The 454,040-nt window shown below is 42.6% G+C and overlaps 1 protein-coding gene and 2 long non-coding RNA genes across 4 annotated transcripts; all 3 read right to left on the bottom strand.

Annotated features, from left to right (window-relative positions):
* Positions 1-18,990: 18,990 nt before the first annotated feature.
* Positions 18,991-34,811, bottom strand: DUSP4 (dual specificity phosphatase 4). The gene is made up of 4 exons (XM_010987975.3): positions 33,957-34,811; positions 24,944-25,089; positions 23,711-23,930; positions 18,991-23,088 (listed from the first exon to the last, which is right to left on the bottom strand). The coding sequence occupies exons 1-4, from the start codon at positions 34,387-34,389 to the stop codon at positions 22,703-22,705; spliced, it is 1,185 nt and encodes a 394-aa protein (XP_010986277.2). The 5' UTR covers positions 34,390-34,811; the 3' UTR covers positions 18,991-22,702.
* Positions 34,812-39,337: 4,526 nt separating this feature from the next.
* On the bottom strand, positions 39,338-79,681 carry LOC116149155 (uncharacterized). The gene is made up of 6 exons (XR_010377331.1): positions 79,602-79,681; positions 64,399-64,613; positions 55,090-55,251; positions 44,369-44,599; positions 40,964-41,047; positions 39,338-39,415 (listed from the first exon to the last, which is right to left on the bottom strand). It is a non-coding gene; the product is annotated as an uncharacterized LOC116149155 (long non-coding RNA).
* Positions 79,682-115,804: 36,123 nt separating this feature from the next.
* On the bottom strand, positions 115,805-364,921 carry LOC105095792 (uncharacterized). Of its 2 annotated transcripts, XR_010377330.1 has the most exons (20): positions 364,839-364,921; positions 325,405-325,504; positions 316,792-316,879; positions 271,916-272,106; positions 220,811-220,935; positions 219,751-219,845; positions 169,282-169,414; positions 163,551-163,830; positions 153,465-153,564; positions 151,994-152,111; positions 145,890-146,024; positions 142,958-143,146; positions 140,337-140,666; positions 137,625-137,764; positions 129,991-130,043; positions 129,787-129,899; positions 126,472-128,439; positions 122,345-125,758; positions 120,950-121,051; positions 115,805-116,393 (listed from the first exon to the last, which is right to left on the bottom strand). It is a non-coding gene; the product is annotated as an uncharacterized LOC105095792 (long non-coding RNA). The 2 variants fall into 2 exon arrangements; XR_837780.3 differs by lacking the exons at positions 129,787-129,899; positions 129,991-130,043.
* Between the last annotated feature and the right edge of the window lie 89,119 nt (positions 364,922-454,040).

Here is a 454,040-nt window from a genome sequence, read left to right as displayed (position 1 = left end):
AACACCTCTAGATGTGGCCCTACCCACCAGAGGTCCAGGACCAAGTTTCACCTAACAGTGGGCAGGCACCAACTCTTTCTGCCAGGAAACCTACATAAGCCTCTAGTCCACCCTCATCCACCAGGGGCAGATACCAGAAATAAAAAAACAATAATCCCAAAGCCTGTGGAAGGAATCCACAAACAGATCAGACTCTACCCTGGGACCAGCTGGACCCTGACTGGCCCTTGGGTGACAAGAGAGGAGTGTACTGCTGGGACCTACAGGACATCTCCCACAGAGGGCCACCTCTCCAAGGTCAAGAAATGTAACTAACCTACCTAAAATTATAAAGATAGACAATGAGGCGGCAGAGATATCTCTCAGGCCAGGCATAAGATAAAATCCCGGAAGAAATAATTGATCAGGAGACAGGCAATTTAACTGAGATGATGAAGATGTTCAGAGAACTCAAGAGGAGTATAGATGCACAGAGGGAAGTTTTTAGCAAAGAGTTGGAAAATACAAAGAACACCCAAACAGTTGAAGAATAAAAATCACTGAAATTAACAAAACACTAGAAGGAACCAAGAAAATACTAAATGAGGCAGAAGAGCGGATCAATGACCTAGATGACAGATTAGTGGAAATCATTACTGCAGAACACAAAAAAGAATGAAAAGAAACAAGGATAGTTTAAGAGAACTCTGGGACAACATGAAGTGCACTAATATTTACATTATAGGGGCCCCAGAAAGAGAAGAGAGAGAGAGGAAGAACCTGAGAAAATTTTTGGAGAGATAATCACTGAAAACTACCCCAACTTGGGAAAGGAAACACTCACCAAAGTCCAGGAAGCACAGAAGGTTCCACAGAGGATCAACCCAAAGAGGAATACACCAAGATACATAGTAATCAAATTGACAAAAATTAAGGATAAGGAGAAAATATTAATATTAGCAAGAGAAAAGCAACAAATAACATACAAGGTAACTCCCATAAGGCTATCAGCTGATTTGTCAGCAGAAACTCTACAGGCCAGAAGGGAGTGGCAGGATGCATTTAAAGTGATGAGAGGGAAAAACTTCCAACCAAGGATACTCTGTCCAGTAAGGCTCTTGTTCATATTTGATGGAGAAATCAAAAGCTTCACAGATAAACAAAAGCTTAAAGAATTCAGCACCACCAAACCAGCTTTACAACAAATGTTAAAGAACCTTCTCTAGGCATCAAACCATAAGAAAAGAGAACAAAAGAAAGAAAAAAAAACTACGAAAGATTGCTTTGGCAGATCAGAGTCTTTTATGGTTTCATAAAGATTTTGGAATTTTTCGCCATAGTTCTGTGAAGAACGTCATGAGTATTTTGACAGGGGTTGCACTGGATCTCTGGATTGCTTTCGGTAGTGTGGCCATTTTGATAATGTGATTCTTCCAATCCAAGAGCACAAGGTATCTTTCTTTGTATCATCTTCAATTTCCTTCATCAATGTTTTATAATTTTTAGAGTATAGGTAACCTCCTTGGTTAAGTTTACCTCTAGGTATTTTGCTGTTTTTGATGCAATGGAAATGTTTATGCCAGTTACAAAATTCTGGTTGTTAAAGTGAAAAAAAAAAAAAAGTGAATGAAGGGCTACAAATGGCCAAATACCCTTCTTTCTTATGGGTGAGTTGTATTCCATTACATATATAGGCTACATCTTCTTTACCCATTCATCTATTGATGTGCACTTAGGATGCTTCCATATCTTGGCAATTATAAATAATGCTGCTGTTAGTAGCAAGGTGTATGTATCTTTTTAAATTAATTCTTATTTTGTGGTTGGCTTTATTCCTTTGATAACTATTGTGAACAAAAAATACTGCAAACCATATCAGTAAACAATGCTGAAGCCATCAAGCCCTCAGCGGCTGCCACCACCCCTCAGTGAAGACAAGCCTGCAGCCAGGCCTCTGCAGCCACTCACAAAGATGCGCTCTGAGGGGACTCTGAATAAGAAAGGACAGGACACTGGCCCTAGATAGCTAGGTGCTCGTCAAAGGAATGAGTTCAATGAGCCCAAATGTTTGCTTCCTTCCATACATAGAAAAGCGCTAAATTCTTTAACTTGAGATGCGTGGTTTTCTTTAGTTAACAAGTAATCTTTTAATGTTCTAACTACCTGGTCTTTGTTGTAAAACTCCTATATATCCTGGCTCCTCCCCTACCTCTTCAGAGCAGTCCCTCAGAGCGATCTGAGACACTGTCATCCTGGGCTGAGCCCTCAGAATTGTCCACTGAACAAAACATAACTCAACTTTTAGGTTGTACATTTATTTCAGTGGACACTATGTAAGTTTAACAAGCTATAGCTCTAAACGTTCTTAGAAACAATGAGCAGTACATATGTAAATTTTAAAAAATGTGTGCAGTATATTGTTATATATGTATTTACATGCACTATATTGTACTATGTACAAACTTTAACAATTCTACCTAATAAAACTGAAAAATAAAAAATGAAAAAAAAAAAACAAAAACTGTCAACCTGGGGGGAAACAGCAAAAACTCCCAAAAATAAAGACAAAATAAAGTTGTTGTTTTTTTTTGTTTTTTTTTTTTTGGAAAACTTGAAGGAATGTATCCCTGACTTGTTTAATGTTCTTTGTTCTGACAAAATATAAAGAGTATGCCGAAGACCCTGCTTCTCCAGAGCAGTTTCTGAGAGTAATCTGGGAAGCAGGCTTCTGGGCTGGTCCTCAGTTTAGTGGCTCCAATAAAACTCTTTTCTATTATTGATTGTTTTATTATTTTTGACAGAGGAAACTTGAATGCCTATTACACAGTGAAAGAAGCCAATCGGAAAAGGCTACGTGGAGCCAGCTGGCACTCTCTGAAGCCGCTCTGAAGTTCATGCAAACCCCCACCCCGGGCTCGGGCTCTCTGTGTGCCTAGAGCCACTGACACCTTAACCCCCACTTCCCTCTGCAGGAGCCTCCGCACACCTGCATTTCTGCAAGATATGAAACATCTTCTCTTGACATGTGTTTAGCCTAACAAGACTCATAGCCCCAGGAGACAGCCCGTCTCGCAATACCCTAGGGGACAGGCCTCACATCCTGCCCTTATCAAAGTCACAAATCCTATTGTTCAGAGGGGTCCCTGACAGATCTTACAGCCCCTGCTCCTTGAGTATGTGCCCACCCCCAGGGCTCATGCAGGCTCCTTGCCCTTGTGGCCCCTTGTAGCCTACAGCAGCATGCCTATTAAACTTTCCTAAGCTCTTCTAGGTCTCTGCTAATTCTTTACCAACCCTTGTTACCGGCCCACTGTGCCACGTGCCCACATTTGGTGGCCCGTATATGTTGCTTCCCTTTTCCCTCTCTGCTTTCCTTTCCTCTCTCATACCTTCCTGCTCCTTAGCATTTGGGAATTCCCTGGAATCTTGCTGAGGATTAAGGAACCCTGGCTAGGCTGCTCCCAGTGGGCTGACGCTCAGTCTGACAGGAGAGTAACCCTTGGCCATTTGTTGGATGCACTTGGGAAAACTGCCTTTTCTTTTCTAGTATCTCTACTACATAACCTGGCTCTGGGTCAAGGGGACTTCACGTCTGGCCCTGAGGAAGGCACACAGAAAAACTGGTCATCTGGTGCCTCTAGGCACCCAGGACCCTGTCTCCGGGTTGGCCGCAGACACAGAATAGGGTCAGGCGGGTGCATCAGGGAGAAGCGCTGAGAAGCCCCGCCCACAAACAGTGCACTCCCACCCACCCAATCCACACGCTCCTTCTCCTGCTCGCTGTGGCCTCCGTTTCTGAGCCTAACTGCCTGGCTCTGCTCCCGAGCCTCCTCGCGCACCGTGACGGTGACCGGGACCGAGCCCCCGCTCCTGCACCAGGTACTAATCTTTGGTGGGTAAGTTCCTTCAAGACCTTTTCTTTACTTTTCCTTTTCGGCCCTCCCTGCCACCTTTTCGGCCCTCGTGCTGGTTTAGCCTTTGTGCTGGGACAGAACTTGGTCTCTTTGGGGGGGGGGACGCCCCCCGAGTCTGACTGCCCCTCTGGGGCCGCTGACTGTTTCTCTCAGCGGGTGTTTTACCCCTTCCTGGGGCATATGTGATTGCCCCAAACGAGCTCTTTCCTCTCTTTCTCCCTTTTACTCCCTGAGACTCACCCCTTGGTTGTATTTTTTTTTTTAAACTGGCCTAAGTTCAACCCCTAGTCAGTAAAAAAAAAAAAAAAAAAATGCAGCTTGTCTTTCTCTGTACCACCACCTGGCCACAATGCCAACTCCCAGATCAGAAGGCTTGGCCCTTTAACTAAACTCTGCCCTTACGGCTCTCAGAATTTAGGGTTTGTACTGGTCAGTCTGTGATGGATGGGCATGTGTGTGTTTTCTACTTTGTGTTCTCTTTCGTGATGTGTGATCGTCATTCTGCTTTACGAAATAGGGAATTCTGGTTCTGTACCCCCGGAGCCCTCTAGAAAAATTCTGTCTAACTGGGCCTTAAAATGCAAATGTAGCTTGCTGTGCCTGAGACTTCAGCCTTGAGTTAATAATTAGCAAAACCTCAAACCAAAGGGAAAAAAACTGGTTAAAAAAAAAAAAAAAAAAAGCCCTTTAAAAACTCCAGTGGGAAAAACTAGGAGATCTCTGTCTATCTGAATGTATGTCTGTGTACACATATGAGATGTCTCTATCTTTAAAAATGTTATCAAAATTTAATTGACTTAAAAGCACTTACAAACTAAGTATTTCTAAAAAGCTAAACAAAGTAACTTTCAGGTTCACATGAACTCGAAAATATTCAGTATTAAATTACCATTTGGAATTAAAGTTCGCTAATTTAACATCTACACGTCTTTAGAGTCATCAGTGTTAAGCATAATACTTCTGTTGTACCAAGGCTTTAAAGTCAAATAAAATCTTGTAATATCTGTTACAAATTTGTCAACAAAAAATAACTTGGCAAAATAAAATTCTTATAAGTAAATTAAATACAAATGAGATAAGATACTAAAACACTAATTACTAAACAGTGGCTTCCGTTGCAGAGAAACAAAAGGTATTTAAAACTATTAATATGTTTGGTGCCACCTTGAAATGTTCTCTATAAAAAGGCACACGGTCTTTAAAAATTGTTGGTATTTGTTTGCTAATCTTTAAAATGCTAATGTAAGACAGTTTATAATTACCCAGTTTTCACTAGAAATTATGGCTTTCAAGGGTTAAAATTACATAAAATTTTTTTTAAAGTTTCCTTAAAACATTAATTTGCTTTTGGTTACAAATTATAACTTTTTTTGCCTCTTAAGTAATCTGTTCTGTGTTTGCCTTTAAAATATTTTGTTATTTTGGTTTAATGAATAAGTATTGTTTCACAGTGACCTATGATTTTATCTGGACCAGGTATTTTAAAACTTTTAACAAACTTCCCACATATCAAATTATAATAAAGTTCTTTTGACCTATCCCAACTTTGGGATGCTTCAGAGGGTCCCTGAAACATTCCAAAGAAAATAGTAAGCTAATTAGGTTCATCTGATGCGTTAAATTACATGGGAAGTATTGCCATCTAAATAATAAATCTTCTTAGGTTATATTTACAAATGATTCAACTGACAAAGGCTTAATTTCTAGAATATATAAACAGCTCATACCATTTAATAACAAAAAACCTAAACCAAAAATGGGCAGGAGACCTAAACAAGCAATTCTCCAAAGAAGACATAAAAATGGCCAAGAGGCACATGAAAAAAATGCTCAATATCACTAGTTATCAGAGAAATGCAAATCAAAACTACAATGAGGTGTCACCTCACACCAGTCAGAATGGCCATCATTCAAAAGTCCATGAACAATAAATGCTGGAGAGAGTGTGGAGAAAAGGGAACCCTCCAACACTGTTGGTGGGAATGTAGTTTGCTGCAGCCATTATGGAAATCAGTATGGAGATTCCTAAAAAGACTAAAAATAGACTTCCCATATGATCCAGTAATCCCACTCTTGGGCATATACCTGGAGGGAACTCTAATTCAAAAAGACACATGCACCCCAATGTTCACAGCAGCACTATTTACAATAGCCAAGACATGGAAACAATCTAAATGTCCATTGACAGATGACTGGACAAAGAAGTTGTGGTATATTTCTACAATGGAATACTACTCAGCCATGAAAAATAAAATAAAATAATGCCATTTGCAGCAACATGGATGGACCTAGAGATCATCATTCTAAGTGAAGTGAGCCAGAAAGATAAAGAAAAATACCATATGATATCACTCATATGTGGAATCTTAGGGGAAAAAAAAAAGGATACTATGAACTCATCTACAAAACAGACTCACAGACACAGTAAACAATCTTATGGTTACCAGGGAAAGGGGGTGGGAAGGAATAAATCTGGGAGTTTGAGATTTACAACTGTTAGCCACTATATATAAAAATAAATCTTTAAAAACGTTTCTTCTGTATAGCACAGGGAACTATATTCAATATCTTACAATAACCTTTAATGAAAAAGAATATGAAAATGAATATATGTATTTTATGCATGACTGGGACATTGTGCTGTACACCAGAGACTGACACATTGTAACTGGCTGTATTGCAATTAAAATAAGTAATCTTCATAGCTTAAATTGTATGGAAAAATTATAAAATTTCTAAAAATCTGGTATATATAAATATTACCAGTCATAATTCTGATTATTGTAACCAGATTTCTTTATCAATTACAATGTAACCAGGTGTTTAACCATGCTTAAGTCTTATCATTCATGAACAGTTGTGGTTTTACTGTGATGTTTACTTTAAAAATGTTTTCTCTTTAAAAGATTTTTTTAAAAAAGACTTATTTGACAAGTACAGGTTTCTGATAACTTTTAAATCATACTGCTAACCTGGGTAAAAAATAAAAGTGATAAAAACTCTGATTATGTAAAACTGCTAATGAAAAGGATTAGTTACATGGGACTCATAAACTGATAGAAATTTTAAAAATCATAATTATAATGATTTTGGTTTTGTCAGTTAGTCTCAATTTGGCTATACTGATAAAACAGAAGTAATTATAGAGGAAAGACTGTTTTAGTGGATATTAAATTCTAGTTGTTAATTGAGGTCTGTATTTTCTAAGACTTCACTCTTCAGACCATTCCCTGCCCTTAGGTTATAAGGAAAGAGGGGAGGCACAGCCAACAAAGAACTGTCCTGCCCCTGGGGATTGTTACAAAGTTTAATTAACTTATTTTTAAAAAGCTCAGGAATCTAAATGTATTTCATAATCTTACACAGAGTTAAAGTTAATCCAGTTGTTAGGTTAATGGCCAATTACCTATATCCAGGCCTTCTGGGTTATCTTAATGGATTTCTCCACTCTATGGGTCTAAAGGGTAGGCCCTTAGGAAATTCATTCTAGAAAAAGTATAGTTCTGTATGGCCCCTAGTGATATGGCTAGGTGGGATTTCCTCACCTTGCCAATTAATACCTGCTCTAATCCTGGCCATAAATACACATTTTTTTCTAAAGTTACTCAAGCTCAATCAGAGCAGCAGGTGACAATTTAAAGCAGTTAACCAGATACACAGTTCTGTAGGAGAGCTGTAATTATACTAGTGTAACTAGAGCTGGGAAGAAGCAACAAAGAGGGAATATTTTCCTAAACCGTAAGACTAGCAAGACAGGTGGTCCAGAGACCTTTTGCTCACTGTCAACAGGGCCTAGTCCCATAATAGCACATTGAGTGGCCGATCAATGAAATCCTTGCCCAACCTAGCAATGAGTATTCCTAGCACCGTGGGACAAAATGGTCATAAAATGCCTCCCCAAGCCATGGTCAAAATTTGCGATCATGTGGGGACCTGCCAACTAAAATTGGCACTTTTGCAAATTGGCATCTACCTCTACAAGGATTAAGTCACAGGCCACCGCAGTCACTGACCTTCCGTACACGCCGGAAGCAGCCCAGGGTAGAAATCAGAAATAGGCACTCTGTGCTCTGGGGAAGACTGGCAAAACAGAAACCACATGTCTCTGAACATCCTCACAGCCTCCCAGGGAGACACTGCACAGCTGCATGTACTGACACACAGTTACACGTACTAAGTACTATACTTAGGTATTAGTTACGAATGTCAATGCTTACAGCAAAGAGGTTAACAAACAGGTTTCTAACTCGTTCTCTCGTTTTCCTTTTTTCTTGGATTCAGAGGGAATAAGATCCTTTTTCACAGGCATTTTAAATTTCTCCTCTCCTTCCTTTCATTGGGATTGGCCATTTACCTTGGTATACATTTATTTTATGTTGCATTCTTATCTTACAAAAATGATTGTCTCTCTCATTGAGGTCCAAGCCCCAAAGAAAAAAACCAGACATCCCCTGCCAGCCACATACACCATGGCCCTTACCAGCGTGATGGGAGTGCAGCCCTTGGGTATGGGAAGGGGTTACTCACGGGCTGCCCCTCAGGCAGTCGGATTCCTGGGCAGGACCGGTTGGGCCCCATACCCCAGACAGATTGGCACCATAGGTAGGGGCAAAGCGACCTCATGTCCCACAGGAAGTAGTTCCAGAAGGAAAGAGACCTTCGCCCATGTTCCAAAGATCTGTCACTGCCAATCTGTCAGGGGGCACTGTGGAGCCAGCTGGCACTCTCTGGAGTCATAAAACCCCCACCCCTGGGCTCTCTGTGTCTGGAGCCATTGACACCTTAACCCCCACGCCCCTCTGCATACCTGCATTGCTGCAAGATATAAAACATCTTCTCTTGACGTGTGTTTAGCTTAACAAGACTCATCGCCCCAGGAGACAGCCCGCTCACAATACCCTAGGTTGACTGGCCTCACATCTTGCCCTTAAAACCTACTGTTCAGAGGAGTCCCTGACAGATCTTACCACCAACCAGGTACCTGTGCACAAATAGATCATGCAGCCCCTGTGCACAGTCCCCCCCCCCCAATAAAAGACCCTGCACGCCCACCCCTGGGGCTCACACGGGCACCTCTCACCTGTGTGGCCCGCTGACGCCTACAGCAGCGTTCCTATTACACTTTCCTAAGCTCTGCTCTGTCTCTGCTAATTCTTTTGCTAAATAACCCGTGTGTCACCGTTACCGTGTTGTGTGCCAACAACAGGCTACATACTTTGTGATTCCAACTACCTGACATTCTGGAAAAGGCAAAACTATGGAGACAATTACAAGATCAGTGGTTGCCAGGGGCCAGGAAGGGATATAGGTGACTAGGTAGAGCGCAGAGGGTTTCTAGAGCAGTGCAAACACCTTTATATACTGCGGTGGTGGACACATGTCATTACACATTCATCAACCCACACAATGTACAAAAGAAACTCTGGACTTGGGTGATTTTGACATGTCAACATAGATTCATCAGTTGTAACATATGTACCACTCTGGTAGGGGTGCAGAAGATGGGGGAGGCTGTGTCTGTGTGGGGATGGGGTATATGAGAATCTGTACTTTCTGTTCAATTTGCTGTGAAACCAAAACTGCTCTAAAAAGTAAATATTTTTAAAAGAAGGACAGAAACTATCTACAAGCAAAATATATACATAGACACTTTCTCCTTTAGTCGAGAGAAGAGACAGAGATGCACATGAAGAAACATTAAAAGTGGTTAATTTTGACCCAACTCCTTTGACTTCAAGGTGAATAGTGTAAACAGATTAAAAGAATCCTGCACAAATGAACTTATTCACAAAACAGAAACAGACTCACAGACACAGAAAACAACCTTATGGTTACCAAAGGGGAAAGGAGGGAGGGATAAATTGGGAGTATGGGATTAGCAGATACAAACTACTATATTCAGAATAGACAAACAAGGTCCTACTGTACAGTACAGGGAACTATATTCAATAGCTTGTAATAACCAATAATGAAAAATAATATGAAAAAGTGTATTTATGTGTAACTGAATCACTATGCTATACAACGGAAACTAACACAACATTGTAAATCAATTATACTTCAAATAAAAGAAAAAAGAATCCTGTTATTTTTAATTAGTTTTGTTACTGAAAGCAACCTTCATGTGCCTGATGCACAGTGAGGCCAAACTAAAGCATCAGAGTTAGGAGCAGTGCAAGGTTTATTGTAGGGCCAGGCAAGGGGAACAGGTGGCTCGTGTCCCAGGAACCCCCAAACTCCCGGAAGGGTTTCAGGTGAGCATTTTTAAAGATCACCTGAGGGAGGGGCCCAGGGTCTGTGATCAGCTGTGCACAATTCTGATTGGTTGATGGTGATCAATCCTTAGGCAGGAGATGGGGGCTACATGCCATGATCATTAAATAGTTAATTTCTTCCTTTAGGTGGTGGTTTTTTAGCATCTGAAAAACTCAGGAAATTTGCATGAGATACTATTACCTGGGTCCTTCAGAGAGGAGCCACAGCAGAGGGTATGGGGGAGGGGTTTGCCCCAGGGGGCCCCATAAGGTCCTGCTTGGCTACAATTCCCCCCTTTTCTTCGATACTCCTCAATCTTGAGGAGAACAGGTTGGACAAGAAGGGAAATAGTATTTGGACAGAGAGGTTCATCATAATCTCAGCAGAGGAACTCGGTTTCAATCTCCAATCCTGTTTCATCCTTCCCCAAATCAGGAAATGGGGTGACAACTGCTCTGGGCACTCCCTGCTGAAATGGGGTGGAGTCCCACCTGGATTTGGGGAATGGACACTGAGTTGAAAATACTTCCAAGTCCCAAGTCCCAAGTCCTGGATCAGTCTGGTATGATTAAAACCTCATTCCCTGAGGAATTCAGGAGACTAAGCGTGAAAACCAGTCTGGACCTGGCGTTTTGGGGAAACTTGCAGCCAGGAAGCCAGTTGTCTACTTTTATCTGAGTAGGTTTTAACTTTTGATGTGGTGCTAATATATACATAACAAGAGCTATTGGCCATTACATGTCTCCTTTGTCCTACTCACATCTGATCTAAAGCAATTTTATTATCTAAAAATTTAATAGTTACATGAGACCTTGAGGTCATAAGGCTGCAGCAGACACTGCTTTGAGAATGGCTGGAGGTACCTCCAGTGTGACCGCCCAGAAAATTCGAGTTCTCAACAATACAGGAATGTGCCTGAAATCATGTCCATAATGGCCACCTAGTTTTACCTTGAATATCTAAATCACAGCTACTCCATTTTGACTTTCCAATGCATTCCCCTCCTCAGTGCCAAAGCAGAGGTATGGTGCATGTCCAAAAGGCCTCAAAACAGGCCATTATGGTCAGTAAAGTTTAAGTCAAACCATACAGAAGCCAGAATGACTTCCCCATATCTCAATACGTGCAGATTTTCCCATCATTTCCCCTTTTGATTATAAATCTTTTAATAGAAAGCATTCATGGTCCAAGTACCTGTCCCTCAGCACTGGGGGTGTGGCTCTCACCCCACGTCCCTGGTGCTAGGTCTCCTTTATATTTGCCTGGTTATCCACATTGGGGGAAAAGTTATCAGTAATGGTAAACAGGCACAGAAGTGTTAACGGGCAAACACCTCATAGGCCATACATTTTATCACTTACACCCAATTGTTACACAAGCATTGTACATGTGCTTTTAGCAACAGACTTAAAGCAAGCAGTATTACACATCATGGTAGTTATACTCTGACAATCCCACTAGAGAATTCTCTTTCAATCCCAAACACTGGGGGCAATATTGATAGGGAGATAAACATTTGGTAAACAGTTCAATTAGAAAACATGTAAAAAAGTAAAGCCAGTAATATTTCAGACAAAACCAAAAGCACTATAACCATATACATCAGTTCACTTAACCCCATGTAATCAATCCCCCTTACCAACAGGTCCATGAAATCAGAGTTTATTACTTTTAAAGTATTTTACCCAACTAAGCAGTATGATTTAAAAAGAAACCTGTACTTGTCACAAAGTCCTTTTTATGAATTTTCTTGAAGACGAAGCAGCCCTGCAAAGCCTCAGCTTAACTGTCTATGAATGACAAAAGACCCAAAAAGGAAAAGGAAAAGGAAAAGATCTGATTGCAGTGTTTTTGACAATGAAGCTTAAACAGTCCAAGGTAACAACCAGAATCATGACTGATAGCATTATACCAGGACATAGCCAAGTTTCAGAAACTTTATATAATTTTTAGGATATATATTAATGACTTTTATCTGTACCATATAATCTGAGGAGGCTTATCACTCATTTAACAATGCTTCCCGTGTAATTCAGCACACCAACCAATCCCAGTTAGTGTAGTATTTTTCTGAGACGTCTCAGGGGCCCTCTAAAGCATCTCAAACCAGCTACGTCAATTAGAACCTGACAGGAAGTTTGTCAAAAATATGAAAAAGTTTCACACAAACCGTCATCAGAAGCATTCTGAATAGACTTGTTTTCTTAACAGAGGAACCAAATCCAGTCCCGCACCAGCCCACTTTTAACAACCAAATCCATTTACCTAATTAAGTTTAATCCGATCGCAGCCCAACCATGCACAGAACTCCTTTTTTAGGGCTCCCCTTCTACAAACCTTCCACAACTTTCTGTATTCATAGTAGTTCATCCCTTAATTTTTCCCATCTAGAAACAACCAGCTGTAGGACCAAATCACTTTCTTTTACCTAACAAAATGCAATCCCATTCCTCATACCTTTTGCTCAAAACATATATCCTACTTTCCTGCATACCCAATGTTTCCTATTTCTAGTAGCCTTAACTACATATTTAAATTAGAATCGTCAACTCCTAAATATCTTCAATTCCAGTGAATGCTTCAATCTTATTTTGCCTGAGAATGACCTAGCTATTCAACTGTTCAGTAAAATTCCATCATCCCAATCCAGCACAACTCCAAAATCTCAAGTCACCGAACATTCGGAGGGGAGACATTCTTTAATGTCTTACTTAAAGACACCTTTAAGTAAACAGTCCCAAAACATAGTCATTTCCAAGGAGTTCACCCAAAAGTTCTTATCTCACCGGTACTCAAGTCACCTGTAAGAATTTCATCATACCAAACTGATTTCTTTCTGCTAACAAACTCTGCAACAGAAACATGAACTTACTGACCTAAACCTAGGCACAATAAAAGGCATGTCTGTATTGATTACACCAACAAGCTTAAACTAGCTTTAATATCAGATATAAAAGGAGTATTGAATATTTCCTAGGTCACACAAGCCTGAAATTTGTTCCTTCTAGCTCCTTTTATACTTAGAAGTATTTAATTTGTAATCACTTACTTTTAAGCCAATTAAACAGAGCTCATTCACAAGTCAATATTTTACATAACAAGAAACAACAGATCTCAGATTTTTCTGCTTGAGTTTAAAAAACTGTTTCCTTACGTGCCCAGGTAGATCATTTATACCTCAAATAAATGAAAATTCCTCCTCTAAACTGCTTTTACAAAACCCAACCACATTGGCTATTTTCAGAGATTTTTTCCCCCAAATATCTGTCATTGACTCACATTCACATGGCTCACTTTCAGCAAAACCAGGGAGAGAGAAAAGGTACCAAGACACAGACACACGCGCACACACACAGACACGCACGCACAGACACACCCCAAACAAGATAAAAGCCAAATTGCAAAAGGGCCACTGACATAATAGCAGAGCCATGAGGGGCCATTGTTCTCCAGATCTCAGGAGTATGGAGCCTACACAGTATCACAATAAATATTTTCTTTCATTTATGGGAGCATAGTTGAAGATCTCTCAGTTTTGCAAAATATAACCTGGGAGACTAGATCAAGGTGGAAAAGAGCCTTGATCATCCTTTCTTAATTATTCACGGCCGATGTTATCAAATATCAAACAAACAACAATTCAAAAAGGTCTCCCAGGGTCACAGTTCCCTGGCCCTAAAAGAGATTCCCAACCAATGCCCCGTTGGTCCAAAAGGGAAGAACCCCAACCCGTGACCCATCAGAGATGAAGCTGAGTGAGTGACCAAGGCTAGTTCCAACCAACACTCCACCACAGGTGAAGCCAATGCAAAGGGAAGGCTACCCCAGTGTCATCACACGTGAGCCCCGTGACTCACCAAGGTCATCTCAACCGGTCAGTGCAAGTACCGACACACACACACATACAACAAACACAGCCCCACAAACACGAGGTGTAGCCCTAAAATTCCACTTCATTCCCGGACAGGGGCTTCCAGAGCCACCTGGCTCCCAAAAAAACGGACCCAGAGCGGCTCCCGTTGAGCCGGGAATGGCTCAGGGAAGGGAAGGGAAGGGAAGGAGCCCAGGTGGAGCGGGTGGAATTTCTCATCCTGCACCAGCCAAAGTGGCTCACCCCAAAACCACACACACAAAAACACAAGTAAGCAATGGTCGCACAGTCAGGGGAGGTGTCCTCTAAAACTTCCACTTCCAGACGGAGGCCTCCTAACAGAGAGGCCCAGCTCTCGGAACAGAACGGACCCAGAGTGGCCACCAAGGAGCCCAGAGCGGCTCCCTTCCCGGCAGGAACGAGCCCAGATGGAGCGGAGAGAATTCCCAGCCGGCACGGGCTGGAGCCACTCACCCCAGGCGACACCGAGTGTGGACACAGCTCTCCTCAATGGTTCTTGGCTCCAACGGCCTCGGGCTGGGGCAGCCGTGCCCGCCGGTCAGGGAGAGTCTCTCCCTGGTCCCTGGGGCTCACTTTGCTCCGGCAGCTGCTGGGACCCAGGGAAGGCGCTGCCCCTGCCGGGGTCAACCCACCATGGGAACAGACTCCGGGCTGGCTTCACCCAAACTGTTAACTGACCATTGTGTGCCTAACGGCACAGTGAGGCCAAACCAACCAAAAATCTCCAGAGCTTGGAGCAGAGAAAGGTTTACTGCTGGGCGGAGCAAGGAGAACGCGTGGCTCATGCTCACAAAGCCCCGAACTCCCTGAAGGGTTTCAGCTGAGCACTCTTAAAGGCCAGTTGAGAGGCCCAGGGTCTGTGATCAGCTGTGCACAATTCTCTAATTGGTTAACTGTGCTCAACCTTTAGGTGGGGGAAGGAAACTCTGCTCAAGATCATCAAGTAGTTAATTTCTTCCATTTGGTGGTGGTTTTTAGCATCTTAAAAACTCAGGAAACCTGCATGAGATACTATTACCTGGGTCCTTCAGAGAGGGGCCACAGCAGAGGGTATGGGGGAGGGGGTCTGTCCTGGAGGGCCCCGTCCTGCTCGGTTACAGTTTGAAACTGGAAAGGACAGATGGGAAAAGCAAACATTCTTTATGTTTCCCCCACCTTGAACTCGGAACCTAATCTTATAGACCTGTGCTCCAAGTTTAGACCCAGAAGTATGAGGAAAAGAGAACAGTTGCCAGACAAGCTCTCCTCCCATGCACGCACTCAGTGTATTACATTGAAATACAGCTGATGTTTCCTTGCACGGCAGCGGGAACCTAGCCACAAGCATGCAGTTTTATTCTCTATCTAAATATTCTTTAAAATAAGGCAGGACAGTATATACCGAAAGAACTGAAAGCAGGAACTCTAACATATATTTATTAAAAAAAATTAGAAAACGATTATAAGCAAAGTCAAAAGGTAAATGACAAACTGGTGGAAATGTCTGCAAATCATACCAGAGCCAAGGGGCTAATCTCTTCCATACAGAAAGAGTTCCAGAAAATCTATGAGATAAAAAATGCAAATCAGGTAAGAATTATGAACATACAGTTCTTAGAAAAAAAATACAAATAGCTCTTGAATATATAAAAGTTGCCCAATCGCATAATAAAAGAAATGCAAGTTAAAATAGTAACTTAACACAAGTGACCTATCAGATTGACAACACTCAGGAAGTTTTACAACAGTGTTAGTGTTTGGGTGGGGGAGAAATTACATAAATATAAACACACTATACCTTCCCGTGCTTACTTGTAAATGAATGGACTATCTTTTGAGTGAATATGTAAAAATCTGGTAACACTGGTAAACAGGGTCAACTGGGTGGTGAGGCGACATAGTTGAGAAGGGAGTGTTACATACACATCTGTATTTTTCAAATTTTTGATCTATGTGAACCAATTATCCACATAAAGAAATTAGGAGTGAATCTGATCATTTATCATTTGACTTGAAAGATTTTCCACAATATATTGAGGGAAGAGAGACGCAGAAAATTGTGTATTGTATGCTCTTGTCTTTATAAAGCAAACACCACCAAATAAAATCCCTACATGTAGTCATATATAGAGAGATATCTGGTATATGTACTTTTTACCATTATACCATGTAATACGATATGTTATATTGTATATGACTCTATGAGCATGGCAAGATATGGAAGGTCCTGTGATTGTTAACAGTGGTTGTTTGCAGAATCTGGTGGAGGGAGGGAGGGAGGTAAATGAAAAGACGAATTCAGAATATGTCTGACATTTTTGAAAGAAATAACCCTATGTGTGTGTGTGTATGTGTATATATATTATAAAATCTACCTATATCTATAATATATATAATCTATATATCTATCTAAAACATTGAACAAAAAAAAAAATCACCTGCAAGCCACAAGAAAATATAACTATCATGACTCTGTCCATGAGATAGAACATGAAAGTGTGTGTTCACGTGTGTATATATGTATATATGCACATACATATATGTAGAAAGATGGTCATGGAATGTTGAGGGTGATTGTTTCAGAGATGAAGGATTTGGGGAGATTTTTTGCTTTCTAATATTTAGATGCATTTTAGTTTTTCGATAAAGCTGTTTTACTGTGGGAAGGGAAGAAACTGAAACAAGAATAATATATATTGTTAAATCATGAGGCTCATTAATTCAAGGCCCGCCCTCCTCTAGAGTCTGAGTTCCAGGTGAATTGCTTTAATCTGTTTGGAAACTTAGCAGAAGCAATCATCTTGGAAATGAAAAAAGAAGTTGTGATGACAAGGACAGGACTGTGAGTGTGCAATTCTGCTGGTGCCTCTGCTATTTTTGCTCATTTGCTCAGATTGTTGGAAGAGAATCTCTTCCACTGGGAGGTGGAAAGGAAGAGGTCGGGGGAGACATCCCTTGGCCTTGTGTTGCTATATTTTCTCAAAGCCATGGGTTATATTTTAAATGGGGTTACACTGTTCTAAACAAATATCCAGAATCGACATTTGGCTGAATTACAGAATTCAACCTATAAACCTGCAGTCACATTTCTATTATTTAATGATCAAGTGTTCTCTATGATTGAAAGGTAAATCCCCAATGGTTACTTAAAATGGAGACATACAAAGACAAACCAGACAAGTGGTGACCAAACGAATACAGAAATGGTATTATTGATTCCAGACAAAGTAGAATGGAACAGTATGTGGAAAAAAGAAACATCACCTGTGAGCCACAAGAAGCCTTGACAATTGTGACTTTGTGCATGCACCATCAAAACACAGAAAGCACAAACTGCTAAATCTTCCACTATGACTCTGACTTGATCAAATCCTCCTCATATTTTTAATACATTCCTCTAAGAAACTGACAAAAAAAACCCAAACAGGTTGTTGAATATTGTATTTAACTAGCTTGATTTTAACAAACACATAAAACATTGTACCCCAAAACAGAGACTACATTCTTTTTGGATGTCCCTGAAACATTTTAAATAGTTGACTAGTTGACTTGGCTAATATCTAAAGTATTATCCTGTTGTTGGGGAGGAAGAAATTTTCCTCTCCCCTTCTAGGTTCTTCTGGCTGGTCTAAGAATTAAATTGACATGAGATACATTAACAAGGAGTTCAAGAGTTTCCCACTAAACTTCCTTATGGCAACTGGTACAGAGCTAGTTCCCACGGCTAATGCTCTGGTAAGCTAGATTCCGTTAAAAAAAAAAAAAATAATAGAATATCCCTGCTTTCACGAGAAACTTGAGCACCTTTTCTCTAAAGGCTTCCTGAAGGAATGTGTTGGAGACACTGACCCTTTTGCCTTTATCTAACCCCTTTTCTGTGCATCTGCCAGTCTATCCACTCTCCCTCTCCCAGGAAGAGAAGAGGCCCATCCCACTGGTCAGAACACAGGACGTCCACTGGACTACATTTTCCCCATTAGATAAGGTTCCTTCACCTCAAGATCAGCTCATTCCTCTTGTTTTTTCTCCTGCTACAAAGCCTGCACCTTCCCCTCTTCACCTTCCACTAGGAAGCTAACTCAGTGCAGGGCTTTCTTTGTTGACAGGTTCTTTTAAGTTCGTGGGGTAAGAAGGACTCAGCTGGGTTGCTGAACTCAGCTCTTAGCTAAGCACGCATTTGCCGAATTCATATTTCTGATAGTCTTCCAGATACACGTCATCTACAAGTAATCTGTCCTCCCACTCTCCAAACTGTATACCTCATTTCTCGCACTTGCTAATGATACTGGCTAGTGCTTCCAAAATAATGTTAAATAACAAGAACACAGTGGAAATGCATGTTTACTAACACGCTATTGGTTTATACTTTGGGGAGCATGTACAAGTGGAATCTGATGCCAGCAAGTCACAGATCAGCCTTGGGGAACCACCAAGCTCTATCATCTTCATCCATTTATTTCTTCAATCTGGCCTTGAGGCATCCTGCTATTTCCACACTCCCGACAGAGTATGAGGTCAGGAAAATGTCCTAAGGTTCTGTGAGCCAGGCTGGACCCCCTTGTTATCAACGGGGCGGGGAGTCTCAGCTGTGGAATGTGCTGGTACATTCTTTGGTTAGAGCCCTAATCACTTGGGCTTAGGCTATTTAAGACTGAGTTCTCCCAGCCTCAGAGCCATCATCACTCCATCCAGTGCTTGGGACAGAGTCGACTCTCAGATGCAGGACCCTCCCTGTCTCTCATCATTCAATTCTTCCTGTCACTGTCTCTGAGTGGAGAAATCAGGTTCTCAGAGATTCGTATCAGCCTTCTGTCACCTTGAGTGGGGTTAGGGAGCAAAGATGGGCTTGCAGATCTGACCAGCCTGTCTCCACTGTAGATGTTCCTCGGGGCACAAGATTATCAAATGACCCAGATCAACCAGGGTAACACAGCAGCACAGTTTTTACAGGAAAGGAGAAGTCAAGCCAGAGGTGGTTGAAAATGTATTTATTTTTCTTCAAATGCTTTTTTTCAAGCAATAAATAAAAACAGACATGTTGACTTTTCTAAAAAAAAAAAAAACCAAACCAAAATATCCCCTAAACTATATACATCCTACAGAAATACAAGCATATCAAATGTAGAAATGACATCACTCTGAAAGATGGGGCTATTTACAGAAGTTACAAGTATTGCATTGCTGTCTTGAAGAAGCCTCTTTCTCACATGACTCAGAAACTCCAAGGAAGGGCACAGTTCCCCCGGGGGGAGGAGGGTACCTTCAAAGAGGTGGCACTCTCCATTCTGCTTGACAGACAAGGAAACTTTCAAGGTAGATCATCGACATCCAGACACTGTGTTCAGGTCCTGACAATGTTCCACAGACCAGCTGACTCTGAAGGAGCGTGAAAGGGCGCCTCGTCCAGGAGCTCACATGCCCCTTGAGCACTTGACAGAAACCACCTTGTCCCTCAGCTGAGCCAGTGACAAACACCTGGCCATGGTTTCTGCGAGAAAAGCTAGCTCTGTGTTATCAAGACCTGGCCTCCAAGAGCACCTTGCCATCCAGAAAGCAGTTTTCCAAACTTGGTTACACAGGGAAAGCACTTGGGGAGCTTCTGAAACACTGATGCCTGGGTCCCTCCTCCAGAAACCCGGGTGTACTTGGTCTGGGCTGGCCTGGTAGCAGCGTTTCAAAGCCCCCCAGCTGAGACTGCTGGGCAGCCAAGGCAAACCTTCACTTTGCTAACTAAGGGCTTGGTGCCCAACGTCCAGCCTAACGGCCCCTTTCCCTCACATATTAATTACCTGTCCCACCGCCCTCTGTCCATCTTCCAAGGATTTTACATTTTTTCTCATGACTTCCCAACGCTGTGGAAACCTCTCTGAAATCAGGCTGGAATGGGCACCTGAGGAAAATGGCCTCAGGAGGCAAAGACCGAGGCTGGGAGCTCCTGGCCAGCAGCTCAGCTGAATACTGGCCTGGGGGAGGCAGGCCCATTCCCCACGGCTCCTCCAACACCCTTGGCACACAAGACGCAGGGAGGGAACTGGCAGTGTCCTTCAGTCTCTGCAGAAGATCCAGTGGGTCTATGGCCTTTTGGAGTCAATAGCACAGCTTTAATCAGTGAGAGGGGCAATTGTTTCTGGCCATTACAGAAATTTTGCATCATCGGAGATCACTACATGGGAGAGATGCCTGTTGAGACCCATCGGCCACTGGGACTGACCCTGCGGTGCTGTCTTCATCAGAGCTAGCCAAGCCACCCAAGGGGCTTCTGATGGGAGAATAGGGACCTTAACTCCCCATTTCCAATCAAGCCAGTTTCCTATTTTCTTTCTAAGAGTTTTAAGACTCACATTGCTATCAAGTACAAAGAAAACAGCTTTATAAACAGTGGTTTGACATTGCTGACAGAAGACTTGGATTGGAAAGCAGGGAAAAGACATGGCTGGGGTGGGTCCTGGGCTCCGACTGTCTGGCAAAGCAGGATACACAGGTTTTGGCAAATGCACACTCGTTCTGTAGAAAGTGAATCTGTTCTAAGCCACCTCTCCCCTCCTCAGGCACCCCCTCCTCGGGTCCACCGTTTGTTGAACCCCTGCTATTCCAGCTGTCGAACCCACTTGACCTCATTCATCACAAAACATGAAGCAACGTCCAGGAATCAAGGAAAAAGTGGAAACGTCTCTGAACAGGTCTGTTGTCCAGGAACCCCAACACTCCCCCCCCCAATGATTCAGCCAAGCAGCTCCCAGGGAAGGAGGGAGCCTCGTGCTTTTCTGAAATCAGGAATCGGGAACTCTGGTCACACCCACAACAGGGCTTGACAAAGGCAGGACAAACGATGCCAACGATGTTTATGGAAGGAAATGTCACGAATCTGATCCTGTCGGGGTACAGGGATGAAAAGGGGCATCCCAACACTGTTCTGACACTGAGGCTTGAAGTTATTTACAGGTGAGCAAGAATGTTCATCACTTAGATCCTCAGAGGGAGAAAACAAAACAAAAAGCCAAACCAAACCAAACAAAAACATGCTCCTGTTTCTAGACAAATTTGCAATTACATCTAATCTGACACTCCATAGCAACATTGTCCACAATACTACAAATTAAATAACACGAGCTTTGTCTCCCCCCCCCCCAAGCCCAACCCACCTTTCTCCAAAGGCCATTCCCCCCTTTGGAATGGCCCCTGAAAATGGCATTATCCCAAGAAAGGGTTCTAGAATGGCACCTGAGTATGCTCCGGGTCCCCGTCACAGGAGCCGAGCAGCCAGCTCCCAAGCAGAATCTGCCTGAGTCCCCACTCACCCTCTCCTGCCGTCCTAGACTTCCACGGGACCTGAAATAGGGTGTCCATTCCCCTCTTTTTATTCAAGATGGCTTTGAAAAATATCCACCTAAACCAGGAATTTTAAGAATGCAAGAATTTGTTGGTGTACTTCATTCCAAGAAAACCCTCTAAAATTAAAAATTATGATTTATGCAAAAGAGAAAAAAGATGGTGCTTCCACTTCCAAAAGGCTCCATTTCGGGTCTGTCTCGTCAGAGGGGCTCCCCAGTGGCCTTGCCAAGTAACTCACTGCAGAAAACTCTGAATTGCACCCAATTTTTTTAGGAGCACCTTACATTATATAACATTTCTCACAGATAATATCCAAGTTCTCAGGCAGGTCTATGAGAAAAAAAGCTCTCACCGCCAAACTGAGCATCAGAAACGGTTATATTCTCATGGTTTCTAATCGCTTCAGTGGTTCCTGTGCCTAAGAACCAACTTCCAAAGGACAGCCCACACTCCATGTTGGCGGAAGCAGCCTCCGCGGATGTGCGCATGGGTGGATTCGGTGTCCCGGATGGAGGGAAGGGGCGCGGCCACCAGCCGCGCACGAACACTTAAGGACGCCCTGATTTAAAAGTAGTTCCTTCCTTTCTTCCTCCGCCCACCTCACCCTCCCAGCTTCTCTGCGAATGCAAGTTGGTCACCATGCTGACTTGTACACACCACTTCCTAACTGCTTTGACATCTGCATGCTACTGTGCTCCGCGGATCCACATCAATATAAATATTTCTAAATTCACTGTCACTAGACTTTTTGTACTTACTATGAGGAAATTCTTAATAAATATTTTTATTTATTATTAAGCATGATTATTCACCTGTTGGTGACTTAGAAAGGAAAACCAGGTCCTAAAAAGATTTCTTAAAAAAAGAAAAAAATCCTGTAGCTACTACGACGACAAAAGGACTAAGCACACAGAACCAGGCACTTCTGGCAAACTTGTTATCTTCTGGTCCCTTTCCCTTCCCTCCCTCCACCCCCCTTAATAAAATTGAGTGGGCACATTTGCCAGGATCTGTGGGTTTCATAACTTCAAGCCTTACTGCTTAAAAAAATGAGGTAAGAAATTCCTATCTGAAAAGTAAAACTGACACACAAACCAAACCCAGGTCTTCCCTGCCTGTTGAGGAAGCCGTTATTGCTCTAAGTTGGAGTGTTTTGTTTGTTTGCGTTAAATATGTATTCGAGGTCCTTATTGCCCTTCTCGCGGGGCCCCGCGGCTGGCCCAGGAGAAATGGATAGAAGGAGCTGGGTCGCCTGCCCCCTGCTGGTCAGTCCCGACTCGCTGCCCACACAGGGGCCCACCCCACCTGGCTGAGAGCCGACTGGTTTGGGTCTAGGGGCGTTCCGAGGGCTCTAACAGCTGGGGGAGGTGGTGATGGGGCTGTGCAGGTACGGTAGGCTGCTGGGGGCCGGGTGCACCCCCACGGAGACCGGGAAGCTGAATACGAACTGCGAGGTGGGGGTGGGGGTGGCCTTGCCCCGCTCGCGCAGGGGGCCCGACGGGCTGGCGGCCTCCACCGCGCAGGACGTGGCCAGCACCTGCGACTCGAACTGCAGCAGCTGCCCCATGAAGCTGAAGTTGGGTGAGATGATGCTCCGCCGCTGCTTGACGAACTCGAAGGCCTCCTCCAGCCTCACTCGCTTCTTCATCATCAGGTAGGCCAGGCAGATGGTGGCCGAGCGCGAGATGCCGGCCTGGCAGTGCACCAGCACGCGCCCGCGGCGCTCCTTCACCGCATCTGGGGCAGAGAGCAGTGCGCAGTCAGTGCCCGCCTCCACCTATGGCGCGGGCAGGTGGCCTCAGCCAAAACGAGGGTGTGGCGGGGAGGATCTGAGAAATGTGGGCTGGGGCCCTCCTGCTGACCCACTGAAGGAAGAAACCCACGTGGGAGGGGCATCGGAATTCCACCCATTCTGAGGTAGTTTTGAGACTTAACCAAACAAATGTACTATGCTTAGGAAATGTGCATAGCTAAAGCCAGTTACATCCTGACATACAGGGAAGGGTTTTCATTTGCAGAAATGAAAACAATGGCCCAATTCTCCCTTTGTCTTCCTCCCTATCCCCAAATTATCCTCTCTGCCCTGGAGACGAGGAAAAGGCCATTGGCTCTCTTAACTAAGGGCACTTGCTGTTTACGTAAGTCCTGCTGTTCGTGTAAGTCCGTCTTCCGATATCTCTGCCCCATGCAACAGCCCACGGGCAAGTCTTCCTACTAAGGAAGAGGGGAAACGGGCCTGGATACAGCCCTTCCTAAATCCCTGCTTCCACACACCAGTTACCAGCGGCTCGCTCTCCGCTCCCATCCTCCCTGGCCCCCAGCCAGCCTTGGACCCAGCACCCCGCCAGAGCCAGCCTACCGATGTACTCGATGGCCTCCATGAACCAGGAGCTGATGTCCGCCTTGTGGTTGTCCTCCACCGGGATGCACTTGTACTGGTAGTGTCCTTCAAAGTGGTTTGGGCAGTCGGAGGAGACGTTCAGCAGGGCGGTGATGCCCAGGGCGTCCAGCATGTCTCTTCGGGCAGCATGGTAGGCACTGCCGAGGTAGAGGAAGGGAAGGATCTCCACGGGGCCCCCCTGCACCAGAAAGGGAAAACACAGACCCCCCCCCCAACATCATGAGTGGAAGACAACCAGGAAGAAGGCTGGGGGACGTAATGCGGGAGAGGGAAGGCAGTCTGAGGTGGTCTTTCCCAGGCCCTGGGGAGACTGCCTGTGGACACCACCCCTTCAGGTTTCCCCATGTCCTGCTGGAGCTCCTGGACGGAGTGATGGGCTCAGTGGGACTTCTCTGGCTGAGAGCTCGGCTCTGCACAGCAGGTGTAGGCCTTATGAGCCCCGCCCGCTGGTTCATGCAGCCTGCCTACCTTCCCCGTGGCCAGTGAAGCGGCAGACGACGCTGGCGTCATCCCACTGTTTGTGACACGAAGAGCTTCCACCTGCTATCACTGAGCTATTTGTGGTGTAGCTTGGGTTCTTACTTGGTTGGCTACGTCTTTACTTAGCACATCACAAACAGGTGCCATGGTGGCCTCACAGACAAGAGGAGGGATCCTGGCAAAATGAGGTCACGTTGGCTTAACTAATGACACTTCTGAGTCAAATCAACACAAGTGATCTGGGATTTGGGGAGCAGAGTTGCTGGACCCCATAAATCCACTCTTTCTCCATCTAAAGGAAAGGACTGGAAGAGGTGGACTTACAAGTAATGTCCTGGCGCCAGCTGGTTTTCTTCGGAGGAGAGTTGCCTGACCATTTACGTCCATTTAGCATTTATGACTGGCTTGTGTGTAGGGTGCACAGCCTGACTGCTGGGAACTGGGGCTGGGGTCTCAGCTGCCTGCAGAGCAGCTCACACACTACTGGCCTCACTCATCTGCCCAAAGCTCTAGAGGCTAAACCAGGGACTTGTGTCTTTATATTTGTTTCTTCAGTAAAGGAAATAATGGAAGGAAGGGGAAGAATTTCAGGGAAGGATGGGCTCTACCTAACATCGCACCCCAATACTAAGGGCTCAGCACAGTGTCCCCAAATTGAGGCACCACGTCCAAAGCCTTTAACAAGCAGAACTCTGAACAGAAGCCCCGCACCTGGTCATGCAGTGGGGTTCCGCAGGAGCTGCAGCCCAGGTCCAAGGACTCAGCCGTGCTTGGGGGCACAGCCGCTGGGATGGCTGCCAGGGCCTTGGTTTTGGAACAGAATTCTGGGTACTCGGAGGAGAACCTCTCATAGCCACCTGTAAAGGAGAAAGATGTTCAGGTTAATGGGGTCACTGCGCCAGCAGGAAACCAGAAAGAACTTGAATCCTATCCTGATTGAGGAGCGCCATTGGGAAGCTGGGGCTGGTTGCACCCATATTTGCCACTGAGTGGCGCTGTGGGCTCAGAGATAAGGGCTACGGCGACTGTCAGAGACGCAGAGACTATATTCTACCCAGACTGCATCCTGACGGCTAGAAGGAAAGCTTTAGGAACAAGACTTCGGTTTGGGATGCATATACACAAAGGAGGATGTGCAGGGGGGAATGCAGAAGGCAAGCTTTTCTTAGGATGACGACAAAGCATGGAAGAAAGAATAGCTGCTGGGGGTTTCCACAAGCACTAAGGCAGCCAGCAGCCTTGGGACCTACAAAGATGTCTGTCATCCTCCAACTCCAGCCCTTTCAGAGGTTCTCCAATGTGGGAGAAAATAAAAAAACTATGACCCTGGCACCAGCCCTTCTGGATCTCAGCAACAGAACAGATGCCAATCACATGGTCTCACAAGCAGTTGTTCCATCAACAAGGGGCCAAAATGAAAGGAAACAGGCTTAAATCTAAATAAATCCTCTTTGCTCCATACAGGTTTGGGGCAAGGGAGGATTTCCTGACCTGAGAGTTGCTAAGCTCTGGAATGGTCATCTGTGGGATCATCTTCCGTGGAAGGGAGGTGTTTTAAGTAAGAAAGATAAACGGCCAATTTCTCTGGAACAGTGTTAGTACCACGCAGGAAAATGCCGGCTGGGCAGGGGTGGGCAGAGATGCAGGTGGAGGCGGGAAGGGAAACACACCAAGAGGGACATTCAGCCTGTACCTCTGATTTTCTTGTGATCTCTGGGATCCTGCTCTGCAGGAAACTAATCATCTACTGTCAAGGTTTGGCCCTTCTTGTGTTTTTATTTTTCAGTTTCCATAGGACCAGAAATGGATTATAAATTAATCCAGTTGGGTCTGCAGGTTGCAGAACAACCATACTAATGGACCCATTCAACTGACGGTCACGGAGGTCACTAGCACCAATAAATCTTTATGACTGAGTGACAGGGTGGGTGCACTGTTCCCTATCACCGTTCATAGCAATTTTCCAACATGTCGACATGTGACAATTACTTGCCCCGAATCCCAGCCCTAGAAACTACTGCTTCAGAGAGGAAGGAAAATGACCGTTTGCCACATCATAAGGCTAACAGAAACAGGGCAGACATTTTTTCCCCTCTGACCAGAGGCTCTATTCCCCCCACCGCTCCCTCTCTCAGGATATAAATGGACATCTCCCTGGTCACAGGCCTGTGCTCCTGCTGAGTCATAATGACCAGCCTCCCTGGAGGGAAAAACCTGCTGGAGGGGCCAGTACTGCCCGCTTCAGACGTGTTGGTGGCCTTAGTGGACTTTGTGTCACAGGAGCACCCCTGCCTTCCATCACCCCCATCTGTCCCCTTTCCCTGTCAGGCTGCAAACACTGCTGTCCCAAATGCAGTGCATGGGGGAAGAAGAGCCAGCAAGTGCCTGGAGCTGAAGTTCCCACGATAGGCCTCTGGGATGCGGAACTTTGGGAAGGGCTTCCCTTTGGAGAAAGTAGAAGGAGAAATGGGTCCATCAACAAATCGAAAAGCCATCCCTTGTTATGCTATATAATTCTAGAGATTTGAAATATTTTCACTAAAATAATCTGTGTATTTATTACATCATTTGAGCTATTAAAATACATTTTTTCAAAGAGCTGTAAGACATGAATGGTACCCTCCAATGGGTCATCACCTGGACAGGCAGGCCAACAGTCAGGCTTCAAGGTCACAGAGGAAAAGAAGCCCTGAGGGCGGCAGGAGCCAGGAGCCTCAGAGTGGTCAAGAGAATGTTCTGCCCATTGCTGAGAAGGTACAGGACAGGGCACCAGACTCAAGTTCCAGAAGAGCCCAGCTTTTGCGGTCAGACTTGCAGGTCCAGGCTGAAAGCCAGGCCTGTGAATCATCAGCTGTGCAGCCTGGGTCTGTTGCTGAACCTCTCTGAGCCTCTTCCTCATCTGTAAAATGTGATTAACAGTCCAGGCCGAGAGCCACCTGCGAGGACTGATAGAAACAATCAGTGCTCTGCACCTGGCCTCAGGGAAGCACGCACGAAGTTTTCCTTTTTTGGTACCTACGGGGGACTCCAGCTCTACTGGCAACTCCTCAGGCTCTGGACAGCTTTCTCCTCCTGGGCTTTACTTATTTTTTCCAGTTGGAGTCTTGAGAGCTGGTGGGTAGACAGCAGAAGGCCAGGTACCTGGCATTTCCTGAGCCCTGCATCCCCTACCTGGCCAGGAACATCCCCTATCTCGCAGGGTTGATCATCGGTCAATCTTGGGGTGCAGCAGACCCTGCAGAGGGGTCCTGAGCCTACAGCTGACCCCGGGGGTGTGGAGGGCAGGGAAGGGGGCAAGTGGCCCAGAGGCCAGACCAGGCCGGAGTGGGGCTGTTTGCCATCTCCCCCAGGCTGCTCATGGCAGGGCAGAGACAACAATGGTCAGGAAAAGGCACCATTACAATGAAGCAGAAAAATGACTGAAAAGTCAGTCCTTCTCGGGGATCTTCAGAGAACGGTCAGAAAGGAACTAAGTGATGAAGCAGATTTATTCAAGGGACAGGAGCAGCAGAAGAGTCACATCCTTGATGGTGACAGAATGGAAAGGGTTTTCCTTCCTGAGCTGTCCCTGGCTTTGCTGGGGGTGAGGTGTCAGTGGCTAGTAGTTAGAAGGAGCATCACCAAAGGACCTCCTTCTGGGGCCACGGAGCTGCACTCAGGCCAAGAGCTCGGATGAGTAGGACATGCGATGGTGGGGCCCAGAGCAGGTAAGGCAAGGTGGTGCAGCTGTAAGGGACCATTCAGTCCACATCCCAGGAAGCCCTTGGGGTCTCCCATCCACGTTAATAAAATGATAGACCCTCTTAAAAGGAAATGTTCATTATGCGTTGGTGTGTGTCCAAGCAGCAGCCCTTGAGGAAGGTGTGACCTGCCCCAGTTTTACAGAAGAGGAAACTGAAGTGCAAGGTGGCCTCAGGTAAGGGCGAGGATGGCCTTCAGCCCGCTGGTCCCAAAGCCCACTTCTAACCTGGCCAGCAGGAGCCCACCCTGCTGCTCAGTCTGCCTCCCTGGTGGTCCTTCTCAAGTGAAGAAAGAATTTTCATGCAGAAACAGAAAGGATGTGAACAGGGAACTGCTGATATTTCACCAAACTCTGCTTCTTTCCAGTGCCTCCCTGACCACAGGTAGTCATGAAGGAGTCGTGACCAGCATTTTTTAAAAATTTGACAAAATAAAATAGAAACTACTGGAAAGCATTGCGTTGACAGAGGGTGTAATTTCCTGGCCCTCCAGTTTCAGGCATGTCTGGCCCTTTACTGGGTCATGGCGGAAATGAAACTGAATGTCCTTCTGTGGGTGGGGTTGAAAAAGTCTGACCCCTGCTCTTCTCTCCTCGGTGCTTCCCCGCTTCCCATCCGAAATCTGTGTGGGGACCACAGCACAGCCCTTCCAGTAAGAGCTAGGTTTAGATCCCCACATCTCAGCTCTGGCTGTGGGAGCCCCAGCAAGCACCTTCCCTCCTAAACCATGTCTTCTACCCTCAAAATATAAGGTTCCAGCTATACCGTCTCTAAGTCCCAATATTCTGTGATCCTGAATGTCCACCAACTACTTATCTGCAAACTGCAAACTGACAGCAGGTGCCTTAACGTCTGATTTTTATCTTCTGAACATAATTCACAATACATATGCCAATGAATTCCCCCCTGGTTTTCCCTACGTCCTATTGAATGTAATTCTGTAACAGATATGCTGACTAATTGTGACCATTTTTTCCCATGTTCTTATTTAATAATACAGTCTTAAAACTCTCATTTTCTCATCTTAATTTTAAAACTTGAGAGTCTGGGGGAGGGGAGGGGAGGGGAAGAACTATAATTTTCCACCCGACTTCTTTGAGGAATAACCACAGCTACAGTTCAGTTCTGTGTTCTTTTCTTTTTCTCACACACACAGCAAGGCAATTTTCAAAGTTTCCTGAAAATGAGGACCCACCAGCCTCCCACCCATGTCTGGGTGGAGAGTGGATGAGAGATGGTCCTTTAGAAAGGGCAGGCTGGGGTGGTGCTGGTCCTCTCACCACAACAGGACTTTTAAAGCTGTCTGTGATAGGAAAGACTGTCTCGGTGGTGACAATGTCATGGATCTTAAAGTGACCGCAGCCTTCTTCTCATTCCCCTCTCAACACTCAGAATATCCCCATTCACAGATAGGCTCCTGGCCTTGCTCTCCCGGGACATCTTATCAACACAAGGCAAATGTTGCCCAGCAAGAAAGTCTGGGGTCATCTGAAGGTCCTTTGCCTTTGAGAACGTCCCTCAATGTGAGTGTTGACCTAAAAAAATGCCCCTAGAGATGCTGAGCAGTATTTACAACTTACCTAAGTGAGCTTCTTACCCTGGGACTCCCTGCAAAGACCCAGGTCCCAGGCCCGCTGGCTGACACCTGACGCCACAGTCGGGCTGGACCCAGTTTGCGGCCCCTTCCATGCTCTCTGCTCCATTCAGCCAAGAGTCAACATTCCTTCCTGTCAACCTTCCTCTTTGTTAGGCGGAACTGCTTCCCAGAAAGAAAACCAGATATCTGGTTTCAGATGTTCTGATTTGTTCAAGGAATTTCTTGGTTCCTTAAAAATGCCACCTTCTCTCCTTCCCTCAGTCCTCTGTGCAGCGCACCTTGGTGGGGACAGCCCACCTTTCCAGAAGCATCCAGGATCAGGCTGTCACTGTCAGTTTACACCTACGCCCTATCTTTAGTTGCTTGGTTGGTTGGAAGCATCCAGTTCAAATGATGCAAAGAGTAGTGAGTTTGCCTCATTCCTTTAACTCCTTAACGCCTGACGGCAGGGGTTAGAAATTTACCTTAAGGCCTACCATTTTTTGTAATTCTAACAATTTTCAGCTTCCATGGGCATTGTGTCCTATTTGCAAGGAGAAAAGCCAGTCCTTTTCCTTTGGGTGAAAGAGGTGTTTGACCTTAGCATCCCTCAGAGCTGTGCTGTTTGATGCCACTGACCTCCTGGAAATGAGGATGGGCGGGGCAAATGGACATGGAGTGAGAACAGGCAGAAGGCCTGACCCCCACCCACAGCATTCATGATGGGCCTTGGTGGCTGATTTCTCTAGACATGCAATGTCCAAGTCTGTATCTTCAGGTCTGGGGATGATTGGGAACGTGAGTTCCAACCTAGAGGGAGAAGCTGGAATATTTGATCTTCCCAAGTTCTCAAAGCAGCTCCGGAACAGCTTTGAAGTCAGAACTAGAATAATACGTGACAAAGGGCATGGGCTGAGATGAATTTTAGGCAAGAGGAAAAGTAAGGTAATATTTTTATACCTGAAATCATCATAACTGACTGATGTGTTATTTGGGAATGTGAGAGGTAAAGAATGACTTCTGTTGGGGTAAGAAAATGTTCTTTTTGTCTTTCTCTACTGACCGGGGGCAAGGGAGGTGGTGAGGGGTGTCTAAAACTCTAATCCAAGGATCTTTGACAGAGAGAAAAAGGGGCTTCTATGGGGATGTGTACTCTGATAAAAACTGGAAAGCTGAAATTTCTAAACTCTCCCTAAAAATCTTACATGATTTTAAATAAAATGAGCTTAAAAAAAAAAGTTTATCCCAAAGGGTAACTTTTACTAGCTAACAGACCAGAAAATGTGATTTGGGTTACTGCTTTTGGCAAAACTTGGGTAATATTATGAAATATAAAGGCCAGGCAGCATTTCATTGATACTAAGTAAAGTTTATTCTTAAGTATGAATTCTTGCCTGTGGTATTAATTATTAACTACCTGCAGTGAGTAACCAACTGCCCTTTAAAGTGGCAGAAATAGAAAAATTGGCTTTTTTAATGCAATTAATTGGTAAGAATGACGTAGCCTGGGGCCAGGAAGGATAACAGACCTTCTGGAAATAGCCAGCTGTTTTACTGTCCCTCCTAGGGTGGCAGACACCAGCAGTCTCCCACTGGCATTGCGTCTGACCACTTTTACTCCACACCCACCACTGCACATGAAATGAGATGCACACAAAGGCCCACTAGCTGCAAAATAGAAGGAACAACTCTGGTGGGAAAAAATTACCGAAATTACCCAACCCCTAATCAACTCAGGCGCTTACTACAGATAATCTAAGGGGCCTGTCTCCCCGTTTCCCTTTAGTTTCCTGCCCCCAGAACCCCCTGCCAGGAACCCCCATTTCCTGCCTTCCACTGGCTTCTCCAGGGAACCGGGAAGCAGGAGGCATTGCTGCCCTCCCCAGACGCACCTTCCCGCAGCGCTGTGGGAGCAGACACTGCCCATTTCTTTCTGCCCTTGCTAGGGATGCCTTTTCAATAGAAGGTAGAGAGAAGGAAGAGGAACTGTGTTAAGACTGCTTCTGCTTAGCACATAAATGAAAATAAGCTAAGTTGTATAGAATATGACCCAGTTAACCTCAAAGATGTTCTATCATCACTGCAGAAAAAGCTGGAAGGACTCTCCGCCCCCGTGAATTTTAGGCGGCTGCTTCCAAAGGCAGGCTCCTTTCACTTAGAAAGACCTTGCGGTATCTCTCCTGCCTCCTCCCGGGGTGGGGGTGGGGGGTGCTGTTCATGAAGAGAGAGAACTTCGACCCAGCGGCTCAGGCCTAAACGCTCCCCATCTCAGAGGATGTGGAGTTCGAGATACAGAGGGCCATCCTCTCTGCCCGCACCAGGTCAGACAACAGGAGGCAGTGCAGGCCTCGGGAGGAAACAGCCCTTAGATCACTCCTTTTCCGGTGGTCAGGCAACTTGCCAACCGCCAGGGGACTGTCGTTTTACCCAGAGGCTGCCCGTCCTACCCTGTCTTCACATTGGCATGTGCCTCGCGCCGGGTGGCCGGTCTGCGGAGAGGCTCTCGGTACCGATCTGGCTCCGGGCTCTCCCAGCGGGATTCGGGGTAATCAGGGAAGGGCCGGGAGCCCGAGGAGGAATCCCTAAAAATCTGTCTCCCTTCCCGGGAGTGGGGCCTAAGTGTCTGCGCACCCGGAAACCCTAGGGCGGTCCTCTCCGATTCCTTCCAGGAAGAAAAACAAAACGAACCCAGACTCCACGTGCGTCTACCCCACCTCGAGAAGGCTCCTGGGTTCAGGGACCGCGAAGGCAGGCGCGCCGTCGGGCTCCAAATCAGGAGCGACGGAGAGCAGCGCGGCACCGAGAACACCGCGGCCAGCCCCTGCCACTCGAAGGGACTTCCGTCCCTGAGACTTTCTCTCATCGTCCCCACGAGCGCCAGAACCAAGGCAAGGGAGGGCTGGCGGTGTGCTCAACAGCCCGGACCGCACCTTGGAGCTCTGCCTAGTCGAGGACCGCAGGGCTCCCGACACAGCTGGCGGCCCGGCCGCCGGGGCCCCAGGCCCCTGCGTCCTCGCCCCGCTTAGCAGTCGGTCCTTCCGGTGCAAGGCCCTTCCTGGCACTTTCTCTTAAAGCGCTTGGAGGCGAAGGGAGGAGGGTTGGGCTCAACTGGAGGTGCCAAAGGCCGCCCTCGCAGAGAAAGAAAAATCAGCAAAATCGCCTTAGTAGTTCAACCAAAGGTCAACAGCAGCATTTCCCCAGCAGCTGACAGGTCAAATGGCCAGGAAACAACTGCCGAGAACAAAGCCCCCCGCTGTTCACGGGGGAAAGCCCGGCCTGTCGGCCCTGAGCAGTGTTGTGCTTTTTGGAAGGGGCGGTGGAGAGAGCTTTCCGCCGCGCCTCCGGCCCCATCTCCTTTCCTTTAGAGGGAGCGTATCGGGGGGGGGGGGGGGGACAGGAGGGAGGGGGCCGAGGGCGCTGGCAGGGAAAGGGGCGGCTCTTTGACGGCCAGGGTCCGAAACGCCTCTCGGCTTGGGAGGCGAGGACCCGCCGAGGGCGAAGGAATGCACGGAATGCAGCGCGAGAGGAAGGGGCGCCCCTACCCCACGCTCCCTGCCGGCTCCCTGCCGCCCGACACAGCCTGGCAGGTGCGTCCAGCGCTCGGTGCCTCCAGGTGCTTGGGTAGCCCTCTGCCCTTGCGGGGTTTCCGACTTGCAGACTTGACAAGACCTCCCCTCCCCAAGAGTTTCGCACTTACGCACGCGCCGCCATCTGAGAGTCGGGTCTGAACAAAAGGTCAGACTTCTCCGCGGCCTCAGTTTAAGAGGCCCAGTCCCGCCTTGCGTTCCCCCAAATACTCGGACCTCCAGCCTCCCGCTCCCGGAATCTGGGTCTGGCTCGAGGCGGGAGGGGTTGGCCACCTCCCAGTGGAGCTCGGACTTGGACAACAGGAGGGGAGATACAGATCGCTTCACGCCATCGGCAGGGCCGATCCTACCCCGGCGCTCACCCTCCTTCACCCCACTTCCCAAGTCTCGGGATCTCTAGGTCGGACTCAGTGCGGGGCCCGGACACGCCAAACCAACAGGCCTAACCTGTCCCCCTCCCCCGCACAGTTGCCCTTGGAAGCACTTCCCTGGACTGGAAGGTGGGCAACGCAGCCAAGCCGCTTAGCCCGCGAGGGCAGACCGCTAGTGGGTGTAAACAAACAGAATCGCAGGGCAGCGTGCAGAATTGCAGGTGTCGGAGGCCACGCGCCCTCACCGCCTCTGAGGACTTCAGGAGCTCGCGCCTGCACACAAACGCACAGAATCCTTGCACATCCGTGCACACACCAACACGCACAAAGGAGTGCGCGGGGATCCCGCAGCCACGAGTTCCCCCCAGGCACTTCTCCAGCTCACTAAGGCGCAGGCCGCCGAGCCCCACCGCACTGACCCTCCAGCTCGCGCCCGGCGCCCGCGTTTACCTTTGAGCAAGCAGATGTCGGTGCGCTCGGCGTTGCGGCGCAGCGCCTGCACCACCAGAGACACCGTGCTGTCCTCACGGAGGCTCTCGGCGCGCGGGCTGCGCTCGTCGTAGACGATGACCGCGGAGTAGAGGCCGGAGCGCAGGCGGGCGCGGACCTCCTCCTCAGCGGGCAGGATCTGCTCCAGGCTCACAGAGCCCTTGGCCCGCCGCCGCACGATAGTGTTGCAGCGCACGTTGACGGAGCCTCGGATGTAGCCCGCGCTGTGCGCCAGGAACGGTCTGCAGTCTAGCAGCAGGCACTTGCCGCCGCTCAGCAGCCCCAGGGCGCCGTGGCCGCCGCTGCCGCCCGCGCCACCGCCGTTCTCGTCCCGGTTCATCAGCCTTTTCAGCACACTGCAGTCCATCTCCCGAAGCTCCTCCATCGTCACCATGGTCGCCGGGAACCGCGGGTGTTGGCCACGAGAGAAGGCGAAGGACGCCGGGGCCAGCTGGGCTGCAGGAAGGGGCCGGGCAGGAGCTACGGGAGGGCGCGGGTAAAAGTGGCCGCAAACTTGGCCCCCAGGGGCTCCCACGGGTGAACCTCTTCTCCCTGGTCCCCTTCCTACCGAAGCCTCGAGGTTACATAGCAGTCCGAGCGGCCTCGGGCGCCAAGCAGCACAGTGCCGAGGGGGAGGTGGCGGTGGAGGGGAGTGTGTTTACAGGAGAGGACCGAGGGCTCCCTTCAGCTGTCGTCTCTATTGTACTTTGCCCGTTGTGCTGCTTCTGCCGGCACTGCCGTTCCGGCCGCCGTTCTCCACGAACAGCCGGAGCTCCGCACTCTGCCCCAGCCAGAGTTTCCTCTCCTAGGCTTATAGATTTATTAATGCTCCTCAGCTCTCCCCCGGGAGGGGGCAGATTCATTACTACCTCGCGAGGCCCCGCCTCTTTCCATTCTGGGCCTCGCGCCCTGCCCCGCCTCCTCTCCGCTCCCCCCGCCCCGTCGGCCCCTCCCCCTCTGCCTGCCCGGGCGCGTGAATGGAGTGCCGGCAGCTCGCGCCCAGTCACGGGGACGTGACGTCACAAAGAGCGGAGTAAACAAGGAGAGCGACGCTCGCCGCCAGGCCCATTCATAAAACCGAGACCTAGAGGAAGAGGGAGGAGGCCTCCGACCCGCCGGCGAGCTGCAGCGCCCGGACTTTGTGAATGGAGAGCCGCGGCGCTTCACCCAGGCCTCCGCCGCGCGCGTCCAGCCGGACCCAGTCGCGGTGCGGCCACCCCACACTACTGCGGCTGTGGCGGCAAACGGCGGAAAGAAACCGCCATCCGAGAAGCCGTCCTAGCGGAGGCCTGGACTAGGTTTTGAGATTTCATCCCTCTTTATCTCCGTGCTTCCCGCCTACCAGCCTCTCAGGTGTCCCATTCGTACCCAAGTGGACAGGGGAACGCTGCACCGCGATCCAGCTGGCCCAGCCTGGCCCTCCTTGCCCCAGGCTCACGGAGTGCGTTCGGCCGGCCTGGCGTGTTTTTCAATTGCGATTCCTCAGACGTTAGCTTCTGCCTGAGCTTGATCGATTTTCATCTTAAACCATTAAATCAGCTTTATAGCTTCCCAAGGAACGTGGGCAAACCCCAACTCAAGATGAAAGAGAAAGCCCTCCCGCCCCGAAGCCCAGTAATAGAAGAGAGGTGTTGGGTTTGTTGCTTTACAACCCAGAGGGAGGCATTAATTGAATCCGGAATGTTGTTCCCAAGGAGGAAGGCGGGAGAACCACTCCCTTCCACGCTTCCTAAAGATGTTTATTTAACCCCGATGGGAGAAAAAAGACCCCCGACGTTTCGGCTTTTGGGAAAGTCCTCACCCCATCTTGCACACGTGTAAATTGTCTTCTCAGGAAATGACAATTAGGGTTCACATTTGGTGCGAAGCTAGACCCAGAGAAATTGAAGTGTAAAGGATTTAATATGTTCCGGGGCCGATTCCGGTTTCCTCGCATCCTTCTTTACAGGTCATGTCGCAGTTTTCCAGGCCCCGCTTTTCCTTGTGCATTTAATTTCCCAGAGGCCGTTTTTGGCAGGAGGTGTGCGCGCGCCGCGGTAGGGACACGACAGAAGCCAAAAATTATTCGCCCGACATCTTGCCAAGTCTTGTTGGTGATTATTAACCACCAAGCGGGGACTCGCTCCGGGCCTTGGTGGCAGCGGGGTCGAGTCCTCCACTCCAGGTCGACCGAAGCGACGCCATCGAACCCATGGGGTCCCTCCCTCCCCCGACTCGGCCTTCCGCCCCGCCTTTGTTCCCCGCGGAGCGGCTCTCCGGAGCTGTCACCTCCGCCCCCAGGGTCACCCCTCCACTCCCCATCTTGGCCTCGGCGGCGGCCTCCACATCCGAGGATCCCCTCCCACTGCACCCAGAATCGCCAACACCTGGCCCAAGCTGAGTGCGTTGTGAGGCTAGCCGCTTATCCCTGAGGATCCTCCTTTTACCTCGGGTTCCAAAATGGCTCTGCAATGTACTTATCCTGCTCTATTTAGAATTCACTATTTTGCTCATCGTGGATTTTTTTGGGCGCTAATTTTAATTGCTTAAAAAGCACTACATTAAGGTATTTATTTTGACCACTGACTTTTGGGCTCCCCCTTGTATTTTTGCTCACTCTAGTCCCCGGCCTGGAACAAGCCACCACTACGGACACACCGAGGCCGCCAGACACTGAGGAGGGGAGGTCAGCGGTCAGACTCACTGCTGGGAAGGGGTCTGTACTCCCTCCGGGGGCAAAAGGAGCTTCTGTCCGGTTTCTCTTGTATTGAAGCGGTCGTGAGGCTCTGGGTAAAAAAAAAGACTCCCTCTCCCTAGTACACCAGGAGCTCGACCTTTCCGAGAAGCCCCCAAGCCGCGACCGTTCCGGGCTTTCCCGGGCCGCCCTGGAATCCGGCCTTAGCCAGGGTCGCTTCCAGAAAAACGCCTATGCCTTTACAAGGGCTTGCACTCTGAAGAGCCTCTCAGTCGGAGGCAAGTCCGGGCCAACTGCGCACGTGTCGCAGGAGGTAGGAGACGTCCCTGGGCCGCACCGGCCGCGCTCTGCTAGCCTTTGTCTCCCTGGCGCCGGGGGCTCCTCCCCGCCCAGCGCTCACGTGGCCCGTAAATAACAGTCAAATCCGGGGGGAGGAAAATGCCCACCAAAGACTTGCTTTCTGCACCTGACAGTAATCCGTGGTGGTGAAGCCCGTAAATCCCGCAGGCGGTTCACACGGAAGGGGGCGTGGGCGGGCGCGTGTGAGTGCGTATGTCCACGTGTGCGCGCCCGAACCCTGAAGGGGAGAGCGGCTTTCACTTGTATTTAAGCCAAGAGCCGCTTGCAGTATGAACGCCTGATTTTTGAAAGAGAAAAAACAAAACAAAACCAAACCTTTCCCTTCAACTCAGGAACTGGCTTTCAGCTCCATGTATTTCAGCCGAAGAGATTTAAATTTTGTATTTATCCGGGTCCTCTGTAAGCACCCTAGATATTTGTTTTAATTTTTGGTATTGTGAGTATGCAGGCCATTTGGTACGCAGTTAAATGAATACAATGTGAGGGCTACCGATATTGGCTATAGAGGTGATAAAACCTGTCCCCAAATAGTATGCAGGGTGGGGTGGGAACCTTAATCAGTTTACACGCGAACCTCGTGAAACAGGTTGTCAGTAAGCAGATCTTACAGAAAACAAAGGCATTTTGGAAAGAAGACATTGTCATTTCAAAGTTAATTTGACTACGGAAGCCGTATCTGCAGGAGTTGGGATGGGATTGCCCAAGGCGATATATTCTATTTATATTCAGCAGGAAACCTCGGGGTAAAAATACTTTAAACATTCACTGTGACATGTAAATCCAACTTTGCTTTCATCAGACAGTCCTTAGACTGACCTTATTAGTCACTGTCAAGCTTGGCAAAACCCTTGTTCTTGTTTAAGAACATTTCTTTCCAATTAGGAAGTTGTGTGATCTGGGAATTTAAAGCCCAGGCTAGGATCCCCAGAGAGGACTGTGGCTTCTATTCTGGTTCTGATGCCAACCTCTGACTCACTGCCCTGTACCCAAGTGCCTGAATAAAACTTGCCTGAAAAATCATTAATGAATTAATTAAGGTGGCAATGTAAAGAAATATTCCGTGGGTTCCTCTTCCCTGAGGAGAGAGGGGACTTGCTTATTACTCTCAGCTGGAACAGGAATGGGCCTTCTGGTATGGAGCTGTTGGCTAGGCTTCTTATATCAGCTGCTTGGGGAGCTTCCCTGCTGGTGGTGGGAATGCTCAAAAGAACTGAGGCTCCTCAAGGTGAGAAGTCTGAATATACTGTTATGTTTTTAGGCAACTGCTATAGATGGAATTGAGGAACCTCTGTCTTTCCCTGCCCACCTTTGCCCATCAAATCAGGACTCAAAAGCAACGGAAAATCTTCAGTATTTAGACTGAACATCACCAAGCCACCTCAAAAACACAGCCTGAAGCCTTCTTCAGTCCTGACTTTGTCATAGATCTGTTCAGTAGCCTCCATTTATTTTTCTATCCATGATACTGTGGCACTTGCTAATGACTTAAAGTGCTAGGTTTCTAATCCAGGGTCTCTGCAGAAAAGTTTTTTAATACATTGCTTCATTCAGCACTTTATCTTGAAAATGATTCAGCTTAGGCTGTAACAGCATCTAGCTTAGTGATCTTGGGCAAGGCACTCTCCCTGGGTCTCAGTTTCTTCATCTGCAAAATGGAGAGCTTGGGCAGGATGATTTGTCAGATCTAGTTCATTTCCAGCCCTGTGTGATTCTGAGCAGGAGAGCTCTCTGCAGACCTGATACAGCCACCTCCTCCTCCTCCTCAAAGCCAGACACACTAAAATGCCACAAAACGAAGAACTGTCCTGCCTTCTTTCTGTCCTGCTCATGAAGAACAATGTTGGTAGTTTTAATTTATATGTTTAGTCAAGTGCTAACGTCCCAAGCATCTTGACAAAACTTCTTCAAGCTTTCAAAATAAAATTTTGGAAGCAAATACTCCCAATAGATAAAAATGGGCTCAGACTTTTTGACACTCTATATTTTCTTATTCATTTATTCAACAAAATGTTAAACTCGGTGAGGGAAACAAACTTGTCTGAAACACTGATTGTGCCTTCAAAGGGTTTGTAATCTAGTTGGTCTAGACAAGGTGTGATTGCTACCGTGGGTCACTGTAGGGCAGAATCTAATCAATGTCTTAAGGGAAGAACAAAATGTCAGAGGGATTCAGAAAAGAAAGGGATTGAACTGTGTTGTGGGATCCAGAGGGAAATAGAAGAAAAAGGCCACCATGAATAAAATGCATTTCATCTACTTACATGTTATCCTTGATTTCTCTCAGTCCTTTTCTGAAAAAACTTTTATCCCACTTCTGAAATTCATTCTGTCCTTTTGCCTTCTCCTTTCATTTGTTACCTTCACTCTTTCCCAGTGGGTTTGCCTGCTAAAAATAGATGAGCACTTGGTCTGAAGCTGCAAGGGAGCCAAGGTGATGCAAAAGCTCTGTCAAAAATCTATGCCGTGTTCAGTGAGCCGACCTAGATGGGAGATGACCTACGTGTGGGCCTGACTCTAACTTGCGTTGTCATCTTCAGCAAGTCTGTTTTCTATACCTTAATTTCACCAACTGGAGAGGTAGTAAAAATAATGTAATTATTATTTACTTTTCTCAGTACAGCAAAATGTCTAAATCACCTTTCCAAGGATCCAGTGGTGAACTTCTTTTCCAAAGCCAATACTGATGTACACGGTCCGAAAAGATTTTTGGATTGCAAGATTATGTATATTTATATATATAAATATATGTATAATTTTAAAATTCTTGCCAAGAAGTGAACATTAAATCACATTTATTTATGTATTTTCTAAGAATTTTTTTATCGAAAGCAATGAAATCATCCAAAATTAAGACTCTCACAGGAAATCTAGGACTTTGGGGCATTATTTCTTCATTGGTTAATCAGTAAAGGAAAGAAACTTATAGAAGACCCCTGTTATGCCACCTGTTTGCTACCACAGCTCCAGGTCATCATTGTCCACTGGTGTCTCCATATTCATTCTGCAGAGGACCCTGGACACAGTCCTTCCTGCCTAATGATATAGGGAGTATGTGTCCTGCCTTCAAATGTTTTAGCTGCTCTTTGCTTCCACATCTTGGCTTCACTGAAGTCTTTTTGTGTAATGACTGCTTAATTCTCATCACAAAAAAATCTTTCCTCTACCTTCTTATGTTTGTACCTGGGGCCTGCAAATTAAACTGACAAAGCCAGGTTAACGGAAGAAAAAGCATGTAATTTAAATTGATGTTAATATTTTGTTTTATGAGTGTACAGGGGCTTCACTTAAAAAAAAAACAAAGAAGTGGCTAAACTTGGGGACTTACATGCTATGTTAACAAAGGGCAGTAAATTGTAGAGCAGCAATTAGATGAAGGAGAGTTTGGACTTCTAGAGCTGATAAATTATGGGAACTGACTAGGAAATATATGGGGGAAACTAATGTAGTTAAGGGTTATTTAGCGAGGCTTCCTTTGCAAGGATTCATCTTAGTGCCATTTCTGTCTCTGGTGATAAAGGTCATTCTCCTCTTTCTCGTACAGGAGAAGGAGACACCTCACGGGAAATTTACACCCTGCTTTTAGACAGATGAGAAGAGGGGCAGAGAGATCTTCTTACATCTGCTTTTTCTCAGTTGCCTTTGGCTCACAATAATCCTCATGCCAACGTGGCATACTTTGGGCTGGCGTAACTATCTCCAAGCTTGACCAGGTGCTGGGCAGGACAAACAGAAGTGTCAGAGTCTCAGCTTGAGCCCTGCTTGTCTGATGAGCAGATCCCATTCAGCCCATCAGTGGCTTTAGAAACTCTGTAGTCCTTTAGAGACTAAAGATCTTACTTCTGAGTTTTCAGGCAGACAGAAGGGACCAAAAGCCAACAATTCATACATGAAAAATATCCATATTTAATGAACTATTTTAGCAAAAGCAAAATACCTTTGACACTGCATGAGATTGATCCATCCACTTTGGTTGAAATAATGGTTTTGTGAAGTCAGGGCAAGGAACATCCTCTCCTAGCTGGATGAGATACTCAAATTATCATCTCTGGAAAGGAACAAAAGGAGAAACAGGTGGTGGGGGGCAAAATGGCTCCTCTCTCCACCTCAAGCTCCTCAGTGGGCTGCCACTCTGAGATGATGCCTGGTGAGTGACAGCCCCACCTGCTTAGGTGCCCCCAGTCCCACACCTGCTGCTATCATCCTGCACCAGGAAGCTGCACCTTGGATTGTGTACATTTCCCTCAACGTGATTTAATCATCCTTGCAATCCACTTTTCGTCTTTAAAAAAGTTATTTGGGCTATCCAGAATCAACATGCAACAGGAATACAGCTCAATGTGCTCCATTCTTTCCCAGATAAGGATTGTAGTCTCCACCTTTTCAGTTGGAATTAGCATAACAATCCACTGGGGTTTACTCACTGGAGGAAATACCTGGAGTCCTCTTTAAGCACTGCTTAATTACATCCTGTTATTTATCCCTTTTATTAGAGGTTAACTAATTAGCACCCAGCCAACTCCATTTTTAATCTAATGTATTTCTCTTTCTCTCCAGACTGCCCATGTCCTGTGTCCTCTATGTTAGAAAGCCTTGAACCAGGTGACAAGCTAAGAGTCTGTCTTCTCTTCTAGGTGACCAAGGCCCCCTTTTCAAGGCCCATCCAGCTGCCCCTGCCTTGGGTCTGAGCTGTATCCTCTTTAGCCCTGGGTTTCACTTGTTGCAATGAAAAAGGACCCAGGCTTTGGAGCCAGACAAATGTGGGTTTCATTGTTAGCTTGGCCATTTAGCAGCTCAGGAACTTTGGGTAAGTTCTGGTTTTCTCTTTCCACATCTTTTCAATGGAATGGTTACTAACATGTAGACTAATTATTCAGAATGTTACTCAACAAATCTTACTCCATTTTTCTTAGAGAAATTTTTAAGAAGCTAAGAGATGTCTGTGAGGCAGCATTTCTAATTTATACATCATCCTCTCCACGGATGTGCCATTGACAAAACTCCAAGTGTAACTGGAAAGCACAGGTGGGTTCTTGTGTCATCAAGTCAGGCTGCTCAGTGGGCCCAGCTGTTAACCCAAGTGTTTGCCCATCAGCCAATGTGACATAAAGGACTCCTGGATTCTTTCCACTGTTCCCACTATCCTGGACTGCTCCATCCCCTCTCCTCCCAGTTTCCTGTGTCTCCGTACCTCCCTCCATTTATACAAGCACAAATCTCACTGAACCCTTCTGTGACCACTTTAACAAGAAAGGCAATCCTTCTCTCTAGTTTTCTCCAACCATTACTGCCCTTCACTTATCTATTTCTTACTGTTTTCTGCACAGTGCTTGTCTTTTCACCAGCGTTGTGTGAGAAATTTTCTTGACACAGCAGTAGCCTCCAGTTCCACTAATGGGCAACCTATCTGCCTTAGTCATTCTGGCTGCTATAACAAAAGTACCAAGGAGTGGCTTAAACATTTGTTTCCCACAGTTCTGGAGGCTGGGAAGTCCAGTATCAAGGTTCCGGCAGATCTGATGTCTGGTGAGGACCTGTTTCCTGGTTCATATCTTCTTAATGTAACTCACAGGCCAGAAAGGGCGAGAGAACTCCCTGGGGTCCTTTTATAAGTGCACTAATTCCACTCATGAGGGCTCCCCCTTCATGACCTCACCCCCTCCTAAATACTGAACCAGGATCTTAATACCATTGCCTTGGGGGTTGGGACTTCAACATATGAATTTTGAGGGGACACAAACATTCAGTCTCTAGCATACTACTTGCTCCTATACTTAGGTTTCCTCATTTTGTGTAGCAGAATGGAGTCACCTTAGATATTGTAGCAGATTCACATACAACCCCTGTCCATATTATCTGCCAAGCAACTCTATCAGCTCTGATCATGTACTTTGACAGAATTTCTACAATCCTCTGGCCAAAGCTATGGCGAATAACTGGACCAGGGATACAGTAACTCACTGATTGCTATGATTGTGCTCAGAAAAAAGCCAAGAACCCTCCGTCTCCCTGCCTGGCACCTGCCAGCCTCTCTGCTCCATCTGTGTTCTTAACACATCTTTCCAACACCCTACTCTGCACACAATCACTGTTGCTGGCTTCTCTGGCCACCATTTCCTGCTCCTTTGATGTGGTTTTTGATGTATGCTGCCAGGGTACCCAGGGCTACTTCTCTGGAGAGACCCACCCAGACCCTCAGCCTCTGGACTAGTCCACCCAATCAGCTGTCCCTGGGCCCCCTTGGCTCCACCAACAGTCCAGGAGCATCAGGCACTTTCTAAATCCTCCCCGGAACAGGCAGCTTTAATCCTCTCATGTTCTCTACAAGCACTTCTGACCAACGGAGCTGCTTCCGCTCAACTGCTCAACCAAGGCTCACAAACAGGGTCACTCTGAAATGCGCTTATGCGAGTCGATATTGGTTTAGAGCAGAATCCAGGCAGGAGGGTGTACAGGCACTTCCTGGCCCCAGGCATAAACACCACATATATTTTTTTCCCTTTCAGAAGGGATATTTTCCGTGCTCATAATGAAGTGTGGTCAGAACATAGTCTCTTCTAGAATATTAGGTCAGCCAGAGGTTTTTCCTTCTGTTTCATACATGTGAATAAAAATGGGTCTCAGCAAAGCATGCCGTTAAATATTTCACCCATGTGTCAGCAGATGCAATTCTAGAGCAGACACTTTTTTTCTGGGGTGATGTTGTTGATTTAAAGGGAAAGGTGGGAGATTAGCAAACACCTGTGCCTTTAGCAGTAGCTTCAGTCTTTGGGTTGGGAAAAACACAGAAATATCTAAATGTTATTTAACATCTAAATAATTATCTAGAAACGATAATTCCAAGGATTTCCACTTGGAAGTTAACAAGTCTGAAGTATACCAAACTGCAGAATGCTGAAAATATTAGGTTCTTTTTTGTCTTATGAGGACTCCTGTTTCTGTCCCTTCTCTCCAGTTGACAAAGGAATCAAGAAAAATGCTGGAGATGGACTTGAACATTCCCTGTAGGGCAGCCCTGGCTTTTTCCATATTAAATTGCCCAAGACCTTGCACTGCAGAAGGTGTATATGCGTGTGTACATATATACACTTACATATACACATATGTCTATTACATTTATTTTTCCTTCTTGAAACACCCATTTCCAATCTCCCTCTCTGTACCAGGCCTCATTTTTGTAAAACCCATTGTTCCTTCCCCACCCCTTACAGCTGAAAGGGGTTTTCTTCTGCCCACTTTGTTTGAAGGTTAACTCATTCACTCGTGACAGGATGTATGCAAATTCAACACTCACAAAATTCAGAGACCGATTTTCTTCCACCCCTAGCCTGGGTTTCCTCACCTGTTGATGCATCTTCCATTCACTATCATTTTGGAAGGTCAGCCACCATCGCCGGGTGATGACTGACAGGCTGGAACGCGGGTGGGGCAGGCAGCACCGAGGAGCACTGCAGAGCAGGAGATCAGCTGCTCACATTAGGCCATAAGATGAAGTGCCAGGCATCCCCCCGAGTCAGCACCTCAAGGTCAGCTCGTGTCTGTCTCTCTGACTCCTCCTGCACGCCTTCAAGTCCTGTTTTGAGGGGAGGCAGAGGCAGTTGTTTCCAGGATAATTACAATGACAAGATGGTTGACAGACATAGGCCATACGCTGTTTAGTGGCCAAAGTATCCCATAAGCTAAGGGGTTCTGTGGACACCTGCAATTCCCAACCTCCCTGCCTACCTCTTGGATGGCTAAGGCGCCACTGTGAAGAGAGGTCAGTGTAAAATACCCTGCACGGGATCTAGAACAAGGAACACTCAGTAAATGAGGACTCATCTCAGTCTGCCTGGGCTGCCTAACAAAGGACCACAGACTGAGTGGCTTAGAGAACAGGTATTTATTTCCTCAAAGTTCTGGAGGCCAGAAGTTGAGATCAGGGTGTGGGCAGGGGTGGTTTCTTCTGAGTCCTCTCCTTGGTTGGTAGATGGCCTCACGTGGACTTTCCCCTGTGTATCTGTATCCTAATCTCTTCTTCTTATAAGGGCACCAGTCACACTGAATTATGGCCCACCCTGATGTCCTCATTTTCACTTAATTACCTCTTTCAAAACCCAGTCTCCAAATATATCACATTCTGAGGTACTGGGAGTTTGGAAATTAACATATGAATTTTGGTGATGTAACAGAACTGTTGTTAACTTTTCCCAGGAAGAAGCTTTGACCCCTCAAATTGTTCTTCGTGACCCTCTCCCCCAGGAGGTAGCTCTGCGTAGGCTCTGGCATCAGCCAAAGGTGGACTTGGACCCCAGCTGGATCCTTTCTAGCTGTGTGACCTTAGGTAGGTTACTTAATATCTCTGAGGTCAGTTACCTCTGCTGGGAAACAGGGACAAAATATACACTCCTCAGGATAAGCCTGAGGATCCAATGAGATGATATCAAAGAGCCTGGCTTGATACCCGGCTCAGTACCCGGACCCCCTACCTTTTTTTCCTCTGGACTCATTCAATTCTCTGAGGTCCCCAAGAACATCTCATCCAGAGATCAGACAGATGCATTTGTTTCTGCTCAGATAAGCAGCTGCCTGCTGGGCCAATTGCTATGCTGACCCTGGGACATCCTGGAACCTCCAGGGAAGGATCTCAGTCCCCCGGGGCCCTCATCTCTTCCTGGTTCCACATGCACAGCTGAACCTGCTCATTCAGCTCCTGGCCTGGGTTGGGGGTGGGGACAGGCTAGGGAGCCTCACCTCCAAGGGCACCTGTCTTCAAACAAGCAGGGGGCAGGGTGTAGATGTCAGAGTGGCAGGGGACTGAAATCAGGAGGCTCCAGGTTTGGACTGCAGCCAAGGCGAAAGCCACTTGCACAGTTGTAAGACTCCAGTGACTCTGGCAATTCCCCAGGCTGGGGAAGATGACCTGTCACTTGTCAGGAGGGTCAGAAGCAATTGCTCAGAGCAGTGGAGGAGAGGGAGGAGACAAGGAGAGGGCCAGATTTGCTGGGAGAGCTTGGCTCTCCTTGCTGGGGAAGGCATAGAGGACGGCCCTGAATTCAGAGAAGTTTCTCAATCAGAAGGAGCGTCACAGGGCAGCTAGAATCAGTCCCTTACAAGTTGTGTCCCCACATCCATCTCTCCCACACTTGCCCACTGGCTCCGCTGAGGTGGGGACTCTGGTGGGCAGCCCCCTCTGGCAGAGGAAATGAGGGAGAAGGAAGAGGTCAGCCCCGTAAAGCAAGTCTGTTGTGCTTGGCAGAGGTGGCAGTGTTAGGGTTATTTGGGTGTTGTGTTCATAGCACCCCCTTTCTTCCCAAGACAACAGGAAGTAGACACAGGTTAAGGAAGCACTGGACACTCCGTGGCTCGAGTGTCTTTGCTGGGGGCAGGTGAGGAAGGAAACAGGAAGAGGGCTTCCCAGTCTCTCCCAGCTTATCTGTTAAAGACACAGATGTCTCACAGCCCTCCTGTCCCTTAGCCCAGTCCAGCTCTGTGTCCGGAGCCCTTTCCCCACCAGCTGGCAGGCCCTGGGCTTGGCTGGGTAGCTGAGGCCTGGCCCTTCACCGTGATTTCCCGATCTCTGCTCCACATCTCTCCTGGGCCTGGGCTCTTGCAGCCTGACTCTTATTTCCCTTGGCTGGGTCTGGTGGTCAGGACTTTCCCACATGGGGCTAGATGCTGCCCGTTGAACTCTCACCTCCTGGATAGGGGGCTGCTCTATCTGCTGGGATTGAAAGGCCCTGCACCCCTAGAGTGACCCCCTTTGCATGCCGGTAGCAGCTGGAGGTGTGCTGGAGCCAGCCACTGTCCTCTCACCACAAGAATTTGCATTTCCTGCCCTTCCCTCCTCCTCCGCCCAGTGGCCGGCCTGCCACTGTGGAGTCAAGTGTGCCTCCTGGCTGAGCCCACAAGCCCTAGGGTCTGGGAGAGTGTCAGCGTGAGAGATGCACATGGCAGTGGGCTATAGACCAACTGCAGGCACCCCCTGAGCCGTCTGTACCACTCTCTTCTCCCATATTTCCTGGCAGCTTGCCCATCTGTCTCACTGTCTCTGAGCACAGACTTTTACCACCTCTCACCTGGGATACTGCCCCGGCCTCCTAACTTGTCCCCCTGTCTTTCTTTCTTCCGTGAACCCTACACACTGCTGCTGGATTAATGTTCTGAAACACAGCTCTAATCATATTTCCTGATTACAAATGTTTCTGATTCTTGCCGGCCACATTCCAAGTGTCTGCAGCGGAACCTCTACCTCCTTTCTCAACGTCAACCCTTGGTCTGGAGTCACCCTTGGCTCCGTGTCTTCCTTGGATGTGCTCAGTATTTCTTTCTTGAGTACTCTGGCTCACACTGTTCACTCTGCCCCAAATCTCTTCTCCTGGGACTCTTGAGACAGTTTAAGAAAGATCTCACCTTGGAGCCTTGTGGATGCACAAATTTGCTGCCGGTGTGCTCCCCAATCACCTCCCCCCAGAGACTTACGCAACCTCCCCGGATCTGGCTGAGAACTGCCCCATGCCTGAGTGATGCAAAACCAGAGTCATAACCTATCTCAAGAGAGACTTCAAACTTCACTTCTGAATCAATGGGAAATTTGGACAAAACTTCTTTTCTCCGTCACTTTCAATTTCAGTTCAGGAAGACTCACTGAGCCTTCTTCAAAGATATAGTTCTCCTTGCCTGGCAAACAATAAATTCATGTCTATACATTCAGACTACCCCCGTGGTCTTGTTCCATGACAAGACCATAGTCAATGTTTTCTTGATTTTTCCAGCCAAAAGTAATCCTCTTGTTTCTCCAACTCCTTCAGCATCTCATGAAGCATGCCTTTATCTTCTTTCATTCATTCACTTAACAAATATCCAGGCATTGTTATGATACCAGACACCATTATTTACACTGGGTTATGGTAGTGAACAAAACAGACAAAGACAAAAATCCTAATCTCATGGCACTTACATCATCCACAGAGAGAGACAGACAATAAACGCACAAAAGTAACATATATCATATGTTAGATGTTGATAGGTCATGAAGAAAAATAAAGCAAGAACAAAGATACAGACCGTGGGAGGATGGTCAAAATTTTATATAAGAGGGTCTTATAAACTCGACCTAAGCTGTTTTGGGTATGCTCAATTCTTAAGGTTTTTTGGTAAATGGTGGCAGCCACTAAGAAATCTTAGGTGGGGGTTAGCCACCCGACCAAATGTCACTGTGGGGAAATAAAAGTACAACCCAAGCCAGATTCTGCTTATGACATCTACTAACCAAATAATTGTTAGCAAAGCAGGCCTGAAATTCTTCACAGGACTTGTTCTGGATTCCCATTGACGTTTCCATATTTCCAAGGTTCTGTGCCTTCTTGTTGGGATCATGCACCACAGATCCCTCCAAGCCAACATTTGGATACCAGACAGAGTAGGGATCAAGTCTGGTGCACCCTTTTAGGTAAGAGTAGGGAGTCCCTAAATGATTGCAGCCAATTATTGGAGCCAGTCTCCAGTAATTCTACCTAAGGAAGCCAATACTTCACTTTCATTGTGCTTCTTAACATGTTGCTAGTTTCACCAACAAAGGTTTATCTTTTAAATTTAGTGCACTAATCAGCAAAGTGTTGGTTTTGTTGCTTAAGACGGGGTAATAGAAATTCGTGGAGTGGCAGCCTCGAAGCATGGACTCTTCTAGTAGAATACCAGCTGCGTAGTCCTGGACTGTGCTTTTTTTTTTAAATTAAAGTATAGCTGATTCACAATGTTATATTTGTTTTAGGTAAACAACATAGTGATTTGATATTTTGACAGATTATAATCCATTTCAAGTTATTATAAAATATGGACTCTATTCCCTGTGCTGTACATCACACCCTTGTATCTTACTTATTTTATATCTAGTAGTTTGTACCTTTTAATCCCCTTCGCCTATCTTGCCCCTCCCCAACAAACTGCGCTTTTTTGATGGCACATTAACTGACTGTCTCTAGAATTAAAATTTAAATGAGCTGGCACATACATAATACCTCACTGACCGTACTCAAGTATTTTAAAGTAAATTACAAATATTATAACAAGTGTTGAGGAAAGACCTCACTGGGAAAGGGATGGTTCAAAAGACTTGAAGGTGGTGGGCTTGACCCAGTCACGTTGTGGGAAACATACCCGTTGAAGGAGTAGTAAGTACAATATCCCTGAGACAGGAGTGTGCCTGAGCTGTTCGAAGAACAGCAAAGAGGCCAGCGTGGCTGAAGCTGACCATGGAGGGAGGGAGAGAGCAGTGGCAGATGGTGCCAGGAAAGCAACAGCGCCAGATCCTGTGCAGCCTTGCAAGCCATGTGAGTGAGATGTAAGCCACTGGAGAGTTTTGCACAGAAGAGTAACATGATCTGGCTTCGGTTTTTCGTCAGATCAATCAGGTCACCTTGCTGAGAATAGACTGATAGGGACAAAGACAAAACCAAGGAGACCAGTTAAGCATCAGTGAAATAGTCCAGGTGAGACTGACCAGGACAGTGAGAAGTGGTCAGATTCTGCATGTACACTGAAAATAGAGCAGCAGGATGTGGTGATGGATTGGCGGTGGGTGGAAGAGAAAGAGAGAATTCAAAGTTGACAAAGCTGTTTGTATTGAGCAACCAGAAAGCTGGAGTTGCAGTTCACTGACATGGGGAAAAAGGCAGGAGAAGGTATTGGGGGGGGGGGCAGATCAGGATTTCAATTGAACAAGTTTGAAAGGTGGAGTGGTATTGTGGAGTAGACAGTAGATATAAGAGCCTTACGTTCAACAGAGAAGGACAGGCAGGAGTTATATCTTTGGGAGTAATCAACAGAGAGATGGTGCTTAAAGCCATGACTCTGGATAAGGTACCCTCATAGAGACAGACAGAAAGTGGACAGAAAAGAGAAGTCCCAAGACCAAGCTCTAAGACTCTCTAGCATGAAGCGGTTAGATAGACCAGGAAGAACTAGCAAAAGATTATGAGAAGGAGCCACCAATGAGATGAACACCAGGAGATGGTGTGTCCCAGGAACCAGGGGAGACAGTGATCAAGTAGGAGGGCGATCAGCCATGAAGATGAGGACTGAGATCTGACCACTGAGTTTAACAACATGGAGGTCACTGCGGCCCTTGATGGGAAGTGGTGCAGACAAGCAGTTGGCTGGGGTGGATTCAAGAGAGGATGGGATGAGCAGAAATGGAGGCATGAGTATAAACCACTCTTCCAATCAGTATTACTGAAAAGGGCCAGAGAAAAATGGGAGGTAATAGCACCTTTACAGTGTTATTTGCATTAAGTCAATCCCATATTTCTTGACCATCTAATACATACTATAGATGGGCTTGAAATAAACAAAGCTGGAGCCATGTCTCCCACCGGGAGCCACCAGCCAGCAGAGGAAATTCAGCTACAAACAGTGACGGTGTTTTAGTAACGGATTGTACTAAGTTCTATGGGCATAGAAAGAGGCAGGGACAAACAGTGGGTAAGCTCAGGGAAGTGGCAACTGATCTTGGAGGAAGGGTGGTGGGGCTGGTAGAGTCAGGGAAGAAAGTTGTTCTCAGCAGAAGGAGGTGAGTGCTGTGATTATGCCCAGTTTACAAGTAAGAAGAATGAGGCCTTCAGAGCTCAGGGCATTTCTGGAAGAGCTGGGATTGTGATGCAGGTGGCTTGGCCTTCTTCCTTACCGCTCCGTGGTGTGTACAGGTGGAAGGGGACAAAGACAGCACATAATGGGGACTCAGGAGCGAGTCTGGGGTGCAGCGAACCTCCTTGACTGGCCCAGAGGATCTGTGCCAGGCCAAGCAGAAGCGGAGCTTTCTAGGCTGTTGGTGGGACAGCTTTGATGGCTGCTCTCTTGGCCCTGGACAGTTGATTGACAAAGGGGGGCCTTCCTGAGCACAGAAACCAGGGGAGAAGCATCAGGGAGGAAGCCGAGGTGGGCTGCAATTAGGGACGCCATCACCAGACCCTGAACACCAGGAGGATAACTGATAAGGGGCTTAGCAAACAGGGCAGCGGCAGGAGAACTGGGATGGGATGGGCCCCAGCAAAGGGCGTCTCCAAGGAGACCCAGCAGCTTTAGGGCCTGTCAGCCTGGCTGAATGGAGAAGGGGCTCCTTTTCAGCTCCTGCGGGGCCTGAGCTAAATGAGTTTGTCTCCCAAGCTCAGTGAATTTGAAGCTGCTTCAGCCGCTGGTTTTCCCCTCCTCATCACGCCCTCTGGAGTTGCAGGAAGAAAATCAGCCCAGGAGTAGTGCCCAGTGCAGCAGGCCTTAGATTCCCCTCCTTCTATCTCTTACATAACCCTCCTGCTCTCCTTCCAGCCTGCACTCTTCAGCCACGGGTTCCTGTACTTGTGTTTGTGTGTTTCAACTCCGAGCAACTGCCCACAGGGGCCACCAGGGCCACGTCATGCACTCTTCAGCTGAGCGCTGAAGGCGGAGCTCCTGACTCATCCTGCCCTGGGCCTACAGAGCAGCTGGCCGGCTGCCTGGCCCCATCACTCTGCTGCCTCCAATGGCCCTTCCAGCCCCTCTCCACAGGCAGGCCCAGCCCCCGTGGGGAGAGGATCCCAAACTAGTTTTGTAAAGAAGGCAATACAGTGTTACCCATTCAAACTACAAATAATTCCTGACTCTCAAACGGGCCAGATGGAAGACTTTCCTAAGGTCTGGATTGGGGCAGGGTTTGCAAAGGAAGACCCGAAGCCTTGCTTGGCCAGGTGGAGACAAGCTGACTCAGAAAGCTCATCCCTGCGATTACTCAGGGAAGACTGTCACTCAGCTTGAATTAAGGTTAATCCAAAACAGGGGGGCCTGGGACACTCACATTTGTGAGCATAACTTGGCTGGTGGATTTGGGGAAAGGTACATTCTGGTGTCCACATTATCTACTTTCTCTGCTTATTATTTGAGATCCAAGCAGGGAAACAACAGGGAAGAGGGCTTGGGGGAAGCCAAGGGATAGCTGGTGCTTTCAGGCATAGCGTGCTACGATGTTCTCTAATCTGACTGTGAATGAAAAATGTTGCCTGCCATATAGGCAAACACAGGATACTGCAGCCATCAAGCCTTCAGTCACTGCGGCCACCTTCAATGATGCAACCTGAGGGGACTCAGGATGGGAAAGCACAGGATACTGGCCCTAGATATTAAAGGAATGATTTCCATGAGCCCAAGACTTTTGCATCTTCCCATATAGAAAAGCGCTAAATTCATTAACTTGAGATGTCTAGTTTTCTTTAATTAACAGTAATCTTTTGATGTTCTGACTACTTGGTTCTTGTTGCAAAATTCCTATATATCCTGGCTCCTCCCTTACCTCTTCGGAGCATTCCCTTAGAGCTATCTGAGAGGTTGACTCCTGGGCTTGAGTCCTCAGAAAGTCTACTGAATAAAACATAATTCTCAGCTTTTAGTTTATACATTTTTTTTCAGTCAACATCACATTACCTGGACACCGCCCTACAGCAGATGGAGATGGTGGAACTTGGCCAGGCATTTCACCTGGCCAGTATATTCTTTTTTGGCCACAGCAACATGATTTTCCTTTAGGGAAATAAGCTTCCTCTCAATCATGGTGGGATTGTCAGTCAAGCTGCCTGCCTGTGATGGACATACAGGGTGGCAAATCAGACTCTCTTTCTCTTGAGTAGACATGAGATCAGCTGCACGGATTTGTCCCAGTGGGCCTATCAATGTGATGCTGCTCCTCAGATCCCAGATGGCTCTGACTCCTGTCCTTTTCCTGCTTGATTATTCAGTTCTTCCTCCTATTCTGGGAACTACCCTGTATCCTACAATACATTCGTTTTCTTACTGAGATTATCCGGAGTTGTTTTCTGTTGCTGGCAACCTTAGAACTGTAAGTGATAGGAAAGCTAATCTGCAGCTTGTCCTTGGACCTGATCCTGCACAGGGACAGGCTGACGTAGGAGGCTCATAGGAGCCAAGAACCCTGCTGTCCCCAGTGATGGTGGAGCCCCGGAGAGAGGCGGGGCCTGCTAACAGAGCCACTCAGCTGCACTGCGATGTCCACTGAATAAATGCCTGCCCCCACTTCTTTGCTGTGTGCTCAACATGGCCATGAAGAAAATCCCTTCATATTTTGGACTGCAGTTTCCAGAACATTTTTACCGTATCTGTGTCCTGGGTGGAGGAGTAGGAGTTTCTCTCAGAAGGAGAGAACCCAGCCTCCCAGCTCTGACTCCTCACAGGGCCAGGCTCCAAGGTGGCTATCTCCCTTCTCACCCTTCTTCTCCCTTCCAAAACAGCTCACCCAAGAGCCCTGGAGGTAGGTTAGTACTAGGAGAAAAGGAGAGTGTATGGCAGAGAGGAAAGAACCAGACAAATCTATCAGCTGCAGCTCTGCCACCTGCAGAGACGTGGCCAGTTTTGCTCACTGTTCCATCTGCAATGGCGGCGCCTACTGACTGCCCAACGGATGGTCATTCTCAAATGAACCCGCTCCTAAACTGGGCCCTCCTTCTCCCCTCTGAATTTTCATGACACCCTATCTCTGTACCTCCCTGGCTGTTGCACCCATCACTGTAGTTCTGCAACCTGCTGCCCTAGGAGGCAGTATGCACTCTCCATCAAGGTGTTCAAGTTGAGTTTGGAAGACCATCTGACAAGGCGGTTTTAAGAAGATTCAAGCTCAAGATGGGAAGTTGGGCTAAATGAACTCTAAGATCCCTTCTAACTTGGGTTTGATTATTCTGTATCTGTTTCTTGTTTTAACTTTAAAATATTTTTATGAATTTTTGAAGCATACAGAAAAGTACACAAATAATACAGTAACTGACAAACACCTAACTGTCAGATTTAAACCTCTTGCCATGTTTGTTCAAGATTCAAATAAACTCTGCAGATTTGTGTGTGTGTGTTAATTAAATATGTACTGAGGTACAATTTACATATAAAAAGTACACAGATTTTGAGCATACAGTATGGTAAGTTTTGACAACTGTGTACACGTGTGTAACTACCACCCCAGACAAGATATGGAATTTTCTCTCATGTATCTTTTTCAGTTAATACCCCCTGCCAGAGGCAATCACTGTTCTGATTTCTCTCACCATAGATTAGTTTTGCCTGATCTAGAACTTTCTATAAATAGAATCATATGGAATGAATTCTTTTGTCCCTGACCTCTTTTGCTCATCATAATGTTTTTGGGATTCTTCCATGATGCTGCAAGTATCAGTACCTGATTCCTTTTTATTTCTGAGTAATGTTCCATTGGATGAATATACCACAGTGTATTCACCCAATAATGGACCTTTGGATAACATATTTACCCAACATAAATGAAGGCATACATCCACAAAAAGAACAGTATAAGTATATTCATAGCAGCTTTTCTCATAATAGCTCCAAATTGGAAACAACCCAAATGGGTGTTCTATTTTTATATGAGCATCTTTCTTTCTAGACGATGAGGACAGGATGCTCCCTGATTCATCTGTGTACCCTCTGTGATTTGAACATAATAGAAGAATCAATAAGTCTTTGTTGAATGGATGAAAGACAGAGGAAGGAGAAGAGTTCTCCAAACCTAGGGCAAGAGATGAGGGGTAAGGTCAGCTCAACTAGGTGTAAGACAGAATGTCAGCAGGGAACATGTAGGTGTTTGTTCACCCAGGGGCCTCAATGCTAAGCTCATATCCTAGCACAGGGTAAGTGTTCAGGATACATATGTTGAATAAATGAAAAGAAGTAATCATGCTGTGGAGTGTTGAAATCACTAGGTCCTCTTCTTTTCAGACCATCCTAACTTCCACAGCAACCTTACTTAGTGGAAAGACACACCCACCAGGGTACAGGGACAAAGGGACAGTGGCAAACAGAGAGAAAGGTCTAGAGGTAAGGTCTGGAGATAAGGAAGAGGAGATTTCCAGATATAGGGAAGATAAGGAAGAGGGAATAAGGAAGAGGAAGTTTCCAGAGTAAAGTCAGAATAAATTAAACTGGGTTCTCTCTCCTGCCCTTAACCTCATCGCTTTCATATTTGTCCCTGGTAGACCCAAGCAAGGGTTCCTCCCATTTAAGATCAAGAAATTAACCTGGAGAGCTTGAGGGACCTACCATGTCTAGGATGTCTTGCCCTTCTCACTTTCCATTACTTCTTCAGGCGTGTGCTTTCAGATCTTCATGAAGGCATCAAACAAAGCCAGAGGATGGGCAGCTTTTCACTTACCCCAGCCAGGGGCTCCGACTGTTCAGCTCTTCAGGAAATCAAAGATTTGGCTGTGGATGGAAAGTTGATTTTACAAAGGATAGAAAATATGGCCTCATTTCAGTGTTTTTGTTTCAAGGCATGGATAAATATATTCCCTTAAATATCTTAACTTCAAGTCCTCTCAGGCAGGAATGAAAGGTTTCAAGAGAAGTAAAGAGAAGAGGAGGTTTACTGGGCTCTCTGACCCCAGTGTGACTCTTTACCGCAGAATTAACATATAAGGATCTAGAGATTTTTCCCTCTGATGCTCCAACTCTATCACTTGGCCTGGAAGCCGCAGGCACATTAATTTCCAGGAAGCAGTAGTGGGGAAAGGACACTAGGATTCCAAGTTCCTGCATCCTTCTGGTTGTACACCTAGCTGTTTATACAACCTCAGGTAAGCCTGTTGCCTCACCTGTACAATGAGACAGCTGGATTAGACAATCTCCAAGACCCTCTTCCAGCTTGAAAATCTATGCTTCTAGGTTTACAAGCTCAAAGCCTTGATCCCACTGGTCCCACCACTACAAATGCACCGAGGGGAGATGTTCACAGCCATCTCCTGCAGCGAGCTCATGTATTTTGAAGAGTCACATGAATGTTTTAAAGACTACAACTCACTGTTCATTCCTATTGAGGTGATTTTCCTGTTTGCAATGTTTCCTTATTTGAGGTCCAATTCAGAAATGCTTTTAGTCAACTGTCAGTGTAGATGGAGAAAAAAAATCTGGAAGATTTTCTGCTTTATATCCTTGTTGATAATACAAACAAGGCCCGACCGCCTTCAGAGGGTGGTGGAAGGCTAGGAAATTCTCATCCTTTCAGGGCTAAAAATAAGTATTTGTTGATGATCTGGACAATCTGATTGCTTGAAACAGCAGCAGCCTGAAGTCTTACACCACATGAAAGAGGAGGGTGCATTTCCCTGGCTGGGCCCAGGGACACCAGAGTTAAAGTTGACCTTTTGAAAAGGAACACTGAGAAACTTGGGTCTGTGGCTTCCATCCCCCACCCGAATTTTCTGGGCCCAGTACTGAATTTTACATGAAATATCCTAAGTACATCCTTTAAGCTGAACATCATTAATTTCCTGTTAGGATTTAAAGTGGATTATATATTCAGCCTGACCTTTAGAGAACTTATGATACGAGGAGGATTTCTAGGGATTCACTTTATGGAAGATCCTGGAGATTAAAGAGAGTTCAAGTCAATAAAAAGTTTTTTTTCCTACTTGTCGACTGACAGAGCCATTGGTCTTGAATGATTCTGTTTGTTCACTTTGACCTTCCTCCTTTTGTTTCAAAAGAGGCCAAGGCCTTTGGAAGAAGATGGACCTGGCCCCAGATTATGGCTTTGCCCCTCACCCGTTGTGGGACTGCTGCGGACACACCTAAGCCAGGCTTATCACTGGGCAAATGGCAGGGACCACTCGGAAAGATGGTGAGTATCTGGAGAGCAAAGTGGGCTGATGCCCCTTTCCCCACAGTGATGTTCCTAGTAACACTGAAAGCCACTCTTAGGCCAAATTCTGCCAAGCAGTCAAACGTTTATTAGCACGCTGGTACAACAAAGTTGTAGAAGCTCTTCACCCAGCCTGTTTTGCAGTGCTCCAACAAAGACTATGCACAGCACATTTGCTCAGAGGTGTGGTGTGTCTTCTAGGTCAGCAGGGAACTGGAGGGGCATAGGACCCATAGGGATGCCCTTTGGCATTAAACTGCTGGACTTGCCCACTTTTTATGCCTCATTTATGCAAAAGCACCAGAGGCTGTGTCATATTTCTAATCAGTGACCTATTTGAGAATGCATCTCCCACTCATTTCACCAACAGAAATATTTCTAGCATCCCTTATGCTAATTAATAAACTCTTCAGTGTAGAGTTCCATACTGTAATTTAAGTGCTAAGTAACTCCTTCTGAAGATATTGGTTCTTGATTAGGGCACTTGATCTGTTAATCAGACTTAAGTGTTGACTCCTGACATGTCCTTGAATACTTACTACTGCCCTTCACAGTATACATTAGAGCTATCTTGTCTAACTATCGTACTGTTTCTGCTGCAGCATCCCTCATCCCTTGCCTTACTTCCAGGAAGAGAATCTTCACTGTTGCAGAGGATTTGGAGGGCAATGCAGTTTCCTTCTTTTCTTCCCTCCCTGTGGAATCCAGGATGATTCTTTAATTCCCTTTTACACTGTAAACCAATGGAGTTAATTGTTTCACACACACACACACACCCTCACCAATTTTCTGTTCCCTCTCTTCTTCCCTCTTTCTTATTAAGTTGTGGGCTTTAGATGCACCAGGATTTCAGAACTGGGGTCTAGTACTGTATATTCACTCCTCAGCTGTATAAAACAAATACCCCCAAGCCCAAGTTGGATACTTGGGTCTGCCTCTGGCTTGGTTCCTGGTTTCTCTTTCTTCTCTATGCCTCCCTCATCCCCAGTCCTTTACCACCTTGGAGAAGTTTTGTCTGCCTGTCCCAGGCCTTGCCTGGGGAAATAACAGAAACTACCACATCCCACTTCCCAGGGATGGTCTTAAACAGCTTGGGGTGAAGAGGAAGAAAAGGCAGGTAATGTCTCATAAAATGTCACATCATTTTCTCCTTTTCTGGTTGTTTTTACCTCAAATAAAGTCTCGCTGTATCTGGTCTTTGTGCATCTGAAACCAGAGGTTATCTTCAGAATCTCTCTTTCATCACTCCAAACTTGACCGCAGGGAAAAATGATACAGCATCCAAATTCAGAGGAGTGTATTTGAGGTTGGGCAGGGTGGGGAGGTGCTTACTTTATTTTTCTTGTGTGTAGTTTCTCTGACTCATTGGCTGTTTTCATTTTCCTCTCAGTGATCAAAATCACAAACCTTCACATCTGTCCCATAAAGCAGCTGGGGATAGTAGCAGAATCCTTGGAGCCTCCTGCCTCCCAGGCATTGGGAGGCAGCCACGTGCTGCAGAGGGAGGACCGGCACGTGTCACCCCATGAGCTGGTCTGCGTAACACGTGTGCTCTGGAGCACAGATGTCAGGGCTCCTACTGACTCCTCGGACAGAAGCCCAGGCCTTGCTTTCTTACAAATGAGAAATGACTGTGTGTGTGTTTGTGTGTGTGTTTATTTCATTACAAAAAGTTCAGACAATAAAGACAACTTGTACATAAAGAAGACTCCCACCACCCACCCATAATTAACATTTCAGTGTGTTCTCCTAGTCTTTTTAATATAAATATAAAGTAAAAATTTTTGCAAAAAATTAAACCACACACGCGCCTATTTTTTTAAGCCAAAACATGGGATCATACTATAAACGCCATCTGGCAACTTACTTTTTTGACTTACCATGTTGTAGACATCTGACCATGTCAATACGTAAATTTACAACAGTGTTTTTACACTGCTGTTTTTATATGACCCCATGGTATTCTGTTCTATATGTACAACTTAACTTATATCCTATCAGAAGTTTTTTTTTTGCTATTATAAATGATGCAAAGATACATATATGTACAGTTATTTCTTAGAACAAATTCCCAGAAGTAGGATTGCTGGGCACACCATTATTCTCAGTACCTTCCCTCCACCTCATGTCTTATCACTACCTGTTTTCACAAATTTCATCTCTTTTGGGGCACTTATTTCCCAGCGAATTCAGGGGCCTGTTACATTGCGAATAAAGCAAAGGAGAAAGAAGCAAATGCTTTGGATAAACTGCAAACATTTCTTTCTCCTGCTGTCCACATTTAAACATCTGTCTTCCTAGAGATCCTTTCAAGGCTACCCATGCAGCCAGGTCCCAGGTGTGTGTGGAGGGCAGACCACAGGCAGAGGGAACAGGCCCTCAGACAGACACTCTGCTTCCTTTTCCCATGTCAACCCTTCTCTCTCAACCTGTACATTGCTTTCCAATACCTACGGTGTGCTTTGCATGCAGAACACTTTGTGATCTGAATTTTCTTCTTCAAATTCCAGGAATGAAGAAGCATCACGTGTTGACCAGCTCTTCTGATTTCCCAACTGCAACTAACACATAAGTAAACTATCTGGTCTTGTCTCCCTGTTGTTCTGGTGGTCACTGTTCTGTTCTTCTTCTTAACACCTGATGCAGTGAGAACCAATCATTTGCGGCTGGACACGGTAGACCAGGGGAGCGCGGGGAGGGACAGGCACATCTGGACCAGGGGAAGATCCATCAGAGAGACCCCATTTTCTTCTTGTTCCTGTTTCTCCTTTCGATCAACTCACTCTTTCAACCTGACCAGGGGGCTGAGGAGGAGCACAAAGGTGAAAAGCTTTTGACCTTCAAGTCATTCAGCAGCTCCAGTAAGTGGATGGAGGTGGAATTTGACCTTGTGGCTGGGAAAGTGGCCTGGAGAATCTCCATGGGAGGCTAGTGAACTGTAAACATTGAATAAACGGAAAACCTAAGTCCACACCACTCGCATAAGAGAGACCACACCTGGGTTTTGGTTTAGTCTTTTCATCGCCTCAGATTACTGATGAGAGGATCAAATGGGATGACATTTATTTGCTTCAAAAATAAGTTAGAGCACCACTTAAATGCAATAAATTAAGGTTACAGACTATCTCTAGCCCTTATCAACATAGATAATTAAAAAATTAACTATACAAGTGCAGATAGCTGCTGGAAAAATAACTTCTCACCTTACATTGTTGGTACCAAGCTATCTTGATAGGCCAGCATAAAAATGTCTATATCTTGGTTACTTTGTCCGAAACAAAACTGTTCAATTTTTAAACATCCCAGTTCTTTTAATTCATCAAATTTATAGATATCTTCCTTTAAAAATAAACTAATTCTTCTTCAAAGTACGCAAAGCTAAGGGTGTGGGGGTATTAAGTACAGGCAGGAGATGTGGGGTGGACTCTGTCCTCACAGAAAAGATGGAGAAAGTGAAGTAAAAAAGAATTACAATCCCTGATTTTAAGCCAGATGTGTCCCCCTGAGATCCTGGGCCAGTAGATACTTAAGGTATATAACCAGCACCCTTTCCTATTGTTTTCCCAGCACTAAAGGATTCATGAGGATCAGCCTGCAAGTAGGAGGAGCTTATGAAAAGTCAGCATGTGCAGCAGGGTAGGGAAACCTCCCACACATGGGGTACAGATGGAGACTGGAGACTCTACTAAAACCCTCATTCACCTCTGGCCAGATACTCCTGTTTTGCAAATTCTTCATCTGACACCAGCTCGGTTCGCTAAAACACATTTTATCTGCTTTGTAGGTCTCTACCCCTGGCATCTCTCTCTCTGTAGGAACTCTGGGTAACAACAGCTGTCAACACCCCAGCTCCCACTGTCAGCAGCTGAGCAGTCAGAGAAGCTGAGGCTGGGAGGGGGCCACACCTGTGTTCCTGGTGTCAGAAGGGAAGAGGCAGAGGGGAGGAAGGAGGCAGGGACTTGGGGGTGGTGGACTGGGGAGAAGGTTGTGGGGTGAAGCTCCACTTTGCTCTTCCAAACCCAAAGAGTCAACATGACCTTCACTAATTAAGTCATCAATGAAAACCAAAGTCAGAAACAGGGATTGTGAATTCTCAATGCTAATTCAAGACCCATTTAAAGTCTTTGAGCAATTCATAGTCCCAGGGCCCAAAGAGAATAACTAGAGAGATGTAAACTATTTTGTGATTTGAAATGAAATGGAGTACTAGTTAAAGACCCTGCCAGACTTGATTAAATGTTGCCTAATTGTTTTTGATCCCTACCCATTATCAGCTGGAATGGGAGCCTTTTTATTTTCATAAATAAAGATCATCCTAGGGGAGATGATGTGCTGTGGGATAACCATCTTACAACTCTGGTTTTGTCCTTTAAGTCTGGGGAAACAGTGTGTGTGTGTGTGTGTGTGTGTGTGTTTGTATGTGTGTGTGTTTGTATGTGTATGTGTATATGTGTGTATGTATGTGTATGTGTGTATATGTTTGTGTATGTATATATGTGTATGCGTGTGTGTGTATATGTGTATGTGTGTTTGTATATGCTTGTATGTGTATGTGTATATGTGTGTGTGTATATGTGTATGTGTGTGTGTGTATCCTTCTCATGCTCCTTCTTCCCAACCTCTTGTAAACTCCAAGGGAAGTAGTTTGGCACCAAAAAAAGAGAGCTGGTATTATTATGTCAGTTACTGGAAGTTCTAGAAGCTTCTGAGCCTGTGTCATAATGCCTGGATCTCTTTCATATCACCACAATTAAGAATCCTGACAGTGAAGGAATCTGTCTCCCTTCTTAAGTCTTCATTTTATACCCACCCAGAAAGCTTTGGGGGACCCTCAGAACTGGTTAAACCATGTGTGCCAAGTCTCCTGGTAAGTGACTTACAAGGAAACAGGATTTAACAAACACAAGGAAAGTGTTTTACAAACAATTTGCCAGATGGCTCTCCTCCACTTGTCATATTAGCTTGGTTTTGTGACTTATGAGTAAATTTCCTTGTACACTTCCCACCGGAGCTGCGGAGTTAGCGAGACTGGGTCAGAGGAATATCTAAATAAATCCTAGCCAAAGCAGAATTTTCAATCATAAAACTTCTTGGTCACTTTAATCACATGAAGGAAGCTCCAGGGTTTGGAAGGGCAGCATTTACCAGTTAACCCACAAAACCTGTGTAGGAGGTAGGACTCGCTTTCCACCACAAAACTTAACAGAACCCAGTTAGAACACAACTTGTGGTTAAATCTCTCTCCTCTGACTTGATGTAACTGTGCTTTTTTCAGCATTGGGATTAGAGGTACCAAAATAGTCTGTATGACACTGGCTTTTCTCAGGCTGCATGGATCACGACCAGGAACTGGAAAATGCCAGAAGTTTCTCAAGACAAAATATTTTCTTCATTTTCCATACGTAAAGGTTGGGAATTGTTTTTCCTTCCTTCAAGGCAGATAGGTTCTAATGGCTACTATCCTCTGATGAAGAAAAATGGAGAGAATCCTCCCTCAAGAGGAGGAAATACTTCCACTGTTAAGGTCTCCTGCTCAACTGCAGAATAATTATTTATTTTAGGTTTGATTTTTCCAAGTCTGAAGCTGAGTATACAGTAAAACTTCACTCTCCAAGGCCCTTGATAGCAAGGGCTGTTTCTGTGCCCACAGCAGGAGTTGGGACAGGAGAAAGACAGATACAAGTGTATTTAATAGACTCCAAGATTGTTCATAGATGGACTCATGTAATTGTCCTGCTCTTGTTTGTGATTCTATTTCAAATGAGATAGATAAGAACTGTAAATGTCTTTTCTTAGTCTAGTTGCACTGCAGACTAATATTGGCTAAACGCCTCAGTTTTTCTTAAAAAAGAAAAAAAAAAAAACTACCATTAAACCTGGAAGTCAGGAAACCTTGCCTCTGTGTGGGTCCAGCTCTGCCATTGATTTATTTTGTGTCCCACTGTTACCCTTGCTTTTTCCATCTGTGAAATGGGGGTAAAGGGGAAGGGTTAGACTAGATCACTTTTAAGATTCCTTCTACTCTAGATATGAAGCTATTGTTTTCTTTTTCAATCCTCTTTGGGTTATACATTATCAACCATGACCTCCTTTTTGAGTGACCAGACAGGTGGTGGCACAAATCAACTTTCTTTAGAAAAATTCTTAATATAAACATCTTAGAAGTACGTATGTGTAAAGGGTTGATATTTAACTTCATCAGGGATTATTTATGTTAAGTTTTAGGTATGTTAAAAGGTCACCAATTGAACAGAACTTCCAAATCAATTATGAATAGAAACTTGAATTTTTAAGCCATCATCTCAGGGGGAGGCTAGGTGCATTTCCCTCGCCATCTCTGCATTTGCTTTTGCATCTGTCTGGAACCTCCCTCCTCAGAACTGTCTCCTTCACTCTGGGTTCCCCGTCCAAATGTCCTGTCTTCACTTCAGGGCTGCCTCTGCCCATCTATCTAAAGAAGGTCCCTCTCCTCCCCGTCATGTCATTCTGCCCTTATCTCTATCTGAAATTCTCTTAGATTTTTCATTTGCTTGTTTCCTGTCTCCCTCCATAAGAAGGGGAAATCAAGGGAGCCTAAACTTTGTCTTGTTCTCTGTTATATCCCCAAGGCCAACTATAAAATTCTTAAATTCTAAACAAAGGAGCAAATCTGTCTCTCTTTCCCCCACCACGTTCCTACTACGCTAAACTTCTTGTGGTTCTTCAAACACACCATGCCATTACCTCCATGCTATTTGCTCTGCCAAGAAGACCTCCTTCTCTGTTTACAATTCTATCTGCTCTAGAAGATCCAGCTCAAAAGCTGTTCTTTCTCTGGCGCAGCATGTGACAGAGCACCTGGAACTACCGTAGCTCTTACCACATTGTGCTGACTTCATTTATCTGTCTACCCTGTAAGACTGAAGGGACCCCTGATGTCAGGGACCAAACTTCATTTGCCTCTTACCTTGACGCCCCAGGCTTAGCACTGCATCTGGCCTAGTCGTGGCTGAGATGTGTTTGTGAGTGAACACGTGCACAAAGAATGTCACCTACCATTTCAGTAAACAGGATGTTGAGTCCATCAAATCCTCAACCACTGCACCATGTACCCTAAGGGGAATTCAGGATGGAGAAAAACAGGTTGCCTGCCACCAAGCCATCAGCCTCTGCAGCCACCCCCAAGAGTACACCCTGAGGGGATTCAGGATACAGAAAAAAAGGACATTGGCCCTAGATAGTTCAGGTGCATATCACAGGAATAATTTCAATAAGCTCAGACTCTTGCATCTTCCTACATAAAAAAAATGTGCTAAATTCATTAACTTGGGATGTCTCATTTTCTTTAATTAGCAGTAATCCTTTGATGTTCCAACTACCTGGGATTTTTGTTTTTGTTTTCAAAAAACTCCTATATATCCTAGCTCCTCCCTCTCCTCTTTGCAACAGTCCCTCAGAGCTATTTGAGAGGCTGTCTCCAAGGCTTAAGTCCTCAGTAAGTCTGCCAAATAAAGCATAATTCTCAGTTCTTAGGTTGTGCATTTTTTTCAGTTGATAAATGATTTCCTCCAAAGCTTTTGGATAATTAGACTTGTATGTCTAAGGGAGGGAGACATAGCCTAACAGGCCCTTGACCTTTGGGAGATTCTGTTTATTACCACTGTCATGTTTCTGGAGGGGACCTGATTAGGGGAGACTCACATAATCACTATCTGGGAGTAGAAGATACTGACCAACAAGAATGTGAGCAGGAGCTGCTGGTTGCCTTTCGCTGAGGGACACCAGGCACTCAAAAAAGTGTAAATTCCTTCACCTTCGCATTTGGCTTTTTGTCCACCAACTGATGAAATATATTCCTACTCCACAGTTGCTTGTGGCCCAAAAGCTGTAGAAGAGCTGGTCACATTTTCAAGTATTCACCCTCTGAGTGACAGATTCCTCTGAGATCCTAGAGGAAAGCACAGAAAGGCATGTCAGCTTTACCCACTTCAGATACAATTTTCCAGGAACCCCTGACCAAAATCTGGCGGCAAAAAGGGGCTGCCACAAATGATCAGTTTCTTTTAAATCTGTTTCTGATTCTCCAGGGAGTTAAATGTGATGACAAGCATGATAACCCTCCTGTTAACCACAAGTGGGCTGTTAGAAGGTTAGTCAAATTTTATTAAGAGTAGTTATCACAGGGCAAAACATCCCAACATGTCAGTAATAACTCCCACTTACAGGGGATGTTAATGAAGAGTTGTTGAATGCAGAAGAGATAACCTAAACCCAAAAGTGATGGGGAAAGTAGCTCTAGCAGAACAACACAGCATTTATAAATATTTATTGATCGAAAAATAACATTTTCTTCTGGTTTGCCAAGGGTGTGGAAAATAGGAAGCTCAGGATAATACCATTTAAGTAATCAGCCCAGCCTTTGGGTTCAGTTTTAAAACTCTTACATTTGGGGGGATTTGATGGAGGGTTTGATTAATGGAGCAAGATTTCCTGGAGGGCTTGATGTTATAGATCTTTTCTGGATGCTTATGTCTCTGATGAGGATTATCAAGGGTAATACTATTACTCTTGGGTTAGTCTTTTGAATTGGATGTGATTCTCCTTCCTCTTAATGCCTCAGTCCTTTATACATTCTGTTTCTACTTTATGTCATAATGTTTGAGTCTTATTTCTCCTATTAATTTTAAGCTCTTTGAGGGCAAGGCTTACAGATTAGTTATCTCTATAGCTCCTGCATAATTCTGCACAGAGATAGGAATTCAGTACACTGAGACAAATTCAGAATTTACTTATACAGCCAAGTTCCCTTATAATCAAAAGGAAGGAGAAAAGAATCATAAGAGAGAAGTTTATAAAACAGAATACTAATTTATGATAAGAGACTATGCTAAAACTGTTTGGCAAAATTTCTAGTTCTTCCCACTTCTGGTCACATATGCAGATTCTAATACCCTGCCCCCTTATGGTTGGGTGAAGACGTGTGACTGGTTCTAGACACTGAATTGTGAACAGAAATGGTATGTGTCACTTGTGGACTAGGACTCTGACCAACCATCCCAGTTGTCTGAGACTGAAGGGTTTCTCAGGACACAGAACTTACAGTGTTAAACTAGGACAGTCACTGGCAAACCAGGCCAGTTGTCACTTTAGCTGGAGCATTTAACTGCTCTCTTTTTCCTTCTGGAAGAGACTGGCAACATTCAGGTCATGGGAACTCCAATTTTCTAGACACCTGGATCACACAATGAGCAGAATATATCTGTGAACCCATGATGGGATGTCAGTTATTTCAATAAATAAAATTTTGATCGGGGAGTTTTTGTTATTGCAGCATAACCTAGCTTATCCTTACTGATACATGGATACAAATAACAACTGAGTTCATTGCACTGGTGAATAAGTGTTTCTTTTATTTGTTTATAATAGGAAATTTTAAAAAATCACAAGGTTACTTGGTGAATTCAAAAGCAGAGCAAAAGCAGTTGGATAATCTTAAGATGTTTTCATAAATCTGAGCTAGATTTATCAGTCACTCTTCTCTAAAAAGTATATATGCCAAGAAGACTTGGTCAGGGACTGTCTTTCATTAAAAGTATTGGACAAGACCATGACAAATGAATGGATAAAGATGTGGTACATATATATATAATGGAATATTACTCAGTCTTAAAAAAGAATAAAATAATGCCATTTGCAGCAACACAGATGGACCTAGAGATTATCATATTAAGTGAAGAAAATCAGACAGAGAAAGACAAGTATCATATGATATCACTCATATCTGGAATCCAAAAACGAACTTATTTACAAAACAGAAAGAGACTCACAGACTAGAAAACAAACTTATGGCTACCAAAGGGGAAAATGGGGGGGGGCATAAATTAGAAGTTTGGGATTAGCAGGTACAAACTACTTTACATAGAAAATAAACAACAGTGTCTTACTGTACAGCACAGGGAACTACATTCAATATTTGCAATAACCTATAATAGAAAAGACTCTGAAAAAGAATATATATATATATATATATATATATATATATATATATATAACTGAATCACCATGCTGTATACCAGAAACTAACATAACACTGTAAATCAACTGCATTTCAATAAATAAATAAATAAAGCCCTAAAAAAAACTGGACAAAAATTCCCTGATTAATATAGTCAAATTTTCCCCTTCTAGACTCAACTTTATCATGTGTTTAATTTCACAATAAACTACAAGTTCATAATGTATATAGAAATGGTTCCATATTAGATAAGAAGTTTCTAGTGACATCTAGGAAGGGCCTCTCGGTCTTACCAGTAAATTTCCTCTCATTCACATTTCTGATTTTATTCATTAGTTCAACAAATAGTTGTTAATGCCTATTTCCTGCCAGACACAAACAAGGCAGACAAGATCCCTGGCCTGTTGGAATTTATATTTCCATTAGTTGGGTTAATGCTAACTAAAACAAGAGACTCAGTGCTAGTTCAGTGGTTAAAGAAGATAGACATTCACTTCTCTCACACATAACAGTCCAATGGAACATTCCAGTTTGGAAGGCAGCTCTGCCCCACACAAGCATCAGGGACACAGGTTCCTTACACTGGCTTTCTTTACAATCAACTAGTATCTTATCGCTATGTGGCTAAAGCTTGGGGGAATGATGGGTTTGCTGGTAGGAAGGGATAAAAGAATAGAGGCAGCACAGCCTCTCTTTTAAGGGTCAAGCCTAGAGTGACACATATTGTTTCCATCCACACTGCGGAATGTGAGCTAGGTTGGGGGAGAACTTAGTCACAGGGCACTCCTAACTGCAGGACAGTCTGGGAAATGTGGTCAGCTTTTGTGCTCAGAAATGAGGCTGGAAATGATTTTGGTGGGCAAATAGGAACCTCAATTAAAACATTCTAACAAGAGATATAAGAATTTATTACATACTTCTCAGTGCACAAACCTCTTCTTGTCACTGTGGGGGATACAAAATGAAAAAGAGGCATCATCTCTACCATAAGGAATTCACATCTTAGTAGAAGAAATACTCTATAGGTATTACAGGCACATAGCTATAGTATAAGATGGGATGCTATAAATGGCAAGAATGGCAAAGGCACAAAATACACAGGGAATTCAAAGGACCAAGGGTTGTAACATGCTATCATGTCCCCATGGGACAGTAATATTCTTTGACTCTTCTCTGTGTAATGTCAACTCTTCTCTATTAGTATTTATGCCTTATAACACCCTCTGTGGAATATCAACTCACTTATGCTTTATCTCTTCTAAGAAATGAATCCCCTTGATCATCCCTCATGAACACCTAATATCTTTATAATGTCCCCCATTGGTAGGATGATTATATAACTTATCATCCAAAGAAGGACAGTTCTGAGAGTAAAAAGAGGTGCTACTTCTCCTTAAACTGGAGCTGCAGAACCACCCATGATCATGTCAGGCAAACTGGGACGTATGGACACCTCATCAATGGGTATCACACTGGGATATAAACCTCTCCTGAGAGCCAGTGCCCCGGGCACCCAAGAGTCCTTCCTTTCTCCATCTACCTGCTTTACCTTCTCAACAGATTTCTTACAGGTGGTGGACCCCTAGCTTACAGATTCTTGTTAATTTAGATTTTAAAAAAATTATTTACTAGGCTTAGATATCCTAGTTTTTGGTTTTGTGACCACCCCCACGCCCAACCCAAATCATTCTTTTCAATGTTGAGATGTTGAGGGTAAAACTTACTTTTGGTCCTATAGTCCTTGTTTTAGTCAATACAATAATGCCTTGTAATAAGGGCCTAAGTTACTTCACTCTAATTTCCCTATGCATAAAATAAACAGGATACAGCCTACTTTGAGGAAAACCTATTGCACAAATGTGAGGTATCTTATTTATTAATTTTCTTTTAGTTGTTATTTAGTAGGGGTGGGGTGGGGATGGTAGGAGTGGAGTGAAAGAAAAAGGAGAAAAGCTACAGGGGAATAGTATGTATTCTCATAGACTCCTTTTAGGGACACAGTGGAGGAATTTACAGAACATATCAAGCAAGCTGGAATCCAGCCAATCTGCATGGCTCTATCCTTGTATCGGTGGGAAAGTGTTCGTTTTGAACAGAAGTGCCTTATATGCTGACATTTCTCACTGCTGCGGAATATAGGATACGTGCTTTGTCATTTAAAAATATTCCCAATTCTGTGACCCTGAGACCTTCAGCACAATGATCTGGAAAAGAGTGGTTGGGAACTCTGGAGTCCTCTGAAATCCCTTGCTCTGTCCTTTAGCAGCTGGGATTCTCTCTTCTTGTCTGGAGAAGCTGCTTGCTGATGTTAGTGGATTTTGTAAATTTTTTACATGGGACCAAAGGGATTTTTTTAAATGTTTACTCTCTCCTTGCCAAGCTTACCAGACCTTTATGGGTTTTAGAAAAATATCTTAAGCCAACTTTTTATTGTTCAGAGTTCTCTTAAGGACATCTCACCTGTAATCTGGGCTAAATCGTAAGTGATAAAATCCATTTCTTTTTGACAATGTACTGTTTGCTCATTCACTGGGCGGTGGGGTCTGGGGCGGGGGACAGAACTGGATGGAGCCCAAGAAATCAGCCATTACTTTTCTGGCTCCTGAAACGTTAAGAGCTCAAACCTAGAAAAAAAGAGAATCTAAGAGTTTGGATCCCTGGAAACTTTGAGCAATGTTTACTCACCCACGAGACAAGCACTCATTTCCACAATATGTCGACAATGATAACAGATAAAGTTGATTCAATGTGTGTCACACAGCCTGAATCAGGTTAATTTTTTTCTATATCCTCTCATTTAAACCTCACAAAAACTGCATGAGGAAAGTATTGTTATCCTTATTCCATGGATGAGAAAACAGAGATTTAAAAAATTAAACTTAGCCCAAAGTCCAAAACAATCAGCAGCACCAGTAACTGGATACCAGTCTGGTTGACTCCAAAGCCCTGCTTTTAATTAGTGTACTCTACCAGATGGTGATAAATAGGAAGGGGAGCCTGATGGGAACATATAGAAACATTTTGTGTGTCATACTGGCCTGCACCTCTCAACAGTGCTAAACAATACACTTTCAACTGCTGCTGTTTGTGGTATCCCTGAATTTACTTGACTTTAGCCCTGCAAATGGAGTTTAACTTAAGGAATATAGGGCAGTAAAACAGGCTGCACTTTCGTTTCTTTGGAGGGAGTGTTGGGTAGGTATTTTAGTGGTAAAGGGATGCAGGTTCCCTTGTTCAAAGTTGGAGCCTATGATTGATGGTAGCTCATTTCTTCTCTTCCGGAAAAGCTCAACCTTGGTCTATCCAGATTAGGAAAAGCCAACGTATTTTCTGAAGAGACCCCAGAGAATCTTCCACCCTGCAGGATCAGATATTTGACTACCTCAAGAGAGGAAAAAAATTTATCCTATTTGTTGGACTGACGATTTTTAAGGGATTACCTCTTTCTGGGCCAATTTAATATTGAGATTTAGTCAGACATGACCAAAAAGTGGTCTCATGATCTCACCCCTACCCGTTTAGGCAGGGGTGAGTGCTTGAAATGGTTAATTATGACTGCAGAATTAAATGTAATTTTAAATACTTTTCAAGACTTTCTACATTTGGTATGTGATACTTTTACAATTATTAAACTAGAAATATTATTAAAGATTTACATATCTTGGGGGAACGGTATAGCTCAGTGGTAGAGGTGCGTGCTTAGCATGCAGGAGGTCCAGGATTCAATCCCCAGTACCTCTGTTAAACAAACAAACAAAAGATTTACATATTCTGGAGTCTCAAAACTAAAACTTCTTTACTCTGCCACATATTTGAAGTGAAGCGTGTGTGTACATCTGATTATGGAGACCTCCCATTGTGACTTTCATCTGTAAGTGTTTCATTTGCTGACAGGTTAAGTTACCTATAACATTATAGTCATCACTTCTCAGACAGGGACTATCCGCTCCTAATACCCATTAGTTGAGAAGCCTTCTGTTTACTGATGTACAGCTTGAATAGGTAACGTATCTACTTCATTCAACATTCAGAAGATACAAGAAGTTCCCTCTTGGAAGCAAACAAAATTATCCGTTTCTTATGTATATTTCCAGAGATTTTCTTGCTTATGTAAACAAATACATACACACACGTGTGTGCACACACACACACAGATCTTTACTGCAACAAGTTCAGGCCAAAATAAAAACAAAGACTGGAAATAAAATGAGTTTAGTGTTGCTCTGCTTGGGGCTGACCCACCTCCCTATCCTTTGTCTTTTTCTTTGGGACCAAGAGTTCTGGCTTCTGATTCAGATTCTAATCTCTACAATGTTCTCAATCCTCCCTCATCTAGCTCAGAGGGAAACAGCTACTCCTATTTATTTCTGATCCCCAAACACCCATTTCTTCCTCCCTTTTTAAAAAGCAATTAACTATTAGACAATGAAATGGGCACTTTCAAGGAAGCAGCAGAAATGCAGAGGAAATGGGAAAAAGAGCAGAGAAGGTGGGAGCCGGCTGACACTGCCTCTGGGCAGCTGTCCTGGCACTTCCCCAGCTGTGTTCTGTGCAGCTCACAGACTGTGAGAGGTGAGTGCCCATCAAGGGGTGAACTTGGAGCCTCTGAGAGTACCAAGTCCCCATCACTCCCACATCTGTGGGGGTTCCCCCTTCATCTCCATGGCCCACAGCATCACAGGTAACTGTGCACCTTTGAAATAGTCTCATTTCCCTCCTGGGAAAGGCACTCAGTCCCAGAGACAAGGAATTTGAAGTAAACAGCAGATGCTGAGCTATCAACCTATTACTAATTTACAGTATTATTAGTTACAGCAGGAATCACAAGGTTCTAACTTTCCCCCCAACCCCCAAAAGGAATTTACCCTCCTCTCCCACTGAAGTTCCGTTTTAGTCAGATATAAATGCTGTTCCTCCTACCAGGTTTCCAAGCACGCTGAATCACAGACTTTTTGAGGAGAGAGGGACCAGGTGAACAATAGGGTCTGAGTCTCTTAGTTGACCAGCCTACGTGTCTTTGGCTGATCTGATTTGAGACTTTCGGGCCTCGGTACCACTCTCAGGAAATGCACTTGGCTTTCCCAGAAAGAAAAAGTCCCATGACCAAGGTCATCTGTCTGTTTCGATGGTGTTTGTCAGCTTCAAATACTGTGACTCACAGTCACAGGTCAGAAGAAACCTACTCGCTATCATTTATTAAAAACGAGTTCCCACCACCTGGGTAGGCTGACTGCCTCTTGTAAATCATGTCTCTGGAGCCAAGAGCTGATGAAATCATTTTGAATGACAAAGACTCTAAATAACCCAGGCTTGCTTTTTTTGTTATTTTGTTTTTTTGGGTTTTTGATACACGACAGGTCCTTTGGCCTCAAATGAAGTCTAGCAAGAAAAATTTGCATTCTTTTCTTTCTTCCCAGAAGTGGCCTGTGTTCTGTGTGAAGAAGGAAAGGATGGAGGGTGAGTGGGAGAATGAACCAGAGGAGGGGGGCATGGCTGACATGGGCACGTGGCCTCATGGGCAACTGGCTCTTCCTTTGCTCTGGGTGTTTGCCACCCTGTGGATAGAATGTTCAAGGTGGACTAACGGCCAATATCCTGCCACGGGTGAGGTGCACAACAAAGCCTGCAGGGCACATTCCCCTGGATCTGGTCTTCTGGTTGGAGTTTCAAATCCAGATATTCTAACTAGGTGTGGAGGAACAGTTACCATAATCAAACTCCCAAGAGGAGGTGATTAATTTAGAATAGGAAATATAACCACAGTGTACCAGAAGCCAGTTCTTTGGGCAGCTCATTTTCTCCTTGTAGACTTATTACATGAGAAGCCAATTAAAATTTTAGAAAGTGTCTTGGTACAGCTAGAATCAGAGGAAAAGGAGGAGAATTTAAAATGTACATCCAATTTTATTCACCCCTTCATTGTTCTCTTTTGTGTTTGTATAACAGAATTACTAAAGTTAAAAAAAAAGCTTTACTGATTATCTGTTGTTCTGTCTTTTTATTATTATTCTTGGATAATAAAAACATGCACATGCTAAAAAACTTAAAACAAAGGGGACACAGTGAACACAGATTCACGCTCCCCATACGTCTCCACTTCTCCAGTCCCTACTCAGTTACCAGTCTTGTGCTTCCTTATGGAGATATTCTGCATATGTAGAAATGTGTGGATATTTCTTCCACTCCCATTTTATATGTGCATCTGTAGTGCTCTAGAGCCACTGTTACATGCTTTGCTTTTTCACTTATTATATCTTGGACATCTTTCCAAGAGGTCTGATTTTCCACTAAATGACATACCATAATTTGATGGGCACATCTGTTGCTTACAATCTCTTGCTATTACAAAAACTGCTAAAACTAATAAATGATTTAAGAGATACTTTTAACATGGAGTCCTCTAATAAAATATCCATCTCCTCCAATGGAGTAATAGAATACCTATCTCTTTTGAATGGAATGGTCTTCTCTACCAGGTTCAGTGACTTTCTTTGTGGACACTGATGAACATTCTGATTTTATATATATATATGTATGTATATATGTATATATATATATTTAACACTGTCCCACCATCCCCCTGCCCCAGTCAGGTTTCCTGACTGAGCACAATGCAGTTAATTAGATTTTTGTCTTTTACTTAGATTCAGATTTCAGTAAGTGCCTAAGACTGTATTTAAGTTGCCAAGATTCCATTTTAGCTTTCTCAAAGCTTCTAGGCCATACCTTTACAGAAAAATTGTGTTACTTTTAGGGCTATATAGTATAGAGATGTAGTGTGTGTGTACATACCAAACGTGTTTAAATTTGGGGGAGAAGGCTTACATTGTAAGAACACAAATAACTTAATGAATATTTGACATCTGCTGGCATGCTGCCACCAGAAATTCCTTACTGATTGAATCGAATTTCTGCAGACTCTAACCTTCTGTGCCCTTTCAGAACCTACTTTCCTTTCCTATGGTATATTATTAAAAACCTGTGCTATCAAAACAAAATGACAACCTACGGAATGGGAGAAATATTTGCAAACGATGTGACTGACAAAGGCTTAATTTCCAGAATATACAAACAGCTCATACAACTTAACAACAAACAACCCAATCCAAAAATGGGCAGAAGACCTAAACCAGCAATGACCAATAGGCACATGGAAAATGCTCAGTATCACTAATTATCAGAGAAATGCACATCAAAACTCTAATGAAGTATCATCTCACACCAGTCAGAATGGCCATCATTCAAAAGTCCATGAATGATAAATGCTGGAGAGGGTGTGGAGAAAAGAGAACCCTCCTACACTGCTAGTGAGAATATAGTTTGATGCAGCCATTACGGAAAACTGTATGGAGACTGCTCAAAAAAACTAAAAACAGACTTATTATATGATCCAGAAATCCCACTCCTGGGTATATGTCTGGAGGGAACTCTAATTCAAAAAAATAATGCACCCCAATGTTCATAGCAGCACTATATATAATAGCTAAGACATGGAAGCGACCTAAATGTCCATAGACAGATGGCTGGATAAAGAAGTTGTGGTATATTTATACAATGGAATACTACTCAGCCATAAAAAAGAATAAAATAATGCCATTTGCAGCAACATAGATGGATCCAGAGATCATCATTCTAAGTGAAGTAAGCCGGAAAGAGAAAGAAAAATACCACATGGTATCATACATATGTGGAATCTAAAAAAAAAAAGAAAAAAAGGACACTATGAACTCATCTACAAAACAGAAATGGACTTGCAGACACAGTAAACAATCTAATGACCACAAAAGACCTAGAATTGCCAAAGCATTACTGAAGAAAAAGAAAGAGGCTGGAGGAATAACTCTCCCAGACTTCAGACAATACTATAGAGCTACAGTCATCAAGACAGCATGGTATTGGTACAAAAACAGACATATGGATCAACGGAAAAGAATAGAGAGCCCAGAAATGAACCCACAAACTTTTGGTCAACTAATCTTCGACAAAGGAGGCAAGAATATACAATGGAATAAAGACAGCCTCTTCAGCAAATAGTGTTGGGAAAACTGGACAGCAGCACATAAATCAATGAAGTTAGAACACTCCCTTACACCATACTCAAAAATAAACTTAAAATGGATCAAAGACTTAAACATAAGACAAGATACAATAAACCTCCTAGAAGAAAATATAAGCAAAACATTATCTGAAAATCTCAAAAATGTTCTCCTAGAACATCACCCAAGCAATAGAAATAAAAGCAAGAATAAACAAATGGGACCTAATGAAAATTACAAGCTTCTGCACAGCAAAGGAAACCATAAGTAAAACAAAAAGACAACCTATGGAATGGGAGAAAATTTTTTCAAATGAAACCGACAAAGGCTTGATCTCCAGAATATATAAGCAGCTCACAAGATTTAATAAGAAAAAAACAAACAACCCAATCAAAAAATGGGAAGAAGACCTAAACAAACAATTCTCCAAGGAAGACATACAAATGATCAATAGGCACATGAAAAAATGCTCAATATCACTAATTATCAGAGAAATGCAAATCAAAACTACAATGAGGTATCACCTCACACCAGTCAGAATGGCCATCATTCAAAAGTCCACAAATGACAAATGCTGGAGAGGCTGTGGAGAAAAGGGAACCCTCCTACACTGCTGGTGTGAATGCAGTTTGGTGCAGCCACTGTGGAAAACAGTATGGAGATTCCTCAAAAGACTAGGAATAGACTTACCACAGGACCCAGGAATCCCGCTCCTGGGCATATATCCAGAAGGAACCCTACTTCAAAATGACACCTGCACCCAAATGTTCATAGCAGCACTACTTACAATACCCAAGACATGGAAACAGCCTAAATGTCCATCAACAGATGACTGGATAAAGAGGTGGTGTATTTATACAATGGAATACTGTTCAGCCATAAAAACTGACAACATAATGCCATTTGCAGCAACATGGATGTTACTGGAGAATGTCATTCTAAGTGAGGTAAGCCAGAAAGAGGAAGAAAAATACCATATGAGATCGCTCATATGTGGAATCTAAAAAAAATACAAAACAGAAACAGGCTCATAGACATAAATACAAACTTGTGGTTGCCAGGGGGACGGGGGATGGGAAGGGACTGAGATTTCAAAATGTAGAATAGATAAACAAGATTGTACTGTGTAGCACAGGGAAAGATAAACAGGATCTTGTGGTGGCTCACAGCGAAAGAGAATGTGACAATGAATGTATGTATGTCCATGTATAACTGAAAAATTGTGCTCTGCACTGGAATTTGACACAACATTGTAAAATGACTATAACTCAGTAAAAAAGTTTATATATATATAAAAGTTTATATATATATATATAATGGGTATTATTCCTATAAAAAAAAACCTTACAGTTACTGGAGAAAGGGTGTAGGAAGGGATAAATTTGGGAGTTTGTGATTTGCAAATGTTAGCCACAATATATAAAAATAGACTAAAAAAGAAAAAAGTTTCTTCTGTATAGCACAGGGAACTGTGTTCAATATCTTGTAATAACCTTTAATGAAAAAGAATATGAAAACAAATATATGTATGTATATGCAAGACTGGGACATTGTGCTGTACACCAGAAATTAACACACTGTAAATGACTGTACTTCAATTAAAAAAACAAAAACAAAAAAACCTGTGCTATCTAACTTTGACACTATCAACTTCTCTCCCTCCAAAAGAGTAGAGCATACATCTCAGTATTTAATGCCTTGAAGAGTACAGAAGGGGGACATGAAGGCACCAGAATCATACTATTATCTATCAGTGCCTTTCAGATAGAAGCTTCACTCTCAAGAGCCACGTCACTGAAACAAAATCCAAAGGGCTACCTGCTCCTTTATTTGCTATTTGTAACTGCTGTAACACATTGACCGCCAAGTATGTAAAGGCTCTAGCACACTCAACATTTATGTCTTCCTCACACAGTAAGTGAGTGGTTGAGCAGCTCAGCAGGGTGACCCACCTCCACATCATAATTCTGGGACCCAGGCTTCAGCCACTCTGCTATCTCCAACATGTGGCTTCCAAGATTGACACTTCATCAGTTAGGAGAACAAAATCATGGTGGGGCACTGTACGGTAGGCTTTCATGGGCCGGACCTCGGAGTGGTGCAAATCTGTCCCAAACACGTTCTACTGGTGAGAACCCTGTTGATGGTCACCTAACTGCAACGGAGCCCAGGAAATATGGAAGGGGAGTCCAGATTTTTGTCAGATATCTATCCATCTCTTATAACCATGTTTTTATATATTACATAACACTGTACTGTGTATATATATGCACTAATTTAATTCTCTAATTAACAAGTAGTCATTTGTTGTAGATACTATCATCATATTTTATAGTTGAAGAAACTGAGACTCAGAGACTAAATTTCTTGCCCAAGGGAATACACACAGTACATTCTGCAACTGTGATTCTAATCCTGGTCTACCTGACTCTAAAACCTACTGCTTTTAATTTTTCTTTTATACTGCCCAGGCAGAACTGGCATATTTGGGCCTTCAATAGCTAATACAGAACACAGGTACCAATCCCAATGACCCTCTTTATATTTTTCATTACTTTTCTAGCAGCATCATGAAGGTTGCCTGATGTCCTGAGTAATCTAAACGGTTTTCACACTCACCTTTCATTTCTCCTTTATTGTCTAGATTATTTTCAGTCATTCTCAAGGATTCAATTTCTATTCATGTAAGGATGACTCCCAAATATTTAGCTTCAACCACAACATCTTATCTTAGTTTGGACTCATATTTCTGACTGCCAACTCAACACCTCCATAGGCACCCCAAATTCAAACCATCCCCAAACTGAAGGCACTGTCTTCACACCCTCAGACCTGCCTATTCCTTAGGCTTGTTAGTCAACTGCTCCCTGGCTTTGATGAGCTCCCTGAGGTATGAGCATCAAACACTGTTTTTCCATCACTGCACACCTCCTAAAGATTGAGTAGATTCTAGCTGTTTTGCATGTCTTCTAGACAAGCCAAATGTCACCACTCTTGCTGGTTGAAGGACTATTTTGAGATGGTGATGATGCTTATCTCAAGAAAACTTCCTCCATGTGTTGGCCTCTTCTCTTCTCACTTTCTGTTTGACACTGAGGAAGCTGGGGAGAACTTCTAGATGATGTGAATCCTTCAGCACTCAGGTCTGGCCTGAGTCATGGACACCCACTCACGGAGACATATTCATGCTTATGAAAATGACCGCGTGGGCCATACACATATTTTCCGATATCTCTGTCCAACCTATTCTCTGGGGACATCTTTTCTCTCCCTACTTCTCCCACCTTTGAGCTGATCCAAATGCAGAAAAGAGCCCAACGCCTCAGAATTCATCTTCCATATGGACATTCCTGAGAGTTTGTGGGAAGATGGTACTTGTCCTTAGTAATCAGCCAGTGGAAACAAAAGGGCCTCTCCAAGACGGTTTGTTTCCCAGAAAAACCTAGTCTATTTGTTACAGATCTTGGGCCTATTAGAGATGGGCTGGAAGGTCAACTAGTACTGATTACTAAATTAAAAAAAGAAACACCAACACCAGGATGTCCTAGAATAAAGAATAATGTAAAAATGGCAATTGATGATCAGAGAATTTAAATTCTTATTTTCTACTACCTTTTCATTCTTTGCCAAAAATAATTGTGAAACTTGAAAGAAAATATTTATAGCTGTTTAGTTTTCTCCCCTTGTATGCCAGGCATTGCTGCTAATCTTTACCAAAATCCTGTAAGGTAGGTATTACGCATATTTTACAGATGAGGGAACTGACCTCAGAGAGACTAACTGACAAGACAAGTTACTTACATGAATTAAGTCCCCTCCCCTTCTCCCCATTTTTATATCTGGAGCCACAGACCTGGGGCAAAGGACCATACCTGCCTTTGGCACTTTTGTATCCCCAGAGTTAGTAAAATTCCTAGTACAAAGTAGGGGTTCAGTAAATGTTTGCTGAATAAAGGAACGAATGAAACTGTGATGTGATTAAAATGACGGTTTCCTCCACCCAGGGGTGGGGTAAACTGAGATGGGCCAACTGTAATGCGGACACAAGCAACCTCAAAGTTTCAGCAATTCAGAACCACAAAGGTCTGTTTCTTGTTCTTGCTTTGTGCTCATCACAGGTTGTCTGGGGGGCATCACTTACCATAGTTACTTCACGACCCAGGCTGATGGAGCGGGTCCTACCCTGAATCGTGCTACTTGTGCCGTGATTAAATCATGTGAACTGAAAGAGATGCCCATCTCTTTCACTCTTGACTCACTGGCCTGGCCAGAACTATCCACATGGCCCCACCTAATCACAAGGAAGCCAGGAACTACAATTTCATCATGTGCCTGGGAAGGGGCAGATCTAAAAATACTTGGCAAATAGCACTAATGACCTTCATGAGATGTGAGGGTTCAAAGAAATGAATGATATAATAATGCTATTTAAGTTGTTACTGCTGATTATTAGGCTTAAGAAGCCTCAAGTCCTTCTGTTGGCTTCAACTTTTCAGGTGTCCCGTGAAGAATTCATCCTGAGCCATGATAGAAAGGCCCTGGAACCTGGTAAGAGGGAATATGTCCAGCCCTACCCCTTTAAAATCTCCAAATGGTTTTTTGTTCAGATGCATCTTCTGAACACTCTAGTCCTGTAGGATCCTCAACCACATGTAGGTTGGTTAGGAGGTTGCTTTCTCAGCAGGAAGATGAAGGCTTTATCAGGTCTCATTACCTTCACCCTTAAATGGTAAAAACTATTGTTCCAATCCTTTGCTTAAAATACTCCAGGCTTATGTGGTTTGGTGACTTGAGCCTCAGTGGTTGGGGAGCAAGTAGTGGAGATCTGAGGTCCACTGGGATGATTACTGGGGTGCAGTGGGCAGTGGCAGAACATTTTTCTTACCCATTCCCATCATCTAATATGAGCCAGAGCCATAGGGCAGCTGGAATCTGACCAGATGATGTTCCCATCCATTGTTTTTGGCTGATGTTGTAGGTTTCTGGAAAACAAGCCAAATGGAATCTATAAGCTCATGTCCTAACTGTGTAAAGTGCTAAATGCGTACAACAGTAGCAACTAAACATACTCTTCACTGCACAGTGAAGTAATTTATGGTTATCTTGTCACTGCAGCATTGAAGTGTTAAAAGCCCATTTCACTACTAGATGAAAGTCTAGTCCAATCTCTGACAACACACTGGCATACCCAATTCATGTCTTTGTTCTCTGAACCACAAGAAGATGCCTGCTTTGGGTTGAAAGGCAGAGATGAAAACCGTATTTCTCAATAACTCAGTTCCTCTAGATGTTTATTACTGATTGTACCTGGAAGCATAAAGGGAATTTCTTTCTGTCAGGCATCTCAGGGAACATGGGAGGCAGTGGTAATAACCCCAAAGACAAGGGTCATTTGGGTTATTTATTATCTTGATTCCCCCTCTTCACATCATCTCCAAAATGATTAATATGTCCTGTCCTGTGGTCAAGACTGCAGCACATCAGAGAGCTCACAAAGACTCAGGGGACAGAGGAGCTATTTCTCCTTTCCTCATCTACATATTGAGAGCCCAACCACCTTTAGAAGGTCTAACATTACAGTAGCATAGAGCATGGGGGATTGGAGTAAGAAAGACCCACATATTGCCTGTGTGATCTCAGGGAAGTTTCTCAACATCTCTGAGACTCAGTTTCTTATTTTGGAAAGTAAGGATTATGATAGTACATACTCACTTCTAAGGGAATTTGTAAGAGGATAAAATAACACTATATATGTAAAGCACTAGGGCATAGCAAGTATTCAATAAATATTTTCAAAATTTCTAACTTGTGCTGTGACTGTGAAGGCATCTCACCATTATATCAAGTTATAGGGGGGTTTTTTGTTTGTTTTTTTACATATGTGTCAGGTGACTAGATATACCTTTAACATCAAATAATCACTTCAGTTTATTTTTGGCATCTTGGAGTGTCCATGGGATAGTGAAGAATTTGACCAGTCCCCGTTTTAGGTTCCATACAAAAGCAGTGTGGATCACGGTCTCAGTGTTGTTAATCATGCAGCTACTAGGGAGGTAACACTAACCTATGCTGTTAGAAGTCAAGTTACTGGGTACCTTGTATGGGGGCATGAGGGACACTTCTGAGGTACTGGTAATGTTCTGTTTCTTAATCTGGGACTAATTACTCAGGTTATTAAGTTTTTGAAAAATTCATTGAATTACACACTCTCATAGGTACACTTTTCCTCTATATTATGCTTTCATGCAAAGCTAAAACTACAAAGCTAATAGGTCATCAACCTAATCTGGCAAGATAACTAACCAACATTTAAAATCCTGCTGTAAGGAAATGTAAAGCATATTTCTCTGTTTTTCCCCTCAGCTAATGTTCTACCTGGCATAAGTGGGAAAAAAGAAAGCAAAACATTTCACACATTTGAATTCTATGTCTCTGCCTTGTTAAGCAGTATAAACCTAAATTTCATCTTGTCTGAAATGTATGTTACTACTCATGTTTTCTTTTGCCTAGTATTGCTTTGCTTATCCTCCTTTTAAATATAAATTTAAAATAATGATAAAAAAGTGATTAAACTTATGAAATAATTCTATATGCACTACCCAACTTTGGAATTAGAACTCTAACAAGACATCAAGCACTCTGTACGTCTTGTTCTGATCTAATCTTCATACCTCCCACTTTTCTTTATATGTATGCGTTACTAAATAATGTATTATTTAGTCTTTTCTAGTTTAAAATTTTATGGTTCAACTGTACTAGGCAACTACAAATGTTTTCCAAAGATCTTTTTTGTTCTTAACCAGTTTTCACTTTCACTAGCAGTATTGAAGAGTTTCTGTTGCTTTCCATTCTCACCAATCGTTAATAATGTCAGATTTCTTAATTTTTAGCAAATTGTAAAATTTCCTAAGCTATAAACGGATAGCGTACTGTGATTTTAATTTGCTTTTCCTTAATTATCAAGTAGGTTGAGAATTTTTTTTTTCAAACCAAAGGTTTATTTGCTACTGTTGCTTCGTTACCTGGTAAATGTTTATGGATTCTTTATCTGATTCTCTTTGGAATCATGTGTATTTTCCTTATTGATATGTAGGAAATACATACATATATATCTCATAGATAAAAGATCCATTGCTGTTTGCAATGTGTTGCAAATATCTACAAATTCTTGGCTTCTCTTTTTCCTTTCTTTGTGGCCTTCTAATTTTTTAAATAAAAATTGTGCACAAATAAAGAATCTATTAGAGCCAAAACAATTTTGAAAAGGAACAACAAAGTTGGAGGACTTATACTACCCAATTTTAAGATTTACTCTAAAGTTAGAGTAATTTAGTTAATGAGGTATTGGTGTTCTACACAGCTATGAATACAATGGAAGAAAGAGTACAGGAAAAGATCCACACAAATATGGCCAATAGATGTTTCTGCAGAGTTGCCAAGGTAACTCAACAAGTAAAGAATAATCTCTTGAATAAATAGTGCTAGAACAATGAGAATTTCATATGTAAAAACATAAATAAATAAGCCTGACCCTTACCTCATACTATGTACAATATTTAACTTAAAATGAATCACAGACCTAAACCTAAAACCTAAGTTATAAAACATCTAGAAGAAAAGATAGAAAATTTTTGTAATAGTGCATTTGTCAAAACTTTCTTGTCTAGGACACAAAAAGTACAAAGCATGGAAGAAAAGGCAATATATATTGCTTTAACAATATTAAGAAGTGCTTTTCAAAAGACATTGTTAAGATATAGAGAACTAGTGATTACCAGTAGGGGAGGGGCAATATAGGGGTCGGGGAGTAGGAGGTACAAACTACTGGGTGTAAGACAGGCTCAGCAATGTACTGTACAACATGTGGAATAAGATAGGATCAACAATGTACTGTATAACATGGGGAATATAGCCAATATTTTGTAATAACTGTAAATGGAGTGTAACCTTTAAAAATTGTATAAAAAGTAAATTTAAAAAACAAAAAGATACTGTTAAAAGAATAAAAAAGCCACAAACTGCGACAAAAATATCTGCAGAACACATATCTGATAAAGGACTTGTATCTAGACAATATAGAGATTCAAAATTCAATAGTAAGAAGATAAATAATTCCATTTAAAAATGGACAGAAGATTTAACAAACACTTCACCATGGCAAATAAGCCTGTGAAAAAATTTGCATTAGGGGAATGCAAATTGAAACCACAATGAGATATCACTGCACACATACCAGAATGGTCAAATGTTTGCAAAGATGTAGAATAACCAAAACTCTAGGGCTCTGCTGGTGGGAATGCAAAATTGTGCAGCCATTTTGAAAAACAGCCATTTGAAAAAGAATTGCCAGTTTGGCCACCCAATACGCTGGGCATTCCACAGGCCCTTTCATCCAAAGAACACATGTGCTTCATTTCTGGGAATTTTTATTGAATTATTTCTTTACTTCCCCTGCTCTATTTTCTCCTGTTCTGTCAGTAATTCTCACTATTCATAAATGGTCATCTAATTTTTTAAATCTTTTCTCTTGTACTACCCATTTCTTTGTCTTTTTGTTCTACTTTTTGGGAGAGTTCCACATTTTACCTTCCTGTCCTTCTGTTGACTTTTTAAAATGTCTGCTCCCACATTTTTTATTTCCAAGGGTTCTTTTCTGTTCTCTACATATTCCTTTTTCAGAAGTTGCATATTGTTTTTAGTTAGTAAATGATATATCTCCTAGTATTTCTCTAAGGAGATTAACAATAGCTAAGCAATTTTTTTCTTCCCTGAAAAGTCTCCATTTCCTGTAAGTTAAACTTTTATTACTTTTCTCTGTTTTGGCCTCTGTCTTTCATGTCAGGAGGTGCACTGACTTTACATCATTTCATATCAGGGATGCACTGAGTTGGCTTCCCTTGAGGGTCCCAGCTTTACGTCCCAGGCTTAGTCTCTTCAGTTTGCAGAGCACCCAAGACTCAGTAACCCAACGGCAATGCTAATTTAGGATATAAGTAGGTTTCTCCAGGGTAACTGCTCTTATTAATCCTCCTTCTACCTACTGGTGTATTGCTCTGCTCCCAACTCAAGATTTAGGTCTCTGCTTTTATTTTCCTTTTCTTTCTGGTTCTTGAACATTTCCCTTACTTTCTAGAATGTCCTACATACATCATCATTATAACTTTTGTTTGTTTTAATTTATCAAGAAATGAGTTATATTTCAGTGGGAGTGGCAGCCTCAGAGCATCTGGTCCACAACACACCCTCAATTTTCCACCCTCCTCTCTCACTTTGTTTTAACTCAACTTCTTGTAAAACAGAATAATGAACTCCTATGCACCATTATCCGGTTTCAATAATTATCAACATTTTATTATTTTTATTTCATCTAACTGCATCCTCCCACATTATGCTTGGTTTTTGTTTTTAAAGAATTTTAAGGCAAGTTCCTGACATTTTATCATTTCCTTCATAGAAACACCAATCTGAATCTCACCTATAACATAACTGTGATACAATTATCATGCCATAATATCTAATACCCACCCTGTGTTAACATTAATTTTCACACATTGTTTCCCTGATCTATTTTCTGAGTTTCTTATCTTTTCCCCATAATTTCTTCTCTCCATTCTTCAAGATCTCCTTGATTTTCCAGGCCACTAATTCAGATATTAAGAGGGAATTCAGCTACTAACATTTTCACTATGCAAACTGTATTTTTAAGCTGCAGGATTCTTGAGGTTGAGGCTCATTTTTTTTTCCCCTTTCAGGTATCCAGCTATCACCTTCAATAACTCTGTTTCACTGGCCTCTGTTCTGATGATTTAATCTCATTTTCCTCTTTCTGACAGCTCCAACTTCTCACATGGGCAGTTATTTTCTCTCTCGGATACAAGTCTTCTTGATGGAATACCTTTAACAGCAAAAATTCCACAGACTGTGACAGCAAAGGTGTCTTAATTAATGTTTGTAGAGTCAGTAATGAATATGTAGCCAGGATTTGTGTATCTCCTTCCACTACTGTTGTCGCCTGAACAGACTGGAGTTGTAATAAAATTTTCACCTGAACAACTGCTCAGAATTTTCATTTCTAAAGGCAATCATTTCCAGGAAAAACGGTCTCTCTTGGATATATTTTTAGTTGTTATATGGGCTGTGCCAAGCTTGGTCTTGAAAATACCCCTTGGGTCAAAGGAATATTTGTCATATTTGGCAATTAAACTAAGGATTTGGGGATTCTGCAGGGATGTATTGTATGTGTGTGCATGTGCAGGAGAGGCTGTAGGTGTCAACTGCAAAACCAAGGGTTCAAAGTAAGTGTAGGGTTTTAAAAGTGATTCTTTAACTTTTACGTTTCAGTTTTCTGTTAAATTCAGTCCTTTTTTCCTAGAAAAATAGACAAGTACAAATAGTCATAAACTTGCATCCAATTGCTCTCAGGTTTCCAGAAGTCTCTTCAGAGGCAGAGCAAACAACGTAGTTTTGAGAAGGGGAGGAGGAAGAGTCAGGGAGGCATCATCCCCTATCTGGCAAATAGGAAGACTTAGGCTTAGATTTGCCACCAGCTAGCTGTGCATTCTGAGTGAGGCACTTAAACTGTAAGACAGGCATAATCATACTCACCTCATAGGGTTGTTTTAAGGATTAATGGAGGCACAGTAAATTGCTAAAAATAAACATTAGCATTGTTATTTAAAATTTTAATGTAGGGTCCTAAACACCATGTGTCTGCTTCTGTAATATAGCCATATTCTAGAATTTGCCTCTGATGGTTCCAGCACCTCTGGACTTTTGGTGGCATTGGTCTTTTTCAATTATGCACAGAGCAGTCCTATAGAGGATTAACTTGGTGTTAGTAAATAAGTGTTATTCTATGTTTAAAAATCCATTTAGATGTTAATGCCCTTCTCCCTTAAATGGGTCTCAGTGGAAAGCCCAACTTCAGCTGAGCAAATTTGCCCTGAAGGGGACAAGGCAGAGAAGGCTCTTCACTGCTAATGGAATAATTAATACAATGTGTTTGAGACTGAGAATGGAATGGTTAAGAAAACACTCGATCCAAGTGAGTGAAAATCAAATCTAAGTTTTCTGGAGAAGTGTAGTGAGCTGAACTGGGCATGCTGAGAACTGTGTTATCCGTCTGCCGCAGATAAGGGGGAGGCTGAACAACCAGGAAAGGAGAAATGTGGGCACTGGGAGACAGGACAGGAAATTACTAGAGAAAAGTCTATTTAAAAATAGAGAAGAGAGTTAACTGCCACATTGACTTTCTTCTTTAAGAGAAAAAACAGGTACCTGATCTACCAGAAATCAGAATGTTATGACTTTTCTACACAGACAGTGTGTAAGGCAGGAAAGGACATGACCATGTACTTTCTACATGACTCATTCTTATTTTGAAGCTGGGTGTTTCCAGGCAGTACTTTTCCAGATGGTCTGTTCTTAGTGGTCAGAGCAGGACACAAGGATTTGGGGGCGGGGCCGTGAGGTTAATAAAGGTAGAATCTGGAGCACTTGTTCAAGAAAGAAACAGATGAGAAATAGGAAGTAATTGTTAATAATTTTGTTCAGTGTGATAAAGACAGTATGGTCATAGTTTTGTTAGGGTAGTAACACTGATGGTTCTGGACATCTCGCAGCATTATGGTATTGAAGCAATGTCCAAACTCTTAAGAGATGTATGGAGGGATAAAATTTCATGATGCCTTAGATTTGCTTTTAAAAATATGAAGTAAACCAAAACTGTAACTGTCATTTTGTGTAAAAGCTGTGGTTAGCGGTGGCCTCTCTGCCTGTGAGGAACACGAGAAACACTAGAAAAAACAAGCATGTTGTATTATAGCAAATGGGAAAAACAATAAAGCTATCTGTAAAATTTAAAATATATACGTTTTTGTCTCCAGGAACAAGTACCTTTGATAAAGCTCTCTTGGCTATGTTGCTACCTAATTAAAAGCAGAATATATTTGATTGGGTGGAGAGAGCCATTTCTTCATGTCCTGCTTGCCAGTCTGAGAGAAGAAAAGCTGTTACTATGTAGACTCCTCAATAGGACCATAAAGGGGACTCCTGTGTGGTTGTCTGCAGTGCCTGATTGTGGTTAAATGAGGCATTTGCTTCATCAAAAATTGAAAAATGCCTCTTCCACCCTTCCCTCTTTCCTACCCTTACTGCAGCCTGTGTTTCTCAGAATGCAGGGAATACACATTCTTTTCACAAACTTCCATGCCAGGTGCAGGAGATCAAAAACTCCTTCAGTCAACACATGTTTTAAAACACTAACTATATATTAGGCAGAAGGGCCCTATGTGTGATCTAATGCCCCGATGGTGCCATCTTGAAATTCTTAAGAATTTTTGAATTTCAAGCGGCTCTGAATTTTCATTTTGCTCCAGGCTCCACAAATTATGTAGGCAGTCCCCAGTGGTTAACAAAAGAGACACGTATTGGTCTCATGTAGCTTATTCATAGATTAGATTTTGGTCCTGGTCCTGGTCCTGGTCCTGGGTAGGGGTAGGGGGCATACAGTCCTGTGGGAAGACAAGCAGATACGTAAACAAGTGGAGGTGACGGTGGAGAGAAAGAGGAAATGGTCCTTGGTAGGGGACAAGGTTAGCCTTAAAGGGGGAGTGAGATGTTTGCTGGCAGAAGCCTGTGTGGGTGGAAAAAGACTGTAGAGATGCTGAGCGGAGCACTCCTGTGTGCCTTTGGCAAGACTGAGTTCACAGTCTAATGGACACAATATGGTAAAATAGAGAGGGCCAGTGAAGGGCTCAATTCTGGAAGGAATCAATACGTCCATGATAAGGAACTGAAGCTTCATCTTTGGGTCAATGGTTCTCAACTCTTGGCTATTCATCAAAACCAATTGGGAAAACCTGAACATTATACCAAGCCTCCATTTCCATTAAATCAGAATTCTGAGGGATTAGGGCAAAGGAACTGATATTTTTTAAAGCAACCCCAGTGAATCTAATCTTTAGCCAGGATTAGAAACAATAGATTTCAGCAAAGGGGAGCCAGGGTGTAGGATATTATACTAATAAAACTGTACAGGGAGTACTGAGTGATAGCTGTATTTTTGGAAGGTCTACAGGAGTCGGAGAATGAGTTAGAGAGCCACGGTCAGAAGGGACATGAGTTAGGACAGTGCTGATGAATCACCTGGGGATATCGTTAAAAGGCTGACTCTGATTGGGTAAGCCTGAGGCAGGGTCTGAGATTCTGCACTTCTAACAAGCTCCCAGGTAATACTGACGTTGCTGCTTCTCTGGCCCCACTTTGAATACCTAGGACCCAGGACACAACTTCAGTCATCCAGTCAAGAGACACGCAAGGTCTGATAAAGGCAGTGTGCATGGGGATGGGGGCATCCAGGACAACCCCTAGATTTCTTGCTTGGATGACCAAGTAGAAGTTGCAAAAGAAAATCTTTTCACTTAGAGCAGCAGTCGCCTAAGAGCCATCAAAACTGAATGCTGTGTTTCCTCACCTCTGATTCCCATCCACTGAAGCTGAAAGGATGTGCACTTGGAGTGACCTCCATGCACCTGACCTAATGGAAGTCTCATTGTGGATAAACTATAGGGCTTGTTTTTAACCAACTACAGATACTTGGTTCACATTAACCAATTCAAAATGACCGTTTTCAATCCTTAAAAACTAAAAATAGACTTACTATATGATCCACCAATCCCACTCCTGGGCATATATCCAGAGGCAACTCTTAATTTGAAAAGACACATGCATCCCAATGTTCATAGCAGCACTATTTACAATAGCCAAGACATGGAAACAACCTAAATGTCCATCAGCAGATGATCAGATAAAGAAGTTGTGGCATATACGTACAATGGAATACTACTCAGCCATAAAAAGAATGAAATAATGCCATCTGCAGCAAGATGAATGGACCCAGAGATTATCATACTAAGTGAAGTAAGTCAGACAAGAAAGACAAATACCATATGATATGACTTATATGTGGAATCTAAAAAAAAAAAAAAAGACACAAATGAACTTATTTATAAAACAGAAATAGACTCACAGACATAGAAAACAAACTTACGGTTATCAGGGAAGGGAAATCAGCAGGGAGGGATAAATTGGGAGTTTGGGACTTGCAGATATTAACTACTATATATAAAAATAGATAAACAACAAGGTCCTACTGTATAGCTCACAGAACTATATTCAATAGCTCGTAATAACCTATAATGGAAAAGAATATGAAAAGGAAAATGTGTGTGTATGTATATATGTACAACTGAATCATTGTTATACACCAGAAACTAACACAACATTGTAAACTGACTGTACTTCAATAAAATTAAAAAAAAAATGACCACAAATTCTCCTTTTCCATCATTTTAAAAGCACTAATTTTTCCCTCCCAGGAAACTACGTTTCTCTTAAGCTCTACTGGTCTTTGACAACATTGTACCATTCAGCAAACAAAGAATAAGGAGAAAGATCTCGTGGGTGGGAGTAGGTGGGGGACATGGAAAGGATAAGAAGATGAGCTCGGCTTGAATACATTAAAATGTGTGGTGCCCTTGGATGCAGAGGTTTGGTAAGTGGGTGGATATACAAACCTGGATACACAAGGGGAACGTCTGGGATGCAGAAATAGTTAGAGCCGTCAGGATACATGTGGTTGGACTTGAGAATGAGACCATCCTGGTGGGAAGAGGACCCTGGGAGACACCAGTGCCTCACAGATGGGCTGAGGATGAGAAGTTACATAGAACAGCCACTGCAGGATGTTTGGGAATGGCTTCGCCTCTGACAACCCCTCCCCCACCTTGTAGAGGAGCTTGGACAGCTCTTGATATGGTCTGTTCATCAGTGGAGGATGCACATGCTGCTGGGATGCCCGGATGGAGGTGCGGGGGGAATTGGGGGGATGACCAGGCAGAGTTACCACACTGGTTTGAGAATCACTCTGCCCCTCCTACCATCAGGTGCTGAGATAGTATGATTTGTCTTCTTCCCTTTCATTGTATTTTCTCTCAGAGACCTAACACCCCCTTTTCTAATTTGGCTTGTGTCTTGCTGAAGAGAGGGAAAATTTTCTCTCTACCTCTCTTGAGCTCTTGTGGCTGAACTAATAATAAAATTGACACAAGACAGTTTAGAAGGAGAAAAAATTTTAAAAATTTGTGCACATAGAGGTCTCAGAAATGGGACTGAAGAAGTGGCCAAAGCTTTTATACTTTTTAGACAAAGAAACAATACATTTGTGAGGAACTGACAGGATAAAGAAACTTAGACTTTGGGTGCTTAATTAGTGATGAATCTAAATGAGTTTGTTCTTGGGGTAATAAATTAAAGAGGTAACCAGGTGTGTTGATACACACATATCTGGCAATAAGAATGTCCTTCTACCTCCAGATATGCAAGGGTACCTTTCACATGGGAGATTTATTTCCTGCTTTCAGAGAAAGAGGGTCAAAGTGTCCATTTTGCACTGACTGTTTCTTAAATAACTTTAATTCAAAATAATCAATATGCCATTGAGGTATATTCTGGGTGGCCTTCCCTGGGCCCCAACAGTCTATTCCTCAACCTCCATTACCTCAATCTCTGGATGTGTGCAAAAATGTTAGCCCAAGAGAATCCCAGTTCCCACAAATCAGTAGAGACAAGTGTATAAATCCATGTTCCAGATGCATCAAAATCTTAGCTTCAGCCCTGCCAGGATCCCCACTTCATAAAAGAGCTACCAAAGACCGCTGTCCTGTTGTGAGATGGCTGAGGGAAGAAAATGGCCACAAACGAGCAGACCCCTTCAAGACAACTGGAAGTCTATAAGAGGCTGGGAGGACAGAGGAAAGGAAGAAAACCAGGGAACAGAGTGACAGAGATAACAGTCACCAAATTGCCCCCAGAATTATTCAATAAGTGAATATTTGGGGAGGAAAAGGCAGAGCAAAACAACAATAATAACCCACTACTGCCACCTCACCCCAACATCAACAAAATCCCAACTTGAGTGTGGTTCCAGGTTAATTAAGACTAGGCTACATTTTAGCTGTTGCTGGGGGCAGCTGTGTGTTTGCATGACTGTCCCAGCTGTTGTACTAGGCTGAGTGCCCTTAGGTCCCATAAGGAAGACCCTGTGGGAGGCAGGTGTGGTGGGGGTAAGGTCACTACCTTAAATTTTAACTGACTCACAGTAAGGCTGCAGGGATTAACTAAAATCCCAAGATTCCTTGCTCTTGACTGGATTTTTATCAACTCCTTACAGAATTCTGATCAGCTCATGCTCATCAAAACCTGACAAGGCGAGACACTGGTGTGTTTGATGAGTGAAAACGGGAAAAGTAAATTATGAAGGAATGCAGTTTTCTTGGGAAAGAAATTCTTACAAATATGGTTGCCGTGATGGTGGCAGAATATGGGGGCTGTGTGTGTGCATGTAAAACTTTTTATGGGGACAGGTTGGAACATCAGTACTGAATGCCTGGTGTTTGGAGCTTCATTCAACAGGTATGAGCAGCCAATATGATATAACAATTTGTGCTGGTGACATTTAACATTCATGTCAAACAATAACATTTTAGTACCTCACAATATAATAAAGGAAGACATATATTCATCAATTTTTTTTTAAATCAGTTGTACTTCAGGGCTTGATATGAAGCCAGCTCATTTCATAGATGTGCCTCTGAGGAAACACTAAGGTAGGTAAGGGAGATTGAAAATCACAGGTTTAGTGTTTGTTAGTTTTCAGAATTGTGTAGCCCAAGAGTAATAATGCTGTACGACTCTTTTTACCTCACCCTAGGATGGGGAAGGCATGGGTGGCTGAGGAAACTAAATATTCACTCATAGGCATATTAAGTGACATCTTTGCTCTCATCCTTTGTTTTTTTTTTTAAAACCAAACTGATCAGTTTATTTCTATCTATTTCGTACCCCCTGGATGGTTATGCTGTTGTACAATTTGTGCTTATACAGCAAGATTATTTAATGAATTTTGTGTCAGTGTATGTCTTGGATTTAATAAAATAACCCTCCCTTGGAGACAGCTACAGACATGCTATGAGTAGAGCATAGTCAAGGTGTGTGTGGGGTTCCCTGCACGTACCATCTGTCTTTCATTTTATCAGAAAACACTTTTTAACTTAAATAACAAATATATTTTAAATACCAATTATAGCAAAGTGCTAACCATTCATTAAGCTGAAACAATTTAAACACTGAATTTCAAACAGATTAAACGAAGATGAATTTAACTTTTTTATGTTTTATTTTTCCATTTAAAACAAAATAAGGTTTAATGATAAGATTAACTCATATACTTTAAGGAAGGATACATATTAGAATTAATATGACGTAAATGATCAGATTCACCAATCCCTCACACTGCCTCCATGTAAAAAAAGTTAAATGTTCTCAAAAAGATATCAGTTACTACTTACTTAAAAGAAATCTTCAACATTACCCTAAGACTATAATCATTAAACCTTATGGTAATGGAAGAGGTAGTGGTACACATTTATACAAGTATTAATACAAAATTCATGCACTGGAGAATTTATAAGGTCAGTTTTTTAAAATACTGCTTTCAAGGATGGCCAATATCTTTTTACATCTCCAAAACATGTAAGTAAAACATTCCAAACTTGTTTTTAAAAGTAAGCAAATTTGCTTAAAATTAATTATTATAGAGATTTATTGATACTATATTTGGCAAAGTTAGAGAGGGAACCTCAAAAGATTAAAAATTATCTTTAAAATGATTCCCAGGGTTGAGCCAAATGGTGGAATAGAGAGACTCACAGCTCACCCTCTCCCACAAATACACCAAGAATTACATCTACAAACCCACTGAATCGCACAGAACACCTACTGAACTCTGGCAGAGTGTCTCTTGTTTTGATATACAGGAGAATCCTCACAAAACCCGATAAACAAGTTTATACTGTATAGCACAGGGAACTATATTCAATATCTTGTAGTAACTTACAGTTAAAAAGAATATGAAAACGAATATATGTATGTTCCTATATGACTGAAGTATTGTGCTGTACACCAGAAATTGACACATTGTAAATAGACTGTACTTCAATAAAAATATATTAAAAATAAAATTAAATTAAATGATTCCCATATGATTATGGTAAAGGCATGCAGAAGTTTAGAAATTAGACATTTGTTCTTTTAAATAAAATGGCAAGTTAATTGTTCTTAATAATATATCATGGGGAACCACCAACTATATCTGTGAAGTTTAACAAGCAAGACTTAGAGATGAATATAAAATATCTATTTTGACAGGCACCTATTAGCAAAGTCAGTCCATGAACTACTGCAGGAGAGCACAAAAAACTCAAGGAGGGTAAGGCATTATATTCGTAAATTTATTCATGACATACATATTAGAAGCTAATGCTGTGTTTGGCAGTTTATGCATAGCTCTTTAAGACAGATCTCTTTCTTAAAACAAATACTGTATTTTAAAATCACCATAGTAGAAGATAACTCAGTACAGATTCTGAAAATTAACGTGGGCAAGGACTGGAGGGTGACATAAACGAAAAAGTCAAGGATTGCTGGTGAGACTGCGGAAGATTATTTTTCTTATGTAGTTTTCTACTCTGCTGTATCGTGGATTAACAAGCCAGACCTTCAGACAGCAGCTTTTAAAGTACACAAGGACTTGATGCAAGCTTATGCTCTGCTGGCCACCATTGCCAGCTGATCTAGAGGTGGCCCCTGTGCAGCAGTCCCCAAAAATGGGGCTCTAGATGAGGGTATAAGCTCCTGTTTGGGAGATACCTGTGAGCTGCAGCGAGGCAGATGGAGAGCGCAAAGAGAATATGCACTAGCCTAGTTACCTGAAAGCGCATCCCAGTCCATAGGGCCCTAGAGGTGTGCCTGCCCTCAGCCAAAACTACTCCTGTACCAACAAAGCGGCCTCCTTCCCAAAAAGCCTGGGGGCGGGGGTGCCTCAGTCCTCTGTGTAGTGCCCCTGGCGGCAGCCTACCACAGGCCGTCTCTCCCATTGCCACACTCCTGTGGGATCCAAAACGCAAGCCCCGAAGGCCACCTGAGCCTAGCGACCAAGGAAGGAGTGTCCCCCAAGGTGGCAGACAGAAAGAGGGGGCGCCGGACGCATATAAAAGCTCTGACCTGGCCCAGCCCCTGGAGGCGGCGGCGCAGGGAGAGTGCGAATATGGTGTCCGCCAGTCTGCGCCAGGGGAGCACCAGCAGGCCCCCAAATGCCTGTAGATGAAACGCCTGTCTCCACGCCAACTCCAAGGCCAGCAAATGGGCCTCTCCCACACCGAGTCCTGGCACCCCACGCCCCCGGCGCTGCGCCCCTCTGCCTTGGGGCCCGTCAGTCCCAGCGCGAGCCCTTTAAGAGCCCGGAACGCTATAACCTGGTGGGGGCCGAGGTCACGCGCGGGCTCCGTTGGTTTTCAGTTACATGTTTTAGGAGCCGGCCTCTCACGGGCAGGTCTTTAAAGTGGGGGATGCGCGATGTGGGGTTCAAACGCTTTGCCCCTCAGTGAGAAGCTGTGGGCCTCCCACACACGGGGTGGAGGAGGTGCGGGTGGGTGCTGGGGTTTATGCCGAGATTGTGCCCCGGCTTCTCTTACCTGCTTCAGTGTGGCCCTTCTCTCACTTGGGGGTGCCAGGAGTGGCTCAGCCAGTTTCTAGGTGTTTTTCAGAGGAAGTTATACAATGAGCAGCTGCAGAAGTGGCTTGTTTGTGAGAGGAGGTGAGTGTAGACTCCCCTTACGCCGCCATCTTGAACTAGAAGCTTGACTTGGAAGGACCGCAGTTTACCCAGAAGGCACTGGGGCAAATAACCGGTAAAGGAAGGCTGGGAACGGACAGGGTTTGGGCCATGGGGTCCAGCTCACACCAGGAATAAAACTAGGGGCATATCATCTCCCTACGTGTATTTTTGGCTCTGTCACAATTTCAGCCCAGGCTCTGACTCTACCATCTAGTTCTCCGCTTTTATGTAAATTGGGCCCATAAATCCCTTTCCTACTTAGCTTCCTATTTGTGAAAAAGAATTGGTCCCTTTTCAGGCCAAATCATACGCCTCTTAACACATAGGGAGGCTGGGACATTTTTTGACACTTCGCATCTCTAGAGGATCAAAACTTGCTCAGGATTTTAGAGAACAATGGTATGCAGAACTAGGAGAAGTTTCAGAGATGAGTCACAAAGCTGACTTTCTAATGTCGGAGAGTAAGGAAAAGGCACATGTACTAGAATTATTTAACCACAATAAGATTAGACTTTCAATATAATAAATAGCCATTCGTATTTGAACACGGTAACAATTCCCATTTGGACAGGCATATTGTATGGGAGGTAGAAAGAATTTCCAAACTGTAGTTGAAACCAAAAAAGGAGTTGAGTGGGGGCTAGTTTGGGTTATTACATTATTATCTGTTGAGCTATAAAGAGAAGATCATCTGACTGATAAAAGGACTTCTGATCCTCTTGGTTGATGATGCCAAAGGCATTGACTATTCCTCATGATGAATCACCACCCAGATTTAGCAAATGCCCACACACGCTGAGGTGATTTCCAGGCAGAAAGGGTACCTCATGGCTAATTGAGGACATTGACTGTTGGTAAAGAAATCCTCAAAGAGGAAGAAAGAAGGTACGTAGCCATGGGGCTCTTCATAAAAAAAATTACTCCTTCTGGCAGCTTTTGCCACATTTTTAAGGAAGTGGTAGTTCTGAAAGAGCCTGCTTGCTGAAAGCATTTCTTACTGATGAGCTGGTGTATGTAAAGCAATTCTCTCTGAGGGACAGATGCTCTCTCAAAACATTTGTGTATAAGAAGGAAATATCTAGAGGGTAGAGGTGAGCCTACCCACTGTTGGAAGGACCAGCCAGGTACAGGGTCAGGTGAATGCCTCCACCGTGAGGTACTCACCTCCATTGTGGATTCAAGCAGCATTCTATTTGAATGAAGAATTGCTAAACTGAGAGGATTTACACCTTGACTGAATCATAATGAGGGGAAAAAAATGTACTATGCCAAGAACAGTATTTTTGTGTTTTTGTTTTCTTGACAATAAACACTAGTCTGGTAATCAGCCTTGACAGAGAGCTGCTTCAAGCAGCCTCCAGAGGGGGATTTTCCCCTCAGATTTGAAATTATATTCTTTATCAGAGTAGACAAAAATGCTTTAAACAGACCTTGGCACTCAATCAAGTGGGTGAGACTATGCCCTTGTCTTGATTGTGAAAATCAACCTGCTAAAGGCTCTTTATTATTGGGTCAGCAGTGGATCTGAGAGCCTGCGTTCTCTGTCCTAATGTTGGTGAATGATATTCATCATGCATGGGATGATTATCAACACTGAGCTAAAAATCCTTCTCAAGCTCTTTTTTATGCCATTAGGTTCTAAGTGCCTTTCAAGTCTTTCTGTAAAGATATCGTTTTCTTAGGACGCCCTTTGGCGCGTGGGTGGTGAGATGGTAAATGTTGTGTAGCAAGGGGATTGTCAGTCCTTTACTCGGCCCACATCTGCTCCTCAATCCAGGGCTTGCTGGAGTTGGTTAAGCAAAGAAAGTAACGGATCACGTTTCAGAAAGGGGAATGGAAAAGTATTCTTATGTGCTGGCTTGGCTGAGTCCCCAGTCTGGGGACAGAATAAGCACCTCTCTAAGGTGGGCTATTGTGGTGGAGGAGTTCATAGTCTTTGGCACCAGATAGGTTGACACAGATGGACCTAGGCATTACACAAACCTGGGTTTTATTACCACCTCCCTTCTTTACTACTTTGTGACCCTGGGCAAATTACCAAACTTCCCTGGCCTCCATTTCTCCATCCGGAAAAGTGGGCTAATAGTGACTAATTTATGGGGGTGCTGTAAGCATTGGATGGAAAAACGTTGAAAATGAGTTTAGGGGTGCTTGGCATGTGGTTGTTTGTTAAATGTTCTAATTCATGTTTCAGAGGGGAGGCTCAGCAGAGCCTTAATTGACAGAACAGGTAACACCCACAACTGCTGACAGTCCAGATGAACATGAAAAACTCAAGAAGGGAGAAGCAAAATTACCATGAGGTCTGGGGTTAAGATCTGTTATTAAGTGGATCTCAAGGATTACATTGATCCCATGGGAACTTGAACCAGCTCCAGTCACTTAGGCATTAAGTTTGTGTAAACCGTGTAGGAGCGCCAGGTCTCTCTTTGACTAAAGTGTTTGCAGGACATAAAAAGTTTTCTTCTCACCTCTTACTCTACCAAAGAAGTATAAAAAACAGCTTGCCCCTTTCAGAGAATTATCCCATAGATGACTTGAATAATGAAGTTTGATGAAAGGGATTACTTTGGTTGCTGTCTTGATTAGGCTGGAAATATATTGAGTCTATATAAGCATCCCTGGACTGAGAAGTCATTGCTTATTGGTGCTTTCCTACCTGAGGCTTGATGATTAAGCTGCTCTCTCTCCCCTGGGGCTGTGTTCCTATTCCAGAGGTTGATCTGTCACAAGTATAAAGAGGATCAAGTATTATGGGAACTATCTAGGCTACTAAACATAACACACTATTCTGATGATGTTTGCATTCAGCCATGGCTTGGAATAATCATGGATATAAGAACCCTTCAGAAAAGTCTCTCATTAGCACATTTATCCACAGGTGTCTAAAAATAACAACTCTCAGTGAAATGTCAGGACGCTTACTGATTTTCAGCTAACGCTAGTTTATCAGCAAGGGTGCTGTGAAAAAGGCACTTGAGTGTAAAGAAAGCAACCATTTCCCTAGCAATCTGTCGTGCGTAGCAAATTGGGACCATTCTGCCTCCTCTCCATACAAGATACTCGCGACAGACAGTTCAGAAAAGGTTTACAGTGCTCGACCTTATCAACAACCATGGAGGGAGGCATGAGGCTGCAGCTGCCTCATCACAGTTGGAATCTTTTTGGAAAAGGTTTCCACTTCCATCCTGTCGGAAAATCATCACCAGAGAACACAGACAGAAGACTAGGCGTCAGTATGAGACAGGAAAATGTTATATGGATTTACCGATGTGGTAGATTGAAATGGCCACAAAGTCTTTGCAGGTCCTTCCATCAAGAGATGAAATCTTATTTCCTCACCCCTTCCAGCTGGGCTGGCCTTGTAACTTGCTTTGACATGAGATTTTATCTTTTTGAAAGATGAAAAATTATAAAAGGAAGATGTGAGAGAAAGCATGAAAGCAAGAATAAACATGCTGGGGGACTGATCCTAGAGGGGCAAAGTGAAGAATTAGTGGGAAATCATATTGGTTGACATATTGATTCAGATTATCTAGGAGTTACAGACTGACACTGGCTTAAACCCAACAGTGTGTTAGATTGGATGCATTCTAGCTCATAAGACTGATCTTTGAATTTTCAGGAATTTTGTGAGCCAGTTGTTAAATATAGCCATTATAGAAATTAAATGATATAAATTACAATTGAATTAATTATATGATAGACAAAGGTAATAAATACTCAAAACTCATTACGTCCTAATTATTTTGCTACATCTTTCATCATTTGTGCTCTTGAGGTTATTTATATTTATTTTATTTCCATAGTTGGAATACTGTATAATGGTGTGCTATTACGAAGCTTTTCTCATCTTTGTACTTGGTGACATCTCATTGGTAGCTTGAAATCAGCCACAGTGGAAAAAGGTAGAAGACTTTACTTGGCTACAGCAATTAATATAACATATAATTAGTGCAAGGATAAATAGGGCAAATTGATGAATAGAGTCCAAAAAGAACCACACATATATGGACACTAGATTCATAAAGAACTCTGCAGAGCAAGGGGGAAATGACAGTCTTTTCAATAAATGGTGCTGAGTCAACTAAATATTCACATAGAAAATTGAAATTGACCCCTACCACATACATGTGAAAATCAATTTCAAGTGGACTGTATCTTTACATGTAATAAAATACTTCAATACATTTTCTAGAACATAACAGAATATCTTCATGACATTAGGATAAGCAGAATTCTTAAACAGGACACAATCCAAGTATTAACCATCAGTTAATACTTGTGTGTTGTATTCATCACAGCTATCTCGATGGGAAAGAAGGGCCACCAACACTGTGGGAGAAGATATTTGCAACACTTGTAACTGACAAATGACTCATATACAGAATACTCAAATTATAAGTATGAAAAAGACAGTTAGAAAAGACAAATAACACAGTAAACAAATGAGCAAAAAACTTGTGAACTCATTTTGTAAAAGAATATCCAAATAATATATGAATATTATTAAAGTTTATGTTCATAATATAAACCATATATAACCATGTTTGCGAAAAATGTTCAGCTACATTAGTTATCATTAGTCATTAAGAAAATGCTGGTAATTTATATATATATATATACAGAGAGAGAGAGAGAGACCTGGGCGGTAGTTACATGGGTATGCTCCCTGTGTGACAGTTTATTAAGATGTAGGCTTGTAATTTGTGTACTTTTCTGTATTTTTGTTATACTTCAATTAAAACAGTATTTTAAAAGTCTCTTTTAATTTCAATTGGCTTTATTTAGATGGGCTTCGGTCATTTCCAATGGACCCCAGGGAGTTAACATAGCAGGATTAGTGCCATTGGTTTCTCAGCTAGTCAGAAAGCTCCATTGGGATTACTTATTTAAATTCTCTCTATCACTTTTTAAAGACATCTTTGGGATTGTAAATGAAGCCTTTATCAATCAAGTTAGACAACACAATGGGGGCTTTGAGAGAAAAACGAGAGACAGCAAGCTATCATCAAAATACAAAGGAGAGCCCTGGGTGTGTCCTGCCTAATTCCTTTAGAGAAGTGGGGAAATGGTTCCTTCTTGCTGTGGGGAAGTGCTTTTCCATTAAGCTGAGAAACTGAAACAAAGACAGAGCCCTGAGGCTTTTGGGCAGGGGAGGAGGGTATAGGTCCCTCTAAAATTGTCGATCTCTCAAGGGATACTCTTCTTTAATAGGAAGTGGCAGGAACATCTCAGAACTCACCAGGCTGTGAACCCATCCCTAGCTCTCTCTTTGAGGATCTGTGCCGGCCGTAGAGAATGCGAGACCTAACCAAATTCATGGAGTCCAGCCTGTGTACCCAGTAGGCAATGTGGATTGAGTTGCAGAACCAACCCCTTCTGCTCTCTCGCAAACCCTTGCTAGCCAGCAAAGGGTCGATAAAGAGCCTTTATCCCGATAAAGAGGGAATAATTTATGAAGCGTATCTGTGCTTAAACGTAAGGATCAGTCTGTTTTTAAAACTTTTATCCCACAGAGCTAAAGAGGAATTTAGGACAGGGGTAAAAATACTTTACAATTAATTAAAATAACAACACAATGATTTCATTTATCTTTCCTCATGTTAAGACAAACTGAGGCATATTAAAAATTTGAGTTTATTTGAGCCAACATCAATTCGAATAGGCTTGTTAGTACCAAACCAGAAGCAGTTAGGAGATCTTATTTGGCAAAACCTAGTTGGTTGGTTGTGATTGGTTGTCCTTAGGTTTTGATTTCTGAACCTTGAGGTATTCACAGGGTCAGGTTTTAGTTTGCTTAACTTAAGGCTGCCAAGGCATTAGAACCACCTCAGTCTAATGGCCTCCGCGTTTAATTAATTTAACACTCAGCTAACTGTTCTGGGTATTTAATGCATAAGCGCTTTGGAAAATGATTTCCTCACCTGCCTGTTAGAGATTGAATTATGAGCTTATTTCTAATATCTGGAGGTGCCACCTTAATAAAATGCCTGGAGAGTCAGTCTTGAAACAAATTGACAGTTCTTGACACTAGTGAACCAAGCTGGTTATAGCATGTTTGCTTTCAAATAGTGTCTATAATTAGAAGCAGATTCTCCACCTGAGGCAAAGTAAAGGGGCATTTGGTCAAATTTGACACTAATTAAGCAGCTCTTCCAGGATGATTCCAGTTTGTTTAGCCTTTCCCCGTGACTTCTATAACCTGAATACTTGTCTGTGCTTGTACATTTAAAAAATCTAGAGAACCTTAAAATCCAAAGACATCCTCCTAAATGTAGTTTGGGCTTCAAAACACTTAAAGAAAACACTATTTTTTTTAAACTCTTGAAACTGGTTATAAATTCTTAGAATTTGAGATGGGCACGTAGTCTTTATTCATATTTTTATTTATGACCTGGATAATACACTTTGCATGTGGTCTCAGATACATAAGAAGTAGCTGACAAAGATTATGAAAATCAATGGTAATAACAACCAGACAAAAATCCTTAAACGTCAAAAAAAAAAAATCCATCAGAATGACTTAGAGCCTTTAAATGGTACTAGGCATGTAGTTTTCATTTTTAGAGAAATAAAAAAAAAATTTTAGTGATAAATTACATGAGCTAGATAAATGCAAGTTTAGACATTCCAGGAATGCAAATGACTTCATTCTTAGTAATTCATTTGACTTAAAAAATTATTTTCTCTATCTCTGTATTGGAAAGTCCAAAAAGAATCCATGACATAGTGAAAGCTCACTTTTAAGCATTTTGAGTTGAGCATTTACTATGCTGCTATCTGTGCTTTATAGAACCAAACCCGAGCAGGCTCAGAAGGGATGTGGTTGAATTAGAAAGGTCCTCTCCTGGCTCATGTTTAAGGCCTATGCAGATACATTTCTCACCTGCAGGGGCAAATCCTCAACTCCTGGTTAATGCCCAGTGTAACATGGAGGTTACAAGAAAATTCTTGGTCTAAAGCCATTTCTATTGTATGGCACTGTAGGGGAGGGAAAAAATTGTTTTCCTATACCATCTTAGGTTCTCAGGTTCTCTGTTCTGAAAAAACAGATTAACAAGAGAAAAACAGAAGTTTATTAACCTGTGCATTGAGCATACACAGGAGAGTACCCAGTGACCCACAGGAGTGGTTAGAATTGTGCTTATATAGCATCTTAAAAGGACAATAAGGTTTTAGAGAAGTGCAAGACAAAGGAAAAGGGCTTTGAGTTTCTAGGGTTGGCAAATTGTATGAAGGTGAATATACTGGGGAACTAATGGAAGATAATTTTAGCAAAGTTTGTTGTGTAGTTTCCTCTGCAATGATCAGGGTCTAGAGTTATGTCTGGTGATTAACTTCTGTTCTTCCTGGTAGAGAGTGGAGAGGGACACCTCTGTAAATTTGTCGTGCTTTTAGGTGACTAGGGGGAGGGCAGAGAGCCTTTTCTTCTATCTGCTTCTTCTCAGTTGCCTTCAGCTCAAAGTCATCCTTATGCCAATGTGGCATGTTCGGTGGGTGGCATATTATGTGACTCTATGACACTACTGATGGAGTCTGGCTAAAACATTTGTCTGGGGCAGCCGTACTGAAGGAAATGGCAAAATGGGGCAGGAGTTTGTGTGTGATGAAGGGGCTGTGGAGGGCGCCATGCCAGTTTAAAACAAACTACATGTTAATACTGATTCGTATGCTGACTTAAGTGTGACCTTGGACAGGTTAATCTCTCAGAGGCTGTTTCCTCATCTGTAAAACTAGGATGTAAGTAATGTTTACATTTAACATATGATAAGTAAATGGGATAATATCTGTGAAAGTGCTTCCTAGGCCATAACTGCTATACAAGATAGTCCTACTGAGCTTTATTTATCTGTATTTTTGTAAGGAGGTGGAAGAAAGTTGGAGAGAAGGCTATAGATAGATTTGTGTGTGTGTCTGTGTGTGTGTGTGTGTGTGTGTGTGCATACACGCACCTGTATTCATGAGTTTGTAAAATACACACCAAAATAATTAAATAATTTATACAATTTTTATTTATAAATAATTTAAAGTAGTCACTGTAGTTTTAGAATAATTGATCTCTATTCTGTCTGTTCAAATTATGGAATGTTAGGAATGTGCATTACAAATAAATTTATAATGACACTAAAGTTATTTTTAGCTTTATAGGAAAATCCTTTCTCCCTCTTTTTCCCTCAGTTATTGCCCAGTTATTACCCTAAGCCTCAGATAGTTGTCTATTCCTAGGGAAAGATCTCAATCTAAACTACCATGGAGTAAATAATCATGCAAGTTGTGGCTTTTATTTTTAGTTACTTTTAACTTGTATATTTGGATGAATCACTTCACTTAAGTTTAGCTAACCCTATGAAAGTTAGCTAAAGAATGTTTTTGTCATATTTATAGAATACATAAGTGAGTGTTCTTAGAAAATTTATTTTGGGGCTATTTACATTGCTACTTGAAAGAAGAAGAATTCTTTTCAGATGGTCTTCTACTCATGGCATCTGGAGGAATGTGGCTTTTGAAAGCTGTATGATCCTCCAATTTTCATTTTACAATAGTGTGTGTTTTCTACTTGTGCCCAGTAAATTTAGAAAGCTGGGGGAATTCATAGGTTTTATAATTTGACACTGGTTTGCTAATGAGCCAACTTCCCCTACTCCCCACAGCCCTGATTTGTGGTATGTGCTAATTTCCCTGATACAAATAGTTCCACCATGGCCAATTTCATGATAGCATCAAGTTAACAATGGACTCTCCAGAGCAGGTACAAGCTGGCTCCAGCACACCACTGAGACCACAAAATTTAATCAGGCATCACTTTTCTAAAAGATAAAAGCAAGATGAAGAAGAGTGGGGACAGTGGCTGTTTTTGGTCTGAGGTCTTTGGCATATGATCTATGTATTAGAAAGATGTATGAGTCACTCTTCACAATAATTAGTTCAGGAAAAGTCAGTGTAGGACATTTTCTCCTATTTGTCCATTACTTTACCTCCCCATCATGTCTTTGATAACCTTAAAAAATCTCTAAAAGAGAATGGTTTATCAGAGGTGATAGTATAGATATGGTTTACTTTTTTTAAAAAATAAAGCAGGCTATTTAACACACAGGAGTGTATGAAAATACAACTCATCAAAGTTTCCAGAATGTAGTCAGCAAAAGAAGTGGTTGAGGAAATTGTATAGCACAATTGTATAGGGAATTGTACAAATGTAAAGGGAATTGTATTGAATGCACATATTGGAAAAGAAGAGAGATCTAAAATCAATAATATAAGCTTCCACCTTAGGAAACTAGGGGGAAAAAAGAAGAAATTAAATTCAAAATAAGCAGAAGAAAACAAATAATAAGAATTAGAGTAGAGATCAATGAAATTGAAAACAGGAAGTCAACAGAGAATATCAACAAAACTAAAAGTTGGTTCTTGGAAAAGATCAGTAAAACTAATAAACTCTAGCTGGACTAGCCAAGAAAAACAGAGAGAAGACACTAAAATACAAAGAGGCATCAGTATTCAAAAAAAAAAAAAAAAGCAAGAAGAAATATTTGCAAACACATATCTGATAAAGGAAGTGTATCTAAAATATATAAGAACTCTTAAAATTTGCCAGTAAGAAAACAAACAACCCAATTTAAAAAATGGGCAAAAGATTTGAAAAGATACCTCACTAAAGAAGACATATGGGTGGGAAATAAGCATCTGGAAAGATACTCAACATCTTATGTCATTAGGAAATTGCAAATTAAAACAACAGTGAGATACCATGACACACCTATTAGAATGGCCAACATCCAAAATACCGGCAACACCAAATGCAGTGAGGATGCGCAACAGCAGGGCCTCTCATTCATTGCTGGTGGGAATACAAAATAGTATAGCTACTTTGGAAGACAGTTTGGCAGTTTTTTAACAAAACTCAACATACTCTTACCATATGATTCAGCCATTGCACTCCTTGGTATTTACCCAAAGGGGTTGAAAACTTTTGTCTACACAAAAACCTGCAAGCAAATATTATATCAGCTTTATTCACAATTTCTCGAAACTTGGAAACAATCTAAATGTCCTTCAAGAGGTGGATGGATAAACAAACTGTGGTGCATCCATGCAATCCAGTGTTACTCAGTGTCAAAAATAAACCAGCTATCAAGCCACAAAAAGACACTGAGGAATCTTTTTTTTTTTTTAATTAACAAGAATTCTTTTGGGGGAGATAATTAGGTTTATCTATTTATTTATTACTTTTGGTGGAGGTACCAGGGATTGAACCCAGGACCTCGTGCCTGCTAGGCATGCACTCTACCACTGAGCTCTACCCTCCCCCTGACACTGAGGTATCTTGAATTCATATTGCTATTGAAAGGTGGAAGAAGCCAGTCTGTAAAGGCTACATACTGTATGATTCTAACTATGTGACATTTTGGAAAAGGCACTACTATAAAGACAACAAAAAAGATTAGTGGTTGCTGGGAGTTCTGGGGGAGGAAGAAGTGAGGGATGAATAGGTGGAGCACAGAGGATTTTTAGGGCAGTGAAATTATTCTCTGATACTGTAATGGTGGACACGTAACATTATGCATTTGTCAAAACCCACAGAACTTCCTGACACCAAAAGTGAACCCTAAGGCAAACTATGGACTTTAGTTGATAATAATAATGTATCAATATCGATTTATCAATTGTAACAAACGTGCCACACTAACGCAAGTTAAGAATTGGGGAAACTGTGTGTGTGGTGAGGCGGAAGGGGCATATGAGAACTCTCTGCACTTTCTGCTTAATTTTTCTGTAAACTTCAAAGTTGTCTAAAAACATAAAATCTATTAATTAAAAAAATGTAATGTAGACTGTTTAACACAGAGGAGTGTATTTTTTATCCTAGAGCAGATTGGCAGACTTTTTCAGTAAGGGATCAGATAGTAAATATTTCAGGCTTGTGGCCATGTAGGTCTCTAAGATTTCCTCACCTTCTCTTCTTCCTCCCCGCTCCCTTTCTTCTTAAACAACATTCTTAGTTTACTATCTGGATTGGGCCCAATGTCCGTAGTTAACTGATTTCTACCCTAGAAACTTTTCCTCGTTCCTTAATCTTGATCATACCCATCTACATATCCGCCTCCTTGTTTCTACTCTCATCTACATTTGAAATAGAAACTTGTGATATTTAAGTCATCTCCAAGTGATTTCCCCTAGTATTTGCCGTACTTATAAATAGGGTAATTTGAAAGCTGAGTAAGAAAAAATGAAAAGTCAAGAATTAACTCATTGGCTGGAAGTAAAAGAAAGGGCATTTTTTTGTTCTTAGGTTCTCAACTCCTCTTACCAAGATTTAGGATAGTCATCAAGAGAAGAAATACACTGCAGGTATTGGATTTACCCTGAGCCTGCTGAGAATACTTTATTCAAAATAAATTTTCATTAAAATTATTTTAATAGAAGCACTGTAAAAACAAGATTAAAGACTAATTTAGTAAAAATTATGATTATGTAATTCCATAATCCAAAATAAGTTCAGTTTGCATGTTAATTTTTAATTGCATACATTGGCTTGTTTTTCATGTATTCATATTTCTTTGTGTTTCATTAATTTTTACTTATTACTTTATCATATAAAATGTTTCAAATTTTTACAGTCTTTAAAATTATTTTCTTTAATACATAAGATTCCATTATATATACTGTTATATATATTATTACATTCTACCATAATATATTAAACAGTTCCCCTAGCTTGGGAATTATTTATGCTGCCATAAACATTTACATACCTACATCTTTTTTTTAGCTGAATTACTTTCTTATGATAAATTGCTAGAAGCAGAGTACCCATATTGAATATGATATTTATATTTGTAGTTCATGCAGCATATTCCTGTTTTCCTTAAGGGACAATGTATTTTTTCACGAAAAAATTTAAGGATTAAGTTTAGGGAAATGATTTAAATGTGAATTTAAATATTAGCTCTGAGAATCACTTCTTAGCATTTAATGAGTGCCTACTGTGTACCAAAGATAAAGAACACTTGGTCTCTGTCCTCATAATATTTACTGTTTAGTGGGAGAACAGTGCCAAGACTTGGATGTGAAGTGAATTTAAAGGGGTACCAAAAACCCCAGTAATCAAGACAAATACTGTTTTAATGCAATATATTAAAAAAGTCAACTCGGCAAACCATGGCTCATGGGCTGTCTACCTGTTTTTGTAAATAAAGTTTTATTGGAACCAGAGCCAAGATTAGGGAAGGGCAAGTGAGGCAAGGTTGTGCAAGGGCAGGTTGAATCTTGTTGCTATTTAAAATTTTAATATTTTGTTCATCATTCATTTTTTTGCATTTAATTTTATTTCTAAAATAATGGATTAAAATGTTATTTATCTTGATAACTGAGTTTTTTTGTGTCCTCTTAAATTTTTTTCCCAAGACAAGTACCTCACTCACCACATACATCCTAGTCCTGCCTTTGTGGGGGTGATCTAAGAACTGGATAATTGAAAGGTCAGCAAAAGACACTGGGCATTATGAAATCTGTGTGTGTGTGTGTGTTTTCCAGTGGTGATGGTTTGTATTTCACCACCCACCAGGACCATGGTGCTAAGCAACATGTAATATGAGACACCCCTGGGCGAGGATGATGTGTTTGTAATCAGCGAAGAGGGCGCCGGCTCATCCTCAGCAGAGGCTGCAGCCATGCTCACACCTGTGTGGGGTCAGCTGTGTAGCCTGAAAATCTAGGCCAACCTTTGCCACTTAGCAAGGTCCGTCTGTACTTTTTGATTGACTAGTTTGTATAATCGTTATTGTTCCTTAACGCATTAAACATAGTATTATGTTCTTTAAAAAGAACTATAATAGTGGGAATAACTTATGCTGACCGTGTTTTAAAAGCTGGGTCACTAAAGTACTTGTAAGGCTTATCTTGTCAGAGATTACTGCCTGCCAGAGTATAATCAGAAAATCCTTCCTCTTGTCTAAAAACTGGTGTAAGAAATGGTTTCCAAGTTTGCTAGGAAAATGAACAATTTTTCTCAGAGTCCAAATATAGTAGACTCTAGGTTGGGTTATAAATATCTGGTCCTTCCTTAAACATATTTCCCTTTCTAAATCTCACTTAATTTATGGTAAAATCAATTTTCAGGAAATGCTGAAAAATAAATCCTAACAACAGATACTATTCCATTTTTTCCCAGACACTCACTGCAACATCAAACTATAAGTACCTAGGATGTTTTTAGAAAGACGAAGGCATTAACACATAAATCTTTAGGCCAATATTTTGTAACTAAAAAGATAATTTGTATTGATATTATCATTTCTCTAGTACCTGTGATGGGGTTCTTGCCATTCTACAATTCAATAAATGTATGAAATTTGGGCTAGAGGTGAACTTTGAGAAACAGAAATTGACAAAGAGAGGCAAAATATTCTGACAGTCATTATAATGGACCATTACGGAAGAAGTGTCTTGTGTCTGCATAGACGTAGAGGCAAGTCATTTCAGAACTTTTCTAAGGTTTTGCTATATTTCTAGTACACTAATGCCACACTCCTCACTGGGGAAAAAAGACTTCCCCCATCAGGTTTCAGATTCCTGTGTGCTCTCTGCTGGCTCACAGTAGCTGGAGGTGAATGGATATGGTTGAATTAGAAAGTCTGTGGAGGGAAGAGTCGGCCTGCCCCTCCCCGAGACAGGAAATGGCAAGGAGATTAAATATGCCTGATGTCTGTTGTGGGCTTCCCCTAGGCAGTGAAAACAAATAGAACACATAATTAATATTCTTCCTGCAGCTTGTGGAAGGCCTTTAGGCGGAACATCAGTGCTCATTTTACTATCTATATTCAGGCTGCGTTTTGATGCATGATATTTTGGGAAAATGGGGAGCATTGCATAATCTGGGATCATTTGTAAACAAATGTTGGTTTTCTAAACAGAAGAGCCTGCTGGGGGTTGTTCTGTAGTCAAGGCCAACCTGCTCAAATAGCAGATGTGGAGAAAGGAAGAGAAGTGGTGATTACTGGTGGAGAGTAGGAAGGCGTTGTTTTGAAAGGGAAGGTTCAGGCAGTGGCCTGCATACTGTCTATTCTGTTCAGTTTCAAATCCATTCAATAAATACCTTTTGAGCACTTACTGCATGCCAAGTTCTTTGTTGTCGCTAATACAGAGAAAAATAACACAGGATTGTGGATCAGTTTATAGTCTAATGGATACAGATAAGAGGAAGGAGATTTTTCAGATTAATCACAGCAGAATTCTGAACCACTGCCTGACCACCAAATCAAGAGCTGCAGAGTCCTTCCCCACTTGCCTGTGGCACTTACAACTGTCAGCCCACTGGACTCAAGAAGTTTGTGGGCAACTAGGCAAGTCCTATACCTTTGTTGACTAAAAAAAATGCACAACCTGAAAGTTGAAATTATGTTTTATTTGGTGGACTTACTGAGGACTTAAGCCTAGGAGACAGCCTCTCAGAGAGCTCTGAGGGTCTGTTCCATAGGGGTAAGGGAGGAGACAGGATATGTAATTTTTGCACAAGCAAACAAACACCAGAGGTAGTTGGAACATCAAAAGATTACTGTTAAAGAAAACCAGACATTGTTGCTCTCCCTCTGCATTTGTAAGGCAAAACCATAAAAAAGAACAGTACCTATAAATCTCATGGGTCCTACCTGCGGCAGGCAGGGAAAGACTGTAGGTTTCTGGCTGATCAGAGGTTGCTTCAGAATTCTGCCATGTTTAATTATGTTGTATTAGATGGTGCCCATTTGGTTTCAGACTTGCTCAGGTAGGTGTATAAGAATATGTGTGTGTGTATATGCATGTGCATATGTGTGTGTGTGTGTATGTGTGTTACTGTCAGTGTCCATAAGTTAGATGCAATAGTTACCCCAGTAGGTGATGCTAGATCAGGTTCTTCATCTTATGAGATGAGTCTGTCCCTTCACAGACTTAAGTCCCTTCTGGTTCTGTCATTCAGTGAGCCTGACTTTCTATACTGTTTCCCAGTACACGCAGCTTTTGTTTTCCCACGGTGGGAGAAGCGGGGGAGAGGAGGGAGTAGACTTAAGAGAAGTCTAACCCTTGATGATGTTGCATTCATCAACAGGAAGTTTATCGAGATGAGAGATAGAAACACATATGAAACACCTATAATGATGCAAGATAGTCTATAATTAAACTGGAAATTATTTAAAAGATTTAAGAATTCCAAAGGACACAGAGTCCATGGGACCTGAGAGTGACTAGGGGACATTTCTATGAAAGAAATACATAGTCATGTAAAACTTTACCTGGGCAGAACTTGAGAGATGAGGATGTGATCATGCCAAATAAATAAATACATAGTACCTGAAAAATACATATCGACATGAACAGCATTTACATACGCTCATTGATTTGTGTGGTCGTTGTCACTTATTTATATATTTATACAAGGAGATGCAAATGACACAACTTTGATCCCAATAAATTAATTAAAGCATAATGACAAAGCAAGTATCAATGCTATCATTTTTAAATGTAAAAGGAATAATAATACTAATAATAGCAAATGCTTATATAATGTTCAGAGTGCTATGCTCTGAGATTTGTACCTCTCTTAACTCATTGTCTATTCATAATAATCCTACGAGGCATAGGTTATTATTATTCTCATTTTACAAATGGAAAAATCGAGGCATAGAGAGGTTAAGAAGCTTGCAGCTGATCCAGTTCATGGAACTGGAATTTGAATCCAGGCAGTCGAACTGCAAGTATATTCTGAATCACTCTAGGAAAAGGAAGCTGTTTAACATAGACTATTCGTAACTTCTGTTAATTCCAGTGGAGTCCTTTTCTGTCTTCAATGATGTTGTTTATTCTAAGAGCAAAGGACACTGCCCCTGTCACTGGGTCAGGGGCTGGCAGCTGCTTTTCTCTCTGCACTGGCAGCATTGTGCTTCTTGTGCCCTCATGTGTCCCAGCCAAGGCTAGGGTATCATTTGGGACCTCAAAGGGATACTCTGCAGATGCTGTGGTCCTGGCATCTTCTGTCTATTCACAACCAGGCAAAACCTTTCCTAATCCTGGAGCATCAGAGGTAATCTCACGCCCACAGGACCTGTTTTTAATTTTAACAAATGCCACCTATAATTAACCATCACCATTAACGTTATGGCATTTTCTCATCTAGTTTTTTGTCTGAATTTCCTCCTGACTGTTTCTTACTATTGAAATTTTAGTATGTAAGCAGTTTGATATAATGCTCTTTTAATATATCACAAGCATTTTCTCCTTGTATCATAAATTATTCATAAATATAATTAAATTTGTTTGACAAGTGAAAGAATTACATACCCATGGCAAATATTTCAAATGGTACTGAAAGACTTTTCAATGCGTATAGTAGCATATATATGAACGATTAATTTTTGTTGATATAAATTGATCAAATGGTACACTATTCTGTAACCTGCTTTTCTCTCTCTCTCTCTCTCACACACACACTTCCCCTCAAACACAGAGAGATATTATTAATTTGGAACTGATATTTCTTTTCATTTTCATTTCATTTACTTAAGTGGGATTTTTCAATACAAAAGTAACACATGCTATTGTAACAATAGAAATGCACAAAAGCAGATAAAGTTAAAGCAAACCATCTCCTTTGGCCTCAGCTCCAGTCCCCCCACCCCCGCCCCCCCACCCCCAGCTACCCATGCTGACACCTGCTGTCTACTGCCCATGCCTTTCCCTTGCTCGTTCAAACAGATGCAAATGCATATTTACATAGAGATAGGTTCTTTTTTGGTTTGTTTTTACTCAAATATAATTAAAGCAAGTGCATTAGTCTGCAACTTATTTCTTGGTGACTCCCCACCCCTGTTGACAATATATTAAGAATATTCCTAATGATTCAAGAGATATGGTTTGATTATATTTTTCCTTCCTAATTCCTCTTTCTCTACACACACACACACACACACACACACACACACACACACACACACACACACACACGCTTGTCTCACAGTTTTCATTTGCAATTTGGCTTTGCAGGCACCTCAGACCTGCTGATGTCCTGGGAGGTTCCTAGCTCCCAATCCTATCAGTCAAGATAAAATATGCACCAGTGACTCAATCCAACCAGATCCCCATTCCTTCAGGGAAAAGAGAATGAGGGCCTCATGGTCCAGCAGCTTCTGCACATAGAAAGCCATTGAGCCCCTGTCAGGTGAATAACCGGATCTATCTCTCCTTTCCTGAGCTTTTAAACCCACGGTCTTGGACGGAGAATAACGGTTGCAAGACAGCCAATTAATAAAACCCCTTTCTTCACCTGAGTTCTGAATCCATCAAGAGATCAAAACAAGAGTCAGATGAAAATATCCTCTTACTGATAAGCCAGACCCAGCCAGCTTAGAACTAGGGGCGCAATGAGCCCGCATCAGTTTGCCCGTCCATCCCCAGACGCATGCATATACAACGTCATAGCCAGACAGCATCAGGCCGCCCCCTCCAGGGTACATGGTTGTTGAGAAGAAGGCAGCCTGAGAGGACAGCGCTCCAAGTGGAGCTCTTCCAGGACAGGAGCCAGGGATGGCCTTTCCTTTTCCCCAGTCTGACCCCTTAGAGGAGCCAGGCCTCCTCCTTAGTTGAGGAGAAAGATGGGAAAATGGGTAGACGTTTCCTCCCTCTTATTCCTGAAAGGGAGGAAGTTTGACTTCAAGGGCTGAGATGGGAAGACAGGGATGCACCCACAGCTCACACGCTGAAGAGTGAGTCATGTCACAGAAGCTAGATGTATACTTCAATCTGTTGTTTAATAAATAGGTTTCACCATTGTGTTCATCCCAGAGCGGGTACTATGTATTCACGCGGGAATGACGTACATTTTGAGAACACCTCTTGTAGCATGTTTCCCACCTGAGGATGCACTGGAAACACCCAGACATTCTGGATGACTGATGCATGCCCACACCTCACAGAGGGATGGGGACAGGGTGATGCACATTCAGAGCCAGCATCCACCCACATCTGCATTTGCTCATCTGTCAAATGAGGAGATTGATTAAATCATCTCCCCAAGGACCTTATTGTGCCAGCCTTCTGTGATTCTGAAACACCGCCTCCTCTGTAACTGCTGAGGACCACCTTGTCCATAAATAAACTGGCAGAGCTGTGTAAACTTGCTGATTTCTAATGACTGAGAGCATCTTTTAGTCACGATAGGAGCCCAAGATTTACTTCTAAGCCAGTGGGCAAGATTGGGACCTACCAAGACCTCCAAGAATGACATACTCCGCTATCTGTAAAACCCACCTTTCTGGGAGGATAAACTGGTATAAACTCTTAGAAATTTCCATCAAAAAGCCTACACATACCCTTTGATCCAGCAGTTTTACTTTAGGAAATTTACCTTATAGAAATGAATCGATTCAAATAGCAGGGTTATCAATATAAAGATACTTTTTTGGGGGCAGCATTCTTTATAACAGCAAAAAACACACAACTTAAATATCTATTAATGAAAGATGGATTAGATAAATATGGTTCATACATAGAAAGAATAACCATGCAGCTATTAAAAAATATAATAAGGAAAATCTGTAAGTGCTAATGTGGAATATTGTCCAAGACAGAGTACTGATTGAAAATAGCAAGATGCCTACTGTATGTTCATATGATGACATTTCTTGGTGTGTGTGTGTGTTCTTATATAAGCTTAGAAAAAAAAATACATCCCAATCTCTTCACAGTGTCTATCTTGGAGAGTTTGCATTGTCTGCATGGGGGTGAGGGCTGCTGAAAACCAGAAAAGTAAAAACTTTAATTTTTTTACTTTCATTCATTTCTATACTCTAATTTTAAAAAAAAAGGCAATGGAATAGAATCTGTAAAAAAAATAGAATCACTGATGTACACCTGAAACTAACACAAAATTGTAAATTAACCATACTTCAATAAGCAAAACAAAACAATAGGCACTAATTATTTTTATGGCACTTACAAAGAGAGCCCCCTCAACCTTCCAAGCCTTCTGGGGGAAGGTTTCATCATCACAGTGAGGGACCATCTCAGACTCTGCCTCAGACAGTGGCATTCTTCCTTGTGACAACAACTCTTTTTTTTTATTCCACTGAGTCCTGGTACAGGAAGAAATTTGAAAATAACCAAGAGCTATTTGCTTTTATTCTTCTTATGAAAGAGTTGCATGGATTAAATGTGTTAATTTAGAAAAACTGCATAGAACAAAACCTGATAAAACAAATACTCATATTATCATTATCATTACTATTATTATTACTATCACAGCACTAGTGATCTTCTAGTTGCAAAGTGAGTAACTCTAAGAAGAGGACCTAGATGTCCTCTAGTCTAAACTCCAACTTTACAGATGGGTAAACTGGGGTTCAGAGAGGAGACAAGATTTGCCTGAAGCCACAGAATTTACTAGTAGCAAAATGGGATTAGAATCTAGGTGGAAAATATTAATTTAGAAATTTCATATCTTGGAAGTCAGCCAGCACATACCAGAAATTTTTGAGATGATAAAGTGGCAAGATAATCCTGGATTCCCCAGAGAAGTTTTGGAGAGGTTCTTTCCCTCTCATCATTTCTATTCCCTTGGCCCTTAGGATCCCCTCCACAGGACCCCAAGGAGTGCCTGCTTATTCAGGCCTGGGTTCCTTCTGAGTGGCTGCACCAGAGCTGTGTCTTGGGATTATGCACAGCTGTGAATGCATGTTGCTGTTGGGAGAGATGGAAGTCTGTCATGTTTTTTGGAAGCTGGATTCCTCACGTGGTAGAAGGGAAATCAGGAAAGTTTTTTCTAACTTTTCATGAATTCTTCCTTTTTAAGTGACATTGTTTCATAGAAGGCATTTGTATTTAGTTTACTAGGGCTGTGTTACAAAGCACCACAAACTAAGTAGCTTAAATGAAAATGTATTGCCTCACAGTTATGGAAGCTAGAAGTCCAAGCTCAAGGTGTCAGCAGGGCTGTTTCCTTCTAAGGGCTGAGAAAATTTGTTCCATGCCTCTCCTCTAGTTTCTGCTGGTTTGCTGGCATTCTTTGGTGCTCCTTGGTTTGTAGAAGCATCGCCCTGACCTCTGCCTTAGTGTTCACGTGGCATTCTCCCTGTGTGTTTGTCTGTCTTCAAATTTCTCCTTCTTATGAGGACACTAGTCATCTTGGATTAAGAACATTAATGGCCTCATTTTAACTTGATTACTTCTTTAAAGACCCTAGCTCCAAATAAGGTCACATTCTGAAGTACTGGGAATGAGGGCTTCAACATATGAATTTTGGGGTGCAAGGCACAATTCAACCCATAACAGCACTGAATAATTTTGACATGTGGAGATTGTGTCTGTTCCATTTACCATGAATGACCCAATGTCTAGTACAAGGCATGGCACATATTGGACCCCCACAAATTTGCTGAAGTAATGAACACACTTAATAGTCCTCATCTAATTATACTGGGGGTTTTCAGACTGGCTGTTCATAAGGTGTTAATTTTCCCTCAAAGTTGTTGATTATCCTTGTTGATGTGGGAGTTGGAAGACGGTATAGTCAGTAACCCCCCAATCCTGAGTGTAGCCAATTTAATGTCAGAGTCTTCACCCATGAGCACATCCAAATGCACTATTACCAAGTATAAAACTGCCTGACGTTGACTTTTGTCTGTCCTGTCTGGAGCCTGGTGGAGGGTACGCTAAGCTGTGAATTTATCTGAAAGCAGTGGCAGTAGGAAGAGGAAAAGAGAATAACAGAGTTGGCAGCCCTCTGTTCCTGTCTTGGAAATCCCATTTTGACTTCTGATGATACCAGGAGAGGTTGACACATGAGCATCTGGGTGGCACTGGCCATGGGAACGCTGCCCAGGCAGACGAGGAAATTCTCACAAATGCCTTTGTGACTGGGGGTAAGCCAGTTCTTCCATATCTGTGTCCCATCTGTAGGAATAGCAACTCCTTACAAATTAAACCTGGACTCAGAGGCCCAAGTAGTAAATCCTGTCTCAGTCTTTTATATTTCCCATTAGAATTGTTCATGCACATAAACACCAGATGGAAGAGATTAATGAGACACATTATACTCAAGTAGAATAAATTGGTCTGAAATGTGGCTGTGGTGCTCTCGTTTGGCAGACGGTAATATCAGCTCACATGGAAGATCACAGTTGTGCTTCCAGACTTTCTGGGCACTTGTGACACAACCTGCTAGCATCAGTGTAGGAGGACCCAAGTCAGGAAGCAGACTTACTTTAAACACCTGTACCCTTTTCACAAAATACTGGAGCATCCAAATCATGCTTCTTGAGTTGTTTCGAAAACGGATGACGATGATAATAGCAAAAGAGTACCTGACACGGGATCTGGGCACTTGTTTATTTTTATGTGTTTTGCTCTGTTGTATTTCGAAGTGGGTGAGTTGGCCTGTGAGTGTGTGCCTACATGACCATCTGGGCAAAAACTGGAGAACAGATTTGGGGGCCCTTAGTTCTTCTGTTTGATGGGAAATTAGCTCCCTCCTTGGACTTTAATTTACAGTGTTTAATGGAATAGAAATGATTGGGAGCGTGTGGTTGACTGTTCATGTTGGAGAGAAAGCTGTACTTAGTGTCACAAATGAGCTCTTTGCCCATTTATTGGTTAGTTCCAGTGAATGGAAAGAGATCACAGCATCTAAGCACTTAGACACAGAACTTAAGGGCTCAGACCAAGACCAAAATTCCAGTGCTCTGAAAGATCACAGGCAACCCCGAGTCGGCTCCTGGGCTGCTGTACCTTCCAACCCCCAGAAAGTAGCCCAAGGTCAGCCCCACCAGGGGATCCGGTTCAGGACTCAGGGGGCTTCAAGAAGATGTGTGTCTTTCTCGCAAGTCCTGGAAGGCTTGGCTCTGTGCACCTACAGGTCATTCAGAGAAAGGGTAGTTATCCTTTTCATGATGAATCTGTATCGCCAGAGCTGCCCTGCAACGAGAGTGAGGTGGAGAACCAGGCAGCATTTGTCTCTTGTCTGGACTTACACTCTTTGTGGAGTACAAAGTGCTCACTGGCAGGCTGCCACTTTCCCCGATGACATTCCATGAGCTGCTGGCATGCCCCACTGCTTATACAACTTCAAGAAGTCTGACTGCAGCCTAAACATTCCAGGTGCATCCTGGTTTCTTTCTTGATCAGTTTGTGTCTGCTGACAGGTCCCGGTCCCTGCTTACTAGTCAACCACTTGTTTATCTGTGGTCCAGGTACACATGCAGTAATTCAGATGGAATTTGCCTCATACAGCTTAGAGGGGGAGTCTTATTTCTACCACTTTGGTGCCATATTTCTATTAATACCTTTTAAGCTTATAGTAGGCTTAAACATTTTCATTATGAAATAAACATACAGAAAAATACAGAGAACAATATAATAAATACATACCCACTCCCCAACACTAGCAAAAGCTTTTAAATTTTTTGCCATAATATCTTAGCGCTACACTTGATGTCTCTTGGGAAACCCCCCATTTCATATTCCTCTCCTCCTCCCTTCTTCTCTCTCTCACGTCCTCCCTCCCTGGAAGTAACCATTATTCCAAATTTAGAATTTTTCAATCTCACGCATGCTTTCTTTACACTAAAATATACAGCACTGTTTTGCACATTTTAAAAATTTCACATGCATAGTATCATTGAGTATGATTTTTTTATAACTTACTTTTTTATCTAACATTTTGTTTTTGGAGATTTCTCCATGTTGTTTGATTTTTCACTAGATTGCTCAGTAGTATTCCATTTTATATTCCATTTGATGGCTTATTTATGCTGTTTCCTTTTTTTCCTTGCCTTTCACAAAATACTGCAATACATATTCTAGTACTTGTTTCCCAGGGTGCAAACAAAAAATTTTTCTAGCACATATATCTCTAAGAAGAATTTCTGGGTCTGTTAATATACTGACAAATACACACACCTATCAGTATGTGTGTGAGGACCCATTTCTCCACATTCTCACCAACCCTTCCTTGGTGTTATCACATTAATATTTTTTAAGACTAATTTTTTTAGAGCAGTTTTAGGTTTATAACAAACTTGAGAGGGAAGCACAGAGATTTCACATTTACCCTCGCCCTCACACATGTGTAGCCTCCCCCATTATCAGCACTGCTCGTTAAAGTGGTGTGTGTATATATATACATTTTTTTTTTTTTAACCAAGGATGAACCTACGTTAACTGACCATACTCAGGCAAAGCCAATAGTTTACCTGAGGGTTCACTCTTGGTGTTGTACGTTCTATGGGTTTGGACAAAAGTATAATGATATATATCCACCATTACAGTATCATAGAGAGTATTTTCACTGCCCCCCAAATCCTCTGTGCTCTGCCTAATCATTGCTCCCCCACCCCTGGTAACCACTGATCTGTTTATTGTCTTCATAGTTTTGCCTTTTCCAGAATGTCATAAAGTTGGAAACATACAGTATGCAGCCTTTCCAGATGGTCTTCTTTCAGTTAGTAATGTGTGCCTTTAAGGTTCCTCCATGTCTTTTCCTGGTTTGATAGCTCATTTCTTTTACATTAACATTTTTCACCAATCTGAGGGTATCTCACTGCTGCCTTAATTTGCATTTCCCTAATTATCAGTGCTGTTGAGTATGTTTTCCATATGCTTATTTTTGGTTTTCTTCCTGCCTCTTTTGACATTTTTGCCTCTTTTTCTGTGGTATGTCTTTTGTTCAGTTGCAGGAATCCTTCACAAAATTTGGACATAATCCTTTGTTAGTTTTAAGTGGTGCAAATATCGTCCCAGACTGTGCCTTGTCTTCTAACTATGTTTATGTATCTTTTGATGAACAAAAAAATTTATATTTTAATATAGTAAAATATACATTAATGGTTTGTTCTTTTCTCCTTATTCTTTTTAAGAAAATCTTCCTACTCCTCACCAGAGGTCATAAATAGATTATTCTACATTTTCTTCATTAAGTTTTATAGGGCCTCCAACATTAATTTAGGTTTCTAATTGACCTGGAATTGTTTTTTGTGTGTGGTGTGATGTAGGGATTTTAATTTTATTGTGTTTTTCATAAAGATCACCAGTTCCCCCAGAATTTTTTTTTTTTTTTTCATGTGCAAAGCACTACTTTCTCCTGCTGGTCCAGTTCCACCTGTGTAGGCAAGGGTAGGGGACAGTGTTGGTGGAGTCTGGGTGAGACCTAGGGCTGAGGAAGAGGGACCACCCCACAAGAGTTACAGTTGTGGACAGATGGAGCCTCTGATAGATGAGGCCAAAATGGGTGGGTTGGGGAGTAAAGATCTCCACGTCTCTCTTCTGCCTTCCATTCTTCTGCCTTCCATTCTTCTGCTGTTACTTCCCATTGGTCAAACCCAAAGGGAAGCTGGAGGGCACTGGTGTCCTGGGGATGCAGTCTGTAGGGGCTGGCCTCCCCGGGGCTCCGAGCAGCACAGTGAGGGGCAGAGGAGGGGTGCGCGTGGGGTCCAAGTGGAGACCAGCTCTCCGTGGTGTGCATCTTCCCCACTGCACCAGTCCTTCTCCCAGAAATGCATCGCTCTGTTTCATTATAGCTTTAAAACCTATATATGTATCCCAAGTAAGTATGTTTTAAAAGTAGGTTTTCCAAAACCATTAGCCAGTCCAAAGCAAGCTGTGTGAAGAAAAAGCAGTAGTTGCCCTGCCAGAGACGATCCACTGAATAGTCTTCAAGTCATGCTGTGGCTTCAGATTTCTTGAGAATTTTTAAGAACCCTTTCTGGAGAAAGCGGTCCTCGGCAATCTGCACATACTTAAGAGTAGGAGATTTAAAAGCTGGTTGGAAGTATTGAGAGAATGATGAGGCTGGCCAACGTGGATCTTCACTGTGGAGTGATCAAGGTGGACTGTTTTTAGAAGGAAACCCCTGATGTCAGTCTTTTTAGACCTTTCCTCTTGGGCTATCAGATTTCCTGGAGATAAATTTTACAAGTTCCTGTCTTAACCAACTGGGGAAAGAGGGCTGAGATCTCAGTATTCAGCATCCAGTTACATATGACAATTTCCCTCTTTAGGGCAGATACTATTTTAATCCACTCGTGCTGCTCTAATAAAAATACCATAAACTGGGTGGCTTGTAAACAACATTTATTTCTCACAGTTGTGGAGGCTGGTCCAAGATCAAGACACCAGAAGAGTCAGTGTCTGGTGAGAGCCTGCTTCCCCACTGAAGGGCATCTTCTCGCGCTGTCCTCACGAGGTGGGAGGGGCAGGGGGCTCTCTGGGGTCTCTTTATCAGGGCACTAATCCCATGCATGAGGGCTCCACCCTTATGACCACATCAGCTCCTTAAAGCCCCACATCACCTTGGGGGTTAGGTTTCAACAGAGGAATTTGGAGAGGGGTACATAAACATTCAGATCATAGCAGACACCCAGACCTTCAACTGTGTCTTGGTGGCGCCCAGTCCAGAAGACTTTCTGGTCATCTTCCAGGGTGGTTATATGCCATGTGGAGTACAGGAGGACTCTAGGAATTAACTGTTTCCCAAACAGCGTTCACCAAATCCTCCTTAATTTAGTACCTCCTTTCTTCCCAATTCTGGAGTTACCCAGTGCTGCCAGTGTCTGAGCCCATGAGGTTGCAACTCTGAAAACCAGGTTTCTTCACCACTCTGACCACTGCCAGTTTGAGGATCTGGCTGTGGCAGGTCTGCTGAGTCAGTTATCATTCATCTGTCTGTGTCCTCCTGTGCTGTACCTTTCTGTCCTTTTAGGTAATCTCTTTAGTATGCTTTTAATGGAGTCTATGAAGGGAGAGACATTAGATGCACATGTTCAAACATCCTAACCCAGAATCTTTCTTTTTATTTTCTATAAATTTATTAGCTTTGAGAGGTAAATTGTTTATTCATTTATTTTCAATCTTTCTTGTTTTTTAATAGGTGCATTCACAGCTATTGATTTCCCACCAGCTGTTCTTTGCATAGATTTTGAGAGCACTTCTACTGTTGCTGGATTCCAAGAATTTTGTCATTTCCACTGTGATTTCTACTTAAGTTCACAAGTTACTTAGGAATGGATATTTAAATTTCCAAACGTTGTAAAACGATCTTTTTACTGCTGACTTCTAATCAACATGTAGTCAGAGAAGATGAGCTATAAGACATGGATCTTTGATATTGTGCTGAGATTACTCCTGTCTCCTGTGGTCATGCTTAAAAAGAGTGTAGAGTTTCCATTTGTTGGTGAAAAGATTCTATTTTAGCTCAGACTTGATCTGATTTAATAAGCATAGTAATTTTATTATTTTAATCTTCTGTGTTATTACTAACTTTTTATTGGCACAGTTTCTTCCCAGTTTCTTATTTTAGCTTTTGCTTTGTATATTTGAGACTATGTGGTTAGCTATATACATATTCATGATGGGTAGAGATTTTTCTATTACATTTTATATAATGCCATTCTTTGTCTCTATTAATGCTTTAGCCTTAACTTTTAATTTTGTCTAAATATGATTTATTCCCCAGCATTCTTTTGCTTTTTACTTACTTTTTCATAATAAATATTTTCCATCCACTTGTTTCCAACTTTCTCTCCTCTCTCTCCATGCATTTGTGTATTTTAGGCATGTCTCTTGTAAGAAGTGTAGAGCTGCATTTTAAAATTAAATTAAATTAAATTTTTGAAATATGGAATCCCTCATATATTACCAAATTCTAAATATACTAAAGAGTAACTGAAAAATTTCTCTCTCGTCTTCTTTTTCCATCTTCCCAGTCTCTCTCTTCAGAAGTGACCAATATCATTGGCTTCTTGCTAGAGATAACCATTTGAGTATAAGTAAATATGACTTGTATACTTATTTCTTTTATGGTAGCATTATACGCACTGTTCTGTACCTTGCTTTTTCATCTTTTAAGGATTTATTCTTAACTGTACATAAAGAACTTCCTCATTTTTTTGAGTTCACTTTATGAATATATACTAACCTACTTAACCTATCTATCTCCCATCAGTGGACTTTTAGGTGGTTTCCAATCTTCTACTTTTACAATATTGCAATGAATAATCTTGTACAAACGTTATTTGAATAGGTGCAAGTATATCTCTGGGAGAAATTTCTAGAATTGGAACTTCCGGGACGAAGGGTGTATGCTTTTGTTCTGACCCAGATGTTGCCCAATTATGCTCCATAGAGTTTTGCCAGTTTACACTGCCGCTTACCAAGAATGTTCTAATTCATTGGAATTCCCACCTGTTGGTTTTCCCAGTTCCTTACTTAATCAGTCAAGGGCCAGTCAAGGAAAAGAGGCATCTTTCAGGATTTTAAACAGATGGAGTCTTCAAAAGGGAACTGATTATCTGGGTGGTGGAAGAGCTGAAAGAGTCAAACAGGCGATGGGGAGGCAGCCCAGGGCAAGAGCCACAGCAGCATGCTGCTGTCAGCCACAGTTAAGGAGCCCGCAGTGCTGCTGACCCCGTGAGCCAGAATCATCTGAGAAAACCAGAACTGCCTGCCCGTGAGGAGCTGGGAGGATGGAAAGAAGGGCTGTGAGGAGGGAGCCTAAGGAGAGGTCACTGCTGAAAGAGATGCCCCGGAGGCAGAGGGTGAAGGGCAGAAATACCTCAGTCTCCTGTTTTTCTGCCAATGTCTCTCATTTCTGAAAAAGACTTGAATTCAATAAAGGGGTTTGGGAAATGCATTTTCCTATGAATACAGACAAGAGCCGAGAAAGATGGGGGATGAACAGATCTGAGAGCAAAACCAGCAAATGAAGGGCACAGTCCCATCTTCCTGCCGTTCAGCTCCATTCTCATGCTCTGTCTGTATTCAACTACCAGGGAACAATGACTTCGTGCTTCTCCCTGACAGAATGCAACTGTGTACCAACTCAGATACTTGAGCCCTTTCCCCCAGATGGGGACACAACATCCCTCACTCACTGGACGCATCTCGACAGCCTAGGATCTGGATCCATTCAGGTCTGGATGTCATTCTTCTGATTGTAAACTTCAGTACCATCAGGGAAATTCCTCACACAAAATCATCAGGGAAAGGAGGGAAATGGAAAAAGAAATAACTGGTTAATCCATATCTATAAAAGCAGGTACCACTGTTCAGTCTTCATGTCTGCAACTGGCTATAAGGCTGAAGTTGATATTTATCACTTCTGCTACTCACTCCACATTCCTTTTGTCCTCTGCCAGCACTTGGCTATTTGGGAATCCTCACCAGGTGAAGTGACTCGAATCTATTCCCAAAGGGTCTGATTTTTTAATATAGTCCTGCCTTTACTGGGTGCAGTGACTTCCATTGATTTTTTTACTATTGGTCATTAAATACTAAAAGGCACCGCAGAGTCCCTTCAGTTCCAGACACAGACTTCCCTGCTTCACTGGGTACCAGCAACCCAACTTCCTCTGGGTAATAGAGATTATTCTCCTCAGAAATATGATAACTGCTTCCTCTGCCTATTGGTTCAGTGGCAAAATAGCCTGATGGTAGCCTCAGCTTCCAGTTCTGTGAAACCACTGCTGTGTCCCTGTGGATGCACTCACCTCTTGGGAATCAGTACTCCTAACTGAGCAGAACCCATGGTCAGAGGACTGGAAGCATTCTGTGAATGGGCCACTAGGTGTAGCGAGAAGAATCACTCTTCTATCCCTTTGCTCCTGGCCACGTGGATTCCAACCATGGGAGAAACCACACAGGATGCAGTATACATGTTACTGGTCCAACATGGATACTGCATCCTGTTAGGACAGTATCCCACCCGTGCAGGGTATGATCTTCCAGCCAGACCACAGTTGAGCTTCCAGCAGACCATCCTGCCTGATGCTTCTGGGTTGTAGGGTACATGGTAAAATCAGCAGGGCAGGAGGGGGCTGGGAATGGATTTGAGAGCAAACTAGGCAAGTGACTAGCAAGTTCACCAATGTAGTCAGTCCTCAGTGCTTTGATCTTGGACAATCCAGTAGCTGAAAAATGATATCTTACTGTGTTTTTATTTTTCATTTCTTTTGAATGTCTTTTTCTGTATTTAAGAGCCCTTTGGATTTCCTTTTTTGTGAACTGTTGATATTTTTTGCTCATTTTTTTTTTAATACTGATGCCTCTTTGTATTTTAGTGAAGTTAGTCTTTATGTATGGTAAATTTTTTCCCCCAGACTTGAAGTACCATTTGGTCATATTTTAAAAAATTATTTAAAAATTATGTTTAGGTCTATTTGTGGACTTTTAGGCCTGTTATCTTGTTCTGTCTTCTTATTAATGTACTAATATTACATTATTTTATTTCTTGTGGCTTCATATTTTAACGTGAAGATTAGTAGGGCTAATCTTCCTCCGTTGTTCTCCAATTTCAAATATTTCTGGATAACCTAGCTTCAAATTTTTTCCGTCTTAACTTCATGATTAGCTTGTCTAGACCTCCCCTCCCTCTCTCCCAAATAAGCCCTGTTGTTTTTATGTTGGGATCACATTCCCAAGTACCACTGTCTACCCCGTCCTGCATGATATGACCCCTGGCTGCTCTTCAACCTCATTTCCTGCCACTGTCCCCGTATTTTCTCTGCTGCTCCCACTCTGCCCTTTGCTAGTGCTCAGATACCAGCAAGAGAAAGTTGAGGAAGGAACGTTCCCCTCCTGCTTCTTCCCTAGAAGAAGAGCACTTTCTCTTAGTGCTCAGAGAAGAACATCAAAGGATACCATGGGATCCCTTTTGTATCTTCGAACAGAAACTTCTGGCCATTGAAGGATCTGCTTTGGTCTGCTTTGGCTCAGCCAAAGGGGAGAATAAAGAGGCAGTCTGAACTCATAGGTTGCTGAATGTCAGTGGATGTATAATATATGTAATATACAATCATAAAAAATGTTCAGTCAAGTGGGGGGTCATTCAGGGAACTCATGTGCACAGATTTCATTAGGAAAACAAATCTGTTACTTAAGTTTGGATTTGGGCCACCTGTTCTATTTTTCTTGAATTTAAAGTCACTTTCCTAGTGGGATATGTATTTTGAACTTGTCTAGGGAGAGGAGGGCACTTTATATTTTAGTGCTCTTTGGCTAAGGGTGAGACTGATAAAATCAACTCTAAAATGCTCTTTATCTCACGTGCATGGGATGGCTTTTTCATGGAAGACATGACTGAGATAAAATTTAATTTGACCATCAGAGACTGGTAGTTCTGACCTGAGGCTTGTGATTTGGGAGGGAAGCTGAGTCAGATGACATACAAGAGGCTGATAAGATGACCACAGACTGTCAACTCCCTGTCACTTTCCAGCCCAAACTTCTTTTATTAGTAACGGAAGGTAGACTCAACTTCCCCCAGACTGATTCTCACTCAGATTCATTTCCAGAGGCATTTATCGTAGTACTGTTTATAATTCAGAATAATTTGGAAATGACCTAAATGTGCATTGATTGGAGATGAGTCAATAAGTCATGGTTTAACCATAAAATGGAAAGTTATGCAGCTATTAAAACATTATTATAGGAGGATATTTACAGATGGGGAAAATATTTACATTACAATATTAAGTGAAAAAACAGTATTAAGTGTATAACAGTATGGCTTCATTTTTAAAAATTACATAAACATTAATTATTTGCACATATACATAAATATCTATATTTATGTAGTCATGTATTCAATAAGCAGGGATCAAGTGCATTTTATGTACCAGACACTGTGCTAAGGGCTGAGCCAAACAAGATTAATTCAGTTCCTGCCACTGTGGAGTTTACAGTTTAGTAGCATAGGAAAAGGCATCAAAAGGAAACACATCAAATATAATTTTTTTCTGGGTGGTGGGTAACCAATTTTCTCCTTTATGAGTTTTTATATATTCTAGATTTTCAACTAAAAGTAAATGTTTCTTATAGATAGAAAAAGACAACAAATAATATTTTAAAAATGAGCAGAGCTGAAAACCTGCTCCCTGGCAGGAGACTTTATCCTTGAAACTGAAAGTTCAGCTTGACAGACTGAAAAAGCTTTGGCTTAAGAACCAGGAAACTGTCACTAATCCACTATAAGACTGAAGACTAGTGACTTTCCTCTGAGCACCTGGTCTCAGTTTCTTTTCTCGTATGATGATAGTCTGGCCCAGGTGATGTCTAAGGTCTTACCAGCTCTAATGCTCTGGGTGTGGAACAGTATTTGCAGAGACTTTCATGGAGAGAAGAGTTTCCACAGAAGCAAATCTACAGTCAATATATCACCTACTCTTATAATTGTCCTAATTCACAATTGGGTTGTAGCTTCTTACCTTACGCACAAATGTTACCTTTAATTTATGTGCAAATCATTTTGTGAGCATTCTAGACATTTCCATCCTCTACCTTTTTCATACCTGGAAGAAATGAGAGAGAAAAGGGTATCATAATCTTCTCATTGTCAGCTTCTCCGTGTGCCCTAAAGCAAATGATTCTTCATCAGTTACTCAACGTAGGCTTATGGTAGGTGTAACAGAGGATACAAAGTGAGCGTCAGGCATGGTTTGATCAAAGTGGCTTGAGCCCTCGAGGGAGAGAGGCAGTGAAAGCTTATGAAACAATTCGAGAATGGCACAGCAGTGTATCCCAGGTTGGCTTGTGTTGTTCCATCAGAATATGTTACGGGTATTCACACGAGGGAGATAATGGCATGGGTGACACTAGTCAGGAGAAGACTTCAGAGCAGACAGGTGTGATCTCAGCCTTATGGAGTGGGCATGATTTATATATATGCAAGGACAGGGGATAGCATTTCTGGACGGAGGACCACATTGAAAGGGGAGGAAAAGGCTATGGATGTTAGGGTGGTAAAATTTAGCAGATAAAAATACAAGATGCCCAGGTAAATTTGAATTTCAGATAAATAATGAATATTTATTTATTCATTTTTAGTACTATTTTGTATCATTATGTCCCATATTTGGCACATATAATATTGGGCACATACTTACATTAAAAATTATTTATTGTTTATCTGAAATCCAAATGTACCAGGGCGTCCTGTATTTTATCTGGCAACTCTAATTGGTGTTTGCTCATGTGAGTAGGTACCAGCACCCAAGAAACCTACCTGTTCGAAGCAGATGATCACATTCCTATCCCACTGTCTTGGATATTTAGGGAGTCCTGTACTGGCTCTGGGATTGAGTTTCCACTGGGTTACATTGAGCAAGTAAGTCGCAGACACTGTATCTTATTGTACCACTTATAAAATAAAGATTTCTGTATTGATGCCTCTATATTCTAAGGCATTATAGCATGAGAAAATCTGATATTAAATGAGAAAGGGAACCAGAACACTCCTGTCATGTCTCATACAGGAAAAGCTTCTGCAGACAGCCTCCTTCTTGCTGGGCCCTCGCGTCGTGGAGAGAGAAAGAGCAGGTTCTCTGGTATCTTTTCTTATAAGGGCATAGGTCCCATTATGATAAGCCCACTCTGGTGCCCTCAAGTAAACCTAACCACCTCCTGATGCCATCACAGGGAGGATTAAGGCTTCAACATATGAATTGGGGTTGAGGGGAGGCATATTTAGTCCACAGCACTCCCCTTCTGGTTTGAACACTTGTCTTTTCCCTGCTGACTAATCCATGGTGTGCCCTATGAGGGAGGGAAGAGGTTGTGTCCAGACCTGAAAGGAAGATGGACAGCTGTCGCACTGAGTGGTGAAACGTGGTGGCCCCAGAGATGTGGTCTCCCACTGCTCATCTAGAAGATCCCGAGCCTGGGAGCGTGTCTGACTTATCAAACATGACTCTGTGCTAACCTTCTCCCCCAGGTCTCCGTTGGACAATGAGGACATTTCTAGAAAATGATGGTGTAAATTTTCAGCATCTCCCTTCTCCTTTCTTCTGCATTTCTTGAATTAAGTTTCGGTTGACTAAATTGATGCACTCTCTCTTCCAGGAGCTTCCTCAGTACGGACTTAAAATCCTGAATAGGGCTGAAACTGTCATGGCTTCACCACTCCTCTGTTTCATCATCTCCCTTTGTATTGGTCACTTCCCGTGTTGCTGTCTCAGTCCAGGTTAAGCACCCAAGGGCAGGTACCTTTTCTCATTCAGCAGAGTCTAAAGCACTCTTTCTCACTCACTCAATGTTAGAATAACCCCTAGTCTAGAAAGGTCCTTCGAGACATCTAGTCTATTTCCTTCACATTAAAGATGATTTCTCTGAGGCTACGAAGAGGTGAAGAGATGTATGAATTAGAACCAGACCTCCTAACTCTTTCCATAGCACCCATGAACTTCACTGATGATGCCCCAGGGAGGTCTCAAGGTGCAGTGGAGGAGGTGTGTCATTGCCTGTGGGAGCCAGGAGCCTGGCATCCTGAGAAGAAATGGCTAGAAGAGTATATGTGGTTTTTAGGAACTTTGTGCAGCGTATGCTTCAGATTTTACTTTCCTGGAAAGGCAGCTGAGGATGGGAAGTCTTTGGGAGGATGGGGAGCAACTTTTCTCCTCCTGGAAGCTCCTCACCCAACATCTTGCTGTGGCCCCTGCTGCCGTGGCCTCTGCCCTCACAGAGGCTTGTCACCTTTTCCATTGACTGACAGCTGCTCTTTGGCATATGGAAGTCACCCGTGCCTCTGAGCAGGTGAACTAGTAGCTGGGTAAGTTTCTGTCATCTCAGAAAAGGAGGCAGGAGGGGAAGAAAAAATATTGCAGAATCAGGCATGAGAGAATTCTCCAGTTCGCTGGACTCTTAAAGGCAAAAGCACAGTATAAAGTCCATGTAAAGATAGTATTACTTTTCTCAGATGTCAGTGGAGGCATGAGGCCAGTGGGGGCTCCGTGAACGTGTGTGTGCGACCCACAGTAGAGCAGATGGCAACAGGAAAACGATTCTCATTTCAGGCCCAAGTGGGCAGGTATCTTCTTGCTTTCCTTTTCAGTGAATCTGGAGAGGAAAACTTCTGTTGTTCCTTTCAGGGGAGGCACCAGAGGAGAAGAGCCGTGTATTCTGCCGTAAAGAAAACGGTGTTGTTTTTTGTTCTTCTGTATAGCACAGGGAACTATATTCCATATCTTGCAATAACCTTCAATGAAAAAAAATATGAAAATGAATATGTGTGTGTATATGTGTGACTGGGACATTATGATGTACACCAGAGATTGACACATTATAATTGACTGTACTTCAATAATAATAAGAAGAAGAATAAAAAAAAAATCATGTTGGGTTCATAGTAGTTGTTCAATAATTTTTTTTAAAAGAAAGTAAAATAATGTTGTTTAATGGTACAAACTTGCAATGAGTAGCAAATAAGCCATAGTGACCTAATGCACACTGTAATGAATATAGACAACGATATTATACTACAATTATGAAATGTGATAAATATTGCTCCAATGGCCATTATAATATACAAATGTTTCAAAGTAACACATTGTAAACCTTAAATTCATATAATGCTGTATGTCAAATATATTGAATTGGAAAAAAAAAGAGTCTGTGGTAGAATACCACCGGTTGAACCTGAACTTGTATTAAACACATCAACCTAGAGTTACAGTATTAAGTAAGAGAGTGAATATTCACCGGGGAGGTAAGAATGTAATATTCACAAAATACCTCCTCCGGGCCCAGATACTGGCAGCCATTATGGAAACTCAAAACTTTCTTCTGGTTTTCAAATGCCATCAATGTAGCCAGCTCACAGCTGCACCATGTCAGTAAGACCAAACTGTCAGGACCCTATCTGAGCTCTCTCTGCATGGTTTTAGAATATTCTTGGAGGCCAGGAGCAACCTGAGTGAGGGGAGGTTGGGCGTGGGACTTCGCGCGTGTCTGCGAGAAGAGCGGCAAGGTCCAGCTCTCTTCCAGGGGCCGCACTCACTGCGGGGGAGGGAGCACTGGGCTCAGGGAAGCATCTTTCTTTCCTGAGTTCTCGGTGTGCAAATCATTTGTGGCCAAACATTTACTGTTCTCTAGGAAAGTTCAACCCTGTACTGGGCTCTGGGAAGGTTTATTTATTTCTTTAAAAAATTTTTCCCTGTAAAATTCTAAATGCTTCTGTTGCATAGAAAGCCCTCCTAAATCCTCCACATTTTCAAAAGCTTGAATTGTGTAATTGTGTTTGGAAACCATCTCAGGAAAGCCTCTGCAGGCCTGGGTACAGGATTACCATAAGGCTTTTCATTTAGATGGGCTGCACTAAAAGGCTGAGACGGGAGAGCTAATTGAACTACTGTACCTGAGTGGTCAACATGGAAGTAACAGCCACAGCAGCAACGATAATAGTAAAATCCATCGCCACAAGTAACATTTAGCCTTCACTGTGTGCCAGACATTGCGCTAATGCTTTACAAACCTTATTTCACTTAATTTTTTGAGACCTATCAAGTGGTTATCTAGGCGAAGAAGTAGCCAAGGAATCTCCTACCTCAGATATTTTTCAACTTCTTGGCCTAAGTGGCGGAATTTTACAGCATGTGCTAGAGTGCAGTGGATATGTGAGCTCATCAGTCTTCTCTCGAGGGAGTAAATCGTTTGAATCTGTGGAAAGGCCATCGAAATCCATTTGGCTTGGGTCCTGCCCAGTCAGGAGATGGGAGACAGCCTGGACGGGGAGGGTAAAAGTACTCACCATGGTGCTGCTGACAGTGTCTTAGGAGGCAGAACTGGCTTTTCTTCAGGACCCTTTAGAGCAGAAGTCAGCAAACTGTTTCTTAGAGGGCCAGATGGTAAATATTTCAGGCTTTGGGGATTGTGCGGTAAAAGCCACAATGAAAGGTATTTTGTAGGTACTTACATAACTATTTAAAATGCTATCATTTAAGAATGTAAAAATTACTCTTAGTTGGAAGACCTTAAAAAACAGGCAGCTGGCCAGATTTGGCCTGAGGGCTGTAATGGACTGATTTCTGTTTTAGAGAACAGGTATCAAACTAGGGAATCTAACTCAACTTCCGGTAAGGTCTCTGATGGTCCCAGGCACAAAACAGAATTGTTTTTCTCTAGGACTTTTGAAGGAAACATTTTGAGAGTGGAGGTCGCTTGGGGTTGGCCTAATGGGCCAGTGTGGTTTAGACTCTGCTCTAGGGCTATTTATTTATGTATGTATTTCTTTTAGTTTTGATGAGTGTGTGCAGTGGGTCACACTGGCTTGTGAAAGCTGATTCTGCAAAACCCTTCCCAGCTCCACATTCAGAGATATCACATCGATATCCCGAACTTGGCCACAGCAAGAATCTATACACCATGGAAGTCAGCAAATGCTACAAATCAGGCCGTTCTTGAGGGTAGGAGGAACAAGCACTTATAAATATTTACCAGCACACCACGGGGTATTTGCCTATTGTGTGATTTTTACTTAGAGAATTTTTTGGTGATGGATATATGTCACCGGGAGAAATGTAAAGAGGGCACAGGGGAGCCAAATAAAGTGGGCTGGTGGGCTGGCCTTATGGGGAGAAGGAACAAGGCCTGAAGAGCTCAAGGCTGGTTAGTCGTTTGCCTACCTGACACCTCCACTTGGATATGTTACAGGCACCACCAACTCAGCAAGTCCAAAGTGGTCTCAGAATCTCTCCACCTTCAATGAACAGCACGAGAGCCATCTTGGTTCTCTCTCTCCCTCTCTCTCTCTCTGACCTCCCTGCCTTCCAGTCAAATTAACCTTCAAGTCCTGCTAACAAGGCTTTCTATGGGATATTTTTATTTCTCTCCATCTGTGCTATATTCTCATTCTCCTCCTGTCCACCCCTGTCTCCTGCCTTGCCTCCTAGCTGGTCTCTTCTTGTTAGTTCCACACCCTTCAAGTCCATTCTCCTGGCCAGAACAACCTTTCTAGGATGCAGATTTATTCCTATCTCTTCCCAGCTTAAACCCTTCAAGTATATGTTACTCCTTCTGGAATAAAGTCTACACCTTTCACTGTGCCTTATGGCTTCAATCAAGTGAGATCTCCCTGCCTGTCCAGCCTTTCTGACTCCTGGGAATTTCTCACGTGTCACTCTACACTTCGGTCACACTGATCTTACATCACCTGGAGTGGGCTGGGTTCCCTCCCACATGCTGTTCTCTCTCCCTGCCCCAGTTTCATCAGGCTAACTCTCACCCCTCTTCACATCATAGTTCATCCTGGGAAGTTACCTCCCCTGTTCTGCTCAGGGAGCTGGGTGGGCTGTTTACTCCCAGAGAGTGGCATTTAGACACAAGGGCAGTGGGGAGTGGGCTGCACAGATGTTTCCAGAGCCTAACCTGTTGAGTTTACACAACCCTCTAAGCTTATAGTCCAACCCTGCTTACTGGAGGCTTTTTTGCTTTCTCTGAACCCAAAATGTACACCCAAACTCTTAAAGCAGCACAACTGTAAGACATTAAAAGACCTTCTGGACAAAGCCAGTGGGTCCCAGAGCACAGTACTTTGTAGCAGGCAGATGCAGTTTTAGTTCTAGAGGATCCTGGTGCTGAAACAGTCCTCAGGCTACAGTAACTGAAGACAACAGGAACTGGGTACAGTCATCCCTGACACTGCAAAGCCCACAGGAAGTGCTTCCACTATTCTTCCAGCAGTCTGTGCATTTCGGGTTAAAACTCATGCTTTTACGTTGAGCAGTCATGATAGGGGTGGTGATAAGTTTCTTTCTGGACGTGGGACAAATGAATAATATGTTTTGGGATATTACTGTTGAAATGATTGTTTTAAAAATGATAGGATTTGAGACCCTTTAAACAGACAGTTTTAAAGGATCAAGGTTGGATTAAAATGGGAATGGTTCAGGTACAGCCAGAGAACAGTCATGCCAAAGACGTAATACAGCATCTCCCTTAACGGTGACCAGAGAGGTGGGGCAGGATTAAGGTAGAGCTCACTAGACCAGCCTGCTCGCCTCCTCTGGGCCGCTCACCATCTGTCAACTCACAGCACTCTCTAGGATGTAAACAATTCCTATCGCGATCTCTTAAAATAAAGCTTAATATATTCACATCTGGTGGTTTCCTGCTCCAGTTATGCTGAATTTTGGCCTTCATTAAAAAAATAAAAAACTATTCTGTGATTGCTTTGTGATGCTCTGGAAGAGTTTCTGGATTAGGGATTTGTGACTCTCTTTGATTGCATTGTGATTGGATTTGCAAGTGACAGGATGGAAGGGAAATCTGAAGTCTGTTTTGACCGTGCTTCTGTGGGTAGGTACCAGCCCTGGCAACAGATCAAAGTCCTCTGAGCAATTTTTTTTTTTTTAAGTGCAGGTTGCCTGGCTCTACCCCAGACCTATAGAACAGAATCCGTAGGCACAGAGCTGGGCATTTACTTAAAAAAAAAGTCCCCCTCACCCAATGATTCTGTTGTGCAACCAAGATGGCTAACCATGAACACAAGTGATTTTTAAAAGTCTTATCAGAAATCGTCAGTTGAGCATTCCTCTGTTGAAGGATCCTCTCTTCTGTGTAGGCAGTTGAAGTTCTCATTCTGAGTATTATCGATGTTGCAACATCTGCATTTACTGTTTAAATGTTAAGAAAATGGCTTGATAATATCAGTCTTCAAAGGGACTATGGAGCAAAGCATTTGAATTGGGACTATCACTCACACTAATTCCTAGAGATCAGAGCACGTGGGTTTCCTATTCGTAAGTTGCAATGTATTGACAGATAAACCCATCTCTCCTTCCCTCAAAGAATGAAAGCACATCACTTTCGGAATCAGGTCTAATTGGCTTTGAGTCCTGGCTCTACCAACTTTTTAGCTGGTAACACCTTAGCTGCTGCAACTGTAAAATGGGCATAAAATATTTTTCTTGCAGGATTACAATACTTTTTAGACCTATGAATCATGCCTGGTACATAATAGTTGCTAAACAAATGAGAGTTATTCTCCTCCTGGGTATAATGAAAGTCCTAGAATTTCTGTGTGGTTCTGAATACTTTAGAGCTCTCCATTCTTCACAGGGAGCTAGCTGGTCATCAAAGTGTTGAATAAGGTTCTTGCCTGTACTGGATTCTGTTCCAATTTTTTATCTGGTCCAGTTTACCTATTTGGTGCTTTCCGCAAGCATTTAAAGATGGAAGCAAAATAGTTTTGCGCTTCTAGACAGTAACCCCTTCTGATGTCTTCTCAAATGTAAAGCTAATGGCCAGATAATGGGAGAAAACACCTCAGTTTAAAGCACTTTGGGGCAAGACTGACTCTATTGCTATCCCTCTTCTTTATACAGAAAGGTGATCTGGGATTTCCACACTAGCCAGGCACTGCCTCCCAATTCCACTGATCAGAACAAAACCTTTTCCCCCCTAACCTGTCTGCCTCCCCAGGGAAAAGGATCAGTTCTTTCCTCTCCTTGCCTTGTCTCAGCAACACACCTTCTGTTAATTGCTCTTCTGAACCTTGGGGCTTTTTCTAGCATAGAAGCCTTTTGAACAAAGCTCTTCCTTTGCAAAAAACTCTCACCTAAGAGGTGTTACAAATCTCTGTGCTGAGTGGATAGTCGGCTCAGTATCTTGATAAGACTTGTTCTCTTTCCTTTGACAGAGCAAAAATCCTTCTGAGGAAAAGAGGAGGAGTCTCCCTTGATGAATGCATTTCCATTCTTGCATGAATTTACATTCATGAATTATAGTATCAGACCCTTTCTATGGATCTTATTTTAAAAAGCTGCTACCTGGTATTGTGCGCATAGCCCATCATCCTAGAGGAAAGTGTGTCTTTGTTAACATAGAGCACTTGTGAAAATGTTGCAGGACAGATGGAAATTTTGCAAGATGAGAAAAGTTTACCAGATGGGTAAGAGGAGGAGGGGAGTGAGTGGATGTCTGGGGTAAAAAAAATTCCCTTGGGAACATGTTGCCCAGGACCTTAAAAATAGTGGATGAAATAAACAAATGAAGAAGAAGGAAAAGGCAGAGCTCCATAGGGCAGGGGGACTTGAATTGGCAGGTGAGGGACCAATGGTTTGGCTTGAGACTAAGTACAGAGCTATAAGTTATATTAGAAAAGAGAAGTGTGTCCAACCTGAGCTGACAGGCTGGAGAGTGGTAGAGCAAAATCAGTGAGGTGGTTTCAGATGAGGAAGCACCCAGAAATCTGAGACGGAAGAGAACTTGTCTCTTCCTGACGACAAATAAGTGACACACTAGAGTGAATTTCTAAAGGAAGGGAAGAGGAGGAGAGAGAGAGAGAGAGGGAGAGAGAGAGAGAGACTGAGAGACAGAGAAGAAGAGACAGAGTTTTATAGATACAATATTTCATAGAAAAACTAAAAATAGTGAAATTCATGTTTGGGAAAATTTAGAGAAGGGACTGAAAGAGATGTTTACTGACACTAACTTACACATCCAGATAACATATACATACTGTTTATAACACAACAGCCAGGAAATGCATCTTCTCTGTAAAGTTATAGGAATAGCAGAGCCATCAGGGATGATTGGATGAGTGACAGTCAAATACAGTAGAAAAAGTCCAACTTAGGGGTAGATTAGACTGTCGACTGAAAAAAAAAAAGTACAACCTAAAAATTGAGAATTATGTTTTATCTGGTGGGCTTGCTGAAGACTTAAGCCTGGGAAGACAGCCTCTCAGAGATCTCTCAGGGACTGCTCCAAAGAGGTTAGGGAGGAGCCAGTATACAGAGGAGTTCAAACCAAAAAAAACCCCAAAACAAAAAAACCCAGGTAGTCGAACATCAAGATTACTGCTAATAAACTGAAAAATTGTGCTGTACACCAGAAATTGACACAACATTGTAAACTGACTATAACTCAATTAAAAAAGAACAAAAGAAAGTACATCTCTCTCTCTCTCTCTCTCTCTCTCTCTCTCTCTCTCTCTCACACACACACACACACACACACACACACACACACAGAGATTAATGCTAACAAAAGAAAACCAGACATCTCAAGTTAATGAATTTAGCGCCTTTCTATGTATGGGAAGATGCAAGTCTGGGCTCCCTGAACTCATTCCTTTGATATGCACCTCAGCTATCTAGGGCCAGTGTCCTGTGCTTTCCGATCCTGAGTCCCCTTGGGGTACACAGCTGGGGGTGGCTTTAGTGACTGATGGCTTGATGGCCACAATATCCTTGGTTTATTGATATGGCAGGCGACATTTTTGCCCACAGTTCATCTCACCTCTCCTGGAATTTCAAATCCCTTGTCTAACAAAGAGGAATGGCAGTACCTTACATCAATGGGTTGCCGGAGGATGAAATGAGAGGTCTGACCTGGCACTTAAGAGGTCTTTGGGCCTCAATCAGGGTGCAAAGACAGACTGGTATCCCTCAAGCCCTTCTCAGGGATGTCCCCTGTGCATCGTTATCCTAATGAGCATCTGATATTTGTCAGATTTTCAACATCCAGTTTGACACTTAGGCTGATGGGGATTCAGCTACGTGCAAGCTCTTGCCAAAAAAAAAAAAAAAAAAAATCTTGTTTTTGCTGGTAAATGTGAGAATTTTGCTTTCTGAGCTGTCAGGACTATAAACACTTCTTTTCAGCAGTGACTCAGAGTTGAAGGGGCTGGGAGGCTGGGAATCAAGCAACCAGTGTGAAACCCACAGACACTTTAAAGCCAATGTGAAATGTCGCAATGATGGACAACTTTCTTGTGTTGGTTTATCTATTTTGACATCTTCTGACATTGTCAACTATTGCATCAAAACACTGACCGTGAAAATGTTTGAGCACGAACTACTGTATGAATGCTCAGCAAAGGCGGCCGTGTGACTTCTGAGGTTCCTATCTGTTCTCAAAGCCCCAAAGTTTCTTGGGGTGCTCCGTTCTGTTTTGATTTCATTAATGACACATGGTGAGCTTTCTGGCCGTGAATTGATGTTGTACTTTGTTTATTCACTTTGGACCTATTACTTTGCATTTATTCCCTGGTGTTTTCAAGATATTTTCATGTGTGCTGATGTAGAGGGTGTCTCCCCCATTTTGTATCCTTTTCATTTTGGTTTACTTGCATGGTAGGCAGAATAATGTTCCCTGAAAGATGTCTACATACTAATTTTTCTGGAATCACATTATATGGCAAAGGGGAATTAAAGTTGTAAATGGATTAAGGTTGTTAATCAGCTGACCTTAAAAAAGAGAGATTATCCTGAATTATCTGTATGGACACTATGTCAACACAAGGTCCTTAAAAGTGGAAGTGGGAGGAAGCAGGAGAATAGGTCAGAGTGATTTGATGTGAGAAGCACCTTTTTGCTGGCTTTGAAGATGGAGGGAAGGGGCTGAGAGCCAAGGAGTGTAGGCAGCTTCTAGAAGCCGGAAAAGTTAAAGAAACGGATTCTCCCCTAGAGCTTCCAGAAGGAACAGAGCCTGCTGACACCTTGATTTTAGCCTGGTGAGACCTGTGTCAGACTCCTGACCTCCAGAACCGTAAGATACTAAATTGTACTGTTTCAACCACTAAGTTTGTTGTAATTTGTCACAGCAGCCATAGGAATCTAGTACAATTTACATCTCCTCAAATATTAGCTTGGTTAGTAATGCAGCATCAGGTAGAGGCCATGAGTCTGAAAATGAGCCCCTGTGGTCACACTGGCTGGTGGCTTCATGCAGGACTTGTGGCTGGGGGCTGAGGGGGGCTGAGGTGGGGAGGACCATGCCCCAGAGGAGCTGCCTGTGGAAGTAGGAGCCACATCCCCACAGAATCTTCCTCACCCCTCCACACCATCCACATACTCTGCTTGACTGTCACAGGCTCACTTCCTTTTTTGCTCCTTGACTTACCAGAAGCATCTCTCCCTTTCTGAGAACAAGTCCACTTGACCATGTAAAAAGAAGCTGTTCAGGAAACACATATCAAGGTTTCATTTTGAAAACCTTAATGTAAGAGCTGGTGTTGGAAACCTCAAAGACCCCCCAGTTTAGTAATGGTTTAGAAAACTGGTAAGTGTGAAATGTCACAATGCTACACTTGGTTTTTCAAAAATTAGTTTTAAAAATACCTCTTCTAGCCTTCACTCTAAAGGATAAAAGATGACTTTTGAATAATTTTAGACTCTTGGCCTAAAGCCTGCTTAGGCTTTCAAGATGTATTTTTCCTTTCAGGACTCACTTTCATAGAACCGTCCACGTTTAGTGCCTCATATTAGCACCCCAAGCTTTATTGGCAATGTTGAATCTCTGCCTTAGGGTTTCTGAAGTGTAATGAATCAGATGTTTGAGCTATTTGTTCTAAGTTATCAATTACAAAGCTAGAGAGATCCGTGGTTCATGGGACTTCTAGGACCGTATAAATGTGATACAAGAGGGCTCTCAGCTTACCCAATAGTAATGGCACTGCCCAGTCAGACAACTACAGCCAGTGTCGAGCATCTTCAGATGGTCCACGGAGAAGCCTCAGAGATCCTCTCCCACAAGGACGGGCCAGTGGGTCTCTCTAGGATGTAGTAGCTTTCAGTGAGCTGTTGACAAATGTTAGGTTACAGTGAAAATCAAACTTGAGATGAAGTTTACAAACAAAGTAGAAGCCTAAGATGTCAATCCTAGAGTGTACAGAGTAAGGAGAGAGAGGAGCCCACACGCAGTTACATCACAGTGTGATGAATGCTGCCACATGAGAAATACGGGCTGCTTCTCTTTTTCTCTCTCCCTCTCTCTCTTCCAGTTTCTCTCCCTCTCTCCCTCTTCTTTTTCTCTGCAGTTTTTCCTCTCAAAAGCTGCTGCTGACCTGTTTTACTTCCTTTTCTCCCTGAGGGCCGTTCTTTGTGGGTACTCGGGGTATCTCTATGATCTTAATCTCAGCCATGTGTCTTTTTAGAAAATATTTTGTTTTTCATTTTATTTTTTTAGGTTATGTGACTTTGATTGCTTTAATTCATTTATTTGTTTGATTTCTTTTTTAAATTGAAGTATAGTTGCTGTACAATATTATACACGTTACAGGTGTACAATACAGTGATTCACAATTTTTAAAGGTTATACTCCATTTATAGTTATTATAAAATATTGTCTATATTTTTTCTATTTTACATTAAAGGTGGGGTATCTTATTTTGTTTTTTATTTCCAACTTTACTGAGGTCTAATTGACAAATTAAATTTTAGATATTTAAAATGTACCACATAATGACTTAATACACATATACGTTGTCAAATATTTACCACAATCAAGTTAATTAACACATCTATCAACTTGTATGGCTAATTTTTTTGACTGCTTGGTATTTAAGGACTCCTGAAAAAAGTTTTTCACTGAGAAATATCCCAGGTTCACAGGTAGGGGACAATTTAAGGGCTAGTGTTTCAGGCTCACTTCTAATGCTGACCTATTTGGAAAGCTAGTGGGAGAGCTTCTCCAGGCATGGAGAAGAATACCAGTGCTAAAAAGAAAGCCCTTTTCTGCTGTCTGTTATATATCATAGCAAAAAAAAAAAAAAAAAAAAAAGACCCAGCAAAAAAGGAAGACTCGGAGCTTAAGAAAAATCCTGTTCCCAGTGGAAGGTGCGTTTTTCCTCATTGCTTTAAGCAGTAAGTAGCCAGAGTCAGCAGCCGGGCAGCAAACATCCGGGAGTCTTTGGTATTAGACAGGATGTTGGTCTGCCAGCTTCATGGAGGGAAGGAACAATGGCTGTTTAATTTGCTTTTTATAGCAAAGCCCATTTGGGAAGAATGAAGATAGGAGAATCTCAGAAGAGCTTCCTTTCCCTAAGGGCTGGCCCATCTGCTCGGAGAGAGGAGGGCGGGCTTCATGTGGGAAGCCACTGCCCTCAGCATCGCCTTTGCCAGGATGCTGGCCCCTGTGGCCACTGAGCAAATGGCAGGCTGTGAGTGCATGGAGGTTCGTTAGGGGCCCCTTTCTGAGCATGAGACAACTGACTTCTGTCCCAGGATTACCGGGACATATGTTCTGTGAACATCCAAGTATCCTTTCTCTAACAAAGCCTCTTTTGTCAGGGGTATTGTTGGGAGAATGAAGGCTCACTGAAGCTCACCCCTGCAAGTGATTAAACATTTAAGACAAATTAATCAGACTATGTCTAAGTATTGTATCCTTATGCCTCTGAAAGCAGAAAAAAGGAAACAAATTATAAACATCTATGAATGCCTTTGGGTCATTAATGTGAGTATCAGCTTCTGCATATAATGAATCAAATTAGCAGCTCTTCTGTTATTCTGGTGCTATGAATACTACCTTGAAACTGGTAGAAGCCTACCAAGCAGCTACAGGGGGCTATGCTTTTGAGCTTCTAAGTCTACCTTTCATCATCTTAACCTTTCTTGTTGCTTTGACATCTTTTTTGGAGTCTATCTGGAAGGACTTCCTACTTTTTTTTTCTTCCCTCTTGTTTCTCCTGAAACTACTAAGTTGCTTTGTTATAGTCATCTGTAAAGTAAGAATTAATAAGCTCTGGAAAGAACCTAACGAGATTCCTATGGACTTAACTGATAGCTCTGTAGGCTGTTACCAGACCTGTTTTTGTTTTATCCTTGTATCAAGGTTCCTACCTGTCTCACAGTGACCTCCGGATAAGGAAGGTATTTTAGACTCCGAGAGGGTGAGCAGGGGTCTTTCCTGAATGATACTGACTAGGTTGAGGGTTTAAGAGCCTGGGACAGATCTGGGCGAGAAAAGGACCTTTCTGCTCAGGGCTTGGTCCCTAAACTCAGTGAAGTCTGCCACGCTGGAGGCTGGTTGTTTTTACAGTTGCCCTTTCCCTCCTCAAAGTGGAGACAAAAGCGGTTGAAGTGCCCTCTCTTTGCCTCACATTTTCACCTAGAGGCAGTGCCTACAACCAGGTGAGTCCCTCTGCACGATAATGATCCTTTCAGTGCCTCAAATGACATCATTTGGGGATTTGTCAAGTGACCACACTGCTGCTGATAAAGAAGAGATAATGGGGGAAAATATTTGTCATCTGAGTCTCTCACTATTTTTCTTAGTCATATATGTTCTGTTGTGGTCGTGGGAGTAAAGAAGACTCTTATGACTGCTCCAGACCTTAGGGATGGAAAATTCTTAGATCATTCAGCTTACCCTTCAAGACTCACACAGGATTACAACTTTTTGTTCATCCTCTGAGCTGACTTCATCTTCCCATGCTTCCTTCTCAGGAGAAACAAAGTGGTGGGTGAAGATCTCAGTGTTGGGGAGATGTTCTCAAAGGATCATGCCAAGCAGTGCCAGTCCTGTCTCCCTGGAGGAATGATCAGACTCCTGCCCAGGCTGTCAGACACTGATTTCCATTCTGACCCTCTGTGAATCCAGAGCAAGTCACTTTAAAACATTCTTGTGCCTCGTTTTTTCTTCTTTATCAGTGGTGTCTGATAGAAATAGAATGTGTCTACATGTGTCATTTTAAGTGTTCTAGGAGTTTCATGAAAAGAATAAAGAGAAATGAGTGAAATTTGTTGAATGTATTTTTTTTTAACTCACTGTATCTGGACTATTATCATTTCAAGGTAAAATCAATATAAAAATTAAGGAGATATTTTACATTCTTATTATTCATACCAAATCTTTGAAATTTGTTGTGTATTTTATACTTATAGTACATCTTAGCTCAGACTAGCCACATTTCAAGTGCTCAAAAGCCGCATGTGGCTGGTGGACAGAGCAGTTCTACATAATGGAAGAAAGGTCTATTGCTTTTTTTGTTATTTCAAAAGAAGTCTTTTAATTCAAAATAGCACAAAACGACATCACAGTGTGGTAATATTGAGTCACAGCGGTTATTCTACAGTAGATGAACGGGTGTACTGTTCTCAGAAACAAGAGGAATCAATGTCTATTGCTTTTTGAAGAATATTGTATAGTATTTTGGAGCTGAATGAATATCCACCTTAAACAGTTAGACAGATACAGGTAAAGGATGCACAGTGATGCCAAGAAAAAATACGAGTCCAAGTAGCCCCCTAGATGTTGTTAAGAAGACATTTTTAAAGATGTCATGCACTGTAAACCTCCCAGAAGAAAACATAGGCAAAACATTTTCTGACATAAATCTTAGCAATGTTCTCCTAGGGCAGTCTACCCAAGCAATAGAAGTAAGAGCGAAAATAAACAAATGGGATGTAATTAAATTTATAAGCTTTTGCACAGCAAAGGAAACTATAAACAAAACAAAAAGACAACCTAAGGGATGGGAGAAAATATTTGCAAAAGATGAGACTGATATGGGTTTAATTTCCAGAATACACAAATAGCTCATACAACTTAATAACAGAAAACCAAACAACCCAATCCAAAAATGGGGAGGAGAGATAAACAATCAATTCTTTAATGAAGACATATAACTGCCCAATAGGCCCATGAAGAAATGTTCAATATTGCTAATTATCAGAGAAATGCAAATCAAAACTACAATGAGGTATCTCACCTCACACCACTCAGAATGGCCATCATTCAAAAGTCCACAAATAATAAATGCTGGAGAGGATGTGGAGAAAAGGGAACTCTCCTACATTGTTGGTGGGAGTGTAGTTTGGTGTAGCCATTATGGAAAACAGTATGGAGAATCCTTTAAAAACTAAAGATAGACCTACCATATGATCCAGTAATCCCACTCCTGGGGATATAAACTAGAGGGAACTCTAATTGGAAAAGACACATGCACTTCATTGTTCATTGCAGCACTATTTACAATAGCCAAGACCTGGAAACAACCTAAATGTCCAACCTCAGATGACTGGATAAAGAAATTGTGGTATATTTATTCAATGGAACACTACTCAGCCATAAAAAAGAATAAAATAATTTGCAGCAACTGGATGGACCTGGAGATCATCATTCTAAGTGAAGTAAGCCAGAAAGAGAAAGAAAAATACCATATGATATCACTTATATGTGGAATCTAAAAAAAAAAAAGACACGAATGAACTTATTTACAAAACAGATACAGACTCACGGACATAGGAAACAAAGTTATGGTTACCGGGGGGAAAGGGAGTGGGAAGGAGTAAATTGGGAATTCAAGATTTGCTACTAACTACTACTACTAACTACTATATATAAAATAGATAAACAAAAAGTTTCTACTGTATAGAACAGGGAACTATATTCAATATCGTGTAGTAACCTATAATGAAAAAGAATATGAAAAAGAATACATGTATGTGTATCGATGACTGAAACATTAAGCTGTACACAGAAATTGACACAACATTGTAAACTGACTGTACTTCAATAAAAATAAATACATTAATTAATTTTAAAAAAGATGTCACAGTGATTGAGCTGGTATTGAGAGACTGAGGCATGTTAAGAAAGATGTTGAACTGAATAGTTATTGTAATGACAAGTGCGAACATGAAGGTGGTGGCTTAAAGGAGAGTTGACAAACCTACCCTCTCTTCCCAGTCCTGTCCAAGGCAGAGGGTGTTCTGGCAAAGGTGTTCTCTCCAGGTGTTTGGCAGGCAGACTCTGTCAGCGGAAAAGGCCAGCTCAACAGGCAGCCTCAGAACGCAGTGTCTGTAGGGGAGGTCCCCTGCCCTCTGCTCCCTTTGTGTAAGGGCAATAGCTAACCCTTGTCAAACACCTGCCAGGTACCGGGCTCTGCAAGGATTCATCTGTCAAACAGACTGTATCTGTTAGCTAGGGCTGCCATAACAAGATACCACAGCCTGGGTGGCTTAAACAACAGAAACTGGTTTTCTTACCGTTCTGGAGGCTGGAAGTCCAAGAACAAGGTGATTTTCTGTGAGGCTTCTCTCTTCAGCTTGGAGGTGGCTGTCTTCTGTGCATGTGGGCCCCTGATGTCTCTTCCTCCTCTTCTAAGACACTCAACACACTGAATGAGGGTCATACCCTGATGGTCTCATTTGAACTCAATCACCTCTTGAAAGACCCTATGAAGATAAGAATATGCTTACATTCTGAAGTATTGGGGGTTGGCACTTCAACATAAGAATTTTAGGGGGTCATAATTTAGTATATAACAGGTATATCCCATCTATCAGATGAGGAAACTGATGCCCAGTGAGGATAAGGGACTTGCTAATGGTCAATAAATGGGCAGAGACTACAGTCTGGATTTCATCACTATGGCCATTTTGTTTCTTCAGGCAAAAAAGATGTGTCTGGCTAGTTCTGTGTAATAAATTTGGAAAATTCAGATTTTCCCATCTCCTGCATGATGAGTTGGGTATTTCATGGGGAGTGGCTGATGGACAGTAGAGTCTGGGAGGGTGGAGAGTAGAAAAATGCAGTGGAAGCAGCTTAGGGACTGGAATCTGGAATCTGGGTGAGTTTTGGCTCTGTCATACGCTAGGCATGTTGCCGTGGTCAAGGCCTGCCCTCTCCAAGCTTATATGACTAATATTTATTAAAGTACAAATACTTAGCGTTGAACATATATCATCTCATTCTATGTTCACAGCTACCTGTGAGGTCGATACTATTATTACATCTACTTTACAGTTGAAGGAGAGGCTCAGAGAGGTTAAGAGACTTATCTAAGGTCACACAGTCAATAAGGCCTAGAGTCAAGACTTAAACCCAAGTTTGTGGATTCTAAAACCTTAACCATATCCTGACCCAGGAATGGAGCCCAGGGGTATAAAATCTGCTTTCTCAAGAGGAAAAGTCTGGGTTTTAATGTAAAATCTCCAGAGTTTTATGAAACCAATATTAGTGGCTGTGGCATGATCTTCTGAATGACTGGATTTCAGTCTGTGCCTGACACTTAGGAGCCATGTAAGCTACCACAAATTCCTTAACCTTTCTGAGCCCCAGTTTCCATGCCTGGAAATTGGAGATTGTGCTGTGTACTTTGACATGAAAGGTGAGACAGTGTTTGTAGAGTGCCTGGTGAGCGCGTTGTAAGTGATGAGAAAACAATTAGCACCAGCATCAGCGGTGTCTCTCCATAGGATTGTGGGCCTGCAGGTGGAGGGCCTATGTGGCACTTTGAGGGGTCAAGGACAGAGCTGTCACCTTGAAAGTTCACACCCAAGGTTCTGCCATTTTACCTTTAGTTTTGGAATCTTCCACAGTTCTTTTCAAAAAAACACCACCCTTTGTTGCAGGGTTGGGAGGGATATTGGTTAATACCTTAGCAAGCATTAGTTGGCCTTTACTCATTCAACAAGCATTTAGTGAATTCTGAAAGTGGTGACAGAGTAATTCACAAACTCAAATTTGTGTGAGAAATACCTGAGGAGCTTGCTCATAATAAAGGTTCTGGGATGCCTTTCTCAGACAGTCCAATTGAGTCGGAGTGGGATGGGACCTAGGAATCCGCGTTTTCACAGCTCTCCAGGGATGCTGATGCAGGTGGTCCTCAGACCACAGACTGAGGCACAACTGGTCCTGGAAGGACTTCTGGAACTGCCCTTGCCCCCCACGGGCACAGCCTTTTCTGCAGGGTGGTCTCACCTGGAAAAGCTACCACTCAGGGTGGACCAGGGGGTCAGCCAGGTGGGAGAGAAGGCAGCAGGGAGATTCTGTCCTAACTACATGGGCTTAAGTCAGATTCCTTACAGTGGAAACTGCCAGTTCATTCTTAATAAATTTAAGTAATAAAAGAGGACCGTTTCAGGGTCCTGAAATAAGCAGTAATTGCCAAGATCAGATTGTGGTGTGGACTGCCCTCCAGGCCCCTAGTTACCATCGGCATAAACAGCTCCATGCCCAGCAACTGCCAGGGATGGTTTTCTTTCTCACCAAAGACCCCGAGCAAATGGGACGGTTTTTGCTGGTGACAAAAGTAGCTAGCATGCTTGTGGCTCTAACAGGCCTGGGGTTGTCAGTCATTTCTCGGCTTCCCACCTACGCACCTTCGTGTGGTGGGACTGAAAGTGTCCCCTCTCTCTCTTTGAGTGAAGTCCCTCAGAGATTCAGAGGGAGGATGTAGCATGAAGCAGAAAGCTGTGCCCGGGGCTTGGCACCTGCTTGGCTCTGTAACTGCTGTGTGTCTCTGCTGCCGCTGCTGCTGGACCACACAGGGATCTGGGCTGTGACATTTGCTGCCCAGGTTTTTTTTTGTTTTTTTGTTTTTTCTCTCAGTAGCATCTGGAAGAGACTTTGGGAGGGCCTAATCCAACTGCATGGTATTCTCTGGAAGCAAAGCTGAGGCATGTGGGCAGAAACAGCCTCTGGTCTGTTGCTCTCTTTCTGCCTCTAACACTCACTGCACATACCACAAGGTTTTTTTTTTTTTAGAGGTTAGACAAATTTGCATTCTTCTTCAAACTAGAGGAAGTGCTGGAGGAAGTCATGTATTAAAAGAATTGGGCAGGGGAGCTTACGTTAGGAAGAGACACGCTTCTTGGCAGCTTTCCCTGTGGCCAGCAACCCCAATAACCTTTGTGCTATTAACCCTTAAAGGTATGGATCAATGCTGGAGTCCAGTTCATTATTTATCTTAGACAGCTCTGTCTCTTTCTCTCTTTAAACCTGAGCTTTAGACTAATCAGCTGCAGTTTGTCCAATAATTCAGCTCCAACTCCCTGGAGACGCCAGCAAATCACAGAATAGCTGCTCTTAATATTGAGGACACCAAGAAAATCCACCCAGCACGCATGGGGTGTTGCCACTGTAAGGGAGGGCCAGAGGAGGGATGAAGCCCCCGGCTGGCCCTTTCATTTTTACCTTGGGACTAGGGATGAGCTTGTCTTTGATGCCTTCATTGGTTCTGCACTTTTTTCTTCCCTTCATAAATCCAGTGACATGATATATTGACGAGTTAACCAAACCTCAACTTAGGCTGTGTGTCAAACTGAGCCACTGCAAAGAAAGGAATTAAATTATTGGCATGAAACAACAGGACACTGGAGGGTATGGCACGGCAAAACCACTAGTAAAAGTGGAAGCAAATGACTTTTGAAGATACTATTACCTGTGCTAAGAAACTTCAGGCATAGATCTGGATCAGTTCTAGACCTACACAAAACTGACAGAAGAGTATAATGAATGCCCACATGCCCTTTACCTAGACTGACCAATTGCTAACATGGGCCATTTTTGCTGTATCTACATATATGTAGCTCTGTGTGCACGTGTGTATCATCTAAAAGTAAGTTGTACACATCATGACACTTTATCCCCAAAGACTTCAGCTTGCATCCCCTAATAAGGACATTTTACAAATCGCCACACCATTAACACCGAAGAAAATGAACGGTATTTCCAGAATCACAACAGCTTTTAAAGTAGTACTTTCGTTATGGCTTCTGGTATTCATCCTCACTCCCGGGGTCACAGAGCACTACGTATGTCAGCCTTTGGGAAGGCCTGTGGGTCTCCCGATCCAAAATGGGAAATAAAGTTGCCAAGAGTTAAATGTTAGATTAATTTATGATCAGAGCAGAGTTATGCAAAGTTATCTTACAAGGCATCAGGGCTGCCAGATCTTCAATAGATGACTGTGTCCAGATTAAAGGTATTAATGTAGCTAAAGAAAAACCCTTGTCAGTCAGAAAGGGCCAGAATGGGGCACAAAGATGAGACCCAGGGGCAGAAATTTCAGTGCTTGTTATGCACAGTTAGGGCTGTCTGCTCTTGAGGACTAAACTAGACAACAGGGTATCTTAGCTTTCATCTGATAAAACAAAATATGTGTTTTTTAAAGGAAACCTGAAAATGGCTATCAATGTCTGGAGGCTCTGAAGGGGTGGGGAAACCAAGAGAAAAATATTCCCTGGGGTGGGGGGTCAGAGACACAGGTGGATACAGCTTCATCTGGTGGCTGGGTATTCAGGACCGAGGGAGGCACCAACTCACGTAGCAGGGCGTAAGGAACAGGACACCCTATCAGCTCTAGGAACTCTCAGTACAAGCTCTGCATCCCCCTCAAGCCAAAGGCCTTAAAGCCTTAAGTAATCTGAGTTCAAACTCTAATCTGTAAAGCACAATATCAGATGTGTCCCCTCGCCTCGCACTCAGGTCCCCTATTCTCCTGGTGTCCCTCTTATGAAGGCCTAGAATTCTGTCTAGAATAGAGACTCGATACTCTTATTGTGCTAGGAGCTTCACACTAGATGCTTGAAAGCAGCTTGCCGAGTGAGTGCCTGAATGCATGCCTAGGGGAATGAGAGTAGCACCCGAGGGATGGCACGGGCACCTGGAGGAGGGGGGGGCAGTGGGGATGCTGGAGGGTCATGTTTCAGGAAATCTAAGGTCTTGCCTAAGTCCTTCTAAGTCGGGTGCTATTAAGCAGTAAATCTAGCCTTTTTCAGTTTCCCTTGTCTTGCTATGAGGGTGGGGCAACTGAGCGGGGAAAGTTACTGGCAGAAGAGGAGGAGTTGAAGGAACCCGAACGACTCCCTACCTGGAGCATGAGAGGAGCTGGGCCTCTGTCCTGCAGAGCTGCATTCCTTGCCCTTTAGGGACCACCGCTTCCTCACTGCCAATCCAGGCTTCTGCCTTCCAGCCTGGGCCCTACTGAATGCAGACTACAGTACACACTCCAGTCAGTTACCTCTGGTAACCTACAGTCAGTGATGGCAGGAAACCCCCAGATGTCACCATGAATTTGGGACATTTGCCAGCTAAAAAGAACTGGGGCAATATACTTCAATCCCTTGATTGTACAGCCATGGAGGCCAGGGATCAAAAGTTTAAACAGCTTCTCAGAGGTGGTGGTGGGACAGCACTGGAAGGCACAGCTCACCCTGCAGCCCACATCCTTCAAGTCAGCATCGCTCTAGAGAGCGCCAAAGCAGCCCGTTTGCCCGTCTCCCGGCTCTGTCTTTGCACACCCTCCCCAAGGTGGAAGGAAGTGGGTTTCCAGCCTTTTCACCCTTTTGCTCATCTCCATTCTCCCCTGAGGTGGGAAGGGAGGCTTTTACCATAATTAACTATCAAACTTTTGCTATGAGATACCGTCCCAACAACAAAAAGAAGACTTATCTGTAGAGTGGAGATCCCTCTAAGTAGAATGTGGGGATATGGGGTGTTGTGGGTTGAATTGTGCCCCCCTCAAAAGATATACTGAAGTCCTCACCCTGGGTCCCTATAAATGGGACCTTATTTGGATAAAGGTTCTCTGCAAATGCAATTAAGATACAAGTTAAGATGAGGTCAGACTTGGGCAGGCTGGGCCCTTCATCCAATATGACTGTTGTCCTTATAAGAAGGAAGACATGAAATAAACAGGCAGAGGAGAAGACCTTGTGAAGATACAGGCAGAGACTGGAGTTACACAGTCACAAGCCAAGGAATGCATGGGGCCACTGGAAGCTGGAAAGGGCAAGGAAGGCTCCTCCCCTAGAGTTTCTGCTGACACCTTGATGTTGGACTTGTAGTCTCCAAAACTGTGACACTGGAGACCACCTGGTTTGTGGTACTTGGTTACAGCAACCTTAGGAAAATACACAGGGCAAGTGGGACTTAGCTGGAACCTGGGAAGCTGAGGCAGGAGGAAGCCAGGATATGGGGCTAGGGATAGAAAAGGATGGAGGGAGGGGGCCCAGGTAGAAGGGCCCTCAGGTGCCCATGGAACTTTTACCTGGCGCTGTCTAAAGGTGAGCAAGGGGAACAGGAAAGCCACGTTGGGTCTCCTTCTAGATGATCATAAGCCAAGCCCATTTCCTTTCTGGCCACTGCGGGGCCTAGCAGTGGGAAGCAAAGAATTAATGTCTAGAAATTAAATCTCTGACATCATCTCTGGTTGGTCTCATCCCCTTTGAACTCGTACCTCTTCATTCAGCGATGAGAACAGTCAGGAACTGTCTGCTGGCGTTTCACCTCTGATGGGACCTGAAGTCCCCCAGGGAATAAACCGCATCTTACAGGGCCCTTTCTCTGGGTTCCTGCCAGTGCCAGGGCTGGGCTTGGTGTGTCCAGGTCTCTCAATCTACATTTATCGGTAGGGTGATTTGGTATCACAGCAGAAGTACATCCTCGGGTGGTTTAGGTTGTTTAATTTTAAATATTCCTGCAAGTCTGTGTAGAGTACAGCAGTATCTTGCCCTCCTGGGCAGGAAATAAGTCACATGGCAAGCGGCTCCCGTCTACTCAGTGACCTCAGGCTGGATGGCTGACATTGCGAAGCCTGGCAAAGCCTTCCAATTTGGGCTTTTCTTGTTTGTACTTTCAAGATGTTTCTGATTTAGAAAATACCCATTTTGCCTTTTCTGTTCCCTGCTTCAATCTTCCACCCTGATCACCTGGTTATTTATCTTCCTTTAAGAACCATTTGTTTGTTCTTACAGAGTTCAAAGAGCAAGATGATATAAAAAGGTCTGCACAGAGAAGCCTTACTTCCCTCTCTGTCCTCATCCTCCTCTCCCTGGACCACAGGGACAGATAATGGTCATTAGACTCTTACTTATTTTTTCCAAGACTCTTATGCAGATAAAAACATATAAAGATATTCTTATAACCCCTGTATTTCTTACACAAAAGATAGTATACTCTTTTCACTACTTGACATCTTGCTTTTAAAAAATTTTTATTTTTTGGGGGTAATTAGGTTTATTTACTTATTTTTTAATGGAGGTACTGGGGACTGAACCCAGGACCTCATGCATGCTAAGCATGCGCTCTACCACTGAGCTATACTCTCCCCTCTTGCTTTTATTTTTTATGCAAACAAGACTTTATTCAAATGTAACGTGTACAGTAAAATGTACAAAAAGTGAGTGTACATACCAATGATTTTTTTCCTTTTTAAAAATTTAGTTTTCTTGTGTGACTTTTAAAAACAGCTTTATTGAGGTAAAATTAGCATACAATAATAAACTGTATGTGTGTGTATATATATATGTACACATATACATATATCTCCATGAACCGTCACCACAATCAAGACAGTGATTATGCACTGCACTCAGAAGTTTCCTTTTGCCTCTATATTTTCTTATTAGCCACTAAGTTAGAACAGATTGATGAGTTGGGGTGAAGACATCTAACATTATGCTGATTTACACCCTTGTGGTTATTTCTTTGAGGGTCCAGTAGTTCCTCCAGAGCCCAGGAAGTAGGTAACAGAATGTAAGTCTTTACTACTAGTGTCTTATTAATCATCTAAATTTCTGACGATTAAACATTTGACCTCAAGGGACTTTGGTAAGACTCATTTGAAGGTATTTTGTAGTAGAAAGCTTATTTTGTCAGCCTGTAAAGCTACTACTGCCAAAGGTTCTGGTCCTGGGAAATTGACTCAAAGAATCAAAGATTCTCAGAAAAAGAAAGTTCCATGGAATTTCAGGGTTTCCTTTGTTTATGAACCATAACTCTGGGAGGAAGGAAATTAACACTCATTAAGCACCTTCTAAGTGTCAAGTACTTCACATAAAATAAATAATTTAATCCTCACAATAACTACCACAGAGATGGGATTATCACCAGTTTTACAGAAGACTGGATATAGGATCTGAGAGTCTAAGCAAGTTGCCCAAGATGACACACTAAGAGGCATGAGCTGGAGTTGAAATTCAGAGTTATTTTATTTTAGAGTCCATCTGTTTTATATCATGGCCTAACCTCTGCTCCTCACCTCTAGACAAATATTGACAGTTTATATACAGAGATATATATGAATATGTGTGTGTGCGTGTGTATATATACACACACACATGTATGTACACACACATATACATGTACATACATACTTATTGGGATGTGCTGTATGTTATATGTTATACACTTCCAAAGCCCTTAGAAAAAGAAAATTAACAGTCTCTAACAGAACGTGGAGGCAAATTGGTCATAAAATACATGGATAAATGAGTTTTGCTATTTATATAAAATGACATATGTTGAGTTGTTCCCCAGTGTTCTAGTTACAAGTACTGAGAAGTTTTATTATGGCCTGAGAATTGTGCTCTGCGTTTGATGGAAACACAGTAAGGATGAGATACAGCATCTACTGGTAAAGACAGTTTCATATTGCTTGGAGAAGTAAGGCATAACGAGGGAAACTGTGTGCAGTGACTGTGAGGGTAGTGTGGTTCTGGGGAAGGCCTGACTGGGCGGGGAGGAGGATTGGAAGATGCGAAGTTGGATGTATAGTTGGGGGTCTGAATCCAGAGCTTAAAAACCAGACAGTGAAGTTTTGGTGACTTGCTCAAGTTTACAAGGAGAGCTAACAGCCGAGCTAAGACGGGGTGTCAGGCATCCTGCCTGGTTATATAGTTGGCCCTTTCTATCTGTGGGTTCAGCAGCTGAGGATTCAACTAACTGCGAATGAAAAATATTCGAAAATAAAATCCAGAAAGTTCCAAAAAGCAAAACTTGAACTGGCTGTGCTGGCAACTATTTACAAAGCATTTACATTGTATTAGGAATTATAAGTAATCTAGAGATGATTTAAAGTGTATGGGAGGATGTGCATAGGTTATATGCAAACACTACATCATTTTATGGGACTTGAGCATCCATGGATTTGGGTTTCTGCAGGGTGTCTCTGGAACCAGTCCCACTCAGATATCAAGAGATGATCTTACATCTTCTGTATTCTCCAAAAGCTGAAATCTTTATATCATAAGACCCAATCTTAATTAGCTGTAAGTTCCACAGGAAATGGAGTCCTACAGGAAACTGATGACCCACTCAAGAGGGGTGACTGAAGAACGTCCCATGGAGGGCACATTTACAAAGGTGGAGCAGATTCAGAGAAGAGCAACTAGGGATGGGAAGGGACCAGGACCAGTCAAAGCAGGAAGCCATTGCCACCCCCGCCCCCAAGGGTGGGGTCGGGGGGAATGGGGTGCAGAACCAAGGTTTTGAGCTTTGGGTCAGGGAATAAATACCTCTTCCTCACTGTCCCCATGTTCTCTGGTCACTTGCTGGTTTCTCCTATTGGCCCAAACCAGTAGGAAGCCAAAGGTCATCGGAACTGTGTGGGTACAGTCCCCAGAGATCAGCCTCCTACAGGGCAGAGTGGAAAAGGACAGAGGGTAGATTTGGAGGGACAGATGGAGAAGTCAGTGCAAAACCTGTGCTGGGGGGATCTAGGAAGGCTTTTCTGGGCAGTACATCAAAGGAGATATTCCAGGTGCCCTAGAATCTCAGTTTTAAATTCACTCCCTTTTGTAATCCAACGGCTTTGTCCTGGTTCTTAGCAGCCACTCTCTAAACCCAGGACCTTATTCTTACTGGAGTCATCATTTCCTGCAGAACCCAGATACAAGTGCCAGCTGTTGAGCTCAAGCCCTTGCTGAAGAGGCAGTAATGGGTCTATTCTTAGTGAGTATATTGTGATGGGTTAGCGACTTGAAGTTCAAGGTAGTGGGTGCCCAGATAACTCTGAATGATGGTTTTGTTTATTGGTTTGAAAGAGGTTCTCCTCATTAACTCATTATCTTGCTGGAGAGGCAGTAGCATTTTGGCTCCAGCTTTTAAATGATAGTGGCTCTATTTCCGACTTGCTTGGAAACTATTATTAACTATTATTCCAAACAATATACTTGCATATTTGACAATCTGGAAACCAAATTTAGCTGGGCAAATTATAGACAACTGCTCTCTATAATGTCACTGTGATGTTCCAATTTTTAAAAAATGGATGATGAACAAAGCCAGCTTTAAATGCTTAAAACAATATTTTATGTAAGAAATCATTTCCCCCAAAGATACTTAGATCTCTGAAATGTTCCCAGAGCTCTCTGGAAGATAACTAATGTTTCTTTCAAAGGAAAGGGAAGTTGCAGAACATCAAATGTATGCAAAAACCCTTCAAAGCTAGATGTGCCATCAACTTATAAGGAGTTATGTGGAAACTTAAGAGGTAATTTAAATGATTTAAGCACTACAGTTTCCCTTCCTTCTCCAAAACCCCCCAAGACCAAGCTCATAATGTTAGACTGACCTTTAGCATATGTGATTTTAATGAAAGACAAAGCATTCCCTGCTTCTGAATATATCTCAAACCATTCTTTAAAGTAATGATTTCTTGTCAAGGCCCTTGCACCTACTTATGAAGAAGGGACATTTGACTTTTGAAAAATATTTTACAAGTTTGACTCATCTAAGTATATTATAGCTTTATTCTTGCAAACAAGAGAAACCAAGAACAGCTTGGGCAATGAAGAAATCTGTTAATACAATTGGATTGGAATGCCACTTATTTGGATTCCACTGTGTGAGATAGGCAAGTTACTTAACCTCTCTGAATCTCAGTGTTCTCATCTTTAAAATGAGGATAACAATACTATCCTGCATGCTTATTGTAAACAGCAAATGAATTTGTGTGTAAGCATTAAGGTATTTTTCCGACGGTACCTGTTACATGGAATACAGTGTGAGAAACCAGCCACAGTAATTCATCATGAGCCATCTCAGGGTTCAGGGCTCTTACTGAGGATGCTATGTTGCAGAGGACCTACAAGACAAAGAGACTGTGGTCATATATATACGGCATCTGAAAAAAGTCATGGTTTCTGACAAACTAGTCTAGCATATGTGAACCTGGGGGTGCATCTATTTTCAAACTTCTCTCTTGTTGTACCACAACCAGCTTGTTTTGCCTGGGATTACCTGACCAGGTAGCTCAGGGACTGTGATAATTGGGACAATGAAGGTAGTAGTACCTTCCTGCAAAATGATTCATATGATTGGTCTGCTGCCCATACAATGGAGAAATGATACTTCTAGACTTGGGGAGGATGTTGATACGAAATCGTGACCTGGCTCAGGTGGTGATGTTTCAGGAATTAAATAGCTTCAAACTTAAAACAGTTCCAAAGGACAGAAATTCTATAACAACCCAGGGTCTTTGTTTCAGTAGTCTTCAGACGTCTGCTCTACTCCAAGAGAGCTCCTAAACGTGAGCCTTTGGGGGAATAGTAATTTGTTCTTTATATTTTCCTGATTTTTTACAAATCTTACACAATGTGTAATCATCACTTTATAATTTATACAATTTATAGCCATCAAATAAAATTTTTTGAATATTATTAGAAATTGAAATTTATTTTAATGTATTTCATATGTTCTGTAACCACTGAATCTAAATAGAACATAAAACAGAGGGAAGGGGAAGAAGAGTTAAAAGAAATTTCAGCAATCTGCTGCAATATTGCCCTTAAAGGGGGCAGTTAGAAGTAAATTATCCACATTCTGGAAACTTTTATCCAAATCCTGACTCTTACACTCAACAGTTGTATGAACCTTGGGTGAGTTACTTTACTTCACGCTGCCTCAATTTATTTGACTGCAAAATGGGGACATAACATAAATATATCACGAGATTTAATGAGTTAATATATATTAAATGCTTAGAAAAGCAACGGCAGATAGTAAGCAGAACCTAAATCTTAGCTATTGTTATTACCCCTCCTAGAAACATCCTCTAGAATTTTCCTGATGTGTGGCAATTCAGCCTTTTTTCTATTGTAGGTATTCAGTCTAACCTGGTTAAAAATCAAATTATATTGAAAAGGTAATCATGGAAAAAAGCCTTCCCCATCTTCACAAATGATCCATGATCTTGCTGTCCAGAGGCAGTCACTTCTAATCCATACTTTTAGCTGATTATTTTGATATTTGCTTCCTTAGGTCTAAATAGTAGGCATATACTGCTATTTCTTGCTTTATCCACTTTAGATTGATACTGATTTCTATTGTAGCAATCAAGTTTAGCTTTTGAACCCTTCCCTTTTCCATTACTCTAATTCTTCCAAAAATTATGGTTAATCATATTTAGCATTTATTGTATTATGACTGTGTATATATTGTTCACCTCTGAGCCAAATGGTGTGCCATAATTATGCTTTGTTTGTTTCAGAAATTTTTGTTTTATTGGAGATAGTTAATTGCCTTACTTTTTTATTTCCTTAAACCCTCCTCTCCTCCACTCCCACCACATGCTATTCAGGTTGGTCAAACACCTCCTGTTTTATCTTCAAACGGTCAACTTTCTTGGATAATCAATAGACCACTGTGCTCCAAAAGGCATCCCTCCCTGAGTCCTTTATCCTCCTCCTCCAATCTGGACTTCCCTAGGCTGGTTGCCCGGATGCATCCTGGGTTTTCCTTACACCTTTCCTGGATCTTCCATCTTCATATTATTTCACTCCCTTACTTTTCTGAAGTACATCCTCTAGAAGCATATTAAAAGAGTGCATTGGAAGTAAAATTCTTGACTCCCTGCATATTTGGAAATGTCTCTCCCCTACCCTCACACTTGATTGCTCATTTGGCTGGTAATAGAATTCTAGGTTGAAAATAATTTCCCTCAGAATTTTGGAATCTGTACTGGTTTGATGTCTTCAAGCTTCCCAGCATTCTTATGTCTTTCTGATTTCATTTCTTTTGGACGTGGCAGTCTGTTTTTTTCTCTCTAAACGCTTTTAGTCTCTTCCTTTCTATGCTGGCATGCTTTATTGTTTATTTAGTCATTGTGCTGAGTACTTTGTGGTTATTTTCAGTCCGGAGACTCATACCATTGAGTTTCGGGAAGTTTTCTATTATTCTTTGACAATTTTCTCTCTTCCACTTTCTTCATTCTTTTCTTAGAACCACTATGTCAGACTTCTTGAATTGATTCTTTAAATTCCTTACTTCTATTCCTCTATTTTCTTCTCTTTTTCTTTTGTTGCCTTGTTGGGGATATTTCATCAAACTTATCTGTCAGTCCCTTTACTGAGCACTTAAAAATTTATGTTTTTTTTCTTTTTTTTTTAGTGAATACTATACGCTTCTGTTAAAAATTCAACATTACAAAAGAGAACATAGGTAGAAGCAAGCCTCTCTCTAGCCCTCATTCCTCAGACATCCAGTTCACCACCTTGGTAGGGATATTTGGCACAGCAGAGGGTGGAGCTGGGTATTTGATGAAAGTTTGCATGCTGAGAGATCAAGTTTCAGCTTTCTTTCTTAATGAATGGAACCATACTCCTAAATAGGAACTGGCTGGGTAGCTTTGCTGGAGAATAGAATCTTGGCTGTCAGCATCTTTAGGTCTTTCCAGAGTTGCTAAGATTCCCTAATGTAGAACATTCTAATATTCTGTTTGGAAAGTATAAATCTGAAGCCTGGTTGCTAACATTTTGAGAAGAGAGCTGGGGGTGTGGGGTAGGCAGTATTTGAAGGCTCTAGCTCCATACTCTATGTAAATTTCTACTTCATCTTTCTGTTTTCAATATGGTACCACCACCCTCAACTATACTTGGTCTCCTAATCCAGAGACACTCTCACCCTCTTTTTTTTAAACCCTCTCTAGAATCTTACCTGTTTTACCCTCTTTAGTCTCTGCTGGGTTCAGGGAGGGGAAGTCATCTGGCTGAGTTGCACAAGGGTAGGGATCTGTAGTCATACTGGATTTTTTTTTCTGTCCTTTAGATTGGATGATTTCTTTTGATTGTTTCTTGTTTACTGGTGCTTTCCTTTGTTATCTCCGTCCAACTCTTACTTAGTCTACCTAGGGAATGCTTTATTTTAGGTATATCACAGCTGACCCTGGAATAATGCAGGGGTTAGTGTCACCAACTTCCTCGCAGTTGAAAATCTGGATATAACTTATAGTTGACCCTCCCTATACATGGTTTGCCCAAATTCATACGGTGATTCCCTACTGGGGACTCAGCTAACACCAGGTTGTGTAGTACTGCAGTATTTACTACTGAAAAGAATCTGTGCATAAGTGTACCTGCACATAAATGCACCTGCTTAGTTCAAGCCCTGTTGTTCAAGGGTCAACTTCAGTCAGTTTTAGAATTTCCTTTAAAAAAATTAGTTTCCATACCCCTGCTGAGATTTTTCTACCTTTCATTCATTATATTTTTATTTACTTTATTGATCATAGTTATAACAGATGCTTTAAAATCCTTGCCTGCTACTGTAAACGTCTGGGTCATATCAAGGTCAGTTTCTGTTGATTACTTACTCTCTTGAATATGAGTCACATTTTCCTGTTCCTTCAAACGCTGAATCATTTCGGATGATATTCTGGACATTGTGAATGTTTTGCTGTGGATAATCTGGAAGAATGTTGTCTTTTTCCATTGATTGGTTTTAGTAAGCAGTTACCTTGATTGCATTTTAACTGAAAACTCTGATTTGGGGTGGTAACTCAAATCTTCTTTTTGTTCTTGTACCTTTAGCTGGGCTGTTTGCAGTTTTCCCAGTGCACGGGTACCTTAAGAGTCACTCAGATATTTAGTCAGAGTTTACACACATAATCTGTGGCTCCCCATCACTGGCCCTCACCATTCCAATATTACGACTTCAATTTCCAGTGGCTGTGGTTGCCCTGAACTCTGCTCTCTGGTTCTTCAGGCCGGAAAAACTGCAGGTTTCTACTGGAGTTTTAGCTGTGCCATCTGGTTACCTTCCTTCCATCAAAGGGGAAGAAAAAAGTAGGGGGAAACTCGCCATGTCAACCTGTACCATCCCTTTTTTCCAAATGTCGATTACCCGCTCTAGAATCGGCCTGCTTTTGTTCACTGTACAGTGCCTTCAGATAGTTTTTTTTTTAATTTTGTTCAGAGTTAATAGTTATTATCTGTAAGATGGCAGGTCCAGTATAAGCTTACTGTATTATACCAGAAGTAAACTCCTTCTAACTGCTTCTTAAACAACCTTTTAAACAATTATATGTTCAGTCACTAACTCCACTTCCAAAGTAACTCAGTGCCACCTATTTCTGAGCTTTTTGGAGGTTCTGTGTGCAAAAGATAGTACCACTGCTACTATATTCATCCCTAAAAGATCTCTTAATGAGCATGAAATGACATATAAATAAAGTGGGAAGGAATGGAAGACTGGGTCATGGAACTTTCTAAATCAGACAGAATCTCTGCTGCTCTTCCATTTGTCTCAAACAGACAGAAGTTAGGTTTTTTTAGCCTCATGTGGGCCAAAATAAGAGTAGTCAGCATTTTAAAACATGAGGCTAAGGGTTTCAAACATCAGAATCCCCTGAGTGCTTGCTAAAAATGCAGATTTCTGGGACCTATCTTAATCTTCCCAAATCAGAATATGGGGGTGGAGCCTAAGGATTTGTAGACAGTAAGTAGTTGCTTATGGTATTATTATTGTTATTTTTGATGGAGGTACTAGAGATTGAACCCAGGACTTCATGCATGTTAAGCATGGGCTCTACCACTAACCTATTCCACCTGCCCCCCTGTCCCCATCCCCGCTTATGGTATTATTGACTTAGGCTGCATAATCAACAAACAGCCTGTTGGTGTGTGTCTGACTTCCTGTTTATCATAAACGTGACTGGTATTACCAGTCAGACGCAGCACCTGATTTTAAGTCAGTAAACATGCTTCGGGATGGCAAACGCAAAATGTTTGGAAGCATATTTATTGCATGGTAGGAAACAGTTTTTTTTGTTTTGTTTTGCTTTCTTTTTTCCTTTTCTTTTCTTTTCCCAGGTCAGTTTGAAATAGGGTTTTGGAGTAAGATTTTGGTGCTGAAATTGAAGGTGCTCTTAACATCTACACTCTGTAAATTCCTATCAAGAAGTCATTACAATGGACAGCAAATACAACTCTTTTGCTATAAAGAGATGACCTGGTGGCTATTCTCTCTGGCTTTTTCTCGTCTGCCTTCAGTTAAGCAGTATGAACTGTACTGCTTTGTATATTAATCTCATAGAACCAGTCACTTCAGGGCATTGCATTCACACTGGAAAGCTTTGTGAAGGTTATCTCATTAGTTTCTGGAAGTTAATTTTTACACTTACCTTCCTATAAACTCAAGAGCCTAGAGGAAGTGTGGTAATTGGTCTGTTAGATCAACCTAATTAGGAATTGGCTTCATTCTAAATTCTAAATTCATGCTACTCTAGTCAATCAACTTAGGTCTCAATAAATTTGTTCTAGAGAAGTCTGTGTACTTTTTAAAGAACCCCTTTTCTATTAAGGTACAGGCAGTTTCCTAAGAAAAGTCACCCCAAACACCTATGACTAAACTGCAGAAGAAGAAGATGTGGACATAATTCAAGTTTTTATTTCCAACTGAAATAAAATTGGAATCTCTTTAGGGCTTTAGTTAAAACTTTTGGCTTCATTCACTGGTCCAGAATTCAAAATAATTTCTCCCTCTGGTCTTGTTCTCTTTTCCTGAAGAATATTGAATTCAAATCACGTGAAATGGAGCTAATCTGTTCTAGCTGAATTTTTGGAATTCTTTAAACCCTCAAATAAGTTAATTTTATCTGGGACTCAGGAGACCTGGTGAACCTCAATGTTACAAGGTTTTCTCTGAACTCAGAACACCCAAGTGTTCTCTGGAGAACCAGCCCTGAGGGTCACAATTTTCAGTTCCTCCCTTCTTTCTTTCTTTTTAACTATCTGTTAATTATTTCCACTTTTCAGATTGGGAAATTGAAACACTGGAAAGATAAGCACTGTGCTCAGGTCTTGGTTACACACACCTTTTTGGAGGGGACCAAGACAGAAATAAAAGGCAGGTCTCCCTCTCCAATTCGAAGCTCCAACTCGAACCTCTACTACTGGGCCCTTAACAAGGTCTTAAGTCAGTGCCTCACCCTCTGGGGTACTTGAGCCCTTATGGGGTCTTTGAAGGAAATAAGGATTTTTGAATTGTTTTCATTAATTTCAAAAAGTCCAAGAGAAATCGCACATTTCCCAAAATTAAGCTGCATGAATTAACTAGGATGTCATGGTACTTTTGCTTTTGATTAGAGTTAAATTAATTCAGTTTGATAACATTGATGATCATGCTGATCTGAATCTGTGATTACAGTTATATATGTCTTAGATGATTAAAATGTAAAAAAAGGTTAATTATGTCTTAATAAATGCAGTTTATTTGATAGGCGGAAGTTTATAAAAGCTGAAACTCATCAGGAAAAAATATGATAAATTTGGGGAACTTTCTACATTTATTTAGAACGGCCAGAGTGCCGAGGCACATGTACCTCTAAAACGTATCTATTTAAAAATTCTTCTGGAATCACAAGATTCCATTTATTTGTTCTCTCTGGTTGCCTTAACATGGATGGTATAAAGTCAAATCGCTCTTTCTTATACTGTTAGTTATGACTATGGTCCATTGATCAGCTAATGTCCATCATCCACAGCTATTTAGTCTTAATTGTGTATGTAATTTCAACTGAGTGGGCTGATATCTGTGGAAGCTGCTAGCACATTTAAAAGAAGGTATTTGAGAGCCACAACACAACCATTATATTACATAACAGAGAAGAGACAACTTTAATCTATCCTTCTGCCAAAACTGAGGAGATACTTTCCCCAGGTGCCAACAGCACACGGCAGTTGTTAATGTCAGTGAAGCTAGTTTGGAAAGTATAAATAGAAGCATAACATATTCTCTGATCTCTTATGAATCATTCAGCTAGTCCAAAGACAGTTCTTTGAGGACGTTCTCCACTTGCTTCCCTGAGCTAACTCCCCAGCTTGGGGTTTTCATAATCATATTACAATTGCCGTAGCTTTAGGTGTCATGTTTGTGACTCACCTGGTTTGGGCTGCTTGAGACAACCAGTCCAGAGTTCACATTGCTGAAAGGCGGTGACTGAGATCATTGTTTCCCCAGGGCACAGCCTTCAAAGGTTAAATCAGTGGGTGGATGGGACAGGCTCTGGGGCTCAGGAACATGTGACTTGCTAAATTTAGGCTGCATTCTTCCCTAGTAGATTCTGGTTCCAGAGATCATTCTGGAGTGTTTCTTGGCCCTAAGGAGATGTCAGGCATCACCCCCACTGCTGTTCCCAGGCAGATGCCCATGAACTTCAAGGTAACACCAGAACTTGCTGACTGCCAATCACAGGGATCATTTGTATGATCCCTGCATGTCTGTTGGAGCATATTGCACAAAACCACGTGATGTGACGGAGGCTTAATCTTCTCAAGTTCGTCACATGTCAAGGGGGGCTGGGGCAGGTGGCCTCTAAGGATCTCTCAGGCTCTGGCCGACTTTGTATTACTCTAAGCTTCCTTGAATAGTAAATCTCAGAATGACAATTGCCCTGGTCCAACACTCTTGATCAAGATGACGCCAGACAGGTGGCAATTTACATGTGTGCGAGAACTCTCGTTGGGGGTGGGGAAAACTAGGTTGAGACAAAGCACGTACCTCAAAGTACATATTTTAATTCTTTAAAAACAAAAAGTCCCACCCATCAAGTCAACTCTTTTCCTTTCTTTTCTTCGTGCTAGCGTAAAAAACAATCAGCTATGACATTTATAAGCAACAGTATTGGAACCTTTTGTCCCAGGGACTTGAAGGGTTCATGATTACAAATTTTTAATTGTGCCATTTTCTCTATTCTCAGATGTGTCTTTAAGGTTCTTAACTTTCTGTTTGTCTTTCATCCTAGGCTCAGTCCCCTGCATGAGATGTGTAGGTTTGGCATCTGTGAGTCTTCTAATAAGTATTTAATTCAGCTGTCATCTATTTAGGCTTGACACCAGCCTCCATTGCTCTAAGCCTATGTTGTTTAATCCTCACAATAACCTCATGATTTACTCTTGTCCTGTTTTATAGATAAAGAAAAGGAGATTTTTGAGAGGCTGAGTAATTTGCTTAAAGTCACATATATGTGGGGAAACAAGAATCAGGCTAAAGTGAGTTTGACTTGAGAGCACTTGTGTTCTTAATCACTATGCTATATTGTTCCCCTTCCTTTTGCTGAAAAGAGGAATATAATATGTGCTCTTTTACATTGGAGAGAGTGTAGTGTTAGCAGATCTCCTCTGCTTGAAGACATCCTCTGTGATGGAGAGGAAGGGGCTTGGGGTGGGGGAATTCTCTTGCCAGCTTTACCAACAAAATAAACATATATGACTTAATACCATTTACAGAAGTTTAAACATACATACACACAAAGCAAAAATCCACAATTTACAAGAGTACATTCCAGCAAAATGACATATATTAAACCCATTACAATGGCTGCTCTTGGGGGTGAGGAATAGGAGTGGGAAGTGGGGCTAAAAGGCAACAAATACTTCAGACAGGAGAGGGGACGTCTGAGGGCCCAGTGATGACAATGTGACGTGAACCGAGAAATGTAATGGACGTGACCCTTTGTACTTGAGTATCAGCCCTCTTCCCCACGAAAGAGTAAAAGCCAGGACAAGAGAAAAGTAGATCAGGTTAACATAAGACCTGGAAGGGCAAGGAAGGTGTGATTGAGTGTCTCCTCCCTCACATTCAGAAATCATTTATTTGGTCCTAGAATCAAGGGACTTTAATATAAACACAGGTTCATGGGGGAATGAGGTTGGCTCCATCAGGTATTTAAGTTTTGCCAGAGGATAAAGGTTTGTGGCCCCATCATCCGTACACTAAAGGAGAAGCAGTTTCAGAACATGTAAACTAGAAAGGACAGTCAGAATTACGTTACAGAAAAGAAAGCCAACGTTCAGAGTGGTTGAAGGACTAAACAAAGCTGGTTTGGACCAGATCCCGAATGACAACCCAGTTCTCTCCCTACAGGCCCTCACCGCTTCCCCGGGCTCATGTGCCTCAGCTGGTCTCTGGACAGGTCCTGTACAGTGATATTTCCCTGTTTCTCTTATTGAACTTGGGGTGGATTTGCATGACCAGTTTTTCCACTCTTCATTACCTTGACTCGAAAGAGTCTTTTACAAAATACATTAATTATTTCCCCTAGTTTTATTGAGATATAATTGACATATAGCACTGTATAAGTTTAAGATGTGCAGCATAATAATTTGACTTACATACATCATGAAATGATTATCACAATAAGTGAACAACAAGAGAACATTTTGCTTTGTGTGTATGTATTTTTAAACTTCTGTAAATGGTATTAAGTTGTATATGTTTATTTTGTTGGTAAAGCTGGCAAGAGAATCCCCTACCCCAAGCCCCAAGCCCCTTCCTCTCCATCACAGAGGATGTCTCCAAGCAGAGGAGATCTGCTAACACTACACTCTCCCCAATGTGAAAGAGCACGTATTATTTCTCCTTTCAACAAATGAACATCATCATCTCATATAGATACAACATTAAAGAAATAGAAAAATATTTCCTTGTGTTGAGAACTCTTAGGATTTACTCTTTTAACAACTTTCATATATAACATAGAGCAGTGTTAATTACATTTATCATGTTGCACATTACATCCCTAGCACTTATCTATCTTATAACTGGAAGTTTGACCACCTCCATCTAGTCCCCCCACCCCCTGCCAAGAAAAGCCTTGACTTTGGAAGGTGCTCAATCAATGTTGATGACTATGATCATCAATACTAAGGAAAATGGTTGTCAACTCTTCAAACACTTCCGTAAGGAAATGAGCTGACCACTACTTGTTCTGGATTGTTGTGGGTTTTTTTTATTTTATTCTAGTTTCAGCTCTGCTGTTAATTAGCTGTACGAATGTGAATCAGTCATACTTACCTTGGCCTTAGTATCTTCATTTGTCTGACGACAGTGGGTGGTTTTATATTCTCCAAAGAACCTTGTAATTAAGGATTCTTCTGGGACGGGAGGACCAGCATTCCTCACCAGGGCAGGCATAGGAGAACTCATGCTCACAGGCATCCTCTACGTAGCTCATTTCACGGCTCAGTCTTACAGGACCTCTGTGTCATTTCATTAGCGAATGAGCAGTGAGGTGCTCACCAACAGCAACATGCCATGTAGAGACAGCCAGTCCTTGCCTTCCAGGCACTGGTACCTTATTGGCGAAAGAATAGCAACAGACAGAAGCACACTGAGTGCCAGTCCAGCAGGGAGTCCAAGTGCTGTGCGTGCTCACACTACCTCAGACCCGGCTATGAGCGGCCACGGAAACCTCAGAGGAAGAGTGATTTACGCTGGGCTTTGAAGGGAGGTAGGCTTCTGATAGCAAAGGCAATGAAGTGCAACAATACAGGTGGAAACCACAGACCAAAGACACAGTCAAGGGGGCTCAACCTTGCTGGGGCATCTGCAAGGAGCTGTCTAACTAGAGCAGAAGATGATAGTGTTCAGATCTCAGCTTCTGGATGAGTGAGGGAGGTGACCAGGGTTAACTAGGGAGGTGACCGGCGGAAGGCTTTATTTACAGCAAATGTTAGTCTGCAGGCATTTGAGTGTGCATCTGAGATTGAAAATATGAGACTGTGAATTAACAAAGGTGTTTGGATTTGGAGCCAAAAGCCGAGTGTGACTGTGAAAGGAAAATCCACACTGGCTGGGCACTTCCTGGGGGTACTCTGTAGCTACCTGACCATTAGAATGTGGACATGAACTCTCTGGGAGTTAAAACAAAGACAGAATGAGGACATCCAACCTACTGAGAGATAACACAAAACTGAGAATAACAGATGAGTATTTAAGAATTATGAGGCAAGTGGAGATCGCTGCAAGTCAGAATGATTTTAAAAGGCAGCTTAAAATGAAACTTTTCTTAACAAGAGATAGTGAGTCTATGAGAAGATAATGCTACTAAGAGCTTTTACTGCCCATACTGAAAGCATATGTGTAATGTCTGAACAATTATATTTTGCATCTCAATAAATTCATGTGGCTACTAGAGTCAATAAATAAATAAATCTACTGTTTCAGATACATCAGAGGGTCCCCCTGGAACTTGGAATAATTTCCTTCCCTATGGTTATTTTTATACATGTATAGACAGGTAGGTGGATAGATAACAGATATAATTGGATAGGGGCCAAAAAGAGAAAAGGTGATTGACCTTGCATGCCTGGCTAAGAAATTGAGGCTTTCTCTTTGGACAATACAGAAACCACTGGTGTGCTGTTTGGATGAGGATTTTATACACTGAGCTTCTGTCTGGTTTTTGGAAGCTAAGGGTGAATTATCAACCATGAAATAGGAAGCATGTAGCTGCTGAGAGCCCTCTGGGACGCCGACTGGACCTGTTCTCAGAACTGCCATCAGCTTTGCTCCGGGAGCAGGATTGCTGAGCCCAGGGCAAGGCACACAGGGACAGAAGGGCTTAGCTGCAGCCTCCTCTAAGGGCTGTCTGTGACATCAGTGTGGCAGTGCTGGGACAGAATGGAGCTTTGGGCTTCCTTCCCTGGCCTCACGGGTCCTTCCTCCTGTGGGTTCCTCTGCTTCTAGCAAAAGGAAAGAAGACAAATTTTTGGAAGGAATAAAAACTGAACCTAGGTTGTTGTTTCAGCAACATGCCTAAAAATAACTAGCACTTATATGACACTCAGTGGAAGCAAGAAAGTTAGATTTCTTTTTAAATATGAGAAATTTAAAATTTTTTTAAATTTATTTTTTAATGTTATAATTGGGCTTATATAACCTTCTCCTCTCACAAATTTCATTTTTCAAAATAAAATACTAGAATCATTACAGTGAATATATAAACAGAAAGATACAAACACATACTTGAACCTACAACTGTCTAACTTTCTGATTCATTTCTCCCTTTCTAAAATTGGGTTAATGTGATTGTTTCTTTAAAAAATGTATTTTTTAATAGCTTTTTAAAATTGAGGTATAGTTGATTTATAATATATAAGTTTCAGGTGTAAATATAATGATTCACAATTTTTAAAGGTTATGCTCCATTTACAGTTATTAGAAAATACTGGCTATATTCCTTGTGCTGTACAATATATCCTTGTAGCTTATTTCTTTTACACATAATAGCTTGTACCTCTTAAACCCCTACCGTTGCCCCTCCCCCTTCCCTCTCCACACTGGTAACAACCAGTTTGTTCTGTTTCTGTTTTGTTATATTATATTCACTAGTTTATTTTTTAGATTCCACATACAAGTGATATCATACAGTATTTTTCTTTCTCTGTCTGACTTATTTCACTAAGCATAATACACTCCAAGTAGGATGGTTAGATTATTACTAGGATTTAGGAATAATTGCCCATCTCTTTGTTGGACATGCCTTCTATTCAGCAAGTAGCTACTTTTTACTTCTGTAGAAGGGAAATGGTAGGAGACAAACAGGATCACTCGGGTTAGTTGAATTTTCTAAATACCTATACTGTTCTGGAGACTGTTACCCCAGTGACAATGGGAACCTCTGATATTTGTGATGCATTAAGCAGTTCACATCATGGTTTCAAATGTATTATGTCTTTAAAATCTCACAATACTGCTTTGTGACCATCAGGGCTCTCCCCGCCCTCACCCCCCCCCCCACCCGGCCCCCCATTTAAAGATAAGAAAACTGAAGCTCAAAGAGTTTATATGAGTTGCCTGGGAACTCAAGGCCAGTGAGCTACAGAGCTGTGATTCAAATTCAAACCTTCTGACCCCTAGTCCAGTATTCTTTACTTTCTGCCACACAAAAAAGCAGCCTTGATTTTGATTCTGCATTAGTAATGATCTTTTCTAGTAGCTTATTCTGCTCCTCGGGTCTTGAGATGCTGCTGACCTCCAACAGAACATGCTGTCAAAGGCCGAGCCGTGACCCAGCTCCCCTGGACAAAGGTTATGGTCAAGGAGCACACCGCCCGCTCACACACTCTTATTTGCACAGAGAGGATTGGATTACAGGGTCATCTTTGTTCCAATCCACGCTTCCTCTTTCATTTGCATACAGAGAAAACTGTATTTGGGATCTGCAAAATCCAGCTGAGCATTTCCTTGTTTCATCACCGGTGTTTCTTTTTTAACCCGTTGCTGTTCTTTAAAACTCAAGTATAGGAGTGGAGCTGTGAATGAGTTTGAAAAATGTTGAGGGTGTAGATGGGTCCAGGCTGCATGCTTGCAGTCGGGGAAGGTAGCCTAGTGATGCACTTTATGAGCTCCTTTGTTTATTGAAGAGGAAACAGAGCTGTTCCCAGGAGAGAGAAAGACAGGTTGATTTTCACTTGAAGGTAGGACCCTGAGGTTGTAGGGGTTTTGTTGTTTTTTTTTTTTTGTTGTTGTTGTTGTTTTTACTTTTTATTTTGAAACAGAGATTTATAGGCAGTTGCAAAGATAGTACAGAATGGTCCCATGTACCCTTCAAGAGTTCACCCCAATAATTACATGTTGCATAAATATACTATCAAAACCAAGAAATTGACATCGGGACAGTGTATGTGTGTTAATCTTTCCAGCACATGCACAGACTATGCTGCCATCACCAAAATCAAGGTGCAGAACCACTCCTTCAACCACAAAGATCTCCCTTGCACTAGCTCTTTATAGGCACACCAACCTACCTTCCCCTCAACCTTCCCAAACCTCTGGCAACCACTAATGTGTTTTCCATCACTATAATTCTGAAATTTTGAGAATGTTATATAAATGGAACCATACAGTATATGACCTTTTGAGAAGGGCTTTTTTCCCACTCAGCTTAATGTCCTTGAAATCCACCCATGCTGTGATCCATAGTTCATTCCTTTTTATTGCTGATATAGTATTCCATGGTATGGCTGGTCCACAGTTTGTTTAATCATTGACATATTGCAAGACACGTTGATTGTCCTGTTTTGGGGGCTATTACAAACAAAGCTGGTATGAACAGTCATGTACACATTTTTGTGTGTATGTGAGTTTTCATCTTTCTGAGATAAACACCCAAGAGTGTGGCTGCTCAGTCATATGGTAAGTGTATGTTTAATTTTTAAAGAAACTACCAAATTATTTTCCAGAGTGTCTGTAATATTTTATATTCCTACCAGCAATGTATGATGGACCTTGAGATACTGATCTTCACATCTTGCCCCTGTTCTTAGCCCAGTGCCTACAAAGGTGCTACCTGTAGAAGGCACTCAGTACACTGTTGTCTGTGTAAAGGACTAAGGACCCCAGAAACCTGCTGGCTCCTACCCTGCATTCTGGATTCCATTGCTATCCAAGGTTTAGGACTTTAAGTAGCTTTGAATAATCCCTCCAGTTTTTGAATTTAGATATGCCCAATCCAAATTAAGCCATTAAAAGGGGTCTCCTCTGAACCAGCTCCAGGGGAGGTGGACAAAAAGTTATATTTAGCAGCAGAGCTATTAATAGCTTTATTTTCTGCCCAGTCTTTTCTGCTCAAAGAAAAAGAAGATGTCCAATATTTTTAATCCCATGCCCCCTCTTTAGCATTTGGGCACCTTGTACCTCACTCGACTGCGAAATAGTTATGATGGTCTTGCAGACGTGGTCATGCTCAACGGAGCTGTGTGGTGTGGACCAAGGACATTAGAGTGCAAGAAGTCAGGAAGACGAGATCCTCCATTCTCCCAGTCCACAGTCCCCCATTACCCCCCAAAGAGAGATGCTCAGAGCTACCCTGTGAGTTTTCTGGAATCCTGACTCCTCCATTGAGAATACCTCTGGACTAGTACTTCCCAAAGTATCATCTGCAGTGTAACTTGATCTGTCAAAGCTTTGGTTTTCTCATCTGTGAAACATGGATAATGGGAACAGTAAGTTGTTTGTGGAGTAAATGAAATAACACGTGTGGAAAGAATCTGCCCAGGGCTGGGCTCCCAGCAAGTACTGGTTCCTCGTACCAGTCCCCTGTTTTTCTTCTCAATGGCTAGACAAATACGAGTTCTTGTAACATCTTTCCATCCTCTTTTCTACCTATGTGGCTCCTTTGCTTCAAAATCCTGTTCAAGTCTCATCTTTTCTGTGAATCTTCTCTCAAATGACCTCCTTGCCTTGTGAACTTTCAGGATTTTTTTAGAGCTGAGTGGTCCTGGATGAGCTTACACTCATCCAGGCATGTGGGGCTCCAAGGTGTCCTTAGGTGAGCTGCTTTGCATGGAAGTAGAGCCCAGAAGGGGTTCCTTGAGGAGAAAGTTTTAGGTGCTAAGACACCTACGGGACAGAGGGAAGAGATGGCGACAATGAAAGAGTGTCCAGCCCAATTCCTTTGGTCAGAAAGGGTCAGGCCACCCATTTCTGTATTTCAGCAGGGACCTCCTGGCTCTAGGATAGTGAGGGCTGGAGTCATGCAGCTCTTACGTGCAGCACCGGGAGGACGGGCAGATGTGGAGACATGGGAAGACAAGTCCTGGGCAGCGAGGGCAGCCTTTCCCCGGTGGAGACCAGGTGGACGCCCACCTGAGCCCAGTGGGAGAAGAACAAGCCCGGAACTGTTCACAGACATCAAAGACATTCCCACAGGGCTCTGAGAAACGGGGAGGATTTTGAAAGGATTTTACATAGACAAAAGGGACGATGAGACAGCAGAATTTATGACCTCATTCACACTTACCAGCTGATTATGCTTCGAAATAATGCAAACCACCCCACTGTGTAGCATCAACTTAACGGGAGTGGAGTGAATCCTGCACAGGTTTGTGGGTGCTCCCTGTTGTATCCGGATTGTCCCCTGTACCAACTGCCTTCTGGAGTTTGAGATGCAAAGAAAGGGGGGGGAGAAGAGAACAATTTATTATTTGTTAGGACTTCATCTGTACCAACAGATCTTGTTCTGCAATTCTGTTTCCCAAACCCATCCACAGCTTACATCATTTTTTCTCTCCTTTCTGTGCTATTTAATGATAAAGAGATTTCTGCAGAAATGGGTCGATGTAGAATTGTGCTGAGAAACACTCAATAACTTAATGGTTATTAAGAATAACCAATAGAATGCTCAATTCACTTCTGGAGTTAAGCTACAGAACTTGCAGGTTGTCCAGCTGCCTCCCTGAGGTCTTTGCTGACCAAGAAGTCAGCTGTGATGTCTCACTGAGCCTTCGGACTGGCGTCTGTCATCCCACAGCCTATGCTGGTGGCTCGTGGGTGGGCCACAGAGAATGGACAGGGTCTCCTCCGTGGTGGCAGGATGTGCAGAGTGTTCCCAGGATGGACGGCTGCCTGACAAGTGTCCACCTCCAGTTTCAAAGCAAATGGCGGGCAGCGCCCTTCCTAAGCACAGCGGGTGCTGCCCTGTCCTTCTCTCTCCAGAGATAATTACAGAGTATTTCCCATACCTTACAGCCAGCCTAATTCACTCAGCTCCACATCTTTTAAATGCAAATGACAGGGAGGATGCTGGGGTCCTGGGGGCAGTGCTCAATGCTGGTAGTGTTGTCACCTTCTGTCGTCCAGGTGCATGGCTGGATTTCATTTCATGCCTCACGATCTTGGCACACCAAGAGCCTTAAGTGTGGTCCAGTGGGTTGAGCCAGCTTCCTGCTTGTGTCAATGCCGTGCTGGCAGGACGCTTCCGGTGCCCAAGAGGCAGTCAGTGCTCCCCTGGCTGAGGCTTGAGATGCCCTTTTGTTCCTCACCACTTGGCCCTGGAAACAGCTGTCTTCTGACAGGCTTATCAGGCACAGGATGTTCTCAGCACTCCAGAGCTTTTGCCAGAGAAATAACAGTGGCCGGTTCTTTCCCTAAAGTCGCTCTCACTCAAGGAGTGCCTGGGGGATCTCCCAGGGGGCAGCTGATAAATATCTGTGGAATGAACTGGTTTAGTGGAGCAGCTTCTGGATCACTTACTTGCGTTCTCGATGTGGTGGTAGGTTCGGTTGAACGTGAACTACAAAGCCTAGACACCTTTATTTATACGTTTTCTTTATACGCAGCCGATGACTGTTTAGAAGGTTGGAGGAGATGCAGCCCTATGGCAGAGCGCTGCAGGGCGGGGGGCAGACAGCATTTCTTTTCAAGAGTTTCCACGTGCCAGGCACTGAACAAGGCAACTTATATGCATTATTTGACTTCATCTGGACTGCAGCCACCTGAGGAAGAAATATGGCCCTGCTTTAGTGATAAGGAAACTGAGGCTCAGAGAGGGGGAGTCATCTGCTCGCAGTCACACAGCTTGTAAGGGGAGAGGCTGAGTTAGGAGTTCTGTCCATCAAGGTTTCTCCTGTTGCTGTCGTCCTGCAGCTGGGTGGCTGCTGGGCTTGGGGTGACGTTGGGATGGGCCAGGCCCTTCTGGGCTTCCTTCCTCTTCAGAGAAAAAGTCAAGACACAATAAGCAGAATGCTTTAGGCTGGTGTAGCACTTGAATACTTACAAAGAATGATTTTATCTCCAGAATTTCCTTGCGTCTCACGGTAACTTGTGAGTGATTAGCCAAGTATCACCAATGAGAAGCTAAGATACGATAAGACACAGAGTTTGGTCTAGAACTCAGGGCTTCTGACTGTGCATCTACAGCTCTTTTCACTGGGTTCCAGAGGAAACGGAGCACTTTTATTAAGCATTGTGGAAAAAAAGTTCAACACAGTGTTAATTTCAAATACACAATTCTAGGCTGAAAGCTCCTTAAGTCAGGAACTAAATGGGATTTACATTTGTGTCCCCGGAAACTCATTGCAGGTGATCAATACGTGCCACAGGAATCAATGTCACTGGACATCGTGAATCATCCATCTATAAAGCAGCAAGCCTCACAGTCCTGGCTGCAGAGTCGTTCCTTAACTGTGTAAGTGTCATCCTTATTTTTAGTGCAGCAACTACTAACTAGAACAGCGGCTTAGAAATGTTTTAGTGGTAGAACTCTTTTTTTCAAAGGCAATCTTCAGCAGAATCTTGACATGATAAGTGGCTTTTAACAAACGGTATACTAGGCAATTTGTATCTTCAGCATCTGATGGAAAATATTTTGTGAGAAACTCCTGCCAACTGTCTATAACAAGGTGCACAGTCTGAAGATCACCCAGTGAATGAACCAGATTGACCTGAGCACTATTCATTTCGTCACATGGTCAAACGTTAAAGTGCTATGTGGGGAGAAGGCAGAAGGAAAAGAAGAGATGAGGGCAGAATGGTGGGTGTCTGCACTCAAGGTAATCCATAGCCTCAAGGACACAGGCTAGATTACACAGCCTAGAAGACACAGGCTTGAGGATGCAGACTTGAGGACATAGGTTCAAGGACACTGTGCTTTAAAGTGGATGTTTATTGGAAAACACATTAAAAAAATGGAAAAGCACCCAAAACTATTCCAGTGTTTTATTTGCAGCCCAAAATTCTCACAGCAAACACAGCAATCAAGGAAGTCCCAGCACTTTGACCTTGTGCCAGGTTATCAGCCCATGAGCCCATGCATGGAGTCAACCACTGTCACAAAAGACATCAGTACTTCTTGAATTGCCTTAGTTGTTGCCATCTGAATGGTGCATCCACCTGTGTGGAGCACCAGTGGCATCTGCCTTGATGTGAATGGCACAGAATTTCATTTTGCTCATTCCCTGTTATGAGGTTGGCTTCACTTTGTCGCTAGTGTGGCAGCCTCTTCTAGTCCTGCCCAAAGCAATAGGAATAACTCTGTCAAAGGTGAGATGGGTTTCTGATTTCTATCTCTAGATTGTGAAAGGAGAGTTGGCATTAAAGAACCTGAAGTCCCTCCTCTAAACGTGTGTTAAATGCACTGCAAGGTGAGGCATGACTTCACTGTCTAAATTATGGGGCAACAGACTTAAACAACAGAACTGGGGGGAGGATGGTGGGAGAAGGGTTGCAAATTGATTGTACAGTTCAGAGTTAACTGCTCTCTTATCTTTTCTGTGGCCCATTTCCTTCCTGGAAAGACTCCTCTGGTTGAGCAGTCTTTGCTTCTGTCCCCCTTCCTGACTGTGGGCTGTGCTGCTCCAGGGGAACTGTACTGATCCCTGAATAAATCACGAAGTTGGCATGTGTGTCTTGCCCCAGAACCCTTGAATACTTGGGGTCCTGTGACCCTCCAAGTCTCCTGGGAAGGAGCAGCTTTAAACGGAACCCAAATGGAACCCCATCTTTGGAGAGCCACACTGTGGCACCATCTAAGTCTTAACTCTAAAAAGACCAGACACTTCTGGGGCAATTTCCCACTTTGGTTGGAAGTTAGAAAAACCCAGGGGGAAAAGAGAAAATTTCCAGCCTCTAAAGTCACACTATGCAATTATGACCTTATTTACTTGGGCTTCTACTTGTGAAATCACTTGAGTTCAGGTCAACAAGCATTTTTTTTTTTTAGCCCTAATATGTGCCGGACATTAGGCAGAGAGCTAAGTATATAAAGATAAGAAATATCCATCTCTCAGCTTTTCAGGGAAAGAGAACAGATTCGTAACTAAAGAAATCATTGTACAATTAATGTTTAATCAGTGTCATTATGAGAGATGAAAATCAGAGGACTGTTTCGTCCTGGGGTATCTAAGCAGGTATCACAGAGTCAGTGGCATTTAAGAGATAAATAGGATTTTCTTAAGTAAACAATGGGAGAGGCTGTCATTTAAACAAAGGCAGTAACAAAACATAAAGTATTTATGCTCAAGGAGTTTGCAGTATATAGTAGGACATAACACGTGAGTGCACACACATGCACACACACAGATATTTATTACTCTAAAAAGGAGAAGATGACCTTCAGCCAGGGTAAGCTTTTACAGGGGACAGCACTCCGGATGGGGGGATGTAATGTCTGCCGTCCAAAGTGGGAGGAGGACAAGCCAAGTGATGCACTGGTACAATGGAGGCAGAATATGATCTGTCCATCAAGAGAAGTGACTGAGACTATGAGAGCACAGGTGTGAGGTAGGGGTTAGTGGTTTAAAGAAGAAGCTCCCTTTAGCCAGGACACTGAAGATAAGTAACACTTCAAAAATCAGAGAAGGGGGAAGAACATTTACTCTTCCTCTTCATCCTCTTGGAGCCTGTCCCTTCTATTCAAAGGGACACGGATCTGCTTGTCTCCTTACCATAAATAAGAAAGACTATGCTAAATGCATAGGAGAGTCACACCGGGGACTGTGTCCCCCGAGCTCCCTCCTCCCAAATTACAGAGTCCTGCCCCCACCCCCAGCCTGTCTTGGCTCCTGCTGGTTGCCTGGGTGGGGCATGTTAGAAAAGAATCTCCTCTAAGATGGCCAGAAGACACAGAACTCCAAACCATAAGCAAGGACTCTGGTGTAAAATTGATGAACAGTGCTATCTGTGCTCATACCAATGCAGATTCCTAAGAGAAGGACTACTTATTGGAAACATAAAGTAACAGTATAGGAAAACTCAGGCACAAACCCTTGGAGTTTGTGGATTGGGATCAGCCCTGAATTAGCCACCATCAAATGTGTATTGTGCATGATGAGTATTCAGAGAACCACCTTCTCTTCAGGAGCTTATGAGCTGGTTCAAAGATAAAGCTGTAAATACATGAATAAGTAAATAGCAGTACGAGTATAAACTGATGCTACAGACTGAATGTTTTATAGACTGAAAGTTCGTGTCCCTTCCACCCCCCAAATTCATATGTTGAAACCTGTTCCTCCAATGTGATGGTATTTGGAGGTAATTAGGTCATGAGAGTGGAGCCCTAAGAAATGGGATTAGTGCCCTTATAAAGGAGACCCCATGGGAGCTCCCTTGCCTCCTTACGCCTCCTAAGGACACAATGAGAAGACGGCTGTCTCAGAAACAGGAAGCGGGCCTCCACCAGACACCAAATCTGCCGGCGCCTTAATCTTGGACTTCACAGCCATCAGACCTGAGACATAGGCTTCTGTGGTTTATCAGCCACTCAGCCTATAATATTTTGTCACAGCGGCCCAAACATAGTAAGACAGCTGAGATCCCACAAGACCATACATGATTAAGTATCATGTGAGCAGTGCACTCCCCTCTGAAATGGAAGAATAACGTAGTCGGATTAGATGATTTCCTTAGACTTTGTTTTTAGATGCATTATTATTCGAATCTGATAATAAGCGCTTTGAGCTCAGAGTTTTATCAGCCAAACAGGTTTTCCTCTCTTCCTCTGATTGCATTTACATCAGAAAATAATTCAAAAGAGCAACAGTTACGTGGAATTAAAGATTGCTTGTCTGCAATAACAGCTGTGTTATATTGCCTGCATCTTATATGCAGGACACAGTATGTCAAAAATATTGATCAAGGTGGGAGGACATAGCTCAGTGGGAGAGCACGTGCTTAGCATGCATGAGGTCCTGGGTCTAATCCCCTGCAACTACATTAAAAAATAAGTAAATAAATAAACCTAATTACCTCTCCCCACCAAAAAAAAATTTTTTAAATATTGATTAGTGAATTTACAGAGTATACTGAGGTTTCTTTACTTACAAACAGGTTAGGTTTATAAGGTCATTCTTTTTTTAGAATCTTATTTTATTACGGTAAGAACACAACAAAATTTTAAGCGTATAATATAGGACTACTGACAGTAAGCACAGCGTTGCACAGCAGGTCTCTAGAATTTATTCATCTGGCTTAACTGAAACTTTATGCCCATTGATTAGCAACTTCCCATTTCCCCCTCCCCCGCAGCCCCTGAAAACCACCATTTCACTTTCATTTTCAGGTTGTTCCTAGATCTAGTTGTTTGCAAATTCAAAGTGTCTCCAAACCAACAACATTTGACATTTTCTCACCACTCTCATCATTCTTATTTCTTTATTTGTTTCATTAGAAATTCTGCCTCTTCTTACTAGGACCTTCAACGCTCAATATTTTTGACTACATCAGATACCATTTGCAAAATTCCTAAAAAAAACCCAATAAGCCTTCCACTTTCCACTGAGAGGTCAAGTGGGGACTTGGTCTTGGAGTAACACTTGGCTTCTCCAAATGTCTGTGACTTCACATACAAGGCTTAAGGGGGAAACAGGGAGATCCAGCACTCAGAGTCACTTGTGGGTGTTAAGAATGGTCCCTGAGCTCAGGAATTAAGACCTTGCCTCCCTAGGCCTTCTATTCCCCCATCGTGGGGCTCGAGAGGAGGCCTGAAGTATCCACCTCTCCCTACCTTTCAATACTTACAGCTTTACCACCAATATATGTCTTCAGTCCAGGAGGACTAATCTCAGTTCACCCCCTGTCCTAAGTTATCCTAAGAAGACTCAGCCTCCCAGGTCACCCCCATCTCCCCTCTAATCCCTATAGTTCTGTGTACCCACTATTCTGTCTCCCTCTCTTTCTTCTTCCTAATTCCCAAAACTTTTCTACCTCATCCATCATCAGCAAAATCTCACATGTCCTAATCTCTTCTCTTTGCCTGAATTTCCCCGGTCCTTCCACCACTCCATCTACCTCCTCCCACACCTGCACCATGTACCCTGCCTTCCCACCTGCCACAGACTCACTCTGCTCTCCTCTAAAGGCTATCTCTTTGTGAACTAGATCTTATTCCCCCTTGTTTTCTCAAGGTCATTGTTCTAGAACTTTCTACCTCTCTATTTTACATCATTACTTCTTTCTTAAAAAAAAAAAGTCTTATTTTAACCTGACTTCCTTCACCAGTGATTGCCCTGTTTTTTTGCTCCCCTTTGCAGGAGAATCCCTTGAAAGAACTGTGTACATTTACTGTATCCAAACTCCCCATTTCCATTTTCTCTTTAACTCTCTCTTGGTAGGCTTTCATGTCCAGTGTTCATCAGTAGGAGATATTGATAAAGTCACATCATTGTGCTAGTGGTCAATAATACTCCTTCACCTTAGCTGACTTATCAATGGCATTTGATACAGCTGGTCACTCCCTCCTCCAGGGAACAACCTCCTCAGTCAGCTTCCAGGACCACACGCTCTTGCTTCTCTTCCTGCATTGCTGGACGCTCCTCCTTCTCACCCTCCTGTCCTTTACAGGCTCCTCCTTTTCTTCCTGACACTGGCTCACTTCTTAATACTCTTTTCTATCCACACTTTCCTCCCTTGGTGATCTAATCAAGCATCCGAGCTTTAAATATCACCTACCTGTCAAGAACTCCCGATTTTTCAAGTCTATCCCAGACCTTGCTCCAAGACTCTAAACTCAAAAAACCAACTGTCTTCTTGTCACCTCCACTTGGAACTTTGTGGAGCATGTTCTCAACTTAAGTTCTTGATCCTTCTCTTCAAGCCAGCTTTGCTCCCCAATTTCAGTTGATAGCAGCCCCATTTTTCTGCTCAATTAGGCCAAAAAACTTCAAGTATTTACTCACATGTTGCCCTCCCATGAGGCCAACCCTGACAATGCTATTCAAAATGGTACACTATTACCCCCTTGTTCACCTCATCCTCCTTACTTATGCTATTTTGATTCCATAGCCCTTACCTCCTTTTAACACCCTATGTAATTGTATTATTATGTCAATTGCTTATTATGTCTCCTCACTCCCACCCTCACCTCTGCCTGAATTATAACCCCCAGGAGGGCAGGAATTTTTCTCTGGGCTGTTTGGATGTATCCCATGCATCTAGGATATTGTCTAGCCTGTAGTGCATGCCCAATGAATCTTTGCTGAATGACCAAAAATAAGCAAATTAAGTCACAGTGGCCTAAGCCAATAGCACAGAGAATGAAATAACCCTACATGAACACTGATGTCATGTGTTGGCAGCACACTGAGTGATGTGACGTTGCCACGTGTGACACTGTTCATTAAGAGTTTGAATGTTGATGTTTCTAAGTAGGGATGCTTCTGTGATTCCTTTAGATGAAGTTGAGTGAATTCAACCTCAAATTCAGTGTTAAGGGGGAGGGAGTAGCTTCCTGACCTTACATTCATGATATGTTGTTGTTGAGCCTTATAACACTCACAGGCATTTATGAGGCTATTACTGTATACTGCACATATGAGTAGGTGCTATGTTTTGGGTGATGGGTTTATGGCTCTACCACCAGCCCAGAGGCAAGCTAGTGTCCTTTTCCAGGTATAGAATCTGTGGATATTATGATCATTTCTGAGAAATGGGCTACAGATCTGGCTGAATTTTGTGAGCTGGTGAAGAAGGGACAGAGTGGAGCCAGCACCCCACCTCCTACCCACATCGTTTATGGTCTGCTTCCGGCTGCAGCTCTGAGCCAGTAACTGAACCTCTTCTGGTGGTCTGAGCAGGTGACCCCAAGCAAGTTGCTTAACCTGTATACCTCAGTCTCCTAATTAGTTAAAAGGGGGTAAAAATAATATAGCTAATTCAGTGGTGCGTTTTGAGAACTATTACACTTTCAAGCTGTCATCCAATGTACCATGAATAGAGACAACTACCAATATCTGAGCACCATAGATTGTTATATGTGGCCTGATTTCACAGATGCTAAAACGTGGGAAAATATGCATCTTACAATCAATGAAGTATGGTAATGGTTTAACTGAATGATGATACTGTTGTGGGCTGAATTGTGTCCCCCCCAAATTTATATGTTGAAATCTTAATCCTAATACTTCAGAATGTGACCGTATCTGAAGATAGGGTCTTTAAAGAGGTAATTAAGTAAAATTAGGTCATATGAGTGAACCCTAATCCGATATGAATGAGTTCTTTATAAGAAGAGGAGATTAGGGCACAGACATGCACACAGAGGGAAGACCATGAGAAGACACAGGGAGACAGTGGTCGTCTGCAAGCCAAGGAGAGAACCCTCCAAAGAAATAACCCTGCCAACACCTTGATCTTGAACTTCGAGCCTCCAGAATTGTGAGAAAATAAATTTCTGCTGTTTAAGCCAGCTAGTCCATGGTATTTTGTTATGGTAGCCCTAGAAAACACCTATAGATCACTCAATAAAGCTTTCTAAGATCCCAGGACAAGGAATGAAATATGAGACAGCCCTGTCTTAGCAGAAGACCTCCAGCCAAACCCCACCTGGTCCCTTGTATTTGATTAACCCAGTACCAGGTTAGACCTTCCCTTCCACTTGGGTATTTATTCAATGGAAGTAAACGTCTCAATTGTTCAACAGTTCACCTGGGATGACAGAGTTATATGTGAACTCACACCATTAGCACTTGACTTCTTGTTTAAAAATTCCACTTATGAGGGTATAAGAGGGAAAGTGTGAAGAACATTTGAGGATCCACACACTATTAGCAGGATTCTGACTAAAGTACATGGGCCATGCTCAGCTCAAACCATCTTTGGTAAAACTAGCAGTGGGTACTTGACATTAAAAGGGTTTATAACAGCAGACTGTCTAGATTAACTAGCTCTCCAAACAGGACTGTTGCCCTCCCCACCATTTTTTTTCCTAGAATGGTTTGACATTTGTGCATAATATGAAGAAAGATCATTAAGACGGCAATGTGGCTGCTAAGAGGCTTGAGCTCATGTTTGCTAACCTCCTGTATGGTGAAACACTGGCACCCAGACAAACCCTCATTCACATTAGAACAAAGCACTAGTTATGTGTGTTGAAATTCCTTAGAGAAAATGTCTTGCAGGCCATTGGGGGAGTGCATGAATGCTGGAAATACTTCACCCAGTGTTGCTCAATATCCTGGGAAGACAGTCTGCTGGCATCTGGACACTCACCCTGGAGAAAGGTTGCAGGACTCTGGGGCACGTGGGTCTGGTGAGGACAGCAGGAGTGTGGGTGGATGAGTGGGTGGAAACGGGGTTGGATGTTTTCTCTGTAATCGTCCCAGACTGGGCTGGAGCCAGCTCCAGACTGCCTGTTTTCTCAGTCCATTGAGGGTATCCAAAGTCAGGCTTATCACCAAGGCTGCCACCTTCCCTGCTCAGAACCAGATTTTCCTGTTTTCTGATTCTAAGTCCAAACTACTTGGGTTTCCTCAGCTTTGACTTGGAGAAGTAAGAGGTGGAGGAATGGAGGAAAGGTTCTTGATCAGCATCAAAGGTATGAAATGGTTAGGTGGGAGTCTATGTGTGTAGGATGGAAGCCAAATCAATTTTGGCTCTGGTTGTTTGGAGGTAACTCCAACAGATAGGGTTGAGTAAGTGACCAGAGGGTGCAGAGGGAGGCAGGTGTGGTAATGGGGTGAAGGGAGCAGGTGACCAACACTAGGAAAGCAAGGGGAATGGTGCTGAGCTAGAGCAGTGCTTCTCATGGTGGCCCTGGGACCTGCAGCCTCAGCACCACCTGGGATAAACATGCAGATTCTCAGCCCCACCCCAGACCTACTGAATCATGAACTTTGGGGGTGGAGCCCAGCCATCTGTGCTAGAGCAAGTCCTCCTGGCAATTCTGATGCAGGCTAAAATTTATTAGGGGTGCGGGGCTGACAACCCAAATCTTTTGGAGTGTATTTGGAGATGATCCAATCTATCATCCTTTGAATAGCTTGGTTGATTTACTACAGTGGATGAAGGAAATTTCTTCCTCCAATACTGCATAATGACTTTTTCAGAACTGGGAACTCAGTGATTTCTCATGAAGAAATGAAAGAGATTTTCTCCTTACTGGGTTTCAGCCATCCCTTCCAGAGGGCACGAAGGTGTGACTTTGGAAAATTAGCAATGAGTTGTGGCTGAGAGGGCCTTCCTTGCAGAACAGAAGAAATAAACACAGGCCTGCAGCAGGGATGTTATATCATCTGGTCACTATTACCCACGTGTGAGGCATGTGTTAATTGGAATTGTCCTCAAGTTCTCTGCTGCAAAAATATACAATCTGAAGTCAGTCTTCCCCAGAGGCTGTGTGTTTTTGAAGGAAATCTCTAGAGCTAGTTACTCCAGCAGAGAATTATATATAGATAGACCCCAGTACTGTCTCCATCCAAGGGAATTTATTTCTGGAGTACTGGAAAACACTTCAGTTAATAGCACTCTCCAGCTAATAAGGTCCCAAGCTATGCTTCTGATGCTGGCTGGTGTTATGAGGATCTGCTCTGCTGCATTTTCCATCAGCTCTGCCTCCCTCTCTGCTAGCTGTCTGTGAGGGGGGCCAGGGAGGAGGTGCTTTATATGTCAGTGTTCCTCTTTGGCTCTGCAGCCAGGGTAAGAAGAGATGGTTCCAAGTAGGACAAGATGAAATCATGAGGGACAAAATTTGTCTTTGGTGGCTTCCTCCCAATCCTGGAAACCTAGTTTCCATCTGGGTCCGCCTTTGTGGCTACACTCAGACTCCCAGATTTCAAACTTTTGTCTTCTTGTCATTCTTCTCTATCAAAGCACAGCTGTCCTTTGCCTCAGCCCTTTCAAGTTGATGAACAAAGGTCCCACTGGCCATGGGCATCCTGCCGTTTCCAGGTAACCATGTGCATTTAAGTGGCCTTCTTGAGTCTCATGGTGGGAACTGCCGAGCCATGGTGCGCTGGGCAGAGGGGAGTTCCCCTCCGAGGCCCTTGGATCCAAGGACACAGATGACTACTGATGGCACCGGTGGACTCAACAGACCCAGGACCAACATAGAGAGCAAGTTTTGCTTGAGCTCCTTCTGAAGAAGGCTTCCCTCAAAGGGCAGGCAGGAGGACGGGTGTGGGGGAGGCTGAGAGAGCCAGGGTCCCCGCTTCTGGGGCTGCCTCTGAATTGCTAGCCTCACCTATACAATTTAGTGGTAAATCAGGGGAAATTAGGTCAGTGTCTGACCAGAAAAATCATCTGGGCCAATGGTAAAAAGTCAGCTCTCTGAGCCTCATGACTGACCACGGAGGGCCGCGGGCGTCTCTGTTTTTGAAAAGCACTGCTGTGATTGAAGGGGTCGAGGGGTGTGGGAAACAGGGAGTGTGGGAAACAGACGTAGGAGATTTCCCAAGGCCCGGCCTCTCCTGTGATGTCCTCCAGAAGGGCAGGAGGGCAATGCTTACAGCAAGAGCCTGGGAGCCCGAAAGCCTGAGTTCAGATTCCGGCTCTGTACCAGCTGTGTGACCTTGGCCAGTCATGCCTCCTTGTGTTTCAGTTTTCTCATCTGCAGAATGGACATAATAAGAGTATCAGTCATGGAGGCTTGTTGCTGTTGAAACGATGTCAAATGAGCAGAGGACAGAAGGGTGCCTGACCCACAGTGAGGGCTCAAGGTTAGTTGTTTTCAAACTACAAAGGACAGGGTGAGAAAAGGCATTTGACAGAGCTTCAGAGCTCAGCTCAGGGTGACCCCTCCTTGCAGCCTGCTTTGGGGCTCGGAGCCAGCTGGCCTCAGTCCCTTACTTCTGCATTCCTTACTAGCCTGGGCTCACTTTGCTCACGTCACCGTTTGACTTCATGTATGTGTCCACATCCCCACTAGACTCTGAGGGCCCCAAGTGCAGGGCTGGGGTGCCTTTACCTCTTTACCCTCAGTGCAGGGCACAGCTGGTGAAGGGCAGGCCCCACGTCAACACTGGCTGAGCCGAATTCATCTCCGGGGCTTCTCTGACTCCCAGCTCTCCTTGCTTACCTCTGTCTGTCTGTCTCCTCTCGTCTCCGTCTTTGCCTCCCTGGATTGGAAGTCCACACTGTTCTGACAGACACAAAAGCTGGCCCATGGTGGGGATGTAAAATATCTTCCTTTCTCCCTTTTCCTTGGTGGAAAGTGTATGCTGGGAGATTCCAAGGCCAGGGGAAGGGCAGGGTTTCTTCATCAGCTCCGAGGGGAGTGGGAGCCCTGGCAGTGAAGGTGGGAGGACTCAGCTCTAGGACTGTGTTCTGAGTCCTGCAGGGCAACTGTCATTGAACAGTAGCTAAAATAGCACCAGTTGTCCCAGAAAGCTGTTCCATTTTCTGGGATCTGAGCATTTGTTCAGCACTGGACCCCTAAGAGAGTCAGGTCAGGTGGCTTGAAGGTTGACCCAACTGCCAGTCACAGAGGGGCCAGGCCGTGGGAGGCAGTAATCCACTTAGGGGCCCAACTCAGGCTGGGAGGTGGGGTCCACTCCTGGTCCCTGCCCTGCCTCCAGTGTTCTTGCTTCTGTGGACTCGGAACTTCTCCGTGCTCTACTGGCAAAGGTCACAATAGTAAAAGAGAACCAAGCAGAAGCTGTATCACTTTTTATGACCTAGCCTTGGAAGTCCCACAGTGTCATTTCTGCTGTGGTCACAAGCCCACTCAGGTTCAAAGGGAAGGGGTGTGTCCAAGTTCCTGGTAAGGAGAGCGAGGGAGATGGGAGCTATTGCTGCAGGTGTATATAAGGGTTCTCCATAGAAACAGAACCGATAGAAGGTTCACTGATTGATTATAAGGAATTGGCCCACACAGTTACAGAAGTTGAGCAGTCCCAGGCTCTGCAATCAGCGGGGAGACCCTGGGGAGCCAAAGGTGGAAGTTCTTGTCTGTGGGCGGGAAAGACCAGCCCAGCAGTCAGGCAGGCACCGTTCCCTCTTCCACAGCTTTTTGGTTCTTTTCAGGCCGACAGTGGTTTGGGTGAGGTCCATCCACGATGGAGAGGACAGTCTTCTCTGTACAGTACTGAGTTCCATTTATACATCACATTGATGTGCTGGGGCTCTCACAAAACTGAGAGTAGGGTGTTACCAACTTCAATTTGTAAGTAAACTCGCAGATGGAGAGCTTCAATAACTTGCTCATGATGGTACAGCTGGTGAGTGATACAGGCTGGATTTCCACCATGTCCACCTGATGCACTGCTCACTCATGACACGCTCATTGCACCGCATCAGAGTTCCTCTCACGGGGGGAGGCGACAGCAAATGGAGCAGTGAGGTTGATCTCAGGAAACAGCAAAAAGAAGGAAGTGGAAACCAGATTTCCTTCCTGTGTTTCTGAGTGGTGGTTGACCTTTCAGGGACAAGCAGGTGGCGGAGGCTGCCTGATTCTAGGGCTATCAGTGAATCTGGGCAGGGAATGGACTTGCAGAGCAGTCAGGGGAAGGGGCCTGCCTGCACTCAGTGAGGAAGGAAAGGGCCAGGTCTCCGCATGCCTGGCTTCTCTCCAGGGGTGAGGGCAACCGGCCTGGCACTGGGAATCACAGCACAATTGCTAGACATTCTCCTCTGCTGTCAATTTTGAGGTTTCCTGGGAAAGCATGTTTCATTATTATAAAATAATTTCCTGGGAGAAGGCGGGAGAGAATGGATGGCGAAGAGACGAGCCTTTGGCTCGGTTGCCACTAGTCAGTGTTCTAGGCAAATTCCTTCACTTCTTGGGGCCCCTCGTGGGCACGTGGGCCCCAGGTTTCCGGCCAGCCCCTACGGTATGTGCTTGTCCTCCCTCACCATGCCTGGTGTGACCTGAGTGCTCAAACGGGCTGAATCATTGAGCCTGTTGAACTGAATCTCCAGTCACTCCACGGCAACGGGAGGGCTCTGTTTGGTATTTCTCTTTTAGACCTGGGCACGGGGTAAGGGTGCACTGCTGGGCAGGTCCCATCAAAGCTTTTATGGCCTTTACATCTCTCGTGTGACCATGACCTCCTACGTCACCTTTCTGCAACTTCCTGCGGCCAAGTCAACCTACAGGGCTGTGTTAGAATGTTCTCCCTTTGTTCCCGATCTTCTCGATGCCACCCATTGTGGGAATGAATGCAGTGAGTCACAGGACGGAGCCCACCAGGATGCTCTGGGTGCTGAGAGGCAGCCCTGGCAGGCACTGGACACTCACACTGTCTCATGCGCTCAGGGGTCAGGCAGGCCGCTGTCCTCCCCTCAAGCTCTCCCCCTTGTAGACCCTCCCTTCCTCTCCTGGGCCCTCCCCAGGTTCTGTCCTGCATCAAGCTCCGTCCTCTCTTCATCGAATGTTTGGCTGTGGGCTCCATCATCCTTTGGGAGCTAGTCCTCCCTGATAAGTTTCCCCTCTGCTCCTCACTCCAGCCCTGTCAGCTGTTGGGGCTTTGAGGAGGTTGGAGGGACTGGGGCAGAGTTAACAGCAGGTGAGTCATCTTCCCAGGTGGTTGTGGGGAGAAGGGAATGAATGAATGTGCTGGTAGGAAAAAATGACATTCAAGCAGACAGTACAGCTGAATCAAGCGTTAGTCACCGAACCCTGGGGGAGAAGGAGACCCTCTCTGTGTATGGGGGGCTGGTGAGGATCTGGGTAGGGAAGACGTCTGAGAGAGCAGTGGGAGGGCCGTTTACTGAGTATAGTCTGAAAATAAACTCTGGATCATTTAGCTCCATGAAAGATCATCAGTATGCATGAGTGAGGGTCTACCCTGTGGGCAACTCTGTGCGTCACAGCAGTGTTGCTTTAGAAAAGGATACACGGGAAGAGAATAAAATGTGCAGCGGGGTGGGTATGAGCTTTCATGGTAGAAGGAGCATCTATTTTGGGGGGAATCTTTTTCAAAAAGAGCATGAGTACTCTCTATGTCTAAAATGGTCAGAAGCCAATCTGAAGCTTAGGAGGGCACCAATTTATCTGGCACAGCCCTTGAAACTCCGTGGATCCACGGCCTCTCAGTTCATCATCTGAGGACAGGAAGACGTAGTCCCAAGGGGCTGAGGTCTCAGTCCCAATAAGAAAGTTGAGATAAGTTAGCATCAGTCTCTTTCATTGGAATCACCTCTTACTGCTTTTGCAAGACACTTGGTTTCTCCCCTTATTACCTTCTTCCCTGAGCCTGGCTCCCTCAATCCGGCACTGATAGTCCACATTTCTGTCACGGGTACCATCCCTCTCTGGTCTCTGACATCACAGACCCTGGAGTCGTCTCGGAGTTAGTAAATTCACTGAGTGACTTCACATTTATTCATTTCCTAACATCACTCCTGCCCCCAACGCCCTCCCCAACCCCAGTGTTCTCTTTTCAACCTTGTTTTCTTCTGCATTCTCCTGCCCTCTCCTGCCCAGCTTTGGGCCTCCATTACACCAGGTATATCTCCTAGCCGTCGATTCGCAGCAGGCATTTCTCTCCCCAAACTCCCTGAGTTGTGCTAAGATGATGAAACGAAGGACCACGTCAAGAACATGTGGCAGAGACCCCTACCTGTGCACCCAAATCCATTTCCTCTCCGTGGGAACTGGGCTGCCCTACATTGACCAGTCTCCCATCTGTTTAAATGTGGCCAATAACTGAGTTCTAAGCAGAGGATTGTAAAAGTAAAATGACCAACACTTTAAGAAGAGCACCAGCTAGAAGCAGACAACAATGAGGCTTGGGTGATGGGGTGATGGCAGCATTGAAACTAGACAGTGCCCGGGTCCCTGAATTACAGCAAAGGGGAAAGCCATCTCCAGTGAGACTGGATTTCTGTCTACACCAGCAAGAGATAAGCTTGTATTGTGTTTGAAAATATTTATGTCAACAAAACCCAGTTCAAGTCCAAAGTCCTCTATTTGATTTTCAAGGTCTTCCGTAGTTGCCCCTTCCCCTGTCTGGCTTCCTGGCCCATGGCTCCCACCTCCACCCTCTCCTCTCTGGTTGTCCCAGGCTCTGTCAGCCCTCAGCATGCCCAGTCCTGCCCTCCTGCTCTGAGCCTGTGGTCCTCCTGCCCTCTGACTCCTTTCTTTGCTTATCTTGATCTCTAGTTCTTTTAGGAAGAGCCACCCCTGAATTAGTAGGTCAGTAGTTGCTTCACACTTGCTAGTTTTTAACTTCTTCTCATTGGTAAGAACTGCCTTGGTGTTTACTCCTCACTGTTGGGCATAAAGTAGGAGTTAAATATATTTTTTGCTGAATCGATTGCAGTCTAGGGTCCTCAGACTTTATTCCTTGACATGAATAATATGAAGTATGCTCTCTTATAGATCATTTGTTCATTCAATAAAAGACTTACTGGATGTCAATCTTTTTACAGTTCCCACCAACACTGTTATAAAGAGCTATAGTGAAAGCTACAGGGAATGCAGTAAGAAGCTACTGGCCTCCAGCCTGTGTGTCAGAATACAAGGCTCTTGTTTGATGATGCGTCTGTCCTGGTTAGTCCCTGAGGCTGCTGGTGTATTTTCATTTTCCCTTTACATCTGTGATTCATGATCAACATTATACCCCTAACATGCAACCCTGAGGCCGAACTCCCCCTGCAGTACAGGGGCAGGCTTCCTAGAACAAAAGGGTCCCACTTGACCTTGAGTCTCAAAGTTGACTTTCTTTGCCAATTTATCAGGACAATGCTCTTGAACACTAGGATCTGTAGCAAGAGGGGGATGCATAATGCAGATACACGATGCATGGTGGGGGGAGAGATGAGACCAAACGGCAGAGAACTTTATGTTTACATTTTTCTTGTCTTGCCATAAAATATGAATTTTATTTCACAGAGTCCTCAGCCAGTGTCAGGGGGACATCCAACTCCAGCAAGAGCCAGATGGGGCCACAGCACTGGCAGCATAAGGCAGACAGGGGGCGCCAAGCCCCACAGGACAGAGATAGCACCAGGGCACTACAGGTATCGGAGAACCTCTGCCACTGGAGGACTCAGTGAAGGCCCTCTACTCTTAGGCCACCTTGGGGAGGGGGATGGAGTGGGGCGGAACTCAGTATTTCCTTGGACAGGACTGCTTAACAATGAAAAGAGAGCACTGAAGTAAGAACAGACTCCGATATTGCTAACTAGCATATTTGGATCTTCTTTCTTCAACTGGAGTTGGCCTTGGCACCTACTTCATAAGGTTGCTGTGAGAATTGAATAAATAGTATGTAGAAAGCATTTGGAATCTGACAAGTTGTAATCAAGGTCCTTGCTATGACAAGGTCCTTGTTGCTCCCCGGAGAGGTGGCGCTTCTGGGGCCAGCTAGGTCACTTATGAAAAATAAGATGTTATATCTATTTTGCCCATCTGAGCATAGTGTGAAAAAAAATCGCTACCATTATATTTAATAATAACATGATTTAAGTAGGGGTTTGGGGCTTACAAAGCACTTTCAAATATTGCCCCCTCGAATCCTCTCTACAACCACCACAGCAAGGGAGATAATTTTTACCCTTATGTTACAGATTTGGAAACTAACACTCAGCAAGTTGGGTAGCCTCACCCAAGGCAAGATTTCTAGCAAATGCTGGAGGCAGCTCTGAAATCCTGGACTCCTGACTCCAAATCCCCTTCTCTTTCAACTCCATCCCTCCTGGAAATGGGCCCCCTGCCACCGGAGAGGGCAGGACCCTCCACCTACTTCTCTAGTCACGAGACTTCCCTCCCACAAGGAGGCTTTTGTTGAGTTGGGCCGGGGTGCTGAGAAAGGAACAGGATCACAGAGGGTCCCAAACATGCGGTGCTGAAAGAATAGAGTCCATGGCTAACTTAATGAGTGCTGGGTTCATTTGTATAACAACCCTGCTTGTGCAAAATGCGATTCAATGATGCTGAGGGCTGACCGAGGGTTCCCTCCAGCACCGTGGGCCAGTTGAGCAAATGTACAGACAAGCAGCTCAGATGCAGAGAGGCCTAGCAACCTTCAAAAGGTCACACATAATCAGAGGTGACTCACATATGAGGAACCCCCATCATCAAAAGGAGGAAATGGCTGGTGGAGATAGTAAATGCCAACAACAAATGAAATGGAGTCAGACACGCATGGGTGAGATAAAGTCCGATAAGAAAGACTTTCTCTTCCATCTTTTTCTCTTAGTTTAGACCCTTTCGGTGGCAAACAATGGAAGCCCACAAAAAATTCACTTCCATACTCAACAAAGGTTATCTGTTTGGGTTTTTTAAAGTATATTACCTAAAATGGAGAGAGACAAACCAGCAAAGATTTGCACGGATATCTGCCTGCAGCCAAAGCTTACAGCTCCGTCCTCTTCAGGCCCCAGGGATGGGGGTGGCAAACCTGAGGATCTGCTCTCTGGACAGTGTTTTATTCAAACGTGAACTGCTTGCACCATGACCACACCATCTTCCCTACATGGGCACAAGCCAGCGGCTGGTGCACATATCAAAAGCCCCAGCTCCCACCCACATGACCCTGGAAGAGAAGGGTCCAGAACTTGGCATACTTATTCTCTTGTCCTGACTCAGTTTTTGTAGAATCATGTCCCCGTCCTTCAGTCTTCCTGGTTTTTAATCATAGTCCCAATTCAGGAGTTGGATATGAAGTAAAGCAGGAATCAGTTCAAAGAAATATCATGCAGTTTCTTCAAGCTCAGTATTCAGTGCCAACACTCAGCCGGTAACTTCACTGCTCATGAAGGGCGCTACCATTAGGATTTGGTTGCTTTTAAAGACTCATGAGACATCTTTGCAGCAATAGGAGAGATCTTACTTTTAAAATAGAGTGGGATTTTTCTTATGAAACAGAGCATTACCACTGGTCTCCCAGCATTGCCTTCTCCTCTGCTTTAGGATATATAAAAATAAACGTGGTCTGTTTACCCCTCCCTATAAGTCAGGAAATAACAAACCTTGAGGTTTTAGGGCAGCGGTGAACCCTGCCTTTGGGTCCATGCCATGGCAGGATATGATCTGAACTGCCCTGCTTCTGTCGGTTTGCTCCTATCAAACCCACGCCTTCTTTTTGAGTTAATTACTCAACTGAAGATTGGGACAGAGAGAATTAATGGAAATTGTGGAAACTGAAGTTCAAAGGCTAGATTTCCAACCATTGTTTGTTCCTCATACTTGACCCTTCTTTATTCAGGCCCTTTATTCTGACAAGTTATTCTTTCTGAACCTGAACTAGGAAGCAATAGTCCCAAGCACACTAGATCCTCTGCTCTCCCTCCCACTGTTCACTCTGCCTGGAATGTGCTTCCTTCCATGTCTACATATCCCGAAGCTGCCCACCCTCTTCGAGGCTCTGTAGACATATCTTCACTTTCATGAACACTTCCTTGGTCCTTCAGCTGCCAGTTGTAAGACAGCAGGCTGCTGGCAGCGAGCAAGGATCTGGGGACCAGACCACCACCACAGTTCACATCCCAGCTCTGCCACTTTCTAGCCACAGGACTTTGGTAAAGTTTCTCACTATGTCTGTGTCTTAGTTTGCCCACCTGTAAAACAAGGATAACAACAGTAACTACCCTCAAAGTTACCAGGAGCCTTCAATCAGCTGTGACGTAACAAGAACTTACAACAGTGCCTGGCGCATGTGATGTAACAAGTACTTACAACAGTGCCTGGCACATGGTAAGTATACATAAGTGTTCGTTAAGTAAAATAAATAGTATTACCTCTTCTGAGCTATTAACAGCATTTCAGTGGTATCTTCTCTAGTGCATACCAGTGTCTACTTTCTACTATACACAGTATCTTCTCTCCTTTCCTAGACTGGAAGTTCCTGGCAGGAAAACTGTGCCTGTTTCCGCCCTCTGGCCCTCACACTACCTTGCATGTGGTAACTATCAAGTGAAGGATTTCCATGGTGATTGCTGTGGCCTCATCCTTTATTTTTTTCAATCATCCTCTTAGATACGTTTTAGAAAATTCATTTCCTCTCAGATAAAACACAGTGGAATGTACATCCTGCCAAGCATCCATTCAGTCCATGGCCACTGTCAGCTTGTGCTGCAGTGAGGAAGTGTGTCAAGGCTGGCTTCCCAAGAAGACCTGCTTCCTGATGGCATCCCAAGATTCAGACCCTTCTGTCAGCTGGCTCAGGGAGAATCTATTTGCTTATGGGGGCCCGGATCGTTCATACCCAACTTCCAAGATGTCACCTAACAAACCAAAATGGCAAACCAGCAGTTTTGATGGAGAACTAGATCTCGCAAGGAGGTATTTAAAAGCTCCAGGTGGCAGGTTAGCACGGCCTCTTTCCAATATGGACACCTATCTAAGAAGCCAAATCAGTATCAGAATGCTGCCCAGTGGAGAGAGCTGAATGAAGAAGTCAAACATTCAAGTCAAGACTGCTTGATACGCCCACTTACACTGGAGAGAATGCAGACCAGAGGGACAGGGCACTCTCCCCTCAGCACCAGGAGACACGGCGGCAACAAATTCCAACAGTTGTGATCCTTTTCCAGTATTCCTGGCCAGTCATTAAAACTTCTGTAATGGCAGTATTTCTTCACAATGCATATGTTTCAGTGTCCAAGATCACAACTTTTCTTTCACTTTGCATTCTAAATGAAGGCTTTTCTTTGGGATGTTACTTAAGTCCTTGGCTTAATATTTAGAAAATGCTTTAGCTTCATTTGCAACACATTTGTATCAGTCTTTGGTGTGTAATTTTTTTGAACGGAAGAAGGCAAATATCCAGTTTTACATGGATTCTTGTTAGTCTCAAGTCCTGATGGTGACATGGTCCAACCTTCAACCCATATTCCAGGGGTACCCTGTTTGGATTTCACAGCTTCCAAAACCGTGAATATAGCTGGCACCTTAATTTTACTGGGAGGCAAATGCCTCCCATACATCTAGCAATTTCTGTCTCTTGAATGTGGTTCTACTATAAAACATTAGTAGGCTCTGTTGCTGAAGAGGTTATTCCTATAGTTTTGACACATGCAATTGTAGTTTCCCCAGTAAGTGGGAGACATCCTGCAGTTAGTATATAGTAGCATTTGGGTTTTGCTTGTTTTGTTTCAAATATACTTGAACTTCTTGGGTGGTAGTGGAATTGGGAGATCGTACCTCGAGTCTAGAGTTTGCTGATAGGCTACACCCCTGGCTCAGTACCACAGTGTTATGATTCTGAAAGGTCTCAGGAAACAGGATGGCATCATCACAGAAGCCCCTCTTGCTCTCGGCTAATCAGGCAAGTTCCACCAGTTCTGTTCTCTCCACATCCTCACCTGTGCTGTGTCATTCCCTGAGAGTGAGTCCTGGGTTCCATTAGAGAACTGAGCTTTTATTTGAAAGGCAAAAAAGAAAGCTTATGTTTCAGGAAGGTCTGTCAAAAGAGAAGATTCCAAGCATGTAAGTGGTTGAAAATGGTTTCAGCTGCATTAAAAATTCTAGATACAGGCTTTGCCTTGGGCTTCAGTAAACAAGTGAAGAGTCATGGGTGAGCATGGGAACGAGAGTTACACACAATTTTGAAATCCCCTCATTTTGCAGAGGAGGAAAATGAGTCCCAGAGAAGGGAGGTAACTTCAAGATGATAAACTCCGTAATGGAGACAGGACTTGTTCTTAGGATTGTGTCTTGAGACTCCCTGTCTTTCCAACTAGATCTCCCATAATGGAAATGGCAAACACCTGATAATTTAGTTGGCGTTTAGCCACCAACTTCTAAGCACAGTGTGGACTTTTCCCCTCATTCCTATTAGAAAGTGTACAGAATGGAATCTTTGTAGAAATTTTGGTTTAATCATATCAAAGATAATTCTTGAGAGATTACCACAGGCCATGTTCTATATGCCAGTGTGCTTAGCACTAGGGTTAAAACTGTGAGCCAGGTTTGTCTTCATGGGGCTTTCAACAGTGAAGAACACAGACCAGTGAACAGGAGGAGTAGGAGGGTAAGTCCTGTAGTCAGGAAGGGAATTCCTATTTATCAGAAGGAAATGAAATCACTATCTCGAAAAGATATCTATTCCCCCCTACCATGTTCATGGCAGCATTATTCACAATAGTCAAGAAATGGAAACAACCTAAGTGTCCATCAGTGGATGAATGGGTAAAGCAGATGTGGTATATACATATAATGGAACACTATTCAGCCACAAAAAGAAGGAAGTCCTGCCATTTGTGACAACATGGATGGACCTTGAGGGTATTGTGCTAAGTGAAATAAGTCAGACGGAGAAAGAAAAAAAATACTATATGATATCACTTATATGTGGAATCTAGAAAAACCAGACTCATAGATACAAAAAATGGTTGACATTTACAAATGGGGAGTAAAATGGACAAAGGAGATCAAAAAGCACCGACTTCCACTTATAAGATAAATAAGTCCTGGGGGTTATGTACAGTTTGGTGACTATAGTTAACAGTGCTGTATTGCATATTTGAAAGTTGCTAAGAGAGCAGATCCTAAAAGTTCTCACCATAAGAACAAATTTGTAGCTCCATGTGATGATGACTGTTAACTAAACTTATTTTTGTGATCATTTTGCAATTTATACATATATCAAATCACTGTGTTGTACACCTGAAACCAATACAAGGCAATATGTCAATGATGTCTCAAATTAAAAAAAAAAACTCTCAAAAAAAAAAAAAAGAAAGAAAGAAGAGGAAGGGAGTCTCAAGAGGTGGGGCAGGGAAGGTCAGAGAAAGTGTCTTGGAGAAACTGCTGTCTAAACCAAAATCTGAAGATAAGTTTTGGAATGATTCAGACGGGGAGGAGGAGGGGGAAGAGGACCGGGCTCCCACCTGCTGTCATGCTATGTCATGCTTCTGTGGGTGCACGTGTGTGCCATGCCCTTTGCTTGGAATGCCCTTCACGCCCTACCCTACCCACACCCTCATCCCCTCTGCCTGCTGAACTCTTAGTCATCCTTTCATTCTGGGGGCAAGTGTCATCCCCTTCAGAAGCTCCTATACCCAGAGCAGGCAAGAGGTCTTTGCTCTGTGTCCCTCTTCTTGTTTTGTTTACCCTTTATTAAAGCAATTGTCCTAGGCTGCAAAGATAGGCTGTCTGGCTCTCTTCCCTACTGGGTCACAAAGTTTTAGAAAACAGGGACTTTGTCCAACTCATATCCTCTGGACCCAGTGTCTGGCACAGGGAAGGTATTAAATAAGCATTGGTACTTGATAAAAGAAGTGAATGGTGTCCAAGTTAGCCTAGAGCTCTCCTAATGCTGCCTCAAAAGCATGCAAACTGCATTTGGTTCTTCAGATGACTTTTGAAGCTGCATTGGCTGGGCCTCTCCCCACTCCCAAGCTGGTTACATGCTTCCCCCAGCGTGTTCCCAAGCCCACAGTCCTCCCTGCCGAGAAGCCCAACTATCCCAGGTTGTGTCCTGAGGGGATGAACTGTGAGAACCAACTTCTCTTGCCCTTCTGGAGGTTTCTTTTGGGCTGAAGACTTCCTAGGAAAGCTATGGACCAACATGAAAAATTATTCAAAAAGGCTGGAGCCAGACAAACATTTGTGGGTAAGAAAGAGAAGAAAAAGAAGAACTGTCTTTGCGGGAGGAGAATATAGTACCTGCCCTTGCCGGGCAGTGGTGGTGATGGGGGCCATCTTTGGAAGAAAGGAAAGCAGTGGGGAGCCTGATGTAATCTTGAGTAGCTAAACCATAAACTTCTTAGTTTGGGGGGTATTTTTTTAAACTCATTTTTAACATTTAACAGGTACATTAGAACTTGTTTGAGTCATCTGGAGATTTTACCAACTCCTAAAGGGACATAGTCACCTGCATTATCCTTGTTGGGATGAACCAGTTTCCCTGCTCATTCATTTCTTATGCACCTGTTAAGAGTTATCGTTTCCATCTGAAAATACATTCACAGTGACTGTCCAGGACACTGATTTCGGTTTAGTCATACAAAAGATGTGATAAACTCCACTGGCAGATGGAGAGTGTCTGAAGCAAGAATTAGCTTAACTGGCTGTACTTGTTTAACGTGCTCCCATTTATAATCTGCTTTTGTCCACCACCCTGTACCTGTGGGAGAGAGACAGAAGTCTCCCCTCCTTCTGGGCCGGTGTCTATCTGTGTGGGATAATTTTTACACTGCTCCACCTAGACCTTTAGTCTTCTCAGCAAATCTGCTTATTAGGAACATTTTTAAAAATGGAAAGACCCAGATGCAGCAGTGGAGCCTACAGTTGGAAAGCACGTGAATGTCAGGTGAGAGGCTAACGACTTGGGGCCTCAGTTTTCTTTCCTAACTACTCTGGGCTTCGCTTTCCCATCTCTCAAATGAAGACCTTGAGGGAGGCAATTTCCAGTTATTTTCAGGTTCTTATGGTCTTGGATGTATCTAAGCTTGTACCGTCACTGTTGGAAAGGGCGCCCATACCAGGGAAGGGACAGAAAGGTCCCCAGAGCACTCATCCATCCAGGAGGCAAGGAAATGAGCTCTCTTGATTCAGACCCAGGAAACCGGGTAGTGCACACCGCAGCCCGGCTGACACGCCCTGTTGAACCAGGGATGGGCACCCATTGGGAGGGAAGTGGGAAGCCTTTCCTGGATGCCTGAGGGACCACCGTTAGTGAGTGGGCTGCCCATTGCCCTTCTAGCTCTCCTCCCCTCCCCTCATCCCCGTAAGAATGAGAAGTCCTGGAGGAGGGGATTGAGCCTATGGGCTGTGGGGCAGAGAAGAACCTGTTCTGAGCAGAGAGGAGGTTCTATAAAGGGAAGCCGAGCAGAGCCACCTTCTAGGTCCTCCCACTGCAGAAGCAGTTCATGGTTCAGTGCCTGGGACAAGGGAGGAGGAAGGGAGAGCTGACCTTGGAGTGTGAGGGCCTTGCTCAGGAAGAGCTGGTACAGAAAACACGTAAAGATGGCTCCTTGTGAGTCTTCACCTTCTCCCCTTCTATTACGGTGGATTGGGGCTGGATCAGGGCAAGTGGCAGAACAAAATTCCAGAAAGGCAGGTGGGCTCGGAGGGGAGGCGTGAGAGTGGCTGGCAGTGCTCGGCTGTGCTTACCCCTCTACCTGTCAGCTGCCCCGGGAAGCAGAGAGGGCCTGCCTGCCTCTGAGAGTCAGGCGCTCTCCTGAAACTCAAGCCAGGCTTTAAAAGAGGCAAGAAACGAGATGATTAAGTCAAATTGGGGTTGCAGTGGGGGTGGGGTACATTTCCCAAATCCCTGCAGGTGAGGAATTTTAGCAATGGTCATCGCTAAAGGTCTCTGTTATTCAACAAAAGAAATTAATTCTCACATATCTTGATTAAGTGCCTGCTGTATGCTTGGAAAATCAATGGAGGTGCTTATAAAGCTTTCCTATGAGCCCTAAGGCACATTTTCTGGCTCTGCCTGCCTGATCCTACCTCATCAAAATTCCAGATGTCTGGAAGAGGCTGTGTTCCATTCCATGAGGCCCTCTGTGTTAGTTCAAAGCGACCGGGGTGCCCCGATGCAGAGCGCACCAGGTTCATGCCCTCAGCTGCACTTCGAGAAGGATGCCAGGTGGGCCTGTCTCCAGAGTGATTTTTCTTAAGCAAGGGGTTCTTTGGAGTAACTGGGCCCCCAAAGTATGTGTGAACCTCCAGAAAATATGTTTTTTTAAAAACAATAGAGTCTGTAACTTTTTTTGAAAGAATTTTTTAAATTATCTTTTTTGGTAGGGGGGTAGGTAATTAGGTTTATTTATTTATTGATTTGTTATATATATTTTATGGAGGTACCAGGGATTGAACCCAGGACCTCGTGCATGCTAAACACACACTCTACCTCTGAGCTACACCAGCAACCCCTTAGTCTATAACTTTTATTAGATTCCAAAAAAGAAAAAAATAAAGAAGAGAGATAAGAAGACATAATAAAGCAAAGCCCCCTCTCCCCAGACCACCAGCTGACTCTCGCCCAGGGGCGGGGAGGCCGTTCCTCGGTCTGTCCCTGTTCTCTGTATGGCCCAGGTGTTCCCCTACTTTTCCAAACGCAGGACACTGGGCTCTCCCCGCTCCTGCCCCCTTAGTCATTTGAAGGCTCTTCCTTGGCTACCCAGCCACTCATTGCTAGGGGGGGAAAATGCTGGAAGGTGACATCACCAGGGTCCTTCAGATCCACACTCTCCCTCCTCCACCAGGCATATATTCCAGAATGACTTCGAAGGGATGGCCCCCAAAAGCACCACCTACCCTGGGATGAGGGGGCTTTTTTGGTGAGGGAGCCGGGCAGGGGCTGGGAAGCCGGCTAGTGCCTTAATCTCTAGGGAAGAAACATTTAGCTCTATAAGGGTTGTGTCACTAGTTCTAACCTTTTTCCTGTTTTTGTAAAACTCCAAATCCCATTGATTTTCTTTTACCACAGATGGATACATTTGCTAATTTGTTAATAATATTGCCTTCCACGGACAGGAAGGAACTTGTATTTGGTTACTTGATTTTCTTTCAGATGCCAGTCCCCTGGGAAGTGGGGGTGTCTTCACAATGATTAATGGGACATTTTCTTGCTAAAGAGTGGGATTTCTAATTTATGTCCAGGTTTTCTCTTTCGTTTACTCACAGCCCACCTCCCGAGATACCCCTCAGAGACTTAAGACCAGCTCGATGGGTATTTAGAAACAAGGAAGGCGCTTTTCCTCACCTGCTGTGCTCTAGCCCCATCCTCCACTTAACCTCTAATTGGAAAGGTCTGTGCTTACTTCCATATGACAGCAGTATTGTGACCCATTGAAGGAAAAAGCAGTAAGTGGGGGAAAAAAGAGTTCTCTTTGTTTATATGTTGCCCTTATTGGATTTAAATTGTGGTTGGGAAGAATGGGACATAGGATGGTGCTGGAAACTGAGACGTGGAAACATGCAGATTGTGAAGCTGGGGATCCTTTTCCAGCAATGAGGAGAAGAGGGGATCCCTAAGATGACAATGATTTTTTTCTTAGAGAAGTAAAGCTATTCTACCAGTTAGGATAGGACAAAGATAAGTTGAATGAGGCACTTTGTGTAACAGAATGAGCACTGAATTTGCAGCTAAAGGATTGGGTTTTAAATCCCAACTCTGTCACGTACTAGCTTTGTGACCTCTGGGAAAAACTTGAATTTCATTTTGTCAACTATCCAATAGGAATAGTAATGTATCCAGATGGTTTTACTCTCAAAGAACATTTTCAATTCTTTGAACTGGGTTTTCACCAATTCAAAATGGCTTAAATACTAGAGGAAACGATCTAGCTCCCGGCTACTAAAAAGTCAATGAGTGGCCAAAGCTTCAGGTATGGTTTGATCAAGGGTCCAGATGTATTTCTCTTGTAGTCTCTTATTATCATTTGTTTTTCTCTTGGGAGAAAAATGGCAGCAGCAGTTCCAGTTGGCAAATCCCATTGCCTAGAATAAGGTAGAACTTCTCTTTCCCAACTGATGAAAAAAAATTATTGGATCTCACTCTGACTGGACTTACATCACATGCTCACTCCTGAACCAATCGTTCAGCCTGGTGAATGCCATGCACTGACTGTCTTAGGCCTGGCTCCTATGTCCTTCTCTACACTAACTTCCATAACAAAAGGTATGGAATTGCCGTTTGATTTAGACTGGTTATTTTGAGGATACCATCCAAACAGCACAACTGCTTCATGGCAGAGAGGGTGTGTGCTGGTGATACGGATGAAAAGTAGTATCATCCATGAAGGATTAAAGGGAGATTAGATAATTCAGCATAGACGAGCAATCCTGATGCCACCCCCAGCACATGAAAGATGCTCAGGCACCAGTAAAATATGAATTTGTGGTGAAATATCCTGAATTAGTTTTCTATATCTGTGTAACAATTTATCACAAACTTGGCAGCTTAAAATAATGCCCATTTATTAGCTCATAGTTCTATAGGTCAAAAGTCTGGGCATCGTGTGCGGGGTTCTCTGCTCAGGGTCTCACATGGCCAAAATCAAGGTGTAGGCTATGCTGCATCCTTATCTGGAGCTCAGGGTCCTTTTCTAAGCTCATGCAGTTTATCGACAGATTCAATTCCTTGAGGTTATTGGACTGAGGTCCCTCTTTCCTTGGTGGCTTTCAGCAGAGTGCCCCTCTTGGCTCCTACAGGCTATTTTCAGTCTCTTCCATCTTCAAAGCCAGCAATGGTGAAGTTCCCTTGCATTAAATCCTTTTCATGTGTTGAATCTCCATCTAGGTCTCTAGATTCAGATTTAATGGGTTCGTGTGACTACATCAGGCCCACCCAGATAATTTCCCTTTTGAGGAACTCAAAACCAACTGATAGTAGCCTTATTTACATCTTCAAAACCTCTTTTGCCATGAAATATAAAGTCATCAATCACACAGGAGTGTTACCCCCTCACATTCCTAGGTTCCACTCATGCTGCAGAAGGTACGAGGGGTGGGGAACAAAATCTTGTGGGCCATTTTAGATCTCTGGCTACTATATGCTCTTAGAATAAAAATCCAGTTATTTTAACATGTTTTAGTGCCAGTGCATGGTGTTACAATACAACAATACATTAATTGTTGAATAAATGAATGAACATGGTTCCCAAGGCCCTTCAGGATCTGGCTCATTCTTATCTCCTGCCAAATGACCCCCTACACATACACACACACACACACCTGTCCACACTCCTAGGCCAATCTTGCTAAGCCTTCAGATCAGCTGCCCTGGCCTCTTTGCTTCTCCAAGCCTGGGTCAGGTGGCCTGTGCCAAAATCTTCCTAAGTACCCTCATCAGAACACTTACTATGGGATGGTACGATCGCTTCCATTCAAGACACTGAGAACAGAGAAAGCAGGATATGTAGGCTGGTTTGGAATGTGACTGGCCATGGATTTTGACATATATTTTTCCAAAGATTCAGACCTTCTAACATCAACCACACCCTTCACCCTAGAATCCATTAACACTACATCAGTGACTTGACTGTAGATCCTGTTTGGCTTCAGAATTCTGCTTTCATTTGCTTTCTTATTACATGAGAAGAGCTTAGGTGAGAGCACGCAGTAAACTGCCCAAGGCCACATGACTGACAGACACGGGTGCCGTATTAGGGGTCGAGATGAGGCAATGCATAGCAAGTGCTTTCGGTTTTTCAACCGAGTTTTAAATGTCCCGGATGAATGTTCGCCTTCCCCTTTACTGTACTTCCTGCATTTTCCCTGCAACATCGCTCGTGGTGGGAAAGAAGAAAAGTGTGCACCTTATGAATTTTTCTTCCTGTTTGAAAGTCCATTTCCGTCTCACAGAGAAATGTCCTATGGGGAAGCCTTAGGCTATGAGTGCTGAGAGTCAGGGCAGTAGGATGAGATAAGCGTGCCTAAGACTTAGCAGGAAATCCTGAACTGCACTCTCTGTGAACTTGGATAAGCTTCTCCTCAATCTTAAATATTCCGCTGGGCTCTGGGGATTAAAAAAAAAAAAAAAAGATGAAGAAGCAGTTCCTGCCTTTGTGGAGCTGCTAGTCTAGGGGTAGAGACAGAAATGGCAGCAGAAAAGTGACATCTGTCTTGGTGAGTGTTAGAACAGAGGTGGTAGAGTACAGGGGAGGGAGCCGGTGGTGACAAGTGACTCTCATCTTAAGTCCGAGTGGGCGTTTGCCAGGAGAAGTAGGAGAAAGGGAGTTCGGGCAGTGGGAACAATCCTGAGTAAAGGTACTGGGGCACAGAGAGGAATGGGAGGAGGGAAGGGTGAGGCACTGCCCTTTCAAAATGCACCCTGTTGCTCAGGGAGGCAGGCAGAGATCTGGGGAGGGTGGTGCATGAGGTAATGGAGCCACGGAAGGAAGGTCTCCACCTGGACCGTCCACTCAGCGAAATGCAGGTGAGGAAGAGAAGCAACTGGTCTAGGCAGTTGCTTAGACAGCACAGCAGAATTTTCCAAATGCCCCAGCCTTGGTAACTTCCCCACAGTCTCAGCTTCCTTAGCATGCCCTGTCCCTTTGAGGACAACTCACCTCCACCTTGGCTATATCAGAGTGAAAGGCCCTGGTCTTTTATGCCAGCAAGGAGTCACCAGGAACAATAGGGACCTTTGAGGATGGCTTTGAGGCCTTAAAAAAATGGCTGTAGAATTGATTGGCCCCAGGACCTCTGCCCAGAGAAGAGAGCCTGGAGAACTAGCAGTCCCAGGCGTGGTGACAACCTGGACTCAAGGGTTGGGGAAATAGACTGCACCTCTTGATGGATGGAGCTGAAAAGTCCACATCGGATTCACGGATGGGTAGAGAATTGGGGCCATTTTCTCAATCAGTTGACCACAGTCCTCTCTCGGGTCACCAATCTTCATATGCAATATTGCCCTCCTCCCCAAAGACCTCCCAAAGTTGCGTATTGTTATGGCATCAGATTCTGGTCCAAGGCCAGGATCTTGTGACTAACAACAGGTCCAAATGTGGTTCCTCTTGATCCAAAGTCTTATGAGCTAAAAATGCAAGGTATCTGCCTCCCACACACAACATACAGTGATGAAACAGGCACAGGGTAACCACAAAGGACACTGCCATCGGAAGAGGGGACAGATTGGAAGGCTTGGGACTTGGACAGTTCTGAAATCACTCAGTACACATGTTGCCCAGGGTTGGACCGCGGTCATGGCAGTGACTCTCCCAACCATTGTTCTTGGCTTTTGGCCCCTCCATCTGGGACGTCTTCCTTTCCCATCCTTCACCACTTCTGATGAGGGCACAGGAAAATTGGCAACATGCTCAGTCTTTTTCCTCCTGTAAAGCACTGGGGACCCAGAGGCCTTTTACAATTTTGAACAACTTTAATTTAGAACCTTTTAGTCTAGGCTGATGGCACTTTGGCTTTATAGTTCCATTAAAAATTTTCCCGGGGTTACTCCCGGGATGTGATTTGAATCCACTCTATTTCACAGATTCTTCTTGAGACCTGCCTAACTCTATAGACTTTTTCTCAGCTACTTCTGACACTGGGGCTGCTATGGGACAGCATTTTTAAAGTTCCTAGAAGCCCTTTTGTCCAGCTGAGAGAGTATACCAGGCACTGCTGTAATTCCTTCAAAAGTCTTAGAACCACAGTCTTGATTCGTCTTTTACTCTAAGCTTGTATCTTTCTGGCAGTGCCTTGAGTTTAATCTTTTACTGGTTCAATTCACTGGAGGTAAGAAAGTTTTATTTTTCATCCTAGCCTGTTCTGCACCCTCTATATTCACCTAGCAAACTAACCAGTTATTTCTTTAGCAGTAGACATTTTCAAGTTCTGCCTTGAAATCTCATTGCTCAAATCTAAAAGCTCACAAGGTACACTTTCCGTCTTCTAACCTACCACAGACAATGATTTTACCAATTGTTTTGCACTATTCAATAATGGGTCATCATTTCCCCAGACTTCTATGGTTTTCAGGCTTCTGCTTGTTGCCTGGTCCCTAAGACAATGTCACACATTTTAGGATTCTGTTACTGCAGCATCTCCCTCATACACATTTTGTTTCAGTTAGCCATCGCTGCATAAAAAACTCCCCAACACTTAATCACTTAAAAATCACTTTTAGGGTCATGATTCTGCAGATCAGCAATTTGAGTTGGTCTCTTCCATTTATCTGTGGTCCATTGTGGGTGGGCCAGGTGGCTCCATTTTTAGAGATTATCTGGCTGTTCACTGGGCACCTTGACTCTCCTTCACATGTTTCATTCTCTGTGTTTCTTTCACATCCCTCCAGCATGTTAACTGGGCTTATTTTTTATCGTGAAGTAAAGTTCAAATGCAAGCACACCAAACTGTTCAAGAGAGCATACAGAGGAACACAAAACCTCTTGAGACCCAAGCTTGAAACAAGCACGCTGCCCCTTCTGCTGCATTCTGTTGGACCCGGCAAATCACAAGCTGAGCTGTTCTGAGTGAAACTATGAAGTTACACAGCAAAGGGCGTAAATACAGGGAACCATTAATTGGGGCCATCCACACAGTCAATCAATTCCACAGAGAGAAATAATCTATTTTACTAAAGTCACTGTGCTTTGTTATAGCACCATGGTTTGTAATCTTACGCTCCTGCTGTGTGCCCAGCAGCGTGCCTGTGACCTTACTCCTATTTCCAAAATTAAAAGGAAGAAGCATTGTCCCCAGGGAAAGCTATCCTGCCTCTGTCAAGCCTCTCTCTGCTGCTTGAGCTTTCCTGGACTGGCCTTTAGTGGAGAAAAGAATTCCGGTGAACATAATTGTCATTACGATGTGCATAAAGTGAACAGCCTGAGACCATAGGGAAGGGTGACCCTTCAGAGATTCCAAAATAAAAATAGACACAAGCCATTGTAGTACCTATGGATAATGCCATTTTTAAAAAAGCAATCATTCGTCTCCAGAAGACTCTCAAATGGGTTTTCCTCTCAAAACCAAGTGGATGCCCTAATATGCCTTCAACTGAGAACATTTAAAACTTTGAATATTTTTAGACAAGTTTTACTGAGGCCTTCTGTTATGGGCTGAACTGTGTCCCCCACCACACCCCCCTTCAAATTCATACACTGAAGCCCTAACCCCCACATTTGAATGTGATTTTATTTGGAGATAGGGTCTTTAAAGAGTTAATGAAAGTTTAATGAAGTTAAAGGGACATCATGAAGGTGGGCCCTAATCCAGCATGACTGGTGTCCTTACGAGAAGAGGAGATTAGGACACAGACATGTACTGAGGGAAGACCATATGAAGACACAGGGAGATGATGGCAGTCTATAAGCTGAGGAGAGAGGTTTTGGAAGAAACCAATCCTGCGGCCACCTTGATCTCAGATTTCTAGCCTTCAGAACTGTTAGGAAGTGGATTTCTTTGATTTAAACTATCCAGTCTGGGGCACTTTATTACAGCAGCCCTAGCAAACTCATACACTTCCTAAGATGGCAATGACTTAGGGTTTTGTGTGTATGTATGTGCTAGAATGGCTCACTTTGAGGGCCCACAAGTTTCCTCGTCAAAGTAGATAGCAGAGCTTACTCTTATTAACAGCAAAATTTTATTGAGCACTTACTCTCTGCCAAGTTCTGTGTTCACATGTACCTTCTCATTGCCCTCAAAGTGATCCTATGAGCTAGGTACTATCTGACATAGGTTATGTCTGACTTTTTGGTGGGGAAACTGAGGCTTAAGTGACTAAGGGGTTGAGCGACGGGATCTGAGTCTTCCAGCTGGCAGAACTGGGGTTTCACCTCTCCCAGTTGGAAAAGGCCTGGTCTTTGAAGTCAGACGGATGTGAAGTCACATCTCTGTTCTGCAAATTACTAACTATGCTACATTGAGTGGTTACTTAACTATTCTTGAGTCTTAGAGTCCACATCTAAAAAAATGGTCACAGGGCACAAGTTATTGTGATGGTTCAGTGATGTAACTTATGCCTACTAAAATCTTTAAAGAAGCCTAGCACAATTCTTATAACATGTCAGGGGGCTCAATGAATATTAGCCTTTGTGTGTTAAGACAACATCAGGCCCTGTTGCCTTACAAGCATCTCTAATCCAATCAGTCTGTGGGTCAGGGCCAGAGGTCAAGGCTGTTTCCTGCATTACATTTTTTCCAGTGCCTTGTCCCATCTGCTCTTATGTTTCCTCAAAGGATATGACCTTTACCCATGACCTCAGAGTGTAGATGGGGAGGTCACAGAAGGTCTCACGCAGACCCAAGAAACTCAAGATTCAACACAAACTGTTGCACAAAGAAATCAAAGGCCACCATGTACCTCCTCTTAATAAATGGATGAATCCATACTCTCAATAAAAGGGTGGTGATGTGAAGGATAAGTTATGTTCAGAGATGCGATTTGGAAGGTGTTGCTTTCATTGGATGGGATTTTATTGATCAGAGGGTAAGGATGGTATTGCGCTGGGCACAGACGAGAGGTAAACTCTGAAGAGGCACAGCACCAGATCGAATGTGATTAGTGCCTTTAAAAGGCAAAACAAGCTGAGAGGTTAGGGGACGGACCAGTAATTTTTGGTTTAGAAACCTACAAAGCCTCCATAGAGAAGATAACATTTAGGTAGAACTTGAAGGAAGGGAGGAGAGAGATGGCTTTTTTGTCCAGGCACACTCTGCCCTCAGCCTGGTGGTATATTAAGGCACATGGGTCTATATTAAACTGACAGTGTAGACTCCAGCTGAATTCTAACTATTTGTAAGAAAGCAGTTTGTAACTTATTACTACTATACTCCAAAAACTTCACAGAAAGAGGCTATTTCAGGGGCAACTATTTGAAAAATAAGCAGTTCTTCAGTCTTTTTTTTTTTTTTTTTTTTTTTGCCTACTTTAAGCTCTTCCCTGGGATTAAGTCACATGAACCAAGAGTGGGGGTCCTGGATGATGCAGCATGAGTGATGTTGTATGGCCAGGGGATGAACTGCTTTCATAGCAGGTGCCCTGGGGTGAAGGACAGGACATCCCATCATGGGGATGCTTTCCAGGCTGCCCATCAGTGGAAAGTATCCCGACCAAGACCTGATCCTGTAGCTCTCTCTGGTCCAGTGGTTGCTCTTTCTCTGAGGAAGTCTTGTCTGGAGAGGAAACCAGCTTTTCCTTTCAGAGTTGGTTTCTAGAAAGCTTGGAGTCAAATCTGTGGCTCCCTCACAACAAGTATGCACATCATTATGGGACGTGGTGTTTTACTCTTGGCTCCATTTGAAATCTCCATCGTTTTCTTAATTCTTTCTTAAGACCTCTCTTTGATTCATGCTTTTCCATTCCGGCTTTTATATCCTGGTGAGATACTTCCAGTCTTTTCTGAAAGGAGGTGTGGTTGAGCTACACAGTCCTTTCATTTCCTTCAAGCCTGCAGATCTTTGCCCATGAGGTTTCTTTTACCTGGAAGACCCTTTCCTTTCCCCTTTTTCTCTTTTCACGTTTCCACTCTTTCCCCTTGACATCCCTGAAGCTCTGCCCTCTTTTGTCTGTTTAGATGTCACCTCCTCCATGGGTGTGTTCTCTTAGCCTGTCCCCCGACCATAGTGCTCCTCACTCTCTGCAGAATGGACTGTTTCCTTGTCTGTATCCCCTGCTAGACCATATACTTTGTGAGGCTCGAGACTCTATCTGCCTTCATCAGAGTAGGATTTTGCCTGATACATATTAGAAACACAGCAAACATTTGCTATATGGATGAGAGAAGTTATTTTTATGACCTTCAGTTTTCTGATCTGTCAAGAAGACACTGGTTATCATGTAGGATTGTGGTGAGGATCAAAGAGAGTGATTCATGCAAAATTCCCAGTACAGAGTCCCCCATATATTATGATGTCCTCTCACTTTCAGCCCACTTCCTGTAAGTGATTTATTTATTAGGACATCATTCACTAGGAACCAAATATTTCTTGGGAGCTGTGCATGTTTATCTCCAGGAAGAAAAGTGATTAAGGAGGGCTTCCTGTAGAGGTGGAGCCTGTGGAAGCATTTAAAGGAGTTAAGACTTCAGACAATAGCCAGCCTCAGAGAGGGGTGGTGGAACGTGGGCTGTGGAGAGGGACCAATCCTGGGGCCAGCAAACAGCCCTCGACTTCATCCTTCTAGGTCACTACTCTGTTTTTGCGGGGTTTTTTTTGGGGGGGGCGGGGGTAATTGAGGAGGTATTGGGGATTGAACCCAGGACCTCAAGCATGCTAAGCATATTTTTTACCACTTGAGCTATACCCTTCCCCCAGGTCACTACTCTGATTTTCAGGAGGCAGCCTTGACAAATGCAACGGACTTGGGGCTCAGTATTAGTGGACCTCTGATGAGCAGGTCCTGGGAGTCGTGAGCTCCTTTGTGCATATATTCCCTCTTTGTGGCTCCAGAATTTAACATATTTCCCTATTCTGAAGCCTGGTGAACTCAGTTGTCTAAGCCACTTCTCCCTTGGCTTTCCCTTCAGCCAGTAACACAGTTTATAGTGTCTATTCTGTACCCAAACTCCTTTTACCCCTTTGGCACTTAAAGTAACAGAGCTTCCAAAATGGTCAGAGACTATCTGCACACATGTCTCTGAGATCACTACACAGTGATGTAAGAAATGCTACCTCTTTACTTATGGGAGGCAAGATTCCTTCCACAGATGTGGATTGAACCCCTCCTGAGTGCCAGGGACTGGGAAAAGAGGTATCCAAGGATGAGTAGCTTGGTCCATTATCCCCCAGCCAGGAGAGGATCTGTAGTAGCTGTTCTAAGAGTGGCCTCAGCCTCTTTAAAGCCTTCATAGTCTGTTTCTTCTTCCCCATCTTGACAAGTCACCCAGACAAATGATTCAAGGGCAAATCATTGTGCTTGCTATACAAAGGCCCCTTCTAATCGTATCTGTCTCCTAATAACTGCTGTAGAGCCCCTCCTACAGGAAAATTCCAGAACTGCAGCTGGAGGATCTGGGAAGAAATGGCACGCAATGCCAGGCTTAGGTGAGTAGCGGGGAGGTCTCCAGTCCTTTCTGGGGGCTCCCTCCATCTCAATGTCTCACTCTCCCCATTCGCCAACAGAAGCCAGAATAAGGAGTGAGAGGAGGAGGCACTCCATCTCTTTCACCATCTTTGCTTTCCTGCTTCCTTTTAATATGATGGAGATCTTAACATTTAAATATGGCTACTTATAATGTACATACTGTTTCAGTACAGCCCTAGCTCAGGGCTATGGACATAGTAAGGTCTTAAATAAATATATAGGGTTTGCTTGGTTTTAAGTCTTTGATTCTTGGAATCAAATGTGAAAGACAACTGGTATCCTCAAATGTTCCTTGTTTCACGTGGAACCAAGAGGCTCTGAGCGGCAAATCTCAGAATGAGGAACCATCTGTTTCTTCTATGGCCAAAGGGAACCAGAAAGGAGAGTCAATAGGCTGTTCTTTTAGTCCCCATGGTGTCCAAGATCTAGGTTTCCATATTGAAAATGGAGACCATGCAGATACCAAAAAATTATACCAACAATTCCCTGTCAAGATCAGCTGAGCAAGCACAGTATTGGCTGGAAAACCCTGACCTCGTTTATTAAAACAATAGTTCCTCAGGACACTATAGAATTTCACTAATAACTAGCTGAATATATGTTTCAGCCTGGTAATAATGGCTAGCAAACTAAGAGGTACTTACACTTAATTATACCTCTAGCGTTCAGGCTGGCACAGAGGGAGGCCTTAATTATCAATGTGTTATGCCCCTGCTTTACATATAACAAATGGCCTTAATATGGCTATTCATGTTATAGTTTAAACATCTCGGTAATTAGGAAGAGGAAAATAGGTGTAGCAGAGGGAGCTGTCTGCTTCCTGAGCTCTATATGTGACCTTCTGCGCTCTGCACCTCTGAACTGAGACTCTCAGCTGAGGGAGGCAGGATCAGCCTTGGGTATGGCGTGGATATTCAGGCACATGACAAGGCTAAGGTGAGAGCTACTCACAGAATTATATCCATTTACTTAACATATCTACTGAATACCTCCTATGTGCTGAGCACTGTTCTAATAATCACAGGGGATGCCAGAAAACAAAACAGACTCAGATCCCTGCTTCTGTGGAGCTTATATATGAAGCTGGTGCAGTTATGGAAGTGATAACTGGCTCAGAGATAGTCACCAGTAGTGGGCTTGCCCTCTGCCCTGTCCCGTCTTGTGCTTCCTTCAACAACTTGGATGAAGACATAAAAGGCAAGTGATCGATTCTGCAGAGAGTATGAGTGAGCACCCACCAGTGCAGAGCACGGTCCTTACGTGATTTCTCATCCTCACCACAACCTTGCAAGGCACTTACACTATTATCATCCCTTTCATTTCAGATCACAGAATTCTGTGGGACTTATGTGGATTTCCCATCCAAGTTGGCTTCCCTCCCTCTGAAGATGCAAGGCTGAAGATGGTGTAATTAATACTGGATAATGAGATGAGGATTCCAAAAGTCTTTATTATCTGAATAAATGAGCTCAAACTAACAGTTTGCACTGGGGGTGTAATATAAAGCAATCAGATCTGAGACACAACGTTTAGAGACCTGAATCCTCTTGGCACTATTTTTGATGCATTATCTATTTCTGTGATTACTTCCTGTAGTTTATGAGGTTTTTCCCTGTACTCTGGAGGAAGTTGTCATTTAAAATACAAGATTAATAAATTTAATAGCCAAGTTTAAGTTTAAGCAGCCATGGTCAAGGTGATTTAGGGGTTGATCTCTGTTCTAGCTATCTCTCACCGTGTAATGAACCAACCCCAAACCCAACGATGTAAAATAACAATCATTTCACTATACTCACTGATTCCGAGTCAGGGATTTGGACAAGGCATGTCAGGATCAATTTGTCTCTTCTCCACAGTATATGGGGCCTCATCTGGGAGGACTGCAATGGCTGGGGGGCACTCAGATATCTGGGGGCTGGATTGGTCTAGAGGGTTCTTCACTCACATGTCTAGTGTCTGGGCTGGTGACCTGAAGGCTGGGCTCAGCTGAGACTGTCTCCTGGAGGTCTTCCATGTGGCTTGGGCTTCGACACAGAATGGCAGCTCAGGGAAGCTGGATTTCTTAAATGGCAGACTGAAGCTCCAAGAGCAAGTATTCTAGCAAATTAGGTGAAAGTCACATGGAATGGAATCATTTCACCATAACCTAGCAGTCAAAGCAGTCCCAAGTCTGTCTAGATTCAAGGGGAGGAAATATGGACCCTATCTTTTAATGAAAGAAGTATCAGTGAACTTGTGGCCATATTTAAAAACCATTGCATCCCTAAGAAACATATCCTCCCTGTGGGTCTTTAGCTCAATTTACTTTGCCAGAGTAATTCCCAATTTGCAGAAGGAAAAACTGGGAAGGGAGGATGTGACTGTTGTTTTTCAACTCTTTGAAAGACTGTCACATGCAAGAGAGAACAAATTTAACTCTCAGGCTTCAAGTACAGAACTAAGAGCCAGTAAGTAAATATCAGAGGAGAACTTCCTAGATTCAGGGATGTCTGTCAGTGGCCGGACCAGCTAGGAAGATAGTGAAGTCTCTGCTTTTTGAACTATTGATAAAGCACAAATCAAGAATGTTCTAGAAGAGTTTCAGGCATTGTCTGGGAGGTTGGAGTAGATGATTTCTTTAGGAAAGCAAAGGCAGTGAGTGACTGCACATCAGAAACATCAGCACAGGTATGGGGAATGATGAATAATAGTGCAAGACTTCAATTGTCTTTTTCCAAATTACCTCCAGAGAATATGATTTCAGGGATATTGGGAGGGCCTGATGGTATCTCCCCTTTAACACTCCTCTCCTATATTGGTGTCTGAAATCCACCTATAAGAGACTAATTCTTTTAATTTAAGCTTTCGATCCTTGTTCAAATGTAACAAAACACCCTGGGAGAGGTGAGAGCTGAAGCTCTTTTGGGTTAATTTGTAATTTAACACGAATGTGTTCCAAGTCCTATTCTGTGAGCATAATTTGACAAGAAAAGACAGGGCCTGGAGCTTATAAGAAAGGATGAAGGGGAAATACACCAAAAGGAGAGAAACGATGGTGCAGGGTTTGGGGGAGATGCACAAATTTCTGGGAGAGCTGAGACTTAACATGGCAACCCTGATGGAGGGTTGATTCTTCAGCTTAATTTAAACGGATGAGAAACCACAGTTTTCTGAGCAAAGCGGTAGAAAGTGGGTGCCCTGTTTGCTACGGTTTCTGAACTTGAGAAATGCAACAATGACCACAGACTCCTCTTCCCTGCTTGGAGCAGTGGAGGGGAGGCTCATGTCCCCTCATATAATCCTGTCCCCACACTCTGCTAGAACAGAGATGATCTGAGGCCGAACCACTTCCTGAGAAGTCATGTCAGTCTCTGTATAAACAAAGTAAAAATCGCAACCATAAATCTTCAAAGCAAGAGAAATCCCAGAGGAGGACAGAGATGGTGTGGGAGGCAGATGCAATCCAAGGGGAAAAAGCTTCAGGTTGTGCACATTAGATCTGGTCCTTTAAAAACGACCTTTTTAGAAGGGCGAGGGATGGCAGAGATTCAAACAAAGACTATGAAGTGTAAGGCATCAACAGAGCCCTCCATACAGGGAAGAACAAGTAACCAACAGACTCTTGCACCCTTCCTCGCCCACACTACCCACACACCCCAAAGAATTTCTGATCGAAGAGGGCAAGATAAAATGTTTCAACCTATGTTGAAGATTCCGCAGTCCCCACCCCACCCCCAATTTCCATTTCTGCATTCTCCTTCCCTTACACAGGCCAAAGTGCGCCCCGGTAAAACCAGCTGTCAGGAAAGCCTTTGATGTCAGCTATTTGCATCTTAATGTGACGTAAAGACAATGGGCTGCCTCCCTAAGCATATTTCAGTTTGAAGGCTGATCTTAGGACAGGGTGAAAGACTGTCCTCCAAGGGAATTTAAGCTAGGGAAGAGCCATTGGGCAGATGCCGGGGAAGGGGAGGTGACTGCGGGGAGTTCCGCAGACAGCTGCCACTTCCATTTTGGGGGGGGGCGGGTGCTGGGCGGTCAGCTGCTGGTTCACTTGCAGGAGGCCAGAGGATTTGGGTTTTGGGCTGGATGCTTCGCTCCTGGAGAGCACATAGTGAGTGGAGCTCAGGCTCTGGTCCACAGTGAGTTGATGTGCCCCTCTCTCTACCTCAAGCTTTCTTCCTGTGGTCTAGAGAGGAGCCAGCTCACTGGGGCTCCACATTACATGAGCAGTGGCCCCAGGGATCTAAGCATGCCAGGAGACAGGTCTTCCTCCCAGCTACAGGAATTTTAATTGGGTTGTAAACAGACAACTATGAGACCAAAGGAGAGATCTTCCAAACGGAGACTTTGCATGATCCTAGTACTTCAGACCCATGGAGATCTTAGGATGAGAAGTCCCCAAGGAACACCAAGTGCTATTTATTTTCACCAATATATATAAAATGAGCCCTGACTCTGTCATGCACTGCCAATAAGCAGCTCTACAGGATCGCGACAAATCAGAGGTCCCCAAGGCCCCATAAGGTTATTTTCCTAGCATTACACATCCTCCAAGCCATAGATGTCACAACACTGCTCTAGCAGAGATTGAATATCATCCCATCATTAGAAGATGGAAAGTAAATTCAATATACAAGATCAAATGGAGACATTTCTTTTTCTTTTCTTTTTTATTTTTTTAAATTCAATTCCTGAACCAGTAGATCTTGGTTGCAAGGAGCTTTTAAACTTTCCCAAGCACAGTTACAATGTGATGCTCAACAAATCCATTTCAAAGGGTCCATTTGATAGGATTAGGGGGAAAGAATCAATGGCTCTACAGATTCATTTAGCATAGATCTTGTCCAAAGAAAGGAAAAATCTTGGAACTCAATATGAATAAATTTAAATGTGACTCAGGAGAGAGAGCATTTTTTAATACATGAATCTGAGCTATGTGAAACCAGCAGTAATAAATAAGACATAATACTATTGATGGCCAATAAACAAGAATGAATGTCTGAAATAATATCACATACTAGAAACCAACTTAGACAGCGAACATCCCACTCAGTCAGATAGTAACCCTTTATTGGTCCACACTCACAGAAACTCAAGCTGGCTACAGAGGGTGCAGTTGTGGGGATTCTGCAAGGCATCTGCGTGTGGACTTGTGCTGCCCTAACACTGAGAAAAAAATGAAATCACTTATTCATCATCGGAGGAAAGACCCAGAGTCTCTCACATTTGCATCAGTTATTATAAAGCACCTTTGCTAGGCAATTTTCTTTTTAGATTTGTTATAAAAGTGTTTTGCATAAAAAAATAGGACCCCAACTCCTGCCTGAGTACTAAGGAATGTTTAGTGTGTCTATAATTTCAGTATTTCTGCTGTGCACTCTGGATATGAAGATCTCTAGTACCTTAAATTTTCTCTTTTCTTATAGTAATTAGAGAAAAGATTGGTCAGTCTGACAGTGAGTAGTTTGGGTACTAAGAAGCATGTTTGGCTTCCGAAGAAAGGAAGCTCTCGTGGTGTTTATAGGACATATACTTGTCACTAGGAAGTTTCCCTGATGCGATGGTAGCTTACAATTATACTACCAGGCAAAATATCCCTGAGATCATGGAATACAGAGGTTCATACCACACTAATGTACTTCAAACATATAGTTTATCGAATCCTTTCAAAAACACAGCCAGAAGCAAGAGGGGATAAATGAGGTAGGGAAATACACTTAAGATAGGGAGCAGGTGGGGTCAAGGGACCAAAATACCTGATCTTCAGTAACCCAGTGTTCATATAACCTGTCTCTCTCTCTGCCTAATCAGCCTTTCCTACAGATGGCAAGTTATGCAGGTAAGAGGTGAGGTTTAAGCAAGAGGTCTCAGCCCCAAGGTGCCTGAAACAAACACAAGTTTGTTGTATCAGAGAGTTACAGGGGAAGTCTCCCCACTGATAACTATGCCAATCAGCCTGATAAGCAGCTTTGGATTTTATCTACATATCCTTAAGCAAACGGTACATGATGCCAGGAGGGGTATGACTAATGGGTGGTCAATTTAAGACCACATGAATATGAAGTGTCTCACATTCTTCGTATATATCTAGAGGTTCATGAATATTTGTTGCCTCTTGGTCCTTCTGGTCTTTTCTATCTATGTTCAGCTATACATGCTTTACTAACTTAATCCATGTCTAACCTGTCTCATGGGTTAATACCTTACTTATCTATACCTAACACATGTCATGAATTTTGTCAATGTCTCTTGAACTATCTGCTCTTTATTAGCTATAGCTCATGTATCTTAGGCGTTTCATCCACTTGACTGTTTTCTTGTCTTCTACAGCAGAACTGAATATTCTCAAAGAATACAGCAAATACACACTGCAGTGTTGATGGCCTATATGCTGATTCCCTTCACTTCAAGGAGGTATTTAGCCATTCATCCCTTCTTCCATCTGCCCAGTGATGCAACAAACATATAATGAGCAGCTATTAATTGCCAGGCACCGACCTAGGCTGTGGGCATACGTGGATGAAGATGATACAGTCTAGCCTGAAAGGGATGACAGTTTAGTACTAAAGAGAGGCATAAAAATACCAACAGGAAGTGTCAGGGGTTTTGTAATAAATTTTTGTGTAGAGACTAAGTGAGCCAAAGAACCACACGGTCCTGTCTGCAGGGTGTGTGTGTGTGGGAGAGACAATGATATGGCTTCTTAGAGGATGTGGGGCTCGAACTGAGTCTTGAGAGATGAATGTTTCCCAGGAAGAGGGGAGAGGAAGGGCCTTCCAGAAAGAGAGAGCAGGGCAAGTGCAGCCACAGAAACTTGGAGAATTTGCTGAAGTGTCCCAGGCCAGGAAGGGGCAGAGAGAGGAGGCCAGATGGTGGGTTGCCTTGAAATCTTTTTTTTTTCAATTGAAGTATAGTTGATTTACAATGTTGTGTTAGTTTCAGGTGTACAGCAAAGTGATTCAGTTGTGTGTATGTGTGTGTGTGTGTGTGTGTATAAAAAATCCTTCTCAGATTCTCTTCCATTATAGGTTATTACAAGATATTGAATTTAGTTCCCTGTGCTATACAGTAGGTCCTTGTTGTTTATCTGTTTTATACATTGTAGTATGTGTTTGTTAATCCCAAATTCCCAGTTTATCCTTCCCGCCTCCCCTTCTGCTTTGGAACCATAAGTTTGTTTTCTACGTTTGTGAATTGATTTCTCTTTTGTAAATAAGTTCATTTGTATCTTTTTTCTTTATTTTTTTTTAATTTATTATTGTATTATTTTGGTGGGGGGAGGTAACTAGGTTTATTTATTTCTGGAGGAGGTACTAAGCATGTGCTCTACCACTTGAGCTATTACCCCCACCCCCCAATTTGTATCATTTTTTTAGGATTACACATATAAGTGCTATCATATGATACTTGTTTTTCTCTGTCTGACTTGCTTCACTTAGTATGATAATCTCTAGGTCCATCCATGTTGCTGCAAATGGCATTAGTTCATTCTTTTTTATGGTTGAGTAATATATATATATATACCACATCTTCTTTATCAAGTCATCTGTTGATGGACATTTAGGTTGGTTCCATGTCTTGGCTATTGTAAATAGTGCTGCTATGAACCCTGGGGTGCTTGGATACCTTGAATTCCAAGAGAACACAAGAATAGACTGTTTCTTTAAATGTCTGATCCCATACTCTTCATAGTGTGAAGGGAAACTCCCATCAGGTCCCTCTCTGAATTGTGTGATTTATTATTTGAGAGGACTTAACTTCTTAGAATCCCTTCTTCCTTGTCTGTTTCATGGAAATAATAACCTCAAGCTCAAAAGGTTATTGTGGGGATTGAGAGAGTTTACGGAAGTGCTTAGCTCGCTGCCTGGCACCTCGAAAGCCTCCAAAAAAGGGTAATAATCATTAACGTAACCATCTTCATGACCATCAACTTCCCAGAGGGTTGAGTAAGATCTACAGGGTTTTGGTATATGAGACAACACAATCATTTACAGAATGCCTAGTGACATTCAGAGAAACATTCAGAAGGTAGCACTTGTCCACCCTTAGAGCAGCACAAACTTAACAATCGTTACCTGGATAGGAAGCTATACCTGAGCCATACCGTGAAGTTCCCTGGAAATAATGATAACACTGTCCTGTGACTCCATTAGTCTGTCCAAAATGTGGAAAGATGCAGTCTGTTTAATTTGGTGACATTTGGGGCAGCAAGGACATTTGAAACCCATATCTTTCTAAGTTAACATCATGTCATATTGGAAATGCTTATCTTGAAAAGATGGCTTGGACGAGGCGCCGGGGAATAATGCCGTGAGGTCTCAGCTGCCTTGCTGGGTCACGGCTGGGAAGACGGTGACGTGCCTTTGTTTCGGGCTGACAGAGAGACAATGAGAAATGTCTGGAGATGATTTATATTGCCGGCATCTTCAAAAATGAGACGATGGAGGGAAAAATATTACCCTGGGCAGGGCTGGTGGTGTGAGGAAATGATGATTCAGTTCATCGCTTTGACCCTATGCAGTGCTTTGTTTAAAATTGCACTGGGCAATTCCTTCAGCCTCAGGAAGAGAAACAACTCTTGTCAATAAATTATAGCGGATGTGGGGAAATCACTCCCAGGGTGAGGTCTGGGACTGAATGAGTCCCATGAGGTCAGTGCCCACAAAAGCAGCTGCCAAAATTTACATTTTTCCATTTGCCCATTCACAGGGTATATAAATCCACATAATGTAGCCATAGATACCCTGTCTGCTGGCCATGCGCTGGGATAGAGGTGGGGGAGGGCACATGACCCTGAGCTGCTAAACATGCCTGACAAATGCAGGCTCTGCTTTAGAACAACCTGACTGCTTCTGGCATCTTTTATAGATTTCTGGAATCTTCTGAAAAAGTCAGTCCCTTATTAGAAAATAATTTGTACTTAATGCCCAAATTCTACTGAGGATAAAAATATTTAAATCTATAAAGATATATTTTTAATTATAAAAATCAGACATACATATGTATGTTGCAAAATTTTCAAGAGTACTTAAGTGCAGACAAAATAAATTGAAAGCCCTTCCCTCATTGTTTCCTTATTGAGTGAAGGGCTTAATGCTTCCTTTTTCTTATTTCCCCAGCAGAGTTGTGGAAACACAGGGCTGACACCATTCTCTGAGAAGAGGAGAAAGATTTGACTTCAGTCATGTGGGGGATGGATGTGTGGCTCATTCACACACCAACTTTTGTCCATGACCTTTGGCAATCCTTTCTTGTGTTGGAATAGAATTTTCCAGTTGACAAAGCACTTTCAAATGCATTCCACTTGACCAATACCCTGTACAGTAGGAGGTTAGGGTAAGTATCATCAGTGTTGAATTAGCGCTGGTTTCCAGAGTAGTTGGCCAAGGTCACCTAGCATAAGGCAGAGCCAGAGCTGGCACTCTGTGCTGTGACAAGCCTATCCCTCCAGTTCCCTGAGAAGGCCAGGTGGAGGCCTGCCTGCAGTGTAAAGAGTGGCTCAGGCTACACAGATAAGGGCTGGGGCCCGGGTCTGACTCAGAGAAGTCCCTCAACAGATAGGTCGCCATTAGTATCAGAGCATCTTTAGGTATCATCCCTTCTACCTTTACCACCTTGACTGTATCGCAGTCTGGATTTGCTGAATGATTATGAAGGCCAGGACAAGGAAATTTTGGGGTGGGGAAAATGTGGGTCTTCTCCTATGTCCCTTTCATATACTGCGAGTCAGGAATGCTTTTGCTTGAGAAACACAATTTCATCTCTAACTGCATTGGAAGGAAGAGGATAATGGAAATTTTAATGAAAACGCCGACGCAGTGAGAATAGGAATTCGTTCTTTTGCAATAGGAAGCAGAGATTTTGCTCAACGGGCAACAAAACCTTTAGTTTGTGTTCATGAAAATTATGATCCTCTCTGGCTCCACTGAAATTTAAACCAAGGGGAAAAAAAGAATTTAAAAGTTCAGATGCAGTTCACTGGGAAGTTTGTCTCCAGACTTCAAGAATATTTCAATTTTTCACAAGGGCACACGAAAAAAGAGGCTGGAGTTTCATACGAAAGAACACAGATTCCCTAGGTCACAAGGATGCTAGCTGTCTGTGCTTTGTAGCTCATGACAATGAAACAGCAGGATTAACAGTGACAGGCGGGACTCACCATAACCAGCCTGGAGGGCTGTGCCATTAGCAGGACTGCACTGCAGTGGTGGCGCTACTGTTCCATCAAGGTCTAACGCATGCGTGTGCTTGGTGGGTCCCAGGTGGGGACGGGGGAAGTAAAAGTGAGAGGTGTGTTGTATGTGTCTATGGGACAGAGAGACCAAGTTTGATCAACTGTGACGCCTGAGCCAGACTGGTGAACCTACTACAGGAGGCTCCAAGTGGGTGCAACTCCAAGTTACAAAGCTGTAGCCGCGGAGTGGTAGGAGGAGACTGCAGTGTCCATCTGCCACCTAGTCTTCCATGGAAAAGAGAATGAAAATGCAGTTTCACAGAAGCATCTCCTCGTATTTGTAATGGCAGACACTGCTGATATCCAACTGTCTGGAGGAAACCCACCATGTCCTTTACCCACAAAGAAGAATACTCTGCGACCAGATGTGTGGGTTTTCCACACCAAGCAATTCCGACACCAACTGCCTGGAGTTAGTGCAGATCCCACAAGTTAAAGTCCCACAAGACTGTCCCCACTTCAGACACCAATTGTAAGTAGTGGGTCTCCAGGTCACTCACAACTTCTGCCTGACTTGGCTACAAATGGGAGGTTCCCATGACCCCCTCTGGGGTTCAGTCATTTGCTATAACAGTTCACAGAACTCAGAGAAACCCCTGGTTATGTTCACTGGTTTATCTTATAAGAAGGGATCAGATGAACAGCTAGAGGAAGACATGCATAGGGCAAGGTCTGGAAGGGCCCTGAGTGCAGGAGCCTCTGCCGTCGTAGAGTTGGGGGGCACCATCCTCCCAACACACAGATCTGTTCACCTACCCAGAAATTCTCCAAGCCCCATTCTTTGGGGATTTTTATGGAGGCTTCATCATGTCAGCATGATGGATTATTAATTCATTTTCCAGCCCCTCTCCCCTCTCTGGAGGATGGGGGTGTGGGATGGAAAGTTCCAAGCTTCTAATTGTGGCTTGATCTTTCTAGTGACCAGTCCTGATCCAGAAGCCCACCAAAAGTCACCTCATTAGAACGAAAGACATTTCTACCACTCAGGAAATTACAAGGTTTTAGGAACTCTGTGTCAGGGTCAAAGACCAAATATTAACAGGAACCAGAGGCAGAGACCAACATTTATACATTTCTTATTATTTCACAACAAGTGAAATCACATTTCCTTACCTTTTATTACTCAGAGAATGACACACTTTTTTCCAGGAGGAGGAAACTACATTCACAACTTCCCTTGCTGGTACAGATGATCATATGACAAATCATAGCTCTGACCAATAAGAAATAGAAGTCTACTGGGTATTTCTGGAAAAGCTCTGGTCTCCTGGTTTCATGCCTCCCTCTCTGTCATAGTTTACAAGAATGGCCACAAATCTTCCCATTTCTATACTTTTGGAATGGACTTTGCAACTCCTTCCAACAAGAGACAAAGACAATTTCTGCACCCCTTGGCTCTGGGTTGTGACTTGCTTTGGCCAGTGCACAATAGCAAACAGGACAAAGCAAAACAGAAATGCGATGGCCAAATGGAGTTTTCCCTCTCTGGGAAACCTGAGACCACCATGGGAAGACACCAGGGCTAGCCCGCAGCATGATGAGGAACGTGTGTCCCAGGGACTCCCATTACACCCATTGCTTTGGCCAACAGCACACCAACAACCAGTGTCATGAACGAGCCACGCTAGATCATCCAGCCTCCAGCACACCCACCAGGTGACTGCAGCTGCATGAGTGAGCCCAATAGAGATGGGATAAGCTAGCCTAGACCTGAAGGACTACTCCGCTGACTGACATAATAGTGGTTGTTTCAAGCCATTAGGTTTGGGGCTTTGTTTGTTACCCAGCAAAAGCAAATGGGTCTATACTTCTCCCCAGGTCGCTTTCTTCTTTCTACCTGGAATGTGGACGTGACTCTAAAGATGGAGCAACTACCTTTGCAACCACAGAGATGAACACATTTCAGAAAGAGAGAAGTGACCGGCCAACTGATGAGGCTTTAGAACTAATGGCTGTACCATCCCAGGACTACCTGCCTCCGGACTTTTTGCTTTTTGAGAAAAATACAATCCTATGTGGCTAAGCCACTTACTTTCATCCAGTTCTTAGTTGCAGACATTAGAATCTACATCAGGTAATTTACGTAGGAAGCGGTTTATTAAAAGACATTAGTTAGCTTAGAGAACCTTTAGAAATGTAGAGAAGAACCAACGTAAGATTCTGCTTAACCAGGAAGAGGGCAGCCAGATACACCAGAGCCAGGAAGAAAGACTAACCACCATGCAGGACTGTCCAGTGGAAAAGCAAGTGTCACCACCTCCCACTTCCCTGTACCTATGTTATCATGGAATGGACGCCAAAACTTCCTCCAGGCTCTCCCTGGAAAACGGAGGCCCCTGTCCATACTCTGTCTGTCTGTACCCTCCACATGCAGCCACTCCCACTCTACTCACACGTGCTTCAAAAATCTCATGCAAGAGCATCTGCTTAGTAGAACCATGTGTTTTATCCACCCCATCTTCACCAGTTGGTGAAGAACGGGTTCCTGCTGGAGGATTATGAGGATGGCTGAACTCGTGACACCAACACTGGATAGGAGAGATGGACAGCATTTTCTTCATTACACGTACTCACAGTCTGGGAGAGGGGGCCCTGCACACCATGTGGGAGCACATGTGTTCAGAAACAGGGTTAACAAGTAGGGCTGTGCAAGGCAGGCTTTGAAGTAGCAAGAGGCTGAGGTGACCCCTGGTTCCCATGGGAGGATATGATTGGCTTACTTGAGTAATTCACAGGCTTCGGGAAGCTGAGACCTGATACTGAAGGATAAGCAGGCACTGGGCACGGTGGTCCCCATGATAGGAAGGACTGTTTGGCCAAGGGACCTTGGCTACTGAGGCAAAATGGGCCGAGACTTGAGATTAGGCCTTTAAGGCCCCTGGAATTGTACCAGATGTCAAGACAGCACCTAATAGTTAGTCTAATTTCAGGCTTACACCATATCATGTCTCAAGCAAGCACCCTCACTGGAGGGGATTTCAGAAGTGTGATCTTAGCTTCCTACTCTCAGGAAGGTAAGCTCGAGGGGGTCAAAATAAGTGATAAGTGAGCAATAGTCCACCTCTTTGTCATCCAACATCCATATACACCCTTCTTTCCATAATTAAACTTTCAGATCACAACATCAGCCACAATAGCATGCACTGACCTGCTGTCATGTAACTCTTCCTTATATAAGTGAAAATGCACTTACCTTCTCCCCAAAAGGGAAGTCTCAGTGCTTCTACTTCTGCATGAAATTTATTTCTTCTCTCGTGTAGTCACAATCCTGTCTACTTATCCAGTAGCCTGAGGAAAAAACAGTGGGGGGAAGGGAGGGGAGAACTGTAAATACACACTCATATGTACTTTCTCACACATCCACCAGAGACAGGGAGACAATTTAGGTAGCTACTATACTATCCTCTGCAACTAGTAGGGAGCAGTGACTGGAGGGAACAGCAGTGCCCAGTAGGAGTGCCAGTGGGGCCAGGCAGATGCCCTGGGGCCAAATGGACATGGTCCTATGTGGGGAGGCCTGGAGCAAAGAAAGGAGAAAAGGGGAGCTGAACAGATTGTACAGAAGCACATATGAGACCAGCCAGGGCTTCTGGAAATACCAGAGGGAGAATTTTTGCAGGGGTCTGGGTTCCTGCATTATAAGTAAAACTTAGAAACTTAGAAAGGAAGAAAAGCAAAATGCATGTTAAAGATTAAAAAAGACACAGTCATGCCCCCCAAAATGAATGTCCAGTTGGGAAAACAATTGTTCAACGTGCAAAATACCTACACAAAAAATACATGTAATGTAAGATTAAGGATGTCCCAGTTCTATAAGAAGTACAGGGACAAGGAAGGAAGGAATTGGGTGATCTAGGAAACACAACAGATCACCATGGTGTCCAAGAGCCTGCACAGTGCCTCTGCTGTGTTCTCAGAGAGGACAAGAGCTACCAAGGCTCAGAGAAGTTAAGTGACTTGCTCTAGGTCACACAGGAACAAGTAGCAGGGCAAGATTGAATCCCCCAGGATAGCACAACATGGCAAGCCATAATGGACTGACTTGTAGGAAATAAGTCCTATGCTGGTTTCCCCTTGTACTTTGCACTCTCCTCTCAAAGAAAAGAGCTACTGTGTATTTTCAATTAAGTCATCTGATTTCCTCATGTCTTCAGGAGGCAAACTTCCCCAACCAGTCATCTGTTTCTCAGCTGAACTTTTCTGTCTAATAATAGGGGAAAAAGTAGTTTTTGTTATAATAGTATGTTATGTACCGTGTGATGGAAAGGACGCATAACCGGAAGTCAGGAAACCTGAATTCTTCTCCTGGCTTCATCAGCAATGACTCGGGGGGATTTCAAGTAAGTCACTTCATCTCTGTGGGCCTCTGTTGCTGCATCTGCAAAATGAAGGGTTTGGCTTAGGTCAGTGGTTTTCCAGTGGTTCCTTAGAACCCTAAGATCCCATGGTAGCACCCAAAGAACAGATAAGAGGGAGCCCAAATGGGCAAGACTTCAGGTCCCCCATTCTACTTTAATTTTATATATTGCAGCTCCCAGGCTAAAAAAAATAATCATCTAGAGGATTGCCCAGGCTCTAATAATCTGTGATTCCAAGGCATTTGGTTGATGGTTCTAAAGATAGCTCCATGCCCACATGCCTCAAATGAGTAAAATTTTGGATGGACTAAAAATAACGGATGCTGGTTTGATTTCTGGATTTTTTCAGAATGGCTCAGAGAGAGTGGACTGAGAAAAATGTTTTGTGAATAGGGAATAATTTTGCTTTCCTGCCAGGATTTATTGCATAAGCACGTTTTGTCCTTAGCAGCACCAGCCCCCGTGTGACCACTATTCCACTGTATGCACATAAACTGGAAGATTCGTACAGGTTGGGGCCACACAGTGTCCAGCGTGGAAATTAACTGTCAGAACCTTCTAAAAAAAGTCAGTGGGAAAGATGAGAAAGTTCCCTGTTTCTTCCTCTAGAATTATAGCCATATTAGGAATTTATTTAGTTATATTATAAATAACCTATTACTATGACAACGAAGACAATTACACTACAGATACATTTAAAGAGAATTTCTAGGCAAGTGAATATACCCTGCTTCAGTCCAGAACAGCTGTTAAATGGTCTGCTAATAGAAGGGCCATAAGAAAACAGAGATTCTCAATTTATGTTGCTTGCTATTAAAGAAAAGTTGTTCCAGATGCTCAGACTTTCAATTAATGAAATAGAAACAATGATACATGGAACACAAAGTAAAATTTAGGAAAATTCGGGAATCAAGATAATTGGAATTTTTGTTTGTTTGTTTACAGATAAAGGGACCATTAGGACTGCCTTTAAGTGAATGAAGACATTTTGTGAATTAAATCCTTCCTGATCATTTCCTATATTCCTAAAAGAACAAGGAGGAAATGGTCTTATATTTAAGAGAAAAGATCTTGATTTGTTAACCAAAATGATTTGAGATTTTTTTGGTAGTAAAACACTGGGGTGGCCCCAGATCGCTTGCCATCTGGCCATCTGTCTTGGATAGTTGCCCATTTAAAGGCAAATGGTTGGAGAAGAGGATCTTTATGATTTTTTATAACTGTATATGGAGCATATTTAGAAAGTGAGCTGGTAAAATTATTAGTAGTGTATTGCATCTTTTAAACATCCTTTTCTTACACCTGATATCATTTGGGCTGTGGGAAAGGGTTAGAGGCAGCGTTTCCCGTGGTGCAGGGAAAAGAACTGAAACAGGCCCGTAGGAGATGAAAAGCCTTAACCATGGGCCCACAGGAGGGAGAGACAAAGTCAGGATCAGCCCACTTCTCTGGGACATCCGTGTGGCCCCAGGTATTGCCCCGAGAGAGAGACCAGCCAGCAGGAGTAGCTTTAGGGAGAATGCTGGACTTGAAAAAGCACTGAGGGAGGTGGAGGAGGGTCACTAGCTGGTGAAGAATGGCTGGCTGCCAAGATATGTCTGCAATGGGGCTTGTTACCTCAGAGAATTAACAGGCTGTGGGGCCTTGGGGCCTGGTCTTCACCTGTGAGGGCCACAGCCTCCCAAAGGCTCCCTCTCAATAACTCACACCGCCTGGGTGGACAAAGAGGCACACCAGCCACTGATTTATTTATAAGAAGAGTAATTGCTTTCCCCAGGGATTGGAATGCTTCTGTCCATTCAGGGCTGACAACTGTGTGTGACAGGGTAGAAGCTGGGGACAAATTATTGGAGCCACCAGGCTGGGAAGGGGACCTGGGTCTGACCATGTTGCAAATCAGTAGAAAACTTCTGTGAAGGTTTTTAACCATCTGCCCTTGCTGGGGCCCTCAAATCTTTCTTCTTCACTGAGGCTCCAACCAGTTCTCCGCAGTCCTGTGTACATGTTCATACTCTGTTCCTAGAATCTAGGTGTCTGGTCACTGAAGTATTTATAAGAAGGTTATTTGGTGATTGTAGAATCAGATTGAGCTTGGAGAAATCATTGGCAGAAAACTCTATAAATACAGCTACATCCCAGCCCTACATCTCTGGCGATTACCTCTACTAGCATTACTCAGATATCCACCCCCGCCCCCACAGGGCTGAAGGTAGCAGACAATTCTGCCCTTTGAACTTGTATTTTAATGCTGACTTATTACCCTCACTCCCCTACTCAATGGCTCATTCTTTCTTTAAGCACATTAATATTGTCCTGATTCCTCCTCCGTCCAGGATATTGGATGACCTCACTGGAGCCACCCTCAGTTTTAAAAGGACCATAAAAGACAGAAATGAGTCTGAGGGCTGGGGGGGTCCCAAGTACAAGAGAAGGGGACCCACCTGACCAGATCAACAACAGCAACAAATAACTCTCTGTTCCTCAACATCGGATATTCTCCTTCGCATGTTAATTTTCCTTTGAACAAAGCAAAGAGCCATGTTGCCAGAGAGCTGCCCTCCCACCCCACCTCCGATCTTCCTCACCACCGGCAAATTTCTAGCCATGGCTTGAGGGCCCACGAGGGCTGCTACTCTACCACACAGTTATATTTTCTCTTCTTTCCTTTCCCACTCATGGCTTACTTGGTTTGACTTTGCTTTGACCTTGACATGACTACTTTGAGCCTCACCGTCCCATGTGCAGAAGGGGGTTTTAGACATGACTGTCTCAAAAATCTTTGCCAAATCTAGGTTCTCATAAGGACTTCCTCAGGAAAAAAGAATCCAAAAGTAAGTAAATTTGCCTTCGCTTTTGTTTCTGTCCTTTCTCCTTATTCTGTAGCTGCCAAATCATTTTCTAAGTATTTGAAACTGAGTTTGAGTGAAAAGGTTTCCCCATGGGTTTAATTTCAGTTGCTCTCTGTGTGTTTTTTATTATGCACTTACCCAGGGATCAGTCTCTGTAACTGTCCTCCAGGCACAAGTGTCCTTTTAATTCTTAGAAGAAGCTTGGCAACCCACGTAAAGTACTCTAATTAAAAATGTGCATTCTGAGAAAAATTTGTAGTCACACCCTCTTACAGTGGAAGAAAGGATCTCTGTTAAACTCCTCTCAGACATGAGAATGAATCTCATTGTTGGAAAGAGATTTTCTACTCTTCCAATCCTGACTCCAGACTGCAGAATCCATCCCAGGCATTGGAACTTCAGCGGCTTAGTCTCCCGGGCCCCAAGTCTGACCTCCATCTACCATCTGTTGGATCCTTCACACAGCGGCTCAAGTCAGTTTACATACCCAGAGCTTGGGGCCGGCTGTGCAGACCTCAGGATCCACCTGCTGGAGCCCCATCTTACACTCTACCCCACAGTGGGCTCACTCCCACATGTGCTCTCCAACCCCAAGTCTGAAGGGGTTCTCACCACAAAGGACAGGTACCAGCTGTCATCGACACCCAGACATGAGACAGAAGTGGGTAAGATTTCTGCCACCATAAGTGACGTGGGTGCCCCTGATGGAAATAGTATGGGCCTGGATGGCTCTACCTTTGAATTCTACCTCTGCCACTTATTAGTCTTATAACTTTGAGCAAGTAACTTAATCTCTGAGAAACTCAGTTTCTGTAAGTGTAAAACAAGAGTTTGGACCTCACTTCAGGGACTGTCATGAGGCAATTAAATAAGCACCTAGGATGGTATACGGCACATGGGACTCAATAAATATGCATTCCCTTTATTTGTTCAATAATATTTAAGTACATGGCACTTATGATATAATAGGCAATTTTCTAAGAACTTTACCAATATTAACTCAGTCCCCTTCTACCTCCCTGATGAGGCAGAGTGTGGGAGGGGTTGTGGGAGGGGTTCCCCATGGCAATGGGCTGTATCAGAAGGCCTTTGGAGGAGAGAAGGAAACCCTCCTACACTGTGGTGGGAATGTAATTTGGTGCAGCCACTGCAGAAAACAGTATGGAGATTCCTTACAAAACTAAAAATAGACTTACCATGTGACCCAGCAATCCCACTTCTGGGCAGAGAGAACTCTAATTTGAAAAGATACATGCACCCCAATGTTCACAGCAGCACTATTTACAATAGCCAAGAAGCAAGGTATATGTCCATTGGCAGATGATTGGGTAAAGAAGTTGTGGTATATATAAACACAATGGAACACTACTCAGCCATAAAAAAACAATGAAATAATGCTATTTTTGCAACATGGACTGACCTAGAGATTAATACACTAAGTGAAGTAAGACAGAGAAAGACAAATATCATGATATCACTTATATGTGGAATCTTTAAAAAGTGACATAAATGAACTTATTTACAAAACAGAAACAGACTCACAGACATGGAAAACAAACTTACGGTTACCAAAGGGGAAAGGTGCGGAGAGATATATTAGGAGTTTGGGATTAGCAGATACAAACTACTATATACAAAATAGATAAACAAAGTCCTACTGTATAACACTGAGAACTATATTCAATAGCTTGTAATAACCTATAATGAAAAAGAATATATATATAAAAAAAGAATCACTATGCTGTATACCAGAAATTAACACAATACTGTAAATCAACTATACTTCAATTAAAAAAAAAAAAGATCTTTGGAAATAGGAATAGCTTATCTTGGCTGAAAATTGTCCACCTAGTCTCCCATGCAGGAACCTGGGAGGTTTTCTAGACTCCTAGATGGTAGCTGCCGTCCTTATTGTGGGATTAATAATGTTGATAATTTCATGGTGTTCATCAATTGGCTGCTGACTTTCTGGCATCATCTCTTGCTGTACTTTCTTGATCCATTTTCTTTACAGCATGTATACATTTGGCTCATGTCAGTCACACTAAGTTACTTGCAGTTCCCAAAGACCCCACCTGGAAACAGTCTTTTCAACCTCATCTCAGTCCTCACTTACCTCCTTCTGGCCTTCCTTGACCTACTGAGTAGTATCAACAACTCCCTCCTGTGGGTGCCTCTATACCCTGTGTATGGCCAGATCATAGAGTTTTGTAAGGATAGGGGCTGTGCCTTATTCAACTTTGTACGTCCAGCATCTAGTCCAGTGGCCCATACTAAGGAAGGAAGGGTGTGAGGGAAGGAAGAAAGGGAAGGAGGAAGGAAAGAAGAAGGGAAGGGAGGAAGGAAGGAAGAGGACATCACCAATTAATTAGCCAACGATACTATGAAAGCACCGCTCCTCACCGCTGGTCACTGTGGCCGGCTCTCACTGACCCCAGCAGGGAGAAATGGGAGCTGTGGGAGGGGCCAATGCTTGACTCAAATTGGTTGCCATGTCTTGACAATAAATGGCCATTTTTCAGGTGTTAGAAGACAGTTGCTCTCCTCTAACACGAAACTTTGTCCTCTCTTATTCTCTTAAAAATAAACAAAACAAAACATTCCCAGAGCTGGAGGCAGGACTGATGAGCTTGGGAGATCAGGACTCCTGACTCATCCTGCCTCTTCCCTTCCCCATCTGGGACCCTTGGAAGTCAAATAACAGATGAAGAGTGGGGACAAGACTAGAGTGAGGCAAGTGAGGCTCGGGCATAAAATTTCAGGAGATACTCATTCTTAGTGCTGACCTTGAACTTGCATGGCCCAGAGAGGGAGTTCCTTCTTAAATTTTGCATACTTAGCACCTCTCTTCCCACAGTCTAGTCCCAATCCTGGTGAGAAAACCTCCAAAACCCAGAATAGACTTAAAGCATTCTCTAGACTAGAGGTTGTTTAATTTTCTGTTTTTAATTTCTGGAAGGGACCACACGATTATATTATAATTCTACTGCCAAGAGGGAAAATTCATGGGGAAGAGGAAAGTACTTTATATCAGGTTCAGCAGGTTTTGTGGCTGGTGATTAATCCCTTTGTGAAAAATGGCAATTTTAACACTGACATGAGTAATCACCTTTTCTTTCCGTCGCAGTTTAGCATTTCCTGCTGTAATAATTCAGACCTAATATCTCATTCAAGGAAGCAGAAGTGTCAGCATGCTATTAGTTTTCTCTGCATTGACCCATTTGCTTTTTCATAAACTCGGTCTGAAGCTGCCACGTTGCTGGCATGCATTCGTGATTCATGCTGGACGTCCACTGAGATTCTGAAAGGGCATCGCCAAGAAGGACCTCCACACAAAGGGTGATTCATCAACTTGGTGACAACTCAAGGACCCAGCAACTTGGTGGTGATCTCTTGAGCTGTGAGGTCTCCTGATCTTAGATTTTCAAGCTCACTGTCTATGGAAAGGCAGGAAGAAAGAAGTCCGGGGCCATGGGTCAGGTTTCTTGGATCCTATTCCCAGCTTGGCTGTCTAACTTTGCTAAACTTTTTGACTCCTCTGGGCTTTCATTTCCTCATCTGTGCAAAGAGAAAGCCTGGCTGAGGGCTGGGTCAGTCAGGACAGTTTCAGTTTGAAAATGTTACGGTGCTACTTGGTGTGACTCTTGGGGTTTTAAGGTATTTTTGAGAGTTCCTTGAACTCTTTCCCATCTTTGTTCTCTGAAAGACTTCGGCAGTAGCAGTCGGCACCTCAGTGCATGTCCACAGTACCATTCTGGTTTGCCATGGTGGTTGAGGGATGTGGAGAGAAAAGTTCAGCTGTAATTTCATCTCTTGACCTGTATTCTAGGCCTTTCCTTGGCTCCCTCAGGGAATCTTCAGGTTCCCCTCCGCCAGGCTGCTAACTCATGCCTCCCTAAGGGAGGCCTCTCAACCAACTCACTAGCACCAACTCCTTCCCACTAAGGTGTCTGACTCACAGCTGCCGAGTAACGCATGGCACCCTCAGATGAGGATACCTCTTGCAAACCGCACTAGGGGGCTACTTCTCCAGATGCCAGAACCAAGAATGACAACCAGAATTGAATTCTTCACAGGTTAGAGAGCATCTAATTCTCCTTGGAAGAGCTTTTTATCTCAGACTTCATTTTCTTTTAATATGTGTATATTTTTATGTATGTACATGAATATGTATTTCATATATATGTTACATAATAGTCAAATATGACTAATACTTGGAGTATTGTTTCGATTCTGTCAGTATAATTGGTTCACTCATATCTGGGTGTCTAAATGTCATTAAGATTCTGACTTCTACTCTGAAGAATATATTCAGAATAAATTCTGATGCTTTTCTCTGAACATGATTTTTCTAACTACTTTTGGAGAACAACAAAGTAAGATAGGACTGGGTAGCAAATATGTTTTCTCTCATCTACCAACATCAATTAATTTGCAGTGGCTTCCTGTGGCTATGTTGAAAAAAATCGTGAGACAGTGACTTGGCAGGAAGACGTGTCTAATGGATGAGCAACGTCTGCTCTGAGTAAGGAGGAGCCCAGAGGCATGCGTGCCCCTGATGTGCCGTCCTTGGATAACGTCTTTCCAGCCACTGCCCACCTTGTCTTCCTGACTGACACCAGAGGGCAAGGCGAGTTGCTCAATGAACATGAGCATTGTTCAGGATGGAGGAATGTCACACAAAGTAGGCTCATTTCAGGGATAAACATCAAATTAGAAAATAAGTTTTTATGGCCTGAATTCTGGGGCTTTGCTTCCACATCAACATACCCGGTAAATCCAGTTGAAACTGAAGTCATTTTAGTGGAGGGTTAAAAGATCTAACTGGGACATCCTAAAGGTGACAAGAAAGTTAATAGAGAAGAAAACTGAGATCCCATACAATTTACTATGCAGTTATGATGCAAATAACCATATATACAGTAAGTAACAGATGAACCCTAATACTAACCTCCATTTACTCCTTACTAAGAAAGTAGCAAATTCTCAGCCAGACAGGACTACAGTGAACCTCCCTGGCTACTTTTGTGTGTGTCCTATTTAGATATCTTTATTCTGGTTTTCAAAACCCTCTCCCTCTTTGCCCCCCAGTCCTTTCCCCACGTCTCTTTATGCTAGAACGGGCTCATGCATAAGGGCCGGGAGCACACCAGATGCTGGGAACTCTGTTTCTCCATCTGCTCTTGTTTTAGACTTTAAGAAGAGAGTCATCAGTTTGGATTCCTATAGCTCTAGATATCTGCTTTTTTTGACTGATAATTGCTTGAAATTTAAAGAGACATTTCCTTTGCTTGGCATACAGAGAAATGCTCCCCCTCTCCACCTCTGGCTCCCCCACATCCTGAGCATCCATCCACCTTGTACATCGTGGTACTTTGCCTTCTGTTTTTCTCTGCTTTGATCACTGTGTGACCTGACTTATCCTGTGGCTCTAGGAGAGATTCACTGGGTGAGAGAGAACATATCTGAAGTTAAATAGGAAACAGAAAAGACTCTAAAATGTATTGATTTGATGATATTTTCTAGCAGTCAATGTCAAATGCTCAGCTCTTTCTGGTACAGCAGGAATATGTTCAACTGTAGGGAGAATGAAAATCCTCATTGTCCTCAAGGTCTTGCTTTTATGGAAAAAGAGGGCTGGACACCTTAGCCCAGGTGACAGGTTGCCCTGCCCGGGGAGCAGGGGGAGAGGGGAACAATCCCAATTTTAACCTGTCTCTTACTTGGGCTTGTTTCAAGAAGCAAGGAATAGATACAGGCTCATATGGGGAGGTCAAGGAGAATTGGAATGGATTTCACCAAGCTTCATGGAACACGGGATGCTCACTGAATATTCATGCTTTGCTAGCAACCTGGAACTCTGGTGCCCACTCAGACTCGGCTGGTCGTGATGTTACTAAGAAAGCACTGCAGTGACTGCGCCCGTGCGTCTCTGCTGTCATCCGTGGCAGTGGCACTGCCTACTCGTGTAATTCCTCACAGCTCTGCTCCTTTTGTTTTCCTGTCTCCCGGTGCTTTCTCTGGAATGCGTCCTCTTTTGCACTTCACCACCTCACTCAGTGGCATCACACAAAAGCAGCGGCCGAGACTTCCTCTTTGGGAGTGTTCAGGGAATGATGCTGTGCAGACTCCAAAGCCTAGCATTTTCCAGCTTTAGCCTCCCTAGGAATGTTTCCCTTTGCTATCTTCTGTTCTCCTCGTCGATGTATCCTGCTTTGGTTTATTTCATAAAAGTTCCCTTTCAGTTTGGATTAGGTCAGTCCTCTCTGCCATATGCTCAACTGCTTAGCCGTGAAACAAGGGTAACATCACCTATTACCTCTATTGCTGCACACCATTCTCAGTGTTGTGGGGGTTCAACTGCCTAAAACATGGCCCTCACTCCTACCCTCATCCCCACTACAGAATTTGTACCTGTGAAATCATAGGGAACCATGTATTTCAAAATATCTGCAAATGCTCACTCAGCACAGTGCTTGGCACATGTTAGATGCTGTACAACACAGATTTGTTGGACAGATGGATGAATGCCTGATGGTGCCATTAAGCATGGAGGGGCTATGAGAGTTCAGCTAAGGTATGATGCTGTAGGCTGGAGATGTCAGGAAAGGTTCCAGTAAAAGGCAGGACAGGAAGGTGCTGGAGGTGTGTTAGGATCCACCTGGGCGATCTGAGCAGGGTAGGTGTAGCAGGCTAAATGGCAACCCTCAGTTCTCTGGATGAAAGGTGCTTCTTTGAGTTGGCTATTATGGCGATGACTGCTGCTGTCATTAGGGCTAAATTTACTCTAAATAGAAATCTATAACTATCTCAATGAGCCCTAGAGAGCAGCTTAGTCATCGTGGCCACTAAATGTCGTCACATACATTAAGTGCACCTATGTGTCCAGAAACATCCCAGCCACCCTGTTAAGTGCACAGCCTCTGATTAGCTTTGTCCTTTGGGCTTTTGGATTTGAAAACAGACATACAAAGGAAACAATCTGACCTTAGAATAAAAGGAAAATGAATCCTCTGCATCTCTCTGAATTGGATTTTTGCTATTACATATTATAGAGATTTTTAGATGTGAAATAGTTCATTCACTTGACAATTATGTAATATTAAGGCAATAGGCATAAAGCAGTGAGAAGAGGGAGGCAAAATTACAATTTTTAACTAATTACGATGACATCTAATTATAACTGTGCTAAGTGCACAAAGGAGCAGGATAGGGTGCTAGGGAGCTCAAAGTGGGGGAACCAGACCTAGTCTGGGGCAGAAATGAGGGTTTCCTTAAGTACTTGACTATTTAGAAGAATAAGGAGGAGCCAGGCGAACAGCTGGGTGAGGGTGATCTAAGATTAAACCAGGAAAAGACTCACTTTCCCCCTGCTTTGAAGTGCATATTTTATTAAGTTACTATTCCCTGCAGGAAACTCCTTTGGCTGTTTGACCCTTGAGAGGTTGGCTAAGCAGCTAATATTGTGACCACAGCGGTCGCTCCTGACGTGAGAGGCAGAACATCAGCTTTTACAGTCATCCCTCGGTAGCTGCAGGGGGTTGGTTCCAGGACCCCCCGCAGATACTCAGATCCCGGGATGCTCTTATCTCTTATGTAAAATGGCTTAGTACTGTCAGCCCTGCATATCCTTGGGTGGTTGAATCTGTGGATGTGCAACCGCGGACACAGAGTGAAAACTGTTCTATTCTTTCACTCTAAGTATCCAGGGTGGGACTCAGCATCACAGTTTTGATGTTTTTGCTTTGACTCTCAGAGTTAGGTTGAGTAGAACACAGGCACACACGGACACACACACACAGCATGTGCAGGGGTATTCAAATCTCCAGTACTGTTATTTTCTAAACATTTGCATGCTTAAGGTTCTGAGTGTGACTGACCACTGCCTGCACTAAGGTATCTCACAGAAACTTCACTTCTTGCCTCTTCAGTGCCCCTCCCAAGCCCTGTTCTCTCCTTCCGAGCAGTTTCACACCAAGTTTCCTCCCCTTGCCCCAAAGTTCTGACTTCTCCACACATGGACATTAAGATCACTGGCGCTTGTGATTCATTCTGTAATATGTGATGAAGCTAGAGGAGCCAACATTGACAGTATTTTTATTTTCCTAAAGCTGGCCACCTTACCATGCATGGAGAAGCTCTGAGAGTCACAATCTTGAACACGAACTTGAAATTCAGAACTGAGAGAAACCAAGAGGTCTGAGATATGTTCATAAGTGGCTTTCTGAGAACAAAGGGAAGAGGGTTCTTTCAGTTGTTTCTTAACTGGCTCCAACCAGCCTTCATGGGCTCCACTTGGAGTGCGTTGGGGCTTTGGCTGTAGCAGCCTGGAACTGGGCAGGAAGGAATGGGAGGGGGGGTCACGGAAATTTTGTCCCAGCCTTCCAATATTCATGGCTATAAAAGTAATATGACCACACGATTCTCTCTCATTTAGGGGTAAAGCACCCATAAAAAAGTAAATTGTGGAAGTAAAACTGGTAAACAGAGGCTGGCTGTCTCTGCCCGGGAGCAATCTCAGTGCTACTTTCCTCTGATAAATGAGCCTGTAGAAATGTTTCCTGCTTATATGCCCCTAGCCTGACACAATATCCAGATCAAGTGGAGAAGAATCTCATAGATGTCACGTGTGGAAGACAGAGATAAGAAATGAGACCAGAATTTGCCTTCTGGAATTTTACACAAAATGCTAATATTCTCTAGGCCTCTGTTCTTCTATTTGTGAAATAGGAACATTGATTTCTGACTCCTGAAAAGAGAGATGAAGTACTTTGTGACCCAGAAGACAAAGCCTGCAAGGCTGCGTGCTTACAGCAACACATTTGAGAAGCTGTTGGTTGACAAAGAGAAGGGGGACTGGGTGAGGGCAAAGATGGTTTATTTATCACTTCAGTCTCTCTGGAAGCGGAACAAATTTCTCTGTGGTAGGCAGAATAATGCCCCCCAAACACATCCACGTTGTAATACTAACAATAATAGGGCAGCATCCTTAAGAAGCAACAAGTCCAGCAAGGAGACTAGGGCTCTAGAGCACGTCTCCAAAGAAAAAGATGAAACTGATAGTGGATCTGTATGGACGTCTTGAAAGGAGATTTATACCCCTGGCAGAGATTGGGGGATAAATTTGTGATAGAGACATAAGAAACTGGGTAAGAGAAGAGTAATATGAACAATGATTAACTCTAGGAACAATGCAGTTGAACAAGAAAACACATGTAATCATAATGCATTCAATGGCTCAGCTGAGAAGGCTCATAGAGTAATAATAATGCAATCCCTGGATACTGATGTCACCATAATTCAAAATCATTTTGGGAAAATGACAGCATGTGTATGTGTGTGTGCACATGTATGTCTGTGCAAGGGCACTAGGCAGGTGTAAAAGGAAGTGAAGTTCTCAGTTTCCATAGTGTCAAGTCAATAGATACTAAGACTGAAACATCAAGAACAGCATTGTGAGCACGAGAGTTAGAAACATGGAGGCAAACACCAGAAGGGGAGAGCTGAAGGGGTGGTCTCCGGAGAATGGATATGGGCAGGGTAGGAGGGCGGAGAAAGCACCTCCTCAAACTATGAACATGTATTCCTTGCATAGAAAGTTAAAATGGCCTAAAACAGAATGAAATAAAACTCACTTAAGGCTATAGGCTACCTCACCTCATTTCACGTGATACCCAACTTCTTGCTCTTCGACACCTTGTAAGAGCTTTTCCCAACAAGATCTTCTTCAAACACACACATGTGCCTCCTGCAATATCCTATTCCCTCTGTCCAGGGTTGTCTCTTAGGCTTGGGTCTCATACCACCTCCTCCAGGAAGCCTTCCCTGGTTCTCTCAGGGCAGAGTCAGTTGCTCCCCTCTGTCCTTACAGCATTTCTGTTATTGTTCTGCATCCTGTAGCTGGTGTACCTGCTCTTACACTCATGAAAGGTCATGTCCAATCCCTTCCCTTCTCTCCACAGCCCAGCACAGGGTCTGGCACACAGTGACTCCTTAATAAACACTAGCTGAATGCACAAGGAACTCCTTACAATGAGCAAAAAATGAAAACAGATGAAAGCCTTTTGGAGTGGTCATCCAATGGTAAAGTGACTTTGGAGCCAATCAATAGAGCCAGCAAAGATGGGCATCCTGGGTGGACCCAGGAGGCAGAGTGTCACCAGGATGAGGCAGCTGTAGCTGGGCCTGGAGGCGAGGGGTCCAGGCAAGTGACAGCCTTCCCAGGACCCAGTGAGCAGGGCCAAGGGCAAGAGAAATTTCCAGAGTCTGTGTCACAGCACCTCAGAGACCTCCCTTGGAGCCTTCTTCCCTTACAGGGACAAGGTCACTCCTTTAGATTTGCCCTGCTCTCCATTTTTTTGTATGGAGAAGGTCAACATCATGGACATTTGTAACTACTGACTTCTCCTATCCCCTACCCTCCAGGCTTTTTCATTTGGCTCACCCCCCTGCCAGCTCAGTCTCCCAGGAGCTCTCCCCTCCTCCAGACAGTTGCATTAACTTCTCTCCTTTCCATGCCCACAGCACCCTGGGGAATCCCTAGCTGTGCCCTCTCCACGCGGCCATGTGTGGATTTGGCTCCTCTGCTAGGCTGTGAGCTCCTGGGGACAGGATGCTTGCCTCATCCGGAGTCTTTCTTTGTGCCTTGCCCCTCTGGGCTCCAACCATCCATGGAGGAGGGTCTCACATGCCCAGTAGATGGTTGCTGAAAGAACAGATGGGTGGTTTGTGAATTCCTTCTTCCCCATGTCAGACCCCAGCATGTGGGGTGGGTACCATCCAGCCCAGGCCAGGATGCGGGAGACCTTCACTCCATCACCTTGCCCCTTTGGGCTCCATTCTATATCCATCCACAGAGGAGGGTCATTAGAGCTTGGGAAACCTCTGATGGCCGGGAAGAGAGGCAGGGAGCATCAGAAAGGAGAGAATTTCATATTCCCTTTTCCAACTCCAGGAAACAGGAATAAATATAAACATCCTAGATGTCTTCTCAGGGAAAGAACAGAAAGGGCTACATTTCTATTTAAGATTTCAAGATGTCTCCCTGCCCTAAAATTCTGTGCTGCTAAGACACTTATCTTGTCACACCATCCTTTTCACCCCAAAGCTTCCTTCAGCCTGAGAGTTTTGAGTATTATGTTTTTTTCAGGTACCTCTGGGGACAGAGATGCTAGGGAGAAATCGGTGGGTGCCCCAGCCACTGACCCCTGGTTCTGTGGGCTTATTGATCCCTGACCATCATTTCTGCCGGGCGAGAGGGGGCAGAGGTCCAAGAATAAGTCATGGTGGCAGTGGGCAGGGCCGGGATGGGAGCTGAAAAGGCTGCTCGGAATTCAGCTTCAGCCCAGCCCTCACCGAGAGGAAGCCCTCTCCCTCTGCCCTTGCTTCCCCTAGTCCAGTGGAGATTAACAAGGTTCGAGATGACTCATCCTGTGAGTCAGATGGGGAGAAAAACAAGCACGTCAAAGTCTAAGTTTCAACGTGTAAAAGTTCAGCAGCCTGATCTGTGACCAAAATTGTTGATTTGCAGAGCTGGAGAGAAAACTGCGAAGTTGTCTCTCCTTTCACTGTCGAAGGGCTGTGCCTTCCACGGACTAGCTGGGTAAACGCCCGGCTGGGAGGAAGGAGACGTGGGAGAACCTCCGGCATCCCTGAACAGGCGGTACCGGGGAAGAAGACCACCTGCTCAGGCCTGGAGCCAAAATGTCAAGGCAGTGCTGGTTTCCTGGGATCCACTTCACAAACACCCCCTTTTCAGGTAGTAATGTCCCTACCCATTTCCAAGTGTCACTTGTTTTCTTGATTTCTACCTTCCTCGTTTCGTCCTCAAACTCGTCTGTACCATGGAATCATCTGGAGAAATTAAGGCATCCTGATGGCGGGTTCTACCCGCAGGGCCCGGGCATCTAGACTTTTGCAAGCTCCCCAGGTGATTTTAATGTACAACCAAGCTTGTGGGTCACGACCCTCATCCAATGCATAAACTCTCCATAGGAATTTGCATTTTGGCCTTTTATCTATAACAGTCTAATGACATGTTCTGTCCTAAATTAAAGAATTTCATGCTTTGGAGAGAATTTTTTTTAAAAGACTTCTTTTAAGTTCTACTGCATTAGTTATTGGTGCTAAAAATAAACTGGTTATGGTTGATTTAAGATATTTCAGGTCTAAAAGCTAAGTGAAGGGCACAGGGTAGCCTACTCTTCTCTTTCTGGTTTTCTTCTCTTAATTCTCTTTTCTTCCTCCCATTTGTTCTTCCCCAAGACCCCCAGTCACTGGGGAACCGGAGCCCATTCTAGTTGGTCCCTCTCCCTTTCCCAGGACATTCCCTTGACATTCTTCTACCTGCTCTCCCTGTAGCCCAGAAGGAAGTCAGAGTAGCAGTTCTCCTGCTTTTTAGAGGAGTTTCAGGACTCCTTCACTGGCTTCAAAATTACTGTTTACGTAGGGGCTACATCTATTGGTATTGACATTATTAGAAGTGGAAACTGAGACATTTTAAATATACTTATGTAATAATTAAAAAAAAAAACTAGCAAATCCAGTCCAAGTAAATAACATACACTATCATTTCAAGTTAATATATTTTATGAAAAATAGCGATCTCTTATAAAAAAAAAAAGGGTAAGAAGAGGAGCATTGTTCTACTTTCTGTAAATCTTATAAAAGATTTGGCTTAGTAGATGACAGCTGGGTTCTCATATGATCTCCTGCATTCAGCCTGTTCACACATTATGCAGCAGCCCCTGTCAAACACTGGAAACTGATGAGAGACTAACTGCAAAAGCAAACAATGCCTTCATATTATGAAAATCATTCTGACCTTATGGATCTCCTAAAAGCATCTCAGGGACCCCCATGGGTATTTAGACTACACCTAGCGAACTCCTGCTGTAGACAGTCATCTATAGTCAAGAAAGCTACTGCTGGGGTGATGATTAAGCAGTGCCTAGGGCCAGGAACAGGAAATAACCTGGCACCTGAGGGTAGATCCCAGAGGACTTACAACATGAGAAAAAAATGAAATAAAACTTGAGTTGACAGACTGCAAGTGACAGTTGTCAATGTCATAGATACGTCTTTCATACCAATTTTTAAATCTCTGAGCAGCACACTCATCTAGTTCACATTAACCTGGGTATAAAGCCAGAATTTGTTGCTCCTTCTCCATGTTGAATAGCATGACGCTGAGCATGAAGACTGGGCAGCATTCTGGGAATCCTGCTGTCCTAGTCCTGCCACTGGCCACGTGAACAGACATGAACAGTTTCCGTTTCAGTTTCCATCTCTGCTGCAGGTTAAACAGTTCATTTTCAAAAGCCTCTTCTAGCTTTAATATCCTACGGTTATCTGTTTACAACTTTTAAAAAACCTGGGGGAAGCACATGGCATTCTTGAAAATTTTTCAGCTGATTTAAACAAGTAAATACTTAATTAGATGGTAGAAAAATAAGAAGGAAATGAAACTGATCATTGACCACATTCTGGGTAGAAGGTAACTTCTAAAACATTGTAAAACATTTAGAAAATGCAAAAACTATAAAGAAGAAAGTAAAATTGGTGTATTTCCTTCTGAGCATCCCTTTCCAGATCGTACTACACACAGAATTTAATATTCTGATTCTTTTAGGTAAATAGTTTTGCTAAATATTTAGGTAAAATTTATTATAATGTCCACTTAAATGCATAGAATTCAACTATATGGAAATACTATATATAACTTAGTGATTCCCTTATTTTTTGATATCTGAGAAGTTGTATTAGAGTATGGAATTATGGGTGGTTTTGTTTCTATTTCATTTTCATTTTTATCTGCTCTAGTGTGGTTCAATGTTATTCTTATTATCAAAAATAATTTCAAGGCAAGGATTTTTTTAATGGGAGAAATACTGATTGTATCTATATCACATTCTTTGAAGAATCCCTGTGTAGATTTTTCTCGACTCTCATCAGACCCTCAGACTTCACAGGCCTGCAATCCCAAAGGTGTGGCTAGAATTCCAAATACGACCATCAGCTGTCTTACCTCCCTGTGGTGACTCATGCTGCCTTCACCAGCGAGCCCATCCCCACTCAGATAACAGTCTGTCATTTCACCCCAGCCCAGCCCCTGACATGCAGTAACTTCACTGGAATTCACTTTTCCTGTTTTTTTTGATGCCCCTCCCAGCACCAGGAAGGTAATGGGAAGTCATCACTCTTTGCCTTTTCCCACAGCACTGTTAAACAGGGCCCTGTAAGACAAGGCCAGGGCCGGAGAAGGACAGAGATCGGGTCCCTCTTTCCCACCTGTCCCCAAAAGCGTGCCCAGTGTCCCAAGAACATCACGTCTGCCTCTCTCAAGACAGGAGGCTAAGCAGAGCTGCTGAAAAGTGAAAACATTATGGAACAAAATGTCCTGTACAATTGAGATTTCTCTGTTAAAATGGACCATGGATGTGCAGAAGAGGCCAGAGAAAGCATTCAGGCCGCGGAACGGTGTCCACTGCTGCATTCAGTCCAAGAGCTCCAACTGCCAACGTGCAGTTGTTTCTCTGGCTCCTTTTCCCTTTCTGGGATTCTTGCAAACCCACAATTGCCTTGGTGGAACTTAGATGTCCTGATGGAAATGAGTCTTTCCAATTACTCTAGTCTCTTTGAATGAGAGAACGTTCTACTATACATGTACTTGTGTCTCTGAGCTGCTGTCATGAAGTACCACGAACTGGGTGGCTTAGAACGATAGAAATCCATTGTCTCAGTCCTGGAGGCCAGAAGTCCAAAATCAAGGTGTCTGCAGTGCCACTTTCCCTCCGAAGGCACGTGGAAGGATCTGTTCTGGACCTTTCCTGGCTCTGGCGACCGCAGTGCTTCTGGTGTCTCTTCACATCTTCTTCCCTCTGCGCATGTCTGTCTGAATCCAAATTTCTCCTTTTTATAAGGACACCAGTCACACTGGATCAGGGCCACCCTAATGACCTCAGCCCTTACGCCTCTGGCAAGTGACTGGCTGGTAACACAGCATCGTGTTTCCGGCACCTACTTCAGTCTAAGTGGGTCTAACTAAGCAACTGAAGGGCACTTAACAGGAGTTAAAACAACATTCCTGTGCGACTGGAAAGCACTCATTGGAGATTCTGCCGTGACGTGGCCTCCACAGAGCCAGTACTTCCTTCAGACTGGGATTAGCTAAATAAAACACTACTGCTTTATATCCTTGCCCCCTTATGTTATTTCTCACAAACTAAATCTTTATATAACGTGTTTATATATATTTATTTATATAATGTATAAATATGTGTATATATGTTATATGCATATGTACCTATAATGGATGTATATTATATGTGTAAATACAGAAATTTATTGTATGTTAAGTCTTTCTATAATGTGCCTATTAGCATAGGTTTATGTGCATTTTCTTTTAAATCTGTAATTTTTTACTGTATTTTTCTGTTGTTGTTAAAAGTACCTCATGTTCCCTACAGAAAATGTGAGAAGTGCACTATTCTTTATTTCCGTAGCACTTCTATTATTAAATAGTAACCAATGTGGGTGGCATAAAATAAAACAATGAATCTGATATTCATTGATGCCTCCTATAGGCCTGGGCACCCTCCCAGGAAATGGAGAAATATTATCGAATTTCATCCTTTGACAACTCCTGTGAGCACGACATCCATTCTCTGGATGGGAAAATGGAATCTCAGGGGAGTTCAGCTACAGGCCCGCCTCCACACACTCTGTGGTCTTTTAAAACCCACTTCTAACCACAGCTCTTCTCAGAAATCCTCCCTGGTAAACTCTTTCCATCTGTTTACCTTTCCCGGGACTTCTTTGCCCTCATACACACCGTTTCTCCATGTCTGGTGTACAATTTCAATGGGCTTTTTTAAACACTATTTTCATACATTTATTCATGTCCCCACCACATCTGAAAGTTTTCAAGTGCAGGGATATAGCGTTTGCTTCACCATGTTATGAATATAGCAAGATTATTAAATAAATGTTGAAAAACTGACTGGCTGCCTACTCAAGAGATGTTTATCTTGGAACATGTGTGTTAGATTTCCCCACATTGGACTTGAGGGTCCAGAGGCACTAAATGGATGCTCTTCTGGACCCTTCCGATCTTACATCCCTGTTAATAGGCTTGATTTGCCAAACGTTGGGAAAGAAAGCTCTATTTCATAAGGAAGTTCAGGGGCATGTGAATCCTTCTTAAATAAATATGTTACTGCAGCCTACCCTGGAATTTTCACTCTGCTCAAGAGGGACAGGGAAGTAGAGTGGAACTCCTCTTGGCAGAAATCTGGGCATTCTGGAATGCCAGGAGCTGGCTCCCAGCCCTGCAGGGGGCAGTAACACAGCATGTTCCTTAGTTGACAGGGATCTCCTTGAAGGCAGGAGTTGCACCCTATTCACTTCAGCATCCCCATTGCCGGGAAGTGCCTGGCACCCAGCAGGAACTCAACAGATGCTTGGTGAATAAATGAAAAATGGATGAGTGAGTTGGGTTTTAAAAAATTTCATGTGAAGTACGGCGCATCAGTCTTGTAAGATTGCCGGTCTGTTGTGTGAGCCTGCACCTGTCTGCTCCTTTGATTTGATGCTATGGGCCTGTGTTAAGTTGCTTGACTAGTCTAATCCTCAGACATGCCAGCTACGGGGGATGTAGACCTAAGAATAGGCACAGAGTGCTTCTCTACTGGGATTTCATTTTCTCAGTTATTTTGGCATGAAATTCCATTCGAGCCTAATTTAATAGGTATTAATATGCATTTGTTGAATGAATTGATGTCTAACGACAGACTTATCCATTAGGGGCCTCTGATTACACTTTTAAATTTCAGAGTGTGCAGCAACTTAGAAAAAGGTCAGAGGGCAACACAAAAGATGAATGCCTCCAACCCACATCCTTCCTTTAGTCCATATCCAAAGAAGAATGTGAAAAATTGCAAACCTTTCCCCAACCATAACCCTATTATTTTCTATATTTCTCTGTCCCACCCACTCCTACACAGACAAAAATCAAAGAACAGGAATTTGCCAACCCTTCAATGCTTCATTTGTTTCCCATCTGTTTCCTCCATGTGTCTGAGCCCTTAGATTCTCACAAATGTCTGCCTCTCAACCCAGAGGTGAATGACAGCCTCAGATAAAGCAACTGCAACTTGCTTTTTTCATGTGGCATCTGTCCCATGACTGGATACAGTTGATTTACCTGTACTAAAAGGGACAGTAACCAGAAAAGAGGATTACAGTACATTCAGAGGCAATCAAGGGAGGAAAATAAACCTGTGCCAAGAGGGTATGAAACAGCAGAACTATCCGCAGGAGTAGAATGAGCTTAGAGAGAAAAAAAGAAAAAACAAATTTTCTGGAACAATCCCTGTACTTCATAAATCTGGAAGTTTGTTGGAAGCTTGATAATTGATTTTCTATTTTAGATAATTTAACAAGTAGACACAATTTAGTGGGTGTTGTTTATAATCTTTTTCAGGGAGTCCCTGAAAGACTATTTTTTACCGACAAAGTCACTCATCCTTGAAGCAACCTAAGCTATAGAAAATGCATATTCTTAACTCCATACACACACACACACACAGACATACAGGGTGTGGGGCGGTGTGTGTGGGAGTTGTATAAAGCCAAAGGAAATGGGGAATTTCTTTGAATATAAGTTGTACTTGAAAATCTGGGGAAGATATTATCTCTTTATATTGAGCAAATGTGCATTTGTCAGGTAACATAATGGCATCTTTTTGCATGATTTTTAAAGATTAACATGAGATGTCAAATAATTGTCACACTGGAAGATCAGCAGATTTCTCCTTTCACCCAAATCCTCGGAGGGGGGCTGTCCCTCTGTTACTGAGGCAAAGAGATTGACAAGAATCCTCTGCTGTATGTATTGCTACATAGTCAAGAATTTACTTTGAAATCCTCATCCTCTGTAGTTATCATTTCTACTGAGGAATTTCAAAGGGATTCTTACTTAAGTCCTGCCTTACTTTTTTCCCCCACTATTTCTCTCTTCTGGCCAACTCTGCAGGCCTATGACTCTGCTGGTCATCAAGGAAAGTTAATCAAACACAGCAATAAAATCAAGTGTGTGGTACATGACTCATTCCTCTTTCCATGCTCCCAATTTTCAAACCACTCCCCAAAGGACCACATTCTCTGTAGTGAGTCACGGGTGGTGGGTCTGAGAAATGACTCTGGCCCACTCCTAGATGAGGCCGGAGAAATCAGAAGAACGGATCATAAGTGGGTGGTGGTGGGAGTTAGAAAAAGATCAAAATTCAATTTGTAGTATCTTTGTGAAAGAATCATAAAAAGAGTGAACTAAAACTACCTAGAAAAATTGAGTATGACTCATACCATATGAATGTGAAGAACTCAGAAATTTTCTTTCCCCTCTTCTGCTTTGGTAAACACTAAGTAAAATAAAAAATTCTGTCTTAAGCGTGGAGGCAGAATGACTTGCTGAAAATTGCTCACCTTTGGAGCTGGACAGATAATGAGTTTAAATCCCACCTGTGCCACGTACTAGCTACAACCAGGACAAGTTACTTAGTCTCTCTAATCATCCACACCTTCATTTCTATAGCAGGGATAACATGTTACCTTTAGGAGAAGGGTTAAAGCAAGTATATGTGAACTGTCTGACACCTAATACTCATTAGTTTACTTTGTATTAGTCTCTATTTCTCTGTAACAAAGTATCCAAAACATAATGGCTTCAAACAACAAATATTTATTATTTCATAGTTTCTATGGGTCAGGAATCTTGGGTCCACTTTAGCTGGGTGCCTCTGGCTCAAGGTCTCTTCAAAGTTGCCATGAAGATGTTGGCCAGGGCTGAAGTCTCGTCTGAAGGGTCAGATGAAGGAGGATCTGCTTTTAAGCTTGTTCACATATTGTTAGTGGTCTCAGTTTCCCACTGGCTATTGGCCAGAGACATGAGCTCCTGGCCATGTGGGCCTCTCTATAGGGCCGCTTATTACATAGCAGCTTATACCTTGTCATCCTTTAGAATGACAGGCAGGGGAGAGAGAGAAGGTGTGAAAAACAATGATACCTCTTCTTTCTTTTCCCCTTCCCTTCCATTTCTTCCTCTGCTCTTCTCTTCCTTCCTTGTGTTTTCTCCTATTCCATCTTCCCCTTCCCTTCCCCAGGGGTGGGGGTGGGGGTGAGTGTTGAGTGTCAGGGGTGGTGTCAGGAGAGCATCTATGTGGGAAGGTAGCTGGTACAAAGTAATAGATTCTGAGTGGGACCAGGAGAGCCTCCTAGTGCTGTTGAGGGTAGGGTGGATCAGGGCATCAGAGCCTGAGAAGTGTGAGGAGGGCATCCATGTACAGTGGAGGCAGGAGGTGGTCCCAACTACAGGAAATTAGCTACATAGATGGAGATTGAGAAAATAAATAAATATATTAAAGACAGTAGGAACCAGGTACTCACTGTTGGAGAAGGGAGTTACCAAAATGGAAAGCAAAAAAATTAGAACGGACCCCATGGCATTGGATTAGAGTTGTTTATAGATAGATTAGAAACAACTATAGGTGTGTGTGTGTGTGTGCGCGCACACGTTCCCTAGTTCTGTCCTAGTTAAGAGGTCCCAGGATCAGCAATACCTCAATAGCAGTGAGAGCACTTAGCACCCAATCTTGGTTTCCAAATACCATGTTTCCCTAAAGGCTCCTTGAAGAAACTGCTGATACCAAAGCTGGGACAGGGAGAGTGTGAGATGCGTCTTAACATGAGAAATAAGTGAGTGTTCTAATAATGATGGGGATGTTAACACCAGCTTGAAGGAGTTCCCACTGGCCATGTGTAAGACAACTGAACTTCAAATAAGCAATGATAGTAACAAAATATAACCTAATAAATAAAATAGGAAACCATGAGACTAGAAAGATATGAAGAAATGAATAAAGTAAAGGTTTGATGAGACATGGGATATTTACATTGTCTCAAATTACCACTCCACAAAATATTTATGAATTATAAAGAGAAAAAATTAACTTTACAGAGGAGGAGCCTAGAAGACACCGCCTTAATCAAGTGGTAATAACAAGTATCACCAGTAACATTGAAATGACACACCACCCAATAGTAATACCATGAGAAGACCTCAGCATCACTTCTGGGACGTTCCAGCCAAAGATACATGACCGGAATATAACTGTGAAGGACCAACTCTCTTCACCAACAGTGAGAACCCACCCAAGGACATCCTACAAAATAACTGGCCAAAAATCTCCAAAGCGTCAAGGTCATGAAAGATGAGGAAAACCCATGGAACTGCTCCAGACTGAAGGAGACTCGAGACATGATAACAAAATGCAAGTATGATTCTCAACGTGTATCCTTTTTGCCCTAAATGACATGATGGGAAAATTGGAAAAATCTAAATGAGGTCTGAAGGTTAGATTGTGGTAATGCACCAATGTTAATTTCCTGACTCTGGTGGTTATACTGTGGTTTTGTAGGAAAATATCTGAGTGTAGGAAATACACTAGAGTTCAGGGTTGATGGAACACCATGTTGACAACTTACTCAAGTAGTGTAGGGAGGAAAGTTCTTTGTTCTGCATTGGCAACTTTTCTGTAAGTTTGAGATTGTTTCAAAAAGCAAATGGACAACAACCAAAAGAATCCAAGACAAAACAATAACGCATATCAATGTATGCTGAGAGACACAAGCAGTTTGCAAAAGGCAGGTGGGATGACATCATCCTCTGCTCCTCCATCTGCTGTTTGCTCCATGAAAAGCCATCATCACGTTCTTCCATTTCTACTTGCAGACTGTTTCTGTGCTCTGTCCCCTGCATCACTTTCAATAATACTACTAATAGGTTAGGTGCTCACCGATACGTAGCAGAACCAAAGCAATAGCCTCCAAGCTGTTCTTTCTGCTCCCATGCACCAACTTCTTTTGTCTCAGCTCCACCCTGCCCACAACTGCCCAACCTCTTCCCATGCTGCTGACTGAGAGGTTTTTCTAAAACCCAGGGCTGCTCGTGTCACTGTCCTGCTTAAAATCCTTAAGTCCTTTCCTCCCCACTGCCAGTACATGAAGTCCCAGCTCCTTACACATCCCTTATTCTGGTTATAGACTATCCATCAGCTTCTTCTACTCTGCTCTCTCCTTTCCTCATGATTTGAACAACACTGAACAATTCACCTTCCTGGGAACCCACTGGTACCTTCCTGCCTCCATGCCTCAGTAATGCCATTCCCTCAGTTTTCTTCTCTCTGAAAGACTCTTCATCATTCCTCAAGATCCAGCTCATTCTTCTATGAAGCCTGCCTTGATCTCTACCACCCTTTGTGCTCCAACAACTCTGTACAATCACTCTCATCATAACTACCATGGTTAGGCAATTGTTTGCTTTGTTATAATGTGTCCCTCGCTAGACTGTGAGCTCCTTGAGGGCAAAGACTGTGTCTTAACGTGGTTGTCACCAGCCTGGCTCCTAGTTGGTATTCAGTAAATGCCTGCTGACCCAGAGAGCTGATGCCCTGGTGGTGGTGGGATGGGGAAGCCCATGCTGTTTGGATGCTCATCAGGCACTTGGTGGCACTGGTGTGGAAGCTCCTCCCTCTTTTGCGATGGAAGAGCCTGCAACAGCTGGAGGAGATCTGACGGATCTCGGCCATGTCTTCTGGAGAAATTTTGCTCCCCAACACTAAGGTTTACTTTCTTTTCTTCTCTGGGCAGTTCTGCAACACCAAGAAACAGCATTCTCTTTTTGTATCTTTCATCACATTAAGAATGACTCTGGTAAAGTCTCTTCCAGTTTTCTAGCCTCCACAGAGTGGAGGGAGCCTGTCCAGCCAGGGCCCCAGCTAGGTGGCCAGAGTGTGCAGGAGTCGTCCAGAGGGGACCAGCTGCAGGGAGGGGGACACTACTTATGCTTGTCTGTGGGAGATGCCAGTATATAGAATGAGCAAAGCCAGAAGCTGCATAGGAAGCCAAGATCCAAGATGCTGACTGGAGAGCCAAGTGCTACATCAAACCTGGTAGGAGAGTCAGTGCAGGGGCCCAGGGTGTGGCAGGAGGGATGCGAGGCTGAGCATCAGCAGAGCGGAGGGAGGGGGCTCCAGGAAGGGTTGGCCTCAGATGCAGCTGGCGTAGGCCCAGCATTTAAGGGCTAGCAGGGGTGCAGGGATACAGGAGTCGGGGTGTGGATTTGCATAAAGGATCTGGAGTGAGTCAGATGACAATGAACTGTAACTGATCAGAAAGGCTTCTCTTATTATCACGAATATTTATTTTTCCCTTGTGTCAAAGCCTTGTTGCTTTTCATGGCATTTTGTGGAGAGATGACTCTCTGGGGGAGAAACCTGATGTCCTTCTTGGGCTGGGCTAATCGTGTGTCTTGGGAACTGGATGAGAAAGCCTGGCTAAGCCCTGCAAATCAAGGCTGGAACAGAGCACCCAAGGCATCAAGTCACCCCAGCTGAGGACCACTGAGAGTCACTGTCGAAGTCAAACTGATTTCAAAGTTTTCCTAATACAAATTTATGCAATTCAGGTATATCTGTCTTTAAGCTAGCCCAGAAGAAATTAGGGAATGAGTCATTCCATTTACTGAAAAAAAAAAAAAAAAAAAGAGAGAGAGAGAGATTCACAATAGAAAATTTTTTTATAGAGCAAGCTGCCCACATGTGTTTAAAAAGAGCTGGGAGTTAGGAAAACCGTAATAAGCACACAGCTGATGAGGAGCATACCCATAGAAGTTGATTATATCCATTCCACACGTCAGGGAAAGAGAGGGGAGCCACTCACGAAATCAAACAAGTTAGTGATTGAAACTCACAGTTAGAGAAGCATTGATTCCAAGCTTGTGATTCAGGAATACAATTTGACAATTTTTAAAAAAGTCCTCATTGTTTTCATTAATTCAGTATTTACTGAGCACCAACTACCTTGCTTGGCACTGAAAATGTAACGGTGAAGGAGGCAGAAATAATCCTTACTCTTATCACATATTATTCTAATAAGATATTCTAATAAGAAAGACTGACAAACTACAAAATAGACAAGTGAATTAAAAGGTTGCCAACTGTGATAAGTGTGCAGAAAACAGCCAAATAGGGGAGATGGTGTGTTGGGGAGTGCTTTGCAGGAAGAGTTTACTTTAGATGGAGTGGTCAAGATGGCGTCTCTGGAGGCAACATTTGAATTGAAACAAGGCTGCTGGAAGGAGCCAGCCATGTGACTCACGAGAGAGTTCTAGGCAGCAGGAACAGCATGTGCAAAGGCCTGAGGTCAAAAAAAGGCCTGGTGAACTTGAAGAACAGAAAGGAAGACAGAAGACGGTATGCCTGGAGCATAGTGAGGAAGAGGTGTCATGAGATGTGGGTGAATCTATAGACTGGAGACAAATCATGCAGGACCTTGGGGTTCACTCTAAGAATAATAAGGAGCCACCAAAGAATTTTAAGCAGGTGAATGTTATGTTTCAGTTTACTTTTGAGAAGATTCCTCTAGACAGCAGCAGAGTGCTGGGAGATCATTCGCATGCTGTACCAGTTGTCCAGGCAAGCCATATTGATGGCCTGGATCAAGACAGTGGTAGGCAAGATGGAGACACATGGATGAACTCAGGTATGTTTAGGAAATAGAAATGACAAAGTCCTCTTTGGGTTAGATGTGGACTTCAGGTAAAGGAAAGACCAAAAACAACTTCTAGGCTCCCAGATGAACATCTGGCTGGTGCCATTTCCGGAGATGGGGAAGTTGGGCAGGAACAACAGCTTTGGGATTTATAAGTACAGGGAAAACCAACAACTCATATGAGGTGTCAGATGTCCTTGAGACATGCAGGTTGAGATGTCAAGTAGACAGTTGGATAAACAGAGGCGAAAGCAGCTCTGAAGAAATAAAAAAAATCATGTATATAACAAAGCAGATGGTGACTGGCCTACCTCGGGGCCAATTCACTTACTCTTTAAGTGTTTGCACGTCTTTCTCAAGACAGACTCTTAGAGGAGGCATATCTCTACTGTACTGTGAAGTACCGTGTTCAGTGCTCGCAAGGGGTCTTATCTTAGAAACCGTCAGTTGGTTAGCAATTACTGAGTGTGTTAGAAGTGGTGAGCACTCTACTTAATGTTATCTCATTTATTCCCCACAATTTTATAGAGGGCAGAGTACCCTTAGAGGGTGGATTTGAGAATGGAAGCTGAGAGAGGAAGTAGCCTCCCTGACAGGCACACAGCTGGTACGTGGCAAAGCAGGGGGAGGAGCCCAGGCCTGCTGGCTGCAGGGCCATGCTCCTGCCCACATGGACTGCCCATCTACTCCTCAATGGAGAGCAATTTCTATAGTACTGTAACCATGCTGGGTCCAAGGGCAGGCAGCCCCAAAATATGCCACATGACATATTATTTTGAGTTAAAGTTACAAGAAATGGCAAATGCAGGAAGGATACTCTAACCCCCCTTTCTGTCTCTCTGAAAGCAGGAAATAAATCTCATGTGAAAGGTGCCTTCCCTGCACCTGGAGGTAGAAAGACACCCTTATCACCAGAGATAGGGAATTTGGGCAGAAAAGCCTGCATAAACAAACCTTGTGACTTCTTTAATTGACTACCCCAAGCTCAAACTCTGTTTAGATTCTTCACAATTGAGCACCCCAAACCTAAGTTTCTTTGTCCTGTCAATTCCTCAAAAATTTATTGTTTATTTGTTTAAAAAGTATAAAGGTGCCTGCTTTGGCCACTTCTTAGGTCCCATTTCTATAAGACCTCCATGTGCATGAGTTATACTTTGTTTCTTTTTCTCTTGTTAATCTGTCCTGTGTCAATTTTATTGTTAGTCCAGCAATAAGAACCCAAGAAGTGTAGAAGGGGAAATCGCCCCCTCCCTGACAATAATAGTATAGTGGCTGTGGGAGCTGGAACTTGAGGCAAATCACTAAATCCCCCCACGCTTCCCTTTCTTCAACTATTATGATGGTTAATTTTATGTGTCAAATTGACTGAGCCATGTGGCCCAGATATTTGGTCAAATACTATTCTAGATGCTTCAGTGAGTGTCTTTGGATGAGATTAACATTAAATAGGTGGACTCTGACTGTAGTAGATTGCCCTCCATAATGTGGATGGGCCTCACCTGATCATTTAAAGGCCTGAATAGAACAAAACACAGACCTCTCCCAAGTAAGAAACAATTATTTAGCAGACAACTTAAATTACAACATAAAATAAAAAAAATTTAAATACAAACAAAAAACTTAGATACATCATAGTAAAAGGGCAGAAGGGGAAAGGCAAAAAATGGAGATAGATCTATGTCTATCTATGTACCTATGTATCTATCTATCCACAAAAGGCACTCAGAGGAAAAAGCGATTACTCTCAAAGGAGCAACAATTAGACTGACAGCTAACTTCTCAACAATAATCGAAGCCTGTGAACAGTGGACTAATATCTTCAGTGAGCTGAAAGACAATTACTGCTAATCTAGAATTTTACTCAGGATGAAAATATCTTTCACGAATGAGGGCAAATACAAAGGCATTTCCAGAAACAAAATGGAAAGAGTTTGCCACCAGCAGTACCTCTCTAAAGAAAACACTTAAGGAGGAACTTCAGGGTGAAAGAAAGTAATCTTAGTGGGAAGGCTCAGGATGCAAGAAGGATTTAGATGTCGAAAAGACACATAAACAGATATTTTTCAGAAGAAACATGGCCAGTAAATCTATGAGAAGACATTCATCATCATTAGAGATCAGGGAAATGAAAATTAAGACAATGACCCACCCAATTATCAAAAATTAGAAAGTGTTAGACACCAAGTGTCAGAGGAGATGCGAGTCCATGGGCTTTCTTTTACACTGCTGGTGGGCTATCAGCTGGAAACTGGCATTATCTCCTAAGTTGATACTGCCAACTGATTTATAATGCAACAATTCATCCTCAGCTTATATTGAGAAATTCTTGCACACATGCAGGAGACATGTATAAACAATGCTTACAGCAGCATGACTTAGCAAAAACATGAAAACAATCCCAAATGCCAACAATAGGGGAACTGATGAATAAACTATAATACAGTCGGACAAATAGATACTACATAGCAGTCAAAACAAATGAACTGCAGTACTACACAGCTAATTGGAAAGTGGAGTTTCAAAAGACTGCACGCAGAATGACGTTCTTTTATCAATACAATTATGGCTGGTGCGTCACTCTCCTGGCAGATGGATGTCTGATTTATAATGTATGATGACCAATCGGGAAGCTCCACTGAGCTTCAGTCCAGAGTTTTTAGGGAGTTTCATTACATGGGTGTGATAGACTAAATCAATGGGCATATGGTTAAACTAATTCTCCAGCCCCTCTTCCCACCTGGAGCTCTGGCAAGCTCAAAGCCCCAGCCCTCTCTAATCAGGTAGTTGGTCTTTCTGGTACCCAGTGATCATCCGGAAGTTATCTAGGGGCCTATCATGAGTCACCTCATTAGCATAACAAAGACACGCCTATCACTCCGGAAATTCCAAGGGTTTTTGAAGCTCTGTGCCAGGAATCAGGGACAAAGACCAGGCAAATTTATTTAACAACTCCCTAAAAACACTCTTGCACACAAATCTGTTTTAAGAGTCTGTTTCAGATGTTTCCCTTTTTAGCCAAAGTCTTTCTAATAACTGAATTCTTGTAAATTTAGTAAGTGAAACTTACAGTGAATTTCAAGTTGTCTTAAACATTATACACTATAAACATACAAAGGTTATTTCAATTTTCTTAAACGTAACATGAAGGTAATGCTACTACAGATTTTGCTTACTTTATCCCCTCTAAACTCAACTTTATACTTTCCTGGAGTTAAAAGATTCTTGACTTTATGAACAAGAGCCCCAGGCAAATTGTAGTAACTGTCCCAAGAGAACTGAGGTTACCATCTAGAGCAAGTCAAGGGGGCTTAATGACTAGAGACCCCAAACCTGGGGGCTTCGTACATCCAGGAAGATTCTCCTATCCATTGACAGACACGTAGATTAATTTCTATGGTTGCAATAATAAAGGATTCAAAGTCCTTAGCTTTCAAGTAGAGTTAGTTTTACCAAGGTCTTCTAGGGGAAGGTATACCATGATCTAATTATTTCATCTACATTTATCTATACTGTTTGGGTCTAACTTCTTTCAATAATCTCTTAACTGTCTACCTGAATTCTGCTTTCTTATAAATTTTTTTTAAATTTTATTTTAGCCATCTTGTCTGACTGGGCACAAGTCCTTTGATTGGATGCTACATATTTCCTACACTTTTGTCTTATTCTTTAGTCATGAAGCCAAAGTCCTGCTAATAACTGTATAACTGTAGGATTCCATTTATATAACATCCTAAATGGCAAAACTGTAGGGAGAGAAAAAGGTTCAGTGGTTGCCAGAAACTCAGGGTAGAGAGAGGGCATTGCCTGCAAATGTCTGTAAGGGAACTTTTTGAGAGTGTTGGGTATATTCTATATCTTGATTATGGTGGTGGTTGCACAGCTCCATGCATTTATCAAAACTCACCTAGTACACATTTTAAAAGGGTGACTGTTACTGTATGTACATTTTAATAAACTTGCAGGAAATTTTGCTAAAGACAGTGCATTGAATCATTGGATTATCTTTGCTTATTCCTGAAATCCTGTGGAGATGACTGCAGATGAGAGATGGAACACATGTTGGGAGACTGAAAGTGGATGGACCATTGGTAACTGACTTTGCAGACAGAGGAAGTTAATATCTAGTTGCCTGCCCCATTAAGATGACAATATAAAGCAGGATAGTATTCTCACTAGAACTCAAGAGAGTTTAAGAGCTAGAGGAGCTGATTGGTAGGTTCTGAAAGGCAGGGTGAGAAGTGGGGTAGATATGAATATAACTGGCTTAAAGTTAGGTCTCCAGATCCCTTCACTTACCCTGTGTATTCAGTTAGCTTCCCCTCTCCCAACACATCTACTGGTGATAGGTTTATCCTTCATAGTAACTGATCCATAGAGACTCTAAACTTTGAGTCATCAAAGCTGAGGGGACGAGTAAGGAAAGGGGTATAACAAAGAATTGGCCAAAAGTCTCCATACTGAATAGTGAGACACTTCACCCCAGGCCCCTCCACCACCCACTTTCCTTGATCAGTCCCCAGATGCGGGCAGCCAAGTCTAGATCCACACCAGACACCACACCAGAGAGGTTCCTCTCTGGACCAACACACCTGAGAGTAAATATGTAGAAATACGGTCAAGTCCATGTTTTTCTAAGAAAAGGATAGGAACGCCCACGAGTCAGCGAGCCACACCCACACGATGCTTTTATGCCTTATTCTAATTATGAGCAACAGCTAAGAACAAACCAGACATTTGAGGAAATCTCTTCTCTGAAATAAAGGGACCAAAATATTTAAACCAGAAAGATAGATCTTGGAATAAAAAGAGGCAAATTTAAAAGACCAAAAAAGCAGAGTTAAACTTCCAAGGCATAAAAAAAGATCCTAAAATATCCTTAGAGAACTAAAAGAAGATAGCCAAGTAACAAGGAGAAGCTACTGTTAAAAATACAACTTATTTTTATATTAAAAATAACAGCAAAATTAAAAAGAGAGAGAAAGGAAGAGAAAGTTTGGGAAATAAAGTTGATGAAATCTCCTAGGAAATAGATCAGAAAGACCAAGAAAGGAATCAAAAAGAGAAAAGCTGGTCCAATAACCAATAGCGAGTATTAGAGAAGGTAAATCAGAAAAAATTAAGAGGAAAGTATGAAGAAAAGAATAAAAGAAAAATCCAGGACTGAAGTATATGGGTTTCCAGGTTAAAATTGCCCATGAAAAAGGTTCATCAAGGCATTTCATCATGAAACTTCAGACATTTACAGATAGAGAGGATCCTAAAAAAGCTTCAAAAGAGGAAAAAGGAAAAGCAGTTCTTGGCATGGAATGGGGCTTTTCCACAGCAATATTTCTAGCAGTGCTAGAAAGCAAAGGAGAAATTTCTTCATAATGCAGAGGGATAACAATTTCTAAATTAGAATTCTGCAGTCAGCCAAGCTATCAACCAACCACATCTTCAAATATATGAGAACTTAATTTTTTTTTTACCTCCCACGCTCTGTTTGTCAGGCAGCTACTGTGTCTGTCCAGCACAAAAACAAGAGAATGTACCAAGAAAAAAGAAGACAAAGAATTGAGTCAACAAAAGACTCAGTGTGGGAAGAGATGAACTAAAGTCCCAGGTTGTCAGCTGTGCACTGGGAATAGCACAACCATTCCAGAATAGAACAGTGCAGGGGGTCCCGGGAGGAAAGGCTCCAGGAGAAAATGGAATCAACAGGATTCTTGAAGTGTTTGAGCATGTAGAAAATAACAAGATTTAGTAAGTTTTTGCAATTCTGGTAAAGAGACTGTATGAGAATCTGGGCTCTTGTTTTTCATTTAGTGAATTTTCTATATTCCTATTGCTAATCATTAAGCCCAGGAGAAATCATTAAGTCCATTAAAAGGAAAGGATTGTGGTTCAGTAATGAACAATAGCTACATAGTTAAAATGATGTGAGAAAAAAATATTGATTCAACCAAAAAATTCTGATAGACCTATGTAGGAAAGATAGAAGGAGGTGTGTGTGTTAAAAGCAGCGAGGATTGCAAGGGCAGGGAAATAAAAGAACTCGGTTTCCTCCTTCCATAATAAAAATTCAAGTTTTGACTTCTGGTTAGGATGTGGAAAGTTGTAAGAGATCACTGTATCAATCTAGCAATGAAGCAAGTTGGGTAAACCACAAAATCATAGTTTCTGAACACATTATACAGCTGAGAATATGAGGAAACCTGAATGAACTAAAATCCAGAAGGAAATAAAGCCCTTTACAGGAGTGAAGAGACTTATGCCTGCTTTTGTTCCTGACAGAGCATTAGAAGAGGTAGCCTACCAGAAAAGGAGGAGGAAGAAGCCCACTGAACTGCTGACAGTGGTTATGAGTGGGCTGCCAGAGTGGATTAGATTAGGATTCTGCAGATCCCAGTTGAAAGCAAGGTAGGAGAACAGAGAGAAATTGCCTGTGAGACATGCAAACCTTCCCCAAGGATAGGGCAGCAGCTGCTGAAGTCTGGAGATGGGGAATGAGCATCCCATTTAAAATATACTCACGCAGGCTAAAGGCAAAGATACCATGCTAACTGATCAAAAGAGAGCTGGAGTGGTAATATAAATATCACATAAAGTAGATTTCAGAGCAAAGAATTACTACCCAGGGATGAAGCAGTTCACTCTATAATGATTAAGGTGTGAATTCATCAGAAGGGTATATCATTCCTAAATGTTTATGTGCTTAATCACACAGCTTCAGCACACATGATGAAAAAACGGATATAACTGCAAAGAGGAATAAACAAATCGGTAACTATAGTTGGAGATTTCAAGACTCATCTCTCAAAAAGTGATAGAACAAGTACACAGAAAATCAGTAAGGACTGAGAAGACATCAACAACAGTATCAACAAACTTGACCTAACCACCATTTACAAAACACTTCCCCCAACAGTAGAATACACATTATCTTCAAATACACATAGAACTCTTACCAAGATAGACGATATTTGGATTCATGAAACAAAGCTTGGCAAAAGTAAAAGATTCAAGTCAAACAAGTGTGGTCTCTAATCACAATGGAATTAAATTAGAAAGCAATAATGAGAAATACCTGGAAAAATCCACAATTATTTGAGAACAAAGTAACACACTTCTAAATAACCTCTGGGTCAAAGATAGAATTAAAAAGAAAATGAGAAAGTATTTTGTAATATAATAGAAACACAATATAATAAAAATTGGGGGGGGGGGATGCACCTAAAGAAGTATTTAAAAGAAAATTTATAGCTTTTGATGCTTATATTAGAAAAGTGTAAACTAAGTGTTCTGAGCTTCCATCATAAGAAACTAGAATGAGAAGAACAAATTAAGTCCAAAGTAAAAAGGAGAAATAATAAGCAGAAATCAATGTGATATAAAATAAATAGAGAAAAATCAACAAATAATGGATTTTTAAAGGGAAAACAAATTAACCTATATCAGGAATGAAAAAGATGAAACACTACAGTTCCTACAGATATTTAAAAGCTAATAAGGGGATATTTGGAATAATTTTATACCAACAATTTTAATAATTAGATGAAAAATTAAAATTTCTTGAAAACCACAGCTTACCAAAAGAGACACTAGAAGAAATAAAAACTATAAATAACCCTATACCTAGCAAAGAAATTGGATTTATAATAAAATACCTCCTATGGAAAACCTCTGGACTCAAATTGAAATCTATCAAACATTTTAAAAAGAACTAGCAGCAATCTTACACAGATTTTTTCAGAAATTAGAAAAGACAGAAATAATCCCCCAACATACTTTATGAGGCCAGTATTATCCTAATCCAAAATCTGGTAAAGATATTACATGAAAAGAAAACTAAAAACAGATATTTTGTGAACATAGACACAAAAACTCTTCCAAAATGTTAACAACTCAAACCCAGAATTCTTAAAAAGAATTATACACCATGGCCCAATGGTTAGTTTAACATTTTAAAATTAATCACTGTAACTCAACATATCAGCAGACTAAAATAGAAAAGTCATATGACCATCTCAAGAGATGCAGAAAAAAACTGATAAAATTCAATATCCATTGATTGAAGATTGAGATTAGAGGGGAACTTCCTCAATTTGACAAAGGGAATCTGTAAAACCCTACAATTAACGTACTTCATAATGAAAGAATGAATGTAATTTTACCCCTAAGATCAAGAACAAGACAAAGTCCTTTCAACATCACACAGGAAATCCTAACTAGTGAAATAAGCCAGAAATGAGAGATAAAAGGAATAAAAATTGTAAAGGAAGAAGTAAATCTATCTTTATTTTGAATTCAGTAGATTAATTCCTAAAATTGGGGAAAAAATTTAGACACTATAAGTATATTACTGAAAAATACAGATATAAATTCAAGAAAAAAAATTAAGACATTAAATAATTTGGGAGTGGGGAGCGTTGAGGTAATGTACTGCTTTTTGCTTTATAAGATTTGTAATGTTTTTGATTTTTTAAAACCTCTATTTTACTTTGATAAAAACATAAATTAAAAAGAAAAAGAAAAAGGCCTCAGCAGGCATTAGGAACATTTATTCAACTCCAACTACTTCTTAAAAGACAATTTCTTTATTTAATAAAGCCTTTTCCCTTGACTGTTCCCTTAGTAAATTAAAGTGTTGACTGAGTTTTGCCCTTTTTGGAAACAAAGCTTGTGAAATCCAGAAGTACTTAAAAATGCAAGCACATTTTCATTTATTAATAGACTGTAATCAAAGCTTGGAATAAAAATAAAAATGTAAATTTTAGGCATAATTAATGAGCTTTAAAATTGTTTTTCCCACAGAAAGAATTAATAGTTTTTGGCTGTTAGCCCCAAGGGCAAGCATCTATGCTAACATAAATGGATATGTATGCATATGAATGTATATTTTCATGGTTATTTGCATAAATATCTATCTATGTGTATACATTTATGTCCATCAGCTAGATATTCAGCAAAAAGACAATTTTGTGATATTTATAGATTGCAATTTGTTTTAAAAACTTCCATCTAACCAGAAAAATTTTACAATTGCTTTACACTTATGCTACCCATCTCCACTTTTAGTATCAATTTTCTCTCTTTGTTAATGCATGCTAAATGGGCAGAGACAGTTTAAGGAACTTTCTCAGCCCAGGTATTCAGTTCACTCAGCCTCAGGCCAAAGGCAAAATCAAGAATGGGGAAGAAATAACACATTTTCACTAGGGGACTGAATACTTCTTGGGTTTACTTCCTCAGTTCCGACTTGCCCTGCCGCTTACATTGTGAAAAAATATATTGCTGCATTCAGTGGACGTAGCCTATGGTCTTTCTGTTTTCCTTTCTATCTGCGTATATTGAAAAGTTGCTCCCAAATGAACTTACAATTAACCTTTTATACAAGATGTCAAGAGGTAGCAGTTACTCAATAACTATCAAGATTCCAAAAGAAGCTTTCCATTAATGAGAAGCAGCACTATCCCTCCAGGAAGTGCATGTAAAACTCAAGTACTGTTTCTCAAGAGCAAAGGGCAGAAATACAAAAAAGCAGAGTAGACATGTTTTGGAAGGCCAGCGCCCTCTGCAGAGTGTTGACTGGTACCCAGTGGACCACTGTGAGAGGAAGATATGTAATGTTAAGTCTAGCAAGTGCCATTGAGGTGGAAATCTAAAAAATTAAACACGATGTCTCCCATGACACATTTGAAAATGGAGATTTTCAGCTTGAACGTCTCCTCCTCAGAGACCACTCAATCTAAAGACTGTCTCTAGGACTTATTTATCTACTCTTTGTAAGTTACATAACATTCTTGAAATGACAAAATTTTAGGGATGGAGAACAGTGGCTGCCAGGGATTAAGGAAGGGGCAGGAGCAGAAGGGAAGTGAATGTGGCTATAAAAGGGCAAGAGGAAGGACCCTTATAGGGATGGAAATGTCCTGTATATTGATGGTAACAATGTTTATGTCCTGGAGTGAAACTCATATTTTGGCAAGATGTTACCACTAGGGGAACTGGGTAGAGGTACAAAGATCTCTCTGTTATTTCTTATAATAGAATATAAACCTACAATTATCTCAAAATAAAATATTTAATAACAGCAAAGCAAAAAACAGCAAAGCTAAATAAAAATAACATTTTCAGATAATTAGGGAATTTCAGAGTTCCTATAAATATTTTTCAAGGAAATCAGCTCTAAATTCAATTCATCACTTCCCTCAAATTCTAGAGCAGTGCAGATGTGAAAGCTTTGGTTTCAAACTGAAATGAGTTGTGACTTAGAATTAGTGGGTCTGTATGTCCAAGGTAAAGCACTGGGCACCATACCTGCCCCAGGCACCACCCCTGTCCTCAGGTGGGCTACAGTCTAGGTGGACAGGCAGGTTCAAGATCTGCGATTAGAGAAGCAGGAGGAGCCCCCTTTGTCCTCAAGCCCAAACCACTTCTTCCATCCCAGCTTCCTCAGAGAGCCATAGACTTCGGGGGTTAGTTAGCACCCACCCACCCATTAATAAAGCTGACAGCTGATGTCCACGTGGCTCTCCACTTTTTGTGAGTGTGAACTATCATTAAGGAGAAGGGTGAAGTCCAGCGCTGCCAGTCTCACCCGTCACCTCCATTAAGACACACTGAAGTTGACACTGGCCTCTTTCTTGGCATGCCAGCGTGTCCTTGTCATTCAGTCAAAAGTTCCAGCTGTTTGAGTACCAACATGGCCTCTGTGGAGAGGAGGCAATCCCTGTCCTTAACCAGTAGCTCTGCTGGTCACTCCCTAAGACCACAGCCTGCCTTGCTTCCTTCCTTAAATCTAATTCTAGTTCTAATTCTAATTCATTCTTCCCAAATTGCACATGATTGGACACACTAGCACTGCTCTCTCTAATCCAGTTGTCTGCAAACTTTTTTAGAACAATATCCTACCAGCAAAGCAATTTTGATCATGTATCCCCAATAAATAAGCTGCTGTACTAACTTGTACATTATAACAGTATTAAAAATGAAAAATTTAAAAGGACAAGACAAGGTAGAGAGCAGAAATCCAAATACGTTTCTCTTTCATGCAAGGGGACACTTGAGAGGCAGTGGCTCTAGCCTGCAAAGCCTGGTGGCCAAGCACATAAGTCTTGTCACAAGAGCAGCAGACAGATATGGATACGTGGATATGGCCCTCATCTCAAAGAAAAACGCTTACAAAAAGGGCCTGCTCCCCACCGTTGGGATGTGTAAGCCTTTCTCTCTTCTATTGTAAAAATCACCACCTGGATTGGATGCTTTTAAGGACATTCTATGTCTAATACTCATTATGTTTCTGCATATTTATGAGTGAAGACAAAAGGGGCGGGGGCAAAGAAAAACAGTCCCGTGGGAGAATTATGGAATTAAAAAATCTGAATACGTGTTTTTAACCAAAGAGGAGCTTAAAAAATAAAGAGCAGGGTGGATTTGCAGTCTTCACAGCCAAGGCTAGGATCATGCCTCCTGAACCATTTCACAGATGGTAATATTGAGGGAGGGTGGGGGAAACCAGAGAACCATGAACAGAGATGGAGAGAGAACCCTCAGGAAGGTTCTGTTCTTAGAGAGTGCAATACAGTGAACTCTCAGCTGATAGTAGCCCCTGATAACACAGGAGCCTATTGTTAGGCTTGTATATATTTAGATTTCATATGTATTTTTCCTGGAACCCATTATCCAAAAGCAAAGACTGCATTTAATTTTTAAAAACTCTGCTAATTCGATGAGTGGCCACCCTATCTCATTGTCATTTTAGTCCAGATTTCTTTCATTTATGCGTGTTGAATATTTTTCATATGATTTTTTTGCCACTTGCATTTCCTGCTCTATGAATCATCTGTTTCTATGCTCAATTGTCTAGTGGAGTCTTGGAACTTTTCTTTCGTGTCAATTTTCGATGATTGAGATTTTATATAATGAGGACATTAAGATGTGTGTGCGTGTGTGTGTGTTGTTAACCACTTGACATGAGTTCCTATGAATTTTCAAGCTAAGTAGCTGTTCTGTTTTGGTTTGAGGGGGAAAAAAAGTCAAACCAAGATAAGCTTTGAAACTCTGCTTCAATTCCAGCAGAAAAGGAAAGCAGGAATTGTAAAGCTGCTGAACAAGAGCAATTTTCATTCTCTCTTGGTTTGAATGAGTGTTTTTTTTCTCTCTCTCTTTCTCATGGAATAGGAGCTTCTTTTCTGTTTATTCATACAGTTGTTGTTATCAGCAATAATAAGGAGCGACTGTGGAGAAGCAGCTGCAGACCAGAACGTGGAGCACTTCAGACCAGGAAGGTAAGGCCAATACAGTGATTTTATTTAGGGGGCCCCTCAATTCTGTTTAGAAATGCATTTTCAATCATTTGGATGAAAAGGTGATGGCATCAGTGGGGATTTTCAGAGACTCAACATGACACTGCCCGTCAGCTCCATAGTCATTACTTGACTCTGAATTCTATCCCCGCACACCTGGTTCCGCCGTGGTGAACACAGGCAGTAAGCAAGTCTTGCTAAATTCCTGAGCAAACCGCAGCCCCAGAAAGAAGATGCTATGGTTTCTCCTCTGCTTGGCCAGCTCCCCTGTGTGAACCAGAGCTCCAGTAGGGTGGAGGCAGCTGGGCGGAGCTTCATCAGTAAGGAAACTGAGGGCCCTGAGGAAGGAACAAGATAATCCAAAACTCAGACCGAAAAAATTCAGGGTGGGCGTCTGAGAAGTGGAGATCTTACAGTAGCAGTCAGAGCGAGGAGGAGGAGGAAATTCGATTTCAGGCCTCACCGCCAGAGAAAGCAGCGTGTGAGGACCAGAGGCTGGAGTTCATCTCAACCCCCTCATTTTTCAGTTGAGGAAATGCCCCCAGGAGAGGTGAAGTGAACTGCTTAAAATCACACCCCGTGTGTGGGAGAGAAGGGCCGGGAACATACGTCCCCCGATAACACCACACAGCCTGTCAAACACTGTATCATTTTTCTTAAACCATTTCCTTTCCACAGTCTCTCTGGGGTTTGAGATGAGAATGTCAGGTTTTAGAACCAGCAAGACCTGCTGAGTGCCTAGAAGATTCTCCATGCATATTTACAGACTGAAGGCCTCATCCTATGCTTAAGAGGAAAGGTTTCAAAACAAACAAACAAAAGATATAGGTCCACTTTCTAGGTCAGATACGTACCACTGTAGGATCTTGAGAAATGACTTGGGCTCTCTGAGTCTCAGTTTCCTTTTCTGTAAAATGGGGATGATAATATCTCACAGGGCTATTTTGAGACATGAGATAATACACACAAAATCTCTGGCTCACTAAATGCTGCTATGCCACTAGCTAGAACTTACAGAAAGGAAATAAAGGCCAGAAGAGGATCAAGCAGTTTTGCCCAAAGTAATTCATTCTTGAAGGTGTTGCTTGGAGGAAAACCTGAATCTCTGGATCCAAGGACAGTCCCTTTCATTCTCCCACATTAGCTCCTATTCACCATGGCTCATTGTTCAAGGGCCCAAGAAAGTCATTGATTCAATATCCTGGACTATTAAAGAAAAATTGGCAATAACCCCAGGTATGTATAAGCTACTGGAATCCAGTGTCTGTGGTAGAATATTACAAAGTGAGTTACATTAAACCCTGTCAGGTCAGAAAAGACTTTTTAAAAATCCCATTGACAAAAGACATCATTGGAAGTTGGAAGAGGGTATGTGTAAGAAAGACATAGGTGTGTGAGACCTGAAAAAACTGGAGACACGTTATCAGGGGCTATTCATGTCACCCCTACTGAGCCCTGTGCAGTTCTATCTCTCTACACCTGTGTCTTTGTCATGTGGGGTTAGTACTAGCTAGTGGCTGAGATCTTATCCCGCTTAAAACAAATTAAAACAAGCTTGAGATTAATCCTATAAAGATAATAGGCTCAGACAGGACTCTGTGAAGTTATTGAGAAGGATCCCTCGGCTCCAGGCTGAATTTAGGGAAAGAACTTTGCCAGCTGACAAGTGGAATAGGAAAGATCTCGTGAAAGCTGCTACATGAGGAATGTCACAGCTTCCACCAACTCCACTGTGGGCTGACGTTACGTCTATGATATTGGGTGAATTTGCTCCTAAAACCAAGTGTTTTCTTTGCAACTGGCTTCATATCTTTAATGTTCTCCTCCCCAAAGCTGTGTTCGATAGAACCTATTTCCAAAAGGAAACCAACATTTCTATTGTTCCTACTGCCATAAAAGTTTTGACATATAAAGGGAACAGTGCCCCCTAGTGGAAGTACAATCCAATCAGGCAGCCAGGCCCACCATTAAAAGCTGTTGGATAGTGTTCACGTTTGGAGAAGAGTCCTTGTAACTCTCTTCCAAAACTCATTTGTGCTGCCAAAAAATGTACATCAGGTTTAAGCCTCTATCAAGGAAATGTTCCTTGTTGTGATTTTTTTTTAAAAAGACAGAGACCAGATTCATAATTTTGGATTCAGATAAAGAGAATACAGAACAAGAAAATGATCAAGAGAACATACAAGAGACCCAGCATGAAAAACAAAAAGGGCAGAGGTCAGAACACTGACAAAGAAAGGAGACATGAAAATACATATTACATGAAAATACCTTTTTTCCTTAATTTTACTGAACTTTATTCTTGACATGAAATGCTTTAGATGGAGAGAAATGCCTTATTCTAGAACAATCCCTATCAGAGACCCTATTTTAAAAAGGGCACCTTGCATGACATTAGACAGGCAATGACTTCATTTCTAGTAATGAAACAAACCACCAGCACCCGGCACCTGATCTAACAGAACAGACGTTGTATGTCTTATTCATGTTGGGCTCGAGGACCGAAGGGGAAAAAATAAGTATGTCTGATGCCAAATGAGAGCTCTGACAAATGTGACCTCTGACAAGTGTGTGAGTTGGGCGGCTGAGCGGGAGGCATTAATGAATGCCAGAAATCCAAAGCCAGGTGCCTCTTGTGGCTTCATTCTCAGCGATGGCTGAGTTCAGGGAGACTGCTATTCCCATTAAGGTGCACATGGTGACCTCCCAATGGCTTCAGGGGTAAATAGAGGAAGAGGTTTTGTTTGTTTGCTTTGCGGGGGGGGGGGGGCAGGTAATTAGGTTTGTTTATTTATTTATTTAATGGAGGTACTGAGGATTGAACCCAGGGCCTCAAGCGTGCTAAGCACACACCCTACTACTGAGCTATACCCTCCCCACACTCCAGTCATGTGTTTCTAATAGTGTGTATTAGAAAAAAATTAAACTGGCATATCAGAGGCAATTTATTTAAGGATACCATTTTTAACAAGAACCTGAGGGTTTTTTTAAAAGTGAGTTATCTTAAAGACAAATACTAAATAAATAATGAAACAAGTGGAAACGAGAGGAGGTGAAAATCACGAGCAAGTGCTCAGGATCACTGAGGTTGGGAAAACACTGCTGTAAGTGAGCAGATACTATTCAAATACCTTCCTCCCCTTCCTCTGGAGAGACAGTAGACTGATTCCCTCTCGTATTTATTTTCTCTGTCTTGCTTCTGTAGTTTGCCTGGCTCCTGTCTCTACCTGACACATTCCCGCTGCTCAGAATCAGTTACAATGTTTATGGGCAGGGGAGTCCTCCTTCTTCAGGCCAAGATTGAGGTCCAACTAAGGAGGCATCACTAGACTTACCCCAGCAGCTTGTCTCCAAATCAGGTATCCTCCCTGGACCTTCCTGCCCCGTCTACCAGCCTCCCCCAGCTCCCTCCTCACCCCAAGAGATGGGCCCAGTGCCAATGACCTGTTCAATAGCCAGCAGTGGGAAAGATGGATTCCTGCCCTGAGGACATGAAGAAAGCAGCTGCTGCAGTCTGGAAGCCTCCTTTCTGCACATGAGATCCCTGAGAAGACTCTGCCTGGACCCCATGGTTGGGCAGAGGGGAAAGGGCTACCCAGAGGAACTCCTCTAAGCTGCAATGAGAACCTGCCATCTGAGCCCCTTGGGGCATTTCCCCTGCCAGCACTCTGCCAGCGTGCACCCCAGCCTGTCCTCCAGGGCTCCTCTCAATTCAGTTAAAGAATTGTCCGTGGGTAGGATGACCTATAAAAGGGTTCTTAGGTCATTTTCCCTTAGAAAAAGTCACTGCAGGAATGTAATTCGCTACCTATATTACAGCATCTCATAACCAATAAAGGTCCTCTTTTGTGTGCAGCTGACCTTTCCTACCATCTATGTTTTGACTGGCGCCCTTCTTCTACTCTAAAGCCAGGGTGAGCCTCTGCCGAGTGAGCCAATCAAAGCGGGTTCCTGGAACCCTGAAGCAGTCAGCAACCCACCAGCCATGAAGAGCTTCCCAGTCCTGCCTCTCCATCAGAATGGACAAGACTCAAAATTGAGGATGGATTAGCCCCCTTGGGGTCATATATAGACTGGCACTTAATATTTTTATTCCTCTTTGCACCCAGAGTTTGGGGGCACATATTCAGTGATGCAATAGGAAATGTCTGACAGTCGGTTCTGGGTTGGAGAGTGGGGGGGGCGTGGCAGGGGTGGAGTCCCGGTTTGTAGCCTTTGCCAATTTCTGTGGTATCAATACTCCTGTCACAGCCCATTTCAAGTTACCGACATGATGTCAACTGACTGGCAAAATTCCTGAAAATTTAACCATCAGCTCTTGCAAGTCTGTTCAAGCCTGCTGTGGCATCAGACTGCGGCTACTTCTGACGTGTGTGTGCACAGAGTTCTTGAACAGCCCGCAGCCCTGTGGGCTTGGGAATGCTTCTACTTCTTTAGGATCTCAAATATATTCCCTCATCTTCCCCTACACCCTTCCTTTCCTTTTTCCACTTTCTCAATTTTTTAAAAAAACTTCTTACATTCTCTTGTCTTCCTCTACGGGTTCTCACCCTGTACAGAACTTCAGGCCATGGGGAGCTGAAATGATATGTTCCTATTACCCATGTCACTCTGTGATAGCTGAAATTTAGGCAGAGCTGAGAACAAGCTAGTTGGGGATTAAAGATTCCACAATTGATACAGGCACAGTTCAACTACAAAAAATTATTCAAGGCTGATAATTAGAGATCCAAAGCTGAATAAGGCAGTCTCTGCCTTCTAAAAACTCATGCACAAATGAGAAGATGGCTAATAATGTCCCCATGGCAGAAGTTAAAAATCACAGAGTTCACACGCAGGTGTTTTTTAAATCTATCTCAATAGAGTGGTCCAGGCAGTACCTACTAATCAGTCAGAGCTGGCACTCAAAATGAAATGTATTTGCCATCCTTGACCTAGTAGAATAAATGCAGTAAGTGCAGGAGAGAAAAGACAGGAAAAATATAAAAGAAGCAAAGGTGCAAAAGGCGGGGGGGAGGGGTTGCCATAGACAAGCTTAAATACTATTTATGCCAAAAGCTAGCCCTGTCTATGGACTTAGCTCTAAGTGAATGCATTTGGGGTCACCGCAAGACACTGTTCTTTTGTCCCTGGGGACTGTCCATGGCAGGAACCAGTGAGAGGGCACTGTGATTAAAAAAGGTCACAAATATAATGAAAGCCAAGCTGTGCGTTTAGAAACACCTCCAAGCACAGGGTTCCAGCCATGATCCACCTCCTTAAAGGTGGCTGGCTGCCTCCTCTGGGGGCCCCTTAAGAAGGAGACTCACACTCAGCCTATACAGAATCTCGTTACTACCTCCTACATATCTGGGGACCCGAGTGTCGAATGTGGTCTGGGGGTCTACAGTTGGCCAGAGAGATGAGTATTTTTTCAATAGAAGAGAAGGGAATTGAGTTTTAATACACACACAGTCTGAGAACCCATTCTAATTCCAAATACCAACACTCCATGAAGGAAAACACTGCCGTGGGACAAATGAGCAGGATGAGCAAGATTTCAGGCACTTTGGGGACTGCACGACCTGGGAGTGGTGTTTTGCAGTCACACACAGATTTCCTAGATTCTGGATCTTTCTTGTCACAGACTCTAGGACCTAATGGCTCCCTGTGCTTCCTGACCCCCAGATCTCTGACCTGGAGTCACATAGCCTTGCCACACTCTAGTTTGAATCTGTGTGATCCTTCCTAAAACTTTACGCTCTTTGAAAAGAACCTTTAGGGAGGATCTCAGTGATAGATATCCAGTTGAATGGATCTTTTCTGGTGAAATCCAGGCACTGCAGTTCCATGCCCATCCCTTCCACCATAACACAGCCTTAACCACCCCATCTTGTCCACAGGACTGATGTGTAGAAGAAAAGGTCCAAGAGATAGCAAACAAAGCTCAACGTGAAATGACTGAGCTGAAAACACTGGATCAAACAGATTCTCCTGAGCTCTTAACCTCGTGGGAGGAATGCAGCCAAGTTCAGAGATTGAGCAGTAACGTTTACTCTTGCTCCACGTGCAAGTGTTGCCTTTTCAAGATTCTGATAAAAGGGAACAGGCTGCCTCTGCTAGATCAGGTGCTGCGTGGTGGTGGTCTGCTTTATTATCAGGAATGGAGTCACTGCCTGTCTAATGTCATGCCAGGTACCCATCTTAAAACAGGGTCTCTGGGGAGGATTATTCTAGAATAAGGCATTTCCCTCCATTTAAAGTATGTTGTGTCAAGAATAAAGTTCAATAAGATTAAGGAAGAAAAATACCCCGAAGTAACGTATTTTTACGTCATCCTTCTTCCTCTGCCTCTTTTTTAATGTCAGCTCTCTTGAGCCGTCACTCAATCACAGCATCCCTAAAGAATAGGAGAGAAGCATGGATCTAACCCTTGCTATTTTTATTTTTGGAGACACGAATGAGGCAGTCGCTTCTGGAGGAAGTCACAGAAGAACTTCTGAATCAGACGGTATTTCACCCCCTGCCACAGGCCAGATGTCTTGAGCTCTCTCGTCTCCCAAGTCAGAGAGCTCTCCAGGCTCACTAAATGGGACACGAAATGGCCTTGTGCAGCTCAGGCACAGAAAATGCGAGGACTATGGCATGAGCCCAGCTGCAGACGGGGGCTCTCCTTGCCCAGGGTCTCAGCTTTCTCTAAGGGAGGGCGGGTGTGCAGGAGGAGGGTTAATACCCCATGGCAAACACTGCACCAGAGAGGCAAGGCCTGAGTGCCAGTGGGAGAGAGGATGGATGTGATGTGTTTTCCTCTCAAGTCCGAATCGGGTCTGGTAGGCAGGGTGGAGGGCATCTCTGTCCATGAACCAGAGCAGTGGATGTCAGCAGGCCCCTGGCCTACCCCCTTGTTCCATGTGAATCTCCATTTCCTGTCTCATCAAGGCCAATTCCAGACTCTTCCCCCTGTCTTCCTCTAACTCTGCCATCTCACAGTTTCTCAATATTACCATCCTAGAAGCAAGAAGGGTGGGCTTGCCCTCTTAATTCCCCGTGTCACCACTAGGCATCAGCTCCTTTCCAGGTGCTAGCTAGACCTTACCACTTAATTTCCCTCAGCACCTGGCCCTACACTTGGAACCTACTATGTGTGCTTGATAAAGATCTTTTGACTTGATCTCCTCACAGATGACTAATTCCAAAGCTAAAACCAACCCTTCCCTCTTTTAAGGAATCTCAGAGATTATTGCCATGAACTAGATGTTTGGGGAAGCTTGACAATTTTATGGTAGATGTTTTTTTTCCAGCTTTAGTGAAGTGTAATTGACAAATAAAAACTGAAATATATTTAAAGTGTATATTGTGTTGATTTGATATACACATACACTGTGAAAGGATTCCCCCGTCTAGTTAATTAACACAGCCATCACCTCACATATTTATCTTTGTGTGTGTGTATCAGAACATGTAAGTTCTACTCTCTTCACAAATTTCAGTTATACAGTAAGTATTATCAACTATAGTCACCATGATTAGATCATCAGACCTTATTAATCTTACAGCTGAAAGTTTGTACCCTTTTACCAGAGTCTCCCAATCCCCCCCAACCCCAGCCCCTGGCAACCATTTTCTACTCTCTTTTTCCTATGAGTTTGACTTTTTTTAGATTCCACACATAAGTGATCCCATGCAGTATTTGTCTTTCACTGATTTATTTCACTTAGCATAATGCTCTCAGGGTCTATCCATGTTGTTTCAAGTGATAAGACTTCCTTCTTTTTCATGACTGAATGATAATATATAAGTAACCACATCTTCTTTATCCATTCATCCATTGACAGACACTTAAGTTGTTTCCATACCTGGGCTACTATGAGTAATGCTTCAATGAACATTAGGACAGATATCTCCTAGATATCCTGTTTTTGTTTCCTTTGGATATACACACAGAAGTGGGATTGCCAGGTCATATGGTAGTTCTATATTCAATTTTTGAGAAAACCCCATACCTTTTTCCATACTTGCTGCATCAATTTACATTCCCATCAACAGTGCACAAGGGTTCTCTTTTCTCTACATCCTCATATGGCAGATATTTTGACTGAAGACACCACAGAGAGAATGCTCACTATTTTGAAAGAAGCCTCTTCCATTATTGCAAAATTCTTTTTTTTAATTCTTAGATGTCCCTTAAAATTGAATCTCCGATATGGGAAGTGGTTACCCCGCATTGGTGAAGCTCCTCTAGGGACTGGGAACTTACTCCCTCAAGAGGCAGCTCACTTTTTCTTTTGACTTTCATGTCACCAGAAATTTCTACTTTATCAAGTGCTGCAATGTTCCTTTAGCTTTTGTCCATCAGTATTACTCCACTCCTTTGGAACATTTCAGACAAGCTGATTCTTCTCATACATCATAACCCTTCAAAGGTCATAATATGAGATGTGGGAGGAATCCCTTCTCCTCTTCTCATTTTTTCTCAGAAAAGGAGCTTCTGTCCCTCTCTCATTGATAATCTTATTGGTAGGATCCTTATTGAGTATAACTTACTTGTGGGCTTGATTACTGTCTCAAGGCAGAAATTGGGCTGGCAGGCTCCTCTTTCTCTGTTCAGGAGCCAGGGGACTCTTGCTTGCTCTTGGCACCTTCTGCGAGCTGAGTGCCCTGTGGTACCTGCCTTTGCCACAGGCCTCCTGAGAAACAGCCCTAGTCCAGTTGACTGTGAACTTGGGGACTAAGGGCAAAGGACCACCTGGACACAGGCAAGTGTTGTAAGGACTCCAAGTTTGAGGGGACTTTTCAGGGAAAGCAAATTGGAGTCTTCAGATGTGGGCCTTTAGCTAAAAAGACCTGCTGTATTTCAAGGAGTAGGACAGGATCTCTGAACACGAGAAACCCACCGTGCACTGGGTAGTCGCCACAGGCTGACAATGAGATGAGCTAGGTCAGGGAAGGTTCTGGATTCTACCACCCTCAGAGTTATGGATATATAGGCTTACTTCAGAAATATTACAGATTTGGCTCAGGATCACCACAAAAAAGCAAATATCACAATAAAGTGAGTCACATAAATTTTTTGGTTCCCTAGTGCATATAAAAGTTATGTTTACACTATACTGTAGCCTATTAAGTGCACAATAGTGTTATGTCTAAAAAAAAAAGTAAAAGTATATACCCTAACTAAAAGTACTCTATTACTAAAAAGATGCTAGCCATCATCTGAGCCTTCAGCGAGTCCCAGCAGTAACATCAAAGATCACTGATCACAGGTCACCATAACAAAAATAGAATAATGAAAAAGTTTGAGAATTACCAAATATGAGAATTACCAAAATATGACAGAGACACGAAGAGAGCAGCAAATATTGCTGGAAAAATGGCTCGAATAGACTTTGATGCAAGGCTGCTACAAACCTTCAATTAATTAATTAAAAAAAAAAAGGAAATATATGTGAAGGGCAAAAAAACAAGGTCTGCCTGTACAAGGGAACTCAGGATAAGCTGATAATTTTTCACTCCAAATTTTTCATTGATAAAAAGAAATAACAACAACCTCTTACCTGGTGGTCTCTGAAATGTCTAAGGAAATTGATGTCAGGCTCTCAAGTTACTCCGAGAAGGAAGGTTGAATTACAATCAGAATTACCCACCCTCAAAGAGCCAATGTGGAGACGTGAGAGACTGTGAGCTAATCGCCTATAAATAATAAGAACCGATTAACAGTTCAGATTTTAAGTTTTTACAGTGTGCCAGGCACTGCTCTGAGCACGTTACATGAATTAGGGCATTTTGTCCTCAAAGTAACCCTATGGAGCAGGTATTAGGATCGCCCCTATTCTACAGCCAGGAAAGAGAGGCACAGAGAGGCTATGACATCACCACAACACACAGCTAAAGGGTGTCAGAGCCGGACCGTAAGCCCTGCCGTCTGGCTCTACAATTCATGTTCCCCAGTCCTCTACCACCCTGGCAAAGTGGTCATGCGGGATACTCTAGTGGAATCACAGCGAATCAGGTGCACCAACTTGCATATAAATGGGTACGTTTGTATTGACATTGATTGTTTTATCTTTTTAATCTGGTTTATCTTCCACTACGGATCATTCACAAGCTTAAGGATTAAAATAGCAAGGACAGATTGGGGACACTGACTAATGGTGAACTGCTGTCCCTCATGGGAGATGCAGGCTGAAAAGATACTGAAGAGCATCCCTAAAAGCAAGCTTGCTGGGCAGAAAGTGGTACTGGCTTAAAAATAATTCCCCCAAAAAGCAATCTGGTGGAAACCCTAACATCCTCTCCTTATGTCCCCACCTCCTCATGTTCTTGGAAACATAGAGGCAAAATCATCTTCTACAGCCAACTCTCTAACTATATCTGCCAGAGAAAAGTGGCATCTCTTACCCAAGACCTCTGCCTAGAGGCTCACACATCCTCGACCTAGTTGGAGCCCAGGCGAAGGCTCTAATGTTCTCCTATAACAGAACAGGAGGACACAGAGACCCAGGCACAGAATCCTAGCATGTGTGAAATGTAAGGATCTAGTTAGTTACAGAATGGGGCCCCTTCTTTTTAAAGGGGATAAAACTGAAGCCAGGTTGGTGAAGTCACTTACTTTAGATCACACAGCTAGCTAGTGCCTTATTCCTCTTTGTTTCCCTGGAAGTTGAGCATAGCAGATGCCCAGTAAGTGTGTAATTAATAATCTGTGTGCGTTTAGGAAGGTCTCAGTTTTATCAACTATAAAATATGGAAAATGCTACCTGTTCTACATGCTCCACAGAATGACTATGAGATGAGGAGCAAATAAAGTCGATCTTCCTCCTCTCCTACATACTCCCACACGACCTTTCCTCCAGATAAAGTCGTGAGCAGGAAAGGAAAGAGGCACACTGTCATTCCACTCCCCTCTCCCTCCTCTGTCTTAAAGATTTCCAAACAAAGCAGCATGGTGATTTGGGTAAGACCAGACACCGACTTAAGCTGGGCTAGGAAACCAGAGAGGAAAACCAGTTGACTTGGTGGGGTTTGAGGGTTTTGATTTTTTTTTTAATTAATTGAATTTTGTTCCTACAATAGAGAGAAAATTAAGTGTAAAACAGTCATATTCTATTCAGGTAGCATAGAGGTAACCTAGATCAATTCTTTCACTTTAGAGATGAGGGCCTGAAAGTAAAAACAAAATTTGCCCCATGACATACAACCGGTCAGGAGCAAGACTCCTGACTCATTTTTCCTCTCATTAAACAAAACAATCACCTTTACACATGGCTTCAAGGAGGGACAGTATTGTCCTTGGCAAGACGCAGGCCCACTTTAAAGTTGTTGGTACCTATAGCCATTGTATGTTTACTCACATCCATGCAAGTGACAAACTTCTGGACACAGGCCTCCCCCCACCGCCTCGATTTCCATTCTCGCATTTCTTCAGAGGATGTCACAAAGTTCCCAGGGGCCTCCTCATTACATATCCAGCAGTCTCGGCCCCGTCCTCCCCCCTGACTTGCAGCATGAGACTGCTTGGCCAATCCATCATTGCCTACATGCTCCACCGTTTGGCAGCTGTTAATACTCCACCCCTGCCCCCCACCTCATTCCTTGTGCCCCTCCGACCATTCTTTTCCTGGAGCTCCTCCTCCCTCCCACCCTGGGTACAAGCAGAGAATCCCATGGCTTCAGCAGAAATCCTGAGACAGAGAATTCCTCTACTTTCGTTGCTCTGCCCTCTCTCCTGAGCTCTAAAGAAGCATTTCCACATTAATATCCCCCAACCGACCCCACCCTTCAAACCCAATGGTCCAAATGAACGCACAGTTTTCCATTCTCATCTCCTTCCATCCTTGACTTCTCATTTCCACACCAGCATCACCTGCTCACAGCACCTGACCTAGAAACCTGACACTCATCGTCACTCCTTCTATTTCGGCCGTGGCTCCAATTAGCTTCAGAATCCTTCCTGTCGCTCCCACCTTTGTCAAGCTTTTCAAAGTATCCCACTCTCTCTCCTCTTGCTGCCACAATTCTATTTCTGGCATCACAGCCATAATCCTTCTGCACCAGACATCCTCCCACTCAATCTATTCTGTAGACTGTTCTAGAATTGTCTTCCTAAAGCCCAGATATGATCAGGAACCCTACTGCTCAGTAATTGTCAATGGCTTCACAAGTCATTCCAATTTCAATCCAGAGTCAATCCAAATTCCTGAGCATGGTTGTATTAGTCAGAGTTCTCCAGAGAAACAGAACCAATAGGATTTACATAGATTTAGAGAGAATTGACTCACATGATTATGGACAGAGGTGGGCAAGTCCCAAGATCTGCAGGGTGAATTGGCAAGTCGGAGGCCCTGAAGAGCAGGTGGTTTACTTTCAGTCTGAGTCTGAAGGCCTGAGAATCAGGAGAGCCGATCATGTAGTTACCATCTGAAGGCCACTGGGCTCAAGGTCCAGGAGGAGTCGATGTTTCCATTCAAGTCTACAGGCAGGAAAAAAGCCAATGTCCCAGTTTAAAGGCAGTCAGGAAGGAGACGATTCCCTCTTACTCAAAGAAGGGGCAGGGCAGCCTTTTTGTTCTATTCAGGCCTTCAATTGACTGGATGAGGCCCACCCACATCAGGGAGGTCAATCTGCTTTATACTGTCTCCCAATTTAAATGTTCATCTCATCCCAAAACATCCTCACAGAAACACTCTGAATGTTGGACCACATATCTGGGCACCCCATGGTCCCATCAAGTTAACACATAAAATTAACCATCACATTGGCATTACAGACATTTTACAACATGTCCTCATTAAACTATAACGGGCTTCTAGAACACTCACTGTGTGCTAGGCACTGTGCTACGTGCTTTCACATTATTAAAAGTGCACTAAGTACCAGAACTTCAAAGTCATAAATAGAAATGGTAATATGTGTGAGTGTGCATGTTCTAATATTTTCGACCTACAGCAAAATGAAACCAGAACTAAGTGGATTTCTTAAGATTCCATATTTTAGTATATGTGCTGTTGAAGCGAGCACATTAAGAGCCATATTTAAAAGAAGCACTCATCGATTAGGAAACAAAACGATTATGGGAATTATTCATAACTAACATTTTGAGCACTTGCTATGTGCCAGTCAGTGGGCTAAGTGTTTATATGCATTGGCTTACTTGAATGTCACAAGAAACCCATGAGTCGTTATTATGGCTCATTTACAAAAGACAAAACTGAAGACTAAAGAGGTTAAGTGACTTGCCTAATATCAGAGACTAGGAAGTTGCAAAGCTGAATAGGAACTCAAGTGTGTCTGATTTTCAAGCCCCAACCCCTAATCTTTACACTCTCCTGCCTTGTTAGTAACAGCTTACAAGAGATGCCAGGGAGTGTACTACTCCATCTGGCCATACAAATTCATCTTCCTGTTTGCACAAACACCACAGGACTAGAAATCATATACTGTAAGTATGAAGCATGGGGTTTTTATTTAAAATTCCAAATTTTTTTTGATAGTGTTTATGGAAGACATTGTAAGTCTCATGACAAGATAGCCCCAGGGTGTAGTGTTTGGATGTCCTTGTCCTGGCAGGGATCCAGATCTAGTCTAAAGTAACAGAGGATCACACTTCAGATCACAAAGCACTTTCCCACACTCCCTCCCTGAACTCTCACAGTGACCCAGAAAGGTATTATCAGCCTTATTATTAAAAATAAATAAAGTTCATAGAGTTAGAGACTTGCCCAAGGTCACACACCTTGTAAGTGGTCAAATTTTTGACTGCTCCATGTTGCCTCTTAATAACACCCCTTACTGTTGGATACGAGTCACCCTCTGACAAATCTCATTGTACAGAGCTATTGCTAATGGTTACTGAACCAGAACCGCATAAAGTGGTCACTACACAAGATCATTAATTGCAGAAGATTCGCTAAATCCAGAGGTCTTCCCAGGATATAGAATAGCTTTGCTGAGGCATTTCTGCGTGAAAGGATTTGCTGTAATGTGATTCCACCTGAACATTTAGACATTACCATGAATTCTGCTTCAAAGAGAAGGTCTCTCTTAACAAGCTACTGTTGGAGCTGCTTCTCTGCAGCTGGCATTTCAGAGGAAACCAGACATTAGGGGAGTTTCTCTTTGGATTTAGAGACAGAGAAGGAGGGCTAGGGACCCAGATATCCATCCACCCACCCTTCCCCAGTGGGAGATGCTGTGATGAGACAGGCAGCATCTGAGAATCTGATCAAATGTGTTCACCTGGCTGTCATATCACAGGGCCAAAGCCACAGCCTGGGAGGACCAGCTAGACCTTTCTAGAACCAAAACCACCCTGGGCCGCTGCAGTGGCCTCATTTGATGGGACACCTCCTATCTCCATCAGGAGAGCTGGGGAGAGGATTGAGGAGGGCTCAGAGAGCCTCTAATCACACACTAGATGCCCTTGGGCAAGCTCACAGATGTTCCATCCATCAAAACTGCTCACCCAGAGGACATGATCCATGACAAGCAGCTCACGGTCAGGCCACATGACAGCAGAATGATTCCAGTGCAAAAGTGTGACAGCCATGCATACAGGGTCAGCTCTCAGCACCCCAGGATGAGGCACGGGATGGAGGTGCCAAAGGATTCCCCACAATCCCACACACGCACGCACCTACACACACGCTCTTCTTATGTCATGGTTACCGAGGCAACCCAACATGAGTCATCAAATCTCCAGGTGGATTAGCAGAGCAGGAGAAAGGCTTTTGTTTGTTTAAAGCTTTCCCTTTCTTTTCTCTTAATAGCTTGGTCTGATGTTGATAATATCCAAGTACCTCTCTCGCTCTCGGAAATCCTAAAATCAGTGTGTTGAGCTTGTTTAATCTTACAAAGCAATCTACATTTTTTTCATAATGGGTCCGGGTGGAGAAGCCAGGGTTTAGCAATAATGCTGCAACTGGCAGATTTGAAATGATTCCTAGAACTATGAGGGTGGTGACTTAGAAACTGTATCCCCTCTGGTCTGAGGGTCAGCACTGGTCCCCCAGGGGCCCACGAGGCATCTGGTCTTCTCACAGAAGACTGCCCTCCTAGCATCTGAGCAAGCAGGCTCTTCTGGGGCACAAAACGGTCCCTCGGGGCACAGCGTGCCTGCAGACTTTCTATTTTGGGCCCTGAAATTCTGCACAGCTCATTGGCTGTGCTTGCTGAACAGGAAGGTTCTTCTCAGGGCCACATACTGGAGGATTTTACCAAGAGCAGAAATACGTCAGTGGAGAAAATGAGATGACAAGTCACGAGGGTGACGCACGCACTATGTAAGAGACTCGGTCTTCTCTCCTGGCCTGAGCTTAGAACATTCTCCTCTCAAGAGAGTCTGCCTGGATCTACTCAGAACACCCCAGAGAGGCATCCGATGACTGATCTGGAGATGGGACCTTTGCCAACTGGGAAGGACAGGCACCAGTACTGAACTTGTCCTGTATAGTAAGTCTTTTCCCCAATACGCATGGCCAAGGTTCACATCACCAGTGGCTAACTCCCAGGCAAAATCAAGTGCTTTGAGCCCACTGAGGGAAGAAACTGGGTGACCTAGAGGTCAGCAAACCCACTACTTTGCCCTCACTTCTGCCTTAGCCAAAGTTTCCTGGCCCTTCTTTCCACATGGGTCTTAATTTAGGACCTCAGTTAGGTTTTGTTAAAGTAGAGGTTCTTGGCCTGGTAAAGTCAAGCTGCAGGTAACTGCTAATTGTCAGCAGGACAAAAACAGAACAAACAATTCCACTTCAGCTCACCTCTCCCCACCTACAGTGTCAACAGCAAGTGTCAAGACTTTCCATCACTGACTGTTACAAAAAGCCTAACAGGGACCACAAGAAGTACTTCTGGAGCAGGGATTCCGGGTGTGGAATCTGCAGTCACTGGAGCAGCAAAGAATTATTTCCATAGGGCTGGGGAGCGGCATGGGCTTTGCTTTACAGAGCGTTTGAGATAGTATTCACTTTCATAACCTTTTATCTCTAGCTTCCCAATGTATCATAGGCCAGCAAATATTCCACTGGGCCCACAGTGAGCAGAGCTGCCCCCCAGGGTGTGCGATGAGAGAAGGTGAAAACCCTGCTTACATAACGTCCGTGGTATCTACACCCACACTCCCACCCAATCTGGGCCGGAGTGGTGGGCTCTGTAGCGTTTCTCATTGGCTTCCCCTGCCCCATTCTCACCAGCCCTGCCCTAGATCTCCTTCTGACCCGATAGCAAAGTAACTGCTCAACCCTTGGGCTGTTCTGTGGAGTTGGATCAAAGTTATGCTAACTGGCCTAGCTTTACTCACAGGTAGCATTTGGAAGATATTTAAAAGGGATTTTTAGAGGTCAACCCATCCCTTCAATTCAGAGGAGGAAAACAAGAGAGGTGAGATATGAAGTGACTTGTGTAAGGTCACACAGCATCCTGGTGGCACAGACTAGAAGATGAGCCTCTTGGCTTCAAATCTGGAGTTCACAGTTCTCTAACTCAGTAAGGTTTGAAGGGAGGGAGAAGACTTCCTCAAACCTCCTCCTGTGATCTTCTCTACCTGATTATTATTTTTTCCCTTTTTAAAATTTTTTCCCATTTTTTAATTGAAGTATAGTTAATGTACAATATTATATGGAGGTATACAACATACTGATTCACAATTTTTAAAAGTTATAGTCCATTTATAATTATTATAAAATATTGGCCACATTCCTTGTGTTGTACAGTAGGTCCCTGTAGCTTATTTTATACCTAATAGTTTGTCCCTCTTAATCCCCTACTCCTGTATTCCCCCTCCCCCTTCTGATTTAATAATATTTATTAGTTTAATCATCTACCTGATTATTATTAACAACAACAACAAAGATATATCTGGGGATAGGAAAGCAATATTTTAAACCACCAGAACTTAAGCATAAATTAACAGATTTTATCAGTCAACTCTGTGAATGGAGGCCCCTGTATAGTGGGAGAGCTCAGGGTCCAGAGACAGCAGTGGGTCCCATTAGGAGCCTATAAAAAAAGGGCAAAGAACCCTGAAGACAAATGTCCCTTATATCACAGCTAGCTTCCCAACTGTGAATGAAGGGGGTGGTGGGAAACATCTAGAACTCATAGCTAGATTACGTCCAGGGGATCCAGCTACTCGTCAGCAAGGATCTTTAGTGATCAGTCTTTGTTTTGTCCCCAACTGGCCAGTATGACCTTGGACTGACCCTCAGGAAATGTGAGCTGCAGAGCCTCTGGTCTGCTGAAAAGCTCTGTCACAACCCCACGGCAGGAAATTAGACGACCTTAGCCATTTGCAATTACCTGCTGCCGCTCTTGGCTTAATTCTGTTTCATTCACACTGGTTCCCAGCATCCTGACATTTCCCATCCACTGCTGCTCTCACCAGCCTCATATCCTACCTCTTTGAAAAGGTCTCTATAACCACCTTTGAATCAAAAATAACGCTAACTCATACTTATCCTAACGTGGTGCAAAATCTCGATTAACCTGAGCCCAATATCTGAAGGCTGGAATAGGTGGATTTGGGGGTTATTATCACATTCAGTGTTCAGAAAAGGGATCATTCCCTCTTGTGGAATTACTTGAAACTATTTTGATCTGCAAATACCCCACTGAGTCACAAAACAGCATCAACAATACCTTCTCATTCCTCCAACCCCCTTCCCAGTTTTCAGAATCCTAGCTGAGGTGCTACCAGTCCACTGAAACAGAACGCTAGTTTTCTAAGGCCAAGTTGCTTTGGCTACTAAATTTCTGAATGCACTGACAATGCCCTTGATATTGGTATAACTGGAATAATTCCAACAGGCAGTTTCCTTGGTTGGGAAACTTGCTTCCCATTGCAGTGGCTGTGACTTCCTCTCCCTACCTTTCTCCCTAGCCTGCTGCTCCAAATCTCTAAGTGTGGCACTCAGAATCAGTACCTGGCACAGATATTCTTAGCTTTGACCCAGGCCCTAAGCCCAACTTGTTCATACCATCTTACGGACTTATTTCACTTCGGTGGATTCCTGTAACTTCCAACTGTTCTTCTCTTCTGTACCTTAAAGTGCCTTTTCTCTTGCTGGAACTGCCTTTGGGTTGTTTCTGGAAGTATTCATTTCTTTTTCAACTCTATCCATCAACAGGCTGCTAAGTGATTCCTCCTCAAACTGCAGCTTGGCCGGGGTGAATGGGGGGGGGGGTCCTTTTTGAATGCCTGCCTCCCAAAGCCAAGGTAGAAGGATGTTTAAACCTTCCTAGGGTGTTTGGGGAGCAGACAGGATCCTCCAAGGCTTGGCAGAGCCTATGCGGAAAGGTAGAATGAAGCTCAGTTGGTTCTGGAAGGAAGAAAGTTGCGGCACCAGGTTCTGAGTTGAGAAATAACTGTGGTGTCACTCTCTCAGTGTGCACATGCTTGCTAATGACCTGGCAGTTCAGGCTCCACTCTGCTACTCAGCTCCTGCTTCTCTAGAAAGTTGTCTAGCAGCCAGGATTTGTATCCACCTGCAGCCTGCTCTCCAGAAAGAAAACCTCCATACTGATATCAGACCATGAAGATGTAACTTTATGAGTTAGCTATGATTTTTTTAAAAGATAACATAAATTCAACTTCTGAGCAAATAGAAGGCCGTGGAGCATATAATAAAATGGGCAGGCCTCAGAATCAGGCTAAACTGGATTCAAATTCTGGCACAGACACTGAACAAATACATGGGTGGCTTTGGACCAATTATTTTAATTCTCTGAAATCTTGATTTCCCTACAGTAAATTGTGAATTAAAAAAAAAAAAACCAAGAGATTTACACAGTTGTGTGGATGACTTAACAGTTAACAACAACAACAAGGAGAAAGTGAACATCTGAAGAGCACTTATTTTGAGCCAGGCTTTACTTTTGGGTACTTTATACATATTAAATCATTTTTCCTTCTACTAACCCTAAGATAAGGTTATTAATTGCTATTAAAATCAGTGCTATTATTATCCTCATTTTATGATGAGGAAATGGAGACACAGAGAAATTAAGTAACTTGCCCAACGTCCAGCAACACCCTTAGGTGCTGGTGAGCTGGAGGGTAGGGGGAGCACAGGAGAAATCTGCTCTACTCCAGGCCTCAGTCCTCCCAAACCTGAGGGGCAGTGGGACCAGCAGGGGTCTTAGTCCTCAATTCTCTCCAACCCTTTATTTAACCCACTCCTTGGAGGGAGACAAGATGCCCAAGGAGCTCATAGACCTGTTGTCCCAGGACCCCTGGACAGGCCCAGATTCAAGAGGATGAGTGTCCCACTAAGCAGATCATGCCTGCTGGCTGGAAGAGTATCTCTTTGACGGGCACTAGAATAATATTGACAGAATGATTCTAGGTGATTCAATTTTTTCTACAGAGATGGGGTGCTATAAAAATTTGGCAGGGGCCACACACCTAGGGTAGCCCTGCAAGTTCCCACTGCTAAGAAGCATGGTTCTGGGACTGGAACCAGGCAGCCTAACTCTAGCACTCAGCTCTCCGTGTGCAGGACTGGCTCACAGCAAACACACAATCTAGTGAAGCTATTATGGATGTTACATGCCTTGGAGAGTTTGACTAAAAAGAATCCCACGGTAAAGCAAATTTATAAAATAAATGTGATTTTTTGCCTCTGCTCTTAAGTCTTAATTCAGGCTCTGTGAAAAGAAGCCCACTAATAAATAATAAGGGGTGAGAGCCAATGACTGAGGCTAGAGAATTGTATTCCAGGCTGTCAGGCTTTTCCATGAGAGAAGAAAGGCAATAAAGAGTTTGTGGATCTTTGCCTGGGTTTCAGAGTTGGGGCGGAAGCTTCTAAATCCTTGGAATTTCCCAAGTGATGGGACTATCTCTGTTATCCATGGTGGGTCCTTGGGACCACACCTGAGTTTATGCTAATGAGATGACACATGGTGAGCTCCTAGATAATTTCAGGATAGGGGCTGGCCAGTGCAAAAAAGACCACCCATGTGATTACAGGGGTGGAGGGGACCTGGAGATGGAGTTCAATTACATGGCCAATGATTTGATCATGCCAACATTATGAAACCCCCATAAAAATTCTGGATATCGAGGCTCAGTTGAGCTCTCTTTGTTGATAATCATACACTGATGTGTTGGGAGGATGATGCATCCTGAAGGCCAGGAAGCTTCATGTTTGGGACTCTTCCAGACTTCAGCCTATGCATCACTTTATTTAATTGGTCTTAATTCTCATCCTTTATAATAAAGCTACAATCCTAAATATAACATTTTCCTGAGTTCTGAGTCATTCTCATGTATTTTCAAACCTGAGAGGGGAGTGGGAAACCCCAGGATTTGTAGCCAGTTGGTCAGAAGAGAGGGTGGCCTGGGAAACCCGGAGCTTGTGACTGGGGTCTGAAATAAGGGGAGTCTGGTGGGGGACTGTGCCCCCAACCTATGAGTTCTGTATTAGCTCTGGTAGTTAAGGGTCAGAATTGCATTGTAGCAGGAAAAAGGAAGGCCCTGCCCCATGAAGCTATGCCAGGCAGGGAAGGGGCGAAAGGGCAACAGGGCATGACCTGTTTTATTTTTTTTAGGATCCTCTCCCCCTATCTTGGCCTTTCCAAGCATTGTCTATCATCCTCTACTTAACAGTCTCTGCTGCCACAGCTGAGAGGCCATGTCTGAAACACAGCAACATCCTCTCAAAAACTTCTAAGCCTTTTCTTATTTATAAACCTCAGTTATCTGCTGACAAAAAGAAAAAAACTGAGCAGATTAAATTGTTCACCATGATACATTCCCCAGCTGCATTTATACTCTCTTCCAAGGATCTCAATATTTGATACAGGTGCATCAAGGCTTTTATAAAACAGGACGAAATCTTTTCTCCTGAGTTTAGATAAGGTGTGGTTCTGTCCAGTGGTCTTTAATGGTCCTTAGATCTTCATGATAAAGCAGAAAGGGCATCAAATTGGAGTCAAGGGCCTTGAGTCTGGGTTATCTCAGGGGCCATGCATCGCTGGAGGGTGGGGCAGGCAGGCAGGGCCAGGCGCTTGCCAGGTCCTATCCTAATCATCTGGGGTTCAAAACAGGGCTTCCAGCCCAATGAGGAATGAATGAAGCATAAAAATGGAATTGGAGGAGAAATCCAATCAAACAAGCTGGAGGAAGACTCAGATCTGATGGGTACACCATTGCGAAGGCTCATTTAAGTGACCAGGAGAGCAAATGTTGACAGATCCTACTGCTCTGGGCCTCTCACAACACCCCAGAGGATCCATCTGGGATGGACTGGGAAGAGGGGAGAAGCAAGCACATCCACCTGGGAAAGCCTGTGGCAGATAAGTTCTGACAGGAGGTCCTCACATTGGAGTCTCTCTTACAAGTCACTTCTGTCAATTACTGCAACTTAGGGGGTGCTAGCATCCTGACACTCCAAAATTATCTGTTGACTTTAAACAACAGAAGGTGTTTGAATGAACCGGCAATGTAGGAGAGCACACAGGAGCGTAGCTAAGGAAGCCCTAACAATGCCTCCTAGTTCTGGGCTGATGAGGGGAGAAGTAATAAAGAGAGGGAAATCGAGTGTCTTTTCACCCTCCTCTCCTTACCTCAACACCCTACTGTCCTGTCTAGTTGCTATTATAGCTCTTTTTTTAAACTGTTCTTTTCTCCACATTGTTTTCTAACAAACCCAACACATTAGAGAGCTGCAGTTTTCCAATGTTCCTTCAAAGCCCTCTATGTATCTATATTTCCCATAATTCATGAAGTCAGTTAAATGTTAACCCATCTGAAGCAAGTTTTGGTGAGTCCTATAAACAAAGACTTATAGTGAGCAAATCTCATTAAGGTGGTACCACGGCACCAAATTTAAGCCAAATGGACACAATCCCTATGCCCCTGTCCTGTAAATCTAAGCCTTCCATGGAAACAAACATCTATTTCAGCAGAAATCATGGAAGAAAGAGAGAGATGGATGGGAGCTGCTGGAAATCATAGCAGAGCCATTTCCAAGCATCCATGATTGCCACTGGCTGTATCGATTGGATAATGACAAGGAGATCTGGTTTGAGTCCAAAAAGAGAAGCCACTCAGAGAAGACAGAAGGAAGGAGTACTTAATTTTTATGAACCTGTTGGCTGGTGCTTGATATTAATATTTTATGTTGTCAATTTTGTCTTCTTTTTTTACTTTAAACTCAAAATGAAGAGCTATAACTGGCTATCATCCCAATTAGAGCATGCAGCACTTCCCTGTACTGTCCTCTCCTCCATACTGGTCTAGCTCCTGACAGCCCAGCATGGGAACAGGCTTCTCATCGCGTCAAGCCATTGCAAGTTCAATTTTGGAAAACATGTACTAATTTCAAGGACTAAAACAAGTCACCCCACTGCTAAATCTCAGCGCTCTCTTTCTTAGGTGACAGTATGTGGGGGTCTATCTTAGGGGTCATGAATAGAAATGGACGATGACCCTGCATAATGCCATCCTGTTCTTTCCCCCTCTCTTTCCTCACCACCCCCGGTTTCTCGGTTGAGTTTAGATTTTGGTTGCTAAGTCAGCAGAAGGTGAATGGTTTCCTGCGTGGGTGAGACAGAGTGATTGCAAAACGCGTATCTTGCCTCAACTCAGCAAATGGTGCCCCAGCTGTCAGGGGTACGCAGCGTCTTGGAGGCTGTGATTCAGGAAGGAGCACAGGTGAACTGCATTGTCAATCACAGGCTGCACAGCAGCTCCCTCACCACCCTGTTTTTCTCTGAAAGTGAATCTATTCCATTGGCAGCCATTAGACTGAGGGTTTCCAAATGGAATCATGGAATCGTAAATAGGAGGGGGTCATCTGGAATAGCCCCTACTCTTCAGAGATGAAGTATCTGATATCCAGAGTATTCAGGGCACTGTGTTTTTATTTGGGGGGGGTAGTAGGGGAATGGCATAAAAAGGATCTAATCTGGCCAGTGAAATAGTGCTGACATTTCCCAAGAAAATGGCTAATGGAATTGTGAACATTAAATAAGAGTTTTCATGGTACGTGAGGGGAAGAGATTCAAAGCTCACAGTCCTAATATTTAGAGAAATGCACAGTATTGAAATAACTTGGATTAGTTACCTAACAATGCCAATGACCTTACTCCAGTCATAAAGCAATGTATCAGGACTACAGACAATATTGATGGCTCCCAATCTATGTGGAAGCTTATAGTTTAAGGTCAGCTTGAACCATATACAATCATTAATTCATTTGATAAAAACATATTAACTACCTACTGTGTGACAGTCTAGGGGGAAAAGAGTGAGTAAAACATTTTATCTACCTTCAAGACCTTCCAGACATGAAAACAATTTTTTTCAATATGAGAAATCCAAACCAATTTATTAAAATAAGGCAGTTTCATCTACAAGGCATTTGGTGGCTTCCACACATAGCCCAGTTTCTCCTTCCATGTTTGGTAAGAGCCAATAGCCATCAAAGTCATACAAAATGATTATAAATGGTATACATTTATTTCCAGACATTAAATGATGGTAAGTAGTAGTAAGTATCAGTCATGTAGCATTTTATGTGTGCAAAGTGCTTTACTGTCATATTTTATGGCTTGTTCTACATAATAGCCATGTGTGAGATGGGCTGGAATAGCCTCTGTTTTAGTTAGGAAAAGGCAGCAATCATCATATAAATATATCAGTGACCTCTTTGAATGCTATTTGCCTTGGGGTTTGAAAAAAGGTCACTGCATTTTTTAATTTCTTGGAATTTGCATTCCGCATGTTTAGATTTGGTTTACCCAGTCTTCTTATAACAGTTCAGATTCAAAACTCAAATCCTGAACCTCACAGGTCACATCGCATGCAGCTGCCAAGATGAGCCATAGCAGGCTTGACTCAACCCTCTTAAGCCTTCATCCTGATCAATAGCTCTGACCATAGGTCCACTGGAATTCCATTTCATTCTTCCTATCACTTACCCTCCAAGGTCAGGAAAACTATCCCTCTTGTCTCCATCCCTCTTTCCTCCCAAGTATGATCCTTGGGGTGGTCCTTGTTTGCCTCTCAACTCCCAGCCTTTTGGTGCAGCTTCCTTGGGCATTGTAGTCACAATGGAGCCACCACGGACCAGCTCCAGTAAAGAGTGATCAATTCCAAACTTAACCCCTACGACTAGAGTAGAACTTTGGGGAGGTGGGTGCAAAGGTCTTGTAAACTCTCACTAACTCTTTTGTTTCCTCTTTCCAGTCCTTCTGTAAGTATTCCTAAGCTTGTGATGACCTTGGGCAGGGAGGGATCTGGTGATCAAAAGGACTGGCCCCTGCCTATGAGAAGCACACAGTCTAGCAGGAATTTCTGAAAGGTAAATGGGTAAATGCCAATCAAGGCTGTTGGTGTAATGAGAGTGTTGGAAGCTATGGAGCAGAAGGACACTTGTCCCAGGTCTGGGGAGTCAAGGAAGGCTTCCGAGAGGAAGCAGTCCCAGGGCTCTGTGCTTTGGAGTCAGACTGGAAAAAGTGTCTTTTGCTTGAGTGACTTTGAGTCTAGGAAGCTAAGAAAGGCCAAGGGGCAGGAGAGTGGAGATGATCTTTACTCTCTAGGCATTAGGGAAAGAAGAGGGGCTAGGCTTCCCTTGCTTTCCCATAACCCAGGTACAAATCATGTTCAGGGATAAGAGGCACCTTTGGTTCACCCTCGGCAACATATCTCGACAGGCAAAGTTCAGACGCAGCAAAAACACATTTCCCGACAAAGCCTAACAGGACAGAAGGGGCTCCTTTTCAAATTACTGCTGGCAAATATCGCAGCAAGTCTCAGTGCTAAAGGGTTAAGAGCTTGGGAAAGGGAATCAGGAAGCAGCTCTCTATTTAATTAGGTGTGTGGCCTCAGCCAGTCACTTGCCCACTCTGGACCTCACAGATTCACTTGACTTATTGGATCAACAGTATCTGCCCTACTCACTCAACAAGTTTGTTGGGAAGATTAAGTCATAACAAATGTGAGAAATTTAAGATAAATAAAAGTAAAGCCCATGACTGTGTCCAGTGTTGCTTCACTGTGTTCATTTGCTTCTGCTTCTAGGTTAGTAACCCCCTCGTCCACCGCTGAGTGTCTCAGGTGCCCCCTCTTCAGCCCTCCCACTGTCGGACACCGCCCTCCACTCGCATCCCGCATCACTCGACCAACAGCTGCTAATCATCTGGCCATGGCTGAGTCATTCCAGGCCCTGAGCCACATCATCACTAACAACATCAAAGTATTCAAATGGCCCCTCTTCACTTTAGGGCCCATAAACCCGCATTCCCCAAGCCTCCTCTGAGCCAAAGGCCAGCAGAGTGCACCCAAAGAGGCAAGCCCTCATCTCTGACACCACAGTCCTGGGTATCCCACTGTGCCCAGCAACTTTCTTTGAGCTGGAGCTGACCTTATTCCAGAAGATGGTCTTCTGGTGCACCTACTGCAGGTGCTTAGGGCTGTTTTGGCAATACTGATGGAAGTACTACCCCATTTCTTCTACACTCTGTCTTTTCTTGGTCAGGGATGTGCATGAAGTCTAAACCAACTGACCCATTAACATGACAACACGACCTTGACTGTGCCCTGGCCAGCTGAGCTAACTGCCTAACACACAGTAAGGGCTCAGTAAATACTTGTCAAATGAATGATTAGATCTTGTTATGGGTTGAATTGTGTCCCCCACCCCTGAACTGTGTATGTTCAAGTTCTAACCCCTAGTAACTTAGAATACAATCACATTTGGAGATAAGGTCTTTAAAGAGCTAATTAAATTAAAATGAGATCTTTAAGGTGGGCCCTAATCCAATGACTAGTGTCCTTACAGGAAGAGAAGATTTGGATACAGGACACGCCTGTGTGCACAGAGGTTAAGACCACTTGAGGACTGGCTGTAAGCCAAGAAGAGAGGCCTCAGAAGACACCAAACCTGCCAAAACTTTGATCTCAGACTTCCAGCCTCCAGAACTGTGAGAAAATTAATATCTGGTTATTCAAACCTCCCAATCTGTGGAATTTTGTTATGACAGCCCTAGCAGACTAATACAGACCTACCTAAGGACATATAAAAAAGAGTCATTATATCACAGACCAGTAGTTGTGGTGTGGAACTTATAGCCTCATCAGTAAGAAGGTGATTTATGTGCAGTGGGGAAAGTGTTTGGGATCCATCCTTGTTTCTTGGACAGCCTCGTGGACCCACCAGAATCCCCAGAAATAAATGACAAACAGGGTAGCAAAGAGAGGCTTTCCTAACTAAGGCCAGGGCTGCTCTCTGGGTATTTATGAGTTCTGTGTTAGATGAGGGGCAGATATTATTTTTCCATTTTACAGAAAGGTGACTCAGATTATGCAATGACTCTGTAGTCAATTTAGAATGAAATCACGGCTGCACATTTTCCATCCACAAAGTGTCCTGGCTGATCTTTGCTGCTTCTCCCTCCTCATCCCTACTTGCTTGTCAGCAAAACTTAAAGCGTATACATAAGTATACAGATATTTGGAAAGTGGGGAGGAATTTGAGGGAAAAACCAATATTTAGCAATAGAAAAAACATTGTGCAACATCTTTGCCCACGTAGCCTTGGCAGCTGGGACCCAAGCTGAGAGCTCAACTGATTAATTATCCCATGCCTGAGCTCTACCAGCTCTGAAGCTGAATTAAAGAGAAGTAAAACTATGATGAGCATCAAACAGACTGTCCCCAGGGGCACAGATGACAGAACGAAGCAAGCGAGTTGGGGAGATGATCAGAAGAGGCACAGGAACCCCTGAGGGGTCAGGGGCTCCCTTCTACTGAGATGCGGGCTCTGTGGGCTGCCCTCCCTCCTGCATTAGGAGCCAGTGCCTGTGTTTGCTGTCCATCCCCCTCCTGCTCTCTCTTGGAGGCTGAGGACACCAAACTGTTCCTTCCTGTGCCTGTCCAACCTGTGGCCTCCATCATCAGAATCCTTTTTGTTCTCTTTTCATTCATCCATACGCCTTACTGAGGCACCCCTTTGTGCATGGCTGTAAACTCAAGCCCCATCCTCCAAGGTTGGCAGTCTGGGGGAGTTTCCACCAGAAAAGACTGGACCCTGTGGCTCCTGCCCTGATCCCTGGAGATTCTGATTCCCCGGTAGCTCTTCTACCACTGCCCGCCCTGACCTCCCTTCTTATGCCTCTGCTTCTATGCTTACATGCACTCCAGTCTTCACACAGCCCCCAAGGTCACCCTAAGTGAGATCCTGGACTCCCCTGTCCAACATCTTTCCAAGCTTTCCCAAATCACTCAGCTCACCAGACCCTGCCCAGTCTGTCTTCTCTGGGTTCTCTTTAGTTTCATCCCTGAAGGTTGCCTTTCTGTTCCTTGAATGCTCCAGGCACACTCCTGTCTCAGTATTAATTTTGCCCACTGTGCTCTTTACCAACAGGCATATCAAATATTTAATTTATTCTTTTCTCCTTACAAGAAGGTAAGTTCAAAGAGGGCAGGAAATTTTTCTGCTGTTACAGTGACACCAGCACCTAAAAAACTATCTTCCATTTGTTGAATGAATGAATGAACTCAAAGTACAGCTCATTTATTGTAAATCTAAATCCATGATGGTAAAGGAATTATGGGCAAGGACTCAAGCGTTCTTTCCTAAGGCTCTCTTTTTGTTTTAAATATTTTAAAGTGACAGTAAGTTTGTTGCCCTCTCCTATGGTAGATGGCTATTCTTGCAGTATCTGTGTTGGACCCCAATCTTCTTTCTCAGGTATCAAAGGAGTGGTTTCCAACCGGCAGCTGTGGCCATGTGAAATACTTGCATGGCTTTCTGCAGGCTTTGCAAGTTGGTGAGTGTGAAAAGTAAAACTACCTTCCTTACAGAGTAATCGCATCCACTTCCCTCTCTCACCTCAGTCACATAGCTATTATTATCTCTGCAAAAAAGGGTTTCTTAAAAATTACATTTTGTTTGTTTTCATTATTTTTGCCAAGGAGAGATAATATCTTAGCATCTTTGAATTTGTACTATTTAAGGTGTTAACAGAGTATACAGTAGGATCCTATTTTTACAGTTTTTATGTGTATGTATATATATAGTTATATATGCTTAATGTTTATATATTTTTATATTTTACGTTTATATATACATATATATATATAAAGAATGGAAAAATATACCAATATGCTAATATTTGAGGGTGGGTGGTGAAAATAATATGATTTTTATTTGACTGTATTCCCCACAATGACTATATATTATGTATATAATGAGAAAAATATCAGTACATTTTCTTATTTTTTAATCACTCATATTACGTGGATACATGCTTACTGATAAAGGTCAGTCTTCCGGTACAAGAAAAGACTACAATGATCCCCTTGAGGTGTGGCCATGCCTTTTACTTTGTGATTTGAGCTTTTACGTCTGACTTAATAAACTAAATAAAGGCAAACTGAAATAGTAATACTGGGTTCTTGTGTTTCCATTTACCCTGAATGTAAGCCAAGCCTCAGGCTAACATGGGCATGGCTGATTAAAGATGACAGTTCGCTCCATCACTTCCTTGAGAAATAGTTCGTGATGTCAAAGCTGGCTGTGGAGTCTTAGAGCTCTCATCGTCCTGAATGCCCTGCCTTAGAGCAGCCACAGTTCCCTTCATGGCTTCCTCCCCTCTTTCCTCTAGAGGGGATGTCTGTGTTTGCCATCTGCCTCTCTTCCTGACTCCTTCCTTTGCCCTGAACACCGGGGCGACATGCTTCATGCTGCTCTGTAAGCAGTGCCCACTTCTTCCCTCAGCAGTGAGCGAATTCTTGAGATCCAGACCACAGAAGTCTCCTTTACTGCCACCCCTCCCCCCCCCAATACTCCCTAAGTGCTTCCTCTTTTGTCTAAAAGGCCTTTGTTTTTCTTGGTCAGGCTCCCTGTGTTTGTATACCGGCTTGGATGTTTATTTAGGGAGTTGATTATGGGCACTATCATGTGCAGGGGCCAGCTGTCTCACAGGTACCCTGACCTGGCTTTCCTTAGAACTGGTAAGACAGCTTCTTCCCTTTGGGGGTTGCTCCCAATCCTTCTGGAACACATTTTTCAACACATGAACCTTCTGGTTGATGTGATTTATGAAACATAAAGCTCTCCTGCTTGGTATTTGGGATGCACAATGTCCACATTGTCTCCTCCATAATCTGTTCCATCAATATGAATCCCATCCATTCTTCAAGTCTTCTCTCAGTTATTTATCCTGTGATTCCCTGTGACCAACCCAGCTCACAGTGACCTTTCCTACTTATTTGGAAATCCTCACATGATTTGATTATATGCATCAATAAAAATAATAATCTCACACTGCCACCTAAGAAGAGATGAACGCAGACATGTGATAGTCTGCTTTATATACTCGAATGGAAATGAAAAAAGGAATATAAAAATAGAAATTTTCATTGGGAGCCTAGGGACAGATGTTATTTTACATGCCAGAAACTACATATGATTACTATGTTTTTGGCACAACCATCACACGTGGTGTAGGTCCAGAGCCAGACTGAAGAAAGACTGCCTCACACCTTCCCCGTCATAAGTCAGAGAGAAGCCTTGGTGAAATAAGTGGAGGAGACATCAACAGAAATCCTTAATAGAAAGAGTAAAAGCTGGTATAATATAGCGCTATTCATTAGTAAGAAATGAGAGTCGGGTTCTGAGAGTAACCAGATGAAGAGGATTTCCTCACCTACTTTCTTCATGGGAAAACAACAAAACCAGTATTTAGTCAAGGAAAGGATTCTACAACAAAGAAGTAGAATATAACCCTCAAGAGAGACATCAAGATGATAACCTATGGAAAAGATTCTCCTCGAGAAACAGAAATAAATTTTAGAAAGAATCTGTTAGCAGCCCCATAGATACACAAGTTTCTCCAGGCAACATATGCAATTATACAGGAAAGAACCTTCTCTTTTTCCTGGGCATAAGTGTCTGGCCTTGGGCTCTTTTCCCTGTGGACTTTTGGAAAGAACACAGGAGTCATCTGTTCCACATGCATAACTTCAGCTAATCCCCTATTTTCAGCCCCAGTTCTCACTCCACCCTCTGACACATTTGCCCTCCTCTGGTCCAGGAATTCTCTGGGCCACATCAGCTCCATCCTTGACACACGGTGCAGGCTGCAGCTTTCTTCAGCTTCCCATTCTCCAGGAGTTTGGTGCAATGTCATGTCCTTGGAGTTTCCTTTCCATTATCTGAATTGCTATGGGCTCTAACTTTTCTATTGCTTTACTATCATTTACTGGAGCATCACAAGTGAAAACAGATAGATGTGAGTTCAGTTTGTCAGTTTCACCTGGAAAGGCTCTCAAAGTTTTACTCAGACTTCCCCAAGTTATTTTATAGATTTAATGAAATTTCAATCAAATGACAAGTGGAATATTTTAACAAAATAATTTAAAGTTTACTTGGAAGGCTATCTATTAGACAAAACAAGAAAATTCTAAGAGAAGAATTATGGCAGAACAGGTTCCTAAGGATAGATATTAGAGTATTTGGTAACAAAAAATAAAACAGAATGATTTTAATAGACTGGTAGAGCAGTGGAACAGAAAAGAAAAATAAAACACAAACCTAAGTATATGCATGAATTTCATATGTGATTAAGACACTATTTCAATCTGGCTGAGAGAAAAAATTAAGGATGAGAGGATGGCAAAGGGGGTGAATTATTTGGAATGAAGTAAAAACCAAACTTTACTCTGTAAGATCCATTAAAACACATTCTAAATAAACTAAAGAATTAAATCATTAAGAGAAAATGAAAAAAAGACAGAACAAGATAAAAATATAAATTAAAATTCAGCCAATCTTGGGGTGGCAAAAGCATTAATAATACGAAAGAGGAGAAGGAACCCCAAAGGGAAAGATTTGATAGCACTGATTATATAAAAATGGAAGATTTCTGAAAGCTTAAAAAAAAAACTTCTAAAAGACGTAGATAAAGCAGGTGAAATATTTGCAATACATATGAAACACAAAGGGATAATAGTATTTGTCTATACAGGCCTTTTAAAATCAATAAGATAACTATGAACACCCCGCAAGAACAAGGGGTTAAAAACACAAAAGCACAATTTACAAAAAAGAAAAAGAAATGACCAATAAACAAGAAATCATGTTCAACTTTTCTAGTAAGCAAAGAAATAGTAATTAAAACAAGAGATCATTTTAAACCACCAAATTGGCAAACATTTTTAAAATGATAACACTTAAAAATGGTAACATTGGTTATAGATGACACAAATAAGTACCCTTATTCATTGTTGGGATGTGTCTAAATTTCTACAGCTTTTTTTGATGAGAAAAACCATACTGGCCCAAACCCTGCATGGGTTTTTTTTAATCCTTTAATATATTTATATATTTCAGTCCATTACATTTACATTTATGAAATTCTCCTAGGGGACTATTTATAGGTGTACACAAAAATGTATGTATGAGATATACATTGCAATATTACCTGTAACAGCCAATGACTTCAATCCACAGAATGCCCAAAAAGGATTTGTTACATTAATTATGCATCCAAATGATGGAATATCTCATATCCATAGAAGATTTCAAATAATACTCAGTGACTTTGGGAAATGGTATCACTCAAATAGGTGAAAAAGGCACATTTAAATGTGTATAATATGATTTCAACTTTGTAAAAAGAAATTTAAACACACACACATTTTGAAAAACTATACCAAATGTTAATGGTGATTGTCTCTGAGTGGTGGCATATGGGTGATTTAAATTTTCTTCCTTGTATTTTTTAATGTTTTCCAACTTTTTTACAATAAACATATGTCATCTTTATAAACAGAAAACATTTTTTCAATATAATGATTTTCTTAACCAGATTTTAAGTTCCTCAAGGGCATTTTTTTTTTTTAACACATTGTCCACACCGCTATAACTCCTGCAGGGTTCAGACGCAGAATGTTTGCAATGTAGTGGATGATAAAGAAATATTTATCTGATTAATAAACTTCCTTTTTTTTGTTTTTTTGTTTTCTTTTTCAAAAGAATACATGGCATATTTTAAAAATAAGGGATCGTCTGAAACGTGTTTTTCATGTGGGCATGTGATAAATAATGCTTCCTGCTCTGTTGGTAGCAGAGAACAAGCTCATTGCCTGAAAGGGTTAATTTCAGGCACTTCTGGCCACCTGTTCAGCATCTGCCACATGGCATTCATTTCAAAGACCTCTGAGGCTCACCAACTCAGGAAAAGGATTTTTGCTTTGCAGTGTATGTATACACAAAGGCAGAGCCAATGCAAATAAGAAACTCCCGGTCCAGAAATAAACATTTCTTAAGCAACCCAGACAATGAAATGGATGATAGCCTTTTCTCCCAGAACTCTTTTGTAATTACGTTTTTATAGACTTTTCAGGAAATGAAAAAGGCTAACATATAATTGACTAAAAGAAATAGAAGTAATAAACCAAGCCAGAAGAAGTCTTGAGGAAACATGTATATAAAGTAAAATAACTCTAATAGGGAAATCTATTACAGGATGTTGAAGTTATATAATTACCTCCACATGCTGCTTTGGCTGTGAAAAGAACTGGGTGTGGTGCTGACATGGGGCACCAGGAGGAGGCTCAGGTCTCTTAACGAATTTGTCTATCCTCTGGGTATTCTAAATTCGATATTTCAAAGACAGTTATCAGTACTGAATTCTGAATTCTAAGTGAAAGAACTACGGAGGACCGTGGGGTGTGGGTTTGAGTGAGTCCCTGTGGATTAACGAAGCATTTAACAACTTGTCTTATGATAACCTTGTAGCCAAGAAGACCAGTTACTTGGTGACTATATACATACATACATACATATATATTCTCCAATGATGAAAAGATAGAGGCCACTTTGGAGTGAAGTGGGAAGTCATATACCGTTGTATTTTCAACATAATCATCAGCGTAGCTTGAATTAGCAATTCTAAGTGGCTGATTAGAATTATGAGCAAAAGTCAGAGAGGAAGGTGGTAGGGCTTCAACTTACACGAGCCTTGCACCCTAATATTTAGGTAGTCCTGCCCCACACCCCTCTTTATGCCTACACTTTGAGTCATCAGTGTTCTTGATGTGAGAGAATCATACCCCTCAGAAATTGGGGTAGAAAAAAGGTTAAAACCTGCTGACATTGATAAAAATAGAAAAGGCAAGCTCAGCCAATCTGCAAGTCAGTTACAGCTATGATTTTGATGACAGACTCATGCTCTGAACTGATCTTGACAGGATGAAATGAAGAGATGAATGTAACAAGAAAGGTATTTAATTAGGATAGAAGTTAGGCTCTGACCTTGGGGCCAAAGATCAATGGCACAAACACAGGGAGAGGTGATACAGCTAAGAGGTGGTTCTTGTGCAACGTGCAAGGGGGTTCAGGCACCACTGTGGGTGCCAAGCAGAAATTCAGTCCTAAGCTCTATATATGGACTTACAGAACTTAGAATGAAGAGGCTGGCATACTCTCTTTTCCCTTGGTCACAGCTCACCCACAGGGTTGCATCTGGTTCTCTGGGTGCCATCTTTCAAAGACTGGGCTTAGAAGAGAATGAGGGAATGCTGATGAATCTTAAGGAACAGTGTAGGACGAAAGTAATGTTGTGCCTAAAGAAAGAATGACTTGGGAGTAAGTGGAGGGCATGGATTGTCTTCCAAGTTGAGGAGAACACAGAAGGATCCCCATCCAGAATGCCTAGGATCCATCCTCTGCGCTTTTGTAGCTCTGTGTGCTTATTCCTAATATGGTAGAAATTCTTCCTTCTGTTAATTTCCTCCCACAAGACTGTAAGCTCTGTGAGGACACAGATTGTGTCACACTTCCTTTGTCTCCTCAGCATATAGTGGATTCTCAATAATGTTTGTTTGGACCAGAAAGAAGAGGAATTAGACTGATGTCTGGTCCTAGAGGTAGTAGCCTTGTGACCAATAGGTAAAAGCTGTAGCAAGACAGATAACAGCTCAAAATAAAGAACTGTTAAGCAAGAGTTGAACAAGGTGAAATAGTTGACCTCAGGAAGGAGTGCCTTCAACCCCAGATTCAGTGACCACTTAGTAAGCTAAACATTCAACATTCAATTGGACAGTTGGAGCAGATGATTTTTAAGGTGGCATCTTCCAAGCCTGTGATTTGTGATCCCTGCAAGGACGCACACCATTCTTTAAAAAGGCAACGTCATGTTAAGAAGAAGTGCTCCCAGAGACATATGAAGGCCCATTCTGGTTTCCTTTGCCAGAACCCCATGGAGAAGCTATAGATCTAAGTTCTCAGGTTGAAGGTCAGATGAAGGACTACCATATAATTAAGACCCTACAATGACGTGTCTCTTTCTCTGTTGACAGGTTTTCATTCCACCAGGCAGTCCACCTAACTCTCCTTTCGACTTCCTGTGTTCCCAACACAAACTGCCTAACTTACTCAGATCTCCCTTCCTTGGGCCTCAATCACAAAACTACCTAATCGGTAATTTGATCTTGATCTGTGATTCTTTCATGTCTGCCAACTTCACATTTCCATTCTGGATGCTTCACAGGGCCCCACTGACTGGGTCACAGTGGGAAGGACCACCAGGGGGCTACTTCACTTAGCACCATGGCCTCAAGGATGTTAGGGTAGTGGGGGTGGGAAGTGGCCCCAGCAGAGAGGAGGCACGTGCTCGTCTGTAGTTTCAGCTCCCTCAGGCTGGGCAACAGCGCCTCCCTCCACAGGGCCACTGCAGTGCACAATAGCAGCGGTGTTGCTGTGTGCACGACCTGTGTGGCCTTGGGTGGGGCAGCAGCCCTGACTCTGGGCGCCCAAGGGCAGGTAGTAGCCCAAGGGGAAAGGGCCCAAGTATGGACAGGCCCCTAGGTGGCATGAGGAGTTTCCCAGGCAGCTGCTGCGTCACGGTGGGCCCTTCAGGGACATGCCTGTATTTCCTCGGTGGGCTTCTTGTCTGTGAGTCTCCTCGGGTGCACCAAACAGAAAGAGAAGAGTTATCATGGATTGGAGCAATTATAGGAACTCCGTTCCATGGGTACAGGGCTCAAGAAACTCAACAATTGTTAACTATCCCTGTCTATTTCCTTCCCAGTTCTGTTCTGGACTTGGGGTTTAGATGGGAAATGTCAGGAAGGCTATTGTCTGGTCATCAGATGTGGGGGCTACAGGAGCCCCCAGAGCTTAAAGGCAGGCCAGGGTCTCCCTGCATCTGCTCCTGGCTGGGTTTGACTTTGCAAGGGGCACTGAAACCTCATCTGCACAGAAATGGATTAGTGTTGGCTGAAGGGAAATTCATAGATGAGCTGGAAGGAGGGTTTACAGGACAGGTATCCAAGTAGGAGGAAAATTAATTGCTCAATTCTCACCCTGTAAGTCCATCAGTTAACTTCTAAAAGACATCTATTCTCCCCATGCAGACCTATTTCAAAAAATCCCATTACCTGATTTCCTGAATGGCCCAATGATTCCTGCTAGTTCACAGACCGCTAACTCTTTCCCTCTCTGTATCTAGGGAGAAAAGTGCCCCCAAGTGAGCTGCTGCAGGCTCAGGTGAATGGCAGAGATAAACCTTGATTCATTTGAAACAGGCTGTGGGGGCATTCACAAGCAGACAGGGGCAGCGTGTGTGTGTGTGTGTGTGTGTGTGTGTGTGTGTGTGTGTGTGTGTGTGTGTGTGTGTGTGTGTGTGTTTTGGGAGGGGAGGCTAGCAGATAGAAAAGGCAGCAGGGATCAGAAGGGTTTGAAAGTTTCTGAAATAATACTCCAAACCATTTACTGTGATTCTGTGCCGCTCCCCTAACTGCAGCTGCTGGACCAGGGAGCCGTCCATCCTCAGGCCCCCTCACCACCCAGAATCATCTTTTCATTGAGTAACAGGGTGAAGAGAAGACACTGATTTGTGGAGATGTTGCTACACTACAAGGAGTCATCCAATGAAGGCCACCCCCCACCTTTTCCAGCACACATGTGGATAGCCACATGTGTCTTGCAGGCAGCATGTTGGCCTGAAGGAAATGTGGGCTTAGCAGCCCAGCAGCCCAGCTCTGTGACTTCTGTGAAGTCGGCATTGTAACCCCCATCTCGCAAGGCTGCTGTAAACATGAGATAGTATTAACACTATTAGCACGTAGTGAGCACGCCCCAACAGTTCCTCCCCCTCCAGGACGGAGACAGCAGGTATCTAAGACCCTGCAGACTCACACTCTGCTCTCTACTCCTATTTTGGGGATAATTTCTCGTTTGGGACTCTAACACTTGAACCTCGAAATATATGTTTGTCCTTCCTACTCAACTCCTCTCAAATTTAACTGAAGTACCCTCTGTCTTTGGCTGAAAACTGATATCATCTCTACCATATAATACGAAGGCCTGCAGTGTAATGACAGGAAGCAAATGGAACTAATGGTTGCTGTGTGCATTTTTGGTTGCTGGGCTTATTTTATGCACTTCCGTATACGTTTTCTTATTTAGACTCTTGGGCACCAGAAATCCATATGAATTTTCCTCGACTATGCATTTCCCTCTCCTACTTGCAAATCAGACCTCATTTCATATCCATCACCAGGAAAGAATTGTTAATTCATTCATTTGCCTACCTCCTCACTCCTTAACGGCAGAGCCTGTTCCTTCCTTGTCTTTGTTCCTGGACATCTAGCACAGCACCCAGAACAGGCTCTCAATAAACATGTGTTCCAACAATGAGTGACTTTCCCCTTAGTGCAAAACCAGGGTTAAAGGCAACCCCACTTGCTCCTAATCTCTTGCCTACAGATGCCCACTGAGCAGAAACAGCCAAAGCGCACCATATAGTTGTAGAAAATACACAAATATGTACAATGCAGCCACCACATTATAGACACTTATGATGTGTCATGCACATACACTGGACCATTTAGACCCCACAACAAACCTGCAAAATAGTATTAGCCCCCATCTCATTTTGCAGCTGACTTTCCTCTAGTCACTCAGATACTAAGTAGTGGAGCCAGGCTCGTCCACACTCTAGAGTCCAAGCTCCAGAACCTTCCACTGCATCCTTGTTGGAAGCAGGTGCTTGCCATTTGCCTTTGGACTGTCTTTGAAAAGCAGGTTTTTCTGCTTATGTAAGCTGATGCCGGAACAGACAGCTTCAAGCAAAATACCATTGTGGTTCTGCTCAACAATGCCAAGGTGAAATCAACAGCATTCCATTTGCTCAGACAGAAGCAAAAAAGATTAGAACAGGATTTTCGTGGGCAGAGGGAAATGTGCAACTTGAAATAATTAACCCCAAAGAGCAAGTTTTGGATGACAATTAAATTCTCATTCAAAACAACACATTTCTCATGAAAATAGGAAATTATCTCCCCTCAGGTTTCCTACAAAGCAAACTGGCCAGGTAACGAGAATGTTCGGGTTCTCTGGAAACATCAACGACAACTCCAAAGTCAACAAAATCAACTTTAAAACATCCACTGGCTTGGGAAGGCCTGTGGGCCCCTGAAGGTTACTGCCAGATATGATGTTTCCCTGCACTTCTCACGGACATGGGTAGAACAAGTGTGAACATATGTATTCAGTATACAAATACAGGCCATAGAACTGGAAGGAAATCCTGAGGCGTCTAGATGGATGATATAGATGGATATGCTCCATGGACAGGTAAGACTGCAGAAAGTTTACGAGGGGCCCAGAGGTCATACCTTAGGACTTATCAGAAGCATTTGACAAGGTACAGAGGCTAAGGGTCAGGATAGGGCATTACATGTATCAGCTTTCAAGGACCAGTTTTGGAAGGTGGTCCCAACTGACAGTGAATGCCCAACATGCTGTAAAGACCAACAGGCAGAGAAAACTCCAGCCACAGGTCAAGAAACCTCTCGAAGCAGAGGTTTCCAGAGGAAATGACATATTTTAAGCAGAGCTAATAGATGGGAAATCAGAGTTCCGACACTTCATAACTCAGGCTCACCTGGGTTTCTCCATCTCCACTAGAAGCAAAGAAGTTTGTTTTGAACACTATCGTGGGGAACATCAAAACAATCACAAAATTAGGGGGACTTCCTAGGAGGGTCATGTTCTAAGATCACCTCTGCCTAGGGACCCTGTTTCCATGGCAGACTGGACATTCTTTGGCCCTCCAGGTCAGAGCCCTACCTTTCCCCACTCTGTCCCCATGACCTGACATGCATGGGCTCCCCTTGTCTTTTGACTTCCAGTTGGGTTTGGCCACTGGGAGGGACTGGCAGGAGATCAGAGGGTGGAAAAAGGATGAGATCAGGGCAGTTATTCCCCCACCCACTTTGAGAGCCCTCTTCAAGTGGCTGTCAACCTACAGCTGCAGCTACAACCTCTGGCTCTAGGAAGTGCTCCCTCTCCTTACCCCTTCAGGCTTTTGGGTAGAAAAACTACCCGCTGTTGCTGGTTCCAAGGTACTTCACCATCCTGTGTTGGTTTTCCCTTAATTCTGCCCATCTCCTTGAAAATATTCCCTTTGTTAAATTTTCCTCCATTACCTAGTTTGAGTGGGTCATCTGTTTGCTCTCAGAACCTTAAAGATAAATGTACTATTGATTCTGTAAAGCTTTGTTTGATTTCTGTAAGAAAAATGCATTCACACAAAGCAGTAAACTTTATCCATGTAGTAAACTTTGCTGATTTGAGGGTGACTTTATACACTGCACCAAAAAACAAAACAAAACAAAACAAAATAAAACAAAACAAAACAAAACAAAACATACACACACACACACACACACAAAACCACTTTCTTCTGGGATTCTGATCAAGGCACACATGCCCAGACACTTAGCAGTGGCTCCTTTCTTCTCTTCTCTTCTCCCCGCAACCTCAACCAGTCTGTCATAGGGACCAGCTTACCTACAATGTTTTGCCTCCTGGGCTCCTAGTGACATTTTTCTCCCCTCTCTGGACCTTTGATTCCGAGTGATTTATCAAGGAATCTTCCTAAACAAAGACATTTCTCTCCTTAAAAGAAAACCTAGTGCCACCTCTTAAAATAATAAGACCCTTAGACATGTAGAAAAGTAGGCACACAATACTTAACAGATCAGCTCACAGCCCATAGACAGAACTTCAGACTCCAGGGACGGGCACTAAGGGAAGCTGTTAACTTAGGTCTCAGATTGAAGCAAAAGCCTTTTCACTGGCTTAGATTTGAAAACCAAGGCATAGGTGAAGCCCAATTCCTGAAAAGTTTTGCTGGGAAAGAAGGGAAGATGCAACTCTCAAATCACAGAAGAGGTCCGCGGTCAGCATCGAAGTCTTGTTCTGGGCAGATGAATCAAGGGTGACATGGCACTGAGGCCAGCCCCTGCTCAAGTTGAGTAAAGGTTGTTCTGTGGATCTGAGCCTGACAATCAGCTACCCATTGTGGGAGCTGGAGAAACCAAGAAGGAAGAAGTGAAGGTGGGGCTGACCCACAGCACCCTTCTATTAAGAGGTGAAATTGTTTGTGGTTTCAAAGAAACTAAATTATGTCACCCAAGACTAAAGTAAGAATAAACCGTGACCAAAATATATTTGACAGAAATAGTCAGGGAGTGTGGGGGAAGAAAAGCTTTGATATTAATAAATCACCATAAATGTCCTATGTGTCCCATTTTACTATTACAATCAAATGCAAAAGAAACAATATAAGGTAAGTGCATTCATTCCTTTGAAAACTGTAATTGATGAAAAACTTCCTGTGGATGTTAAAAATCTTGAGAACGACAAAAACAATTACTTATAGAGCACTTTACCTTTTCTGAAATACTTTCAGATGTATTACCTCATTTCAAATACATGACAGAGGCAAAATCAAGGATTTGAGAAGAAATAAGTAGTGCTGTGAGGACAAACATCTTAGTCTCTGACACCAGGGCTATGATTTTACAACCATGTCACGAGCCACCTGCCCTGTATGGGGTGAAAGCTCAAAAAACTGCCAAATCTGGCAGTTAAGAGAGAAACAAGATAGGGCTTCCCCCCACTCCCAATCATCTCCTGGGCCCCAAACTTCTTTGGCCTTTCTCAGGAGAACCGCCTTCAGTGACGGGGGGAAATCGTCCCTAGTTGCAAAGGACTGGAATTGGGAAGGTAGCACATGATTAACTTACTGGCTGATGACGTTACAATTTACTTATCAAACTTCCCATACGAAAAAAACAGACTCCTATAAACGATCTAATTATTTACTAGAAAATATCAATCTTCCAAATTAACTAAACCAAATGAATTGTTGTATTCATGCATCTAAGTAATGTCCTACCCTGCTCACTCTTTCCAAATTTAAACTAAATCAATGATAGACTCTTGGTGACCAATGGGAATAAATATGTGCTCATTAATCTCTAACTTGATCACAGATAATTAAATACAATCATGTTATACAGTTTAAATATCATCTTCTACATTGGTCAACTCTCCAAGCATCATGGCTAGAAAACAGTCAGATAATGAACATGGTTTAATTGCCATAATTTTTATTCCTCTATAATTAATTCAACTCCATATTAATTAACTGACAAACAAACAAACAAAGATACTTTGGGTGAGTGAGCAGCAAAGTGGCAGAATAATCATGGATATTTTGAGACTCTGCTCAAATAAAGAGGAATAAGAAGCTCAGATTCATCACAGTAATACCTCTTTTGAGCCGTATCCCTTTGCCTGAACCAGACCCGAGTTTCAACATGGCAGACAGTGGATGACTCATAGCTTGTAACCAATAGAGGTGTTGGTATGAAAGAGCATAGAATTTATTGAAGAGTGGTTAGACAGTTGTACTTAGGAAAGAGCAGACTCTGAGATCCCCAAAACTTTCTTTTAGGATTCGAAATTACGGAGACTGTCAGACACCCTAGGGGAATATTCACCAAGGTAGAATTAGGCTGTATGAAGTCACTTAGATGGTGTGCTGGTTTGAGTTTTGTTCAGCAAAGATTCACTTGCTACCTCTCACACCATAAGCATAACATACTTCCCTCACCATTGCTGTTAGGCATGGCCATGTAATTCTCTTGGGTCAGTGGAATGCTTAGCAAAGGCTGGAAATATGCTTGCCCTCCTGGGCTTGCTTCTTGCATTTCTGCATGCAAAGATCAAGCCTAGATGGTTTACTGATTCGAAAAGAATGACAGATACGTGGAGCTGGCCTGAAACTACCCTGCAGCTTGAAGCCAAGCCCAGCAGATCCAGCCTACATCAGTCAAACCACATTGATCTGTTGACTTATGAGCAATAAATAAATAAATGCCAGACAGGATGTATGAACAGTGAGGGCCAAGCATTGAGGTGGGATAGTGGTTTTGGGATTTAAGACCTCCAGCACCAGAATCTGTGCCTAGTGGTGAGTCATCAGGGAGACAGGCTTGCATCCCAAGGAACTGGCTGAGTGAGTGAAAGGCAAGAGCTACAACACTAAAGAGGTGTGCCCCTGGGAGCCCACACCCTTGTGAGGCTCGCCTTTGAGCGTTACCCAGGACATCATAGATCTGGAGGTAGTGTTATATATACATCTGGAGGCTGGTCAGGATGGCTACCAGAGGGGAGAGAGCAGAACAAACCACATCTCTTCCAATAACGAGGCACTAGCACCACTGAAAGGCAAAATAGAGTTCTGGCACCAGCCAGAGAGTGAGAATAATTAGAATTCATCTTCGGACATGGTATTCAATCTAAGAATTCTAGAATATGCCATTGGAGGGAGTTCTAAGAATGGAGTGGGGTAAGATGGGTCTCCCACTAATCTAGGAGGTTTATAACTCTTGTTGTTTTGCTTTGAGATGCTACTTTGGAATGACATTGTTTACACTCCAGATTTGTGACGTGAGGCTTAACAGTAATCCTGACCAAAAGGATGGCATCAGGTAAAACTTTTCATATAGGAAATGGGAAGAAATTTCTTACAAATCACTGGAAAGATAACCAAACTGTTTAACATCTTGGATATTCCTGGGACAGAAATGGGTCTGACTTGATTCAATAACCTTTTAAATTTTGGGGGAAATGTAATCACCCTATCAAATGGTGAAAAATAGTATACTGTCGATTAAGAAGGAGCTATTAGAAACTCTCATGGATAAAGGACAACTTTTGATGTAAGCACAACCTGAAAAACTCCCTCACTTGGAGTGCCCAAGTTCCTGAGTCCAGCCAGATGTGGGACAGAATCCCAGCCCCACCGCTCACCTGCTCTGTGACCTTGAGCACTGACTACCTGTTTTCTTTGTCTCACTTTCTTCTTTTGCAAAATAGAGATGATAATGCCTACTTCATAGGGTTCTTAATCAGTTAAATGAGATTCTATATGAAAAGTGACTAACACAGTCCCAGACTGTCAATAAATGCTAGCTATCATTGGGCTTATTTTGTTCTCATAAGATATTAATCGCTTGGAGATACAGCCAGTCAAGCAGGAGAAGAAAATCATTTTCATTTCACCAATCATACTGGTAAGTGCAAAATCAAATAACACTGATGCTGTTAATTGGAGATGAGTCACGTAGCCTGCATCTGTTGGCAAATGGCAATTTCCTCTCAGGTACTTTGCCTGCAGTTGGGACCTGCCTGCACTACGTAAGCAGTGTCTTGCTGATGTCCATGTAGTGTACGTGGTAGTTTTGACGTAGTTAAGAGAAGAAAATAATCACTTGTGTTTCTATCCAACTGTCCTTTTATAAACAAAATTAAAATATTTAAACATCAGATCATAAGAATAGTGGAATGAACAGATCCACTATAGAATACTGAAACAAGATGAATAAGATTTTTTTAAATAAGCACACAAGAACAATGTTGTACCTGTCTCACCAACACTTACACTTAGTCTCTTTGGACTTACTTTTCCATCTGATTTGATTAGAATGTCCCTTTCTAACTCACCTGAACACTGAGAGTCAAGGAGCCTGAGCTTGGTCCTGGGACACTGGTGCGGGTCTGAGGGAGGGAGCAAAGTTCAGGGTCATTCAAGTCGTCCTTGGGCTATCCACTCCGAGGCTGGCACCAGAAACCTCAGCAGAGGAGGAGAGGAAAGGTGAGGGGGAAGGCCTGAGAGAGCTCTGATGAAAGAGCACTGCCCTCAGAGGCATTCGGTTTTGTGGTCTGGGAGAACTGCCATTAGAACCAGTGAGGCCCGCAAAACCCTGCAGAGCTCCTCCAACCAGAAGGGAACTCCAGAGATTTTGCAGCTGGGATCCAAGTCAGACATCAGTGCTGTGTTTCCGTTCATTCTACTCGTATTGCTGGATGGCTGCCCCAGGCGAGTGGCACTTGAGTGAGCGCCTATAGACAAAGATGACCATGACCAGGAAGAACCCGCCTGACCCTGGGAGGGTTTAGGGGAGGGAGAGTTGGGCAGAGTCAACGATTTATTTCAACTGTCCCTGGCCCTACCATGCCTGCACTGCCCCTAAAACTGTAGTTACTGAACTCTGGGGGCTCTTGGTATCCTGTGCAATATCCACACATCCAAATAACCTGGCTCATTCCTGATATGATGGTGACGAGGAAAACGAACGACCAAGCCATGGAACAGTCGGCACAGTAGACTTTCTGTTTGTCTAAGATTGTCCCTTATCTCGTGCCTTGTCCCATGGCCTTGCACTCCTATTTCCTGGTTCAGCAGATGAGGAAGTCAGTCTCTACAGCAGAATGGAAGAGAGGCAGTTGGCAAGACATTCAGTCTGGTCATTGTTACTGTAGGGTCTTCCTGCCCCCCTCCCCCAATTAAAGCTCACAGAGCAAGTGTCAGCTGGTGGGACACACACAGGAGAAGGCAGCTGGGACAGCTGTCCCTGGCCAGTCGGCAGGCCCCATCCATCTGTTCCTCTGTTTGCCTTGTGAAACAGAACAGAGCCATCTCCGTGGTGGGCAGTCACGGAGCAGGTGGTCAGACATGCAGGGTCAGTGATATGGTCCAGGAAGATGGGGCTCAGGGCAGAGAAAGGGAGTAGGATCAGGGTCTCGTCTCCAGAGGAGAGGGAATCCCAGCTGGACCTGGTCCCACCAGTGTCACAGTAGGCAGAGCTGGAACCCTGAGGGCTTATCATGTCCTATCAAAGACCCACTCCTGTAGGGCTGGGGTTGAGGGACTCTTGCTTCTGAGAGGAAGGCAGCTGAAAAAGCCACAAGCAAATCAAAAGAAGTTTGTACAACATCTGTTGCTTAAATCTGCTCTCTGTGATCTGTGGTCACTTTTTATACCACCTTGTGCCTATTTACACCCAATCCCTAAAGTCCCTCCCCTGACCAGCCACGAATTGTCTAGAAGGTCCCCGTGTGGCAAAATGCCTTCTTGTTCAACTGCTTCCCCATGAAACCTCCTTGGTCTCAGGGCTGGAAAAACTGTCAGACAGCCCTTAAGGCAAGCACATCCCTTTGTTTTAGGTTATATTAACTGCAGTTTCCTCCCCCAGGCCCCTCGGCTGCCTCACCCTGGCATTAAGCCCTCACATTTGCCTGCTCCCAAGCTGTTTATTCTGCCAGCGGGAAGTATCACTTGTCCATTTGCCTGCTAATGAACTGTAGGATCATAACAGTCAACCTACTCCAGCTGTGAGAGAAAGAGGAGGGGAAGGAATGTTTGTGGCCCAGGCTGCCCATCCAGGGCAGTGTTGGGGGTGGGCTGGGCAGGAGAAGGAGCTGTGGTTACAGTGGAGGCAAAGAGACAGAAAACAACAAAAAGATTTCTTCTCCACCAGCAATGCACAAAGCACTGGGGTAGGTGGTCTGCACAGATCATCCCCATTCAACAGATGAAGAAACGGCAGCCCAGAGAGGGTGAATGACTTTCGGGGTTACACAGCTAGAAAGGAGAGTGAGCAGCAGAACAGGATTTGAAGTCAGTTTTTCTTATATTAAAGCCACAGGCTCTGGAAGCTGCTTTGTGGTTTGCAGGCTGCCCTTGGAGTGGGAGACCCACACACAGGTGTCCCAGGCACCGCAGCAGAGACGTTGGCTCTCCTAGCAATGGGACAAAGTTGGTCAGGATCAATACCCCAGGACCCAGGGATCAGTATGGCTCACTAGAGACCTCACAGAAGCCATTCCTAAGATCAGAGCAGAGGGCTGGGGCCCATGCTGCAGGCAGGGAGCCAGCGGGAGGGAGAGACCGGAGGAGAGCTCCTCCCTTTAACCCCACTGGGGAGGAGGGAGTATAAATCCTGTTCTTCCAACAACCAGAACCTCCTGACACCACAAGCGGATGGCTGGCTGGGAAAGGGAAACTTACTTACCAGCATTGTTTTTGAGCCATTTACAATAAAACATAATATGCACAAAAAACAATTCTTAAAATCATTAGGAATATCTATGTATGCATGTATGTATGTATGTATGTATGCATGTATGTATGTATGTATGTATGTATGTGTTTGTGTATGCATGTATGTATGTATGTATGTATGTATGTATTTATTTATCAGCAGTAAGCTCTGCTCATCAATGCGCTCATCTTAAGTTTGTGGACCAAATGAAATGATCAGCAACTTAGCGTCTTAAAAATTAAGAGCACCAAACTGGAATAGAGCAGACAAGAGAGCAGGGTCCAGAGGAAAGGAGGCGGCCAGGAGGGCTCAATAGCCCAGGCAGAGACACTCCAGATGGGAAAGTCAAGGGGGAAAGGAAAATGAGAGGCCAGAGGAACAGGCCTACATAAAGGTTCATGGAGGAGGGGGAAGCGGAGGGGGAGAAGGAGAGAACACTCTCATGGCAAGAAATATGCCTCTTTGATGTTCAAGAGCCTCTTTAGAAATGGAGGGACAGGGGTTCTTGGGCACAGAGATGTGAGGTGATCACTATATGCTGTCTGGGGACAGTAAGGGGTCAGCGATGGAACAGAGACTCTCCCATTAACATGGAGAATACTTTCAGAAGCTGAAAGAAGAACTCAGAGGCCCTGGGTATGTCCCACAACTGTGTGTCATCTAATCCGAGCACAGGCCCTTGAGGAAGCTAGGAGTCCTGTGGCCAGGGGATGAGACTGCGTCAGCCCCCCTCCCGGGCAGCTAGAGTGTGTTCCCACTGTGTTGGGGAGATTCTGGGAGGGATGCTCTGGGATCAAGCCTAAGCCTTGCCCGACTCCCTTTCTCTGCTCCCAGGTCAGTGCCTGTCCTCTAGTTCCTGGGCACACGACGTCCGTTTCCTCTATAAACCTCTGGAACCAACATTTAGTGCCTCCTTGAATGAGCGCGGGAGAGTGGGTGGGTCTACTGCTCCTACTGCAAAATTCATCTCCTAAGGGCAAATTAGTCTTCAAGGTCAAAGAGAAGGAACCCCTTAAACAGCACTTCAGAAAAGTGAGCTGCAAAAGAGAAGACTGTGGATCTCCCTGGACCCATTCCCATCCTGAGTTCTTGAGGTAGAAGTTTGAGAAGAAAGAAGGCACAATTATATTCTTGTTTTGTTTTCATATTCTTTTTCATTTCATTTCATTTCACAGTTTACTACAAGATATTGAATATAGTTCCCTTTGCTGTACAGAAGAAACTTGTTGTGTATCCATTTTATATATAGCAGTTAGCATCTGCAAATCCCGAACTTCCAATTTATCCCTTCCCACTTTCATTCCCCCCGGTAACCGTAAGTTTATTTTCTATGTCTGTGAGTGTTTCTGTTTTGCAGATAAGTTCATTTGTATCTTTAAAATTTTTTCCAGATTCCACATATGAGTGATATCATATGGTATTTTTCTTTCTCTTTCTGGATTACTTCACTTACGATGACGATCTCCAGGTCCACTAATGTTGCTGCCAACAGCATTATTTTATTATTTTTTACAGCTGAGTAGTATCACATTGTGTGTATATTCCACATCTTCTTTATCCAGTCATCTGTTGACGGACATTTAGGCTGTTTCTATATCTTGGCTATTGTAAATAGTGCTGCTATGAACATTGGAGTGCATGTATCTTTATGAATTAGTTTCTTCTGAAAATGGGATTTTTGTCATTTTTGGTGAGTCCCACTTTTAAAAAGTGGCACATAAAAATCTAAGCAAAATGCAGACATTAGGGCAATGCTTATTCACCTTATGAAAGGATCTTTTTTTTTTTAAAGATCTTTTATGTTGCACAAGCATTTACAGCAGAATATTCTTGACCCCAAACATCGGTTGAGAGAGTGCTTCTGTACCCCAGCTATTAAGCCAGCTTTGGAATGCAAAGTAGTGCATCCTGCTGTCAAAAAGCAGCAGAGAAGAACCAGATATCAGCTGAAGTCACCCTGCCCATGGAGATCTACATAAAATTAGCTGCAGCTCCCTAGGCCAAGTCTAGTAGGCAGCCCTATGCCCACATCAAGGTTCCTGTGTATTTCCAAGATTTCTAAGGCTCTTTGTCTGAAAGGCTCCTCTGGCTTGACTAGAACCCTTAGCCTCACATGCATTCCACTCCCCTACCCTCAAGCTTTTCTTTGCCAGCAGTGGCACTCACCTATCCAAACTTGTTATGGTTAGGGTAATGCTAGCTGCTATGGAAAAAAAAATCTACAGACTACGATTTCTTTTTCTCTCAAGTGATAGTCAAGTGTGAATATCTCTAGCTAACACGCTGCTTTCTTCCCTGTGATAATCAAGGACTCCTCCCGTCTCCTAGGTTCAAGGAGACATCTACATCCAGTTGGCAGATGGGGTAATGGAATAGAGAAGGTACTCCTGCCTTTTAGCTGCCTTCTGGGAATTGACAGGCATCATTTTTGCTCACATTCCCTTGGTGAAAACTACCCAACCATATGGCCCCACCTAGATGCCAGAGGAGCTGAGAAAAGTACTCTTGGTCGGGCCACTGATTCCCAGCAATAGCTCTGTGTTGTGGAAGGGTGAGCAGGAGTTTCCATTGGACAGTCTGCCGTCTTTGCCACAAAAACATGTTTTTTCTTCTCACACAAGGATGTCGAGTGGCAGAAGCTTTACAGAAGGTTGGTGGATGGTAAAGGGATTTTACCACCACCTAAGGTGGTGGTGGGTTATGCAGACAAGACCTATTTTGAATGTGTCCCATTAAAAATGGCAAAACGGCTTCAAGTTAAATTTTAGTTATATTCTTAACAGCCTTTGTCTGCCCAAGAATATTTTGCTAGGCGACTTTCACTCCAGTTTTTCCTAATCTCTTCAGCCCCCAAATTCTTATTAACTTCTTGTGTCCAGTGGTTGGAGGTCAAATGTATTCGTGTGCAGCTAAGGGCTGAGCCAGGAGTTCATATACAACTTTATAAGATCGCTACCTTGATCTCCCTGGGACTTTCCAGCTCCCAGGCACCACCCTTTCTGGTCCACTGTCTAGAAATCCAGGGCTTTCATTTCCTTGTTTGATCATGTTCTTCCTGTGACTGTATCTGCTGCCAGTTCTGTAGGACTTGGCCTTCTTGGGTTTTGTTTGGTTTTTTTTCTCCCTATCTGCTTGCTATCATCTTATATTTCTGTGTCCTCCAGTAGCTACTCCATGTATTTTTTTCCAGGGATTTTAGCTGCCGTCAGTGGGAGACACGGAGTGGTATGTACTTAATCCATCTTTACAAGAACTGGAACCCACTGAAGGTTTATAAGCAGTCAAATGGCATGTAGCTTTCTATTACAGAAAGCTCTGTTTGGCTGGAGCTAGAAGAGGTAAGGGCAGTGGTGCTCGAGCCGGGAATGCAGAGTGGAGGTGAGAGCTGCTATAGCAAGCTAAAAAGCAGATGCCACAGGCCAGGTCTAAGGCAGATGAGGTAGGAAGGAGGCAGCAAAGTCCAGGTCTACTTAGAAGTGGGTTCCACAGGATATGATGGCCAATGACATATAGAGATGGAGACATGTGGAAGTCTCCAGAATGGCTCCCTAGGTAGGATACAGGAAGTGGAACAATTTGCTCCAGGATGTCAGTCTTTGATCAAACGCACAAGCAGATGCTCCTCTCATAGAGCAGAACAGACAGATTTGACATCTTTCTCCACTTTCCTTCTCTTATCTTCCAGGATCATTGGCTTTTGTGTGATCAGCTGTGCTGAGATATCCTCCATTCTGACAAAATATATTTGAGCCAGCTTGTAGATTTGCAAAGTTAACTATTGGCCTGTTTGCCATTTTCAGTAGAACAAACTCAAAATCAACTTTAACTGTATAACAAGCTACCACCTTCACTTGGGAAGGAACCGTAGGTAGAGCTTTTATTCTGTATGTGTTTCATCATGGAACTTACTTTTCTGGAGCTGTGTTTAAGAATTTCACCATTTGTGTCTATGATTTGTTAGCAAAGTACTGCTGGATAACATTTCAAGTACAAATGTATTCGTGTGCAGCTAAGAAGAAATTTTAAAAGAAACCAAGAAAACCTGAGTTTGTTGGATTGTTTGTTAAAGAAACTAATAACAGAGATGTTGATGTAGCTGCAGAAAGGAAAATGTTTTCCTGATGGATTTTTGCAGAGGCAGCTGTGTCTTCAGATGTTGCACATGTACAGCACACACAGACACACCATGGATATGTACTCATGTTTCACAGGCTCCTGCCTCACCTGCTAACATATAACTCAATCTTTCAGCTCCCTACAAATTCTGCAACCTATCCCATTATTATTCACAACTGAGAGGTGATTAATCACTCCAGCTATGGATAATTTACCCTTAACCTAGAATAAATACCTTTTTCTCTGTTGAGTTTGCTTACAAAGAGCTGGGCCCAGAGCCCATTTGGCTTGGTCACAGTACCAAGATGGCAGTCTACTTCACCTTGCGGGTGCAATCTTCCTCTCATTGCAAGCCATGCACTTAACTTTGGGTAGGAAAAAAAAAAAACCTAAAAATGGAAAGAAATTACCAAGATAAACAGTACAAAGGACTGAGAATGAAAGCCCTTATACTTGAGACAGAATTGGATTATTTCTTGGAAAGGCTTTTGAGACAGAAATCTGTGGGCAGAAGGAGAAAGAGGTTCCTTTTGTGTAGCTTGCTTCAAGTCCACAGAAGAAATAAAAGGAAGAAAAGCTTTGGCAATCTGTTGCTAACAAAGTATTTAATTTGGGCTGAGTCTTCTATGGCTTGGGAGCATCAGATAGCATTCCTGTAACAAAGAGAGCATCACTGCAAGACACTGCCCACCTGTCCTGGTCCCTGGGTGGGCGATTGTTTCTCCTTTCCTGGACCTAGGATAATGCTGAGTCAGAAGGCTTTATTTAATCAATTGGAAAAGAAGAGTGAGTGGGGTTTGAGCCTCAGATTTTTCTGTTCATGTTCAGGCATAAGTCTATCAGACCCACTGCCACTGTGCTACTTGACAAGAGACATCCTTTAATCAGCACAGAAAGGCCAGGCTTTGGGTAAAAAAAATTCTACACTGCTCAGAAACTCTAGGCAATGCTTTTAATCATGTCCCTTTCTGCTGTATCTCTCTAATTAAAACTTTTCTGAAAGCCTACTTTTTGGCATCCGTATTTTATTTGTGTGGCTCACCAGCTAATAAGGGCTTGGTGCTGTCTGTGGGATCTGGTGATCCTGAACAGGGTTTGCTCTTTGGTCAAAGATTTCCAAAAAGGTGTGGTGAGCACAGCCTGGGCTGGAGATTATACTGGAAATGGGAACTGAGATGGAGAGTTAGCTGGATTTAAGTGCTTTGGAAAGTACATGCAAGGATTTGTTAATACACTACAGTTAGTCAAGTGAAAACATTTTCAAATACCCCTGGGTGCTGGTGTAAGAGCTAAGAATAGGAATAAATTCCACATGTGACAGAACTCAAAATAGCATCAAACAACAGACCTAGAAATATCTGGAGTAGACCCTGTCTGCAAATCTCACCAAAAGACAAGGAAAAAGAAAACCCCCAGCAGACCCTGGATTAGTTTCAAGACTCAGACACCTTGGTCAATTGCACCAGTGAGTATATTCCTTGTGAGATATTTTAGATTCGGTTCATGTATTCACAAATACTCAATGGCTGGTTCATGGGTGGATTCACCATTCAAAATGCTGCTAAAACATTCTTCCATGAAAACATTCTAGGCAGCTATAAAGAAGGTTGGTTATGAGTTTTCTGAAAAGGAATTCAGATTTCCTGTCTCAAATCACTAAGGACAAGCTGAGATGGCAAGGAGATTAAAGTCAGAAGATGCATTTCAGAGCCTGGAATGTGTAAATGCAGCCTTAGGGAGAACCAGAGCCACACAGGTGGGGTCAGCGCCTGCATAAGACAAGATTACTATAGTAGTAAGAGCAATAATGATGAATTAACTATATTTTATTTGTCCAAAACCCCACTGCTGAGAAGTGGCAGAGTTTCAATTCAAACCCAGAGTCTCTGCTCCAGATCGTTTGGCTCTTAACCATTACTTCACTGGCCAGGCCAGTGGGGATCCTGGGTTTCCTTGGCTACACTGAGAACTCTTGGCAAAATTTTGCATCTAGTATTATGGTACCAAGTGGACCCCTGCCAGGGCCATTATGTATGGGTGTGCAGGTGTGTGTCACACAACTCTAGAGCATGCTGTTCATATCATAGTGTAGTCGCTGCCACTCCCACTCAAAAAAACTGCACAGTAGACAGACTGCCAACCATACACTGTGGCCCTGCCTTTTTCTATTCTTCTACTTTTGCAAGTGAGACCCCTAAACTGTGGAGAGACTAAGGACTCGGCCCCAAGGCCACTGGTTGTAGAGAGAAGTCAGGACTCATCTACAAAGGACATCTCTGCCCTCTGGCCATCCCTTTGCAATGACTCCTGCCCAGTGTCCTACATCACAGGCTCTGCTCACAGCTGGTAAATAAGTCAAACATGTACACAGGATTCTGGGAAGGGATAAGGACAGATAGGAAGTCTTCCTTAAAAAAAAAAAAAAAAAAAGAGCATCTAATATCTGGTCTACTCCAGAGAAGCCAAAGAAGAGGGTTGCCATCAACTTGGATGAGACCCCTGAATTGCCAGTACTCCCAGAAACAAAGGAGAGGGAAAGTATTTTGAAGCCAGTGATCCTCTAGAGGCAATTTATTAGCGCTATGGGAAGACTAGCAATGCTATCACTAGGAAAATGAAATCAGTGTGTGTGTGGATTTGTGTCTGACAAGGGAGCCATAAATCTTGCTCCTCTGCTGACAGAGCCTGACCCTGAGCAGCAAGGATGGCTACGTGCTCCCGTGCCAAGGACACATATGAGGGCTGGAGGAAGATTTCTTGGCTGCTCCTACTGGGGGTGGGTGTGCTGAGCCAGGGACAAACGCCTTGGAGACCTAGCTTCTGCAGGTGGCCCTGCGAGCTGGGTGAACTTATTTGCCTCTGAGGAAAGCCGTGACTCCTTTAGAAGCACGCAAAGGCCTAGCCACTTGCTGGCACTTCAAGTGGATTCTCACTTCCCAGATGTCCTCACAACCAAGGAAAGAATTGCTGTGAGCAGTCTTTAAAGGCCCCAGCAGACCAGGAATAGTCTCCATTAGCCCCAGGTTGCCACCAGCCTTTAAAATAGCTTGGACTAGTCCTTTCACCTCTTGTGGTGTGTGTCGGGGGGTCTCAGTTTCCCCATCTGCAAAATGGGGAGGAGAAGGTTAGACAAATATGTATTTTTCATTGTTCCAGCTCTAAATCCTATGAAACTATAAAACAGATTGCTTTGAGAGGATCACTGAGTTGCCATCCAAAGCAAAATCCTTTTCATTTCTTTCACAAAGCCAAGTTTCTAGAACAATGCCAAGCTAACCATTGGAAAATCAGGTGAGTGAATGAGAAAAGGAAATCTCAGTTTCTAAAGGTTTTAAGATCCTGGTTTCTGGCTCTTCTGAAGCCCTTTGCACTTGCTGCCCCGAGGACTTGGCCTTCCTTTAACCCTAACCTTGTCCAAGTGGGTTTCTCTTGTATACAACCAAATAATCCTTGATAGTCGTTATCTCTTGGTGACATTGTGTGACTCTTGAGGCATCTCTTTAATGCCTCTGTTTCCTCATCTGTCAAATGTCACAGCCAGCACGGGTATTTCAAAGTTTCTTTCCCAGCCCTCTGATTATATGACAGGCTTCCGCAAAGCAAAGCAGAATTAAGACACAGAGACCCCACTCCACCCATCTCCTCTCCAACTAACCAAATCCAGCCCATAACCAAGGTTTGTCAGCCTGTAAACAGTTCTTATCTCCCTTGTCATAGCAAAGGCTACCATCTCTTCCAGAAACCAGGGATGCAGAATGGAAATAGGGACCTCAGACTCCCCTGGTACACAGTCACTACTCCAACACTCAGTTCTGGAGCCAGGAGCTCCAGGCAGGGGGCTGGTCCAGGCAGAGCTAGCTGGCACCCACACAGCTCCCATCCACCTGTGCTGTCACCGTGGCCACGTGTGTATTTATAGCTCCATATGCCTGTCAGAAAATGATGCTCAGGCCTTTTCTTACCCCTGCTTCCAGCCCCTTGAAATAGGTAGAATGTTAGTGATTATGTGCGATTTCCACTGGCGTTTCCACTGCACAGGCTTCCTCAGACAAGCCATGCTTGCTTCTAATGCATGTGGCATTTCACAAGTGCCATCGTCTGCCACAAAGGAATGCTGTATGGGTGGTTGGGTAGTGTCTCTTTATAGCTGCTGAACTACAAGGAAAAACAGAATAAACTGCAGCTGTAAGGAATTAGATTAGACAAAAGAGAGGGGGTAAAAAACCCTTCCCTAGGGTTGGAGTAAGACAGTGGTGTATATTAAAAGGGACAACGTGTTAATGAAATCTCAAGGTATTTTTAGAAAGAGCAGATAGCTTCCTTCTGGGGATGGTTGTATGGTTGGCAGCGCAATCCTGCTTAGAGGCCTCAGAATAGATTGGATGAAATCTTGGTGGCCCTAGACTGATGAGAACATTCATCAGAGGGTCCCTCTGCCCCCACTGCACCAAATTCCTCTTGATTTCATCCATTTATTATCCTCCTCCTTATCATTGCCTGAAGAGGTCCATATTTTAATCCAACTGTAACTTGATTCTTTCCCATCCCGTCCTCACCACCAACCCACTTCACCACCGACCCTACCCTCACTAAGGTGAGGCAGCAAGAATCTGGATGCTGTGAACAAATGTAGGTGAATTGCTTCCAGAATTATCTGACTGCTGTCTGATAACTGAGGCTATCTGGCCCCGGTTCCTCATCCAAGGTGTACCACCTACTCTCCCTAACTGTGTTAAGTCTCCCTAAAGGTGCCCTCAGATGAGCAGCAAACAAAAACTTCCAGAGAAGCAGTCTCTCCCATCATAGGGAGCAGGAAACCTCTGACCAGCAGACCCAGTTGACCAATGGATAAGTCAGCCTCAGGTCTCAGAATCCTGAGGAAACTTGACCTGTATGCTCAACACCCATGTTGGTTCTGGCTTCACTCATGAAGCAGCAGGTCATTCCATGGGCCTCTTGTGGATGTCTGCACTTTAAAGAGCTTTTGGTGAAACGAGAGGACACGGGACAAAGTTATTTGGTAATGCTTAGTCCCTCCAGGCAGCATTTAACCATAAGACATTCAGCGTTCCCCAAGGATACTCCATCATTTATTCAGTATCTGTTCATCAATTAAGTATATCATCAAAGCGTCTCTTCTATATGCTCACCTTCTTCACATCCCCACAGTCATTTCTAACATCCAGGGAAGGGGAACCAAACTGCACTAACATTTTTTAGTCCCAGGCACTGTGTTTTTGTGTGCTTTATGTACATTACCTTGTATGAGTCTTCCCTAGATTTCTGAAGGAACCTTCTAAAATGGTCCTCCACATGCTACCCTTTTCATCCAAACTCCGCATAGATGCCAGAAAATCTTTCTAAAGCATACTCCCCACTTAAAAATGTTGACAGCTCCTCACTGCCCTCTGGAAGGATAGAAAAGGTGTAGCCTCCAGAGCTTGCTCTGGCCTCCCCAGTATCTTCTCCACTCACCCACTACAGAGATCCTATAGAAGAGCTTTGCCACATTCTCTGACCAACTAAGCTAACTGGCCCACGGTTTTTGCCACATACTCTGAACACAGAATGTATTGCAATGCTCCAAAGACTTTACCCACATTGGACCACTTATTTAAACTCCTCCCCAGCCACCCAATCCTTCTCACTTGGCAAACTCCTCTTGTTGACCAAGACTCCACTTAAATATTATCTCCTCTTTCTATCCTTCCCTCATCTTCTGAGGCAGAATTAATTGGGCCTTTGTCTCCTCTTATAACACCTTATATAAATTTCACTCTTGGCACAGCTCACATTGTATCATAGATTCTCCATGTGTTATTCACGGCAGGCTAAATTCTTTCACAAAGAATTCAAGAATTTCCTGACTTGACACAATACAGGTCTATTTTTTGCTTGTGCAACAGTCCAGTGTGAGTGTTCCTGCTGGAGGCTCCCTGCCAAGTGGTGACTCAGGGATCCAGGCTGTTTCCATCTTGTACCTCTGTCATGCCCTAAGACCTTAGGGTTATTTACTCACTACCACATAGACAGTGAAATAAAGGAGAATGGAGGATACAGTGGGAGGTTTTTAAAGACCAGGCCTAGCCCAAACTCCAGTCATCACTCCAGGATAACAGATCTTCAATCATATCCACTAACTACTTCTCACAGGATTCTCAGTCTCCTGTACCACTGATTTGGGGTCTAGAAATATCTTCAAAAGGAAAAGCTAGATATCCATTGTCGAGTCTATGGTAACTCTACAGATACTGCACTTTTTGGTGGAACCATTCCTCCAAGGGAGACCATTGTAAGGTTTTGGGGACCAGCAAGAATTTTTATATTATGGGCCAACTGGTATGAGACAACTGGCATATGTCTACAGCTTCCATTTTTATCTCAATACTCAGTTACTCACCAATGTGGCAGTCTGGGAAATTAAATTAATGGAGAAATAAAAAGGTAAATTTAATCTCACCATATTTACCATCAAACATATACAATGGGTCATACTGTCTGAATTTCTAAAATTCTAAGAGATGTTTGGTCACCTCCTTCAACTGTGTAGCATACTTATTGAAAGATAAACCTCTACTGTGCATAAGTGATCATTAAAAAAGAAAGAAAGACTAGGTTTTTCTCCTCTTTCATGTCAGCTCAGGATTACTCAAAGAATACAGTTCTTAAGAGTAAATAAATAAGTTCCCAGCCAATACACAGGACATTTGACATTGCCTCCTAGACTAAGGTCAAAAGAGGACATAGGGAGGAACTTTCTATTTTTGATCAAATTTGAAAAGTGGACAAATCCCTCTCCAATACAAAACAAAAATAAACCAAAATCATCTGAGGGCACAGGATGAACATATTTTTAACAAAGGAAATTGTTTTCAAAGAATCGGCATTTAGAGTTTAGTGATTCAAAAGAATCACTCAAGGTTTCATTTTCAAGGCTCTTCCACCTCTCCTTAGCCCCATGATAGCCCATAGAACTGATGAAGGAAACTGACCTGAGGAAGGGTTACATGATTTGGCCATGGTCACAAAGCAAATCAAAGGTTTTCCTGGGATTTGTTCCTGCCTCCTGTCTTAGGGCACAGTTCATAAATGATGCACAACTCAAGACTATTGGCACCACTTTCCTACCCCTTCACCCCACTTTTATTGAGATATAATTGACATATATCATTGTGTTAATCCGAGGTGTACAATAAAATGATTTGATTTATGTATATATTGCAAAACGTTTGCCACAATAAGTTTAGTTAATATGAATCACCTCACATAGTTACAAAATTTTTATCCTGTGATGAGACCTTTCAAGGTCTCTACCACTACCATCGCACCACTGTAGCACTTTTTGATTACCTCCCCCCTCATTCCTCATCTTGCTCTCAAGTGACTTCTCCTCCCAGCTCTCCACTGATACATACTTTTAGCCAAATATGTTTGATCATCTGCATGTCCTTAAATCCAATGGATCTTTTTCAGTCCTCCCCTGATGTAATCTCTAAGCAAGGGTTTGACTCAGAAGACAGTGGCTTTCTTTTGAAACAGTGTCCAACCTCACAGTTCCTGCTTCCTCTCTGCCTGTTCCTTTTCTGCCTCCTTCACCTGCTCATCTTTTCTACCCAGGCCACCAAAGATTTATATTACTCAGGACTCCATCCTAGGTCCTCCTCTCTTTTCTCTCTGTATCTTGTCCATGCTCATGGCTTCAAAAACCACTTACTCATAAATAAACTCTAAATTTTCTATTTCCAGCTAATATTCTCCTTGGAGTTCCAGAATTATACCATATACCAGAACTATACCACCTCTGCTTACAAATTTGCTTTATAAATGTAAATGCCACAGACTTACCTTGAGATCCAACACCAAATATCTTCCAACATCAGACCCAGTCCTCTTCCAATGTCTACGCCAGTGAATGACACTGCCATCAACCCTGCTGTGTGATTCAAGAGAACCAGAGTTATTCCTGATGTTTCTCTTTCCCTCACCATCCACATTTCATTCATTACCAAAGTCAGTTTATTTTACCTCCCAAACACCTCTCAAATATGCCTGCATCTCTCCTTCTATACCCCCACATCCCTAATGCAAACCACCATCAGGTCCTGACTGGACTATTCCAACAAGGGTTTAACTGGTCTCCCTGCAACCACTCTCGCCATCTTCCATTCTATACTCCACAATGCAGCCAAAAAGATATTTTCAAAGTGATAATCTCATGATGGTTCCCACCATCTCTTCTCCCCACCCCATGCAAATCCTTCAATGGCTTCCCAATGCTCTTAAGAAAAAGACCAAATCCATAGTAGTAGTAGTAGTAGTAGTAGTAGTAGTAGTAATAATAATAATAATAATAATAATAATAATAATAATAATAATAATAATAATAATGAAGAAGAAGAAGGAGGAGGAGGAGGAGGAGGAGGGGGAGGAGGAGAAGGAGAAGGAGAAGAAGAAGGAGAAGAAGAAGAAGAAGAAGAAAGAAGAAGAAGGAAGAAGAAGAAGAAGAAGAAGAAGAAGGAAGAAGAAGAAGAAGAAGAAAGAAGAAGAAGGAGGAGGAGGAGGAGGGGGAGGAGGAGGGGGAGGAGGAGGGGGAGGAGGGGGAGGAGGAGGGGGAGGAGGAGGGGGAGGAGGAGGAGGAGGAGGAGGAGGAGAAATACCCTTGTGCACCCTAGCTCCCAGCCACCATACAGCCTCATTTCACAACATGATCTTCACTGCACTCTGAGTTCCAATGGCACCAGTCTTTCAATTCCTTGACCCAACTCTACAGGAAAGACTTTTTCTCTACAAATTCAGTGAGCCCTCTTCTGTTAAATACCCTCACAGCAGCACATACTTCTCCTTCAAAGAACTTGCCAGAGCAGTAATTTGACATTTAATTATGTGTTCATCTGGTTGATGTCTGTCTTTCCCATCAGACTATAAGCTTCATGAAGATGAAGTCGTGTTTACTTTTGCTCATCACAGTATATCTGAAGCACCTATCACTGTGCTTGGACATACTAACATGCAAACATTTATCCCAAGAATAGTAAAAATAAATACCAATTAGGTGATGAATCAACAACTTATGTTTACTTGGGTTCCTTCTGGTTTTGATATTACAGTACATGTATTGGCCATTTACTGTACTGTACAGTACAGTAAATGGCCTGTCATATGAGGCAGTTTTTTTCTTCTATTTGCACTAAACTTACTCTGTCCAAGATTTAAAGTAGTTCCTTTTATGAAAAAAATTTCAGGCCAATTTGGTGAACAACTCCAAGTTCATCTTTTTTTTATTCAGGATGACTGGGGATTCATATTGGTCTCTAAAAATAATGAGAGCACAACTGCAGAAATGAGGAGCCAGCGAAGGTAGCTGTGACACCAGAATGTACCCGAGGGAGGGCCCTGGATGAGGACCAGGAGGTGGGCACGAGTGCCAGCTCTGCCTTCATCCAGCAGCCTGACCATGAGGAAATCACTTCCTTCCCTAGACCCTGGTTTATTTACCTGCAAAATGAGAGAGTTGTTCTCAAGGGGAACCTTCTGCCTTTAGCATGTGACATGATGCACGAGAATGATCATCCCACCTCCTGCCGCCTCCCTATAAAACCAGAATTCTCCTCGTGGGCAGGTCAGAGCCAGAGGTCTTTCCTTCTCCACGGCTAAAGTTTTCTTCAGCTAGCTCTTGACCTGCCACTTATCATGGGATTGTACTGAGAAATAGTGCATTTAGTCATTTAGGATACATCTTTACCATTCTGCCTGACACTCATCTTTCCATAATCATGGGGGAGAAGACTGTGTCTAATCCACCAATATTTTATTTCTAGAAATGACTTAATTTAGAAGAGCAGGTGTCATTTTCGGGCTGTGTGTTGTAAAAGAAAAACCTGAGGGTCAGAAGTCAGAACTCATGTTCCAAGTCCTCCACTGACTGGCTGTGAGCTTTAAGCATGATTTAATAGAGAGATAGGTAGGTAGGTAGGTAGGTAGGTAGGTAGGTAGGTAGATAGATAGATAGAGCAAGAAAGCAAGAGAGAGAGAGAGAGAGATCTAACTGGCTTACTTCATAGGGTGATCATGAAAACCATACGAGACAGCATTTGTGTACATAATTTGAAGAATTTAAAGTATAATAAACATGGGTTTTCAGATGCCCAAAAGATGCCCCCAAGGAATAAAGGTATATACAATCATCATGATACCAATATCATAGAAATTACAATTCCAGCAGCGCCATTTCGTGCCAGCTCCCAATAGACAAAGATGTTATCTACTTAAGGCCTCCTTCTCCTCTACAGTCCGAGGTCACAGGCTTCCAAAAATCCTAGACCCTTCCAAGCGCTCATCTGAAAATTTCAGGATTATTTAGTGAAGAAGTCATAGGTCACCTTGCAGGGTGTTAAAGGATTTAAACGGAAAATGATAGTACCATTGATAAATAAATATCAAAAACGAATGGATAAAAGTATGTTAGGGATATCCTTATTCAGAGTAAATAGACTGAAAAAAAAAATCTACCCAAGAAAATCTACTTTCTGCTCTAAGTAATCATTTTTTCAGCACTATCAGACACTAATTCTTCCAAGCCAACTCATGCTCAAAACTAAAATAGAAACCCTTGTATATGTGGTCAGCTGATTCTCCAAAAAGGTGTTAAGACCATTCAATGGGGAAAGAAGAGCCTTACCTTATACTATATACAAAAATTAACTCAAAATAGAACAAAGAACTAAAACAATAAAACTCTCAGAAGTAAAGAGTAAAAGCTTCATGACATTGCATTTGGAAATCATTTATTGGATATGATACCAAAAGCATAGGCAGAAAAAAAAATAGACAACTTGGACTTTATCAAAATTATAAACTTTTGTGTATCAAAGGACACTATCAAGAGAGTGAAAAGGCAACACACAGAATCGGAGAAAATATTTGCAAATCATATACCTGATAAGGAATTAATATCCAGAATATATAAAGAACTACTGCAGCTCAAAAACAAACAAAAAATTTAAAAACAAACATAAGACTTAACTAGACGTTTTTTCAAAGAAAATATACAAATGGACAATATGCACACAAAAAGATGCTCAACATCACTAGCCATTAGGAAAATGCAAATCAAAACCACAATGAGATACCACTTCACATCCATTAGGATGGCCATTATAAAAACAAAACAAAACAAAATGAAAACTAAGAAGGGTTGGTGAGGATGTGGAGAAATTGGAACACTTATACATTGCTGGTAGGAATGTAAAATGGTGCAGTCACTATGAAAAAATACTTTGTGGTTCCCCAAAAATTTAAGCACAGAATTAGAACATGATCCAGCCATTCCACTTGTAGGTACATATCCAAAAGAATTGAAAGAAGGAACTCAAACAGACAATCAATGTTCATAGCAGCATTATTCCCAATAGTCAAAAGGTAGAAACAACCCAAATGTCCATCAACAGATGAATGCATAAACAAAATGTGATACATACAAATGGAATGTTACTCAGCCTCAAAAGGGAATGAAATTGTGTCACATGCTACAACATGGATGAATGTTGAAGATATTAAGTTAAATGTCAGAAACAAAAAGGACAAATATTAGGTAAATCCACTTATATGAGGACCTAGAATGGGCAAATTCAAAGAGACAGAAAGTAGAATAGAGATTACCAGTGTCTGGTGGGAGGAGGGACTAGGAAGTTACTGTTTGCAGAGTTTGGGATGATGAAAAGTTCTGGAAATGGGTATCAGTGATGGTAGCAGAACAGAATTTACTTAATGCCACCAATCTGTACACTTACAAAATGTTTAAAATGGTAAATTTTATGTTATGTATATTTTACAACTAAAACAATGGAATGGAAGTCCTGACATAATGGAAAAGTGTTCTCCTGTCATTTGTTATAGGTAGTGAGTATGTTCTATTTACTTAAGGGTCTTAAAATCCAGGAGAAGGCAAAATTGATGGAAAAGAGGCAGAGCCTGAATTTCTAGGTGCCTCCTGCAGCCCTTGTTCACTCATCAATCTAAGGTTGTCAGCAATCAGTCAATCTTCTTCTTTCCCCCTTTCAAATACTTCTCACGATGGCAAATAAGATGTCAAGTCTTAGCATCTTCAGATGAATGAGATGTCACCTCAGTCTGCAGCCCCTGTCCAGATCACATCAAACAGCACATCCTGCACATCAAACAGCAAAGTGGAAAACTGATGCACTGCGTTGAATAAGGCTGGAATGCTACAGCCTGTTCAAGCTAAAGTACATTCTTTTGGAGTTTGGGAGTGAGTGAGCAGACAGCTCAGGGAGAGCAGCAAGAATGTGAATACTAAGACTCCAGTAATGGCCATCTCCCTCTGCCTCCCCCCAAGGGAGACCTACGAAACACACAGGTTCAAGTGGGATAGTTGCAAAATCCTTACAAAAGAAAGGCAGGACTAGGGGTCAGGAGTTAAGGGTGAGGACTCTGGGGTCAAAGAGCCTGGTTGCAAATCGTCTCTCTGCCACTCATACATACGCCATGGAACCACAACAAGTTGACTCACCTCACCGTGCATTTCTTTCTCGATAGGGACAGAGATAATCCTACTATGAAACCTAACTTACTGGATCATTGTGAGGATTTTGAAGTATTAATTGATGTCAGCTATTATTATCAGTTGATGTCAGTTATTATCAGAGAACACAGTAAAAAAGCTATAACTATGAGTCACCATATTGAGCAAACAAAAGAAAAGAGGGCTTTGGGGTATATTGTGTACCTATAAGCATATATTTGTCTATGTATATGATTTGTTTATAATTTTCTAGGCAGGGTCATGGGAATATTAGCCTGAAATTCTCTACCAAGCTGCTTCCTAACTTATTCCTGTAGTGCTAAAGCTTCTTGGCAGGCAGAAAGGGTCAATGATTTCAAAATCAAAGTTGTTGGAGTGTGCTTTTTCCTCATCAGTTTTCCCAAGTGTGGAAACAAAGCTGCATCTAAGCTAGCCGGACCCAAGGCACAGGAGTTGGAACTGAGCAGCTCTCCCGAGCTATTCTCTGTCCTCCTCCCATGGTGTGGCAGGTACCACATGCCATCTTGATTCAAGCTATACTGGACTCTTCTTTCCTGTTTCTATGTCTCATGACTGACACTGAGATAACGTCATGTAACTTATCTCCTTTTCTAGGTGGGCAGAATCAAGTTTATGCCCCTGTTCAAGAAGTCTCTTTCTTGTTAGGGTACCACTCTACATCTTCTCAGGAGTGTATCTCCCTCTGTCTGTTTCCTGGATCAAGGCAACTGAAACTTCGTACAATAACCAAAGTCCCATCAAATGCTATGCAAAAAGGCTAGAGGTTCCTTAATAACACTGGACAATCTAGGGTAACTTAAAGGCCAGGAAGTCTATGATCAGAAGAAAATGTGAACAAGGAACCATTAATATTTATTGGAATAATACAGAGAAAAGATAAGGAAAAACAGACAGGAAGCAGAGAAGAAGGCCACATGTTTCATGATAATGCAGTAACCTACAACGCTATATTATCTCAACGTTCCACCATTTGTTACCATCCAGCTCAAAGAAAGAAGTCTAAGCCTGGATGCCAACAGCTGTACCAGCAATGATTCTCATCCTCCAATTCAGGAGTACAGTTTCCATTTTCCATGGCAGAACAACAGCCCTAGCAGATACAAGGCAGGGCTACGTCCCAATAATAGGTGATTCTCAGCAACTGTGATCATGACCATGACAAGCCCAAGAGACCCACCAGTTTCATGACAAGCTTCTGCTTTCAGTGAAAAGCATCAGTCTGGGGGACATAATGCTGCAAACCGTGAAGAACTAAGTGTTCAAGCCTTCACCTGCCTCACTGAACTCAGTGATCGTTTTGTAATTAACAAGAGCTATCTTTATTTGGGCCCCCCTTATTTCCCCCATTGTGTGTGGTGGGGCCCTGGCAGGGAGGGGAGAGAGGATGGCTGTGGGGAAAGCATTAAGAAGAGGAGGACACAGTCTCTGAGAATTCAGTGCTATACAAGAAAAACACAGTAGAGAGAAAACTGTTTCTTCTACACTTTTTCATTTGCTTACACTTCCTTGTCATACAGACTTCCAAGAATTAGAACCTGAGCTTTGAAATCCTCCCAGCAGATTGCTCATCTTCAATTGATGAACATGGCCCAGTGGTTTGTAAAAAGGAAAACTGAATTTTTTACAACACCAATCCTTCCCCAGTTATAATTAAAATATCAAGGGGCATTCTTTTGGAATGTAACAAGGCAGTTCTAAAGGTCATTTGCAAAAATAAATGTGTACAAACATTGAAGAAAATTTTGACAAAATAAAAGCAGTGAGGGGGACACTAGCCCTATCAGGCATTAAAATATATTTTAAAGTTATAATATGTAAAGCAGCATGATACTGGCTCTAGAACAGACAAGTCACTTGAAGAGAATAGATGCATTAGATGTAAACCTTAATGTGTAAAATTTAATTAGTTTAGAAGATGGTATCCAAAATCAGTAGGGAAAGGTAGGATTGCTCAACAAATGGTTTTGATGGAATTGGTTAAGTTTTCATAAAAACTTGCCCTAAGTCTCCTTTTCTCAAGTCTCCCTAGTTTTTTCTGAGTTTCACAGGATTATGTCACCAGGGCTTGGGAACTGTTGCCTTGCTTTCTTCCACTCTGGTCATCTCATCCTGGTCTTTCCCCATTGTCCCTGTTGCCTATGATCTTCCTGAGGTCAGAGTTCCAATGGACATCATTATTCTCCATTCCTGGGAGGGAGGAAAGCTCCCTGCTCCCATTCACTTCTTAGGCCAAAGTATGATCACAAGCCTTCCTAACTCCCACAGCATATCCAGGACCAGGACATCTCTAAAGACATGGAATTCATAAAAAAGAAATATTCAGTGGTTGCCAGGGGACAGAGGGGTGAACAGTCAGAGCACAGAGGATTCTTAAAGGCAGTGAAACTATTCTGTATGATGCTATCAGGGTAGCATATGTCATACATTTGTCAAAACCCATTGAATGTGCTATTAAAGAAAAAATTATCCTAGCACTTGCTTAAATGGTAAGGAAGATTTTATTCAGGATTATTATAATAAATGTCAAGACTACCACAATAGGAGAGAGAAGTCAACTCCAAATACAAAAAGGACAGCTGGGGATTTATGGCCAATGAGCAGAGTGAGGTCAGTGAACAGAAAAAATTACTAAGAGGAGACATCAAGGGTAGAGATTCTTGTTAAACTGGCTTAATAAGATTCTTGATGAAGGCGAGCCAGGGTGATCAGAGAGCTTTCAAGGGTGGGAATATGAGGAATTTGATTAGATATCAAGGGTGAGGGATTCTTGCTAAACTGACTTAGCAGGATTCTTGCTGAGCCTGAGTGACACAGGGTTGGCAAGGACGGGACAGGGGCCAAGGTCAAATCCTGGTCAAAAAGTGGGCTCCTCTGCGCTAAACTAAAGTTTAGTCAAAGAGAGAGTCTTTGTACTACACCAAGAGTGAACCCTGACATAAACTATGGACTTTGGAATGGTAATGATACCAGTTGTAGCAAATGTCCCATCGTGGTGTGGGATGTTAATAGTGGGGGATGTTGTGCGTATGTGAGAACAGAGAGAACTTGGGAACTATCATCCTTTCTGTTCAGTTCTGCTGTGAATCTGAAACTGTTCCCCAAATAAAGCCTATTTACATTTTTTCAATTAAAAAGGAAATATGAAATTGAATAACTCCTGACTACATAACTGGTAGCAGGACCAGTCGTGGGCTCTCTATTAGGCAAGAAGTTTCCAGCCAGATTTCCAGTTATGGTACCTAGTTGATGCCTGGAAGATTCAGTCACCTTTGCCATGCCAAAAAGTGGGAGTGCCCGCTGTTCCAGGCAGGTGCCCTCTCTCATCTGCAGGTGGAAATATGCACATATTCATCTTTTGGGGAAAGCAACCAAGTATCTTTAAAGTTCACATTTCTGGTTCAGTCATGTCCCTTCTAGGAACCTTTCCCAAAGAAGACATTAGTGCTTGAGGAAAGGAATTTTATACCAAAAAGTCCCTTATAGCATTATTTGTAATGATACAAATTTAGAAACAGCCTAAGCAATCCACATGGGAGAAGAGTTCAATGAATCATAGTATACCCATAGTTTAGTATATGACGTTTGCAAATATTATTTAATGATATGAGAAATTGCTCACACATCGTATTAAGTGAAAAAGGCAGAACACAATATTGCATACATAGTATAATCCCAATTATGTAAAAACAAGAAAATATGAGAGTGAAAGCCTAGAAGGAAAACAGCATATGAAAATGTTAACAGTGGTTATCTCTATGACAGGGAATTATGAATGATTTTTTACTTTTTTATATACTTCCCTGCATTTTCAAGACTTTCTATGACGATCACATATTGCTATTACAAATATATTTCTTTTAACATAAAAGGAAGTAAGATGCAAATTTGAGACCAACCTCTCTGGTAACAGAAAGTCCACCCACGGTATCAGGAAATGATGCTGCAGAATGCCAGCGCCTTTCTTGCCCACATTTAGAAAGGGAAACGTCTTGACTCCTAAGATGGTGCAAAGGAATAAGATGAGAGAAAAGAAGAAATAAAGTCTCTATTGGCTTCAGTTTTCGTGTTTTATACAGCACTATTCTTTCCTCCACTAGTTCGTAGTTCCTTCAAGACAGAGACCACACTTTCTCTTTCAGCGTCCTGCAGATCCAACCTAGGCTTGGCACACCGTGTGGGGAACACTGGAGAACGTAGGAGGATTGGAATGCAGGGGAGGAAACAGAGACACTGCACTGAGGGTTGGCAGAAAGGAGGCATGGACATTCTGGAAAGACAGGAGATTAAGCCAAGGAGAAATAGAAATAGAAGATACAAAGGAAGAAGGGGCACAGGAGAAAGGAGGGGGAGAAGAGCAGGTGAAGACAAGTGTCAACATGATACTACTCTGTGATGACTGGATTCTAGCCCTTCCTCTAGGAAGGGATTGGGCTAAATCCAATCTAGAGTTCACCTGAAAGGGGAAGTTCTCACTGGTTTTGCATCAGCCCCAGATGATTCCCAAGAAGATCACAACCAGCCACTGCAGGAGTCCTTGACCTTGCAGCCAAGTCCGCTCAGCGGCTGGATCACAACCAGCATCGAGTGACTCACCAGCCACTGCATAATTTGGAAAAACACAGAGACGCCAAAGGCTTTCTTGGGGTCATTTGCAGCATCCAAGGCCCATTATGATCCCACTCTGGTGGAGGGGAGGGAGAGAATTGGATAAATGGGTGGTAAGAGACCATAAATGATAAAGCTGGGCATAAAAAGTTGGAAAAGTAGGTCACCCCAAGTGGCAATCTCAATTTCTCTGTTCCCCAGGTGCAAAGAAGGCACATTTTCACCTAGAAAGAAGGGACGGCATGGAGAAAGGAAATGTGGCTGTCAGTCAAACAGGCGAGACACATCATTCCCTCCCTCACCTCCACATGCCCACAGCCCCAGCCCCTCCTCTGACCACTGGTAACCAAGCCTGTCCTGTGGGTGCTTCCCAGTTCTCTTCCCCAGCTCTCCCCACACATGTAGACATTCACTGAACTGGTAACCCTGAGCTGAGCTCAACACTCCTCTTTCTCCCTTCCAGCAGCTTTTCAGGGAGTTAGGACCATGGGATGTTGGACTGGGATGTTAAGCATCTTCTCTCTTTCCCAAGGTAGAGGGTAAAGAAGTCATCCCAGAGAGTAAAGAGACCTCCAGGGAGAGGCCTCAATTTCCAAGCATAAGCTGCTGAAAAAGTTTCATAATCCACCAAGGAACTGGAGCAAGACGACCAGTGATGTGAGCAGAGCTCAAAGATCCTGAGATTAGGTCAGCAGGTCCCAACTCCAGGGTGATGGGGACTGCTTGGCAAGCCACCACACCAAGATGGGAGACCTGGTAAAATCATCACAGGTCATGGCGATTACTAAGGATCGGAACTTACACTTGACCAGAGGTTCAGAACATTTGCCAATATTCTCCACTGGAAAATGTGGCCCACATTCTCAAAATGATGGTCAGTGGTAGCAGAAGATATCTGCTCATGACAAGTGCAGGTGTGCCCATCCCCTTGCATAGCACAATACAATACGAGCTTCCTGGCTGTGGATTTGAGGAAGTCACTTAACCTGTCTGAGATTCGCTTCCTAATGTCGCCTGGTGAATCTGAGAATTAGAGTTTATTTAAGGCATCAAGCACAAAGCAGAAACTCAGAAATGGTTGTTGTAGTTATCAGGGTAATGTTTTAAGTGCTAAAGGATACAAAGATGGGTAAGGTATTTCCTTCTCTTAAAATCTGTAATGCAAAGGATAAAATAAATAAGCTATGAGGATATACTGTACAACACGGGGAACAGAGCCAACATTTTATAATAACTATCAATGGAATATAACCTTTAAAAATTACAGAATCACTATGTTGCACACATGAAGCTTATATAATATTGTACATCAACTATACTGCAATTTAAAAATTAAATAAATAAAATGTCTAATGCAAAGGGAAAGAATAAGATGCATGCACAATAACTATTCTACAAGATGGGATTATGTGGAAATTTCTGTGCAAATCCAGAAGGGAAAACATCCCAACCCATGGTGACTAGGGTGGCGAGGAAGCCATCAGGAAAGGCTTCCTGGAAGAAGGAGGATTCAGAAGGGGCAGGTGTATGACGGACGTGGCCAATTGTTCAGGCAGAAGGAGCAGCGGCAGCAAAAGGCCCAAGGCAGGAAGATAAAAGCCTGTTGAGAAACATCAAGTCATAAAGTTCAAGTCCGGGAAGGGTAGAGATGAGATTTGAGGGTGTTCTAGGGCCGGGCCATGGAAAGCCCAAATGCCAGGCCAAGGAGTTTGTGCTTAATTCCGTGGTCAGCAGGGAGTCATTGGAGGCTGCTGAGCAGGAGAGTTGCTCTCTTTACAGCTGTGCCAGGCTAAATTAAGCAGCAACAGGACTTTGTAATTGGAAAGGGAAGGCCCAGAAATAGCTCTTGACTCAGAAACAGGCCTAGGGAAAGGTAATGAGAAGCACAGCTCTGAGCAAAGCAGAGAGGTTAATTAAATTTCTAATTATTGTGAAAGGCCATTAAAAAACCCTAGTTCACTAGGGATAACTGCTGTGGAGGGGCTTGGAAGAATAATACTCCTCTTAACCTTTGAAGAGCTGCAACAAAGGTGGGCGGTTGCTTTTCCATGGAGGAGAAATGTTTGAGGTACTGAGTAAATGGTAGGTAACCATGTACACTTGTTCTCTGTAAATCCATCACCCTCCCCCGAAATAGCCACACATCTCTGTACAGGGCTCTACAGTGTCAGGTCAGTAACTTGCCAAAATGAATCTACACAGTCCAGGATGGGTCTCTAACCTGACCCCTTATCTGTACAGCAGGTGCTGAGATAACTCAACATGTTCCATACTGCCAAGGTTTCCCATGAATTGTTAAAAATGTATTCCTGTTATGAAGTATTCCATCGTTATTTCAATAATTAGTAATTTATCAAGAGGTCATTTTTACTACTGACCATTGGGGATTAGCAGACAGCTGTCCATGGACATTCCTGGTGGAACTGACCCTGAACCCCATCTTCACCCTGAGTCTCCACTGCATACACAGCATGTTAATCAATGCCAAATCAGAACAGTACCGCCATCTTGGTATTGTACATTACTCTGTGGTTTAAAAAATATTTTCACATCTCCTGTCTCATGAGAGACACAATTTTCATTTCCCCTTAAGCAGTTGAGAACACTGAGGCTCAGAAAGATTAAATGCACCCAAATATACATTGTTAATCATGACAGGCTAGAACCTAGGTCTTCTAACTTCTAGCTCAGTGTTCTTTTACCTGTGCCAGTGTCCAGGTCTAATTCATGGTCTCTGTTCTCAAGTAGCCTGGCCAGTAAGAGCAAATGAATAAGGAAATAAAGTTAAAACCAATATGCACCAGACTTTGTGGTTATGGTGAGAGTTTAAAGAAGGGGAGAACCAGGAAGGCTTCTTGGAGGAGGTGTGCAGTTCTGCTGCTATAACAGAAACTCAAATTTTAAAAAAGTTTAAACAAGTCAGAAGTTTTTCTTCCTTGTGGGTCTAAGTGTAAGTATCCAGAGCTGATCAGTTATAGAGTTTGTACGACATCTTCATACTGTTGGGGACCGAGACTCCTTCCCTCCTTGGGGTTCTGCCATCTGACTGTACACCTATCCAGTCCACACAGCTCACACCCTGTCCAATCCCAGCCCCAGCAAGGGCTAGGAAAGAGCATGCCCTTCTCTTGAAGAATATGCTCCCCAACTTGCACAAACTTGCTCGTGGCTGATCATGCTCATTTGACCAAGAGTTGCTAGAAGAGAGAATGGGGCATGTGGTCTTTGTCCTGGGAAGCCATGTTCCTGGCTAAACATTTATTACTGTGGAGGAGGAGAGAATAAAGGTTGGAGAATAGCTAGCAGTCGCCACCATAAGCAGGAAGCTCCCCTGGGGCTTGAGAGATGGGTATCGTATGGGGATGGTGGCTTGGGGCCAGCAATGCAGGTAGGTAGAGGGGGGGAAACGAGGGCATCCGGAGCAGGCTGGACCACTCAACCAAGATCTGGGAGGTACATTCTAGACACAATGAGGAAATGAACCTGTTGGGAATGGCAACTAAATAGGAGGAGAAAATCAGATGTGTTCACTGGAGTCAGGTGGACAATGACTTTGAAAGTCAAGCTGAGAGGTTTGGATTGAAGCTCCTGTAGGTTCTTGGGGAAATCACGTTTAAAGACAATTTGTTGGTCAGGACCACACAGGATGATTTAGGTGGGTTAGGGTTGGGAGCCAGAAAGATCCAGTAGGAGGCTTTTTCAACAATCTGTCCAGCCATTTGCAGCAACATGGATGGGCCTGGAGATGATCATCCTAAGTGAAGTAAGTCAGAAAGAGAAAGAAACGAACTTATTTACAAAACAGAAACAGACTCACAAACACAGAAAACAAACATTGTTATCAGGAGGGAAAGAGGGTAGGAAGGGATAAATTGGAAGTTTGAGATATGCAGATATTAACATCTATAGATAAAATAAACAACAAATTTCTACTGAATAGCACAGGGAACTATATTCAATATCTTGTAATAGCCTATAATAAAAAAATATGAAAAGGAATATATGTATGTATATATTATATACATATATAACTGAATCACTATGCTATAAACCAGAAATTAACACAATATTGTAAACCAACTATACTTCAATAAAAAATGATATTGTTAAATACTAGCTGGCAATGTGAGAAAATATTCATGATACATTAAGTGAATAAAGCAAATTACAAAATAGGAAAAATAAATCTGTCCAATATGACCCAGGAATCCCACTCCTGGGCTTGTATCCACAAGGAAATCTACTTCAGGATGACACCTGCACCCCAATGTTCATAGCAGTACTATTTACAATAGCCAAAACATGGAAACAGCCTAAATGTCCATCAACAGGTGACTGGATAAAGAAGATGTGGTATATTTATACAATGGAATACTACTCAGCCATAAAAACCGACAACATAATGCCATTTGCAGCAACATGGATGCTCCTGGAGAATGTCATTCTAAGTGAAGTAAGCCAGAAAGAGAAAGAAAAATACCATATGAGATCACTCATATGTGGAATCTAAAAAACAAAAACAAACAAACAAAAACAAAGCGTAAATAAAGGACAGAAATAGACTCACAGACAGAGAATACAGACTTGTGGTTACCAGGGGGGTGGAGGGTGGGAAGGGATAGACTGGGATTTCAAAATTGTAGAATAGACTACACTGTATAGCACAGGGAAATATACACAAAACGTTATGATAACTCACAGAGAAAAAAATGTGACAATGAGTGTGTATATGTCCATGAATAACTGAAAAATTGTGCTGAACACTGGAATTTGACACAACATTGTAAAATTATTATAAATCAATAAAAAATGTTAAAAAAAAAATCTGTCCAGAAGTTGATAAAAGACCTGCCCCAGGTAGAAGCCGTGGCTCCAGAGAAAGCGGAGTTAGAGAGGTGTTTCTTGGGAGAACAACAGTGCTTGGTTCCTGGTGGGCTGTCTGGGGAAGAGCCACAGGTGCCTTAGAATCTTCTCTCTTGGGAGGCTGCCTCCCTCACATGGGGTCTTTTGGGCTCCCCAGGTACCCATTCATCCTTCCTGCCTGTGCTTGGAGCACACAATGCCAGAACTGCCTTCAACAACAAATCATTAGACAAAAGCTTCATGTGGGCACAGAACCTAGCGCACAGGAAATACTCAATACATATCTGTTGAATAAATGGCTAAATAAATAAATGAATAAGTAATCAAAATATAGGCACAGATAGCAAGAACTTTCAATGGGGACAGATGGTAACTAGACTTCACCATCTATATGTCACTATGTTGTACACCTGAAACTACTATAACATTATGTGTCAATTATACTTGAGATTTTTTTAAAATGTAGATACAGACCACATTGGGTACTGCACCCAGCAGAGGCCATTAAAATCTTCTGGGAAAAGTCAGCTATCACATGTTCATGATTTTACATAGAAGAGATTTAGATGGAGTGTTCTCTGCAAACTGTCATAGCAACAGTGCCAATTTGTGACATTGCAGAGTGAAATAGGAATATTAAAATATTCTCCTAGCCAAACTATTTCTTCAGATCAAACCCAGGAAAGAAACTGCAGACACCAGCTATACCTGATTGTATATGTTCTCATCCCTGTTTCCTTTAAGTGCCCAGATTTCCTGAACTAGCTAGATGTGGCTAGTTCCAGTTCAACCATTATTTCTGGCTCTTTCTTATATTCTCCAACTTCCATTCTGTGAATGAATCAAAAGGAGGTTGTCTTGACAACACTCACCTCTCTCTAATTAAACACCTTGAATGGCCTCCAATGCTTCATTGGGATCAAAGCTCACAGAGCACCCAGATGTGTGACCTCAGACAACGTACAGCAGCTGAGATGCTAACCTAAGCTGTACTGTTCCAGATAAAAGTCTGTGAAATGCTTCCTTCCCATCACCCTGCGTTTCAGCTCCTGCAGCTACTCAAGCCAGTAAGCAAGAGATGCAATCCCGCAGAGACACCATGTTAAGAGGCTCTTTTGCACTGGGCCCATGGACTGGTTTTTTTCCAGATAATAAAGATACTATGTGATTAGGTGACAGACACATCAAATTCTTTCTGTGCCATTTAACTTGGACAGTATCTTGTTGCAAGAGGCAGAAGGCTGTCATATCACAAGCTTTGGATGTTCTGTTCTGGCCCAAGACAGAAACTAGGACTCCTATCAGAGCCACTTGTACACCCTAAGCTTTGAATCCAAGATTCCAACTAAAGCACTAGGATAAAAAGCCCGAACTGAACCCCAATCTTATATTCCTTATAAATCCAAAAGATGAACCCAAATAAAACCTGTATAGTTACTAACATAATTAAGTCATAATAAAACTGGATAAAAATATTCTCTAAACCAAACTAATAGTTTATTCCATTCAAATATTCCAAAGACCTGAAAGATGGAGCCATAGTATAAATATTGCCAAAACTTCCTAGAATGCAGGAACCTCTTTTAAGCAGCATTGAATTGGGGGGTTGAAACTGTCAAGACATTATTATTATTATGAAGTTATTTATTCTGCAATTAGTATACCCCAAGCCCTACTCTGAGCTTTTCTCATGCACAATTCGTTTATCCCTCATAACCACTAGGTAGTCTCAGTATCTTCATAATATAGATGAAGAAATGGTTTAAGAGTCTATGCCGATTTCTCCAGATCCTACAGGCAAGCAGGGATGTGAACCCAGGATTATAATTTTATCCCCATACCCACTCTCTCTTAGGTGAAAGGAAGAAAGAAACAGAGACAGAGAGTGACAGAGAGACAATGAGGAGGAGAAGGGAGAGGGGGAGGGGAGAAGGGGAGGGGAAGGAGAGAAAGGAAGAGGGGTAGAAGGAAGGAGGGAAGGACAGATAGAAAAATAAGGGTAGGATATAAATGGGGCCAGACACCAGTCTTGAAACCTAAGTTGTTTATCTTAGACAGTGAGCTGACTAATTCAGAAGCAAGAAGGCTGCACCTGGCTCCTCATTGGCCTGGGTGGTTTGGAAATGAAGATAACAACCTGAGTCTCAAAGACAGACATATGGACCCAGCTCTCCAGTTCTAGCCTTTAGGATCCCGTTCGGTTAGGCTTCCTAGGGGTGCCACTTTGCCTCCTGAGATTCTAAGCTGAAATCCATTTAATCCTCATCTTGGAGAGGACTGTGGGAAGGGTACTGAATACTGTGGTTCCCAGAGTGATCCCACACATTCTAGACAGAAATAGCACTAAGGTAGAGGCATAAGGCCTTTTGCCTCCTAATCAAACCAGAATGTCATTCCTCAACAGCAGTAGCAGGTACCTCAAATCTGACGCATACATCAGAGGATTTTAATTCTCAATTTAGCTCTGACTTATTTAGAATAAAAAGATGAGGTATATGTGGGCTGATAGGAGGCTGGAGCAGGCAGGATACACCTGCTTTTACGTGTACAGCTTGTAAACCTGTAAGACTTATTTTTCTGTTTTTGCAGTAAGTCTTACACTGGGAAGTTCTAGCAGCTGTTAGAGGATGGTGAACCAAAAAAGGTATTTCAACAATGAAAGAAGACTATCTGAACTTGGACCAATTCTTATCTAGAAATATAGGTCTGGGAGCCTTTACAAACTGGTTTGGCCTCATGGAACACTCAGGAAAAAAGCTAAAGTAATTCTTATCCCTCACCTTGCAAAATAAGACCAAGGAAAGAGATTTAAATGTCTTAAACATGAAATTAAAGGAATATCTAATGCGTTTGAAAGTCTTGAGAGATTCGCACCTGGGGGAGGGAGAGTCTGAGGTTGACAAAGTGATAAGTCACAGAGTGTTAAGTGTACACCCATGCACACACACAAAAACCCAAGCTAATTATGAACTCCAGGAAAGTAGAAGAGCTGTGCAGCAAAGGAAAGTAATCATAGTTTACTTCATGGCTGAGTAGTGCACAGCATTTATACATTCATAAAACAAAGACAACTATTACATCAATCAAAATGATAGTATAACCATATTGAAAGTATAGGAGGTCCAGAAAAGTGTGTGTCTGTGTCTGTGTCTTGAGGGCAAATTACTTCGCAGAGGAAGTCCTGATACCTTATGTGGCAATATAAGCACATTATGTAAAGCTATGGAGGCTGACACCCAAAAACATTCATTAAAAGAGTGAATAACTATCTCTGGGGAATGGAATATTTGGGAAGAGTGGGGCCTGATGTTTTCCCTAACAAACTTTGGAAGATAATTTGACTTTTTAAACTATGCACATGTATAACTTTGATGGAAGAAAAAACTAACTTTAAAAAATCATTCACACATGATAGCACTACACACAATTTAGAGTTCAGTAAGCGTGAACTCTTAGCCATGGGCATGTTAAATAGCTTTAAAATGGGACCAATAATAAGAGCCTCCATGACTTCAAGCATGACAACGTCATGAGAAAGCTCTCGAAAGAGGTGCAAATCCTCCAAGAGAAACTTCTCTCTGCCACGCCCCACACGAGGCCCTGAAAACATAGCAGCCAATAAGCCAGACCCAGCTCTTTAAGTCACGAGGTTCAGGCAGGCAGAGAAGATGGAGTCAAGAGTTACCTACACTTGGTGCTATGCTGGGGAAGTGACAAGGCGTCTCAGAGAGAGGATCCCACTCAGACTTGTGGTTGGTCAAAGAATGCTTCCTGGGGAAAGGGGGTCACTTTGGAAATCAACCCCAGCAATTATATCCAGCCTTTATTGAGGCTACACGCCCACGTCTTAAGCAGGTACTGTGACAAGATATAAACTAGGAGGTAATATTTACCCTCAAAGAACATCCCCCCAAGCTAAGGAATATACCAAGCCCCAAGATCCAGTGCCCTTACCAGGGACAGACTGGAGATAAGAAGAAAGTCCAAGAAGATCACAGCCAGAAGAAACGTTCAAATAAGGGGACTCTGGACAGGAAGGATTCCCTGACATTCAGAAGCACCACACAAACAAATCAGCCCACTTAGCACTGAATTGACGTCATTTATTTCTCCAGGGATTTGCTTACTTACAGCAGAATGGCCCACGTGTCATCACTTAGGAAACGGTCCATGTGTCAAATCCATGTCATTGGTAAAATGCCCCAACTGCATCGGATGTGCGCTCCAGATCACAAGCACTACAGCCACCGGCAAGTCCCCCTATTGCCCTGCAAGTCGCAGGGACCAGCTTCCCAAGCAAAGGTCATCCATCTGAGCTTTGGACAAACCAAGTTCCTCAGAAAATCCTCGTTATTCCCAATCAGTGTCTTTATTAGGGAGCTGGTGGTTCCCTAAATCCTCCAAAAATAATAATCTGAGCAGAGAAGGAAGAGCTATAGAAGCAACTGGATATTGTGGTCTGGTAACAGAGAGGTGATCCGTGGTGGACCCATGGTAATTTGGGAGAGTGGAGGTCGCCAATATTTTCCCAATTAGTTATAGAAGGTTGGCTCGATGAAAATACACTAAAAACTCCTTTTTCTTTTTTTCCAAGCACAATCTCATCCTAAATGTCAGAGAGCTTTTTTCAATCTGTACGCTTGCTTGCTCGCTTGTCTGTTTTTAACCAAAGACCAAAACTGATGGAAATATCTTTTTGAATCACTCCAGAGGATATTTTGGTGTTCAAATTAAATACTTTTCAAAAATATAAAGAACCAGTCTGGTTCTAACTAGTAGTTCAAAAAGTGGCTTGCTTTATTTTTAAAAAATACACATTTGGTTCTTGGTTTCTAAGTTCAGTTTTTTAAAAGTGTAAGTTGGGAGCTGAGCCCTGCGTTTAGTTTATTCTGGGTTTTGGCACCAAATTTGAGTCCTGGCTGGCGCTGACAAGACAGCTTGCTTAGCTTGGTTCCGCAAATTCTTGGCAATGGAAAGTGGGACAGGTGCTGTGCTTTTAAACTGGCCATGCTTAGCCAAAGAGAAGCCTGACTGAGGTCCACAAAATGCTGGAGCTAGAAGGGCCCTCTGTGGCCAGGTAGTCTGGTGCCTGCATTTAGAGGAGGTGACCAGTGAGAGAAGGCTCACCTAAAGTGGCAGCATGAATAAGGTAGAGTGTGTGGCTGTCATTGTGACTTCTGATTCCCTGATACCTCCCTGAGCTATGTAGGAAACGCCTTCAGATGGTCATGCTTTAGGAGCAAGAAAGGAATTTAAATAGCAACATTTCAAAGCGTTACTTTTCCATCCAGACCCTTGACATTCTAGGGACCAAACCGAAACACTGAAAAAGCAGTTCCTCAGCCCCTACACCCTACTCTGCATTCTCTGAGTCTCTGCCAAGGCTCAGACCAGGGGGGGAGCATCCCCCAGAGCCCTGTGCAGTGACTCAGGGAAGTGGCAGGTAGGTGGAGGAGCCAGCAGGTATTTAAAAAGACCTACAGGACTCAAATAAAATTGAACCTATAAATTCTATCCCCATCACCGTTGCCAAGGCAATGCAGGTGGGCCTGGAGCTGGCTCTTAGGCACAAAAATCCCCACCTCCTCTCTCCACACATACTTTCCTGGCTCCACGTGCCTTTTTATGACAGCTCCAATTCAGCTACTTCTTTTCCTGTATCAGGCAGCTCATTTTAGCCAGATTCTGGAGAGGTAAAAATATGCTGAGGAATGTGGAAGAGCCCACAGTTCAACTTGCCCTGAGCCCTGACCTCCCCTTGGAGATACACCTGCCCCAAGGCAAGGTACTCAGGAACTCTGAGATGCTAACACTTTAGGATGTGGACCGCGGCCTATGCTCTGCTTCTGTGCCTTCATTCAGGGTCCCATCTTAAGACTTTTGTGGCTCTTCTACCACATCTAGGCCTGACAACCCACCCTCCGATGGATGCCACCCACCAGAGCATGGGGGCTGGGGTCCACATCTTTTCTCAGGAAAGCAGAGGCCACCATCACAAAGGAAAGAGAAAGCCAGCCATGTTATAACCACAAGGAGTCCACTTCCACTCTCGGCCGGGCCTCGCGTGAGGGAGAAAGGGTTAAGCGCCCACTCTGACTCCATTTCTGTTGCTCTTTTCCCCATGGGTCCCATGACGTAGTTCGGATTCCCTGCCCCCATATCGCTGCACACGATACCATTTTACACCCAGCCCAGCTGCTGTTATTAATGATGACAGCCCTGCCATATGGCCCCGCTCAATCGGCAATGTCGGGTAGCATCAAGCTCTAGTATTTACCCCACATTTTGACAGTCAAACTCTGCACAGAACGCCATCCTCACACTGGCCTGCGCCTCCCAGAGTACTCCTGAGATGACATCTATGGATGCAGGATGGATAGAGACGTGTTTGTTACAGTTTACAGTCCAGGGTTGGCCCCTCTAAAGATTAACCCAGACAGATAATTACGGATGAAAATAGCACAGGAGAAAGGTCTGTTCTAAACCCAAGACCCTAATGTTATCATTAACCAGACTGTTGATGCCTAATTACTTGCTGATTGCATCAGTGGATAGGGGCTGAGTTGGTGATGTAATCTGATGGAAATATAATACCCTTAGGTGCAGCTTGGGTGAGGTGAGCCATGGTGAATGGATACCCAGACCAGACAGAGAGGCGAGACAGAGCCAAGTCTGGGGAAGGAACTCCAAGATGAACACAGGTGGTACCTACTTGTTTCCCACTGTAACACCTTAGCTTCGTCCCCGAAAGAGCCTGGAGATCTCACTCTCATCCCACCTACCTGCACCCTGAATGCCACCACTAGGTAGATCCAGGGAATGTTTTGTTCTTAAGCCTATTCTTCTGAGGAAGCAGGTGCAGGTTGTGTGGCCTGAAATCAGTAGGGCCTGTGGTGTCCCTATTATCTGCCCAATTGTAGAAGCTCCATGTTACATTAATAAATGGAATGAGCTAGAAGTCCCAGAGAGTTCTTAGAAGCTAAGGACTATGAATAAACTGTCCAAGTTTGAGTATTTGGATTTTTTTCAGTATTTGTGGGATGCAGTTTAGAGATGATCCCAATAAAGTGTCATTATCTAAAGTACAGCAATATACAAGTTGATATATACAAATGAACTAAATCACTGAATTAAATGCCTTATCTTTTCAGGCAATGTGGGGTTCTATACAGTGTGAGGGGTTTGTGTTCCAGGAGACCCAGCTCTGTCTCTAATGGGGACCATTGCCGGAACTGTCTGAACTGTGGTGTCTTCGGTTCTAAAGTGCAGATGGTATCACCTCAAGTATGCGCAGATTAAATAAGATGACGTGTGTGAAGCCTAACACATCACAGGTGTTCACTACACATTAATTATCTCCTCTTTACCTCCTTTCCCCCTGAACTTGATATATTGGTACCCACGCTCTTAAAGCCTTAGGAACAGAGAAGAGGCACAAAGAATAGCAAAAACCTATTAAGTGCTATATGCCTTGTCTGGAGTGGTGGGGGCTGATCACGGAAACTGGCACATTACAATCTTTGAGCAATAGTACGCGTGCACACTAAATGACCCCTATTTGGATCCAGAGTAGCCCACTTACAAATTTCCCAACAAAGGAGTAACTGTAGTAAATATACCACTCTCCATTCTACCCACTCCTCCCCCAGGAGCATTTTTTAAGGCATAACATTTCTAGATGGAGGCTATCAGAAGCTGACTTTATAACCTATCTCAATGATTTCATGCATATTCCTCTAAGTCTGGCAGATACTATTTTTTTACAGATGTGACCATCCGGCTCCAACTGTCAAAACAAGACTGCCACTCGGGGGTTAAAACTGCAAGTTCCGGGCTCTTTGCATAAGGACATTTTGAAATTAAGATAGTTCCATCTGGAGGGCCAACCACCAAGGGGTATCTCTGCCTGTGTGGTCTGTGAGCAGGATGGGAAGGGGAGGGGTTGCCGTCCAGTCTCTACCCATGGCCCCTGTAGAGGGCAAACACGAAGAAATCACATGGGAGACTGCCAGACACGGGGATCCTCCAGTCTGCCCCTTCACACTGCCTGACAACGCAGCTCCGCCATCAGGTAAATGAATCCCATTCAGGAAACCGTAAGTGTTCCCTTGATTCACTGAGAGACAGAGAGCTGTGATTGCCACAGCACAATGGTGGATAAGCCCCAGCTCACCCAAATCATTGTTCCCTGAGCACAAAGGAACTTGGAATTCTGTGCTGGAGTTGTATGTCAGAATGGCTTGGTTGCCAGGCAGAAATGGATCCAGCCTCCAGCGAGGGAGAATTTACATGAATGCTTGGGAGGGTGTGCTTCTCCTGGGGCCTCTCCCTTCCTTGCCTGCCATCTCTGAACACCACCATCAGCGACACAGGAGGCTTCTATGACAGCCCCCCTTCACCCCCAGGGCATCCAGAGGCTTGAACCACCAAAGCTGTTCTGTAAACAGCCCAATCTCACAAGGGTCAATGTTATTTTCTTACATGCTCCCTCTCAGAAATCCACAACTGTACAGTATTTGCTGACAATTCCTGAGACTTCCAGCAAGGAGACAGCAGGTATGGGGCAGTGGCCATATCTGAGTCATCAATTTAGAAAGCATATGAGGTTAAAATGTTCCTTAATGAGGAACAGCTCTGCAGGGACCAGTTCCCTATCATAGCGAGATTAATATGCATATTAGAATGTGTGAATAATCTTTGCATACTGTAATAACAATCCATAAGGCTCTAGGCATAAGGAAATGTGTATTTTAGTACTAGATCAATGGGAGAAATCTGTAGTAAAGATTCAATTCACACATGGAGAAAATACTTAACTCATTGAGAAATAGGTGAAACATCAAGGCTTTGATAGGTAAAACTAAATGGTCCATTATAGTCTTAGAAAAAGCATCTACAATAATAAAGACTTAAATACAAGAACTCATCATAACCCTACAACAAGAAAGACTATTCTTATAGACCAAGAAGAAAAGAATTACATCAGCAATGTATTTTGCCCCCAGATTACAAAATTCTGGGTTTATAGAGAAGAATTCAGCCTGCAGTAATGGTTAGTAAAAATGAGCAGATTTATACCACAGAAACTTGTCAAGATAAAGGGGAACAAAGCAGCAGGGGGGTGGGGAGGGAAGTCTCTTAAATAAACTTGTCTAGAAATAGAAATCCAGAGTTTCCTTCTCTTTAATAGCATAAGTTCTCCTAAGATAAAGAAAATTTATGGATGAAGCAAAATAATTATTCAAGCAAGCTAAGAAATTTGTTATAGTCATTCAGGAAAGAGCAAAACCCACTACAAACAATCATCTACCATTGACAGAGGCTGTCCGGGCCAGTAAAGTAATTGAATCTGTCACTCGGGGCTTGCCAACAGCAGGTACATACAGTAATGCAACTGAGACTACAATTCAGGGCTTAAGCTTCAAATGGGTAATAATAAATGGGCTAAGACAATAAAGTTTTATAAGCACAAACCTAAGAATGTATCTTTTAATGGCTTCTGTGAAATATGCTGGCATAGGGCCATAATAGTGAAAAAAATTCTGGCTAACACATCAGACATCTGGTTGGTTGAGAAAACTCATAGAGGCAGGGAGCCCACCTGCACAGCCATACTAGCTCACTTCACTCTCACAGTTATGAATGAAGCATCACTGTGAACCCAGCACAGTGCCAAATACTTGAGATACAAAGGTGAGAAGTTTCTTAAGTTGCTCATAGTTAACTGCAAACCACACCCCCCAAAAAAATTTAATGCAGAATGGATGTATAGCAGGAGGCTGCAAGGGAAAGTGGGGTTGGGGATGGCTTCCATAGAGGTCAGAAAGCCTCCTTGCAGCTAGGGTAGTCATGTGATCAAACTATGCCCCTCAAGACAGAAACAGGAGTCTAGTTTTATTTGGGAAGGAGGTGGGCTTGGGGGCTTATAGGAAAGTATTTTGTGATATAAAGAGAAAGATTCAACTGCTACAAACCTTCCTACATTCGCCTTTTTGTTATATCTGGAGACATGAGCAGGAGCTACATCAGCTATTTTGCAACCATGAGGGAAAGGCCAAGAAAACTGCAGAAATAATCCTGCCATCACCTAAATGCTAAACCAACACCAGCACCTGTTACCTTCTGAAATCCACTCACTGTGTTTAGACCACTATGGCTAGTGCAGCTAAATTCCTAACTGATATCTCTTCAAAGGAGTCTATCTCATGCTACAATTCCACTAATCAATGTTTACACTGGTCCCTTATTGCCATTGAAGTCCAAACTCCCACGCATTTGAGATCCTTGTTAGTCTGACTTCTTCCCTCCTTTCAGTATGAAACCTTCTGTGCCCAGTATGAAACCTTCTGCTCTCATCAGGATGGCCTCTGCCCTCTGCTCCAGCCCACAAACCAGCCTCCACCACTATAAATTTCTGTCTCCCTTGGAGACAGAAACAGTGTGCCACATAACGATGTACTCCTCTGTTTTCACCTGGCCTCCTCAACTCTGAGTGCTTTCTCAGAGCCAAGACTAGAGCACATGATTACATTTCCAGATCTCCCACGATAATCAGCATCCTTCTGGGCCCATCATGGGAGAGCATAACAGAATATCCAACAGGAGCAGGCCTTAGACAGGTCTACCCCAACCTCCTTGTTTGACTGGACAGCTGAGACCCTAAGAGGTAAACGGTTACACACTAAAGTATTAATAGACCCAGAACTAGAACACCAGGCTGCTAGCTCCTCAATGAGTATATTTTCTGCGATACCTCATTGTCTAAAAGAAGAGTGCCAATTAGAAGCACAAAAAGTAACAAAGCTGGTGATGACTATAATGGATGATTATGTCTTTTCAGAGGGCATGAAAAAGAGGGCTGAGTAGGGGTTGATGTGAAGGAGCTTCTTTAGTATGTAATTAACTGCTGGTTTCTTTGTATTGTTCTAGTAATGAACTCGGCCATGATCTGCAGAACAACTTTGCCGGCAGGGACAAGAAAAGTGGTGCCAGTCTCCTGGGAACATGGCTCATGGCTGGGGGTCTCTGGCAGGTTCTGAGTCACAGGGGAAGTTTCTCATTCACATGCATTTACAGTGATGCAACCTAACAGATGAGTCCTTGCCGCAGGCGGTTGTCAGTTGAGGCAGATATGCTGAGCGTGCAGCCCTTGGGTTCCCACATGCCCGGACCTTACAGCTGAGGAAAGACGCACAGGGCCTGAAGTGTGCCTCAATACCAATCTTCTTTCTAACCAGCTGATAAATGAGTTCTGAGCTGTTTTGAGAAAAGCAGCTCAGGGTACTATGGAAGCCTGTGATCTCCAGAATGACTTAAATGGAGGCCATGGAGGAGATGGAAGTGGAAGATTCACAGTCATAAAACCTTAAATTTTCAAGCCAGTAGCAGCCCTGGAGATGACCTACTCCAATCTCCTTATTTTAAAGATGAGAAAACTGGGGCCCAGAAAGGGAAAGTGACTGGCCTGTGGTCACACAGCCAGGGGGCGGCAGGTCCATTGGATACTCTGTTTTCTGCTGCTTCTTGAACACACACACGTGCCCCACCCTCATCTACCCCCTCTCCCCAACCCCTTGCCTGGTGTTGAATATCTGCCCACGGTGTTGAAAATCTCTCACAGCCCCTTGAAGTGTCCCGCTGCTCACCAGAAAGATACGCTAATTCCTAACAAGAGGTAGGTCGAGGTCACTTTTTTCCTCCCCTATTAATCAATAATTGGACACAGGGGCCTCACTTTACTAAAACATCATCTAAAAAGCTTTTATCTAGAGAAAACTCTGATTCAAAAAGTCATGCACCCCAATGTTCATAGCAGCACTATTTGTAAGAGCCAAGACATGGAAGTAACCTAAATGTCCATTGACAGGTGAATGGATAAAGAAGTTGTGGTATATTTATACAATGGAATACTACTCAGCCACAAAAAGAATGAATAATGCTATTTGCAGCAACGTGGTTGGACCCAGAGACGATCACTAAGTGAAATAAGTCAGATAGAGGAAGACAAATATCATATTATGATATCACTTATATGTGGAATCTAAAAAAATGATACAAATGTACTTATTTACAAAACAGAAACAGGCTCACAGACATAGAAAACAAACTTATGGTTTCCAAAGGGGAAAGGCGGGAGGAGGGGAGGGATAAATTAGGAGTTTGGGATTAGCAGATATAAACTACTATATATAAAATAGATAAACAACAAGGTCCTACTGTATAGCACAGGGAATAATATTTAATATCTTGTAATAACCTATAATGAAGAAGAATATATGTATGTATGTATAACTGAATCAGTATGCTATATATCAGACACTAACACAACATTATAAATCAACTATACTTCAATAAGAAGTAAATTTTTTTAAAAACCGAACATAATAAAGACACTAACTGTGTGACCTTGGGCTAACTTACTTTATTACTAACTTACTTTCTTTGAATGTCCACCTGAAAAGTGGGAATAATTATACATACCTCACCATTCTGCTTATTGTAAAACCATTCAGCACTCAGTACTCAATATTGTTTCATATTTCAGTTGTAAACATCCTGGCATAAGGCAAAAGTATGGATTTTGGAATCTGGCAGTTCCGCATCAGAATTCCAGACCTGCCACTCAGTGTTACTTTCAGAGAAAGAATATTTTCCGTGAGAGCCTCAGTTTTGTCGTGCCAACATGGGACGATGCTATGCTAAAACCCAGAGCTGTTCTGAGTATTAAGGGAGAGGGAGAGGCTTTATAGAGTGCATGGACTGTAGTCAGCACCCAACAAATGTTAACTTCCTTCCTTCCTTCCAACACACACACACACACACACACACACACACACACGCGCGGGCGTGCGAGCGACTTTAATCAGAAATAGAAAGTGAATCCTTTTTTTTCCCCAATTGCTAGGCATGTGAAAGGCAAACACATTTGTGGAAACAAGGTTATTTTTATTTACTTATAGACAAAAGGAGCTTTAAGGAAACGAAATAGTGAACAGAAAAGACAAAGTTTCGCTTTAGCAATGGATATGAAAACATCTCCTTCAATGATAATCTTGGTCATTGTGCTCCTTGTCTTCAAGACAGTGGCTGCTTCAATAGGGCTTCAGTCTGGACCAGATCCTCCAAATTCTGCTGCCCTTGCAAATGGCAAGGCCGACAGCTCACCCAAATCCGCAACACAAACATGGCCCCTGGGTTCTAGCCACCAGATCCCTCCTTTCACCGGGTTTGCATTTTTCTCTCCTTCCTCTCAGATGAAATGTTGACTCACTATATATATATGTATTTTTAAATAAAGGAAAATTTAAGCTTTAATTTGTATTCTAAAATAAGTTCTCCTAGGACATGGACCCACTAGGGAATGAGTTAAATGGCTCTTAGTGATACACATTTAATGAACATTTAACAAAAGAAAGAAAATTGCTGCTTTGCATGATTTTTTTCCCTCTTTTCTTTAACTGCTGGGTACTATAAATCCAATCTGTCATTTCTTTTTAACTACATTTGCCATAAAAGCACTTATTTTATGGCTGCCATAACACAAGCACTGCTGTTTCACCTGATGATTAATAAAGTAATTAGCACGGGTTCTAATATCCTCAGCAAAAAGGCCAGGCTTTAGGTATTTCTGTTGCACTGAGAGGTTTTTCAGTTTTCTAAAGCAAGCTGGCACTCATGAAAGGCTGCACACTGGGGCCTGTGGAACACATTTTCTAATGTACATTGTGGAGATCAAGTGATAAATTACGTCAGGCGGGGTTAGTCATCATACAGAAAATACCATTAGAGATAAAAAAGAAATGGGAGGATGCGGGCAAGGGGTAATTTGTTTTTCATGGTTGATTTATGTTATAGAACTATCCTTCTAAGTCAATTACCAAAAGAGGAAATATAAAAATTCTAGAAAAGAAGAGGCTGTTTCAAAGAGACAATGTGGTCAACAGACAAGAACAACTCTTTTGAAACCAGCATCCCATAGAGCCAACTGGAAATCATATTTCTGACTATGTAGAGTGTCTTTGGGACCATTCCAAGTGCAGAACTGGACCCTGGGCTTCCCTACATCCTTCCTTCCAAAATGTGTTTTCCTTAGAGTGTATCTGAGGACACCTCAGTGGGGCAAGACACAGTGAAGATGGGCTGGGAAGAGGACCACAGTGGTCCAAGGAGTCTCAGGGTTAGCTCCTCTTGGAAACTCCAGGATGCAGAGTTCAGTTACTAGGGAACCTTGTGTCAACCAGAGCCCTTTGTGATTACAAAAATGAAAATTAAAAATTGCACTGATTCATGGGCATTGCTGAAAAACAGACCCTCTCTGTTTTGAGGGCTTGCCTTGGAAATCTATTAGGGAAATTGTATTCTTAGGACAGGATATAAATTTTCTTGCCATCCCTATAATCACTGACTTCGCCCTTCCACCATTCATTCATTCATTCATTCAATAAAAACTTAGGCTGTGTCAAGCTTGGGCTTGGCCCTGGGGAGACAAAGATTCTTGTTTAGGGAGCCTACAGAGTATTGTAGATACTAGCGTGGGCTCTGGGGTCAGACAAACCTGGATCCACGTGTCACTGCTTATTAGTGAAATGACTTCAGATAAGTTACCTCGCCTGAGCCAGGTCTAAAATGGGGGTAATAACTGTACCTATGTTATAGGGTTGTTGTGAAGATGAAATGAGGTAATGCCTGTGAAAGGGATGGAGACAGGGTTTTGCTCATTATGACAGTTCAATAAAGAGAAGCTCTCACTCCTGCTGAGACAGTGCCACTGATTCAGGACTGTGCAGGGATGTACCACTTGGAGCTGCTTCTCCTGTGCTGGAATGAATTTGTAGAGAGCCAATAGAGTGCTCTCCTTGGGGTCTCCCTGGGATCCACAGTGCGTATCTGCAAATATGTTCTCAAATCAGAGGAAATCAGCAACTGATAGAGACGGAATAAAGCACATCATACTGATCAGCCCAGCGCTCCATCCGTCAAACTGCCCAACCCAGACAAGCCCCACCAGGGACCTTGGATGCTCTTTCTTCCTCTCTCTTTCCTCCTCCCTCTCCCTTCTGTTCCCCTCTCATCTGGCATACCCTTAGACCCGCTTCCATTTCCCATGAGAGAAGGATAATACCTTCATGGTTCGGAATACTCCCTACTAACCCTTAGGAGCCAAACCAGAGTGGATGTAAAAGTGCATGTAATGCACGGACCCAAATTCCCCAGGTCTGGGAGGAGCTCCCAAGATGCTCTCCAGCCCAATGTCTCCCTATGGGGAAGACTCATTTCTACTCTCCCATGGAGCGACCCGCCCTGGCCACCAGGTGTTGGGAGTGGAAAGGGATGACAGGCTGACCTCTAGATTCCCAGGCACAGCGATGAGCAGGGGAAATCACCTCACGTCACTGCTGCATCAGTCATCCCTTCACTCTGCTCTTCCTGGCGCTCAGGACACTGTTGAAATGTTTTGGGTTGATTTGTTCATCTGACAGGGGAATGTGTCAAGGACCAACACCACGGAGGCACTTTTGGATGCAGGGAGGCTTGTCTTTGCTTTCCTTTTATTCAAAGGGGCTAGAGCCAACCCAACCCAACCCCTGCCTCCCCACCCCTACCCCCCACCCCCGCCAGCAGTGTCTCAGCCACCTCCTGCTCGCTAGTTTCTAAGTGATGTCTGTTCACAAGAGGAGCCTGGTCAGAAGGAGAGTTGGTGGCAGAGCCAGGAAAGGAGAGATCCAGGGAGGAGGCCCTGAGGGATTGCCAGGGGCCTGTGGTGGGGTGGACACCCTGACCCCAAATGCCTGTGCTAGCCTGCTGCCTTGGCTTGAACTGGAATTGTGACATAGGAGCCTAGACAAGTCTCAGGCCAGCCACAGCTCAGTGTCCACATGGCCTAATGTCCACACAGCTCAGTGTCCTCAAAGCCCAGCGTCCTCACAACTCAGCTACCTCACAGCCCAGTGTTCTCATAGCCTGGTCTCCTCACAGCCCAGTTACCTCACAGCCAGGTGTCCTCACAGGCCAGTTACCTCACAGCCCAGTGTCCACACAGCCTAGTTACCTCACAGCCCAGTTACCTCACAGCCCAGTGTCCTCACAGCCCAGTGTCCTCACAGCCCAGTGTCCTCACAGTCCAGTTACCTCACAGCCCGGTGTCCTCACAGCCCAGTGTCCTCACAGTCCAGTTACCTCACAGCCCGGTGTCCTCACAGCCCAGTTACCTCACAGCCCAGTGTCCTCACAGCCCAGTTACCTCACAGCCCAGTGTCCTCACAGCCCAGTTACCTCACAGCCAGGTGTCCTCACAACTTGGTATCCTCACAGCCCAGTGTCCTCACAGTCCAGTTACCTCACAGCCCAGTGTCCTCACAGCCCAGTTACCTCACAGCCCAGTGTCCTCACAGCCCAGTGTCCTCACAGTCCAGTTACCTCACAGCCCGGTGTCCTCACAGCCCAGTGTCCTCACAGTCCAGTTACCTCACAGCCCGGTGTCCTCACAGCCCAGTGTCCTCACAGCCCGGTGTCCTCACAGCCCAGTGTCCTCACAGTCCAGTTACCTCACAGCCCAGTTACCTCACAGCCCAGTGTCCTCACAGCCCAGTGTCCTCACAGCCCAGTGTCCTCACAGCCCAGTTACCTCACAGCCCAGTGTCCTCACAGCCCAGTGTCCACACAGCCCAGTTACCTCACAGCCTGGTGTCCTCACAGCCCAGTTACCTCACAGCCCCGTGTCCACACAGCCCAGTTACCTCACAGCCCCGTGTCCATACAACCCAGTTACCTCACAGCCTGGTGTCCTCACAGCCCAGTTACCTCACAGCCCAGTGTCCTCACAGCCTCTTTAACTGCTCAAATAGGTTTTTTTTTAAGTTGAAGTACAGTCAATTACAATGTGTCCATTTCTGGTGTACAGCACAACGTCCTAGGCATGTATATATATACATATATTCGTTTTCATAAAAGGTTATTACAAGATATTGAATAAAGTTCCCTATGCTATACAGAAGAAATTTGTTTTTTATCCATTTTTATACACAGTGGCTATCATTTGCAAATCTCAAATAGGTTCTTAGCTGCTGTTTACCTGAGTCGATTTCATCCTAGCCCAAAAACTCCCAGTCAGAGGCTTTTGTTCATCACTGGTTTTGGCAGGAGAGGCCAAGAGGACTTCCCGCAGCCACCAAGGAGCAGAGGGAGGTTTCCTGAGTGAGGGACATGACTAAATGCTTTGGAAGCTTCTCCTGTGGTTCCCCTGTTTCTACCTCCAACCCTGTCTCAAGACACAGAGGACATAATCCGGTCACCCATAGGAATTTCACATTACGCTTGAAACAAACACACATTTCTAATCCTCGAGTCACTCTCGTCCAGCCAGGAGTACTTACAGCCCAGCCGAACCCTCCACACTGCCTGCCCACAGCTCCTGTCTGAGGTGTGACCCCCAAGAAATGGGGAGTTTTATCCCCACACTCTCTGCCCCACCACCCACCCACACCACACACACATACACACACACACACACACACAAACACACACACACACACACACACTTAAGAAGGGAAGAAGGAAGAGACAGAGACAGAGAAACCAGAGCTTAGAGATGTCAGGGTGTTAGGTAAGAGGCCCTGAGCACATGTCCCAGAAGAAGCAGGAGCAGAGACCCAACTCGGATCTGGTCCAGATCTGGTGCTTCTTACCATGGGCCAGATTGCTCTTAAAAAGGGAAAAATCAGATTTAGATGATCTGAATCCGAAGAGGATTCATTCAGAATCCTTTTCCTCCCTGCATGCAGAAGGAAGAGGGTTCAGATGAACTCATAGTGGACTGAAAGCAGAGAGAAGCCAAGGGAAACTTAAGAACAGGGTCACGCAACATGGTGACCTGGCTCAGATGGCTCATCCCTTGGGCTAAAAGGCTCATCCTGGAGCTGGATCCCAGGATACCCAGTTCTATCTACCTCTTAGAACCATCTTCAAGACTGGGAAGAATCAAAGGAAACACACCAAGAAATTCTAAACTTGATGGTTATGGAGGTTCTCTGGGAAGGTGTTAAATTCCAATGGAAACTTTACAACATCCCAGCTTTGGGGGATGATAGAATCTGCTGGGCAGGAGATGAGACAAGCTATCCTCTTAAAGTCTCTTTCATCCTGTGATAATATGAGCCCAGGGCCATACTGTTGCTAGGAGGAATGACCTGACCCAAATCTCCTAGGCCAGAGGATAGCAATTTCTACCCACAAAGAGAAGTAGTTCACAGGCCACTGTGTCTTTAATCCATGAGAAAAAGCAGGGTGATGGGTCTGTGGGCAGAAATCCAATTTTATAAGGATTTCAACGGATGTAAATTGCTTCCTGGATAAGAGCTAATGACAGCTAACAGGCCAGTGCTGGGTCCCAAGCAGATGACCCAGCAACAGTTTCCTATTTCTGTTGGCCACAATCACAACTTCCATCTGCTATTTTCATCCTTCTCCCATATGCTGGCAGCACAGCCCTGATTCACACTCCTACTTCTCCTAAGTGACATCAGTGTGCCTATTTCACAGAGGTACACAAAAGCACAGGCATCCCCTCACTGGACTAATGGGAAACAAACCGACCCAAGGATAAGCTTAATATCCCTCTCTATGGCTCTAATAGATATGCACCATCCAGTTTTGTTCGTTCAAAAGCAAAGGAAATGGAGTTGCTTTAAATTTATGAGCTGACAAATTTCTGAGGAAGGGTGAATCACTGCTCGAGATTTCACTTAAAGCTCGGATGGTGAGCTGGCGCTTGCTGAAGCTCTTTCGGGGCGTAGGAATTCACTGGAGGATTGCTCATGGCCCCAAGCCCCAAGTGAAAGATGGAAGGCTGGACCAGCCCAGGTCAATGTGCCCAGGGAGAGAGGCTGCCACACATCAGAAAAAAGACTTCAGAGGGCAGAGATGTCAACCCAAGTACTGGTAAAGCAATGGAAGAGTCGGGTTGGGACCTGAGAATATGGAAAAGAAAACACGCTTGCCTGACCAGGCAGGTCTTGGATGCTAAAGTAGAGCCCCACAGCATGAGCCCAGGGCAAAGATCACCTTGGGATTGGTCTAGAGTCTTATTTCTTCCCCTCTCCCTGGGACACTCCAGTCCTGGTGTGCCTGGAAAACTGCAGCTCATCTCAGGAATCTCCAGGATATGACCTCCCTTGAAATTCCTGCCTCAGTTTCCCCACACTGGGTCAGAGTGAGTCAGGACTTTTGCCGCATGCATTATGAAGGTGTGTTTTTATTTCCATCTCTCCCACTGGATCGGATCTCACTCATCTCTATAGCTGCAGTGACTGGCATAGTGCTTCCTAAATCATTCTCGATATGGAAACATGAGGAATAAATAGAGGAGGAAAGGGGGGAAAAGGAAGGAAGAAAGGGAGGGAGGAGGGAGGGAAGAGGAAGATTTAGTTTCCAACTCACAAGATCTTTCCTTAAATCAGACAAGATGATACAGACTGGGCTGTACTAGGAGAAAGCAAAGAGCAATTACGTTTTAAATCTGCTGTGAATACTACTGATGAGACTATGTTTTACATGCTTGACTGACAAGGAAAATAAAAGGAAATGGTGAGAGACAAAAGAATTTTTTTAACGGGGTGATCTTATTGTAGACAATATGTGCAGGGCTGCAACGTAGCTGCCGGCTGGCTGTGAGATGCTCGCTCTTCACCTCATCAGTTTCAGGGAATCAGGAGAGAGAGGAACCACCATTTCGCATCCCACTTTGATCCCCCGGGGGCTCTGGAAGACTACCCGCCACCCCCAGCAAAGAGTTCTGAGGGATGCTGTGAGATTTCTAAACCGTCTACCTCACCGTTGTCACGATCAGCTCAGGCCTCTCCTACAGAGATGAGATGACGCTTGGGTTCAAAGGTGAGTAAACGTGAGAGACGCATATGTAGTATCACCGCCCCTTCATTTTGGAAGACTTATCCTTTCCTATCCCTGAGTGAGTTTGCCTCTTCTCCTCACATCCAGTTGGAACGAGGGCCCTAGGGATGGCATTTCTGTTCATGAGTCTTGCCACAAAAACAGAGGTGGCTCCGGATGAGTATCTAGAGATGCCAAGGAAAGTCTTGAGACTTTATATCACTTTGTTGGATAAACGTGAAGCAAGGGTGCAGCTTGAGAGAAAGTAAGTGTCACTGACTCACCTTAGGGTTCACTCATTTCTAGAAGACTTGAGGGGGAGGGGTTGTGATGGTTAGCTCTGTATCAACTTAGCTGGGCCATGAGGTGCCCAGATATTTGGTCAAACATTATTCTGGATGTTTCTGTGAGAGTACTTTGGGTGAGATTAAAATTTAAATCACACACTTAGAGTAAAGCAGACTGTCCTCCATAATGTGGGTGGGGCTCATTTAATCAGTTGAAGGTCTGACTAGAACAAAAAGATGGGCTTCCCCCAAGTCCAGCAGACTGCTTTCAGAATTCATCTGCAACATGGGTTCTTCCTGGTTCTAGAGCAGGTGGCTTCAGACTCAAAATGAAACACCTCCCCTGGGTCACCAGTCTGCTCGCCCACCCTGCAGATTTGGACTTGCCACCTTTCATAATCGTGTGGGCTAATTCTTTATAATAAATCTCTTTCTATATGCAACACATTCTGTTGATTCTGCTTCTCTGGAAAACCTTGACTAATACAGTCAGAGGGTGAAAAGACTCATTAGGCATCAACTTACTAAGAGACTGAATATACAAATGAACAATGGCCAGACACTATATAAAAATACAACCCTGACCCACAATCTGCATGACTAGCCCAGGAAAGCAACCTATTATTCACAGAAACCAGCCCAGGAAGCCAGTCTGCTTTCTATAAGTGGGACGTGCCCAAGTGGGCTGAGGAAGACATCTGGTACAGGGTGTCCAAGCCCAAGCAAGGCCGAAGGGCAGCCCAGCGCAAGGAGTCAGAGCCTAGACAGAGTGAGGACAGCCACACATCAGGGCTGTTGGAGCCCAAGCAATGGGAAGAGGCATTCTACTGGAAGAGCAACCCAACCTGAGGTGTCAGAACATAATCCGGGTGAAGAGGGCAGGTGGCAATAGCACCACATGAGATTGCTCACAATGGGAATTTGATAAAACAGGAACATATACTAAGGAAAATGAGAGCGAGGTTTCTCATGGTCAGAAAAGGGGCTTACAAATGTGGAAAGGGAGAAAACTAGACTGAATTCTGTGGTGTTGGGTTGAATTTGAGATAACAGTACCAATTCATGCTTTTGTTAAAATACTGTATATACATAAATATAGAAATAGAAATAAATATAGTGTAAATGTGTGTATATAGACACATACAGATACATACATACATTCATTATATATATGTGTTGCATATGCATACTTTTATTCCTTAGCTTTGGCCTCTAGAGGGCGGTAGCAGAGACTCACCAAGAGAATTGAGCACACATGGCATCAGATTTTGATATCTAAATGCCATCCTTCACTGAAAACAAGCAAAAGCTCTTTGGAAAAATGGCTGATTCTAAGGCTGAGGCAGGTAAAGTAATATGGGAGCGTCTTGCTCTGTAAAGAAGAAAGGAAGGGCTCAAAGAATGATGGAGACACATCAAAAAGGATCCAGGAACCAGCTTGAAGGAGCACCCTCTGGCCAAATATTGGGCCATTTGAGCATCAAATAAGTGAGGATAGCAATGAATTTTATTCCATTGAATAAAATAAGAATCCTTGAGTCTATACTGATATAAATAAGCAAATGAAGAAAGAAATAAAGAAATTGAAAATTTGATGAATAGGATATTTGAATGGCCCCAAAGTATCTATAAAGTCATTTTAAAAGATATTAATTTTTAATGAACAATTATCATTTTATATTAACTGATTAATTAACATAATTAATTAAAACCAATTAATTACAAAGGGGCAAAGACTACATATAAATTTGAAAAGCCTGACAAACACCAACTTAATCAAATAATCAAAGTGAATGTCACTAGTAATGGGATAAATTGAAACGATGCCCCACGAGAAGAATCTTGCATCACTTCTGAGGTATTTCTTCAAAAGTCACTAACCCGTACCTCACTGGGAGGGAACATCAGATAATCCCATTGAGGGACATCCTACAAAATAAGCTGTCTAAAGTCTCCAAAAGTGGCAAGGTCATGAAAGGCTATGTGATAAGGAACTGTCACAAACTGAAGGAATGGAAGAGACATGAAAATGAAATGCAAGAGCAACTCTGGACTAGATCCCTTTGCTATAAAGTACATAACAGGGACAACTAGAGAACTTTGAATAGGATCAAAGTATTAGATGGTACCAATGTATCACTATTAATTTCCTGATATTAGTGACTGAATTCTGGTTCCATAGAAAATATTGGGAGAATACGCACTAAAATATTTAGGGGTGATGGGGCATCATGTTGATAGCTTATTCTCAAATGACTCAGAAGAAAGATCTTTATACTTTATACACACACACACACACAAACACACACACATATACACCTACATACACAGTATTGTGATATACAGGAGAATATGACCCTGTTCTTAGGAGATACACAGTGAAGTATTTAGAGATGAAAATTCAGAATGTCTAAAACTTCCTTTTAAATGTGAAAAAGGAAATGTAGCAAAATGTTAACATTTGGTGAATCTAGGTGAAGAGTGCCTTGGGTTCATCCTTTTCACTCTTCTGAAGGCTTAAAAAGTGAAGGAGGCAACAAGTGACAAAAAGTAGTGGGAACAATAAAGTTTCTAGGGATTCTGAATGGGAAAAAAAAAAGTGATGAAAACCCAAAACCAAGAATCATGCTTTTAGGGATGTTCTTGACTTGCTTTATGACATGGAGAAGCATGTTGGACTTTTGTTCTTTCAAAACAAAAGACAATAACCCAAAAGAAGTTTGTCCTGGTGTTATAAAGAGCTTAACTGTATCCTAGCTTCTGTTAAATTGCCTTCTTCTACCACCAGATGTACCAGGGTGCAGCCGAGGCCACACCTCTCCCCAGCACACAGAGAACAGGGCTAATTCTTCCCGCCTCAGTCTCCCACCTGTTCTCCCTGCAGTGCCCCAAATCCTCCCTGCTCATGGAAAGGGTCACAGGAGGGGTGTGTAATGAAGCCCTCATAGGAAGGCACTTACTAAGATCTTGTGATGGAGACAAAGACCCTGTAAGTACCACCACACAGGGCCTGGTGCATACAGCCTAGAAACTTTTCAGGGGCCCAAAAAATGCTTGAGATCTGAAAAAATATTCAGCTTGAAAAAGAGAAAAGCAGCCCCTCATATTCAGGGGCTGGGCTGGTGCTATCACCTAGGCCTTGGTGCTGCCCTACTGAACATGAACAATTGCTCAGAACACCAACAAGGCCACTGTGTAAGCAGAATGGATCAAGAAAAAACAATGGCACCTCATAATCATATCAAAACACAGACAAAACATGAACACTGTCTAAGCCAAACACATCAAACATCCCCCCATCCCAGCTAAAATGAGTGAGCTTGGCTGCTCTACCAATTACTACTTTAGTCTCCATTAGTATGCCCCAATTCTGCATAAGGTTTATGAAGATACCCAACCAGAACTACCCCACTTCCCCACAACATCCAATCCAGGGCAAAGCCCCATCTCCCTGAACTCTCTCCCAAATCACCTAATACCAGCACCAATCCTATAAAGATGTCTTTTTTTTTTAATTGAAGTATAGTTAATTTAAAATGTTGTGTTAGTTTCTGGTGAACAGTAAAGTGATTCAGGTATGTGTGTATATATATAACTTTTCAGGTTCTTTTCCATTATAGGTTATTATAAGATGTTGAATATAGTTCCCTGTGCTTACAGTAGGACTTTGCTGCTTATCTTTTTCATACACAGTAGCTTATATCTGTTAATCCCAGACACCTAATTTATCTCTTCCCGCTCCCCACCTTTCCTCTCTGGTAATCATAAATTTGTTTTCTATATCTGTGAGTCTGTTTCTGTTTTGTAAATAAGTTTACTTGTATCATTCTTTTAGATTCCACATATAAGTGATATCATATGTTATTTGTCTTTCTCTGTCTGACTTACTACACTTAGCATGATAATCTCTAAGTCCATCCATGTTGCTGAAAATGGCAGTTTCATTTTTTACAGCTGAGTAATATTCCAGTGTGTGTGTGTGTGTGTGTGTGTGTGTGTGTGTGTGTGTGTGTGTGTATACACCACACCTTCTTTATCCATTCATTTGTCGATGGACATTTAGGTGGCTTCCATGTTTTTACTATTATAAAGAGTATTGCTATGAACATTGGTGTGCATGTATCTTTTTGAATTAGAGTTTTCTCTGGATATATGCCCAGGAGTGGGATTGTTGGATCATATGGTAAGTCTACTTTTAGTTTTTTAAGGAATCTTCATACTGTGTTCCATAGTGGCTGCACCAAATTACATTCCCTCCAACAGAGTACAAGGGATACCTTTTCTCCACACCCTCTCCAGCATTTATTACTTGTAGACTTTTTGCTGATGGCCATTCTGACCAGTATGAATGATAAAGAGGTCCTTTCTATTACCCTCTCTGGAGATGCCCCATGGTTCCCTATGGCATATACTCTCCCTCACTGTAATGAGTAAAAAACCTAACTTGTTCAAATGCAGGTGTGTCCCTGGTGACCACTGATTGAAACGCATTGACAAGCTCCATGTGCTAAAGAAAATTTCGTCCTAGAACATCATAAAAAAAAAAAAACAACAAATTGGTAAATACTCAATAAAACAACACTATGTCAACATCCTTCATTGTTAAATTTATAATCCACAAAATTTTATGACTTCTGAACACAATTTGCATGTTACATTAGATTTTCTCATTGCACAAGAATTCCCAAGTCTTCCAGCTGATGACTGAGAAATCACAGCCAAATATAAATTAAATGGGTAGCCAACTTTGTAAGTGAATTATGAATTATTATAATCTGTTTGACAGAACCCAAAAGTTGGAGTGCTTAGGGTCTATAATGATTTGAAATACCCTGACAGAGAGAAGGCAATGTGCAAGGTTTGTGTGGAAACAGAGATGCCTGAGGGACAGAGAGTGGCAATTACCACCAGGTCATGGATCAATATACTAGGAAACTTGGGACCAACCCCAAGACATCAAAGAGAATGTTCTGCCTTGAGTAGAAATCGGTAAGCTGGGAGAATGGAACCTCTTCCCCTGCTACTCCAGAGTCAGCTCGTCTAGTAATAATCTCCTGCCATCCCACAGGGCAGGCCTCCTGCTGGTTGGCTGTTGGGTAGGTCACACAGCTAGGGGGTGATGAAGGCAGTCCAGAACATTACCTTCCTTATCGGGGTCACTCCCAGGCTGTTGGCACCTTGGCCTCCCTCACAGGATCTCCTGGTTTCTGTCACTACCCATCTTCTTTTGAGGTGCTTTCTCATTGTTTGATCTCCTGATGCCTGTGCCTTGGCCTCAGTCCTCACTGACGTGTGGGCTCTTCTCTCTCTTCATCTTCCTGCCTCCCACCTGCTCCCAGGGGATCCTCTGCTAAGCCCAAAGCTTCTTTAAAAGCCATTATTCCTTCCTATCTTCATCCCCATCTTTCCTGCTGGAACACACAGAGGAAGTGGATGGTCAGCTGGACCCAATGGAAGAGCCATCTGCAGCCGAGGAGTCTCATGAAACAAAAAGCCTCCGGAGGAACGTTCCTATTTCATTCAGCAATCACACATTTGGGAAAAAAATAAAACCCAGAACCAGAGACTCTGAGACATCTGGAAGTGCAAACTGAACTTGGAAATGACTGTCATTTTTCATTTGAGAAAACTAGGGTCTGCAGGGTTCAGGTTTTTTCTGCAAGGCCAGGAAGCCTGATTTTGCCTTTTCCCCTGAAGTCTCTTGGTTTTACAATTTAGTGGAAAAGAGAAATGTATTTTCTCTTCCCTTGGTCAAACTTTTAAAAAAAATAATAACTGTGAATGGTACGTGGTTGGGTTTTTTTTTAAGCCCCCCACAGAAGACAACGCAGTATGAATTATATGTTTGTCGGTACAGGTTATGAAATTACTCTAGAGAGTCATTTCTGTAGAGACTGGCAGTGGAAGGGCTGTAACTCCATGGAAGGCAATTCCACTCAGAGCTCACAGAATGTAATTGATGGAAGGAAGCAACGTAAATTACCTTAGCGTTCTTCATGGATAATGTCTCTATTTCCCACACAATCTCATTTCGCACACAAAACAAACAGAACCAAATTCAATCTCCCAAATTGTGTCTCCACTTGTTTGCTTTCTTTTAAAAAAACTCCTTCTGCACACGTCACCCACCGCCGAGGCTCTCCTGCTGGGCAAATTAAGTCCAGTGTTGGCAAAGTGTTTGACATCCACTAGCCATTTCCCTCCTGTGTCCTGAACTTCCAGCCGACCTTTATTTTGGATGGATCATTCATTTGGAGCAATGACAAAAGCATAAGAATCAAACTTTACAAAGAAAAAAACAGCCAACTTGGCTTTGATTTCATTTTCCAGGCAATTTTACAGCAGAACAGTTGATTCTTTAGTCCCTCTTTGCAACAACTAGCAAACTGGTTAACAAAAAAATTTTTTTGTTTCAGTTCTCCACAGTGACAAGAAAAATTGGAGGTGGTAGTGGGGGAGAAGGGAAAGGAATATTTCACTCAAATAGGTACATTATCAAAATATTCACTTAATCATTGCTTTCTCCCAATTCAAACAGAGAGATACTCAACTCAAGAAGAGAGCTTCCATTGTGATGTGCACTGACAGGACTGCAAGGCCTAATGGAATGAGATAGCCTAAGAGCCTGATCCAACTTTGTGGCTGACTCCCAGAGAAGGGTGACTCCCCACAACCCAATTACAACATTCAAGGCAATGCAACAATGTGGATATCATGCAGGCAACTATTAATTCTCCCTGTTGGTTGGAGACTCTGGGCAGTGGCAGGACTCACAACCAAATGGACAACAAACTCTGGGGACCTAGAGAGGACATCTTCTTTGAAGCAGGTCTCCAGGCAGTGGAGAGAGGGACAGGGTCAGGTCTATGTATCCAGGACGAGAGGAATGTCAAGGTCTTGGCAAATATATTAGGACTGGGCTGCCAATGTGTTGAGGTTGGCTCCACAATCAAGGCAAGACTGAAATGGATGAATGGATAAAGAAGATGTGATATCTGTCTGTCTGTCTGTCTGTCTGTCTATCTATCTATCTATCTACAATGAAATATCATTCAGCTACAAGAAAGAAGGAAATCTGGCCATGTGTAACAACATGAATGGACCTTGAGGGCATTATGCTAAGTGAAATAAGTCAGACAGAAAAGGACAAATACTGTATGATATAATTTATATGTGAAATCTAGAAATGATGGTTACCAGGAGGTGGAAGCGGGGCAGTTGGGGAGATGTTGTTAAAGGACACAAACTTGCAAGTAGAAGATGACTAAGTTCTGGAGAGACGACAATCCTATATCACATTCTCAAAACTGCTAGGAAACTAGATCTTAAAGATTCTCACCACAAAAAAGAAATGATAATTATGTGACATGATAAAGGTATTAGCCAATGCTGTGATGGTAATCATATTGCAATATTTAAATACATCAAATCAACACCTTTTACACCTTAAACATACACAACACATGTCCATTATATCTCAAAAAAACAAACAAAAAGACTGCGATACCAGGAAACAGAGCAGAAATCTAACAGGAGGTTAAGGCATGTCCCCAGAGCTTACCCCAGACTTCAGGCTTAGGGACTGCATACTACTTCTGTTTCTAACCACCTGAAGAAATTAGGTCTGCTAATATCCCTCTCAGAAACTGAACATGTAATTTCAGGTCTCCATAACCTCTCATGAAGGATTTGGGCAGGCAGGGTTTGACAACAAACAAAATAAATGTATAGGTGCATCTGTGTCTCCTGTCCCTCCTCTATGAACCTAAAAGAAGCAAATCATGAAACAAGGATTATTTCCAAACTCTTTATCTGACTCGGACAGCTTTGATTAGACAATGAGATTTGGAGTTTTTGTAATTTCCGCCAGCTGTAAATTCTCCCTTGCTAAAAACTCCCGGGTATTTAGCTTTGTCTATCTTGGGTTTTGCTTTCCACCAAATAAAATATAAGGGGCTAGGATCTGGTCCCTGGAAGTGTTTCAGACCAATTTCAGGTGGTTTGTTAAGCCAAAGTCTATCAAGTGGATCTATAATCAAAAGATATTCCAGTGGAGGTTGACAAAGGATACATAAAGTGATAACTCAAGCTTGGGAAGGTTGATTCAAGTGCCTCTTAAGATAATGCTAAAAGCAACTTGAATCTGCAATGAGATTTTCTTCCAAAGATCCCTAAGAGTATGTGTAAATCCATCTTTTATTTTTGTTACTTGGCTTGCACAGCATGGATTAATTCTCCTCTTCTTACTCCCAATGGGGTTGAAATAAATCCATTCGTTTCCCTCTTACATGAAGGTCACACCCACTTTAAGTGGACAGAGCCTAAGGCTAGCTCCGGAGATGACCCTCTGGCAGAACACATCTGCTAAACATTCTTGGTGTCTTTAGATGATAGAATGGAGCAGGTCCAAGGTAAAAGACATACAACTTGTTAAAAAGCTACTCCTGTTGTATAATTTTAACAGAGACAGAGGTAGAAAGTTCATTCATTATCTTCCATTATTTGTCCAACAAATGTTTCCAGAGGGGCCCATGACCTAGATACCAGAGACAGAAAGGTAAAACTCAGCCCTGCCCTTGAGATGCCCACAGTCTAGGAGAGAAGGGGAAGTGGAGGGACTCACAATTAGCACACCCCATGAGGGCACACTCAGTAGCAACATTTGGGAGGGTATGACACATTGCCTGGAGGACCAAGGTTTCACCTGGAAAGCAGGGGTGAAGCCAAGTGTGAAAGGCAAATTTTTTTTCTGAATTAAGAGTGGATGTGCTCAGGAACTATACTCAATACCTTGTGATAGCCTATAATGAAAAAGAATATGAAAAGGAATATATGTATATAAGTATATATATAACTGAATCACCATGCTGTATATCAGAAATTAACACAACATTGTAAATTGATTATACATCAATTAAAAAAAAAAGAGTGGATGTGCTAAGAAAAAAAGCTGTCAGCCAGTGAAGCCCAGGCACAAGCTGAGAGCAACATACAGCTGGTCAGGGCTGAGGATAAACCAATAGAGCTGATAAGGAAACGAGAGTTCACACTCTGATCCATCTAATCCATCAGGCCACGCTTTGATGTACATGTGTCCTGCTAATCTGAATCTTCTAAATGAACAGTAAGTCTTCTACTGATATAGCAACTCTTAGTTTATGTTCACTCTTTGAGGGGGTGAGTTTTTTTTTAATAACAAACTTGGGTAGATTTATACTGGGCTCTCTGGGTCTGGGCAGACTCAGTCCTCATGTAGCAAGTGCCACCACTGCCCTGTCACATAAAAATGAACAAAACTAGACAACCCTGAAGCCACAGACTGTTTAAATGACCTCCCATCTGAACCCTGGCATGTGAAGAAACCTCCAGTTACTGTGGCTTTTAAGAGATCATCTAGTTACTAAGGCTAATGAAGGACCCAGCAGGATCCATGGCAGTGGGTGAAATTTAATTAGCCTGTGAGTACCAAAACCCTGCAGCTACAGTTGCAGGTATTATCCATCACCAATATGCTTTTCACAAATTAAACTGAGGGGTGTGTGTGTGTGTGTGTGTGTGTGTGTGTATAAAATCAACAGGAGTATTTTCCATTCCAGTCTTTTTTTCATACTTCATTTTTCTAGTCCCTGAGATCCCTAAAAAAAAATCTAGTGTTACATAAGCCAACAGGATGCCAAGATGCTAATGCAGTCATTGCTTATATGCAGGTAACACTTCTCTGTGCATTTCCTCCCTGGGACTCCTGCAGTGAGTATTCAGGTACTAAACATTAATTTTTTTTTTAAACAAACAACCTGTTCCAGAGTTGTTTTTATCTTCCCGTATGGTAGGTATGTAGTATTCATCTTCCACTCCCTTCTGGGAAAATGAACAAGATAATGACGTGAGATGATTTCAGCCTCAGGTCCCTGAACTTGCCAGTACATAAGGGGGCCTTGGTCTTTAGAATGGAGAATGTGGTTGGCCTGGAACTTTCCTCGCTCCCTGTTTCTCTAAGGGACTGGACAATGGTCTTGAACTTCTGAATCCCTTCTCCTCACCAACTCCCTCCAGGGTGTGCCTTGTTTCTAAGATGGAGTTCAAGTATGTAACGTTTCCTGGGAATGAGACAGGGACCCAAGTAGAGTGAAAAAGGAGCTACTGGGATCCAACCTGGGGAAGTGGGGGCTCTGGTCTGTTGGATTAGAAGGTGAGAGATTAATCGATAGGAAGAAACCAACCCAAAACAGTGACTCTTGTAAACTTGGGTCATTCTTCCTCCTTTGTCACATCCTGTGCCTCCAAGGTGTGGATCAGACTATAGTTTTATCTTAATGTGACACAGATACAGTGGCTGACTCAGTCCTGCATTTTACTAAGTTCTGCTTCTCTTCCTTTGTAGCCTTTCTACTGGTGCTGCTACCATTATCCAACTCTTTCCAGCTTCTAAGGCTGGTGTCTGATTTCTAACACCCTCTGCTGACTTCCCAGAAGCAGAGCCAATGCTTGTACTCCCCCAAATAATTCAGCACTAGAGAAACACATGGCTCTCCCAGGACTCCAGTCTAGCATTCAACAGCCCCAGGCCTGAGTCCCAGCTCTGCCAAATTATCACCTGTGTGATCTTGGGCAAAGTACACAAATCGCCTTAGCCTCCTTTGTTTTCAATGATACAACATAGTCTCAAAAGAGGGGTTTGGCGAGACCAGCTGAGATCGTGCTCTTTAAATCCCTTAGCACAATGCCCAGCGTAGAGCACGCGTTCAATATACAAGAGCTATTTTTATACATTATTATTTTACATGCGGTGTTTCTACAGTCTGTAACAATCAGCCTTTCCTGTGCTGAGGGGGTGATTCTGGCAGAGGCAGTGACTGGAAATGAGTCTCCATGTTAGGAATTTTGTCTTCTCCTGGAAGACTCAGGGACCAAATTACCCTGAGTGGACAAGCCTTTCCAAAATGGAAAAAGTAAGAGTTAGAAATTTAAGGGGTACAAAAGAAACTAAAGTATATTTCAACCGAGAATAGTAACAATATAATAATAGCTGTGGTGTGTAATAGAGCAAACAGTCTACCATTGTCTCGCTGTGCTAGGTCTGGGTGGGGACGTTCAGGACTGGGAAGCACAAAGCACACCGTCTATCACCAAGTTAATTAACTGCCGGGCCATGCAGTGCTCAGGCTCTATTTTATCAGTCATGTATTTAAATAGAATCTAGAAGAGATGCTTCAACACACAAAATGGAGTAGATCAAGTCCCAAGGCAAAGCTGATGGCTCTCAAACTCAGAAAAAGTTCAAAAACTGGGAAAAGAATGGGGTGGCCCTGACTATCTTAGGTAACCAAGCCTGGCTTGGGACAGTCATGGTCAGTTGAGAAGACCCAGACTCCAGCAGCCTGTGAAGCCACGTAGCTGTGAACACCACAGACCTCACCAGCCCTGAACGTCCACCCTACTTCCCTCCATGAAGTCCAGGGTTCCATCCGGTTTCCCTTCCCAAGTAATTTCTGAGACGTCCTCCATCATTACCAAGAATTCTCACAGATTCTGCAGATCAGTCCTGGGGAGGCCTGCCCCCAAGACCAGCTGCTCAGCCCCATACAGTGACATCCTCTCTGGCCCTGAAACACCAGTCTCCAGTGGCAAGTCATCTCAGGTGCTCTCCTCATAACTCACTGTAACCGCTGAATGGACAGAGACCCTTCCCTGTACTCCCAACAGCGATACACCAGATCGAAATTTTGGACAAGACTTGGCTGAAGGTTTTGAGGCTACCTGGTGAGAAATATAACCTAGATACCAGGAATCAGCTGCAACCAGAGGGGCTTAGAACAGCCTTATGTGAGGTCTTTTCCTTCTGAGTTTCCACTCGGCTATAGCCCCTCAAAGAGAGAAGTGTGCCGCACCTTTCCATTCCCTTTGTCTCTTACCAACAACCATATGCTCACAGAGGCCCAGATCCACCTCAGCCATACCCCAAGATAAACATAACCATGCAAATGCTGTGTCTCGGAGTAAGACGTCTGCATTCAGATCACCTCCCTATTGTCCCTTCAAATAGTGGCCACCTACTTTGACATAGGTGTCACGCATTCAGAGGCTTTCAGAAAACAACACACTGCTTCTGTCAAAAGAAAATTGATGCTTTCACCAAAACGGCTAGCAGGTTTTAAACCATTTTCCCTGTTTCTACCCATCAAGACTTCAAAAATCTGAAAGCCTAGCTTCACCCAGGACACTGTTAAAACAGGAACTGCTCTATAATTGAAATCCTGAAAAACAAAATTTTTCAAAGGACCCACGTCTCCATTGGCTGAGCTTTCATGATTCCCATCCTACGCAGGGCCACTGGCCACAGAGACAGACACAAACCCTGAGCACCGGAGCACCCTGTTCTTTGTCTCTCCCTCCACGACAGAGCTGTTCTCGCAGACTCTGTGCGCCCTGCATAACTGCCGCTGCTGAGAGTCGATGATTCACCCCATCACCATGTCTTTTTTCTTACTTGCTTTGCGTCAGCTGAAGTTAGTCAATATGATGTGTATGATATTGTTCAGGAAACTGTAAAGAAAAGCTTTCACTTTTTTTTTTTTTTTTTTTTTGGTAAAACTCAGGCTTAGCTAGGCTTGAGAAAATAGTAACAGGAATGATCAGTATTTTCCACAAGGTCAGGTGCTCTCTAGGTGTTTCCATTTATGTTCCAAATTTTTGGCAATCAGCACAGATTCTCATGGGATATATAAAAACTACACATTTAGTTGTCTTGCTCATAACCTGATCATGCAACAGGCCAGGTACCATTCCCAGGTAGCTCTACAGGAGAATTAATCCCCAGTTCTGGGGGGAGATATCTTGGCTTATCTCCCAGACCCTTCCTCCCACCAGGGTCCCAAAGCCTCTGTTGATGGAAGCTGGACTTTCCAAAGAGAGCTAGCGTTTGGAGTCCCAGGGCTCCCAGGATGCTGGGTTAGGAGGGAAAAGGAGAAAGAATTGGGATCTGTCTGGAGAGAGAAAGTACATACACATTTGAATAAATTTGTCAAAATCACTTAGAGAATTAGTGTTGACATCTTGAGTCAGTAAACTGAATATCCTAGTTGCCTCCCCCTCTTCACCAAACATCCAGCAAAGCTTGAGTTGCATTTCCTGTGTGCCAAGGAGAGGGGCGATGGGGTGCTGTGGTCTAGGCAGGCAGAGCCAGTTCAGTCTGGAAAGATCAGGAAGCTTTCCTCAACGTCTGAGCATCGAATAAAAACCAACCAACGTCTACCACCCAAAAAAAGGTGTATTTCTACCCACATGCTAGCTTCCCCAAGCCTGGCCCCTCTATAACAAGCTCTTTCAGCAACAATAGAATTTGGGGAAATAGTTTTGTGAGATACTAAGCCCACTCTGATCTCCAAGGCCACACCAGCTGATGATGGCCCGAGGTGTCGAATCCAACATTGCTGGGAGAGGCAAGGCAGGAACAACCTGCAGAGAGCCTGCCTGTGTGAGCGAGGGTGACATTTGCACCCTGGGTAGCTGTCCCCAGCTGGTTCTGCAGCCCAGCTCCCTACTGCTGACCTGCCCACTTGCATTAGGAATCACACACACACACACACACACACACACACACACACACACACACACTCCAGATCTGGAGGGGCAGGCGCTTAATGAATTTTGTTCCATAGCAGGTGAGCAGCCCAGTCCAATTCCTGACTCACGGATCAGAATGGGAAGCAGGCTTCCAGTGAAAGCATGTCCTCCTCTTTCCGCAGACGCCTGCATTCAGCAAGGAGCCCTGGGCATGAGACAGCAAGACTAAAAAAAGTCTGATTAGGTGGCTCGCAGGCACTAGCAAGCTCAGCCCATAATTGGGAAAACCGAGCAGTAGATCAGTGTTTGCCAAAGAGAAGAAGTCTCCTTTGTTCTAAAACAGCACTTGGGTGTTAAGTTAAAAGACAGGCCCTGCTGACCCCTAATGACTCTTAGCAGGTTGCTTTATGCCTCTAATAGTAGCTGCAGCTCTTTGGCTCACTTTAAATTACTACCAAGTGTTGTGTAGGTTGGGGCTTCTCCAAGGGGGAAAAAAATCAATCTGAGGGGAAAAGCTATTCCTTAGCAACAAAGGAAGAAGAAAGTAGGCAGTTCCTTTAATGTGATCTGAGATGGAATCTAGCTTAGCAGAACCAGAGCAAAAATAGCTTTTATCTGATCAAGGTGCCTGAGTTACACTTAAAGGAAGTTAAGGAGGCCCAGCTTCACGACGCTTAAGGCCACAGACAGGGAGTGGGCAACCCTCCCAGCAGAGGGACGTAAACCAGGGCAACATGAATCAAGCAGCCAGGATGTCAGGAGCCAGTGGTTATTATGATCATTTAGTTGATGTATATTTTTAAACACATTCTTTTTCCAATTACATTAAAGCTGAACAAAAAGTGATTTCCATAGTCTGGGTAACAATGCAGACAGGGGAATGGCCCATCCACTATGACATCGGTCATTGCACCCGTAGGGTATGGTTGAAACTGGATGGTGTGCACTTAGCTCCACAAGCTCCATGCAAAAAGATTGGGAACAGGTTATAAAAGGCATAGTGAAAGTCTAGACTGAAAAATAAGTGAGGAAACAGTGAAGAGGGTAAAAATTATCGGACAAAGCCAGGAAGTCAAATGAATTCACCTAATGCATGGCTGTAAGGGGCCTATGCAGTAGTGGGCATGCATTAAGCAGAAAAGGTTAGTACCCCAAACACACAAACACACAGATACACACACACACACACATAGGCACACACTGTGAAAGTCTATACAGCTGTGTGTGAGAGGGTGTGCCTTAGGTGAGATCCTCCGGCTTGAGCAGCAATTGTAGTAGCACCTGTAGCCCCCACGCCAGCTTTCTCCATCACCTTAGTACAGGGCTCAGCCAAATTTTCCACTTTTCAGAGAGACTCTACTCACATCTCAACAACAGTGTGATTTAGTGTTTCCTGAAGATTTTGTAGGGAAGTTAGGGGAGGGTTTTGTATCATATACACCACACCAGACTCTTCAAATTTCCATTTACTAGACGATTTCTTCCCAGTCTTCAGTTAACGGGTCCCTCTTTCTTCCCTTGAAGCTGTCACTCCTAGGAGTCCAGTCTGTCAGCTTTAAAATCTTCCTCTGGGTCCCCCTACCTCACCCCTAGTCCTTGGCTGCTGCCTACAAACTCACGTAACTCTTTGCCCAGAGATCAGCAAACCAAAGCTCCCAGTTCTAGAAACAGACTCACAGATACAGAAAATATACTTATGGTTACCAAAGAAGAAAGGCAGGGGGAGGGATAAATTAGGAGTCTGGGATTAGCAGATATACACTACTGTATATAAAACAGATAAACAACAAGGACCTACTGTACAGCTCAGGGAACTATCTTCAATATCTTGCAATAAGCTATAATGGAAAAGCATCTGAAAAAGAATACATAGATATATAACCAAATTCCTTTGCCATACACCTGAAACTAACACAACATTGTAAATTAACTATACTTCAATATAAGTAAACAAACAAACAAACAAATAAAATATTCAAAAACAGAGCCCTTAGTTCCAAGATCTGCTCATTTCAGGAAGAAAGGGCTGATTCTACATAAATAACAACAAAATTTGGTCCTATCACAAATTTTTCAAGAAGAATTTAGGCATAGAGTTTGGAAGTAACAGCCAGTGAAGCAACAGGCCCATAGTTAACTTACATCTTGATGGTTATGCATTTCAAGGGGCAGGGCAAGGTCTAGATGACATTTCATCTAGAGTCTTTTTTCATCACATTGTACGGAGTCCATGACCACATCCACATCTGCCTCAGGACACTGTCACAGCTACATAAACCTTCAGGGCTAGTTCATCTGTTCTAGTCCTTTGTACAAAATAAAATCCAAAAATTCTGAGATTCTCCCATAAGACCATGCTCATTTATACTATATTTGAGTACATATCCAGCTGCAAAATGTTATGGTTTTTTTTGCCCCAAAATTCTCAATAATGGTCATAAGCATAAATTAATTCATGCTTAAAATATGAATGGCCTGACTGCCCACCACTTCCCAAATTATTCGTAAATCAAGTGGACTGGGTTCTTTCTAACCTATGCACACTGTCTCCCCATTGTGTTTGTAACACTTTCTCTGCACTTTTGAACATGAAAGCTACAGTTGATCAGTGACCACTAACAGCATCCACTCAAGACAGAACCATCTGTTCTGGGCTTTTCAAAACTGTGCATCCCCCAGACATTCCACCAGCCACGGGCCTCACCTGTGCCTGACTAGTAAGGTAGGAACCTCAGACAAGTTCCCCACTGAGACTGGCAGAGTCCTAGAGAAAAGCAAAATGTCATTGATTGATATGAGGTCCCCAAGTTAATCCAAATACTAACTGGTTTCAGAATTATGGCAATTTAGAGCTGTCAGGGAGCTTATCAATGACCTAATTGTCAAATGACATTGTTGCTGAAGCGACTCAGGGAGAATTGGTCAAGAGCCAGTGAATGTGGCGTCTGTGAGCCAGACCACAAATTTGAGCTCAGGTGGGCAACTTAACTCCTGCTGGACAACGACTGGGGTTGGGCAGGCCGGGGAAGCTTCAGGACATGGGGGAGACCTGCTCAGAATGAGGTCATATTTAGTAAACAAAAGAAATGTCCTTCTCCTCCAAGACCACTCAATAACAAATCAAATCACTTTCCCAGAAACCTGCTTCTCTGGTCAGATTCTCAAAACTAAGAATTGTCTGTGGCAGGCGAAACTCACACAGCTATGGGTAGATAGACAGGGCCTGGAGGAACAGCCCCTTCCCCATCTCACCCTGAGGAATTAACTAAAGCTCCACCAGCCTTGGAACGGGAAATTGTGCTGTGCAGCACTGTTTCTGCTGGGTGTGCTTCTTTTGATTGTAGACCCATTCTAGAGACCTGGACACAAGAGAGAAGGAGAGGAGTCTGGTGCAAAGAGAAAGAGCTTTGTAGTTGGGCCAGGGTTACATGATTTAGTTAACCCTTGAGACCCTTAACATCTTCATTTGTGCATATAAAAATAATAAGCACCAACACTGGTGCGGGGCTTAAAATGTGCCAGACACTATAAGTGGTTCACATATATCAACTCATTTCATCCTCAGAACCCTCACTATTATTAATTTTCCCCTTCTTCAGATTTTGAGTTTGATTCCAGCAATCGGTCTCCAGTCTCTATTCTTTACCTCTTCAGACCCCATATTACTGGGATGCTATGTTGGAAGAAAGGACCAAGGTGCTGCTCCACAGTCTGGCACATAAACCAACAGAGAACACAGTTGTCATTGCTGCCACTGTTATTATTATCATTTTTCTTGTTCAGTTCTATGAATACTGATGGGAGGTCCAGTATGATCCCAGGGGGATTGATCCTTATAGGCTGACTTTGTTCTCACTGTAAACCTTTTGGATGTCGGAATGGTGACCATGTCTGCATGCCCAGATCCATCAATTCAAATTTCAGATCCATTGCTTCCCCCTTAAGAGCAGGGCCCCTCCCTTTTGTCAGATACAAGCTTCAAGATTAAGGGGGCTGCCATTGGGTCCTCACTAAGGTTAGGTTCTGAAAGGAATGGAAACATTTCCTTCTCAACCTCTGCAATTCCAATGAGGAGATTAAAATGTGACACCATTTAAGGACCAGCATGTTGACAGACTGTCTGTGTGACTCAGCCAACTAATCTTCCTGAGCCTGAAGAAAGAATTCTTTTTTTTTTCTTTTGTCCTCCACTCAGGTAGATAATTCATTTCCTTGAAACACGTCATCGGAGTGGAAAAGTTGTTTTTGAGTGGAACCATTCTTGACGTCTCTATTTGACAGTGGTGTTTTCTACGGTGCTACTGTTCATCCTTAATGCAGAGTTGCAGGTCATGTTCTTGGTCTGGCTTCCAATGATAAGATTTCAAAGAAGACAGAAGACTGGGCCTGAGTTACCCCAACTACGACATTTGCAAGAATATAATGGGGTTGAATCGGCAAGATGCTCTTTTCCGTCAAGCAAAAGCACTGAGTTTGGGGAACCTCCCAGGGTTATCTTACACGCTTGGAATAATATGAATCTGAGCATATTTGGTCTGCCATATGTCCTCGGCCATGAAATAAAGGATTGGAGTGAAATAATAGTGATTGAAATTTACATTTTAAATATGAGAGAAAACAGAAGCTGTGACAAGAGGTAAAGAAATGCCATATGTGAACACTAGTTGGTGGCGACGTCCTCCTAATTCTCAAGGGCAGCTAGTGAGAGTGGATGGAACGTCAACGCCACATCGACTAGAGTTTGAACCCTGGAGATGGCCTTGCCGTGGGGTCTTGGGCAAGTCTCACAATTGTTTGGAGCCTGAGTCTCCTCACATACTTGAAAACTTCTATCCTGAGACCATCATGAGGCAAGACAATGTGTGTAAAAGACCTCCCATGGAGTAAATAACAAACATGATTTTCCCTTCTTTCTTGGTATTCAGATGGACTCTGGTCTGTTTTTTGGGGAACTGGACTTCGCCTGGGCTTTGTTAATGGTGACCCCCTGCACACACATCTAACTGCAGAGAGCATTATTCGAGGAAACCTCACTTTTGCCTTCCCGCTCCCAGGACATGCAAGTGTCCCAGGACAGTGTCCTCTCACAGTGAGCCCCTCAACTGCTGAGCTGCTGCCTCTACTTTCTCCTTCTGCGGTTTACAAAAAAAAAAAAAAAAAAAAAAAAATCAGAAGAACAGAGATTTCCCACTGTATCCTCACAGATAACCAAACAAAGAACAATACTTGTTTTGTTTCCCCTTTTCATCCTCCTTCTTGCCACCCTCCTCCAGCTCATCAGTTTTGCTGGACTGTCCCCCTTCAAAGCTGACGGTGCTGGTGCTCCCAGACAAGGAGCAGGAGAGAACAGAGACGCACATGTGTGTACACATGCGACCACATCACCCAACCTGCAGTGCCCTGTTTCAGCCCCTTCTTCTGAAGCTTTCCTGTCCTCTCCTCATGTGATGAGCTCACACCACGTTCTCCCTGTCCTCCAATCCCTCCCGCTACCCCCTACACCCACCCAATTAACAGTGACCACTCCTTCACCCTCCCCCGTCCTATCCTTCTATCCCCTAGTCATTCTCTTAGGGGAAGGTGTGGATCCCAGCAAACCTGGAAGTAAGAAAGTCAGTGACTGTGCACCCATTTCACAGGTGAGAGTGAGAGTCAAAGAGTTTAAAGGCAGAGGAGGGATAAATAAGGAATTTGGGATAAACAGATACACACTGCTATATATAAGACAGATAAACAACAAGGACGTACTGTATAGCACAGGGATATATTACAAGACATTCAATATCTTGTAATAACCTCTAATGGAAGAGAATCTAAAAAAGAATATTATATATATATATGAATCACCTTCCAAACATTGAAAATCAACTATATTTCAATAAAACTAAGTTAAATTAAAATTAAAAAGAGAAAAGGGTACTCATTCTCTCTTTAAGAAAATTTTGTACACATCTGAAAGGAGAGGGAAGGGGGAGGGGCAGCATACGGGTAGGGGGTTAAGAGATACAAACCATTATGTATAAAATAAGCTGCAAGGATGTATTATACAACATGGGGAATATAGTCAATATTTTATAATAACTATAAATGGAGTATAATCTTTAAAAATTGTGAATCACTCTGTTGTATACCTATACCTTACATGAAATTGTACACCTACAATACTTCAACTTAAAAAAAAGAAACATTTGTTGAATGAGTGTCAAATGAATATGCATAGATATGCAAGTGAATATGCTAGATACTTTGTAGATCCGTACTGTCCAATCTGGTAGCCACTGGCCACAAGTGGCTTTTCAGCCCTTAAAATGGTGCTAGTCTAAATTCAACTGCATGATAAATGTAAAATACATATACCAGATTTAGAAGCCTTTGCTGAAAGAAAGGAATGTAAAAATATCTCATACGTAATTTCTGTATTGATTACAAGTTCAAATGATATTTTAGATGAACTGATTAAATGAAATATAGTATTAAAATTCATTGTATCTGTTTCTTTTTCCTTTAATTAATGTGGCTACTAAAACATTTTAAAATATATAGTTGCCTTGCATTGGTGGCTCCCATAATATTTTTACTGGACAGCAACGCTCCAGCGCACAGGCTGCTGAGCTGATGGGAGGAGGATGCTCTGGATACTTGCCACTTACAGACCTAGACACTTAATGTGATCCTTTCTCTGCCTTCTCTCCCAGGCCCAGCAGAACTTAGAGTGACCAAAGTGATTCTCCGGCATCTTTTTCTCCAGAGAAATAAAACCTATAGTTTGATTTATGGAAAGATATCTGTATTAGTCAGGGTTTGCCAGAGAAACAGAACCAATAGGATATACAGATGTTTAAGAGGAGATATATATATATATATATATATATCTGCACAGCAAAGGAAACCATCAACAAAATGAAAAGGCAACCTACTGAATGGAAGAAAATATTTGCAAATCATATATTTAATAAGGGGTTAATATCCAAAATATATAAAGAACTCATACAACTCAATAGCAAAAACAAACAAAAAAATCCAGTTAAAAATGGGCAAAGGATCTAAACAGACATTTTTCCAAAGAAGACATACAGATGTACCAACAGACACATGAAAAAATGCTCAACATCACTAATCATTAGGGAAATGCAAATCAAAACCACAATGAGATACTACCTCACACCTGTTAGAATGGCTATCATCAAAAAGATAAATAACAAGTGTTGGTGAGGATGTGGAGAAAAGGGAACACTTACATACTGCTGGTGGGAATGTTAATTGGTGTAGCCACTATGGAAAACAGTATGGAGGTTTCTTAAAAAATTAAACATAGAACCACCATCTGATCCAGCAATTAGAATTCTGAGTATTTACCCAAGGAAAATGAAAATACTAACTTGAAAAGATATATACATCCCCATGTTCACTGTAGTATTACTTACAATAGTCAAGATATGGAAACAACCTAAGTGTCTATCAATGGATGAATGGGTAAAGAAAATGTATAACATATATATTATATATACACATACATATATATATATAATATGGAATATTATTCAGCCATATAAAAGAATGAAATCTTGCCATCTGTGAAGCATGAATGGACCTGGAGAGTATTACGCTAAGTGAAATAAGTCAGACAGAGAAAGACAAATATCATATGATTTCTCTTATATGTGGAATCTAAAAACAAACAAACAAACCAAGCTCATAGATGCAGAGAACAGACTGGTGGTTGTCAGAGATGGGGTGGGGATGGGCAAAATAGGTAAAGAGAATCAAAAGGTACAAACTTCCAGTTATAAAATAAGTCATGAGGATGTAGCGTACAGCATGATGACTATCACTAACAATACTGTACTGAATATATGAAAGTTGTTAAGAGAGTAGGACTTAAAAGTTCTCATCACAAGAAGAACAATTTTTTAACTATGCGTGATGACAGATGTTAACTAGACTTGTCGTGGTGATCATTTTGCAATATATACAAATATTGAATCATTATGTTGTACACCTAAAACCAATGTAATATTATATGTCAATTATACAATAGTTGTAAAAAAAGAAGAGATTTATTATGGAAACTGACTCACATGGTTATGGAGGCCGAGAAGTCCTGAAACCTCCTGTCTGCAAAGTGGAGAAGAAGGAAAACTGGTGGGATGATTCAGCCTGGGTCCAAAGGCCTGAAAACCAGGGGAGCCAGAGTCAACAACACCTTCACAGATACGCCCAGAAAAAATGCTTTAGCAGCCATCTGGGCTATCCCATAGCCCAGTCAAGATGGCAAATAAAATTAACCATCACAGCATCCTCCATAATAATGGAAAGACATAAATCTAATGACTGCTTTATAGTCAGTATGCAATCAATGTTAGCTAGCACTGCTTGGGGTTTTATATTTGCAACAATTGTTTATTTTTGGCCTAAGCATCCAGTATATTATAAATTACTCAAGGAAGGGTATCATGCCTTCGTCTTGATTTTTAATTTGCCGAGTCTGGAGGCCCCACACATCCTTTGCCACCTTTACAGGTAAGTGACTGATCAACCAGCAGCCTCCCTCTCCATCATAGTAGCTTCAAGGCAAAGCCAAAGAGAACTGACTCAGCCTTAAAATGTCATATGAATCATGATGTCAGAATGATTTATGTTCACTTTAGGATGCAGTTAATTCTGCTCACCGCAACTGGCTTGCCTTTGCCCTCCTCAGAGTGTGGGATTACATTTATTAACCTGAGAAGGGAACAGGATCTTGAGAACACTTAGTAAACTGTTGGGGTGGGAGGGAGTCTGAGACTCTGCATGAGTCTCCAGCTTCTCTCTGGCACGGAGACCTGGCCAGGAAACTTCCACAGGAAGGTCTTTGGGAACCACAGCATCATTTGGGGATAGGGATGGGCAGGGGCAGGGGGAGATTGACCAAAGAGCTGGTAGTTGTACAAAAGCTGCCTATATTGATCACAGCCCCTCAGAAAGAGACCTACATCCAGCTGAGAAGTTCAATTAAAAGAGAGATTGACTCCTGCACCCACGTACCAGGATCGCTCATATTTTTTGTTCTTTAGTTTTCCCTGCCATGAAACCTCTAATTCCTGACTTCCGGTTTACTGGCTTCCCAGAACTATCCATTCATCTGCCCTCTAGGGAGTGATGAGTCCTTCCTTATTCACAATCATTCAAACAAGGCTGCAACCTTCCGTGCATTTTCTAGGAGAAGCATCTTTTAAATTCATCTCAGAGGATGAGACATTTCTCACTGCCATTTATCAGTGTTGATATCTAAGACTGACTCAGCCAGGTGACCTGGTTCCCTGCAGTAAACAGAAATAAATCTGAAGGCTCACAGTCCTTAAACTGCTACCTCTCTTCCCCAAAACTATGCTCACCCCACACTTAGGTTTCCTGCCATAGTATTAAGAAGTTAAGTGCCCTGGCTCTCAAAAGTCCCTGAATTCTTTCAGATGTAAACGATTTGTTCTCTCAATTTTGAAAGGGCGTGTAAAGGGCTTGGGGCTGCCATAATAAAAGAGGTGTTTTGAAGTGAATATTCCAGATTCTCCCTTAGCAACAGGTCTGCAGTGTTAACTTTATTCCCAAAGGAGGCAGGAACTTCCTAGGATGGTCATTTGACTCAGGAGAATCATCAGGTCAGCCAACATTTTGTATTTTGTCTCTCTACTCTTTCCAAGGTATGAGTTTCAAAAGGCAAACTCCATGAGATTAATTTATTACTAATAAGGCTAAGCTTTCTCCAGGTTTACATTAAGGCTGAACTTTTATTCACCTTTCTTTCCTTAGCCTAAGTGAGAAGTCTTTCAGATAAAACCTAACTAATTGGACCTGGCTGATCTGAACCTCTCCTTAAAACAATAATTCCAATTGTGCAACTTGTTGAAATAATCAAAATTGCTTAAGTAAAATATGCTTACTTTTTGGCCCAGAAATTCCACTTTAAGAAATTTATCTTAGGACATGATAAAAAAAATTAAACATTACATATAAAGATATTAATCTGTATTTATGATGGTAAAAAAAAAATGGAGCCATGCAGAATATCCAATAATAGGACACTGGTTAAAATAAGTAATGAAATAGTAATATGATAAAAATTATGTCACTAAAAAATAATACTTGAGGCTACTGATTTCTAGTTATAATGTGGCAGCTTGTATCCAACGAATAATTCTGCTGAAAACAATTAGAAACGCTGCACAGGTTTTTTTGAAGAACTGGTTTTAACTTCTAGGTTTTGGTCCAGTATAAAAGGAGCTTGGAAGTTGTGACTCTCACCTTCACAACAAGAAAAAATGCTGAACAAACTGAAAATCAACAACTCTTCCTGCATCCATAAGAGAATTGAGGTTACATGGAAAACAGAGTGCCTCAAAATTGGAGAAAGAGAAAGGTGGATACAGAGAATCAGAATTTACTGGAGAAGAATCCCATGAGCAGAAACCTCCATTGGAATCAATACTGGGGCAGGAAATCATAAAATGTAACTGACAAACTGAGGGATAAAAACTCCAGAGAAGGGAGAGCAGTCCTAGGGTGGTCACCAGACTTTTATAAGTTTTATGTCCTGGAGACCTACTAGGTTCTCCCAAGAAAGATCAGAGAAAGGTTTCCTTGTCCTTCTTGCAGGGGAGCAGAAAAATAGCCATTTTGAAATACCCAGAAAGTTTTATGCTTCATAATAAGGTCTGCTCTCAACAGACTATTTTATTAGTCTCTAAGCAACTGAAATTCTCCCAGAGCCTAACCAGCCATGGGGAAAGAACATTCCCAGCTTTAGCCTCTAGCTTTTCACGTGGTAGAAGAGAAATACCCAACTCCGTTCTCCCTCCACCCCCTCAGCTTTCTTGCCTCACCTATGTGTGTGTGTTGGGGGGAGGAACAAAACTAAAAGTCACTTGTAACAGTGACAGCCCAAGGGCACATGCTCACTAAAAAACTCAGACCTAGTCATAGGATTATAGAATGCTTCCCCTCCCCAGATTCCTATATAGCAAGATTCCTGTATAACAGGAGGATACAACTAAAGAACTGTACCTCTCAGAGCTTATTTAAGAAGAAGCCTCTAGGGAAAGGTAACAGGACAAAAACAAGGACATTAGAGGAAATTTTATCTTCCAACACCTTCAACTACAGAAAGCAGTCAACACAGACTAACTCCTGGGTAGATAATAAAATCTCACACTAAAATTCTACTTACCTCAATTCCTTTAACCCCATATAGCATATCCAGCTATCAAGAGAAAATTACAAGACATACTAAGAGGCAAAAACACAATTTGAAGAGACAGAGCAAGCATCAGAACCATACTCAGAATTGGGAGTTCGAGATTTGCAGATAATAACTAATATATATAAAATAGATAAACAAGTTCATACTGTATAGCATATGGAACTATATTCAATATCTTATAGTAACTTATGGTGAAAAAATATGAAAATGAATATACATATGTTCATGTATGACTGAAGCATTATACTAGACATCAGAAATTGACACAACACTGTAAACTATACTTCAATAAATAAATAAATATATAGAGAGATATATACACACACATACAAAAAAATCAAGACTCAGATATGGCAGGGATGTTGGAATTAGCAGACTGTGAATGTAAAACAACTATGATTAATATGCTAAGGTTTTCAATAGAAGAAAAGTGGACAACATGCAAGAATGGATGGGTAATGTAAGCACAGAAATGGAAAATCTGAGAGGTTTTTTTGGTATTTATACTGCTTGGTGTTCTCTGAGCTTCTTGAATCTGTGGTTTGGAATCTATCATTAATTTTAGGAAATTCTCAGTTATTATTGCTTCAAATATTTCTTCTGTTTTCTTTCTCTTTCTTCTTCCAATTTCCATCATGCATATATTGCTCTTATGTAACTATCCCACAGTTCTTTAATATTTTGTTTTGTCTTTTTCATTCTTTATTCTCTTTGCATTCCAGTTTGGAGGTTTCTACTGACATTTATTCAAGCTCACTGATTATTTCCTCAGTTGTGTCCAGCCTATTGATGAAACCATAAAAGGCATTTTTCATTTCTGTTACAATGTTTCTGATTTCTAGCATTTCATTTTGATTCTTTCTCAGATTTTCCATTTTTAGCTGAATGGCAATAATAAAAATAAATCAATTTGTGGGATGGAGCTGAGGCAAGGCCTAGAGGGAAATTATAGTTTCAAATGTTTATATTAGAAAATAAAAAGTTTCAAAAATCAATTATCTATGCTTTCACTTTAAAAAGCTAAAAGAATAAAAATAAACTTTAAAAAAGTAAAAATAAATAAATAAATAAAGAGCAAAAGTCAATGAAATGAAAAACAAACAACAGAAATAGGAGCATCTGAGAAACTGTCATACTCTAGAAGATCCTAACAAGACATGACAACTAAACGTCATGTGGTATTCTGGATTGGATCCTGAAACAGAAAATGGACATTAGGTGAAAACCAAGGAAATCTGAATAAAGACTTGGTAATAATAATGTACATATATTGGTTCATTAGTTATGATTAATATACCATAGAAGTCTAAGTTGTTAACAATAGGAGAAACTGGGTGCAGTATATATAGGTATTCTTTGTTATATCCTTGCAACTTTTCTATTAATCTAATACTATCCTCCACAATTCATTTTATGAAACAACAGAAGCCTGGTCCCAAAACCTGAAGAGGACATTACAAAAAAAGAAGATTACAGACCAATACTATTTGTGATATATATATAAGAAGGATAATAGAAATTGACAAAGTACAATTTATCACAGAAATGCAAGACTGGTTCAACAATGAAAAATCAGTCTACTTAATGCACTACATTAACAGAATAAAGGAGAAAATCATACGGTCATCTCAATTGGTCCAGAAAAAGTATCTAACAAATCCAACATTCATTTCTAATAAAAACTCTCAGCAAACTAGGAATAGAAGGCATTTTTCTCATTCTGTTAAAAAAGCATCTAGGAAAAGCCCATAGCAACGCCATACTTACTGGTGAAATAGTAAATGCCCCTCTAAAGATTGGAAATAAGTTCAGGGTAAATTTTAAAATCCATGAGCTATTTGTATTTTTTAAAAGTATCTGTATACACAAAATAAGTTTCAGTGTAACATTTATTGAGGACTCACTAGATGCAAAACGGCTGCCAGGTGTTGGGGTTTTTTAATGGTAAAAAGCAGTCCATCTGTCAAAGAATTTTTAAATAAATTTAAAAATAAGATAGATACTCACTAAAAGTAACCAAAGTCAATTTAGTATGTGTCAGAGGGCCACATGAAGCAACAGATAATAAGTAACTCAGGCTTTCAGAGTCCACATTTTGTAGGGAACGAACTGACATATTAAGTAGTTTAAATTCTATTTTATAGGCTATGGGGCTTTCTCAGATCCTGTTTTAGGTCTTTGAGCAGAAAAATAATGTAATAAAGATTCTACAAACCACATCATCAAAAGCACATTTTGATGTCGAGGGCTCTGTTCTTTTACTATTATTTCATTACAAAACAACTGATGATCAGAGAGGTTAACTGATTTTCTCAAAGCCACAGAGCAAATAAATAGGAAAGAAGCATGGGAAGTTAGAGTGAAGATGTAACAGAATCCAGATTTCCTTCAACTATAGGATTTCTATTGTCCCAACTGTCAGTTAGGCATCTTAAAGAGTAGAAAACTGGGAAAATGAGTCACTTTTTGTTTTTGACAGCTCAGTATGCCAGAAATATCTAGTACTCAAAGTCTGTGTTCAGACAATGATAACCAGGGAAGTATGAAAAAACTGGAGGAAGCGGGGAAAGAGTTAAAATTGGCCACAAGGAACAGATGGTCTTCTCTACTGCATTCCCAGCTTCCTTTCTCTCTTTCCTACACCCACTTGCCCACCATCCAAGTGCACGCGCACTCACACACACACACAGTGAGCTCCTTGTTGATGCCATTCATACTGACAGCTAATCCACTGATAGAGAAATCTGTCTTCTTCCCATTTTCAGTGGATAATTGGAAGGCCATCCCCAGGCATAAGCATAAGCAGGTGCAGAAATTAATAATTATCTGAGTAAAAACAGATGAGATGCTGATAACAAGCTGATGATAACGAGCAGTGATAAAAAGAAGGCTTTCAAGGCTCTCACTAGACAGACTCCAGAACCATGACATTCATTCTAAAAGGCAAATCCTACCATCCTCAGGAGATTGGGGTCAGATCAATCCAGGAAACAAAGTGCCTGATTCTTAACAAGCACTCAATGATTGTCCCTACTGCTCTCAATACAGCAGAGAAGGCATGACAGACTGGACAAGTTTGGGGTCAATCTACCTAGAAGGCAGAATCTTAGTCCCAGAGGAAAATGATCAAAGGGTCCTTTATGGTGACCCAACCACCCAGTTTTGTCTCGGATTGTACCAATTTTAGCAATGAAAGTTCCATGTCCAAAGAAATCGTTCAGTCCCAGAAACCAGGACAGTTGGGTCATCCTTGCTTGGGAAGGCTCTTTAACACTAAGAACTGGAGGTCAAGATATCAGATGGTAGACCATATGCTGCCAAGCCCCAAAGCCCCAGAAACTGTCCACCTACATGAGTAGGGAAAGCATAGATGCCACATCTCTCCTCTGGAGCCCACTGCAATGGGAGTGAGCTCAGGCAGAACAGTTCCTGGAGTACCCAGTGATGGGTTTTTTTCCTTCCAGTAGTTCCCAAAGTCTTTTCAGCTGTTTTCTCCCTCACCCTCCTCCCCAGCTCTTCTGATCCATTTCTTCAGGAAAAGGATATGACAGAGTGGAACACAAGGAAGTAAGGTTTTCCTGGTTTGGGTTTCCAAAAGCTGACACCCTTGAGGGAAAGGAGAGCATGGCCCTTTACCCCGCCTCTTGGTGGGTCTCAGGGAGGCTGCAAGATACCAGAGAGAAAATGACTATGTATGTAGGTTACCCAGACTAACAAGAGCAGATACAGCCTGATAGAGACTCCCATGCCCTCAAACAGCACACAAGTAGAGCCACCAAAGTGAAATGGCTATGGTGATAGGGACAATCTTCATGAATTGATGACAAAGAGCCAGACAAGGAAACAGATACCCAACAGGACACCTACACAGACAGAAGACACTAAGGACCACCGTCCTGCTCTACCAACTTATATGGTGCCTAGAATACCATATAAGTTCCTGGAATACCATATAAGGATGAACAATTCTTTGTTTTTTTGTTTGCTCCTTTTCAGTTATATATATAAATATATATATATTTCAGATTCTTCTCCATGATAGGTTATAACAAGATATTGAATACAGTTCCCTGTGCCATACAGTAGGTCCTTGTTGTTTATTTTACATACAGTAATATCTGTTAATTCCAAATTCCTAATTTATCCCTTCCTCCGCCTTCCCTTTTGGTAAGCATAAGTTTGTTTTCTATGTCTGTGAGTCTGTTTCTGTTTTGTATATAGATTCATTTGTATTATTTTTTAGATTCCACATACAAGTGATACAATATTTGTCTTTCTCTGTCTGACTTACTTCACTTAGTCTGATAATCTCTAGTCCATCCATGTTGCTGCAAATGACAATATTTAATTCTTATTTTATGGTTGAGTAATATTCCACTGTATGTATGTATGTGTATGTGTGTATATTTATATGTATATATATATATATGTGTGTGTGTGTATATATATATATATATATATATACACATAGATAACATCTTCTTAAATCAACTGTCTGTTGTGATGGGCACTTGGGTTGTTTCCATATCTAGACTATTGTAAATAGTGCTGCTGCGAACATTGGGGTGCATATATCTTTTCAAATTAGAGTTTTCTTCTTTTTGGATATATTCCCAGGAGTGGGATTACTGAATCTTAAGGTAGCAGTAAGAGCAACTCTTAAATGGACTAAAATTCAGTTTCTGCCACTCTGTCACAATGGAGATCTGTAATGGTTGAGTTATAGAAAAAGAAAGTTGCATTCTTCACACATCTCAGTCTATACCTACTACCAAAATCCCACAGCGGAAAGAACACAGGATTTAAAGTCTGAGACCTGGCTCTAAATCCTGACTCTACCACTTCAAAGCTGTGTTAATTATTGGAAAGTTCTTCCTCACATCTCACAGGACTTCTCTGCTTCATTTTCTTTTCCATAAAGAGGAAGAACAGCTGATATCAATCCCCTGCCAACAGCTGTTAAGTCCTCCCCCAACCTTCTGAGGATCACACAATGCTGCTCTTTAAAACCCATCCATCACAACCCCAGCCTGCATTCAAGGATGACAGGTTGAATCCTGATCTGAAACTTGACCAAGAGTCCCCTTTTCACAGCAGGGGACGCAATTCTTACCCTAGAGAGCAGTTTCTGGGCTCACAGCCCACCTCCTTGTTGCCTGCCCCTGTGCCCTTGAACTGTAAACATCTTTGAGCTCCCCCAGACCCAGTGTTGCCCCTCTGCCGAGCTCCACTAGTGACAAAATGACAGGATCACTTTCATCCAGGTTTGCCCTCCAGGCAAGTATCTACCCACCTGTGATGCTGTAGCCTCAATTCAGATTTCCTAAGAGAGGTTCCAGAGCACCAATTCTGCTGGGATTATGTAAAAATGAGCTGGGACCCTACATGGTCAAACAGGTTTGGGAAATTCTGGAAAAAGTCAAGTCACAGGGATTTTTTTTTACCACAGGACTTTCCAGAGCCTTGAAAAGGCTCCTGTGTACTCCAACTTTTCAAAGGGGAGACTATGGAAGACAGTGTTTCTCCAGCTTATATAACCCAACTGACAAGGAGCCTGTGCTGTCCAGACGACTATGGACAGGCTGTGCTCCCCTCATAGTGGTCAAATCTACTGCTTCCCCTTGATTTACTATGGTAGCTAGCGTATCCTCAGAGAATGGGGTTGCATAAGACTCTTTCCTCTCAAAGAGCACCAACTACTACTATCCAAGATGCTTTTCTGGGGGTCATCAGAGTCCTGAATAAGGCTCAGGATATCTGTTTTGGGGTGATGGCAAAAGCTGACACTAATTGAGCACCTACTACGTTCCACCGTCTACAGCCATGATTGACGATGTTGGCTGCACATTGTAATGACCCGTACGAGTTTTCTAGGGCTGCTGTAACAAAGTACCACATACTGGATGGCTAAAAACAGAAATGTATTCTCTCACAGTTCTGGAGGCTAGAAGTCTGAAATCAGTGTTTTTCTGGAAGGCTCTGAGTGAGAATCTATTCCATGCCTTCCCCCTAGCTTCTGGTGGTTGTTGGTAATCCTTGGCCTTCCTTGGCTTCTATAGTGCATCACTCCAACTCTACGTCCTTGGCTACGTGGCATTGCCCCTGTGGGTCAGGTGTGATGACTGTAGCCACTGAGGGTCAGAGATCAGCGAGGGAACAAACCAGGGAACAAGCCAGGGAACAAGGCCCAGGTTACACCAGCCACACTCAAGGTATAATGCCTGAAGCAGGTAGAGAGGCAGTGACTTGAGAACACAGCCCCCTTAACCAAGGACCCGGCTCCTCCCCTCCCCCATGAGGTCCTATAAGCCACAGCCTCTCCCCCATACACCGGATGCCTCCTTACACCAGATGTGGTTTTAGGAAGAGAGGCAGCAGGAGGATGCAGGCAATCTAAGATTCAAAGCATTTTTTTCCTAGAAAGGCTGAGCATTCCTTGAAGGCTCTATTTAAATGCTCAAATCAGACATTCACTCAAACCAAATTAGACATTTAGTTATTTTTTCCCCACTGTGGGGTGGGGAGGGAGGGAATCATGAATTAAATGAAAACAGCTATAAACAAAATTCAGAAATTATATTTCCTCTTCACATCCAAGCTGCAGTGAGAGTTAAATTTTTCAAAGCCATTACACCAGCATGCCCTTGCTTAAGTTGCCAACAGCTCTGGATTAATTTCTGAATCTGCAAAATACTCATATAACGAGGATGGAAATTCTCCCCCTAACTACAGAGAAGTGAGTAACTGAGCAATGGGTCACTGATTTATCGTACCAGCTGTATGTAAATTAAATTTTAAAACTCAAATTGATTTCATTTCCAGTCACTAAATATCCAGGTGGCATACTGCATTCATTAGAATTGACGTGGAGGTTAATAATTTCGCCCTCTAACCTCTACCTCTTCCAAATCGAATGCCTTGCTATTCTTGCTGGTGACATGGTGGGGGGGGGGAGGGTTGGGGGAGTGTGGGAGTGGATCAGGAAGTGGGGGCCTGATGAATCATCCAGAGATGAACAGTTCACAGCATCCTCTGCTCACGCCCAAGCAGGGTATCTTATGCTGGTGGCCAGCAGCAGGTGCATCGGAGGGATATAGCTGGGCAGGCAGTAATCGATGGAACCTCATCACTGCACAGGGGCCCTCTCTCTCCCCAGCACCCAGTGAACTCCCAAGGCAGTCACCTTGGGAAAGAGCCAACAGCTGCCCATCCCCCAGAAGCTTAGGCAGAACAAAGCCCCAGCTACAGGCTCGTGCAGGATGGGGTTGGTAGCATTGCCATTGAGTTGGGTAAAATTGGGCACCAATGATCTGAAGCCCTGCTGACTTCAGATCTTTGGTAGACAGATGGATCTCTGGCTTATTAAATTCCGAGGGAAAAAAAAAATCATCAGACCTCTGATCAGAAAGTGCCTAGTATATCAGACTCCAGCTCTAAGTTGTCACCCAGATGCTCTTCTAAACAGAACATACGGGGTTAACTGCACTTTCTTTTTTAGTTTCTCTGCAGACGGAGCTGTGTTTGGCAAGTGGTTTGAAGGTGAGGTTTCGGAAACCATTTGTGAAAATTAGGTGAGAAAACATCTCCTTCCTTCATCAGCTGCCAGGTGCTGTCGAATCCTCTTCCAAATGTGCTCTTTTGGACTAAGTACCAAACATTTGACTGAAATCTCCTAATTCCAAAGACCCCAACTACTTTGCAGATCCCTGCCTGGATCTAGATGCAAACACTGCTGGTGATGGGCCCAGCAATACAGCAGCTCCAGGGATGCAGCCTATTTCACAGCCCCCACATAGCTCGGGTGCTGAATGTTCACCATAACAGTTTCAAGAACCCCAGGATATACATTTCCCTTGAAACAGGGGTCAGAATCCCAAGTTCGTCCAAGTTCTCACAGTATTGAGGAGGTCTCTGTGACTTGGTGAATTCAATTTAGTGTGTAAATACCTGTGTTGGAGTTTCTGCTCAGCCTGTTTCTAACTATACTACCCTGGATAAGTCGCTTCTCTGAGTCTTAATATAAGAATCATGTGAACACCCAACAGGGCCCCATTCAATGAACCATGTGTCCAGAACTACAGGAGGAGCTGAGGGGTCAAAGTGTAAAGGATACCTAGCACCAAGCTCTGGCTCGCTGGCCAGACTCTCCTGCCTCTAGCTGGGTACCCTTGGATAAGTTTCTCCACCTTAAATTCAATAACCCAGGCAGGCTCTGAAGTCAGACTAATCTGGATAAATTTCAACTGTGCCATTTGCTATCAACTTGGGGTAAGTTATTGGCCTTTCCTTATCGGTTAAAAAAAAATAATCACAATAGTAGTTTCATAAGGTTTTGATGAATATTAAATGGTAATATGTATATATATCCCTTGGCACACTACCTGGAATCAAGGACTCAGTTCAGGTGGTTGTATTATTGTTGTCGTTGTTTTTAGTTAAATGCAGGTAGGGTGGAGAGTATAGCTCACTGGTAGAGTGCATGCTTAGCACACACAAGGTCCCAGGCTCAATCCCCAGTACCTCCATTAACAAAAAAAAAAAAAGAAGAAGAAGAAGAATCAAGTAAATAAAAAGGAGTTTATGATGAGGAGAATAGTTAACTGGCACCATTAACAGTGGATGCTAAGTAATTATTTTCTTTCATCAACAAGAAACTTCAAGGAGCAAGGACTACAACTCTTAAAGAGAGAATTAAAATAAAATGTAGTAAGTACAAGCATAGGCCCAAGAAAGTGCTATGTGACACAAAGAAAGACTGATTCTTTCTGGGAGAGACTAAAAGGCTTCAAGAAGGAGGTGACACTGTACTGAGGAGGAGTCAGACCAGGATCACAGAGAGTGTAACAGAGAAAAACTTTTTCCTCTACCCTCTTATGTTTAGTAACTGAGGCTTGTGAATTAAAGTAACAAAAAACAGATTAACAAGAGAAAAGGTTTATTTCATGTGTCCATGGAGGGGGCCTCAAAGAAAAAAAGTGAAACCCCAAGAAGCAGTTAGGCCTGTGAGCTTATATACCCTTTTAACAAAGGGCAGAAAATTGTGGAGAAATGACAAAACAAAGAAAAAGAGGTTTGATCTTAGGGACAGTAAATTGTGGGAAAGTAAATACATGGGGGAAACTAACCAAAGATGAGAATTATTTAGTAAGGTTTATAAGTAAGATTCAAGTCTGCATAACAAACCTTAGTAAATCTTACTAAAATCTTAATTAAATATTAAAAATGAAATTTAAATCTCACTTATCTTTAGTAATAAGAGTCTAGTTGTCTCTGAGTTGTTCTCTTCTTCCTGGTGTGGGGGAGGGGGGGACAGCTTCAGAAAGGGAAACATATGCCCTGCTTATAGGCAGAAAGGGGGAGAGCACAGAATTCCTTCTATACTCCCTGTTTCTTTATTGTCTTATTAGCTCAAAATAATCTGATGCCAAAGTGGCTTATTTTCGGGTGGCATATTCTGATCCTCTCAAGAGCAAGGTCATTTCAGACAAGTGAAGAGTTTAAGCAAAGGCTTGGAGCTTGAGTTGTGTGTAGCATGGATGGGGAAGAATGAAAAATTTGATATGCTTAGAATCCCAGGCACAAGGGTGGACGATTCGAGGGAGAATCATTTCTAGAAGAGAAGTTAAAAAGGCAGAAATAGAATGGCATCAAATTGCCATGGGCTTTGTTCTCACGCTGAGAGTGTAGGCTTCACCGCTGAGCCAGTGTTTCTCAAGATGGGGTCCACAGATTGTCTACATTAGAACAACCTAGAATGTTAGAGAAGCAGGTCTCTGAGCTCCACCCTGAACTTACTGAATCATAATCTCTGGGAGGGATGCCCCGGGGATCTGCATATTTCACAAGTGATGCACACTGAAGTTTGAGGACCATTGCTATAGAAAATGGGACCCTTTAGAAGTTGAAGACTGCTGAAGTAACTTATAGTAAAACCTGTGATTTAGAAATAGACAGCTATGTGGACAATGTCTTGGATGGGGTAAGGCCTGAATGCAGGAAAGAAAGCAAGCCCACAGGACCCAAACTGAACTACAGGAGAGGTACTGAGGGCCTCAGACCAAAATACGAGGCACCCTGTGAGGAGGAGATGGTGGGCTAAGGGGATGAGTCATGGAGACTTTTAGACCTTTCTGAAGAATGTGAAAGAGCGAATGAATATAGTTAGACATCAAACAGGAATGCATAATCAGTGGCCAGATTGGCAAGGGCAGTGAAGAACTCTTGCTACAACCACTGCTTTCTGGGAAGTTACATATGGGCAGGTGACACAAACATTATCTTCTTTTGAGAAACGGAAGCAGCCAATGGCTGTAAGTGACACAGCTCCACTTTCCTTATCTGACCAACGAAGAGTCCATCAGAAATCCCACCAGCAGACCTGTCAGACTGAACCACAAAGGGAAACTGATGTGCCCCTCAGTGTATGAAGGAGAGCAGAACAGAAAAAGCCAATTTTGCCCAATAATCTATGTATTATTCCTGACCCCAAGAACAGACAGGCTTTAGAATTTTTTTAATTAGGAAAAAATTGGACATTGGGGGAAAAAAATGAAGAAAAATAAGGATACTCTTTCTGAGATAAGGTAGTCGAGGCCAAAGCTAAAGAGGGCAGAACTTTGAGATATAGCAGCTTTTCCCTAGTTCTGCCTCCATTCTTCCTGAACTCTCCTCACCACTTTTTCCAGCCACCCGGGCTATGCTATGCGCCTGTGTTTCATTAGAATATGAATGAGAAGCCCTTTGGGAGAATTTTATGCTGTCGTGGCAACAGTAACCATGGCAACCGTTAATTAATTGGATGCTGATGAAGTGGAGGAAGAAAAAAAGCCAACCAGAACGGATACCACTGTAGAGGAAGTCATGGTGTGTAGTAATTATATGAATTTCATTCAGCAAAGGCATGTAGCAGGTCAGAAATGCAAATATCTCCTCCACAGCCGCCACCTACTCAGATCAGACACATGTGAATGAGTGGCCGAGGCCTTGACAATTCAAAAAAAAAACAAAAAAAAAATCCCACATCTGGCTGCCCCAGCCTGGGCAGATTTCCCAGGGAGATAAACTCATTCTAATACAGGAGTTGGTTGGTTCTACTGAGAGTGGCCACAATCAGCAGCTGTAATCCATGACCATTGTTGCCCTCATGCCCCCTTATAGCAAATGGTACCAACCAGGAAGGAAAATAATGACATATGACCCTGCAGAGCTGTTCAGCTAAGAAGTATCTTCTGATGGAGGGGAGAGGAAGTTTGGATGGTCACCACCATCTCGAGACGGCACAGTGGTTCCTACACACACACAGATGGCTCACAGTTCAAAAAGAATACCAGTCTGGGGGGGGGGGGGTGGAGAGGACGATCAAAATAGAAGCAGTCCCGAAAGAGACCCTCACAAGTCAGCTTTCTCCGCAGAAAGCAAAATGGGGGTGGAGGGGAGCAGGGCGGGGCAGCAACAGCTTAGGTATTTTCTCCAGTAATATTCTCCAACCCTCAAGTCTTTTTCCTCAATTATCCAAATTATATTCAGACCCTAGGGATTTGGGGATTTGATTTTCTCGTATGCTTTCTAGAATTTTCCATCCCATTTGCCCGCTGAGGCTGAGCCAGAGGAAGTAGTTAGGAAATGCTGAACACAGCTAAGAAGCCCTCCCACCACACCCCTCCTTCCTCGCTCTTACCAAGAAACCTCAGCAAACAGTGTCCCAAGGCAGTGATCTTTGTACATTCAGGCAAGCTCAGATCCCTGACTCCGGACTCTGCTGGGCTTTTTACAACCCTTCCCTACGACCAGAATCTACAAGTTTTGTAAGTGTTTGGAGTGTTTGGAAATGGGATTCTGAAAGCAACTCACAAAGCCACAGATTCAGCCACAAACTGGTGTAGTGGACATGGAACCCCCCACCTCAGAGAGCAGTGTCATTTCCATGTCTTGACAATAATTTGAAAGACCCACACCATTCTCACAATCAGGTCAGGCTCAAAAAGTGCAACCCACTTTTGTGTTTATTCATATCATTGTTATTATTATCCAAAAGCACTTATGATGTGGAACACTGGACTAGCGGCCACCCAGATGTGTACCTTACTTCTGCCTTCAAAAGTCTGACAGAGACCAAAATGACCTAATTCACAAACACATTCTTTCATAAAGGTGTTTTCAAGGGGGAAAAAAAAAGACATCTATGTAAGCTGAAATTGTAAGCCACAAAAGTACATTCAAATGCCCTTCCTGTTATCAGCCACTCCATCACACTATGTACAAAGCTAATATTTTCAATCTGAGCCGAGAACAAAGCACACATATGGTCACCTAAAGAAAAGGCACCTTTTCATTTACTCAGGCCGCCATTCCAAGGGAGTAAATCTCCCCTTTTTTCCAGGGAGCCAATTACTGTTTTTGCTGATAGAACCAAAGACAGGCTGGAGGAAGGGAGAAAGAAGAAAGGCATGCTGGATTCGATGATCTGCTCCCAATAATAATCCATGCCATCTGGTCTGACTTTCCTGCCTTTCTGACAAATACTCAAAGCACCTAGGAGAAGGAGCACAAAAACCAGATTCCTCTGTGATAATACACATAATATCTGTAATTTGTGGCTTAAATGATTAACTGAAAAAGTCAATTCAGCCTGTGATAAAGGAAACCATAAATGCCCCCTTGACCTCTGGAATATTTTAAATTGCTGTGAAGATTACCTCACTCTTGTTTCAGAAATCATTAAGGGTTCACCATACACTTTGCAGAATGTCAGGGTTTCTAAGTGGCCATAAAAACTCCAGTAGATTCAGGAAAGGGATTGAATTGGAACATGAGTCAATGTGGTTGCAGGCATCCCTGCTCCATCAGCTCGGAAACCATTTCACAAAATATTCAGAACTGAAGGACAATGCGCCCCAGGTTTTCGGAGTAAAAGATTTCATTTCCCTTAAAACTGAAGCCATTTATATAGGATGTGTTCAAAAGAGGGCACCTTGTAGAAGCTTTCCTTTGATTAATATCACTGTGATTAATTCAGATCGAACCACTTTTGCATGTCGGAAAATGGCCAAGTGGCCCTATTAATTTGTAATGATCGTGGAATGGTTTAAGTGTCTGTACCCATTTATAGCATCCCCAGGTCAGTACATTTATGGTAGGTCAGAGGGAAACTGATTTCTTTCACTTCCTCCCAGTCAAGTGCAAATATCCACAAAGACACCAAGAATAGGAATAAACATGGGCTGATGGGTTTTAGTTTTTGTTGCAGTCTTTTTTAATTTTAAAATTACTTTAAAATATATTGCATACATGCTATCATATATACGTCATATATTGATAAATGCGATCAAAAAATCAAGGTTCTATTCCATAGGAAATACAGCACCCTAAAGCAATATATTTCTTCTGAATCTATGCATTCAACATTTTTTAGTTGAATTTTTAGCTTTTACCCTAGATGAGTCCGAAGACCCAAATTTGAATCTTGGCCCTACCACTCCCTCCGAACTCATACAAGACATTTCACCAAATTAAGTTTCAGTTTCTATAACTCTTAACGGGGTACAATTCTTAGACCATTCATGTGGTGTTAGAAATTCAAATGAGATCATATACGGATGAGATTATATATATATATACACACACACACACACACATTCAAATATCCACCCACTCACATATGTGTATACACATACACATCTATATATACACACACACACTGACACATATGTGCAGGGGTACTATGTAAATTTGGGGGCTGAGCCCTGCACAGGTAAAGCACAGTTCCTGCCTTCAAGGAGCTTCAAGAGCTAGTGTGATTGTTCCTTTGTTTACTGTTTTTCTTGCCTACTGCTCTGTGAATGGCAACCTATTAACCTATCCTTAAAAGACAAATTGCTCTCCTCTAAGGCTGAATGCTGGCCTGATTATGGAATCGCTATGGAGAATTCTGGGAGACAAGGATCCTCTCAAGTTCAGTCTTATCTTTTTTCTGAAACTCTCATTCCACACCATCAAGCATTAGGTTCTGCGTTATTCCTTTTCCCTACACATCTCCAAGATGGTCCTCTTTTGCCCATGCATAAAAATACTCCCTCCTCTGAAATCCCTGCTTCCCAGTTTTATCACCTTTGATCCTTTCTTGGACCCTCTTCACAGAGTACCTGGTCACGACCTCTGATTCAGCTGAGAACGTTAATATCTGTTTCCTGGTCTCTCTCTCTCCTGTTCCATTCCTGTTATCATCCTGCAGTCTCAGTGTCCAAGAGAACGACCCTAGCTAACAGTCTGGCTGCAAATTTCCTCGACCTCTTGAATTAGTGAGATTCGCCCACTCTCACCCATTCTCACAGCCTGGACCCTGGACCTCCTCATCAAGGGAAAACAAAGGCCAACAGGTCTGTATCTGCCCCAAACCACCATGCCTTCCAGCCAGCTTCTTCCCCAAGTCTGGTCTTCCTTCTTGTTCCTACATCCCATCAAGACCTTCAGTTCTAACTCTTATCCTTTCTACCTGTCCGCCACCTCTGTTCCTATTTCTCATCCTTTCTTATCCAGCCTATTTTCCATAAAGCATCTCTTCAACTCCTTTTGCCAAAAGGCTCAACTCACTTGGACTGGTCTATGCCCTACACTCAGCTGTTGAGTAACCCTGCAGGACAGCACGTCGGAGTGTAAGCTGATGTCCTCCCACAGCACCCGAGTCCCACATGACACTCACCAATATTACCTTCCGCAATCACCTCTCTCTCCCACCCTCGACGGGAGCTATTGCAAACCTTCACCACTCTTTACAGACCCCAACTTGACCCATGTCCATCTCACCGTGCAAATTAACTAGCATTTTCTCCAAGAAAACAGAAGCTATCAACAGACAACTCCTTCAACACACACCTAGCCACGCAGCACTCACCTGTATCTATATTAATTCTCAGATTTCTTCCTAAATCTAAGGGGGAAATGTGTTTTTTAACTTAAAGCCTCTTGTTATATGGGAACTTACCCTATAAATTAATTCTAATCTTGCCTATCTTTTGAACCTCTACTTCTTGATCATATTCCTCCAAAAGAAGCCCTCCGTTGACCTAGTTCCCTTCTCGCTATCCCATCTCTCCCACCTGAACAGCCAAACCCTTCAAATGAATAGTGTGCACTTTCTGTCTGCATTTTCTTTTTCCCTAATTATTCTTCGTTCAGCCATTAAAATGGATCATCAGTTGAGTGTGTTTATCTACCTGGGATTGAAATTTCTAGGTCAGAGTTCAGCACTTTTTCAGTTTTAACTGCTATCCAACATGGTTTCCAAATTACCAGTTTACCCTCCCATGAACAGTGCATGAGAGAACTAGTTGCTCTACAGCCTCACCAATTCTGATATTTTTTATCTTTTCATTTTAGCCATTTTGGTATATGTGTACTAGTATTTAATTGTGGTTTTAGCCAGCATTTCCCTGATGACTAATAACATTCTTCATGGTGTCTTTTGCTGAACAGAAATTCTTAATTTTAATATAATCCAATTTTTAAATTCATATTTTTAAAATAGGCATTCCTTTTTCTTTTGTATCCTGTTTTTTTTTTTTTTCTTTAAATCATTGCCTACTCCCAGGTCATGAAAGTTAACTACATTCTAAAAGCTGTATAATCATTCACAATTAGATCTGCAATCCATCTGGAATTGATTTGTATGTATAGTGTAAGATAGGATATTATTCAATTTTGAATCCATAGTAACTAATAAAGAATTCAGTTAATCCTTAATAAATATTGCCAAAATCAGTTAATGAGATAGCATTTCAGAGATATGGAAAGGAAAAGCAAATTTTGGGCCAGGACTATGTGGCATCACATACCCTTCTGAGAATACCTTGTGTTCTGGGTTTCCTCACCCCCAGTCACTGCCCACCTTGCTACATGGTCATCTTCTAACAGTTGAGCCAACTTCCCCAATCCTTAATCTTTAACCAGAAGCCAAAACCTCAGAATTTTTGTTTTGACCATTATGATTTTTAAAAGTGTCATCTTGGGGAAAATATAGCCACTTCACATTCCAACATACACGTCTGGAGACTAAAAAGCTTCCAGAAATCTAAAACCATCTTCAGTCACAAAAAAAAAAACATACTGCATAGATAGTAAAATGCTACTTCAAATCTTTTTAAAATACAGCATTTTTATCAAAACAAAGATGATAAAGTACCATAAATAGAAAGCTAACTGATTTTCACTTTCTGGAGGCCCCCTTTAAAAATGCCAAGAGAAATATATGACTATATTTCATGTTCCAGGACTAGAAAAGAAATTCAACAGCCACCGTGGGTTGAGCTGCTCTAATATTAACATGTCCTCATTTTATTCCCTGCAGGTCCCAAGTGTTTCCACAGATTCATATTTCTCTCTAAGACTGAAACATGTTAAAATTCAACATAAAAGGTGACAAGATAAGAAAAGGAGTGTGATAAAATCTTAGGCTTGATCCAAAAAGGAATGGAAAACCACATTCAGGCCTAATAAAGAAGATGCAATGGCCAGATCAATGGCAGAGAAAGTTATTTGGTGACAGAGGCTGATTAGAAAACAGTGAGTTCCTGATCTAAGGCAGTGACCTAAGAAACAGAAGAAAGGGCCATGGGACCGCAGAGTTTAAGAAGAATCTGCCTTTAACACTGATTCCATGTACAAAATAAAGGACAGAGAAAGGCAAACATTACTGAAGGCTCCCTGTCTTGAGGCTGTTGGAGAGTGGTAGCCCCACCCACTGGAGAAGCCCCAGGGCCCAGGTGAGAGCCAGGAGGAAGATGAGTTGCTGACAGCAGGTCAGGCACGTGGAGGGCTCTGCGAGGCAGATACACATGCAACCAGGTCAGCTGAGTCAACCTAGAGATGGAGAGCTTCCTTGAGAGCCAAGGGAACCAAGATCCAGCACAGGGTCCTGCTGTACCCAGAACAGAGGGCATAGAATGGGACTCCAGTATTGCATGCCATTGCTGCTCTCCTACTGGTAACCCAAGCATCTGACCAGGTGACTAAAGGACTTAGATGGCAAGGAAAACTGACTTGAGTAGCCTGATCAATGTGTATTGAGGACTTCTCACAGGCAGGTGGGTCAACAAACTGAGCACTGTGATTTATCAAATTATCGCAAACTCTTCAACAGTTGGAAGGTGTGAATTCAGGTTCAAACTTGGTCCCTTATTAGTTGGTAGGACTTTCATCAAGTTACTTATTTCTTTAAACCTAAGTTTTCTCATTGGTAAAAATGAGCACACCTGGATTAAATATCTGAACTCTCTCAAGCCCTGAAACTCTGTGGCATTCTCTCCCAGTTACCTCCCAGTGGAGCTCAAGCTAATCAGTTCACACCATCATTCATCATTTCTCTGTCTGAGAGTTTATTTCCCTAATCAGATTCAGATATTTCAGCCTGTCTCTGTCTCTTACTTCCAATCCAATAAAACTGGTATAGATTTGTTTTGTATTTCATTTAATGCCATTATTCATTCTAACAGTCACTGCCTAACCATTTCCTTACCTATAGCATAATCAGCTATTAAAGAGCTATAATGGCATGGCTTTCGAATTTGTATCCTCTTTTTCTGAGGTAGATTAATTTTAAACTGATTAAAATATCTCAGAATTTCAAATACAATTTTAAAATGCAACAGATTTCCAAGACTCCCTCATGACTACGCCTTGCCAAGGGGGTTGCCAACTCTTGCTGACTGCCAAGGAAGACAAATAAATAATCCCAATAGTGGTTTTGAAATGAGAAACAGATGCCCAGTTATTAGTATGGCAATGCCACCCTCATTCATTCATTGGCTTCCAGGTAGTTCCTGATGCTTGGATTTCCTGGAAGGAAAGATCAGCATCCTGGACTAGTTCTAGGTTATTTTCAACGTAAGCATCTTTGCCTCAAGCAGTTTTGTTGCAAAACTAATTAGCCATAGGGTCATTTTACCATAAAAGATAAAATAACTGGTTGACAGTTACATTCCACTAGGAAATAACATACTCATTTCTGTAAATCCTTTGGCGAACTCAGTCATCCCTTCCACCTGTCAAAACCAAAAGTTGACCAAGCTATCACAAATTTTTATAAAAGTGGCAGCTACCAATTCACAACGGTCTTGGAGAGCATTAATGATCATTTCTTTAGCAAATTTAGATACAACAGCTTGTTATTTCATGCCATCTTTACCAAACTTATTATGCAATATTGGAAGTTGGAGGCAAAAGAAGAATCAAGCTCCTTGTATCTCCAAAAAGGAAAACGGTTCCGTGATTCCTAAGTTTCGTCAAAATGTTAACAAAACTTGACTTAAATTAGCTCACAGAAGGATTTGCAAACTGATAATGTTATCATTTTCTAGTGTGATGTAAATTTCAACCAGTTATTTTATCTTTTACAGTAAAATGGCCTTATGGCCAATTAGTTGTGATGGAAAACTGGTTTTGGCAAAGATGTTTACTGCAGAAGTGCCAGACACATCCTGGACCAGTCTTCTCACTATGAAGATAGGAATCATGTGCCATTTTCCTTCACATGTACCCGTCCTCTCAATAAAGATATATTCCTCCTCTCTTCCAGAGCCCTGATGAAGTTCACCACCTCAGTGGGAACTTCGAAGGATCTTTCTAGCTGTTGACCTAGATTCTACATCTAAACCTCCTTGCCTGGAATCCTGGACCCCATGCTTTGACCCTTACATCAATGGACGTTTGTTCTAACCTTGTAGATATCTCCAACTTGGACCAGGATCATCATCCTACAATCTGGTTATGAGATAACTCAAACCCAACATGGTCAGCATCACTACCCATCATGGCTGCTGACACCCAGGTCTGTCTCACCTACATCTATTCCCAACTCTTGGATACACCCTATAAGTGCCAATAAAGTCAACCATAGGATTTCTGCAATCCCCATAGCTCTGCTATGATCCCTTTGGTCTCCTCAGAACTGGAACTATCTATAGAATCTAACATCCATCATTCCAGAATCAGATGGAGATGATTCCTGGCTGATGTCACATGCACCCAGCCCCCAATGACTTAAGTGACCATCTGGCTCAGCCAGGAGTGAAGTACAAAGCATTGAAGCCATATGGAGTTATGGGTGTCTATTCGCTTTCATGCCTTTGGAACATGTGCTTTTCTTTTCTTCTGTTACATTGTAAGACTCTGAAGCTAAAGTGATATGTATTCCCTTTCAATCCCATGGTGAGATTCACTCTTCATTATGATTTATCAAACATTGTTACTATGCTATGAAAATACCGACTTAGAAGAAAGTTACCAAATCTCTGTGAGGTTTCAAGGACCTGGATCTTGTGACCCAGCAAGACAACAATCAAGAATCACATCCAGGATCTATAGGATGAAGGATCTTGCCTCCACCAGCCAGCCTCTCACGCCAAGTTGCTGGAATAGAACCCCACCCTGGCTGACAGAATAACCCTCCTGCTATAGCTGCACAAGTCAAAGTGCAAAGTGACAAGCAAATTCCAAGACAATGTGTGTGACTTTAGATCTGTGAGTCAATACTTCTGTTTGGAGGCAGGTCCTCCTTATCTCACTGAAGGCTTTTTTTTTTTTCTGGATTGCCATAAAATTAACTGAAATATTTATATGCTATAAAAACACAACACAGAGAGCAAGCTTTTTGATCTCCCTTCAGGTCATGTCTCCAGACAATGAGGTGTCGTTATTAGGCTTATAAATATTCCTCACTTTAAGGATGATGAGATGCAAACTGTGAGTCTCGGGGGTTTTCTGATAACAGCTCAGCCAGGAAAATCTAAACTCAGTCTTCTCTCCTTGGTATCAAACTGTTCCTATTACAACTGCAACTAGTTATTGAAAATTACATAAGGCACTTTCTGCTCTCCAAGGGCCTGTGAGACCCTGCGAAGCTCACAGTCCACTGTAGAGACTCAGATGGACCTAAAACACTCAAGCAAGGCCACACGTTCCACACTCTACACTATATGAATAGTACCAAGTGCCTCAGGAGCTTACAGCAAAGCGGGCCTGTAAAATTTCTAAACAAAGCAACAGGGAGGAGGAATTCCAAGAAGAGGAAAGAGCATGAGCAGAAGGAAAGCAGGGCAATGTGTAGTTGGGAATAATGAGTAAATCCAGTTCCTATGACATGTACTCTGTGGGGGTAGTGTAACATGGAAAACTGACTCCATATTGGATCTATTCCCTTAGCTCTAATCCTTGTGTTTTTCGCCTGTGCTTAGTCATGCTGACTCTGTACTTTTGTAAGAGAATGTTGCCTATAGCCTGAACTATACAGGATAGCCCACTCTCAAGGCTCTGACCTTTAAAGGTATAACACTTTTCCATTCTTATAGATATTAAAAGCTTCAGAACAGAAAATAACAATTATTACTGGTTTATAGGAACATTGTAATCAGATCTACATTGGCAGCTGCAAAAACAAAGAGTTTCTGCATCAAGAAGTTTGCAGCAACCAGCCACACATCCCCCACTTTTAGTATAAAAAAAGCCTGAATTTTGACTGGGGTAATGTGGTTCTTTGGGACACTAATCCACCATCTTCTCGGTCTGCTGGCTTTCTGAATAAGGTCCTATTACTTGCCCCAAGACCTCATCTCTTGATTTATTGGCCTATCATGCAGCCAGCAGTATGAACTTGGACTCAGTAACAGTAGCATGGAGGGTCTACTGGGAAATTGGAATTACTGGATACTCTTTTCCTTTGCATCATGACATCATTTGACCTTCACAGACAATCATTACACAAATTTGTGGACCATGAGGGTAGAGGAAACATGGTTGTTTGAAGGGCTTCTTATGTTATTCAGAAGCTGCCTGATCAATGCAGACCTGATGGAACACTTTGCCCCAGTTTCTATCACAGGCCATTGCACTGCCTTCCTTTTCTTTTCTCTTGTATGTGTCTCTCTTTTTTGCTGGACTGTGAGCTCCATTAGGGTACTGGTTATTTCTTACTCATCTCTTAATCCTTAATGCTTGGCACAGCACCCAGAACACAGTGGGTCCCAGTAAATGTTGAATGGATCAATTAATACATGAGTTAATGTATACGAGCATGTATCCCTATTCCTCACAGTCACTCATATTGTGCATAAAGGTATTGGACAACTGTTGCATTTCATATAAAGAGATATTTACTAACGGTAAATGTGGAAACAGTGGTGGCTGTGGAATCAACAGTGGAGGGCTCCTTTCTGATACCAAGAACTGCTAGGGCTGGACACCTTAACCATGAAAAATACAAGGGCCCAAGCAGAAAGCTTCTAGCCAAAGAGTACTTAAAGTGTAGCCTATCATTCAAGAATGTCTCTCAATGGCTTTGAAGCAAAACACTGAGTTTTGTAAATTATCATGACAGCTAACCAAATTGATCATCTGGAATTTGTAGCTGGCTTGTTAGACTGTACCCAGGGAAAGGGGAGGGCAGCAGGTTTGGCACAGCTGTTTATAATTTTAAGCATTTAATGGAATGATAATTTGCTGTTCAGTATGTTCATTTTGAAAAGCATCACTCATTCAGAGGGAAAAATGAATAAAACCAAGCCATTTTCCTCCAAATCTGTATGGAAACATCAATATCCTTCAACCAAGAAAACAGGTGGTTAAGAAATGGAAGCATGGAAGAGACTGCCAGTGTCCCACAGAAAAATATGTGTGTTGTGAGGTTGGTTGCATTAATTTATAAGAAGACACTTCCTATAAGAAAAACCAGAATTCCAGTTTTTCTACACTATACATTCCCAGCCTTAAAAGTCCCCCAGGAGATTTCATGGAGCCACAGACTAAAAGGAGAGACACAAATAAACAGAGGGTGTGTGTGTGTGTGTGTGTCTACATCCATATGTCTCAAGTTACTGGGACTAGCATTTCTGGATAAGAGATAATATGAAACAGTAGTCTAGAATATTTTCCACCCCAGTTAAATGCGGCTTCTAATGACATTAATTTAGTTGATTTCTTCCCTGATGCATCAATACCTTCACACATATTCTTCTTTTCCCTTTCTCTTTTGTATCTGAAATTAGTTCTGAAGAAATCAAGTTGGTCTTTTAATATACATTGCAAGTTCCTCAAGGCAGCTCGTGTTTCTTTGTCACCTATTTACAAAGCCTGAAGATGCCCAAACATTATCCTTTTGTAAGAGCTAGAGGCAAATGTGCGCTATGAGTCAACACAAAAGAGAAAGGAACATGACAAAACAGGGAAAATTATTCTCAGTAAGATACCAAGATTTATTTTGAATTCCCCAACTCATCAAACATTTATAGAGCCCCTATTAGGTTCAGTGGAGAATTAATAATAATAACAATAATAAATAATCTCTGCCATTCATTCATTCCTTCATTGTTTGAATATTTATCTCTAGCTTGTGTCAGGCACTGCTATTTGCAATTAAAAGCTCAAGATGAATAAGATATGGTGCTAGCCTCCGAGAAGACACACTCCAGAGGCTCAAGTCCCAAAAACAGTGAATCATTATGTGCTTACCTCTGTCCAAAGAGTGAGGGAAGCAGATGTGATGGAGAGGTGGGACTTTTGCTGTATCTGTAATGTTTTACTTCTTTATAAAACTTATTAATAAGAATATTAACCTGTATTAAATCTGGATGGCAGGCAAAAACATAGTTTTTTGCTGTATTATTTATCCAGGGTTTTTCTTCATATGTTAGAAATAATACATAAGCATTATTTTGAAAGTTAAGTCATGATGATGATGATGATACAAAATCTGAGAGCAACACTAAACATCTAAACAGGGCACCAGAGGGTACACAGATGGGCCATACAACCCAGTCTGGGAAGAAGGGCAGGCCTCAAAGCTTCCTCTGAGAACCCCAGAGCTGAAACGCTCCCCTAAGAGTCTGAGTCTGAGTCTTTGCCCAGAAACCCAGTGAAGCAGATCAGCAAGACAGACAGCCTGGCAGAGAAGCAGGACAAGACCCCATGCAGGCAATTTTGGCGCTGCTCTCCGGAAGTCCAGAGTGGGCCACCATGAGCACTAACTTGCCCTCCTGCCCTCTCCAGGGTTCTTCCAGCTCAATTGACTCTATTTCTGTCAAGTTCCTAGGTTCCCACTGATTTCCAGTTCCCTGCAGGAAGCTAGATTCTTTCAGAACCCAGACTGTTTATCTGGGCCCCAATTTATAGCCTCATCCCTGCATGTAGAGCCCTGCTCCCTCCAGGGCCTTGGATTCTGCTTCATCTAGATGCTCCTCTTCCCCATTTCCCACTCGATCAAGAACCACAACTCAGCAACCTACCATCAATCACTAATTTTACCCTAGAGAACCCAGAGGCCTCGTCTTCCCCACCTGGACATAAGGCACTGACTCCATCCTGGGCTGGACCCTGCTGACTGCAGTTTCTGAACATTTTAACTTTAGCTACAGAATGCTTTGGGAAGCTTGCTCTCAGTCAGGGCCACATCTCCTGCTGCATTACTCCGTCCCTCTGCCATTGGGTTCTAAGAAGACCTGCAGAGTAAGATAAGAAAGAATCTCTGGATTGTCAACAAATGAGTAAACACCACTTACTAAAAAGCCACTGTGAGCAAGACACTCTACAGAGCTGTGTCTTCCAACCTTCCATTCTGGAGCCCACTTGTAAATTAGCCACAGCCCTCACTGTGAGCAGCAGAGTCTTGGCCTTAACCCAGGAGAGCAGAGGAGGGCTAAATACGAGCCCACCTAGTTGAGGCAGAGTTCCTGTTCAATCTCCATGTGGGAGGGAGGCAAGCCACAAACCAACTGGTCACAGTGGAAGCCCTAAACCAATGGTCACTTCACAGCTAGTGAGAGACCTTGACCCAGACAGTACCCAGGGCAAAGGGAAGTCCAGACACAGACAGCAGAGTCCAGCCCAGGCTGGAGTTAGTGCCTACTGTCTGGTAGATAAAGACAGAGCCTCTGGATTCTCTGGGGCAGAATCAGTCACTGATGGTAGGTGCTTAGTCATGGTTCTTGATCGAGTGGGAGAAGGATACAGTTGGAAATTACCCAGGCTGGGGAGAGGGCTTAACACCATGTAAATGGAGCACATAAACCCCACCTTCAAAGGTATTTCCCCTTCCTAGAGGATACCTATGGAACACATACAAAAGATACTAAAACCATTCAAGGACTTCAAGCACTCCGTGTTACAAAACATGGGAGTGAATTATACTTCAAGTGTTCAGAAACTGAACTATTAGTCACATATTCTGAATATTAAAATGAACCAAAGCTTATTTTTTAATTTTTTTGTTTGTTGGTTGGCTGAGTTGAAGGTAACCAGAACCATTTTGGACCAGAACTAAACCTGAATATCAAAATGTTCTCAGAAGTCAGGCAATATTCCACCCAGTTCAAGTAGCATACAAAAACCAAAAAGACAGTACAAGACAACATAAGTTGAGTAAAGGGTTTTTCTTATATGACAATAAAGAATTGGAAAGTCTATTAAGATTAAGAAAAATTTCAATCTTTACACAAAAAGAAATAATAAAGACAAAATTAAAGATAATAAACTAGAGAAATATTTGTTAATTATGACTAATATGTAAAGAGCTCACTTAAATTAATTTATAAAAATCAATACCCCAACAGACGCCAGCAGGCACAGATAATGCACACAAGAAGAAATGTAATCGGTAAGGAAAATGGTAACCTTTGTTAATAAAAAAAAAAAGAAAGAAAGAAAAAACTATGATACCACTTTTATTCATTATAATTAATATCCTATCTGGCAACAGTCTTTTTGTGATTTATACCAATACATACCCTTTTAGGAGTTTGTATTGCTATAATACAATAAACAATATTGTATATATACTTTGCATTGGTATAACACAAAAATACAATACAGCAATACCTATCAAGACAAAAATACTCATATTTCTTGATTCATTCTCTGGAAATGCTGAAGGAAGTTTTTCAACAGAAGGAAAAAGCTACACACAAGATATTCATTGTAGGGATTGTTATAACAAGTTTTGGAAATGCTTAACATTGAGGGATGGTTAACCTAACCACAGTGCATCAGCTGCAAAACACCGCAAACCACAGCTATAGAATGGTACTGATGAAGAGAAACAATAGCAGAACATGTTTCCCATAGAATATGAAATGAAAAAAATATACAATACAAAATTCTCTTCATCCACTGATTATAATTGCACTAAAGTATATCTGCAGGTGGATAAAAATCTCAAAAACTGAAAACAGTTATGCTTGGGCTGTGGACTTGTAAGATTTTTATTGAATTGCTTTTCTGTAATATTCTCAGGGTGTTGGTACCATTGACACAATGGGGGCTGGGAGGGCCCTCCATGGGAGCCTGAGTGAAAATCAGCTACAGCTTCCATTTCCGGGACAAGCATTCACAGTAGGCCCCCACACAAAGAACCAGACCGCAGGCAGATTTCAGTGCTGCCTTGGGGACGATGTCCTTGGCTCCTACACTGCAGAGATTTTCCAGTTCCCCCTTAGTCACCTCACTCATGCTTAAAGGAGAAAGCGCAGCTACCACGCAGGGCGACAACAGATGTCCAGGCGCTGAGCCATCCCGTAGCTGTAATTTGTCGTGCACAGGGGTGTGTGCGGATCCAGCAGATGAGAAGCAGACCTGCCCTCTTCCTCGTGGGTTTTTTTCTCTCCCTACTGCTGCTGCTGGAACAGCTAAGTGCCAATTATCTCCCGAGCGTGAAAGCAAATATTGTGATAGCCCGACAAGCTCTACAAATGTTAGAGGATACTGGAGGGGGTGGTGATGGGCTTTCTTGGCTTGGTGTCTCTTTATTCATCGTAATAGCTCTTATTAAAGGAGGATCTAGTAGGTGCAAAACTCTGTGCTAACACCTTCAGTATTTGGCATTCTTTATTTTCTCTTCCATCTCGTGGCATTTTTGTCTCTGCCCTTCCTGAATCCAGAAATAAGTTTGCTCTGATTTGCCCAGAGTTCCATCAAACCATCAACCCATTCTCAGGATCCAAATTAACATGGGGCAATATGAAGACTCAAAATATCTGAAAACCTGACATGACAGATAGACAGATAGGGATTGATTTTAAGGAAATGGCTCAAGCAATTGTGAAGGCTGGCAAGTCTAAAATCTGCAGGGGAGGCCAGCAAGTTGAAGACCTAGGGAAGAGCTGATGCTGCAACTTGAGTTTGAAAAGAGTCTGAAGGTAGAATTCCCTCATCCTCAAGGGACCTCAGTCTGTAATTTTTTTTAATTGAAGTATATTTGATTTACAATGTTGTATTAGTTTCTGGTGTACAGCATAGGGATTCAATAATATAGATATTCTTTTTCATCATAGATTATCATAAGTTATTAATACAGTTCTCTGTGCTATAAAATAGGAACTTGCTGTTTATCTATTTCATATATAGTGGTTTGTATTTTTAAAAAACTTTCAACTGACTGGAATGAGGCCTAACCGCGTATGGCAGGTAACCTGCATTACTCAAAGGCTACTGGTTTAAATGTTAATCTCATCTAAAAAAAAAATGCCTTCACAGCAATATTGAGACTGATGTTAGACCAAACATCTGGGTACTGTGACCTAGTCAAATTGGCGAATAAAATTAACCATCACAACAGGAATTAGACCATGAGGAGACATTACAAGGGTGCACATTTTGCCATCTGCTAGAGTTGTGGAAAAAATTGAAATGGCTCGCTTGCGAGGCAATATGCTCCTGACCCCAGGAACGTTCATCCTGATACTGATTTCTTCTGAGTCAAATATCCCATGACTGTATGATTAATAGAGCTAATTCATGCAAACTACTTTTAACTGCAAGAAATTTTAAATACTAAATAAGGCACCCTTCCCCCACTCCATTTTATGGACAAAGAAACCGAGATTTGAGGAGGTTAAATGGCTCATCCCAGGACAATCATCTGCATCTTCCAGTCTAAGCTCTTTCCACTACAGCGGGATCTGTGATACCAAGGCGACGTTTCAGGACAATCACTGGCCACACACTATCACTTCTTCAGGTCACTTCAAACCAGCCCCTACCCTGCTCATCAACACACTTTCAAGGAGGAGCAACTCCTACATGAGTAAAGCATGAAACAGACTCCAAGAACAAAATGGGGCCCCTGGGGATGGGGTGAAGTTTATCCTGGACTAGCACAAAAGCTCTCCTGGGGCAACGCTCCTTTTCTTGGCAGGGAGTCATGTCCAAGCTGAAAGGACCATAATGAGGGCTAGGGGAAAGGAGACTTGAAGTAAAGGAGCCCAGATCCCCAGAGAAAAAGTATCGCAGAACTGGAAACCGAACGCCCAGCCATTCATTCATAGCAGGTGGCCTCGGCCCCAAGTAACCTCTGGCTGATAGTGGCATCTCCAGCCCTCAAATTTTTCAGACTAAAACACCTATAGGACACACAAACTTGGCTCATGTTAATATTGGCCACCTTTCACTGAGTAACTTCAATGGATAGTTATACTAACAAAATCTCTCTCTTTATTCTGTCTGGGAGGAGGGAAGGGGAAAATGAAAGAAGGGCATGAAGGCAGAAGGAAGCCTATCGTGCCCCGTATTTTCACAATCCCTCAGGCACCCATAGGAGTATTAAGTTGGTAGTTGAGAATTTGGGTGTTTAGAACATGGACCTCACCCCTTCCCAACACATATGACTAACAGCGGTGACATCACCAGGGATCTGAATCAAGTCTCAGCCTGCGAACATCTTGGTATCCTCCAACAGAGAAAATGTAAGTGAGTATTCTCTAAATGAAGACTTAATTAAAAGGCACAAATACCATTGTACCACCCACAGCCTCACTGCTCCCTTCCACATCCCCTCCTTCCTGGTCTCCCCCTCCAGCCGCAATCATGCCTCCAACAACCACGCCATTGGCACCTCAAAGTGGTTGGGAAAGACATTTCCTTCGCAACTAATTGATTCACAGCTTTTCACTGTGGGAGAGGAATTTTTTTTTTTCTCTTTGCTTCATGGTGTCTTTAGCCCACTGAAAGCATTTCTCATACGTTTCCCTTTGTAGTCTTTAAAAAGACGTAATTACATAATGGCTGGCTTCTTTGGGTTACGTGGGAAATCAGCATCTCCGTAGCTTTTTCAGACATACTTAATAAGAAAGCCATTAGAAAGGCAAAGAGAACCCTATCATTATTTTCCAGTTTCCTCCTTAATTATAGACAATCATTCTGAAGGAGGGGGGACAGCTTCTGTGACAAAAGTTGTCTAGCATTTAACAGAACAATTTAGAACCAGACTGAATGGATCAACGTTATGTCAACTTGCAGATGCTCCACAAAAAACGTTTAAAGGTTGTTGGATGGAATGAGAAGCTATTTCAGCCTTTTCTCCTTTCCCCTCACTCCAAAAATAGAGGGTTTATCTCCCCTCTACTCAGGAAAGTTCAGGTAGATCTGCCTCAAAGGCACCAATTAAAGCACAATACATCCCCAAATTCTTCCTCTTTTTGTTCTACGTAACACAAGTAATACCACAACCAAAAGAGCCACTGACATTTTCCCCACTTCTATACATTCTTCTTTGGCAACAGTCCTATCCTCAGAAATTTAATTCTAAAATTCTCTTGTGCTTCCTGTCTTAGTTTAGGCAGCTGTAATAAAAATACTGCAGACTGAGTAGCTTACAAAGAACACAAACTCATTTCTCACAGTTCTGACAGTTGGGAACTCCAAGATTAAGGTGTCAGCAGATTCAGTGTCTGGTGAGAATCTGACTCCTGGTTAATAGAAGGCCATTCTTATTACAACTTCACATGGTGAAAGGGGCAAGGGAACTCTCTGGGGTCTCTTTTATAAGGGCACTAATCCCATTCATGAGGGCTCCACCCTCATGGCCCATCCCATCCTAAAAGCCCCACCTCCTGATCCCATGACACTGAGTGTTAGGTTTCAACATGTGAATTTGAAGGGGACACAAACATGCAGCCTGTAGCACTGCCCTTATTCTCAGATTGGTCGATAGTCCTAGGCCAGAGAAATATGCTTCTGAGTCCGGAGTGGATGCTGGTGCTGGCAACATGGTGGCTTTCACTCAACGCAGACACAGTCAAGTCAAATGCCCCTGAATCCAGAAGGACACAACCTCTGTCCAGGAAAGTCACAGGATGGCAAACTGAGACAAGGTGCAAAATGCTTACCTGTTTCCTGTTCAAGGTGTTCATTTGTCTGACTTCCCACCATGAATATGGCTGAGGGGAAACTGTCAATGGCCTCTATAGGAGACCACCCCACCAACATCCAAAAAAGGATATACTAGCTTTTAAACACATGAAATTTCTCATTCTGTTTATTTGATGCTGCCCAAAAATGCTCTCCAGGCTTTGAGATGGACGAAATGGGAGTCAGGATTCTGGGTTATGTTCCTATCATACCTCCATAACTTAGACAAGCCCCTCTGTCTGTATTCTAGTTCTACCTATAAAACAAGAAGGATAAATACCTTCTTTACCTATGTTACTGGATTGTTTGGGAATCAAATCAGATAATGCTGATTAAATAAACCACCTTGAAAATTATAAAACGTACAAAAAATTCTTCACAGTTTTCTACTGAATTAACCCAAACAGTGCGGATTTACTCTGTTATCTGGTTTATATGCCTTGTTCAGGCAGCCTCTACTGTTTTCCTCCCTGAAAGGAAGAACAACTGGTCCAGGTGACACAGCTAATGAACAGCAGAGCTAAGATTCTATCATAACTTCAATGATATCAAGAGCCTGCTCTGTTAAACATTAATCTCTCCTTCTCCAAAAATTCAAGAGGTAAGGTGAGTCTAGAGACATTCCTCAAAGCCACCAAAGCCACCAACCAGACCTTAGTGAGCCCCTCTCCTACCTCTCAATGTCACACAATAAGAATACCTAATATATGAGGCAGGCACTCATTTTTTTCTTAATAAGTAATCCCTTTCCATAAAACTTTTTTGAATGTTTTTCAAAAGGTAAACTTAATTTAAAAAATCACACAGTAGAGAAGGCTCCACCTGGGAGTGAGGGGGGAGATTCTGCAATTCTCGAATCATCCCCACTCGACACCACCAGGGTAACCGCTGCTAACAGCTTCGTGTGTTGTGAGTATTTTGAATGTTTTTAAATACAAATTGGATCGTTCCCTATATACTATCCCACAACTTGGTATTTTTTAATGTAATATATGTTAGACAGCTTTTCATATTAACACATACACATCTACCTCGTTATAGTGGTTGTAAACCATAGTGTTCATGTACCATAATGAATGGACACTGCCACCTCCGGATGGGCACGTAGGCTATTTCTTAGTGTCTATGTGTTTGTTTTTGTTATTATTAGAAAGCAGCAAGGAACATCCTGTACATATCACTTTGCAAATTTATGAGTTTATCTATGAAATAAATTCATAAAAGTAGAGATGGTGAGTCAAAGGAACTGAGCATTGTAGGTTTTTATAGATTGCCAAATTTATCTTCCAACACTTGTACAAATTTGTTCTCCCCAAACACAGTGTAGGAGAATATCTGTTGGCATATATTTTAGCCAACTGAGGGGATTATCCAGCTTTTCCATCTTTGCCAATCCAATGGGGGTAAAATGCTCATCTCCCCATTTATTTTGTATTCCATTATCAGTGAGCATGAATCTCTTTCTATTCTTTTTATACAACCTCCCTCTTTATGTCTAATGCCCATTTTTCTCTGAATTTTCCGCCTGTGTTCTATTTTTAGGAGTTCTTTGGGTTTTATAGAAAATGAGTCCTTTTGTTACAAGTGTTGCTGTTATTTTTTTTCTCCAGTCTGTCTTTGGACTTTTTTTACGCTATTTTTTTCAAGTAGAATTTTTTATTTTTATATCGGCAAATCTGTTTATCCTTTTCTTTAGAGTTCTAAGTTTTATATCATACTTAAAAGAGCCATGCCCATTCCAAGATCGTTTTTAAAATTCATAAAAGTTTTATTCTAGTGTTTTTATAGATCTGTATTTTTATGTTTAAACATTTGATCCTTCTGGAATTTATTCTGGTGTAAGAAAGGAAGTGGGTGTCAAGCTTTACCAGGTGGAACAGTTCCTCTTACCAGGAAACCATACTACATTCATAGAACAAAAAGTTTATGTTGCACATATATCACCTATTGAGTGTCCCAGGGCCCCTTCAACCTCACCAGCTCTTCATTTTGCCTAAATGATGACCTTGACTTGCATGCAGCTTACCCCACCAGGCCTCAGTTTATCTGCTGACATGGGAACTAGTAAATGCACTGACATCAGTCACCTCGGGACCCCTTTATTAACTTGTTTTCCTAATTTGGCAATTCTTAACCTTTCTTTCTGCCTCTTTGGCAGAATCATGTTCTTAAAATACACAAGATCACCACAGAAATGAATACATGAAAATACAGTTCTATCCAAAGACCCGTTGGTCTGTGGAGCCCAGGTTAATTGGGACTCCCTTCCTTCTCCTAATGTTGCAAATACACTTTGTGGAGGCAAATACAAAAGCCTCTCCCACAGACAGACTATCCCTACTGCTGCCAGCTAGTGTCTCTGAATCTTAGCTTCCCTTTGCCTCAATGTGTCCTTTGCAGTCGCTGACTCACACTCAGCTAGTTTGCAGTTCTCTGCTCTGTATCAGATGAGCCACTGCCAAGTTCCTAAGAGGTGAGCAGGGTTGAGAAAAAGGGAACTTACATAAAACAATACCATCTTCTCTTGCTTTTTTGTTTCCATCCTTACTCTCATTCTTCCCCCTACTTTGTGCCAACATCTTCTGCCCTGCTGCTTCCTACAAAGGTATCTCTGACCACACAGTCATCCAATTTACATCCATGAATTACAGTCCTGTTATATACAGGCAAAAAAAAAAAAAAAAAAGTCATATATTCTTGTGAGTATGTGTCTATCATGAATTTGGTTGAGTTTCTTGGTCCCTAAATAAGTATATCCTTCCCTGTGTCACCATATTGTAAGTCCTCCTGATTCCTGCCTTGAGAAATGAGTTGACATCAGAAGGTCAACTCATTCAATGAACTGTTTTCGATGAGCTGTTACCTGAGACCATTTTGAGAGCAGAAGAAAAATGATCACAGCAGATTCGTGTGTTGAGAAAACTTTGTGAATGAGCTATGAGTTGAGCGGGGCCTCACACAAAGGGGAAAATCATACCTTGCAGATACTAGGAAATCTGAAATGGGAGTCCGCCAGCTTTGTCTGTGATGTGTAACATGACTGGACCATTAGCTTTTGCCTTTGCTGAAAGCCAACTCTAGCATCTGGAGCAAGGATATCAGAGTCCCCAAGGGCATCACCATACCAAGAATTCTATAGCCTGTGTGGAAGAACAAAGAGTTTAAATCACGTTCACCTTTGCCTTTGAAGGTCAAAGAAAGCAATCAATCAGCAACCCTTTGGCTCCTTAGTGACTAGAGTACAGAACACCAAACACTCACACACCCTCTCTTTCTCTATTTCACTCTCTTCCTTATCAACTCTATGCCGAAAGAGTAACTGAAAAGACTATTAAAAAGAGAGAGAGAGAAAGTGGCGAGTTCGTTGACAAAAGCAAATGCATTGATAAGAATCTCAATTCTTCTCTTAGATGGACCGCTTGGACAGTAAACACACGCACAAAAAATTTTAACCTCTAAGTAACGAATCTGTCACAGAATTGTTACATTAAAAAGAGACTGTAGGCATGAAAAGACATTTTTTAATTGTGCATGAAAACACATTTTTATTTTTTTAACATTTTTTATTGATTTATAATCATTTTACAATGTTGTGTCAAATTCCAGTGTTCAGCACAATTTTTCAGTTATTCATGGACATATACACACTCATTGTCACATTTTTTTCTCTGTGAGTTATCATAACGTTTTGTGTATATTTCCTTGTGCTATACAGTGTAGTCTATTCTACAATTTTGAAATCCCAGTCTATCCCTTCCCACCCTCCACCCCCCTGGTAACCACAAGTCTGTATTCTCTGTCTGTGAGTCTATTTCTGTCCTTTATTTACGCTTTGTTTTTGTTTGTTTGTTTTTGTTTTTGTTTTTTAGATTCCACATATGAGCGATCTCGTATGGTATTTTTCTTTCTCTTTCTGGCTTACTTCACTTAGAATGACATTCTCCAGGAGCATCCATGTTGCTGCAAATGGCATTATGCTGTCGGTTTTTATGGCTGAGTAGTATTCCATTGTATAAATATACCACATCTTCTTTATCCAGTCACCTGTTGATGGACATTCAGGCTGTTTCCATGTTTTGGCTATTGTAAATAGTACTGCTATGAACATTGGGGTGCAGGTGTCATCCTGAAGTAGATTTCCTTCTGGGTACAAGCCCAGGAGTGGGATTCCTGGGTCATATGGTAAGTCTATTCCTAGTCTTTTGAGGAATCTCCACACTGTTTTCCATAGTGGCTGCACCAAACTGCATTCCCACCAGCAGTGTAGGAGGGTTCCCCTTTCTCCACAGCCTCTCCAGCATTTGTCATTTGTGGATTTTTGAATGTCGGCCATTCTGACTGGTGTGAGGTGATACCTCATTGTAGTTTTGATTTGCATTTCTCTGATAATTAGTGATATTGAGCATTTTTTCATGTGCTTTTTGATCATTTGTATGTCTTCCTTGGAGAATTGCTTGTTTAGGTCTTCTGCCCATTTTTGGATTGGGTTGTTTATTTTTTTCTTATTGAGTCGTATGAGCTGCTTATATATTCTGGAGATCAAGCCTTTGTCGGTTTCACTTGCAAAAATTTTCTCCCTTTCCGTAGGTTTTCTTCTTGTTTTACTTCTGGTTTCCTTTGCTGTGCAGAAGCTTGTAAGTTTCATTAGGTCCCATTTGTTTATTCTTGCTTTTATTTCTTCTAGGAGAAAATTTTTGAGATGTATGTCAGATAATGTTTTGCCTATGTTTTCCTCTAGGAGGTTTATTGTATCTTGTCTTATGTTTAAGTCTTTAATCCATTTTGAGTTGATTTTTGTATATGGTGTAAGGGAGTGTTCTAGCTTCATTGTTTTACATGCTGCTGTCCAGTTTTCCCAACACCATTTGCTGAAGAGACTGTCTTTATTCCAATGTATATTCTTGCCTCCTTTGTCAAAGATGAGTTGACCAAAAGTTTGTGGGTTCATTTCTGGGCTCTCTATTCTGTTCCATTGGTCTATATGTCTGTTTTGGTACCAATACCATGCTGTCGTGATGACTGTAGCTCTATAGTATTGTCTGAAGTCTGGGAGAGTTATTCCTCCAGCCTCTTTCTTTCTCTTCAGTAATGCTTTGGCAATTCTAGGTCTTTGATGGTTCCATATGAATTTTATTATGATTTTTTCTAGTTCTGTGAAATATGTCCTGGGTAATTGGATAGGGATTGCATTAAATCTGTAGATTGCCTTGGGCAGTGTGACCATTTTAACAATATTGATTCTTCCAATCCAAGAGCATGGAATATCTTTCCATTTTTTAAAGTCTTCTTTAATTTCCTTCATCAATGGTTTATAGTTTTCTGTGTATAATTCTTTCACCTCCTTGGTTAGATTTATTCCCAGATATTTTATTACTTTGGGTGCTATTTTAAAGGGGATTGTTTCTTTACTTTCTTCTTCTGTTGATTTATCGTTAGTGTAAAGAAATGCAACTGATTTTTGAACGTTAATTTTGTAACCTGCTACCTTGCTGAATTCTTCAATCAGCTCTAGTAGCTTTTGTGTGGACCTTTTAGGGTTTTCTATATATAGTAGCATGTCATCAGCATATAATGACACTTTTACCTCTTCTTTTCCAATTTGGATCCCTTTTATTTCTTTCTCTTGCCTGACTGCTGTGGCTAGGACTTCCAGGACTATGTTGAATAGGAGTGGTGATAGTGGGCATCTTTGTCTTGTCCCAGATTTTAGTGGGAAGCTTTTGAGTTTTTCACCGTTGAGTACTATGCTGGCTGTAGGTTTGTCATATATAGCTTTTATTATGTTGAGATATGTTCCCTCTATACCCACTTTGGCGAGAGTTTTTATCATAAATGGGTGTTGAATTTTATCAAATGCTTTTTCTGCATCGATTGAGATGATCATGTGGTTTTTGTCCTTTCTCTTGTTGATGTGATGTATTACATTGATTGATTTGCGTATGTTGAACCAGCCTTGTGTCCCTGGGATGAACCCTGCTTGGTCATGATGTATAATCTTTTTTATGTGTTGTTGGATTCTATTTGCTAATATTTTGGTAAGGATTTTGGCATCTATGTTCATCAGTGATATTGGCCTATAATTCTCTTTTTTTGTAGTGTCTTTGCCTGGTTTTGGTATCAGGGTGATGGTGGCTTCATAGAATGAGTTTGGGAGTATTCCCTCCTTTTCAATCGTCTGGAAGAGTTTGAGAAGGACTGGTATGAGTTCTTCTTTGTATGTTTGGTAGAATTCTCCGGTGAAGCCGTCCGGTCCTGGACTTTTATTTGTAGGGAGGTTTTTAATTGCTATTTCTATTTCCTTTCTAGTGATCGGATTGTTCAAGTGTTCAGATTCTTCTTGATTCAGTTTTGGTGGACAGTATGTTTCCAGAAACTTGTCCATCTCCTCTAGGTTATCCAGTTTGGTTCCATATAGTTTTTCATAATATTCTCGTATGATATTCTGTATTTCTATTTTGTTTGTTGTAATTTCTCCATTTTCCTTTCTTATTTTGCTAATTTGTGCTCTCTTTTTTTTCTTCTTTGTGAGTTTGGCCAGAGGTTTGTCGATTTTATTTACTTTTTCAAAAAACCAGCTTTTGGTTTGGTTGATTTTTTCTATGGTCTTGTTAATCTCTATTGTATTTAATTCCTCTCTGATCTTTATTATTTCCTTCCTTCTGCTGCTTTTTGGGGCTTTTTGTTCTTCTTTTTCTAATTCATTCAGGTGGTGGGTTAAATTGTTTATTTGAGATTGTTCTTCTTTTTTGAGGAAGGCCTGTATCGCTATAAACTTCCCTCTTAGCACTGCCTTTGCTGTGTCCCATAGGTTTTGAGTGGTTGTGCTTTCATTATCATTTGTCTCAAGGTATTTTTTAATTTCAGCTTTGATTTCCTCATTGATCCATTGTTTTTTCAATAACATATTGTTTAATCTCCATGTTTTCCTTTTTTTCTCCTTTGTTTCTCTGTTGTTGATTTCCAGTTTCATGGCATTCTGGTCAGTAAAGATGCTTGAGATAATTTCTATCTTCTTAAAATTGTTGAGGTTTCTTTTGTGCCCAAGTACATGATCGATCCTGGAAAATGTTCCATGTGCACTTGAAAAGAATGTATATCCTATTTTTGGGGGGTGTAATGCTCTGAAAATATCCACCAAATCTAGTTTTTCTATTGTAGTATTTAATTTCTCTGTTGCCTTGTTTATTTTCTGTCAGGAAGATCTGTCTAGTGATGTTAATGCAGTGTTAAAATCTCCAACTATGATTGTATTCCCATCAATATCCCCCTTTATCTCTGTTAGTAATTCTTGTATGTACTTAGGTGCTCCTATATTGGGTGCATATATATTAACGAGTGTAATATCCTCATCTTGTATCACTCCTTTAATCATTATAAAATGTCCTTCTTTATCTTTCTTTATGGCCTTTGTTTTAAAATCTATTTTGTCTGAAATCAGTACTGCAACACCTGCTTTTTTGGCTTTTCCATTTGCATGGAATATCCTTTTCCATCCTTTCACTCTCAATCTATATGTGTCCTTCTCCCTAAAGTGGGTCTCTTGTATGCAGCATATTGAAGGTTCTTGCTTTATTATCCAGTCTGCCACTCTGTGTCTTTTGACTGGAGCATTTAGTCCATTAACATTTACAGTAATTAATGATAGATGTGTGTTTATTGCCATTTTGAACTTATCTTTGCAGTTGAATTGGTATATCCTCTTTGTTCCTTTCTTCTTCCTTTTGTGGTCTGGTAATTTTCCTTTGTATTATCATGGATTTTATTTAATTTTTGTGACTCCTTTGTAAATTTTTGGCTTGTGGTTACCCTTTTTTGTAAATCTATCAACCCATTACTATAACTGTTTTTATTAAACTGATAGTAACATGATCTCAAACCCATTCTACTGTTAAAAAAAATTTAAAAAAGAAAGGAAAAAATATTCTATATTTCCCTGCCTCTTTTTTTCATTCAGGGCTTTGAATATATCTTGCCACTCCCTTCTGGCCTGTAGTGTTTGTGTAGAGAAATCAGCTGAGAGCCTTATGGGGGTTCCCTTATAACTTACTCTTTGCTTTTCTCTTGCTGCCTTTAGAATCATTTCTTTATCCTTGACTCTGGCCATCTTGATTATGATATGTCTTGGTGTGGGTCTATTTGGGTTCTTCCTGTTTGGGACCCTCTGAGCTTCCTGTACTTGGATATCTGATTCCTTCTTTAAGTTTGGGAAGTTTTCAGTCATGATTTCTTCAAAAACCTTTTCAATCCCCTTTGATCTTTCTTCTCCTTCTGGGACCCCTATTATGCGAAGATTAGGACGCTTTATATTATCCCATAGGTCCCTTATGCTATTTTCATTATTTTTTATTTGCTTCTCTTGTAGTTCTTCTGAATGGGTGCTTTCTATTGCCCTGTCTTCTAGATCACTAATTCGTTCCTCTGCGTTATCTAGTCAGCTTTGCACAGCTATTAGATCATTCCTCACCTCTGTCAATGAGTTTACCCATTCTACTTGGCTCTTCTTTATAGCTTCAATTTCATTTTTGACATATTTTATATCTCTAAACACTATCTCTTTTAATTCCTTCAGCAATTCGATCACTCCTTTTTTGAAATCTTGATCTAGTAGGCTATCGATGTCTATTTCATTGATCTTTCTTTCAGGGGATTTCTCTTGTTCTTTTAATTGGGAAAGGTTTTTCTGCTTCTTCATCTTGCTCATACCTCTTTGGCACTGTGGTTTATGGAGTATCAGTTGTTTATTTTGGTCCTTAAGGATTTTATCTACCTAATGCCTATTTAGGAATAGAACTTAGGAAAAAAAGAAAAAAAAATAAGAGAGAGAGAGAAAGAATTTTAAAAGAAGGGAGAAAGGGTTTGAAAACAGTGTATAATGAATAATAGAAGAGTGAATTGAAGCAGAGTATTAATCGGGTTGAGACGTCCTTTTAAAACCTTTACAAAAAAAGGGGGGGGGAGATGAATAGATGTATTTGAAACCTGTGTCTAATCAATAGCAGGACATCAAAACCCAAGAGAAATAGAAATGAATGAAGAAGTAAAAATTAAGAGAGTAATAGAAAATAGAACAGGTAAAAACAGATTTAAAAAAAAGGGGGGGGGGGGTTGTCGGTGTTCTCCTGGAGTCTGTGTGCTTTTACTGTGAAGTCTTTCTGTCTTCGTCCTGTTTTGGAAGCTCAGCTTGCTGTTTTCAGAGGCCCTCCGTTGGCGCCCTCTTCTGTGCTGCTCCCAGCACCTGTCGGCAAGCAGATCGCGCCTCCTCCTAACACTGGGTCAGATGCAGCTCTCTGCTGTGGGCGGGCGGGTCGCTGCCCTCCTGATGCTGCAGTCAGATGTTGCAGACTGGCCAGGTAGGAGGGCGGATCATGCCCCCTCCCAGCACCTCGGTCAGGGGCTGTGTTCCTGCCCTAAAGGCGGGGGGCCGCTCTCGCTCTACCTGCGCCGCTGGTAGCTCCGCTGCTCTGTGCGGCAGCGCGCTCCGCCCTGGTCGGCGCTCCGCCCTGGTCGGCCCTCCGCAGGTGGGCTCGGGGAAGACCGAGGGACAGCCCTGTCCCTGCTCCGAGCCAAAACCCAGCTCCTTGTTTGTCTTTGTGGAGCAAGTTCTCTGAGGGACCAGGATGGAAGGATCCTATCTGCCCCGAGCTGCAGGCCAGTCTCAGTCTGGCCTTTGAGGCTGCTAAGCCCTTCGGTGCGGATGCAGGTTTCGCCCCCGCCCCCGCCCCGGTGCTAAGCGCGGAGGACATGGCGGCTGTGCTTGAGCCCCGCCTCTCTTCCCCCGAAAACTTTCCGCGGGTTTTCAGAGATGGGGGTGTGCACCCTTCCCCTGAGAGCACATCAACCTTGCTGTTTTATGGAGGGCCCAGGTTGTTCTGCCCTGTGCACCCACAGCCACGGCGCGCAGCCCCTTGCGTTCCCCCGGGGCTGCCTTCGTGCAGCCACTTCCGTCCTCCGCCCGGCTTGTGCAGCCCGGCCCTGCCCGCCACTGCCGGCCCGCGTCTCAGGCTGGGTGTCGGGGGGACGCTCTGTGCCCGTTTAACTTAGTTCTGTTAGTCAAGGGCTGCTCTGTACAGATCCGAGCCTCGGAGGCTCCCCCTCCTTCCCCCTGTCTCAGTTGGAGAGGGGAGACCCAGCGAGCGAGCGCCAGTCCTCCTTTGCCGCTCCCTCCCCGCGGGACCCCTCCCGCGCTGCTTTGCCTTTTGTTCTTTCTTTTTCCTTTTCTCCTACCAGATTTTTGGCGTCTTTATCTTTTGAAGAGGGCGATGTTCTGTCGGAGTTCCACAGGTGCTCTGGTTGGCTGAGTGGGTCTGTAGATGTGGGTCTTGGTGTATTTGTGGGAGAGGGTGACCTGCGAGCGTCCTTCTACTCCGCCATCTTCTCCATCCCACTCGAAAACACATTTTTAAATTGTAAAGACGAGTCCAATAAAGATACAATGATCATCAACAATAGTATTTTTCTTCAACAAACTTAGCTCAAAAATCATAAAAGCTTCAAGTTGTGGACCTCAGAAAATTTATTTTAGACCTCTTTCTGTCTGATGTAAGATTACTCATCCCCGTACACACAACACAAGGCCAGGAAGAGACCATAGGGGCATCTAGTATCACCTCCAACTACAGAAGAGGAAATAAAGGATCAGAAAGGTTAAGTGAAGGATCCAAGGTCACAGGGAGTCAGCTCAGAGCTGGGACAAAACCACAGATTTACTAACTCTGTGATCTTTCTAATGACCCCACGCCACCTACCAAAAACAAAAGTCTAAAGCTACATTGTTATAGAAAGCCCTGCAGGGCTGGTTAGCCTCCTTTCCCCCTATCTTCCATCTAGCCTTCCCCACTCTGCTCTCCGCCCCGGGAGGCTGACGTGTATGGACTACCTCCACCAGCAACATTGCCGTCAGAGCTGAGTTTAGTCAAAAAGAGCTCCTGCAGGAGGATGAAGGATCAGAAGGCAAAGAGGTCAGGATTTTTATTTTCTGGGCTCCCTTCCCTGCAGGTGTTGCCCTGAGAGCACAGCTCCACCCAGCTCTGTCTCCCTTTGCCCCTTCATGCCCCAGGGTGTGTTCTTGTTTCCTAGGGCCCCCATAACAAATGACCATAAACTGAGTGGCTTAAAACAACAGAAATTTGTCTCACAGTTATGGAGACTGGAAGTTTGAAATTAAGAGGAGTCATGATCTCTCTGACGGGTCTAAGGAAAGGTCCTTCTTGTCCCTTTCTGGCTTCTGGTGTTTGCTGGCCACCCCTGGCATTCTTTGCTTTGTAGAGAGCTCACACCATTCTTCCCCTCTGTCATCACAGCTGTCATCCCTGTGTCTCTTCTCCTTTTATTATAAGCATGCCAATCACGCTGGACTAGGGCCTCTTAATGACCTCAGCTTGACTCAGCTACAGCTGCAAATCTTCTTTCCAAAAAGACCACATCCATAGGAACTGAGGATTAAAACTTCAACATGTTTTTTGAGGGACATAATTCAACCCATAACAAGGTGGTAACAAGGCCCAGCTATTACTCACCCCAGGGTGCGGGGTTATCATTTGTGTTTTCATGTTCAGGCAGACCTCCTTTTATTGCATTTTGCTCTATTGTGCTTCACAGACATTGCAATTTCTACAAATTGAAAGTTTGTGGCTACCTTGCAACAAGGAGTCTTCTTGGTGCCGTTTTTCTAAAAGTATATGCTCACTTTGTATCTCTGTCACATTTTGGTAATTCTCGCAATATTTCAAACTTTTTCATTATTACTAAATTTAGTGATCTGTGGTCAGTGATCTTTGATGTTAATATTGTAATTTGTTTCATATTTTTCATTGCAGTATAGTTGATGTACAATATTGTTAGTTTCAGGTGTACAGCAAACTGATTCAGTTAAACATATACTTTTTTTTCAGATTCTTTTCCATATTGGTTATTAGAAGATATTGAATATAGTTCCCTATGCCATACAGGAAATTATTATTCCCATTTTATGGATGAAGAAATAAAGATTCAAAGAGATTAAATAACTTCCCTTCCTTTGAACATATCTTCTGAGCTTCAAAGCACAGCTTATACAGTGCCTTATATTGCCCTGATTAACCAAAAGCAGAACCTGAATGAGGCAACAATGAAAAATGGGTGAATTTATTTCCAGTCTCTCCCTTTTTCTTTCCCAATCACCTGATACCCCTCCAGCACCCTCCTGTGGCCCACAGCTTCTCAAGGTCCCCAAACACCTGGTCTTGATATACTTTTCCTGGGCTTTGCTCCCTGCTCCAGACCAAGCCCTCATCTTGGACTCCTTCCCCTTTGCCTGATAGACTTAACCTCTGAAAACTTAACTCATCCTTGCTCCAAATACTGGTTTGGGTAGCATTTTTAAAAAAAGGAGTCCTAGAAAGATCACCATGATAGAGTGAGGGGAAGTTTGGTATTAAGGACAGTAGGAAGATTCACCCCTACAGTTTAAAACACAATGATCTGCTAGGACACAACTGAGATCCTTCTCCGTAAAAACATTTCCACTAACTCCCATCTGTTTCCCAGAGGTGCTGGTTCTCGTACAAGGTGAATGGAGGTTGCATGGGACACTGCCAGCATCTTGAGGACACAGTTCATGTCTTATTCATCTTCATATTCCTGCTGCTAATACAATTCCTGGCACATGGTATGGGGTCAGTATCTCTTTGTTGAGTAAATGAAAGAAGGAATGAACTGAACAACATGGGGTGAACCAACATGTCACTGGCTCCAGCTCAGTCAACTCAGCTAATTTATTTCTCTGGCCACTGTCCTAAGGAAGCAATGACATTAGCCATAACAAAAATATGCACTGCCATGTCTCCTTCATAGAAAAACAGCCTGAATAAACAGGATAGGAACTCAGATAATAAAGAGAACTCATTCCAGTGAGGGAGGCAATCCAACTCTATCCAAACGCTCAGAGATTCTGAACACTCAGAACTTAAGAAAAAGTACATCTAGACTCCAGGGTCATTGAGTCCTCAAAACCATATCCTTTTTCACAATTTCATCTCAGATTTGGGGGGTTTGGGACCCAGTACCGAACAACCTACATGAATACTCTGCAAATCCAGGATATAAAGGCAATTACATCCGTCATTTTTCCAATTTTACCTGAGGCCATTATCTCAACCTTGAGATTCTTGCCATCCTAAATCCCTATGGATTTATCCAGTGATGTGCTGGAGCTAGCTCTCATCAGCTAATGAGGGCTAATTGTTAAGTTTTCAGGAGTTTTTCAAGGCAGTTGTTAAATATAGAAATTGTTCAAAATTAAATTATGTAAACACATAAATAATTTATATTCAAAACAAAACAAAGGTAATAAATATTTAAAACTCATTGCTTCCTAATTATTGCTCTACATTTCACTGCTATGCATGCCTTTAAGTTGTGATGTCTGCTGCATCTGTATGGTGGAAATATGATATAAGGGTGGACTGCCACACATCCCTTCCCAACACTGTGTCCAGCGCCACCACGGCACATTGGCACCTTGCAGTCAGCCACAGGGGCAATATTTACCACAAAGACTGGCAATGCTATAAATAGGGGCTTCCTCCCCACCAGGGAGCCAGTTGTTAAACATTTGTCAGCATACCACTGGATGTGTGCCACCCCAAACTTTTTTGGGTTGGAGGAATGCCTAGACACAGAGCCAGGCTGGAAAAGAATGAGAAGAGTCTAGTGCTCTGATGCTATTGTTTCTTGCTACCACCATGTCCCTGAGGATGCTAATACACTCATTGATGATCCCTCTCTGATCCAAATTCCAGCACAGGACACATGGCACAGCTCTTCAACAGAGGATAATCCATCAGTCTGAGTGCTGGATTGGCCAGGGACCCCAGCTTTGGCCCCCAGAGGTGTAGCTCTGCATACTGGGCTCTTGTGAGCCAGTATATTATATATTATATATATATATATATATATATATATATATATATATATAATATATATATATAAATGGAGTATAATCTTTAAAGTTATGAATCACTATGTTGTACACCTGTAACTTACATAATACTGTACCTCAATTATTCTGCAATAAAAAAGAATTAAAAAAGAATTTGAAAGCTGTTGCAACAAAAAAGAAACCTAATTAAATTCTGGGGGAAAAAAGCAAGTCATTTTATAGGCATTTTATTCCAGATGTAAAATTAGAAGTTAAGACAAATAAACCATACATCATCTTATACTTGCCAAAATACTTTAACTTACATCTTACATTGTTTTTCTCAAACATCTTTTGAAGTATGTCCTATTATTTGTGTTTTACAGAGAACATTGAGGCTCTGAGGTAGTTAAGTAATTTTCCAAGGTTACACAAGTGACAAATCCAAAACTCTCCTATTCCAAATCAAAATTTTCTTTATAATATTCCTTCTAAAGAGATGGGATTCCAACTCAACAGAAGCTCTCTCCTCAGAATTCCTTATCCCTGCTTCTGCCATACTTATTTCTGTAACATGCCTTTGCCCCATGATAGCATCCTCACCTAAAATGTCTTCTTTCCTCCTTCCTACCCTTCCAAATTCGATCCATCCTTCCAGACTCAATCAGGGCTCAATCAAAACACGTGTAAAAGAGGTATTCCAGCGATCATTCACATATGTACTCCTTATATTGATTAAGATTGCAGTCTTACATTTCACATAGTGATAAACAAAGTGTTTCTAGTATTTACACGAAGTTAAATCTCTTCCAACCTGGGTGATTATTTAAGACTCCATAGAACAGGTGATGTTTGAGTTGGTCCCTAAGGTGAGAAGGTGCTGATGGAATATTCAGATGAGAAAATTATATTAAGAATGGCATTTTTCTGAATCCATAAGCAGAGCTTTAAACGTATTTTTGAATATATGCTCAATTATAAGACTTACATGGAAGGCTAATAAATAATAGAATTAAAAATAAAAAGAATGTAAGTGCTTCAAATAACTTTGAAATTATCAAGGTAAACCTCCCATTTTAATACTTCTAATTTTTTATTTTGAATTAATCTTAGAATCACAGCAAGTTGCAAAAGTAGTACAGAAAATTTCTGTGTATCCTTCATCCAGCTTTTCCTGATGTTAACATCTTACTTAACCATAGTATAATTCCCAAATCCAGAAAATTAATATTAGAACAACACATGAAACAACAGTTTTCAAGATACTGGGCATCAGGCAATGAATGACAGTAATTCCCAAGAGGCAGGAAGCAAACAAGGTGAGCTCCACAGTTGTCTCAACTTCCTGCCTTGAGAGAACTTTCAGACCGTGGTAAAGAGAGAGGGTGACTGAGGCAGAGCCCAGAGGATGCTCTGAGTTGAGGGGACAGAAGTGAGAGTCTGGGGAGATCAAGGCAGCTAGAGTTCACTGGATAGAATGCTAGAGCAGACAGGGCTGCAGAGAGACAGCTGCAGAAATCTGCAGATGCAGAAGTGCCCCCTCAAGTACTCAGCAGAGAATTGATCAGCACATGCAGAATGAAGAACTACCCAGGACAGAGGAAAGGGGTATCCAAGAGGATTAAAGCAGCAGCACTTACACAGGGCCAAGAGCTCCTGTTGCCACCAGCTGGAAATACTCACTAGGCATTAGGTGGAGTACCCAGGAAGGTCTTTCCTCAGTGGTGGAGAATAATTAGCCCTCGACTGAGTACCTCTCCTGACCCACCTAACAAATCATCAAAGCAAGACTGGAAAGAACCAAACTGTTTCTAAGTAACTCAGCTGCATCCCAAAACAAAGTTCAAGGAGATTTATAGAAAGACAGAAGTATCCACTGTTGCTTTGCTTTGCTTATCAGTTTTGAAAGTCTGATGCTAGTCTAATTCCTCTGTCTTTGTAAATAATTTTATCTTTTTGCCTCCAGAGAGACCTTGAGGATTTTTATTTTTGAGAATTAATAGTTGTACCAGATTACATCAGAGAATGGATAATTCTAGGTTAATTTTGCCAGATGAGCCCTTTCAATGTGTTGATTTGGGTCTTTTTGGACTTCTGGAAGTTATCTTGGATAATAGTTTTAAATATTAGCTCTGTTCCATTGTTTTATTTTTCTCCTTCTGGGACTGAGATAATATGAATATGAGATAATATGATAACATGAATTCTTTGCTTGTCTTCCATTTCTACTACTTTCTGAGCCTTTTTACTTTTTTCTTTACTCATTTCCTTTCTCTTGGTTGTTTTCCTGCCCTTCACTGAATTTTCATCTGGTCCATTCTCCCTGTGTGTCTTGTAATTTCTTCTTCATTTCTGAGATAATTTTGTCTTTTTCATCTATTTCTTTCCTGAGCTTAACTCTTTTTTTTCTTTTCTTTTCTTTTTTTTTTTTTTTTTTTTTTTTTGTCCACTTCTGCTTTTAGCTTTGGAGTTTCAGATTTAAAGTGGTTTTTCACAGCCTCAAATGCTTGTTTTAGTGTATTTTATTCTTTTTGGAGTGTAGACTTATTATTTCCTTCTGCTTCATGGTTGTCTTTCAGGAAGAGAATTTTCCTCAGTTGATTTGCATGCAAATTCATTTCCTGATTTTCTGAAATATGTCTGTATAAACTTTCCTTTCCTTTTGTTCATTTTTATGATACTGCAGTGTTTTAGAAGGGTCCTAGTTTAATTCCTTTTTTGGTCTAGAAACAGATACTTTGGTGGGTTTTGTTTGTTTGGGGGGTTGGGGGAACAGATTGTGATGCTTCCAATTTGGGGGTTCCCTTTGTCTTAAAGGACACAAAATTTCTCCCGTTTTCTTCTTTTCTCCTTCACCATCCAATTCCCAAAGGGCTCATCTTCCTTCTTTTTTGCCTTTTTCTCTCCTAGAAGATTTTCCTCCAGAAAACTATCCTTTTTAATCATGCCTGTTCTTTTAAATCAGGTTTTCCCTTTTAAGTAGTTTGTCCCTTTAAAATGAATGTCTGGCCCTTTTCTTTAGTATATCTGGTCCTTTAAGACCTGAACACTTTGAAATCCTTTCCCAACTCTCATGCTCTGATCTGCCCGGTTACCTTTTAAGGATGTTCAGATTTAGGGGGGATGGAATCCTTCTGCTGGTCCCTGCAAGTCACCCTCAGGTCCCCTCAGTAGCATCCCTCTTTCGTGTGCCTGTAGTTTCTCCCTGTCCCTTTGCTTCTCACCACCCCCATGTGGTGCGAGGAGCGAGTGTGTGGACCACGCGCTGGTATTTGTTCACTCTTCTCACCCCTAGTTCTTCTACGGTTAAGAGGTGGCTTCCATGGAATTTCCATAGATGTAACGTTCTGTCCTATCATGTGGAGAGTTTCTTTACCACTCAGCGGCCACTGCCTACGCTTCCCCATGTCTCCATTTCTAAATCTTTTCTTAAAGGATGACAGACAGACTGGAAGTGCACATATCACAATGTACCACTCAATAGCTTTTCATTAACTGATCCAGAGGGAAAGAACTGCCAACCTCTCAGGACCGCCTTGTGCTCCTTCCAGTCAGCATCCCCACAACCGGACCACAGCACAGATGAGTTTTCCCTGCTTTAGCGCTTTCTAGAAATGAGTTCATATGGCAGGTACTCTCACTTGTCTGGCCTCTGCCATCATATCTGTGAGATTCATTCAGGTTTTATAGTTTGTTCCTTCTTGCTGCTGAGTGCTATTCCATTTGGGAATGTGCCAGAATTTACCCATCCGATGGTTTGGGGGTGGTTTCAAGTTTTTTGGCTCCTTTGAATAGTACTGTTGTGAACATTCATACACATACCCTTTGCATATATGTATATATGTAAACATTTCTGTTGAGTATACAGTTGATCCTTGAACAACACAGGTTTGAACTGCATGGGTCTATTTATACATGAATTTTTTCAAATGCTACATTGGAAAAATTTTGGAGAGTCAGAACAATTTGAAAAAACTCACAAACTGCATAGCCTAGAAATATTGAAAAAATTAAGAAAAAGGTATGTCATAAGTGCATAAAATATATGTAAATATTAGTCTATCCTTACTTAGGCATACATTTAATATAAAATTAGTAATGTGTTAGTTTTCTCATGTTTTTGTAACTTTGCTTTCAAAGAATTACATGACTCTATAATATGCTTCTCATAATTGGAAAAGCTGCATATCAGCCTATCATCACAGGTAAATGTTTTTTTTTTAATGTACCAATGTTTCCAATACTGTATTATGACTATGACAGTAATACTGTGTGCCATAAAACTTTTATGATTCATTCATTAGTGTATAGGCGAGGCTACTACGAAACAATCGTATTGCTGCTCCTTCATTATCAATGAAGGAATTGTTATACCTGTAAATAAATATGAATTTCTTCTTCACATTACCTTTTCCTTTTTTATCTCTAGTGTTAACAATGCATATAATATCTACAGTGTTTTGTATCATACAAGACACCATTGATGGAGGTACTGACAGACAATTCATCTTGTAAACAGATGACGTAAACTAATAGTACTGATAAATACAGCAGAGTACTTAAGTGCATTTTCTCTTCTTTATGTTCTTCTTAATAACAATTTCTTTTCCCTAGCTTACTTTATTGTAAAGATACACAATACATATACTATATAAAATATATGTTAATCAGTTGTTTATGTTATTGGTCAGGCTTCCAGTCAACAGTAGACTATCAGTAGTTACATTTTGGGGGAGTCAAAAGTTATAGACGGATTTTTGACGATGCAAGGGTTGGCACCCCTAACCCCTCATTGTTCAAGGGTCAACAGTATACCTAGGAATGTAACTGCTTGTTGGTGCATTAGCAGCAGTATGTAAAAATTTCTGTTGCTGCACATCCTTGTCGAAATATGGTATTGTCTCTCTTTTTTAAATCTGTTCTGGTGGTATGCAGTGATATCTCACTGAGATTGAACATCTTTTCAACTTTTATTGGCCATTTGGTTCTCTTTTGGAAAAGCCTCTTTAGGTTATTTTTCTCTTGCTAATAGGACCTCATTTTAGAGGAAAGAGATCTTTTACCTGGTGACTCATGATCTCCCCGTGTTTACAAAACTAGTTAGTCAGAGAGCGAAAGTCAGACCCAGAACAGCAACACTAGATTCTCCAGGCTTTTTTATTTACCACATGAATAAGGAGTTTGGAGTTACTCCTGTTAGCATTTGGAATACTTTTAAGGTTTTTGAGCTAGGTGATGGCATGGAATCAGTGAATTAAAGGCTAACCTGAAGATGGTAGGTGGGGTAGGTTATGGAAAAGTGAGCCCATGGTTGGATAAATCACTGGGAAGACAAATAGCACAAAAGTGGTAAAAACAGCAAGAGACACAATAAGATTGGAAAATAAGAGATAGATCAGAAATAACTTGGAAAGAAAAATCTGACAGGAATGAAAGATTTTGCTAACCACTTTTTAAGCCCAGAAGGTGGAAAGAATAGTGATAACCCAAACAGAATAGGCAAATCACAAGAACGGACTATTGAGAGTGGCAGGGTGGGCAGGTAGGGGGATCATGAGTTTGGTATTAAATCCAATGATTCTGACATGACAGCAGGACATCTAGGAAATAGTATCTGGCAGGCAACTGAAAAATAAGCATTTTAGTTGAAGAGATGCAAGGCTCAAGATAGAGATTTGTGACTCATCTGTACAAAAGTGCCATGGGAGTAGGGATAATGTAGAGAAGCAGGACATGGAATCAGAAAGAGAAATGCCACCCCTGTTTAATAAATGGGGAGAATAAAAGAATTCAAGAAGACATCAGAGAAGAGGGGGCTGGACAGGAGGAGAACAGAGGAGAATTAGAGCAGCATCATGGCCTGAGGCTCAAAGAAATAAAGTTTAAAGCAGGAGACGGTCAACACCAAAACCTCAGAGAGGCAGAAGAGCACAAGAACTACGGGAGCAGAAAAGCCTGTGGGATCAGCTTATATGTTGTCATTGGTGACAGGAGAGAGTAGTTTCAGTGCAGCGCTAGAGATGAAAGTCACAGGAGAAGACATTCAGAAGTGAGTCGATAATCAGACCATACAGCTTGCAATATATTAATAGAACACTCCACCAATGGCTTCAACCGTGAAAAGCCGAAAAGAATTAGGTCAGAAATAAGAAAAGACAGAGTCAAGTGGAAACCTTTTTCAAATGGAGATCGGTGCTTATTTTAGGTAAACAGGAAAATGTCCCCAAAAAGAGAAACCGACTGTTAATACTGGTAAGCAAAGGGGCCATGCAGTCATGAAGCTCAAGAGGATAAGGTTTGGACTATCCCTTCTGAAGAGAATAGTAAGGAACTGAGGATCTCTGGTTCTGAGACAAGAAAAAAGAAAAAGTCCTGAAAATCTTTCTTCTATAGTACAATCTAAAGTTGCTGGATAAAATATAGCAAGTATTCTTTAAAAGTATAAGTGAGTTGGCAAGAAAATAAAATTTTCAAATGCCAGAAACAAGAAGCAGCAGAAAACAGAGGTAAGACTTCCAGTTGGCATCACTCTGCAAGGTGCAGAGGAAGGAAAGGGACGTTATTGTTTTTGGGTACCCTAAGGGTGTTGATTATTTTGTCTGTGTTGGAATTAGAATTCATGCCTCTGATTCAAATTAGGACTCTTTAAAGATTCACTCTCATGAAAGGTAGATTAGAGAAAAAACAAACCAACCAGAGGCGCAGAGAGACATCCAAAGAAAGTTGTCTATTTCTAGCCTAACCTTGGGTGGGAAAAATATTCTCTCCTAAGAATGCATATATCTGGGTCTGGGCCACACATGGATATTTTTGGCTTGAGTTTATACTAGCCACAAGATGTGCTAATCCTTAGTCCAAGAAATCAACCAGGTTGTTAACCCTAGAATGCTAATACAAAACAACTCTGAAAGGCTATGTCCCCAATCTTGGCCATATAGGAGTCCCACTGATAAAGTACCAATGAAGATGAACTTGGAGCTCAATCATTGTAAATACATGAGCAAGACTTTAGAAATACACTAGGAATCTGTATCATGGGCACAATAAACTGCAGGATTAGATCCTCAAAAAATGCAGATAATTAATCTGAATCAGCTCAAAAATAATTATGTTTTAAATGATTAAGGACATAAAAGAGGATATGGGAAAAGCTTAAGAGGAGAATACTGTTTAAAACTTAAAATCAGGAAAGAAAAAGCTCAGAGAGAACAGATATTGAAAATAAGGAAGAAAAATTTCTAGGAATAATATATGTATGTGTGTATGTATATGTGTGTGTGTGTATATATATATATATATATATATATATATATATATATATATATATATATATATATATATCTCCACTGAAATTATAAAATTCAGCAAATGCATTAAATAGCAGAGTTAACACAGGAAAAAAGGATTGGTGCCAAGATGAATCTGAGGAAATTGCTCAACATGAATCTCAAAGAGACCTAAAGATGAAAATATTAGGCTGAAATTAAGAGACAGAGGGTCAAATAAGAAGGACTAACACACACCTAGGAGGAGTTCTAGAAGAGGATTCAACCAAAGGAAATATGGAATTGATTTTATTTTTTGAAGACTTGAATTTAGAAAGCTTGAATTTTAAGTTGTTCAAGTTGGCACAACTGGGACACTAACTCTTCTTCCCTGATTATTTCAACCCACACTCTTTCTCCCTTCTCTGAAGTCCTTTGATAATTACAATTCATATCTCACAATGTACCATCTGATTATGTACTGTCTGCTGACAGTGACGATGGTTTCACACGTGCTGGCCATATCCCCCTATCTGAACAGAAGAAGTCCTGTCTTATATTTCTCTTCTATTTTCTGCAGAATATGGTATTATTTACTCTAAATTAGAATTCAGCAAAAGAAGCAATAGAATTAAAGGTAAAAACCTACATTTGAATCCTTTAATATATAATTATTTTAATAAAGGCATATTCATTTACCTTTTTACAGACAAGACATATCCAATTCAAGAATATGTGCTTCAACCAAGCCTGGCTGAGCAAGAGTTCAGCTTAAAATTTAGCTAAAAATTTCTTCAAGTATTCACTCTTTTAGTATGCAACCAGCAAGTCTACATGCTGAGCATATTTTGTAAATCAAACTATAAATAGCGATAATTAATGTCATATGTAAATTGATCTATTTTCAAGGTTTCTGAGTACAACAGAGGATTTGAATAATTTTTTGAATGGCTGACAAATACTTTTTCTGCTTTTGCATTTGGATAGCTCCCAAACAACTGAGCAAATTTTCCTAAAACTTCATGTACAATTCTCTGAAAGATTAAAAATGGACATGAGAAAATTCACTTCTTAAGAAGGTAATTACTGAAGAAGGTCCACAGCAAAGAAAATTAATGGCTTGAGCCTGACCTGGGTTCCCTACATTCTCATAGCTTTATTCTAATGACACACTAGAGAGTGCAGGATGGAAACATCAAAGAATAACCAGTGGGAAAAGTACACAGGCCCACAATCCACAATGGCACCTCACTGCTGATGTTTTTCAGCAGAAAAAGTCATTGTTAGGACACAAGTTGAAGGCATCCCAAAGCAATAATCTACACCTTCTTAATAACCTCTAAAGGGGCTAAGTGAAAGCAAGTCAAATCTTTAAAGGGTTTCTGCACCATGAAAACAACCAGATTCCTTCATAACACTGCTGTATTTCCCACACAGTCTAATGATTACGTACTGAACAGGGATACTATGCTGGCCAAGAAAGAAACTGGCCTGAAGAAATTAACAGATCAAGAGAAACAAACCAGTGACCTCAGAGAGAGAAAAACACAGAGAAAGCTCCTCTCAGGCTCTGTCTCCCACCAGAACACCACACACACGCATATGCACACAAACCTTAAGCCAAAAGAAAGAGAATGTCAAAGTCCAAGACAGGAAATGACAAAGGAGCAGCTGTCTCAGCTTACTAGGACATCAGTTGAGGTGGCTTTCGAATCAGCTGACTAGGACATCAGTTGAGGTGGCTTTCGACTCATCAAAAGAAAAAGAAAAAAAAAACAAACCACTAGAAGCATGATGTCAATTCCCCTGTTTCTTTTGCTAATCTTAGTAGTTAATTCTCTTTACTTGTAGCATCCATTTTTATGGGAGGAGCAGCTGAACTGGGTAAAAGTTTTGACCCACCATGTTATATTGAACCTACAAACTGTCTTAGCCAGAATCTAAAATAAAATCCTAAGTTCTAAATGAAATTATACATGATATTATATGAACATGAAGTCAGCTACTCCAAGACCCTCAGCTATCCATGCACTCAGCTCTTGAGGAAGCCAAACTCACCTGTCCGGGGTGACGTAAACACGTAATCCAAACAGTACATGGGAAAGCACTTTGCTCCCAGGTCTGTGTTTATCTACAACAGGCTGTGCTCACAGCCTCCCATTGAGTAAGGATTTTTCAGCCATGAAATTTCCAACTGAAGTTTGTCTAACTCCTGAGTAATAACCAAGGGCTCCCTCACCAAACCACTCCTTGGGGATCTCTGGGACTTAATTCCATCAAACAGTTCAGTCTTCTCCATCTGCTCACCATTTTATTTGTAAATGCCCAGACTTCTAGCTCAAAGGAGGAAGCCTAATTAGTAGAGAGAGCAGAGGGACCTTGAATAAGTCAGGCTGGAGACTGGGGACATCGAGTGCATGATGGGGAGAAGAGCTTCAGTCCCACTTATGCCCCTCCCAGGAAACTGACAATTAAGTCCACCGGGTCCCTGGGGAAAGAGGCCTAATGTGCACATTCTCTTGTGAAAGCATTCTTCTCTGAAAACCAAATCCCAGAAATGTCACCCCAGAAGCCAGCAGAAATTATAAGATGTCTCCTGATTCTTTCAAGTCGTAGAGACACTGAGGGCACTTGTTTGGCGCTATTGTAGAGACATTTAGAGGGACAGGAGCAGAGTTTCTTACCCTAAGAAACCTAAATGTGCCCCACATATGCAAAATGTTTATTAAGCTTAACACTTCTCTGTGAAGCCAAGACCTTCAAAGGCATCGAGAAAAAACTCACCTTTTACAATAAATCATCCCTAGATCAAGTCTGGCTTTTCTAATCTTATAATTTTATAAAACAATCAGACATTGCACTCATGGTATCCCAATTCAGATCAAACCCCAAACACAGAAGATTTCTCTTCTGATCTTTTGTCCATTAGTATAGCACCCCACTTTTCTCACTTGTAAATGGGGTGGGCTGGGGAAGAAAGTCTTCACACCTCAAAATCAGTCCTTCTTCAGCACTTCACCCAATAGATTATTCTCAGATTTGATGATTAAAGTGCACATACTAAATATACAAAAGTAACAGATAAACAACCTGAGAATGGGGAAGAAACTTAAAAGTCACTAATCCAACCCTCTTACTGAGGCCCAGAGAAGGGCCTATCATCTCATGGTTAGGGCCTGAGCCAACACCACCTGAAATTCAGATTCAGGTCACTGGCAGACCAGAATCCTCTCCATGCACCTATGCCTTACCCCCACAGGACTAAAGAATCTCAGGACATATGTGATGACCAGTTGGAGGATTCAAAGTCACATGCTACTCCATTTTGGCCAATACTGTTTACATGTAATTTATGTTCATATTGTCTCTTTCAGTTCTCCTCCAGGGTTCGCCATTCCACCCAACCCCAGTGCAAAGCCACTGCCCTCGGTCATGGGGAAAGTAATGTCTTTTGTGTCTACCTCTCCATCCCAGGTCTAAGTTTTTCTTTAAAGCCACCTAACTTTCAAGATTGCAACCAAAATTTTTTTTATCTGATCTAAACTCAGCTCAGTGAGAAAACATGGTTTGGATCAACTCCCTTGAGCTGCCTGTGCTCGAAAAGCTTCCTCCTACTTTCTGAACCCACTGCTTCTCTATAACTACATTGTCCAGTACAGTATCCCTAGCCACAGCACTACGTAAGTTTAAATTCTAACTACTTAACATTAAATACAATTTAAAATTCAGTCACAGTAGCTGCGTGTCAAGTGTTCACGACCAACATGCGAATCATGACTACAATATTGGACACTGCAGATACAGAATGTTTTCAGCATCAAGGAAAGATCTATTGGACAACGCTGCTCTAGAAGCTGCAGATTTCTTCCCAACTAGACTGTGAATTCCTTAGTCTTCTCAAATACTGCGACTCTGAAACCTATTTGCTTTTAGATTTTTAAGCCTCAGTCAGCCAAAATGGAATTCCACCAAATCTGCGTTTTATTTGTTGTGGAGAAGTTTACAACCTAGCCCAGGCCTTGTTTTGGTTTGATTTGGTTTTGAGATCACTGCAGATTCAAATGCAATTCTAAGAAATGATAAGAGAGACCCTATATCCCTTTTACTCAGTTTCCCCCAATGGTTGCCTCGTATATAACTATAGTCCAATATCACAACCAGGAAATTGATGTTGATATTCTCCACAGACTTCATTCAGATTTCACAATGTTACTTGTACACACTTGTGTTTATGTCTGTGTGTGTGTAGTCACATGCAGTTTTACCATGTGTGTAGATTCAGAGTCAATTACAGTCAAGATTCAGAACAATTCCATCACAAGAATCTCTTATGCTTCCATTTTATAGTCACAACTACTTCACTGTCTCCTCCCCTCCTAACTCATGGCAACAAGTAACCTGTTTTCCATCTCTATAATTTTGTCACTCAAGAATGTTATATAAATGGAATCACACAGTAATTAACATCTTGAGATTGGCTTTTTTCATTCAGCACAATTCCCTTGCAGATTCATTTAAGCAGGGGTGGGTAATAGCTCAGTGGTACAGCGCATGCTTAGCATGCATGAGGTCCTGGGTTCAATCCCCAGTACCTCCATTTTTTTTTAAAAAAAAAGAGGTTCATTTAAGTTGTTGACTGTATCAACACTTCATCCCTTTTCAGTGCTGAGTAGTGTTCCCTGGTATGGATCTTCCATAGTTTGTTTAACCATTCATCCATTTAAGGACACTTGAGTTGTTTCCAGTTTTGAGCTATTACAAATAAAGCTGCTATGAATATTTGTGTGTAGGTTTGTGTGTGAACATAAGTTTTCCTTTCTCTGGGATGAATGCCCAACAGTGCAACTGCTTGGTCACGTGGTGAGCACATGTTTTAGTTTTGTAAGAAGCTGCCAGATGCTTTTCCAGAGCAGCTGTCCACTTTCCATCCCCATCTGTGGTGTATGAGTAATGTAGTTTCTCTGCATCCTCGTCTGCACTAAGTGTTGTCACTTCTTTTTATTTTGCCATTCTAATAGGTGTATAGTGATACCTCTTTGTGGTTTTAATTTGCATTTCCTAATGGCTAATGATGCTAATTATTTTTTTCATGTGCTTATTTGCCATGTGTCTAGCCTCTTCAGTGAAATGTCTGTACATATCTTTTGCTGATTTTCTATTGGATGGTGTGTTTTCTTTCACTATTGACTTCCGAAAGTCTTTGTGCACTCTAGACACTAGTCTTCTGTGAGATATGGGATTTGCAGATATTTTCTTCCAGCCTGTAGCTTTTCATCCTCTTCACAGAGTCTTGCACAGAGCAAAGTTTCTAATTCTTATGAGGTCAATCTATCAATTTTTCCTTTTATGGGTCATGCCTTTGGTGTCAAATCTATGAAACTGTCACCTGGACTTAGGTCGCAAAGAGCTTCTCCTATGTTTTTTACCTGTAAGTTTTATAATTTAACATTTTACATTTAAGCTCATGAATCATTTTCAGTTACTGTTTGTATAAAGTGTTAGGTTTAGGTTGAGTTCATTTTTTTGTCTATAGATGTCCCATTGCTCCCATATCATTAGTTGAAAAGGCTAAATTTCCTCTACTGAATTGCTTTTGCACCTCTGTCAAAAATCAGTTAGGCAGAAAATGTTCTGGAGCTCTGTTGCACAACATGAATATACTTAACACAACTGAACTGTACACTTAAAAATTGGTTAAGATGATAAATCTTACATATTTTTATCACAATTAAAAAATTTTTAAAACAATTAAAAACTTAGTTGGGTATATTTGTGTGGGTCTAATTCTGGATTCTCTATTCTGCTCCATTGATCTATATGTCAGGCAACAGGCTTACAGAGATGAAACGGGATTGACCCCTGACCTCAAGGATCTCACAACAGCAAATAACTATCACACGTTCTAAAACAAAGGTTTACATAAAGCTCCACTGGAACCTGAAGGAATAAAAAATTTGATCAATCAAAAGAGGTCAGGAAAAGCTTCAAAGAAATTTTGAGATCTGAGTTAGTTTTAAAAGGTTTAAAACCATAGATACAAGTCAGGAAAAGGACTACCTTGGGGAAAAAAAAATTTTAAAGCATTTTCTTCAAGGGGAAGTTTGACTTTGGAATTCTCCTCCAATATGATTATCTGTCAGGTCCTTATCTGTAAAGCGGGGCTGACATCACCTCTCCTCACACAAATATTGTGAGAAATGACAGTGACATTCCTGATAGAATGGAAACCATCACCAAAGCAGGAGTGCCACACACGTCTCTATGTTCCCTGCATCACACCCACCCAGGGAGCTGCCTTTCCAGCCAAGTGTCAGAACACAGATTTCCACCAGACAACCCTCCTCTGATGACTGCCCTGTCATCAGGTGGGGCCCACAAACCAAACAGCTGGAGCCCCGGAAACAAGTTAGGAAATATTTTAAGGGATTGAGCCTCCTTGACAGGCAGACCCCTACAGGTAGGTCACAAAGCCAGAGACACAGAATATTCAACTAAAGGCAAACACCAGCTAATCAACACATTCATAGACAGAAGAGATGCCAAAGGTGAACGTGAACGATGTCAAAAGGAGTAAAGGACTCTCTGCTGTCCAGACAATGTTGTCCTGTTCACGGTTGATCAAGTCACTCATTTTTCACCCCAAAACCTGACATAGCACTATAGAGTTTAAACCCTTACCAAGTTAGGAGATGCATACTTAAATGACATGGCATCCAATTAGACTTGAAGTGTCATCCCAGCAAACTTTATGCTGGCCCAATTCTCATCAAAAGTTCACTTGGGAGAAATCATATCTGAGGAACATGACCTCAAAGATGAGCCGCTCTCTGCTTGCTCAGTCAACAAGGCTGCCAGAGAGCTGCCTAGGCAACACTAATGGAGGCTTAAAAGTTAAAGTAAGCTTAAATTAAAGAGTCCTATGAAGTCCTTCTAGACTGTATAGCAGGCATGTCATGAAGCATGTTAATCAACCCATAGGTTCCACCTTTTCTGTGGAACTTCCAGGAAATTTTTCTCAGATCTTGGTACAATACAGGTCCTGCATCTCCTAGAAAGAAGGTAAATTTTTTTTTATGGATGCTGTGACTATCACTACTCATCCTATTTACACTTTTGCTTTGGCTACCAGGAAGCACACGTACAATTATAACACACACACACAACTGACATGCCCTTAGAGTCACTACACAGGCCCTATGGCATGTATTTGGTGTTATTTTTTAACCCTGATTTTTCCTTCACCCTATTTCATTGTTAGTTGTTTTTTTTTTTTAATCTTCTTGTACTATTTCTGTAGGATATAAAAATTAAAATCCCAGACAAGGAGAAGAAATGTTGATATGTATCTGTCTGTAATGTATGTTGGTTAGTAGATGCCATCACCATAGGCTATGTGGCAGGAAAACAAGTGTCCTGGGAGAGAAAGTCTGACAGTACCCTCGGGTCTTGTACCAGGATCCACATCCTGGGGTCACTCACTGAGTGTGAGCTTCACCAAATGCCTCAAAGACATTTCCTCAGACTGGTCTTAAAGACCAGGCATGGAAGGAAGAACTGATGGGTACTGTTTTAAGGCAGTCCCACTTCTTTAAAAGGAGAATTGTTAAATGTGTAATTCAATTTGATTCAATGTTACTAGCTCTCTAAACTTATTTCAGAAATAAGTTCAGAATCTTAAAATGATGATTCTTTTTATTAAACCATATTTTTGTGAAATATAGCAAATACAGTTATATTAACATATACTATTTTAACATAGGACCCCCTGAAGGCAGAGCTTGGGACAAAGACTCATGTGAGTCCTTCACTGAGATACATGATTCCAACGAAAAGGGATGAGTGACAGCGTCAGCACAGCAGGCCAGGAGGAAGAGACATTACAGATGCGCATCATCCAGCTGGCCTCCACTACTGACAATTGGCTTCTCGCTCCTACAGGACTGTCTGACAAGCCATGTGAAATACGTTTTAGAACTGTCAGTAGACCGAAGAAATACTTATCTACCAGTTCCCAACACCCATTAATCAAGGTTGACCCCATCAGCGTTGATGCCCCAACGTTTCCAAGTTGCACACATGTGGATACCCAGTGGATTTCCATGGCACCCCCTGCTGCCAACATCGACAGACGATGCCCAGGGTGGGACATGGGAAATGGCAGTAATGGGCCAGAGGCATGTGCAGGAAGCAGGTCAGATCCCTCGCAGAACCGATTAGTGCCCACAGTGTCGTATTCCTGGGAACTTATTAAAAACAAACAGACTATGCATTCTTTTCCCCCCTAATCTGTCTATAATCCTTTTAAAGCTGGAGGGAGAAAAAGAAAAAAAAAAAGCAGTCTGTGCACAAAGCATCAGTGATTAAAAGTCAAAGACTAAAGCTGACATCAGCACTAGAGGACAGGTGGACCGGAAGTATCCCATTGTGTGATGTAAGTATTAAATTAAATTATGGACAACATCATTGCAGGTACAACAAGGAATCAGGTACCCAAGAATCTTCTATCTGAAAGAGACCCTCATGAGGGAACCAGCCTACTGCCAATTTAAACACTGTGCACTCAGGGCTCTCTATTTTTCAGAAGAATGCCAAGTTAAAGGAAGCAGACGGCAGCTGTTTGAATGGAAAATTCGCTCTCAGACATCCAAGAAGTATTCAGAAACTTTGGCAGCCTAAAATTATCAGAACCTAAGACTAGAATCTTTTGCTAGTGCCATTAGAATTTGCAGCAAAGACATTTAACTCCAGCAACAGAAGGTAGCTGCAAGAATAAGGCAGGAGCTGTGAATAAGGCTTAGGGCTTTTTTACACCTTGAATAAGTGAGTGACAGTTAAACATCCTCCTTAAAGGGAAATACGATTTTAAATATATTATTAAAATACATAATACAAAAGTACGGTACTGAAAATAAACAGCCTTAATGTAATGAGAAATTATCACAACATTTCTATAAAGGCTCTACTCCTTTAAATATAAATCATATATTAATCATTTATAACTATTCATTAAATGTGTATAGGGAAAACATAAATGAGTAGGCTTTATGGGGTTCTAGCTCTGTCTTACATTAGAGAATCATCTTAGCAACCTTTCTCAGAGTGGATTGCATGAATATTAAAAGGGCTTCTGTGAAAAGAGTTTCCTGGTAAGATGTGCTTCAGAAACTCTGGGTTAAACAAGGTAAACCGGTCCCTTTTCTGTAGAAATTTCACTTTCCTGGATCAAGACCATGACATAGGTCATTCCCACCTTTGGTCTCCATCACAAGAAGATACCATTGTGAAAATCCCAGAACCTGGGGGTGAGGCTGGAGCACGGAGACCAAGGAGGATCTAGTTAGAAGGGGCATTTTGAACACATCAACCCTCCCCCAGGCCAGCACAGCACTGCACTCAGAAGGCCCCCTGGGCCTACAGCTCCTCCAGTGGAAGAGAGAGCCCAAGGTGGACCTCCAGCTTCCCTGCATGACAGAATGCTTCCCAGAAGACCCACTGGTGTCTCACCTCACAGAGCTCCCTGGAGGAATCTGCAGGGTTTGCTAGCTGGGGATTAGATAGACATGGGGAAGAGGGTAGGACTTCCAGCAACCAGCATTCAGATCGTGGTGGACCGAGATCTTCTCTGCGGCAGCCCCTGAGCAGAGATACCAACCAGTGGTCTGCCTCTCTGCAGAGCTGAGCGAGTGGCCCCATCTGGCCAGGAAGCCTAGTTGTCAGCTCTGCCTGACGTGGATATCAAGACAACAGGCCATACCAGGGTGGATCCCATTCTATGGCCCTGCCTGGGCAGGGAAGCAAATTCATAGCCCTGCCCAATTGCTAAGCATAGTCCCCAGTCTCCCCACTCTAGGAAACACGACCACTAAAGCCAGGAAGTCACTGAGCATAACATACAACCCATCCAGGCAGAGCCAAGTAGGCAGACCTGCGCAACTGCTGGGCATTGCCTCAGGCCCCGCATGACCAAGGAGCCTGAACAGTGAGTACCGAGCAGCCTCAGAGCCCAGCCACAGCCCCATCCCAGCAGAGCTGAGCCGACAGCCCTGTCCAGTTGCTGAACACAGCCCTGGTCTTGTCCAGGCAGGGAGCCCGGCAGGTGGCCCTGCTCCCTCATGCAGCACCACCTGCGGCCCCGTCTAACCAGGGAGCTCTGAGCATGACCCAGCCCATCCCCACTGCTCACTCTACCACCAGTGTCTACTCCACCAGCTGAACTCAGTGCCCCGACAGCCCATCACACCCAATGGGATGGTAGAGTGGGCTCCCCAACTAACCAGGGTACAACCTTGAACCAGCTCCTTACCTTCTCTGGGCCTCAGTTCCTTGACCTATAAAATGAGGAGGAGGTTAGGACTAAGATCTCTACAGAGTATTTGGGCTGAAAACTGAAACAATTCTGTGCCCCGTCGTGGCCCAGTCCCACAGATTAGATCACTGGTAGCACAGTCACATAGTTAGCCTCAGAGTCCTTAGTACAACACAGCCTGCAACTTCTGCATCACCCAAATCAGTGTTAACTTGCAAAGGGTTTCCCGTGGGGCATTATATCACTTAATAATGGGTCCTGCGATCGAAGTTTGGGCATGCTGCCTACTGTACTCTCCTCACAACACCACCATATTAAGGACCTGAAAAGTCCCACAACCAAGAAATCAGTATAAGTCTGTCAGAATAACATCTTTAAGTTTACCATAAGTGCTTGTGCTAAGTATCTGTCAACAGCCCCACTTTCTCAAGCAGTGACTTGGATTAATGATAATTAGTTATTTTATACCCCACTGAGCCTTCCTTTCTCCTTTATGAGCCTCAAAGCAACATCAGCAAAGTATAGTGGCCACCAGACTGCCATATACTTGCATTATTCCTGTTCACAGAGAAAGTAAAACTTCCCGAATCATCTCATCACCACCCACAATTCTGGAGAAACAGAGGCACCAAACCACTTAAAATTTCAACCACATGCACATTCAAGAGTCAGGTCTCAGAATTCAGTGCTTTCTGACATACAGATATTCTCAACTTACAGGTTATTCTCAAGTTATACATCTCTAAAATCAGTCATTTAAGAGCTGTATCAAGAAAGGAGAAATAACAGATTTTTGAAACACTCTTTCCAAAAGTAATTTTTTATACTTAAAAAAATTAGCCAAAAGCCTCAGTTATCAATGTAAGTAGTAGTATTTAGAGCCAAACAAGAATGATAGGTACAAATGAAATAAGGTATGAAAAAAAAAAGCTTTTAAATCAGTGATTCATATTAGTACTGCTCTGTTGTCCATTTTAGCAAGAAATTAATTGTAAGGGCAAACTCCAGAATACCCTACAGCAATAATCTACACTGTCTTTATAACCTTTAAAATGACTTAATGAAGGCAGAGTTAAGTCTGGAAAGGTTTCATTACTATTAAAGGAGTGGCCCATTCAACAGTCTCCTTCATAATGTTAATGTGGTCTCCCTAGCACATAAAATTTAATTACTGAGAGACATAATAGATTGCCTAGGGACCCACCTTGGATGGAAAATTGATAGGACTTCCATGTCTTTTCTCCTGTTGCCCTGCTCCATCCATCCAAATCCTGTTTATTTTAAATTCAAGCTCTAGCTCTAGCTCTAACTCTCTTTTGCTTGAAATATTCCTCAATCTTTCAATGACTACTTTATGTTTGAAATCCCAGTGCTCCAAAGTAAGCCTAGAAGCATCAATCAGACCAGTACAAATGAGGGGACGCAGGGAGGACAGCGCAGATGAAGATGTGTACGTTACAGATGCGGGGGGAAAGCTGGATCAGAAGGGTAAAGCTGGGGGGGCAGGGAGGGATTAAAGAGCCCTCAAACAAACCGAGTAATTTGCTTTATCTAATGCAATAGCTCCCTTACACGAAATAGTCACCTTTTCAGTCATTATTACTTAAATCACCAGGTTTAACTCTTGCCTCTCACCAGACTTATTACCTTGGAAAAGTCACATAATCTTTTTGAGCCTCGATGTATAATTAGGATTAGGTTTGATGGCAGACTTTGGGGTGGGGGTGGATATAAAATAAATTGCAGTACTTAAACAAGATAGAAGTTTCTTTCTTTCTATTACAGGAGTTAAGAGACACACAGTCCAAGGCTGCTATGAAGGTCTAGCTGACCAAAGTCCTCAGAGACTTAAATCCTCCAAATCTATGGTGTGGCCACCTCAGTCTGGCCCTAAGCAGTAACCTCATTCTAGGCAGCTGGATGGAAGAAAGGACAGCAGAAGGAGTAAGAGGTATATACCAGCTGTCTCTTAAGGAAGTTTTCCATAAGCTGCCATGTCACACGTCCACTCTAAATCCCACTGGACAGAATTTAGTGAGATGGCCACACTTAACTGCAAGGTGGGGTAAACGTCGTCTTTAAGCTGACCATTCGTGTTCCCAGCTAAAAAACCTGTTATCAAAGAATGGGGAAAAAATACTAGGAGACGACTAGTTGTTTCAACCACGCTATTGTTTACCTCAGAGATAATATCTACCATATGGAATTTATTTGGGAGGAGGGTTAGAATTAAATGAGAACATACAGACAAAGCATTTACACAATGTTCATGAATGAAAGTCCCAATCTTCCTCCTCCTCCTCTATATGCACAAAAATCAGCTTATCCACATGAATCTGCTGACTACCTTGTATCTTCGGACCCACATACAATCACTAACCTTTCCAAGTAGAAAAATCAATATGCCACAGTTTCTCCCTATTTTGACTTCCAGATATCAGCAACCTAGCACAAAAATATTGCCTACTACATTTCACAACCTTGCACAACTGTTTACACCATACATTGCGAAGGCGCCCATTAGAACAATGGGATAGCGGCAGTGAGGTCCCGAGCTTACACTGTCCTCTGGGGTGTGAGCACCATCAAGGTGGCGACCTTGTCTTAGACAGTCACACTGACACCCTGGAAGAGTGGTGGTACGTGGTTGAGATCAATCAGTATTTGTTGAAGGAACTGATACTGGAATTGTTAAATATCTACTACAAAATATATAATATTTTTAAAAAGAGAGCAGGAAGGAGTGAGCAGGATACATCATTGTTGCAAAATATACTGAAGCCTTAAATGGCAATATTGTGGATCAGGTGTTTAGAGAAAACTCTCCCAGAAGAGTGCACTAAAAATAGTTGAATACTTTAAAAAAAAAAAACAGAAAATAAAACCTTTTAAACACATGAATGAGCTAGCATGAAAGTAATGGTAATGGTATTCTCTAGAGGTTGGGAAAAATAAGAAAGCTCAAATCCAGAAGAGTAAATAGTTGTGAAGCTGGGGGTTTGCCTTGGGGGTCTAAGAAGATAAGCCTGTGGCCTTACTAGGGTGGGAGGTTTAATTAAAGGCTTTCACTTCTTAAAGCTGGAATCCATGAGGGTAAACATCCTTTATTAAGTGGATGACCTAGGGAAAAAAAAGACACTCCACAAGTGAAGTCAGTAGGGTACATTATTATGTCAATCCCGGCTCTAGGAAGGAAGAGAGGAAGGGAGTGAGGAAGGGGGAAAGAAAAGAAAAAAAGAAGAAAAGAAAGGCTCAATCCTCCCCTAAGTAGTCCTAATTTACACTTAAGGGAGTTTAGAGTCAGAGTTCAAATCCACCTTGACTTTAGGTCTGAAGTCTAGGATATTACGATCTGCATCAAGTTTAGATGTGACTCTTCTTGATTTGGAGACTTAATATAAATTATGTTATGTTAATATAAAGTGACATGACTTAATATAAAAAATTGTGTTATCTCCCTCAACCCTCCTAATATACAATGGTGAACCAGGTAAATACCATTCACATTTCCTTTTGAAATAGTGAAGAATTTAGGTACATAGCAGTCACTGGTGCTCCCGCAGGCACACAAGGGCTAATAAATCACTATTTTAAACTACTGAGTTTGGGAGTGGTTATTATACAGCAACAGCAAATCAATTTCTTGATCAAAGAAATCAGGGACACATAAGCCAGTCTAAATTTGGAAGGCTTAGGCAATGTTATGAACTAAATTGTGTCCCCCAAAATTCATATGTTGAAGCTCTAACTCGAAATGGGACTATATTTGGAGAGAGGAGATAATTAAGGTTAAATGAGGTCATAAGGGTGGGGCCCTAATCTGATAGGACTAGTGTCCTAATAAGAAGACAGACACCAGAGAGCTCTCTCCCCGTAAGTCACAGAAGAAAGGCCACGTGAGGACACAGCAAGAAGACATCCGTCTGCAAGTCAGGAAGAGAGCCTCCACCAGAAACCAACCCTGCAGGCACCTTGATCTTGGGACTCACAGCCTCCAGGACTATGAAAACACAAATGTCCACTGCTGAAGCTACCCAGCCTGTGATATTTTGTTACGGCCACCAGAGCAGGTGAATATATGTAGGTTGGAAACAACAGAGGGTATGTTCATTGCTATCAGTCTCCTACCTCTGAGATGAGGGGTTGGCATTTTCCTCCTGAGTGCTTCCAATTCTACTAAACTTCTAATATGTGAGAATAGGGACCAACTTAGGTCATGCTGGGAGACTCTGGGTGAAAACTGGGAAAACTGGCAAATAAAAGCAGATAAGAATGTCTTCTACCGGCAATTGGTAGAAAAGGAAAGTTAATTTATTGACTAGCCAAAGGGTGGAGCAGGTTTTCTATGTGCAAATCTGGAGACAAAATCTCTTTGTCAGCAAGTTTAGATGGGGGTCCAAATGTGAGGTCGCACTCTTTGTCTGCATTTCCTTTAGTCGATTACACATCGAGGTCCCTAAGTGAATTAAAGTTCAGCTACTTTAGATAATTACAGTAACGGGTTTTCTCTTAGCCAGAAAGGTCAGGGAGAAGGGGAGGAGATATGTCATGTCCCTGATCTCATCTCCTTTCCTATAAAACCATCTTTCTTCCCTTCAAGCTCATTGGCTTGATACACAGCTGTATTAAATTTAATCCTGAGCTCCTCTGCCACAGCTTCTTTTCTGAAAAAGATCCTCTGAGGAGTTTCACACATTAAAAGAGTAGCCAGCAAGACGGAAGGAAGTGAGTTTTCCCTGCTTATCAGACTTAACGTCAACCTACAGGCAAAACCAGTAATCCAATAGCAACATCTGTTGAGTGCGTATCACCGGCCAGGCACGGTGCTAAGAATTTCATACACATCAAGTCTCTGTTGTGTTAGTGTTAAGTCCTCCCCATCCCTGGTATCAAAATCTCCCTTCCTGTTTTTGGGGGCATACTGTGCCCTCTGCCTTTCCAGGTAGATGATTCTCAGATGGCCCTGATGTGAGCAAGAGATGGGTGTGGAATGCAGACTGGAAAACGTGCTTCGTGCTTTGACCCTCCCTGACCTGACAGTGACACTAATTGTAAGAGCAGCTTGGGAAAGAACAGGATTGGAGATGAAATGCTAAAAAGAAACTTTTTTGTGGACACGCTGGTGGGAGTGTGAATGAGACAAATGTTGACGTAGGCCCAACACAGCAGCTCTCACACAGAGTGCATACCCAAGAAACATTGATATCCAATAAATGTCTTGTTATGTGTGCACATGAAGAAATAGTTTTAAATTTAAAAATAAAAAAATGTTTCCAACATTAAACCCTCCTACACTGCTGGTGGGAATGCAGTTTGGTGCAGCCACTGTGGAAAATAGTATGGAGATTCCTCCAAAGACTAGGAATAGACTTACTGTATGACCCAGGAATCCCACTCCTGGGCATATATCCAGAAGGAACCCTACTTCAAAAAGACACCTGCACCCCAATGTTCATAGCAGCACTATGTACAATAGCCAAGACATGGAGACAGCCTAAATGTCCATCAACAGCTGACTGGATAAAGAAGATTTGGTATATTTATACAATGGAATACTATTCAGCCATAAAAATTGACAACATAACGCCATTTGCAGCAACATGCATGTTTCTGGAGAGAATGTCATTCTAAGTGAAGTAAGGCAGAAAGAGAAAGAAAAATACCATATGAGATCACTCATGTGGAATCTAAAAAAAAAAAAAGAACATAAATACAAAACAGAAACAGACTCATAGACATAGAATACAAACTTGTGGTTGCCAGGGGGGAGGGAGGTGGGAAGGGACAGACTGGGAGTTCAAAATTTGTAGATACTGACAGGCATATGTAGAATAGATAAACAAGATTATTCTGTATAGCACAGGGAAATATATACAAGATCTTGTGGTAGCTCACAGGGAAAAAAATGTGACAATGAATATATGTATGTTCATGTATAACTGAAAAATTGTGCTCTACACTGGAATTTGACACAACACTGTAAAATGACTATAACTCAATAAAAAATGTTTAATAAAAAAAAGAATTCTTAAAGAGAGAAAAAAAATGTTTCCAACATTAGATAATCTCTCCCCACTTGCTATAGGGTCAGAGCCACTAGAACCCAAAATTTCAGTACCATAGCCCAGAAATCATTTTTACTGAAGGAATTTTTAATTTTTTTAACCTGTGAAGCCTGTTTCAGAGTTGTATATTCCTGCCATTGAATCTGACTTTATCAGCCAGAATTTGAAAAACTGTATTATAGTGACATATCTCTGATATTAAGAGCATCTACTCTATACTGAAGTTGAATTTGGTCAGCTATTTTTTTTCCCCAGAGGACCCCCGAAACAACTCAAAGATCCTGAGTATTACAATTACAGGGCTGTTCTCTTGACTCTTGTCTAAAAGTGGGGCTGTCTTAGAGATGACCATCAGAAGGTGATCATCATGTTTTGTTGGTGGTCCAACAAAACCCAGTATCCAGTGGAATGCTTGAGGTGTTGCCACTCACATGAGTCTTCTCCATTCAGGTATCTGCATGAGCTTCTTCAGAAATCTGGCTAACAGCAGGCCGAATTCATCCTGGGCAGCCAGATGTCTATTTACCTCATAGAAATACCCACACCCAAAACCGCTAAGCAAAAATCTACCATTTGTAGAAAACTCTTTTCCAGGGGGTGTAATCCTCCCAGTAGGACAGCATTCTCCTCTGTGCTGGGAAGGCCCTTAGGAACCAGCTGCCTTGAGCAAGGCTGGAAGAGAGAAGGGCAGGACTCAGGGTGGGTATAACCCCCTTGGGGAAGGGGCAGCTGGGCGGCAATGCCCCACTGAGCCTTCTGTATGATAACAAACAACAGACAAGAAAAGGAGCAAAAAAATTCCATTTGAACAAATTTATGATGCAGCTGTACAAAATAGTTGTAAGCAAGCTCAAAAGGATGAGTTTCATCTATATGCAGTGATATGGACATATCTCCAAAATATACAACTAAACAGAAAAAACAAAACAACGTGCAGAAAGGTGAACACTGACCCCCACGAGTACTTTAGCAAAAAGTAGACATTTACAATGGTTGCTATTTTAACAGTGATGTGATCTTTGTTTCTGATACTTCCTGCTCCTCTGTGACCTTTCCCCCTGGTCAGGCAGAAGTTGGATATTCTAGGTAGACTGCCATAGCGAACTACACAGAGAACAAGATGTCAATTCCTGACTTTTGTGTTTTGAAATAGGCCTTGATAATCCTGGCAGAAATAATAGCTGTGAGGGGTTCAAAAGCCCCAAAGGTTTACAACTATATATAAAATAGACAGTTTTATATATAGGTTCTTCTGTATAGCACAGGGAACTGTATTTAATATCTTATAGTTACTTATAATGAAAAAGAATATGAAAATGAATATATGCATGTATATATATGACAACTATTATGTTGTACACCAGAAACTGACACAACATTGTAAACTGCCTATGCTTCAATTAAAAAAAATATATTCATACACACAAAAAAAGCCAAGGTTTTTGAGTTTCAAGAAGTTGGACTTTTGAGATGCACATCAGTTTGAGCCATGCTCCATCAAGCTTAGTCATGGCTCCAGAAACAGGAAGGGGTAAATGCCAAAATGCCTGTTTTTAATTCATACCTCCCAATGGAAACTTAAAAATAGAATTCATTTCTGCTGCAGAAAAAAAATATTAATTATATTGTATGGCCTGAAGTCTGCCACTGCTTGTCCTCATCTGTATGCAGATGTAGGTACTAAAATTTTCTGAAATGGCTAACAATGGCTACGGAAAAGAGAAGATGGAGATTGGCTTTTTCATTTTCCTCTCTCTATCATGGTTGGTTTTTCTATCCAGTGCAATAACACAAGTGTACCTTTCACTTGGTGGAGGTAGTGGGGGAGAGGGGTAATACGTTCCTGGGATTTGGAACACTGACTCCCTCGGAGCTCACAAGGTTGTTGTGGCATCACCTGGGTGAAGATGTGTCCCCAGAATTGTTCACTGACAATTACAGATTGTTCCCTTCAAATCCTCCTAAGTCAAAACAGGCTTTTCTCCAAGCCAGTTAGTTTCTATTGATGTCCATTCATTCAGTGGCCGACCAGGCATTCCCAGGTTGCAGTCATTTTTATGTTATTCTTAATGTCAAAGGATGTCCACCACCTCCTAACTGCTTACTAAATTTTACCTCCTGCTTTGGCACTGATGTACTTGAATAAACTCCAGACACCATGGAACTTGAACTTTGATATCCACCTTGATGTTTTTATTTGGCTCATGGCAGGCCAGCACCATTGCTAATACACCTTTGACAACTGTTATGGGTCAAGACAATTCACCAGAATACAAAATCATTGGCAGAAAGAGAGACCACAGTAAACAACACACATTGCAAAATACAGTCAACTCAGGATAGAGTGACAGAGCAATCACTGGCTGGAAACATTTGCAGCATGGTGCATTAACACCATGTTTATACAGAAAAACCAATGTGTATAAAGAAAGTAGAGTCAGGGGAGTCATCTGGCATTGGCTGAGAGCATACTGTGGAAAAAGGAAACTGTATTATGTTTAGGTCAAAATTTGCAATAGGCATCCATTATTTTAAACAGGTCTATTAGGGAAAAAACTAGAGTAGAAATGGTTGCTTTCTGACTAACAAGAGAATACACACAGTATATCTGGTGGAAAGTCAATTAACATAAAACTGGAGAATTCATTTATGAGAGTGGTGAGTTAATTAACACCAGACTGGGAGTTCATATACAGCATAAGTAAGCAAATTCAATATTCTATACAACCAATTTATGGCTTAAGTAAATGACTAGTTTCTCCCAACAAACACATTTTTTCACATTTCTAGTTATTGCCAACTTTCCAGTTAAAATATTACTTTCCCAGGAAGTAAAATAAAAAGTATAGAGTTAAAAACTAGAATGACTTGGAAAGCCTATTGCTTCTTGTGCATCCACAAGCATGAGGAAAGGAAGTGTGATCATGACAACAAGAAATAAAGCACAGAAAGTTTTAAATTGAAACGGGACCTTTGCCCCACCAGGCTAGTATCTAACAGGGACCTCTGTTCTCTGTGTTCTATAGTTAACAAAATGTAAGATGCTCTGACCTTGGTTTACCTCACTGTGACACGCAATAGAGCAACTTGCACTTACATTTTCAAAGGACTTCCCTCAACAAGATATATCCTATCAAGTCTTCCATAAATTAGAATTGGTACCCATAATTTATTCTAAGTTTATATAAGGTTGATTCAAAGTTGTAGTTTTGTTTTGGTTTAGTTCACTTTCTTTTGAAGCTTATAATGTTACTTCTGTGGTTCAATAACACTCAGAAAATGGAATTTTTATACAGAAAATATACATTATATACTGTTTCTGTAATTGACTGTTTTACATAAACACACACATCTATTTTGAAAAATATTCCAGAGGCAAATAGGGCTATAAAAAATTAGCTCTGCAGGGAGCCCATTAAACTGTTATTCATAGACTACTTTTCTCATAAAAACGGGTATCCAGTAAATGCAAAAATAACTTTTTTTCTAAAACCTAAGGCCATTTTCAGTATCAGTACAGATTCACTGAAAATGTTTTTAATAACATTCATAGCTAGCGCCTCTTCAACTGCTGGCTTATGTTTGGTTGCCCATCTTAGCTTTACTGCTTTGCTCTCCTGTGATCGGCTGATGCCCTACAGCAGGGGAAAAGCCCCCTTTCAGACAGGACAGGTCAGGTCTTCTCTTATCTACTCCATCCTGAGGACATCGGGGAAAGGGGTCGGGTTGAGGGGTGGAGGAGCAGAGGGAAAAATGGAGCCCATGAGCCTACATCATCCAATTACCCAAGATGCTCTAGAGAAATGGTCCCAGGCACCTGAGAATGCTGGGCCCAGAACAAGACCAGTTTGGGCTGCACAACCAAAGCAAACCTCAGAGTGAGATTTCCCCACCTGTTATTCCCACACTCTCCAGTCAGGGAGCCAAAACTACACTTTCAGCTCCCCCGTAGGGTGGGCAGTTGAGGGTCCAGTCTCCAAGAGTGTGGAGCATGAGCGGAACTGGCGTGTGCCCCTTTGAGCTCAGGTCATTGGAAAGCCAGTGTGCCTTCTCCACCCTCCTCTTCCCCTTCTGCTGACTTGAGGCAGCCCAGCATGGGGACCTTGGGGGTCTTGTGTTAAAGTTGGTGGAGCCTTGATAGAGGGGCCCGTATCCCTTCATCACTGCCTGGAAGGAAGCTGCCTGCTGACCGAGCACACCCTCGTGGGGCCACAGTGAGGGAGCAATGAAATCCTACCGTGTTGGAGTCATTATCCATTTTGGAGTTGGTAATAACAGCTCACACATCCTAACTAATACATAAGCCTACATGCGGAACCTGCACCAACATTTTGGATAAGGGTTCTTTTGGGTCCATAACATCTCCCTTATCTTTCAAACAATCCATTGTCTCTAATCATTTTACTCTTCAGTGCTCCAACATCATAAGTTCCAGCTCATCCCCAGGTTCTTTTTTTCAGCTATATTGATTTTTTTTTCAGCTACTTACAATTATTGACAAATTGTAAATGTAAATTGTAATATATTTAAAGTGCACAACATAATGATTTGATATACGTAGACATTTTGAAAGGACTCCCACCATAGAATTAACATATCCATCACCTTGCAAATTTACCTCCTTTTTTAAAAAATTTACCTCCATTTTTGAGAACACTTAAGTTCTACTCTCTTAGCAAATTTCTATTTTACAACATAGTATTATCAATTACAGTCATCAGGTTACACGGTAGATCCTCAGACCTTACTCATCTTATAAGTCAAAGTCTGCACCCTTTCACCACTCCCCATGTTTCTCCTACCACCCAGCCCCTGGCAATGACCAATCTACTCTGTTTCTGTAAGTCTGAATTTTTTTTAGATTCCACATAGATGTGATACCACATGATATTTGCCTCTCTCTGGCTCATTTCACTTAGCACAATGCTCTTCAGGTTCATCTTTCTTTTTATGGCTGAATAATATTCCATGTATATTTATCACATCTTCTTTATCCATTCATCTGTCCATCTTAGATGCTCAAGTTGTTTCCCTACCTTGAAGGATATTATGAATAATACCAAAATGAACATAGGAGTGCAGATCTCTCTTCAAGATAATGATTCCATTTCCTTTGAACATACATGCAGAAGTCAGATTTCTGATCATACATTAGTTCTACTTTTAATTTTTTGAGGAAACGCCATACTGTTTTGCATAATAGCTTACCAGTTTGCATTCACCCCAACAAAGTACAAAGGTTCCCTTTTCTCCACATCCTCACTAGTACCTGTTACTTCTTGTCTTTTTTATAACAGACATCCTAACAGGTGTGAGTGCTATTTCAGTGTGATTTTGATTCCAATTTTCCTGATGATTAGTGTTGTTGAACTTTTTTCACATACCTGCCAGCCATTTGTATGCCTTCTTTGGAAAAATGTCTATTTAGGTCCTTTGCCTGTTTTTAATTGAGTTATTTGCGGGTTTTGGCCATTGAATTGTATAAATTCCTGGTATATTTTGAATATTAAGCTCTTATCAAATAGTTTGCAAATGTTTTCTCCTATGCAAGAGGTTGCCTTTTCCTTCTCTTGATGATTTCCTTTGCTATATGGAAACACTTCAATTTGACGTAGTCCCGCTTGTTTACTTTTGGTTTTGTTCCTTGTGCTTTTGGTGTCAAATCCAAAAAAGCACTGCCAAGGCCAATGTCAAGGGGCTTACTGCCTGTGTTTTCTTCCAGGAGTTTTACGGTTTGCGGTCTGACATTCAGGTCTTTAACCCACTTTGAGTTGAGTTTGGAGTGTGACGTAGGATACAGGCCCACGGGATCTCAGATCTGGTAACTCGGGCTCAGCTCTCCTTGCCAGCTCTGCTCCCTACACCCCATGCCAGTCAGCTCTTTGAGTGCTCTGTAGGGCACCCCAGCGGGTGATACTACTAGTGATTATGGTTAATGGGGTGTTTATCACTGCATGTGCTGAATATCAAGTTTGAAGGGGTCTGGTTTTGACTGCTAGGAACCTAAGGTCTGATTCCTGCCTTAAAAGGCCACACCCTTGTGGTAATGACAAATGTCAACCCGCCACAGATGGCAAAACTGGCGGAGTCAGGTTCTGACTCATTTAACATTCTTATGAGTGGACCAGGAGAGTGTAAATGGCACATTAATAGTATCTGCAAATGGTATCATATGAGACAGTGAGCACAGGAGAAGGTGATGCGGCAGGCAGTCCCAGGGGCTCAGATGAAGGAAGAAAACTGAGCGTCAACCTGGCCGAGAGAGATGCGCTAACAGGCCTAGGAGGGATGGGACAGGTAATAAATGGGTGGGCTGCCCAGCTGGCGCCTGGGATGGAAACTCTGGGTGTGAGTCACATCCTCATGGGGCCCCAGCCGTCTGCATCAGGCCACTGCATGGATCTGCAGCTCAAAGCCCCGCCGGGGAGGAGGGTGTGTGCTCTCCCAGCACAAGTAACTGGAATGATGAGTCTGAGCAGGGTGGGCAGGAAGACAGGAAACTCCAGGGAGCTGAGGGAGGAAAGTCAAGGCATTCTGGAAGGGCCACGGGTACAGAGCATACACTTCCTCTGCCTCCTCTGCATCCTCAGTCGCAAGGTGAATGAACCTCAGACTCTCCTCTCAAGTGAGTACAAGCAATGCCTGTGGTCTGGAGTCCACAGAGGTTAGACCACCGTCTAGGGTTAGCCCAGGTTCTCCTCCACCTGGCTCTCAATTTCTCAGTTACAGACTCTAACCATGATGAGAATCACTCTCATTGAAGAAATACATCTGTGGGAGTAGCCAGAAGTCTCTTTGCCTGTTATAACCAACAACTAAGGACACCAAGCTGTCTTCCAGGGCGGTGTATGAGGGAAATGCCAAGAGCTACTGCAAAAACCCCATAGAAAGAGTGGGCTGAGATGAGGTGGGGGTCTGGGTGGGAGCCAGAGGCAGAGCAGCTCCATTCGAATCTGTTTCCTCTGAGGGTCTATGGATTTCACGGCTAACTTGCTATTAACAGTTTTGAAACTCCCTGTTGTCACTGGTTTCCTGCCTTTATTCTTCCTTCCTTGTCAGCAAGCCCATCCTTAAGTAATTAACTGCTCATTAACACCTTCACGGAAAATAAAAGGAATGAAACTGAAAAGGGATGGGGGTAAAATGCTGAATCTCAACTTGACCTGAAACAGAGAAAAGGTGTACTTGATGCCTTAGGCCTCGTCTAAGATAAGAATCTTATAGATCTAACTACAGAATCATCCTTGAAATCAAGGTAAGAAATGTTACCTCCTTTTGGCTTATTTTCTTCCTCTTTTTCTGAAATGTCTGTTTTATATTATACGACCCTTCAAATTCAGAATCATGGATACTATCTGTCTTAATGATAATCCATCTTCTAATTTATAGACAGGAGCATGAATGGGATGAATCTTCTCTTACTGAGACGTTGTTTCAAGTAGTTTTCCACTGGAAACCTGCAGTGTTTCTGATTCTCATGGGCAGTGGAAGAGGGTGGAGAGATGGCGGTGGGGAGACACTTTTCAGAGTCACCACAGAAAACCTGGGGAAGTGGTTACTTCTGGAAAGATACCCAGACCCACGGCATCTTAGTCATCTAGTCTGGAAATTAGGTAGTGACAGCAGTAACCCTCTAGGAGGAAACAAGAACTTAGCGAGCAGGCAAGACTCCAGCTTTGAATAAAGAAGCAGCCCAGAAGCCTTTCACAGCAATCAGCCTGACCCAGCCTATGCCGGGAATACCTGTGATGGAGACTCATTCATGAAAATCACAGCTAAAGAAAGTCAGGCTTCTCCAAAGGGGAAAACCAGCCTTAGCATTTACTGCCTTAGCAAGCAGTAAATGAGGGTATTTATACACAATGAATGGGACAGGCTAAACATGCAGGTGTAGGACCTGGGGATCTGGCGACATGGAAGGTTAGTTTTGAAGCTAAACCCCTCTTGGAGATAACAATTCTCCTTGATGTAGCCATAATGGTTTCTGTTGTTTAAGCCAGTCCCTGACTCATTCAGACGTTGAAAAGTCATCTCCAACCTAACCTGTCCAAAGTCAAAATCATGTTCACCACCCCCATCTCAGCAAAGGGAAACCCTGTCATTTTGGTTGCTCAGTTGAAAAAATCTTGGCATCTGTCCCTTGATTTCTGTGTGTCTGTCTGTCTGTCCGTCTGTCTCTCTCACACACACATGTACACCTACTATGTCCTACTCACCAGCACATCATGCTGGCTACCTTCCAAGTTCTCTGACATCCCCAACAACTTTCACTACCTCCCACCCTGATCTCACTAGCTCCTTCCACACTCACCCCAACAAAGTCTATGCAGTGCAGCCAGAATGATCCTTTAAAAACTTAAGTCAGGAAAAAAAAAAACTTAAGTCAGATCATATTCTTTCTCTACTCAAAGACTCTCCACTGGCTCCTTATTTTGCTCAGAGTAAAAGTCTCTCCCATGGCCAACCAGGGCCTCGCAAGCTGGCCCCTCTGCTGCCTCTTCCATCTTCTCACCCACTGGGTGATCCTTCCTCTTCCCCCAGCTCCTGGCTGTTTCTGAACCTCACAGCACATGCCCTCCTTCACGCCTCCAGAGCCCTGCTTACACGGCAGCTTATTAGAGAGGCCTTCCCTTAACACCCTACATAGAAACCACTCCCGGTCCCTTTTACCAGACTTGACTGTTCTCCAAAGCATTTCACCACCTGGTGGATCTGGCCATGTGTCTCCACCCATCTCCCCCACTAAAAGTGTGAGCTTCATCAGGACAAGGTCTCTCTTTCACTGCTGTATCCCCAGGACCCGGAACAATGACACATCACAGACATCCAACATGACCGTGATGAGTGACTCATACCCCCCATTTCTCTGTCTGTAGAGTTTCTTCCTATTTCCTTAGTGTTATCGGTGTTCATCCATTAGAAAGGCCTTTTGAAAAATTTCTGCCTTATCCAGGCTACTCGAATGGAACAGGTGATCCATCTATACTAGGCTCAAGAGCAGGGAAATTATGCCCTAAGAGGCACGCATGGTGACAGCAGGGGCCACAGCAGGCTGAGCACCTAGAAGGAAGGAATGAAGCTGGGGGCAGGTCCAGGGAGAAAAACAGGAGAGGAATCGGGACAACTCTGAGCACTAACCTCTCTTCCCTGCGGTTTCCTCAGAAAGGAAGTCAGACCCAGAAACTTTAAGTGACTGCATCACAGACGTATTTACTGGCAGAGCTGGAAATACGAATCAAACACTTCCTATATGACTGAAATATTGTGCTATACACCAGAAAATGACACAACATTGTAAACTGCCTATGCTTCAATAAAAATATTTTTTTTAAAAAATCCTGTGTCCTGGGGTTATTTCCCTCCAAAGTGCATTTTTGAAAAAAAAAAATTTTTTTAATGTTTAAGCTGCTGTTATTTCCGGTATTAACTGATGGATCCATTTCCACCCTAACCCTTTTATGTTCAACATGTTTTTCATCAACCTGAAGGAAGAAAAAAGAATGCAAGCTTATTTCATTTGCACGTGACACAAATCTGGGGGAAAACAGCTAATAGAGTGAGTGACAGAACCATGATCAAAAAAATGTTGATGAGCAAAAGCAATGAGCCAAAACTGATGAGATACAATGTAGCAGGAGCCTAAAAATTTAACTGCAAAAACATAGGAAGGAAACATGATGGAGACGCAGTGCTTGGGAAAACTATGTCTGTGCTTCAGGCCACTGCAGAGGTTTACCCAGAGGAACACAATGGACAACACAAGTCTGGGCCCCCAACCCCTGGTCCAGGAGATGCTAGTCCAATAAGCCCAGATACGATACGGGCAAGCTTTTTAAATGTCACAGTGATTCAGAAGTACACTCCAATTTGAGGATCATCAGTTTTACAGTGAGAGCAGCGTCAGTCACAAACACAGTGTGGCGCCCGCAAACATCAATGCAGTCTTGGGCTGCATTCATAGAAATAAGACTCTTTAAAAAAGATGATCATACTTTCTATTGTATATAAATCAAAACTTTTAGTTCATTCATTCATTCATTCATAAAATTTTGGTGCCATGCCTTTTAAGAGTCAGGCACTGGGTTTACCGGAACTAAAAGACAGGCGTAGCCCTTGCTCACAGAGCTTACAATGGGGAAAGGCCGTGTTTGTGTAGCTGGTAACCCAGGCTTTGCCAGCCTGTGAATGTAAATGAGGACAACTCTACAAATATTATTCCAGTTCTTGATGGTCCTCACCTCCATATGTTTGCCTCCCAAGAGGTCCAACCTATTCCTGGGATTCCTCACTCGAGATATTTCCAACAGTCTCCAGGAGAGTTTAGAACTGTCCACAATTTACTCGGGATTTCTTTTCACTTCTAGGCAGAAGAATGGGGACAAAGACTGAGCCCAAGAAGCCAGACTCCATAACCAGTGGCTTCAGTACTAATGGCAAAGGAAATTTCCAGCACAGCCAGTCTTGCATCCTTACAGCACTGTGACCTGTTTTGGAAGTGGAACAGAGGACATTGCCCCACTAAGCCAGGGGCATCCCATACCAAAGCTGCCTGTGCCTCTAAATGTTACCACTCCTGTAAACCACATCCATGTGACCAGAACCCCCAGCTCCACCCACTCTCACCTGGGTAGGTCAGGAAGTCTTCCTCACCCAAGACTACCTACCCCTCCAAGTGTCTGAACTCGATACTGAGGGTTGCTTGCAACTCATCTCTCCTTGTCCTCACAGCGAGGTCCTCTCAGGGGCCCCATTCTCCTGTCTGACCTCGTCTGAACCACCTCGGCCTATAAGACATGTTTTTAGATCCTTGGACATCAGTGGGAGTCAGAGTCTCTTCCAGGGACCTCTGCAGGGCCACGTGCAAAGAAGTGGCTGCAAACAGTCGGCTGAACTTTCCAGAATCAACTCCATCTCCCTTCCCCTTCCCAGCCAAAGGCCTGTTCAACTCTGAATATCATCAGTTCTGGGGGCCAAATTTTAAAGGGTCATGAGCAAGTTGAAGTTCTCTTCCAAAGAAACTGGACAGAAAAGAATGACAGAAGGAAAGAATTAGATGTGTTCAGCCTGGCCCCTTTTTAGTCTGGGATTCTCTGACTGGCACAAGAAAGCGAGCTTTGGGTGGAACAAGTCTGGGGTAAAGATATATAGTCTGAATCGGTGACTGAAGCACAGAGCTGAGATCGGGGGACAGCAGGAAAAAAAATAACTGAAAGGGGTACTGAGCCTCAGAAAGTCTAAGAAAGTCTGTTGGGGGCTGTAAGACCATGAGGAGCTCATGGAGACGTGCGCAGAGTCCAGACCCGCTCACAGCTGGGCTGTGGCCCTCTGTCGGCGGACTAGTTAACAGGTGCAGGGCAGACTAGCAACAAAGCAAATGGTTACGATACCACCAAAATGCCCTGGG

This window comes from Camelus dromedarius, chromosome 22, assembly GCF_036321535.1.
Source record: "Camelus dromedarius isolate mCamDro1 chromosome 22, mCamDro1.pat, whole genome shotgun sequence".
In the NCBI taxonomy this organism is placed as follows: Eukaryota; Metazoa; Chordata; class Mammalia; order Artiodactyla; family Camelidae; genus Camelus; species Camelus dromedarius.
The sequence above is the reverse complement of the archived record's forward strand: the minus strand, read 5'-3'. Positions and strand labels throughout refer to the sequence as shown.

Excerpts from the sequence above, each read along its gene's own strand:
- DUSP4 (XM_010987975.3), bottom strand. The coding sequence starts at position 34,389 with ATGGTGACGATGGAGGAGCTTCGGGAGATGGACTGCAGTGTGCTGAAA. Across the intron at positions 25,090-33,956 it reads CGACATCTGCTTGCTCAAAG|GTGGCTATGAGAGGTTCTCC; the intron begins GTAAACGCGGGC and ends TCTCCTTTACAG. Across the intron at positions 23,089-23,710 it reads GGAGGCCATCGAGTACATCG|ATGCGGTGAAGGAGCGCCGC; the intron begins GTAGGCTGGCTC and ends TCTCTGCCCCAG.